The 576,716-nt window shown below is 47.2% G+C and overlaps 3 protein-coding genes, 1 non-coding gene and 1 pseudogene across 5 annotated transcripts; 2 read left to right on the forward strand and 3 right to left on the reverse strand.

The window, feature by feature from the left end:
- The first annotated feature begins 65,682 nt into the window (after nt 1–65,682).
- NEDD4L (NEDD4 like E3 ubiquitin protein ligase) lies at nt 65,683–337,169 on the forward strand. The gene is made up of 31 exons (XM_040985047.1): nt 65,683–65,752; nt 148,512–148,585; nt 214,143–214,224; nt 216,930–216,968; nt 219,370–219,423; nt 275,253–275,303; nt 284,803–284,864; nt 285,007–285,109; nt 286,564–286,730; nt 290,586–290,718; nt 291,766–291,942; nt 294,440–294,514; nt 296,067–296,126; nt 301,941–302,072; nt 302,537–302,656; nt 303,755–303,952; nt 308,658–308,735; nt 310,228–310,282; nt 314,676–314,734; nt 317,313–317,378; nt 318,083–318,312; nt 319,569–319,690; nt 321,170–321,240; nt 323,965–324,060; nt 327,101–327,174; nt 329,224–329,284; nt 330,663–330,722; nt 331,986–332,093; nt 333,061–333,157; nt 333,507–333,579; nt 336,610–337,169. Exons 1-31 carry the CDS (start codon nt 65,705–65,707, stop codon nt 336,710–336,712), a joined length of 2,928 nt encoding a protein of 975 aa, XP_040840981.1. The 5' UTR covers nt 65,683–65,704; the 3' UTR covers nt 336,713–337,169.
- A 43,485-nt stretch (nt 337,170–380,654) lies between these two features.
- Nucleotides 380,655–474,474, reverse strand: ALPK2 (alpha kinase 2). The gene is made up of 14 exons (XM_040984672.1): nt 474,174–474,474; nt 465,963–466,090; nt 461,952–462,069; nt 443,110–444,798; nt 411,166–411,221; nt 407,403–410,591; nt 404,668–404,815; nt 400,915–401,042; nt 400,783–400,818; nt 399,871–400,145; nt 398,488–398,576; nt 391,696–391,913; nt 387,769–387,817; nt 380,655–381,316 (listed from the first exon to the last, which is right to left on the reverse strand). The coding sequence occupies exons 2-14, from the start codon at nt 466,069–466,071 to the stop codon at nt 381,100–381,102; spliced, it is 6,321 nt and encodes a 2,106-aa protein (XP_040840606.1). The 5' UTR covers nt 466,072–466,090; nt 474,174–474,474; the 3' UTR covers nt 380,655–381,099.
- Nucleotides 434,667–434,770, reverse strand: LOC121159781. The gene has a single exon (XR_005884434.1). It is a non-coding gene; the product is annotated as a U6 spliceosomal RNA (small nuclear RNA).
- A 31,921-nt stretch (nt 474,475–506,395) lies between the features above and the next one.
- On the forward strand, nt 506,396–556,268 carry MALT1 (MALT1 paracaspase). Of its 2 annotated transcripts, XM_040985048.1 has the most exons (17): nt 506,396–506,766; nt 515,886–516,052; nt 521,896–522,017; nt 525,306–525,465; nt 526,925–527,103; nt 527,748–527,844; nt 531,930–531,962; nt 533,005–533,031; nt 534,582–534,614; nt 539,466–539,669; nt 546,073–546,250; nt 547,905–547,979; nt 548,872–548,999; nt 550,481–550,630; nt 551,550–551,707; nt 553,757–553,882; nt 555,331–556,268. In XM_040985048.1, the coding sequence occupies exons 1-17, from the start codon at nt 506,540–506,542 to the stop codon at nt 555,769–555,771; spliced, it is 2,505 nt and encodes an 834-aa protein (XP_040840982.1). In that variant the 5' UTR covers nt 506,396–506,539; the 3' UTR covers nt 555,772–556,268. The 2 variants fall into 2 exon arrangements, with proteins under 2 accessions (XP_040840982.1, XP_040840983.1); XM_040985049.1 differs by lacking the exon at nt 531,930–531,962 and having other exon boundaries at nt 506,397–506,766.
- Nucleotides 556,269–571,100: 14,832 nt separating this feature from the next.
- On the reverse strand, nt 571,101–571,581 carry LOC121159569 (annotated as a pseudogene).
- Between the last annotated feature and the right edge of the window lie 5,135 nt (nt 571,582–576,716).

Here is a 576,716-nt window from a genome sequence, read left to right on the forward strand (position 1 = left end):
CACAGTCCTTCACAATTGCTTGGCTTTCCTTTGCTGTTAAGAAAGCCTTTCTGGGGCCTGGCATAGTAGACCAATAGCTAAAGTCCTAGCCTTTCACGTGCCAGGATCCCATGTGGGCACTGGTTCTAATCCTGGCAGCCTTGCTTCCCAACCAGCTCCATGTCTATGGCCTGGGAAAGCAGTCAAGGATGGGCCAAAGCCTTGGGACCCTGCATCCACATGGGAGATCTGGAAGAGGCTCCTGGCTCCTGGCTTCAGATCAGCTCAGCTCCGGCCATTCTGGCCACTTGGGGAGTGAATCATTAAACAGAAAATCTTCCTCTCTGTCTCTCCTTCTCTCTGTATGTTTGACTTTCCAATAAAAACAAAATAAATCTTTAAAAGGAAAAAAAACCTTTCTGGTCCTGCTTCTCAGAACCATCATTTTGGTTTCCAATGAGCCCCTACTCAGGAGATTTAGACCCCAGCCTTTCTACAGCTTCACAAGGGAAGGGGTAACCTGAACACAGGCCAAAGACCTTTTGCTTTTCTTACTCCCAGGTTAGAAAAGCTTTCATGCTGAGATTTTTTTTCTTTGTTCATTTTCTCCCCTTTGAAACCAGCTCTCCAGGCACCAGTTGCACTGCTCTTCTGGACTGAATCATCGAAAAACCACCTTCCACTAAACATCCGTTTGCTTTCATACCAGACAGCCCACACTTATACTACATCCCTGAATAATGAGATAGAAAATGATTACCCTTTGATTTGTAGAGTGGTTAATGCTTTTCCTGGAATGGACCATATTAATATTTAAAATCTGTTCTCATTTCTGTATAAACCAGAATCACAGGCTCTTGCTCAAATAAAGATCACCCAGTGGGTGAACCAAGCTAGGGAACAGAAAAATCCAGGAAAATGACAGAGTCAGAAAGGGAATGACACTTTGCAAGTCACACCTGAGGCTAGGACTCCTACTGCTCGGCTTCAGGTTCATATCCAATGCACCATATGCTGTGTACTCGGCTAAAGGGTACTTGCCAGGGCACCTTGACAACAAATGTGTGTTCCTAGTTGTCTACCTCTTAAAGGTGGTGGCCGGAGTTGCCAGGGGCTTGGGGCATAATGTACAATTTGTCTTCTGGGCTCTTCTGATTCAGGAAAGAAATGTTGGATGCTGCTGGTGTGGGTGTTGAGTTGTTTGTGCATGATCTGGAGATAGGTTCATGCTGAATCACAGGAGCCATGCCAAGAAGTTGGGACATTGTGCCAAAGGCAGGGACAAGTCACTAAAAGTTTTAAGTAGAAAAGGAGTAATGGCAGGATTTGCATTAGGAGAAGCCCTTTGGGAGAATAAATTAGGGATGCGTCAGTTCTGCAGTCAGAAGGTTGGGTTTCAGGCTACAGAAATGGTGCTACTTTAGAACAACTGTAGAGTGCCAGGGCAGAGTGAGTCAAATGTAGTGATATCAAGGAGGTATGAACTGACTGGCTCGCTGTGGTAAGAATGGAGTCAAAGACGATGTGTTTGTTTTTAGATTGGGTCAAGGGTAAATGGTTGTTTCAGTTACAGAGCAGGAAATATAAGGAAGGAGCTGCTTAGTTATAGAGAAGAAAGAAGAGCAACTCAACCTTAAATACTACTGATTTGGAGGTGCTTATCAATCAGCTAAGAAAAAGTATCCCATAAACAACAACAGATACTACGATGCCTGGGGCTGGGGGGGAGGGAAGGCTTAGAAACCCAATTGCATCCCTGACAGTGTATGCAGGAGAGCTGAAGCCACACAATGGCTACCCCTTCAACATTGAAATGGGATCTAGGAAGTTCAATATTTAGGACTTAGATGAATCAAGAGGAGATTGTAAAGAAGTCATCAACATGCGTTCAGGGAAAAGCAAATATTGTGTTGTCCCATAGGTGGATCCTGAGGGCACGATACTAAGTAAAGGAGCCAATCACAATTGGAGAAACAGGTGTGATTCCACCGACAATGGCATGAGCTTCCTGGTGGTAAGAACCTCACCTGCGGAGGAATGGTAGTTACCAGGTCCCACTTGGAGGCAGGAGTGAGGACCCAATGTTTGGTGGGAAAATACTTTAGTTTTGCAAGGTGAAAGAGTTCTACAGGTAGATGGTGCCTATGGTTATGACTGTACTTCATGCCACTGAACTGTGCACTTGAACGGTTAAGACAGGGCCAGCATGCACTGTAGTATGGCAGGCAGGTTAAGCCACCAACTACAATGCCAGCATCCCATATGGGTGCTGCTAATGGCCTGGAGAAAACAGCAGAAGATGGTTCACATGGTTGGGCTCCTGCCCCTTACCTAGGAGAATTGGCAAGAACTCCTGTCTCATGACTTCAGCTGCACCTAGCCCTGGCCTTCACAGTCTACTGGGGAATAAACCAGCAGATGGAAGCTCTCTTTCTTTTCTTCTCTCTCAGTAACCGAGACTGTGAAATAACCAAATAAATCTTGAAAAGATGGTTAAGATAGTGCTAAATTTGCCTGAAGCTGCCTCCTAATTTGGACTAAAAGTTTCTGTGAAATGTTATTAAAGTGATATGCAAACAGACTATGAACTACCATCATGATGAGTAGGTGAGTCACAGCCAACTGTTGATCCATGCTCCAAGAGCCGTGCTGCATCACACTTAGGTTTTTGTGCGTCACTTCCTCTTCTCTGACTATAAATATGACCCACTGGCATGGTGCAGGATTAGCGGAGACATTATTTTGGGGCTGGACTAAAGCCCAATTCTAGAATTGCAAATAAAATTAATTAATATATGAAAAATTAGATTTATTGTATTTTTGGCTTTTGACAATGTAAATTTCATGCTATGCATATTTCACTATGTCTTATGTATTTATTTATTTAAGTACTTGCTGTCACGGAAACCAGACTGCAGCATTTAGAGTGGAAATCAATAGGCAAGCAAGTAAAAACACCTGGCATGGTTCACAGTGGAAGGTATTTATGTAGTTTAGAACAAGGTGGCCACTGGCCTTTTAACAAGCAGTGTTGTGAGTGGGGTGGGACAGAAATCAGATTCCTATAGGTTATAATGGAGGATTACCAGTCAAAATTGCGTTGTCAGCTCAAGCACTAAGGCTTCCCTTTCTGCTGCAGTATAACACCAACAAATAAACACGAAAACATATTAATAATAGAAAAGCAACTGAATATATAAAAATAAACTTCTAGGGGCTAGCATGGTGGTATAGCAGGTAAAACTGCCCCCGGTGAGCCAGGATCCCAGCATTTTATTGGGGCGTTGGTTCCAGTTCCCAAATATGTTTCTGCCAATGGCCAGAGAAAGCAGCGGCAGGTGGCCCAAGTGCTTGGGACCCTGTCACCTTGACTCTCCTGGCTTGAGCCTAGCCCAGCCCTGCCCATTGTGGCTACCTGGAGAAATCCAGCAGACAGAAGATTTTCTCTGTCTCTCTAACTCTTTCAAATAAACAAATCTTAAAAAAAAAAACTATTAAAAACAATAGGAACATTTTCATTGAAACAGAAGCAAACTACAAAGGACTTGGTGTCTATCAGTATTCTCAGTGTTATTTTAGGGTAAAATCCATATGTGGCCAATAAACACTTGAACTTGGATTGAGTCAATGAAAAAAGCAATTGTGCAAATAGACAGGGCATGAGGGGAAATAAGAGACAGATAAAAATTCCAAAATATCTGGGAAAAATATGTACAGCATCCAACAAAATCAACAGTCAAAGGACAAATTCATTCCAGATGACTGCAGTAATACTTGTGTTTTAAAATAGGTATTTTTAGGATTGACAGAGTGGTGGCCGAAGAAATTACATAACTAATAGAAGTTTTAGGAGACAAGAGGAAGAATAGCCAAGAAGAAGAGATGAAGAATGTTTAAGAATGCTTAATTATTCTTAATCAAATTGACAAAAAATGCTTCTTAATTCCAAATATGTCCTTAGCGCAAAAAAATATTCTCCCCATAATGGAAAGTTAAATTAAAATAAAAGCATTCCTGGCAATAACATGATGAAGCAAAATATTAACTCCTAAAAATGGGCTGGCACAGCAGCTCAACAGGTGAATTTTCTGCCTACAGAGCCAGCATCCCATATGGGTGCTGGTTCTAGTCACAGTTGCTTCACTTCTGATGCAGCTCTCTGCTTGTAGCCTGGAAGAGCAGCAGAGGATGGTCTGGGTGCTTGGGAACCTGCACCCATGTGGGAGACCCAGAAGCAGCTTCTTGGTTCCCAGTTTCAGATCAACTCAGCTCTGGCCATGGTGACCATTTAGTGAGTAAACCATTACTCCCTAAAAACCTTTGTCTCTCCTTCTCTGTCCATAAAATGCACCTTTCAAATAAAAATAAATAAATATATTTTTTAAAAATTCCGAGAGAAAATCTCAGATGCTACCTGAGAGAAGTAACCAGCTTACTTAAAATGAAGTCAGAGCTAAACTGCCTCAGATTTCTCATGACTATTATTAGAAGCTAGAAAAGCGTGGAGTGACATCTTCCCCAAGGCAAGAGTTGTACAAACTGTTGTACAAATTATTTTTCAAGAAGTTTACCATTCACCTTCTCAGAGAACAATGTGAATCCAGAGAAACTGTACGGGATACACAAGAAATTATGAACAGTAAAAATAACTCAGATAAATAAATCAGATCAGTAAAATAACTCAGATATATCATTGCTTGAAAATGATCTTTCAGTTTCTAAAAAATAATGAAAACCCTAGAAACAATTACTGATAGACATGTGAAGGTTGATAGTAGCTTTATTCACAATGGTCAGAAATTAGAACGAAAGCCTAAGTGTCCCAATGGACAAATAGATAAAATTTATAGATAAACACAGAAATTCATATGATGAGATATTACTTAGCACAAAGAGACACTGCTACCTGCAAGAACAGACACAGATGAATTTTTCAAAAGTGTTATAAGAATGTCAGGCTCCAAAGAGAACGTAACACTATGATTCCAACTAGATGAAGCTCAAGAAAAAGTACAATTAAGTAAAGGTGTCAACATAGCATTCTACTTAGGAGGTAAATAGTTATTGGAACATAAGTCAAGGAATCTGTGGAGCAATGCAAATGCTCCCTATTCCTGAGCTGTATGCTTAAGATTTATGATTGCATTGGATGTGAATTACAGCTCAATTTTTAAGTCTTCCCATCATTACAGGAAAGTTATGGAAGGGATAACAGATTCAATTGATAACAGGCCTCACCTTGATTAGTTGGAACACCTGGTTCCTAAAAATAAGCTAGGCAAAAAGTCCACTGATGAAAGTGATAATGACCTAAGGAGCAGAAGCAAACTAAAAACAGAAACAGAGCGATCTGTAATTTGTATCTTCAAAAGAGAAGAAAGCACAAGGAGATGCTAAAAATAAGGAACATTCTGAGAACACAAAAGAGTTGTTGAAAATTTTAAGCATAATTTTCAAAATCTTAACCAAAGAATTAGAACAATCAAGATCATCTTCCGGAAATCAAAACAAAGGGACAGAGGGATAGAAGACAAGAAATGCAAGCCACATTAGAAGATCCATTTAGGAGATCCAACCTCTGGGCCAGGCGTTTCTGCACTGGGTCCCACAGGATCCCCAGCGGGGAGTGGCGCCCATTGACTTAGGACCTGGAGAGGAGGAAAGTGCATCCTTGTGCTGCCTGAGCCCTCAGCCAGACAGCATTTCATGCCGTTAAGGACATAAGCAACGAAGCACAGGAACATCCACACATGTGCCACTGCAGAAACCGCAGATATTTTAAAGTCAGATGGCAGTTGTTACATGCATCTTAGCTTATACTATTCACAACCTGAAAAGTGCTAGTTGCTAAACTTTCTGCCAGGTCTTGCTTTTCAAACACATGTGACAGTATTTGATGCATTTATTTCGCAGTGTTTTCTCAATTGTATTTCAGGAGCAGTGTTATCTTTTATAATCCCATGCATTACTGTGAACAGGGACTCACAGTGTAAAGGAACATGAAGAATGCTTGATCTGAAATATAGAAGTTCCACGAGGAAAATAGATATTGAAGGAAATCAGTTAAAGAAACGAAAGAACTGAAGGATATGATTTTCTATACTGAACGGGACTTACAGCATGTTTTAAAAAAACACAAAAAAGATCTGTGCAGAATTGTTAGCACTTGTATATGTTTTGTTTCACTTGTTGCAAAGAAACAGGTATAAAAAACAACCCGGAATTCATTGCTGAATATGTGTTTTGATTGATGTAGGAAGGAATATTGTGATACCTTAGTTAGGAGTGATGAGAATATCAGTAGCCATAAAGGTTGACTCCAGGCCTGAAGTGCTGACAATTAAAGGCGTAGGATACACCACACATACAGCCTAAGTGGGTTTTTTTCTCAAGATATATTTATTTATTGGAGAGGTACACAGAGAGAGGGAGAGACAAAGAGGAGTCTTCCATTCACTGGTTACTCCCCAGACATTTGCAATCATGATGGGAGCTTCTTCCAGGTGTCCCACACGAGTGTAGGGGGTCTGAATACTTGGAATATCTGTCATTGCTTTTCCCATGCCATTAGTAGGATGCTGGATCTGAAGTGAAACATCCAGCATCCAAACCAGTGCCCCTCTGGGATGCAGGCATGGAAGGTAGTGGCTTTATCCTCTAGGTCACAACAATTAGCCTCAGCCTGCTTGTCAACATACAGTTGCTAAGACACTTGCTTCCCACACTCAAGTACCTGGGTTTGATTCTTGGCTGCAATTTCTGATTCCAACATCTTGCTAATGCAGAGCCTATGAGGGAGGGTTGATGCCTAAGTACTTAGGTTCCGGTGTGGGAGACCTGGATTGAGTTCCCAGCCCTCCTCTGTAGCCCAGCTAAGTGCATTAGTTAACGATAATAGAGTTAGGACTTGGGGAGGTGATTGAGATCAGATGAAGTCATGAAGGCAGATATTGATAGATCAAGAGCTTCCTAAGAGAAGTTAGAACAACCCACACTAGCAACCTCTGTCATGCCATGTGAGTCCTATGCCATGTCAGGATGCCCAGAAGATTCTGGTGCCCTGTGCTTGGGCTTCTCAGGCCTCAGAACCATGAGTCAGATAACTTGTATCCTGAATTGAGTACCCTGTCTTGAGTATTTTGCTTTGGCCACAGACAGCTGATAAGACAATTACTATGATAAAACTGAAAGTTTAATTTAAAAAGTCAAAAGTATTAATCTATTTCAAAGGCAGTATATTATATAATTATAAAAGTCGATACTATTGACAATTGCAACCCAATCTGGAAGGCACCTAGGAACTGATCTCAGAAAGATGAACAAGCCCAGCATGATAGCCTAGCAGCGAAAGTACTTGCCTTGAATGTGCCAGGATCCCATATGGGCACAGGTTCTAATCCTGCCAGCTCTGCTTCCCATGCAGTTCCCTGTTTGTGACCTGGGAAAGCAGTCGAGGGAGACCTGGAAGAGGCTCTGGGCTCCTGACTTTGGATCGGCTCAGCTCTGGCCATTGCAACCGCATGGGGTGTGTACCATCAGAACAAAGATCTTCCACTCTGTCTCTCCTCCTGTCTATCTGCGTTTCCAATTAATAAATAAATTTTACAAAAAAAGATGAATAAAGCCAAGAGGAAAAACATGTGCTCGTTACTAATGGATACAAGAAACCTCAATCTGGCCCGGCGCGATGGTGCAGTGGTTAAGGTCCTCACCTTGCACGCCCGGGATCCCATATGGGCGCCGGTTCTATCCTGGCAGCCCTGCTTCCCATCCAGCTCCCTGCCTGTGGCCCGGGAAAGCAGTCGAGGACAGCCCAAAGCTTTGGGACACTGCACCCGTGTGGGAGATCCAGAGGAGGCTCCTGGCTTTGGATCGGCATAGCACCGGCCGTTGCGCTCACTTGGGGAGTGAATCATTGGACGGAAGAAGTTCCTCTCTGTCTCTCCTCTCTTTATATCCGCCTTTCCAATAAAAAAATAATAAAAATAAATCTTAAAAAAAAAAAAGAAACTCCAATCCATGGAGATGCCCCATGTTCATACAAGATAACATACATGTTCCTAAAGAAGAAAATTCATGCAAAAATAACTTATAAATTAGATGGATTCCAATAATAATTTCTATGGGATTTTTGCTGGGTTTGACAAGTAATCCGATCTTAAAATTCATAAAAGAAAAGGTTAGAAGAGATGGAAAAGAATAGAGAGATGTACCATGGAAGTTGGACTGTGGCAGCCCTGGATTATAAATGCTTAGAGTATGAGGGGTGGGGGGTTGTTCAATAAACAGTCCAGGGAGAATGTACCAGCCATGTGGCAAAGCAGAATGAAATCCTGACTACCTATAGAAATCAATTCAACTTATCAAAATCTGAATGTAAAAAGCAAAATTATAATTAAAGCTACAGGAAAATATCTAACAGAAACAAACACAAATCATAATGGAAATTATTTGGTAGGTTTAAATATATTCAAATTTGTGTCTGGCACAGTAGCCTAGAGGCTGAAGTTCTTGCCTTACATCTGCTGGGATGCCATATGGGAACCGGTTCATATCCCAGCTGCTCCATTTCCCATCCTTCTCCCTGCTTGTGGCCTGGGAAAGCAGTGGAGGACAGCCCAAAGCCTTGGGACCCTGTACCCACATGGGAGCTCCTGGCTCCTGGCTTTGGATCAGCTCAGCTCTGGCCGTTGTGGTCACTTGGGGAGTGATTCAGTGGACAGAAGATATTTTGCTCTGTCTCTCCTATTCTTGGTAAATCTGACTTTCCAATAAAAATAAATAAATAAATCTTTAAAATATATATTAAAGTCTACAATTTCTTACAACAATTTAAAGTTTCTTGTAACTAGGGCACCATGCACATGTAGGAAACACAGAGGCTATGGAAAAATACATTTGGAATGGTAAACAAGACAAAGGATTTGGGTGCAGTGTATCTAAGAACTTCTATAAACAAATAAGGATAAGCAACTTTAAAAAGGTAAAAACATAAGCAATTAGTACTTACAGTCAACGGTGCTTATCTCAATAGATTGACTAGAAAAAAGAAAATTAAAAATCACAACAACCCACCACCTTAGTCTTCTCTGAGCCTTGATTTTGTTCTGCTATCCATCCATTCCCTCCCCCGCATTTCAGGTGAATTCAGGTTTAAGGCAAGCACAGCTAACAAGTCATGAGGCAATGTCTGCTGGAATCTACTGGGAACGATTTCTTTCTGTAAAAGAGGCCCTATTCAGAGAAATAACAATTTTGTTATTATTGCCTGCGATGCCTGGAGCTGTGGGAGCCGTCTAATGAGTGTGGGTAGAGTGAACTTGCAATGGGCGCACTGAAGATGACCCAGGAGGAATGTGGAAGAAAGCTGGTGCTTCACAACACTACAGGGCTGCTGAATTAACCGACTCTGGGCTGTCCACACAGACGCTGTGTGCTCTGTGTGTACATGTGCATGTGTGGGGAGAGAGAGCACGTCAAATCCCCCTTTTGAACTGGGCTCACCAACACTTGCTCTTTAAATCACTGTTTCTGATGCTAAACTGTAAACCACCCAATATGACAGCTACATTTTGTCCCTCATGGTCCTGCGCACTCCCTCCCATGCTAAACAGATGCTAAAAAGCCTGCTTCCAGGAGAGAACACCTGAGCTGACTCTCCATAGAATCATAACGGTGTGAATTTTCTTTACTTGTCTTGGTCTCCTCTTGTCCTCATCTCACCCTCCACCCACGTTTTCCCACTATGACCTCAAGCCACATATGCCAAAGTTCTTCTCCTGCAAAATAACAAGGGGATAAAATTTTCCCTCTTCTCCCCATTGCTCCAGGAGAACCACAGTTCTTTTATTCCCATCTTCTGGCCTCACTCCCTTCAAAGGCTAATGTATTGACCAAGTGAACCAAACATAATTCTTTCATCTAGATTCCTTATTAGATCACATTTGCATTCTTACAACTGCTTACAAACTCTTTATACCCAAGAGCAAGCTGTTGGTGGGAAGATGGTGCCCGATGCGGCCAAGTGAATGGCAGAGTTGTTGAGGGTGTCTGTCCGTATATTTTTTCAGCATCCCTAGCAGCCATTGTATAGGCAGCCAAGCTTCTATCTTCCCTGCCTTCCTTTAGGGCCTACCTCAGGTGAGATTCATGAAGCAGAAAATGACACAAGCACCTCCACCAAAACCCATGTTGATGAGTCAGGGATCACACGGCTCCAGGGGGTAGGACACAAGTGTGTGTCTTCCCAGCATGAAGAATATGCAATCAATAATTCACCTAGTCAGGTCAGCACTGTATGACTAGCTGCTTGCCCTTGCACATGAATACCCTGATATTTCACATTCAACAAATAAACGAGACAGACCTGGTAGCATAAACATCATCTTTCTTCCCTTGGCTCTCTGGAACTCTCTGGAATATTCCAAACCAGTCTCTTGCACGTCAGTCCTTTGGCGGGGAGGCATGGTAGCAATGGAAGCCGGACAGGAGGAGAGTGGAGAAAGGGAGCAGGAGAGCTACCTCTGAGTCCAGGATTTTGAGCCCTGCTGGGTGCTGGCATTGCCTGGGGAACTAGACAACTTCCTGAGGCCTCTGCCTGGGAGAGCTGGTCTGCTGTGGTGGGCCTGGCCACCTGCCATCCTGAAACAGCCTCAGCTGAGCCTGTGAGCTACCAACCACTGCACCAAGTCTACCTTAGCAGGCATTCCTCACACCCATCCCTACCTACCTCAAGTCTCTTCTAGAGCCAGAAGAATTTTCATTTTAGCTTGAATTCCATTTCCTAGTACCTCATGCTCATTATTTCATCTATGTAACACTCCTTTAGGGCAGGTCGGAGCTGTTTGCCTATTTTTGATAGGAGGAAAGCAAGCACTGAGAGCCTGCATGTGTACGTGTAGGGTTTATAAAATTGCCTCTGCAGCTTTTCCTCTTAAGCAACTACTTTGTTAGCATGCAAATATTCTGTCTATCCCCTGAGGCTGTTGCAAGATGACAAGGACTTCAATCATGACAGGATATGATGAGCACTTGAATAAACTTGGACAATTGGCATTGTTCAGCAGTGAAATACATTGTCTTAGAAAGTGAGACTGAAGGGGCTGAAGGCTACGGTATGTCATATTAAGCCTCCACCTGCAATGCTTATGTCACATATGTCTGATAGTTTGAGTCCTGGCTGCTCCACTTCCAATCCAGTTCCCTGCTAATGTGCTTGGGAAACCAATGAAAGATGATGACCCAAGTGCTAGGATCCCTGTGCCCACGTGGGAACCAGAAAAGCCCCAGACTCCTAGCTGTGAACCAACGCTGCTCTAAGTGTTGCAGTCATTTGGAGAGTGAACCAGCAGATGCAAGATCTCTGTATCTCCTTTCTCTGTAAATCTGCCTTTCCAATAAAAAGAAATAAGCCTTTAAAAAGAAAGAAAAAAAGAGAGAAAAGCAAGGTCTGGCCTTGAGAGTCTTCACCTGGAGCTGGTAGGTAGAGAAATAGGTGGCCATTATCAAGAGAAGGCATGGGAAAAAAAGGTGAGAACCTCATTTTGTAGTGTCTTGAGATAGTTGAGGTTGCTTATAATTAGACAAGAGAATTGGATCAAATAATGTCTCCGAGATTTTTTAAATCTGTGACTTCAAGAATTCCTCACATTGTCTTCTGCATTTCTCTGCAAAACACAGTATGAGGGGACATAAAAAAGTTCATGGGGGGATAGGCATGTTGCACCATTTGGGCTGCCTGCACCTCGTATGGGAATGTCTGGTTCAGGTGCTGGGTACTTGGCACTTCTCATCCTGTTTTCTGCTAATGTGCATGGGAAGCATTAATGATGGCCCAAGTCACCAGATTCCTGCAACCCACATACGGGATCCAGAGTTCCTGACTCCTTGGCATTGGCATGGCCAACCCCAGATCTTCTGGGCATTTGGGGAGTGAAACAGCAGATGGAAGCACTGTCCTGTGTGTGTGTGTGTGTGTGTGTTTGTGCACATCCTCACGCCCCTTTCCATCTCATGCCCTGCTTCTAATAAGTAAATCTGGGGCAGGGGAGAAATGTGTATAATGAAAAACGACTAAAGTATTTTCATAATGTTTTTGCACCAATATGAGTTTATCTTTAAACATGTTTCCAACAACGTTTTGAAATCTTGTATATTTTCCCAAGTATTACAAGTTTCAACACTGGATGTTGGGCCTTTGTTTCCAAGATTAGCAAAATCTTGCACAAATTTCGTAAGACATAAATGTAATAGTGAACTAGTTTAGACATTATAAAATCACTCAATGAGCAAGTTAAATCTGATTTGGTGAACCTGGAATCTTTTTACTTTTGGTTTAGAAATATCAGTTATAAAAATAAAAATACCACAGAGAATATATGGCTGGTATAAACCTTGCTTGGACTCATCTACTGTAAATATTTCACCCCACTGCTTCCATATGTGTGTGTTCCGTGTCCATGCATGTGTGTATGGGAGTGCATGTTTGTGTATATGCATTTCCCTTAGTCTATGTGGGCACATACATATTTTTATTCCCTGAGGGACTGATGAACAAGTTAAATATATCACAGCCCCTTATCCTCAGATACTTTGAGGTATGTTTCCTAAGGATAGAAATTTTCTATTATATAAGCATAACACAGTTACCAACTTGATATATTTATATAGAGTGATACTCCACCATTCTTGCTCTAAGTTTTTTCACTTAACTTTAATATGTCCTTTACGGTTTTTGTCCCATTCACAAAGAATCCTTCTAGCTGTATCTTCCAATAAGCTGTCTGGCTGACTGTAGCATCTCCTTTCTTTTGGATCTAGAGAAATGCTCTTGCCCAGCACCATGCTTGGACCTAGACAAGCTCCAGGGCCAGCACCTCAAGAGGCTGTGTCCTCTACAAGTACCATCCTCAGAACCCCCACGTCCTCTGACTCTCAGAACCTGCTGGGCCAGCAGTTTTACCATGACGGGATCCTCTTTTTCTCTTCTCTCTCTCAGAGTCCTCTCCCAGGCTCATTCTCTGCTCTCCTTATTTCTTCCATGTGGTCATTCAAGACTGGACCACCAGAAGGGTTCTAATGTTCCTATATGGACCTACTCCCATTCATTTGGATGCAGGATGGTTCAGAGCACTGGACTATGTATTGTCCACTGCAGGCCCTTGGACTTCAGCTGTATGCCTACCTGGGCATTGTTTCTCACTCATCCAAGGCTGATCCACAGCACAGGGAGCTCACCAATCTTTGCCAAAAGCTTTTGAGTACCATGCTGTGTTCCTAGAGTTGTAAGGTCTCAGGGGACAATCCTATAAGACAATACTGTCGATACTAACTGCAAATCTAGGGGTTCCCAAATAACCCCCACTATGATGATTCATTAGACTGACTCACCATACTAATTGAAAGCTGTTACACTCCCAAGTTCAATTTCTTACAGGGCAAAGACATAACCAACTAAGGGAAGAGATCTGTATGGAGCAGCGGCTTATAATCTGTGCTCTGGCTTCTTCTCACCATGGAGTCCTAGGTGCCATTACTGCCGCTTGGCTGCATAGATACACATCGTGTATTCCCACCAGGGAAGTTCATTCGGGGCTTTTGCTGTCCTGAGCTTTCACTGGGGCTTGTGCCAACAAGACTGATCCTTGGTCTCCAATCCAGAGGTCAGGCTAATAGCTTCTATTTCCTCCAGAAGTCACATGTGAGATAGTATGGCCTTTAGATTCCATCCCAAACCACACGTTACACTAAGTGGTGGCCAGAGCTCCCCAAGAAACAAGGCTACTCCCATCAGGTGGCACATTTCAAGGGCCTGCAGTTCACTTTCCAGTTATCAAGGTGAAAAGCCAGATCTCAATTTGAGTAAGGCTAATTTTCCACTCTGTAACACTAGTGAGACCTTTCATTTTGTGTTATCTTTTGTCCTCAGAGTGAGTATCACACTGATGAATGTTAGACAGACTTTTTTTGCTTCAATGGAATTTTTTTTCTTACTCTACCCATGCATCCCTTGTTCTTCTCTGCTGTTGGCAATCACTCCTGTGACAGAGATGATCAACATGGAAATGTAGAAAATCCTGAGAATACATAGAATGAGGCCTAATGAGTTAAAGAGAAGACATGGTTGACAGAAATTTTATTCTATGTTTAAGCTGGAAAAGTTAGCTGGTGACTTTAATATGAATAGAAAATATAGTCTACATCTGCCTTCATCCTTGAGCATGGTGATTATCATCAGCATAGCACAGTAGCATCCTGTGATTGACTCAGCTGCCTTGATACACCAACACTCCAGAGTGGCCCAATGGATCATGAGCAAGTGTTTTAGGAAACCATGAAGGCCAGAAAAGCTGTGCTATCCCAACATAAACAGTTTCCAGACAGATGTGCCATGATGAATAATGTGGTGTGAGATGTGAATTTTTCCAGGGTAATGCTTCTGACGACAAAGAACAGAAAAAGGTGGTACCAAACACGAGGAAGGACCTTCAGACATTTTCATGTACATTAAGCAACCAACAAATGTTACAAACTCTTGTCTCCTAGTCTAAATATCTATTGGCATATCACTAAGCTTTTTGTGGTCTAATAAATTTTGCAATATATTTTTGATCAAAAATTTATATAGACAGAAAGCTTAACGAAAATCATCTGCCTACTGTCCCACAAATATAGAGGTAGCTCTGTTTCTGACCCATTTGGTCCCTACTCTTGTCTATCCCTGGAATCAGTCTCCTCTGCAAAGCCTGGTTCATGGTATCAGAGACCCAATGTTAAAAGAGTTTGTTGGACACAAACCTTTGAACTTGGGAGTTACAGTTAATAGGTGTGGCTTTCATCAGATCCCCATCTGCAATAGCAAATTGTCACTTTGGGCAGTTCTCTCTGCCTCCTATCAATGTCCCATCTTCTAAGGTTGCCTTTTGCTGTCATTTATGGATTGAGAGATAGTGACTATATCACTATGGAAACAAGAGGGAATGTGCTCTTTCTTACTGCATTAGAGCCACATGATTTGACAGCAGCCAATCACAGGTTCCTCTCCTAGGAATTTACATCTTGAGCCAGTATTAGAGGAAGGGGAAAGATTGGAGACAATCCTGGGAGCAGCCATGTGCAGTGAAATTTTTGCACCCTGCTCCTCAGCTGCTGTAGCACCTTGGTTTCTAACCATTTCCCATGATGTGCTGCATTATCTTCCCATTACTTTTGAGAACCTACAGTATTCATATGATAAAATTCCTTTCTTTTTCCATAAGACAGTCCCTATTGGTTTTGTTTCTTACAGCAAAGACTCCTTTCTAATTAACATACTGTTTTCTACTTTGGTTTTTGTTGTTGCTTGTTTGTTTGTTGTCTTTTAGAGGATTTGTTGTTATCAGGAAAATTTCCATCTACTCAATTCAGTTTTTGTAGATGAGAATAATTTAACAATTTATCTTGAGATCTCAGAATGTACTTAATTAAAGCCCTCCAGAGGTTTGGGAGTGGAGCTATAGGAAATTCTCCTTGCAAAGTAAAGCATGTCGAGCATCCAGCAATCCTAATCTAGTGGTTGTTCAGTTTCTCAAGTGTTCATGAACAGCTTTCGCAGCCACTTAAAATCTCTGCTGCTCACAGGAAGCACTTTCCAAATACATCTGCAACATGGCAATGTGTTCATTGGGGTAAACAAAAAGAAACACAAACTCCCCATGTTCGTTCCTGATATGTCTTTGCTCAATGTTGCAGAACAACCACATTTATTTCTGTTTGACAAAATCAACTGCACTGCAAAGAAGATAAGCTACAAGCATAACCAAGCAATAAGCATCATTTCCTTTCCATCTCTGGAAGACAGTAATGAAGACTGAGGGCAGCACACAACAGGTAAGCCTTTTCACGCTGTTAACACACTGCAGTCTCCATTATGCATAAACTTCTGTCACATTGGAGAGTTCATGAGTGTGTTTTTGCAGGTCCAGAAAAAGTAAAAGATGTAGAAAGTAGCTTTGGATTTATAGGTTTCTATGCAGAATCATAAAAAAAAAGACTGTTGGAAACCACAACTGTGCTAGTAATACTCTCCCTCTCCTGATTAATTTTTAAAATTGTGCTACTCTGGGCTTGGATCAAGTCCTGCCTCCTTACTGGCAGCCTCCCTACAGCCAGCCTAAAAGGAGCGTCTCTCTTGCATGTACTTAAAGCAAGAACATTTCTCCCTTGGCAGAAAAAGGGGCTAGCGGTACCCTTCTCTGATAGTCTCCCCGGGGCTTGAAATGTCCACATTTCCACCTGCGTGTGCCTGGTTCTCTCCAGTCAAATTGCATGTCAGCTCCTCAAAGGCCTGAGCTTGATTTTGCACAAATATTTATCACTGGATTAGTATTAAATTTCACTTTTACCCTTTAGCCTATTTCCTTGGTGTTGTTTTAAAAATGTGTCACATGTCACCTTTCCAAAAGACATTGGTTTTTTTCCCTGCAAATAAACTCACTTTGTTATCATAAAAAAAAAAAAGAAAAAAAGAAATCCTTGTCAAAAGGAGCTTCCCCCAGGTGAAAACCACAAAGTGAAGATAACCTAAAAATAAACACCTAAAAGAGCCACCACCACACCACAATTTATTACACTCCAGCCAGCCAGGCAGCCTTGCTGGGGGGAGGGGGAGGGGATGAGTAAGTGTCAGAGGGAGTTGTGCTTAGCTCACAGGAGGGGTTGGGATAGAGCACTGCAAAGGGCATGCATTTTCTTGCTCAAGGTGGGATGCCTTGGTTTTCACCCATGCAATTAAAGCCCATCCCAGGGGCCTGGGAGGCATATACTGGCAACATTGAAAAGTCTAACAATCACTTTTACCCATGTTCTTGCTGTGTGGATGTGTGCCGCCAATCTCCCATGTTCTTCTCCAGTCCTCTGTGCACATCTTGTCACCATCTTGGCCTTCCTGTGGAAGAAGAAGATTCTATCAGGATGCTCTTTCCAGTCACTGCCAGCCCTGATTGTCCCAGATCTGTGAGGGCCAGGTCATTGCACCTGCACACCTGTCTACTAGTTCCTAGGAGCTCTGCAGGACTCAGTCATCTTGGCCCTTCCTTCTCAAAGAGCCAGTGTTGAAGCCCAGAGAAGCCAAAGTAATCAGGAAAGGCACGGAGATTTGAGTGTGGCTCTATTTCCAGACTTGAGTTGTAGGGACTCCTGACACTTTATATTTGCTTTCCACAAACAGAAGGGAATTGCACGATGGCTCAATGAATGTCAGTATGTCATCTCCATTTTGTAAGCTGGAACACAACCCAAGTATAAAGTCAACCTGGAATCCCCCAACAATGATATCTTAAATTTTTAAATTTTTTTTTCACTTTATTTAGAAGAGAGGGAGATCTTCATTCATTAGTTTACTCTCCCAGCACACTAAAACCAGGGACCTAAAACTCCACCCCGCTCTTGCACATGGGTTGAAGGGCTCCAAGGACTTCAACCATCATCTGCTGCCTCCCAGGGTGCGTCAATAGGAAGCTGGATCACAAGAAGATAAAGAGGGACTTAAACTGGCATTGTGATGTGGGTTGTGGATTTTATAAACAGCAATGTAAGCTGCTGTGCTACAACCCCTGCTCTGTTAAATCTTGCATAAAGAACCAGCAAGAATTGGCTGTGAGTTTATCACTTATTACTTGTTGAAAGTAAATGAAACAGGAAGTGTTTGGGGCAGGCATGATAGCCTGCCTGGTTAAGTCATTGCTTTGGAGCACATGTCCCATCTTGAAGTTTGACCCTGGCTTTCTATTTAGCTCCCTGTGGATGTGCACACTCTGGGGAGAAGCAGACAATGGCTCCAGTCCGTGGGTCCATTGCACTGATGTGCAAGGTCAGGATGGAGTTACTGACTCCTGGCTTCTCCTCTTCTGGCCCCATTGCTGTCTGTTGTAGGTTATTGGAGAAGGAAAAGGCAGAAATCTCGCTATCTCTTATCTCTTCTCTCTGTGCAGCTCTGTCTTTCAAATAAGAAAAAAAGACAAAAAAAAAACCAATAGGTACACTTAAAAAAGAGTTTTGGAACTTAGCTCTGGTTTGATTTTTAGAAAGATTTATTTATTTTTATATGAAAGGTTAATAGAGAGAGAAATCAGTCTTCCATATGCTGGTTCACTGCCCAAATGACTGCTGCACCTGGAGCTTCTTCCGGGTCTCCCATGTGGGTGCAGGGGCTCAAGGCCTTGGGCCATCCTTTGCTGCTTTCCTAGGGCAGAAGTAGAGAGCTAGAAGGAAAGTGGAGCAGCGGGGGTAGAACCAGCACCCGTATGAGATGCAGGCACTACAGGCAGAGAATTAGCCTGTTGAACCACTCTGCAGGTTCAAGGGTTTTTTAAAATTTTTTTTTCTTATTTTTGTTTTGCTTTGTTTTTAATCCTAAGAGGGCATTTGGGCAAATGGGTAAGGATGGCAAAGTATAAAATCAGCGGGTGTGGCTCAGGGAAGAGGCAGTGAGCACCAGCAAGGCAGGTTGAGGACTGCCTGCTGCTGTTGCAGTTGGCACTTCGTCCTGTCACAACCAGCAGGAAGAAAGGAAATGTCTCTATCGGTGCCTGCCTGGGTTGGGCTGATGAACTTGAGAGATGCCTTTCCCACACCCTGAGAGGGCCAGTCTGAGTTCTGAATCCTCCCCAGCAACATTAAGTTCCCTTCCCTGCTCTTTCCATGCCCATCTGTTTACCAAATCCCATTTCAGGGATGCTCTGGGCTCACATTGTTGATATTAAATAATAATAATAATAATAATAATAAGCATGCTGGTGCTTTCCTCATCTGCATCCACGTTTCTGACGTCCCTATTGGCCAGCAGTCATCTCTATGGGAAGAGAGGAGGAGGTACTTGAACAATGGCACAGCAATTACAACAGGCATGTAGAGAGAAGGGGGAAGAATTCCACAGCTGGCATTTAAAATAGGATTTTGCCTGCAGGTAAGACATCCAAGGGCAGCTTTGTTGAGAGGGAAAATTTGCATTTTCCTTTATGTCCTCCTGGAGACCCTCCTCCCATAGTCCTGGCCATCTGCCACCTTTGCACAGGGACAGAAAGGGGATGGGGGAAGCCTGTCTCCCCTACTCCCACTATATGGGAATGTGGGAGAAGGAGGAGGAAAATGAGTCTAAAAGTGGACAGCAGGTGCTAAGTCCCTCTTGGTCTCTTTTTGACCCCTTGAGCTGGAGTTTGGAGGCAGTTCTCCGGATACTCAGCAAGGGGTTAACAGTCACACAGCAGAGGGGTGTCTATCCTGCCTCCAGGCTGTTCCTCCAGACTATTTCCCTGCAGCAGTTCTGGGACAGCCCCAGGGCTCAGCAGATGAAGGGAGGAGAGTTCTCCCAGTGGTCCTGACATAGCCAGGAGACTCCACTTACATCTGAGTCTTCAGGGCACATGAGGGACAGCTGGCAGGATGGTCAGCTGGCCAGCCACGTGTCCTGTAGGACTAGCACTAAAGGAAGCCGCTCAGTCAAGGCCAGGGTCTGGGAATGCAACATGACATCAGCAGGATCCACAGTGAAGGTGAAAACAGAGGTAAGGAAGAACTGCAACAGGGCCCAGCACCGAGCCTGAGCCAAACCAAAGGAACAGACGATCACTTAGCAGAGGCACGATGACCAGCACGGCCAGGGGCGATCATGTGGACCAGCCTCTTCCTTGGGTAGACTCTAGAAGCCAAACTGTTTCAGTCTGACTCTGTTTTGCCTTCCAATAAATAATAAAATCATTACGGGTAGGGAAAGCAGGGAAAGCATGGTTTGGGGTGTGTCTGGGTGAATGTTTCCAAAAGAGGTTAGCACGGGAGTTTTAGTGGATGAGTCGGAAATACCTGGCCTCAGGGTGGCCACAGACCTGGAGAGGACAAAGTCAGAAGGTGAAGGGCCCTCTTCACGCCAGTCCCTCTAGAACTGAGACAGGCTCTTCACCCGCCTTGGCTATCAGAAGTCCAGGCTCTGCAGCCCTGGTCCCCAGGGTTATACCAACCATGCTCCTGGGGTTTCAGCCTTGGGAGCTCAAGTAGAGAGATGCCTGCAGGCTTCCCTGGGTCTGAGGCCATGGGGTTCAGACAGAGCCCTGCCACACCCATCCCAGGATCTCTAGGCAGCAAGTAGCCTATCCCAGAGTTCTCATCTGCATACACATTCTACTATTTCTGTTTCTCTGGGGGAACCCTGATTTGTTATACCAGAGGGGAGGGAGGAGAGAAAGAGAAGACATATTTCTGAGGTGCCTACTGTTTTCACATAAAGAAGCTGAACTCATTCTTAGCCAAGCTGTGAAGGCATCGTGTGGGATGACTGTACTGCAAGGTTGAGTACTTCAATTCAAGACTGGCTCTGCTCTCCATTCAAGCTTCCTACTAATGCAAACCCTGGGAGGCAGCAGGTAAGGGTCCAAGTACACGGATCCTTGCCATCTAGATGAGAAATCTAAATTCAGCTCTGACTCCTGGGCCTAATCCAGCCCTGGCTACTCCAGGCCTCTCTCTCTCTTTCCCCCTCTCCCCATCTGTTATTCAATCACAGCTTCCTCAGCCCAGCCACGGATGGGGCTTGGCCAGTGGGATGGCTGTTTGGTTTCCCTGTACTTGACCCTTCCGCCAAGTTCATGTCTCTGCTGTATTTTCCAGATGCTTCTCATCCCACAACATCTACAGCTGAGGTCCCTGTGTGGTGTGCACTGTCTTGTAACATTACTTTATCTCATAGTTGTCACTCAGATCTTTGATGTCACCTCCTGGTTGGAAGAACCTTCTGGGCCTCCCCATGGTGGCCACATAGGGTCTCATGTGGTTGGTTTGTAGCTAGAGATTTCATAGGGAAATGTCATCATGTATTCATCAAGCTGGATTGACAGTGCCTCATTAGGCAGGTTAGTGTGATCTTCATGGGTAAGTTCTGGCCCCAAGAGGAAACAACAGAGACCCTGTGCTGTCTCAGTCAAGGCAGAGGCCAGAAAGCAGAAAGAACCGGTAAGGCCAGGTTTTCGTGTGTCGTTTAGGTCCTGCCAATCAAATCATTCATTGGACACTCTGACTCAAGAGTAAGCTATGCTGGGCACGGGCAAGGCAGAGCATCTGTTCTGCTGCCATCGGTCTTGGATTTTAAGCAATCCTGTGTCAGACTCATCAACATGGCATGGAGACTGTATGCATAAGTAATGAAAAACCTAACAAATACAACAAAAATGATCTCTTAAAGGTCATCAATAACTTCCAAGACTCATTTTCCAGCCCCATCCCACCCAGCCTACTAACTGTGACTTTCACATTTGCCTTTTCAAAGACACCTGGCTTTGTGTTACCTTTGATTTAGAACCATCAGAAATTCTGCCAAATTTATCAATGATCCCACTTGCTGGAGAGAGATTAGAAAATATAGAAAGACAATGGAAGCAAAAGAAGGATTATTGGTGGGCAGGAAAAGCAATCAATGGCCACTGAATCCTTGACTCATCCCAAAGAGTAAAGAGTGAAGCTTACGTGCCATGCTCAGCCTTAAGTTTTATTTTTGTTTTATGTTTTGTTATGTTTCTCCCTACCATTGCAATTCTGTGTTGCTATGACATCTATGATACACCACCAAGACATAAAGTGCGCCAGAATCACTCCCATGAGGTTGCCAAGAGCCTCCAAGACTTTATTTCAATCTATATCCCACATGGCCTAAAAATGGCAACCTTCTTCATAACAAAGAGACAAAGGAAAGTGCTGGCCAAATACTCCCAGGGAGGTGGAGGAGGCTCAGTGAGTTTTTGAAAATCCAGTGAGCTGGCCATCAAATTCCAGACATGTCTCCTGGCACTGCGCCAGCACTGATTCCACCATGCCTCTTAAGAGACTTCTCAGTTGGAGTTAAGAATGGCTGTTGCACATGTCCCCAGAGCCAAGATGCCAAGTGCCATGAATCCTGCCAGACCCCAGGAGCAGTCAGCTGCTGAAGGAAAACAGAGCCTCCCAAAGCTGCAGGAATTATACATGGTGGAGAGTTATGCACTGCAAGAGCTCTGGTGCACCATAATGGGAGGTGGTGGATAAATGAAGAGTTGTAGGAATTGTAGTTGAAGAATTATGAAGTGGGAAAAGCGTGGGGAAAAAAGGCTGGGCATAGGGCAGAGCAGTGAAAACCCCATTTGGAACAACAGTATCTCAATGCCAAGGTTGGAGTTCCTGCTCTTGATTCCAACTTCCTGCTACTGCACACCCTGGGGGCCACCAGCAAAGCAGCAAGAGATAGTCTCCTGCCCCTGCTGTGGGAGACCTGCATGGAGTTTTGAGCTCTTAGCTTCTGCCCAGCCCAACCCAGACTGTCAGGAACAGTTGCGGAGTGAACCAGAAGATGGAAAATGTCTTTCAGTCTACTCTGTTCTGCCTTCCAATAAATAATAAAATCATTACGGGCAGAAGTGATTGGCCCCTGACAGCTATATACCCACCACTAAATAATAAATCCTCTGTTCAGAGGTGGTGCCAATAGTTTGTTCCCTAAGGGTGGTGGGGAACTTCCTTGAGCTTGACTCTCTGTCTGATGTTTTTAGTTCCACTCTTGGCAGTGCTAGAGCAGGCAGCGGCTCAGTGGGTGTTTAAAGATAACAATGATCCACGCTTGGGGCTTCCTTTGGTGTTAATGGACCAGAGAGAGCTGTGCAGCTTCTGAAATAAAACAGAGCCTCTTGTGACCTCCTCCCTCTTGGTCAGCTATGGCACCAATTCAGTTATTCATAAAGAGCCAGAAGGAAGGTTTCAGAACTGACTCAAGTATTCATCCCCCACTCCTCAGCCCCCCGCCCACAGGATGGAAAAATCAAAAACATTTAAATAGCTACAATTTTTCAAAGCAGAACAGACAGTTTTATTTTAGACCTTCACAGTGAAATAGGATTAACATTTTCCTTAGAAAACGCTGATTTGAGAGTGGAGGTTGACTGCTGGCTGTGCTGGCTGGGGTGGAACCCAACTTTCCAAGCCTAGCCTTTGCACATTCATGCCTCATGCCTAATTCGATTGTTCTCTGACTCTGTTCCCAGATCACACAGCAAATGTCCTCATGAAAAAAACAGTGTAGGGGAGTTTGAAGGTCTGCATGTCCCTTCTGGGAGCCTTCAGTGTGACCGTGACTGTATATGTGCCATTGTTGCCAGCATTTCCAGTCGTTTGCTCTTAGCTGTCCACTGCCAGAGGCCTTGCTCCAAAGAGTTTGCTGTCCCTAGGTGCCTCTACTTATGAAAAGCAGAATTCTTATCTGGAGGAACAAAAGATGACTGTTTAAAAATGAATTTAATTATGAAAGCGATGAGTTGGAATGAAAACCAAAGGTCAGAAACTTAAGACAACTCAGGTGAAATGAGAATACCCTTCCTCCTTTCTTCAACCCAATCCCTCTCATCCAGGGAGTTCCTTTGGATGGTTTTTGTCTTTGTAAATCACAATGAACTCTCCCTAATATGATGCATGGAATTCTTGACTCATCTCTTTAAACAGTAGCTGTTGACTTTTCCCCATGAAAATGAATTTGGTTCATCTTTTCTCCTTCCCTTTCTTTAGCATAACTTTGGCTATTATATTTTTATCTTTTAGTTCTTCCATGAGTCAACTCTGGAAATATACAAAGACCAGCAAGATAAGAAAAGCAAAGGCTATGTGTCCCCAGAGCTTGCTACAGTGAAGGAGCCAGCCACCCACCAGTGCTTATCTTTGGCAGAATCTACGAGGTAGGCTGGGGGTGAGGGTCGGGGGAATTTCCCAGCAAACAAGGGGAAGGATTCAGTTAATTTCTAATGGGAGGCTATTGGCTGGGGATGTGGAAAGCAGGGTAACCTATGTGATGGGTCATGAGTGCATATTTAGCTTCTTCTGGCAGGTCCCAACTTGGGAGCAGGGAGAAAAATTAGGGAAGCTGTCATTTATTAATCAAATCCTGGTCATTTGGGGCTCACTGTCACAGAGATTATTACTTAACTTCCTATATGGTTACTATCAATAGTGATCTGATTTCCTGTCCATCTAACTTATGCAGGCTGGCTTCCCACAGCACTCATTGGAGGTGCCAGGTTGGTTTCCTGGGCAGGTTGTTTCAAGTTGTAGGTCAAAGTTCTTTCTCTGTATGTGTTCAGGCTGTTGTCTGCATATCCAATCTTTTGCAACTTGATACCTTTAGATAATAGCTTTAAATGCCTATATTTTGATCTCTCATATGTAAATATATTATTTGTTTTTCTTGCTCCCCACTCTATAACCTGGTCTCCCACCCTCAACCATACCACTATATATATATATTCATAATATTACTATCCCCTTTCAGTAAGTGTAAAGAATCCATGATGTGTCTTTAGGTCAGTTTTAAGAATCAAGGGCCAATAAACTATATAACGATGTAATAAATAAAATTTTAAATGTTATTAATAGCCTCAAAAATTCTAGGAGTCCATCCATAGAAAAAGAACAGAGGTTTATATCATCAAACCTGAGTCACTGGAAGCACAATATTTTGAGCAGCAATATATAACTAGTTCCCTTTTAGTATACTTAGCATTTTTTTCCTACATAAGAGTACGTGTAAGTTGGGTGCTGACCACAATGGCCCAAATGGTTAATCCTCCACCTCCAAGTGCCAGTTTCCGTATGGGCACTGGTTCGTGTCCTGGCTGTTCCACTTCCCATCCAGCTTCCTGCTTGTGACCTGGGGAAGAAAGTGGAGAATGGTCCAAAACCTTGGGACCTTGCACCCATGTGGGAGACAAAGAAGAAGCTCCTGGATCCTGGCTTTGGAATGACTCAGCTCTGGCCATTGTGGCCATTTGGAAAGTGAAACAGTCTCTCCTTCTCTCTTTAAGTCTGCCTTTCCAATAAAAATAAATATTTTTTTAATGTTTTTTTTTTAAAAAAAGAGTACACATAGGTTATTGTTCTTAGTCTTCATTGTCTGAAAGTATTAGTTCTTCTAGCTCACACTTACTTGATGGTTTGGCTGGATACTTGCCTAGAATTTTAGACTTGGGCCTTTGAGGACATGGATGGCTCTGTTGAAAACCAGTATACAGTGCTGTGGGTAAAGTCATCTGACACCAATTTGGTCTTCATTCTTTCAGAAATAGTTTCCTATGTTCTTTCTAGAAGATGCTCTTTCTAGAAGCTTTTGATATTGTCTCATTCTCCTTGCTGCTCTGTAGTTTCATGAAGATGCATGTTATGGACCAAGTGTTCATTTCTTCCAAAAAGAGTAGACTCAGTGTTTGCACCTTCCCCTCATTCCCAACCCCAGGTCAATGACGAGATCTCTTTCATGTTGTGAGGTTCTCCCATGTAGTAGCATATGCCAGTATTTCCTTTCTTTTTGCTTTGTAAATAGCATTTCCTTGTTTGATGATGCTACTCTGTGTTCATTCATTCAGCAGTTAATGAATGTTTTAGTTTTGTCTAGTTTGTGGCTATGATGAATAATGCTTGTGCATACTCATGTTTAAATCTTTTCTAGGGACACAGGCTTTCACTTTTCTTGGCTACATTTCCTATGTAAACTTATGGGGTGTATTTTCTGGGTATTTTATGTTTGAGTTTTTATAAAAAATATTGCTTGATTAGTTTGAAAGTCAAAGCAACAGAAAGATATCTAACCATGTGCTGGTTTACTCCCCAAACAGCCACAGCAGCCCGGGGTGTTACAGATTGAAGCCAGGAATGAAACACTTCACCATGGTCTACCATTTAGTGGCAGGGATCTAAGCACTTGGGCATCTTCCACTGTCTTCCCAGGCCCATTAACAAGAAACTAGATCACAAGTGGAGCAGTTGACTTGAACCAACACTCTAATATGGGATATCACATGTTAACAAGCTGGAACTTAACTCATTGCACAACACCCAACACTCATGCTTAACTCTTTAATAAACCATAGTGTTTTCCAAACTAGCTATCTTATTTTTTCTTCTCAGCATCCAAGCATGAGGTTTTTAGTTTCTCTTTAAGCACTGTGCATTGTGTACACTTTGCATTACTATAGCCATCCTCTTGCTATTGAGTGGGATCTGAATGTGATTTTAATTTCCATGTCTCTAATAATTAATGGTATTAAATATCTTTACATATATTTAGTCATTTGTGTATTATCTGTGATGAGGTGTTTATTCAAGAATTTTGGCCATTTTTAAAAAGTATTTTAATTGAAAGGCAGAGTTATTAGAGAGAAAGAGAGAAACAAAAAGGGAGAGCTAGAAGGAGAGTTTCCATACACTGGTTCATTCTTCAAGTAGTTATATTGGCTAGGGTTGGACCAAGCCAGAGGAACCTAGAACTCCACCCAGATCTCCCATAGCAATGGGGTCAGAGGACCAAGTACTAGGTTGTCTTCCACTGTTTTATTAACAGGAAGCTAGAGAAGAAGTGGGGAAGCCAGGACTTAAGCTGGCATTCACAGGGTATGCCAGGATCTTAGGAAGCAGTTTAACCAGCTGTGCCCAACACCAGCCCCTATATCATCCATTTTTAATTGGCTTGCTTATTTGACTTCTTGTTGAGTTACCATGGTTCTTTATAGATTCTGACTCTAAGTTATTTATCAGATATTTGACATGCATTTCCACAAATAACATAGCATCCTGTAAAGTCCAACCAATTGGAAATGCACCAGTCACCATTAAAGAAGCCACAGTGAGCAACACATGGCACAGATCCCTGGATGAGATCCTGGAAACCTTCCCTAGGAGGTGACACTTGAGAGAGGCCTTGGCTTTACCAAGATGAGCCAAGGAAGAACATGGGTATAGGCAGGCAGATGAGAAAGCAAATTATCTTTGACTTTGGAGAAGTGCCAGGAGCAGAACACAAGGATGGGAGAGCAGAGATGTCGCTTAGGTTCAGGAGATCCAGGATTGTTTAGGTATGGTTGAACAACGTGGGTATCCAAGGAAGAGATTGGAGGCGGGACATTTCCCTGCTCTATGTAAAAGATGTAGGCTTTGTCCTTATCCCTGTTCAATCCTCTTTAGGAACTTTCTTTTCTGGTGGGGAGGGGGAAGGAGAGGTAGCCTCCCACACAACTCTACACTCCCATGGGAGCAGTAGGCAGGAGACACATGCCCAAGGTGACCCGGCAGCCTCATCTCCAGACACAAATGACAAAACATTTTCGTTGTTGTTCTTTCCCCCTGCTCATCTGAAACCTGACAGGTCTGAGGATTAACTTGGGCCACAGTCCTGCCTGACCAAAGCCTGAACTTGGCCTTGACACCTGTTATTGCCTCCAGATTGAGCTCTTCACTTCCTCCTTCTCAAATTTTGCTGGGTCTTTTGGAAAACTTGCCTTTGACTCTGGGGCCTTCCTAGTAATCACCACTACAAACCACACTGCCCACAGTAGATGTGATCTTTCTTTTTTGGGTAATTTTTCCTGGCTCAAATCTGTCTAATGGGGAACTGGTTGTGTATGAAGTGTGAACTCTTCAGACCACTTCTGCTTGGAGTAGAGACTGACTCAAACTTAGTAACAACAGCCTCCCTGAGTGGCACCCAAGTCATTCTAGATTCTTCCCAACAAGGTCCTGATAGGCAAACAAGGACTCAAACATTGGCCTTCACTGATAGCCATTCAGGGTCTTGCAGCAATGCTCAGCTTTCATGGTGCTCAGCAATAGCTCCCTCATCTGAGCCCCTCAAGACACATAATGCTGGGGTGGGACCTGACACTTGAGGTCAGGAGAAGAATTGGGACAATGCCAGACACATCCTCCCTCCATTTCCATCTTTGGTGCTTGTGAAGACTTTGAGTAGATGTAAAGTAAAGACAGAGTCATGAAGAGAAGCTGAAAAGCTAGGATCCTCATTGAGCATCCCCTCCCTTAGAGATGAAGATGGTCAAGTGTCCCAGTGCTGGGCCAGCGAGATAGAAGGAGAAGGAAACTGGAGTTGGGGGCAAAAAATTCTTCCTTTACAGACAAAACCAAAGAGAGGCACTTGAGGAAATGTTATTTTATTGTGAATCTTTGTTCTTCCTCCGGTGCTTTCCATTTCAGAATTCTGTCACACTGCCTGATGTAGCAGCAGTCATTCTGTAACCAGGAGGCCTCAAGCACAAAGATGGAAAAGCACCCCTTGGAGGAGGATGGAGAGGGAAAGGCACTGAGAGAGGCAGGTCATGGCACTGCGAGTCCAGCTCTGGTGTGGACTCTTTGAGACATCACAGCGAATGAACAAGCACCTTCATTACTGAAGCCGTGGTTAATACAGAGTTTACATAACTGGCCAAATCCATCTTAGATGATGTTGGCTCTTCTTCTTTCTCTCTCTGTATCTTCTGCATTTTGTCTTTGCTTTACTTACATGGGAATATTTCCTGATCCTTTGCCAAGAAAATCAATTAGACAAAACAAACAAACAAAACAGGGCTCTGATGTCAGCAGAACATCCCATAGTGGTAGATGAGGACAAGGCAGTGACAGTAGTGTGACAGTTGTGAGAAAGGAGGACGCAGGCTCACGGTCCCTCTGGGACAAGTGGCTTTTTTTGGGGTGATTCATGAGGGCTATAGAAGAGCCAGGGTCTCGTGGTTCCACCCACTGAGTGGGCACAAACACATGTCTTGTACAGAGATCTAGAAAGGAGCAGAAAAGCAGAAAAGGGTAGAGGAATGAGGGTGGAAGGCAGGCAGGAAGGAGGCATGGAGAGAGGGTGATGAGGTCAACACGGAAGTGAAGACCTGCAGCAGGTCAGGGAATGGAGGAGTCATGCAGCAGCAAACAGGACCAGGAGTAAGTACCTCAGGAGCTGAGACACAAACACGGCTTGCGGGGTGGCTGACAGACTGGAGGGCAGCAACAAAGGGCAGAGGCAGTCATCTGAAATAGAATCTGTCCTGCAGAAGGATGACAACAAAACTCTCAAAAATGAGCTCATGGGCCCAGCACAGTAGCCTATTGGCTAAAGTCGTCGCCTTGCATGCCCCAGGATCCCAAATGGTTGCAGGTTCATAGTCCAGCTATTCCACTCCCTTCCAGCTCCCTGCTTGTGGCCTGGGAAAGCAGTGGAGGATGGTCAAAGCCTTGGGACGCTGCACCCACATGGGAAACCCCAAACAAACTCCTAGTTCCTGGCTTCAGATCAGCTCAGCTCTGGCTGTCGTGGCCACTTGGGAAGTTAATCAGTGGATAGAAGGTATTTCACTCTGTCTCTCCTCTCTTGAAATCTGACTTTCAAAAAAAAAAAAATGAGCTCACAACAATCTTTGTTTCCTGGAGACTCAAGGGCTTTGCAGGGAAAGCTCTAGCTAGCTTAGAGGAGAGACAGGCAGGATCAGAGAGAGCAGACACCCCTGAGAAACCAGGCCAGCCAAACCCAGAGAGGTGCCGCCCACAGGTTCAGGGCAGAGCGACTTCCAGGGGGTGTCCACACAGGGTGTCTTGGCTGATCCCCCCTGAGAGCATCGGGAACAAACAGGTAGAAAACTCTGCTGCGTCATGGATGGTGAGGCGCAAGCTAAGCTGGAAATGGCACTGGCGCTGACTCAGAGCTAAGAGAGGCAATGGAAGCGCATACAGTGACAGGCACTGCTGTCAGTGGCAGACAAGTGGGGTGACAGAGAGGCTAGAACCTCTGTCACCTCCATCCCAACAGGTTGCTGCTGACTTTCATGTAAACAGCTGCATCCCAGGGGCATGGCTGATTTCTCTGGAGCTCTCTGATTTTTCCAGTTTGTCACAGCTGCCCTAACAAAACACCAGATTGGCTGTCTTCAACAGCACAAGGGTGTTTGCTCCCAGTTCAAGGTCACAAATTCACAAGGTCAAAGGGTCAGCTGCTCTGCTTTCCTCTGAGATCTGTGTCCTTGTTGCAGAAAGTCTTGCCCTTGCTGTATCCTCCCCTGGGTGTGTCCTCGTCTCTTGTTCTCACCAGGACACGGGTCGTATCAGATTTGGACTCAGCTGTGTGACCTCATTCTCCCTTGGCTGCCCTGGAGAGGCCCAAGGAACATCATGCTCTTTGGTGCTGGGGCTTAGGGCTTCACTGCGTGCATCTGGATTGAGTACATTTCAGTCCCTAATACTACTATAACACATGATCACACACACTCCATGTCTTAGAGAAACGTGCTTATCCTTTTGCAAATTCGCAAGTCAGGAGTCCAAAATGGGCTTCCCTGGGCAAAAACCAAGGTGCAGGCAGAATTGCCTTCTCTCCAGAATTCTCCAGAGACTGCCTGCATTCTCAGCCTGAATAGTCTTGCATAATCTCCCTATCTCAAAACCCCAAACTTAATCAACTCATCAACTGCCAAGTCCTTTTTGCCATATGAGATAATGGATTCCCAGTTTTGGAAGATTAGAACACAGACATTTTCAAGGAAGTCTCATTATTCCGCCCAATCCACCACTGTCCTCACACCCCACATCCTATCAGGCTGCTCTGCTGCCCCTGAGGCTTGCAAGTAGTAATTGCAAGTAGTAATTCCAGTGCTACACCCTAGCTGTGACCTGCAGGACTAGCCTTGAAGAAATCCAGAATGTGGCAGCCAGGCATCCATGCCCAGCATTTCTTCTTTTCTTTTGGTTTTTGTTTTAAGAATGCATTTATTTTTCTTGGAAGGGCAGACATACAGAGAGAGCAGGAGAGAGAAAGATCTTATGTCCTTCTGTTGGTTTACTCCACAAGTGACCGCACTGGCCAGATTTGAGCTAATCCGAAGCCAGGAGTCTCTTCCCAGTGCCCCTCGTGGGTGCAGAGTCCCAAGGCTTTGGACTATCCTCGCCTGCTCTCCCAGGCCACAGATGGGGAGATGGATGGGAAATGGAGCATCCAGGACATGAACTGGTACCCATAAGGGATCCCGGCACATGCAAGGTGAGGACGTTAGCAACTAGGCTACCACGCTGGGCCCAATGATTAGGGTTTTTTCAGGGGACAGAGGAACAGCAGAGCTGTAGCTCCTTTTTCCTTGGAAGAGGAACAGTCTCAGTCAAGAACAGTGAGCTGGGGGATGCTTTCCTTTCATCTCCTAACTTCCTAGGAACTGGTATGGCCACTCTCAGACGGGCTTTGGAATCTTACTACTATACTGATTCAGCTCAAAGTTAGAACTCCCCAGACCGCACTACAAAGGCCAAATAGGAATTCTGACAATCTAAAATACCTTTGCGCACAAGACAAAATACTTCCCAGTGGGAGGTCATTTCGCCCTTTCTTTCACTTCAGTCTCCAGCAAGCCAGGCTCCTCAGCTACTTTGTGATGTGCTGATGGGAGCCATCCCACCAAGGATGGCATCACGGGCCTCTCCTGGCAGGAAAAGGCATGGTATGGCTTGGATATATTTACATTGACTGCTGACTCCCAGTGTCGGTAGTATCCTTGACTGTAAATGTGATATGTAATGGAATGTAGCTTACAAGCATGAAAAAAAAAGGTTTATTTTCTATTGAAAAATGATCCAAGGTTTCAATAAACACCATTGGGACTGTGCCAATATACCTGGGCCCCTAAACTCCCTGGTCTACAGCAAGGTCGGCATTGCTGATGCCCTCTCTCAGGTGTAAAAAGTGTCAGATGCACCTGTGTTGCAAGTGTGGGCTCAGGCTACTCAAGAACTTACCTGGCAGGACCAAAAGCTTAAGGGCGTAAGGAACTCCTTTAGGACCCCCGGGGGCCTGCTTAGTCATCCTATAGATCTCTCAAAGACTTCTGTGATTAAAAAATAAAGAGAGTAATTTTGTTTGTCCCTAAAGAATCAGTTGCACAACTCAACAGTCATACTAGAATCTGCTGACTTGGTATCAAAAGACTTTTGCTATTGAGCTGCTCCCCAAAGGTCCACAATGGCTGGGACTGGGCAAGACCAATACCAGGTGCCCAGAATTTAACCTAGGGACCTACATGCTTGAACCTAGGAGATGAGTTGGCAAGAAAATGGAGTCTGCAATAGAGGAACTGTGACACAGACTAGCTTGCCAGTCACCTTGGTGGAACACAGCCTCAGAAAAGTGTTCTCTCCCAGAAAGTCTACAATGAAGAAAACATTCAGGATCTGTAAACTCAAAGTGATGCTCATTAGCCCCATGTGGACGGGAAGCACTTGAAGTGCAGATGGCGCAACCAAGAAAATTATAAATTACATTTAATTGCAATGAATGGAAATTGAAGTACCCAAATGTGGCAGGTAGCTACCATGTTAAAGAACCAGGCCCTGATAGCTTTCAGAGAAGCAGTTCATGGGAAGTAACTTTTGAGCCTTCACATCCCCCCAAATATTGCCCTTCTCTCCTCTCACTGAACTGCTAAGTTGGCTGAGAGCATAATTTTACTTGTGAAGGCAATCCCCATTTTTCCCTAGCTACCGACACTGATTTTGAGGACACTGAATTCCTGTTTCCTCGTTGTGATCTGCTTTTCCCTCTGAAATTTTTAAGGTTTCATCTTTGTTGTGTTTTTGTACTTCTTAATGCAGTGCTTTTCTTGTGGATTTACTTTCATCCACTGGTCTGGGAACACAAAGGGCTCTTTGAGCTGGAAATTCATAGGTTTAAGTTCTGAGACATCTTTCCCAGTATTTCACTGAAGATTTCTTCCTTTTTTTTCTTTTTATTCTATTCTGTTTCCTAGTACTCCTATTGTTCAGATGGTGGGCATCCTGTACCAATCTATTTTTCTCAGATTTTTCTCCCCTTTCTACCTATTTCCCTTGGCTTTGCTTCCTAGGAAATTTGTTTTAAAGTGCTTTTTTTTTTCTAACCGTCTTGTTGAGTTTTAAATTCATGTCCTCATATTTCAAATTCCTAGTTTAAAAACTTGTTCCCCAAGTGCTCTCTTTTTACAGCATCTTATTCTTGTTTCATGGTTCCAATATCTTGTCTTTCCAAGAGTGTTTAAAGGTTTGTAAATGTTTTCTTCTACCCATTTTGTTTCTGTTTCTTCTGACTTGCATTTTTCCTGCTTATTTGTCCTGGTCTTTACCATCTGAAGCTTTCTTTGGCAGCTGATAACCTTGGTAGTTAACTCATATGTAACAGGGAAGATAGGAGTACGTCACACAGTTCACAGAAGAAAGCATTGAATACATACGCTTGTTTTGGTGCAAACCATTTTGAAATTCAGGCAGGACTTTTCATAATTCACATTTTTCCATAAACTTAAAAACCCTGGGTAGAATGTTCTTAGAAAGATCTGGGCTAAGCCTGCATTTCACTGTGGAATGCACAAGCTGAATCCTGGAGTTAGGGAATTAGTAGCATTTGTGTTTTTAGGTTTTTCCTCATAATCTGGTGAGATTCTTCACCATAGACTCTGCCCATGTCCTGCCAGGAGGGTGCTGGCCTGCCAGGAGGGTACTTTCCTGCTATCACAGAAAGGAAAGGGGACAGGATAGCATCCAATGTGCATGCTTCCTCCCTTTTTGCAGCTATTTCTTGTATCAACCTGGAGATCACCTCCAGAGGAAAGAAAACTTAAGTGTTCTGCCAAAGTGAGGGATCTGCAGGGAGGTTAGGAATCTTGCTCATTTTCAGATTTCCTAACAAGTCTCCTTTTATTGCCCTAGGGCTGCCAGCGTGGGAGGCTTTGGGCCCTCGGCTCTGTGTTGGAAATCAGGTTGGTGCCCTGCTTGCCCCAGAGCCAGCTTAGACTGTAGATTCTTTCCCCTTGTGCTCAGCTTCCAAAATGTGGTGGCCACTGTTTCCTCTTGCACATTCCCCATTCTTATATGGATCTGTATTTTTGAAAAAAATCATTTACTGTCATTTCTGTATGGTTTTAAGAGACAGAAAAGTTAGCTTCATTTGTTCCCCCTCCTGTATTAATGACAGTGGGCCAGCCAGATTCCTTTCCTCCCAAGAAACCTCCCTCTCAGACTGGCTGATTCCAAAGCCCAGGGCCTTTCATGGCACAAGCATGCACCAAGAAACTGCTGTGAGCTGGCCCTGCCCTCTAAACTAGCCAAGTCTGCCCAAATAAGCAGACATGGAATACACATGTGTTGGGTTGCAAGGTAGCCACACAAGCATGGTATAGACACACATGGGAGCTGACTGCCTGGGGTCTCTTGAGGTCTCCTGGTTTCCCAGCAGCCCTCACCCTTGCCCATTTCCTGAGAATTGCTGTAAGGATCATACACATTTGACCTAAACTTCATTAACACATTGCTCTCAGCAAGCATTAGAAGGAAAAGAAATAAGCTTTGAATTCTTGCTCACTGAATGTATTTTCCATCAACACCAAATGAAAGAAAAGGGCAGAAGTCAAGTATTTTAAATATAAGTCTATTGAGCTACTCTTGTTAGACACCATGATGCTTTTTCATTCCTAACTCTTCAGATTGAACTGGATTGTACTTAACCAAGGTAATTCATCCAGTACTAAAAATCCATTATACATAATTAACAGGAATTATTGACGAGCCACTTGTTTGAATGGCATATTCAATGTGACACAATTGTCAACAAACCTAAACCCAAGCTGTGATGGCAAATCCTAGGTAAGTCTGAGAAATGAGCAGTTTTTGTCTGAAGTTTATTTTTATATATTTTTCTATATGCCAAGTATTGTTCCAAGCACTTTACAAAAACTGTATTGCATGGTTTTACTCTAAGCATTATGAGAATATGACCAATATCCTCATTTTCCACATAAGGAACCCAGAGAGGCTAAGGAACTGCTGATAATCACGCAATTCAGAGAAAGAATTCTAGATTACGTATTTAGTAAGAGACACCTTAGAGCCTAACTTGAAAGCCTAGAAAGGCATGGACTCTGATGTGCTTTACTCTAAGCCAGTGATTCTCAATGAGGGACAATTCTGTCCTCTGTCTCCCAGGGGATATTTAGCAATGTCTGAATGAATTTTTGGTTGTTACAGCTCAGAAAGAGCTGCCCCTATCCTGCAGGTAGGTGTCAGACATGTTGTTGGACATTTTACAATGCCCAAGCCACACTTCTTGTAGCCAAGACAGCCTGGCACAGACATCGGAGGCCTCAGCTGTGACAGAGTATGCTAGCATGTGCCGGTGTGCTGGGGGTGGACATTCTTCACTCCATTTTGCAGATTTACAATTCTTGAAGCTTGTGTTGCTTTGGACGATGCAATGTCACAGGAAGTGACGTGTCTCTCCTTGGCCAACACTTAGAAAACCAACACAAGACACTGCGTTTCTTTCTTCTTGGGCCAACTTGAAATTCCTTGAAAAACATAGATGTGGGACTTCCTTTAGCTTGGTCCCCATTGAGGATAAAGCAGGACAAATCCCAAGGGGTAATCCATGGAACTTGAGCAGCCGGAGACACAAATGCCGCTGAACTTCCAAAGATTCATGGAAAATGTGGAATCAAAATGCAAGCATATTGTGATGCAGTAATAGTATACATTTGTGTGAACTTGTGAAGACCACTTGTATGCCTGAATTTTTAAAATGTTTTGTACCAAAATCAACTTACCTCTTAATTTGTTTTTCCAGGAACTTTTTGAAGTGTACTTATGCTATGCAGCGTAAGCCACTGAGATTCAAAGCTGTTTCCACAGCATTACTCAGAGCTGTCTGACAGATACAAGTTCCTATCTTTGTCCCAGTTCTGTGTAGCCTGACTCAGGTTACAGGCTCCTTCCTGAGGACAATGACTTCTTGCTTCCCATCCAATGGGGCCTGCGAGGCTTCATTCTGCCTGTGTCGCAAATTGTGCTTTGTCACTGGATTCCATGACATGGACTAGCTTCTCTCTTACCATCATGGGAAGCCTCTGCCATGAGCTGCCTAGTACTTGTTGCCATGACAATGCTGCAACTCAGAGTTCCCAAGTTCACATTCACACGGGCTCTTCTCACTTTACCTGCATCAGGTCTGGTTAGGTCAGAATGATGTGTGTCATCGTGCCCAGGATGACATGAACCTTCAATCCCAAAAGGTGTGGGCAGCCTTTGGTTTTGATATTCGCAGTGTTTTTATTAAGTCTTCTCAGTGCTCGAGATATTCACGGATATGGGCTTGGCTGTTTGTATACCTGATTTAATAAGTTAACCTATCTGATGATAACTTAAAAATTTCCCAGCCTCTCAATCAGAATGGATTGATAAGGAATGAAATTATGAAATTATGATGACCTAACATCATAGATAGGTAAATCATCCACATAATGGCTTATTGTTTTAATCAGTGAAAATCTTGCCACTCAGTGTAAAGCATGTCTAAGTTATAGATTTGGGGAAGGCAGATAGGCAAGCATTTGGGTAATCCAGTAACCCCACAGTAAAAGCTGTAAGGAAACAGACCATTGCTATCCTTTTTCCTGGAAAAGCGTCCACCAGGAACACCTCTGTGAGCTCCTTACAATAGCAGACTTTCCCCACTCACACACCCACGTCATTTTGTCATGCTGTTCTTTGAAATGCCCTCCTGTCTCCACTCCTCTCACTCCAATCCAAAACTCTCTCCTCACAGACAGGTGCAATTTTTTGCTCTTCTCTAATACCTTCCCGACCAACACTGTTCTCTTTCTTTCTGTGGCATTTGTAATTCGAGCTGTATGTTTTAGCGTTGGTCAATAAAGACAGAGGTGTCACCATACAAGTTTTAAATTTTCATGAAGCAGAATAACTGATCTTCATAATCCATCCTTTCATTCATTCAACAGATTCTTTATATCTTGGATTCAGATTTACAGAGACACTAATCTGGAGTAGCTCATGCCCTGATGACACTAACAGGTACGTAAAATACACATGAACATTTGATAAGTGGTAAAATTGAGTGTAGTGTGACTGAATTTTATCTGAGCTCCAAGAATGGTTCTGTTGGATCAGGTGTTGGGCTTACAGGAAAAGCTGATAAACTGGCAACCAGACTACATAACCAATCACCCCAGAATTCAGCAGCTTCAAACGACAGTCATAAATTTGCTCATGAATCTGCCATGTGGATGTGGTTTGGTGGGGACAGCCTGTTTCTGCTCTACTCAGTCTGAAATCATCTGAAGGCTCACATCACGGCTGATGGCTGACCCTGGGAGGACCCAAGCCTCAGGTGTTTGGGTGGCAGAGGCTCCTTGGAAAGTTTCTTTCCCGCTCTGTGCCCTTTCCATGTGACCTCTCCCACATGGCAACTGCAGGGCGGACAGGTACATTGCATTCCAATTGCTCCACAACAAATTACCACAGATCAGTGGCTTATGTGATGCACATTGATGTCACAGTTCCTGTGGGTCAAGCTTTGAGCCATATAATGTATCTGGGTCATTTGCTTAGGCTCTTACAAGGCTGTAATTAAGATATGGCTGGAATGTGCTCTCATACAGAGACTCAACCTGGAGGATGTGTGCTTCGAAGCACATTCAGGTGCTTTGTAGAATACACTTCCTTAAACTCTCAGACCAAAAGATCCAGCTTCAGGCTCCCTGTCAGCTGTAGGTCATCTGAGATCCTCATCAGATAAAAAGGACCAGGACATAGAACCCACTTCTTCGTGGAAGGAACATCCGTCATATTCCAAGCACCCTTATGTGGTACCAGGAATCCACTTCGGAGAAAGAAAAAATAATCTGCCACTGCCCTCTGACCCCAATAATTCAAACACGCCCACATGCAAAAGACTCTCATTTCCTCTCTCCCAGTCTCTGAGCTAATGCACAACAGAGGGATGCTATGTGATAGGAGCCAAGTGGAAAAGACTCACAGATGCACTCTGGGAAAGAACATTTCAAATGAAACAATTTTCCATCTGAGCTAAATTCTAAAATGGGGAGTGGTTGGTAGTATTTAGGGGCTGTTAAATGGGTGGATTACTTGAACGCCATGGTTTATGAGATCTGGTATTGTGTTTCCTCATGTCTGTTTGATCTCCCTGATGGAACTGTAAACTTTGAGGAAATAGAGAACTTGACATTGTGTCTTTGCGCTAATCCCATGGGAGCAGCTCAGTGCAAGGCTACTAAATACAAGCATTCCTGCTCTCCCCACCCCCTGCACTCCCAGCACCAGGGCCCTGATGTTAAATTACTGCCAATGCTTGGAAAAGTCTCACTTCAAAAAGGTGTTTATTTACCAACTCTGCTGCTGTCCTTTAGACCTAGAAGCACAGTGGGACTTTGAGAAGGTGCCAGGATGCCCAGTGAGATTTAACCCTAAAATAAATCAGTTCCTACAAGGAGTGGGAGGAGGAAAGGAAAGACATCCTGAAACATATGACGATGCTCATGCAACACAGGGGAAGGTTTGGGGAATGTCATACTCCCTGGGGAAGTAATGGCTGGTCTGAGTGATGTGACTTAAAAACAAATTCCATTTCAGGCCCTAGTGCAGTAGCCTAGTGACTAAAGTTTTCACCTTTTACCCACCAGGATCTCATATGGGCACCAGTTCATGTCCTGGATGCTCCACTTTCCTCCCAGCTCCCTGCTTGTGGCTTCATATTTAGCTTAGCTCTGGCCATTGTGGCCACTCAGGTAGTGAACTAGTGGATGGAAGATCTTTCTCTCTGTATCTCCTTCTCTCTGTGTATCTACCTTTCCAATAAAAATAAATCTTTTTTAAAAATTCCATCTCCACTTTTATGAAAACACCTTAAAAGGGGTGCCTTGATTCTGAAATATGTAAATTTTTCTTTAGCTCAAAATCAGCCCCAAGAAGGTCCTTAATAACAAAATTTCCCCCAATACATTCCTTCTTCCAATTTGTGTAATTTTCCCCAGTTACCTCTCCTCAGAACTGTTAGGAAATACCCTCCTGTATTTAAACACAGGTTCTCCTTTTTTCTCCTTAATACTTGCTATCCATAGGAAGTAAACAAACAAAAGTTCATTCAGATGCATGTGGCAAACTTGAGAATGCCTACAAATCAACTGAACAACTTAGCGAAAAACACAAATTCCTAACCCTACCCAAGATGCCTGAAGGACAATGAAGGTAAGAAAATATATACATTTTTTACAAAGTTACATTTTCACATGCATATCATAAAAAGGCTGAGAGGTCCTGGCGCAGTAATCTAGTGGCTAAAGTCCATGCCTTGCACGTGCTGGGATCCCATATGGGCACTAGTTCTAATCCCAGCAGTCCCGCTTCCCACCCAGCTCCCTGCTTGTGGCTTGGGAAAGCAGTTGAAGATGGCCCAAAGCCTTGGGACGCTGCACTTGTGGGAGAGACCCAAAAGAGGCTTCGGGTTCCTGGCTTTGGATCAGCTCAGCTCTGGCTGTTGTGGCCACTTGGGCTGTGAACCAACAAACAGAAGATATTCCTCTCTGTCTGTCCTCCTCTCTGTATATCTGACTTTCCAATTAAAATTTTAAAAGAATAAGAAATTTTATTTTTTATAAAAAGGCTGAGAGAGAGAGCTCTCCTACCTGCTGGCTCATACCCCAGTTAGCTACAACAGTCAGGTCAGGAGCCAGGAACCCAATCTAGTTCTCCCACAATTCTTAGATGGTCATAGCCTTCCTGTGTAATTAGAGTTTTCTCTTGGAACCATATGAGTTGTAATCTCATGAGCTCTTTTCCTAGTGGAAGCTCTTCTAATTGAAATGAAATGAAAACTAAAGAGAATCCCCAAAACGAGCATTTTCCCTCCCTCTCAAGGTCCTTAGCACTATGTTAGCTTTACTAATAATCTGTTTCCTGACTCATCATGTATCCAGGGTGACTGGGTCCTTCAAGACTGCAGGGGCTGAAAATGCCCTACCCTGCCCCCGTGGCCAACAGCTTCTGGGTCATCCACTCCATCCTGGAGGATCTCTGTAGCAGCACTGGCTCAATGTGTCTATTTCCTAGGGCTCCTGGAAATTTCATGCATCCATGCATTTCTTCAAGTATTCAAAGGAAAATGAGGAAAGGCTGAAATAAAAAGATGTCTGTGTTCCTCAGAAGCTTACAGGTGCTCCATGCACAGGGACAGAGAATGAGGATGTGAGCCTCCCAAGCAGTGACACCAGCTACTGCGCCAAGCATCTTCTCCTGCCACAGTTTTTCCTAACCTTTGAGTAATCTCACCCACCATATTTGGATTCTCAATTCTGGCATATATCTCATCAGTGGCAGTAGTGATAATAAGGCAAAAGTGATTCACCTAAGAGGAATCTCTTTAGCATTGTTTCAGGACATAAGGACTTTTCGCAGATTTAATATTTAAGATAATGTCACAACTGGTTGAAAACCTAGACACCATGAGACAGAAGAGGACACCACTGCTGATGACAATTTGAGCTGGAAAGAACATAGCAGAGCACATAAGCGTTGGTGGTTGGTCATGAATCAACCAATATGACACCCTAAGAGCTTGCTGATATTTGCAAGATCTTGGCTCTATTCCAGATGTGCTGAATCAAGTCTCCTTTTCCACAGTCTCCCTAAGGAACTTTCATGCAGGTGACATAAAGTTTCTGTAGTGTGTCTCCATTAATGGAAACAGAGTGGGCAACAACAAGGGTTAAAGAGTAGAGCAGATTGGAGCCTTGGCAAGTCAGAGTTTACTTTTCTTGCGTGATTCTTGGCAATTTTACAAACCCTCTGTCAGGATCAGGTTTTTTCAAGTATAAACTGATGCTCTGGGTGAGTAGGCTGTCCTAATGAGCTACTGGCAGAGAGCTTGTTTTCAATCTGAGTTCTGTAGGACACCATGAGTGACATGCATGCCATGCATTTAGTGTGCTCAGTGGCTGCTATTAATAAAAATGTGAATCACACATATTACTTCCCATCTCTGGGAAGAAAATGTATGCATTACCCAGTTCACCCCCATGTGTATCTCTAGTCTGACTTTCCCTTTCACAGAATCCCACAGGTCAGGCCAGTCATGTCTTCATCAGGACTCCTCACTCAGGTTTTGAAAGCAAAAAGGAGTTCTGTAAAGAGGCAACATTGGATGTTTATTTTTTTCCTCATTACATTGGTTCAGTTCCTCCCACCTGAAGCTCCTTTAATCTGCAGGCTTGTGCTCCACCTTTAAGTTTTGACTCGCCTTATTGATCCCAAAGTAAACACTGACGAGGGTGGTGGCAAAGTCAACATACTCTTTGCAAAGCAATTAATCTCAGGGCTGAATGAAATCAGATGCCAGCAACATACACCATGTTGTTACAATTCTATTATCCTACAGGGCTTAGGAGAATTTTTTTTCTCCAGGTAGCAGCTGCCTAATACCAGGTATTCAGAGTGAGGAACAGCATCTACATGTGGCGGGGTCTGAGGAATATTCAACTTCATAAATCAATAACCAGTCTCAAAAACTACTACTGACCTCTGAGCCTCAAATCTGACAGTAAGGAGAGATTATGGTAACTACGCTGCCAGTAAAATGTGACCTGTTGGTTAAACATTTGCCAAAACCCTGCTAATGACCTCTGATAAAAAGTGGACCTAATTTGGTCATGTGTCCTTGCAATGCTCTAAGACATAGGAGAGCAGTGGCTGCCTGACTCAACACATCATTTCTCTGAGCTGTAAGGGGTGGCTGGGATTCCCATCTTCAATGTCTCTCCCCTATCACTGGGCCTTAGAAGGTGAGACATGTGGTAGGAGGTTTTTAATGGATGCTTACTATTGGTAACCCTGCCAAGAGCCTCAGAAAAAATCCTTCCCAACTTACTGCTACCTGTACTCAAAGAATAGGCACGTGGTTTTTCTTGTTCCTCCGTCTGCTTCAATGGCTAAGATAGTGTTTTGCACTTAATAAATACTTTCAACATGATTATTTCACTGTGCTACAACTATACCTTGTACAATCATGTACTAAACATTTCCCCTATTGAATCATATGTTGTATTTATGGTTCTACCAAGGAAAGGGGACTTCAAAAAGTTCATGGAAGAGTGGAATTAGAGGTAAGTTTATTTTAATGCCAAAACAATTACAATCCATGTCTATGTTTTACATAACACACATTTTCTATGATTCTTCGGAAGACCCTTTATATGCAAACTTCAAGATGTTTGACACCAAAAGAAACAGCTTTAAATTCCATTTCCCATGAATTTTGTGAAGCACCCTTGCAGTTTCCTTTCAGTGCCATATCTTCTTAAACAAAAAATATGAGTCCTCTTTACCATTATTTATTCATCTCTTGGCTCAGAATCCAAGGATTGAAGATTATGCTTCCCCATTTTTAGGTTCCAGGAACCCAAATTAAATAAAACTGCCTAAGATAACTCTGTTTACAACTATTTTCAAACTCTTTTTTCTAAAGCATACACCTAATAAGACTTCAATGAAAAGAATGAGTTAGAATTTCTCTATGAAAGTTAGGAACTTGAACCCTTTCAGTTACATGGTAAAGGGAGATTCGGATTCTAAACTTTAAAGTAGGTCTATGAAAGCCTTCAGTACATTTTCTGTGCCCACAGAAGGAAAATGAGCAGCTGAAAGCATAGCAAATAAGAAAATTGCAAAGCTGCCTTAGACATCTTTAATTAGTGTTAATGAATGCTATGTAATTAATCCAAGTTATCATCCCTCCTTTTAGTAGAAGCAGCTCTCTTCCCTGCAGCTTGCTCAGAATGATGTAGATGGGTCCTGATGTGCTGTAAATAAGACAATTCCCCAGCAGAGCTTCTCCGACATCCCAGTGTTGTCTGCCTTCTGACATTAGGAGCTGGTCTGGCCCCCTAGGTCTTGATGCAGATGGTTTTCTCTAGTAAGCCCAGCTCAGCAGGCTGAGACCCATGAGTGGCGATGCAGGTCTAACTTCATCCCTGCTCCCTTCTGGGCCATCTACAGAGAAGTCACTTCACAGCCAGATCTCATCAGCTACTACCTCTGAATAGATATCACAGTGATCTCCAGCTTCCGGTCTCGGTACCGCAAAAGCGTTCTTATTTTCTGCCACTAATTCCTATTCTATAAATCATATAAGTGATCCCAACTCTAACAGTTTCTCTTTCATAATAGTTTAAGTTGAGCTACTAACCAAACTTCATTTCTTATTCTCCAAAACACAGGAAATATAAAGTATCAGCTGATGCAATATTTGATTGCTCTTTGAACCAGGACTTAAGATAACACACAAATTTATGAACAAGATCTTTTGGATATGATTGTTACAGAAAGGAGTGTTTATGATTCAGAATGTAAAGGGATGCACATATTGCATTACAAATTCCACCAAGATGACATTTTCCTTTCTATCCCAAAATGTTTTCAGCAAAGATGATAAGGGAAATGACTGTAGAGGAAGATATTTGCAAAACTCTTCATAAGATGGAGCTGAGATCAAGGACTAAAATTGACTATAATCTACCTCACATGACACAAACTTGGACCTGTGTTCATTGTTTGTCAGTGGTGTGGTCTTTTGGCTGCAAATGGACAAGAAAATTCTGGAAATGTAAGCTATGACAAAAATCATCTGGTTTTACTTTTCTTTGAGAAGAAAAAAATTCTCCACACTATATCCCAAGAGCAAAATTTGTAATCCATTATGTCCAGGCCAGCACTGTGATTAGCCATATAGCGTCTCTGTGACAATTACAGAAATTTCCCCTTCCTCCAAGCAGAATTGGAGCGCAGACTGCCTGTCATCCCCTTTGTCCCCCCAGCCAAATACCTTTGGGCAGTGAACAAACACGTCACCTTTGGTGAGAGCCATTAATCAATGCTCTACTTAAATTCTTGTTACTTATTTCAAGACAAAATCTGGGTTCCAGGTGGCAGGCCCAGACGTGCTCTGATCTTCTAGAATTTAAATTAAATAAATGTGGGGTTGTCTCCCTCTTCTGTGTCTGTCAGGGTTTCCTTTATGTTTTTCTGTGCTTTCTATCCTGCATTCTGAGTAATTTCTCCAGACCTGTCTTCCAGGTCATTAATTCTCTCATTAGTCATGCTTAATATAATGCATAATATGTCCATTGTGATTTTAATTGAATTGTTTATTTCTCTGAGTTCTAATCTTAATGTGCACTCTATCTATTCTTCTACTGTGTTCTATTTCCAAAAGAAATTTTCAAGCATATCTATTTGTTTCTTTGTGATCTAGTAGGCTTAGTAATTTTAAAAGACCATCTCTTTGGGATTATTTCAATCTCCAAAATGGTGTGGATCTTTGCCATGCTCTGTTTTTCTCATTGTTCTCTCTGAACTTGTGGCATATGGTTTCCTTGAGTGTTCACTCATCCATTTGCGATTACAAGGTAAGCATTTTCCTTAGGAAATTCTTTGAGGGACTTGTCTGAGGCCCAGAACAAAGTAAAATTCTCTGATATTTACATTTGCTTCTGCCAGCTTCCTGAAAGTTTTACCAGTTTGGGACAACTTTAAAGTAAGTTTGTAGCTTGAGATTTTTCTGGACTGCCCCAAATTCCTGATGTGAATTTGGCCTGTAAACCCCTGGGAGGATTTGCTCTTCACTGCAGCTTGAGTCCTCCCCATTGGCTCAGGTCCAGGAAGTCTTCCTTTGGAGTAAGGTTATTTCTGGTTCGTTGTTAGACATTCATGAGAGATAATGCTTTGGGCTCCCAGCTGTCTCTGTGGAAGATCTCCTCTCAGACACCCTTCCCAGAGCAAACCTTGGGATTTGTCTTTTGTGCCAATATATCTAAGAAGCCTTGACAATTGGAGCTCAAGATCACAAAGAACTCTCCATAGAAAAGTACCCTACATATTCTTAGCTTTCTGGCTTGCTACCTTGACTTGGATTTTCTTTTTTTTACTGCATCTCAGGTTTACTTGTGTTAACAACACAAGAAGATTCTAGCCACATGCCGACAACGGCCTAGGGTCACTTCAGTCCTTCTTTCCAGGCAAAGGCTGTTGTCAGGAAGACTTCATGGGAGGTTGGTTGTCTTTGGGAAGTGACTGAAACTGGGGCCACAGGCACAGGGTTAGCCTGGGCCTGTGCCTTGAGCTGATGCTCAGTCTTGGCCTTTGCCTTGCCTTGGAGCACACTTGCCAACCTTGGGGTGGGTGAGGTGAGCAAGTCAGGGGAGCTTGTGGTTGACATCCTTCGGCATCATGAGTTTAACTTTCTCAGGCTTGACCAGGGCCTTATGGGCCTCAGCAGGTGCACTTTTAGCCTTGGCATTGTTGGCTTGCTTCTTCTTCAGGGTATACTGGTTGTGCTTTTTAACAAAGTACATGTTCCTTGGGACTTCGGGGTCTGGCCCTTTAAGAGATGCATATCTTTGTGATCCAATTTCTTGATGCCATTTCTGCATCATTTTTTGCAACTGATGATATGTGATGTGGTTCTTACACTTACTCAAGTCTACACCATACCTGAAGGTGCTGAATGCCTAAGACCAGAAAAAGGCCTTCATTTTCATTTTAACCTGACCAATTCTGTAGTACAAAGCCAAGTTTTAATTGTTTTCATGAAACTTAATATTTTTTAAGATTTATTTTTATTTCAAGGACAGAGTTACTGAGACAGAGATATCTTCGTCCACTGGTTCTTTCCCCAAATGGCCACAACTGCCAGGCCTGGGTGTCATCACAACCAGGAACCGGGAGCTTCTTCTGGATGTCCTATGTCATGCAGGGACCCGAGCACTTGGTCCATCCTCCACTGCTTTCCCAGGTCCATTAACAAGGAGCTGAATAGGAAGCAGAGCAATCAGAGCTCAAACTGGCTCCCACATGTTGCAAATGGCAACAATGCTACGGCACAATGCTAACCCCAAGAAGATATTTTTTTAAAAGAAGATATTTAAAAAGAAGATATTTATTTAAAAAACAAGATTATTTTGGTGCAAAAAGTTTTAATCTCCATGCATAGATTTTTCATGATACACATTTTCCATGAATTTTTGAAGTTACCTCATATGCATGGATTTCGAAGTTTTTGTGTTGAAATACGCTTATCTTTTTAAGAATATGCTTATCTTTTAATTTCATCTTTCCATGAAATTTTTGAAGTACCCTCCTGTAAATTTATTCAGGCTATTTTTCATTGTTTTTAGTAGGAGGGCTGGTTTGAACCTCTATCAGTCCTCAATGCTGGCAATGAAAGCTCACTCTGGACCTTGCACAAGTTGCTGGCCTGTCTGCACAGTCTATGGCTATGGAAATGAAGACAGAAGGAAAAGAACTCAAAGAACTGATGTGAAAATGCAAAACTACACATAGAAGGTGCTTAGAGTAGCACCTGGCAAACTGTGGGCACCCTCATGTGTTGCCCCTCACCCTCAGCCACCGCGCTCAGTTGCCCTGCCTGCTCACTTGGCGTCTCTCTGGGCTTTGGTCACACTGAAGCAGCGATGCCTGTAGCATCTGTCCTTCCATTTTCTGTGTGATCTTCAGGGAGCAGGGATCATGTTTGCCACATCCAACGTTAAATCCCCCCTGTTAGTGTATGACACAATGTATCGGGGCCTCACCAAGCGTTCAACTGAATGAATATGTATTTCTGTAATTTTAACAGAACACTTGCAGAATGTGGACTGTCCGGAGGTGGAACAAGTTAGTAGGTAATTCCTAGCAATGCTAGATCTCGAATTGGGACAGGTGCGAAAGGCCATTGGAACCTGTTCCTTTTCCGTAAAATGGGAATGGCAATAGGCCTTGTGTAGGTTGGTGGTAAAGGCTAAGTGAGAAAAGCCCTGTGGGACACTGGGTACCATATCCAGGCTGCCAAAAGGATGAACTAAGTGCCAGCTACTTGCATTTCTTCTCTCCTTTTTTGGTTATTCCTGGAAACAGCCCCTTTTAAAAACACACAGGTGAAAAGAAACAGGGCCCAAGGACTGTCTGGAAAGATACGGCACAGCAGTGTTTTCGTTTTTCTTATTTCTGAGAAAGCATGTGTGACACGGTGTTTAGACAAAAACCAGAAAGGGACTTCTCGCTGAGCCTGGCCTAGCCTGTTATCCTTTCCATTGTGTGGCACGGTGCTCAGGCACTTAACTGAAGAAAATGTACACAGGGTTCTAGAAAGAGTGTAGGACTCCTTGGATCTCATTGGGTCCTGCCAGTTGATTTACACTTAATGCAATGAATTATAAATGTTTGTAAAAACCACCGGAGTAGAGGAATGAAGTGTCCTGAGGAACAGTAGGAAGGGAATCTATCTCTTGGGCTGGGAATCCAGACACACCCTACACCCTGTGGGTAGGACCAAGTGTTCCGGGTGCCGCTTGGAAGCATAGAGCTCATTTGGCACAGCAGCCTTCACACAAGTGCTGTCAAACTAGACCCAGGGCTCAGCAGCTTTGCGCTCATGCTAAGCTTGCTCATCATAGAATCCAACACAGTGCCCTTGCTCTGCAGGCTCCTGTTGCCCACTGTGACATCTTCATCTCAGCCTGGTCGGGGGTGGGGAGTTAGTCCTGGCTGTGAATTGGGTTCCTACCGTATTTCAGGCATGCTTGTCTTATCTCCTGTCTGCGGTCAAAAGGAGAAAGCGTGTCAGCAAGCAGTGAGCATTTCCAGAAACTGAGGCTCATGTCAGGGTTGTAGGGATGCAAAGCAGCTGCAGGAAACTCACCCGTAAGACATAAGGGCATGTTTCACCCCCTGGGCTGGCAGCCCGCCTGAGTGCTGGCAGCCCCAGCTGCAGGGAGAAGCAGCACGCTTTAACGAAGTTATGACTTTCACTCAGGCTTATCCTACTTAAACTGCAGGAACACTCACCTAAGGAGTTCTCAGGGTGCTGACTCCCAGGCCCCGCCCCCAACAGAATGAAATTCAGATTCTAAAAGTCCTCCCTGGTGTTGGCATTATTATTATTATTGTAGTCTCCAAAGGTCATTGCACTAAGAAGTGTTAACCATTGATCCAGCCTCTTGTTATTGTAGAGGAATTCCCAATAGCACTCAGGCTTCGCAATGGATTTCCAGCTGACAGTACGAGAAATGCTATTATCCCCAATGTACAGAGAGGAAATTCAAGGCCTGAGTTATTTACAGGCTTACTGGGGGACCAAAATGAACTACCGTCCAAGTATCAGAAATCAGTAAATGCCTTTGGGGAGAATGCACCTCCTCAACTTCTCCTTGGTCTTTAAACAGAAGAGCTTGGGATCACCCAAGGGTACTTTGGCAGTCCATGGAAAAATGGGATTCAGGGATGAGTTTATTTTTGTATCAAAAAATGTTCAAATCTATAAAGATTTGTCTGTCTTTACTAGGGGAAGATCTGAGCTCCGAAAAAAACTGGGGGGCCCGGTGCATGGCCTAGCAGCTTAAAGTCCTTGCCTTGAACGTGCGGGATCCCATATGGGCGCCAGTTCTAATCACAGCAGCTCCACTTCCCATCCAGCTGCCTGCTTGTAGCCAGGGAAAACTGTCGAGGATGGCCCAAAGCCTTGGGACCCTGCACCCATGTGGGAGACCTGAAGGAAGTTCCTGACTCCTGGCTTCGGATTAGCACAGCACTGGCTGTTGTGGTCACTTGAGGAGTGAATCATTGGACGGGAGATCTTCCTCTCTGCCTCTTCTCCTCTTTGTATATCTGACTTTGCAATATAAATAAATAAATAAATAAATAAATAAATAAATAAATAAATAAATAAATCTTTTAAAAAGAAAACAAAATGGAATGCAGAGAAAAGGGGTTTCTCCTTCCCCGCCAACCACTTGGCCATTTCTGTACTCCGCAGCAGCAAGCATTCAACAAACATTTAATAAATCAAGTGAAATGCCATGGCCAAGGTCATACAACACCCACATCAGGCTTTTGGTCACCAGGTACACAGTGCCACTTCCCCATGTGGAGGCTACAGGTGCCTGTGTGGGAATGAGGACACGCCTCCAACAGTTTATGGGTGAGTCAAGTTTGAAACAGTCTGCTTCCTTCCTTCCAAAGCACATTTATTCCGTATCTTTCAAGCTTGGAGAGTGATTTCTTTTATTCCAAAAATATCATAGCTGTCTGCAGAACAGAAATATCTGTTACTACGTGGGAGTCTAGGATCCCCTCCCCTTGCCTGTCCCTCCCCTCTCATTATAACTCTTTATAAAACTGTAGGAAACACAAGTCCACGAACACCCTTGCCAGTGTGCAGGAATCGTCTGCTCCTTTACCCTGAGACCTGTCAGTATTTCTGGGGCGCCTCAGGAATAAGCCAACTCGATGGAGTTTTAGTCAGTTGTGTCTCTCCCCAGCTTTCCACACTCCATGTGTGTTCTCTCTGTCCTACTCTCTCTTCTTGCATGTGCTTCTGGGCTCTGATGCAACTGTAGGCCTTCTGCAACCTCGGTCATCAACAGAATCCCACCATGTCCACCCAAGGGCTGAGGATGCCGGGCGTGAGATGGGGCGACAGAGCAGGGAGACATGACGGAAGGTCTTGGCTCCCAGCTTCAAACCAGCCCAGCTTTGGCTGTTACGGCCATTTAGGGGAGTGAACCAGAGGATGGAAGACCTTATCTCTCTATCTTGCCTTCTTGTGCTGTAAAATCTCCTACTCAAATAAAACTAAAATAAAACTAAAAAAAAATAAAAAGATTCATGGGACACCCACATCCCATGTCATTGTGCCTGGTGTCAAGGCCTGGCTCACTCCTGATTCTAGCTTCCTGCTAACAGGAGCCCTGAGAGGCAACAGGTACTCACTCAAGTGCTTGTGTCCTGGCCAACCACTGAGAGAGCAGGGCTGAGTTTTAGGCTTCTTCCTCCAGCCCGGGGCAGTCCTAGTTGATGAATGCATTTGGGGCATGAATCCGCAGATGGGAGATTTCTTTGCCTGTCAATCTGTCTGCCTTTCAAGTAATAATAATAACAATAAATGATTTCTATATGACATGACTATTTTCTATGTTCTCCTGAGGAAATGGAGGACAGTATGATTGAATTAAGTGTTTCAGTAGGCTCCAGGAGACTTAGCTATTAGTCCTCACTTCTAATTATTCGGATTTTAAAAAAATACTGTCAAACAACCTTTTTGAGAGCAGTCTGGTCACAAAAATAATTTTAGCATTTTCTTCCCTTAATTAAAAAAAAATGTTGTCATGGAAATATTTCAGTTCTCTGAGTCCTCCAATTGCCTGCATTTGAGCAGGTCACAAACAGGCAGATTAGCTGAGGCCCAGTGACGTCTTTGTCGGTGGGAGTAGTTTGAGTAGGTTCGCAGAGGTTATATAACAGATCTTGCCAAAGTGCATCTCCCTGAATAAGGCCTAGGGAATGGAAGTACTCTGCCTGGCTCAGCAGTTCTCCCTCATAATGTCTCCTTATCCCAACAGCCTTTACCTCCTAACCCACAGACACAAAGTCCATTGCTGGTTCTGGTGCAGAAGACTTACTTTGTTTTCATCAACCAGTAAAAGTGAAGGGCGGGCATGTGTTGCAGTGTAAGACAGCACTTGGCGCACCCATACCTCCCGTCACAGTGCTTGGGTCTAGTCCCTGCTACTCTATTTCTGACCCAGTGTCCTGCTGGTGCGTACCTTGGGAGGCAGCAGGTGATGGCCCACGTGCTTGGGCGGCTGCCACCACTGAGTGAGACCCAGGTGGAGTTCTTGGCTGCTTCCTGGCTCAGCCATGGCTGTTATTTGCACTTGGAGAGTGAACCAATAAATGACTTACCTCCTTTCTTTCTCTCTCTCTCTCTCTCTTATGCTCTTTCAAGTAGGTGAACAGAAACAAACACCTAAGAGATGCTCACAGAAAAATGTTTTAAAAAATAAGTGTGTTTTTGGTTTTGAGACTTTTACAACAGCCCTAATGTGGGATGAAATCCATGAAGGGTGGATACAGCAGGATTGGCTTTCGAGATGAATCTAGGAAGTGCGTCTGGCTGCTCCCCCTCGTGTATTCTTCCTTACTTGAATGGGAAGGGAAGATGCGCAGAGCTGCTAGGCACACACAGGTGTGCAGAGAGCGGCCTTAAAGAAATCTGGGAGCGATGCATGAATGAGATCATATTTATTCTGAAGGACAGTTTTCTAAACTTGGCACATGTATCACTAAATGATAATTCATTCATGTAATTCTTTTTATAATTCCGGAGTTTAAGGACAAGAACAAACTGCTTATCACACTAGGTCAAACTGCCGGGGAGTCAAACGGGTGCTCTGGCAGCAGTCTGAGCAGGGGACATCATGGGGCATCCTAATTGTCCTTATGTTATAAACTATAGAAGGTAAAAAAAAAAAAAAAAAAGAAGTTCCTTCAGTGAAATACTTAACACGTTACAGCTCTCAGGACATGTTTGCTATGATAATAAACGATAAAAGCTTTCTCCAAATCTGCTGCTAACGGATTCAATTAAACAGTTTCTGAAGTTTATTTTTATTTTGAGATTCTCACCACCTCTGGTGCTAAATTTCCCAGGTTTCTGTCTATAGTAAAACATGACAGATTTTTTTCAACTTCAAACAGAATTCTCAAACTGGGGTGTTCCTGGAAGTAAGGTGCCTGTCTCTCAGGTAAGTCTATGAACCTGCCAGTTTTTCCCCCTCTGCCTCACCCTGCTTAATTCTCAGCTAGAGACTTTTCAGGTTCACCAGTTGGTTTCATACGAAAACCCCTCTACACTATAGAGTTAACTCATTTGGGGGAATGTGGTTGGATGTGTGTTATTACACACCTCCTAAAGGCTATAGAGTACTCAGAATTTAGAAATACAACCCAGCCTTCACAACAGCAGCTAATTGAGTCACACATGTCTTTGGAAGGCAGGAAAAGACAGATATATGAACATCTTCCTTTTTCCTTTGACAATGGGGAATTCTTCCCAGAGGAAGGAGCTGCACGACACATTTTTCACTTCTAGATGAGCATCTCTGTGTTTCAGAAGAGTGTTTGGGTGTAGGGGGAACTGTGACAGGGATTAGGAGTGAGGTGTGGGGATTTCACCAGCTCCAGACCTGTTTGGCTCCCTATTTGGCTTCCCACTGCTCTCTTCACCCAGGCAGCACAGCTTACAAGGTCAGAGATCCAGCATGGCATCTGCCAATCAGCTGTTGACTTAACATGTGGTCATTGAATAATTTGTCAATGAATGCCTATGACGTGAGGTAAGAACCGGGGCTCCAAGGGGGCCTACCCTGCCCTCCTGCATCCCATACTCCAAGGATAAGTCTTGGGTCTCTGTGCAGTTTTAGTCTCTGAGCATCAGACCATCTTCTTTACTAACTGGTTCCTCGCACTCTGATCTAAAGTTGTCTATTTCTCACTGACGCCACTGGGCAGATTCTACGAGAGGAGAATTGGGTAAGAGGAGATGTTGGGCTTAGGAGTCCCCCAAGCAAGATGAAGAGTATCTCATTAACTCTGTGTGAGTCCATAGCACCAGTCCAGAGGGGACTGTGATGCAGAATGCCCTGAGTACACAGTCAGTGTGGGATGGAAGGTAAGTTATACTTGTAGGGTGTTTTATAGAGCAACTGTGAGGATTGTATTGAGATATTAAGATCTAAGGGAGTGCCCATGCATCAAGGACAGAGACAAATGTATCAAAATCAAGATGAAATTATAGGAAATAAGAATCTCAAAGGGTTCCTTGCTTTCTATACAACTCTTATTTTAAAAGATTTATTTATTTGAGACTCAGAGTTATAGAGGCATAAAAACAAACAGAACCATCTGCTGCTTTACTTCCCAGATGGCTGCAGTGGTGGGGGCTGGGTCAGGTAGAAGCAGGAACTAAGAGTTTCTTCCAGGTCTCCTGTGTGGGTGGCAGCGGCCCAAGCACTTGAGTCATTTTCCACTGTGTTTCCCAGGTCATGAACACAGAACTGAATTGGAACTGGACTGGAAGATGATGTAGGCAGTGGCTTTATCAGCTATACCACAATGCCAGCTTCCTTTGCATCTAAGGGAGCTATTAAGTAATTGAACAGACTCATAAGGAAACAGGTTTTGGGTAGGAAAAATAATCTATTTTGGCTGTGTTTTCATTCCATTCATGGGGAACTGGAATAACTGTTGGTATATGAGCCTGGAGCTGCTGAGAATTTGGGCTGGAGATGACTAACTAGAGACTTCAAGCTTCTTAGATCTCCTGGCTTCACAGCTATCAGTACTCATGGTTTCTCCTTCTACCAGACACCTGAACCATAGAAGACAGAAGAAAAGTAAATCTGGAGTAATTCCAAAAGAAGGATTGAAATGTGGATGTGTGGAATAAACCAGGCGTGGAGGGTGGTACAGTTAAGAGGTCTCCGAGCGAGGGGCAAAGTGGAGGGAACAGTGTTCTTGACAACAATAAAGTGAGGCTCTAGCTGGGTATGTATGTACAGAGATGTGTTAATCACTATGCTTCGAGGTGGAGCAGTCTGGAGAGTCGACAGGGTCTTTGATGTAGAGGAGAAGGACTTGGGACACTGGCAGACTAGACAAGACAACTTACACATGTTCATCACATCTCAGAAGAACTCCATCCCCAGAGTACAGATGGGAAAAACAGCAAACCAGCCTCAGGTTGAATCTTCCTCATCTAAACTAATGCCTGGAGTGTTTTGAATTTTGACTTGCTGCCCCAGATTTCAGAATATTTGCATAAATATAATGAGATATCTTGGGGATGGAGCCTAAGTCTAAACATGAAATCCACATGTATTTCATATGCAACCTCTATATGTGGCTGTAGGTAATTCTTCATAAAATGCATTGTTCATATTTTTGTGTATTTTGAATACACAGAGACTTTCTCCATCCACTGGGTCATTCTCCAAATGTCTGCACAACCATGGCTGTGCCAGGCCAAAGCCAGGAGCCAGATGCTGTATCTGGATGGCCCATTGCAGGGTAGCAGGGATTTCAGTTCTTGAACCATGTCTACTGCCTCCCAGGGTGCACACTGGCAGGAAGTGGAAGTGTGACTTGATCCCAGGCAATCTGATAAGAGAATACAGGCATTCCAAATGACCCATAACCTGTAGTGCCACAACACCTATCCCTTAGCAGGAAGGAATTACATCCAGCATTTTTGGAACACCTGTACTTTGACTGTGCCCCCTCACACATGAGGCTGGGTATGAAATTTTCCTCTGCGGCATCACATTAGCACTCAGAGTTTCAGATTTTCCAATACAAAATATTCCATGTGCACCAGTCTGTACTCAGGGTGGGTTGTGAAGGGACAAGGACATCTGTGATGACAGCAATGAGACAGGCCTCCAGAATTGTTAAAAAGGCAATTAAACATAAAATGGAAGAATGGAAATGGGTTTTTAACATGCTCTAGTTGTAACATGGGATGATGATCAGTGTTATAACATTTTTGCTTTTTTTTAAAAGATAGTATTAACATGGTTATGAGGAATATCCACTATCACAAAGGCATTAGAGGGGTGGTTGGATTCAAGGTGAGTTGAGGTTTCACTGAGCAGGTCCTGGGAGTAAGTGTTAACCAGCTAGCTGGACCTCTTAGCTGTCAAGGTTTTATAAGAAAGAGGGAAGAGGAGAAATGGTCCTTGTGAAATAACAATACTGGGTCTTAGCTGTTTTCACATGGAAACAGGTAGGAGACTCCTGAGAAGCCATTTCCAGGCCAGCCCAGCTCCAGGATGCCCACACATGCCATTTTCCTTTGGGCACTTAGGTCTGTCTTGGGAAATGCTAGCACTGAATAAGCAGCCTGCCTGGACAAAGCTCACTGGCAGTGTCTCCACTTGTCCCCAAGTACTTCGGAGGTCATTAGCTCCCCACACATCTCTATTTGAGCCACCCCAGGGAATTCCAGAGGCGTCCACGCCCGGATGCCAGGCCAGCGCTTTCTGGGTGTGAAACCTAACACCAGAAGCTGTTTTGTCCCAGCACAGACACAAGCTTTGACGTTTTTATTCCACCTTTCAGTTTGGAATCCACTTTCTAGATTCTTATTTCTGGGGCTAGCTCTCAGACTCCTTTAAAAATCTCATAGGAAAGGTGGAAGAGGAAATGAGATATATGATGAAGAACATAAAGTAGCAAATATGTAAGATGAGCAAAAGGAAAGACCTAACGTGTAACGTGAGGATCACAGATGACAGTCAATGTTGTCTTCAGGACTTTTACTCCCCCACCTGCTCTTGCAACAGGGAGAGAGGCGACTGTGTGAGATGATGGATGTGTAATTTGCTTCACTATAGTAACCATCTTGCTGTATGTATGTGTAAGATGTGTATCTTAGGTACACACAGTAAGATCTGCTTTAACAAAAAACTGAAAATCAGAAGTAAATTGTGATGCAATCCCCAGATTAACTCCATTCATTCCTATGTCCTTACATAGGAAGTTTTAAGAAATGTGGACAGTTGACACCCCATGAGGGCAAGATTCAGTGTTGATCACTTCACATTTTTTTGTGTAGCATCTACATAAACAGTATTCCCTCTTCCCATTGTCCTATTCTTAGAGGTCTGAGGCAATGGTGTGCTTCCTTGTGTGTTCAGGGTCCCCATTCCATCTAGGGACTCCCCCTCTCCTGCCACACCATACGGTCCAGGTAGGGCCATCAACTCCTCCATCCTTCTCCCAGGCTGGATCTCACTTGTTGGATACTGTAGCTAAGCCCTCTCAGCTTTATTAATGTAGCATTGACAAAAACCAGCTTTCCTTCTGCAAGGAGGACAGGTGGCCTGGGCTGCAGGCACTCTTCTCATTTACTATATGGAAAGAACCAAACTCTACAAAGAGCCAAGAAGCAACGTGCGGAGCCAAGAGACACTGCACTGATGATGTCATCCTATTTCCAGACTCAGGCATGTTCTCCCGTTTGCATCCAATTGGTCACCCAGAATAAACACTGTTTGCATTTGATTCTTTTTGGTCTATTTTAATAGATCTTTGAAATTACACCACTATGCAGAAAGCATCCTTATTCATTTCTAAAGCTAACAAAGAATAGATGCACTAATAATTGATGTAACCACTTCTGTAGGGATGGATATTTGAGACGCTTTCCAAGCTTCTGATACTTCAAATCTACAAGTCACTTTGGATTTTGCCAGTGTAGATAGGATTGTAAATGGGATTGCTGAATTACGAATCAGATGTCAGGGCCTGGCGTGGTAGCCTAACAGCTTAAAGTCCTTGCCTTGCATGCATCAGGATTCCATATGAGCGCCGGTTCTAACCCCAGCAGCCTTGCTTCCCATCCAGCTCCCTGCTTGCGGCCTGGAAAAGCAGTTGAGAACAGTCCAAAGCCTTGGGACCCTGCCCCCACATGGGAAACCTGGAAGAAGCTCCTGGCTTAGGATCGGTTCAGCTTGGCAGTTGCGGCCACTTGAGGAGCGAATCAACAGATATAAGATCTTCCTATCAGTCTCTCCTTCTCTGTGTATATCTGACTTTCCAGTAAAATAAATATATCTTTAAATAATAATAATAAGAAGAAGCAGATGCCAATGCTGGAAGCCAAGTTCTCTCTAGAGGGGATGCTTTCGCACACCTGTCAGCCACAGGAAGGCTGGGCTCCTGATGATCATGGCCAACTGTGTCATCAACCCTGCGGTGGTTTGTCTCACCTGTGCTTTAGTCACGTTCTCTCAAGTTTTCCCTCCTCAGAAAGGGAGAGCAGCTGCCCATCTTCATGGCATGGACTCAATCAGACTGCACTTTCCACAAGGATTAAGTTCTAGAGGCATCTGGGTTGGGACTCTAGAGCTCATAAAGGGGATTGTCTGTGTTCCCAACCTCACTCTGAGATGATTGCTGAAACTCAAAGAACGGCATGGAAGAGAATAGAAGCAATGGGGATAGGTGGGGGGGGGGGGGGGAGCTAAGGGCATAATGGGATTATGTTAGGGGGACAGCAATCAAAGCAATCCTAGAGCATTTCTAAAATGCTCACCCCCCCCCCCCTTATCAGCTCAAGGAGCTGATTTGGTTTGCCTTAGGCGCTAACTCACAAGTTGTGAATACTCCTCTGGCAATGAAAGAGGATCCCTAGTAAGTAAACTCTCCTTCTGCTTTGCAATATACATCTGTTGGACAGCACCAATACCCCCTCCTCCACTTTCCCAGCACATGGTAGAAAACTATTTCCTAATTACTAGCACTTTCTTAGGAACTAATAATTGAGTCACTGAATGTTTTTACTTCGGTCTTCTGGATTTTAATACAAACAATAAATGTAGAGAAAAATCATTTAGAATGTCACTTTTTAAAAATATCACATTTTAAGATTTATTTATTTAAGATTTATTTACTTATTTTTATCGTAAAGTCAGATAAACACAGAGGAGAGACAGAGAGGAAGATCTTCCGACTCTCCAAGCAGTTGCGATGGCCAGAGTTGAACCGATCCTAAGCCAGGAGCTTCTTCCAGGTCTCCACATGGGTGCAGGGTCCCAAGGCTTTGGGCCATCCCCGACTGCTTTCTCAGGCCAGAAGCAGGAATCCGGATGGGAAGCAAGGCTGCCAGGATTAGAATCGGTTCCCACATGGGATCCTGGCACGTGCAGGGCAAGGACTTTAAGCTGTTAGGCAACCATGCCAGGCCCAGAAGGTCACTTTTCTGGTTTTATTGGTGGAATAGTAAACAGTTCTAAACTGAGATTTTCCAGATTACCAAAGAAATTCATTTTTTATGCAAATGATTAATAAACTAATTAAAACTAGTCATTAAAACAGCTGTTTTAGAATCTCTACCATGGAGTTGAAGAATGTAATCCATTTTGATTCTGGAAGAATTAAATGCAATAAATCATCTCCTTTATTTATCAAAAAACCTGCACTCACGCAAACCAGTGGGAGCTGCAGCCTAGTTGGGGCAACTTCCCATAACCCCCATCAGCCATCAGGCCTGCCCGCTTCTCTGGTTCCTATGCTTGCCAGTATGTACCGCAGACTTGTTCAGTCTGTCCCACATCCCATTTAGCTCTATACTATGCATTTTCATAAACCTTTACAGTCCTTTTCTCTGTAGGAACTTTAGCGGTTTTTTCCCCCCACTACAATGAGCTTATCTTTTCATTTTGTTTTCTGCAAACTTTTTGAAATACCTTTGTCTATGGTGAAGGAGCTTTGGAGCTGTTATTGAGTCAAGGATCTTGATAAGCAGAGGTTACCCCCTAGACAGATCTTATACACAGGCCCCTTAGAGGAAGGCTTTGGAAGACTGGACTGCAGACAGAAGTAAGAGGGCAACAGGATAAACTGGAAGATACCACTGGTCTCAAAGATGGAGCCAGGGGCTACAAACCAAGGAATGCAAGGAATTCCACTCTGGGAGCTGGGAAGTGCATGGACAGATGTTGCCATGACCCCCAGCATGTGGTGGAATACTTTACTGTAGTCCCCGTGCTCCTGACACTGAAATTCCAGCCTGCAAAACTGTAAAAGACTGAGTTTCTGTTGTTTAAAGGCCACCAAGGCTGTGGTCTTTTCTTCCAGTAGGCATATCAAACAGTAAACACCCTTCCCAAGGTCTAGGAAATAAGAATTTGGTATTTGGCTTTAAAGTCCATCAAAATAGTTACTGTGGATGAATAAGAATGTAAAGGTGTCATGTAAAAGGACAAATTTGGCTATATCTCCTCTGTCAAAAATGTATTTGAAAGGCAGATGACAGAGAGCTTGAAATCTTGCACCAGCTGGTTTTGCTCCCACATGGCTGCAACAGCCACGGGTGGGCCAGGCCAAAGCCACAGTCAGGAATTCTACCCAGATCTCCCAGGTGGGTGGTAGGCACTCAAGCATGTCAGCCATTGCCTGCTGCTTCCCAAGCACATTGGAAGAGACCTGTATTAGAGATATAGAAGCGAGGACTCCAACCAGCTCTTCACTGTGGGATGCAGGTGACCCAAGTGGCAGCAAACCCCTATCCCACTTTGCCTCTTTTAGGCAATTACGTTTGGCTGTGTTAAATCTAAGAGTTTCACTGGTGGGGGTCAGTAGAGGTACATCTTCAGCTGGCTTTGTGGTGATCTAACTACTCTGCTATAAGTCATTCTGAGTCTTTAAACATATTGCTGGCTTCCAGAAAGGGAAATACATCCTACAAAATCCTATATATGAGTCAGCTTTGGCCATGATGGTGCTGTGTAGCAAAAATCTCAACATTTCAGTGGTAAAGACAATAATTTTTTTCTTTGTAGCTTGCTTTGTATGTCAGCAGCTGTTAGCTGGATGATCCTGCTCCAGGCTTCATGTCAGGTACAGATGTGTTATGTGCATTTTCTCATTATCTGTATTTTTTCTTATAGAGCACTCCTCATCAGGAATGCAATGTTCTCATAGTGGAGGACAGGAACACAAAGAAAGGAGCAGAAATTTGTACCACTTCTTGAGGTCTCTGCTTTGGCCACACAGTCACTTTTGCTCACATTTCACTGGCCAAAATAAGACACGTGGTAAAGTGTATTATTTACTGGAGGTTGGGGGCATGAATATTTTCAGGACAATGCTACAGTTGATCATGCCACTACACCTTGAAAAAATTAGCTAAAATCAAAGAATAAGAATAGAATTAGAATAAGTGGTAAATATGCTTTATCCACACTGCCTCTGAGGGGAATTGGCCTTTTAACTAGCCAAAGGCTAAGCTTGACTATCAAGTTGACATTCTTGAATAAGACTCAAGAGGAGCCAGAGTGGTGGTATTCCCTGGTTCTCAGCAGAAGTGAACACAGATTCACTTTGGATTCCCATAGTCTAAATGAAGCAAATAAAATTAAAACAAACACATGTAATTAAATCACTAGGAAAGTCAGCAGCAACAATGGAAGACACACCCAAACTTTCAGATGCTAGGATTAACAGATTGGAAACTAATTAGTTACAAATGATTTAATGAAACCAAGTTTGCAAATACATAATAAGAAATTATCAAGAATGAAGAGGATTATTTGAAGAAGAATTAAGTAGAACTTTCAGATATATCCATTGAATAGAAAGTTAAATTGGTGCTTTAAATACAGTAGACTCAAGTAGTTATTCGGAAGGGGAAGACAGATTTGAAGAAATCACTTTGAATGCATCACAGACGAGGAGATGAATATGTGAAGATTAAGAACCTAGAAAATAGACTGAGCATCTAATATATAATTAACAAGAGTTTACAGGGAATGGAGAAAGAACAAAAGTTGAGGCAGCAAAAGCTGAGCAACAAGAAAGGATAAGAGATTTAAGTTTACAGATAGAAAAAGTGCAAAGTATATTAGGCATGACAAAGAAAGCTGCATGTTGACAAATTATAAGCATTTTAGAACACTAAGAACCAAGAGCCACTTAACAGAAAGTAAATGGCGTAAAAGCAACAATAATTGGACTAGGATTTGATCATTCACCACCACCAAGAGAACCAGCGATTAGGGGAAAATGTGGTCAAAGCCCTGGAAGGGGACACTTTGACCTTGGATAAGACCATCAAGCGCTTTTTATTAAACACTATTTTGTCCCCCAGCACCTCCCAAAATAAACTGACTTCGAACATGAGGCTTCACAGTGTTAAGAGCTGGGCAAATGGTTGAATGAGAACAGTCGCATTGAGGACACTGATTGTTGCTCTGCCACATTCCACTGTGACTTCTCAGTCTGTTTTTACTAGATAAGTAGACCTCAGGTAACTGTAGACACTTTGAGCTAAACAAAAACCCAGAATTGATGCTTTACAAAAGGAATATAAATGGACATCCCTCCAGGAAGGCCCAAAGTAATACCTATTTACAAACTACAAAACTGTAACAAAGTCTAATTTCATAGTTTACAGAGATGACATGAAATGAGAACACCATGTATGAAGTTCACTGAAGTTGATGTTTTAAATTTTGTGGACTGTTCAGATGAGGCATTAAACTTAACTTTAAAAGGATTTTTTTTTTTGAAAGACAGAGAGAATCTCTCTCTCTCTCACACACACACACAGAGGATTTTTTATCCACCATCAGATGCTAAAAACAGCCAGGCTAGGTACAGACTGTAGCCAGGAGGCAGGAATTGCATCACGGTCTCCCATGGAGGTAACGGGAGATATCATCCATAGACCACCTGGTGCATTAACAGGAACCTGCGTTGGAAGTGCAAATAGGTGGGACTCAAACTGGCACCTCAGAATAGAATGTTGGTGTCCCAAGTGGTGGTTTAACCCACTGTGCTACAACACCAGCTCCAGGATACCAACGATTTATTTGCTACCTTAAGTATGAATGTAAAATGTCAAATACAGTTAGTATAAGAAGAGACAGAGTGATGAACATCCCAAGCAGAAGAGGAAACAAATAAGAAAACAAAGAACCAGAACATGACTCAATGAAGACTCATTAAGGGGAAAAAGCACACAGCAAAAATGTGGAAATAAACTCAAATATTTTAGAAATGACAATGATGGTTTTAAGAAGTTACTAATACAGCCAGTTAGAAGGCAGGTACTTTGTCAGATTGCAAACACACAGAAAATACGCATCTGTATTTCAGATATTTCCTTATTTTTAAAGAGCTAGAACAAATATGAGAATATTTCTTTCAAAGCATAGCTATTTCTATACAAAAATTTTAGCCGTTACAAGCCACTCTGTGATTCACTCTTATGGATAAAAGTTGAAGCACCGTTTACTTCCTTATGTAATCATATCTATCAGCTTTCTTTATGTTGATAAGTTTCAACACGGTGCCAGATTTTACATGAATGTTAGAGTGCTTACTAGGGTTTTTTTTTTTTTTATTCTATTTTCTTCTACTCGAAATAGTGACAGAGAAACATCTTTCATCTGTTGGGTTCGCTCCCTATACGCATGTGGGGTTAGCCCATACTGACGTCAGTTGTCAGGAACTTTATCCCGGTCTCCCACAGAGAGGCTCAGGGACCTGAGCTGACACCTGCTGCCTTCCAGGATGCATCGGTAGGAGTCTGTGTGTGAAGCCGAGGAAACCATCCTTGACCTTGACGGTGCAGTTTAACTTGCTGCACCACAGTGCCTGACCCATGAGTTTTCTTTTTGAACAACTCAGATCATCACCAAAAAGCAAAGGAAGAATTCTAGTGGTAACTTGCAGAGACTTACATAAAGACGTGGCAGTCTGCACTATTCTGCTTTGGGTTCTGCCCAGATGTGATAAAGATAGACCACATTTTGCTAAGACAACTCAACAATCTGCAAAGATGCTTAGCATTAAAATGTTCCCTATTTGTAATTACCCATTGTACTTCAAAATCGGTCTAACTAATTTTTTATTCCTGATGATCCAAGTGAAGAGCACTTAACCAAACACAGTTCCAAATATAAAATGTTAGCGGCAGTCTCCAAAGACAGCAGAATGGAACAAATGCTACAGGAGAATCCACAAGGTGTCGTTCTGGGTAATTGCAGGGTAGAAGTGACACTGATTGGAGGAGACTGATTACTTTGGGTAAAAGCGCTGAACAGCTCTCCCGAGGGATCGTCTGTCTCAGCCCCAACAACACTGGATTATCAATCTCTGAGACTTCAAACTGACAGGCAGCAGGGAAAGCCGAGAAGGATATTAACATTCATATATCTGTCTACATCCTATCTAACTCTGCAAAGGACTTGAGTGTATTTAGTATATGTAATTTCCTCTAAGTTGGAAAAAAAAATTTAAAAACTCAGGATCACAGAGCAAGAATATAAAACTAGGCTAGCGGTCACTAAACTCTACTCTGATTTAGAATCACCTGGCAAGCTTTAAAAACTGATGTCCCTGTGGTACTCATTGCTAATTAAGTCAGAAAGCCTGAGGCTGGGAGGCAGCTGGCAGTAGACAAAAGTATCTTCAGGTGTTTTTTGTATGCAGTAGTATTTGGGAACCACGGGCCTATGCTAAAATTTGCATCCAGCACTATCTGGGATGATACTGAAATAACTGCACTCTGAACCAAAAAACCTTCTTTACTCCATCTGGGAGCTTGGTCTATTTGAATGTGTGAGAGAGAAGACAAGGGAAAAGAAGTACTCCTACCTGTTGGTTCAGACGTCTGCAACCTGGGCTGGAGCTGGAGCATGGGATTAGACTCCATGTCCCACGTGGGTGGCAGGAATCTAGCTCCTGGAGCGTCACAGCGAGCCACCAGGGCCTGCATTAGCAGGAGGCTGGGATCAGGGGCCAGGGCCAGGCGCTGAATTCAGCTGCTCCCATGTGGCGCATGCGTGTCTTCTCCATAACTGCTGGGCCAGGCCGCTGCTCCAGGCCAGCCCCAGCGCATCCCGTCTAGGCCGCTGCTCCAGGTGGGCCCCTTGTGCATCCTGTCTAGGCCGCTGCTCCAGGCCAGCACCGTGTGCATCCGGCCTAGGCTGCTGCTCCAGGCTGGGCCCCTTGTGCATCCCGGCTAGGCCGCTGCTCCAGGTGGGCCCCTTCTGCATCCTGACTAGGCCGCTGCTCCAGGCCAGCACCGTGTGCATCCCGGCTAGGCCGCTGCTCCAGGTGGGCCCCTTGTGCAACCGGGCTAGGCCGCTGCTCCAGGTGGGCCCCCTGTGCATCCGGGGTAGATCCCACTGCCTGTGGGAAATGGTAGTACATGGTACAAAGAGGATGGTGGCCCCTCTTCCTCCTCCTCTTTTGAGATTTAGTTTATGGCTTTAAGGACATAAATTTGATTCGGAGTTTCCTGGTGGCCAAGTAAATAATCAGCTGAAAGCATTTTTGTCATCCAGGATGCAAAAACTTGCCAACACCTAGAAAGAGGGCAAATAAATTTTTGTGTCTTACTGGTGAAATGCATGTTTTGTTTGATTTTTTTTTTTCTCACCATGTATGTGGGTGACATCAAGGGCCACAATTTTGTCAGTAATCATACTATTCCTAGATGATATATGACAAGTTTCACATCATGGCTTCCTTACCATTCCTCAAAGAAAGTCAAACACAGGAGCCCAGACTGTGGGTGGGTTCAGGCATGGGGGGGGGCAGGTGACAGAAGTGGGGGTATGACACCCTTTGACATACAGGGGTGACACAGTCCTTCAAAGATTAAGTCTGGCACCATGCACCTCCAGGACTTCCAGTGTAATGGGAAATTATAACAAGATTTTAAAGAATCGATAAGCTTTCCCTTCTTATAGCACTGTACAAACTCAACAAAGGCCTGGGCGCAGAGTATGGGAGCAGCGACCCCACAAGTAAGTTAGGGGCATCTTTGAATTGTGTATGTGTTTGTTTATCGGTAGAAAAAGCACTGAAGCTTGAGAACGTGCAAGAATTTGGACATGCAAAGACGGAACAGAGATGCAGCTCGCCCCAGCTGCTCCACTTCCCATCCAGCTGCCTGCTGATGCACCTGGGAAAGCAGCAAGGATGGCCCACGTGCTTGGGGCCCTTTATCCACTGGGGAGACCTGGAACTAGCTCCTGGCTTGGAATGGCCCAATTCCTGCTTTTCTAGCTATTTTAGGGAGTGAACCATCGATGCAAAATTTCTTTCTTTCTCTTCCATCCTCCTTCCCTCTGCTACCATGCCTTTTAAATACTTATCCTGGCTGGGATTTTGGGGCATCTGAGTCTTGCTGACAGAAAGACTTACAGAGAGCATGTCTTCATTCTATGGCACCTGTTTGAAATTTCACAGGGAGGTCAAGGTGGGCTTCACTTGGGTCAGAGGTAAAGTAGCTGGCATCACCCAGATGAATTCTGCAGGCCACGTGAGTTCTTTCCTTGAAAGAAAATCCTGAACGCATCCCGTAATACCCAAGGAGGCATTTCCATTCCACACTTCCTTTTTCCAACAAGTGGTGCGTGCTAGGTGTGTGCTTCGTTCCTGAATTCTCACGTCTCTCTGAGGTCTTTCGTTGCTTTCTTCGATCTGAGAAGGATCCACCTGCGAAGCGGCCTCCTGGAGAATTGGAAACTGGGCTCGCGGGAAGGCTTCTCAGCCGCCGACAGGCGTCTCAAGCCTTGGCAAAAAAAACCCCCAAAAAACAAAAAAAACTCAAACTTCACTTTGAGATTTCCGGCGGCGGCCCAAAGCTGAGCCTCTCCCCTGCGTCCCCCAAGCTTTCCCCACCGAGCCAGGCTGTCGGACTCCCAGGGGGTGGCGGAGCCCTCGGGATGGGAGGTGGGAGGGCGCGGCGCGGGGTCGTTCCCTACCGGGTGGGCACCAGCAGTGGCGACCCGCGGCCACGGCGGGGCAGCCTCTCCCCAGCCGGGGGAGCGCTCCCGAGCGCCTACCATGTAGCCAAGTCCGGCTCGCCGCGGCTGCCAAGAATTTAAAGGGGTCTAGAAACATCCATCTTTGCAGCGTTATAACAATGACGGCGAGCTGGGGGCTGTCGGCCAGAAGACCACAAGGGTGTGTTTGTGTGCGCGCGCGCGCCGGAGGTGACCAGGGTGTCGCTCTTGCGGTTGCCAAAACGCCTTCTTGCTCCCCAAAGGCCCAGTCGGCCCCCTGCCCAAAGCACAGAATCCAAAGCCCGCACAGGAGACCGGGCCAGCTCCGCCGGCCGAGCCGCTCGGGGCACGCCCCTGCGGGCCGCTGAGCCCCGGAGCGCCGCGCAGGAACCCCCGGGCTGGGGTGGGCGTGGGGGCCGACTCCGCCAGCCCCGCCGGCCCGCCCCCCAGCCCGGCCTGTGATTGGCTTGGGGGGCGCGTGTGCCCGCCCCGGCGCAGGGTGGGCGGGAGGAGGCGGAGGAGGGGGCGGAGAGAGCGGGGGCCTGGACCGTGCGCGCGCGGGGGCGGCCGAGCCGGGTCCCCGCAATCGCAGAGCTGCCTCGGAGAGGGGCGGAGAGCGGCGGGCCGGGGAGGTGCGGGCCGCACGCAGGGAAAGCCCGGCGGAGCCGCCGCCCGCTGCTCGGCGCGCTCTCGGGAGCCGCCGGCCGGCACGTCCCGCAGCCTTCCGGGAGGAAGCGGCGCGGTCAGCGGCCGGCACCCTCCTCACCTGCCGGCGCCCGGCCGCTTTTCTCCCTCTTCCCCGACGAGGGGCGCCGCAGGCCAGGGTGCGGAACCCGGCGGCTCCGCGCCACAGCCCGGCCGCCCGGGAGCGTCTGGAGGACGCCGCGCGGGGCGCGGGCGACAGCTCCGGCTCCATGGCGACCGGACTCGGGGAGCCGGTCTACGGACTTTCGGAAGACGAGGTGAGCGGCCCCTTTCCGTCGGGACTCCCCGGGGAGTTTCTGCCCGGGCGCCGGCAGGGGGAGGGGAGTGGGGTTACATCGGGGTGCGCCTGCAGGGGCGCGGGGTTCGAACGCGGGAGCGCTCCGGAGCGGGCGCGGGGCGTCCCAAGGGGGCGGGCCTGGGTTCTCTGGCTTGACTCGCCCCTTTCTGCTCATTGTTTGTAAATACATTGGTGACCCCGGGAACCTAGGCTTCGCTGGCTGTCCTCACCGTGGGGTGGGCGGAGGGCGCGTCCTCCTCCTCGGACAAGCCGCGTCTCCCCGGCTTTTGGGCAACTTTCCTCCTCTTGCCCCTGCAGCGGGAGTCCATCAAGTGTGTCACGTCTGGGTCGCGGCCGCACATTCGCGGCGCCCGGGGAGCCCCGCCGGTCGCCCCTAGGAACTTTCTGCCCCTGCTCCAGTCAGCAGGCGCTGCGAGGCGCGGTGGCCAGGGAGGCGGCGGCAGAAGCAGCAGCTGCGGGTGGCCGTCGTCGCCTGGCTCTCGCCGCCGCTACAGCCTGGATGGTGCCTGTCGGAGTATATATATTTGTTCTGTTTGGGTGGCGGGAGGTGGTCAAGGATGGCGGCAGGTGTTGCCTGAAACTTGGAGGGAGCTTGTAAGCTTGCTTTTGTGTGAGTGTGTGAGTGTGTGAGTGTGTGTGTGTGTGTGTGTGTGTGTGTGTGTGTGTGTGTCCGCGCGCGCCTGCCTGCCTCCTCCGGAGGATTCACAGCCCGGTACCTCCGGAGTGGGCGGAGAGAAGCACGCTTAATTGATCTCTTTTATTAATAAAGCCGCTGGAGGAAGCCACGCCCCCAAGCGGTCGGTTCGCCGGGCGAGGGCTTTGTTTTCCCCCTCCCTCGGCTGCCCGGCTGCCCGGCTCCCACTCCCAGCTCTGCGACGATCCAGCTAAATCACGGCTCGGCCCTCTCGCCGGCCTCGCGTGCGCTCATTGGTGCGTCGCGCTGCCAAAAAGGGGGGTGGGAGGCCTGTGGCGGGCGCGGCGTGACGGACGGGCGGGCGGCTGCATGGAGCAGGTAGGAGTGGTTTGCCATCTGGTGGGGCGCGCGCCCAGGTCTGGCTCCCTTTTGCCGAGGTGAATTTACAACCCGTGCAACATTACTCAGCAGGGAAGTATTTCCGAGCCTGGTTGTGCATTTCATGAAAAGTTGATGTCTGGAAATGCAGGCTTTGTGGATTTCTCTGTCTTCTCCTCCCTCCTTTCTTCTCCAAGGTTCCCTCTTTTCTCTGGTGATGCGGGTGGTTGTTGAGCGAGACTGGCTCCTGTGATGGCTTCGCTGGGCGCCCTGTGGCTGGCTCCTGGGCGCCCTGTGGCTGGCTCCTGGCAGGGTGTGTGTGTGTGTGTGTTCGCGCGTGTGCACGCGTGTGTTCGCGCATGTGGCATCAGTGTGCAATGAAAAACGTACTTTGAGGTGGGTGGGGTGAGTGCTTGGGGGTGTGACTTTTGACAGTGTCAGGCAAAGATATTGCAGTGATGCTTTTTTTTTTTAATCAAAGGATGATCACAAAGAAAACAATGTGTTTCTGATGACTTTGCCATGCCGTGCTCATGTAAGATAATTTCCTTTTTTGTGTGTAGTTACCTGGGGTGGGGTGGAAAGTAGCATTGTTTCGTGTCCTTGGGGACCATTCTCTCGCCTGGGTTTTCTCTCCAAGTCCCGTCCACTTGTGCACGGAATTAGCAGCCACAGAGGGTGGGCGGGGCAGTTCACTGAAAGGTGCTGAAAGCCCTGCGTTCCTAAACAAAGGCGCGGCTTGGGTTGGGGGACCCTGGAGACGCACGTAGCTTAGATTCTTGAAAAAAAATTAATAACACAGTTAGCTTGTAAAAGCTCTATGAAACAAAAATCGTAGGAGAGTTTGGGGAAATGCAACTGGATAGACGAGTCAGATGCTTGTCTCTGTTGTTTGTGCTTTGTTTACCTTGGCAATGGCTGTCAGAATCCACCCAAGCGCATGGTGCCACTTTGCCTAGCAGGGTCCTTGTGGATCCCAGTTGGGTGTGGACTGTGAAAATGAGGGGTCAGTACAGACCCAGCAGAGGGGGGCGGGGAGAAGGGAGTTGGAAGTGGGATTGTAACCGCCTGCACTCCTGTGTGTAGCTGGAGGGGGTTTGAACTGAAAGTGGTGATGGAGACACCTTTGATTAACTTGTTGCCTCCCTAATAGTGCTCTCTGTTGCACACACATTGTATCACAGGAGACAGATCTCATTGTGGTTTCCCTTTGCAGATTTATCCTACGAGGAAAAAAAAAAAAGAGCAGGGCTGTTGTGAGTTGTGATGGCTGCACATTTTCATGGTGTTTGCTTTTTATGGGAGGTTCCATGCTGTCAGGTTGGCCTTCGGAGAACATTAACGACACACTGTTGGATGTGCAGTTTGATTTGTCTTCCTGACTTGGTCTGTGGAAGGAAACAGATGGAGGTACCGGCTCTGGGAGAAAGATGTGTGATACAGCCAGTGCTGAGCTGGTTTTCCAGGGCATGAAATATTGCACTGGGAGAGCTGCCCAGTGCCCTATGGAAGTCACTTTATCAGCCTCTTAGCCAAACAGGCATCTGTACCTAACAGATGAACATTAGGTCTATGCTTTCATTTGAGAGGGGTTGTATGTTTAGAGCGCACTTAGTTGTGGGCCATCTTGGTGAGGATCCCAGGGTGCATTGTTGCTCTGTGGAGCGTGAATGGGATGAAGATGGGGGGTTTTGCATGGGTAGGTTACATGCTGTGTGAGTGGAGACGCACAGTCCTGGCTGAGGTTCTAGTGGTCAGTTCCCCTCCTATTCCCCCTGACTTGAGTCAGGTTGCTGTGAAGAATCCAATTTGAAATCACTCTTGGCTGAAGGAATTTTTGTGTTAGAACAGTTAGCAGTTTCACAAAACTTCTTATTCATGACCCCAGGATGAAATTTGATCTGGAATCAAAACAGTTTGGACTAGTTTCTGTATCTAGTATGGGTCCTTGGCTGTTTTTGTTTAACATTTATTTAATTTTGGCTGTCTGTAGGTGGCTTTTTGGCATAGTTTTCCATGAATATTGCTATTAGCTTCCTGAGATCTTTGATTCCATCTTATAAAGTTATCTTATTGATATCTTTATCTTATTCTAGTTGGTGAAATCTTGAGTGTGAATGATGGCCTTGTGTTAGGTTTGGCCTCTAAGGGCTTTTTTGTTTGTTTTGTGAGTCGAATGATGCTAGTGGCGGCCAGGGGAGGGGCAGTCTGACTCCTGTCAAGCAAGGGCAGGTAGTTGCCTGATGTGTCAAGTATCCCTTTGCGCTGAAGCCTTGTGACATGCTCCTTCACTTAGGTCTCATAACAGCTCTGGGAAATCGGGTGTGACTTACGGACAAGAAGTGCAAGGCCAGGGATGTTCTGTGGCCTGAGTGAGGACCAACAGTAAGGAAGTTACAGAACAAGGCCTGAAATGGTGCTTGCTTTTTGAAGAAAAAAAAAATTTGGAAAAAGATTTATTTATTTGAAAGGCAGAGTTAGAAAAAGAGAGATCTTTCATTTGCTGCTGCACTTCCCCCAAATGGCTGTGGTGGCTGGGACTGGGTCAGGCCAAAGCCATGAGCCAGGCGTTTCGTCCAGGGCTGCCATGTAGGTGCAGGGCCCACGCACTTGGGCTGTTTGCTGCTGCTTTCCCAGGTGCATTAGCAAGGAGCTGAATCAGAAGCAGAGCAGTGGGACTCAGATGTGGGCCCCTGGGAGGTACCACCTTGCAGCAGCAGCCTCGCAGCCCATTGCCTTCCTTTTGGGGATGTGGACAAGTCCTCCCTTGCTTCCAAGTGATTTGGAGATCTTCCTAGCTTTTCCAAGATAAGGTAGAGATAGATGCCCCTGACTGTGGACTGAGGGCCTGCTGGGCTAGATCTGACCTGGGGCCCTACATAGTGTGTTCTCCATGGTGTTGTGGTGTCAGAACGCTTGAATTTCTCCTGAAAAAGGTAGAAAGCTGGCTTCTCTGGGCATGTCTTCTAGTGGCTCTGCCTCCTAGCCCTGGAGATGGGGATATTTGGTGGGCGTGGCTCCCCCAGGCTGCAGTGCTCCCAGTCAGCTCCTTTGTCCATAATAACGCACTGCATAGCAAGCATTGAAGGGTAACCTCTTGGATATGGAAACCATTTTTATTTCATTTGCTTGTGCTTTAAGTTTCAAGGCAAGGCTTTGTTTTAGGGACCACTAAGCAAGAAAGAAAAAGTGCTGTCAGATCGTGAGACACTGTCACTTGAGGAAGCATCCTTGTTTCAGAGATGTTAAAGGAGGAGATGTTTTACTGTTATTTTATAAAATATTTAATTACATGGAAGGCAGAGCTACAGAGAGAAAGACCTTCTTCCATCCACTGATTTATTCCAAATGGTTAGAGCTGTGGGGATGGGCCAGGCTGAAGCCAGGAGCTGGGTCTCCCATGCACTGGCTGGGAGCTGAATTTGCAGTGGAGTGGCCAGGACTCAAACAGCATCCACATGGGATCCTGCTGTCTAGACAGCAACTGAACCTGCTGCACTGCAGTGCCAGCCCCCAGGAGAGAACTTTAGGTTGGATGAATGACAGTAACCAGATCTTAGGGTGACCCCAATGAGTCAGTGAGTGGTCAGGTTTCTTATGTCTGAGAAAAGGGCTGGATGAAGAGAAGTGCCTTCAGTGGGCCTGCGTGGAATAGCCACTGGCTACTCCCTCTGCATGGCTCTGGCTCAGGGCAGAGGCTGGAAAAGTGGCCCCTGTCCATGTGCAGCAGGGCAGAACGCTCCCTAGAATGCTTCCAGAGCTCGCAGCATGGGATTTGCTGGGGTCTGCAGGTGCCCGCTGACCTGCACTTTGCAGGCTTGCCCAGTCAGGCAGGCTCCAGGGGGATTAGGCCTGGTACACTGGGTGCTGTGAACTGCCAGGATTCAGGCAGTTTCCAATCTGTGGCAAGGGTGGGCAGTGTTTGAGAACCAGAGGCCAGCAATGGCCTAGGTTCTATAGTGACCTTTGAAAGAAGTCTTTTGTTTGTTTTTGTTTTTAATTAGGAGGGAGGTGTTGTAATGTAGTGGTTTAGGCTGCTGTTGGGAATGTGCATCCAATGTGTGGTTCAGGTGCTGGCAACTCTGCTTCTGACCTGGCTTCCTGCTGATGCCCCTGGGAGGCAGACCGCAGCAGCACAAGGCCCAAGTTCTGGGGTTCCTGTCACCCATGCCAGAGAACTGAATGGAGTTCCTGGCTCCTGGCTTCTGTCTAGCCCAGTCCTAACTACTGTGGACCTTTGGAGAATAAAGCAGTGACTGGAAGATACTTGTACTTCCCCTACCCCCATCTTGCCTTTCCAATAAATAAAAATTTCTCTGATTAACACTTAATAACTGCACATATTTATGTGGAAACACATTTTTAAAAATAATTTGCAAATATACATAATTTGCAATTATTTTACCAAAGTTTTATTTTCTTCAGGGAGCTGTATTGATAAAATCTGTTGGCATTGCATTTTAGTTTATATTATGCCCTGTTTTGGTAATTCACCGATGTATTTAAATCATTACTGAAAAGCAATTCTCTTAAGAAATAGGAGTGATGGGCCTGGCGCGGTGGCGCAAGTGGTTAAGGTCCTCGCCTTGCTCGCCCGGGATCCCATATGGGCGCCGGTTCTAATCCCGGCAGCCCCGCTTCCCTTCCAGCTCCCTGCCTGTGGCCCGGGAAAGCAGTTGAGGACGGCCCAAAGCTTTGGGACCCTGCACCCGCGTGGGAGACCCGGAAGAGGCTCCTGGCTTCGGATCGGCATAGCATCGGCCCGTTGCGCTCACTTGGGGAGTGAATCATTGGACGGAAGATCTTCCTCTCTGTCTCTCCTCTCTGTATATCCGCCTTTCCAATAAAAAAATAATAAAAATAAATCTTTTGAAAAAAAAAGAAATAGGAGTGATTTTGTTGAAGGGTGAGGACAGTGACAACGTGGGACTCCTCGGATGATCATCGTGTGGTCAATCGCCGTCAGAAAGGGAGGCCATGGCATGGTCTGGCATCCTGCTAACGGGGGTACCCGCAGCACCCTGGGGCTCACTTGGGAAAGTTTGTTTTGGGATTCTCGGAGCTGCAGTCTGCTTGATCTACATTTAGGGAAAAAAGTAACTTCAGGGACGAAATCTTTGTGAGTAGACTAAATACCATCTAATTGGATTCTTTATGTAATGGAATTGACCTGCATGTGAGCTACATCTCAAACTGTGTAAAAATTAAGAATGCTTCTGGCCTGTGACACTGTGGTGACAATCCATTTGAATTCCTGCTAAATTACTTTTGCACTTGCTCATTGAACCATCTTTTTGTCTTGTGTAAGGTTTAAAAATGCATCGTAAAAATGAAGCAACATGTGATGGAGAACATTAGCATTTTTGTATTCTGAGCTAAAAGAGCCGTAGTGAGAATTTATTGCTGCTTGTGAATTTGGAGTCCTAATTAGCTGTAGTAGAACAAAAAGATGAAAGAGATCCCAGCAACTTAAGATTTCTGCAACTTTGGGATGCTGCAGATGTTGGAGTGGGTAGATTTGCCTTCCTGAAGTGGTTTGTTAAGTAGTAATGAAGCAACTACCTAGTGATCTTTTGATAGTCCATGTTAAGGAAGATCAAAATAATATAAACAGTGTCAGGAATGCAGGAAATGTTAGGGCAGCAGGGTTAATAAAGTGTGTGGGAAGTGCAACACAATGTTACTTTCTGTTTTTATCTTGTTTCTCTTCCTCATCACAGTGTGAAGAAATAGGTTTCATTTTCTGACTATAGGTGGCAATGTTCCTTCTGCTTGCTATTTAACACTACTGTTGTTCGGTGTTGCTTTTCATTGGAAATGAGAGGGCAGTTTAGAGATGGGAATGAAGTTTTGTTTTTTTGTTGTTGTTGTTAAAGATTAGTTCTTTAGCAAATACACCTGCAGTGCTATTTCTCATTATGGGCAGAAGCTGGCACTCTCAGTGTTCCAAGCGTTCAGGGTTGCTCTTCCCCGGGGTACATCCGATATTGGAAGAGAGATGGAGGCTTGGATTTGGGGAGAGACATCCTCTGCCTAAAAAGGAGGAAAAAAGAAGAGCTGCTTGTGTCACAGTGCTGGACAGTGGCGGCTGCACTGTGTGACCTTAGCATGCCCTGCTGCCTTAGGCTGTGAGAAGGAGTTGCTTATCACTTCTTGTGGGCTTGATCAGAGCTGGGTTTGATTCCTGGTGCAAGACTGTGGCTCTCATTCTAGCAGAGGGAGCTTGAAGGAGCTCTGTAGGTGTGACAGTGTGGCCACTTTGTGAACACATGGGAAGTTCATGATATTTACAGTGTGTTACAGTGTTCCTTTCTGCTCCCCCAAGAATGGTTGGCTTCCTAAGGCCTCCAGGTGGGCACTGCATTCCCGAAGTGCCTCTGGGGTGACCCTGTTCCATGTGACACTTCAGTTGACTCTTTGTCCCAGATTCCAGAATCCTCTATCGAATCCCAGGTCACCAAGTGATTCTCAGATTCCCTGGCTGTCATCAGATTCAGTGTTTGAGACTTCTTGGCAAGCAGGCAGCCACCGAGATCTTTTGTGTTCTTGTTCAGCCTCTGCTCACTGAGAGAAAAAGGCCATTCAGAGGGAGTAGTAGAGGCTGTGATGTGAAACTCAGTCTGTGAAGGTGGAGCTTGGAGTGGCTCACATGGTTTTCCTGGTCCCACCAAGAGAATGGGGAGGCTGGGCCTGCTGTCCTGTGGCTGGTTTGCATGACATCCTCTCTTTTGTCTCTGATATGGGACCCCCATTGGGCCATGGTTTCTCTGGGGTGAGCAGCATTGACTGTTCCCACCTGCTCTCTACCAGAGACCATGTATCCTGTCTCCACAGAACCCAGTGGTACCATGAGAGTGACCTAAGTAGCAAAGCATTCTAGCTCTGGGTCTTGTAGTGCTACAGGTTCTTTTTGTTTTGTTTTTGAGATTTCCATTTATTTGAAAAGACAAAGTTATACAGAAAGAGGAGGAATCGGGGAGGGAGACCTTCCACCTGCTTTACTCCCCAAGGGCAGGCCAGAGCCTGGAGCGTGGACTCCATCCTGGTCTCCCACTTGGGTGGCAGGAACCCAGGTGGCCTGGCCATCCTCTGAGGCTCTCCCAACTGCTTCGGCAGGGAGCTGAAAGGGAAGTGGAGCTGCCAAGGCCCTAACACTGCTAGGATGGGCATTCGGAATGATAAGAAGCCGGTTAACCTGCTTCTACGCTCTAGTTACAGATTCCATTTCCAGGGCTTGGTCTGTCTGGATTAGGTTTTATTTTGGGTGTTTAAAATGGTTTGGGAGGCTGACATTGCCACCATGGGTTCCACTTGGGGATGATGGCAGCGTTGAGAACCGCAGCAGCCCTGGTTAGGGACCAGTGTTGTTGGAAGCTGAATTGAGCAGATTTTTTTTTTTTTTAATACTGACCTGCACAACATCAGGCTTTGTATTTACTTTCTGGCAAGGGTTAGGTGTCCACTGTGGGAGGAGTGTGGGGAGGACAGGCCTTGGGTCAGAGGTAAAGTAGGAGGTGAGGAAGCATTCTCCTGATTTTCCTTGTCTACTTGCAAGTGTTTGAATGGCTTAGTTTTATTTACACATGCAAGAGGGTTTTTTAAAGGGTAGATATTACTATGGTGTGATTTCTAGGAAAGTAAATGCAAGACTAACTTTTTAATTTAGAGAATCACCTTGCTTGATAAGCATTCACTGTTAACGATTGGACCACGAGGAAGAACCGTGTGACCCACTGGAATTCCAGGCTCTGTGTTCTTGCTCATGATCTGCCAGCTCCCCTTTGAACCTGAAGGGTGCAAGTCCACTGGCCATCTACTGCCTACTTTTCTAGGCTGTGTTGTCTCCTCTCCCAATTAGCTAAGCCAGAGAACTTTGGGTATCCTGTTGATGTTCTGCCTGGGGAGGAAGGAACCTGAGGTTTGGAGAAGCACAGCCAGAATCCATGCGTCATGGTGTGTGCTTCCCTCCTGCGCACCTGTGATATTTACATTGCGCCCTCATTATGGTCAGGGAATTGACCTAGCAGCTTTGCACTGCCTGTATAAGGAGCTTTAAAATACTTGTTGAAAATGGCACTAAAGATGAACTTGGTTTGGCGTAAAAATATTTTGAAAGCTACGCAGTTTTCTTTCTTTAATATCCATTTTGACAAACTTTTTAAAGTCTTTGTATATGTGAATTTCAAAAATTGTATGCAGCCAAATCAAGTCATCTTTTACTTCTGTTTTCTGTGAGCTATGTGTGGTACTCTCAGTTTGGCTCCTGTCTTGTTCATGCTGGCTGGATGAACACAGCTCCGGGGTGGAGCTCCATGTAGTGGGAGCAGAAGTCTCCGTGTGGACTTTGTGCTGGTTCTGGAGAGGCTGGCCGTGTTGTTGGGTGTTGATGTCTCAGTTTGTAGTGGATATCATTAAAGAGAGAGAGAGAACACTTGAAGGTGGGAATAAAAGTTTTTCCTCATTTGCTGTGAAAAGTCAGGTAGAGGAGTGTATAGCCAGGGGAGAGGTGAGGGTGGAGAGACATGGAAGGGAATTTACTAACATGGAAATGCTTGGAATGTCATGCATAGAGAAATGGATGTGGCAGAAGCTTACTGTGGGTTAAAGTGATCACACAGAAAAAATGACCAGGAATCTGAGAATGTAACAGTAGCTACATTTGAACAAAGAATTGAAAGGTGTTTTTTTAAAAAATTTGTTGATTTCTGTTTCTGTGATAAGCATTTTTTCTTACTATGAAGGACCTTCCGACAGTTCATTGAAAATGCATGCCACTAAGAAGCTCTGTGTGGATTTCCAACAATTTTGCATCAACACACACTGAAGTTAATTTCTTATCCACTCTAGAAGCAGAGTATGTGTGAGAGAGAGAGGCAGAGTGCTCCTGTTGCTGGTTCACTGTCCCAACACTTTCAGCGACAGGGACTGGACCACAGATAAAGCTCCGAGCAGGGAGCTCGGCCCTGCTTTCCCGTGTGCACCACTGGGGTCAGCCATTACAGTTGCTTGCCACCATCTTGGTGAGCAGGAAACTAGGGCTGGGATCCACAGGCAGACATGGGACCCAGCTACTTCCGTATGGCTGCAGGTGTCTTAACCTCTGCTTCAAACACCTCCGCCCAAATTTTCAACCTTTTAATTCCATTTTCAAAAAAATTTTTTGAAGCAACTTTCTAGAAGTATAGCTTTGTTTTTAAAAAAGATTTATTTATTTTTATTGCAAGGTCAGATATACAGAGAGGAGGAGAGACAGAGAGGAAGATCTTCTGTCTGTTAATTTACTCCCCAAGTGGCTGCAACAACAGGAGACTAACCAATCTGAAGCCAGGAGCCTGGAGCTTCATCCAGAACTCCACGCGGGTACAGGAACTCAAGACCTTGGGCTGTCCTGGACTACTTTTCCCAGGGCATAAGCAGGTTGCTGGATGGGAAGGGGGGCTGCCGGGATTAGAGCTGGGGCCCATAGAAGTATAACTTTTTAAGTGGTATGGGAGGAAACTCCCTGAGTGCAGGCACGTACATTATGCTTCAGGTAGAAATGAGGGCACGTGTTCAGCACAAACACTGATAGAGTGTTTAATCAGTGGAACCCGTGTTTATCAGGGCCCGCTGCGTGCTTGGCATCTAAAGATGCCAAGGTCGTTGCCTTGCTGTGTTGCAAGCTTGCCCCTGAGTTGGGAGGGAAGGAATAGATAAAGGATTGAGTGTTTTCCACAAAAGTGACCAGTAAATTCGATGTTCTTTTCACTAGCAGCTTACAAACTTAGAACACCAAGACTATTACAGCATTTGAGACTTGTAGCACATGCCCACGTGCTACATGCTGGTGTGTCACATGAATGAAGTCACCTAGTGTCTGCCATGGTGACTGTATCATGGTTAATAGCAGCAGACTGTATTGCAAGCTGCTAAGAGCAGATTAAGAAATTATTTCAAAGAACTGATGTAATTTATATGAACCATTGGCTGGTTCATTCTCCAAATGCCTGCAAAGAGAAGACAGGAATTGGGGACTCCTTATGCCCCGTATTTCTCCCCGCTGGAGAATAGGGACACCCTGAGCTGTCAGCTGCTGCTTCCCAGGTGGCCATTAGGAGGAAGCAGGACTGGAAGTGGGGCTAGGCCCTGAACCCAGGTGTTCTTCGCAGTGTCTTAACTGCCCAAATACCACCACGAGTGCATGGTAAGGGTTCTTCTCATGCCCCAAAGATAAAATGCAAGGCCATGCATGATTGTTTGATGTAGTCACTCTATAGTGTGTATATAAAACAGTATGTTGTATACCAAAATACAGGTGTGTGATTTTTGTCAGTTAAACAGAAAACTGCTCAAATCTTAGCAACAACTCTGTGAGGTAGATCCCATTTTATAGACGGGGAAACCAAGGTACAAGCTGGTTAAATAACTTGCCCAGCGCCACAGGGCTGGTAAGTGGTTAAGACAAGATGTGAGCCAAGCAGTCTGTCCCCAGACACAGCAAGCACAAGGAAAATAGTTGCACTGTGGTGTCCAGGGCTTTCCTGAGGCACAGCTGAGGCCTGGGCACCCAGGCTGTGGTTGTCACAGCAGAGGTGGCTGGAGTTGAGCAGCCTGTGGGGAGAGTGAGGCCTCTCGGCAGCTCTCCTGTGTCCCTGGGGAGAACAGGTTTGGGTTGCAAGGTCTGGAGCCCACTGAGGTGTCCAGGCAGGTGTGTGGGTGCTGGGAGTAGGGACGAGGCAGCGGATCAAGGCAGGAGGGCTGGAGGGGCAGTTGGCACAGGACTTTGTGACTGATTGGAAGAAGCAGGTGTCTGGAATCATTTCCCAGGTTCTTGCTGCAGAAGACCATGTGGATGAAAGAAACCTGCTTTGGAAAGTGCCTTGCCCAACGGCTCTGAACTGGGGTTCTTTGGCCCCCTTCCCTCTGCCCAGCGATGGGAGGTGCTACTAGCATGTAGTGGGTGAAGGCCTTGGGGGGAACTGGACATATTACAGGATCATCCACATGGTTGATCCCAAGTCACCACTGGGAAAGGAAATGAGTGTTAGGAAGACATTGCGTAGGTTGGAGAGATGCTTTGTACCAGAGCTGACTTAACCTCCTTTGTTGTTTTCATGGACTCTGTGACATGTTGTCCTGTTCGAGATCTTGTGTGGTTCTCTCATCCATGACCTGATCATGTGAGGTCATAAAATCCGTTATCTTGTTCGTTGGAGGAGAGGATGGAGGTGTGCAGGGGTGGGTCACTTGGCCTGTGTCGAAGCCAGCCCCAAGTCCACCCATATTCCCTGTGTTATAGTCAAGACAGCCTCCTCCTGATGCATTATTCCTCAAGGCCACGCACGGGGGCAGGGAGGGGGCACTCTCTCCCTAGGGGTGCCTCCAGATCTGGCAGGAAGGAAGGCAGCTGTTCACAGTTAGCTCCACTCTCCACTCCTCAGAGAATGTGTCGTGTATGGGATAGGGGTTTATGTGAGAGAGATTGGAGACAAAAAGGCACACCTGGGTTGAAGGGTAGGCGTTCCCCTGCAGGTAGGAGCATCGTAATAATGACTGCGTCTTCTATTATAACTACTGTAGTCGTTAAGGTGGGGTACAGGTACAGGAGCTCCAGGCTGGCCTCCGATTGCAGCAGCTGTGAGTACTGATTTGAGTTGCTGCTCCTCCACTCCGGCTCCCTGTGTCTGGGAAAGCAGCAGAAAATGGCTCAAATGCTTGGGTCCCTGCACTCACATAGGAGTCAAGGGTGGAATTCTAAGCTTCTGGCTTCAGCCTGGCCCAGCCTTAGCTGGTACAGCCATTTGTGGAGTAAACCCGTGATTGGAAGATCTTTCTCAGTCTCCTTCCCTCCCTCCCTCCTTTCCTCTCTGTAACCCTACCTTCCAAGTAAATAAAATCTTCAAAAAGTAAAGACTCCTAAGCTAAAAGCCTGTTAATTCCCGTGAATGTGAACTTGTGCAGGCTTTTCACACTCACCATTCTGTGGGAAGGGATAAGAGGAAAAGGGGAATTTTGAGGATCACACAGGCCTGCTCTGGGGTAGGAGGGAGTGGAACTCCTAAACATCTTGTGGGTTGCCAGAGTTCACCTGAGGGTGATCTAGAAGTGCCATGGGGGACTAGGGTGTTCAGGCGGGCAGATGGCTTCTGGTTACACCGCCCTGTCTCAGTGGCTGGGGCACCAGGCCCTGGGAGGGTTTTCACTTTCGTTGCAGCCCTTTTTTTCGGGACCTGTGATGTCACCAGTGCTAGGGACAGAGTTCTCAGGGTTGAACTCTCTAAGATCCTGTTACTGGTGTTTGCACATTTAGCCTTTGGGTAGGGCTCTGAAAGAGGCTGCTTTACTGAGATTCAGCAGGTGCTTTTGTGGGTGTGATCGCCGTATTAACAAAAAGTCTTTATGTTGGTCCCATGGCTGATGTTTCTAGCCTGGCCACATAGCATGTAGTTCTTTCCAGACTCCTTGTTGTTAAGAGTCCCAGGTAAAATGTGACAGTAGTGATAGGAAATTGTGGCTAAGATATTGAAGAATCAATTAAATTTGATGATCCCCTCTAGTTAGCAGTTTTGGAGAAAAATGTCTAAAGCTAACCAAGGTGTTAATGTTACTGTTTATCAGTGCCAAACTGACTTGTTTGTGTCTTCGTTTTGTTCTACTCTGAGATTTCCCATCGAGGAATATTTTTGAATGCTGTTCTCCTTGGGAAGAGCAATGGATCAGGTGTTTCCTCCTCTGTAGTGGAAAGACAGCAGGCAGCATGATATGGTAGTTCCCTTTCGTCTTGAGTAAGGAAGCGAACTCTGGAGAGACAAGTCAGTGAGAGCCACGTGTTGCCTTGTTTCAATTGTAATGTTCCTTACTATATGAGGGGTCTTAAAAAGTCATGAGCAGTAAATATTGGGGGAAAAGTTTCACTTGAGTTTAAAAGACTTTTCACACCAAATAAACTCATCAGGTTGGCATTGTGGGGCAGTGGGTTAAGTGGCATTTTGCAATGCCTGTAACCTATATAGGAGCACTGGTTGGAGATCTAGCTGTTTAACTTCATGTTAATGTGCCTAGGAAAGCAGCAGGAGATGGGGCCATGTGGGAGACCTGGGTGAAGTTCCAGGTTCTTGGTTTTGACCTGCCAGCCACAGCTATTGTAACCATTTGAGGTACTAACCAGTGGATTTAATGTGTTTGTCTCTTCTGTGTCATTCTGCTGTGCAAATAAGTAAATGAATATTTTTAAAAAAAATTTAAATTCAAATTTTCATGAACTTTATAAAGTGTTCTTATCCATCCAAATAGAAAAAAAGTGACATGTTTTTCGTTGGTGCATTATCAATCATAGCCATCACAATGATGCTGTAGCCTGCATAAACATTTATGACAGCTCTAATTATCAAATGAATGGCATTGAGTTGAACAGCGTGGCTCTCATGTGACAGGTGGTGCGGTTCTGTTGCAGCTCTGTTGTATGTACCTGGGAAGCACTGGCTGTGAGGACAAGTTTGGCTTTCCTGACCTGTCTCCTGTCCAGAGGTGACTTTATTTTCTCTCACTTCCCAGCTTCAGACTTCTGTTGTGCTGTGGCTGGGGCATGAATACATCTTACAGAAAGACACAGCAGAGCTGTTGTTGCCCTGTGTTTGGGAGTGCAGAACCAACTTGGAGCACTGTAACCCCGGGGGTGGGGTGGGTGGTATCTCATTCTGTAAGGTGGCCATGTTGAGCATCTAGAATATACTCTTACAAATGCTCTCTGGTGTGATTTTCAGCTTTTTATTTGTTCATCCCCCCTCCCTTTTTTTTTTTTTACAGAGGTCGAGAGACAGAGACAGAGACATAGAAATATTACATATACTACTTTCCCGAAGATCTGAAACAGCCAGGGATGAACCAGGCTGAAGCCAGGAACTTGGAACTCAATCCAGGTGTCCCATTTGGGTGGCAGGGCCCCAAGTGCATGAGCTGTAGCCTCTTGCTCCCAAGGTGTACATTAGGAGGAAGCCAGGTCCAAAACGGACTGGTTTGGGCTTGAACAAACTCATTCCAATATGTGTTGTTCTGGTGATTTAACTACATACCCAGCCCACATGTCTGCCTTGCAATGGTTTGATTTTCATGTCTTTTTTTTTTTTAATTAGATAGTGGTATGAAAGTATACCCATGCTTTTTCCACTTTCAGTATGATATTTCATAGGCAAAGCTAGATTTTCAGGGTTTCATTGCAGACTTTGTGCTAGACGACTCTGCCCAGCTGCTGGCTGAGGTTAAATGGTCTCGTGCCAAGTCCAGCTTCCTGCTACTAGGCACTCTGGGGGCCTGGGGGATCAAGGACTTGGGCCCCTGCCATCCACAGACTTGAGTTCTGGACTCCTGGCTCTGACCTGGCCAAACCTTGGCTGTTGCAGATAATTAAAAATAAATCAGCTAATGGAAGATTTCTTTGTGCCCTCTGTTTTTCAAATAAAAAAAATCAAATAGACTAAACTAAATTTTGATGTTTGGTAGATTAGGTATGTTTCATGCAGTTTTGACTTAGGTTGTCTTTCAGCTTACAAGAGGCTTATCAGTGTATGGTCTCTTTGAAGTCAGGCAACGTCTTTGCTAGATACAGTCCTTTCTCTCCCAAGAAGTCCTGTTCAGCAGGAAGGGCATCTTTCTGGGTGGCTAGGAGAGTCTCTTTGGATGAGTCTGCCATGACACAGCTGTGACTCGTCAGAATGTGTATGACTGTCACCTGGTCCCAGAAACGTACCTTTCAGTTGGGATTGTCAGTTAGATTAGAAGCATATTGAACAATACCAGAGCAACTCCTGGTATTTGATCTTGTCTTTACTTTCAAAGAATTTGGTACTGAATATTCCCCTGGTAACACAGGTCATTGAGTCTCTCATCTTTTGTCTCCTTAGCAGCTCCTTCTCCATTGTCACTGTCAGATGACCTTGCTGATTTTCTAAGTGGAAATGCTCTTATTGCATTTTTTTTCAAGGCCAACAAAAATCCATTATTGGCTCAGTGTGCCTGGCTCAGATCTCCGTGCTGCAGCTGTGGAGCTGGTGCCTTGGCCTCTGCATGGATGGCCGTACTCGTTTCCTGTCTGATTTGGATGTTCTTGCTGGAAAAACTCCCTTTGCCTTTAGTTTCTCTTAGCTAGGCATGACAGCAAAATGTGAAATAGCCCATTTATCTTTTTAAGAGATAACACTGAACATTGCCTGAGCAGTGAACTATCAGTGAACATTGATATTTCAAGGTTGTTCCTTAGCAGGCCCTGCTTTTGCTTTTAGAGGGGTTGCCATGGGTCAGTGCATTTCTTGGTAATCCTTGCTCTGTCTAAACTGCCTCTTTAGCTGGGTGACTAGCCACATTGGTCTCATTAATTTATGGCAGCACCTCATTAAAATGATCTTACCAAGAACACGACTCTTAAGTCATTGTGGTTGGCTTTTCAGCTATTTTCTAGACATGAAATTCATCCCTTGAGAAAATGCATTTGCCAACCACTCAGTGTTGAGGGATGGTGGTATGTGGGCATCCATGGCAGCATCTCCCAGTTGAGAAGGTCCAATGAGTGCTAGGTGATGACTTCAAAGTTTGTTGAGTGTCTCAAGGGGACGACAGTGGTATTCCAAGGTTGACAGATTTTAACCTACTTTAACAAGGTAAAGGAGAAGAAATTAGTGGTGAGTTTCTCCTTGTGTATATGTTTGGAAAACTTTTCTTCATAGTCATTTGAGTCTGTTTTCTCTTAGGTCTTATCAAACAGCTTTGGTAAAACCCTTTTGGGGAGCCTCAGAAGTGGTCCTGGCCTTGACTTACGACATTGGTTCCTGGGCACTGGGCAGTCATATAACAGGCAGAGAGAGAGATTTCACCCTGCGTGTGGCAGCCTGCATGGAGGCGGACTTTATTTATGTGGTGTTTCTAAGCTTAAGATTTCTTCACACACGCACACAGTGCGCTGTCATCTTCTCATGTCCTTAAGACTTTAATCGATAAAGTGAACCTAGAGATATTTTGGTTTTTGTCAAGAAAGAGCAGTAGAAACAAATGTGAAGCAGTAACAAACTGATAAACCTAGTCCGTAAATAAAGTCCACAGAAAGGGACTGGAAAGTTAGCTTGCAGCTTCAGTGTTTGATGGGTTAAACAGGATACAGTCCTAGTTTAAGTAGGCCTGGATAAAACAGTGCCTGAATCTGATTTTGTGGTTATGCATATGTTATATCTGATCCCTTGGTGACCTCAGGCTTGGAAAAGTGAAAATCAAAGGGAATGATACAGTCTCATACCACTGCTCAGCTCTCTGTTTTCAGGACAAGAGCCAATTTGACATTTTTAAGTTGTAGCTCTGGCTGGGGTGGAATAAGGTGAGACACTGCAGGCCTTCAAGGACACACCTGTGTTACCTGGTGTGGTTGGCACACTTGGCTGGGACTTTGCAAGCACATACGTGGTATGCTTTTAGCTCTCATAGAATCAGTCCTTCAGCCAAAAAATGGAGCGGTCACTCTCAGTGCTGTTGCAGTGTCCCCAAACACCGGCCTCACAGATGTATGAAGTGTGTCCCATGCAGCTCAGACGTGAGAGCTGGAGAAAGGAATGGTATAGAGTGGTATGCAGGTGGGAGGTGAGGTGATTGGGGAGGCCGACAGGTGCCAGCTGGCCTGGGAATGCAAGGATCTTAGGTGACAGCTGGTGGTGACAGCAGGGAATGCTGCCTGCATCACAGTAGTCATGGTGAAGAGCTTCTTGAACTGCGCCATTTTGTGATGAGGCTGCAGCATTCTTGAAGCACCTGTCCCTGCTTCAGGCACAGTTTGCTGTCTTGGCAGATGGAAACATGATTGCTCCTTGCAAAGAGAAAAGCTAGTTGGAGGAAAGAGTGTGAGTCTAGAGCACTCAGAGATAGAAGTGAGCAAGTTCCCTTGATTGTGGTCTTGACATTAGCTGTTGTCCTTTGACACAAGTCATTCTGCAGGAGTTGGGTAGGAGATGTAAGGGAGGTGGATGGCCGTGGTCCACCCTTGATGGTCTTGAGTTGATGGGAATCTTTGTTTTGTACGTGGCGGCAGAGCAAGGCCTCTGGATCTTTAATTCGGCCTTTGAAAGGCCTTGTTCCTCTAGGGCTGCCTGTCATAGTCTGCTCCTGCACCTGTTTACCAGCAGGTGCAACAGACCCTTCCTCAGCAAGTGCAACAGCATGATGAGTACTGCTGTTAAAGCCTTTATTTCCATGGCGTTTCAAGGAACTGAACAGCAGCAACATTAGAACTGAAATCAAGGTCCTCTCACCAGGAACCAGTTTTCAGATACTGAAGTCAATATAAACTTAGTATTGGAAAAACGCCTTCCTGAACACATATATGTTGATATATTTTCTTGTTGTTGGCTCAGTTCTAGGAATTCCCCTGGAGGAAAAGCTGACTTTATAGAGGGTAATGATAGTGAATTTTCAATGTTTCTTGAGTTATGTGTTGCAGAACAACTACAACCACAAACAAATTAGCAGTCTTGTGGGATGTAACTGGGAAGTGTTAATGCCGTTGTATCAAGTGACCCTAATGCTATTTAAAATAGTGGTTAGTAGGCCACTGAGACTGCATGCCGAAGTACAGAGCAGGAGTCCACTAGCTGAGTGAGGACCTCTGAAATTCTTTGCTGTAAAGGCAGCTTATTGGCAAAACTTAGCAATACCAGTGTTTTCAGAGCTGTGAAGAACAGGTGAAGAATGTGTAGTATTCCTGGGAATTACTGATAAAAAAAAATTGGGCTCTCAGTGGAGTGGTGAGTCCTATGGGGTTTTAGCTTGTTTCCATCCCACTCCCTGTCCCCACTGTCGAGGTGGCTTGGAAAACCAATGGCCTTGCTATGGTAGCTGTGAGTAGCCATTGCACTGAGCAGAACAGAACTGGTGCTCCCGGGAAGGGATCCCTCCACCCCCAAATGTTACTGTTCTGCTGGTCTGCCATTTCACTGGGTAGTGCCTCCTGAGGGCTTGTGTTTATTTGACCTGATTCAGCTCACTTTGTGCAAACTGCTCTCCCCACTGAGCATTTGTTGAAAACAATTGGTGGTTTAATCATAGCTGCCTGAGATTATGCTGCTCTTTAGGGCCCACAAGTGGCTGATCACATAAATACACTGGGGGTGGTCCTAGCATCTGGAACTCTGAAAGGCACCAACTTATTTCTGGAACTCTAGAAGGCTCTGTTCTGTCCAGGAAAGACCTGGTTGGATCTCAGGGCTTTAGACAAGCAGGAAGTGAAGACAGGTGGTTATAAGCATCTGGCACAGCATGGAAGGCACAGCACAGCATGCACACACAGTTTTAAAAACCCTTGGTAAAGGCTGAACATTTATTAGCTTACGGCATTTAAGAAAATTCTGCTCAAGATATTCTAATCATTTGTGAGACATAAAATTAAGCAGACATTGGTGACCTTATGTAACAACAACAAAAAAAGGTATAGACAAAATTAGTTCAGAAAATTCACTAATTAAACAGCCACCCAACTGGAATGAGAGAAGAATCGATTTCTGGAATAAGCACATTTTCTTAAATAAAATGTCCAGTTTTTGATAAAATATTAGAAGACAGTGAAAGAAACAGGAACTTATGAGTGATATCTAAGGGTTTAGTAAAATGAAGTGGAAACAGTGTTTGAAGAAGCTCAAATGTTGGTCATACCACAAAAATCCTAAAATAGTTATGATAGATACACCCAGACAACTGTGAGGCACCATGTCTGAAGAATGAAAGAATGGGATGATGTCACTGAATAATGAACATGCCTGAGCAGGTAGAAATTTTATACAGATGGAAACCAATACATGTTAGAGTTGGTAGGTCCTCCAGCTGTATGAAGGATTCACTCACAAAGAGTGAAGTAGTGGAAGAAAGAGTTGGTGAACAACCTGAAGACTGGTTGGTTGAGGAAAAAAAAGGAAAGAATGGAAAAAATAAACAAAACCTTGGAAACATGTAATTCTTAAGCATACTCCTAATGGGAGCCCCAGAAACAGAGGAAAGAGACAAAGGGCCAAGGAAAAAAATCGTATGAGCAACTGTATGCTGAGAAGCTTGGTAACCTAGTTGTAACTTACTAAGAAGTCTGTATAGGCTAATGCCAAGCAAACAAGTTAAATTAATGATCAAGTAGCTTCCTGTAAATAAAATAATGGGCTCACATGACTTACTGGAAAAATCCTACCAGGTATTATCACAAATTCTCTAAGAAGAAAGAAGGGAGAGCATTGCGATGTAGTAGGTAAAACTGTTGCCTGTGACATTAGCATTCCATATGGGTGCTGATTTGAGTCCCTTTTGATTCAGCTCCCTGCTAACGTGCCTGAGAAAGCAGCATAAAATGGCCTGGGTCTTTGGATCTCTGCTATCTTTGGGGGAGACCTGGAAAAAACTTTGGTTGTGATCTAGTTTATCCCTAATTGTTGTGGCCACTTGAGTAGCGAACCAGTGGATGGAGGAGCTGTCTATTTCTTTATAGCTATCCCTTTCAAATACACTTAAATGAATCTTTGAAAGAGACATTGATTGTGTGAAGCCGGTATTAAGCTGATACCAAAGCCAGACACAAGATGAGTAACAAGATTTATCCACAGACTACATTGCTAAAAGAATGTAAAGAAAATCTAATACATGGGCCCGGCGCGGTGGTGCAAGTGGTTAATGTCCTCACCTTGCTCGCCCGGGATCCCATATGGGCGCCGGTTCTATCCCGGCAGCCCCGCTTCCCTTCCAGCTCCCTGCCTGTGGCCCCGGAAAGCAGTCGAGGACGGCCCAAAGCTTTGGGACCCTGCACCCATGTGGGAGACCTGGAAGAGGCTCCTGGCTTCGGATCGTTGCGCTCACTTGGGGAGTGAATCATCCATCGGACAGAAGATCTTTCTCTCTGTCTCTCCTCTCTGTATATCCACCTTTTCAATAAAAAATAATAATAATAAAAATAAATCTTTAAAAAAAGAGAATCTAATACATGTGAAAACACTTGTATGCTTGTTGAAGAACTTAAACTGTGTTAGAATACAATATTCCCCTAATGATCTACAAATCCAATGTAATACCTGCAAAATTCCAACCAAGTGTTTAACAGAAATTGACAAGCTGATCTTAAACCAACAGGGAACTAAAGGAGACCCGGGGTGGCCAAAACAACCTTGAAAAATAAGAGCAAAGTTGGAGGATTCACACTTGTGTTTGAAATTTTTAGAACTCAAAAAGCCAGCATTTTGACATGGTGGGTTAAGCTGCTGTCTGTGATGAGACCTCCCAAGTGAGTGCCCTGCTCCATTTACAATCCAGCTCCCTGCTGATGCCCTTGGGAAAGCAGCAGAAGATGGCTAACGTGCTGGAGCCCCCACCACCCCTTGGAAGACCCACCACCCCTTGGAAGGAATTTTAGGCTCCTGGCTTTAGCCTGGCTGAGCTCCAGACATCATAGTCATGTGGGAGACCTGGAAGGGTCTAGGGAATAGACCAGGGGATGGAAGATCTCTCTCCCACCTCTCCCTCCCTTCCTCTTTCTCTATGCTTCTTAGTGCAGTAGAATTCAGAATACAGACCCAAGCCTCTGTATTTATGAGTTGTTTTTTTTTTTACAGGGGAGTGTCGTGGTGGGGTTTTCTAACATGTGAATGAATAAACAAGGTGTGGTTTACCCACCCAGTGAAGCATTATTCAGTTATTAATCAATGACAGGTAATGCCATAGTACAGCACAACCTTGAGAAGGTCACAGTAGGGGAAAGAAACCAGACACAAGCCTTCCCATTTATTTGAAGTGTCTGGGACAGCAAATTCATAATGCCAGAAGGTAGATTAGTGCTGGAGCATTTGCTGGAGGCTTGTGGGACAGGAGAATATGTGACAGTGGGGGGGGGTGGTTCTTTCAGGTGGTGGTAAGTTTCTGGAATTAGTGGATACTGAGAAATGCAAAGCTTTGTGAGTAAACTAAAAAATCAGTGCAGCTCACTCTATAAAAGGGCAGACATCCTGGCACATGAATTAAATCTTAAAACTGATTTTAAAATAACACAGCAAGAAGAGCATACGAAGATGCAATTTTGTTCTTAGTAGAATAGGGCACAGAGCCAAGCTCATGTACAGTTCTCAATCTCACATTGGTTTTCCCTGTCCACTGACTGCTGTTGGCAAGGATGGCCCTCCTTCCCTGGCCTGAGCAGACAGCGCTGGGAGCCCCTGTTGCTGAGAGGAGGCCACGGCACGATGAGAGGGCTATAAGAGTTGCTGTTACGAAGCTGGGAGCTGGACTCACCTTGCCCTCTGTGCAATACTCCATATACCAGAGCTTCCTCCTGCACTCTGATCCTTGTACTTTGTCCTTCTGCTCTTCTCCTAGAATCCTAAGGAAAAGAAAATGTTTTTCAAGTCATGCAGTGTGGAAAGATAAGTGGCACTGTGAGCAGCATATGCGGCCAGACCCCAAGCTGTGCTGGTGGTCACCTAGTAGGTAGAGGTCACTTGTTTGGAAGAATCAGGTTGTTGTCTCTACTGGTTAACTCGAGGGTTCAGAAATGGTGCTGCACACTAAGACAAGACAATGACACCCACATAGAAGGGGAGCAGAAGTGAGGATGCTTGTCATCCAGATTCATGCTCTTAGGTGTGGCCGTCTTGGTAAGGAAGGGATGAGCGGCTGAAGATGAGAGCTTGGAGGAGATGTCTAAGAGGGAATGGAGAGGATGCAGCAGAGGAAGCCGTCTCTGGATGAAGTCTTGGAAGGACAGCAGTTTTCAAGACAAAATAGTGAACTCATGTAGGACGGTGCTTTAGAGTTCATGGAAAAGGGAATTTCAGGATGAGTTTATTTTCATGTGAGAGTATTTTGAAATTCTGCCTTTTTTTCCATATGCACATTTTCTGTGGACTTTATCCATCTCAGACACTTGTGCAGTGGATTTGTCTACTCATCATTCTCTGAGGAGGACAAGTGCTTTACCCAGACCCACTGATGATCATGGGTTGGCACCAGTGAGCTTCATAGCAGTGGCTTCCTGCATTAGGGAGCCAATAGATGTGGAAGGTTCGAGATGCCAGGAAGTAGTGCTAAGTGCTGGACATCAAGTTTTTGTTGCTGTGTTTCCTCTGCTTGGCTAGCAGAGAGTAAGCATCAGGTTGTCATGAAACACTATGGACAGTCACTGTTGCCAGTATCAGGAAAAATGACTATGCCATTTGATAAAACAAGTGGAACTGGATTATTGCGGAGTGTTACCCTCAATTGCTTGTGCAAGAACTCAGTGGAAATGCTGGCTGTTATTTTGTTATGGTCAGAATACTTTGATAAGTTGAGAAGTCCCCAAATACCCTAAGTGAAGGCATTATATTTTGGTGTGAAGCTGGACTGTATCTGGATTGTATAAGCTGTGGTGTGGGGGTAGGGTGGGGCAGAGATGGTGACCAATGTCCTATGAAGAGTGAACTCTTACCTTTCTTCGCATGACATCTGAGGACACCTTCACAGATTATTGTAAAGCCCATAAAAGCTGGAGTGGCCCCTGAAGAACTCTTCCTCAGGTTTGGGACTATTTACCTGAAAAAAATCAAACACACAGCATTAGGTAGGGTGGTAAATTTTGTATCAAGGAAATATTGGGGAACAGTACATGGTGGGCCAACATCTTATTAAAAAAAAGTCTTTTTGGAGATTGGGACCCATTTTCTCAAATTTCTGGAGTTGCCATTGGGCAACCACATCATAGTCAAGGAGGAGCAGGGACCACTGGCTGGGTGGCTTTCAGATCCCACCACTCATTAGAAGCGCCCAGCCCCAGGCTCCCCTCCCACTGTGTTTTTTTGGGCAACATTCAAAGCCAACAGAAGAACTGAAAGGATGCACAGTGAGCACCATGCACATGTGACTTAGATTCGGCTGTGAATGGTTCACTGTATTTGCTTTATCACATCCTTATCCCTTCTCTCCGTCTTCCTTTGGATACATGTCCAAGTGTGTGCTAGACGTCAGTGTTCTTTGGTCCTAAACACTGAATATGCCTGTCATTTAACTGCAGCTCAGCATTTGTTCCTGGGGCTCTTCCAAGACTTTCTTTTTGCCATCAGACTTCCAGGTCTCACCATGGAGCTGTACAGTTGGAGGGGCAGGGCCCAACCTGGAAACCTGGGCTTGGGAAAGCTCCCAAGAGCTTCCAAGAATGAGAGCCAGGCCTGGGACTCTCTGTCCCAAGAAGAACTTCTGAGTCTTGGCCAGTCCTCACCTAAAGCAGATGGTGGGACTGTTGTCCTCATCCTGAACTTGGAGCTGTTTTCTGCCTCTGTGTAGTCTTTAGCTTGCAGTGTTGTTTCCCAGGAGGAGACAGTGTTGAAAGATAATTTAATTGTCATACCTGGAGTCCAGAGTGCTCTTGGCATCTTGTGAACAGAGGCTGGCAATACTGCTAATTATGCTGTAGTAGGAGGGGACTTCACATAGTTTGTGGGAAAATGGGATTAAAATATAAGATTATATATTGGTGCCAAAAGATTCTGAAATCCATGCGTATAAGGGGGTCTTTAAATGTTCACAGGAAATTGTGTGGAAAAGCTGTGCATGGATTTCACTATTTTTGGCATCCATTTTTTTTTCTTTTAAAGCAACACTTCTTTCTTAATGTTTATTTGTTGGAAGGACAAAGTGGCAGAGAAGCAGTCTTCCATCTGCCAGTTCACTCCGCAAGTGCCCACGGTAGGCATGGCTGAGCCAGGCTGGAGGCTCAGTTCTGGGGATTCCATCCAGATCAAGCCACCACTTGCTGCTGAATCGGAAGCAGAAGTAGGACTTGAACTTAGGCAGTAGGATACAGGATGCAGGTGTGCCAAGTGGTGGTTTTAACCAACTGTGTCACAGCACTTCTGCTTCCACAGATAAATATCATTAAAAGAAAAGTTTGTTTATTTGAAAGGCCAAGTTACACACACACACACATACACACAGTGATATCTTTATCCACTGGTTCACTCCCCAGATGGCTGCAGTGCTCAAAGCTACGCCAGACCAAAGCCAGGAACTTATAAGTTTCTTGGGGTCTTTCACATGAATGCAGTTGCCCAAAGGCTTGGGCCAACCTGTGCTGCTTTACCAGGTACATCATCGGGGATTTGGATTGGAAGTGGAGCAGCTGGGACTTAAATCAGGGCCCATATGGGATTCTAGCACTATAGGCAGTGGCTTTACCTGGTACACCATAGCACTGGCCCCTAGGTATCTTTTAATCTCGTTTTCCATCAACTGTGAGATATCATCCTGAATTGGACAACCCTCCTACAGCGAGAAGTTACTTAGACAAGATGTTCATGGTGTCAAGGTTGAGAAACTTTTGCCTGGAAAAAATTGCCTAAGAGAAAATTACAACATGAAATGGGTTTTTAGAAACTGATGGGATCTCAGGAGGTCACTTTGTTAATGCCTACCTGCTTTCCACCAAATACAGATTTACGTGGTGGGAGGTGCCTCATGTGAGAGGACCTGGTGGCCAAAAACTTGGGTTAGAAGCTCAGTTACTGTAGGCTCAGAGCAAATGAATCTGGAAGGGTCTTGTTGCATGCACCCTGCAGTGAAGTACATTGGAAATGGCATTCCACAGAGGACACTGCTGAGTGCTGCTTTGGGGTGATCACAGTGGGTGACAGCACAGCTGTTTGTCCCTGTGTTCCAGGTCCCGTCCTGTGGGTGGCAGGGGTGTGATCGGGGTGTAGAAGAACTGTGCAAGGCCATTTCCCTGGTGGTCGAGCATGGACTGTGCCAGCAGCCCTAAGGGGTTGCAGTTCATGCTGCACACAGTCAGGTTGGACTCCGTAGGGAACAACTTCCTGCCTGTTGATGCAGAGGCCATTCCCAGCAGTGCTCTGCTTACTGTACATTTCCCTGGCCTTGAAGAAGACCAAATGAGGGGGCCGGCACTGTGAGGTAGTGAGTAAAAGTCATTGGCATCCTGTCCAGCATCCAGATAAGGTACCTGGGAAGGCAGTGGAGGATGGCCTAAGTGCTTGGGCCTCTGCATCCACATGAGAGACCTGGAAGAAGCTCCTGCCTTTGGCCTGGGTGAGCTGTGCTCTTTGCAACCATTTGGGGAGTGAATGGAAGATTTCTGTCTCTTCTCTGTCTCTCTGTAGCTTTGCCTTTCAAATAAATAACTATTTTTAAAAAGTCACCTCACAATGTGAAATGACAGAAAGAGGCTAAGAAGAAAGCAGGGGAGGTGTTGTCTTGAGTGAGATGGGGGATCTAGGGTGAGCCGGCTTTACAGGGGCCCTGTGAGGGAAGAGCAGAGCAAGTAAAAAGGGGGTGGGCCCGGCTCTCCTGCCCTTTTGGCCTCTGGGTCAGTGTAGTTGAAATGGCGGACTGTGAGCTTGGTTGGCTGGGACTGGGCTTCGTCTCCAGGTGGCTCAGTGCATCTCAGGCTGTTGGTGAGGAGAAATTGTACCTTGTGTGACCATCAGGTGTGAGGAAATACACCTTTGAAAGGGGGCAGTGTGGCCCATTGAGCAGCATGACAAAGCTACAAGGGGCTGGGGCTGCTGTGGTCGAGGGAGGAGGCATCAGGGTTCCTGTACCTTCAGGGTGTGTGTGTGAGGACCAGGGTAGCCAGCCTGGGTGGCTCATGCTGATGGGACCACCTCCAGGGCAGATCTGGCTCCTGGATTTCATTACGAGGCATGCTGGGGCAAGTTACTTAAAGGGCCTGATGGTAATGTTCTTTGCTTCTTCATGTCTAAAGTGACAGGGAAACTTGAACAGACCCCAGGAATCATTTGTCTTTGTCACTCTCTGCTTCTGGTATTTAACTTACTGGGAGAAAGACTCCTGGAACCAGAAGAGTTGCAGTGAGGATTATGAGCAGGGATGGCTATGGGGCTCCTCTTCCTCTTTGTTTTGGGCACAAACACATAACGATTACCTTTTTAGGCCCTGTCTTTGGGGTCGCGTAGTACTCCTTCAGGGGGTGGTCATTGTGGTACAGCAAGTTAATCTGCTGCTTAGAACATGAGCTCAAGTTCAGGCTCCTCTGCTTCCAATCCAACTTCCTTCTCCTAATGCATGTTCTGGAAGGCAGCTGGTAGTGGCCTTGGGTTCCTATCATCTGTGTGGGAGACCTGGACCCTCGCTTCGACCTGGGCCAGTCCCTGCTGTTGTGAGTAATTGGGGACTGAATTAGCAGATAGAGTCTCCATTCTCCCTGTCACTCTGCCTTTCAAATGTATAATGAAAACCTCATTTTAATTTTCCCCAACATGGTAGAAGGTAGGTGTGGCTATGATTATATACTTGTTATCCAGATGGGGAAGCCGGGGCTCCCCAGGGGTCTGTGTTTTGCTCCAAGTCATAGCTAGATGGATAGATGCAGTCTGGCTTGGGCCCTTGACCATTTGATCAGATTGCTGTCTCGGGTCCCTGTAAAGCTGGAGGAGTCCCAGGGCATGTGGATGCTGGAGTTGAGGGCCCTGGTGGGCTTCAGTACTCAAAATCCATGGCTCAGTGCGAGGAACTGGAACAGCCATTATGCTGCAGATGGGTTCCCAGTAGTGCTTGTGTGTTCTTTTTATTTGCTAGTGATGAATGAAGTATTCCTGCTGTGCAGAAAAGAAGCAGATCAGCCAGGACAGGAGGCGATGCTGTGCCAGCACCTGCTGCTTGTGAGGCACACTGCCCCAGGTTGGAAGCCTTGGTAAATAAACTAGTCATTGACAGAAGAGTATGGGAGCATGGGAGCTGTAGCAGGTGCAAGAACTTGACTGAGGGGTTGGCAGCAAGTTGGGCTAGGGGCTAGCTTGCCCTGCTGAGGGAGATGAGATGGGAGAGCAGCTCCCAGGAGAAGGTTCCCAGGGCTGAGGGCAGAGGGATGAGCTGAAGATGCCTTATAAGAGAAGCCTGGGTGTCCTGAGCCCCAACCCCCAGAGTTCGTGGGCTGCTGAGTTAGCTGGGCCTCTTGGGGCTGCTGGGCAGGGTGCTCAGTGCTGTGCAACAGTGTTCTGAAAGTAGAACTAGGCAGTCTTCTGACACATCTGTCACTTAGATGGGCAGCAGCTAGCTGGCTGTGGAAACTCACTTGGGTTTGGGAAAAGGCACTCCTTCTAGGCTCCCTTGGGAGGTGCTGGGAACAACTCGTTGGGTTGGCAGGAGATTCATTGGTCCTTGCACAAAAGGATGCTGGCCTTCACTCAGTCAGCGAGACACTCAGGCTGAAGCATAGCCCTGTTGCTTTTCCACGCTGAGCTCTGAATCTTGGTGGGTCAGGCTGAAACCATGTTCCCAATCTCCGAGTGTTTAAGAAAAAAATGAAGAGTTGGCCATAGCAGATTAAGCTACCACCTGCAATGCAGTCATCCCATATGAATGTCAATTTCATGTACTGCTTTGTGTCCCAGATGTTCCTCTTCTGATTCAGCTCCCTGCTAATGGCCTGGGACGAGTAACAGAAGATGGCCCAAGGGGTTGGGACTCTGTTACCCATGTGGAAGATGCTGAGGAAGCTATTGGCTTCAGCCTGGCTCAGACCTGGCCGTTCTGGCCACCTGGAGAGTGAACCAGCAGATGAAAGATATCTGTCTTTCTGTCACTTCCTCTCTTTTTCACTAATGCTGATTTTCAAATAAATAAAGTATAAAAAGTGACGAGTCAGCTGACTCTGCATAACCTTTTAGTATTTCTAGGCAGTTTCTCCAAAACAAATGTGTTTGGCATAGAATTGAAATTTCCTGTTTCTCAAAAAACACCTTCCTTATGATTGATTGTAACTATTTAATAATCTCTCTTTATATTTGGCAGGGCTGTATATTAAATTTTGAAATGCAATAATACATTTCTTTCATTTTAGAAAGGAATGGCACAGGAAGTGATTTTAACTCAGGATTAAACATACAACTTGAAATCTTTATTCTAGTCAATTTCTAATGAATAATGAATATTCTTTGACAGAAAGGTAATACTGGTTTTTTTATTACTGTATAACTTACAAAGTTAGTATTTTCTTTTTTTAAAATAAGCTCACTGTAAGTAATTACAGAGTATCCCGTTTTGTGTTTGTTCACTTAACCACTTATCAGATGCCTCTGCTTAGACTCTTTTTGGCTGTTTCCAATACTTGTATGTAATAGATAAAGCAATGGGAAATGTTTTCCATCAAAATCTTGCCTTGGAGATATTAGTTTCTTTTCATTAGGGGTAAGCATATGCATTTATATCAGGAGCTTACATTCTCAGCAGAGGGATTAAGGATGGGGAAGATGAGTGTTGACTGAGTGAGTAGCTCTAGTGTCAGAGCTTGCATAATTGCTTATTGACTGACTGAATGAATGGAAAAAGATATTGCCAAGAGCCCAGCTATCGGTGTGAACAGTACTGCGGTACCATATGCTAATGAAGACAATTGCCAATCCGTACTATGTGATGAAATGGTTGTAGGCATTGATGGGGAGGATTTGCATATTGCCTCATGGGATTTTGAGAAAGGAAGGGGATGGTATATGTCAAATACTGTTCTTGCAGATGAAAGTAAGACCAATTTGATGGGCTTAAAAAGTGGAAGCCATTCAAATGTGGGTGAATGGAATGTGGTCTGTCCATATAGAGGGATGAAGGCCTGGCACTTGTTTCAGCTTTGGTAGATCTTGGGAAAATTGTGGCCAGTGAAGAAACCAATTGCAAAAAGCTGAATGTTGCATTAGTTCCAATGTTCTGGGGAAGCAGTATTTTTTCTTTTTTAAATATTTATGTTTATTGGAAAGTCAAATTTGCAGAGAGACAGGAGAGACAGAGAGAAGGATCTTCAGTCTGCTGGCTTGCTCCCCAAGTGGCTGCAACAGCTGGCGTTGAGCTGATCTGAAACCAGGAGCTTCCTCTGGGTCTCTCACTGTGCCCAGGGTCCCAAGGCTTTCGGCCATTTCCAGCTGCTTTCCTAGACCACAGGCAGGGAGCTGGATGGGAATTGGAGCAGCAGGAACACAAAGTGGCACCCATGTGGGATCCCGCTGCATGCAAGGTGATGACTTTAGTCACTAGGTTCCCATGTCAGGCCCATAGGCAGCATTTTTTATCAGCCAATCTTGGATGTCATACTTGGTCATTCTGCAAGTGGTGGCATTCAGATAAGAGGTGGCTGTGTGGGAATTAAGTAGTTATTGGGGAGAGGGGGACATCCCAGAGGCTGGCTTGTCATACAGCAGTGTGTCATAAGACCTGAGAGTGATGTGCTGGTACCCTGTGGCCCCAAATGTAGAGTCGGTTTCCCTGGGTTGGAGGTTAAGATGACGTGTGGCCTCAGTTATTAATAATGAATACTTGCCAAGATGACCAGATGGCATTGACCATTAACTTTCTGTGTAAAGGCAGCTTGGGGCATTGCTTTATTATTTATTGGCAACTTTGTAGGTAAATGTCTCCCATATCCTGGCAGAAGTCACTATAAGCAAAAGCTTGGTTCCTTGTGGCCTGGTATAAAGAAGCTGCACATGGTGGCAGTTACATGGATCCCAGGATGTGGATATTTGTGTTCTTCTTAATCTTCCTCTGTGCTTTGAGATATTCTCATCTATTAGTGAATTCAGATTTACTGAGATACACATGCTTGCTGGATATGATTCCAGAAGCTATAGGTACAGGAAGGAGTGAATAGATCTGGGCCCGGTCCTGTGTGGTTTGCAGCCTGAACAATTAGAAAATGCATCAACCCTTGTGGCAGCATATGTAACCTGGCTGTAAGGAGAGGCCTGATTCATGTATAGTTCCCTCCCACCCATTCGGATATATTTCATAATTCTGCAGTTTGCTCATAGAGAAAGTAGCAGGAGAAAATGGAACCAGTCTGGGTTATTGATTTTGGAGAGAGCTTTTGGGAGTCACTGGTGGATTTTGAATGAGATGGCTTGGTGGGAGGTTTAAAATAGCACCCAGGTCTGTAAAAACGGCCGACTCAGTTGATTTCAAATGTACCTGGGGAAGGCGAAGAGTGAATGGGAGATTCTGTGGCTGTCTGAACCGCCCTCAGGGCCAGCACAGACAGTGTGATTGGAACAGCAGGTATGGATTTCCATTTGGCTCTGGGAACCAGAGCTAGAGGCCAGGGAAAGGGGGCAGTTGTTAAGTGACAGGCAGGTGGGCTTCTGCTCAGACCTCTTCTTGCAGTCGGCTGCCTGCTCCCTGTCCTCACAAGGCCTTCCTCCTGTGTATCTGTCCAGATGGCCTCTTCCTACAGGGATGCCCCTCTTGCACTGAATCAGGGCCCATACCAGTGGCCTTGTGTTAACTCTTTTGGGACCCTGTCTCCATATACAGCTCCATTCAGAGACACTGGGTTTGGACCTGCAGCCACACAAGTTCTGGAGAGGGATGCTGTTGAGCCTGGAACTAGGAGTCATCAGGGAGGTGGATGTACCATGAGACTGTGGTTGTTAGTGATTCAATAATCCTGGCCTGGACCCTTGTCTGGCTGTGCCTTTCATTGTTCTGCTTGTACGGTACTTAAAGTTGGTGGCCATTGTGCTGTGCACACAAAGGGTGCAGACTGGTTGGTGCTATATGTGACTGGCTTAAGGTCCTACCTAGCAGGTTTCACTGTGAGTTACTGTTGTCAGGGAAAAGCTAAAAGTCCTTATCCCTTACCTGGTTAGGAGCTCTGTTGAACACAACCGATTTTGGGGAGGGGGGAACGATGCATAGGGGATGGGTAGAGGGTGCGTGAAGTCTTCTGAGCACCTCCTGTTGGTCCAATCCATTTTCTTGATTGGATTATCCAGGCCACACTCCTTCCTGCCTTGCAGATTCCCTGCTTGGTCATATGTTCTTTCTGTCGATGCTCTTTGCAAATGCAAAAGTGTGCCATTGCAGAAGTGCATTGCACAGCACAAGATGCCTGGCTTGCATGCTACCTGCAGGCCTCTAGGCGAGCTCTAGCCTGTTGCTGATGCTAGCCCTAGACGTGATGCTGTGGTCTCCTGCTCACCAGGGGCTTACTCCCCGCTAGAGTGTCTTTTGTTCTGCCCTTGGAACAGTGGCATATCTGAAGAAGTTCTTCCTTACTAGGAGGTAAAGTCTGTCTTCATATAAGTTTGACACACTGACTTTCATCTTGCCCTAGGCTGACCTTCATTCCAACAGAGGAAGGACCAGCTGAGCCTGTGTCCCAGTGACGACAGCCCTTCAGGTCTTTGTATACCCGTGCATGACTCCCAGAGATCTTCACTGACCCACGAGTCTGTTTCTTCCTTAAGGTGCAGTGGCCAGGATTTGGCACAGAATTCTGTAAGGTCCTGGAGCCTTCTAGTGCAGCGCAGTGGAGAGCTTGGGCATTGGAGCCTCAGATGTTGAATTGATTTGCAGTTCTTGGTCCTTAGGTGAATGAACCTTCTTGGACATCATCTTGTCACTTGTTTAGCAAAGGTGAAGAGTGGTGGGGTCTGAGAGTCAACTGCCTGAAGGGCTGGTGGGGCTGGTGGGGCTGGTGCCACCCAGTGTCTGGTGGCTGCTGGCAGAATGTACTACTTGTCTGCACTGCCTGCTTGGGGTTTTCCAGTGTCAAGACCCCAGGCTCTATTCATTTGATCTCCATTGTGGCCTGGAGCATTTGTTTTGGCTTTATCTCTGGTTTACAGATGAACTGTGGTGTCTTCCAGGGATTACATAACTTGCTTGTGTTGCATGGAGCCGAATGGGGAAAGGATCAAAATTATCCTGCATAGGAGCTCCTTACCTGCCTGCTGCTTGCTAGCTGACAGCTCATATAACAGAGTAGTGTTGCCCAGGCTGTCAGAGACTATTGTTTGAAAGGCAGAGTTAGAGAAACCAGAGGCTGAATTAGAGAAGTGGAGCTTTCCCTCTGCTGGTTAACTCTCCAGTTGGCTACAGCATGCCAGGTTGGATGAACTCAAGCCAGATCTCCAATGTGGGTATCTGTTACCAAGGCGCTTAGCCCATCTTTTTCTGCCTCCCGAGTGCATTAGTAGGGAGCTGAAATGGAAGTGGATGTTGGCATTACAGACTTCAACTTAATCTGCTGCAGTATACTGCTTCTCTCTCCCCTACTGCTGGCTTTCAGAAGATGAGAGACCCCTTGTGCCCTGCGAGCTGTGTTATTCCCCAGTGCCCCTTCAGTGTGGTATTTTTGCCCCTGGTAAAGGACATGACATTCATCTATGAAATATGATCTCTGGAACTCATGATTATCGTGTCCCCATACTAGATGTTCTTCATGGCCTTGTGTTGATTCCAGGCATGATAAATAAACCCTGTAGGAACCAAGGCAGCGATGGAATGGCAATGTGGGGCAGAAGTCAGGACAGCCCAGCAACTCTTCACCCACCACCTCCTTTCTGGTTAGATTTTATTATTATTACTATTGTTTTGTGTTACAATTTAGTTGGTGCTGGGGCCTCCCTTTCCCTTCCCACAAGTTCCCTCCCCTTTCCTCTGTTCACCCCACCAGTCTCACAATAGGTGTCTTTGTGAATTTTCACAAGTCCATCATGCTGCTGCTGGAGAGTGTCTCAGCAATGTAGGAGATTATCAGCCATTTCATTGTGAGTTCATTCTTGTATCCCAAGGCCCTAATGAAGGTACAATGAGGACTAGATCTTTGTTATTTATGGGAAGTAGCATTAACAGTTATAAAAGGGATATTATCTGGCTGGGAGATCTTAACCCTGTATTGCTAGGGGCTGGCCACAGAGCAGCTCAGATTGTGACACCAGCTGAGCATCTAGCTTCCTCCCCCATCTGGCATCTGAGAAAGGACCACAGGATGTTAGATACAAGTCTGTGTGTATGGGAGTTGTGTGCATTGGGGGGATGTATAGAGAATGGATGAAAGATTCTGAGCAGCTCTAATCTGGATCAGGGTGGAGCTGGGTCTGGCAGGCGCCAAGCCCAGGCATGCCAGGATGTAGCCAGGCTTGCAGGTGCTGCACAGGCAGGTAAGGTGCAAGGGGCAGGGGTTTCTGGTGAGGTTACAGTAATGGAGGAGTAGAGGCTTCGTGAGGAATGCTGCTAAACCGCTTAGTGTAAGTGGAGGTGAATAGGACCACTGTTCTGGTACCAACGCAGTGGCTGCTGGGCATGACGCTGCCCTGCCTGCCACAGGAGAGGAGGGGAGAAAGTGCCTCAGCTGCAAGTTCATTTCAGAGAATGGAGGGGCTTCCAAAAGTTCCTGGGAAATGCAAGTCAGGAAAGTGCTCTCTGTGAATTTCAAAACGTTTGCACCAGAAAATACTTCCCTTTTAATTTGGCTTTTTAATTTTTCCCCATGAACTTTTTGAAGTATCCTGCTGAAAGCAGAAGTGCTTAAGATATCCAGGTAGCCAAACCTGCAGCTTTCAGACTAAAAAAAGTAAAGTGAAATTTACCCTTGATACCAAAAGGAAGATTGTCAAGTAGTGTGGGGATAAAATTTTCAAGATGTTTTTTTCCTTTTAAATTTATTTTCTTCTGCTTGAAGTACTGGGGATGGGGTAGGAGGAACAGAGAGATAAAGAGATCCATCTTCCATCTGCTGGTTTATTTCTAAGATACCCACAGCGGCCAGTGCTAGGCCAGGCTGAAGGCAGGAGCTAGGAACTCCACCCAGATCTCCTACTCCATCTTTGGTAGGGGCCCAGGTGCTTGGGCCATCATTGGCTGCCTTTCTAGGTGTATAAGCAGGCAGCTGGGTTGGAATTGGAGCAGCCAGGACTTGAACTGATTCTCATATGGGATGCCAGCATTGCAAGTGGCAGTTTCACCAGCTGCACCACACCAAGGAGCAGATTCTTTGTGGAAAGGTAAGTGGCCAGGGGTTTGTAAGACAGTTATCGCTTATGCAAAAGGACACTTGAGCATTTCTGTGAAGTAGTGATGGCTGTTGGTGAATATCTTATAGGTTGTGAGATCTTGAGAATGTGGATTTTATTGGATGTGGCGATGGCTCTTGCGGATGGCCGCATGGAGTCTAGCTGGAGAGAGCTCCCTTGATGGTGTTGGGTAGAGTGAGCTGCTAGGTCAGAAATGCTCCAGGCAGCTGAACAGCCTCCTGCTCAACATTCCAATCTGTCCTACTTATTTAGTGATAACACAGAAAAGTTGGCCTTGCCCCTTAGGCTAGCTGGGATTACAGAGGAGCAGGCTTTTCTTGAAAAGCAGGAATAGCCTGCTGATGTTGTATGGCAGTGGATGGGGTTAAAACTGCCCCCCCCGCCCCCCCCCCCACACACACCAGAACAGTGTAGCTGGGTTCCCTCAAGTCTGCTTGCAGGAGGGCCTGCCTTTGCTTTTTCAGGATGAAGTTTGCTGGAAGGAGCACTTATGTAAACATGTACAAGGCAGTTAGTTGTTGGGTTTCTCTTGCTGCCCTGCTGTGTGCCATCTGACAACAGAACATGGAGGGGAGCACTCAGGGCACAGAACCCCTGGCATGCTTGGGGGTGTAGAGACCCTCCCACCACCAGCAAGTGAGCTGCCAGGTTGACAATGGGCACCGACAGTCTGAGGTCTGAAGTACCCAACCTTATCATCACTTGGGAGTCATAAGCCAGGAACCATGGACACAGGCGAAAGTATTTCCCCTGTCACAGGCACACGTGGGCAGGTGGCTGTCTCGGGAGAGGTGTCTGTCTCGTCAGCATAGCGCCGTCATGTGTTGGGAGACTGAGCTGTTCCAGTGGCCATCGTCTGCGGGCGGTGCCTGCCGCAGTGTGCATAGTACTGCTCTTTGCAGCCCTTTTTGCTGGGACTGCTGCTCCATGAGCTGCCACCTGTGTTCCCTTGGCACTACCCCCTTCTTGTGTCCTCCCTCTGTGCTTCAGCTGTTTCCTTCTCCTGGCATCCCCTGCCATCTTAGACGCCCATTCACAGCCCCTCAAGTTGCCCTTGATCGCCTGTAGGGGCTGAGCAAGGAAGGAGGTGCACCAGCGACCTCAGCCTTCCGTGCACTGGAGTCATAGGCGCTGGATTGTGGGAATGCCTTGGGCAGCACCTGCTTCCCCTGGCTGAACTCTTTGGTTCTTCCTCTCTCTCTCTTTTTTTTTCTAAGATTTTATTTATTTTTTTATTGCAAAGTCAGGTATGTAGAGAGAAGGAGAGGCAGAGAGGAAGATCTCCATCTACTGGTTCACTCCCCAAATGGATGCAATGGCCAGAGCTGCGCCAATCCAAAGCCAGGAGCCAGGCGCCTCTTCTCCCACATGGGTACAGGGTCCCAAGGCTTTGGGCCATCCTCAACTGCTTTCCCAGGACACAAGTAGGGAGCTGGATGGGATGTGGGGCTGAACCAGCACCAGATCCAGGCTAGTGCAAGGTGAAGATTTTAGCCCCTAGGCTATCGTGCCGATCCGGTCCTTCTTATGCTGCCCGCCTCTCCGTAGGGGCACCAGAGAGCCAGTAGCTGGGCCTGTGAGAACGAGAGACAGTTGCTATCAGTAATCACTTTACCTTTTCGGGTGGGTTTGATGATTCTGTGGTCATGCTTATCAAAAAGGAGTCCCCCTGCTCTGAGCACGAGGTTCTGTTCTCCACCGTGAACGGTTTTATACAGGGGGCAACTGTACGTTCAGCTCCCTGTTTTGTTTGTTGTGATGAGTCAGAAAAATACAGAAGGTCCATTGTGTGGGCCTATATGTCCTGGAATTTACAGTGGGAAGGCTGGGATGTGAATTCATGCTTGCAAAATCTCTGTCTTTGTGGAAGAGCCACAGGTGGCAGTTACAATTTGTGGATTTTTTTTTTTCTGTTCTCTATAGATTTTACTTAAGCCATTTAAGGTTCTGCACCTCATAGCATTTAAATTGGTGCTTCATAAAATTTCAGATCCAATCAGGGCACCCCAAGTGGTAAATCATTTGTAATTCTGTAAATCACACACAAAAAGGTGAATGCAGGAGGACTGCTTTGTTCCCATGGCCTTAACGGCACAGCCCCCAGGCTCCACAGCTTTTCATCCTGATGGCGAAGAAATGAGGCTGTTGCAATTACTGCTCGGAATCACATTTTCCTGCCAGCTCCTTGTCAAGTGCCGTGGAGAACACGGCGAAAGCAATCTAGCGTCTGCTTTTGAATCCTCGCCCAGGCCACAGTGTGCAGTCTACAGGCAGTTGTGGGGGTCACAGCACGCGGGAGAACCTTCTTGTTTCATGGGAAGTAAAAAGGCCAAGCTTGAAAGATGCACCTTGTAGTTGAACTTGTCTACTACCAGGCGAAGTGTCCCACTCTTAAGGGGTGAAGAACCCCACAAGTGAAAGACCCAGCCCTACGCCGTATCCTCAGCTGCTCCTGGAGATGACTGGAATCTCTTGGGAGGGAGACAGAAGTGTGCAATACTTTATCTAGCTGAAAGCTAACAGGGCCCCACGGGCCTTACGTCCTGCAACCTGAAGCGCCAGTGGGAGAGGAAGCAGTAAGTGGTTTCAGATGCTGGCCTGGTACAGTTCCACACTGGGGAGGATCAGTGACAGACTAGTTCTGCAGGGAGTGATTTTCCTCCCTTGATTTTTGTCTGGAAGGTTGTCAGAATAATGGGGAGGAATCTGGCCCATGGCAGGGTAGGCAGAGCCTGGGAGGGGAAGAGCTGGTGTTTAAGGTCAGGCTTGAGCACACTGGGTCTGGGGACAGCAGCCAGAAGGGGATAGCCATGGGGGGTCTCATAACATGGCACACTTGGCAGGTGGGAATGTGGGTGTATGATAGCAGGGGTGCTGCACCGTGGTTGTGTGTGTGCGTTGCTTCAGGGCCAGCAGCCCTGCTACAAGGCACTCTGGTCTCTCCCTTTAGACCCTATGCTGTCCAGTGAGGCCTATAAGGGCTGAGAAGGTCCTTCTGTTGCTTGCTCATGCCCACAACCTTGGTCGGACAGCTACGGGCTGCTCCATGTAGTGGGTCATGGAGTGCCAGGAAGACCAGGCCCTGCCCTAAGTACCGGGCCTCCGGTGCTAGCGCGTTGGATGGAGTTCTGGCTTTGCAGTTTTTGGTCTGTGTGACCTCTGTGTCTCTTTCCTCATCTGCAATTCTTTTGTAAAATTTTATTTATTTTTGTTTGAAAGGCAGAGTTAGAGGAAGAGACAGAGCTTTCATCACTGGTTTATTCTGTAAATGTCCAAGGCTGGCCAGGGCAAAGCCAGGAGCCAGGAGCTTCTTCCACATCTCCCAAATGGGTGACAGGGGCCCAAGTCCTCTACAACTTCCCCAGTCACATTTTTCAGGAAGCTGAATAGGAAGTGGAACAGCCAGAACTTGAGCTAGTTCCCATGTAGGATGCTGGTACTGCAGGGGAAGGCTTAACCAGCTATGCCACAGGACCAGCCCCTCATCTGTGCCATTAAACTGATGGGTGAGTCCCCACACTAAGGGAATTTTATGCCTTAATCAGGGCCACAACACTGGTGGGTACTATGCACATCATAAACCGAGGCTTACCTGCTCAGTTATTTGATGTATTGAACAGGTTGAAGGATCCAGCCGGCCTTGATGTTTCGAGTGGCCCTTGGCTGCTGAGACACCCACAGGCAGTGGGGAAAACTCTGGAAGGAATGCCAGCCCTGAGCATATAGGTGATGCTCTGAAGAAGAGATTTGAGATTCTGTCTGCATCACAAAATGACTCCATAATGTAGGATAAAGTGCAAGCTCAGTGAAGTGCAAATGATTAATATGGAACTGGGCAGGAAGGTTCAAAAACATATCTTGGGGGCCTCCTGAGTCGCAGGGTGGCTGGGTTTCATGGTGGTCAGGTTGGGGAGAGAGGCTTGGGAGAGCCATGCAATCTTAGGCTCCTTGATGGAGCTAGGGGGTCACTGGCCAAAGAGTCTGGGTCATGGTCTGTGGACTCCTGGGTGTCTTTCCCACCCAGAGCCAGGGAGGGGCCCATTCTTGCACCATGAGTTACAGGGACCTGAAAGGAATCCCTCCCACCCTGAGGGTTGGGGGAGTGAGGGCTGTTGTGTGAGTTGATACAGTTCTGAAGCCAGTTCACCTGGAGGCCCAGGCTTAGTCAGCAGCTTGTGAGAACTAATTGATGATGTTGGGACTTCCCCTGGGGCATGAGGTATGACTTTCTTGGTAGCAATCCTGGAGGATAGCCCCTGTTTAGAGTGCCCAGCTGACCCGTTTATCAGTGGGTGTGACTGCACCCTTTGGGGAACCTTCCCTCCTGGGAAATGCAGCCTGTCTCTCCATTCTGTGGATCTTCCTGCCCTGCCTGGGCCTCCTGGGGGTAGGCGGCAGCTTTGCTGGTAAACACTACCCATCTGGCCATTTTACAGGAGTTAATTGTAGTGGATACTGAACTACGATGCTCTTTTGGGAGCACAAAAAGGAACACTGGATTTTTAGATTTCGAGTTTAACTTCAGAAATGGCTACAGGGAATGCACATCTATGCTTGTAGGAGTCATTTTGATTTTAAGCATGGTAGACCCAGCCAGAAGAGTGGGAGAGACTTGGGCAAGTGGCAGTGGATGATGTTCTGGGCTGAGAAGGGAGCATCACTTCTTGCTGGGACAGCCCAGCCTGGCTGTGTGGCTGGGAGGGTGGCATCCACTGCAGGGCCTGTGAATGGCTGAACTGGGAGCAAAGCTCTTTTGCAGTCTGTGTCTTCTGAATACGAGTTTTGTTCTGTTGGGGTGATTTGCATTCGGGGTCTGGAGTGCCCAGTGCTGGGAAAAGCCCCTTCTTTGTTCTGGGAAAGGAGGGCTGCGGTTTGCAGTCAGTGTTTCTGGGTTCAGGCGGTGTCAAGTGCCATGTGGTGACTATACGGCCAGCACTGTGGGCATGCTGTGTGTTTGCATGTCCCCAGCTTTAGATAACAGGGTGACATGTCCTCTGGTGGAAGTTCCATGCCTCTCCCGTACGTCTCGTTCTTTTACCCACTTCAGGTGGCTGATTCTGTTCTGGGAGAGCACTGTGAGCAGGTGTCCCCGTGAGCCAAGACAAAGGCAAGAGCCTTCACTGAGAGCTACCTTTTTGTCGCCTTCTTCCCCCCACATGCTGCTTGTTAAAGTGGACGAATCGTGATGAAACACATGGTGGAGTTTTCTATGATCCAGAGGAAGCAAAGAGTGAATCATCCTTTTATTCAGCATCTAAGATTGACCCAACCACCTGTTTTGGAAGCTTCGGGACCAGCAAGCTTATATGCGGTGTTCCTGGCTTGGTTGGTTTGAGTCTGTATTTTTCACTCATAACCTAGTTTTGTCCTTTTCCCTGTTATTTTTTTTTTTTAATTTTACGCACCCCCCCCATCTCTGATACTTTATTCTGCAGTAAGATTTGGTGTGACCTTTCCTTTCTTCTCCTCTTCCTCACCTTTGTCATAGCCAGCAGCTGCCTTCTTGCCCCCCATTCCTGTGGGGTGAGAGGCAATGAAGACAGGACAACATCCCAAATGATCTTGTGTCTACTTAGTTATCTGTGTGTGTGTGGAGTCTGTTTGACAGGTTCCTTCATATGTTGGTTCACACTCCAAATGGGTGCAGCAGGCAGGGCTTAGCCTGAGCTGAAATCAGGAGCCGGGAGCTCATTCGAGGTCTCCATTGTGGGTGGCAGTGGCCCCGGTCCTGGAGATCTCATTGGTTTCCTTCCAGGCACATTAGGAGGAAGCTTGGGTTGGAAGCCAAAGCAGAGTTGGAACTTGATCCCGGGCTTCCCAGTGTGATAGCGTGCATATCATATGATGGCTTAGCACCCTGCACCACACCACCTGCCCCATTAGCTACCTCTGACAATACCTTCTTCCAAACACTGACATTGTGAGTTACCAGTGCTTAGGACCTCAGCACAGAGGCCTACGATGGTACAATTCAACCTATAGCAAGAAAGATTTCCTTCTCAAAGTGGATAGCTGCCAAGAAAGGGTGGGAGTGGAGGCCAGCTACGGAAGGCAGTAGGACTGATGGAGGCCAGGAAAGGGTGGGAGTGGAGGCCAGCTACGGAAGCAGTAGGACTGATGGGGCCAGGAAAGGGTGTGAGTGGAGGCCAGCTCTGGAAGCAGTAGGACTGATGGAGGCCAGGTGCTTAAACAGGTACCTTAGATGTAGATTTCAGAGTCGTCGGGCGTGGGGGGCGCGGCGGGTGCAGCAAGGCCTGTTTCTCCTGAGAGAGGTGTTGTGGGACATTGAGCACTGCAGTTGGCAGACCTCTGAGCAATCAGCAGGAGTACTGGCTTGGCTCAGGCTAGGTGAATGAGCTTGCTGTGTGTTAAACATTAGCCTGGGAAATCAGTATTTTATTTTGATAGGCATTTGAGTCACTCGTTGAGCACATAAACACAATGCTCCTCATGGCCAGGTTCTCCCTGGGTCAGGGCATGCCTCTCTCCAGCAGGGAGGTAGTTTGGTTCTCCTGCCAGAACCCTGCAAGGAGCTTCTGGCTCCAGAACCTTCTTAATCTAGGTTTGAAGAGATCTAGGTGATGGAAGTCTTTGAAAATTATGAAATTTAAGTCTGCCTTCATTTTACACTGTTACTATAACGAGCAAAGATTGGATTCGGCTTTAAGGCTGCCTGAGTTAACATTGTGGCTTTGTCAGGAAGGGGTTGCACATTTCCCAGTGCAGAAGGCACACTGATTTTTCAGGCCATATGGGTGTGAAGCTGCTCACAGGTCCTGGCCCTGTGTTCCTTTTTCTTTTTTTTCCTTAAGATTTGTTATCGGGCCAGCATTGTGGCATCTAGATTAAGCTGCAGCTTGCAGTGCCAGCAGTATCCCATATAGGTGGTTTGCATCCCAGCTGTTCCACTTCTGATCCATCTCCCTGTTAATGTACCTGGGCAAACAGTGGAAGGTGACAAGGCACAGGTGCTTGGCCTCTGTATCCAGGTAGAAAGCCCACCTGAAGCTCCTGGCTGCTGCCTGGCACAGCTCTGGCTGTTGCAACCATTTGGGGGAGTGACTCATTCTCTCTCTGCCACTCTGACTTTCAAATCAGTAAATAATCCAGCTTAGCTCACTGTGCTGCAGCAGTGGCCCTCTCCCAGCACTGTTTTTATATTCAATTTTCTTTTCTTTTTTACAAAGACATTTTTTATTTATTTGGAAGACAGAGTTGGAGAGAGACAGGCCGTCCCTTCACTGGTTTACTGCCCAAATCATTGCAATGGCTTGGACTGGCTGGGGCGAGTGCTGGACCAGGCTAGAGCCAGGAGCCAGGAGAACCGGTGCCCATCTGGTTTGCTGGCGTTGAGGTGATGGCTTTACCCACTGCACCACAATGCCAGCCCCGCTGGTGGGCACTCTTTTTTTTTTAAAGATTTATTTTTTATTGGAAAGGCGGATATACAGAGAGGAGAGACAGAAAGGAAGATCTTCCGTCCGATGATTCACTCCCCAAGTGACCGCAACAGCCGATGCTATGCTGATCTGAAGCCAGGAGCCTCTTCCGGGTCTCCCACGCGGGTGCAGGGTCCCAAAGCCTTGGGCCATCCTCAGATCCGAAGCCAGGAGCCTCTTCCGGGTCTCCCACACGGGTGCAGGGTCCCAAAGCTTTGGGCCGTCCTCGGCCACAAAACAGGGAGCTGGAAGGGAAGCGGGGCTGCCAGGATTAGAACTGGCGCCCATATGGGATCCTGGGCGTGCGAGGCGAGGACCTTAGCCACTGCACCACCGCGCCGGGCCCATGGTGGGCACTCTTGCTGCTGTAGAAGAAGCTATGAAGGTAAAGGTCACTTAGGCAAGGTAGGAGACTTTTCAAAATACGGGCTTTTTAAAATAGAGGAAGTAAGATAGGAAGGACTTTTAGGTCAGTTCGTTTTGAATAACATTAGGGTAAGGTCTGGAAACTCCCAGGTCTGGTCAGGTCGGGAAGGCCCCAGGTACTGGGAACAGAGGCAGTCAGGTGCGCTGATGTGACCCTCTGGGCACTGGTAGTGGGATGCTTTAGGAGAGCGGCTTTCTGTACGATGTTTCCTGTGGAGCCAGCGCTTGCATTACTGTGAATTCACCGCCCAGAGGGGAAGGTTCCTCTGATTGTGGTGAAGACTTGTGCCTAAGCTCTGGGAACCCAGACAGGGTGCGAGTGTGGGTGGAGGAGGAAGCTTAGAAATCGGTGTGAGGCACAGTGATGAGCGGAGGGGGATGGGCGTAGGTTTGCAAAGGGCGCAGAGCTTGTGGCAAGTGGGGAGCCCCTGGTGAGCAGTGCTTGGGCCTTGGCAGGTAGGTCCCACTGCAGCTGCACAGAGGCTGCCGTGGAGAAGTGAGGGAGATCTGAGAAAGGTGTGGGGCTTAAGGGGAGGACAGGGGGAGAGGGCTGGGATGTCTGGAGGGGTGTGCTGGATGAGAAGGACCCTGGACTTCTGGTATTGGGGGCTGGGAGGTGGTAGGGGAGCTGAGCAGAGAGCCTGATGGGGAGGGTTGAGATGAGGATGGCTGAAGGTGGGGCCATGTCCTTTGCTGAGGGTAACACTGCTGAGCCCTCTCTGGAACATTGGCGCTCCTGTCCCCACCATGGCACCTGGTGCTCTGTGAGGGTCAGGGAGTGCTGTGCCTGCTCACCCAGGAGAGAGCTGACTGGGCAGGAGCCTGTGCTGCTGGAGGATTTTAAAGACAACCACACTGGCCTAGCTGCGCCACTCCTCACTTGGTGCCTGAGAGGCTGGGCCCTGCGCGTTCTCTCTTCAAACCAGCACTGCCATCCGTTCTGAATTCCTTTGCATCAGTGTAGGCCTGGATAGGTGTCTGTGTGTGTGTGCAGTTGAAAAATACAGCTGGGACCACAGGAATTTCTTTCGCCACTGCTAAGTATCAAAATGCACATACTTTTAAAAACACCCTAGAGTTGACTTGTTGCAAGTTTCAGTTCCATTTATTGGCTTTTACTGTTCTGTTTAGTCATGCATTCACTATTACAATCTTAACATTTTAATATTGGATTCTTAAAATTACAATCCTAAGGGGGTTCAAAGGAACCCCATGCCCCGAAGCCATGGCTCCCACCCCAGTGCTCCTGCCCATCTGTATCCCCATCTCTCAGCAGGCTCTAATCTGACTTTATATGTCTCTAGGTCTGCCTGTTTGGGACACTTCACGTGGATAGAACCTTGCAGTGCATGGGCCTTTGATAGCAGCGTCCTGGAGTTAGTACAATATGAGCAGGAGTCATCCATGCTGTAGAACGCATCATCTTTTGTCCTTGTTGCTGGTCAGGTCCAGCTCCACTGTGTGGAAGACAGTTACTGGGTACTTCAAAGAGGATGTGGGAAGATTGGGGCGCAGGAGATAGGTTTATTCTGGTGTAAAAAGTTTGGAAATTCAGGCATGGTGTTTCCACAATAGGCATTTTGCATGACCCTTGGAAAGCTCCTCTATATTGAAGGTTGGGTGATTTCTAATGACAGAAGCTGTACAGACCCCTGCAGGGTTTTTGTCCTGTGGTTTCCACATTTGTCTTTGTGGTTCTTTTTTTTCCTTGTAAGAATAATGCTATGACTTGTCCCTGTGTTTTTGCAAACACATTTTCATCTTCCTTGGTGCATCACTTGGAGTGTACTTGCTGAGCTCTTTGCTCACTCTGTGTGTAACCATTGGAGGACCTGTCTGCCTGTCTTCCACAGTGGCTGTGCTCTCGCCCGCCCCCAGCAGTGTGTGAGGGTTCCAGCATCTGCCTCCTGTTGACATGTGGTGTAGTCTCAGGTTATCGCCATCCTAATGGGCAGCATAGGCCTTTGGAAACCTTGGAACGTGAAACCTGGATCCCATTTCTGCTTTACGTACGTCGCTACTTTGCTGCTACTCATGTTGTGTTGAGCTTGGGTGCAGTTGCTGCTGTTAATTCCAGATCCTGATTCTCAGTTTAAAATTTGACAATTCCTCGAGTGTTTGATTCCTTATCTCATCAGCTGACAAGCCCAGGGGCCTTTTGTTTGAGAAGCTTTCTAGCTTAAATTGAAAGGGTGAATCATAGTTTAGCATGAAAATCACACCCTACATTTGTCTTCATTGGAGAGCTGAGGTGGCAATTCCTGTGTAACTTTTCAGCCTTTTTTTTTAAAAAGTAATTTCTGCAAATATATATTTCAATATTCCTATTGTGAAACATATATATATTTAATATTTGTATTTATTTGGAAGAGTGGAAAGTGGAGAGAGATCTTCCACCTGCAGGTTCACTGCTCAAATGGCCACGACAGTGGGGAGTGGGCCAGACGGCAGCCAGGAGCCAGGCTGTTCACCTGGGTGGCGGAGACTCAGCTGCTGGGCCCTCTTCATTGCCTTCCCAGGTGCATTAGCAGAGTGCTGGACTCAAGTGGAGTACCTGGAATTGCACCCAAAAAGCATGCTGGCATGGCTGGCTGCAGCTTAGCGTGTTGTGCCTCAGTGCTGCTCCCAAACTGTATCTTTGCTGCTGCACACGGAATACTCCAGAAACTCGCGTGGGATTCCTGACACCCAAAATGATGGCATCAGGTGCTGGAGCTATTCAGAGGGATTAGATCAGTAAAGCAGGGCCCTCCAGAGTAGAATTCATGTTCCACGGAGCCCTGTCCTTCCACTGTGTATGGGCACAGCAGAGGTGGCCCTGCCTGAACCAAAGAGCAAATACCAATAAGCCTACCAATACCTTGGCATTGAACTTCAGCTCCCAGACATATGAGAAGTGAAAATTTGCTGTATGCCAGGTGTCCTGACCGTGGGGATTTACTAGAGCATGCTGAAGGGCAAAGGTGGTTGCTAAGGATGGGTGGTATTGGTGACCTCCGGAGGTTACCTGTTCTGTAAACGTACATTACCGAGTGAGCAGTGCTCACCCAGTGTTCAGGGGCAGCAGTGCTTGTTGCCAGTCAGCACCCCAACCCAGCTGGAGGCCTTGCTATGGAGCCCCCAAACTGGGCGCCCATCACTGACATCAGTGTGGTGGGAGAAAGTAGGCAGTGACTACAAAGTACAAAGCAAGGAGCTGGGCAGCCGTTGCTTAATTCCTGGGCTCCCCGAGGAGTCGGGGGTGAAGTTTTTATACACTGAAATTGGGGTTGGGAGGTGCACGATCAACTTGTGTTCAAATTCTTGGCATGTCAGTGATTGGCCAGTGACCCTGTGCCCTTTAGGGAATTGGGGAGCCAGCTGCAGTTGGTCTTGGGGTCCTGTGAAGGTGACAGTGACATACTGCCCAGATCCGGAATTTCCCTACCCAGATTGCTCCTGACGACACTGGCCTTGGAGGTTCTCACCTCTCGGAGAAGCCAATGACTTCTTGAGTTCAGGTCATTAGAATCTTGTAAAGCCAGCTGGATCACCCTCTCAAGCCAGTGAATTCCTTCTGGTAAAGGATAGGCAAGGACAGCTTCGGCTTTGGGAGACAGGCAAGAGGTTAGGTCCTACCTGTGATAGTGGTTCCTGGTTGGGGCACACACTCCCAGACGGTTTTGCTTTGTCTTTGCTGGGGCTGTGTCAGGAGGGTCTTTGTGGGGCAGGCGGGACCTACAGCTAGGGCAGAAGGAGGAGGGGAGGGTGTCATGGCAGCTGGGGCGGTCTCTGAGGTAGAAGCCAAAGGGACTGAATGAGAGAGCCAGTGTGGCTGGCAGGAGACCAAGGTGGGAGTAGGGGGAGAGGAGCAGAGGAGGCTCCAGAAGGGCTAGAGCTGGCAGCTTTTCAGGGACAAGCTGGCAGTGTGAGCATCAGCCAAGGTGTAGTGAGCTAACTATGCTGAGAGGCCTTCAAGAGAGAGGTGCTGTCTCACCAGCTAGGCTCACGCCGTGCTGTGTGCAGATGGCTTGGGCTTGGGGAGGCTGTGGCACAAGGAGGAGAGAGCTGAGGGCCATGCCCACCCCGCACCCAGCCAGCAGGGCTGCATCCATCTCTGTGAGACCGTCGTGCTCGCTCTGGCCCGTGGGAAGGCACTGTGCTGGCTTGCAGTGCCCAGGGATGTCTCCTTGAGTTTACAAGTGGAAAGCACAAAGGCGCCCAGAGGCAAAGGCCAGGCAGAGCCCAACTTTGAGCTAGCAGGGCTATGCTTGTTTCAGGAGAGTGACCTTGCCGTGGTTTGACTTCATCCACTCAGAGCCTGTGTTCCTCGTACATGGACAGATTTGCTGTTGTTTGATGTAGGAAGCAGTAGTGTCGCTCTGAGTGGCAAGGCTGCTCTCACTGGCAGTTTGGCAGGGTAAGGATGTGTTTTCTCTGTTGGAGTCCGTTGGAAAGTTTTCAAAGCCTTTCCCTCTTTCTGTCTTGCTTGTGACAATGCAGCATGGGTTTCTGTGCAATGCTTCGTGTAGACTGGCAGAAGTGGTGAGTGAAGCTGCAGACATCCGGCAGTGTTCACGGTGGGCTGCAGGTGGCCATCGCAAATGGCCGCAGCTGTAGAGACTGCAGGTAACACAGAGGAGTCAGCTTGTGGATCTGTGGCATCCAGCTTCGGTCTCAATGTGTGCCTTGTCTGGTTCTCAGAGGCCCCTTCCTTGCCTTTCCCAGTTGAAAGAAGGCACCTGCTTTCCTTGGTGCTCTGCTCCTTCCTCAGCTTCGGTGCCAGCATCATAGAATCTCTGGTCAGCTTTGCGTTGCCATCACCTCTCCTCTGATTCTTATATGCCTCCTTTTCCCACTTTAAGCGCCCTTGTGAGGTTGGCACTGTGGCATAGTGGTCATGCAGGAGCCAGTGCAGGCCTGCAATTAGCACTGAGTTCATGGCTGCAGCCCAGCTTCTCAGTTTCAAGCTTGACACTGGACAAGTCAACTTCTGCCGAGAAGTCAGAAGTTCATGGGGTGTCATCAGTGTGCTGTCTGTGTGGCAACCAAGGGGAGACCTGCGTTTGTTAGGCTGTTGGAGGAGAGATGTGTGTTTGGACTGAAGATTTCTAGGAAACACTATTATACCCACAACTGCCAGATGTACCCCCCAAACATGTGTGCCTTTTCTTAGTGATTCCTGGGCCAGACCAAAGACCAAGCCTGCCGCCCAATGTGCCTCCGTGGGCTGGGAGTACTGTAGAGGTCGCATCTTGCTGTGACTAATTGGAGGCTTGCTTGCGACACTTCTTCCAGGACAGACATGCAGGGCTGCATTTCTCACTTCACACTTCAGTCTTCTGGTCCTGTGAGCATTTTTTGTTTTGTTTTGTTTTGTTTTGTCTTTTGTTTTCCAGGGCAGCCAATTGATCACTTAGCTTTTATGACAATGGGAAAACCAGGCTTTAATTTTTTTAAAAAAAAGATATTATTTATTTGAAAGGCGGTTAGGGAGGGAGAGATTGTCCATCTGCTGGATCATTCCCTACATGGCAGCAATACAGAAGTTGGTGGGGCGGATTTAATTTTTATTTGTATTTATTTGAAAGGTAGAGAGGGAGCCCTCTGCTGGTGTACTTCCTAAAGTCCATGACAGCTTAGGGCTGGGCTAGGTGGTAGTCAGGCACCAGGGACCACTTATCCATGGTCTCCTATGTGGGTGCCAGGGACCCAAAGACTCGCTCCCTCACCTGCTACCTCCATTGTTGCCCATTAGTTAGTAGGAAGCTGTGTCACAGGCATAGTGCCTGGAGCTCTCTGATGGGGCAATGCAGGTATCTCAACCATTGTGCCATTTGCTGGTGGTACCATGGATCTGACATCCTGCTTGAAGTCTGTCCATGTTTCCGTCTGTTGGCCCTGTCCCTTCTGAGGCTTGGTTCAATGATAGATTTGCTATCAGTAGCTCTTTTTTTATTTTCTGTTTTAAAGTCTTGCCAGCAATGCATGACTTGAATGTATCTTTGAAAACTGCCTTAATGGCATGGTGTGGAAGCTGCCTAAGCCTGAATCCTTCCCATATTTCCTCAAGGAGGAACCTCAGTTTGGTGAGAAGCCCCAGACTTTTTCCGTATGCTTTCAATACTGTTTTTTATAGTATCTGTTTATCTCAGCGAGTGACTATTTATTTTGGAAGATTGATTTATTTATCTTTATTGAAAAGTCAGCTGTACAGAGAGGAGGAGATACAGAGAGAAAGATCCGTCCACTGGTTCTCTCCCCAAGTGGCCGCAATTTCAGGAGCTGAGCCAATCCAAAGTCAGGACCCAGGAGCCTCCTCTGGGTCTCCCACGTGGGTGCAGAGTCCCAAGGCTTTGGGCCATCCTCGACTGCTTTCCCAGGCCACAAGCAGGGAGCTGGAAGGAGAATGAAGTAGTCAGGAAAAGAACCGGTGCTTATATGGGATCCCAGCACATGCAAGGTGAGGACTTTAGCCCCTAGGCTACCACGCTGGGCCCAAAGGATGTTTTTTGAACCAGAGAAATTCAACCTGAGATAGTCCACATCTTGCTGCCAGGATTTTTCACTTGCTCAAGTGTCGGGGCTATGTTGCCCTCTAGTGGTGGTGAGTTTTGTCTCACTGCTGCCATGCTTTGTCTCCTCCTCACCCCATCTTAACCCCAATTCCCTTAACTCCCACCCCTGCTGGAGTGCAAGTGCTGGTTGGATATGAGTTGCAGTGTCTAATGCATGGTTTGGTAAGCTCCAGTTGCCCTTGCTCTTATTCCTCCAGCTTGTCTGTCATTAGGTGCTTTAACTGCAAATGAGGGAAACTTAGGAACCACAGAATCAGTAGGCTAGTACCTTGCTCATGACATGTGGCCAGCCCATGGCACTGGCAGAGTTCCACATCCTCTGAATGCCCCTGGAATGTTTCCTGACCACCACACCATCCTGTGGAGCTGGACAGCTGCTATTGCTGGGGGCTGCCTCTCTGTGAGTCACTTTTCCCTGCTGCCCTCTCCAACAGGAACCAGCACCTGTGTTGCAGGTGGCAGCTTCACCCCCTTTGTCACAAGGCCATTCTCTTCTTGACAGGCTTTGAAACGGGAGTCCCTAACCTGAGAGCTATGTGCTCCTGGGAAGCCTCCTCTCTCAGGGCCTGTTTCCGTAGCACTGCCTGGTGCTGTCCCCGGCCCCCACTCCCGCCAAGGCCGATGGTTTTGCAGCAGGTAATAGGTGATGCGTTTTGAGCAGTCCCCCCAGTAGAGAGAACAGTGTCACACCTGCTGGTTCCTGGCTCCTCCCTGCCCCTGCCCTTCTTCCTAGCTGCCAGATATGCTTTTCATCTCATTGTGGGGAAGTGTGCTTAGCCACCAGGTACCTGTCATCCTGTGGCAGCCCCTTGCTGAAGCCGCCGTTCTCCCTAGCTCTCCGCTTCTGCGTTATATCGGCACCAGTTGTCTCTCCCTTGCTGCTGGAGCCTTCCAAGTAGCCTGGAAAAACAGGCCTGAGAATGGTGTCCTGCAGAAATCTCCTGAAGAAGAAACACTGCCTCTCTCTGCAGCCACTGCTGCCTTTTGTGACCCAGGAGGGAACGGGTCTTCTGGCTCCACCATCCACTTCTTTCTCTGCACTGCCACGATGGAACTCTGCCATCTAACTTGCTTCTCTGGTCTCTGCTGCCAGCGTCATGGTGCCCACCTGGGGGATCTTGGCCCAGCCTGCACTGTCTGTGTCAGCTCTAACTTCATGTCCGTGCGCTGTGTCTGAGACATTTTCTTCTTCCTGGCAACTCGCGCTTCTGCAAAGTGTGGCACCCTGCTTGCCTGCCTCACCGCAGGTCTTCCTTTGGCTGTCTGCCTCCAGTACCACCTCTGCTTCTGGGTCTCTGGCAGGGCAGGTGTGATCTGAGAGGTGCACTCTTACTGTTTCTCTCTTCCCCCTTTCCCCGGTCCCTGGGGTTGCAAAGCCTTAGGCTCCAGATGTTTTCTTGAAGCCACTGAGCTGAATAACTGTTGCTGCCAGATCCCCAGCCTCCACCCTGCCTTCAGGGAGTTGCGAGTCCACAAGATGGCCCCCTAGAATCACCCCTCTGTTTGCTTCCACCTGTGACTTCCCACACCCATCCCAGCTCCAGCCCTGCCCAGCACCACAGCATGTGCCACGCCTTGTGAATCTCTCAGCTTCTTCCCTTGCATCCCCAAGCAGTGGTAACCGCACCGCACAGCTCTTGGTGCTTGTGTGCAGGACTGGTCTGAGCATCGCCCTGTGTGAAGGTTACTCTGTCAGTGCACATCTCAAGCATAGAGGAGTTACGGAGTTTGCCCCTAGAGGCGGGGCCCTGGTGTGGGAGCTGAGACTCAAATCCAGGCAGCAGTGTGGTTCTGTGCAGAGTTCTGAACTGTGCTGGTCAGGAAGGGGGTGTGTATATGTATAAGTGTGCAGACTGCTCCCAGAGTGTGAGCATGTGTGTAAGCCCCGCCAAGAGAGCATGCACATGTATTTGTAAAATCTTCCGTGTATGTAAAATTGGGTGTGAGGAATCTGCCCAGAATGTGTGTGTGAGTATGTAAAAATCTCCCCTTTGTGTGTGTGTGCAGTGTGAGAAGTCTTCAGACTGCTCCCCCACCCTCTGCATTCGCCACTCTCCCCCATCCCTGCCCCAAGTGGTGCTGCTGGAGCAGAGTGATGTCTCGGTATTTAGAATGGGGCTCCCCACTCCTAGCCACCCAGCACACTTTGGGCTGCCCAAGCCTTCATGGTCTGCCCACCCATCCTTTCTAGGCTGCTCGGTGTGCTGGCCTGTTGCTGTTGGGCCTCATGTGAACCCCTCCCCCCTCACACTAGCCATGTGGGTAGCATCATGTTCCTGCACTCTTTCCCTCCTCCCCAATCTCTGTTCTGAGTGGACTGCCGGTGAAATGAGCTTGGGTACTCTTTAGATAACGCATCGTGTCAGTGCTTGGTGTGTATGCTGTGTTGGCAGGAATGATGAGCTATTTGCCTGGGGTTTGCCACGCACAGCGGTTGGGCCCAGTGGTGTCTGCAGTGCTGTTGCTGCTGGCAGCTGCCCCATTGGCCAGCGTGGGTCTCATTTGCAAGCCTCACATATGCTGTTTGCCTTGTCTGGGCTTTGTGTCTCCTGGGTCCCCATGGGGCCTTTGCTGTCATCCTGAGGCTTTCCTGAAACTTCCACTGGCGACATCTAGCCCTACCACACTGGCTGCTGCGCTCATGGGATGTGCACAGTTAGGGGCTCTCACTGCACCTATAGATGTGTGTAGCCTTTACCACAGTTGCTTTACACCATTTTATCACCCCAGGAAGAAAACTTACCCTTTAACCCCTGCCCTCACATTCCTCCTGTTGCCCCAGCTCCAGATCTTAGCCTGCACAGTCACCTGTTCTGCATAGTTCATGAAAGTGCATCCTTTCTTGTATGGCTTAGTGCACTTAACATAGCATTGCCTCAGCAGGTGTCAGTACTCCATTCCTTTTTGTGGTTGGACAATACATCATCTTTTACTTGAAAAATCCACTCATCTTGGATCTTGGATGCTTGAGATACATGTGTTTCCGGGTGTCATGAGTGGTGTTGCTGTGAATGGCCCTGTCGGGGGCACCTTAGAAACATTGTGACTGGGTTACCCTGCCACTCTTCCTTGGAGCCTTTGGGGACCTGCCACGCTATTCTCCATGGGCACCGTTTCACATCCCCTGCTTCAGATGGCATTGTTCTTGTCTCCTTGCCCACCCCTCTGCCATACTTAGTCCTCCTCTTAGCACGTAACATAACCTCACATTTGTCTGTTCCTTGCATGTGAACCTACTAATGACGCTGGCCCGGTGGTTCCGGCTGCCTCAGTCATGACAGCAGACGGCAGGTGTTGGTGGCCCTCTGTGCGTTTCTGTTCCTTCCCTTCCTGGAGGTGAGGCCTGGAGGACCATCTGCTGCTCATGTGCCCTTTCCTCTGCTCACCTTCTAAGGCCGTGAGCACTTCTCTGATGACAAACCTTGAATTCCCCTGTCGTCCTCCAATCTGTGTGGACAAGCACTGCCCAGGCGAATCAAAAAGCAACAAGTTCAAGTTCAGATCCTGCTGTGTTTTAGCTGCATTTCAGGTTTTCTGCAGGTGCTTGTGCTGGAAGCTGCTGGATAGAACAGAGCAGCTGTGGTTCTCCTGCATGGAGTTACGGTGAATCCATTTCTTTTTAGCGTGTAGCCATTTGGATGATGCCTTTCTGCTTAGGATTCAGTTCAACATCCACATGGTTGCCTGTAAGCTTTTATTTCAGGAAACCCCACTGGCCAAAGAAGCCTCTCTTTGATGTAGTTTTCGTGGAGCTGCAGGGAGATTTCTCAGTCTAGCCACCCATGTTGTTGCCTCTAAGTAGTACAGGCATCTCAGCAACTTGAAGTTCTGAGTTCAAAAAAAAGACAACCTTTTTTTTTTTTAAAGATTTATTTATTTTTATTGCAAAGTCAGATATATAGAGACAAGGAGAGACAGAGAGGAAGAACTTTCGTCCAGTGATTCACTCCCCAAGTGACTGCAACAGCCAGAGCTGAGCTGATCCAAAGCTAGGAACCAGGAACTTCTTCCAGGTCTCCCACACAGGTGCAGGCTCCCAAGGCTTTGGGCTGTGCGTGATTGCTTTCCCAGGCCACAAGCAGGAGCTTTATGGGAAGTGGGGTCATCAGGATACAAACTAGCATCCATATGGGATCTGGGCACATTCAAGGCGAGGACTTCAGCCTCTAAGCCACTACGCTGGGCCCAAAAAAGACAACCTTTAAGTCCCGTTCTTTGGATTCCCTTGCTTTTGTTCCATTGAGGTAGCACCTGTAACAAAGATGCATGTGGGAGATCCTGGTGGGGCTGCCTCTTGAAGGGTTTGGCAGGTACTGCTGGGACTTGCTGGTTCCTTCACACTGTGTTGTGGTTATAAACCCCATCCCTGCTCCGGGTACAGAGACAGAACGGGTGCCAAAGTGCCCGGGGCAAATGAGGACTCTTGTTGAGGGTGCTGGTGGCTTTGGCTTTCCCTGGCTGCACTTGGCCTTTTGGATTGCCGTGAGCGATCTCACTGTAGCGTTAATCATTTGCTACCTACTGTAGCTGAGGACATCAGTACAGTGCGGTTAGTTCCGAGCTAGGAAGCACCTGTCACGCATGTATAACAGGCTTCTCAGATTAGTAGAGGGGTTTTGGGGCTGAGTGGGGGATGGTTTTCTAGCATTTGTTTTCACAACAGAAAAGCAGATGACGTGCATGAGGCTTAAAATAAAACAGCCTTGAGCCTGATCTTTTTTATTGTACGTGGGTGTGTGTGTGGTTGGCTCAGCCCAGCTCTCTGATGGAGAATGTCCTAAGGAAGTTGCCCTGCCAAGTGTGACAGCAGAGTTCACGGCTGGTTTGCTGGGGCTGCTCAGCCTGCTGAGGCCTTGCCGGTTCTCAGCCCACAATGGCAAGAGGGAAGCAGATGGTGATGGATCGGAGTCCTGTGCGTTTGGCTTCAGTGTCGACTGGCTGAGCTATGAGTACAGCTGTGTTCGTGGTGGCCTGTGGTCAAATCGGAGGATGGAAACAAACAGCGGATGCATCCAGCTCCTCATTTCTGCCATGCTTTCTGGCCCCTACCCCCGTGTCAGCTTCCTTTTTGGCCCATCTGAGTTCAGGGAGGAGTTAGTGTTGGAGGGCTGTTGGGTGCTGGGCAAGACCAACACTGATTGCATGAAGTTGTGTATGTGTGCATTCTTCTGCCTATTGAAGAAAAAAGATGTGTTTATTTCATGTGAAAGGCCGAGTTAGAGAAGAGCCATAGTGAGAGAAAGAAAGATCATCCATTTGTTGGTTCTCTCTCCCAGTGACCATAGTAGTTGGGGCTAGACCAGTCCAAAGCTGGGAACCTGTAGCTTCAAATGCATTGCCCACACGAGTAGCAGGGACCCCAGTACTTGGGCCATCCTCTGCTGCTTTGCCATGTTCATTAGCAGGGAGCTGGATCAGAAGTGGAGCAGCTGGGACTCAAACTGGCACTCATATGGGGCGCTGTCATGGCAAGGTGGCAACTTAGCCACAAGAGTGGCCTCTATAATGTGTGTTTGAATAAAGTGTTGAACGGTGTACATAGCAGCCCAAGACGTGGCTCTTGGAACCCCACAGTCTAGGGTCTCATCTGTTCACCTGTGGCAGTGTTGTCATTCCCTCTGCTATGTGTTAGCTCAGCTGCTGCTGGGAACGCACATGCCTTGGTTTCACCCAGTTTTGCTCTCGGGGCTTTGGGTTCTACTACTTTATGCGTGATGCTTCTGGGAACCTTTTTTTAGTTGTGGAGGACTACTTAGACTTTTGAACCAGTCTTCTCTGCCAAGTTCATGATGTCTTGTCCTTGCATGAGTGTATTCTGAGAAGGTGAAGAAGCATCCAGGAGCTCTGTCCTGCTCCTCTCAATTCTGGTGCACAGGAGCGAAGCCTGCCACTTAGAGTACCCACGTGAACCCCAGCGGGCAGAGACTCAGGGCGCAGGGCTCTGATGAACTCTCAAGGCCTGGTTTCCCTACCCAGATGTGCCGAAGCCTGTCATGTCCTGACCTGCTGACTTCTGCAGGTGCCTGGGCACATCCCAGGTCTGAAAGTCCCCAAATGGAAATGCTCCAGATTCTGAGAGGTTTGAGTGCAGACACGATGGCCCCAGTGGAAAACTGCATTCCATGAGACTTTGTTTCATGCACAGAACTGTAAATATTATTTGAAGTCCCCTTGAGACTATGTGTGTAAGATAGATATGAAATATAAGTGAATTTTGTATTTGGAACAGGATCCCAGCCCTGAGACGCTGTACACATCCCTGAATCTGGAAGCCATCGAGAACAGTGTTGATCCAAAGAAATTCCAAAATGTGGAATTGCCCCTGCCAATTATGGGGTGTCTGGTGGTGCTGCTGCTGGTGTTAGTGGTGCCAGCTGCTGGAGAGGGGGCTGGGGGAGGAAGATCTGTGGGATTTGCTTAGGGCTTCCCCCTGAAAGTAGATCGCAGAGGTGTTGCCTTTAACTAAGTTTATTCTTTACTCTGCAGAGGTATGACCTGATATGTGTGGGCCTGTGATGGAGGTGTTTTAATAATTCAGTCTTTACTTTGAGGCCTGTCTTCGTCAGATGGGGCAAGGAGCCCTTGACCTGATTCCACAGTGCTCTCAGAAGTGAATTCATTTGTCACACACCCTAATCCATCCTTCAGAGCACTTGGAGGACTTCACAGGACAAGGTCTAGGGCTCAGAGTTGCCCACTGTATAATGGGTCAGCAGCTACCTGAGCAAGGTGCCTGGCAAGCAGTGGTCAGCCCCACATCTGCTGCCTTCTGAGCCTGGAAGGCCTCAGACCCAGTGACGACTTTCGCCTGAACCATCTGTGTTTTCCTTGGGTGTTTTGGTTTGTTTTCATTTTTTTTTTTAAGTGGATAGAGGTTGTGATAGATTTGAGCTCATGAAAGCTGAAACCTTTTGTGTATGAAAAATGTCCGCATAACATGCAAAGGCAGTAGATGGGAGATGTGCATCCACACATGCCAGCTAGGGATTCAGGAGGCTTCATGCATTGATAAGCCAGACTAGTCACTTAGGAAGTCTCCAAACGACCTTAGACCCTGGAGATGATGGTCATCGTGTGTGGCTAGGCCAGCTGTGCAGGCCACATGCCATTCCCTCAAGCTGGGGGATGCATCCTCTCCCCGTCTGCCATGTGGCAGTGTGCATCTGGCAGGTACACCTGGGGGCGGGATCTCTTTTCTGGCTAATTTGTGTTTGCCTGCTGATGGAATTCTCACGATTTGCATGCTGAAGTGGGTGTTACTGTGGGAGTCTGTGTGCCCACTGGGTGCACTGCTGCCCTGTCCACACAGGCATTGGGGTTTACAGGTTGCTGTGGCATAAAGCGAGTCTTGTGTCCTGTGGATGTCGCTTAGTGGAATCTGCTAGACCAGACCGAGTAGCTGGGCAGGGCTTGAACTCTCCCCCACCCTGCACTCACATATTGCTTTCAGTCATTCAGGTGTTCCATTAGTGATTTGGGGCGGAAGAGAGATGGAGAAGTGTGTATGTTTAAATAAGGAGTGGAATCCTCCAGTTACAAGTTTTTTTTTTTAACATTTATTTATTTTTATTGCAAAGTCAAATATATGAAGAAGAGGAGAGACAGAGAGGAAGATCTTCCATCCGGCGATTCACTCCCAAGTGGTCACAATGACCGGAGCTGGGATGATCCAAAGCCAGGAGCCGGAAGCAGGAACCAGGAGCCTCCTCTGGTCTCCCATGTGGGTGCAGTATCCCAAGGCTTTGGGCCGTCCTCGACTACTTTCCCAGGCCACAAACAGGGAACTGGATGGAAATTGGGGCTGCCAGGACATGAACTGGCGTCCATGTGGGATCCTGGTGCATGGAAGGCAAGGATTTTAGCCACTAGGCTACTGTACCAGATGCGCAAGTTATTCTTGATACAGCAGCAATGCCCAGGCAACTGGCCTGCCATCTCTTCCCTTTGCACATGCATAGCAGAACAACGTGCACTGGGCTACCAGTCAACATGCCAGAGACTATTCTGTCCTCATTCACGGCTCAGCAAGCAGGAGGGGACATCATCCATGCTGTAGGGGTGAGGCCATGAGCTGCATACAAATCGTATCTGTCTTCTTGATTCAATTGCTACTTTCAGTAGAAGCAATCCCAAGTGGTGAAATTTCTCCTTTTCTTTCTCTCTCCTCTCCTTCGTTGTCTTCAGAGTTACTGCACATGCACTGCACCTTTATATTGTCAAGTTCAGGGTTTTGTGTTTAGAGGGCAGTGTCTGCTGCTGTATTTCTGTGCTCTTGAAGGCTGGGTCTGGCTCCCCTATGCATCTGACATCAGTGCACTGCGACTCTGTCCAGAACCCTGTGTGATGAACCAAGTGAATGTGTCCCTGTGGCCAGAGGTGGTTGTGTCCAGCCACCTAGAGGAGAGAAGGTGAGTGAAGGGATAGCGCCAGCTCTGTGCTTTCTCTCTTGCTGTGGGTGTGTACTTTTCAGCTACAACTTGCTGTATACTTCCTTGTGCCTCTTGGAGCTGGAGAGAGGGTAGGGGTGGACCCTGTTGCCTGTGTTGCCTGCCTGTGTCATTTGGCTTGCCCTCCTCTCTGTAAAGTAATGTTGGGGCTGGCCAAGCCGTCTGACCTTGGGCGCCAGATAACGATCACCTCTGGCCTGTCTAGAAGCCCTCAGTGCAGGCTGCGAAATTCCAAGTGGTGATCTCAGGCATTCTGCACCAACTAACCTTTTACACACTTGGCCTCGGCTGGCCTCTTTCTAGTAAATCCTCTGTCCCCTCTTCTCCCCACCCTCCCTCTTGGCTTTTCTTGCGAAATTAACACATTTGCAAAGTTTTCCTCATTGGCATTCCTGGTGCATGGCCTGGAGTATTCCAAACCCCTTGATTTGTGGGATTGCTTTGTTTGCCTTTGGCTCCCACTTTCAAAAGGAGAGGCAAGCCAAAGCTAGACTGAGCATGGAGAGGGCGGAGGCGAGGTCGGCCACTGTCTGGTCCATTTTGCCCAGGGATGCTGGAGGCTTTCGCTTTTGCTCACTGGTAATGTGGTTGGCCTGGAAGTTAGGCGCTTACACCTTTCCTCTCCACCCCCTGTGGCAAAATCTGGAGTTCTTTTAAACTCTGTGGCCAATTAGTGTTTCTGCTGAGGAAGCAAAGGAGATATGAAGGGAAGACACAGTGTGAAGCCTCTAGTAGCTTAGAGGTCTGGGAAGGAAATAATGAAGTAACAGCTCACCTGCTGCGGGTGTTCCCGGCATTGTTGTCCTGGATGTTAATAACAACCCTGGCTCTCCGTGGGAAGCAGTTTTCTACATTTAATTGGTTGGCAAAGAAAGTCCTTCAGGAAAGCTTGTTCTACCAGAGCAAGGAAGGAGAACCCAAGGAAGGCAGGCTCCTGTCCCAACTTGTGGGTTCACTTCTTGACTCAGCCACTAGAAGCAGCTTTTACCACCCCATCTGTTCTGGTTTCCCCTGGTATGTGCGTGAGTATGTTATGTGCCTAGTATACTGTTGTGTGTGTGTGTGTGTGTGTGTGTGTGTGTGCGTGTGTGTGTGTGTGTGTGTGCGCGTGCGCACGCGTGCACACATATCATTTAGTTCAAGAGTGGCTAATATGAATGTTTGACAAAATTTCCCTTGTTTATCTCCAGTTTCTAAATTTCAGATAAAACATGCCAAGTCATCTTAGAGCCCTTGCCTGTGGTTGTAAACCTGGCTTGGCTTTTGAATTCTGAGCAGCTATCTGATGAGACTCACACGGGTGGTGAAAACAGTGCTGTCCTGTCTTGTGAAAGCCAAGAAGGAAGCTGTGGTTGTGTTCCTCAGAAGCAGTGGTGCAGGACCCCTCGTGGGATGACTGATTGCATCAAGACTCCCACTTATTCTGCTTCTGAGTTAACTGAGTCTGTGTGGTTTCTGCAGCTCTTGGGGGGTGTATCTGTGTCAGCCTGCTGGAGTGTGGTGGTGGGTGGGGGTTCTCAGGCCTTCTCTGCCTTCCCACAGCCTGGCAGTAGGGCAAGCTGCTTCCAAACCCAGAGTGTGTGGGGAGACTCTGGGATCTTGCCTCGGGCTCCATTATGTGGAAACAATTGCATTAGATATATTTCTCATTACTGGCCTAGTGACATTTGTGTGTGCATGAAAGGGGTTTAGCACTTTTCAGCCAAATGCCAAGAACATACGCAGGCCCAGATCATCAAAGCTGCAAATAAGAATCTCAGTTCCCACATCGTGTCCCAGCAAAAGGAGCTTAAAACCCCCAGTTCTGTCCTCTGCCTTCCATTTTAAAAAATTATTTTATTTATTTGAAAGGTAGAGGCAAAAAGAGAGGGAAATAGAGACAGAAAGATGTTGCCTTCACTTGTTCACTCTCCAAATAGCCACAATGGCTGGGACTGGGCCAGGCCAAAGCCAGGAACTCCATCCGGCTCTCCCATGGGGCTGGCAGGGCTCCAGGCTCTCGGGCCATGTTCCATTGCCTTCCCGGGAGCACTGGCTGGGAGGAAGAGCAGCCGGGATGTGAGTCAGTACCCTGCTATGGAGAGCAGTCATTGCAAGCAGTGGCCTAACTTGAGTAAGCTACAGTGCTGGTCCTGTCAGGTTGGTTGTGATTTTTAAAAGCTTCCTTAAGGAGCCATTCCATCAGTTATGTTTTGATTTTAGCTAGTCCCCTGGTTCTGGTTCTGGCTCTGGCTCTGGAATGGTCTGTAGAAAGGGGGCTAGGGGAAGAGATGAAACCCCATTACCAAATCAGCATGGAACCATCTTGTGGATGGAGAAAAGATAGCATGGAGAAGTGGACAGAACGCTGGTTGGAGGTCAGGAGCCCTGCCTGGTATAGGTCCTGGCTATGAAGGAAAGGTCATGTGTTGGTGTCCTGTGTGTGCCAAGCACTGTGGTAAGTGCTGTTAGGACTTGACCATAACACATTGGGGCCAACACAGTGGCATAGTAGGCTAAGCCTCCTCCTGTGGACCAGAATGCACAAGAGCACCGGGGTCCCAGCTGTTTCACTTCTGATTTGGCTCCCTGCTAATTATCTGGGGAAGCAGTGGGAGATGACCACTGCTTGGGTACCTATACCCACATGGGAGACCTGGGAGAAAGTCCTGTTACCAGCTTTAGATCAGCTCAGCTCTGGCTGTTTCTGCCCTTTGTGGGGTGAACTAGCAGGTGGAAGATTTATCTTTGTTTCTCTGCTTCTCTGTAACTCTTGATTTTGAAGTGCAATAATAGGTCTTTTATTATTTTTTTTAAAGAGTCATTCATCTCCCATGAACCTTTGTACATGTATAAGGGTACTTCAAGTAGTTTTTAGAAACTAGAATTAAAAGATACACTTATTTAGCTATAAAAGTAATTGAAATCCATACATGGAAGAGTCTTAAAACATTTGTAGAAAACGCTTATTCTGAAAAATCAATGCATGAACTTCAAAAGTATCTTGTACCCAAGTGTACTTGTTTAAGTATACTTGTCCGTATGCACTTTGAATTGTGGGCATATGTTGTGTCTCTGCTACCTTGATGTACCCAGGGTGACCGCTGATGTGCAACTTGTACTCTTTACCTCATGTCATAATGGCTGGCTCACCCTGCTTACATGGAGGATATATTGACTATCTTATCTCCCTAGAATATTCTAGAAGGTTTTATAGTTTTCCAAAGTGTTCATGAACAGAGGGCTGTTGTGTTTGCCTCTTGTTTGTTCCTTCCCTGCAATGATGACAGTGGCGGTGGGACAGGATTTACAGAGGTCTGTTAATGATGTTTGACAAATGTCATGCCAGCCATGCCAGGAAATGTGTGACTTGCACCTGCCATCCCTGTTCTGCATTCACGTCCTCAGAGAGGCTGGTGTGATGGGGGAACGGAGGCAGCAGGAAGCTTTGCTAGACTAATGTGCAGTGGGTTCCTGAATCTTTCTTAGGAGAAAGGCAAACCCATATTTAAAACAAAACAAAAACAAAAATGTATTTACTTGAAAGATAGTTACAGGGAGACCAAGAGCAAGTGTGTGTGTGTGTGTGTGTGTGTGTGTGTGTGTGTGTGTATGTGTGTGTGTGTGAGAGAGAGAGAGAGAGAGATTGAGAGAGAGAGAGATCTTCTGTCTTCTACTTCACTCCCCAGATGGATGCAATGGCTAGTGCTGGACCAGACCAAAACCAAGAGCCCCAGACATTATGTGGGTTTCCCATGGAGGTGCAGGAGTCCAAGGACATGGGCCATCTTCTACTGCTTCCCCGATGCGCATTAACAGGGAGCCACATCAGAAGTGGAGCAATGAGGATGTGAACTAGTGCTCACGTGGGATGCTGGTGTCACATGTGGGGGGCTTAACTGCCTCCTGGTTTTCTTTTGATATATTTTTTTGAAGATTTATTTTTATTATTTTTTATTGGAAAGGTGGATATACAGAGAGGAGAGACAAAGAGGAAGATCTTCCATCCGATGATTCACTCCCCAAGTGAGCGCAACGACCAGTGCTATGCCGATCCGAAGCCAGGAGCCTCTTCCGGGTCTCCCACGCGGGTGCAGGGTCCCAAAGCTTTGGGCTTGACTGCCTTCCCGGGCCACAGGCAGGGTGCTGGAAGGGAAGTGGGGCTGCCAGGATAGAACCGGTGCCCATATGGGATCCCGGGCGTGCAAGGCGAGGACCTTAACCACTGTGCCACCGCGCCGGGCCCTCTTTTGATTATTTTATGGGTTAAATGATTTGATTGCTCCAAGAAGTTGGTGAAGATTTGAGTGTCGCTTGGCTACATGATAAAGCACTAGTAATGGCTTCACATATGAAGAGCCTAAAGCACTTTTCTTGCTGGGAAAGAAGGCAGGTGAACTACCTTGTTCCCCAGAGGCCAGAGGCCAGCGCTGTGATTGCACAAGGGGCTGCTGGCCGAGGGGAGCGTGTGCACAGGGAAGGAATGGGCTGACCTGAGGGCTGCATAGAGACAGGGTGTACCTCCAAACGTTTACCCAAGGTGGAGGCATGGCCATGGCTGATGTTATCTCATACAGTTTTCTGGGTTTCTACAAACAGCTGCTTTTTCCAAAAAGGTCACTCCACAAGCCTCTGAGTGTTTGGAACTTGTGTGTCTGGTGGAAAGTTCCATAGGTGCCTGTAGTTCCAAGTGAGTCCCCATCAGAGTGCGGCTTTTACAGAGAGAGACAGTCATGCTGTCCACTTGGCTGGGGGTCTGGCTGGTTGGTTGACTTTGTGCCCTGTGAGCATGTTGGCTGTAGCCAGAGCCTCCACTTGCCCTTTAGGACCTGCCTGAGCTCCTGCGCTCCTGAGCCGTGTTTGCACTGTTGTTGTGTGTATTCTCCTGAGCGAGAAGGCCTGCTGCTGGTAAGACTGCTCTCTGGGAGGTGGGCTTTGTCTTCCAGTATGTTCCCCTCTAGATTCTGGAGCTGTGAGGTGTTTTTGACTGACTTGGCCTAATTTGTGTCTTTCTGGAAGGGGCTTGGACTGGTGAAGTCTGTTAATTAGGAGTCCAGGTTGTGTTTCTTAAAAGGAGATGTTGCTTTGGGAAATGAGAAAGTGAATGGGTTCAAAATACCTGAGTCCCATGAAAGCTGTGGATTTTGCTTCCTGGATGGGAGTGCAAATGACTACCTGTGGCTGTTTGTCCAGTTGTGTGTGAGGGAGGAAGGCTTTCCGTGAGAAGTGTGTGTGTGTTCTGTACTCGAGTTAGGTTTTTGCAAATCTGGGTTGTTGAGAATGGTTGGGCTGTTTTAGGAGAGATGTTGATTTTCTCTTAATTTTAATAACATTTCCATCTTTGTTAAAAGGACTGGATGGTGATTCCTGTGTCATTAGGCACCTAACACTGCCCTGTATCCCGGGAAGTGGTGGGGCTCCTTAGTTCTAGAATCAGTACGTCTGTGTACCTGCTGTTGGCTTACCTGCCCTTCTGGTTCGGTTTCCATGACTCATCTGAAATTTTAGTTCCTAGTGTGTAAGAGAAGACATTTTTTTTTCTTTAAAAAAAAAAACATATTTATTCATTTGAAAGGCCGAATTACAGAAAGAAGGAGAGACAGAGAGAGACCTGCTGGTCCATTCCCCAGATGGCTCCAACAGCTGGCTCAGGGCCAGGCTGAAACCTGGAGCCAGGAGTTCCATCTGGATCTGTCACATGGCCCTAACACTCAGGTTGTCTTCCTCTGCTTTCCCACACGCATTAGCGGAGAGCTGGATTGGAACTGCAGTAGCTGGGGCAGGGACCTGTGCCCATATCTGATGCCCATATTGTAGGCTGCTGCTTTACTTGTTATACCACAGGGCTGGCCCTGAAAAGGAGAAAATTATAAGCACCAAGGATTTGAAAACTAAAAGCACTCTGGCATTTGAAATCTCAGCTAGAGTGCTTTGAAGGCTTGCTGGTGTGGGATGGGGTCTAGGAAGGCTCCCCCCAGCCTTTTACCTGAGCAAGAAACACCCCTGCAGGGAAGCATCCCTTCTGTGAACTATCTGTGTTTGTCTCAGCCAGACTGCCCTGGCTGGCTGCCTTTGCCACTATGGCGTAGCTGGCACATGCACTGTTGTCCATGTTATGGGAAGGGGTAGGGGCTGCCATGGTCCCGTGGGATACTGTGCTGCCCAGTGACCCTGTATTTAGCATGATTTCCCTCTCTGGCCCCAGGTAAGTTAGTGGAAATTCTTTATTCTTCCAGTTGGAGAAGCACTTTGAACTTGAGTGCCTGGCACACCTCAGCCAGGCAGTGAAGTCAGAATCCATCCTGTTTTTAGGTTATCTTCTGGTGATGGACAACCTTGGCATTTTGGAGCCCTTCCTTTTCCAAGCCTGAGCTGCTTGGGAGGTCTCTGTTTCTTGAACATCGTCCCTGCCATGAGTCTCACCAGCATGGTGCCTCTTTTCCTTCAGCTGCCTGTGGCCCTTGGCAGATCCTGAGCCCGGCTGGGCTCTCAGTGTTGCTGTCCAGCCCTGCCTTCTCTGCTGTTTTTCTGTGCTTGGCAACTCTTCTCTTTCCTTTGTTAGGTACTTTGTGTTTCCTGTGCTGTCTGGGTGTCCCCTATTTGACAATGAGCTACAGGCTCTTCTGGATGAGTGGTTGTCATTATGGAATTCAAGTTCCCGGTGCACAGTGGGTGCTCAGTAATGTGAAGTATGTGGGGAGGAGCTAAGCCACCATGAAAATGCATTATGATCATGACCTGGTAGTTTTGTTTTGTTTTTCTTTTTTTTGGGTAGCCTCTGTCAAAGATGGAGTTGTGTGTTAAGTAGGTTTGTGATTGGGCTCTGTCATGAGCCCACTATAAAGTGAATGGGAATGCATGTGGTGCCTACATAAGAAAGCTTCCTGATATTTTTTTATTTGAAGAGTAGAGTTACAGAGGTGGCAGGAAGAGGGCAAGAGAATTTTTTTTTTCTGTTTGCTAGTTCGCTCCCAAATGGCCACAATGTCTGGGGCTGGGCCAGGCAGAAGCCGGAAACCTAGGTCTCCCATGTGGGTGGCATGGGTCCAAAGACTGGAGCCATTTTCCATATTTCCTGTGCATTATCAGGGAGAAGTAGAGCAGCTGGGACTGAAACAGACATTCGTTTGGGATGCTGGCATTGCTGGCTGCAGCTCAACCTGATGCAACACAGCATTGAACCCATACTGGACATATGGGATTAAATGTTAATAGTAATTTAATTGACTGGGTTAGCAGTACTTTGGGGCAGGGGACAGTGCTCAAGGGAATGCTCTAGATTAATGGTGAACAGGACTGATCAAGTGGCCTTGTGGGCCAGGGTAGGAAGGTCATGTGATTATTGCAGCAGGCAGGGCAATGGCATGAGTTCATTACATTTGTTTAGGAGCAGCAAGTAATACCAGAGAATAGAAAGACAGGAAGAGTCATTGACATTTGGTAAACACAGGGAAATATAGTGTTCATTCCTCTCCATGCAAGTAGTTTAATTTTGCATTATGAAAGTGTGGCATCCGTGCTTTTTGATTTAATAAAACAACTCCAGTGTCATAGGAAATTATCCTTACAGTGAAAACAGCTCCTTTTCAGGGTGGCACTTGGTGCAGATTGGAGGTGCCACTTGGGTTGCTGGCATGCCACATCAGAGTGTTTGGGCTTGAGACCTGGCTCCGCTTCCTGTCCAGCCTCCTGCTGGGTGGATTCTTTAAGGCATCAGGTGATGGCTAAAGTAGTTGGGAGACCTGATTGAGTTTTCTGCTCTCACCTTTGCTTTGGCCCAGTCTGTGCTATTGCAGGCATTGGGGGAGTAAATCAGCAGAACAATTGCTGTGTCTTTCTATCTTTCAAATAAATCAAATAAATTGGAAAAGAGGATTGAGTGGAAAAGGCAATTCCGTCTCCGCTTTGCTGTAAGGTAGGCTTCGTTCCTGTGCTGTTGCGGTGTCCATGCATGGGAATTCCTGGTCAGAATAATTGAGGAGCATCAGATTTGACTAGGTGGAGTGAGAGGGCCCGTTTGAGGAGCTGTAGAGGTGTTGTTTTTTGTTTGCTGTTTCGATGGCTTCAAAGGTTCTGCCTTGTGTGCTTGACTCTCCACATGAATATTCAGGCTGAGATACTGGGCAGGAGATGGGGTTAGGGTTGGAGCTGTTTGGAAACTCTGCTCTCCTTTTTCTCACATTTTCATCCACGTTTTCCCTTGGAAGTGAGCTATGTCCCAGTGCAGTGGAGATCTTAAGATCAGTGTGCAAATGACAGCTCTGGCTCCCCAGACCCACCTGGTGGGTGTCAGTGATCTGCTGTTTGTGTGGAGCTTCAGAATCACCTAGATACGTGGAAGCCTAGATTGAGGCTGGGGAGCTCTGGCCTCAGAGATTCTGACTGTGAATATTAGGGATGGGTCTGAGAAACTGCATGGCAACCAAGTTGGCAGGTGCTGCTGATCCAGGGAGTTGGAATCCCAGTTTAAGAACCACCATTATATCCATGAAGGCTTCCAAAATTTTTGGTGCTCCAAGGACCTGCTCTGAGAAGAAGCTGTGGCCTCTTAGGGCATCTTCCTACTTAGCTGCCTGCATGGAGCCAGGCTGAGGAGCCATGGGGCAGGTGTCTGCATTCCATGGTCATTGACATCCACTTTCAGGGTGGTTGATGCTTTTCCTGGGGCTTTGGGGTTGCTGGAGCAGAAATTTAAAAAGAGACAAGTCTAGGTCTCAGCTCCTAGCTATACCCTGGACTGGACCGTGGTCCCAGACTGAGTCACCCAGGCTCATCCATGGAGTTGTTACAATGTGAGTTTTGTGATCCAGTGTGAGTCATTAGTTCTTATCTTTTCAACAGCCCCTGATTTGTGATTTTAAAAAAATTCACCTTTGTGCATGTGATAGGCAAACAATGGCTGGAGCTTGATGAAAAGCTACAGTTGTCCCAGGCACTGTGGGTAGAAATTTAAGCAGTAAGAGAGAGGGTGATGTGGTGTGTTCCCAGGTGCCTGTTTAAAGGTGGAAAGGAATAGCATATTGGTAGATTTGGTGAAATGTGGACTGTGGAAACCAAGTACCAAGTGCTTGGCATTGAAATCAAATATTAATGTCAGTTGCAGAGAGAAATAGCATTGAGTAAAGATTGAGCAGGAATAGAAAAGTGGACAAAATATATGATAGAAACTTTGCTGCTGCCTTAAGAAAAATAGTATTCTCATCTGTTTTTTTATTCCTCTCAAAACGTGCTGTTGGCGGTAACCCAGCATGTGTCTGTCTAGTTTTAGCATTACTTATACTTCTCTTTGAAGCCAGGCACACCCACATAGGAATAGAGATGATCCTGTGGTTTGAAAAAGAGCTGGACAACTTGACTCTGAGGGTTTCAATGAAAACATACTCCAAGATAAAGAGGGGAAAATCCTTTAGTCTCATATGTTTGATGAGCAAACCAGAAAAAAGAATTTGATTTTTCACTTTGCTTTAACAAAAAAAAGGTACAGTAGATTTAAAACCAAAGGCAAAATGCTGATGAATGGCAAGAAACTCAGGATTTGTCAGAGCCATTATCTTTGCTAATGAGGTATTGATGTGAATTATGTCTCTGTAATAAAATGACATTGTTGGATGGTGAGGCAAGCTGATAGGTTAATGGACGTTCATGCTTTTTAGGGAAGTAAAGCTGCACAACAGTGATTCTGCCCAGCATGAGATTGGTACAGGCAGAGTGCTTATGTCCACCTAACTGACTCTTAATGAGACTGGTGACCATGTCTAGTGTCCCTGATGTGCTGATGGCTGATGGACAAAAGAGTGATGACTGTCTCTGATGGTGCGTGGTCAGCTCCTGGCTCTCAGACAGTAAGGGAGGGAAATGAAGCTTGGGGGTGGCTCAGAGTCTGGGTTGCTTTGAGAGTCCCCAGCCAGGGAGAACTGTATATGTACTTTGTCTTTGGTGCCTCTTCCAGCCCTGGTTGGCTGCCCCGTAGTTGAAACCTGCATTGACCCTAGCTGTATGACACTGGGCTTTGTGGCTTGTGGGTGTTTCTGATGAGATGGTTCTGCTGTCTTTGCATCAAGGTCCTGGGCCAAAGTCAAGACAAACTTTTGTTTGCCAGCCTGTGGCAGCACACATACAGGTGGTGGGGCTTCCTCAGAGTTTTCCTGGACACCTCACGTAGAGTGGGTTAGCCCAGGTAAATAATCTGTGTACTACATAGCACTAAAGTAACAACCACCTTCTCACAAATGCTGTTGACAAATGCTCTCAGTTCCTTACTGTTGACTGCTACATTCCTGCTAATTTGAAACTGGTTGCAAGTAGGAAGCAGTCTGATTCGTGAAGTCTTGCTTCTCACTGAGAACTAAGTGAGGATGTAATTATTAACTGCTGTGCTTAGAAACATGACATGTGCATAGTGAAAGTGTTGTGTGATCTCACAGCATTCTTCTTAGACTGAGGTTTTGGCTCACCATGGCAGCCCTTAAAACTGCAGCATGTCCAAGTTGGAAAAGCCTGGCAGGTATCATCTGGTTCACTTTCCCTGCGTCTGGGATGCTGCCAGCCTCGGCTCTCCCAAACACCACTAGCCATCCAGCTGCACAGCTCTGCAGGCCACCTGCTCTGTGTTTGACCTGGACTAACCACCAGCCATTCCACTGCCCCCCACCCCCACCTGCTAAGCACATCTGCTCTTCTGAGGCTCTCATTCCTGGGGTTCATCAAGGTTGGCCCTCTGAACCAGCCTTTTAAGAGAGGTGAACCCTCCTACTCCCTCACCCTCTTCCCACAAAGTAGCTTTTCTTTTTCCTCAGGTTAAACATTCTTAAGTTAGATTTCATATGGTCTTTATTTGTTTGTGTATTAACTATCATTGCTTTTTAAAAAATAACAAATTATAGGTTGTTTAATGGATTTGGATGGCTTTTGATTCTGAATATAAAGAAAGAAGTGAATAGCCTGGTCTGTCATTTTCTATTATCTCTGGCTCCCACTGAGCAGGCCCTATCTCCAGAGTCAGCTACTGGTTTTGGTTTCTTGTTCCTTGTTGGTGTTTACGCATGTGCAGGCAACTGCTTGTGTGAACACACACACACACACACACACACACACACACACACACACACACTCTGCTTCCCTTTGTAGTCTAAAGGCTGACATGCTGGGAGTGGTATTCTCCCACTAGCTTTTCCATGTGGCTTGGATTTTCAAACCAACACACGTAGACCACTTTTTTTTTTTTTGGCAGGGGCTGCGCTGTGATTGCTCAGAATTTTCTTGTGTGGATTTCATCTTATTTATTTAAAAGAGATGGAAATCCATCTCCTGCCTGAATCATTGCCTCGGGATTTGAACATGATGTTGACCCAAAGCAGAGTATCGTATTTCTTGCTCTGGATATTTAATACTGCAAATAGTTTGCTAGTCACAGTGTTGACTCACAGGGAGCTGAAGGTAAAAGACCCTCTCTCACCCTAGCCCTTCCCTGCTTTCTCATTAGCCCTTTCGCACTGACTTGGGTGGCTAAGTGCACACAAATGACACAACTCTGCCCTGTGCAGTTTGGCTCATCACCCAGTCTGAAGAGATCTGCCTGAATGCCGATCTGTCATCTGACATCTTACCGAGGCGAGTGGATCAGCTGCAGGTTGGAATTAGCCTGCCCTATCTGCATCTAGCTTTTTCTGGCACGTTGGGGCAGAGGGAGGGTGCTGACAGTGGAGTCCCAGGACATAACCCCTTGGAACCTACCTGAAATTCCCTGATGACTGTTTTGGATAGGAGCTTGCAATGGGGGCCCTTGGCTCCACCCCCGTCCACTCCCCACCAAGAAAAACCCTTTGGTATCAGTCTGCCTCCTCAGAATCTTCTTGGCTACACAAAGATGGGTGTACTGTTTGTCTCACTGACTGGAGTCTCTACTGCCATGTGCGGGATCTCCTGGAGCTCCTCACCTTATCAGAAAGGAAACTGTTTACAGGAACGTAGACTGCTCCCAGCTCCCAGCTAAAACCTAGTTTGTAGTTTGCTGACCAGCTTTAGATTGGTGTTGTTTTTTTCACTTAGGGTCCCTGGCTCTTTGTGCAGTTAGAAGGACGTGGTTGAGCAAAGCAAGGTTTGCTTTGATTTTCTAGGCGTTACTGGTTGTCTGTGTCCCATTATCCTTGCCACCCACTGCAGCCTGCTGTCCAGCCCCTGCCTTCCCCTGGGCTTTGTCTGTTCAGACATGACATTGCACTTTAAGCTAGCACCTGTAGCACTGGCAGCAAACCATATGGGTGCTGAATAGAATCAATGCTCCTTCACTTTTTTTTTAAAGATTTATTTTTTATTATTTTTTATTGGAAAGGTGGATATACAGAGAGGAGAGACAGAGAAGAAGATCTTCCATCCGATGATTCACTCCCCAAGTGAGCGCAACGGCCGATACTATGCCGATTCGAAGCCAGGAGCCTCTTCCAGGTCTCCCATGCGGGTGCAGGGTCCCAAAGCTTTGGGCTCGACTGCCTTCCTGGGCCACAGGCAGGGAGCTGGATGGGAAGTGGGGCCACCGGGATTAGAACTGGCGCCCGTATGGGATCCTGGGCATGCAAGGCGAGGACCTTAACCACTGCACCATCGCGCTGGGCCTGGCTCCTTCACTTTTAATCCCGCTCCCTGGAAAGCAATGGAGAATGGGCCAAGTATTCCCATGGGCTTCTGCATCCACATGGGAAATCTGAGGAAACTCTTGGCTGCTGGCTTCAGCATGGCCCAGCCCTGGCTATTGCCACCATTTGGGGAGTGAACCAGAAGATGGAGGACTTCTTTGTCCCACTCACTCTCTACAACTTTGCCTTTCAAATAAATAAAAATTAATCTCTCTCTTTAAGTGGTGATGGAGAAGGACAAGAGGAGAGCTACAGAACAATGAAGACTTACTGAAGTAACTTACTAACCTTTACTCGCAACTGAAAGACTTTTGAGGAAATGTGATGTGTGAGGGCTAAGCAGACAACCTGAGCAAAAGTTGACAAGTGGGTTCCAGCAGGGGAATAATTGTCCTGTAAGCCCTGTCAGTGTCATTTCTATAGCTCTGGTTTGTCATCTGTCAGAGCTGGCGTGTGTACCCATCTTCTTTTGAGAGGACTACCAGGTGCCTTAATTGTGGGCTGACATGTGGTGGCTCCCCAGATCTCCGGGTCTGCGTTCTCCTGATCATCCTTTCCCAGCTCTCACTCTTGGGTGGTCAATGTTGGCGCAGGAGTAGACAGAATGTTTTACTTGCTCAAGAGTTAGAGATGGCTGCCTTCGGAGGGTTTTAGCTAGTACCAGACGAGGTACAGATGGGAAATGAGCGAGCTATTACCTGTTAAAACATTGCAGGAGAGGTTGGAAACACTACCGTTCCAGCATTGGTGGCATGTGTGGCATCTACAGGAAGGCACCTTGTCACATCTGCTGTATCCTCAGGACTGGGTTGGGGACACAAAGGAAGTGACTGGGCATTGGAGGTAGAGTCTCTGGGCGCTGGGATGTTGTGGCACCAGCCTTTTGTGGAGGTGGTCACAGTGTGGTTCCTGTGTTCTGTGCACGCTCACTGTGCAGCCTGCTGCCTGCTGATGATGGCCAAGGAGTGGCCCTGAGCCTTCCCTGCCACGCAGTGGTCCTTCTCACTGTTGCGCTTGTCACTTATCACTCGTCTGAGTTCTATTGAGAGCTGTTGTTCATGGGGCATCTGGGAGCCTTGAGTTAGCCACGAATCACACTGCTGGCCCTTCTCGGTGAACCCCAGATCTGAGGCCACAGCACTCCCCTTAGGCAGCCCTCATCACAGAAACCTGGACCTCTTCCAGAGCCATCTGTGCAAGTGTCGCATTGATCTTGAGAGCTGTGCTTACACTGCAGTACACTGTGAGAGTTCAGGGGTGTAGTACCCCGAAAAATCTACAAGTTCAGATCCTCAGCTATGATGGTTTGGCCTCCCACAAAGTGCCATTGTTTATTATGGTCATTTTTAGAACTCTGAGCACAGGATAATTCCTGCGTTAGTGATCTGAAAGGAATTTGCAACTATTTCCTGTCTTATGATTTGAAGTTTGGAACAAAAGACCCATTGATAATGGATTCTTTGAAGACCTTTTACAGGGAGTTTTACCAACTATTCTGGTAAAAAGAATTTTTAATTAGTGGAAGAGAGTGACTACGTCCTTGGAGCCGGAACTCTGGCCAGCTCATTCATTTCATGACCCTGTGCAGACAGTCCCCTGTCCTCTTCTCCTTGTCAGTTGCAAGTGAACATTTAGTGTTTTACTTGAGAGCCACTCTTAACAGTCATTCACCTGCAAGCACGGCGTTGGGGCTGAGCCATGTGTTTGAATCCCACTGGATGGGAGGCCTGTCAGGGTGAGGGTCTTGCTTAGGGTGAGTCTTAACCCGGCCACTCCCACTATCTGCTCCTCAGCTTCCCACACATCCCCCAGCCCATCCATGCACCCTTCCCTTTTCAGACTTGTCTTTCTTGGTTATAGTGGGTGGACATGGATACCAGACACACTGTTTAATCCATTGAATGCCATGGCTCTGCTCTATTTGGAAGCCACAGACAGGTTTCCAGTGTTGACACCTGCACTCATGTGGAGTTTCCTAACAGGAGGTTGAAGGCCCAGATGAGAGCCATATGGGGTTACCTTTATGAACCAGTGCAAGGCCTGTGGAATTGGCAGAAATCCTGGGGCACCCCAGTGTGGAATTGCTAGATTCTCTCCTGCAACCTGTTGAGCTTTTCTAGAGCAGGTGGGCCCAGTATGGCTGGCAGGTCAGGTGTGGTGGGTGAGGAGGCTGCCTCGCTCACATCTTTCTGCTACTCAGCTGTGGCTCCTGGAGTGTCTCCACTCTGCCAGGCTCCCCTGCATACCCTCACGTCTTTGTGCTGTTTCTAGACACTCTTCGTCTGTCTAGCAACCATCCCTCTGACTGGCTTCCCATATATCTGTAGTTCTCTTAAAGAAACTCAGCACCCTTGTGGGGATTGATTTTACCTCTTTTCTGGCTTTCTAAGCATTCTTTCTGTGAGCACATGCAGGGTGTCATGACCTTGACATTAGCCCTATGCTAGCCTCATCAGAAACTCCTAGATCTTTGTCACATTCTGTGTAAAGCTGCCTTTGCTGCTCACCTTTGCAACACTGCACAGGAAATGTTTACCCGAGAACATGTGACTATAGTACAGTCCCTTTGCCAGGTGGTTGAATTCCACAGTGCCACCTGGCTGAGCTGTCCACAGTTGCCCTAAAGTGTGGAGGTCTCTGCCTCCTCCTTTGTTTCCGATCCTGCCTTCCTATTGTCCCGCTCCCTGTGCTCTGCCCTGAGTTAGTACTGTAGCACAGCATGACCCAGGAGAATTTTCTAGGTGATGGGACTGCGCTCTCTCTCTGCACTGTCTGGTGGACCACTGGGCATGAGTGGCTGCTGAGTCCTTGAGATGTTTTCTAATATGACCAGGAAGTAGGATTTTTTTTTTTCTTGGAAACAGCCTTATGTAGCAGGTAGTGGTTGTCCAGGAGTCTAACTTTACAAAAGAAGACCTACAGACAGGGAGAAGAACATCATTGATTTGTTACTTAAGTGGCAGCGTCAGTGGGCAGGAGGGCCCAGAGCCAGGCTACCTGTGCTGCTGTCTGCTTCGGATCTGTCCTCCCAGCTCACCACCTGCTTGTGTGTCTGCCTTCTTCTGGGACGATGACCTCCAATTCAGCAAGCTTGCCATTCCTCTTACCTGGAATCCCCCTCTTCTGTTTTCTTCTGCCTGGTAGCACTGGGCCCCACTGACACGGACTCTGACTGGCCAGGAGCTCTGTCTCTGAGCCATGCTGTGCTCCCCAGAGGAGCTTTGGGCCAGTGCCCGTCTTCCCTCCCAGAGCCACCTTACTGTTCTCCAGGGGGTGTCACAGTTGGTGTTTTTGGCCTCTCTCTCCCTGGGACATTCCCCTCCACCTTCCTTCTGCTTCTGCCACTCACTCAATGTAGCTGCCCATCTCGGGGACAGTGACACAGGCACAGGCTTCTCCTGATGCCAGCCCATTCCTGCATGTCGTCCCTCCCTTTTCCTCATTCCTGTAGGCCCTGCTGCGACAGTGCCTACTCACCCGGGGCTCTCCCCTTCCTGACACCTCTCACATGAGCCTGAATGCCTTCCCCAGCGGGTTCCCATAGAGGATTGTCATCTGTTGTCGTTACAAGGCCTCCTCTGTCACACTGTGGTTATTTATGTATATGCTTTGATGCTTAGAGCATGATCACCTGTGGCCTTGAACTTTGTTCTGTAATCTCATTTTCCTTGGCCTGTTTCTGACACAGAGACGGCCTGTGGGGTTGAGTTACCCCTCTGGACTTGAGCAGACCCTCGGGATAACGAATAGAGGCAGTTGGTGCTGGGTGTGGGGAACGGGTCCTGGTAAGGAACGCATGGGGAGCTGTAAATCAGGAAGAAAGCTAAGTTGAGTTACTGCCTCAGCAGAATGGCACTGTAACATGGTTCACGGGGAAGTCTGTCTAGAGCCGTGGAAGGAATGTGCAGCAGGGTGGGCCCATGTGGCAGCAGGTGGATGAGGATACAAAGCAGTTGCCTCACATTGGCAGCAGCTGTGAGCCTGGTGTGTGGTAGTTCAGAAAGGATGACAGGCTGTGCTCGCCAGGTGGTGCCTTGCTGCCATCCATGGATGGAGTTGAAACCATGGTGTGCAGAGGAAGGGTGAGCTTACAGTTGCTTGAACGGCTGCAGCAGGGCCTGCAAGATTGAGGCTCTCGGCTAGTCCCCTTGGTGCTACCACATTTCCTGGAGTTGTTTCGGTCGTTGTTTGCTAATGTTTGATCATGCATCTTCAGCTTTCTGGAGTTGCTTTTGTTTCAAGTGTTCAGTGTAGTTACAGAGCATGTGGCTCCATATCTCTTACCAATGACGTGGCCACTGCCATAACAGCAAGCAGGTTGTCAAGTTTTGGGGATGATGCCTTCTGTACTGTGCTTTTATGTGAGACATCACAGGCGGTCGTCTGAACTTCTCACTGGGGTCTTTTTCCTGTTATTGAAACATTGTCCTAATACACCGATAGATCTTGACTTTGCACACAGAGAGTGTTATTAAACACATGGTTACTGTGTGGGATTTCCCCACATGTGTGCTAGTTATTATACTGCATGGCAGTGTTTGTCCCTGGACTCAGCAGTGTTTGAAGCAAGAAGTGCTTGCCGTCTTAGTGTCTCTGTGTGCCAGGAAGTTGGCAGTGCCCAAGTCGGCTGGTCATGCTCTGTGCTGCCTGTGTGAGGCAGGCTGTCAGGGACTCTCAGGAAGCTTGGCTGGAGATATCATTGAGGGCTGCATTGGAGCAATGCAAAGAACAGTTCCTTGCCGCCCTCGCCTTTCTGGGCTGCTTGAGCACCCTCACTACACGGCAGCACTTGGCTCCGTCCAGGGAGGGAGTCCAAAGAGAGGGAGTGGGGAGCGAGCCTCCTGGCTTTTTTTTCCTTAAGGGGGATTTTTAAAATTGAAATGGTAGAGGCATGAACACACGCACACACCATCACACAATTCTCCTGTCTGCTGGTTCACTCCGCAGATGTCTACAGTGGAAACCAGGGGTCTGGAACTCCCCTCTGTGTCTCTACCTGGGTGGCAAGGACCACTTTGGCCATCGTCTGTTATTTTCTCAGATGCTTTAGCAGAGAGCTAGATTGGAAGCAGAACAGCCAGGATTGGAACCCTTGGGATGCCAGCATCGCAGATGGCAGTTTAACTCGCTCTGCCATAATGCTAGCCCTGCCACACACCTTTTACCAACTTACTTCGACAGTGGCATGTTGTCTCTTCCCTATGTTTCATTTTGTAGAAAGGAGTCCCTGAGTCCAGCCCTGCACAAGGGTGTAATGGAGGTGGGGGAATAGAAATAGCATGGTGCAGCCATGTCCCAAAAAGTTTGTGCTAAAGGGGTAAGAAGATGATGTGCATTTTCTAGAAACTTCTTAAAGGCTCCTTGTGGTTAGAAGCCACACAGCCTAATTTCTTGGTGTTCAGGTCATTGGAGCCTTTACATTTGCAGCTGTTACTTTTCCTCATGCATTAACCTTTCCCCTGCACTGGATGTGATGACCACTGCTGTCTAGCAGAGCATGGGCAGTTGGGTTGCTTGGTTGCCTATGTGCCTCAGCGTGTCAGGCATGGATGCCATTATTTGGGACAGCGAATGGCTGAACTTCATCCTGGGCGCTGCAAGGAGCTGGTGAGCACAGAGCCACGGCACACACAGCTGGATAGCCCTGCGTGCTGGAGGCCTCCCTGCTGGCCACATTCAGAGCCAGCTTCTGTTTAGGCTGGAGCAGGTGTGTGGCCCTGGGCTGGGGCTAGTCACAGTTTCCTCTTGCATAAAAGGTTGTAGTCACCACACCCCTGGGGCACGCTCAGTTTGGGCCAAGGGGAGAAACAATAGAGATTTGAGGTAGGGTGTTGGCAGTGTAAGGTCAGGAATTGGAGTGGGATAGAGAGGAAATGGGGAGGAGAGGAAATTGCAAGAGATGGTGGTGATAGGAACGTGTGCTGGGTGGGGAGGAAGAGGCTGGAATGATGTAGACAATTGTTTTTAAGTCTGCTGTTGTGGCACAGTGGGTGGGCTGCTGCCAGGGATGCCTACATCTCAGAGTGTGGGTTCAAGTCCCATCTTGACACAGGTGCTGGCGTTCCCCTGCTGTCTGAGTGGGAGACCTGGAATGAGTTCTTGTCTCCTGCTTTTAGTCTGCCTAGCTGCCATAGTTAGGAGCATTTGGGGAATAAGCCAGTGGATGGAAAATCTCTGTCTACCCTTCAGAAAAAAAAAAAAAAAAAAAACATTGAAAGCTGTGTTGGCTGGGTGGGGTACATGAGCAGGCAGTGTGCAAGGGGTCTTTCAAGCGTGAGAATTTTGTCATGCTGTAATGACGGGCAGACAGCATGTTACATTTTTGCAGATCTGTGGAATGGGCAACACCCAGGGCACAGTGAGTCAGCATAGCTGGCCTGCGGTACCCAGGGCACTGCTGCTGCCAGGGGACACTGGACTGTGGGAATGTGAGGCTGTAGAGGGGACCTGAGGACCTTCCTCTCAGACTTGCTGTGACCCAGGACCTGGGATTTGGAGTTGACCACAGAATCAGTATTTAGTCGAGGTTGCACTTCTAGACTTTGTGGGTGGTGCAGGTCACACTAGTAACCACTCACACGCAGTTTGCATGAGCAGGGCTGCCAACAAGACAGACTGCCACCTGTCTTCTAGTGCAGCGCCTGGTTTAGCAGCCTGTCCCACCGCAGTGGCTGGGACTCCTTATCTTGCTCCAGGTCTTGATGAAGAACTAGAAGATGGAGTGGGCAAGGAAAGCACATGTGCAGTGCATGGAACCAGGCCTGTTGCTCAGCCCCAGTGAGGAAACACTAGATCCCTGACAGGAGGAGATGCAGGAAGCTGTCCTCTCCCTTCTCTGCTCCTTCCTCCTCTGCATCGCATAGTCTGTGAATACTGTTTCCATTGTCAGAGCCAAGCTATCTTAGTTAAATATTGAATTCTACTGGAGCTGTAAACAGGTATCAAAATATCATGCCTAGATTTTATGAAAGTCATAAAATGTTTCAGAAAATACAGTTGCCTTGCCAGGGGCCCAGGCGTCTGGTGAGTTAGTCACACACCTTGTCAGGTGTCACACCTTGTCAGGTGTTTACTTATCTGGGGTTAGGCTTGTCATTTTGAGGACATAAAGATAAGGCATTTTTGCTGTCTATCTAGAGCTCATGTGCGAAACTTTTTACAGAGTCAGGTTCTTCCTTGAACGTCCAAGCGGGGTAACATTCCCAGTAGGAGCTGCTTATGGTGAGCAGAGGCTTACTGGAGATGCTGAGGCCCCCTCTGCTCCCAGCTGCTGCAGGTGCCTTCCCCGGGTCCCCTTTCATGTCTTGCAGACAGGCAGCTCTTCTTGCCTTTGGCAGGTGGCTAGAGTGACTCCATCGTGCAGATGGCGGAAGTAGGTTGATTGATTGGACAATGACAGCAAGGCTGGGTGATGCCACTGCCAGGATTTTGAAAGATTTCCGTTTAGTTTTTCTCGTGGTATGGAAAATAAAACTCAAGAAGATATTAATTTGGGTGAAGAAAATATTTCAAATCTACCTGTCATCTTTTCATAACATCCATTTTACATAAACATTTGGATGATTGCGTATGTATGTAATTTCAACAGAGTTCTTGCACCAAGGTAAACTTCTGTTTTCATTTTATGTTTCACTGCCGTATTAAAGTCAGATAAATCTGTCTGACATTTTATAAAAATGAGACGATGTTCTGTGTGAAGTGTGGCTCGCTGCTACTGCAGTGATTGGTTTTCAGTGAAACACACCTGCGTCGTGCTTGCCATCTCCCAGCTCCTTTCATATGATTCGAGCAGAGCAGCAGGGACCAGAATGGAGGACATTGAGCTGGATGGCTTTATGGATCTATAGTACAGGGCTCGTTATTTCTGGCTGGTGTTCATTGGCCAGAACTGAGTCTGTAATTGCACGTGATTATGAGGAATGCTGGGAAATGTAGTCCCGCTGCATGTCCAGGCAGTGAAAAGGAAAATAGCTTGTTGAACAGCTGGCTCCGCTATTACTCAGTCGAATATGTTCAACTGCTAGAGACTTTGTGAAGCCTGACACCTTATTTTGGTCGTATTTCTTTGTGGTGTATATGTTCTGTGAGAAGCCCTCATTCACTCACCCACCTACTTTCTCTCTCTCTCTGTCTCTCTCTCTCTGTCTCTCTCTCTCTCTCTCTCTCTCACACACACACACACACACACACACACACACACACACACACACACACACACACGGTTTCTCTGTGTCACGGTTCTCACTCCCTTGTAATCTGTCCCTTATACATCAGTCACCGACCATGGTTCTTAGAAAAACCGAAGGGCAGCGTTGGCACTGCCCTTCCTCAGCCATTCTGGTGCTTCCCCGGGCTGGCAGATTTGAAGGGTTTCCCTCGTGGGGGGCTGACCTTCTGTGTCCAGGACCCCACAGGGCTCTCCTTTGCATTACCAGACTCCTTGCCCTGTGCCCTCTAGTTTCAACCTGATGTCTCCTCTCAGAGCCATTAGTCTTGCACCCTGTACAACTACTCGGTTGCTTTCATTTAACTGCCAGTGTTACCATGAGAGACTCACCAGCATCAAAAATGATCTTGCATAGTGGGCAGAGCCAGCACTGGCATCCCATTTGACTGCCAGTTCATGTTCTGACTGCTCCACTTCCTATCTAATTCCCCACTAGTGCAATGGGAAAGCAATGGAAGATGGCCCTAGTTTGTGGGCCTTTGCCACCCACGTGGGAGCCCTAGGCTAAGTGCCTGGCTTCATAACAGCCCAGTTCTGGCCATTGTAGCCATCTGGGGAGTGAACCTGTTTGTTTCTTTTTCTCTATCTGTAGCTATGACTTTCAAATAAAAGAAATAAAAAATTTTTTTAAAAACACCTTGCTTTTTATGCATTGGGTATTCGTGTTATTTCTACCTGCTTGTTGGGGATTCTTTGAGGCAGAATCCCGCTCTGTTCATATCCCTGCAGTGTACCCAGTGCATGATGAGGCCACTCATTATGTACTTCTGCAAGGAAGAAATGCCATTATAGGTTTGACAGTATTGTAGCACATCATGTGGAATTCACTGTCGATGTTTGAGTAGCTTTTAGAAGATAGAAGATTTTCTAAAATCCATTAGTGATTGGGCCCAGCACGGCAGCCTCGTGGCTAAAGTCCTCCCCTTTCATGTGCCAGGATCTTGTTTGGGCACTGGCTCATGTCCCGGCTTTTGTTTAGTGCAAGTGAATGTGTTCACACGCTGGCAGTGTTGGATAGGCACCTGCCTTTGTTTGGCTGTGTGCTTCCCCACGTGCTAAGGGCCCAGGGTTGCTGCACAAGTTGCAGCACCAGAGGGTGGGCCTGCCTGTCAAGGTGCAGGGCTCCTCTGCTCTGGCCTTGTAGCCTTAGGTCATAGCTCAGGTGCTCATATTTGCTACATGAATAAATTCATTTCCAGGAGAAGATTGTCTGGTCATCCTTTCATTTATCCCAGTATTTTTTTTTTTTTTTTGCCTGCTCCTGGAACGTAGGCCTTTGATGTCAGAGCAGAGTGGCTGTAAGCTGCAGCAAGTGCAGCCACCAGCTGGGCTTCTGGGCTCAGCTGATTGATTCCTCCACCTCCAGCGAAGGTTTGATTCCGCCCCTGGTTAAAAGCTTGTCAGCCCCGGGCTCTCTTCAGGATTCCCCGCTGCAGGGAGAACTTCCTACCAGAATTCTCCCACTATGTGACTTGCATATGACTCTGTGCGTACGTTGGTTTGCATCCCACACATGGCCTTTCCTCGTCTCCCTAGGTTAGTGACCTCACAGGACAGTGGTGACTGAACTGCTGCTGCTGTGGTTGGAACTGGTTGAGAGCAGGTTCCTCAGGCCACCTCCGGGTCATCATTTGCCACACCGCACACTGGCTCCATGAGCCCCCTGAGGCTGGCCTGGTGTGCCGCTCTTTGCCCTCAGAGGATCCCTGTTCTGTGGCTCCATGGGTCTTTTGCCCCTGTGCCCCAACACAGCAGCAACTGGGAGAATACTGCGGTATTCATGGTGGGGCAAGTGCGAAAGGGAAGGGGACAACAGAACGAAGCTCGCTCTTCCCTGACCATAGCCTCCTCTTGTCTGTCTGCTTCTGGGCGGTTCCTCATTGCCTCTGAGGCAGCTGAGGACTCTTGGCCATCTTGTGTGGTGTGGGCCCCAGGGTGTTGCAGAGGACTCTCTACAGGGGCACTGTGGAGTTTTGATCTACTTGTAAAAAGAAATGCCAGAGCTGAGCAGGGCCTGGGATTTGCTGCAGGGTATTGTTTGCTGTGAGAAACCTTCAGCCTCCCTAAAGAAAGAATTCTGGACTTGCTGCTGGCCTTTGAGTGTGCAGGAGCTAGGTCAGGCCGGACCCCGACAGTGAGGGGAGCTGGGGACAACGCTGTGAGCAGGCATTTCTACGAACACTCAAATGCACCGCTAATCCAACTGATGTTGTTTTGTGCGTTTGAATCCTGCCTTGAACATGGCCCAGTGCATTCAACTCTGTCCAGCTTGAGTGCTTGCAGGCTGTGCTGGTGAGGGGATGGTTGGCAGCACGAAGAAGTCCTCTTCAGTGTGTCTGCGTTACCCAGTGAGGCTGCACATGGACAGCCTTGGGCCAGGGGTAATCCTGGAGTATGAGTTATCTCAAGCATGCATTCTGATTACATGCATGTGTGTGTGGGATCTGTGTGGCTGATGGGCATGGATCTATCATCTGGGTCCTCAGTGTTGCATTTTGCAGTGACCAAATCATTAAGTTTTCATTTCCTCCTGTAGACCTTCACTTACTATGTAAGAGTTTCACATAACCCCACTCTTTTTTTTTTTTTTTAAAGATGTATGTATGTGTTTGGAAAAGTTATAGAGTGGAAGACACATACACAGAAAAATCTTCCACCTGCTTGTTCACACTCCAAATGGCCAGGGCTGGACCAGGTCAAAGCCAGATGCTAGAAGCTTCATTGCAGTCTCCCCTAAGTGCAGGGGCCCAAGCATTTGGACCATCCTCTGCTGCTTTCCCAGGTCTATTATCAGGAAGCTAGATCAGAAAAGGAGCAGCCAAGCCTCTGTCCCGCACCCACATGAACTGCCGGTGCTGCATGTGGGAGCTTTACACACTACACCACAACGCGGGACTCATCACTCCAGCCCCGCTGCCCAGTGCTTGGAATCTTTAGGGTTCCATTCTGGCTGTTCTCTCACTCTTAGGTAACTTTCTTTGAACCCTGGACTGTAACCACCAGCTGCATACTGATAATTCCCAAATCTACAGCTCAGCCCAGATGTTTCTTCCAGTTATTCATTTAGTCATCTCGTTTTCCCATCCAGTTGTTTGAAAGTCATTCTGGTTTCCATTCTCTGTTTCAGTTTATGCCAAACAGTAACTTAAGCTGGAAACTTGAGGCTCATCCTGGACTTTTGCCCTCCCTCCACCTGAGTCATCTGGCCAATCCTGGTCTTAGCTTTTTAAGTAACATTCTGACTAACCCATGTCTGCTGGCATAGTGCTGTCTCAGGGTCCTGCCCTGGTGCTCTGTCATCTTCAGCAGTCCCTGGAGCACATTCCTGTATTTCGTGGCACCTAGTTCAATGCATTAGAGCTGCTTAGGTGTGGAACTAAATGATGAAATGGACAAATGAATGAGTGAACCTTGGTCAGATTTCTGAGGCAGTTTGGAGTGATTTCCATTTGGGATGATGTTTTTTATAACCTACTGGAACTAAATAACTCTTTTTTTGTTTGCTGATGCAATTGTTTTGAAAAACACAGTAATTTGGAAGTAATAGTTTGCTATACAAAATTCTTTCCTATATCTGGTAGAAAAAAAAAAAAAGATAAACCTCAAACTATTTGTCATATGTGGTGTTTCACTGCACTTGGACATTTATCTAGGTTGTTACAGGTGAGTAGTGATGTTCTTGGCCAACCTGGGAAATACTTCAAATGTCAGGGATGGGGGCAGGCAGCAGCAGAGGCTGAGAGCTGCCCCGGTGGGAGGATTTGGTTTTGAGTTTTACCTGCTAATAATGCATGCACTGAGAGACAGCAGGTGATTTCAAGTATCTGGACTCCTGCCACCTGTGTGTGAAACCTGGAATGAGTTTCTGGCTCCTGGCCCCATCGCGGGCCTGCCCAGCTACGGCAGGCATGTGGAGAATGAACGAGTGGAGGCAAGACATCTCACTTTCTCTCTGGTTTTGAAACAAAAGATGGAAACAAATATAATTTGAAAAGTTATTTTGCTCTCAGGAATCTAGTTTGAATAAAGTCTGTGTTTTCTTAATGTGGGTATTGGAAGTTTCCAGAATCACAGAATTTGAGAACTAGAATGTAGGTGTAAGGAAGAGTTCCCAGCACTTGATTCAGGTTGGACTGAATAGCAATCGCTGACACTGGGTGGGAGAGACTGGTCCACTGAGAGTAGGTTTTTACCCTTGTCTACTTCTCTTTCAACAGGGAGAGTCCCGTATTCTCCGAGTAAAGGTTGTTTCTGGAATTGATCTCGCCAAAAAGGACATCTTTGGAGCCAGGTATGTGTCTTTGTTTGCCTATGACCTTGTGGAGTGTGTGGCAAGCACTTTCCATACTCAGGTGTGCAGAGTTAGGGTCACCTGCAGGGAGCGGGGGGGATAGGGAGGAAGGTCATCTATAAGCCCTGGGTGCCACCTGTGGAGCCCCCGTCCTTGCCCACAGGTTGACAGCTGGTACAGCCTGAGTCTCGGGCTCCAGTCTGCCTAGGGGAGTGAATGGACCTGTCCTTCACCTGGGCCGATTTCACAAGGCTCACCTAGGTGAAGTGCGGGGAGCCAACCCAGGGGAAGCCACACCTGCTGAGAACGGGTACACCTGTGTCCCTCGGGCCCTGGTCCTCACAGACCCCCACCCCTGCCATACTCCTCCCCTCTCCAGCCTTACCCAAACATGGACAAGTGCTTAGGGGGCCATCCTTGAAGGCCATGCCCTGCTCTCTGGGTCCTGGTATCCTCCATCACCTGCTGCCCACCCCCTGCAGGTCTCCTGTGGTCACTGCGGGTCCACAGTGTTGGCGGGGAGGCAAGTGTGGGAGGATGGGCCTTAGGCATGGTTCCAGCAGAGTGCTTGACTTGGTGCTTTGGAGGTCTTCCTCTCCCGTGCTGGTGACTAGAATTACATTTCATTCATTATTTCCCAGGGCCTAGCACAGCACATAGCAAGCGCCTGGCAATCAATATGTGAGAAGTGTTTGCAGGAGGGCCTGCCCGCTTGGGCGCCCAGCTCCCTGGCTGTCTGCTGCTCTCCTGGCATCCCCTACTTCCCCATCCACTGACAGCTCTGTGTGCTGCAGGTTGCTGCTGCTTGCCTTTGCTTATGCTTGTTCCTCTGTCTGGAAGGCCTCTCTTCCTGTCCCCAGCCCTTTCCCAAGAGGACAAAACAATTGCCATTCCCTGTGTTGTAGTGGTTTCCCAGGCATTCTGCTTACTCCAGTCTTATCTTGGCAGACTTGGTGAGACTGTGGGCTCAGAAACCTGGGTCTGGGGCAGCTGCCCAATCAGTGAACTTGACTGTGGTGTGTTGTAACAGGCTGCCAACCTGGGAGAAGGGGACACTGTTTTTTGCCCTTTTATAAGGTGTCCTGGGCTTGTCAAGCATCTCTCCAGGCCTCTGGGAAGGTGCTTTCTCTGATTGTCACAAAGACTGTGCAGACCAGTAGAATAGGGCCATTCCAGACTGAATGAAAGTTGAGTGTGGAGGGCAAGGCTGGTATCAGAGTTAGGACAGGCAGGGAAAGTCTCCGTTGGATGCCAATGTGATGCAGAATGACTACCTGGCACCTCATAGGAAAAGTCCACTCTGAGATGCAAGGTTGCAGAAACTTGCGCTTGGAGGTGTCCAAGGCCGAGCTGTGCTGGAAATGCAGGGCCAGGGCTGTGCACCAAACCTTAGCATTAGGGTCAGGATAGAGCCAAGGGTGCAAGGAAGGGGTTAGGGAACTTCTGGGTGCTGTGACCCAGGCAGTCGGGAATGAGAGGGCAAAGCAGCATTAGCTTTCACCCGCAGCTCCAGTTGGGACCGGCAGACCGCTGTGGACTTGACCGGATACCTTTTTACAGGTGGAGTGTAAGGAGGGTGACTAGGAAACTCAGCCTCTAAGTTGGTGTGCCACATGTAATTGGCACAGCTGCCACCGTCCTCCCAGGAGCTCCATGCAGCAGCTATGCTTGTGGCTCTGCAGACGAGGAAGCCTCAAAAGTACAAGGTTAATAGTGCTGCACTAGGGAGTTAGACAGCTTGTAGCTGAGCCAGGTTCTGGGCTCTTGGTAGAAGTGGTTCCCAGGCTGGTACTGGCGTGCTTGCTGGTTGGTTGGCACTGTGCAGGAACCCAATGTCATGTCCTCGGACTCAGCCTGGACTTGGTGAAGAGGCAGCCATGGCCCACTTTGAGTAGGTGAGGAAACTAAGGGCTTGTCCTTCACCCAGGAGCAAAATAGGGCCGCAGCATTGGGGGGCACTGAAGTCCTCATTTACATGACTTCGGAAGTTTCCAATGCTGGATGCTCTTGAAGGACAAGAATTTGGGTTTCAGATGGGTCATTTGCTAGCTGACCACTCAGATCTCCCTGAAAGCTGAGACTGGATATTTGCTAGTTTTGAGTGAGTAGATGTAAAAACCTGGCCAGTGGGTTTGATGGTTCCTGGGTAGGCTCTTTGAACAATGAGTGAGCATCATCAACTGTTAAAGAGTTACAATACTTGTACTTTGCTAAGTAATATCTTATATTATTAAAATTATTAGTGAATTGCTTATATTGTATTCTTTTAAATTTAGGTTGTCTTTATAGGTTTCAAGCTGTGTTCTTTCTCACGTGAGCTCACACACTCAAGGCATTAACTTGTCTCGCCCTTCCTTCTCTACATGTGATCATGTCTTCATGTGAAGTCACTTACAGTGCATTTGAGGTCTCAAGCCATTCCTTAAGATGCACAGTGCTGGCCATGAGCTGTGTGTTTCCTGCTTTTGTCCTGGAGGTTGTGAGAGGTTTGCTCATAACTGCTTCTTCACTGTGAGCCTTTAGCGTCGCATTTGCACTGCCTAGGTTGCTGTCATTTTTCCTTTTGGTAGCTGATGTTTTGAAATTTAAAACACACATGGGGACCCAAACATGATAGCCTAGTAGCTAAAGTTTTCCTTGCATGCGCCGGGATCCAATATGGGCACCGGTTTGTATCCCAGCTGCCCTACTTTTCTTCCGGCTCCCTGCTTGTGGCCTGGGGAAGCAGTGGAGGAAAGCACACACACATACTCACACATGCTCAGGGACATTAGTGGACAGAAATATCCCTCTGTTCACTGGTAGTTAGAAGCATGTAGACGTGATAGCACACAGGGCCAGCACCGTGCACCTGTGGGCTTGGCACTATCCCTGGGCAAAGTTGTTAACGTTCTGCTGTGTTTGCTTCATGTGCTTTTTTCCTTGCAATATACAAAGGTGAATTAGAGATGGTCTGACATTTAGCCCCCAAGCTCTTTCACAACTCAAAAAGAACACATTTCTGTATAACCACAAAAAACTATCTTCACAAAATTGGAAGTCATTGCATAATGGGCTCTATTAGCTGACCCATTGCCTGCCTTTCCCCAGCTGTCCCTAAAGAGTCTTTCACAGATTGCTGGGCTCTTGACACCAGATTTAACCGAGGAGCCTGTGTTGTCTGTAACTGTCTAGACTCATACTGCCTCTGCCCCAGTGATCATGGTAGGTGGGATGTCCCAGAGTAGCTGATGTCTTCCCAGTGGTCTCACCAGTTGAGAACCCAACTTGTGTCCTCTGTCCTGCATTGTCTGCATGTTAGCCCCTGTATCTGAACACGTCATCACATTTTTTTAAAGATTTATTTTTATTGGAAAGGCAGATTTAGAGAGAGAGAAGGAGAGACAAAGATCTTCTATCTGCTGATTCACTTCTTAAATGACTGCAATAGCCAGAGCTGAGCCAATCCAAAACCAGGAGCCTAGGAGCTTCTTTTGGGCCTCTGACATGGGTGCAGGGTCCAAAGGCTTTGGGTCAATCTTCACTGCTTTTCTAGGCCACAAGCAAGGAGCTGAATGGGAAGTGGAGCAGCTGGGACACAAACTGGTGCCCATATGGGGTGCCAGTGCTTGCAGGTGGAGGATCAGCTAATTGAAGCATCACATTGCCCCCCCCCCATCACATTCATTTACAACAACAGGAGCTGGGTGTGTATCTGGAGGGGCACCATGTCTGGCCATGCCCTTATCAGTGGTGTTCTAACTTTTTCCTACTTATTGGGACCTGGGGACAGTCAGAGCTCCCAATTTTTCTCCCCAAGGGTTGGAAATTCTGTCTTCCCTCACTGCCCCATCCCCCATTTTCTAGAAAATGTCTTTAAATCTTTTTCTTGGGCTCATGGAGGATCCTCAGAAATATTTTGAATATTCTAAATATTCTGAATGCGGCAAGGTCTGAGTACGCAGGCTCTTGGCCCCTGTAGGCAAAGTTGCATATGCAGTTGGGATCCCTAAGATGACAACAGAAAAGGAGAGTACATGGTAAAAATCCAGGTTTGTGAGAAATTTTGGCAATGTAGATACATGGTCTGTGTCTTGCACATATGCTGGCCGCACCTGTTGGAGGGACTGTGCCCCTTAGCCATGGGTGCACTTAAACTTCCTGCTGTTAGCACTCACAGTTGCCTTCCTGGCTGTTGTGGCCGGTAGCCCCCTGGGGACTAGTGTGCTTTGATTTTGCACCCAGCACTAAGTCCTTTAACACTTAAAACTGATAGCCCTTCCTCTGCCCCCTCAATGTGCAGGGCTCGCATTTGTGATGGACTGGCTCTTTCCCAGGCTTCCTTGCACCCTGGAGACGGCTCGAGCCGCTGTGGCTGTCCAGGGCATTGTGCACAATCACAACATCAAGCAGCACTAATGGCCTCTGAGGCGGAAAGCTCCCCACACCGAGAAGCCAGTGTAATGATTCATGTGAGAGTCCCCAAGAGCTCAGCTCTCTGGCTGCTTATCCTAATCTGCTTCTTGTTAAAGGGTGGTGTGAACCCTCCCCCCTGACAGTTAAAACCTCCTGCCAGAGCAACCATACTGCTGTTTACATTTTGTGTTTACCTCTGGGTCTTTAACTGAATGTGCAGTATCCTTTTAAAATGCATTAGTCATAGCCCGCCAGGCCTCCCAGAGGGAGACGACAGGTGTACGCAGTGGGCAGCCCTTCTCCAATCTCTGGTGGACCCCACAGCCCAGCTCGCTGTGCTCTGGCTTACATTGTGATAATGGCTCTTTCTAATCATCTGGAGGGCCTAGAGTGAGCCATGCCAGTGGAGATTGCTGGAGCCATGAGGTTTACTATATGAAATGCTACTCTGGTATGGGAGAGAAGGAGTGTCTCTCCAAATCTGGTCAATAAATGGGTGAGCTGGGCAGGCCGTGTGGCTGCACTCCTCCCCAACCCCATGTCAGGGTTTGGGGAGGACCCCTCCCTTCTTCAGGGTGGTCTCCATATATCCCCTTCCCTTTCTGGCTTTCTGATGGTATGGGAGGGAAGTCCCCAGACTTGGGACCTTTAGGGTGTGTAATTGAGCATTTAGCTCATATTAAATGCTCCATACGCTTTGTTAACGCAAGGTGTCCTGAAGGGTCAGTCCTGCAGACGTTTCAATGTTGTAATAGTCTTTCCACATTTATGACAAGTGGTATTTTAATTGCTTGACCTAAATTTTTTTTTAAGATTTATTTTACTTTTATTTGAGAGAGTTACAGAGAAAAGGTTATAATAGAGAGAGAGAGATCTTCCATTTGCTGGTTCACTCCCCAAATGGCCACAACCCCAGAGCTGAACTGAAGCCAGAAGCCAAGAGCTTCTTTCAGGTCTCCTACATGGGTACAGAGATCTAAGGACCTGAGCCATCCTCTGTTGCTTTCCTAGGCCACAAGCTGGATTGAAAGTGGAGTAGCTGGACTTGAACTAGCACACAAATGGGATGCCAGCACATAGTAGGTGGTGGCTTAGACTTCTGTGCCACTGCACTGGCCAAACCTAAGGTCTTACAGTGTGTGGGACAAAAAGAAATGATGGGTTCATCTACTCAGAGTCGAGTCTCATAACATTGCAAAACTGAAGAGCCCAGGGAGAGGGCTTTGGTAGGAATGCAGGCCGATTCCCGGCTGGGTTGCATTGAGATCCTGGACTTGACCTTGGAGATGTGTCCTGAGCGTGTCTAGTGACCTCTGCCATGCCCCAGCTCCATCTTCTCCTGACTCCTCAGCTGCTGGACTTCTGGGCACCCCTGCACCCTGACCTGTTGCTGCGTGCCCTTGTTGGCCTCCGTTGATCCCCTTTCTGGGAGGTGGTGAGGAGTACAGGGAGCTCAGGTAGGAGGCAGCGAACACGCCAGCCTGAGGTGAGGCACCAGGGAAGGCGTTTCTGGATGTGCATGGCCATGAGGAAGGTAGTGATTTCACAGACCTTGAGGCCGTAATCAAGCCTTGGGAACGTGTCCAGAGGGCTTGGCGTGTGCAGCGAGGGATGACTTTACTGCTGCCACGGGAGGGGCTCCACAACAGTGCCTGTACCAGCTGGCCAGGGCTGTCTCGCCACCTCGTTGGTGGCACTGCCGCTGGGCGGAAGGGCTGTGGCACCCTGTGCTGTTCCCTAGACCCGAAGCCATGACCTTGAAGCTGCACAGCTGAGTTTCAATGTATTTGCTTTGTAAGCTGTCCTATTTAAGTATAGTCTGTCAGTATGAATGTATCTTGTATTATTTACTTTTTTTTTTGAGATTTGTCTATTTGAAGGAGTTACAAAAAGAGAGGGGGGGGGGGTCTTCCATCTGCTGGTTTGCTCCTCAGATGGCTGCAGAGGCCGAGGCTAGGCAAGGCTAGAGCCAGAAATTTCCTCTCAGTCTCCCATCTGGGTGTTGGGGGCCCAGACAGCTGAGCCATCTTTGGTGCACTTAGCACTAAGTGGAGATCTGGGGACTCAAACCATCACTCACATTGGATGTCAGCATCACAGATAGCGACTTGCTCTACTGAGGCGCAGTGCCGGGCTCTGTATCATTTAATCTTCTGAGACACATTTTATTGGATGTGATAAAACGATGTCATGTTCTTTGGAGAAAAGGCCTGAAAAGGTTTTTGAGACTCTTCACAGGGCTAGCAAAGTGGCATGGCAAGTTAAGCTGTCGCCTGCAAGGCCAGCAGCCCAGAATGCCTCCAGCTCCCTGCTGATGCAACTCGGAAAGCAGCAGAAGATGGCTGAAGTCTTCCATGGAAGACCTGGAAGGAATTTTGGGCTCCTGGCTTTGGCTGGCCCAGCCTGATAGTTGCCTGTTTAGGGAGTTAACTGGCAGATGGAAGGTCTCCATCTCTGTGTCTCTGTATTTTTGCTTTCAAATATCTTTAAAAAAAAAAAAAAAGAAAGGAAAGAAGGAAAAGAGAGGCTGTCAGTTCAGTGAGGTAGCAGGTGTTGCAGAGCATGGAGCTTGTTCCCAGCGGGCCGGCAGGCTTCTTTCCCGCCGGAAGGACCAGGCTAACCCGCAAGGCCTGCAGGACCCATGCTTGCTGCAGCCTGGGTCAGTGCACGAGCTGTGGGACTGTCCCCGTTTCTCCTCATGTCAATTGAGATGAACTGATGACGGTCAGATAAGCAGGAAAAAGGCTGGCGCGTTCTTGATCCTAATTGGGCTTGACACTGGAGCCTTCAGATGGAAGATGTGAAGGCCCAGGGTGACCTTAGCATTTTCCTGCTGAGGTTCAGTGTGCAGATGTGGCTGGACCAGACACGGGGCATGAGCTGATGGAAATGGGCCCAACAGGGAACCTAGCAGGACCTGGCATCCCGATTGCTCTTGGCCCCTCAGCCGGGATGGCTCTTCCTCCTGCAGGTGGTGCAGCACCCCCAGGAATGAGCACCCAGGTCTTCGTGGCCGAGTGGCTGAGAGAGGCAGGGGCCACCACAGTCTCAGTTGAAGGCTGTGTGCGTTGTGGGCGGGCCAGGAGAAGCTGCTGCTGAGCCGTGCTGGGGCTGCGGGCTGCCTGGGGCAGTGGGAGGGTGGAGAGCGAGGACAGTCCTTTCCTAAGCCCCAACCAAACAAGGGCAAAGCTGACCCTCAGTGTCTGCAACTTCTGTATGCAGAACTAGAAATGACTACGACTCACTTGAGCCCGGCTTCCAGGTTGGTCAGTAACAACTAATATTTTTTCCCTAGGCTTGGCTTTTGGGGCCAAGGGAATGAAGTTCTTTGGATTTGAGTGCCCCGCGCGCCCCACCCCCATTGCTTGACTTCAGATGCAGCTTAGACAGTGCTGAGTTACACACAGGGGGTTTTCACGTCCACACATGGATGCAGCCCTGGAGCATTGTAGTCCTAGAGAAAGTTCATGGTGCTCTGTTCATGCATACATAAGCAGTCAATGAAGTTGAATCCTTGTGCGCACAAGCAGATGCAGATACATATTTTAAATTAGCACGTGGCAGTTTAAAATGATGTCTGTTTGCCTTGATGGAATACTTCTTAGACTTAACAGCCTCAATGCGAGTAATGTTTAATATGGACCTACAATGTGTAACTCCTCAGTAAATTATTAAAAGCACTGGAATTTCTACTGTATAATATCAACACAGGTGGTATCAGATCTGGCTCTCTGGGGCTGCCTGCTGATGTTCCTGCTGGCCCCGGAGGGGGTGATGCCCCACCTGCTGGGCAGTTTCCATTCCTATATCCCACTTCCGCAGGCCCGGTATGGTGCTTCCCGCCCTAGAAGAACTCACCAGTTATCATTCCTGCCACTTTTATTAGTGTCTTGTAAGGATTGCTTGATTTGGGTGGCAGAGTTGCAATGAGAGAATGAGGCAACGCTCTTCCATCCGCTGGCTCCCTCTCCACACGGGGTCAGGCTGAAGCTGGGAGTCAGGAACTCCATCCGGGTCTTGCACATGGGTGGCAGGTACCCGAGCACTGAAGCTGTCCTCCTCTACTTTCCCAAACACATTATCAGGGAACTAGGTATGAAGACAGAACAGCCAGGACCCTGCCCGGCAGTCACATGCAGTGCTGGCATAGGTGGAGGCTTAACCCTCTGTGCCACACGACCAGCTTCTCTTCAAGAGGTGCTGTAGACTTTGTGGAAGAGGTGTTTAATGAACAAGTTACTTTTGGATCCCCAAAGTGCTTTGCAGTAGAACAGACTTCTTTCAGTCTAGATTTCCTACAGACCTCTTGAGGTTCCCTGTGTGTTGCCTCCCGACTCCAGCTTGTGCTCTGTGGGGAGCCCATGGAGAGCTGTGACTAGCCCTCGGCCAGGGGCTGGATGGCGCAAGAGAGATCTGAAGACGTCTCCTGGCGAAAGAGCCGCCCCCACGGCAGGGTTTCCTATCTGCTGTTAGTAAATGCAGTACTCCGAAATGCTGCCTGTACTGTCCTAGTGCCTTACCCAAGGGCACCTTGGGCGGGTCCTCAAACACGGCCTTGGCCTGTGGCTCTCTGAGACCAGCTTTTCTGAGTGGCCTGGCTCATTGATGGCTTCCCCATATTGCCAGTCAGGCTGGGATCCTCTGGTGCATGGTTGGGTCCAGATCTGCCCTCTCCGCTCCGTCCTTGCCCCAAGCTAAGAGCTGTGTGGCCTGCTGCAAGCCCTTTAGTCCTGACCCACTGATGTTATGTTGGCACAAACACCTTCCCCTTAACCTTCTCTGAGTAGGCACACCTGGTCCTGTGTGCTGCCTCAGTGGGCCCAGCATCCCTGCCTTTCCCCTTGCTTTGCACAGCTGGCTTGTTCTCATCCCTCTTCCCCAATAGATGCTTTGCCAACTTTTGTGGCCTACCTGCTGTGTCCTGGGCAGATCTCACAGCGCTTGCTGTGCTGGGCTGGAGCTCCCCGCTCCCAGCCATCAGCTCCAGAGGGTGGGAAGTTGTAACTTCCTCACCCTACTGAAGCTTGCCCGAGGTCCAGGAGCACCAAGTCAGGGTGCCCACTGCCCAGTCTGTCTTATGTACCTGCAGCTCACCAGGCTCCATCTTCCTCCTGCCTTTGCTCTCCAAGGGGTGTTTTACTTCATTTCTTGGACATTTGATCATTATTCAGCAGCTATACTTAAGGCCTTCATGTTCTTTAAAAGAGGCTTGATTATATAGCAACCCTCTACAGGTACGCATCTCATGATCCTTGATGCAGCTACACTTGAACGTTAGCACAGATGCCGCCTCTGTTTGCATCTCCTTCACTTCCCCTATCCCTGCTGCCCACTGACTCAGCTCTTGGAGCCAGGGATGTGGGTGGAGGTCTCGCAAGCACAGTCGCTGTCCTGCACTGGGGAGTTGTAGTGACCCCTGCTGGCTGGAACCTTGGCTGTGTTTCTCAAAATGTTATTCTGCACTAATAATCCTTGCGGCTGTTATTTGCAGGTTGTGCTGTTTCAGATCTTCTTTGTTTATGCAGATGCTTATGTCATCCTCGAGTAGTGGACAGTGTTGCAGAGAAAGTGGTTTTACTTTAAACCATATACATAGTTGATTTTTTTAAAAATTAAATTATTATTGGAAATGCAGATGTACAAAGAGAAGGATATAACAGAAAGAAAAGATCTTTTGTCCACTGGTTCACTCTCTAAGTGACCGCACGGCCAGTTTCAAGCTGATCTGAAGCCAGGAGCCAGGAGCTTCTTCTGGGTCTCCCATGTGAGTGCAGGGTCCCAAAGCTTTGGACCATCCTCCACTGCTTTCCTGGGCCCCAAGCAGGGAGATGGATGGGCAATGGAGCAGCCGGCACATGAACTGGTTCACAGCAGATGCAAGGCAAGGACTTTAGCCACTAGGCTACCGCACTAGGCCCCATAATTGACTTTAAAGTTGACGATAGTATTAAACTTTATTCTGCCCACCTCCCCGCCCCCACCCTCTTTCCCTATCCATCAAAATTTTTAAAACCATCAAAATTCAGTGCCACTAACTGAAAATGAGTTACTTGACTCTAGAACCATTGTTCCCCTGAGGAATTCTGTGTTGTATTGTCCCATAGGCAAAAGCAGATTCTGATGCAGTTTTAGTTAGAAATGTTTCTGGAATGCACCTTCTGCTCTCTCTTTAAGAAAAGAACTGGTGCAATAGTTCACTTGCCTAATCCTCCACCTGCAAGTGCCAGCCTTCCATAGGCACTGGTTTGTGTCCTAGCTGCTCCACTTCCTTTCCAGCTCCCTGCTTGTGGCCTGGGAAAGCAGTACAGAATGGCCCAAAGCCTTGGGACCTGCACCCATGTAGGTGACCCAGAAGAAATTCCTGGCCTCTCAGCTTTGGATCAGCTCAGCTCCAGCTTGCGATTGTTGCCACTGGGGAATGAACCAGTGGGTAGAAGAGCTTTCTCTCTGTCTCTTCTTCTTTCTGCATGTCTGCCTTTCCAGTAAAAAGAAATTAAGATTTCATTTTAAAAAAATGAAGAAAAGGAGGAACTGCCAGGGTGGCATTCTTGAGATACAGAAACAAGTTGCTATGTTGTTGCTGATGGCGGGGACAGGCGTTGCCAGGCTCTCAGCTCCCCTCCCCTGTGGCTGACCTGGAGGCCGGAGGCAGTTGAAGAACTGCAGAGAAGGTAGTCAGTAGTCTGAAAAAGGCTCACAAGAGGCTGCAGGGTCTTCAGTTTCTCTGTTACAGTGCCTCTGAATCAGTAGACACGGACAGAGACAGTGCTGTTCCCCTGTGGCTGGTCTGGTAACTTCAGGTGTAGAGAGCATCACTTCCTGTGACTAACTGCAGCCCTGGGTGTAGACAGCTGCTCCCCTGTGGCTAGTTCAGTAGGCAGGGGTGTTGGTGGTAACTTTGTAGCCCTGATTATAGTCAGCATCGCCCTCCGGTGGCTAACTTGGCAGCTGCGGGTGTAGACAGCCTTGCTCCCAGTAACTAACAGGTGTAGATAGCATCTCTCCCCTGTGGGTGCAGAGTGCCAAGGATTTGGGCCATCCTCTGCTGTTTTCCCAGGCCACAAGCAGGGAGATGGATGGAAAGTGGAGCAGCCAGGACACAAACTGGCACCCACATGGGATCCCGGCACTTGCAAGGTGAGGATTTAGCTATTAGCCATAGTAATGAGCCCCTGATATATTTTTAGTGCTGCTTTTCCCATGGAAAACCACTTGATCCTTCATAGACAGTCTTTTCATGTGATAGCCTTTGACAGTGCTTAAAACCAGCATCCTGTTGAGAGATCTTCTAACCACTGGTTTGCTCCCCCAAAAAGGCAGTGACCCAGGCTGGGCCAGGCTGAAGCCAGGAGCCTGACACTGCCGTGTGGGCACAGGGGCCAAAGCACTTGGGCCATGTTACACTGCCTTCCGAGGCATAGAAGCAGGGAGCTGGATTGGAAGTGGAGTAGCCAGGGCTCGAGCTGGCATTCTCCAGTAATGCCAGTGTCACAGGTGGCGACAGGACTTACTGCACACAGTGCTGGCCCTAGCTTCCCTGCTTTTCATCTCAGCTCCTTGCTAATGTGCATGCTAGGAGGCAGCAGTGCCTGGCTCCTTGTCACCCAAGGCATTGGGCTGTGCTTGACTGCTTTCCCAGGCCACAAGCAGGGAACTTAATTTCTTTTTGGTTGGAAAGTGGGGCTGCCGGGACACGAACCGGCACCCATTGGTGTGTGCAAGGTGAGGACTTTAGCTCCACCTCTCTGAACAGTGGCCTGAGTGACTAACTTCTTTGCCAACTTCTGTAATGGAGCTTGGAATTGGCAGGCATGTTTTCAAAGAAGAGATAGCTTTCCCACTAAAAAATGTTCATCATGCGCCTGCGCTGAAGTCTAAAGTAGTTGTAGCTCAACACCAACAAACGCTGAACCAGAGAAGCCAGGAACAGGCAGACTGATGCACAACTCTGGCACACAGACACAAAACCAGCAAAAGAGAAAATGCAGAAAGAACCAACACCGTGAAGTTGCAAGAAAATGGTCTAGGGTAAGGTCTGTCTATTTCTGTCAGTGAGTGAGAAGGAGCCATGTTTCTTACTATGTAATAAGGTCCCAGTCTATAACGTGAAGTGTAACCTGCTTGGAAACGGGTGATGGGTGATGCAGCTAGACAGTCCAGAGCAAAGGGAGTGACAGGCACAGTGAAGTGTGCGAGAGGACCTCTGTGGCAGCAGTTGAAACTGCAGGAACCACGCAGGGCATTGCTGCTCTCTGCAGCCACCGCACTGCCAGCTTCCGGATATCCCTGTGCTGATGAGCGCCAGGGCTAACCCTGCCTCCACCCTCCCTACCCTGCCATTCGCCCACCTTTTGTCACCCTCCTCCTGTGCCCTGCTGTTCTCTCCACTTGTTCTCTGCCAAGTCACAGTATGGAATAGATTAGGAGTGGCTCCCGCGGCAGCCAGGGCTCGTGTTGCACGGAGCCCTGCCCTGTGGACAGCAGGGTAGGCTGAGCTTGTCAACTGGGCCGTGACGGAGTAGATCCCAGACTCATCACTGCCCAGCCTGTGTACTTCATTTCTCCTTCCCATTCGCCGTAGTTCAGTCTCTCTCTGTGTCTCCTCCACTGCCTTCCACCAAGCTGCAGAACTGAGATCTGTAGTTTGAGACACTAATGACATAAGTAATCCGTAGCTGTGATTAGATCATGATCACTCTAGGAGGAGAAATCTTAGGATCAGAGAAGTTGCATAACTTGCTTGAAATCCCTGCGTGTGAGTGACAGAGCTGGAATGGACTCCACTGGGTCCAGGATTGTTTGCAGAGCTTGTGTCGTCATCCTGGTCTAGGGTTTTATTTATCGGGGTCTGTGGCTGCCTCCAGACTTTTGGTTTAGTTGCTGTACAGCTGTCAGGCCTGGGCATCAGCATTCTAGGAGGTTCAGCTGGTCTGTAGCAACATTTGAGCCTCAGAGAGCCACTTGCCATCCCTCAGCAAGTGTTCAAGTCTTCCCTGAACATCCTTGCGGATCCCCGGCGTGCTCTCCCATGGTAAGAGCTTTCATTCACACTGCTAGGCCAGTCCTAGACCAGCAAGTTAAGCTTGGAATGGTAGCCAGCACCTCTTCATGGGAAGGACAGGGGATATATAGAGCCTGGATCACAGAAGGTCCCAAGAAGGATGCGGGTTCCTGGTCTCCATGGCTGAAGGGTGATCATCAGTCAGCCATCGCCTGCCTTGCTGGTGGCACTGCGTGGGCCAGGGTACCCACAGGAACTGTGAGGCTCTGGCCCTGTATACCTGCTCTGCAGGTGTTGAGGGCAGGGAACACACAGGGGAAGGGCAGTTCTGGAAATCAGATCCGATTCTGGGGCCTGAGAAAGGGTTCCAAAGGGAAAAGTCTTTTCCTTACGATTCCTGATATAAACCAGAACAGCAGTAAAGAGGAAAGCAGGGTGGGTTGGATTTGAGTAAAGCTTACCACCTCCTCGCCACGTCACCCTGAGTTTTCCTGTAGCCTGTGAAGGTGGAGATGCTGGGGTGCCTGGACTGCCCTTTTCCCTTACCTTCTCTGCGCACCTGTTAGAGTGAGTTTGGTGCTGTCTGAAGTACCTTGGAACATTATGAAAATTAAATCACTGGATACTTTGAATACAAAGGTATGTTAGTTATACTCAAAAGATGATTAGGGCTTCATTACTTTTTCTCATGAAAAAGGCAGCAGACAGAATTTTAAGATGCTGAAGGCAAACATGGAAATCACATTAAAACTAGAAGATTCCATCACCATTCCCCTGCCCCCGCCATGTGAGTTTTGCTGATCTTTGGTTCAGACTCAAGGTCAAGACAACATGTATGTCCTGCTGGCTCAGCTTGGGGCAGCTGAGTGCTCGTACCTTCTTGGCACAAACTTGGATTGGGCACCATGTTGGGAGTGGGGGTGGGAGAGTGAGTTGCTGTCTGCTGTGTGCCTTTTGTTGTTTTGTTCCCATTTAATGCAAAGAGTGCTTGGTGTGTATGTGTGTGAGGGGGAGGGTCTTGAGATACAGTTTTGGGGAGAGTTTCCCGGCATGAAGAACCAGCAAGAACATGTAAGAGGCTTCCCTGGGGCGGTGTGGCCCAGAGCTCTGTGGTCAGTGGTAGCGCAGCAGCCAGCCAAGGCCAGGCCCTGAGTGTGCTGTCCCAGCTGTGTCCAAGGACCGTTCTCCAGCCATTACAGTCTGTTGCCACTCGGGTCTTCCCCAAGTGTTGGAAGTCAGCAGTTGTAAGTGCAGGTTTGCTCATGGAAAAGCTGCTGCGAGGAGGATTTCCCCAGCAGGCTTCTCTTTTTTTTTTTTTTAAAGATTTATTTTTATTGCAAAGCCAGATATACAGAGAGAAGGAGAGACAGAGAGGAAGATCTTCCGTCAGATGGTTCACTCCCCAAGTGACCGCAACGACCGGTACTGCGCCTATCAGAAGTCGGGAACCAGGAAGTCTTCTGGGTCTCCCACGCGGGTGCAGGGTCCCAAGGCTTTGGGCTGTCCTGGACTGCCTTCCCAGGCCACAAGCAGGGAGCCCAGCAGGCTCCTTTTGCAGCCCAGGAGGAAGCTTTGCAGGTGGACTCCCTGGAGCCCCCGGCTGACTGGATCCTGACCCGCTGGCCAGGGTCTGAGCTGCTGAATGAGCCCAGCAGATGGCGCAACCCTGTGAGAGTTACTACTGCAGGCAACCTGGGCTCCTATAGCTTGCTCTGCTCCATCATGGGACCTCTCTGTGCCTTGGTCTCTGTCTCTAGATCTCCTGATGTCACCTTGGTGAGCGTGGCTTGGCCCCACCTGCCTCCTCTGCCCACGTCATTGTGAATAGTGGCAGTTAGTGCATTATTTATGTGTGTGTTACTGAGAAGACCAGCTCTTGTTACAAGCACTCTCTGTTTTTCAGTCCCATGAGTGGGGAATTCCTCTTCTTTCTGATAAAAAAGGGTGCTCAACAGGATATTCATCCAGTCTGTCTCGGAGTCTATCTACAGGAGTTATTCCTGGCTGCTCTGCAGCCCTGTTCTGTTGAATCACAAACCAAGCGTGGAGGGGTGGCCTGGGGGTGCGTGGGGTAAAGGCTCCTCCACCCAGGGCACCTGCGTCCTCTGGGTGCCTGGTTCAGGCTGGGGCTGCTCTGCTTCCCGTGGTGCTCCCGGGAGGTGCCTGCCTGCCTGCTGGAGTCTCTCACCCATATGGGAGACCCAGTTGGAGCTCCTGGCCCAGCCCTGACTCTTGTGGGGGTTTGGGGAGTGAACATCACAGCTGCGAGATCTTAATCACTGCCTGTCCCTCTCTCTCTGTCACTCCTGTTTCCAGATAAGTAAATTTTCAAAAAAAGGGAGAAGCCAGACTTGACCTTCTCCCCTCTGCCCCTCTCCTGCAGGAGGACAGTGAACAAAAGCCAATTCTTCACCTGTCCAGGGTGCCAGGCAGAGTGAAAGGCAGCCTCCTGGCAGGCCTGCTGCTTGGAAAGCCTTTCCCACCTTGCTATTCAGTGAGCAGCTGACACCTCCTGGGAATCTTTAAAATTCTTCTCCAAAGAAGCCAGTCTGCCTCCAGCTTCTATTTTTAGACCTTGTAAAGCCCTCGGCAGATTTTTTTTTCCTATTTTTTTTCTTTGTCTCCACTGAGCCTACTGTTTGCAGGGCAGCAGAGTCCTTTGTCTTGAGAAGTTCAGCTTCCTGGGGTGGGTCCTCCTCCTGACCCTGGGATGCTGCAGCAGCTGTTTGTTCCTGGAACCAGTGCTGGGGGACTGACCTTTCCACTGCAGGTGTTGAAGTCAGGCACCTGGAAAGAGAAAGTGGCTTCCCAGCTGGGGGCTGGAGATGAAATGAAGCTGCAGGGTCTGTGGAGAGGGCTTTAAGTCTTGATTTGTCCTGACAGGGCGTGTTTGACCTGTTCAGTGAGAGCTGGGTGAACTGCAGATTCCCCAGCTGATGTCCAGTGTCAGAGCAGACACGTCCGCCAGTTACCGGCCGAGGGAGTTAGTGGGCATCAAGTTCAGTAGTGAACTGAATCAAACAGAACCTAGGTGTGGAGGGGGGCTTTGATTCTGGTCAGCCAGGCGACACTTCCTCCCGGGCCAGGCGTTTGGCCTGAGACTCTGCAGGAAGTGATCACTGATCTTGAAGCCCCAGGACACCAGTTTGCGTCACTCACTGACTTCTGTCCTTGCACTTGGCCTCTATGTGGGTCTTCCCTCCTTTCCCACATCCTGGGTCAGACTTAGAGATCACGTACTTCTTCATTTGTATTTCTGTCGTATGAAATTTTGTGATTGCTATTAAATGTGAGTTAATAGGATATTTGTGGTAGAATTCTTGTAAAAACACTGAAAATCTGATTTAAAAAACAAACTCATGGTTACTTTAAGGAAACAAACAAACAAACAAACAAACAAAAAAAATGGGTGCTTTGGGAGGGAAATGCTAAAGGTTAAGTATCCTCAATTTGAAAATCCAAAATGCTGCCAGTCTGAAACTTACTGAGTGCTGACACGAGGCCACACATGGAGGCCTCATGTGATGGGGTCAAGGTTAAAAAGCATGAAACAAAATTGTCTTTACCCTCTGTATATAAAATGTTTGTGAAACGTGTGAATTTTATGTTCAGGCTTGGGTTTCACTCCCAAGACACCTCGTTATGTGTCTGCAAGCGTTTCAGAATCTGAATGAAAAGAAGCAATTCTGGTCCCAAGTATTTTGGGTAAAGGGTGTTCAAGCTGTACACCTAGTTAGAAAAAATGGAAAAGAAGCCCAACAAAATAGTAACGTTAAGGTAACGGAGTGTTGGTTTTTTGCTTGGATAGGCCGAGTTACATCCTAGGCCAGGGATGTGGTGGTGGGGTAATCCTCACGCTGTGGCTTTCCTGGAGCGGTCCTGTTGTCCGGCAACTGTAGCTCAGAGCAGACTCGGGGACCTTCCCGGGTGGGTGTGGGCTCCTGGGTCTGCGGTCAGCGTGACCCCTCTGTCTGATTACGGGTGCACATGTGTGTCCATGGGTACGTGGGTGCATATTCCTGTGACGGGTCTGTGTTGCTTTCCTAATCCTTGGAAAACTTTCCTTTGGTTTAAGAAAACAGTCATCTCTTTATTTGGCTGAGGACCATGGTTTTATAGTATACAGTCGACCCTTTTTACTCTCATTATTTAAATCCGTCTTCTGTCTTGGAATCGGTGGATTTAACGGTGAGGAAAAGTGCTTTGTAATGTTAAGCTGATGGCTTGAATGGACTCTGGATAATTGAAATGGCTGAGAGTTTTAATTGTGCTTAGTATGAATGAGTAGTTCTTCCCGTGTTGGTGTGTTAGGGGAGCTAGTGGGAGAAGCGTGATGCTGACTGGCACGGTTTACGGCAGCAGTGTTCAGAAGCCTAATCCGTGTAGCAGAAGCCCGTACAGGGTTGTGCTGCTGGAGACCGCCAGGGCTCTTACCTGAGGGTCTGTCTGGGGTGGCTGCCGGCTCAGAATGGGGAGGCCATTTAGGTTTTGCACTTGAGTTCTCTGGGCCTGGCTCACAGATCTGCAGGAAAACCCTGCCTGGCTCTGTACAGCCTCCCATTGTATTGGCGAGATAAGCTTATTATGAAGCAATTACATTAAGCTAGAATGTGGGATAGAACAAGCTACCAGTTGGGTGTTTAGCCGAAATGACAAACTATGGGCACAGAGGGGAGATGTGGGGGACTTAGAGAATCGGGCGCACAAGGCCTTCCAGCTGGGAAACCCGTCACCAGCAGTTTGGTGCTCTGTAGAACTTGCTGGATTCCCGCGGAATGAAGATGCCCCTGATTTGGCTTTTCGAGCCTGAGCTGTCCCTTGGCTGGATGAGCATCCTGCAGCCAGGAGATGGGATGTGTCCTTCCCATGTGACGCTGGGGTTCTCCCGTTGGTAAAGAGGGGAAAACAGGAAGCGGCGACCCTCCAGACTTTTGCCTGCTGGCTGCTAATTTCACTGAGCACGAGGGCTTCAATTGTCTCAAGCCAAGCAGAGAAGGCAGCCGAGAGCCAGCGCCAGGACTGCGTCCCCAGCCTCCCGAGGCCTGGCCTCTGCAGTTGGGCAGTTTGTCCAATGTTCCTTGGCTGCCTTGAAATCATCTCGGTGTCTGCCTGGTACAATCGCTTCTTGCCTGGCGGAATGCAAGCAGCTGTGCATTCTGTTGGCCAACATGGTGGCAACACAGCCCACAGGTGACTGCTCCAAGGGGTTCTTCTCTCCTTGAAAGTCTTTGAAAGGCACTGTACTGGGGGTGGCACTGAGTTCCTCCGGAACCCTGAATGTGGCCAGAGACCCCCCAGATGAGCAAGATGGGAGAAAAACCTCTGATGTGCTGAGTTCTCTTCCTGCCTGTGGCCTTGACGTCTGATTGCGTTGAGCAGTTTGCTTGTCACCTTTCAAGGCAGCCCCGCCCGTGCGTCCTGAGTGTATACCACTGCAAACTTAACACCAAGTCGTTGCCTATGTGTAATGGGGGAGGGGAGAACTGAAGTCACATGTGGACTATCTGTCTTTTTTTTTTAACTTTTACAGATTATTATTATCACTATCATTTTATAATATAGTTCAGTATTATAAATCCTAGTAGGTCCTGGGATTTCCCTTAGCCCTTTCCCAATCCTCTCCCCCCTCACTGAGTTCCCCTATATTATTAATATAATATAGTTCTTCATAGGCTGTGATATGTTCATCATTGTGGGCATGGACAGTGGCAGAGTCCAGCATCCTATTTCCAAGGTATAGCAAACAGTTTCACTGGGAGTCCATTTTTATCTGGAAGTAGAGATGCATACTGCATTGTATCCTCACATCTGGATATGACAGTCTCCATTACACAGTTATTATACATCCCCTTAAATGAAAAGCCACAAAACAAATCAAAAACAGGAAGAAAAAAGAAATTAACAATGCTGTGGCATTAAATAACATGCTACTGAATGACTAATGTGTCACTAAAGAAATGAAAAAGAAGATCAAGAACCTTCTTGAAGAAAATGATGCTACTGTATGATCTATGAGTCAGTGAAGAATTTAATGAGAGTTTTGAAGGGATGAAACAAAAAAAATCAAAATCCATGAGATATAGTTGCCGCTGATCTTTATTGGTAAAATGTGTCTCCTGTAGGCAACAAATAGACGGGTTTTGTTTTTCAATCCAGTCTACTAATCTATGATGTTTGATTGATGAGCTTAATCTATTTACATTAGAGTTAATATGAATGGGTGGTAATTTGGTCCTGTCATTTTAGCAAAGAGTTGTTCATTAATTTAGTCTTCTGTTAGTTTACTGGGATGTTCTTCACATTTGCCTTTGGTTTTGTTGGGCGCTATTCCTCTTTTCTATCAAGAGAATATTTTTAAGTATCATTTGTAGGGCAGGTTTGGAAGAGGCATATTCTTTGAACTTTTCTTTACTGTGGAAGAATTTTATTTCATTTTCAAAGACAAAGGAAAACTTTGCTGGGTGTATTATCCTGGGCTGACAAATTTTTGCTTTTAGAATCTGGAATGTGTCGCTCCATTCTCTTCTTGCCTGTAGAGTTTCCTGTGAGAGGTCTCCTGTGAGTTTAATTGACATTCCTGTATATGTCAGTTGATTTTTTTTTCATGTGCACATTTAGGATCTTTGGCTTATGTTCGATTGAAGAGAGCTTGATAATCATGTGTCGTGGTGAAGATTGCTTTTGGTCAACCCTGTTGGGAGTTCTGTGCCCCTCCTGGATGTTGTTTTCCAATTCTTTGTCTAGGTTAGGGGAATTTTCCCTTATTATTTCATTAAATATACCTTTAATCCTAGTTTCTCTTTCTGTACCTTCTGGGACTCCTGTAACTCTTACATTTGGTCTTTTAATAGTGTCTTTCAGTTGTTGAATACTTTTTTTAGCTTGACCCATCTCTGCTTCCAACTTTTTGTTTGCTTCCCCCTGCTGACAGGAAAAATCTTCTAATTTTGATATTCTTTCTTTTGCCTCCTTCATTCTATTTTGAAGACTCCACTGTACTTTTAATTTATTCCACTGTATTCTTCATTTCTGACATACCAGCTTTCATTTGATTCATTGCTATTTCCTGTGTGACATATTCCTTCAATTCCACTAACTGCTTTATATGCTTCTTGTTAATAAGAGGCTTTATAACAGGTGTTTTGAATTCTGTAACCCCCAATTTCTCATTATCTTCCTCAGTTAACTCTGAGGTTGGCAAAGGCTTTTTTGCTGCTTTGCAGGGGAGTCTTCGGTAATATTCACTGTGCCTTTGTCTCTTCTTTTGCTCTTGGTCATTGTACCTCTGGTTAGCAGAGTTTTCTCCTTGGGGCAGGTTTCTAAGCTCTATCACCCACAGGTATATAGTTCAATTTTATTCATTGCAGTTGGCATATGGCTCTTTGTTTGCGTCATTTGTGCCACTCCCTCCAGCAAGTTCCAGCTCTGGGTTCTACACTTGAGCTTAGCCTAAAGGCCAAGAAGCAGTAGGTCTGGGTTCTTAAGTTAGATTTCCACCATGGTCTCCGTAGCCCCAGCTGTTGGCTTACCAGTCTCCGCCTCCTGTGATACTGTGCTGAGGCTGCACTGTTGTCTGTACAACCTTTTTCCCACTTCTGGTTGGAGCATGTCCCAGGATTAGGGAGACACCAGGTGTCCTACATAGCTGGATTGTTGTTGGTGGTGCTGATCTTGCTGGCACCTGTTGGCCGTTAGGTCTGAGGGCCACACAGACCTATTTTGACCTGCACGATGCCAAAGTCGGTATTTTTTTCCCTGTGGCACTTGTGCACTGCACTGAGCTCAGTGAGTTCTCGCCCGGCTCAGCACATATGCAGCTTACTGTTTCCCTGCAGTTTTAAATTCTTTTCCACAGCCCGGCTCAGCACATATGCAGCTTACTGTTTCCCTGCAGTTTTAAATTCTTTTCCACACTGTACAAAATGGTGCCTGACGTGCCACTTCTAGTGTTCTTGATCTGCTGGCTGTCAGGTCTGGGGGCTACCCGGACCTATTCTGGGTGGAACCTGTAGGATGCCACGGTACTGCATTTCACTGAGCCAGAAATGAGTCACTCCCAGCTCAGTGCACGCACAGTACTCCTGTAGCCTTTGCCTCCTTGAAAAAGTGGTGCCCGATTCGGCTCTAGGGGGCTGACTGGGCTGTGAAATCTGTCTTGTTCCCACACTGTCCGTCTGGGATCTGCTGCTCTGTCTCTGTTCCTGGTCCAATCAAACGGACCAGCAGGACGGGTCTTTGGCTGGGTTCACCTCTGCAGCGCCCAGTGAACGTCCCTTCCCACCTTGTTGCTCATGAAGTTCCGGCTGACGCTGCAATTCAGATCACCCTCCGTTGAATGCCGCTGGAGTATCAGTCACCCCAACATCGCACAGTTGTGTCCACTGCTTTCCCGTGTCTGTCAGTCTCCAGACTGCTGTTGGTCTGCCCTCTCCTATTTCCTGGAATGTGCCCTCTCTGCTTCACACTGGCTATTGTTTTTCTGTCTGTTTAAATGTGTCCTTAACCCATTCTGCCATCTTCTCTAAAATCTTTCTTTTTAAAAATTTACTTATTTTTATTGAAAAGACAGATATACAGAGAAAAAAAAATCTTCTGTGTGCTGATTCACTCTCCAAATGGTTGCAATGGCTGGAGCTGAGCTGATCTGAAGCCAGGAGCCAGGATCTTCTTCTGGGTCTCCCACACAGATGCAGTATCCCAAGGCTTTGGGCCATCCTCTGCTGCTTTCCCAGGCCACAAGCAAGGAGCTGGGTGGGAAGTGGAGCAGCCGGGATACAAACTGGCGTCTCATTGAGATCCTGGCACATGCAAAGCAGGGACGTTAGCCACTAGGCTATTGCACCAGGCCTGGGTATATTTTTAATACAAGCATTTTTATGTGGAATATTTCTATATGGGAAATATAAAATATTTCCTTTTATATGAATGTTTGCATCTGGTTAGAAGTTACTGAAGCGTATCTGTTACATAAAATGAAATATAAATCAGTGTTTAGATAATGATGTTAATAATATCTTAGAATAACATGGCTAAAAGGTAGCACCTTCTGTTTATTTATCTAAGATTTATCTATTTTTAAAGTTGGAGAAATTGAAAAAGATCTTCCATCTGCTTGTTCATCCCCTAATTGGACACAATGACCAGAGCTCTGCCAGACCTGTGCCAGGAGCTGGGCACTCTGCGCACGAGTGCAGGGGCCAGAGCTCGGGCCATCTTCTGCTGCTTTCCCAGGAGTATCAGCAGGGAGCTGGCACAAGTGGAGCAGCTGGATGTGAGCCTAAAGGAGAAGCAGCAGTCCCATGTGGATTGCTCAGAGGGGCTTAGCATGATGTGTCACGGTGCTGGTCCCTGCAGGGTCAAGTGCTGGTCCTTCTTTGGTCTTTCCTTGGACCACAGCCTTCTCTAAATAGGTGCAGCTGCAAGAACTGAGACTGGCCACGCGTGGTGCAGCTGCAGGTAGGGAGACTGGCCACGCGTGGTGCAGCTGCAAGAACTGAGACTGGCCACGCGTGGTGCTGCTGCAAGTATGGAGACTGGCCACGCGTGGTGCAGCTGCAGGTAGGGAGACTGGCCACGCATGGTGCAGCTGCAGGAAGGGAGACTGGCCACGCATGGTGCAGCTAGCTGCTCACCCAGGCACCCTGGCTGCCCATGAAACCCACGTGGACCTTCTCCCTTGCACTTTCTTAAAATCCCTGAAAGTGGCTGAAGGGAGGATCCCCAGGAGGCTGCCCGGGTGCCCTCAGGGTCACTGGCTTCCATGTCCTTTACTCTCTGTGGCAACCCCTCCCTGACATTGGTGCCTGCTCCTGAGGGTGCACACTGCTGTGTTCACCGTGGCCGTGGTCAGTGTCATGTCCTCCAGGGCCCTGATGGGCAGCTCGTGCTCTCTCAGCTGGTATCTGGCCGCAGTCTGAGTGCCCCAGCCCAGTTCACAACAGGGAATCCCCAGGGAGGCAGTGCCCTTAGTGTTGGCTATTGCTTCTTTGCTTCTCCTTCCTTCTTGTGTGGTGGGAAGCCCATTCTTTGTAACATGGTGGGAAGGGACCCCAGGACCATAAGGAAGTACTTCTGACCTCCCTGAGTGTTTGGTGCCCAGATTAAAATCTGTAGGAGGAACCTGTGCCATGGTGCAGCAGGCTAAGCCCGTTACTCCCGCATCGCATATGGGCACTCATTTGAGTCTCGGCTGTTCCACTTCCCATCCAGTTCCCTGCTAATGGCCTGGGGAAGCAGTGGAGGATGGCCCAAAGCCTTGGAACCCTGCACTCATGTGGGAGACCTTGAAAAAGCTCCTGGCTCCAGGCCAGCCCAGGTCTGGCCGTTGTTGGCTATTTGGGAAGTTGACCAGCAGCTGGAACATCTCTCCTTCTCACTCTGTAATTCTACCTTTCAAAAAAAAAAGCAAATTTCAAAAAAAAAAACCCTAAGTTTGGGGGAGAACAAAGACATGGAAGAGGACATAGTGGGACAACATAGTTGTCCTTGATCAGCCAAAAGAGCTCTTAGAAAAATAGGAATAATGCTGGAGCACCTGGGCTAGCTGATATTGTGTAGGGTTTGTAACTGCAGTGGGCAAGAACCACCACCAGAGGGCGATGGCGACTTCTTGGCCAGGTGGGATTCTGGACCTGGTCCCTTCCTAAGCATAATGTTGAACCTGCATTGTCACTCAGCTGTAGCATGCCCATGATACGAAATCACTGCATTTTGAGAGGAAGTGATAAAAAAAAGAACCTCCTGAGTCTGTTGTTTTGAACTACACCCAGGCCTCTTGAAAGTGAGTGTTTTGTGGCTTTGGAAATTTGCTTGGAACTTGGGAGTAGGAGTGTTCTCTGGCGTGGGCTGGGGCTTGGAGCCCCTGGCTGGGTTGGGGCGGAGGGAGCTACCCTTTGATTGTTGTGTCCGGAGATGTCACCACTAGGAAGTGGAGTAGGAGGAAGGTGTGTGTGAGGAATGAGCAGAGAATGAGCGGGGCGGGGGAGCTTGAGTGAGCTTGAGTGGCACGTGCTGAGAGCCATCCCAACTGGAGGGGACTGGGTGACGAATGGGCAGAGGCCCCAGGGATAGTGGGACCTGATGGCTTCCTCACGGCAGCCCCTGCTGAGCTGTCAGGGCTCCATTCTTCGGGAGAGGTCAGGAAGCCTGCTCGGTGTCAGCAGGAGGAATTGGTAGATGTGGAAGAAAAGCCTCCTTAGGTGTGGGCTCACTCCATGTCTGTGAGGACGGTCAGCTATGCAGCCGCTTCGTGAGGGGTTTCCATGTTACCTTGAAAGCTCCACTTTTACTGTCAGGGAGAATGCAGTCCCCATGCCAGGGACCCTTCTGTGCACCTGCAGGGTTCCTGGGTCACCCGGCGAGGCCAGGTGTGTACACCTCTGACTGTGGCCCAGCTGTTACCTGACGTGACTTCTGCTGCTGCAGAGACAAGGACCGTGACTTGAATTGGCTCCAGGAGGTTCCTCCCACAGTCGTAGGCTCAACGGCGTCTGTGAACCGCTTCTCTCTTCCCCACATTTGAATCTGTTCCTGGTGGAGAGAGGCGGGTGCTAGCCGCAGTTTCCAGCCTAGACAGGATTGGGTATAGCGCAAGGGTGCCAAGGGTGGGTGGCTGTGGGCAGGGCCCTCCCTACCTGGGCCGTAGCTGCAGCGAGCCCTCTGCTTCAAGCCACTCCCTCTGAGCCCGCCCCTCCGCCCCAGGCCTGTGATTACCTGTCAGGCTCTGGGAGGCCAGGATTCTCCTCGCTGCTACTGCTGCTGTTGTTAGGGGAGACAGACCAGCCTGCCTCTCTTTGCTAAGCCGTGATCTGCCTGCCTGCCTGCCTGCCTGCCTGCCTGCAGGAATCTGGTAAGTACCACCAGGGATTCCGCTCTCTGCTTAGATCGGGCTTACCCCATCAAGCGCATGTTCTCGGACTGTGGATCTGTTGCGTCTGACCTGCATGTGCCAGGATCTGTGGTTATTTGAACTTATTTCTTTCTTAAATGCCCATTGAACATTGTGTGTGTGTGTGTGTGTGTGTGTGTGTGTGTGTGAGCGCGCGCGCTTCAAAACCCACAGAGATGCAGTGACAAAGGCCCCTTCCTGGGCGTTTAACTCTGTCATCCTTTGGGAACCTTGTTCTTTTCAGGCTAGAGCTTTCCACCCTAATCTGCTATGAAAAGCTGACTGCATTTGTTGCCCCATGTTCCTGAAATGTCAGAAATAGACCTGGGGGAAGTGGCTGCCCTGGGGAGTTTGGAAACTGGTGCAGCACCCTGAGTACAATGAGGGGTTTCCTATTGTTGTTGTTTTGTTTTTCTTTGTAACCTGGGTGGTGTGTTCAGCATGCAGCGCAGCCAGTGCAGACCCCCAGGTTGCCACTGACAGGTGCGCCATGGGTCTCCTTGGGTTCACCCCACCCCACCTTGAGCTTTGCACAGCTCCCTCCACCACACGGAAAATACGTGGGAGCGAGCCCAATGACTCCTAACTTTCTTTTCACTTGCAGCTGCACGGGGTCTCATCGTTACACTTTTACCTGGAGCTTCTAAAAATAAGAAAAGAAGTGAATGCTGGCAGATCATCATTTCCTGTTCCTGTGGGCTGGGGGTCCCTCGAACAGAGAAATGGTTATTCCATTGAAGAGAAAAACTGGCATTTAGCATTTTCTTTACTCCGTGAGAGGGCATCAGGTTAAGTGCCCTTTACAAACATACAGAAATGAATGCCCCCAGAATAAAGTACCTTCCTGTTGGATGTCACGCACGCCAGCAGGGGTGGTATGGCTTCTCTGCTGTGCTGTCTGGCAGATTGGTCTTTGGAGGAAAACTGAGTTATGCAACCCTGGGTTGGAGACCCAGGGCCATGCTCAGGGCCATGCTTACCGAGTTGGGGTGGGTCCGTAGGCTAGCCGATGCTGGTCGGCTGCTTGCCACAAAGGCTGAACCAGGAGCTGGGGCTTCAGGCATCGGGGAGTTGGAGGCCCCAGCCCACGCGTGGTGGACATAATCTGAGTGAATGTTTGTCAGAGATCTCTGGTGGTGGGGAGTGTGTGAAATCGCTCCCAGGAATTCCCTGGCATGCTGGGGACTTCTTGACCTTGCAGAGCAGGAAACTTGGTCACCTCTTGTAGGGAAACGGGGAACTGGCTGGAGAAAGCCCACACAGCCTGTATGCTTGTAATTCCTCCTGGAAAACAGCAAACAGAGCTAGGGAACCCACGCAGCCGTGGGATACAGTAGGAGATGGCTATGTGTGTCCCCGCTGCCAATGTGTCCTTGTCCTGGAACAACCCAGGCTGTGTGTGTGTGCCAATGGCCAGTGCCCTCTCGCCTCTCGCCCAGGGCCCAAACTCCTGGTTAATGATCCTGAGTGGCAGTGGCCAGAGGCCCTGGTTAGCATTTCACTTTGTTGGTTCCCTGGCTCCCTCCCCGCCCTTGGGACCGGGCGCTCGCTGCCTCTGGTGGAATCTGGGCCAGCGATGCTGGTGACTCAGGACTCGTGGGGGCTGCTGGGCTCTCCTCCCACACCCCACCAGCCTGCTGCTGGGCAGCCTTCTCGCACCCGTCGCTCTCTGATCCGTGTCCCCCAGTGGAGGTGGTGACCGCGCCTGGATCTCTCTCTCTCAGCTGCCTCAACAGCCACCTTTCTGCCCAGGCCCTTGCCCACTGGCCTCCCTCTGGACAAAATGCAGCCATTTGGGGCCTTACAGCTAGTGGGGAAGTTTCCTGCCCTAGGTGTGTATGGGGCATGTGTAGGGGGGTTCTGCAGGTAATGCTTGAGAAGGTCTGGGCTGTAGCGTGCTTACCCAGGGGACAGAGAAAGACCCCTGTTGTGGTTCGTGTCCTGCCCCCATCTCTGCTGTGAGTCCTAGGAGGTGGGTAGGTGCTGAGGGCTCTGCCCCTAGGAATGAGTGAATTGATGAATTAACAGGGTGTTGGGTTAAAGGCCAGTTTGGCTCTGTGCACTGTCCTGTGATGGTAGCCACCTCCCTGACCCCACATCCCCTTGCCAGGTTCCTGCAGCCCCCACTTGCGCAGCGGAAAGCCTTGGCCTGAGCCTTCCCCCTCCAGAACTCTGGGCCAAGCTTGGGTTCTGTGTGCGTCACACAGGCTGTCAAACCCACTTGCAGCCACAGCAAGTGAGCAAAGGGGCAGATTTTATAACCAACAACCAATTTCCTTATCCCCCCCCACACACAGGTGCTTTTTAGGTTTATGCATTTATTTGAAAAGAATAAGAAACAGAGAGCTGTACAGTGACAGAGATCAAAGCCGAGGGTTTTATCCAAGTCTCCCTTGTGGGTGCTGGGTCCCATACACTTGAATTATTCTCTGCTGCCTTCCCAGGTTGTTAATAGGGAACTGGATTGGAAGCGGAGCAGCCAGCACATAAACTGGTACCCCTATGGAATGCCAGTGTCACAAGTGATGGTTTAACCTGTTATGCCGCAATGCTGGTCCTTAGAACTAGTTTTTAGAATTCAGATGGCACCAGCCTGCCAGCATTCTGGTTTCCCTAGAGAGTAAACTCACCTCCTGAGCCAATGGCTCCCCAGGGCCCCTTGCTGCGCTGAGCCCCAGGGAAGCCGGGCTGGGTGGGCATCTGCCTAAAGCAGGGGTGCCACACCTGGCCCAGCTGCCGTTTTCCTCTTTGCCTGGCTGGGGTTTTCTTAGGGAATGAGGCCTGTTTGAATTATGGCTGGCAGAGGGGTCAAAGGGCAGTGTCTGTGGTGAAAGTGGAGAGGGTGTGTCACGGGTTCATTCTGCCCAGCCCCCTTGCAGCTGGGGTCTGTCCAGAGTTAGGACTGGGGTCTAATCCCAGTCCCTTGTGTGCTGGGAACTACTCGCCACATGCGTTATAGTCATTGTTGCGTGAAGCAGTTCCTTGTAGCCATGGTGGCAATGACATGTGATGTCGCTTTGTTGGTCTTCTGTAGCGTGAAGACTGGTGTCTGTGTGCTAATGAAAGATAACGTAAGTCTCATCACGTGTCTCCTTGCATTGAAATCTCACACTGCTCTTCAGTGAAGCCACACCAGGCTTATGTACAAATCCCAGGGATTGCTTGAATACCTGAGTTCCCAGCAAGTCTTGCTTCTCCCCCAAGGGGGCCGTTTTGTGTGGCCCCTTCCCCAGTCTTCCCACCACTCACAGCACACTCTGCCGCACAGGCTCAGAAACTTCACCTGAAAGACCATGCTGAGCCGGAGATGCCAGAAGGATGCTAGCTGTGGGAGTTTGTACAGAAGTGCCTGATGGAGCCTGGCTCAATCCAGAGCCTTGTGGAGTGTGTGTATGAGATGGCATGGCTTTAAGGTCCTCAAGCATATTTTTAGGCCACTGAAAATGGACAGGACCTTGCTGAGCACAGCTAAGAGGAACAATGACACAGCTAGTGGGAACATGGCAACATGGCTGGCACTGGCCACCTGCAGGTTCCCATCTCTGTGATGGGGCAGGAGAGAGAGCATGCATACTGCCTGTTGGGCTGTGCTGTGGGTGGCTGGAACCGGAAGAATTGAGTATTAGAAGCAGAAGAGTGTCTCGAAGCTCACGGCATCTCTCTGGAGTTCAGTAAAGCAGCCCAAACGGTTCACTCGTTCACTGTGTCCCAACATGATGTCTCCCTGTTTCAGTTCTCATGGAAACTTCTGCCTGTCCAGTTAACCAGGCGCTCCTTCCCGAAGCTTTTCAGCGTCACCAGCTTTGCTGTTTGACATCTGCCCAGTTTACTTTTTTTGGTTTCTTCCTGGCTCCTTAAGCAGATTGAGCTGGGCCCACGTGGGCTCACGGCCAGGTGGGAGTCACTGGAAAGCTTCAGGCCCAAGGCAAGAGTCTCATTGACCCGATTGCAGTGACATGACAGAGCCAGTTTGAGAATGGAAACACATCCACAGCGGCGCTGTTCCTGCCCTGCTCACCGCCCCCATAGCCAGTGGGTTGTAGCCGCTTCTTTGGCTGTGGGTCTTGTTGAAGAGCTGACCCCATTTGCATTTCTCTAGGGCTTAAGTCGCCAGGAGAAGCATAATTTGGTTCTGCAAGGCTTGCATTTGTTACATAAACTTAAATAACCTTTCTGCCTTTGAGTGTAAATGCAAACAGAACCCCAGTTGCAACTTGCCATGGGGGTGGCGGGAATGTGGAGGGACATTAGGGAAAGATTGAGGTAAGCCAAATAAAGAACTGCCTGTGTTAATAAGAAATCCACCTTGATCTGTGAACTGTAACCAGCGTGCTGCTAACATAGCTGTTTGTCACAGGGAGAGCAGGGGTCCCTGGCTGTTGTCTCTGCAGAGCCTGGGTGAGCACCAACAAGCCAGGTTGCTGCCATGCAGTTCACAGACACAGCAGTGCTGCCTACGCTCAGAGAGAGGCTGCTGCCAGGGTGTCCCTTGCCTGCCCATCATAGCCCTCTGCTCTCTAAAGAATGACTCGAATAATTCGAGGTGGCATCAAACTGAATCGTGTGGTTGTGATCTGTGAGGCTCTCTCAAACAAGCTAGAAAGTTCCACCCACAGAAAGCATGTTTGTAGGTGCTGATTTGCCATTAGCTGGGAATGCTACAGCAACGTGTTAATGGGGAGGAGAGTTGTGTGCCCCCCCCCACTCACCTCCCCACTCTGTGCAGCTGCACAGGCATCCGGTGACCCCCGTCTCCCCTGGGGATGCATGCTGTCATTCCTGCAGCCAGGAAAATGAAACTGTACCTGCTGAGTCCTTAAAGCTGCTTGATTTCTCTGTGAGTCTTAGCTTGGATAACTCACTAGTGATGCAGTTTCTGCATCCACACACGCATGGATATGTTTTGGTGTAGAATAGAAAACATGTGAGGCTTGTAAATGCTCTCTGGGCTTGCTTGTTCTGAAAAGCTCTGCACTTGCCATCCCCTTTGAGTTGTCCTCTGCACAGCAGTCACCGTGCAGCTTTGTTGGCGGCACAGAACAAGCTCAGGTAGATGTGCCCAGGCTCGGAGTGTCCTCCTTCGCTGAAAGAGGCAGATGCAGCCCAGGCACTTCCCCCACATCCTGTGTGGCCGAGGGGGCTTTCAGGCAAGCCTGAGCTCTGGCATGTTCTTGCACACACACGTGTGTGATAACATTAGATAAAGAAGACCACTCGGAAAGCTACTCTTTATATAGAAAGGGAGATGGAGCAGTGTGATGGGAAAGCCCCATGGCACAGCTGTCAGTCACTGCTGACATCCACTGTCTTTCTTGCTGCTGAATGTTTTTTAGGGTGCTTTGTGGTCCCTCTCTGACCATCCGTACCATCAGGATGACAGTAAGCAATGCTCGTGAGCCAGGTGAAACCATGTTTCTGTATGAGCATCCCTCACCAACTTGATAGATTCCTTGTGTTTCTTCTCTTTTTCCCCTAAACTTATTTTTCTTTTTTTAAAATTAAGGCACTGACCATTGTCATATCTGTAGTGTTAGTTATATTAAGGCTTCCCTGCAGCCCTGTCTTCCCGCTTCTCTCCCCCACCCCCCGGTGGTAAGTAGGTAATTTCTATTATCTTATTTGGAAATATGTCTTGTTTATAGATAAATCTTGTTTTCCCTCTCATAAAGTTAGCAGAAGACACACAATGTTCTGAACCCTGCTTTTATTATTGTTATTTTTTAACCTAGCTCCCTACCATGGAACCCACTCAATAGCAATCTAGAGGGCACGCCTTGGTTGTCTTGTCCTAGCACCCTTGCACTGCATGAAAGTTCATTTGGTCTGTCCGCTGTTGATGGACGCTGGGTTGGTTATTCCTGGGCTTAGCTCTTGTTCCAGCATGGCTGTGGCCTCTGCTGTCCTGTGTTTGTGTCTCGCATTCCAGCAGGGATAAGTACGTTCTTCTCCTTTTGTCTGGTCACCATGCAGCTCCTCTGTAACCTTTTCTTCTCTCCAGCTCTGTCTTTTCACTTTAATCCCCGGTTTAAGAGGCGCAGGCTTTGAGCCATGCACATTTCTTCATACCCTGAAATTTTAAAGCTAGAAAAGAACCTGATGGGAGGGCTTACCCTCCTCATTTTGTGGACAGAGGACGTGAGGCCAGGGAAGTTATGAGAGGGACTCTGTACGCAGGGTCTCCCTTGCTTTCTGGCCCCTTGCAAGCAGGTACACTATTACACTCTGCTTCCCTCTGACTCCCCTTGACCAGGCCATCCTCCAGGGGTCCACAATAAGTACCATCGCATGGGAGCTTGTTGGAAACATGGCTTTGGGACATTGGCATCCATCAGGGTGCTGGTTCAGTCTGCTTGCTTCTCCCCTTTCCCCTTTTTAAAAGATACGTTTGGAAGACAGAAAGGTAGGCAGAGATCTTGAACTGACACTCTATGGGATGCTGGGGTCACAGGTGATCCCCTGCACCCCTCAGTCTACTCTAGATCCGCCTCCCTGATCATTCACCTGGAAAAACAGCAGGATTATTGGGCATTCCTGATACCCATGTCAGGGCCATGCATAGAAGTGTTGGCTTCAGCCTAGCCCAGCCCTGGCCATCACAGTCATTTGATGGGTAAACCAGTAGATAAGTGTGTTCTCTCCCTCTCTCTGTCACTCTGAATTTCCAATAAATAAACAAAGGGATTCAGGATGTCAGGCCCTCCCCTGAATGTACTTAGTGAAGTGCGCTGCATAACTGGGTTTGTCCATGTGCGCCATGGTGCTGCAGGGGTGCTGGCGTGGGTGCAGTGCATATACAGGGATGCCGCATCCTCCAGATGCTGCCCTGACTCCACCCACCTGCCCCTGTGATGCTGCAGTCCGTGCTGCGTAAGCACTGCCTCCCATTCCTGCTTCATGCATTCATTCAGATACATTTTTTTTTACAAAGATTTATTTATTTTTATACAGAAAGATTTACAGAGAAAAGGAGATTCAGAGAGAAAGATCTTCCATCCGCTGATTCATTCCCCAAGTGGCCGCAATGGCTGGAGCTGAGCTGATCCAAAGGCAGGAGCCAGGAGCTTCTTCTGAGTCTCCCATGTGGGTACAGGATCCCAAGGCTTTTGGGCCATCCTCTACTGTTTTCCCAGGCCACAGGCAGGGAGCTGGAAGGGAAGCAGACCGACCATCCAGGATACAAACCAGCGCCCAAATGGAATGCTGGTGTATGGAAGGTTAGGACTTTAGCCATTGGACTATTGCACCAGACCCCAGATGTATCTTGTTTGACAGGTGCCCCTCCTCTGTTTATTTCATGACTCCATGCTGGCTAGTGCATCCCTCGTGGGTTCAGTTGAACATTTACCTACCATAAAATGCTTGCTAGGAAGTCTGCCCCCACATAGGCCTGATCTATTCCGTTCCTTCACTTCAGCTGTGGGGCCCGTGTGTGTGTGAGCATGCAGGGACATGTGCTTGTCTGTGATATTAGGCCTTGATGCATAAGTAAAAGCTTAATTGCACATTACTTCTTGGATTATTTACAGACTGACGTGGCAGCTGAAATGGTATAATGTTCTGTAGCAGAGATTTTAGGGCGATAATATATTTAATTGGTAAATGTGTAAGATAAGAGGGCTGTCTAGAAAGACAGCTTTAAGCACATTTTAAAAAAAGATTTATCTATTATGTGGCAGGTGGAGTTAGAAAGGAGAATGATTTTCCATCTGCTGGTTCATTCTCTAAATGGCCACAGTGGCCAGTGCTGGCCTCTGTTGCTTTACCAGCTGTACCAAATTAATTTCTGTTTTATGAAAGAAATACCTTACATCTACTGTTTTATTCCTCCAATGCCTGCCATGGTCAGGATGTGGCCAGACTTACGCCTAACGCAGGGGACACAGGTCCATCGCTGGCTGCCTCCCAGAGTGTTCAATAGCAGGAAGCTGGATCAAAAGTGGAGGAACCAGGACTTGAAGTAGCTCCTGCAGGGCGAGATGCAGTATATATGATGTTTTTAAATATTTATTTTTTTATTGGAAAGTCAGATATACAGAGAGCAGGAGAGACAGAGAGAAAGATCTTCTGTCCACTGGTTCACTCCCCAAGTGGCTATAATGGCTAGAGCTGAGCTGAAATGAAGCCAGGAGTTTCTTCCAGGTCTCCCATGCAGGTACAGGGTCCCAAAGCATTGGACCATCCTGTACTGCTTTCCCAGGCCACAAGCAGGGAGCTGGATGGGAAGACAGGCCACCGTGTTTAAAACCTGTACCTGTATGGGATCCCAGCTCAAGCATGGTGAGGACTTTAGCCGCTAGGCTACTGCGCTGGCCCAGGATGCAACATCTTTAACTGCTGTGCCAAGCACCATACTCCCAAGGCAGGGCTTTTATACTGAGACACGGCTGATTCTTTTCTTTTCTAAACGATGGTAGCTGCACCCAAATTAGTAAATGTTAAAATAACTGGCTGGCAAGTAGATTTTTAAAAATTCTTTTTCGGTTTTAGTGTAATCAAATAAAATCGTTCTTCTGACTATTGATCTCTCAGATAAATGACATCTTGTCAGATTGTCTCAGAAGGGCAGTGACTCAGAACCAATAAAATTGTAACATTTGAAAAATACAACTGCATACTAGAATTCATAAGGTATAATTAACTAGAGAAACATTTTCAATATTTTAAGATGTGTTCTAGTTCATTGTAACCAACCTGGGCAAAGGCAGTCCAGTTCCAACTGGCTGCTGCAAAAAAAGCCATTGCTTCCAACCATAGAAAATAATTAGTTTCACAGAATGACTTACAATAAAGATCAACCTTTGTGGAATCAAAGGCCATGCTGACTTTATTCCCAGGTTTGTCGCGGTATCCAGTAGTACTTCACTTTGTTGGCATCTATGAGTTTACAAAACAGTTAGCTGTGACTCGTGTGTTCACAATCAACACAATCAACATTAATTTTGCTTTTGCTTCCCCTGTGAAAGATGGTTATGTGGAATATGAGAAAGACTGACATACGTTCCTTGACTCCAGGGTACTCCTGGTCTAATAAAAGCCTTGGATTTGTCACTGTGCAGGATTGCTGTGGGATGGCTCCTATTGGGATGATGGAGCAGATTCCAGGCAGATGATAATTGCTCCATCACAGTATAGGTGTTTGATCGGTGAGTGGCCACAATGTTACAGGAATCACTTGGCATTTCTGGACTTTAGCTGTCCTAGTTGGAGCTAGAATTTCTTTAAATCTTTTTTTGATTTATTTTTACTGGAAAGTCAGATTTACAGAAGGAGGAGAGACAAAAAAGATCATTTATCTGCTGTCTCACTCCCCAAAGTGGCCACACAGCCAGAGCCAAGCTGATCTGAAGCCAGGAGCCAGGAGCTTCTTCTGGGTCTTTCACATGGTTGCAGGGTCCCAAGGCCTTGGGCCATCCTTGACTGCTTTTTCAGGCTGCAAGCAGGGAGCTAGATGGGGAATGAAACAGCTGGAACATGAGTCGATTCCTGTATGGGATCCTAGCACATGCAAGGTGAGGATTTAGCCACTAGGCCATCGTGCTGGACCCAGAATTTCTGTAATTTCCATTGCAATGGATTATTTTTTCTTTTTTAAGATTTATTTTTATTGTAAAGTCAGATATACAATGAGGAGGGAAGACATAGAGGAAGATACTCAGTCTGATGGTTCACTCCCCAAGCAACTGCAATAGCCAGAGCTGAGCCAATCCGAAGCCATGGAAGCCTCTTCCAGGTCTCCCATGTGGGTGCGGGGTCTCAAGGCTTTGGGCTGTTCTTGACTGTTTTGCCAAGCCACAAGCAGGGAGCTGAATGGGAAGTGGGAATGCCAGGATTAGAACTGGCGCCCATATGGGATCCCAGTGCATGCAAGGCAAGGACTTTAGCCACTGGGCTACCACACTAGGTCCAGTTGCTGTATCTTAAAACACTAGGGGAGAGAGCAAATGATTTGTGAAACTAAATGAAGCCCTCCGGTTCTGATATCCAGCAGAGTGAAAGAAAAAGGAAAATTAGATTTAAAAAATCAAAGAGAGTTCTGAGAAAGAAGAACTCAATAGCATACCGGTAATCAAGCAGAATATCAGGTACAAACAGATCTCCTCTGTCCTCAGAGGTCTGTGAGCAAGTGTCTTTTAGACACCTGGATGGAGACTAGAACTCAACATATAAATGTGAGTGAGCACAAAGGGTCGGTGATCCCTTAAAGATGGTGAATAGTATAGAATCTGTTATAGGTGTTTTCATTATTCCCTGTTGAGAGCATTATTTCTTCTAAAGTGTTAATGGCCATTTGGTTACAGATTTTCATCTTATTTGAAAGACAGACAAAGTTCTTTCTTCCATCTGCTGGTTCATTTGTCTAATGCCTGCAACACAGGGGTGAGCCAGGCTAAGGCTAGGAGCCCGGAACTCAGTCTAGGAGGCAGGGCCCTGGGTGTTGGAGCTGCTGGATTTGGGTGCACAGCAGACAGGCCCTCTGTCAAGGATGTTGGCATCCCTCGCAACAGCTTAACTGCTGCACCTGCTGCCTGCCCCACCTTAGGCTCTTTCAATGACTTTTTCTTTTAAAGCAATGTGGTTTTATGGTTCTCCAGCTGGTAAATGAGTCAAGTAGAGCGTGAGTGGCGAGGCCCAGAACTGGTATCCCTGTGTTGGTCCCAGTCCAAAAGCCCGAGGAACGCAGGGATTGGAAAACTGTGGATCTTGTCAGTTGACAGAAATATTTGTCCTTTCTCAGAATGAAGGAAGCTATATTTAGGAGAAATGTTTTTGATGAAAACATCTGAAAGTTTGTTGTGTCACCATGAGTAGCATGGGACTAGTTTTAGTACAGGACTGTGTGTGTGTGTGCACATGCGTGCTTGTGTGTCCGCAAGTTGTGGGCAGGGCAGAAGTGGAATGGGAGAGAGAGCAAGGGTATGAGAAGCTGCTGATGGGGATGTGGGGGGTGTCGTCTGGGAGAGGGAACTGAGATGATTAAACTAATTGGCATAGTGTAAGAATAGAAAACCTGTAGGAAGTGGAACTTGAAATTTCAAGGTGCTCCATTAGTCATTAGTTGAATACTGAGAGAGAAATGGTGGAAACTTCCAGTGATTAGGAAAGGAAATTATGCAGAAATGTTCCGTATCCCTTCGCTGGTGTTCAGGTACAATGCAATTTTAGTCTAGTTCCCTTCTCACTTCCTTCCCCCTCCCCTTGGATCTGGCCAAGCTCAACTGCCCTTCCTGCCTCTCGTTCCTCTTACTGAAATGAGGCTGCTTACTCTCAGAGGAGTGATATAAGCTCCTTGTACACTGAGTTCAGGATTCCTTGCAGCTTGCAGGTCAAGTGTGGCTTGGTTCCATTTAGCATTGTCACGTAACAAAGACTCTAAGAGCTGTTGTCTGACTTAGCTTGGCACATTTGTGGAGCTGTGTTTGCACTAAGTCACCACATGCTATTCTCAGACATAAACCCCCAGAGGACTGTGCACCCCCACAAAGCTGACATTAAGGTCCCATAAGCATAGAGCTGTGTTATCGTAGTTTGAGGTGGTGGAAGAAACCATATACGAAAGCAGGAAGAACACATATGAGAGGTAAGGCAAGGGGCAGGTACAGCCCAGCAGAGGCAGGGGGCAGGTATAGTCCAGCAAGGCAAGGGGCAGGTATAGCCCAGCAGAGGCAGGGGGCAGGCGTAGCCCAGCAGAGGCAGGGGGCAGGCATAGCCCAGCAAGGCAGGGGGCAGGTATAGCCCAGCAGAGGCAGGGGGCAGGCATAGCCCAGCAGAGGCAGGGGGCAGGCATAGCCCAGCAGAGGCAGGGGGCAGAGCTGCAGGCACATGTGGGAGAGAGACTGTGGGTGTTTGGCATGTGGGGGAGGAGAGGATGAGGCGATCTGCTCCTTGACCCCATGCAGATAGTGCAGGGCCAACACACGGATGGGAACCCAGCAGCAGCATGCACACAGGAACCCAGCTCCCAGTACCAACACACAGACAGCAACCAAGCACCCAGTACCAACATGCAGATGGGAACCCAGCACCAACACAGCAGACAGGAACCTGCCACCCAGTGTCAGCACACACACAGGAACCCACCACTTTCCCATGGGCATCTCTGAGTAGCTCTGTGTTCTTCCCACTGCATCCGAGCCCAGGGTGGGGTTCTGCAGCACTCCCCCCCACACACAGGAAGGAGCCTCCTTCCAGGTTGCCCTGCCTTCTTGCTCTGAGCTTTGGGAACATGTACTTTAGTTCTGTTGTCCACTCCCTGCTCTAGCTTGCAGTGTGTTTCCTGCTAAGCGTGGAAGCGGTTAGAAATATTTTCACCAGGAAGTATTTCCAGGGATCACACGAGAATATCTGGAAACTCCAACTCACACACTTGCTTTGTTCCTTAGCCATGACTAGTGACACATAGCCTTCTATCTTTGAGTTTTGAAAAATGGGTTATTCCATTCAGGATTATGTGGAGGGCAAGAACAACAGTTAGCCAAATCACCCATTGTAAAGAGTTCTTTCTAGAACACCTGGGACAGGGCATTTTATGATCATTATGGGTCCTTGCAGCTGCCTCACTCTCTGGGACCATTTTCTCCCCTGGAGAATGAGTTATGGCAGCTAGTTTATGTGAGGGCTCGTCAGAATGTTTGTGTAAAAACAGAAAATGTGTGGTGCAAAACATTTGATATCAGTACACATGAGGAGTGTTCAAGGAATATACGGGAAATACTTGTTGAGAAAACTGTTCAAGGAGTTCAGAAATCTCAAAAATGGTTGGGAGCTATAATCAACTTTCCCACACTTTTTGAAGTATCCTGGCTAGACAGGAGAGCGTGTGCAGGTGAGGTGGGGGGGGGGCTATAATAGGAATATAGGAAAGCATGTTAGAAATCTTGGGTTACTGGTTCTATGAAAATGAACTGTAGCGTGGAGTAACCTTGAGCCCCTGAGCCATAGGCTGCCTTAGTGGCATGACTTGGTAGGTAAAGCATGGTGTTTCCACGGTGCTTGGTATCTGATGGTGGCCAGACTGGGGGATCTGGAAGGAGAAACTGTGCTGCTCTCCTATATGGCACACAATGTGCAGAGACCCATGGAGACAGAAGAGCTCCCGCTGGGGTAGCAGAGGGGTAATACTTAGAGACACGGTGTGTACTAGACGTTTCTGCCAGGTTCTAGTTCTTGCAAAGGCCTTCGGGTAGCAACCCAAACAGAAGCATCGGAGTTAACCAACGGCTAAATTTTTAGCACGGTTGGGTTAGTTGTTGATGTATGAGTCAGAGCTTCTGAAATGTATTGCCCTGAGTAGGTTGAGCTTCCTCCTCAACCTGTTGTCCTAGCATCTAAAAGTGGAAACCTGGGGCCAGGCTCTTTCCAGATCATAAAAATGATTCTGAATTAGTGGAGCATAAATGAACATGACTTTATTCCAGGTGTCATTTTCAAGTTTCTCTGGACAGGTTGGGGCCTTTGAAATCTTGGAAAACCCCCCAGGGGTGAGGAAAGCAGCCTTTCTGGGTGGCCCAAGACAGTTTTTTTAATTAGGCCTGAGCCTCTCACCACTTTGGTCCTGGAAGCGTCAGTTTGACGATCTTTGAGAGGTGCAGTGAGAAGCTGTCACCCAGATGAGGCGGCTTCTGCTGAGCCTGGGGAAGGAGTGCTTGGCGGCAGTGCTGATGTGATCTGCCTGCACTGCACGTGTGTCTGCCCTGGGCTCTCGGCCCCCTTCGAGCACCTTCTGAGCTGAGCTCCGGTGCTTCTCCATCGGCTCTAGATCCTGGGCACCTTAGCTCTGGAGCGCTGTCCTGATGACAGTTGGAAGCTTTGAAACCTGGCTGAGTGTGTGCTGATTACACAGTTTGAGAGTGTTTTTTGTCCAACTGCACATTTGCTTTTGAAACTTGAGTGATCCCAGTCACTCTTTTCTCCCACTCCCAACTCCCCAAGAGTGAGATGAAACCCTACAGTAACTGACTTTTGTGTAGGTCTGCCCACAGCTCTCCCTTGGCCTCCTTGCCCTGCTCCCATTGTCAGTTTAATGCTTAGAATGCCAGCTCCTGTGCTAGCTTTTTGCTTCCTTGCATTGTAGCTCTTTTTTTTTAAATCATTATAGATATTCTTCTTTCTCACATAGGTTAAAAAAATTCTAATATGCAAAACATATGAGCAGGATTTTTAAAAATTTATGGAAAGTGCATTTTTTAAAAAAGAACTATGCATGCATTTAAATTTTTGATATGAAAGTAATCTTTTAATTTCATTTTTCCTTGAGCTTTTTGGAGTACCTTACGTGTTCTACTTCCCTGGAAATGAGATTATTAAATACTTACTAAGTACTTTGGGTGCTTATTTCCAAGTTGCTTTCCCTAAGACAGGGTCCCAGTTCATGTTCCCATCAGCAGGAAGACCCACTGTGGATACAGGGTTGGGGGAGCCTGAACATCTTGAAGATAAGGCAGGGGGGGCGCGGGGTGGACACCTGGAAGTGAATTTGAGAGCAAGGCCAGTGCACGTGTGGGGAGCAAAAAGCGGTGGTAATGAGTAAAGGGGCAGGCAAGAGCTGGGGCTTATGTACCCCCACTGAGGATTGAGCAGTTTAAGCCTAAGTTTAGGGGGAGCTGGCTTAGAGAGTTCTAAGAGGAAAATGGTTTGGTGAGATTCCTTGCTTGCAGGTAAGAGGAGCCCTGATGCCAGGTGGGAGGCCACTGCAGTGCCCAGCAAGAGGCCCACCACGAACCTGCTGGCGTTCAGGATGGGGAGGCGGGGATTAATTTTGGATTTTGGTCAAGAAAGGAGCAGAAGTGAAGACATGTCAGCTTGCACTGACGGCTGGCTCGTGGCCACCAGGACGCTCACAAGGCCTAGTTGGGAACAGTGCCGAGGCAGAATCTATGATCGTGGTAGCTCTAAAGTGTCTCCCAGTGTTCCAGCTGGAGTTGAGCAAGCAATGGTGGTTAATGAGAATGATTTCCAAGAATAGTGCAGGGTTCAAGGAGGCCCCAGGGAGCATGAATGTGGGCAAGCAGTTTCCTCCAAATGAAAATATGTGCGGGATCCTAAGTACCCTAAAAAAAACTGAGCAAAACCCTAAAAAAAAAAAAGAAAGAAACAAAACCATTTCATAATTCGAAGTACATGGCACATTACAAATCTATCAATTCCAACTCAGATTCTCAGCTGTCCTGACCATCCCAACTCCTGCTTAGTCACTTATATTACAAAACAAACAAACAAAAAAACCTATTTCTTTATTTGAAAGGTAGAGTTTAAGACAGATCCTCCATCTGCTGGTTCATTTCCCAAATGTCTACAAGGGCTGACGAAGATGGGAGCCTAGAGCTTCTTCCAGATCTCTCATGTGGGTATAGGGGCCCAAGTACTTGAGCCATCAAGTACTTTTCCCAGGAAAGTTAGCATGGAGCTGGTGATCATATGGAATGCTTGCGTTGCAGAGCTGGTGATCATATGGGATGCTTGCAATGCAATTGGTGATCATATGGGATGCTTGCGTTGCAGAGCTGGTGATCATATGGGATGCCTGCGTTGCAGAGCTGGTGATCATATGGGATGCTTGCAATGCAGGCAGCGGCTTCACTTGCTGAGCCTCAAGGCCAGCCCTGGAACAGGTGTTCTCCATCTAGTCCCTGCCTTCTTTGTTATCCTCCCACAGCCACAGAAACCAGCTCCAGCCGCATTGCACCTGTGCTCAGTGCAGTCTGGTCTAGTACTGTGAGCAGGGAGAGGTACAAGACACTCTGTCTCTTGAGAGCTGTTCCTCTGGATAGAACAGTTTTCTTTATGGATGCTCTGGTGACATCCCTGGCGACTTGATGGGTTCGCCTCCAGAGTATGGCAGCTACATGCTGTCCTAATCAGGAAGGCATTGGAAGAGACATTAATCCCAAGTTTGAGGATTTTGCCTTAAGACCTCGTGAGAAAACCAAGACTCTGTCATGGCCTGCAGGCCTTGCCTGCGTTATGTAAGGATCGTTGCCTGTGTCATGTCATCCCTGGTTTGTTCAGTGTATTCCTCCCCCTTCCACTGTCCTAGTTTCTCTTTGGCTGTAGCTAGTTTTGAGCGAAACAGAGAAACTTGATGTCCCTGACTACCAGCTGTTGGATTCTTCTCATTGGGTTACTCTTTCTTTAATATGTGATGACACATCGGTAACAAATTTTAGGTGTTTTTTCTGGTGATAACAGGTTGAAATATTTGGACAAGACAAAATATAAAGCATCGATCAACCTGTAAATCCAAACAGCCAGATATTGAGTCAGTTACCATTTTTTAATTTCCTTCCAGTCCTTTGGATATATATATGTATATGACAACAGTTCCTGAATTTGAACTAATACTGCAATTATTGTTTCACATGTTTTTAACCAGTTTTTCACATTGAGTGTTTAATCATGGTGCATATTGTAAAACTTAAATTTATAAGAAGTAATTTCATTTGTTGGGAAAGAAGAAGACGTGCAAATGGAGAGAGAACCTCCGTTTACTGGTACACTCCCCAGATGCTGCCAGCAGCCAAGTCTGAGCCAGGCTGGTGGCAGGAGTAGGAGATGCAGTTCTGGTCACCCGTGTGGTTGGCAGGGACCCAAGTACTTGCTGCCCCAGGGAGCTAGATTCAAATGAGGAACCCACATTTAAACTCAGACACTCTGATTTAAAATGTGATTTTTGTTTTTGAAAGGCCCCGTGACAGAGATCTTCCATCTGCTTGTTCATTGTCTAATGTCCATAGCAACTGGGGCTGAACCACACCAAAGCAAGGAGCCAGGAACACCGTCTGGTCTTGCATGTGGGTGGCAGGAAGCCAAGTACCTGCACCATCAACTGTTGCCTTCCAGGGTATGTGCATCAGGGAGTTGGATGAGCTACAAAGGTGGAACTCTCTCTTAGGCACGCTCATGTGGGAAAATGGTGCCTGTCACCATGATGCTTAACGCACTGTGCCACACCTGCCTCTGAGTGCTGAAGGCTTTTGAAGGGAAAAAACCTCAACATCTTGCTAATTTACAAATCCTTTTAAGATTGAAAATACAAGGAAAATCCAAAGCTGAGCCTTCTTTGGAATATTCCTGCTGTTGGTGTGATCTTTTGCATGGAGTTGGTTTTCACAACTTGCTTTCTTTTTTTTTTTTACCATTTTTTTTTTATTTATTTATTTTTATAATCTTACATAGGTGATTAGGATACAAAGAGCCAAGGGCTACAGGAAAGTGGGTAAGGCCATTGTTTCTACACTAATATCATTTTTTTTTTCTCCTGTATCGGTGGTTAGGGGAGAAACAAAGGGAGAAGCCCAACCTAGCCTCACACCCATCCCAGGTCCCTGATATGGGGCATGCCCCGAGGGTCCTGCTCAAGCAGTTTTGATGGTTCAACAGGTCTGAATTGCTGCCAGTCTCACCATTCCAATCACGATGAAATCGATTCAGAATCCACTGGCTGACAGAGTCTGTTCATGGTTGGGGTTCTGAGATCAGCATTTCAGTTGGAGGGATCTCCAAAGAAACTTTGTCTGAGGTGATCCCAGACCTGATTCTTGTGTGTGCTTGCCAGTACAGGGTCCGGCACTATCCGTCGCCCAATCAGCTCATGCATATGCTGGTGGTTGCAGTTGCTGGGTCAGTTCTGTTTCCGTTTCCAGCCCTGTCTTCCATGCGAACTGATGGGTGTTGCAGTCCTGCCCGATCCTACCCACTTCAAACTTAGCCCTCATGCAAACCAGTGGGAGCTGCAGCCTAGTTGGGGTGACTCCCCTAACCCCCATCAGGCCTGCGCCCTACCCTGGTTCCCATGCTTGCCACTATGTACCACAGACTTATTCAGTCTGTCCCACATCCCATTTAGCTCTCGTACTTGTCAATGGGCATTGAAGTCCAGATCAACCCAACCAACCCTACTATCCAGCCCACACACATACTGGCGGGTGCCTAGCCACCCCTGCCTCTGTCCTGGTTTTCATGCTCTCCAGTGGGAGTGGTAGCCCAAGAGGGAGGTACCCACTGTTTCTCTACTAGGCCACTCCCACTCCTGGATTATGCACTCTCCAGGTGTTTCTGGCATTTAACTTGGCACATTTAGCCCCCAGTGCCAGCCTCTGCCAGTTAATGCTGCGGCAAAGCCCAACCAACCCTCAGCCACTCTAATTTTTGCTTGCACCAGTCAGAACAGTCAGCCCAACCTGGCTTTTCCCTGATCTAGCTCACATGAGGCCCACATGAGATCCGTTTCCTTGGCTTGGACTCAGGGAGGCAGAGGGCACAGTGTCTTGCACCTATACTTCGTACTGTGAACTCTTGATCTCCTTCCCAACAATGCTGCCTTGTTCAGGTTTTTTATTTTTGTTTGTTTTTTATCTTTTGCCTGTTGTTCTTGGGGAATTCAGCAGCAGTATTTGTCCTTTCTCGTCCTGTCAGCTCCCAAAGGCAGCCTTCCTCCTCTAAGACCTCCAGCTCCTTTTTTCCTGCAAAGCATCCTGTCTCACAAAATCTGTGGTTCTCAACTCCGCACAATTGTGCCTTTCACACTTAGCTGTATATGGAGACACTTTGGTCTGTCACAGCTGGAGAGAGCTGCACTCTAGTGGACAGAGGCCAGGGATGCCAACAAGCATCCTGCAGTGCCCACTGTGGACCGCTGAAGGTCAGCCAAGGATTACGTGGTTCCAGGTGTTAGTGATGCCATGGTAAGACTTAGTTGTCTGTCCTTGGGCATGCCGCACAGATTGTCCACTATCCGTATCCCTGTCTGCTGACACTGTGCTCAGTAGCTGTGGTTCTTAATCTGGGGATGTGCGGGAGATCCCAATGGTAAAGGGCTCTCCCGGTCGGGGGTGGTGAGGACAGGGTAATAACCCTAGATTGACACCAGGTGTTGGGTGGAGTGGATACTGGTGTCTACTGTAGGTCAGTTGCCACTTTGAGGGGGTCTCGTGTCCACCTTTATGGCAGGAGAAGGGTACCAAGACTTGTGACATTCCCTCCACCTGGTGATGTCTCACAGGTCAGTGCTGAGCTTGTCCTTGATAAGATGCAGTCCAGTCTCTTGGATTTGGCAAGAGCTAAGTTCTTCCATTTAGGTGGGATGATTTGGATGTCAGGATGCGATATGAGCCGATTAAACTACTTGTTATATAAGTTTGCCTAACATGTTGGAAAGGTCTGGTTATAGCCTTTTTCTTTATTCTTGCAGAATGAAGTTTTATGTGAGCATTTTTCGAGATAGGGTCCCACTGGATGTGATTATGGGAGACCAGTTATTAATCAGGACTCTCATTTGTCTGCCCCTTGAATGAGATAGTCATTTAATTAGTGGCTCTGTCTGCAGGGCACACTGTAATCGGGTGCCACAGGCTGGGGTACTTTAGTGCTGTATATTTGGCTTCTCACAGTTTTGGGAATCTGGAGATCAGATGAAGGAGTCAGTGGGGTAGATCCAATGGAATCCTTTCTTCCCACTTCCAGGTGTGCACATCTGTATTCAAGTCTTCCTTCTGCAGGGGCTCAGTTAATGTGCAATGAGGAGGACACATCCTAATGATCTCTTTTAAACTTAATCACATCTTTAAAGAACCTGTCACCATTTGAGGAGCTGGCGGGAAGTGGGTAGATTTGCACATGGGTTTTTGGAAGAACACACCCCAGCCCATCCCAGTTATCTGACACCTGATGGGGGCAGGCTTGTTGCTAATGAACTTACTCTTGTAGTGTATTGTGTTTATTATTCTTTAAGATTTATCTGTTAGTAAAAGGCAGAGTTAACAGAGAAAGGGAGAGACAGAGAGAGACTGACTGATGTTCTTCCATCTGCTGGTTCATTCCCTGAATAGACACAGCAACCAAGGCTGGCCAAGGTCAGAATCCTGGAACTCCAGCTGGGTGTCCCACATGGGTGACAAGGACTCAAGTACTTGGGCCATTTTCTGCTGCTTTCCCAGGTGCATTCGCAGTAGCAGGTAGCTGGATTTTAAGTGGAGCAGCCAGGACTTAAAACAGCACTCAGATGGGATGCTGGTGTCAAAGATCTGTGATTTAACTAGCTGCATTGCAGTGCTGGCCCCTGTTGTTCAATACATGTTTTTTAGTCTTCCATCCAACATGCAAACTGAGATGTTGCAACTTAATCTTGCAATTTTGGATAGAGCCAAAGGAAATGGAATTCCTTCTAAATTTAAGCTGGGGCACCCTTGCAGGTATTCACCTGCTGAAGGAAAATAACCACTCTGGCGGTCTCTCTGTGGTTTGGTGATGGGAGCCTCTCGGTGACGGTGCAGGTGCTGTGGTTCTAACCCAGTTCCCACCTACTCCTCAGAGCCTCCCAGGCCTAGGGCTTCTCTGGCCATCTTTGTCTCTCTCTGTGCAGCCTCTGGACATTCCAGCGTCCGATGCCAGTGTGGACTCCAAAGTTTGCTGTTTGGAGTTTCGCAACAGGTACACTGGGGATGTCCCACCAATGAGCATGCCACCAAATTTGAATGAAGGCAGAAAGCTTTTTGCTGCAACTGGGGAAACTTCCTGCTTCAGCCACACGCAACTGCTGAGTTGAGGGTGCAGGACTGTGTGGGTTACATAACAAGTGTGACTTCTTATAGCCAGGGGAGAAGGGAGTAGTGTAATACCAGGCACAAGCTGGAAAATGGGCACTCTGACTTGCTTGGGAAGAGCAGCAAAAGTAGTTCAGGCACCTTTCCAGTCACAGTGCAGCCTTCCAGTCACAATGCGGTCCGGCGCTTAGCTCCATGGCCTGTTCCCGTGCCCTTCATCTGCACCCCAAGGTCGCATGGCTGGGCGCCTGAAACCTGGGGCTGCATATTAGCCAATGTGGGTTTATAGGGTGAGGCTGCCTCTCCCAGGACAGAAAATCCTCCCCTGATAGTCTGTTTGGTGTTGGAATTTTTATTGTATTGTCCTGATTCTAACTGTCACCCCCACCAACCCCTAGACTTGCGTGGACACTGGATAGAAACTGATCCAGTTGTGAAGGATGGAAGGCTGACCTCTGCTGCCTGTCTGCCCCTGCAAATGGAGCCAATTTGCTTTTCTAGCCATATATATATATGACAGTTTCCAGCCTCTGTTTCATTTGCAAATGGCTGCAGTGACTGAGGTAGGATCAGGGTCAGACCAGATCCAGAAGTTTTATCTAGGACTCTTACATGGGTGCAAGGACCAGGCACTTGTGCTGCCATCCACTGCATCCCCAAAGGGACATTAGCAGGGAGTTGGGTTGGAAGTGGAGCTGTAATTCTCAAACCTCAGTTCATATGAGATGTTAACGTCACGGATGGTGGCTAAACTTGCTGTGGCTCGTTGCCAGCTCTGGATACAGCTTAAACGAGCCAAAGCAGCCTAACCAGATTTAACAGCCATTCTGCAAATCATGTGAGCTGTGGTCGGTGCCCATCTGCTGTGGTAAGTGCTGGGTGTTTCTTCCCACCCTTGGAGAGTTGCTTTTGCAGAAGAGGTGCTGTGAGAGTGTATGCAGGTAACAACGTTATGGCACTGTGATGATTTAAGCTGATTGCTGAGCGGGGCGGAGTTACTTAAGCCTTATGGTAGGGGTGGAGCTTGACCCAACTCCCTCTCTCCGCCAACAAGCAATTCCTTCTAGTTGTCATTGAAGTGAATCACCAGTATAAGTAGCAAGCTCACTGAATTCCTTGCTCAGTTGTGTCCAAACTTGCTGGTGCTCCCGTGTTAGTGGAGGTGCGGAGAGACGCCACTGGAAATTGAGGAGAGAGAAACCCAAGGCTGCTGAATCCTGACAGAGCCAGCCCAGCTCGTCTCCTTCCTGCCAGACAGAACCTTGGGGGAAATGCTAGGTAAGAGAGAAGAGACCACTGTGTGTTCACAGTGCCACCACAGACAGTGCTATCAGTGCAGGATCGGACTGTAGTGGCGTCTGGCGAGCAGACGAGGCGCGCTCCCTGAGCCTTTGTGTCACCAGTGTTGCTTGGTCTTAGTCTGAGTCACATGCAGAGAGTACGGGAGACGGAGGTGGAAACCTGGGAGGGTTGTGTGGTTTCTCTGGGTTCTCTGGTCCGCGCCTTGGGTATTTGGAATGTTGTACATGCCACATGCATCCCCTCAAGGAAAGCTCAGTGGTCTTTTGTGTTCATTTTTGAAGTGGATGGAAAATGTAGCCCACTAAGTTGTGCAGCTGTGGTTTGCTGCTTCATACAGATGTTGATGTTAAGAGGAGAGGATTGTGCTTTTCTTCCTCTTCTGTTTTGGGTCTCGATTCTGAGTATTTCTGAGTTAGAAATACCTCCCTGGAGAAGAGGGAGCCCCCCAGCTGTGCTGGCTCCATCTTAGGGCAAGAGGGGTGTGCCTGGAGAATGTCTTCTGCTCTTGGTGTGAGTTTTTGGTTAATAGTGAAAGAATCTTCCCGTTTTTATTTGGTTTACTTGATTAATGTTTATCAGGGCATTTTTGTTTGATGAGAGCCAACAAAGAACCCAGAGTGTGTTCTGGATTTTTCCTTTAAGCTTCACTGTCCTTTTTTTCCAGCCCTTACCGCTCGTGCAGATTCTCTTGATCAGCACGTGATTTCTGTTTCTTTGCCATCTCATTTGATGATGTCACGAACTGCTTGTGGACTTGTTAGTGTGTACCTATATGTTGCCTAAGTCTGGAAAAAATTTGACTGAGAGCCACAGCTTTGTACTAATCAGCCAGGTTACTTTCCACAGAGAATTTCTGATTATTATTAAATATTAATGAAAGTGGCTGGATTTTAAAAAAAAAAGTGTGTCAACAGTGTGAAACAGCCAAGCCTGCAGTCAAGTCTAGATTATTCTGTAATAAAATGCTTATTTTGCATGGAGAAATGTATTGTCTTAGTTAGAGTCTGCTATTCAAACCACTCCATGGTATTAAGAGGGAGTTTCAGATATTTTTAAGAAACTCTGTGAGGAGGACAAGGTGAACTTAAATTCCACAGAAATCTGAATAGGATGATGGTAAAATTAGGAAGCAAGGACAAAGAAATCCTTCTTACGTAATTAAATGGGAGAGGAACAGGAGGGCTTACCAGTGGTAGATGTCAAGTTCTCAAAAGTTTCATTGCTGTTTTTGGTTTTGATTTTAAACAGTTTGAGGGCTGTGTAGTGCATCTAAATTTTATTTTATATTTTGGAAGATATATTTTATTTATTTGAAAGGTAGAATCAGAGAGGCCAGCAGGAGAGACAGAGAGATCTCCATGCACTGATGCCAGCAACAGCCTTAGCCTGAGGCTGAGCCAAGTCAAAATCAGGAGGCAGGATCTCCATTCAGGTCTCCACATAGGTGCGGGGGCCCAGGTACTTGGGCCATCTTTGGCTGTTTTTCCCAGGTGCCTCAGTAGGGAACTGGATTAGAAGTGGAGCAGCCAGGACTCCAGTGCTAGTGCCCATATGGGCTGCTGCGTCCTAGGCATCAGCTTAACTTGCTATGCCACAATACCAGCCCCAAAATGTTGATTTTTTTTTTCCAAGCAACAGATTCAGGGCAGTCTGTTCATATTTCAGAACATGACATAAAGGCAAAGCATAAAGTCAGGAGTGGTATTATATGGGTTTCTCTGCTTGGGTAAGAAAATTGTATTTCTAATTATGGATACAGTGAGAATGGATCCTGGGGCCCGGCACCATGGCCTAGCGGCTAAAGTCCTCGCCTTGAACGTGCCAGGATCCCATATGGGCGCTGGTTCTAATCCTGGCAGCTCCACTTCCCATCCAGCTCCCTGCTTGTGGCCTGGGAAAGCAGTGGAGGACGGCTCAGGTCTTTGGGACCCTGCACCCACGTGGGAGATCTGGAAGAGTTCCTGGCTCCTGGCTTCTGGATCAGAACAGTACCGGCCGTTGTGCTCACTTGGGGAGTGAATCATCGGACGGAAGATCTTCCTCTCTGTCTCTCCTCCTCTCTGTATATCTGACTTTCCAATAAATAAATAAATCTTTAAAAAAAGAAAGAAAATGGCTGGATGGCGGGGAGCCCTGAATGTGTGTACTGATGGAAAGGATGGGTACCATAAGCAATATTGCTGTCTTGTGGGATGCGGTACTGTAGCAGTCTGTTGCTTTTGAAGGTGCCTTAATGGCAACACCTGGGCTGGCTAGCACAGGAAATCTTCGTCTTGTGCAGGTGGGCTTGGAGCGGGCCCGCGATCCCTGGGTTCTCGGGTCATTCCCCTTTAGGGTATTGGCAGAAGCAGGCCTCTTGATGGTTTTCAACCTTGTGGACAGTGTCCCCAGTGGTTTGGCATTCCACAGGGCACTTGGCACTCCCTTGCCAACAGTAAACATTTGTGCTTCCTCTTCACCTTTCTGGAGAGCACACAGGTGGGCAGTGGGGTGTGGAGGTGGCTCCAGGTGGCATTCCACCACCAGGCAGGCAGGGCGTGTGGATCCCAACCAGGGACGACACTGGACTAATGGACTACTTTTCTCCCCTTTCTTAGAGGCCAAGGTTTTAGATCTCACAGATGGTACTCCCTGCCCTGTTCTTGTCCCCATGGGCGAGTCAGCCAGAACAGTCAGGGCATCTCGTCAGGCACCCATGAGCTGTGCTTTCCACTGAGGCATAAGCCATTTGTTGATTCATCCTGAAGGAGTTCCTGGGAGAAAGGTTGGAGGTCAAGACCTTGATTGACAAGGTCTGCTAGGGAGTGAAGGAATCTGTGGACGTTTCTGGATAGATGATCCCCTGCCCCTCCCAGAGGCAGTTAGCCAGGGGCCTTCAGACCCAGAAGACACACAGATAGGACAGGTTCAGGTGCCCTCAGAGGAACACTGAGGAAGCACATCAGAAGGCCCTGCTCCAAGTGATGTCAGCGCCTTGCTCACTGCACCATTACTCACTTGGCCAGTTGCAGGCAGAAGGGTCACATGCTGTCAGCAACAGCCTGGACTGACTCAGGTCTGTGATGGGTGATGGTGATGATGGTGACGCCATGCCTGTCCCGCAGGGCAGGGCGTGAGGTCAGGGATTCTCCAGCAGAGGGTCATGGGCCCGGGGGTGTGGCCTGGGGACACCCCACGGCACAGGGATGTGGACTTTTCAGGTTCCTTAACAGCACAGCAGTGTTTCTGTGGGCCAGGATGTGTCAGGCTTGGTTAACAAAACTTGAAACCCGAGGGAGGCAACCCTCATTTAATTCAAGGGAATGGTTTGGGCTGCATTTTAGCGTGGTCTGCTTTTTTGTTTTGCCCATCTGTTGAGGTTGTCAGGGGCATAACTGGGTCTGAGGTTGATCTGTGAGTGTTTTCTCTGCCATGCTGCTGTTGTATGTGTGCAACTGTGGTCGCTCATTGAAAAGATTGTGTAACTCACCTGCCTTGTTCACCACTGGAAAATGGTTTGTGTTCTCACTGTTCTTTGATTGACAGTAAATATTTGGTGAGTGTGTCCTATGCTGGATGCTGAAGAGTACTTCTCTTTAAGTTGAGTTAAAGTGTGTGATTTTTGGCTTTTTAAAAGACTTATTTATTTACTTGAAGGGCAGAGTGATGGAGGAGATAGGTTTAGGGACAGGCTGAAGCCAGGTGCTTCCTCTTGGTCTCCTGTGTGAATGCGGGGACCCAAGTGCTTGGGTCATCTTCTTTCCCCGGCATGTTAGTGGGGAGCAGCCAGGACTTGAGCAGGGGCTTGTATGGGATGACAGCATTGTAGGTGGCAGTTTCAGTATGCCGCAGTACCAGCCTTAAATTTTTGTTTTTTAAGATTTATTTCTTTTAATTGGAAAAGCAGGCTTATATAGAGAAAGATCTTCCATCCGCTGGTTCATTGCCTAAAAGGCCTCAACAGCTTATTCTCTTACTCTAATCTGAAGCCAGGAGCATCTTCCACATCTCCCATGTGGGTTCAGGGTCCCAAGATTTTGGGCAATCTGCTGTTGCTTTGCTAAATGTTACAAGCAATGAGTTGGATGGGAAAGTGGAGCAGCTAAGACATGAACCAGCACCAATATAGGATATAAATGTTTGCAGGCAGAGGAGTAACCAGTTTGAGCCATCATGCCGGGCCTTAAAAATATTTTTAAGTTTGATTTTTTTCCCCTTCTCATTCTTATTTTCATTTGGGTTACTTGTCTAAAAATATGTTAACAGTGGTGAAGCACTGGAGCCTGATCCAAGACAAAGCTTTCTTGTTTGTGAGATTAAGATTGGGAACATAACTCCTCTCACTTTGTTAGCCTGATTAAAGCAACTTTCCTTTTACTCGTTAGCTGAGACCAAGCTTTCCACAAGGGTAGACTGAATCCAGTTACTTGAGCCTTCACCCCTGCCTGCTGGAGTTTGTGCTGACAGGAAGCTGGAACGAGGAGCTGGTACTCAAACCCAGGCGCTGCAAGGTGGAACACTGCTGTTTTAAGCCTGGGGCTACATGCCCACTGTCCATAAAAACCTTTCCCTAATTCTGTGGTAGCAACCTCTGCACTCTGGGTGGAGTGGTTTTCCCTATGGCACTGCTAAGGGAAATTCTCTGCTTTTGGAGAAAGCGAAGTACTTGCAGCAGCCAGAAAAGAGGACAAGAGCTGAAAGGGTCTGAGAGTGAGAGAGAGGGAGGGTGGGAATGGGCAAGGGGTGAGAAGACACACATCAGGGCACTGTCACTGTGGGGAGCGGCCAGTCCTGGGAGGTGAGCATGACAGAGAACAGAAGGCTCCAAGGGCAAAGCCGGCCTCCTGTAGCAGGAACTGGCAGAGGGGAATGCTCCGGGAGCTGCCCAGAGCAGGGTAGGCCGTGCAGCTCTCAAGGGAGCAGCCGTGGATCCCTGAGCTGTGCAGCAGGAGGCTGCTCGCCCTCACCGCCTGCGGTTGCCTAATCTTGGGTCTTTCTCACGTCACTGTGAAGTCACCATTTTGCTGTGCTTATGCACGTATCTATATTTGGCTTGGTTTCCTTTTCCGAGGAGGAGCAAAGCGTGGGCAGAGAACAAAGCAAAAAGCATCTTGCAAGTTCCCACAAGGTAGATCATGAAGTAGAGCAAAAGGAAAAGACAGGCCCGCCCTTCCTAGATGCTTGGGTACCATCTCCTTGCTTCTGGGTTGCAAACTGGGGTCGTCCCCATCAGTGGGACAGTCTGAGACAGAGCATGCCATGCTGAGAAGCTGGACACTTCACAGGGAGAAGTCTAGCACTGGCCTTGCATCCTTCCCACTGACAGCCCAAGGACCCTTGTTCCCCAGTTCTGTCATTTGCAAAATGGAATTGTGTTTGTGGGGGTGACCTCCAGTCTCAGAGTGCTCAGCCTCCCTACTCTAGGTTGGTCGTGGTGCTCTCTGGGACCAAACCCAGGACACAGGTGACTTGACAGCCAAGGGAGAGGGGAACATGGTAGGTGGGGCTTCCTGTGGAGAGCGGCCCTGCTAGGATGGCACTCTGTGACTTGCTGAGCCTCTCCTCCAGCACCCCGAAAAATAAAGTCATCATCTCTGTCTATCCTGTGACCTAGGGCGAGTTCCTATGCTCTGCCCGGGCACAGGGGAAGCTCTGAGGACATAGCCTTGCTTGGACGAAGCAGGCCTGACTGTGGCAGCCAGTGCTTGGTACTGGCCACTGTGCTGAACGGAAGGGCAAGGGGTGCACCTGCCACGCACCTCGTGAATACCTCAGCACTGCTTGCTGAGGATAGCTGATAGAGTCCTCTGATTTCTTTTGTGCATGGCAAAGTTAGAAGACAAACTTGGGAATGTCTTGCTTCAGAGTTCATGCACCCAGTTAGGTTGTCACGATGCCCTCTGTTCAGGGACCTGCAAAGGCACTAGAAAATTCTGGTGACACATGGCTGGCTGGCTGTCCTTCCACTCAAGTAATGATGCCTTATCCCCATAGTCACTGCTCAGAATCACAGGTGTCCCAGAACAGCTACTATCTTCCTTCAAACGCCAATGTCCATCCTCCTTGATCACTTGCTCCTCTGCTTAGCACAGTCTCCTTGGGCCTCCTGGGCACTGACCTGACATGTTCTGTGCTGTTGAGTGCCCTCCCTGGAATGGAAACTCCTGAAAGGCAGGGCATTTTGTCTCTAGGCTTCCCTTGTATGTCACAGGTGCTTAGATCAGTGCCTGCCACTGGCAGTGTACATGAACTGAAGGGAAGGGAGGGCTCCTTCTCAGGGCTCATGTAGGTCCTGACTCTGGCCATGGATTGCCTTGGTTGCTGCTGCTCCTTAGTGCTGGTGCTAGGAGACCAGTTGTCTGTACACAAGTTTGCCAGCCTGCACACACTGGTATGACAAGCGGCTTTGGGGTCAGAGTCTAATCACCAGACTTTGTATTATTTGCTTTTGCTGAGGGTTGCATCTTGGCCTGCTGGCTTCTTTTGGAGAAAAGAGAGCTGGCCACAAGGAAGTAGTCCTGTGGCACTCCCTGCAGCTGTTCACCTGTGCAGGGAGTGTCTCACTCACGGGGGTTTCTCCTGCCTAATTGCTGTGCTGGTGTTCAGTATCCTGCATGTTGCCTTGCCGAGCTCCGCTGTGGTTTTCCTTAGCCTTAATCCTTGATTAATTGCCTCTTGTTCAAACTCCCTAAGAGTGGCTTAGCCTCTGCCTTCAGCTTCAGCTTCACTGCTCTGGGGTTTCTTTGTTTCAACAGTGACATCAGAAAAACCACCCCCAAATGGCGAAGGAGGCTGTTGTGCTTCTGGCCAATCATGGCTGGTTGACAAGTGCTCCACTTACCGCCCACTGGGAATCCCGTAGCTGGGGCAGAAGTAGCAGTAGGATCTTGTATTCTGCTTATGCAATGTCACGGAGGTCTGACCTCCACACTGGCCCAGGAGAGGTGCGCTTTGGTGTATGTGGATGAGGCTGTCAGTCTGACCTGGGCACCTCAATGTTGTGATACTGTAACATGTTTCCTCAGATTGCAGGGAAAGGGAGAAATGCAAGAGAGAAAGGACCTCTAGAATTTTGGAAAATGGAATAAAAAAATAAGTTTCTTTTGGTGCAAAGACTTTTTGAAATCTATGCGTAATTTTTTAAAAAAGATTTATTTTGCAAGCTAGCATTAAAGAGTGGGGAAGAGACAGAAAGCCAGAGACAAATGTTCCATCTACTCAGATGGCCACAACAGCCAGTACTGGGCCAGGTTGAAGCCAGGAGCTTCCATTGGTCTCCCAATTGAGTACAGGGGCACAGATACTTGGACCATCTTCTGCTGCTTTTCCAGTTCATTAGCAGGGAGCTAGATTGGAAGTAGAACAGCTGAATTAAATGTGGAAAACAAACTGGTGTTCAAATGGGATGCTGGAGTTGTAGGTGGTTGCCTTATTCGCTGCACCACAACACTTGCGGCCTTGCACAATTTTTAAGGAACATACATTTTTCATTAACTTTTTGAAGATCCCCTTCCAATGCATAGATTTTAAAAATTATTTGTGTTAATGCACACATTGATTTCAGATACCTTGTATGAAAGCAACAAATGGAAAACATTCATTGTTAAGTTTAATCTTAATGGTGGATGAAAATAATTTGGACAGTTGGGTTAAATAAAATGTAATATTAAAACACCAAAAAATTCTACCAAATAGAAACCTGTCTTTTAATTCCATTTCTATGAACTGTTTCTTGAAACCTCATCAGATATCCATAGAACCTACTCTAGTAAGCATAATATTCTATCTAGTAAGTCTAGTGGCATAAAGTTTTCATACTCAACTTAGCACCCTGACGAGATAGGGGTGGCCTGTGTCAGACCTGCAGCCTCTTAGTGATCCTGGAGCCCGTCCAGGTACTCTTTAGCTGGCCCTTCACTACTGAGTCACACCTGACACAGGAATTTAAGGGAGCATTTTTAAAACTCTGAGTGCCTTAGATTTATACCAGCTTTAACCAGGCTAAAACCACTGCTATCAAAATGGAAATCCAGTTTGGATGAGTCAGACAGGGGAAGAAGTTTCACTGTGCATAGCAAGTCCTAGAGATACAGCTCAGGGACTGTATAGCTCATGGAGGTGGGCAAGTCGGCCAAGATTTGTTTTTAAAGATTGATTTATTTGAGAGGAAGAGTGACCTACAGAAAGAGACAGGAAGATTTGTCCCTCAAATGGCTGCAGCAACTGGGACTGGGTCAGGCTGAAGCCAGTAGCCAGGAACTGCCTCAGGCTTTGGGGCTCAGAAACTCTGGCATTCCGGCCATCTTCCCCTGCCTTTCCTGGTGCATTGGTGAGGAGCTGGATTGGAAGCAGAGTAGCACTGTGCTATGGGATGCTGGTATTGCAGGTGGCTGCTTAATGAGCTACACCATTGTTTGTTGGCCCTTGAATCTTATGAGAACTTCCTCTCCCCCTCCCTCAATAAATGTCGTTTCTTCTTGGGAATATGTGAACCCAGATTTCTGATTGTGAATCCCTACTATGTATTTATGTACAACTGGAAGTGTATGCAGCCTGTGGCACTCTTCTCTCCAGCTTCGGAGTGGGAGATGTTCTCACCGAACAGCCCCTGTTCTGTTGATGGCTTTCTCTTCCTGTGATAATACAAGGACACTTCCAAGTGTTCATGCAGAGGCCTACTCTGTGGCACAGTGGGTGAGCTGCTACCTGGATTGCCAGTGTCTCATGTGATGCTGATTTAAATCCTGGCTATTCCTCTTCTGATCCAGCTGTCTGCTCATGGCCTGGGGAAAAGTAACAGAAGGTGGTCCAAGTGCCTGTGCGCCAGCAGCCATGTAGGAGACTTGGATAAAGCTTCTGGCTTTGGCTAGGCTTAATGTTAGCCTTACCAGTCATTTGGGAAATGAGCCAATAGAATTATCTCTCTCTCTCTCTCTCTCTCTCTCTCTCTCTCTCTCTCTCTAGCTCTGCAGGTCAAATTAAAATCAATAAATATATTTTTTGAAAATCGTGGAAAAGTAGAATCAAGGGTCAGGCATTTGTTGCAGAGACCACCAGAGGCTGCTTGGGGCTTAGGATGCCGTATCCCACATCAGTACGCAGTGGTTTTGAGTCACGTCTGCACTTTTGCGTTTCCACTTCCTGCCGTTGTGCACCCTGGGAGGCAGTGGTGAGCACTCATGTACTTGGGTCACTGCCACCCATATGACAGACCCTCTGGAGTTCTGGGATCCTGGCTCTGGCCTGGCCCCAGTCCCAGTTACTGCAGACATTTGGAGGATGAGCCAGCAATAGGAGATTGCTCTATCAGTCACTTTCTCTGTCTTTCAAATAAAAATAAAGGTTTTTTTCAAAGAAAAACAAAATGAAGATTGGGAGCTGTTTGTCTGTTCATTGCTTGCATGTTCTGTGGTCTTTCTGCAGACCCTGCTGCTAAGAAGTCTCATTGTCCTCCCCTGCCCTTGTAGCCCAAGGAAAGACATTTGGGGGATGCCCTGTGCTGCACTCAGTGTTAGGGAGTGGTCAGGTGTCTGGGGGCTTGTTTGCAAGTTTAATGGACTCAAAGACGTCAAAGACGACACTTGTAGAAATTACTGTGCAAGTTGTGTTTGTTTGTTTGTTTGTTTGTTTGTTTGTTTTTGGAGAATTGAGGGACTATGTTAGTGCTAGGTGAGCCCAGGCCTACCTGTGGTTTGGGGACAGGCTGAATGGCCATGGTAGGCTGCCTGGCATGAGAGCTAAACATACTGTTTTAATGTTCTTTTGCAACTCAGGGCAGGTCTGTAATCCTTCATCTGCAGTTCCAAAGTGCAGAAGGCCCTGGAAGCTGAAATCATCAGCGTGGGTTTGTGGCCCAACCTGCCATGAAGGGACTGCTGGGTATTCCTGGCCCTGTGTGCAGCACCTGGTTTGCTCCTTCCTGGGCATCACGACATGACTAGCATTGGAGGACTGTGGATGTAAGGGGTGTTATGTAATAATTGGAACAGTGACTGAGTCATGTTTCTACAATGAGGAAGAAAAACGTGACACCTTTGGCCCTGCGGGTATCTGATAAAGGCTGATTATAGGGGGGTGTTAGTTTTCCAGAGCACAGACAGGTGGCTCCAGACAGAAGTCAATTGTCTGGCAGGCTAGGGGCCCAGAAGCCTGACCTCAGTGTCAGCAAGGCCATGCTCACCCCAGACCTCTAGGGAGGACAGTTCTTCCCTGATCTTCCAGCTAATCCTGTTCCCTGGCTGGCATATGGAATTCTCCTGGAGTATATGGGAAATGTGCATTATGAAAAATCCTGCATGAATTTCACATCTCTTTGCACCCAGGTCATGGATGCATCACTCTAGTTCCAAATAAGCCACATTCTAAAATCCTATAGTTAGGACTTCACCATATAAGCTTGAGCTCAGCCCCTAACACAGGGGGGATTGAAGACACTGGCTATTCCTTTCATTTTTTTGTCGGATCAGTGCCCAGTGCAAGACCTTTGTCCCTTGGCTTTGGTGGAGCCCCTTGGAATTTGTGTTTACTGCCTGGGTGTCACTCCAGATGTCAGAAGCTGCCACGCCTCCTGTTAGCTCCCTGGGAGGCCGGCCTCCCTTGCCTCAGAGATCTTGCCTGTGAGAAGAAAGGTCTGGTCTTGCAGTGAGAACTCAGCCGTGCTTTGGGGTAAGCCGCTCCAGTGCCTGTGGCTCTGTGGTTGCTGCAGTCCCGGTAAGCTCTAGAATTGTTCCTAGGCAAGCTGAAGGATTATACAAGGTACTCAGAGCAGTGCTTGGCTTTGTAGAAGTTGTGAGGCAAGGAGCAATTGCTCGGTACATGCATAGGGTTGTTTATTACTGTGCAGTGCCCCCCCCCCGGGGGGTTTTGTTTTTGTTGTTCTTTTATCTTAAAGGGGTGTCTGCCTCTGCTCAGCCCTTGTTCCTGAACACTTGGCACCGGTGGCTGCTTAGCAGAGCCCATCATGATGACACTGAAGAGTGCTTTGTGTCTGTGTGCCCAGCTTTGGACCTCAAACGCCCACAGCACAGCATGATCATGGAAATCCAGTGCACACCGTGCTCTGGGGACTGGTGACTCTTCCAGAAGTAATTATAAGTATCCCTTTTTCCCAGCTTAGTTAACCAAGGCTGAATTCCCCAGATAGCACTTTACTTTAGAGTTGCCCTCTTTTCCAGTTAGCTCAGGTTTAGCACTGCCCTGGCTCCAAGTTCAAAGTTCGGTTCTGCACAACATGATTTTCCTTTGTTCTTAAGAAGCATGGGTGAGATTGGCCAACCAGTAGGCTTTCTGGGCTACAGGAGAATAACTTAGTTGGAAATCTGCTTCTGTTCTTTATTCCAGTGTAATTCAGTGTCTACGTACAGTTTTTTATGGGCTGTAAATAGAGGAAGAAAGTGAACCAACTCACAAAAATATAATAAAGCAGTTAGGACTCTGTCTTTGCATTGGCATTTCATGATATTCTCATTGGACTGACTTTTCGTTTTCTAACCAGGAGGGAAGTGGATCAGCAGGTCTGGTAGCTCTGTCTCCCACCAGACTCATGCAAGAGTAAACAGACTGACTGATGTGATCCTATCTTGGAATTTTTCTCTTTACCTATTTCCTTTAGAACTGAATTCCTGCCAGGTTCTTATTGCTACAGGGTGCTTATAACCATGCTTGCATATTAGACAAATAATATGTAGTTGTTTTTTTTTTTAACTAAGCAAGACTTGACCTGCCTTTACTCTGCTCTCTCCTACCATCTCCTCCCCCACTGAAGTAAACAGAATGGTGTTGACTGGGAAATTGTAATTACAGGTAGCTTTGTATGTTGCCCTTCCTGTGACCCTAGGAAATATGTGTTAAGTGCCAGGGTTAGCCCACCAAGAGAGGCAATGCAGGGGACTAAAATCCTGCTTGTTTTGGTTGCTGTAGGGATTTGAAATGGTGGATGTATGAGGGCACCTCAGAAAACCTGTAGAAAATGGAGTTGAAATCCATTCATAATCATGGTATGCATTCCCGTGATCTTTTTGAAAACTCCTACGATGTATATGTATTTCTCCCAAATTTTCTCACAGAACAAGCTTGGGATTTTTCTGCACACCTTTTGAAGTATCTTCCTGTATAGTTCCACACCTAATACTGGAAGTGCTCCAACGATGATTTTGAAGTTACCACCACTGTTCATAAAGTGATTCCTCTGTTTCAGCCGACTTCATAAAGGCCAGGCATCTCCAGTAATCTTACTGTCCTCTCTGACTCAGGTTTCTCTGGAGGAGAGCTAGAGAACGTGTGTGTGTGTGTGTGTGTGTGTGTGTGTGTGTGGTCCTCTCTTCCCCTACGCTGGTGCCTTCACATTGTACTTGGTAAACCCCCCCACCCTGTCATAGCCTTTGGTGCTCAGTCAGTGGACACCCAGTGACTCAGGAATTAAATCACTTGTGAAAAGATTTTCCAGAAGTTTTCTGTCCCACTTTTTTTCTAACCTTTGAGTTGCATTCTCTCTTTGTTAAAGTATGAAGAGTGTGAAAGAAGCAGCTGTTTTCTTAACCTCTAGCTGTTGCACTCACTAATATATGGGGAAATATGTAATTGAACACACCGGGGATTGAGCAAGTCACATACCATCATTTTCTTTGGCAGTTGTGTGGGTAGCTCAGTAATTCATTTGGGAAACTTTCTGCTTTAATGGCTTCTGCTGGACCGTATTTGTACTACCCGAAGATAAGAGAACAGTGGTCTCAATTGAGCAGATTTTGTTTGGAAGACAGCTCCTCAACTGAAAAACCTTTATGGGCCCCTTCGTATTCAAATGGTTGTCATCAGAGCTGTATTCCTACTGATGGGTGGTGGGGCAGAGCAGTAAAAGATGCACATGTAGTGGACCCCTGCTACCAGGAGGCTCTGTGACCTCAGATTGGGGCAAGAAGATCCAGGGAGGGAGGGCTTAGTGACTGGAAAGTTTTGGGCTACAGGTAAATCACTAGTTGATCCAAAACCATCATACCTGCAGTAGCTAAAAATACAGTTTTTCCATCATTTCTCAAAATATGCCTAAGCCGTAAAGTCTTAATGCTTTTTTTGCAACTTGTTCAAGACCAACATGAGGATGCTTCTGATAACATAAGAATGAGAACAATCTGACCTGTTGCACTCTTGTATTTCTTGTAAAATCTGACATATTTAAGCATAAGTGGCTTCTTGCCATTATTGGTAACATGATATGTTCAAAGCCTACTTCATGCCTTTAGTAAATCTTAAAGGCTATAATATATGTGTCCTTTTAGAAAAATCTTCAGTTATCGTCTCTTTGAGATAATTTTCTGAGCAGAAAAAATATCTAAAATCCTAATGGGTTTGCTATTGACGTGTAAGCTGGCCATGAAGTTATAGGCTCCAGCGCCTCATTAAAGGTGCAGTGAATTGTGTAGTATGTGTATGTGTAAGTATTAGTGCTATTTTCATAAATGTTTTACTCATGAAAGTACTACATGCAGTATAAATTTTAGAAATAATCTAGAAAGAACATAAACTTAATTCACAGCCTTATCATCTTGAGATGTGATTTTTAAAAATGATATGTAAGTTAAAGTTAGAGCAAGAAAAAGAAACCTATTCACTGATTCACTACCCAGATGGCCTCAGCAGCCAGCACTGGGCTAAGCCAAAGTCTGAGTCCCCTGCATGGGTGGCAGAGGCCCAGATACTTGGACCATCTTCCATTGCTTTTTCCAAACCATTAACAAGGAGCTGGAATAGCCAGGGCACAAACCCAAGACAAAATGGGATGCTATGCCAGGATGCTCACCCAAATATTACCTTTTAAATTGTATCTCAGTCATTTCCATACACGCATATATGAGTATTTTGAAAAATATATTAGAAAAAAAATGTTGCTTGTTCCTTACTGTTATGCTATGATTATTTTCTCTCATTTGAAAATATTTCTTGGAAACATGATTTTAATGATTAGCAATGTTTTAGTACATGATTGCCCCATAATGTATTTAATCACTTCCTTATTGAACTGGAAGGTTCTATATAATATTTTTTTACCTCGTATGTTGCTGTGATGTTATCTTTTGTAGATAAACACTTACCTCCATCTCTGATTATTTCAGGAAATTAGTCTCTAGAAATGCATTTGCTAGGTAAAATGGCATCAACTCCTTGAATATTCTTGACACTTAAACCGAACAGCTTTCCAGAAAACTTGAAGTAATTTGTGTTTCCAGTACTGGAGTATTAGAACGTCTGCCTTTCTTTAGAAAGTGTTAATGTTTTTCAGGCTTTGACAATTTGTTAAAGAAAAACTTGAGCTTCTGTAGTATTACATGTGTTGTGTTTCCCTTTGCTTACAATTCCTGGCTGCTTTTCTTGGTGTGTGGAAATCTTTTGTGTCATTTCTCCTCTGAGAGTACAAGTGGTTTTGTAACACTGATGATACTGGGAAAAGTGGAAGAGAATGAGGAAAACTCTGACTTGAAACAGGTTGTCATTTGCTAGGCAGGTTCTGCCACAAAGCTTTCTCTGGGTCAGCTGGGTCTTAGTAGGTGAGTCATCAGAGTAAATGTAACGTCCAGTGCACTTGGCTCTCGGGGAGCACAGAATCCCTCCAGCCACAGCACACAAGGACCAGCTCCAGCACCGTCCTCTTCCAGGAACACAGGTACATTCTGTTGGGTTGCAGTTGTGATGCTTACCCTTACCTAGGAAGCAGCCCTTATTTACTTTATTGTTCCCTTGAATTGTACTATCCATAGCTCACTGAGGCAGCCATACTCAGAATGCCATCAGCTTTGCCACTGGAGTCAGTTTCTGTTCTCCTTTCCCCTCCAGCCCTCACTGCCCTACCCTGACTTAAAATATGTGGCCCTTAGCAAGCCCTTTATCCTGGAAAAAAAAAAAAGAAAAAGGTAAATATTCGGTGTGAAAGAACAAAGAACATTCCAAGGTGCCCAATGGAGATGACCAAGGATGACGTGTAAGGACTAACTCCCCTTGGCAGTGTCTTGGGAGGTTGAGCAATGGGGCAAACCCAGGAAGTCTACTTTTCAGTTTTCCTGGGAAATGACCTCAGCCTCATGTCTTGTGCTTAACAATGAGGTGGAATGAGACGCCTGAGTCAGAGTTCTGTCTCCAACTCCTCTAACCTGGTAGAAGGACCTGTAAACCTGAACAGTCCCTGCATTGGGGATGGTCAGAGCAGAGGCCCTCAGAGAGCAATTTTCAATTGAGCATTAAGGAGATAACAGTCCAAAAGCTCTTCCCTTGTAAATTTTGCAAAATCTAGACTTGACCATAAATTCTTGGTGACTTCCCATGAGAGTGCAGGTTCCTAGGCATTTCCTGCTGAGTATCTTGACATTTGTTGGCCTCTTTGTGATTCTGCTCCAGATAAGATATGATGCCTTCTAGCCAGTGATTTCACCCTCATTCAGTGTATCTCTTATCTCTGAGATCAGATGATATCACTGTTGCATCCACTGGACCACTAGAACAGAATGATACATTTGCTAGTGACAGTCACAACAAAGTTTTATTATGAGTGAGAGGCAAGACAACTGACCGACCAACCGGCTGGCCAGCCAGGACCAACACTCCGTATCCTGAACAACACATTCACAGGGTTTTTAGAGGGGCAGTCCACATCAGCTTGAAAAGGGGCAATCCACAATAGCCTGCAAGGTGAGGGGGGAAATACCACACATTCCCTCCCTATTTGGGCTGGACAGCACATACCTGGCTCTTCTCTGGTCCAGCAGTTAAGGTAAGCAGTCTCCTAATTACCTCAAGCCACCTGTGAGATAATCAGACTTGGGCCTTGACTCTTGAAAATGGGGGCCCATTGTGCTAAAGGTCACTCACTATAGGCTGTTTGGCTTGCAAACTCACACTGTCAGTAGCAGTGAGCCACGTTTACTCCATTTTGTTTTCAGTTCTACAGTCACCCTTCTAGCTTTGTTTGTTTGTTTGTTTCCCTCTAGTGTGCTCTTCTGAGTATGGATAAGTGTCGGACTGGTTTGTCAGTGAATGGGTAGAATCTCTCAAGTAGTTTTACCTCAGGATGTTGTATGGTCAGTGACAAACTCCAAGGATGTGAGATCCTTCCCGGTGCATCTGATGGTCTGCCCAAGCAGAGCATGTAGATTTGGAGTCATGAGGGCCTCTTGGGTCATGATGCCACTTGTCAAGATGCCTATGGCCCCGAGGTTGGCATGGCCTCCTTTGTCCACTCTGCCTGCCTCCCCCATTGATTGCTTTGCGATTCCTGCTTTGTGATCCTCCCGCTTCTGTTGAGGTTGTTCTCATTCTTTGGTGCGGAAGCCTCCCCATGGGGTTTCACTGCCTGCAGTCATCTTCTTGTGTTGAGTCTGAGCTCTAGCCTTCTGTGTTTCATCAACCTTGCTAGCAGTTACTGAGCACTTACTGTATGTCAAGCACCATTGTAATTTCAATCAAACCAGTAGAGCCTCCTTAAATGAAGGAAGCCCTGCTGTTATCCTCCGACATAGATGGTAAAGAAGAGGGTATGTGGGTAGACGAAGCCAGGATTTGAGCCCTGGCAGGATTGATTGGCCAGGCTGCATTATCCCCCTTGAGTCCTCTAGACTGCTACCCTGTCAACTTTTCTGTGCTCAGGACCCAGGGTTCTGCCCATCACTAGACCTCTATCCATCATCTTTCTGCTTGAAAAGCCTTCACCCTGCTCCTGGCCCCGGGCCCCTCTTTGGCAGTACCACCAAGCTGGATCTGTGAATGGAAACCCCCTGACGCTGGGTTAGTGCAGGGGGCCAGATCTCTGCCTTGGAGATCTGCCTTAGTAGGTCGGGGGCTGCTGCTGCTGTCGTGTTTCTGAGTGCTGGGCACCCCCTGTCATCATCATCATTTGGCATCTCTCTGCTTCTGGTGGGGTGCGGTCCATGTCATTGTGACCAGGGGCTTGTCTCCTTGCTGGCCTAACAGCAGTCAGGGTAATCAGAGAATAGAATCTTAGGACTAGTTTGCACTCTCCTTGGAAAGGTGCTGTCACAGCTTCCCTGAGCACAGGGCCAGAAGTGAGTCCTGGCTCCCTTTGGGGTGAACAGAGCAACCCAGGTAGAGCACCCACATCAGACCCCAGGGGCTCCTACATGGCAGGAATAAGGTGGAACCATGAAATCCTTGGCCTGCCAGCACCCAGTTTGTGCTTGAGTCAAACCAGGTACCTGGAGCAACAGCAGAGAGCTAAAAGGATCAAGAGAGGGCATCCATGCATAGCCTAGTAAGGGGGAGGCAGGAAGAGAATGACAATTACAGGAATTATCACCGTGGGCAGCTGTACTGTGTGTTTGCCTCAGTGCTGACTACTCTGTACCTTGCAATAAGCCAAGTGCAGAACAGTCACTTGTCACTTCATTCAGAATCAGTGTTAACGTTAAGGGTGGGCAAGTCCCAGAACAAAGAAGTGAGGAAGCTGGAAGCATCCAGATGAAACTTTTCTTCTCCCTTTGAGCCTGCACCCCAGCCTCAGGCCCAGCTCCTGGGCCCTTGCTTACTCTCTGCAAGGTGACCTCTCTACTACTAAAAATACTTCCACTGCTCTCTGCTCTTTGCTTCTTGGATGGTGACTATATCCCTGTTACTACCAGTCTTTATAAAGGGTTTTGGGGCATACTTATCCTGAGATCAGATCATACAGTCTTAGTATTTTATCTATGGAAACAGTTTGGAAGTTGCAAAATAAGGGTTAGTGGCCATGGTATGGCCGTTAAATGGATAATTTTCAAGTTGACATGAATTGCACACAGCGGCTTGGTAGCAGTAAATCATGATAATCAGATGAGTAAAAATTGGGGAATTGAAGGCATGAAGAATCTCTTTATAATTTTACTTTTCTTGAAGAAATTCTTCCAAGCTCTTAATAAAGTGAACTTGACCCTGTTTGACTGTCTCCTGGATGAGTGTCTCTGGATGAGTGGACAGCCCACAGCAGGAATCCTTCCAGTCCATGTCTTACTGAAAGGTTTCGGTTTCCTAGAAGGATTAAAGATGGAAGATATTGTGTGTGTGCATAGGATTCTGGGACTTGTAGTCTGGAGAGCTGGATTTTGATCTAGACTTCTCAAGTCTAATTTTAAATTGTCTCTCTCGTCTTTCTGGGCTCTAGTTTTTAGTTTTAGGGTTTTTGCTATTTTTTTTCTTTTAATGTTGTTAGTGGATGAATGTTGGTTTAGTTGAAACATGGCTGTTTTATCTCCACTGAAAGTAAAATAATCTTTACCTAAAAATGGGACTATGAATATAAATGTGAATATAAATATGGATTTAGTCTGCATGATAAAATGCTACTGTTCTGGTTTGTGGGATTAAAATGAGCTGAAATGTTAGCTGATCCTTATATTTCCACTTTAGCTTGGCTATTTTCTTTTTGTAATATTTTTGAAATGAGAAGTATCATCCTGCTAAATCTGAAATATTTCCTTACAGTGATCCATATGTGAAACTTTCATTGTACGTAGCAGATGAGAATAGAGAACTCGCTTTGGTACAGACAAAAACAATTAAAAAGGTAAGTGGCCATCCTTAACTAGACTTCATTTAAGTCATGATGTATTCTTCCAGTACTCAGTCTTTAAATTCTTTATAGATTGAAGTTTTTTCCTGTTAATCCAAGATTTTGCTTTTTGCTTACGTGATTATAAAGAATGGTATACTCAAGATAATTCCTCATACAAGTGATAATTTTTTTATTCTCACAAAACATGCAGCAAACTAGCACTTGTTCGTGTTAGCTGTTTTTCACTTAAAACAGTTTAGAACGCACTGCATGAAATGGAATGGTCTATGGAGTTGTTTTAGGCATAAAAGAAATGGTTTAGCTCTCAGCAAACAGCACAGTATTTCCTAGCTTTGTGAATAAAGCAACATATATATATATATATATATTTAGTTTCAAAAGTGTGATGTACATGATTTCATTAAAGATTTGTTTCTATAGTTGAAAATAACATGTTAATTTCACCCAGGTCCATGTTTGTATCTGAGAAATGCATGAAAATACCGCCTTGCCTTTTGGGGACTTTATTGAAGATACATGTGTTCTGTCTCCTCTGTGTTTTGCTGAGCATTTGGGGGGTTTTGCCTCACCCCTTCCTGCAGGAGGGGTCAGATGGTGTGAGGCTGTGATGAAGGTATCCCCTGGCAGCCTGGTGGCTTTGAGAACAGGGACTTTGTGCCACTGCCTGGCAGACAAGCAGGGCTGCAGCCAGTTTATTTGTGTGAAGAGAAGCCATGGCCATGGGTCCTTCGCTCAGCTTCGTTGCTGGCATTAAAAATCTGGTTTGCAAACAGGAGCCACTGTTTCGATTCACAAGGCATGCCTGTGGAGGACGGAGGCCATTGTTCCGGGCGCTCGTTCCGAGGAAGTGGGAGGGCACCTTAAGGGAAGGCAGCTGGAGTCCTGGGTGCCTGCTGCATGTGGAGCCAAGGACCAAAGTGGGTCGCTAAAGGCAGCAGCCGGTCAGGGATGTTACAGTGTGGTGGTTCCTTCTGAGGGCAGCTCTTCTGCCTCCCGCACTGTCCTTGGCAGAGAGGGTTGCTGTCTTCTCTCAGCAGCCAGCCTCCGGTTAGTATGCCCATGCTGCTCCCATCACCCCACTCCCTGTGACTGTGCTGTCCTGCGTTGTTTGCTTCCCCTGCGGATCATTTATCTAGGATCCCAGAACCCCACCCCCACCAAGGATTTCCAGGAAGCAGCACCCCACCCCCACTCCTCTGCTGGCCCTGCAGGCTTGACGGCTGCCCCATTCTGACCTGGCTCCTCTCTCCCACCCTCCCTGCCTGTCATCACCATCCCGACTCCATTCATATCTCAGAGTGTGGCAGCCCCCTCCCCCTTTTTAAGGATTGGATTCACTGGGAAGGTGTGGGTGGAGAAAAGTGCTGATTTTTTAAAACATAAGCCTGAGTTCTGTGTTCTGTTCACATGATGCATGGTGCTAATTTTTTCCCTCTTCTCACCTCTGCCTGCTCATATATGTTAGAAATACATGGATAAAAGCAAGTAAGATTTTGGCTTTAAAGAAAACGTTGGCGGGGTGCGGATTCCTCAGTGTCAGATTTTTACACCTGTGTTATATAGGCAGGTTTCTGGAGAGCACTCTGCGCACACACACAGGCGTGAATGTTCCGGTTTCGAATCTGCATGCTCTTGGTTTTGAAGCGGTCAGACAGTCCCTCTTTTGTCCATGATGAGGACAAAAGGATCCTTGCCATATTCTAAACAAGTGCCTCTCTTAGATTAGTAGAAAAATGAGTAGCTGAGTAAATGGAGAGGAAAATTGAACAGCAAGTTGATAGGTAACTTTTTTAACCTGGTTATTTTAGAAAAGCATATTTTAGAAGAAACTTTTTGACTATAGCCAGCTTATTTTTTCCTGGTTGGAAATTCTGATCATCAATACTGTCTTTATATGAATTTTTGAATGAAGACCTTATCAATAATAAACACTTTCAGCCTTCTCCTTCCTGTTTCACTTCGTTCCTGAATGTTTGTAGCAAAAGGGAAGTCAAGTTTATTTTCTTCTTGTTGGAATAATGACACCAGTGATAAAGTCTTGAAGGAAGTGGTCATTTCTTTTTTTGTTTTAAGAAGTTGTGTTATTGATTTGAAAGAGTTAGAGAGAGGAGAAGAGAGACAGATCTTCCATCTGCTGGTTCTCTCCCCAAATGGCTACAACACCCAGGGCTGGGCCAGGCCAAAGCTGGGTGCTTCTTTTGAGTCTCCCATCTGGATAGAGGGGGTTCAAGCATTTGGGTGTTCCTCTGCTGTTTGCGCAGGCCCCTTAGCAGGCATCTGGATTGGAGTGGAGCAGCCTGGACATGTCTAGCCTCCATAGGGTATGCCGGTGCTGTGGGTGGCCTCTTAACTCGCTGTGCCACCATGCTGGCTCCCTAGAGGAAGGAAGGAGTTTTCCTATTGTTATAAGGGTGGCTCTTTGTTGGCCTGTGGTCTGACTGCTGTGGTGACAACAGGAGATTGACGGCTACCTGTCTCTGAATCCTCTGTTTAATCAATATATTTCTTCCTCCTCTCCTTTGCTTTGCAAAATATTCCCAAGCTGTTAATGGTTGCTGCTCTGATTGGCATTTTAGCAATCTCAGCTGTTATTGATCAAGAAGAAAGTTTAATCAAATATGTAGCTTTGCACTGTACTAGTAACTGTTAATGTTTCTGAGACTGTTAAAGATATTACAAGATAATTTCTTTTCCAGACGCTGAACCCAAAGTGGAATGAAGAATTTTATTTTAGAGTAAGTTTTCCTTTTTCTTTTTCTTTTTCTTTTTGGTTGGAAGTTGGTATCTGGGTGGGGCTTCTCCCTGTATCTCCCCATTTACTCCAGATACAGAAAAAAAAAGAGAATGTGGAAATAATAATCTTACCCAGTTTCCTGTAGCTGTTGAACTTTTGTGCCCTAATTAGCCATGTACAGATTGTTTAAAAAAAATCTGCATCTTCAGCTTTTAGGGAACAAAAAAAGAAGTTGATATCTGGGTTGATATGTTACCATGGTGAATTTATATTGAGGGAAAACTTCTAGATCTTTTTTTATAAGAAATTACTTTTAAGATGAGAAGGTAAATAAGTTCCTAATGGCTCTGGAATCTGAGTGACATTGAGGGGCAATACTGGACTTGAGGGTCAATTTTGGGGATATGTGGAGCCAGGAAAAAGCTATGCAAATAACATGTTTACTCTTTTCAAACACGACTTTTCTGTGAAAAATATATAATGTAAAATATGCACATGTTTATTTCCATGAGGCATAAGTTAGAAATTATTTTAGAAATAGGGTAGACAATAATAGCAACAACATTGGAACCAACCTTGTTTTTACTTAGGGCAATTTTTATAATTCAAATACTTAATATACAGGTAGAAACTTAGTATAACATTAATTCTAGAACATAATGCTGCTGAATTAGGTAAATTTTTCATTTACTTTTCATAGTTAATATCTAGAGCTGTATTCAGAAGTCAGCGACTTCTGTGAATTACCTGGAATTTGTACTTAGGGAACTTTCAGAGGGGTGGTTTTGGTTGTTGCCAAAATTCTGGAAATAATAAGCTCCTGGGTTATTTAACTGAAAGTTTTGCCCGGGAGGCCGTGCTGTTCAGAGCCCTGTAAGTGCTCCTTACGAGGTCCTTGAGCAGTTTCATTCCGGAGGAGGCATTGCTGGCAGCCCCTTCTGATGGATCCGCATCCGCCCTCAGTTGCTGTAATATCATGCTGCATACTTGAGTGAGCATGTGCTGTGTCTGTGTGCTGCTGCGTTCAGAGCTGAAGCGTGGCCCTGGTATTTCAGTGCTTGCAGAGAGCCTATGGACACCCTGCCCAGCTGTGCTTTAAATTACTCCTGTAGGGACTGGAAAGCTCCCATGGGCTGACAGGTGTCTTACACTGGACCTTCATGAACTCTCACACACAGGTTCTCACTCGTGAAACTCCGTATTACTTTGATTCTTTTCAGATGAACAGTTTGGCCCCATTTATGGAAACTGCAATACATACAAAACTGACTTCAGCCAAACTTGGCTGTAGATACACTTTTTTTTGTTTTTGTTTTTTTTTCTAAAACTGCATGTCTTTATTCATGTCACAAATCTTTGTTGAGTCCCTGCTACGTGCAAGTTTGTGCTACAGCCCATGGGTGCACTGCTCAGCAGCTCAGCCCTCCACAGACAGGAAACCCATTGTCCACTTGCTTCCGTGATCACTAGGTCACAGAGAAATGGGGCCCAAAACACAAGCCACACCTTCAGTACGTCTTGTGTGGTGGGATGTGGTGCCATTCCATTTTCTTTCAGAAGACCTGGTTTACAGCTCTAGCTTCACCATTTATTGCCTCTGTGACGTTGCAAAAGTCACCAAAGAATTTCTAAGTAGATCCAGAGTAGAGGATTACTTCCTGGTTTTACGTGTGATGATGAAATCAGAACATGTGGCCCATATCTCTTGGGTGATTGGTGTTCACTCTGCAGCAGCACACAGACCATGTGCGTGAGGTTCTGGGAAAGAAGGAAGAAGTGAAAAGACATGGACAGTGCAGTAACTGACGCTGGCCGCATGTTGCTGAGGACAGACACGGGGCTGCTCAGACATGGTGGGGGGCCTGGTTGCACACTGACCAGGAGCTCTTGGGCAGCCTGCTTGTTTGACCCTCTTGTTTTTAGCCCCTCATTTATGCCATGGGGATGCTATGCATCACGGGGTTGCCCTGAAGATTGTTGGTGTATAGCAGAGTGCCTAAAAAGTCAGTTCTGAGTCAGTGATGCTACATCTTCATTGCTTTGATCATTACTGTTGGTTTTATTAGACCAGAATAATTTCCTTGGGTTAGGGGCTTTTGTGAAGATGTGACCTTGGTCCAAGGCATGAGGATGCCTTTTGTAAACGTTGGGAACTTTGGGAACTTTTGAAAGGCGTTTAGAATTAGCCTTTCTTATTTCAGAGAAATAGCCAAGAGTCTCTGTGCTTTTGGTATGCCTGAATATCAGGGGTAGAATAATAGTAATGTCCCTATGGTAAGAAAGAATTCCCAGGGAAGCACGTTAGTGGCTACTGTCGTGCAGCCGAGTCGGATGTGTTGTAAGGCCTTGTTCCTCCACACCGTTCTTGCTCCTTGTTGAAGTGCTGTGTGCTTCCCTTCCAGGTAAACCCATCTAATCACAGACTCCTGTTTGAAGTTTTTGATGAAAACAGACTGGTAAGTGAGGTCTGCGTTTTTAATTTTGCTCCCTTCTAGGGAAATTGAATTTTTAGAGCAACACCTAAAACACATTGTACTTGTGCCATACTTAGAACACTACACAATCAAGGAGAAGCTGTTCCCATTTCGCTACTTGTTGACATTCTGATTTTGTGTGGCTAGCATAGCCGATTTATTAAAAGTGTGGATTTTTGTCACAGTTGATGCTAACGGCATTCACTGGTGATGGCCTCAGTCTGTGGCCACACTCTGGCATTGGGCATATGTACAGGTTGGAGGCAAATCTGTGAACAGGCCAACAGGCATGTAAACAAGCCATGTGGAATTTTAAAAATACAAGCCAGACCATAACATTGTGCTGCATTTAATAGCAAATCTGTGGGGATTCTAGGAAAACAAAAATTAATTAAAAGTTTGTAACAGAAATGCAAACCTATATTTAGCAGGTACAACAAAGCTGTATTTTTAAAGTGGTACTTTCCCAAGAGATTATCTTAAAAAGCATTTTTAAAGAACCTAAGCTGTGTGTGCCTTTGGCGTATAAATGATACATAAATTAACATTTTATAAATAGTGCATGTGTATATTGTGCTCATATGTCAGAAATCTAAGATTTCATTGCAGAAGTGAGATTTACTTTGAGAAGTAAAGTCTGGCAGATGTATTTTGCTTTCTTAACATCAAGTTGTGTCTGTGAATCACGTGTTTCTTCTGACAATGAACGGTATTATCTAAGTCCTTCAGGTACTCTGTTGTAACTTGGTGCACTTGTACTGTTACCTTTCCTGAAACTCACACATGTTGACTGATCAAAAGCAATGTCCTTATGAACCCTCCTTTCTCCAAAATTCACCATATACTCTAAATTACTGAATGCCTTAGGGCAAATGCCCAGGTCCTGCACACTGGTCTCCTGGGTCGCAACCCAGTGGTAGCAAGAACAAGGGAATTGATTCTTGTTAAAGAATTCGGGAGAACATTTATTCTCCTGTGTTTGGTCTTGTTCTCTAAAAATAAAAACAACAATGCTGGCATGGCATTATTGCTTTTATTTTTAACACCTGGGTAGGGTCAGTGATAATTAACAGTCCTCAATAACCAGTCCGCTTTGGAGGGGCTGTGAGGGTGCTATCTTGTTAGTTGGAATAAGCTCTACAAGGACGGTGGTGCTCACCTCTTTGTCCTGTTCCATGGAGGGCCTGGGTTAAGTTAGGATTCGCTGTTAGCAGACAGAGCTAGCTGGGGGATCTACACCGAAGGCTCACCCTGGATTAAATGTGGTGATTCCTATTTATTGACAAAAGGAGCAGATTTGAGGAAAGAATTGCCTCTTCTCTGGGGGTGTTCTAGGGCATTTTTTTTTCAACATTTTCCATTTCCGTGGACTGTAATAATGTGTGTGGCTGAGAAGATCTTCTCAGGGATGGGAACCTACTCAGACTGGGCTTTGGGTGTGAAGATTTGCACTGGCCTGAGTGACCACAGAATGCACCTGAGCTCAACAGGTTGTATTGATTCACAGCTCGGCCCCCAGGCCATTTGCAGTGTTGCTTTTACTGGTGTTTTGTTTGTTCATTGGCTATTAAAGCTGCAAAGATAATCCTCATCTGCAGTAATACTTGGAAATTTTAGCCTTAAATAAAATAGCTTCCTTTCCTCTAGGAAGTCGTTTTTCCGCATTGAAGACCACACTGTTTGGGTGTTTGTAAACACAAGGGTAACTAGGCTCCAGAGCTGTTGACAAAGTCACGCTTTGCAGTTTTAAAATTCACTCTTGACAACATGGTATTTTTTTTCCCCTCCTGTATTTTTTTTCTTCCAAACCCTCCTAAATAAACGTTTGTGAAATAACTGATGTTACTGGGTCATAGGAAACAGTAAGTTTACAACACTGAGTATTTCAGAGTTAACTGCAGATCTGAAGACAGCTTCTTCCATGGGGGCTTTTATTTCTTAGACCCCCTGTGGCTCTTTGCATATATAGCAGGATTCCATGTTTGTCCCAAGGGTGACCATGTTGCTGACTGCTTACTGGCAAACAGCTCCTGGCAGCATTTCTTCTGTCTGGTACTTAAATTACTGCAGAAACTGCATGCACACCCCTCTGGTGAATGTCCCTTCTTGCCCCCCACCCCGCCTGACATGTGTAAGGGAATATTTTCAGTAGCTGGGTTCCTGGCCTCTGGTACTTCCCTGTCTGATCATCATAATATAAATGGGATGTACACACACAGAGACTTTTAAATGAAACTAGTGCAACCATGTGGGGAAGTGAGTTGTACGCCTCTGTCCCTCCAGTTGGCTATTTTGTTCCTTGGAGATCATGGTCTAATTATTTCCCAGTACAGGGACCCTAATTCGGTGGCGGGGCGGGGGGGGGGGGATTGTGATCGTATTTATAGTACGTTTTATTAGTTTGCATTCCGGCATGGTGGTGTGGTGATATCATAAATAACAGAAACACAATAGGCACAGCTTACGAAAGAGTCCCCCCCCCCCCCCAAGACCCCTGCAGTAGCCAGGAATTGGAGTGGGAGGTGGGTGGAGAACCCCCTGCGGGTGCCTGGCCAACAGTGCTGCTCTGCGCAACACCCCCCCCCCCCCACCACCACCCTTGGAGAATCCCAGAGCGCTGCTGGGTAACTGGGAGAGAAACGCCCTGCCAGTGCAGTCGGCTCGATTTACAGCCCAGGGTCCCAGCTCTGGCTGCCCCAGTCAGCTGCCAGAACTCCCTGCTGGGCCACTCCTTTCTGATGGAAAAGCAGCAGCTGGGAAGGTGCTGCTTCAGGCTCTTGCTGTTTAAAAAAAAAAAAAAAAAATGAGGAGGAGAGGGGGGAAACGGCGCTAAGTCCACAAGCTGGCATTGGAGGGGGAGTGCGTGGTCATGTGTTCCTGGCCACCCTACCCTCAGCCCCAGTGTGGATGAGAGCTCCTTGCTCTTATCCAATCATGCCTGGAATGCTGCTTGCCACTTGGGTTATTTCTGCTATCTGTCGCTCCTGGTGCCGCAGTGCTAACGGTTTGGCAGATGGGACACTTTTTCTTGGAGTTTCTGCTTCCCGTTTCTAACTTGTGGCCGCGCTACCGGCCTCCTGGTTGCTGCTCGCCCCGTGTGTCCCGGCCCCCTGGATCACCATGGCCCATCGGCTTCGGTTTCATTTTGGCTCTGGTCGCAGCAACACAGCCCCTGAATCTGAGATCCTAGACCAGGAGAGAGAAGAGGACTTTTTCATGGCATTCCACACGCTGCCCAGGAGGAGCAGCCCGCACCCCTGCTCCCCGCACGGCACAGGGCCTGGTGGAGGTGGAGGAGGCGGCGGAGGCCCACAGGACGGCGTGGGCGCGCTGAAGCGCAGCTCGTCTATGTTCATCCCGCAGCTGCTCACCGGCCTAGACTCCCGGCCCACTCGCAGCTCTTCCGTGCAGATTTCCCTGCAGCGCAAGGCCACCACACACGGCGCCACCGACGGGTGCGGGCCACCCGAAGGCCCGGAGGACAAAGATGACGATGGGGACCAGGCCGCAGGTGCCTGGGCCTCCACCCAGAGCAGCGCACAGGAGCCAGTGCAGAGGGACGCCCTGGGGGGCTCTTCCCCGCCCACGGCCACCGGAGACTCCTGCTCCCAGATCAACGGCCACATAGGCCGCAGCCTGCGAGTTCCTTGCTGTGGTGATAGCGTGGAGGAGGCTGGCCCCGGCCTGCGCATCCAGCACCGAGCGTCCAGCGCTGATGTGCGCCAGGTGCGGCTATTGCCCCTTGGACCAGACGGCGCGTCCGAACCCCGGCGCTGGTCCCTGCAGCATGTCCCGGATGCTTCTGGAAGTTCGGGGAAGCGGTGTTTCATTTTCCAGCTGCAGCAGCCCCAGGTGGGCAGCCTGGGGCCTGGTGGTGACTTCAACTTTGGCTTCACGGGCACAAAGGGCAACAGGTTGGTGCGGTACCCCCGCATCCGGCTCGAAAGGAGCACTTCGTACCCGACCCAGCCGCGGGCCGGAAGAGGGAGCCCCACTGAAGAACGAGCCACCCCAGAGGTGGCACCTACACCACCACCACCGCCGCCACCACCACGGGCCAGCAGGGTGGCCCCAGAGATCCACAGAACAAACTCAGCAGAGAGGATCCCGCAGGGACAGGGGTGCATGTTCAAGATCAGGCAGGAGCCGAACATTGGGCAGCAGCATTTCAGGATTCTGGTCACCCGAGGACCTGAAGAAGCATCCGCAGGGGCTGCGGAGGATGGTTCCATAGGGGCTGCGGTAAGTGCGCCCCGGCTGAGCCCCAGCTCCGTGCAGCGTCCAGAGAGGGAGCCCCCACAGCCAGAGGCCACGTCGCCCTCTCACCCGGGTGCCAGAAAATATCTTGTCTTTAGGTGCGCAAGCCAGGGAGCTCATTCTGTTTTGGAAATCCAAAGCAAAACACACTTTTAGTCTCCTTTCTTCCCCCCACACCCCCAATACACCTCCCTGATTCTGAATGGAATTTTTAAACATTTATTACTTGAAATTAATACCCCCTCCCCCCAATAAAGTCAGTGACCTAACTACCTGAGGTTAGGAACACCTGAACAAGCTGCTGGCTAGTGTGGCCTGGGATAACGCTGTGCCTTAAACAGTTGTCCGTGCTGGTACAAGTGAGAGCTTATCCTTGGTCATCAAATACACTGCGCCAGCCTCGGGCCAGGCAGGGGTTAGCCCTGAGGTCCCCCGGGCCTGTAAGGTAGTCCTGAATGTCGTCCCCTGTTCCTCCTGAACCCCAAAGATCGACATGCTTGGCAAAGTGGCCTCTGTACCCCCACCGAGGCTGGGACTCTAGGGGTTGAGGGTCGCTGATGAGGCCTTGGCTGTGCTAGCTGGGCCTCACCACTGTTGGGAGAGGCCTGAGTGGCCTCTCATGTCCAGCTGTGATGATCGTAGCTGTGGAATAGGTATTACTGACAGCTTGCTGCCCCATCTTGACCTGGAGAGAAGAGGCAGCTGCTGGTTGGTCCAATGATGTGGCAACTTTCTTGCAAGTGTAAGGATGGCTAAGGTTCTTTTTTTTTTTCTTCCCCGGAGGTTTCTTCTAGGACTAGTCAGTCCTCTAGGACTACCCACTCCCTGCTTCTCCAGCACTTCCTTTAAGAACCAGCACCTTGTTCTAATTGCATGGCTCCCCTCGCCTCCTGTGTGATTCCTCCGGTGTGGATGCGATTATGGAATGCCTCGGGAATTTTTTTGGTTGTTTGGATTTCACTTGTGAGTTATCCTTTCCAAGTGGGCGGCTGAGTGTTGCGGGAGGATTGTGTCACCTTTTGTTCAGAAATGGTTCTGTCATTTAAGTGATGCCTACTCTCTCCCTCACTGGTTTTCATTGTTTTGAAGGTGCAGGCTGATGCTAAATGCAAATGTATTTTTCTTCTTGATTCTTTTCCTTAACATTGGGCTTTCCTTATGCAAAACTTAACTGATTAGGAAATAGCCAGGTACTTTGTCCTGATCGAGACACATGCATTTTATATGCAGTGGTACAGATTTCAGTCTAGGTTAGATATTAAAGTAGCTGCCAGGCCTCTCCCTGCCCTTGCCCAGGAAGAGGCTATCAGGGAAGTTGCAAGCTGTGTTGGGCAGTAGAATTCCATACAGAACTGGCCTCCCTGGCCGTGTGAACAGAAACAAAGTGTTCAGTTACATTTCAGAATCTCAGATCACTCACTGTGTACCTCACTTGTCAAGGGTGGTTTACAATGTAAGATCTCATGTGATTTAAACTTTCCCATTAGAAAATAACATCTTAAATGCTACGTTGTCTCTTGCAAGGTCAATTCTCATTGGCAATGACTGTGTTGGGAATCAAGATTCCTGCAGTTTGGAAATGAAGAGCTTTTCTAGTTCACAAGCGTTCTCAGCTCCCCATGCATGCATTTTCACGTAGATACTTTGGTTTGCCTTTGAGCCAATTCTCTTTCATTGAGAGAGAGAGAGAGAGAGAGGAAGGAAGGAAGGAAGGAAGGAAGGAAGGAAGGAAGGAAGGAAGGAAGGAAGGAAGGAAGGAAAAAAAGAAAACAAAAGTAGTGGTCTGGCTGAGCCGTGTGCTGTATTCAGCGCCTCTGCCAAGCGTTGCCTGTGGACAGGGGTGTTAAGTGTAGGTGGCAGCTGCCGTGGCCGTATTTATCTTGAAGGCAAACATTCACTTGGGCGTGTACACTTTGGCTGCCACCAGGCCTGCTGGCGTTTCAAATATCTGCTGCTGTGGGCGGGAGGGTATTTCATTACAAAGTTTACGTGAGAAATGAACTAAAGTCGATTACGGTCTGGTTTCTGAATCATGTGGAAAATCCTTCTTCATTGGAGAATACCTTGCCGGAGTCTTGCAGATGTGTTCAGGTTTCAAAGCTGTTCCAAAGCTCTGACGGCAAGGTGAATCTGTTGAGTTTTTCCTGTTGGTCAGTGCCTCACCAACTTCTTGCAGGGTAACACGGTTCCAAAAAATGTCAACCAGTTAGATTCTTAGGGAGATATAAACAAAAAAACAACAAAGGGAACTCTTTATCTTGATAGATTTTTCATCCTGTCACCAAAGTTAAGTGAAATTGGTTCTAATAGCCATCCAATATCATTGGTTCAAATGCTTCAGAGTACTTTGCTCAGACTGTAGCGTGGTTAGCAGTTGTCCTGTGAATGGCTTAATTGTTTGACTCACTGTTGGATTGGTTTGACATGGTTGTGAACCTCTTGACTACCTTAGACTCCACTTGGAGCAAAGTGGGTCAGCGGTGACCCACATGTGTGGTCCCCATGTACACCACTTGGTGCGTGCTAACTGCTGGGCTCTGCATCGTGCAAGCTAGGAGAGCTGGTTTGCCCTGGCTCTGGATTTCATTCAGTGTTTCAGATCTGTGCACACCATAGCACATAAGTGACTGGGAAAGTTTCAGGTCCCGTTCTCGATTTCTTGAAGACCCCAGAAGTTTATAACATAAACAAAAGCAGAAAGGCCAGCAAGGAGCAAAGACAGGAATTCTCACACCACCCACAGCATGGGTTTAAAGGGGGGGTGTGTTCTCTCCTTCAAACCTCAGGCTCTCTGAACTCTTCTAGATGCCCCTCCGTACACCAAAGTCATGTGTGCTGTAGCTAAAAATTTCTTTTACTGAACAACAAAGAAATAACCAAGACATTTCTTTGGAGGGGTTTGGTTTTGTAGTTTGTCTCTTTTAAAAACCAATGTTTTTATTGTAAAAACCAAGATGCTTTATTGTTCAGAAAATTCTTACTGTTACTACTAATTGGTTTCTCATTTTTTTCTCTTTAAAAAAAAAAAAACCTCATGAATAGCAAAAGTGTCATCTATCATTTTGTTTAAAAAACAGCAACAGCCTCATCATAACAGAGGCGAAAATGAGGCATTTCTTCCCTTGGCTTGTGTTCAGCTGCTGTTTCCCTTGGAGGTAGTGACTCTGCCGGCACGCGGCCGTGCCTGAGGATGACCCAACACCATGACTTGAAATTTCAAGTGTTTGCAAGGATGTTTTGAAAAGTGATGCAGGCAGTGCACGGGGTTGGCCCTGGTATGTGTTTGTAAACATAGACACATCGCCCTTGCCGGACAGCTCATGCTTCTGCAGTGCCGGATCCTCTGAGCAATGTTTTTGTTTGTTTTGCACCATCTGTAGGACCATCCCTATGTGGAAGCTGCATCTTCATCTGCTTGGGCCTTGCTCGCTGTCCTGTGAAACAGCGTGGCTTCACTCTGTCAATGAAGGTGGTCCATAGTGTCATTTATAGTGATAATATCGTGTATATGTCCTGGTGGAAACTGTGATGTCAGCAGGTACATTTAATGCAAAGTATACGTGGGGTGGGGGGCACAGTTGAAAAGCATGTGTTCAGCTAAAAGGCAGTGTCATGCTTCCTGTGATGTGGCATTTTTGGCTGAAGGGCTGAGAAATAGTGACTGTTCTGGGGCCTTGTAGCACTGGCCTGTGCGGGAGAAGAGGAGTGGTGGGCAGGAGTCAGTCCCTGGGGTTAGCTCTTCGCGCTAGGGTGTGATTAGATCCCTTCTCTGAGTCTGTTCACACCTTTATCAGTGGAAAGGAGCATGAAAAGGCATCAGCCCCTAGGTGTCCTGGCAGGCTTGGAGGACATCAGCCTGTGGAAGCCACGTCTCTGGATTGTGAGCCCTCCTGCCCTGAGGAGGTTACCTACTTCTAGATCAACACACACCACACACAGGGCCACCTGCATTCCTGGTGTCCTGGATGGCTTTGCCTGCGCAGCTCGTTTTGATGTCCTTTCTGCAATCCTCTCGTCTTCCCTACACTGCCTGTGATGAGGCAGTCCTCATAGGATCATTGCTTTCTTTGTGAGTTCCACACTGGAGTGAAGGAGGGCCTTTGATGTGTTTTTGCTCTACTACTGGGTTTTGAAAACTTAAAGTGTTCTGGCTGCAGTTCCCATCAGTGGTGAAGTTTAACTTTCTGTAGGCTGAGGCTTTTGAGACATGATGTGACATAATCTATACAGGATTTCTGTGTAGTATGACTTGAAAATGAGGGACTAGGGCTGGTGTCGGTGCACAGTGGGTTAAGCTGCCACCAGTGACACAGGCATTCCATTTAGGTGCCAGTTCAGATCCTGGCTGCTCCACCTCAGATCCAGCTTCCTTCTGTTGCGCCTAGGAAAGCAGCAGGTAATGGCCTGGGACTCATGCCGCTACCACACATGGCAATAACACTTTCGGAGTTCCTTTGTAGCCATTTTGGGGAGTAATAAATCTCTTTTCTCTATAATTCTGCCTTTTACATACATTAAGGAAAAAATACCATTAATTTAGAAATGAAGAAAGTATTTAGGAATATGTCCTGTCAATATCACCTTTTAGAGTGTTTAATAGATGAACTGCTGTGCTTCGTGGCTTAGCCAGAAGGCAGAGTTCCTAGTCATTGAACTCAATTTGTAAATTTGTTGTACATGTTCATACAAAATTCATCATCTGTACATAAAAGTTCACAATACCAGAAGCAACTTGGTCCTGTAAAAACTATCTGAAAATGTAGTGTGTGTTAGATAATTCTCTATATTGGGGCTAATTCAAATGATAAAGCTATTTGGGCAACTTTAAATGGCCACACAGATTTTTTAAATAAAGACACTTGCCAGCATGGTATTACTGCCAGTGTAGGTTGTTAGCATGTTCAGTATATTATTTACCTTTGAACTATTGTTCTTCCAAGACATTGGGGTCACGGGGGAATGGATGATGTTAAAACTACTGATTCAGTGCTTGGGTATCCGAACGCTCTAAGTCTCAAATAGAAGTACTGAAAGACACTTCAGAATCGCCGTCCAGCATTGAGAGGCTTTTTAACTTCCTGTCTGCCATCTTGTAGCTCCTTTCATTCACACCCTGCAGCGTAGCGTTCTGTGTCCCATGCCAGGGACAGCATCAGAGCAAAGGACAGCTGCTCTGGATGCCTACTCTGGATGACATTTAAAAAGCCTGAAAGAGGGGAATGCGAAAAATATTAGCTGAAGTGTATCAGATGAGCTGTTTATGAATTTCTGGGCAAGTGGCAGTTATCGGATGGCTTTTAGAAATTCACATATGCAAAATGTTGTCTGTGGGGTCCCCATCTGAAATCTCTTGATTATTCTGCCGTGGCTTAGTTGAGTCAGTCTGGACACAGGGGGGAGGTATGCTAAGCCGGTGATACAGGAGCCCTCCTGGGAGTGAGTGAGTACCTCGTGGGCTTAGGGTGTTCAGGGCGTGCACACTTCCACTGCCCTTAGGCTTCGACACGCTTTAACAGGAAGTTGCATTTTTAGCATGCAAGGTAAAGCAGGTTGGATTCCAAGAAGCAGGCTTCTTATTGATGACCTTAGTGGTGGGGACAGCAGCTCCCACACTGCTGAACAAAGCGTTATGAAGAACCAATCAAGAAAAGACATCAAAGTGTCAGAGGTAGCTCTGGAAGGGACCTGATGACCGTGGTGGGAGGGTTCTGGCCACCCTGTGTTTAGTACTCATGTGCTTTGTACCAGTTCCCTTATGGGATTGCCCAGTTAAATGCTTTAACTTGTGTAAGAGCATGCCACACACTGCAGAAGCCCAGCACTGGGAATTGCCCTGGTAGCAGGAGCCTGAAATGACCGAGGTACCCAGGCCTTCCGCCTTCGTGCGTGGTGTGCACAACTTTCCTTTGTGCTTTAAATGTATAGATCACAATGAAAGCTCTCTGCCTTCAGTCCTTGTCATCGTCTTCATTGTCCCTTTTTCTGTGGTGGCTGGACTGGGCATGTTGCTAAAAGTGTGTGCAGCCCTGGGTGCTAATGGACGGAGCTTCTCCATCTCACAGCCCAGAAGTGAGAGGAAAGCTGAACTTTTAAAGAGAATCTGTGGTCCACATTTGCCATGGCTCTTCTGCTGCTGTGAGAGACTTTTAAAGCTTCTTAACAGTCATTGCTTCTTGAGAGCTTTTCTTACTTTTTAAAAAATTATTTATTTGAAGGAGTTACAAAAAGAGAGGGATAGACAGAGAGAGAGGATTTTTGATCTACCAGTTCACTCTCCCAGATGGTCTCTGGCCAGGGCTGGACAAAGCTGAAGCCAATAGCCAGGAGTTGCATCCGGGTCTCCCACATGCAAGGCAGGGCCCCAAGCCCTTTTGCCAGCTGCTCTACTTCTGATCCTGTCTTTATAAATACACAACTAGGTGTTTACTCTCAGAGGAAAACACTGCCTCAGTCCAGCTTTTTCATTTGGAGATGCATGGAAAGGTGGATGTGGAGCAGGGGTGCTGAAACATGTCTGTTCAGCTCCAGCCAGAGTAATCTTGCGCTTCTTCAGATGCATGTGTTGCCTGGGCCAGGACGTCCAGGGCCCCGGGAACAGGTCTCTACCCTTCGTCCGGGTTCTGCCCCTGTACAATGCTGCCAGGCATGACCCTGCTCCAGGCTGCTTTGGACTACCTACCCCAGGAAGCCAGGCAAACATGAGCAGATAATCTGTTCCATGGGACTATATTGCTGTGCTTTTCCTCTTGAACGAATACTACATTACAACTCACTGCAGGTGGTTTATTTCACCTGTTCCTGTAGAAGTTGTGTCTTTTACAAGTCCAGATGCTATGCCGTGAGACCCAGTGCACATCATGAGGGCACACAGCGGCCTCAGCAATGGGGCCCGAGGCTGGCCTGCAGCCTGGTTTGGAGTTAGAATAGCAAGGGGTGCACCTTGATTTCTCACAGGTCAGCTGCCATTGTTCTGTTGCTGATGCAAGTCCATCGTTGTTTCCTTTTAGATTGCTAACCTTAGAAAGCTGCTGTGAGTTACTTTAGAGATGATAACATAAGCTTGTTCCTTAAAAGATGAAGAAACTAAGATCTCCGCTTTTCAAAGAGGATTCTGCTTCTTTTCTGTAAACTTTTATGTGTGAATGAGAGGCAGAGAGTGCTCCCATTCCTGGTTGCCTGGCCGAGTGCTCCCCAGTTGCTATGCTGTAAGGGGCTTTCCATGCTATTGGCAGGAGCCAGAGCCAGGACTCGAATGCAAGCACTCAACACAGGCAGTGTCATCTTAAGTGACAGCTTAACTGCTAGACCAAACACCTGCCTCTCAGAACTTTTCTATTGGAAGAGAGTGGCTTTTTAGTTGTTGGTGGTTTTATTCTGAGTGATGGAGAAATCTGGCTCCACTCTGCAGGCACACCCAATGGCCAGGCTGGAACTGAGAGCTGGAACGCAATTCAGGTGTCCCATATGGGTGGCAGAGGCCTAATTCCTTAAGCCATTAGCACTACATCCCAGGCTGGCATCCGTGGGAAGCTGGAATGGGGAGTCCAGCCTGGACTGTGACATGGAGTGTGGGTGTCTTAGCTGGTGCCTTGCCTTCTGGGCCCGAGCTGTGCCCTGAGAAGTCCACTTTGGTGGCAGTAGCATAATAGGATTTTTCTCAAGTGTAAAGTAATTGTTTCTGAAGAACTGCTGTGTGTGTTGCATTGCTACCACCACGCTGGACATGCCTGGCTTGTAAATCCCTCAGTCGTGTGCTCAGCTACAGCAGCTGACACTAGGCCAGCTCTGCCTCAGCCTTTGTCCTGACTGTGAGCAGGAGACAGACAGGCTGCTGGCGCCCAGGCTAGAGCTGCAGGCATGATGTCGTGGCTGGTGAAGGATTAGAACTGGATGCTGATGGATGGCCATCTTTTGTCACGGGTCCCTTGCAGAGACCCTGTAGGAGGAGAGAAGTGAAAGTAACTTCCTGCCAAGGATGTACTGGCTGTTTTTACCCATGATTGCCTTACTCTCATGACCAGCAGATTCCAGCAAATTGTTTTTTAAAGTTAAATGAGTTGCTGAAGGATTTGGGGATGGGGTTATTAGCACAGACAGTCCCTCTGTCCTCCATCACATGTGTGTAGGTTTGGGTTACTTTTCTGCTGGCCTGCCTACCATAAAGCTCTTTTCTGAGTACCTGGCTGGGCAAGGCCAACCAGGAAGACTGCAGGACGTGGTTCCTGCCACTGTGGTAGGGGTGGGAATAGTGGAACAGGAGAGATCCAGGAGTGAGACAGACACCTGTCACCTTCATTGTCATATAATGTAAGATTGCAATTCTAGCAGAAATACCTAAGGTTTTCTTATAGAGTTGGACTCTGTTAACTGTTTTTATGTGGAATAGAAAGTTTATCTTGGGGAAGAACAATTATTACAGACATTCCAGTTTAACCCCGCTCCCCCCAAAAAGGAAAAATGATTCATACCTGCCATACAAACAAATTACATTCAGTCACAGGCAGATGACATCATCAAGGAAAAAAATCATAATATTGGCTGTATCCACAGCTTTCCTAAACAAAGTTTAGTTTAGGGGTTTCATACTGCAGGGTAAGAAACAGTTAAATCTGAGTATCACCCCTGTGGAGGAAAATCCATTGCCAGTCTCGGGATCCTAAGAGGGAATCATTTTTAAAGTATTAAGTTTCTGAAGCATAGAAGAGATAAATAGGAAAACAGCAGCTGTTTTCCTGGTGATTCGCAGAAGCCTCTCCTGCAGTCTGTGCACATGGTGCTGTCCGTGCATGAGGCCACACAAGCATGCACAGTAGGAGTCCTGCTCAGGCCGCAGCCCTGCCCTGCTTGCTGCCGGCAGAGACAGCGGAGTATGTAGCCCACGGTAGCGGGGTCCTGCCTCCAGGCTGCATGGTTTGGTCGCTTTCATGTTGCACTGGAGAGTGACTAATTCCTAACTTGGGAGAATTTATGGTTGAAAGGAGTGTATTAGCTGCTCTTTGTGGAATTCCCGGGTAAGACTTGAGAAGGATTTCAAACCCAAGTTTTTAAGAATGATAAAGGCTGTATTTTGTCAATTATAAAAATGAGCTCCAAATTAAGAGACCATCTGAGTTCAAGAGATTAATCATTAATAGTTGGAACTGAAGCATGTGAAAGTGCATCATTGTTATTTCAGTGAGCGTGTTGGTGTGACACTGGAGATTTTGTAAGTTGAAATAATACCATAAAGAAGTGCCAGTTGTCCTGTTCTGTGTGTGCATATGTACACATGATGACATGAAAATTAGAAATTCCAAAGTTTTGGGAGAAAAATACACCGCAGCAAAGATAGAAGAATTGTGTGTTTTCTCAAAGGTCTAGCAGCTTAGACCTGCAAGATCACCAAATGATTGTAGTGGTAGCCAGTAGCCTTGAAAATATTTCCATCATCTTCTGTTCTTTGTGACTTTATGGAAGGTAGACTTTCTTTAAAAGCAGAGAACAGGAATCTTGTGACTCTGCTTGGATTTGTAAGTTCAGCTGGATAAACTTCTCCATCTTGGTACAAGTACTTGCCTGAGGTGCCACACAGATGGGAGCCGAACATGGAGAAGTAAAAGGCGGCCCGGTCCCTTTAACAGCTCACTGCTGCAGCCCTTAAGCACAGAGGCCCCTTGGAATACCACAGTGTTGGCCTTGTCAGCAGAACCTGGTAAGGGGAGTCCCAGGGCCAGCACCGAGGCACAGCATATTAAACCTTCGCCTATAGCATCAAAATCTCATCTAGCCCTCTGGCCACTCCACTCCTGATCCAGCTCCCTGCTAATGCATCTGGAAAAGCAGTCAAAAATGGCTCAAGTCCTTGATCCCCTGCACCCATGTGAGAGAGCCAGAAGAAGCTCCCTGCTTTGAATCAGCTTAGCTCTGGCCATAGCAGCCACTTGACTTCTACCCACCCCCTCCCCACCCCCTGTCTTGTAGTTCTGACTTTCAAGGGCAGCCAGAAATCCATCTGCAGGGGCCAAGCGTATGTTCACCCAGGGACCCTGACAGGGAAGGTCTTCCTGTGACTCTGGAAGCCAAAGGTAGGCGTGACTAGTACACAAGATGGTTGATAAAAGGGAACTCAGAAAGAACCAAGTTCATCTAGCAGAGGAAAGTACCTGTTATTTATAGAAACACCTTAATCTAGGGCAGGAAAAGCTCAGAGCTCAATGTTTTCTGGCCAGTTATGAGCTAGAGACTTTTTAAAAATGATATGGTGTGTGTGTGTGTGTGTGTGTGTGTGTGTGTGTGTGTGTGTGTGTGTGGTGTTTTTAGCAAATGATAGAAATATCTGTTGTCATGCCCTTTCCATACTTGCTGTTGCTTTTAGATTGAAAAACAGCCCTCAATTGAAGATTTTAGACAGTGTAGTGAAGGTATAACTTGGCACCTGATGTCTGTACCGTAGTAAGAGAAGCAAGGGGAACATGAGTGGTTCTGAGGGCTGGTCTCCACAGCAGTACCTTCCTATGGTGGCATGTCCTGGAAGTCACACATGCCAGTATGTGGGACACCAGCGTGGGCTCCTGACTCATGTCATACACCTTTTTTGAAGCATCCTTGTTTTTCACACATGAAACTCCTGTGTGCTGCTGGGGTGATTAGATGGGATCCCCCACAGGGTACTCTGGAGCCTGACATGGCAGCTTGGTGATGTTGCTAGGAGACACACAGTTGATAAATGGATTTGGGGGATGTCTCCTGCCTGCCAGTCATCCTGCTGAATGCTGGGCCCCAGCACTACACTGGGACACATGGCATCATGGTAGGGAAACAGGTGGAGGAAGTAAAGGTGTAAAAACCAATGGACCCAGTTGACATAAGGATCACTGTGGAGTGTGACCAGGTGAGGGTTTATGTGGAGCAGACAGTGAAGGCTTCCTGGAGAGGATGACAAGCTGGGGAGGAACAGGTGCAAAGGACATGCACACCAAATGAGCCCAGAGAGGAGGAGGTGCACTTGGCCAAATTTGTGCACCAGGCAGAGCTATGGAGGTCAGGTTGGAACAGTTGGAGGTGGGCAGGAATATTTGAACACAGGAGAGGTAGGGTCCCGTTCCTGTCTTTCTGGAGCACGCTGACCATTGTGGGGTAAGGGCAAGGGAACCTGCTAGAAGACCATAGCAATATTAGCCAGGGAGACAGAGCTCCTGGCTAATGCTGTTGCCTCCATCTCCCTTGCCCCACCCAATACACACACACTCTCTGCAGATACCAGGAATCCCTAGGGTTTCTCAGGAGGTCACCCCTGCTCGATATTAGAGCATTCATCTGTTATTTTCCTGCTGCCATGCCTAGGAGGTGGGAAGCTTTCATGCCCTCAAAAGGGAGTGTTCCTTCAAGACGCTTTCTGCTGCCTGTGTCATGCCGTGGGGACGTGGGTGGCTGTATTTTTGCAGCTTTGCACCAGAGAGCCAGCTTTGGATTTGCAGGTTGTGTTTCTTATAAGGCAGATTGTCCATTGATGAATAATCCGTGGGCTACAGGAGCAGAGCCATGGCTTTTAAAAATAGCTCATGTTTTTGTTCTTATGCTGCTTCGCCTTCACAGTCAGACAGGGGCTTTGCACCTGCTCCCTTCCCTCCCTGGGGTCCTTGAGTTTTGCCCCTCAGTTCATTACATGTTCCCTTGATGGGTGGGGGCCAAAATCTGGGTGCATTTGAAGAAGGCTTGCATAGAGACAGCAAGAGTTTTAGGCCCCTGCCTTTGTTCCAGCTACAGAAACTGTTGTTTAAGACACAATTTTAAACAGAGCGAACCAGGCCGCATGCTTTGTGCTGACATTCTGTGGGTATCATGGTCCTCAAAGGGGGCCCCCCGGAAGGACCTCAGCCTTGTGTTGGAGAGAACTGGCTCCCAGGAGCCGCCCACTGAGCTCTCTGCCCTGCAGGATCATGGCTGGGCTGCAGCCTCAAGGGATTCAAGGGCTCTTACCTTCCAGAAACCTTGCTGGGGATTGTTTGTCCTTTGAACAGGCTGCTTGTTCTGCCTAGCATGTCGCAATCCTCCCCATGGCCAGGTGACATCTGTTGGAATGCTGGTGTGGGGTGCCAAGCAAAACAGATGCAGGAAGATCCGCCTGTTGTCGGGGAGGAGAGGAAAATGGGGACAGAGTGGGAGGTTGAGTCTGACTGGGGGCTGGGGAATGTGGTATTTGGGATTCATCTATAGAGAATGGAGATCTGAGGCTTCTCAGTCAGTCATGCTTCAAAACTTGGAAAAGCATCCTAGCCTTTGTGGCTTCTTGCAGGTGCCTGTGGCCTTGCCAGGCTCCTCTCCCTTTGCCACCCTGCCTTCACAGCGGCATTGACATGGATCAGAGCCACAGAAGGGATTGGTATTACCTTTTTACCCTGTGCAAGTGGCTAGTCATAACAATCTGTATAACTGTATTACTGTTAATCAGTTATATTGATTAACAGGTTCAACTCTTAATGGAATAGAATCTGCCAAGGATGATACAAACCAGAGTAAAATGGGGTTTCATTGATTACCCAGCACATGGAATGGTTTCCTGAGCAGAAGTGCCACCTCTTGCTGGAGGAGGCGCATGTTCTTCTGTGACTCTGCTCTACGGCAGAGTGGAACAGCACCTCTGCGTTAGGAGCTGCAGAGTGTTTGCCAAGTTCCAGGAGAGAGTTTAGCTCCCCCGATGGCCTAGAAATGGGAAGATTTCCTGATACCCTCTGAGATGTGACAGAAAAGCAGGACTGCATCTTCATCCCGGAGGGGCAGGGCATCCGGCTACATCTTGCATGTGAACACTGCTCTATCTTGCTATAAATAGCAGCTGGGTACGTTTCTGTGGCTTTCGGAACCACCACTTCTTAAAGGCATTGGTCAGTTGGCATGTCTTCACATGTGTCTGCACAGTGGTGGTGGTGGTTTCCCCCTGGCAGTGTTGAAAGAAGGGTGGTAAGGACCAGAAGGACCAGCTTCTCCGTTTCAAGCGTAGTGGCGCGTCCATGGGCTCACCAGATGGTCACAGAGCCTGGGACTCAGGTGGTTGATGCCCAAACCCTTGCTCTTGCCTGCAGCCAAGCCTCCCTGGAGCCATCTCTGTGCCTAGTACGGTCTCAATGGGTACATCTGCCCAGGTAGCACATGGCTTCCCTGCTGGCCTGTTGGGCCACTGTCTTTCATGCCTGCTGAACCAGAGCTGCCAAGCCCTAGCCTGCTTGCTTTGCTCCTGCTTTCGTAACTACCATATGAGCTTGTCATTTCTCTGCACAGATAAACATGTACCTCTGAGCAGTGTTGTTGGGGGCTGCTCGGGTGTATGAGGGTGCTGAATTCAGAAAACTCATGGAAAAATGGAATTAAAAGATAACAATGTTTGGGTATAAAAAAATTTTTATGAAGTCCATAGCTTTTTCATGCTACAAATGTTGTAGAACGTCAACTCTGAAGGTTCTCCACCTCTACCACAGCATAGTACATTTTTTAAAATATGTATTTATTTTTTTTTTGCAAAGTCAGATATATAGAGAGGAAGAGAGACAGAAAGATCTTCCACCTGATGATTCACTCCCCAAGTGACTGCAACAGCTCGAGCTGTGCCAATCCAAAGCCAGGAGCCAGGAGCCAGGAACTTCCTCCAGGTCTCCCACACAAGTGCAGGGTCTCAAGGTTGTGGGCCGTCCTCGACTGCTTTCCCAGGCCACAAGCAGGGAGCTGGATGGGAAGTGGAGCTGCTGGGATCAGAATAGGCGCCCATATGGGATCCCAGAATGTTCAAGGCAAGGACCTTAGCTGCTAGGTCACCATGCCAGGCCCAGCATAGTACATTTTACTTAAAGTTTTTAGAGCACCATGTTCTTTGAGATGCATGCTGCTTGCTTTTTTTTTTGCTGCTTGGTGGTCCCCTTCTCCTGGCTGTCCATTTAGCAGTACACTTCCCTTTTCTGATTGGCTTCTGCTAACATGCTCAGGACTTGGGAAATGTTGGGCAGACCTCTTCCCAGCCCGAGTAGGGAGACATAAGTCAGCCGCCTTTTGGAATAAAGTTTACGGTGCTCTCTTAGTCTTTCACCTCATATCTCTGTGTTTAAATCACACTCCTTTGTTCCCAGAGAGCAGCTCTGAAAGTAGACTGTCAGAATCCCAAGGACAGCGCAGGCCAGCTGCTGCGCACAGGGCCTAGCAGAGCCGTGTTGCACGCCGAGCCGCTTTTATCATCATTCCCACCGTAAGAGCAGACGTAAAATCCTCACAGATGTTGAGGGACAGGCTGTGCAGTAAACCTACTGCTGAATTGGCAGCAACAAACACCTTTGTAGCTCACCTGAAGTTTTTATTGCTGTCTGGATTTTGTCTATTTTGGAGCTAATAATAAATTTTCTGCTGTGCTGTTGTGGAAGAACCATAAAAAAAAAGTTCATGAAAACATTCTTGGGAAAAAAAAGATTGTGTGACTCAATTGATCACTAGGCATCAGCGACTTTTATTTCTAAGACCCAAGTTACAAGGCCCCAGAGGCTTTGGTGATTTATGCTCGCTTCCTTTCTGAAAGCAGGACTGGGTTGATTTTGGTAATGACCACCTGTCCTCTGAAGGTATTTGTCAAGAAGAGGTTTTCTTCTGGTTTTCATTAAACTCAAATAGTTGTTATAAATGGAAACTTGCCCTTTAGAGAGTAATATTAGCTAGGGAGAGAAAAAGTAAGTGTTATTTTAAATAACTCAGGGCTTGTATACTTTTCCAAGAAGCTTTGAGTATCATAAATTAAGAAAGTCAAATTATAAACCAAGGTGTATGGTTGAGCGTGAATCAGTAATTTTGTTCGCAGTCTGGTTGTTGCACAGACCAGCTGGGTATTTCATTGATGAGTAACATGAGGGTATAGAGATGAGTAGCTTCTTTTATACTTATTGTGTTCACATAGATATCTTAGTTCTTTTTTGGTCTGTTTTCCAAAGTTAATATTTAATGTGCTTCTCTCTAATCTAATCTCTGAATTTCCAGAATCTATTAATAACATATGTGCAACAAATTAGTTGCTAATTTTGGATGTGTTCGAATGAAATTGTCAGCAAATTACAACTTCAGACCTAGGCCTGTATTTGTTACAGAGTCATCATCCCTGGCATGGAAACTAATTACAAAATTTATGAAAAGTAGAAAATTCTAAATTGTTTCCTATCATATATTTGACTACCTGCTTTTGAGTCAAAGTGTTACATAAAATAGTGGAAAGTTTTTCAAGCTTTATTTCCTGTTAAGATCTTACTATATATTACTATATAATGAAAGCATTAGATAATATTGACTGGAAAACACATCTTTAGGGATAATGGATTTTTCTCACAAAACAGTAAATACAGATATTTATTCCTAAACCCATAAGACTGGGTAGTAATTGTCTCATGGTATCACAATTAGGAAATTAGTGTTGTGAATATGATTTAATATTTAATTCCACATCTCCCCCTTGAATACAAAAGCACAAACTGGGTCCAGTGCAGTGGGTGGTTTCCTGGTGTTGCCATCTTAGTCACCATATGAGGGAGGCCCCTGCCCTAGCCGAGTTCCCTTAGATGCTCCAGGTATGGGCAGAGTTGGAGGTCCATTTGTGAAGCAAGGTGCAGGTGGCCTCTGCTCCGTGGGGCCAACAGACTTCTGTTGCAGAGGTCCAGATAGACAGCCCTGTGCGTGTTTTCCTCAGTGTGACCCAGGGAGTGTAAACAGGAAACGGAGACAGGAAATAACAGGGTGGCTCACATGGTGGAAGGCAGAAGCCATGGATACATCCCTCTGGGGAACTGCCATGAGCTGCACCTGATGGGTGACTACTAGCACGTGCTGGCTCAGGCTGGGAAGAAGTGTGGCTAATATGTTGCAGAACTGCAAGGGATCTGGGGGCAAGTGGAGTAGGGGACAACAGCCCTGAAGGAAGCTGGGGTCCCATGGGGAACATGGGCCATTCACGCTGCAGAGTATGCCCAGTCTCACCACTAAGTAATCAGAGGCACCTTGGCAGGCAAGTGCTTTTCAACAGCAGTAAGCGTCCTGGGTGCCAGGGGTGAAACCAGGTCCACAACTGGGCTGTGTTCTTTGAGATGTTAGAGGGCTGCTTTCTCCCAGGGTTCCTCCCGCGAACGGCAGGCAGCTTGTTTAGTTTTCTCTTCCAAAAGCTGCACATGTATGTTACCTCTACTGAGAAAGCAGAGACAGAGTGACAGGAAGGTGTGTGAGGCTATGAAGATTGCTGTACCCATCTTTCAATGACTCACCTCCACTGCTGAAATAGTTGGCATGGGAGTTGCAGCTCTTTGTTTAATATTGTTCTCTCTATTTTTCTTTAGTAGCAGTAGTTGTACTCATCATGCAACCCCTGTGTTTCTGGACAGTTTGGCCTGGGTGATGGGGCATGGTGACCACCCAGCAGACTGGGCAGAGGGACTTGCCCCTTCCATGATCTCTGACCTGCAGGGCACTCCTGGGTGGCATGTTATGTTCCACCCTTAGACCATACAGAGACTCCACTAGCATTTCCTTGGGATTGTAAAGAAGAGGGTAGGGTGTCAGGGCAAATGTGCCTACACGGTGTTTGGATCTGCTCTCCTGGAGCCCACCTTGGCCTTGGGCTGGTGTGCTCTGCCCTGGGCTGCCAAGGACCAGCCACACGCGTCACTTGCCTTTTGTAAATATCTATCCTGGTGATCCAGGGACTGACTGAAGAAGCACAAGCTCACTCAGTTCCAGCCTCCTAGCCTTTCTTCAGCAAAGGGGCCGATAGGTGACATTCCACTCTGGCCCATCATCTGAGCAGTTACCAAGAGATCCCTAACCTGCCCCTCAGTCTGCTCGTGAGAGACGACAAGTGGCCCATGGTGGTCTCAGTTCCTAAGTTGGGGGAAGGGAAGGGTCACCATGACCGCTGACCTGCCTGCTCTGGGGTGAGCACCATGGGGAGCTGGGACAGCTGTTTTCCCGGAAGCCGGAGGAGTGGAGCCTCACACAGGATGGCAGAGCTCAGAGCTCAAGGGTACATTTGATCAGGACAGCTGACAAACAGCTGCCGTGGCCTGAATGAACGGACAGGGTGGGTGTTTTGTGATCAGGAATAGAATTCCTCAGCTGAGAGGGGTTAGAAACGCTGTTTTCATCAGCTATGCAGACTTACGGTTCTTGGGTCACACAGAGATTCCGCTCTGTTGGTATGATATGTCTGTAGGTGATAGGGGGTACTTCCAGTGAGGAAGAGGGGATCCCCAGGGGACCCAAGGCTTTGTCCCCTTCCCTCTTGGGTGCTGGTCAGTTTCAGGTCAGATACTGTGATCTGCAAGCCCAACAGCCACAGCACTTGAGAATGGGTTTTATACAGCAGATACTCAGTGAGAGGACTGGATTTAGTTTCTATAATTCAGCCATGTTGGAGTGTGATTTGATTAAGTTTGCATAAATCAGGATTATGTATTTTGTGCATGTACAAAACAAAAGGCTGGATCTTGGTTATAAGTCACACCTGCGTATTTTAATGGCTTTTTCCCCACGCTATGTGAATAACCACCTGCACACATCTAGACCAGAAATAATGATAGTGATGACAATGATGATGATGATGATGGGCAAGCAAAGAATTCCATGTCTCTGAGTCAACTGAAAAGACACCATGGTCAGGTGGTGTGTCCCGAGGATGAAGGATGCAGCCACTCCAGGCAACTTAACTGTGCATCTGCACTCCAGGGAACCAAGCCTGGTGGCTGTGGCAGCCTCATACCTGTCTGTGGCCTCACTTCCTTCCACATCTGTACTCCCTGAGCCTAGGAGGTCACAGGTCTCTCAGGAGGTGGCTGGAATAGATGGGATAGAGAAGCATGAGAAGGCTGTGCCTATGGAAGCCGGCTGCATGCTAGACCTGGCAGCGGGCCCCGAGATGCTCAGTGGGCCGAGGCGTTCCTTACAGCACTGTAGGAGTTGCAGCTGGAATGCACTCCTTTCCCCAGGCCTGTGTGCGCATGTGTGAACCATTACCAGTGGGAACAGCTGCTAGGTTTAAGTCTTTGGCCTCTTGACACTTTAGTACTAGCATTTTATTAGAGATTCGGAATTTTTAAAAATTTTATTTGAAAGGCAGAATTATAGAGAGGGAAAGACAGAGATCTTCTGTCCACTGGTTCATTCCTCAAATGGCTGCCACAGCCAGGGCTGTGCCAGGAATTGGGAGGTTCTTCTAGGTCTCCCATGTGGGTGCAGGAGCCTAAGCACTTGAGCTATCTTCCATTGCTTTTCCAGGAACATTAGTGGGGAGCTGTATCAGCTGGGACTCAGATTGGTGCCCATATAGGATGCTGGTGCTGCAGTTGGTGGCTTTACTTGCTATACCACAGCCCTGGCCTCCTAGAGATTCAGTTTTAACAGAAAATAAATTTTTGTGATTTTAGAAAGTCCTGCAGGACGGTGGTGACCAGTGACAACACTCCATTTAAGGCTGTTTTGTGCCACTAACAGTTTCTGTGCCACAGCAGTCAGTGTCTTGCATCTCTTCCTTAGATGATGGTACTTACAACAGGAATAAAGGCAAGGAATTATTCTGTAAGGTACAAATGGGTAATGGAAAGGATAATAAGTTGAATCTATGTACTGATGTCCCTATTACCGATAATTACTGCTAGGTGATTAATGGTCTTTTTCCAAGGCTTCCCTCTGTAGCAAAGAAGTTTTCACGTTGAGCTGTGCCTGCTGCTAGACCCTAGGGGTGTCTTCATTGAACTCTTTTGGGTGTCCAAGGACAGAAGCTTTTGGATCTGGTGCTTTGGCTCAGTGGCTAAATCCTTACCTAGCAAATGCCAGGGTCCCATAGGGGCGCCGGTTTGTGTCCTGGCTGCTTCACTTTCTATTCAGCTCCTTGCTTGTGGCCTGGGAAAGCAGTAGAAGATGGTCCAGAGCCTTGGGACCCTGCACCCGTGTGGGAGGCCTAGAAGAAGCTCATGGTTCCTGGCTTCAGATCGGCTCAGCTCCAGCCATTGTGGTCACTTAGGGAGTAAACCAGCAGATAGAAGATCTTTCTGTCTGTGTCTCCTCTCTGTAAATCTGACTTTCCAATAAAAATTTAAAATAAATCCTAAACAACATAAAAAGAAGCTTCCATGCATTTCTGTGGAGAGTACCATGATGTGCTGCTGACTGGATGGTGTTGTGTGGAGGCTTGATTTTTCCCTAGTGGAGAGGAGTGAGCTGAGCTGCCCTTTGCTTTCCGGGGCAGACACGAAGCTGGGTGAGAAAGGAACCGCTTGGCAAAGCTCAGTCAGAGCACCTGGTACAGTGCAACTGGGGGTACTTGGCCGGCCAAGGGCGCTCTGACTTGTTAGCCATGCCCCTCTGAGAGCTTTGATTCGAACTTTGTATATTGTGGTTCCAGTTTGAACTTTCTATTACATAGATTCTTTTTTTAAAAAAAAAAAGATTTATTTGTTTTTATTGGAAAGTCACATATACAGAGAGGAGGAGAGAAAGACAGAAAGATCTTCCGTCTGATGATTCACTCCCCAAGTGGCTGCAATGACCAGAACTAAGCCTGTCCAAAGCCAGGAGCCAGGAACTTCTTCCAGGTGTCCCACACAGATGCAGAATCCCAAGGCTAAGGGCCGTCCTTTATTGCTTTCCCAGGCCACAAGCAAGGAGCTGAATGGGAAGTGGGGTTGCTGGGGTTAAAACTGGCGCCCACATGGGATCCCAGTGTGAGCAAGGTGAGGACTTGAGCTGCTAGGCTATGGCACTGGGCCCTGTTATATAGATTCTTAAGGAAGGAAAAAAATAAAACTGATGAAAACATATACAACAAATACAACAGAAGAGGATAATGGTAGGATAATACCTGAGGCAGAGGAAAAAGTCAGGAGCTTATCTAGCAGTGCCAGGAGCTGGGATCCTTAGGCAGTATAATAGGGCCAAATGGGTAGGTGCATTTTCCGGTTCAACAGGTCCATAGTTAGGGGAAGCAGACTCTGTCTCTGTGAATAGAAGGGTTGTTGACCAAGCATCTGATTGGTGTAGGAAATCTCATCATTGCAATAATGTGTCTGTTACACTTGGGGTTTTACGTGCTAATTGCTGGCTGCTGTCTTGCCGTACCATGCCCTGGCTGGCTTTTATAGCGGGCATCAAGATCTGAGTAGTTAAAACCTAGAACTTTGAACCTTGTACCCAAGGTTGCACCTTAATCTGAAGTTCATTGTTATTGGGTAGCTAGGATTAATTTAGATGTAAGAAAGTATGATAAGGTAGACTTTGAGTGTATTTTATCATCTGGGCCTCTGTATGTACTATTTGAAAAGCATGCCATATTCAGTCTTGTTTTAACCTGCTTCTGAATTGTTGCAGTATTTTGGCTGATTGGACTGATTGGGTGAAAAGCCTGAAGATTTGTTTATGTATGTGAAAGGCAATTAGAGAGAGGGAAAGACAGAGATCTGCCATCTCTTGGCCCCAGATAGCTACAACGGCCTGGGATGGGTCAGATGAAATCCAGGAGCCTGAAATCCAGAACAGCTTCCTCCAGGTCTGCCAAGTGGGTGGCAGGGGCCCAAGCACTTGAGCCATCTTCCATTGCTTTTTGCAGGCCATCAGAAGGGAACTGGATCAGAAGAAGAGCAGCTGGGATATGAACCTGTACTCACAATGTGGTGGCAGCTTGGCCCACTATGCCATGATGCCAGATACTGTCATGTAAGCACGTCAGATGATTCTGGTCCAGGTGGTTCTTGGTCCACTTTGAAAAACATTAGGCCTAAAGGTTCTACCTAATGCTGCCTAAAAACCTGCAGCCCCAGAAACCTGTTCTCTGTGTCCTATCGAAGGCTGTTTTCTGATGATGATTTTAATTGAGAATTGCATTGTGTCCCTTATCCTGTCTGCTTCTCAGAACCTACATGAAGAGATCCCCACGAGACAGTGGCCCAGAGTCTCCTGTGAGAGCTCTGGCCTGGGCTTCTGCCCCCAGCGGGAGATCTGTGCATTGCATACAGGTGCTGCCAACACATTTTGCTCAGATGGCCAAAGCTCTGCTATCTTCCACATCCAGCTAGTGGCTCACCTGTCTCTTGCCCACTGCCATGCTGTGGCCCACCTCTGATCAGGTCCTGGGGTTGCCTAATCCACTCAGCGCTTGCCACCTGCCAACTGAGGACCCTTGAGCTGCAGACTTGACTGTCTCATTCTCTCTACTCGACCCCAGCCCCACAGCTGTCCTCTTCTCCCCGTAGTGTAAGGCTGGTCCTGTTTCCTACTGCACCTTGTCTCGACTGTACCACCACGCACCTGCTTTCCATGGTGCTGGGAACTGGCTCTGCCCCCATTCTCAGGACCTCAGGTTAGGCTGCCCCTCCTGAAGTGTTCCCTCACTTCCCCCCATTCTGATTCTGCCTTGTTAGAGAAGATCTTCAAATAGTTCATGAACAAATGGAAGTAATAGTGAACGTGCATTTTCTGCAGATTTCCCAAAGCTTCTTGTACCTTTGTAGGTTTGTGTCTTTTCTCAACTAGGTTGTAGATGTTTTGAACATGGAGATTTTCTTTCTTCTTTAGATTAATTTACTTTACTTAATTTACTTTTATTAATATAAAGAGGTCAGAACTTATATATTTTATTGATGTAGTTCTTTAAATCCTGTATGATCTGTGCGTCCCTGAAACTCATACTCCAAGAAGCCTTAAATGAATGCAGTAACTGGAATGGGAGGAAAAAGTGTTTGTCAAAAATCATAGCTTGAAATGGAAATTAAGGGCCAATAAGTACATTTTGGGTAAGTCCAGTTGGTCTAAATTTTACAGAAACAAGATGAGTTGCTGTGGCTGGGACTGGAGCTGGTAGCTCTCCTCTCGCTCCTCACTTGGGTTTGGATGTTCTCAGTGGGTTGGCTGAAAGAGCTTGGGTTGATTGCTCATTCTTTTGTTTAATGCTATTTAACATTTTTTATTTTAAAAATAACTATTTATTCTCCCCCACCACAACTTTTTAAAGAGTTTGTTAATATAATATATTCTCAGGGTCACAGCAAAAGACATGATAATTACTATTGGACAGTTCTGATCCATTCTCATGTTAATGTGATATCTACAAGGAGAACATGATTCAGTGTAGGTCATAGGTAAAATCCCAAAAGTGAGAGGGCACGTTCTCCTCCCTCCCTTTCACCCTTCCTTTCATCATCTTTGAGATAACATTTCTAATTTACATTATAGACACAGGCTTAATGCGCTGGTATGTAGAGTTTAAGGAATATAAAGTTAAAAAAAATACTTTCTACTCATGTTACTTTATAAGCTCTCATGAAATGGGCGTTCGTTTCCTAATAATATATTTTAAACAGGAGAACCCTTTCAGACATGGGAGAGAGAAAGGCTTTCTGGTGGGAAATTGCTGTTGCTGTCACCCTGGGTAGGCTAGGCTGTGCTGCAGACCCGAAGAAACAAACTTCCAGTGTATTATACCTGAGAAGCTTCTGTTCTTTCCTGTGATTCCTATAGAACATGCATTAGTGAGAACCAGGATTCACTGTGATCACAGAGCACTCTGGGGTCTAACTGTAGCACATCCCAATGTCCCTGCTGCAGGGGAAAGGAATATGGTGCCTTGCACACAGTCCTTCAAAACTTCTGTCCCAAAGTGGCACATCTTGCTGCTGCTCTCATTTGGTTGGACTGTGCAGGTCACCTGACATTCAAGTACTCACGCTTCATTGGGAAATCCAAGTCATCTGCCCATTCCTTTCAAAGGGATGGAGTCCATTTCTACAACCTGCCCAAGGGAAGTATTAGGGAAAATTTGAGAAGAGCCCTGATAACCTGAGCATCACCTTTTATACCTTAATGACCATGAGGCTTTGGTGCCATTAAATGTCCTCCTGTGGAAGATCTTGGACAAGTGCTGGTCCCCTCAGGCGTCTGCTGCCACTGGAGAAAAGCAGCCTGCTTTGCCCCCTCACCATGACCCAACGATGCAGGCAGAGTCAGACCTTATTTGGAAATGGAGACTTTACAGATCCCACTGCATATGGAGTTGAGTTAGATCAGTAAGGCCAGCAGGTGAACTCTAATCCACTATAAGTGGGATCCTTATAGAAGGGGAAATGGGGCACACAGACAAGGAGACACCGCTTGAAGACCAAGGGAGAGAGCTGTATGATGGCATCTACAAGCCACAGAATGCCAAAGACAGCAGCAGACCTCCACCGGCCAGGGGCCAGAGCCTCCCTCACAGTCCTGAGAGGGAACCAGCCTTGCTGTGTCACATCCTTCCAGCTTCCAGACCACGAGATGGGAAAATACTTGTTCTTTGGTCACGCAGTCTTTGGTCTTTAGGGGTGGAAACTAGTAAGATGATCAGCTAGTCAGATCTATAGAGCAAGCAGAAGCGAGGGCCAATCTGGAAAAGTTGGTGACTGAATGACTGCTGGCCCAGAGGGTGTCTAATTCTGCAGACCATAAAATTCTTTCTGGGTGATTTTTTTTTTCATTTTATATCCTGAGAAGTCACTTTTAGTAAATGTATCTCGTGTGACAACCCCCAAAGTGAAGAGTAAGCTGTGTTGGTGGAAATTTTTGCAAGGAAGGAGAGAAAGGACTGTGCTGGCATGGCATTGTGAATCACTTGTATTCTGCTGGTTCTGGTGGTTGTCAGGAAATGTTTTCATGGAATTACTAGGTTTTGTGGCCAGATCGGCAGAGAAGTCACACTAGAAGCAGTGTTGGTGCCTCCATCATTAGTTTGGCATGTCCCTGTGGGCATCCTAATTTTATGTCCCCGTGGGCTTTTTTTTTTCCTCTTTGAAAGAGATACCTTCCATTCTCTGGTTCACTTCCCCAAATGCCAGGAGCAAGGAGCTCTGTTCTCATAGCTTGTATAGGTGCCAAGGACACAAGTCCTTGAGCCGTCATGTGCTGCCTCCCAGGGGGCACACTGGCAGGAAGCTGGGTTGGAAGCAGAGGCTAGGCTGGATTCCAGGATGCCCCAGGGGATGTGGGCATCCCACACGAACCTTAACATCCTATACCATGGTGCTCACTCCATATGCAGTTCTTTACTATTATTAGAAGTGGCTCACCAAATACTTAGTTTTGTTTTTTTGAAAAACATTTATGCAATTGAAGTTTGCGAGCAGTTTTGTTCAGTTATAAACCCATTTTTACACTACTGCCATAGAAGGTGACGTGGATGGGATGTCAGGGATAAAGTCATTGATCCTATAAGGCTACATGGGAAGAGGGTGATTGTGACTCTGTACAGGTGGGTCCAGCATGGTGGGACACGGGCCAGCTCCTATACTTTCCCGCATGTGGGTTCTTTTGTGCTTGCTTTTCCTCTCAGAACACATATCACACACATACTCTCTGTACACATGCTAATATGTTTCAAGGTCAGGAGTAGCACAGTTTTTCAAAACCTAAGTAGATGCTTTAAGTACAGGGTTTCTTAATTGATCAATGCTGGAGAATGAGGTGCTGATGTTTGCCAAACTTTATACTTCCTCCTCAAATGAAAAACTCTGCATTGCCAACCCCTGATTTTGGGTGCCCCCGTCAGTTGGCGTCTGGTCACATTGTTTGTGTCCGTGGTAAATAGACCTGTTGTAGGAGTCTGTAAGCTCCCTGACCACTGGTGCATGTGAACCCTGTGTGAACTGAGTATATTCTCTGACGTGTGTCACCCCTGGTGTGGTCTGTAAGGTGATATTCAGTGTTGCCAAGCTGCAAAATTTCCAGTCAACTCCACATGTTTTCTCATGGTGCCTTGGCTTTTTGGCTTAGGATCTGTGTTGTTTTTTCTTTTTTGAAATGTGATTACTGACTTTCTGTTCATTAATGTGTTTGCAGAAAGAGTGAAAGTCTGTCCCCTGCTTCACTTTGCAGATACCTTCTGTGGCCCGGGCCCAAGGCGGAAGCCAAGAGCGGGCACTGAGCCTGTGTCTTTCACCTGGCAGGGCAGGAGCTTAAGCCACCGTGGCCACCTCTTTGGGTCTACACTGAGAAAAATAGTCAGCAGCCAGAGCTGGGAATCAAACCCAGGCACTTTAAGTGGGCAGCACAGGTCTTACCCGCTGGGTCAAGTGCTTACCCTGCTCAGTCTTCTAAAAAGGAAAGTAACATGTGACTGTTTGTAGAACCATCACAAGAAGTGTTGTTCTGAAGTGAGTAAATTCTGATCTGTCAGGTGAGGACTCTCAAATCCCGCACTGCCCAGACTGCTACTGGGAATTGTGGGAATTGATCAAGACTTAGAAATAAATGTAGCGGGCTATATGCAGGCTTTCTGTCTATGCAGTCAGCCACAGACTGAAAATGTGTTTTCATGTCACACCTGTACAAGCATATACAGATCTTTTACTAGTCCCCTAAACAGTGCAACAACGCAACTGTTTTAAGATTTACAGTTTATTAAGCAGTGCAGGTTAATCTCAAGATGGTTTAAAGTGTACAGGAAGATGGTATAGCTAGGGCAGATGCTCGGCCTTTCTTACAAAGGACTTGTCTGTGCATTTGTGTGTCTAAACCAAGCCTCCGTGGGGACCAAGGGATGACCACATATAGCAAGAATATTTTCTGGAAATATTTTCTGAATCAGCAGCGAAACAAATGCTACACATTGGTCCCTCTTTTGCCCATGAGTTAAGATAACAGAAATTGAACTCTGGAAGAGAGGCTTGTAGGCAAACACAATTATCTTGCCTTTGAAAATTGCAGAGCGTCTCTGGGTTATGATGCTGCAGTACTGACTTACAGCCTCAGTTTGAGATTTGAATTGGCAAAATGAGAACTGAAAGAATCCCTGAGCCTTTTTCTTTCCCGTGTAATTAAAGATCATCTGTTATAGTTTCTCTTCGTAGCTAAAAGGAAGATTGATTGCATATTGCCCTGTGGCCAGGTGGTTTGCAACACACAAGCTCAGTGCAGGAGCCCCTGGACCTTTATACTCCATCAGGCAAGTGTTGCACGGTCAATTAGGGTCAGAGGGAAAAACAAATTAGAAATCTGGGATGCCAAGTTCGGTCTGCTCTGAGCACTGAAGAATGTGCCATTTTTACCCCTTGGCACCATTTCTTGGAAGTTCATGTATTTTAACAGTGTCGCGAGATGGCCACCAGACAGGCATGTACGCATGTGCGTTGCTGTGCTCTGCAGAATCGTCCTTCAACTGTGGAGAGGGGAGACTCCTGTTGTTGACCCTGGCACCGCCTGTGTTTGCACGGAGGCTGTACTCTGCCCCTTGGTTCTTAGAAGAGTCCCAGGGAGCTATGTGCTCTTCTTTCATTTGAGGACTCCTTAGCTGGGGTGCGTACCTCAGTTTCCGCTGCTGTTTTGTTAGTTTCCATCCTGTAAGTGGGCCAGGCCATCTCCCTGTTTGGAAATTGCCAAGTAGCATTGAAGCTGATGACTTCAGCTAGACTTGGTTGTCTGTGCAGAAGGACGTGTGAGTCAGCTCTCGCTGCCCTGTTGTTTTCAAAGAAACACTGTAAATAGAGTTAACAGCGCAGCCAGGAAAGTTCAGTAGAAAGCCCAGGCTGTTGGAGAGCTTGTTAGGGACCGTAGATTCCAGCTTTGAACAACGCATCTGCATTTCATTTAGAAAATGTCATATGCCATATCTCACCCATAGAACCATATGCCTGGTTCTGCCAGTGTCTGTGATGGGGCACTTAGACAGGAAAAAAAATCATCCTGCTCTTGAGGAATATATTTGGGTTTTTGAAAAGACAAACATATCTTTATTTTAGGAATTCCGTCAAGATTAAGACGGTATGTACTCACTCTCCTGTTGTAAAATAGTGTGTGAAGACTCCTTGCCTTATTAGTGAAAGCGACTATTGCTCTCAAATATCTGTCAACCTCTTCCTTCCTTAAACATGACAAAAATAAACCTAGAAATCCAATAAATAGTATTACAGAATATCAGTGGTCTGTATGCAGTTATCTTGACAGCTGTAAGTTTGGGTTTCTGAGTTTCTACTGATTTCTCATCATTTCCCCTTTGGATCTGTGAAAGTTCTCTTAGGGTCTAATGATAGTGAAGCTAGCACACAGGCTCTGGTGCCCTTGGGTGATTGTCCTTTTGATACGTGGAGTCCCCAGAGTGGCTTTCCTCTGCTGAACATGTAAAGCAATCCTGAAAATGTCCTAGGAGGCCAGTTCATTCGGGGCTCCTTGGGATAATTCTAGGTGCCTGAATTTTGTACTAACTTCACTTCTTACTCCTTCGCTTTCTGGGATAACCAAGTTTCCTGGTGCTCCTGGTGTTTTTGTGCTTAGTGGCTCTCAGTGAAGTGTGTCTTGGTTTAGTCCTTCCTATTCAGTGCCTCTTGAAGTTCCCTTACTCCTGGGAGTGCTCACATAACTATTTTAAGGCACGGCAGAGCTGTTTGGCTAAAAGCATGTACTAATTTCCACACTCGACCCAGGTTAGAAAAGGTCTAAAATGGGCAGGGTGTTTCTGAAGATGAGAATCCTAGCAATTTTGTTAGTTACATGTTTGTTCTTCTTTTTTTTTTTTTCCTTGTATTTGCCTCATTTTCATTCATTTGTTTGGAATTAGGTCAGTTGCCACCTAGTATCCCTAGTTGGCTAAATGAAAGCTTTAAAAACATGCCCTAAAGTATTTGCAAGGAAAATCCAGCCCTTTGTCAGTTCCAGCAGTGCTGCTGTAACACAGGCATTCATACAGGTTGCTCCTGTCATTTTGTTTCGTCTTTAAGAAGGCCAGACTGATGTAGCTCCTTGTCTAAATGGGGTTCACCAGTCAGTTTTCCATTAGGATCGCTTGAAAACACACTAGGACTGAAAATTCCCAGTTTACTTTCTGTGGGACTACTTTGCATCCCACCCATCAGTCATTTGAGGCCAAGCTTTAGTACACTCATTCATGCGGAAAGAAGGGCAGAGATGCCGGTAAAGTCTGGAAAGTGTGCAGCCAGCTCCCATGCATACATGCTGGAAGTTCCTTGTATCTGGAGAAATTCCAGATGCATCTAGTCAGAAAAACTGACCTTTTCCCCCCAGAAACCGGATTCTGAATTTGTTCCCAAGACCCAAAAACTTTTTAATCAAATCATTTTATGAAAGTGGAATTTTAGAGTTAAGAGGCAAATACTAGATAAACTGTATTTCTAGCCTGTTTTCTGCATTTTTCAACCTGTAACCTGTAACTTGAACAGTGTGTTCAGTGGCTGTTATCTTTCTTACATAATGAGTAGAACATTATGTTTGAAGGTGTGGTCTGCTCAGCTCTGAAAAGAATGTCAGCTCTGTTCTGAGTAGCTGTGCACAATTCCTGTTCCTTGAATTCTGTTCTGTGTACATACTTTGTTAGAATTTGATCATCTTGCATGGAGATACATATTTCTACCCTGATAGTGCCAGTGTGTATAAAGTCACTCAATATGGATTTGTGTCAGTCTAGAATAGGAAGGAATGTTAAGTGTTACTCTTTAAAACCTGAAAATAACCAACTCTGAGTTATCTGGGCCAGTTGTGTAAGATGAGCACCACAAACATATGCTGAGTAATTTCCTATCCAAGTCCACTGCTGTGTCCCATAGAATATACACAGGTGCTTCCCCAGCCCTCAAAAAAATTTTTTGTTTGTTTTTAAGATTTGTTTATTTTTTATTGGAAAGTCAGATATACAGAGAGGAGGAGGGACAGAGAGAAAGATCTTCTGTCCGATGATTCACACCCTAAGTGGCCACAACGGCTAGAGCTGAGCCAATCCGAAGCCAGGAGCCAGGAACTTCTTCCAGGTCTCCGACGCAGGTACAGGGTCCCAAGTCTTTGGGCCGTCCTGGACTTCATTCCCAGGCCACAAGCAGGAAACTGGATGGGAAGCAGGGCTGCTGGGATTAGAACTGGCACCCATTTGGGATCCTGGGCATGCAAGGCGAGGACTTTAACCACTATGCTATCACGCCAGGCCCACTCAAAATTTCTTTAAGCTTTATTTATTTGAAAGAGTTACAGATAGAGAGGAAGAGACAGAGATCTTCCACACTCTGGTTTACTCCCCAGATGGCTGCAAAGGCCGAGGCTGGGGCAGGTCAGAGCCTTGAGCTTCCACAGGGATATTAAGCACGAGGGTCATCCTCTGCTACTTTTCCCAGGCCATTTGCAGGGAGCTGCTTTGGAAGTAAAGCAGCCTGAACATGAACTGATGCCATGCTGAGTGTTACTCAGCGGCGACTTGACCCATTACACTGAAACACAGCCTGAGCACTGTTACTGTTCCAGCAGAGTCATGCACATGCTAGTGAAGGTGCTGATTGAAGAAGCTAACTTCTGAGCTGTAAACATTTGCTGGCCTTTTCTGAAACATGGGTCTTACATATAGTGTTTTAAAATACTTTATAGGAAAATGGCAATATCCTGGCAACTTGCTTGCTTAACTAGGAAGGGATCCTATGAAAAATAGCCTAGTCTCCACCCTGATAAAATGACCCTTCCCAGAAGACTGTCCCAGGGTGTGTAGGAGTTAAGTCCTGGAAGGACTAAGGGGCTCAGAGAGCCAATGTGGGCAGCTTGGAAGTTTGCTTTGGTAGCTGATTCCCCCAGCGCATGGCAGTGCCCAGTGGGAAGGGTCGGTTTGGAAGAGTGGTCCTGGGTGAAACAGCAGAAGTTGTGCTGTGCTGGTAGTTGGAGCTGTAATGATGAGCACGGTATCTCTCCCCGGAGGGACCCCGTGTGTGCATGCCCTGCCTGTGAGAATTCTCACGGTGTGAGGGTCACATATGGTAGCCAGGAGAGCAGAGATTCATAGGAACATCAGATTTTTCCAGTCAGAATTATATAACTTTTTTATTTGCCCAAAAGGAACAACTGCAGCCAGCACTTACATGAAAGGAATTCAGTGTGTTTCATGTGCCGGTAATATTTGAGGAACCCCAAGAGCTATTTTAAAGCATAGTTCTCTACCTTTTTTTACATTATTCCAGTTTAACTTTGTCCTCTTATTTTTTACTTTGTCCTGGACAAGTGCTAAGGCCCTGAATAAAGGTTTTTATGATCAAAAAGGCAACTCTTAGCCCAGCATGAAATTCCAGTCTCACTGCCAAAGAATTCGGACAACTGCATGCTTGACTTACAGACAAGTAGAGGGCAAAATGTTGTTCAGGCACTGTGTTTGAAATACAGACAAGTATGTTAATGCGAACTAAATCCTTGGAAGAAAGGTAGAGAAATGCACCATTTTGCTGTTATTGTACATGTGCTTTCTGACCAGGGAAGCCATGTGACGTGAGACCGTGGTCAGTGTTCTAGGTGACATTGGTGACAGTGACCCTCACAATCATGTGTTTCTCTGCTGTAAGACATTTTTGAACACCTTGGGATTAAGCAAATTAAAGTGACAAGGCCCTGACTTGAAGTAGCAGAAGCTAAATCCCTGTTCAGGTCACCTGAACACATGCAGTGTTTTGCATTGCATGTTTCTATTGGCTTCCTCATGCATCATCTGCTTTGTCAAGAAGAAAACAGAAACTGATGAGCAGTGGGGTCGGGCTGTACTTCCCATCGCTGTTCCTGTGACTGTGGTTTGCTCAGACGAGTAATGAGTGAACCAGGAGCAGGACTCACCTGCTCTGACTCCAAGATTGTGGTGGATTCTTGTAAAAGCATTTAACAACACTGAGGAGAATTAGTGTGGTTACCCTGGGCATAGCTCATATTCCAGACTCACAGCTGGGCGTAGTCTCGCATATCCCAAGTAAACAGCTTTAAAATCAAGTTACAGTAGAACTTGTGCTAATTTGTGCCTGACTGATTTGCCCACCTAGTCGTTCTCACTGAAATGTTGCTGTTCTACTAACTTGGGGAAACATGTAATGGTAGGCTGCGGAGAAAGCACAGGTTACTGTTTATTTCAGAGTTCACTTAGGGAAGTGTGTTAGAAGGTTTGAGAGCATCGTGAGTGTACACAGGTTTATCTTCCAAAGGGAGGAGAAAAATGTTATTAATAGGCTGGTTTTCATTTTTTCTTTGTTTTTATGAGATTTTTTAAATGAAAATGAAGTGTTTAGTGAGTGGCCTTATTTACAGTCATGTGACAGCTGCTGACCAAGTATTTGTTAGGAGTGCCATGGAGCCCCTTTCCTTTCTGTTTATTTGCGATCCTAGTAAAAATGTGCTTTAAGCCTTGAACTTTCACCATCTGTCTGTCTTGTTACACACAGAGCTTACAAGCTTGTTTCCTGAAAATAGACTGGTTTCGATAGCAGGCAATTAGAAAACAGAAGTAGCAGAGGCAGTGTTAGCTACATCATGTTCTCAGTGCGGATTTCAGCTCAGCCCCTTCCAGTGCACCACAGACAAATGGGAGTACACAAAGAGGAAGGCCGCAGTGGAAATACAGCCGAGTAAATTATGGTCGCAGATAATTCATTGCATGTTTGATATTTTATCCTGAGAACTGAAACATTTCTGCTGCAGAATCAATCTGAATACTCACCAGATCATTTGTAAAAAACGAATGCATGACTTATTATTGGTGCAGTGAGTGTTAGATTCAACTGCTAGTGTTTGCAAATGTGGTTTATGCTGTTGATTCAGGGTCTTTACGCAAGCTATTGAATTCTGTTACATTGCTGAGTGAAAGTGGCTGATGGGCAGGTGAGGAGAAGAGCTTTTGAACTCAAGAAATTGCCTGGAGCTGGCTGCCACTGTATGGAGTCCCGGGACAGGTGTCCTGTACTAGTGTCATTGTCTTGAAAAAGTAAAAGTTGAAAAGCAATGAGCTGTGCGTTCTGTCTACTGACTTTGTAATCTTCTTACCACTAGAATTTGCTTCTAAAATAAGGTCCCACACAGTAGTATGTTTTGCACACAGCTGTGAGCACGTGCCTCCCGAGGTGAAAGATGAGTCCGCTCATGCTCAGAGGCCCATTCCTGTAGGCACAGTAGCTGCTCCCAGGGAGGGCAACTGAAGCAGGAGAAGCCTTTGGTAATTAGGGGAAGGAAGCCTCCACTTGGCACCTTGTTGCCACCAAGTATTTATTGAATGTCTTTAAAGCCCAAGGCAGGAGTCACTCCTCTGTGTATTCTGAACATTTGACAATTACCAGACTTACAAAATCACTTTGAACTTGTGTGTATGCCAAATAGTATCTACAGCTTTTTACAAATTTTCAGGTGCTGTCTTAATTTCACTAACAAATTAGAGTCTTAATCCAATCATGAATACTCATCATTTCCTTAGTAAAACTAATTGGATTGACTTATTACTTAATATTCCAAGGTAATAATTAAAAGTAACATATTTAGCATCCATCTGATTTTACTCTTCAGAAAACATAGCTACTATCTTGTCATCCAGTGTATTTTGAGTTGATAGCATTGTTTCAAATCCGCATATTAATGTTACCCTTCCATGTTCAGAGCTTGTTGCATGCTTACAATAAAGCAGGGACAAAACTATTTGTTGGGTAAGTGAGTGAACAAATGAAAGAAGCAAATTAATGACTAATGTACCAACTATTTAGTGTGATGTCGTAATCAGGAAGTTCAGTAAAGAAGTACAATAACCAGATTTCTTTGTTAATCCTTTTAAAGCAAAATATTTATTGTAAACATAGCATTCATCATTTGACAGGGCAGTCTAAGCTGGATCCACACCCATTGTTAGGCTGGACTTCATAGATATGAGATAAAATCCTCTCTACTCCTTTCCACTGTACATGGTGTGTCTGTTGCTGTGGAAGTCTCTTTCCTGTCACATGGTAAGCAGGTGGCATCATGAACACCTGCAGGACACCCTGAATGTATAGAAATAAACAACAGTGGCCAAGCCCAGAACTGATAGAACACCCAAAAAAGAGTACAGTGACCCCTTATCTTGTGGTATGTGAAAAGAGTGCAAGTGGTAATATGCTTAGGAAAGAATCCATACAGTGTCTTCTACCATTTGAGAAAATATATGATCCATGTGGTCACGCAGGGGCCAGACAGGGCAGAGGTTAGGTGGGGACTTTCCCCAGCATCACCTTGGAAGTGGTCCACATGGCTCATCACAGGATGCAGGGGCTACAGTTGGCAGTACAGCCCCACACACTGCAAGATTAGGAAGTGTGGCCTCTCTAGCCCATAAAAAGGTTGAAAAGAAGGATTACTGGGAAATAATATTTTTCTATCAAAATGTATGATGCAGTAGATCCCTCGTCATGGAAAGGTTCAATTTTGAATGATCTCATAAAGATGACTGCTGGCCATTTTGTGAACCTTAGAAGTGGGCCAAGCTAACTCCTATAGCGCACCAGCTTTCTGGCATTCAATAAATGGATTTGGCCTGTAGTACAGCCTTTTACTACAGAAGGACTGCCCTTGACTTTATATTTCATGGTTTCTGGTTAACTTATGTGATGCATGTTTTAACATTCATTGATTGCCTTTTCGTTTCATTTTTTCCATGATCCATGTTTTTAAAAGTTATATTTATTTGAAATGCAGAGTGACAGAGAAGGAAAGTCAAGGAGAAAGAGCTCTTCCACCTGCTGGTTGACTCCTTAATTGGCCACAGTGGTCAGGAGGGGACAGCATTCCATCCTGGACTCTCATGGGGATGTCGGGACCCAAGGACTTAGGCTGTCTTCTCTGGTTTCCCAGGTTCGTTGACAGGGAGCTGGACTAAAAGTAGAGCAGCTGGGACTCAAACCGGTGCTCCTGTGGGATGCTGGCACACAGTGTGCTACAGCACTGGCCCAATATATTTTTTTAAATCAAAGCACAGTTGCGTGAAAGTAAGGACAGAAATCTCATTGCTGATAGTTGTCAGTAGTGAAATTGGTGTTTCAGGGGCTTTTGCTTTTCTTGTGGCTGCAGTGAGCATTCGGCAGCAGCTGGCCATGACCCAGATGAAGCCTGTTGGGTTCCCCCTTTTCCTCTTCAGCTGCCTACTCAAAAAGAAATAAATGTCTGTTGCACCTATTTGAGAAACCAGATCATGTCAGCAATGTAACCACTGACACCTGTGACCCAGGGACAGGAAAGGTGACAGGAGCAAACCCTGCCCTGGGTCCACAGGGGGTCCTCCATCACTGCCCCTAAGGACAGGACAGCATGACAGCATGCACACACAGGTGCTGAGCACCTTATCTTGGCTTTCAAAAAGGGCCTGTGGGTAACCGTGAACTTTGCCTGTTAAGTCTTGGAGGTGGTAGCGCGCATGCTCTCAGCCACAGGCAGTTCTGGGGCTCCCAGCCCTAGTCCTAGTCATGTTCCTCAACCTTTCATGTCCAATCTGTGGTTTCCCGTGAGATGCCCTGGCTGGGTGCTCCTGTTCATGGATGACTCTTTCCCTCAGTGCTCTTGGGATCTCATGCTGGGCAGAGCTTTCTGTTGCCCGGGCCTGGAAAGGTCCTCCCATCCCTGTTCTCTCTCAGGATTCCCCTCGCTGCCCCCACCCACCCAGCCGCGCAGCCTCCTCTTTGCTCTCCCACGTGCTTTATTTTTACCTTGCTCGGGGCTCGTGTTACACTCTTTGGTATTTATAGATATTTCTATATATGTCTCCTTTTACATCCTTTCCTCTAAGCTCCTACAGGCCAGGGATTAGTTTATGCATTTTTCTGATCTCCGTGTGATCTGGTATAGCGTTTTTATATATGATTGATTTATCCTTAAATGTTGAATGAATGCTTATTATACATCTTTTTTTTTCATAGAAATAAGAATATGGAATGTAAACTCCTAACACTGATATTCACTGAGCGTTTAGATTGCATAAAAAGTTCCTAGTAAATGATGGCATTGAGCAGAACTCAGCCTGAAAGGTGACACCTTTCGATCAAAAAATATTTGTCTTCAGAACACATAAATGGACAACCATGCACTTTTCTATTCTCTTTTGTGAATTTAGCTTACTGAGAATCCAAAATATGTTACCCTGTTTTGGGGGTAGTAAGTACCTAAAGTAGCATTTTCCTTTCAAATTCTTTTACTGTCTTCTCAGACCCAGCTACATAATATCCAAGAATTTTGAAATCATTGATTCTGAGAAACTAGTCAAATAGTTCAAGAAAAATTCTTCAGACCAGAATAGGTCAGTGAGCCCTCGCACGTGTTCCATGCATGGGTTGGGTTTGTTTGTTTGTTTTTTCAGTTGGGAGAGTAGCTGCAGTCCGGGACTCCTCATTAGCCATCAGATGATGTTTCTTAGTAAAGTTAGGTTTTGAAACTGAAATGAGGAGTGGCTTGTACTCGTGACAAAATGAATGCGAGTGTAGCTAATGCACCAGTCCAGCTGAGCTTTAATTTAAAAAACAGCTTGTCTCTTAAAGTAGTAATGAATTACCCCTTAGCAATAGCAAAAAGATATCAACTGTTACACGTGGGATACTATCATGCACTTCCATGTTGTTAAAAGACACAATGATTTCACTAATTTAGGCCATTTACAGTCAGTCTTGCTTCAGGATGTATCAGCAAGGTGCTGTGATCGGGTAATAATAATCTGCTTTTTTCTGGTGATGTTATTTAAATTTGTGTTTTAGTCAACACTACCAAGCCTTTGCAAAACATCTCCTTACCATTGACACATGTCATATCTAGTCTATAATAATGGGTTGTCATGGTCTGTTTATTTTAAAGATCTGTTTACTCTGAGGAAAAAAGTTTGAGATTGGGTTGTTTTCCATGAAGTTGTATTTGGTGCCATGACACCTATTTTTTTCCCCACTTTTGCACTAACCCTTGATGTCAACACATGAGAAATCTAATAGGAAATCAGTACTGTGAAAATGCACTTTTAAGTTACTTCTTTATCCCAAAACAAACTCAAGAATTTCCTTTCCCACCCCTATTTGATGGCAATTTCTCAGTTAATTAGATCATTGACATGGATGAGAAGGTTTTCATAAATTGGTTTCTGGTGAAAGTTTGGGCTCTATGTTTTTCTCGAATGAGTTGCATCTGGTTCATGGGGTATGCTTTTCACCAAATGTCCCCAGGTTCAGTGTCTTGTTTTCTTAACCAGCAGTTGTTCACACAGATTTCTTCTTTGGAAGTTCCAAAAAGAGCAGAAATTATTACCCTTTCAAGAACTAGTAGCTGCACAGATGGGATTCCTGTGCCACCAGTGCTAACTTGGATGGGATTTTCTCACTGCTAAACATTCAGTTCAGCCCTTGGCCAGGGGGATTTCCTTTCACTTTCAGAGATTTTGAGTCAAAGCAATGGCAATGAGTTTCACGTGGCGTATTTGTGCTCTATTGTTAACTAGTCTCCATTATCAAAGTCACATCAAAGGACCTCAGTATTTGGATGGCCAGTGAAGCTATTTTCTTGTCTTTTTTTTTTTTAAGGATTTGTTATATTTGTGGCACAGTTTTAGGTTCACAGCACACTGGCAGCAGGTGGACTGAGTTCCCACATGCATCTACTGCCCAGACACAGCATCCCCAGCAGGATGTGATGTGTCTTAGAGTTGATGAACCTGTGCAGGTGCATCCTCCTCACTGCCGGTCTGTGCTGTCGTGCGTCCCCTAATTTTGCACAGACATGTAATGACATCGCCCACAGAGGTGGTGTCATACAAAGTAATTACCTCCTTGCCATCAAAGTCTCCATGCTCTGTCTGATCATTCCTCACATCTAATCCCAGAGAAGCACTGACTGCTTACCTGGCTTGAAATATTGGCCATGAAGTCTCTGACAGTTCTAAATCAGGAACCTGGTTTGGCTGTCAGTCCAAGATGAACATTGCTGCCCTCCATTCAGACCTAGGGAGGATGTGGGGGCCGTTTCAGGGCTGTGGCTGCAGTCTTGCCCGCCTTCAGCCTATGAGGGTCGGGGGGTGGGGGGACTGACTCAGTCGGGTCAGGATGATAAGCCCCACAGCTCCAATTGAATCACCTCTGAAAGACATTTCTTGATAAGATCATGTTCACAGGTTCCAGACACCAGGGCTTGGCATTTGAATTGTATTTAATTTCTTTATTTAGTGGAGAGACAGAGTTCCCTATCAGCCCTCTGTGCCCCATTTTTGTCACCCATGGAGTGGCATCCCAAGGAGCAGGGCAGGGTGTGTTGGTTCTGCTGCAGTGATTGATGGCATGCTGTACCAAGGGCTGTGGGGGATAAAGAAACGAGTGCTCCTGGTGCTGCTGAAAATGTGCACTTGTCAAACAAGTTGTGAAGAAGAGGTTATGTCAGGTCCCAAGAGCTGGAAGGGTTGTAAGCCATCTCGGAGACCCCAGCCTGTTTGCAAGAAAATTGCCATCCATCATGTCTTCTCGGATCCCTTGCCCTTCCCAGAACCAAGTCCCTGGGCCTTCCTCCAAACTACCCCCCCACTTCAGACACACCCCTGTGTCTGGTGCCCTGTCCTTGTGTGCTGACCTGAAGCCACTGACCATTCACTTAGTCCACTGTCAGAGCAGCTCAGAATCTTGCAGAGAGTTCAGAAAAAACCCCTCTCTGTTAACAAGGCTGCTGAGAGTCACCTAAAGCAATGATCAGCATGAGACAAAAACCCTGCAGATGTACCAAGTACCTAAGTACCAAGTTCTGTCACTCAGGATAAAGTGAATTCAGCTCAGTCTGTCTATATGAATGTCACATATTATAGTACAAACTATGAAACTATTCCTTTAAAAGAAAAAAAAATCTTTTTCCTCTATATATTTGCAGAGAATTTAAAATCCTCTAATTTACAGTGCTTTCTGTTGACAGTGATTCAAGAACGGAGTCTGTTATTTCACTTCTCTCTGGAGCCTTGATGATCTTCAAAGAATCTGCAGGGCAAGCCTGGGGTTGAATTCTAGATATTTCCACTACACAGTTGACCCTACTCACTGCCAGACTTGGGCCAGTTGCTAGTCTTTTCTGACCACACTTAGGATCCTCAGCATGAGGTTGACAATGGCAGTGACCTCCCTGGACAAATCAAATGAAAACCTGCATGTCAGGTGCTGAGGACCTTGTCCTCAAGTGTTTTTCCCTTGGCTCCCCTTTTTCCTTTGCTTAGCAAGCGCTGATGCACTAGGTATGTTTGTGGGCTCCGCTTCCGATTCCAGCACAGCCCACTGATCTGTTGAGGCCTGTCTGGAGCACACACAGTGACACATGAAACATCTCTTGGGATACATTTCACCTTGGATGGAGAACAGCGCCTAAGTTACATTTTATATGATAATGTCTCCCTGTATTTTTATCTCCTGGCTGGACTTCTTGAGTTACAATGTACCATATTTCTTCCAGTGAAAAGCAAAATGAAACATTGCAGGCCTGTGGCTGATGACAATTTGTAATGTGACAGAGGATTACTGAGCCGTTAAGCTGGCTTGATGACAGTTACTTCCTGAATGTTGTGTTTAATCAGATCTCTCGGATGTTTGTGTGAGCCTTGGCTTCACCCACATTGCATAGAGGACGTCTGCACCCACGCATACACAGCTCTGTATGTTACGGGGTTGAGGTGGCATGAGCTTGAACACAGCTTGCTCCCATTTGAACCGTGACAGTTCTGGAGTTGATGATACCATGTTCCAAAATTCTCTCTCGAATGTCAAAGGAGTAAAAAAAGGAAAAATCCCTGCTCCACAGGCTGCTAGCTGTTGATATCCCATGTGTAACCTGCGTGCTAAGTGATTCAAGGAGGTACCATGTTGGTGCCTTTGTCCGAGTCTCATGTCCCCTTCACAGGGGTTGAGGCACAAAGCCTGAACTTGACTGATGTGAATAAGCTTTCTGATAACGTTTCTTGACTTCACAATACTAATTGGTAGCTCAAAAGGGGAATACAGTATGTACATTTGAACCTAAAATATACTCAGTACCTTTGTGTGTTATGTTGAAATGCATTTCAGTGTCTGTTTGAAAAAACTGGACTCCACAGTTCTGAAGTGCCCTAAATGCTCACTGAAAGATGGGTAGAGTCCTTTCAGCCGCATGTTCATGGCTTTTGCAGCAGAGGCCTCTCACAGACACAGAGTTACATTTCATGAGCAGGGAGGCACATGGTCTCATTCCTCACCCCAATGTCTGCCAGGTAAACTTGCAATGGTGGAGACTTTCAAAAAGGCTTTTCTGGTGTTCAGAAGAATCTCATGGTTAACTGTGGTTTTTCTCAAGACACTACCCAGAATAAATCTCAGCTTTATCCTTACGTGCCTGTATGGTCCGTTTCCTATGCTTCTCCAGATGTCCCAATGACAATTCCCCAGGGATAATCAGGGCTGTGCTGGTGTCTGGGTGAGATTCCTGCCCTGCAGTCCACCCCAGTTGGGGTCTTTGTGGCCCCGGACGCAGGGCCTGCTGTCCTTATGGGTCACAGTGGAGCCTGGCCCTCCAGCCTTTCCATCTCCAAGACTGAAAGCTTCAGCTTGCCTTTTCTCCTGGATGTGTTCCGCACCCCTCGAGGTGGCCATGGCTCTCCGTGAGGGCTGCGAGCGGTCCTGGGCACAAAGGGAGAGCATCCTGTAGGCCGGCTCATCTTGATTTGTAGCTGACAGTTAACTGTGTCTGGCAAGTGCCAGAAGGGCTGCTGCTCCCAGCTCCAGGCAGATGTGGCCTGTGCTTTTCACTCCTGTGGAATGAATGTAGGTTCCCATCCAGTGCCCTGGTGCTCTCAGAGTGCTTCCACAAGCTGTCACTCAGCCTCCTAGCTGCATCTCCGTGTTGCTATTCCATGGAACAGCAAACAGAAGCTCAGGAACGTGAAGTAACTACTTCAAGTCACTCCACAACAAGGCACAGAACTAGGCACAGTACCAATGCCTGACTACAGAGCTGCACTTTCAGTGCTGCTTCCAGGGTCCAGCGGCATCCAGAAAGGAGCCTGGAGATTCTGTCCATGGAAGTCAAGCTTGAAGGATTCAGAATGTGGCAAACAGATGACCACAACAGCTGGAGCTGAACTAAGCCAAAACCAGGAGCCAGAAGCTTCTTCCAGGTCTTTTACATGGATGCAAGGGTTCAAAGACTCTAGTCATACTCTACTGCTTTCCCAGGCCATTAGAAAGGAGCTGCAATGGATATAGAGCCACCAGCATTCCAATTGGTACCCATATGGGATACTGGTGCCACAGGCAGAGGCTTAGCCGCTACACCGCAATGCCAGCCCCAAACTATGGAGTTTTAATTTCATGATGGAAATACTGCAGCACAGAGTATATTCTTGCATTCCAAGGGTGGCTGGGGACCTCAATTCTCCAGCCTCCTGTGGTTCTCTTTCCTTTGAACAGTGGAAAGAGGGCTCAGAGGATGAAAAGACAGAACAACAATTTAATCCTCCTTTATGGGTTCCTGTTCAGCTGCTGCTGGATTCTCAGACCCCTGCTGTTTGGTTACTTCCCCTCCTGCTCAGTAAACAGGTTTCAGCCTGTGAGTTTAGCTGCTAGAGGCTTGGTTTTGATGAAGTTGGATGCTTTGATCAGAGGGAAGGGTGTGATGATGTGGGAATCTGTGTCATTATGGCTATGAAAGCGTGAAGCACACACAAGCACAGGGAGCCACGCATGTCGCTGAGTTCTCACTAACAAGGAAGTTCCCTGCAGAATAACAATTCCGTTGCACTCTCAAGCGTTGTCTGCCGTATTCGAGCCTGGCGCTGGTTTTGTACATGCTGTTCCCACAGTTCACGGGCTGATGCATTGGGCTGTATACTCTCAACCTCTCTGGCCTGCTGCCCCTTGGGTTAGGAAGCTGTCTCAGGGCCACAGAGAGCACCCAAACAGCCCCATCCCTCCGTGGTGGGGCAACTCTGTGCTGGCTTAACATTAGCCATCCAAATGGATTCCTAGGGTGTTGTCACAGGAAGCCAAAGCTGGGTCCACAGCACCTGCCCCCACCAAAGCGGGAGGAAGGAGAAGGAGGAGATGGATGGTGGTTCTCAGCCAAGAGCTGTCCCCACCCACTTCCTCTGCTAGGGACACATGTTTGATCGTCACAGCTGAGGGGCAAGGGCTGCTTCTGAACCCAGTGGGCAGAGGCCAGAGATGTTTCCAAGCATCTGAAACAGCAAACAAGTAGCCTTGAGGCTGCCCATGCCAACTTGAAGAGAGCCTACTTAGAAGCACCTGTCGAGTCTCCCAGTCCCACATAACAGAAGATGCAAAAGGTGAACATGTCATCTTCACATCACTCACCCCGGAGGTTGACCTATGTGACAGAGAAACTCAGGTTTAGATATTGAACCCTTTGTGGGTAGACACGGAATTTTAGCATAGCTGTAAGCATATCCCACATCCCACATCAGCCCCTTTCCCTGTGCTCTGGTGTGTAATGAGCTCACCATCACTGCCACATAAGAACTAAGCAGGATGAGAAACCGCTTGTTAGTGGTGATGGACGGATGTTTGTGGTGCTTCTGCAGCTCATGGGGCCTCTCCCACCCCACCTCCAGGAAGCCCATGGCCTGGTTCTATTTTAAAATGGAGTTTGTCTTTTCAGCCCCAGGATCAAACCAGCAGGAACATACCCCATGGCCTTGACTGGCGAAATCCCAGCGCTTTGTCTGTGCACCTGTGACTCCTACTCCTATTAATATCCTGGGCCTATCAGGCCAGAGGGCTAGGGTTCCACACTGGGGTGGCCAGAAATGCACCCCTCCCCCGTCTCCTCCACATTCCAGGTTATTTTTACCCGTGCGTGTGAATGGGCCATCTTTCTCCACAAGAGTGGCAAAGACACCAGCGAGGGCAGCTGGCGAGCTGTGCTGTTAGAGGCGGCACTTGAGTGACAGTGTAAGTGCCGGACTCACTGTCCAGCTACAGCATCCTCTGCTGTCGGCAGGATCAGTGAGGGTTAGCACTGGCCATGCTTTCCGAGCCCACCCATCAGAGCCATTTGCCATGTTAGCATCTTGCTCCCAGTCCCAAGGACCCCTGGTTCACACTGCCCTTCCACTCAGATGCCCGCTATTGCCCTGCTCTGCCAAGGCAGGAAGGAGAAGAGAAGGAGGACCTCATTTCTTTGGGGGTTGGGGGAGTGGACAGTGGGTCACACTCTACCAGCCACTATTGGGGCTGGAAATCAGATTAACTGAGCCCTGCCTGCTCCTCTTGATGCCCCGGCCAGGTGTAATTGTCTACTTGACTTATCTCCAAGCCTGCTCTCTCGCTCAGATTTGAGAAAAAGAGGAATTTTTCTGTCTCACTACTGCTTGTCTGAAAATTCAGGATCTAACTAGAAGGGAACATTCAGTGCTTCTAGAGTTTTGAGGGAAATTTTTCCTGAATTTTATTTTTTAAAAGTGAATTGTTTTGTTTTGAAACCCAGAGTTACATAGAAAGAGGGAAAAGAGAGAGATCTTCCATCTGCTGGTTAACTCTCCAAATGGCTGCCACAGCCAACACTGGGCCAGGCCAAAGCCGGGATCCATGTGTCTGCCATGTCTCCCTCTTGGGTGGCTCCTTCTATGTCTCTCTCTTGCAGCATTTTTCACTGCTTTCTCAGGCCATCAGCAGGGAGCTGTGTCCAAAGTGGAGCAGACAGGACACAGTCACGTGTATGGAATGCTGAGGTCGCATTTCCTTGTGACATCACAGCAACAGCTCTGAGGGAAGCTTTTTGGAAGCAGCCCAGTTAATGGCACGACTGTCTAATCCATTTTATGCTTTAAAATTTTCTTGCTTAGTAGACCTCTTAAAAATTTTTAAAAACCGTGTCTTACACTTTGTAAATTGCTGCCTCTAATTTATCTGTATCTTAGAAGTTCCTGTCCCAATAGTTCTAAGAAATGTATTTTTAAATATATTCAGTAGTGCGTATATGCTTTAAATGTAATTCATAAAGTATTCAGTGGCTTGGAATTTTTTTTTTTGAAAATTCATTTATTTGAAAGTTACAGGAAGAAACAAGATATCTTCCATGTACCGGTTTGCTCCGGAAATGCTCACAACAGCTGGGGCCAGGCAAGCTGAAGCCAGGAGCCCATAGCTCAATCCGGTTGTCCGCATGATCCAGATGCACCAGGAACCTCCCAAAGTGCACATTAGCAGGAAGCTGGAATCTCAAGCTAAGAACTGAAGCCAGACACTCCTCTGTGGAATGCAAGGCTTCTGCAGTGGCATCTTGAATATGGTCACAAACAACAATCCCTGTCCATTGTTGGTGGCATAGCTCCTATCACAGGCAGCAGATTACCTGCCAGGCGAACTGATGAGCTAAGCGGCAGCAAGCAGGACTGCTTTCCTATCAGAGAAGAATCTGGTTTTGATGTCAGATGAGAAAATGAAGCGGGTAGATGCATGGCGGACATTCAAGATGTCGGTTTTCCACAGACTGCACCCAAGGAGGCAGGTTGTCTCCTTTGTATCTTCTCGGGTCTTTCATCTCTCTCTTTTCTTTCTAAGATTTATTAATTTGAATGGCAAGTGTTGCAGAGAGAAAGGGAAGGCTTCCATGTGCTGATTCACTTTCCAAATGGCTGTAAGAACTGGGATTGATCCTAGAATTCCATGCAGATCTCCCACATGTATGTCAGGGGGAAAAAACACTTGGGCCTTCCTCAGCTGCCTTCCAAGCTGTATTAGCAGGGAGCTTGATTAGAAACAGTGCACTTGGGACTCCGACTGGCACTCTGACATAGGGTGTCAGTGGGTACTGAAGATGCCTCAGGGCCAGCCTTGGGGCGTGATGTTTTCAAACCATCCCTATAGTTTGTCCTGCAGAGGCTTTTATATCCAGCAAAATTGGTAACATCAGTAACACTCAGAAAGGGTACGGAGTGCTTTGGACAACTGGAGAAGGGGGCTTGTGACTCAAAGTGGAGGGAGCGGAAGCAGACACTGTGCTCAGACACAGTGGAGAGGACATATAGAAGAATCCAGAACATCATTTCTTCACAAATCTATGCCCAGGTGCCCTAGGGAGTCTGTTCATGACTCAGCGGTGCATGACTTCCATTTAGAAAGGAAGGATGTGTAGTAAGAGAATGAAAACTCTTCAGTTGCATTTTTGTTTCTTTTCTCTTTCAAGTTTTACTCATATCATTTTTATATTAAAAGATAAACGAGCCCAGCATTGTGGCATAACAAGTAAAGCTGCTGGCTGCAACACCAGCATCCCATGTGGGTGCCAGTTCTAGTCCCAGCTGCTGTACTTCAAATCCATCTCCTTGTCAATGACTCATGAAAAGCGAAATATGCACACCATGTGGGAGATGCAGATGAAGCTCAAGGCTTCAGCCTAGGCTTTGACCATGTGGGGAGGGAGCCAACAGGTGGGAGATCTTTCTCTTTGCATCTCCCTGTTCCTCCCTAACTCTGAGTGTCAAAGTAAATAAACAAATCTTTCAACTAATGGAGAAATGAGCAAAGATATGCATAATGCGAAAATATTCACTTGACAAATGATGTTAACATGGTGTTCCTGGGCCCAGTGTGATAGCCTAATGGCTAAAACGCTCGCTTTAAATATACCAGAATCCATATGGGCCAGTTTGTGTCCCGGCTGCTCCATTTCCCTTCCGGCTCCCTACTTGTGGCCTGAGAAAACAGTAGATGATGGCTCAAAACCTTGGGACCCTTCACCTATGTGGGACACCTAGAAGAAACTCTTGGCTTAGGATCAGCTCAGCTCTAGCTGTTGTGGTCACTTGGGGAGTGAAGCAGCAGATGAAAGGTCTTTCTCTGTATCTCCTTTCAGTAAATCTGCCTTCCCAATAGAAAAATAAATCTTCAAAAAAAAAAAAAACCACAAAAAGATGGTAATGATGGTCCTTGGTTTTGTCAGTGTGGCAGGTATGACCAAGAGGGGATGTGAAACTGGGGCCACAGCGTAGCAGACACCCAGATGTCCAGTGTGGGCAGGGCACCTGTGAGTGCTTTCCCTTCCTCCTGTACCCTGAAGTTCCAGGCTCCCCACAATGCTGGGAAAGTGTGGGCTCCATGGTCCTAAGCTTCTCCCCATAGGACTAGTGGAGCTGATGTGAGGTCAGCAAAGTACACACAGTGCTCACAGGAGACCACGGAGGCACTCGCTGGCTCATGCCTGGAGGCCACGGCACTGGTGCCTGCCGCCTGTGTAAACGAGTGTGACCTGCGTTCAGAGTCCTTAGGGACTGTTCAGTAAAGTACAGTGTCTCTTGGAGATCCAGGAGCAGAACCATGCCATTTGTACGTTACCCCAGAGTCCATGGCTGCTGGCCTGTGGGGCTCTGAACATGCCAGTTTACAAGGCCCGGAACTGCATCGCAGAGAGCAGGTACCCCACAGCTGAGTGGGAGTGGAGCCGGGTACGAGTGTGGCGCTGAAGCTGCGATGTCCTGAGACTGCCTTTCTCATCATGCACACCGCTCCTTGCCGTTCATTTAGTTGCTCAGCTTGTCTCTAGTGAATTTTTTCACACTGTTAAGATTAATTATTTGATACCTAAATGCAGAGAGAGAGTACAGGAGCTCAAATTCTCTCCCCCCACTTTTATACACTTAACCCATTATTCAAATTGCTTGCAGGAAATTTGATTGTAAAACTTGCAGAGAAGAGATGAGACACTTACCTTGATAAAATTATCCTGAAATCCTAAGAAATGGGAACAAATGGTGCCATCAAACCAGAAGTGCAAAATTAAACAATGTTAGGTCCTAACATGAACTCAATGGCACATTTTCCTTTTAAATTAACTTTAAAGTTCAGTCTTCGGGCAGTTTGCTTTCCAGGACAGATGTGAATGTGTAAGTAGGTGATGTTAAGTTTTTCACATTTATTCAGCAGATATAGCATCCCTTTTGCAAGGAGACACCAGGACAGTCACAATCCTGCCTAAGGGTTATTGTGTGTTGGCTGAGAGCTGAACCTCCTCCCTGCGCACAGCCCCCTGCCCCCTGCACAGGGCCCTCCCCATGTGACATCCTCACACAGCTTCTCTTGCCCGACCTGAAAACAGGGCACATAGGGCCTGGAGACCTAGCCCTACTGCCACCCAGCCTTCTGGGTAATGCTGGCCTTGTGCCCACTGCCTGCGGCAGTTTGCAGCTGACCATCTGGTTGCTCCCTGCCCAACCATCCACCCGACAGACCTGCTCACTTCACAACTGGCTTAAAGTTGTAAAGCTGTCCCTGACTTTGGTCTGTAGTAGATTTAGCCACTTCCCGCCAGCTGTCCTGCCCCAGAGCTGCGCCCCTCCCTGACTGCTGTGGAGCAGATAGGGGTCCTCAGGCCAGATGTGCCATGAGAAAAAGGATCTGTCCACGGCTGAAGGTGCTCAGCCCAGTGGTTCTGCTCATGGTGTGTGTGTCCCATGCTGAGTTCTTGCCTAGCTTCCACACCCCTCAAGTTTACTGGATTCTAAATTCTTGATATCATTTGTTTCTCCAGAGAATGTCATTCCCATGAGTCTGTGGATTCCATGTCTGCATTAGGCTTTTTTGTGTAGTGAGAGAGAGGACTGGAAAGCACCTGAGCCGCCTGCCTCCATCCACCCAGAGGCAACCCCGCTCCTGGAGTCCCAGCTGGAACCCCCTTTGAGAGCTCATCCTGGAGGGGTTCTGTTCCCAGCACAGTATGCACAGGTCTGGGCTGCTCAGTTCTCCCTAGCATAGCGATGCGTTGCTCTCTATGCCTCTCTATGCCTTCTGCTTTTGAAAAAGCAACCCTTAAAAACAAACAGAAAAACCTTTCTAACCACAGAGACAGCCAGCACTTTTGAGTTCTACCTTCCTTCCTTGTATGATTGTGCTGAGACCTGGAAAAGTCCTGCACCTGCTGTGGTGGTGGGGGAATGGAACCCTTGCTTATTGCTGTAAATAAGCACCCAATGTCAGACACACCTTGCACTGATTTGGTGAATGCTAGAGTCCATTCCAAACCTCTAAAACCCGAACATCAGGGATCTGGTAGTATGAGACACCATACATGTAATATACACATATTTTTAAAATAAAAGAGTGCCTGAATGCTTTTTCTTTGGGGGGAGGGGTGGTGTTCGGATGCATGTGAGTTGAATTTTGGTTAAGAGAACGTGGATTTGTAGAGCGTTCATCGTTGCACCTGTTTCTTTATCTTTAATGGAATGCCATGTGACTGTTACTTGATTAAGTTGATTTCAGTGACATATTTTGAAGCCATTTGCCTTGAAAGTCATCAGAGACACCCCAGGAAGTGAACCACTGTGTTATGCAACACATGGTGTGGGCGAAGGCCAAGCCCCTCTCCGTTTCTTCAATGTGGAGGCTGAGGTGCCTGACACGTGGAAGGAGAAGCAGGAATAGTCTTCCTTTCTTTTGTCTGTGATGACAAAACTGGCATCTTGCTTTCCAGAGGAACAGAACAGAGTCAGGGCTGAATTCATCCTGCCTTGCAGGTGAATGCCTTGACAGTAAACTGTTAGTGGAGTTGCTGTATTTTTAGCATTTGATTTAAACGCTACATTTGAAGTTGAGCATGTCATCTGTTATTGAAGTACTTCAGAATGCATGCTTCCAAAATCAGCCTAAAAATATAAGTGACCCTCACCCTACCCCACATGTGTACTGTGTCCTGGTGCAAGAAGAGAAAGAGCATGTGCAGAAGTCGTGCTGTGTAGTTTGCTGGGATAAGTGAGCTGGTTCTTCTGGCCCTGGGTTAGGGAGAGTGGTGATGTTGACCTTGACTTGTGATACACAACATCTAATCACACTCTCTCCTTTGCGTAACTTCTTACTCCAGCTTCCACTGTATGCTTCCCTTACATTAAAAATCCTAAAAGGTAATTGTCTTGGAAGTTCCCAATTCATAACGTGCTCACTCAAGGCTCCTGGAGTAGGCCTGATCCAGCTGCAGCTGTTGTGCATATTTGGGGACTGAGCCAGTGGATGGAAAAGGTCTCTTTGCCTTTCAGATTTAAAAGAATAATGATAATGATTGGGGTAATCTGGTTTTTTTCAACAGGCATGTATGGTTTGAGGCATGAATATGTTCTGGAAGGAGTAGCTGAGCCTCATATCCTGACCCTGGGCACATAGGGAGCTGGAAGAGAGCCCAGGAGCAAAAAGGGGTACACTGGTGCTGCTGCAGTGGTCTCTGAGCTTCAGGTCCCGGTGGCATCGGCATGTGGTAGCAGCTTACTGCTGCATGAACATGGTGCTCATGAACACAGTGCGCACTTGTCCCCATTTTTTTATTGTTATTTTTAAAGAGAGACAAGAGTGGTAGTTGAATAGCGTCTGGCAAGTGAGCTTTAAGGGAGTCTGGGTTTGATCTGTGTGTTCATTTCGCTTTTCCAATAATAGAATAAGGATTTTTGTTTCATCCAATACACAATGTGTTAGGGGCTGGTGAGTGTTTTGTCATTTTGTTAGAAAAGTATCTGATGGCTCATCAGAAGGGAACATTTATGTTGTTACTAACCCTGCACATTCTCAGCCTGCAAAACAATGTGGCAGGTGATGGAGGTCAAACTGTCAGCATTTAATCACTTAAAATAGCCATAAGAAATGCCAGGATTCACAGTGTAAATGTAAATTATTTTGATTCTTACAGGCTTTTTAAGTTAACACAGTGCTTACTAGGAATTATTTTGCAATAGAGATTATTATTCAACATTGGTTTAACCAATGTATTCTTATAACCCTGATGTCACACCAGGGTGGTGTCGACCTATGGATGTTATGGTGGCATCATCTCCCTAGGGCTCTTGGCAGGTACTATCCTGACTGTCACCGGATGACATCCCTCAACCAGGAGACAAGGGGTTCAGGGAACAGGGCAAGCCAGGAGAGCTGGGATGTTTGCAACCTAGATCACTTAGCCAGCTTCACCTTCCGTAGGTGAGTGAGACATAGGGTAAGCTAGGTTGTTTGGACCACTTGCTGTGTAGTTGATTGCTATTATTAAGAAATCAGGTTTTTTTCTGTTTTCATCTTGATATGAACCAGTAAAATCCTCTGTTCTCTCAGTTGGTGAAATTGCTTTTTGTCTTTGGCTGTTGTAATTAATATGTGTGTGTGTGTGTGTGTGTGTGTGTGTGTGTGTGTGTGTGTGTGTGTGTGTGTGTATGATGAGAAACCCTGTTATAGTACAAATGAAGTGTATGCAGGGCACTGTTTTATTTGAGAGAGCTGCAATTGAGGCGGAAGGTAAGATTGAAGGTGACAGATTTGCCCTCTAAGTCTGCCGGCCTGACTGCACTGCCAGCAACCCCACCAGTGAGAGCCCAAGGGAAGCCTGGAGTCGGCCCCAGCCACCCTCCCTGCCCCTGCCGAAGATAAAGCACATCAAGAGCAGGCCTTGCACCACACTGGCCAGCTAGCAACCTCACATAGGTCACACGAGGCCTGAGTTGTCCGTCTGTGAAAGTAGCAGCATAACTGTGCCTGTTCAGCTAAAGTTGCTACAACCCTAGCACTGCCTGGCCCAGACAAGCACTGTGGAAAGGAGACCTCCCCCTGTGGTGTTGGGCATCTATATATTGGGGTCTGAGCCAGTGTGGCCCCTTTAGACTTTGAATGCTAGCATCTCCCTAGTGACTCAGCACAGGCACATGGGTGTTTTGTAGGTTGTTGGTAACATGAGCGTAGGTTAGTGATTCATGAGCAACCTTGCAAAGAGCTCAGGTTATGAAACAGCTTTGAGTAAGATTGTCTCATCTTCATGGTGGGCTCCTGTGCCCCTTTTTCTCACAGAAGAAGAGGAGGAGAAGTGTGGGGCTGTGCATGATTGAGGGTCAGTATTCAACAAAATTCCAGTTTGGAGGGATGACACAGCTGCTTGACACCCACAGAATCCCCTAGCGGGAGAAGATGCAAGCTCCCAATTGTCTCTTTACGTGACTGTCACAGATGTGCGTCCTGGGGAGTGGTGTGGCTCTGAGTCAGGCGAGGGAGCTGCTCAAAGGGACACACGCACCTGCCTGTGATAGCCTCATCATGCTAGGAAAGGGATCTCCAGGTTGGGTGGCAGCAGAAATAGGTGAGTAGGTAAAAGAACTGACATGCTGATTGGATGGGTAGGCCTGGTTTCATGGCTGACACAGTCCCTACCAGTGGTGACTAGCTTGTCATTAATCTTTTCATGTGCTGTGTAGAGGGAACAGGTGACCCTCTAGGTAACCCAGTGGTTACCTAAATGGGACTTGCTCAACCTGAAACAAACCATGTTGGTCAATCTTGTTTTGATTTAGCAGCTGGTTTTCTGTACATAGCTATGTTTATAGTTGTTTTTCTAAATTAGGAAACTATTGCTTTGAGCATAGGCCTGGATTCTGAGTGAATAAAGAGGTCTGCATTTGGTTTCTTGGCTTTCCCATGAGCTAACCATGAGACACATCTGGTCACACCCAGAGAGCTTTCCAGCTCCTAGGCATTTGATAATGGAAACAGCTATGTGTCTTACATGAGAGTGGCTGAAGCCATTTTTTGCACTCCTTATTTTATTTTTTAAATTTTATTATATTTTATTATTATATTTTATTTTAGTTACCACAAATCAGGGGGAACATATGATGTTTGTCTTTTGGGGACTGACTTATTTCACTATGTATAATGGCTTCCAGCTGCATCCATTTTGTTGCAAAAGACAGATTTCGTTCTTCCTTACAGCTGAGTAGTAGTTCATCATGTATACACATGATTTCTCTATCCAGTTGCCAACTGATGGACATCTTGGTTGATGCCATATCTAAATGACTGTGACTGAAGTTTAGTTGTCCCAAGGCTTGAATCAGAATGACTTGAAATTTGATTTTATAGCCTGTCTATACATTTGAAGAGCAATGATTTTTCTACTAACTACTTACTGAATTCTTTATTTACTGAAAAGTTAAACTTATGATTATAAAGCAAATTGAAAATATACCATTGGGGAAAATAAGTATATCATTGTAAAAAATTAAAAGAAAGTAAGAGGGAGGGGAGCTGGAGTAGAAAATACCATCGTGTGCTTAAAACTATGTATTTGAAATAGATGAAATCTGTTCCTTTTATATGAATACTTTTTCTTTAATTGTACCACAAGTATTGTGTAGACAGGACATTTGTAAGAGTGGCCTATGGGACATCCTGTGGTCCAGGTCATTGTTCTGAGCTATGGCTTCCAAGGCAACTCGCTGAATATTAAGACGCGACTTATGTGTATGTCTCCCAGTAACTTTCATGTGAATCCTTTTAAAGCCAAGAAGATGTGGCTGTGTGATGGAGGCAAGGAGAGACACAGAGTATCCCAGAATGAGGGTTCTGTAGCAATGTGTCCATTGGAGTGAAAAGGCTTTGTTTAACATGTGCTGCTTATAAGATATATCAATAAACCTCCTTAGATTCACAGCCCTCAGGGACCTCTGGAGCTACAGCACTTGATCAACAAGTACTTGTAAAATGCTTCCAACATGTCTGTCCTCTCTATTCTTTAAAGTGGGCCTAGCTCAGCTAGCACCCCTCAGTGGCTCTGTGTGTATCCCTGCTGGCTGGACACAAACTCCCAACTCTAGCAGATGATTCCCTGTCCTTCTATTTGGGAGTGGACACCAGCCAGGGTCTTAAACACTGAGGACCAATGTATGAACCCTGCCCTTCACCTTGGCCCCCTGCTGTATCCAGTATCAGATCATGGACCATAGTCTTTCTCTGGAATGCAGTATTCTTGAGAGATGCTGGCCCTTAAAGAGTAGTGGCAACATTAACTCTTTGTTCTCTTCTTAACAGACCCGAGACGACTTCCTGGGCCAGGTGGACGTGCCTCTGAGTCACCTTCCGGTAAGGACAAGGGTGTGCTGGGTGGCCTGCTGTGGGTGTGGTACCTGAGTAAACAGTAGGTGTACCTGCCAAGTGGTTCTTCATCAGCACAGTAGAGAGGCTGAAATGAAGAGTTCTGTTCTCTGGGAAGTTCTCTCACGGGTTGGTGGATGACTTCCATCTGACCGTCTGAATCATCTGAGCATTTTGTCACGGTCACCGACCCTGCTCTTCTCTGCCATGCCTTACCTTGGAAAGCGTCCATCTGTTGTCACGCCTCACTTCCTGTCACTTGTGATCTGTGCATCCAGACCCAACCTGTCGTCTAAGCAGATGTTCTCTGCCCTCAAGTGCGCATGCTTAGATAGCTCATCGTGAACTGTCACTCCCCAGATTTTTGTTTCTAGCTTTCTCAGTCCTAATGGAGACAGAAAAGGCATGGCTGTTCCAAGGAAACTTGTCCGCTAGATGCACCAGCCTGGTTTCAGGCAACAAATGTGTGGGAATACTGCCATTTCTCCTGCTCCTGGGAGCTAAGCAAAACCACTGGCTGCTGACTGGTCACTGGGGCTAGGAGTGTCACCACGACATAAGGCAGTGTGGGTAGAAGGTGAGGGCAAGATGGAAAGCCCTGAGCATGGAACATCACAGCCAAGTACAGCTTTAATCTTCTAAATGGTTCCACCATCTCCTGGCCTTCTTTTCCTGGGCGGGATGAAGGTGACAATTGCAAGAATGAAGTCAGATGTGTCTGCCATGTGAGAGCTTTTGGTTTTTATAAAATGTTTTATAAATGTTTTATAAAATGCAAGAAGCATAAATAGTCCATAAAGTGATTTGAGCCACCTGGTATGAGTGCCCATGGCTCTGAGACTGTGGCTGCTATCCTGTGCTACCTGCTAAGAAAGAATACATCTCAGCAAGGAAGTCTTGAAGATGTGTTTTTTGGGGTTTTTTTTTCTTTGTTTGGTTTTGGGAGGGTAAGACAATTAGTTCTGTATTATTTCCTTAATATATCTGATGTAAAAGGAGATTTTAAGGGAGAAGCCCCACCCAGTCTCCCACCCACCCCAGGTCCCAGGTGTGGGGTCTGCTCCGAGGGTCTTGCTCAAGTGGTTCTGATAATTCAACAGTTTTGAATTACTGCCACTCTCTCCACTCCAAGCACGATGCAGATGTTGGAGATTCCACTGATCAACATAGTCCATCATAGCATCTCCGTTCGCCCAGTATTTTCATTGCCAACATATAGCTGAGGTGGTTGATTGACTTGTTCTGTCCTCTGTCGTTTGATGTTTAGCATTCTGAGTCTGAAAGCTCGATTGGGGGGAACCCCAAGAAACTTTGTCTGAGGTGTTCCCAGACCAGATTCTTGTATGTGCTAGCAAGCACAGGGCCCAGTACAGTCCATCGCCCCAGTCAGCTGCTGGTTGCAGTTGCTGGGTTGGATCTCTTTCCATCCCTGTTTGAAGATACGTCATTAAGGAAAGTGACATCAGACACTTTGTTCTCGCTTACCCGGGGGGGTTGTTAAGGATGTTCTCAAATACTTCACCTTCCAAGGGGTGGGAGGTTAAGACATTCTTGTTTGTTTGTGGATGAAACCTTAAAGCCCCATATTACCTCCGGAGGGTACCTGTGTGGGGCTTCTCTGTGATTAACAGTCTAGCCATCAGAAGTGTCGTTCTCAGATCAGCTGGAGACGAACCAGATGCCTCTGCTGGGGCCAGGGAAGATGCCATGGATCCTTCGTCTTCAGTGTGCATTCTGATCACACAATCAGGCTATAGCTGTCATCTTCTCTTTCATTCAGACATGGTCACTTGGCTGGCCTGTCCTGCAAGCATGGCCCCAAACCTGCCTTTCCCTAATATAAACACCACTTCTTGGCCAAGGGGAGTCTCTGATATAGAGAAGTGAGGGGCAAGAGGTGAAATTTTGCAACAGTTTGCTCCAAGAAGCCCTTACTGGTTTGAATGATGGAGGGGACACTGATGGGAAAGGTTGGACAGGACTTTCAGAGAATGGAAGAATTCTCCCTTCTTCAGAGATCAAGTCAGTACTAGCAGTAGTTCAGCTTTGGAGCTGGCACCAGTGAACTTACAGTGAAGATTGGGGTGCTGCGGCTTGTGTCTGAGCTAGAGAGCAGCAGGTTCAAGAGGGTGACACTGAATGCTAGAGGGCTGAGCCCTTCACCGTGAGCTGACTCAGCTGAGTAGCAGCTCCTTCTTGTCCTGCAGATGCCCAGTGATTAGCTTACATTGGAGTGCCCTAGTCCCATGCTTAAAACCTACTTTTTTCCCTTAGATTGATTTGTGTGTATTGAAGAGTCACAGTGAGAGAGGGGACAAAGAAAAACATCTTCTGTTCCCTGGTTTACTCCCCAGATGGCCACATACAGGGCCACGTTGAAGCCAGAAGCCAGAAGCTTCATCTGGGTGCCCCATGTGGATGCCAGGAGCCCAAACACACGGATCATCCATGGCTGCTTTCCTTAGGCCGTTAGTGGGAAGTTGGATGGGAAGTGTGGCAGCTGGAACACAAACTGATGACCAAGCAGGGTGCTGGTGTCACAGGCAACAGCTTTATCCATTATTTCACAATGAAAGCCCCCTATAATTAACTTTTCCCCTAGAAACCACGGAGGAAGCAAAAGAGAAGACTAAAACTACATCCTTTATTCTCCATGTGGTGATAGGACCTACAGAGCAGCTTCTGCACGATGTGACAAGTAGTAGTTGAGCTGCCGTTGTGTGTGACCATCTGCTCCCGTGTGCAGGATTCTTGTGGGAAATCGCTGGGCCAATCTGACTTGAATGAGCACACGCAAGTGTATATCACAGGAGTGTTAGCCTTCATCTGTGTTTTGTGGAATCTCTTTTCTTGACAGACATAGGACCATTCTCCAGGTGGATTGTGCATGGCCTGTGGAATCATTTTATGTCAGAACCCTCAGCTTTGATCAGATGGTACCCCAGCAGTCAGAGCCTTGAGGGAGGACAATGGTGAAGCTCCCCTTACAAGCCGTGCCTGGCCCTGGCAAAGCTGAAGGAATCTGATTAGATCTGTGGCAGTTCCCAGCACACCAGGCGCCTTAGCTGATATGAGACCATGCCTTCAACAAACCTTTATCAAGGAGCGGGATTCTAATCTTTGTGGTTGAGCCAGGGAAGCAGCTTCCTGCCTTGTACAGCACATGCCCCTTAGTGCAGTAGCCACATGTCACAGTGACACATTTGAAACATGACTTGTGTGTCTGAGAAGCTGGACTTGCCATTTTATTCTGTTTCCATGAATTGTGATTTAAATTTAGGATGCCGCATGTGATCTAAGAACCGAGCCAGTGTCCCTTTCTTAGGTCAGAGATGTTTGAGTCTCAGTTCCCTTTTCCTTGCATAATAAATTTTGGGCAATACAGGGAATCATGGTTGAGAGGGCTCCCACTCCATCATGGTCACCTGCTGATTTATCATTTACCTGGGGTTGCTTCTTTATAATTCCATATATTCATTATACAAAGAATGTGGAATTGGTGCTGCCACCTGCAATGCTAGCATCCCATATCAGAGTGCTATTTTGAGTCATGGCTGCTCTGCTTCTGGCCCATCTTCCTGGTGGTACACCTGAGTGGACAGCAGGAGAGGTCCCAAGTACTTTGGTCTCTGTCAGCCATGTGGGAGATACGGGTGCCCCAGGCATGGCCCAAACCAGGCTCAGCCATTGTAGCATTTGCAGAGCGAACCAATGGGTGGAAGACATTCTCTATCCTGTCTCTTATCTGTCTCTCTTTCAAATAAATAAATAAATCTTTAAAAGGTATAAATATTAAACTACAAAAATCATGTTGCTATAATAGAAAATTTATCTGAAATTTGAAATCACAGAAATACAGATATAATCTTTGTCACTATACTTTAGTTTTGTATCTTGTATTACCAAAATATTGCCTTTTTAAAGATTTTTTTTAATTTGTATTGGAGAGTCAGATTTACAGAGAGAGAGAAATAGAAAGATCTTCCCTCTGCTAGTTTACTCCCCAAGTGGCCATAACAGCTGGAGCTGAGCTCTGATCCAAAGCCGGCAGCCAGGAGTTTCTTCTGGGTCTCCCCAAGTGGCTGCAGGGTCCCAAGGCTTTGGACCATCCTCCACTGCTTTCCCGGGTCACAAGCAGGGAGCTAGAAGGGAAGTAGAGCATTGAGGATATGAGCCGGTGCCCTGATGAGATCCTGGCTGATACAAAGTGAGAACTTTAGCCACTAGTCTATCACATCGGGTCCCAAAATAATTGTTTTTTTTTCTCACTGGTGACATAAACAAGGAGCCAGGCATTATCTTGTTATGCAAGATGTTATGAAGCTTTAATTTTTTAAGGATGTATTTATTTTTATTTGCACTATTTTAACTGAGAGAGGAGAGGCAGAGAGATTTTCTAACACTGAATCACTCCCCAAGATGGCTGTAACAGCTGGAGCAGCATCCAGGAGCTTAGTCTGGTTCTTCCATGCTGGAGAGGGGCTCTAGGCCTCAAACCATCTTCCACTGATTTCCCAGGCCGTGGGCCGGGATCTGGGTAAGAAGTAGAGCAACCAGGACATGAACCATTGCCTGTATAGGGTGCTAGTGTTACAGGAAGAGGAAAAAAATCTCTACTTCTGTTCTGGTTTTCAGGAATTGCCCACACTGAATGAAGCTCATATCTAAATCAGGAACTTGATGGACAAGAGCTGGGACCTTGGAACTAGTGTCAGCTCTCATGGGTGCTAGGAAACTAGTTTTAATAATATTCTGTTGTGTGCTCTGCATGTGTGTATTTAAAAAAGAAATCTTAGGGCCTTTGTAATTAATGTTTGTTCAATAACCTTTCTCTGTTAAAGTCCCAGAGAGGCCTGTTGTTGCCCTGACAGTGGACAGACACTCATTTCTGCATGTAAAACTCAGCTCTCAGCTACTCAGACTTAGCTCTCCTCGATTATCCCATTGGTAGCCATAAGCTCTCTGACCAGAAAAGCTGTGGAGGCCACCTTAAATGGCAGGTTCTGCAAGCTGCTGACCTCTACATAGGCATGCAGTATTACAAGTGCTGTGGCCTTGCCGGTCTGGGCCACCTGCTCTCCACAGCCTACTGCCAAGTGCTGGACACCTGGATTCATCAAGTGCTCTTCTGGGTCATTGTGTTAAGTTCACATTGGTCCTCTGCCAGGGCAGCAAGCTGAAGGAAGAGGCCCTGGGCACAGAGAGACTGGGCAGAGCAGGTTCTAAGAAGCTGGTGTTCTGCTTAATACAGAGTTCACTCCTCAGTAACAGGCCACAGTGGTCAGCTGAGCTGGTGCTCTGTATCCAACACAGGCAATAGGGAAGGCGATAAGGAGGAAGACATGGACTCCTCCCCCTTGCTGCGATCGGGGACTCCTCAGCATGCAGTACTAGGCTGATGCTTCCAAATACAAAGCATCACCCTAGGACTCTCGTCTGCTTTTATCTGGGGAGACAAAAAGGATGAGAAATCAGACCCGAGGAGTCCTAGGATGCTCGGGGCCTCTGTTCCTTCACACCTCTTCCCAAGTTGCTGCTAACCTCCCCGGTTTAATTTCTGTTTTACTTTTCAAATGAGGAGTGAATTGAGGGAGGAAAGATCCAGGAAGAAGCACAGCGGGTCCTGGACAGGACAGAAAATGAAGAAAATATAGTTCTCGCCCTAAGAAATCTCCGTGGGGCAAGTTTCCAGCTTAGCCATTGAGATGCCTGAGTCACAGTGCCCGGGCTCCTGCTTCCTGCGCATGCAGACCCTGGAAGGGAGCAGTGATGGGTCAAGTAGAGTTGGCTCTGGACCATCCATGTGGGAGACCCAAGTGGGCTTCTGGGTTCCTACCTTCAGCCACCCAGGCGTAACAGGCACTGGAGAGAGAAACATGGTTGAGAACTCTCTCTGTATCTCCAATACAATTTTTAAGAAATTAATTTTTCTAAAAAAGATGCTCAGAAATTTTAAAGATTAAAATGTTTTCCATTAAAGAAAAAGAAAAGAAAGAAGTGATAGTCTTCAAAGATTAAGCTTTAAAAGAAAGGAGTCCCTTTCTTGGGAATTGTTGACATCTGTATGGAAGAGTTGCTGGGTAACCTTGATCAAGTTAGTCTTCCTTTCCGTTGTTCTCCTTGTAAAAGGAGGTGTCTGCCTCTGTGCAGATGATAACCAGGTTTCCATCCAGCTCTGCCACAGAGTGGCTAAGTGAGTCCGCAGCGGTGTAGGGGCAGAACCTGTGCCAGCCCGCAAGGCAGCAAGCTGACTGTCCACTTTGGTTTGTCCCTCTGCTTCTCTTTCTGTTGGGTCACAAAGAATAGCCACAGCTGCAACTATACTGAGTTTCGCTTTATTTTTCCTTTTTGAAATTATGTACATGTTTGTTAGTGCATAATTACCTATAAGTCCATGCTATATTTGGTGATGTGTGTCTACTAATCGTTTAAGGATAAAGTAGCTTAAGTCTTGTCTAAACCAAATGCAGTTCCTGGCAGGTGTTTGCCTATAAAACCTCTCACCTTATTCTCACCTCTCCCTTGATTGATTGGGTCTCCCCTGCCCCAGTGCTCCTCCCTGCCCAGCTACAAGCTCTCTGCATGCAAAGCCAGAACCCTGCAGCAGAGAGAGTGATGTTAACAATGCTGGTGTCTTCCACAGTTCTAGTCGAAGACAGTTATGACTAAATTTTAAATTTTAGTTTCCTGGAGGTGAGGCATTTTCAGTATGATGGTGCTGGATGCCCTGAGTATACTTGAAGTTAATTGCAAGTGGTCAGCATCCCTGTGTTGATAGATGGAGGCAGAGTCATAGTTCCTCATGTGCAGAATTCAGTTTCCTGGAGCATGGAAGGACATTGGAAACATTTCTCCACTCCAGGTGTTTTTCAGGCATGGAGATTGGAGCCCATAGAGGAGGTGACTAGACCAGCAGGTCAGAGGAGGTGACTGGGTGAGCAGGTCAGAAGTGGTGATGGACTAACCCATGCACCCCCAGCATCCATGGGTGGCCAGTGCAATCCGGAATAAGGGGGACAGTGCACCCATGGCTCTGGTGCTTTTGGTAGCTTCATCTGGGTTTTGAGTCTGCAGCTCTGAGAGGCCCTCTCTTTCTGTGTGCTTGCAATGTCATTGCTTTCAGTCTGTGTCCTAGTGACTGCACTCCCACCAAAAGTAGCTGTTCTCTGAGATGAGAGTGCTGGGTATCTGAAGATTTTTTTTTGGAATGATCATCCCTGGGACATTTTGGCCAGCAGTTTGCTTGGGATGACATCCCACCAGGAACAGGTACTCTCCATGCTTTCTAGGGAGCCTCCACCTAGGGAACATGAACATGTTGAAAGCTGCGCTAAAAGCCAGAAAGAATCTTCTTGTTTGGTCTCCAAGGTCTTTGCCTTGCTCGGGCTAGGTTGCTGTGCAGGACCAGCTTGGAATGCCCTGCTTTTAATTGCCTGCCCCTGGACTGGTAGGAGTCACAAGAGCATGCCAGTGTGGGTTTCGCTGATGATGGGCATGAGCGGTATGTCTTGCACCACCCCATGGTCTCTGCTACTCCTGAGGACCCTGAAGATTCTGTTTATGCTTTTTCTGTGCTTGAACTGTCATCCTTGCCTGCATTTCTCCACCTGTCGGGACCTTGCATTCACCTTGTGCTGGGCCACACATTCAGGTCAGAAGCCGTGTCTTCCTTTGACCGCATGCTATGCCTGTGACCTCTACACGTCAGGTTCCAGCAGCCCCTTGCTGTGATGGCCTCTCCCACATATCTGTGACACTCAGGGCAGGTTCTGTGTGATGTTGCTTTTACTAAAATCATTTGTTGATTGAATACAAGCAATAAGGAAGGCATGATAGAAGTGGTATGCTTCATGAACGAAGTTTCCATTGTGATTCGTTTTTTAATAGAAAATAATTCCCAAATGTCTGTCTGCTTTGTTGGCATAACAAGAATAGTCTGGCAAGTATAAATGACTTCAGTAATGGAGAATCTGCAGGGTCTTGAGTTTTACAGTAAATCACGTTCATTAATCCGCCACCTATGAGGACTGGTTCTTGGCGCCATCAACGCAGATTACAATCTGTGATCCTGTGGGCTTACATTCCAGAAGGCAAAGGATGATAGCCTCATCAGTAAGTAATTGAACAGGATGAGGAGAAGGTAAAGCAGGATGCAGGTGATTGGCAGGGCTGGAAGGGTTGGTGGTAGCTCTTGAGCTGGACAGCCCAGAGTATGTGACCTGGGATCATAGAACTCAAGGGAAAAATGGAGTGAAAGCCATCCAGCAGAAACAGCTGCCAGGTGTAGGCCTGAACTGTGTGGTAGAGTGACACATGATTGCCACCTATGGAAAACGAAGCCAGAATGGCTGGAGAATGGACAGAGAGTAGTTCATATAATGATGTCAAACGATAACTAAAAGCCAGGTCATGTTTAACTTTGTGTGACAATAGGAAAGAATTTTCATTTTATTCTAAAAGCTGGAAGCCATGAACAGGTAACATCAATGAATGCATTTATACCCACCTGAAACAGTAAACTGTATACTATGGTTTGTCTGTCTTGCTATGGAAGAGAATATTTAAAATTGTGTTTACTTGAAGAGGCTAGTTATTTGCGGTCTTATTATGTCACGTATTTAAAAATTATTAGGAACACTTATTTTTCCAATTTCTGCTTTGTTAGGCCAGCCAGCTTTGCACATGCAACATGAATACTGATTACTTTTTATGAGTGAATGTTCGTTAACGTCCCTAGATTTGTGAACCAGCCGTATCAGAAAGCTGATGGATGGTGCTTTCCAGGGCTGTCTCCGAGTGGAGAGCAGGTTCTTGTGATGACGTGATGCTCTGGTGGGAAAAATGAAGTCTGCTGCACAGATGAGCTGCTGCTAACTGCATGCTGGGGTTCCTTCAGTTTTGAGACAACAGGACACCAGCAATCACTGATTCCAAAGCTAATCTGCTCTCTGAGACCTAGGCCATACATATAGTTAAGAATGACCCTCCCCACTGGCTGCCATAATCCTCGTTAGTCCTCCATTGGGGTTAACTTCTAACCCTGATGTGGACAGTGACCTCTAGTGGATCTTGCATGGATAAGGACCCACTGGAGGCAGCGGCTCCACATTCTAAGAAGCCAGGATGGGGGTCTGCATTACAGCATCATAGGGAAAGCCATTACCTGCAGTGCTGGTATGCATAAGAGCACTGCTACAAGTTCTGACTGCTCCACTTCCAGTCCAGCTCCCTGCAAATGCCCCTGGAAAAGCAACAGCAGATGACCCGAGTACTTAAACCCCGACCCACCCGACAGGGGAGGCCTGCATGGGCTTCATGCTCAGCCATTTGCAGACAGAGCTCTCCCTCTCTGTCTCTGGAACTCTGCCTTTCAGCAAATGCCTAAGTCTTTAAAATAAGATCTGAACATGTATGCCCTGCCATCCAGCTGGGGAGTGTAAAAAACAAAATGATCTTAAGTATTAAACTCACTGATTTTTTCCCACAGACGGAAGACCCAACCATGGAGCGACCATATACATTTAAGGACTTCCTACTCAGGCCGAGGAGGTAAGGTGTGGGGGTATGGGAGGCCCTCCCTGCATTCAGGTTGCTGGTTCCCACAGGGAGACCCCAGAACTCTGAGCGCACCCAAGGCAGGGAGCCCCATCGCTTCCTTCTCCCTGCTGACCAGCTTTTTCTCACTCTGCAGTCACAAATCCCGTGTGAAGGGGTTCCTGCGGCTGAAAATGGCCTACATGCCCAAAAACGGGGGCCAGGATGAGGAGAACAGCGAGCCCAGGGACGACATGGAGGTACATGGGCGCTGGTGGTCTCCATCCATCCATCCATCCATCTATCCTTTCCCCGACCAGGGTCCTGTTGGTGTTTTTGATTTGAGGCTTTCTCCCTGAAAAAAATTAAGTAGTGATGAAGTTCGAATGCAACCACACAGGACCTTTCATACAAGACTATTTTGATAGGAAAGGCACAGTTCATGTTTGCCAGCAGAACCCAAGTCTCTGGCGAGTGAGGAAGGCATGTTCTATTGCAGTCCTCACTGCCCTGTGGACATGCCTTCCACAGTTCACACTGCTGTCACATTCTCAGCTCTGTCCACTCGCTGTAGTGCTGGTGATTGCTACAGTGTGGGTACAGAAATGTAGAGAATCTTCCAGGTCTGTTATTCAGGCACATCCCCTACCCTGGGATGGCAGGCACTGGAAAAGCCATTTTGGAGCAAGCTCTCCAGAGGCAATGTCATTTTGGTGCTTCTGGCTCATGCACTTGTACCCCCATGGTACTGTGCATCCCACGGCAACTTCTTGGCCCACAGCCTGAGGATGCTGTCCAGACAGCCAGATCCTGGCATTGTTCTGTAATGTGCTTCCAACTAGGCCTCTCCAGGCCTTGTTTGCATACCTGGTTGTAGCTGTGGCTTAAATGTGATGTGTGGGTCTTGAGGAGGTGTGCACAGATTCCCTGTCCCCTTCCCCTACCCGGAGCCACAAGGTCCTGGGTTTGTGAGCCCTGATCTCAGTGTGAAGAGAGTGGTAGATGGCCTTGACTATTGACAGTTCCTGAGGCACCTCTGCAGACTTGTATATCAAACCCCAGAAGTGATCTTACACTCTGCTTGTTTCACAACTGCAGTAAAGAATGAGTGACTTCACTTGTCAGTGACTTTACTAAGGGATTTGAGAAAAGAACCTGAAGTACATCACAGAAATGTTAACCTTCACTCAGGTCCCCTGCAGCCTGTGTGGAGGCCCCATTCACCTGCTCATTCCCATGGTCATGCTCCATGCCGTGGCGACTCCACCTCCGTGGGCACACACGGAGCCCTGGGCCTCCTGTGAGGGCTGGAAATACCTGTACAGTCTGGCTCATCTCTCCTTATGCCTCACTTTGTAGAGGTGGTAGAAGACGACAAGTACAGCCTCACGGCCATGGCTTAGCACAGCCCAGGTGGCCTTTAACACAGAGGAAAAGGTGTGGTGCCTCCTCAGAACATTTATCTCAAGCTGATGGGCTCCTTACCAGAGTTACATCGGCAGGCACCAGTTAAGTGTCTGAGAATCAGAAGATGGTAGAAGTTTAGAACTAGATGATGGGGCACTTACCTGACCTTTATTCACATGAAGCATGTGTAGAGCCCTTGCTTGTGTGCGGTGGAGTCAGGCAGGTGGATGCCCAGCACATACTGTCTGTCTGCTGTGCACAGCTCGGGAAGTGACCTCCTCATCCCCGTATGACTTTTCTCCCACAGCATGGGTGGGAAGTGGTCGACTCCAATGATTCGGCCTCACAGCATCAGGAGGAACTGCCTCCCCCGCCGCTGCCCCCTGGCTGGGAAGAGAAAGTGGACAACTTGGGCCGGACATACTACGTCAACCACAACAACCGCACCACTCAGTGGCACCGGCCGAGCTTGATGTGAGTACCACAGGGCGTCAGGGCTGTGCCACCATTCTCCCTAGGGTGAGGTTCATCCAAGGTCACTCTTGGGACAGGCTTGGGAGAGGAATAGGCCCTCAGTGAAAGATGGTGGAGGCCTCACTTGCCATACCACATGGCTTGGTGGAAGAGCATATGAGCTGTCTGTGCCCAAGGATGGTCAGTTCCACCTGCACAGTGGGTGGCTGTTGTGGTCAGCGGGGCTCCTGCCTTTGAGTGGCCTGCTCCTGCCCTTTGCCCCGCGTGTGTCTTCAGCTTGTTGGACCCCTGGTATGTGAAGCAGAGCCACGTCTCAGCGTGACGGACCCATCGTTGGGTGATTTCATTGCTTCCCTCCTCTTTCTCTCCTGACCCAGAATGAAAAATGGGCTTAGCCCCTCTCGGTGTTGTTTTGAGTTTTTTTTGGTTTTTTTGCAGTTCCTTTTAATTATTTACATTGGGAACCCTCTGGAAAACTGATTTCCTTGGGAGGATGTTTATATATCACCTCCATGCTTTAGGTAGACACACACAGGAGGATTGCACAGTCAGAATCTGTAATTACTGTTGATTTTGGTTCCTCAGCAACCTCAGAGATGCAGAAAACCAATTACTATTTTTCCCTCTGCAATTTTGGGTTTGATGACAGTGAATAAACACTAGTTAAACCTCAACCATTACAGAGCAGCTTGTTGTGAAACAATACTATGCAGGAAGACCTAAATCTGTTGATCTGCAGTGAAAGATAAAAACAAAGTATCATGGTCAACAGAACATTATCCTAGAAGTTCTGAGTTTCCTAGCAGCCAAGACAAGGAGGGCAATGATGAGTGGATTCTGTAATTTACAATACATCTTGAAAGCCCATGTGTTAAGCAAGGTAATTTTCTCTTAACCTGAGACTCAAAGAAATCAGCAATCAGCTAATGTTTTATTTTAAAAACACAGCAAGAGAGATAAATAGAGCACTTGCACGCACTGTTCATTCCCTGTACATGCGTACTAGCCGTGGCTGGGCTAGGACTGGTGGTGGGGGCCAGAAGCACAAATCGGGTCTCCCAATTGTGTGGTTGGTACATAGCTCCATGAGCCATTACCTGCTGCCTGCCAAGGTGCACTTTAAGCAGAAGCTGGATTAAAACTAGAAGAGCTTATGACTGGCATGGTGGTGTAGCATGCTAATCCTCTCTGCCCATGGCAGCGGCATCCCATATTGGGTATCAGTTCTAGTCCTAGCAACTCCACTTCCCATCCAGCTCTCTGCTAATGGCCTAGGAGAGCAACAGAGGATAGCACTAGTGCTTGGGCTCCTATACCCACAAGGGAAACCCAGAAGAAGCTCCTGGCTGCTGGCTTCAGACAAGCCCAGCTCTGGGCCAGTTGTGGCTGTTTGATGAGTTACCCAATGGGTGGAAGAACTCCCTTCCCCTCACCAACTTTCTCTTTCTGACTTTCAAGTAAAATAAAAAATAAATCTTAAAAAAAAAAAGAAAACACGAAGGAAAATTGGAACTTGCCCCAGGCATATTTAAGTAGGTACAGGTGCCCCAAGCAGTAGCAATTTAACCACTGACCCATAATGTTGCTTTTTCAAAAGTGGCATTAGGAGGTGGACATGTGGCCTAGTAGTTGAGTGTGGATAATGTCAAACTCTTATTGGTAATCTCTTTTTCCCTCCAAAGAAGAAGTGTGAGAAGTGGTTTAGCTGACTCGGTATATTTAGTTACTTACACTGTTGGGTTTCAGTTAGTGAGCACAGCCACTAAAACTAGTGCAGCCATTTGAAGAAGTGACTTTGTAGCTGCTTCCATGAATGATTGAAGGAGACTGGATAGTAAGACCCTACACAGAGCACCATGGCTGAGCAGCATGGGAGAGGAGACCCTGAAAAGGTAGCGCTGTGTGGTGACCCCAGACCATTGTGACCTCTGTGCAGAAGTGACCAGAAACAGCTCACAGATAAGCAAGCCATACTCACACCTGGAAAGATATACACCCTCATTAATACATGCCTTGCAGATTGCGCTCTACATGTTTGGCATAAAAGAAGATAATTGCTACTCTATCATTCCGAGTTGAGGGAGCTTTTAAGATGTTGTAAATGCTTCACGCATGTTTTTAAACATAGCATCATTGTAGCGATGGGGTGAGTAGGTGCTTATCCCCAGGCACATCAAGATGCAAGTGTGCCAGGAGCACAGGGGCAGGCCTCAAGAACATAGGCTTCAAAAACTGCCATCCTCGGTGGCAGAGTCTCCGGGAACCAAACCACTGTGGGCGATGCCAGTGAGCCTGAGCTGGCCCATCAGCACGCTGGAAGCCACAGGGCAAAGGCAGGGCTTCATCCAAGGCCAGGCTCACACGTAGATCAAGGAGAGAAGCCAGTGGCGTGACTCCCCATGAGTGAGGTGATACTGTCAGGGGAGAGGCTGAGCCAGGAAGATGTCAGTGAGCTCTGGGGTGAATGTAGGGGGCGTCACCTGTCCGCTGGACCAGCCTCCTGGAAAGCAGGGGGCAGCCAGGTAGGGACAAGAGCCTGGTTTCACAGTGCCCTCCACAGCCCCACTGAACTAGGCAGGGTTCTTTTCCCCTAGCTTGACTTGCCCTGTGCAGAGGCCCTTAGACCCTCTATAGTTATTTTTTTAGGAATCATTTTGGTTCAAGCAGCATTTTTCTTCCTTGATTCAGTTTTTTGGAAGTGCTGCATTATCTTTCAGAAGAAACCTGATATTGTTAGGAAGCATCATTTTATATTTATTTTTGTTTAAAAATCGAAGAGTTTCAGAGAGACAGAGATTCTCCTTCTACTGACTCACTCTGCACATGACCAGAATAGCCAGAGCCAAGGCACTGTGACAAGCAGCAGTATAACCCGGTTGCCACAACACCAGCCCCCTAGAATGTGTATTCTTGTTAAGAGTGCAGAAAACTTGTGTGCTCATCATGAAAATACAGTGAAGCTTGATTATTCCAGGTTCAAGCAATCATAAATTGGAATGTAAATGTAGATTCAGGAAAAGCTAACCTTTACACTAAGCCCTTTGCAATAACCTTAGTAAGTAAAGTTGTGAAAAAGAGTCATTAAAGTATTGAAGACCCCTGGGATCAAAGAACCCCTGTGACTGGCAAACAGCGCTGCCAGTTGTGGGCTATTCACTGTCCCAGGGGCCCAGCAGGCCATGGCTTAAAGTATAGCTTAGATTGAATCTGTTTTATTAAATGTTACAATCTGTGTTTTAGAAAGAATGCCTGCTCTAGATCATGGATCTTCTAGATTTCAATCCAGTATCGCACTAAGGTGCTCTGTGAGAAAACCCCAGGATACAATGGTGCAGGTCTTCAGATCCCCGCTGATGGCAGACCTTAAATCCTGAAGTTAAGGAAAGTGATCCTGAAGTGATCCCAAGTGAGATGCAGAACCACCTGAAGGCCAGACACGTTGAGTTGAGACCACTTCCCTGCAGATGGTGGTGTTGAACTTGCACCTCCATAGATAGCCCTTGCTGTGTTGCTGACAGCCAGTGGTTGTGTGCTTATGGATCAACACCTCAGCCTCCTGCCCTGCCTGGCCTCTGTGGTGAGCAGGGGAAACTTCAGTTTCCTCTCTTTCTGGGTCACATCGGGCAGCACATACCTGCAACAGGCTCCAGAGGGCGTGACCGTTGCTAGGAAAGCACATTTGTTGGACTGAAATGCACTCACACTGCCTCTGGCCCAGACGTGGTGGAAGGTTTGTGCCTGGCACGCAGCTGAGGGTCTGTCCATGCTTGACCCTGGATCTCAGCTTGGGGACACCTGTTTTCAATCTCACAATCTCTCAAGCTTGCGTTTTGCACCCCTCTCCTGCACCCTCAGGGATGTGTCCTCCGAGTCGGACAACAACATCAGGCAGATCAACCAGGAGGCAGCACACCGCCGCTTCCGCTCCCGCAGGCACATCAGCGAGGACCTGGAGCCCGAACCCTCCGAGGGCGGAGAGGGTCCTGAGGTAGGCTGTCGCTGGGCCCGGGCTTGCCGTGGGATCTGGGCTGATGCTATGTCTGAGTTTCCTCTCTCCGGTAGACTTTTCTAGCACATGAAGATTGGGGCCCCACAGCCAATCGATGGTCATCTGAATATTAATTTAGAAACTGCTTATAAAAGCCATGTTTGACAAGCACACGTGGCCATATATCATTGCAAAAGGGAATGACATTTCTAGCATGATAATCTGAAGATAGATTTACTAAGTTTATCCTTCTCCAAAGTCTAACCAAATCTCCTTAAATGGCAATTTGGTATCACCAAGTTTTATTGAGTTCCTTTCATATCTTGAAAGAGATTTCCTCCCAAGAAAATGCATATCGATGCTACCACAAATGTTCTTACTTTCACCTTTTTGAAGTTTGTAGACCATGACTGGGAAAAATTTGAATTAAACAAGTTTAGCAATAATCTTAACTTCCATACTGTCTTATCAATGCTTCTCACTGGAAATTTATTCTTTGCAGACATTGCATTAGGAGAGTCATTCATAAAGTAATCTTTGGATGATTAAAACTGAAAAATCAAAACCAGTGATTCTCTAATAAATTCACCAAAAGCAATTGCAGAGCTGTGTGCAGTCATGGCTGCCTGATAGCATCTTTGCTATCTTCATTGTGTGAGTAGGAGAAAAATCCCAGGGAAATCGTTCATAAATCCACACCCGTGAGCACCACCCCCTACCCCGGAAGTCTTGCTAGCACCTGTGTGTAGTAACAGGTGCTGGAAGTGATTCCTTGCCCAGAGAAGAGGTGTGGTGGTGCTGTGAGACTACAGCCTCTGGGCACAGGTGTCCTGGGTGTGCATGTGCATCATGGGCCTGCCACTCACCTGCTCTCCTGCCCCAGGCAAGTTGCTCTGGGAACCCCAATTTCCTCATGTGTTAATGAGGTGGTTCCTCCAGAGTGTTGGCATGTGTGTCATGGTCAGGGCCAAGCAAAGGTTAATTATGATGGTTGTTTTGGTCGGGGTTGGTAGCCAGCACTCACCCCAGCCTCTTGTTCCTTGAAAGCCCTGGGAGACCATTTCTGAAGAAGGGAATCTGGCTGGTGACTCACTGGGGCTGGCTGTGCCCCCACCGCCTGCCTCCCCCGTGTCCCGGACCAGCCCCCAGGAGCTGTCTGAGGAGCTCAGCAGAAGGCTTCAGGTCACTCCCGACACCAACGGCGAACAGTTCAGTTCCCTCATTGTAAGTAGGGCTCTTGTTTGAAATCTGAACAATAGTTTGTGGTTGTTGCAGGAGACTGTTGTGTGCAGCTAAGGACCAGGGGTCCTCCAACTCCCAGGGAACTCTGGTGTTTTCTTAAACCCTCCTTCCCCAGGAGGAACAGAACTGCACAGAATTAGCCCAAACAGTTGCGCATCTTTCTCACTGTGGTCAGTCCTTGTGCTCACCACCTCCAAAGCTCTTCTTTGGCTTCTGGAATAATTCAAAGGAATAAGATTGTACAACATGTGTAATTAGGAGCTTTAAGCTTGTAGAGTTTGTTTCTCAGCCAATAGACTCAAAGTAGGGATACCTTTATCATAAAGGTGGTGTTTTATTCGTGGTGAGAATTAGGAGCCCACAACCTTCCCATTAGTCCCCTTAGGGCATCCTGTTCCTGATTTATTCCTATTCCACAAGCCTGACCATTAAGAGGCCTCTCCAGGAGCAGGTTTGAATAGAAAAAGACATCCCATGAGTCCCAGGATAGGAATCCTTGAGAAAGATTAAAATATTGTGACACTGACAGTAGGGTAGCATTTGAACTTGTTTTCTCAATTGGAGAAAGACTTCAAAGAGCACTGAGTCAGAATGGGAAGCAACAGAGTTGGTAATAAGAACTGATATTTATGTTACAGAGTACAAAACTGGGCAGAAAGGGCTGACAGAACAACCCTACCTGTGCATAGAGGTAAAAGTCAGTGCTACTTTGGTGTGTATCTGAAGCAGAACTCAGAAGATGTGCTGAGATAATCAGAAGTAGACACACCACTGTGAACAGCATCCCAGGACAGTCACCATGCCAGCCACATCGAACATCCGTGATGGGAAGGCTGCATAAAGCTGGAAGCCAAGCAGGCACTTACAAATCGAGGCTGCTGTGATGAGAGTGGCTTTATTATTTTGAAAGATGACCATGAGCCCCTGGATCGCAGCAATTACTCAACTAAAGTGGTTTCTTCACATTAAAACTCTGTGAATGTTTTCCAAAAAGGAGAGATACCACTGGGCTGAGCATTTAGTACTAAATGGACAGGATAGAAGAGATTTTATATATGCGATGATGGAGTTGGTAAAACTGTTGTTTTGGAAGCAATGTAAGCAATAAGAGAAGACATTTAAAACCTATGAGGAAGGAAGTACCACTCAAACTGTAATGATTACACCCAGTTATTCACCCAAGTGAAGAGAAAATTATCATTTTATTCAGCATTGATATTTAGCATCCCAAATTATTTCTGTAGGGTACTCCTGCCTTTGGTTTTTCTAGATGCATAAAATAGCCGTAAGACTAAAACACAGGATGAGTCATCTTCAGATTTTGTTCTTTGAGTCTGTGAGTGAGAGTTTTGCTTCTCAGGGCCCCTCTGTGTGCACAGACCAAAGTATGACCTTTCCCTGAAGAATGTGGGAGAATGCGCATGGCCCACGTCACCACCTTGGACTTCACCCACTCCCTCTGCCATCGCCAAGTGTTAAAAATCAGGAAATGCTGCACCTGTGCTGCGGGTCCTACGGATGAGGAGACCCCTTGCAGTGATCCTCTTTCTGGTCTACCAGTAGACCAGATGTGTAAACACATATACTCCAACAGGCAAGATACAGCAGCAATGTAGGGGACATACTAGATGGTTTTCTGATGCACGCCCTGCTCCCCCTCGTCCCACTCACATGCTGCTTGAGCTCCACTTGTAGCTAAAATGACAGATGTTCTTTTGCAAGGAGGATAACCCAGTGTCTAAGTGCACACCCAGAATCTTGCTTATTCCCAGTGAGCTGTGGTGAAATGTTGAAAAGCTGTGCACAGCTTGAGGGTCCCTTAACCAGAATGCTCGGGACCACAGAGGTTTCCAGTTTCAGATGTTTTCAAACTTGGGGTATTTGCATACACACAGTAAGACACCTTGGGACCAAGTCTTCACACACTCATTGTTCTGTTTTGTATGTGTATTATTCCTGACTGCCTCATACATGTTCGTGCGTTACACACCCAGCCTAAAGGAACTTTCTATGGTGTTTTTAGTGCACCTGCATTTTGACTGCAATTCATTACACAAGGTCAGGTGTGAAATTTTCTACTTGCCAACATTATGTGGGCACTCGGAAAGTTCTGGATCTTGGAGCATTTGGGGTTTCAGATTTTTTAGTCAGGAAGGCTCCTCTTGTTGGTGTCATATGAGAATATTCCCTGAGGCTGCATCACAGAGCAGAATGGGAAGCTGCTGACTTCTTGCTTCCGCTTACAGTAAAGCAGTTCTGGGTTATCACAGGACCTTGTCAAGTTTCCCTTTCCAGAGCTTGGGTCTCTTACATTGGCCATTAATTCTGGGGGCCAGAGTCCTGTTCCACCTTCCCACTGCTGAAAAGGAGTGTTGTGTGTAAAGGGAGATGATGCATTTTTCTAAGCCAGCAAGTCTTGTTTTTAAGAGCATTCCTCCTGATATTCCCCCGTCTTTGCTTCTTTGCTTCTCTCCTCCAGCAACGAGAGCCCTCCTCCAGGCTGCGGTCCTGCAGCGTCACGGATGGCGTCGCGGAGCAGGCCCATCTACCACCGGTAACCCACTCCCCTTCCCAGTCATTGCCTGCCTTTTTTTTTTTTTTTGCTTTGATTTGAAATCATCTGGGTTGCTAAGAAAACTGATTTCCTGTGCAAATCTAGCCATCCTCTAAATGGGCTATTTTTTAATGTCCTAGCAAATTGTCCACGGGAGCAGAGATTTCTCACAGAAAGAATTGTCACTGCCACCAAAGCGGCACTGCTGAAAACTTGATGGCTTTGGCTTTCGCCCACGTTTCTACCAATTCCGATGTGCTTACTTGACTTAAGAATATTTGATACACTTGGAAAACACAGAGACTCCCTCTAAGCAGGAGGTACTAGCCTGTGTAGGGCACGGGCTTCAGTGCATTTCTGACGGCCTCAGTTCTTAACCCCAGAGCCTGGCCCCCTCGTCTTAAATACAGTTCTGCTAGCAAAAGAGTAATCTTCATACAGTTCTGATTCTCCCACCAATTAGTTACCACCAATTACAGAAGTGCAAGGGGGGAGATAAATAACATCTAACTGTGTACGCATAAATAACTCAGTATAGAATGCACATCCTCTGTCTTGGGAGGTGTTTGGTTTACACATGAAAACTAAGAAATTTAATGAAAATTGTCTTATTTTGGAAGTGGGAAAAAATGTGGTTTTAACATAATGAGGTACAATCTGATGTTTAAACTTGGCCAGTTTTGTTTTGTTTTTTGTTTGTTTTGTTTTTAATAGCTACAATCCTGGGTCTTTCATGTGACTAATGCTTCATTATGTGTGATTGATGATCGGGGAGGGGGCGGGGTGGTGGTAAAATGCCTTTAAGGTTTTTGACATTGCACTGCCTTTCCTGGTCATGTGCATTTCTCTGTGACGTCAAAGAATAGTTTTTGCCTAGGGTTTTGGGTTTTCATGTTGACAAAGAGATTCATGGTGTACTAGTCAAGTAAGCAGTCAAAATAATCAATTGCACCGTGCCTTACCCAGAGGCTGTCTGCTTAAGATAAACTGGATGAGAGCGTCTGCTGGGATGGTTCCGTACAAGCTCCCCCAAACCAATGATGATCCGGTGGGGTCCTGCTCAGCCTGATGATCTGCTGTGGGAGATGAATGGGGCTTCTCACAATCAAGGGCACTCATTCTGGGCAAGGAGCTCACTTGCCTGCAGACTCATGATTCCCTCCTTCTTCTCTTGTACCCAGTGAGGCTGACACTTGCTGATGACCAGCTGCCTGTGGCTCCAGCTCTGATCTGGCGGATTCCAGAATCTGCTCATTTTTTTACCGTGGGGATGAAAGTAGACCAGCTTTCAGGGTTTTTTTTCTCAGAGAACCTCTCACTCTTTCAAAGTTGTCATTGGTACCTGGGTGCAGGGGAGGGGAGCCCAGGATCCTGCTCCTTGGTGCTGCTGGTCATCAGTGATGTCAGCCTTGTGTGGATAGGGGGCAGGGTGGACTGCAGGACCTCTGATCTGTCCGCTGCCACAGCAGTGATTGCCACTTCTCTAAGCAATGAGTCCATCCTCCCTACCCCAACAAAATGCAATTCACTGATGTAAATTATCCTTTAACAGCCCAGTACCCCAACTAGGAGAGCACGTTCGTCAACTGTCTCGGGTGGTGAGGAGCCAACGGTAATGACACTTTTATCAGATGTTATGGCCCGATCAGCAGGGCACTTTACTCAATTGTGTAGCTGAGGCTACAGCAGACTCCCTGTCAGTCAGAGTGGCTTCTTCGTGCTGCGGGTATGCGTGTAATTCTCACTTTCAACCTGGGTTTGGGTTGTTCAGAGATGTTGATAAATGGGATGATGTTTTGGCCCATGTAACTTTTAGCAGAAGCACCTGCGAGTTGCGGTTGGGAGTGCCTGGCACTGTTCTGTGTGTGTTTGCCCTTTGGTGTTTGCACTCATGATGAGCAAGGTGTGACTTGGTTGGAAGACAGCGGAGTTGAGTGGCACAGCCCATGGGATTGCTGGCCATGCTTGGCACTGCCCTCTCTGTCACCTCTCACGCTGCCTTTGCAACATGGGCTTATGTTGTTCTGTGTCCCAAGAGGTCCCTTAACCTTTTGTTCACCACCAAGAACTCTACTTAGAAAAGGGCATGCTACTCCAAGGAGAGCAACTGAGATTTTTCTTAAATGGTCTAGAAAAATTGTTTTTTTAATGTAGGTTTATGTAGGTTTAATGTAGGTTTCTGCTTTTAATTGTCTTGCATGCTTGAGCATGTTGATTTGTACTGCGCTGAGGTTTGGCTGAATTTTCTGTTTGGTCCCTGAGGTCAGGCTGTTTTCTTCACTGAGCTGCTGTCTGAGTATTTGAATTTTCTTTGTTGTTTCACTTGTACTGGTCTTGCTGACTCTTCCTTGTTGTGACTAGCTTTGCATTTGCAGTCGCTAATTTTCTAATGGATGTTGGTGGCTTATATAAAGGAACAGTTGAGTTACATGGGCAGACTTCAGTGCTTTGCCAAATTGAGTTGGCCTTCTGTTATGGTTAGTACAGGAGAGGGTATGGTGCCTGCAGTGGTCTGTGTACCGGCCAGGTGTGGGGTGAGTCTGGAGCAATCTCTGATGGAATTCTGGGTCTTATAAATGAGCCAGTTGATTGCTCGCTGAGCAAGGGTGAGAGCAGGAAGTAGAGCAGCTCCCCAGCGGCCAAGGTCAGGTAATGGTGAGATTCCTGTGTGACGCCTTTCCCAGGGGCCATACATTTCTGCGTTTGTTGGTGTGGCAGCCTGCTTGTAGCTTGGGAGTGTTGTGGTGTTGCGATAGTGATTGCCAGGATTCACTTAGTCATTGTAGTACCGGACTGTGTTGCCTGGCTAGGGGTCTCCTGGACACACAAGGGCATCTTCTGGGTGACAGCTGTTTGCCTCTTGCCATGGTCCTTGCCTGCTTGCTTCTGTTCTTGCCTCCGCAGTCAGTGGATTCAAATACCAGAAAGGTTGGAATTTGTGATTTTCTTCTCTTTCCTTTTTTTAAGATCTAACTATTTACCTGCATTTTTCTTTCTCTCTTTCTTTCTTTTAAATTATTGTTGGCAAGATGGACTTATAGAGAGAAGGAGAGACATAGATAAAGATCTTCCATCTGCTAGTTCACACCCCAAGTGGCCACAATGGTTGGAACTGAGCTAATCCTCAGCCAGGAGCCAGAAATCTCTTCTGGATATCCCATATGGGCACAGGATCTCAAAGACTTGTGCCATCCTCTACTGTTTTCCAAGGCCACAAACAGGGAACTGGATGGAAAGTTGAGCAGCTGGGACATGAACTAGCACACATATGGGATCCAGGTGCTTATAAGGGAAGGATTAGCCAATCGAGTCCTCATACCAGCTCCATGGAATTTAGGATTTTCAAGTCTTGGCAGCCACAGTTCCTAAATATTGGGCTTCCTCTCCTGCTGTGCTTTATCTGTGCTCGGGTGGCTTAGAAATGATCGTATCTGTCTCTTCTATCTTGTACCATCCCATGGTCTGAACATCCTTGACTTGTTCCTTCCTGGCTCATCCTCCTAGCTCAGCTTGTCTTCTCACACTGTCTCCCATTCTTCCCCACATCGCACAGGGCTGGGGCTGCCCTGTAGTATGTCAGTTCCTTCCTGCCTCTGCTCTCCCATACTCCCCGTGTACACACACACACACACACACACACACACACACACACACACACACACACACACACACACAGAGCGTGCTGCTCAAGCAAGCTTTTGTGCAACAGTCATTTGGGGCGTGAGCATCATCATAGAAGGTGCCATGATGTAAACATACCAGTTTATGTCCCCTGCCTCACTCTGCCCTGATGCCCTGTCATCCTGTCGCCCTGTGCTGAAGTAGGCATCCCATGCATCTGTCCTTCTGTGCTTTGATTCTGGGGGTATAATGAACAGGCCCTGTCTCTCACCTGCGGATCCACATAGAGACACACACTGGTTTCCCCTCATCAGCAGATTGTGAGAGAGCCCTGTCAGTGAGATACAGGAGGAGACAGCAATGGCCGGGGGCCTCTATGAAGCCCTCATTAAATGGCTGCCAGGCAGCATGAAACACAGCAGTGTGTGGAGTCTGCAGATGGCTGGTGGGGAAATGTTGGTTGAACCAGTCTGCAGTCCCTAGTTCGTTTCTCAGTTGCCAGACTTGTTTCTCAAGGCAGGTCGGATTCATGCTCGCGAGGCTGGGCCACTTCCATGCCTCCCTCTGCAGAGCCCAGTCCTGCCACTCCCTCCCCACTCGCCACATGTTGCACTGTGGGAGGCGATGTTGTGAGTCACAGCCAGGAAGACCAGCACAGGTTGTTCTCTGTGGTCATTAAAGAAACATGTTAATAACACTGTCTTGCATAAGCTCAGATAAATAACCAGTGCCAGTTCAGTCCCCGGTGGAAGGCAGAAAGAACATTTTAATCCAGTTCAGCATTCTCTCTGCCTTGAGCAAGATTTTCCTGTTCATTACGGATCTGTGCGGGTAACTGATGCTGGAAACTGTGCAGCTTTCGTGTACAGTCCTAAGGCGCCCAGGTTGCTTCTGTCACCTCCCGCCTGCCCTTCTTGGGCATGCAGCAACTGTAAGCACATCCTTTGGATTTCAGGACTGAGCATTTGGAGGGCAGGTCTGATTGTGTGTGTTAAGGAAACAATAGGGTGGGGAGTGGTGGCAGGGAATCACAAATTCTAAGTGCAGTCAGAATTCCATCTACCAAAGCATTTATGGTCATGTAAACAACAGTAGGTCCGCACTTCATAAGTACATGTTTTACCAAAAGTATACAAATAGATTTCAAAGTTTGCCCCAGAGTCGGCTGTCTGTGCTAGCTATCAAGGTGCTGATTTAGGTTCCTGTGTTCGAGTTGGAGTGCCTGGGTGGATTCCTGCCTCCCACTCCTGAGTCTGGCTTCAGTCTACCCAGGCCCTGAATGGCAGTAGTGAAGGCTCCAGTGGTCAGATTCCAACACTGAGTTTCTAGCTGTCAGCGTTGACCTGCCTCAGTACTAGTCACTTAAGGAATTCTCTCTCTTTCTCCTCCCTACCACTTCTCTCTCCTATCATGCCTGCCCCCTTTTTTCTTTGTCTCTCTTAAACGATTATTCTTTAAGTTTATGGGGCAGGTATTGTTGCTTAGTGTGCAAAACTGTTGCCTGTGATACTGGCATCCCATTTGAGAGCTGGTTCAAGTCCCAGCTGGTCTGTTTCCAAACCAGCTCCCTTGGAGTATACCTGGGAGAGCAGTGAGGGATGACCCAAATACTTGTGCTCTTGTACCTGCATGAGAGAGCTCAGTAAAACTCCTGGCTCCTGGCTGTGGCCTGGCCCAGCCTTGGCTTTTGTGGCCATCCAAGGAGTGAACCAGCAGATAAATCTCTCTTATCCCCCTCCCCCGTGACTTTGACTTTCGAAAAAACTAAATCATCTAAAAAGAAATTTGTGATGAAAGGAAACATGCCTTGCAATTCCACTTTCCATGAGCATTTTCAAGGGCCTTCATGCTAACTCTACACTGACTTAGGTTACAGCAGGAGTTACTAACTCAGTCCATCAGAGCACATGTTTAATATACCCAAGAGAAAGCAGCCTGGGGACTGCTCCTCTATGTTGGACACCCAAGGAGGGTGACGAGCTGTGCCTGGCTGCCCTGCCCTTGTGGAAGAGTGAGGTCTACACCTCAGTGCTGCTTCTCTCTCTCATCCCCTCGCACCCACCCCCCACCAAGCTTGGGGACAGCTGGGTGCACAGGCTTAGAATTCTCTTTATGGAGCCTTTAGGACTTTTATCTGGGAAAATGTCAAAGAAATTGCATTTTCAGAACAAAAGGGCCTTTTTTTCTTAAATCAATAATCTTATGTTGCCTGATTAAATGTGTCTTGGAAATAACATTCAGCTACTTCATGATTAATTCCTTTTCTAAAAAAAGGATTTATTTTTTTGAAAGAGAGAGAAAGAGAGATAGAGACATCTTCCATTCCCTGACTCACTCCCCAAATGGCCACAGCAGCCAGGGTTAGGTCAGGCCAAACCAAAGCCAAAACTGGGAGCTTCATCCGGGTCCCCTTGTGGGTGGCAGGGACCATCTTCTGCTTCTTTTCCTAAGTATACTATCAGGGGGGTTGGATTGGAACTGGAGCAGCCAGGACCTGAACCAGCACCTTTATGAGATGCTAGTGTTACAAGACAGTGGCTTTGTCTACTGTGGCATAAATGCCAGGCCCTCTTTGTGATTAAATCTGAGCTAGTTCTCTCCGTGTGTGTCAGGCATAACCAATGGAATGTGCATCAGCCTCTTGAAACATAGTCCGTATGTCGCCTGGCAGCCCCTTTCTGTCATTCACCATCCACAACAAGGCTCCACGGCCTCAGCCTCCTTCACCCAGGCATGCTGTCAGCAATGAAGAGGTGGCAGGGAAAGTGAAGGCAGAAATTAGGCACAAAGGAGATTTGTATCCCCAGCCTTGTACCAAGGGAACAACCCCTACTGGGAGGTCATAAGAAACTGGAAGTATCTTGTCTGTGAAGGGAGTGCCCAGAAGAGGAACAGCTTCCTCTCATGGCCTCACGGACGAGATTCTTCCCGACAGTTTGGTGCTTGCTTATGTTCTTGAAGGATGGCTTCTTGTTTCTGAGTCCCTCCACCTTAGGGCACCTTCAGTGCAGGCATCCAGGATTCCCAAGACAGCACTGGGCTCTCCCATAAGTCATTGGCACATCCTTGCTCTTCCAGTATTTCTCCACTGAGACTACATGTTGTTGCGGCTTTTCTCAGGATTTGTTTGGTGATCAGATTTGGATTATGCAAGCTTGATCTTTCCACTCTGGCCACCACTCTAAACCTAGTGAGAGTCCTGGCTTCCTGTAAGGAGACTGCATATCAGTAGACTGGCATAAACAGCTGTGGGTTGCCCGGAAACACCCTGAGCCAGGGCACACAAGTATCCTGGGTGCTGGCTCGGCAGTGTCCCAGAGGAGCATCTCTGGATTGGGTTCCCGTGTGCCCTGCAGGCTGTCATGTGGGGACCCTGGTTGGCAGTGCCCCTGCTCCGTGACAGCTGTCATGAGGCAAACACTTCAGAGCATCCCATTGCTTGCATCTCATTGGTTGCAGCATCAGCCTTGGCAGAAAAGCCCAGCAGCAGGAACAGATCATTATATTTTCTATTCTTCAGTCACTTTAGTAGCCATCTTTCTGTTGAAGACTATATTGTATGAGAGCTGAGCTCTGTGAGAGTTTGGGCCCCACAATGCTTGGGGTTCATCGCACTGGAGGCTTGAAGTGACCAGGAAGCTGTTGCTGCTCCACAGATAGTCTTGGCTGGCAGTGTTTTATGAACAAACAAAATGAACTCACCTTGTGTAGAAAAAGTGATGATCTGAATTGTGCATTGCTTTATGAAACTGATCAGAAACACCAATGCTGGTTATTAAATAGTGATGATTTCTTGCACAAACAGCCATCAGTAGCCTACGTACACACCACGCCGGGCCTTCCTTCAGGCTGGGAAGAAAGAAAAGATGCTAAGGGACGCACATACTATGTCAATCATAACAATCGAACCACAACTTGGACGCGACCTATCATGCAGGTATGAAGAGCGCCAGGCAGCTGAAAGTCACGGGCTATGGATGCCTCCCTCCTGTCCCCGATGCTAACTTGCTCTTCTCAAGAGCCCCTGTGTAAAAAAGCTTCCTAATACAACCACCGGACTTAGTGTTGGCCCAAGGAAGAATCTGGTCCTCATGTTAGTCTGTACCTGGGTGTGTTTTCGGTTGTGCTGTAAAGGGTGTTTCAGAGTCTGAGCCCGTTGCTCCTCGGGCCCCTGGTTGACTTTGGGGCTGTTGTTTACGCTGGGCCAGCACTTCATCTTTATTTCCTTTGACCGTGTGCCCTGTCCTCCCCTACCCCTTACTTATGTTTAATGGTTTCCTCCATACTGGACACAGGCCAGGCCTCTTATTACTGTTGTGTGTTGTTGTGTGGGCTCACACTCCTCTCACACATGCGTGGAGTGCCTCAGGTGAAGTTAACTTGTTTTTGCCTCCAAACCAGCTTGCAGAAGACGGCGCCTCGGGATCGGCTGCCAACAGTAGCAACCACCTAATCGAGCCTCAGATCCGCCGGCCTCGTAGCCTCAGTTCGCCAACAGTAACTTTATCTGCCCCGCTGGAGGTGAGAAGGCTCTCTCATCCGCCTGGGCTCGCTCTGTCCTGTGACCATTCACTCTCTCCTCTCTTGCAACTCTGACCTGAGTGTCACGGCCGCTGTGCTCTCAGCAGTGTGCCGGTGGTGGTGGAGGTAGTGGTGATGGTGGTGCAAGGTATGCGCACACAGCCTGTGTTCGTGCAGCCTCACAACATGCTTGTCTGTCTTGCCTGGACATTGTCCTAGACTCTCCCACCTGACTCTTATTCTCACTGAGCTGAGACCCTAGGGACCAGTACTGGAAGTGGGCATCCTCTGTTCAGAACTTGTACCATTCCTGTCATGTTGTGCTCCTGGCTTCATCAGATTCACCTAACTGCCCTCCTTGGTGCCAGTGCTCACATTGAGCTTCTGAACATAGCTACTACTTCGATCATTTCTCACCTTTCAACTTCAGGATCTCTCGTTGTATGGGTCTATGTATTCCTGATGCTTGTTTGCATCTCCCAATCATTGCTGGACACCTGCTTGCCTTTCTGCTCCTGTTTCGTGCTGTGGTAGTACCATCTCCCATAACATCCCAGGTGTCAGAGACAACACAAGTAATAGATGTTTGAAGCTGTAAACTTGACTGTGTCTAAAGGCAGCCAAGGGTCAGGATATCAGTTGGTGGGAATGGATGATTTGTCTCCTGAACTCTTTGTAGAAGATGTTACGGGCAAACAGCTCCACAACTGTAGGTGATCGCCGCCACTGATGTAGTCATTTGCTTTTTCATGCCTTCCAAATCGCCAATCTGTTCTTCACTAGACTGTGAGCTCATTAAGAGCAAGGGCATGTTTTTCTCTACTCTGTGTACCCTCCATTCGTAATGCTTGATACAGAGCAACCTTTGTGGTATGTATCTCATGGCTGTCAGGAGATGCTGGTGAGAAATTCTCAGTGTTGTGTGTTGAGCCAGCAGAAAATCCAAGGTTAGATATGACTGAAAGAAAATGACAGAGGCAGGAGTGTTGGGAAACTCCTTGTCTGAGTCAAAAGAGGAGCCTCCTGCGATGCCAGGTATTGCTGACACATGGAAACAGCATGTGGCCAAGAGTTCTAATGCTCCTTGTTATTCCTTAGGGTGCCAAGGACTCACCCATACGTCGGGCTGTGAAAGACACCCTTTCCAACCCACAGTCCCCACAGCCATCACCCTACAACTCCCCCAAACCACAACACAAAGTCACCCAGAGCTTCCTGCCACCTGGCTGGGAAATGAGGATAGCACCCAACGGCCGGCCCTTCTTCATTGACCATAACACAAAGACCACGACGTGGGTAAGGCTGCTGCTTTTCTTTGGCTTCGTTTTCCGGGTGAGATTTGGCAGTGCCCTAGGTGTCTCTTCCTTATTCAGTGGTCGTGGTTCTCACACAGGAATCACATTAACTCAGAAGGGTGTCCCCCAGGGTTGCCCCCACCCACATCAAGGCCCAGCTCCCATGGGCTGTTGGGCACTTAGGTGCCCAAGGTGCCATCAAGGTGCTCCTGGAAAGCCGTGGTGCTGATGACTCACACTTTCTGTGGAAATAGAGCAGCACTCCGTATTTCTAGGCTTCTCTTGCTGTTGTAATCTCACCAGGAAGGATCTCCTTTGAAATGTGTTTCCTTCCCCAGTTTTCATGTAGTGTATGTGTTGTTATTCCTCTCCTCCATTTGGTTTCTCACCCAAGTTTTCACCATCTGCCATCTGTATTCCCATCCCTGTAGTCGTGGGTCATGACACGTCCTGAATGACTCTGGCTATCCATCAGAGAGATCTTTTCTTTGAGTGTTTTGAACTCTTTCCTGTGTTCCTGCATTGTGTGTAAGAAGTAGTCCAGATGTTGTCTTCACATGGGCAAACCGAGATGAGTCACAGGTGCACAAGAGTGTTTGTGTGCCTCTGTCAGCTCTGCGTCTGGAGCTGAAGCAGTGGTGCTGTTTCCATAGTGTTAAGTTCTTGTGGGTGCCAGTGCTTCTGCCTTTGTGCCATACCCAGTATGGATCTATGACTGAACTGAAGTTGGTTCTCTTTGTTTCTTATTTTGCTGCTATAGCACATTTGCTTGCCTCTCTGTCCCTGGTTGTCTGGCTAGAGTGAACTCAGAATGTAGCTGAGTCCTCCTGTCACTTGTGCTGCTTACTTAGAGCTAGTGCTAGACAGAGCTGACAGCCAGCTGAGTCTGGAGATGGCCTTTGAGCCTCCTCTCAGGTCTTGGATGGATGATGAGCATGTGCTTTAAATTCCCTGTGAGGACACCAAGTGGGTCTCATTGGTGGAACAGTAGAGTTATGTTAAGAGGAAGTCCTTGACCCAGGTGACCTGGACATGTCAATCACATGTTGTCCATGGGATGATGTTAATTCAGTCCTTTGAGAATTGACTAGAGGGCATTGTCTCTGCAGTGCTCTAGACCATAGTAAGGAATATCTGCAGGATGCCATTTTTGACTCCTGGGGCAAGGAGGTGGAGATATCCCACCTTCTATTGCAGTACGCGAGATATCCTTAGCTCTGCCACTAGGCTGCTATCAGCCCCGACCCCAACTCAGCAATGACCACAAGTCCTCCCACATACTAACAAGCATGCCCTTTCTGCAGAATTCATCTACCTGCCAACGTAGTTTAATTTTGCCTTTGGTTCCATTGTTTTGGCAAACCACTAAGTACTTCTAAGCGTATAATGATGAATGAGTTTGTGTGGACCTTCTTAAAGGCTGAAGATACTGCTGGAGGTTTGTGGGCAACTCCAGAGTCTGAGGCAGGCAGCTCTTTGGAAATACAGTAACAGACCTTGGTGTGCAGACCCTTTTTTATTTTTTCTCCTTGACATTGAACCCATCCATGGGTGACCTGCTGGCATTCATGTCTCCCGTAGTCCTGCTATAATCTCAGATCCTCAGCCAGAAAGCAGGGCTCCGGAAACAGGCGAAGGGGGAGGTAAATAGTGTAAAAGGAGATGGATTAGTGTATGGAGCCACTGTGGCTTGCCAACATAAGCTATGATTTTAGTCATTTGAACCAGCCTCGTCATCAAATCCCTAACCTTTCGGCAGCCTTTCACGCCACAACTGCAGTGTAATCGCAGCTGGGCTGAGCTTGTTTTAAATAGCTCTAGCTTTGTTTCTTGCCCGCCTTGTTGCTGGGCGAAACCCAGTTTTAATTTCCAGTTGTCCCTTTTTACCTCCATGCTTGTTATTGACTAATTTGAAATTTTAATTAGCTAAAACCGCGGTCACACTGCTGCGGCTGCCCCACTGCTGTTGTTAAAAATCCTCAAGGAAGCAGCTGGGGATTCCGCAAGTGACCGCCTGTCTGCACTCAGACACAAGCGCGGCCGAGTCTCCTCCTGGCAAGGGCCTGTGCCAAGGCAGGTCCTCCCTGTGGAACAGGGTCCATCACCTGTTCATTTTGAAGAGGACAGATGGGGACAGGGAACGGTGAAAATCCTTTTTGTCCAAAAATCTATTTGGAATTGGTGCTAGGGTTGCTTTCGGTTTTTATTATTGTTGTTATTGTTGTGAGAATACAAGTTGGAAGCTCTTCTTGGATTTGATCATTATAGCAGACCAAGGGAAACAAACTGGCAGGAGAGGTTGAAAATAAGACTCTAGACCCCAGCGGGCAGGGCACTGCCATGCCTGCAGTCTCCAGACACACAGAAAGATGGAGGCCAGCATGTCGCCCTGCATGCTGTAATAGGAGGCCATATGACGTGTTTCTCAAGCCCAGCCTGTAGAGGTGCAGGCTGTGTGCCGGGAGGGCTGTGTGGAATGAAGTCTTATCACATCAGCCACAGAAGTGTGGCTTAGTCCCCGTGTGGGTCAGGCTGCAGTGAATACGTGCTGAGGTCCGACCAAGCAGCCTAAGAGGCCTCCCCGGGAAACTGCCCAGGAAACCCCTCTGAGCCTGTGGGCACCAGGAGCGCTGGGCCTTCTGCATGTCTTATTTTTGTAGCAAGGCTGTTCTTTAATAAAGTTTTAGGCTGGTTTTGAAACTAATAAAGCTCCCCATAGCCTGGTCGTGTTGGACAGTCTTTTCCAGAGTGCAAAGCCAGTATTCCCATATCTCACGTATTTTAAAATGAGGAAACATCTCTCCTTTTTAAGGGAATTGATCTTTGCATTTTAATTAAAATCACTTTCAGCTGAATTGCAGGAAGCAGTACCTGACCTGTGAAGGAGTGCCCTTAATATGCTGAGGGGGAAGGGAGAAACAGCCAGACATACGTGTCTGGGACATGTGATCCACTCTGTCCACACTGCTGGAGACGACATTAGTATTGCAGCCAGTTATCAACCCTGGGGCTGCCCAGCAGAGGCCTTTTGCCAACTTGTTTGGTTGCTATGGAGAAGCCTCCCCACTGAGGTGGCTCCTCTAGCAGCCACTCCCTCTTAACTTCACTCACCATGGCAGCTGCTGCAGTGACGCTCATTGTTGTGAGTGGCATAAAATACTGTGACCCCCCCACACACACACACACACAGCTTATAGTCAGTGTAGAATGAGTTGATTGTGATGAGTTCCATGCTTTGAGTTGTTCTGTGTCCTCCAGTTAGCCAAGCCTAGATGCTGAGCAAGTGGCCTGCTTCCTTCCTGGTCCTTTGGAATCCTCCATCTGTTTGGTGTAGTTGTTGACATTGTATATGGTCCCATGTGCTACAGAGTACTGCACTTAACTTGTGCCTCTGCTTAGCATTTGATTCATCACAAGCAGGCTTCTCCAGAATTTATTTCTTTTATGAAACAGTGTGCGCGTGCACACGGGCGCGCACACACACACAAAGGATATTTTCGGGGAAAAAAAGATTGATTGATTGACTTGAAAGATGGAGCAACATCCAGGGCTGGGTCAAACCAAAGCTAGGAACTTCATCCCAGGCTTCCTTCCACATGGACAGTAGGGACCAAAGGACTTAGACCATCTTCCACTGATTTCCCAGGAGCCTTAACAGGAATTTGGATTAGAAGTAGGGCAACAGGGACATGGACTGGCATGCACATGAGATGCCAGCATCATAGGCAGCACCTTAACCCACTAGGCCACAGTGCCAGCTCCTGACATTGATTTTTATGATCTTTTGAGCCTTGCCACTTACCTGCATCTATCACTTTGTGACCCAGCAATACACAGCCTATTCTATTGACTTGGGAAAATGTTGAAGCAGAAATTAATCTGACAGCAGCAGCAAAGACTTTAAGGTGAGTGAATGAAGCTGATGTCAGATGGCTTAGAGGCTGACAAGGTTTTGGAATCTTGTGAGCTCCTTCTGTGGATTCAGTGTACTGCATTTTAATTGGGTCCAACTTAGTGAGGGGGCGCTATAGTCTTGGAGCCAGTTCCCTCCTCTCCCAATCTCCTTGTCCTCCACCAAAGGGGAAATTGTGAGCCCAGCCTGCTGCCAAGCAGTACTGCAGGACCTTCCTTGTGACTGTCTTAAAGCATGACTTAAAAAGATTCCTCATTGACTCTTGCACGTGGCATCATTTGTGAGACCCTCATCCATCAAGTGTGCTGAAGCGTCTCTGAGAAAGTCTGGGGCTAAGGCTGTAGCTGCAATGGAGCAGCCTTGTGACGCCCGGCCCCTGCACCCCCCCACCCCCCCAGCAGGCCTGGGTCAAGGTCTCAGCTTGGCTCGGGAGGGTGTAGAGAAGAAGCAGATGAGGCTGGAGTAGCCCCTCCCCCCATGGCACATGTGCTTGGATGGGATCCACAGGGACCCTGTTGAGCCCTCATGCCCCCTCCCTGTCTGTGAAGCATGGTCATCCACACTGTCCTCTCTGGAGTCCATGGTCAGATCCCTACAGGAACCTCCAAGGCTTGGGAAACTTCCCCTTAGGTTCAGGTGCTCACACTCTCTTCTTTTTCCATCTGTCAGCCAGGCTTCCTATACCACTAGAGAGGTGGAGCCCTTCCCAAGCTCCATGAGTAGCAGGCCTCACAAGACGGTGCCTGCACACACATGGCCTCTCTTAACTTCTACTTTTCCATTTTTCTTGCAGGAAGATCCACGCCTGAAATTTCCCGTTCACATGCGGTCAAAGGCATCTCTCAATCCCAATGACCTTGGCCCACTTCCTGTGAGTACTTTGGATATACTTGGGGTAGTCTAAAGATATGTATCCACTTAACCCGCTCTGTGTTGATGGAGCAAGAGCCCACTGGCCTGATCTTTCACAGACTCCCCAGTCCCATTGGGTTGGGTTTCTCAATAGAGCTGGGTGTTGAGCAGAATGTTTGTGATGCTGTAAAGTCTGCTTGATCCACAGGATCCCTGAAAGAGTTTCTACTTTGCTAGAGTAGAAGGTAGCCCTTGTCACTAGGATGTGCAGGAGACATCTCTGCAGGAGACAGTGGAGGCTGCGTGTATCTGTTGCGTAACCTGGCAACCACTGAGTTCATCCATATTGCTGACTGAGTCATCAGGATAAAAATAATGAAAATGATGTGGGAGGGAAAGATGCAAGTCATCACAGAAAGTTTCTTTAGGTTGTATAGCCTGCAAATATTTTAGGGTTTTTTCTGCTTTGTTGATGACTGTTTATAAATCTTTAAGCCAGTTATAAATGTATTTACCGGCTTATTCACTTTGGGAGTTGAGCTATTAAGTCCAAGGTTACACTGAATAAAACCTTTACAGTGTTCCCTACGTGACACCTATCCACTGTTCAGGGAGAAAAAGCCTTGGAGGAGAGGCACAGGGGCTGAACTCCGAAGAGGATTTGTAGCTGAGAATTTTCATTGTGTGTTTTCTAAGAATAAGAGACTGTCTTTTGCCTTCTCTGTAGTGAATTGTGGCAAAAGTTGAGGTTCCAGGGGCTAGGGTCCCATCTTCTTTCATTAGATTGTAGAAATAGCCCTCCCTTTACCAAGCTGGTTGCTGGGTTCATGTGGAAAGAGCCCAGAGAGTAAGTATAGGAGGTGAAGCAAAACATGCCGAGCAAATCAGTTAGATCCCTAAGGTAGCAGTTGTTCAGACAATAAGGAGTCTCACCTTGGAAAAATCCAGATCCTTTCCTTTCTCACCAGCATTCAGAGCAGAGAACGTTGAAACTTCTTTCAATATAAAATGTTCTTTTCAATATGAAGGAAAAAAAATTTTAGTGTGAAAAAATGTTGAAATCCCTTCATAAGTTTTCTGTAATAGATTTCCCAGGACCTTTGCTAACCCCACTGGATTGCTGAGCCTGCTGATGACATGAGTGAAGGGAACCATGCCCCAGATCAGCCTCCCTCCCACCTGCCTTTGGATCCGAGTCCTCACTAAGATCGATGAGAGCTTCAGTCTCAGCCATAGCTGTTCATGCCAGGCCCACGTGGCCCTGTGAAGCTGTTGGGACGACAGCCTCCATTTGCTGTTCTTCAAGTAGTTCATTAACTGAGACTATTGGGCACACCATATAAAACCTTAACTTGACAAGAGATGACTTGAAATGTTCCTGTTTAACTTATTCTCTATGTAAAAATGTCGCCTCTGAGAGGAGAGGGAGATAGCTTTTGGTTGCTGCCTTTTGACTCTGAAAGTGCTAACTCATGGTTCTGTTTTCTGTCTCTCCCTTGCCTGAATGTTAGCCTGGCTGGGAAGAGAGGATTCATTTGGACGGCCGGACGTTCTATATCGATCACAGTAAGTAGCCACTGCTTGATGCCAACAAGGCAGGGAAAGGGAGGAGAAGGGGCATTCAGACGTGATGGTGAAAGCTGTGTCATCTCACTCTTCATTCAGGCAGCCAGGTGTTGTGTGGAGAAAGTGTTCCCGGGGAGCCAGTGCCCACCTACGGTACTGTGCATTTACCCCAAGTTTGCTGTCAAGTAACTGTGAAGCCTTCACCCCATTTGATCTTGTGACCCATTAACATTTCATTTTTTTGAAACAATTTTTTTGATTGATGGTCCCTTGACTTTTTTTTTGCGCTTTTAATAAATACACTTGCAATAGAAAATAAGATTAGCAGTGACGATCTGGTATTATCTTTGTGTGAGCAGCGCTGGAAGCTGCAGGTGACTTCAAGCCCTGCCTTCAGAGGTCTGCTAGCAGTGTGCCTGTCGTGAGCTTATTTTCTATTTGTAGCATGTTTCCTTGTACCCAGTACACTAACACAAGTAGCTCTTTTTCTGAAACTGTAGTATATGTGTTCCAGTACCTTGGAATCAATGTGTGGTTTCTCACTTCAACTAAAAATTCAAGTAATTATGCTTTTAGTAAGGGAGCTTTTAGGTGTTTTGTTTTGTTTTGTTTTGTTTTGTTTTGTTTTGTTCTGATTGATTTGTTTTTGGTCATTCTTATGAGAGGTGATACATTCATCATATTGTATAAATGTAACCAACTGTAATGCTTCAGTCTCCTAAAAAAGTGTATTCAGAGACCTCAAGCAGTTGTCAAGTTCAAAGCCTCTGTGCTATGTGGTAGCATGGGGGTCTTTGTTCTCATTGGGTTCATAAGCAGAATGTCTGTGCCAGGATTTCGCACATTTCCATGCCTGCACAGGACACTGGGGAGTCTGACCATGGGGAATCCTCATGCAGACAATGTGGGATTTGTCACTAATGCCTCGTCCAGCTGTCACCAGCGGGTGAGTGCGTTGTGAGCAGCAGGAAGAAGTGAGACCCAGCAGCTGAAAACTAAACCACAAGTGGGTGTCCTGGCTATATTGGACCAGAGATGGTGCCTGCTACCTGTAGGTTAAATCAGATATCTCAGTGTGCTTCAGCAATGGTGCTCACGTCGGCAGCACATGTGCTAATGCGCATAGGCATGGCCTTTATCTTCATCACTAAAAATAGTAATCTTTCCCTACTTGGCACAGTTTTACCGTGAGCAAAAAAAAAAAAAAAAAAGTGTCATAAGTGCCACAAAGTAGGCATGCAAACCCCATCTTTCTCCTTGCTTAACATGCTGCCTATGTGTTAAAGTGGGAGATGTTACGCTCCTTTTTTCCACGTAAAAGTTTCAATTTTTAAACACTAGTGTGACTCATGTTGATCTGTTTTTTTTTTAATGGAGTTTTCACATGGCCTTATCTGTTGTCATGACTGGTGATGATGGTCTGATGCTTAGGTGAACATGAAAAGAACTTTGAGAAAGCTCTGAATGTTTTTCAAGGAGCCAACAAAAGCACTACTGTAAAGGTGGTGTACATTGGAAATAGCAACAGCAGCGACAGACAAGGGGCATGCATAGGCCTAGGGTGGTAGTGAGTAGATGCTCAGTAGCTGGTCATGTGACATGGTTTCATTGAGACTTGGTGGAGAAGATCACAAAAAGTTGTCATCCTTGATCAGAAAGTAGGGATGTTTCCTGGAGCAGCAGCAACTCTCCAGCCCCCTAGCTGATCCCACTCTTGCTCCCCAGGGAGTGGAGGTGGAAGAGGGCAGCTGGTCTTCACTGTGGATTGGTTCACTCGTGTTGGGTGTTCTGGCTCCTGTGACCAAGAGCTGCAGGCGCCCAGGACTTGAGTGATGTGGTCCAGGCTGTGTACAGGGTCAGCTTGGTCTGCACTCAAATGATAGGGTCATTCACTGAGAGAGGATACTGAAAGGCTCCCAAATATGTAACAAATTGGATGGCTAGAAAATATTTTTTAATACAGAAATCTGTTGATGAGAAGTCTATTAACTGTCCATGATGTTTCTTCTCATTTTCCATCATCTGCCAAGATTTATTCAGCAGAAAGCAGCAAAGGAGTACACAGCAACACAGCAATTTCATTCACTTACTTTTCCCCAAAGTGCCGTCCATGCAAAGTGCAGAGTGTCTGTATTTTGATGAGACTCTATCTGCCCAACAGGTGCTCTCCAAAGGGTTTCTTTACTTGAACAACTTTTCTAGCAAAATTCAGCATCTAATTTTGCTGTCATAATGCCTGAGGGACAGGAACCTAGATTTGCCTACGTGTGCCTCTTAGCCACCAGAGTGGTCAGCCACCTAGTAGGTTGTTCAAGCATGAGTTCCTTTTCCTGCCCAGCTGGGAGATGGTACTACTTGCCTAATTACAGATAAGCATGCACTTGTGTTTTTAATGTTTTTAATAATTAGATTAGTTAGTGATTTTTTTTTCAGCTCATGAATTCTCCTTGATAAGCTGGCATTTTTAGGATTAACAGTATTCAGTCATAAAGATTCTGTTTCAGGAACTGCCTCCTCTTGGAGCCCTTGGATCATGTGCTTTTGGTGTTCCTTGAGTGGCCCTTGACTCAGACCTGGCGGGGAAGCCCGGGTGCTAATTCCAGCTCTGCTAGCAGTGATGTCATTCTCCCTAAAGAACTCATGTACCCAGCAGCTGAGTGGTTAAATCCCAGGTATCCTACAGGCAAAGTTAGAACAGAAAATGTAACCCCAGTGATCCTGTGAAACCTTGCTTTGGCCCTTGCCAGCAGGCCTTCCCCAGACTTGCGAGTGGTCTTTTAGCAAAACTTTAGAGAAGGTCTTGGGCAGGGATGCATGAGATCAAAGCCAGGGAAGATTAAAGAGTAGACAAGAGAGAGGAGTGTTCTGGCAGGGGGCTGGTCAGGGAGAGAAACAGAGGCAGTTCACTAACCCCTACTATGGAGGTGTGTGGCCCCACTCCAGGTCGGATCATTGACAGGCTTTCCAAACTGCTGGGGTGTTGAAATCATGTGGACGCGCCCCACCCCCCCCCCATGATGTGGGCACCAGCAGACTCACTGTTGGTACAGTGCAGCTGGACTTCTTTTGGAGACTCAGGTGTCAAGGGCGGAGCTGGAAGCTCACATTCAGTCAGGACTAGGGGCTCCCGGTGAGCCACAAGCAGCTCCTTTGTGCTCTGCTGGCATTACCTGGCCAAGCTGGTTGTAGCCCAGATTGGGATGTTAAGGCAGTTTTCACTTTGTGTTCTGTCTTCTGCATTTGGTTTTCTTTCATTTTTCATCACAAGTTAAAGTTTCCATCTAGCAACTTTAACTTTCCAAAGCCTTCTGTTATCAGTGTGAAGGATAACCCAAAATACCTTTTACTTCCACCAAGACTCTCCAGATAGTTGAGACTGCGTGTATACTTCCTGCCAACATAAAAGCAAAATCAGGATCCTGAAACCATCCGATGCTTTGATGGTCACTTTTTTTAACTGTTTTCATTAAAATAATAATGGGCCTTTTAAAATTCTTGATATGGCCCTGGAAATGGAATCCATTGGTTATGCTTGCCACCTCACCTCTGATACATAGGAAATAATCAGAATGTTTTCTTTTTCTTTTTTAACCTCATCCCACTCAGAGTTCCTAAAACTCTGTTCTCCCACCATCTGCCATCTTGATGTCATTCATGTAACTGTACCCCTCCCCCACACCGCTGTGTACATGGGTCCATGGTCTTTGTTAGTTGATAGCAGTTGCACATCTTGGGTGGTATGGGACGGCAGTTCTGGGCCTGTGCAAGTAGCCGCATGGGTAGCTCTTAGCAGCCTCGTTCATGTTGACTCATTCAGAGGGGAGGCGACCTGGCACACAGGGAGGCTTTTCTCCTAAATAGTCACCTGTTGTATCCACTTCTTATTTGTTCAGTCTGTCTTAACTGCTTTGGGGTGTGTGTGTGTGTCTGAGCGATATGTGTATGAATGATTTACTTGTTCACTGTAGGATTCTTAATTGAGAAATTTTTTTCAACACCATAAGCAAAAAGGAGTATTTGAAATGAGAAAAAAAAATGTGTTTTTTTAAGCCCCCACCCCCTTTTCTTAATTGAGTATCAAGATCAAGTTATAAATCCTTGAAAGAACAGGGATTTATAATCAAGGTTGCAGCAGATTGCTTGCCAGAAACAGTGTGAATAGATGTTTTTCCTTTAGATTTGCATTTGTGACTGAATAGTATGTGGGGTGGGGGTTACTGTATAGAGCACAGGTCACCTTCTAACCCGGAAATGCTTCATTTCTGTCTTTGGGGGCTGAGTGGGGAACTGGACAGCATTTAAAGGATTCAGAAAATACTTGTTTCTAACACATTCTTCACATAGAAAGGATTTGAACTAATGTGCCGCTTTTTATTTTCTTTACCATTTTCAGATAGCAAAATCACTCAGTGGGAAGACCCGAGACTGCAGAATCCAGCCATTACTGGTCCGGTCAGTATTCCTAAGTTCTCACTCCGGTCTGTGATTTTGGTTGGGTCTGAACATGCATTTCTGCTGGTTCTGTGGTGTGACTGGAGCTGAGTACGAAGTCCTGTATTTGAAGAGTTTTGTCATTTCCCCAAACCAAAGGTAGTACATGCATGCTGATAAATTTCAATGTCTTCCAGCCTTAGAAGCTCGTAGAAGTTGCTGTAATATTTTCCCTTATCCTGGGAGCTGAGTTAGGAACCTTTGTAACTCTACTAACCTGCTTTTTCATCATACCCCTCATCTATGCTGAGCAGGAAAGGAGTCAGTTTGGACCTCTAAGTCCTCCAGCACACGGCATCTGGAAAGAGGAGGGAGACTTCACTGTCACCCCAGCAGAGTGAGAGAAAGAGTGGTCATGGAAGGCAAGGGGCTAGCACAGAAATCTACCGCTGTGAGCAGACTGCACAGAAGCCCAGAGGAATAAAGAGTGAAAGAGTGTCATAGCGAGTGTGCTAGCAAGGCAATTGATGCATGTAAAAATACTCTTGTCATGGCTTGAATCTGAGGCCATTCAAATTATGTTTGTTACTTATTAGCTTTTTCACGAGACAGAGAGAAAGAGTTGCCATCTAGTCATTTACTCCCCAGATGTGTAGAATGGCCCATAGTGGGCACGGAAGCCAAACCTTTCCCGTGAGTGACAGCCAGGCATCCAACAACTTGAGCCACTGCCACCACTGCTTTCCAGGGTGTCCATTGATAGGAAGCTAGAGTCAGGAGCTGGAAATAAGCCACAAATATGCAGGTGCTCTGAACTGGGCTGTCGTGTCTTAACCCCTCGACCAAGCACCTGCCCTGAAAACAGTTTTTGAATTTTAAAGCTTAGGAGGTGCTACAAAGCAATTGTGCTTCGATAATGACATCCTTTTAGCTATGTGCAGGGTTTGCTGTATGAGTTCAGCTGCTTAGATGCAGTTGCCTATGCAAAGTGATGAATAACATCTGAATTAAAATGGGGACCTATGTTTTACTCTTTACAGTTTCAGAACCACACGGCAGCTTCCTCGTACTTAGTCACAGTTTGTTATTAGAATAATATTGTCCCCTCCACGTCATTAGACAAAGGCAGACCTGAGAAGCAGTGCTGTGTTTAAGCAGACATGCATTAACACAATCATTTTGAGAGCTTTCAGACATTTCTGTCGCCAGTCATCTGCCTTGACTGAAGTGTAGCCCACTGCCCCTCCTCCTCAGGACCTATGGTTCAGTGTTCTGCCACAGGGTGTTCCCTGCTCACAGCCACCTTCTCAGCCCCAACCTCCCTCCACAAAAACCCTCAGGTACTCTGTGTCATTCTGTCCTTTCCACACCAACCACTGTGTATCAGCTCCAGGGAAACCCTCTTGCTTAATGCAGCCTTATTTCACTGGCACTGAAAACGCCTTCTGCAAAGTGAGGGCTCTTGGAGCATCCAGGTGAATCTGCAGGTGCAGCCCACCACAGGGGATACTGATTAACTCGTGGGAAGATTTTACTCTGTTTGGGGGTGTGACAAGTTGGTAGAGTCCAAACCATGATGCCTTCACTAGCCTCTGTCACAACCTTGTAACCCATTCACGATTGTGGTAATGGTCCAAGTGCTGACAGAATCGCTGGCTTTCATGTGTTTCAGCTAAACATTGCCTGAAACAAACAGAACATGCAGTTGCACCTGGGGCTTGGTGGAGAATCAAGGGGAGAGCAGATTTCCAAAGACTATAGGCAGCATATGTTGTCTGTTCTCAAGACTGCAGAGCAGAGCACACACGCGATCATTTCCTGTTAGATGAGTGGTTTGTGTTGGAAGTTGGTGATTATCGGAGTATAAAGGAGGAATGCCGGGAGAGAACTTCTAGATCATTAGAAACACCCCAGTTGCTGAGCCTGCCCTGTGGCTCTCTGTTTCTTGGCTAGGCCATGGAGGGCTAAAGACATATTCTCCCAAGAGTGCCAAACAGTGCAGGCAGATCTTCTGACTCTTCAGTTGAGAACTGCTACGGAATGTCACCTGTCCATCTGGTTGTGGACTCCTGACCCGGGCCCTGTTGACTAGCTGCCTTGCTTCTTCTTGTTGTCCCTTCAGGTCCCTGCAGCATAGCTGGGTGCCCGCAGTGCCCAGCATAGGTCCCCTGAACTGCAGGGAAAATACATGTAAGGGGTGCTTCAGACAGGCTGTGAACAATCCAGTTAGAGGATGAATACACTTGGGTGGAGCAAATGTTGAAGTCATTATTCATTTCTATTAACTTTTGAAAACGTCCCTTCTGTGTGGGTTTTGTGTCTGATAGAAGTCATGTGGGAAAAATGTTCAGCTTGGGTCGCGTGGCCCTCGGTGACCACTTCATTCTGTCAGTGGCCACAGAGTTGGCCGGGGAGCAGTAGCCACTGCCAGTTCTGCATAGGCTCATGTGCTTTGCAGACATGTAAAGTTTCCACAGATAATATGGAAAGAGGGTTGTTAAGGTTCAGGATTTAGTATGTTCTCTAAATGGTGGCTCATCTGCAGGAGATTCCCAGTGTATTGTTTGCATTACCTGTATTTATTAACTTGTCTTTCTAGGCTGTTCCTTACTCCAGAGAGTTTAAACAGAAATACGACTATTTTAGGAAGAAATTAAAGAAGCCGGTAAGTGATCAAGTTTCCTAGAAACTGTTGTCTTAGTTAATTGTGAGTTCCCAAAGCTACTCCAACAGAAAAACCCATCTTTATAATTCTGTGTAAACTAACCATGCTGCTATCCTTCCTTTGCTGCCCTTTGATCCACCCTGTCTCAAACCTGACTTTTCTTCTTAAGAGAAGTGAAATTATATGGCAAATTACTCATGATTTCTTAGGCAACACATTTAAGAGAGGGGTGATTTTTATGGGATAGAAAGAAAACTTAGGACCCCGATCAGGAAATCTGGAAAAGCCCATGAGTGACAAGAAAATAACTTCATTTTTTTTCATAAAGCAAAAGGTATAATTTAAATAATATTGGTGATGCAAAGCTGCTGGCATTTCCCAGTAACACCTTGCATTGTGAAGGCCAGGTAGTGCTGAGTAATGACACTGTAGAGTTCACAGGCACTGTCAGACAGTATTCCTGCCTCAGGTACCAGTGGGTAGAGTAGGTGACTGAAAGGTTGCTTGGATGGTTTTCTGCAGCACCTGTTGCTGGCTGCTCCATGGTCCATTTCAAACGCAGCATACATGAGCATGCAGGGAAAGCCCCAGAAAGGAGAGGGTCTCAGTTGGGCCTTGCAGAGGCTGCCACACTCTCATCATTTTGAGAAAGTGTGTTGAGTCTCTTTGCACAGTGGTAATGGCTTGTCTTCTCCTGTGTGTAGGCTGATATTCCCAACAGGTTTGAAATGAAGCTTCACAGAAATAACATATTCGAAGAATCCTACAGGAGAATCATGTCGGTGAAGAGGCCAGATGTCCTGAAAGCAAGACTGTGGATAGAATTCGAATCCGAGAAAGGGCTGGACTATGGAGGTGTGGCCCGAGAGTGGTTCTTCCTGCTGTCCAAAGAGATGTTCAACCCCTACTATGGTCTCTTTGAGTACTCAGCCACGTAAGTACGTAGGGTGCTATCAGAATGAATTCAAGTTCCAAGGAGGACTGAGCGCTCATCTGTCCCTCCTGACCTCCACTCCTAGAACAGGTTCTGACTGGTGTATCTGTTGAGTTTATGAAATTAAAATTGTGTATGTGCTGGGCAATTGGTAGTAAGGAACAGGAGGTAATTTCTCTTTGTAACATCACAAGCATTCGAGAGGAGAATTTGTGCAAGACCTTTTAGGAACAACAGTGGTCTCTGCAGTCCAGCTCCTGGAAGGCAGTTGGGAGGGCCCTGTCTGAGCACACACAGAGTCCTCCCTCGTTGCTGGAAGGGATGAACCAGCCTCACCATCACCGGTGTGGAAACTGAAACAGGTGCACTCACCTTTTCCACTTGCCAATCATTGAAGATGACCAAATGTTTCTTCCCCATGCTGTGGATCCTGCAAGGCTTAAGGCTGTACCTGAAGTCCAGTAGAATACTTGTTGGCATTGCTGAAAAACCATTTAGCATTGCTGCACTCAGAAGGGATTTGGGCTGTTCTGTCTCCCACTTAGCACCAGTCTGGGAGCTGAGATGAAAGGCAGCTTCCAAACATGGTTTTGGTTGCTCTAGCTAAGAATGGTCCAGTACAGTGGTGGTTGTTATTGAGTTCTCACTATGAGAAAGCCACTTTGTTAAAGTAGGGGAGATGCAAGCTCCGGCTACCCACGCTCACCTTCCCAAAGTTGCCCCTGCAGAAACCTGTCCACAGAGCCAAGTCTGAAATCCCTAGAGCCTCATGATCAGCAGACCAAAGGAAGACCACTGAGGTGCCCTGACAGTGCGAGGTTTGCATTATGGGCAACTGCATCCTGCTCCCAGCATCCCTGAGGCCTTTCCAAGGCAAGAGTGGTGATCAGAGACCAAGACAGGGACAGTCTCATCCCTCAGCTGCCAAAGGAATCAACTTCCTTTCATTCTAGAGACAACTGTTATTACATGTGTCTTGTCTTCCCAAGATCCTTGGCTAAACCACTTGAAACTGACCCCAATGGACATCCTAAGAAGTTAAACAGTGATTTTCTAAGGTTCAGCTTATTCTGTAGGGCATATGGATGAGGCTTGGGAAGCCTCGATGGCTGGTCATGGAGTAGAGCTGGCAATATGAGGTCGCCTTCTCTAGCTTATACTTTGTCCCGTTAGTTACAGAAAGTTTGCAGGTGGCACACTTGAGTTTGTTTTCTGAAAGTGCTATTGGGCTTATCTTCTTTCTCCCTCTCCTAAAGGGACAACTACACGCTTCAGATCAACCCGAACTCTGGGCTCTGTAATGAAGATCACTTGTCCTACTTCACTTTCATTGGAAGAGTTGCTGGTCTGGCTGTGTTTCACGGGAAACTCTTGGATGGTGAGTCACTAAGTCCTCATGTAACTTAGATAATAACGTGATTCTGCAGTAGATATTTCATCTGTCATATCACAGGTTTTAAGAAAAAAAAGCCCTCTGGTTCGCTTTAGTGCAGTACAGTATTGTTCTGTTTTGCTCCGGTCAGAGGTACTTTTCCCTCTGTGTGTGTGTGTGTGTGTGTGTGTGTGTGTGTGTGTGTGTGTGTGTGTGTGTGTCTGTGTGTGTAGTATGAATCCGGGTGTTGTGTGAATCTTCATGTGTGTGTAAGGTATGGATGTATTTTAGTTTGCAACTGTGGGCTCACACCCTGTTAGCTACACCTGTTCAAATCTGCCTTCTCCCCCTTAAAATCTGCTTCTTTCCCTTAGAAGACCAATCAGTGTACTCACTTTCTGCCCAGTGGGGAGACGCTGTTAGCTGCTGCAGGTTACTAGGGGAGTGTGAGACAAACCCCTGCCCAGCAAACTTAACTTTGTGGGAGGGAGGCGAGGAGAGCAGAAGCACAGGAGTCTCCATGACAGTGTCCAGACAGCCACACACAGCACAGTCTGGGGACTGCTGTGGCTGCTGGCCAGAGTAGGAGGTGTGGTGACAGCTCAGGTTCCAGGGGCTGGTTTTGGTCCAGGAGAATGGAAACTGGCCCAGCACCAAGGCTCCGAGGAAGGCGAGTGAGGGGCAGCTAGTGCCAGTGTAAGGTATGAGAGGCTGCTACTGGGTGCCCTGCAAAAAGAGGTAACAGCATGTCAGAAGCTGCCAGGTGAGATGCATGGGTCTGCAGTTCCTGCCATGTGTGCCCATCGCCTTAGTCACATGGGCGTCCTCCTCTTCTTCCTCCTCCAAACACTGAAGTGTGTTGGGATCTGCAGCCAGCTCACTCAGCAGGGCAAGTCGGCCTTCCCTGCAGTGGCCTGGGGCCCGAGAGGAGGGAGCCAAAGCTTCAGACTGACACCCCAGGGACGGTGTGTGATGCAACCCTGGCTCCGTGAAGTGGGGAAGGGGATCCTGCAGGGCCACCTGTGTGCTGCTAGCGTCATGTTCACTGCCTGGCCCCACCCCACCCGGGACAATGCATCTGGCTTTTCAGCAGCTTGCGCTGCCCTCAGGGAGCAGCCTCCACCTGCCCTGCTCAACCCACAGCACTTCCTGTCTGGCCAGCCAGCCCTGAAACACCTGGTCCATCTCCTCAGGCCAGCCGCCCTCTTTCTCTCCCTGGTCCCTGTTCCCTTTTGGCAGTGCAGATTTCTCTTTAACCTTGAAGCTCCCGTATTATCCCTAGAGACCATGGCAGCCCTCTCTGCTGCTCCCTCCCTGTTATCCCAAGGCTGCCTTCCTTGCCAGGCATTTGTGTCTGGGCACAGATCCTTCTAGATGGTCCCTCCTCCATCTGCACTGGATTTTGTACTCAGACTGAAAACGGGTACTCTGACATGTATCCTTATCAAAGTCCTGAAACTTAATCTAGCTTTTGCCATGTTGTAGGTTTCTTCATTCGCCCATTTTACAAGATGATGCTGGGGAAGCAGATAACCCTGAATGACATGGAATCTGTGGTAAGTACCTGCTGTCCTCACCCTGGCCACAGTGCCTCCTGTGCCCTGGCAAGGAAAATCTCTAGAGACCATGAGCTTGTCACAGCCACTCTTGGGAGCTGTCACACAGGGAGGACAGTGGGGGAGCCTTTAATTGGGAAGATCATTTATCTCCCAGAATTTTCTCAAAAAGTAAATCATGGTTCACATTTCCTTCCATAGTGCTTCGCACGCATGTGCACCCAAATTCAGTTACCTCCCCTGACCCGGGCCAGATGAACAGTGAAGCACATGGGGCATCTGGCCTCATGCAGAGCTGTATTTTCCACCTAAAACTGCTAGCATTGAGTGGTGAGAGGTTCCGCCACTGTTCTCCATTTCCCAGCCATGTAAGAAAGGCAGAAATAAAGGCTTCTCAGACCTAAAACACCAGGGCACACGGCAGCATAGGAGTGTCAGAGTGAGCTTCTTGGCTGCTCACTGCAGGTGCTGCAGCATTCACGCCACATGAAGTTTGTGAATCTGGCCTCAGCCAATCATTTCACAGTTTGCAGTTTGCCCACCCACCCCCCGCAAAACACATTTCTGCTTGTGTTTTTCTCATAATTTGCCCATAGCCCATCAGCTGCTCCCCTGGCAATACTAGTGCATGCTCTGGGCCTCAAAAAGTCCCTCTGTCCTCTGGGGTATTTGTAGGTTCTCCTTTCTTGCCTGTATGCCAGAGGCCATGCTGGGGTACCTGCTGTGTCCTGTGGAGGTGGGTTTTTGAGCCATGTCCCAGGCATGAGCCAGTATTCACCAGATGGCTCTGCCTGGATCTTGGAAGGAAGGAGCCAAGACTAGCAGTGCCCTGAGCCCCTCTGCTGGCTGCCCCGGCCTGGCCATGTGGATATACTAGGGTACTTGGGAAGGTCTGTGGATAAACGGAAGTAAAGCCTAACTGTATCTAAAATCCAAACAGGATTTTTTAATGGTACACATTTTCAATAAACTTTTCAAAGACTCCTTGTATGCCTACGCTTCATAGTTGTGCCACAAATGGAGTTATCTTTGAATCCATTTCTCTCAGAAAGCCCCCTCATCCACTTTGTAGCCCCACTCTCCATCTTCCATTCAGCTTCCCCTTAGGTGCTTTCACAGCTGTGTGGTTAAGAAGATAAGAGGTGAGGATTTTCCATGAAGTCTAATTTTACTGCAAAGAAAGCTAAATTTTTTTCTTAAGATTTATTTATTTTTATTGGAAAGGCGGGTATGCAGAGGAAAGACAGAGAGGAAGATCTTCTGTCTGATGGTTCACTCCTCAAACTGCTGCAATGGCTGGAGCTGAGCCAATCCGAAGCCAGGAGCTTCTTCCAGGAATCCCACATGGGTGCAGGGTCCTAAGTCTTTGGGCCGTCCTCGACTGCTTTCCCAGGCCACAGGCAGGGAGCTGGATGGGAAGCAAGGCTGCCAGGATTAGAACCAGTGCTTGTATGGGATCCTGGCACGTTCAAGACAAGGACTTTAACCACTACGCTATCACGCTGGGACCAGAAAGCTAAATTTTAAATAATATTATTTGATGGACAGAGAAAGGAGACAGAGATCTTCCATCCACTGGTCTCTCCCTAAATGGCCATAACAGCCAGTGCCGAGCCAGGTCAAAGCCAGGAGGACCAACTAGTGGGACATTTCCCACTGGTCTCCCAAGCCATTAGCAGGAAGCTGGATCAGAAGCAAAGCAGTTGGAATTCAAACTGTTGCCCATATGGGTTACCAATGTCACGGGCACTGGCTTAACCCACTGTGCCATACACTAGTTTGTGAATTGCTGTTCTAAGAGTGTGTTATCATTGGCCTTGTTAGAGCCTGTCATCTCCCCAACAGTGGAAACCTGAGGCCTGGCCAGCAAGAGAGGCATTGCAGACCTTGGGTCTGCTACTCTGGGTTACAGAATCCCAGCAGCCTCCCTTTGTGGCTTAAATTAAAATGACAGGAGATTGGTGTTGGGCACAGTAAGTAAGAATCTTGGAATGCCTAAATTCTATATTAAAGTGCCTGGGTTTGAGTCCCCCCTGTAGCAATTCCAACTTCCTGCTGGTACACACCCTACGAAGTAGCAAGCGATGGAGCAAGTACTTGGATCCCTGCCACCCCTGGGACAGACCTGGGTTGAAGTTCCTCACATCAGCCTGCTCTAGTCCCATCTGTTGTCGGTGTTTGGGGAATGAATCAGAGATGGAACATCTCTCATGATCTCTAGCTCTCTCCCACTGTCTCAGAATCTGTCTCTACCTTTCAGATAAAATGAGTAAATAAAAACTTGGAGAGAGTAATGCAAGCACAGGAAAGGGGGTAGAGAGTTAAAACTGTTGGGTATTTAGCCAGCACATTCACCATCCTTCCCATTGTCCCATGATATTTTCACTCCCCAGAGAAGGAAGTGTGTCAGTCTGTGTGTGAGAGTTCCTGCAGCAGGAGGTTGGTGGCAGAGTCCCCGGCTTCCTTGTGCATTACAGAGCACATGTCCACCCTAAGCCCCTGTCACTGCCCAGACTGTGTGCGTGTTCATTTCCTCAGCTGAAGATGACAGGTTGACTGGGTGGAACAGGAGGCATGAAGGCCCATGCTATCCGTGAGTAGTGTGGTCCAAAGGCCTTAAATGTTCCAAGAAGTCAAACAAGCTGGGATGGCAGGGGTGGGGGGAAGATATGTATGTGTGTGTGAGAGAGAGAAACTTAGTTTTCTTGGATTTTTTTCCTGTAGGACAGTGAATACTACAACTCTTTGAAGTGGATCTTAGAAAATGACCCCACCGAACTGGACCTCATGTTCTGCATAGATGAAGAGAACTTCGGGCAGGTGCGTGTGCATAGGCCCAGGAGCCCAGCCTCACAGGCTGAGACCCAGCTTTACCGGACAGTGAAACCCACACAGCAGGAACTTGAGGACTTGCTAGCACCTTAGTGTGGTATGGAAAGCCACGTCCAGTCTCAGCCAACTAACTCTCTCTCACTCTATCTCTGCCAGCCTGTAGATGTTCTAAGAGGCCTCTAGAGCATCAGGTGGCACTCCCTTCTGGTCCACAGCAAATCCCCCTGTGACTGTTTCATTGCCACCTTATCCTTAGAATTTAGAGACCTCAGGAACCAGTGACTGTCCCTCAGCAATGTGAGCGCATGCTATGACATGGAGGGGCTGCAGTCTTTTCTCCAGTTCTGTGTTGTGGACATGAGCCTTCAGGGCTCAGAACTTGTCACCACAATGCCATCCAGGCTGGGCTCACAGTGAGAGTACAAAGTGCTTTGGAAGGATCAACTTGCTTGCGTGGGGTTTGCATAATCCCCTGCCCCAGGATGTGCTTGTCTTATGTCTGAAGCCACGATTCAGTTGTGTTCTGTAGTGATGCTTCTGCTTTGGGCGGTATCCTCAGGGTGACCTCTGACCCTGGGACATTCCAGCTGTCACGCCGCACCTCCGTGGCCTTGAAGCAGGTAGCAAAAACCAAGGTAGACTTAGAATCATCAGCCTTGTGTATGTATCCTATGCTTGCAGAGAGTCCCTGTGTCTCCCCTTGCAGGAACCCACAGTGGCAGCTACACAGTCCCCTGGCTGCTGGCAGTGCCAAAGGCAAAGAGGCAGTTTGTGGGGGAGCCCTTCTTCAGTTTCAGCGAAATGTGACTCTTGCCACTTAGTAAATGAAACCCAGCTCAAAACATGTGAGTTTCGCAGCAGGCTGTTGCTAAGAACCATAGTGGTCAGGACAGTATATGAAAGTTACTCAGTGAGTGTAGCCCACAGACCTCGCCAGATGCCTGGGACACGGCTGCCTCTGGGTAGATCTGCTGACACATGGTGAGCCCTGCACAACCATGAGAAGGTAAGGTTCTTCTGCAAGAGCTCTCCTAGTTGGCAGGGAAATCAGAGAACATTCAGCTCTTGGGGATGGGTCTCCACTCTCAAACCCAGTCTCCAAATCCTTGCTCTTCTTGGACCCCCGAGTCTGAACTGCCGTCAACTTCTCTTCTGGCCCCTTAAGTGGTCTCTTGATGTCCATGTTAACCTATGGTTACAGGGTGGCCTTCCAGATGTTAAAATGATGATGTTATTTCTGTGCTAAACACCTTCAGGGGCTTCCCACACCCTTAAGGTAAAGACTCAAATGTTTCTTTTTTTTTTTTAAGATTTATTTATTTTTATTACAAAGTCAGATATACAGAGAGGAGAAGAGACAGAGAGGAAGATCCTCTGTCTGATGGTTCACTCCCCAAGTGACTGCAACGGCCAGTGCTGCGCCAATCCGAAGCCAGGAACCAGGAACTTCTTCCAGGTCTCCCATGCAGGTGCAAGGTCCCAAGTCCTTGGGCCGTCCTCAACTGCTTTCCCAGGCCACAAGCAGGGAGCTGGCTGGGAAGTGGGGCTGCTGGGATTAGAATCGGCGCCCATATGGAATCCCAGTGCGTTCAAGGCGAGGACTTTAGCTGCTAGGTCACACCGCCGGGCCCAAGACTCAAATGTTTCATTTCTCCCAAGAGGCTGTGCATAGCCTGGCCCTGCTGGCTCCTCCTCCACACCCAGCCTCCCTGCCTTCTCAGCAGGCTCCCCTGGCTGCCTTGAGCACACCACTCTCCTTCCTGCCACAGGGCCTTTGCTCATGGTTTGCTCATCAGGAACTCACTGCTGGCTCCCAGCTGAACTCAGAAGTCGACGCTTCGGGGTGTTTACCAGTCCCCCTCAATGTGCATCCCACATGGCTGTCAGTGAAGGCAGCAGTGTGCCTGCCTTTTGCCCATCCTGTACACTTGATGTCAATGCAGTGCCTGGACTGTGCTTGACACTCAGGATAGACTTGTAGAGCCAGGAAGAAGAGCTTTGGCAGGATGCCCGCCCATGTTCCTGACCTCCGCCAAGCTGTGAGTGAGCACTGGGTTGGGTTCTCCAGAAGAGAAAGACCCTCCCTGAGTGGGTGGAGCCAGTGCACGTGCCCCTCACCCTCCCCACTGCCCAGAACGTGGGAAGCTGTGCTCCTTCCTCCCTGCCCCCCACTTTTTTGTGTATTTGCTTGGAAAGCAGAGTTACAGAGAAAGAGAGGGAGCGGCAGAAAGATCTTACAACCTTTTGTTCACTCCCCAAATATCTGCCGAGGTGGGGGCTGGACCAGGCCAGAGCCAGGAGCTTTTTCTGGATCTCCCACGTTGAGTGCAGGGGCTCAAGGACTTGACCATCCTTCATTGCTTTCCCAGGCACGTTAGCAGGATGAGAAGTGGAGCACCTGGGATTGGAACTGGCACCCATGTGGGATATCAGTATCACAGGCAACAGCTTAACCTGTTAACACCATGCCAGCCCACCTTCCTCCTTTCAAACACACTTTTCTTTCAGCACAGATAGGAATCACCAGTTTTATAGAAGCCACTTATTATCACATTCTAAAGAAAACCCATGAATCAAGATTTGATTTTTGTTTTCCAGATTTATTCTCCTAAGCACAAACATGAGAGATCTGCCTTAACAGAAACAGAATTGGGTTTGCCCCAGTGCTGTCACAGATGACCCTCCCGTGAGAGGAAGTTCAGTCTGTGTCTCAAGAGTACTCATGGATGTGTCCTGTTCCTTTCTCTGCTAAATGTAACCTCTTGATGAATGAATTGGAGATAAGGGACAGCTGTTCTTCCCCCTTGTTGCTACTGTATGAAGAGTGATTAAACTATAACATAATCAGCCTTTGATGACAGTATTGTTGAATGAGTGCATGTTACCAGTCTGAAACCTCATCAGATACTCTCTTCTAGGCAGAACCCATTTTCTGAACAATACCTGCTTATCTTCCATAGCAAGATGTTACCCCTTGGTGTGAGGAGTAACTTCAAGGTGCTGACTGTTCTCATCTTTGTCATTGCAGACCTATCAAGTGGATTTGAAGCCCAATGGGTCAGAAATAATGGTGACCAATGAAAACAAAAGGGAATACATTGAGTACGTATGCACACATTTGCACTTTATCTTGTGTGAAGTAGGGTGGTAGAGTCAGATGACCTCCAAGGCCAGAATGACTCCTGCATGCTTGTTCAGCTCGCCACTGTCTGAATTCTTGCTCAGGGTACACTTCTGGGCACATCATCAGAAGACAGTAGATCTGCCCTGTACCGTGGCACCTAAGGGAATAGGGTGGAGAAAAGGTACAGTTTGCTGAGTGACAAGGCAAAGACCCTGAGACTGCATTGGCATCTCCCCTGAAATTCAGAACTACAGCCACTATAGCACTTGAACGCAGTGTCAGTACCCAGCAGGGTAAGAATGAGAAGCCACTATCCTGGCTTCTCTTCCATAATAAAAAGAAAGGAAAACAGAATAGACAGGAAGAATTCACATGAAAGTACAGGGCAGCGCTTCTGATAGCACCTCATTCTGATAGCATCTCAGCCTCAGATTGAAGAACAAATAGTCGAGGCCTTTTGGAGGTCTCCCTGTGAATATTCCGAGGGCATTTATACCGGCAGATCTTTCTCTGATGACCACTGTACATTTTCTTCCTTGGGAAACACATTAGAAAAAAAGTTCATGGAAAATGCACATTATGAGAAAAACTGCATGGATTTCAAAAATGTTTGCACCAAAATAAATTGAAGGCTTTATTCCATTTTCCATAATTTTTATACAAGTGCCCTCACTTGTTCTTCAGGGTTGTTCTGAGGCTCACCCGGCCGCCCTCGCTGACCTGCGGGCTCTACAAAGTCCTGGGACCTCATTGCCCATGCCTCATGGGTGACAGCAGTGCCCTGAGCGCCCTGTTTACATCCTGAGCTCCACTCCCAGCAGCCAGGTTCCCCTCAGTGGTCCTTCCCTGTTGAAACTGGCCAGAGGGCTTGAGTTCAGAGAACTGGCTGAGAGCTGTCTTGGCATCACTTAATGTGATGTGCAAAGCAAAGCCAATCCTGCCTAATTGGGAAGAAACAGAGTGTGAAAGGCTCCACTTGGAGACCCTGACAAAGAGCAGGACTGTGACACAGCCGCTTCTTGCATTCCCCAGCTACACGCTTGTTCAGCTGACAACCAGAATTGAGATTTCGCTGTTCTTGCCTGTCCAGCAGCATTGCCACACCTGTCTGAATCTGAACAGTCTAGACAGATGACACCCTACAAGACACCATTGTGTCCAGAATGGGCAGGCCATGATCAGATGTTTTAAAAACCTGCTCCAGCACCAGGCGACCAGGGGTGAAGTCTGAGGAATCCAATGTGTATCATGCACACTCCTTACAGTTCATTGCTTGCCAGCTGTAACGGGCTGGGTATAAGATCCAGGCAGGAGTTTGGCTCACTTCCCTGAGAGCAACGTGATTGGGATCTGCCCTCCCACAGGTGCCAGGTGAAGGGGAGTGTGCAGGCAGAGCATGAAGTAGCCACACTGAGGTCGTGCTGCAGGCTTTTGGCCTGGTGTCACCAAGGAGGGGACAGTGCCGCTCCCTAAATGGAATCCATGGCAATCTCCATTCAACAAATGTTGTTGTGCAGAAAACACTGTCTCAGGGAAAGCCTAGCTGAATTCTAGCTATTTAAGGAGAGCTTATGATTCATTCTTCAGATACTGATACTTAAGTAGCACTGTGTAGCCATTTCACGGATAAGGGTTGCAAATTCGTTGGCTGCTAGGGTGAAATCCCATGTGGCAGAACACCTTTGCCTTCTCACACTTCTGTGTGTGTTTCGGTGTCTGTGGCTATGTGACATTGACACCCATATCCCTGTATATTCATAGCCTCTGTTCTCCATGTGTCCCATCCAGGAAGCAGCTTTGACCAGCTGAACCCTGGTGGGCTGGGATGGGGGTAGAGAGCAAGGATTCTTGTTACCTCTCTGGGAGATTTGAGCTCTCTCACGGTTGTGCCTGTGGGGTCACAGTGGTAGCCTCCCAGCCCCTTGGCTGTGTGTCCCTATCTGTCACAGGCAGCAGAGGAAGCCAAGAGGGGAGGCTGGTGATGGTGGTGGTATCCACAGCTACACCTGCCCTGTTCTCTCCTACAGCTTGGTCATCCAGTGGAGGTTCGTGAATCGGGTCCAGAAGCAGATGAACGCCTTCTTGGAGGTGAGCTTCGTGCCCTGGGGGTGCATGGGGCAGTGAGGCAAGGTGGTAATGGGGACAGCAGAGGGAGCTGTCAGAGCTCACAGCATACAGGCCGCAGGGCTGGGCCACTAGAGCACCACCTTTTTTGATTGTTTTTAAAGGCTCTTTCACTTGGCTTCTCATCTAATTTTTTTGCTGTTGCCAAGGAGGGCTTTTTACAGACTTTAGCTAGAGCTGGTGACCCCAAGATGGGTCTGGCTTGGTGACAGGTGCCAAGAAATCAAAGGACCAAGCAGAACAGACGTGGCATGGCCGTCCCTTCCTAGGACGGTGCTGACCCCTATCCTTTGTCTGTTTCCGCATCATCACCTTGCAGTCTGAATTCTTTTGAGACAACTGCCTGCAAAACACATCTTCACAATTCGAGGTTTCCCCTTGTCCCCAGACACGCTGTGTGCCCCTCTTCACCCCATGTTTGAGAAGGAGCTTGGTACTTCCCACATGAAAGCATTGAAAGTGGTCATACCTGCCTCCTGGCCCAGCTCTCTCCAGAGGGCCAGAGCTCCAGCTGAGGGATCCATCAGCTGTTCACTCTTACTGAAAGTGAAACGGCTTTAAAGGAGTATTGGTTGCTGGGGGTGGGGAGGACCCAGGGCAACCCCTCGTGCCCATGATCCCCATTGCCAGAACCCACCATCCCCATTGCCGGAACCCACAACTGTTAAGACATGCCTTGTCCAAGGATTTCTTGAAAAGCTTTGGGGCCTCAGGAACATAAACCATGAAACAGACATCCCAGCCCCTCAAGTCCTACTCCCTGTAGGTTAGAAGCCCCAGGCAGCCAGTGCCTAGGCCCCCACCCATGCCACTATCCCACGCTGTGCAGGAACCAGGCTTTAGCCACACATAAGGCCCAACACGGGCAACAGTCTTCTCCTGGGTCGCTTCACTGGTTGGTGATTGCCTGGGAACCATAGCCTGGTCCCTGTCCTCCCAGCTTCTCCCACGCCAGGTCACACAGCCTCTTTAGCATTCCCCCACCAAGGCTGCAGCACAGGACATTAAATGTGTTTGCAGGGCACCAGCGTGGGGGGTGGGGGGGTGTCTGTGTGTGTGAGTGTGTCAAGACTTGCTGGGTCAGCTGCCTTTTGGGATCCACCTGCCTGCAATATCCTACATCTTCACAGCATTTCAGAAATTTAGATATGTAGATTTTCTGGATCCTAAGAATTGTCGAAACCTCCTTGTGACTGTGCTGTTATTCACTGAACTATAGTTACACTGATACTGTTATGCATCGGTTCTGCTGTGAGTTCTTAGTGAAAGCTTTATCCTCAGTGAGCTTGTAAGTTCTTTTTCCAGGAAAAAGGATGTTTAGGGTATTTTTCTTTTCTTTCAGGGATTCACAGAGCTCCTTCCCATTGATCTGATTAAAATTTTTGATGAAAATGAGCTGGAGGTTTGTATTATCAGCCTTTTACGGAGACATTTAACGTATCTGTCATCGCTTTGCAGATGACTTTCGAACACTCTGATCTGCAGCGTCGCAGGGAGTGGGTTCAGGTGAACTCTGACATGGGACTGTCTCAGGCGTATTTGCACATTCAGATGTAAGGAATTACACAAGCAGTTGACCCTGAGTTTCTGTCCCCAGCAGGGCAGCTGCAGAGCAGACTGAGCACACAAAGGCCCTCTGAGTGACTAGGGTCCCTTACCCGTGCTCCCGAGGGGGAAGGAGAACCATTGCGTCCTGGAGGCCAGCACAGTGCACACACAGCCCAAGGTGGCTGTTAGCCTCTGCCAGCTCCTGGCCTGTGAGTGGTTTGTGTAGAATGAGGTCAGACAGCAGAGGGAGCTGGGTAAAAGCAAGAAGTGGAAGCTTCGTGAACCCCGCTTGGTGGTAAGGTGAGACATCACCCTGGGCTCTTATCCTGGGGCTGTGTGCAGAGAAAAGGGGGCAGGAAGGCCCTGGAGAAGTACTGGCTCTTGGTCCAAGCCACAAGTGTCAGTCTTCCTCAGACGCTGGCAACCCCAGGATGGAAATTGAATGCTACAAGCCTTTGGTTTTACAGAGCAGGAAATAGAGGCATGGGGCAGGCAATGACCTCGTGAGTTTGTCCAGCTGAATTTGGGGCTTCTTTCTAATCCCTCTGCGGGAATCTCAGGTTCCTTTGCCCCCAGAACACCTAACCCTACTGGACAGCTGTACAGTAAGAAATGCAAACCTCATGCTAGATGCTAGGTCAGAGAACCAGTTACAGCTGCTTCCTATCTGCATGCCACAGGCTTCTGGATAGAAGAGTGGGTTGGCCACCGCCTGCATAGGCCAGTCTTGTGGAGATGAAGTCGTTCCGAGCATTCATTGCTGTAGGTGAAGCTGTATTCAGTATCCTCTCAGGAAGGGAAACAGCCAGGGTGTGGTTTGCAGGGAGAACCAGAGAGGAGTGCATAGTGACAGTTGAACCAGTATGCTACACCCTGCCTGGCACAGGTGGTAGACAGTATTAGCTCCCCGCCCCTGCCCCACACCCCATGTCATCTCTGTGACAACCCAACTGCGCTGTGGCAAGGGGCATTGGAACACCTGCCTCCCTTGTTGGGTTGTGTGCATTTCTAGCCTGCCTGCCTCCTTGGGGACAAAACGCCAGGCCAGAGTCCAGGTCCTTGCTCAGGGAGAGACCGCTGAGACCCAAGTCATTCATGTCCGTTCCTGTCCCCGCAGTTGCTCATGTGTGGCCTTGGCGATGTTGACGTGAACGACTGGAGACAGCATTCCATCTACAAGAATGGCTACTGTCCAAACCACCCCGTCATCCAGTGGTTCTGGAAGGTAAGCCCCAGGCCAAGGGGCCGCCTCCTGGGCCTGCTCCCTGGGCAGGATGCCTTCCCTAAGGGCTGGTTCTAGAATCAGGGTCCATTGGTGCAGGGAGCCCAGGGAGCAAGGGCAAGGCTGGCCTCACCAGGGGCTCCTTGGCCACCTAGTTAAGGTGACAGGTACATGAGGTGCCCATTAAATGAGACAGTCCTGCCATGGGCTGAATTGGCTGCAGAGAGCCTGGGCCCGCAATGTGAGCTGGTGCTCAGGCTCCTCAGAACATGAGCACGCTTTGCAGCCCAGGCCTTGCCCAGGTGCCATTCTCGGTTAAGTGATTGTTTCCATTTTTTTTTTAAATTGAAGCCAACAAACATTTTGATCTTCATGGCTGTCAACCAAAGATGTAAAAGAAAGCTGATTGCCCATCAGAGGGCCAACATTCTCATCCTTTTCAGCCTAGGTGGGAAGTGAGTTAGGAATCGAACTGACCAACAGAGAGGTGGTGGGCTAGCCAGAAAAATAGTTACACTCCCCTCCTTCCTCCCAGAATGATTTAATTACAGGGAGAAAAACAGCACTTGCAACCTGGGAGTGCACCGATTGTCCCTTCCTGTCTCCAAAATGTTGTCCTTGGGGCGTGCATCTGCAGGTGCAGTTCCTGTCTCACCTATGTACCATGCACTCAGGCACACTGCGTATGGTCTGTGGACTCCCAGAGACGTGACAGTCCTCAAACACAGAAATACGACCTTGGTGCCATGAGACATCACTGTTTATGCCATTGATGTTGGCCTGTTGGCAGAAGAGGACACAGTACTCACCCCCTTCCCAGGATTGAGGGAGGTTGGGGTTGTGGTGGCCCCAAAAGATGCAGCCAAGTCAGTTTGCAGAGTGGACCGTGCAGGTCTCTCAGTGACCCAGGTGCGAGCAGCCCTCGTGGTGTGGCCATAGGGACCCAACAGCCACCTGCTCCTCTTCACAGGCCGTGCTACTGATGGATGCCGAGAAGCGGATCCGGTTACTGCAGTTTGTCACTGGCACATCCCGGGTACCCATGAACGGATTTGCTGAACTCTATGGTGAGTCAGCCCTCCACCCTCTGGGCCCCAGCCAGGCATCAGCTGTGGCCAAGCTCCCCCAGCAGGAGCAAGCTCCCAGCAGTGCCTCTGCATGAAGAGGTCCCTCTGTCCCGAAGGAGGGAGCAGTCCACAGGCAGGAGATGTGGGGGTCGTCTCACCCTTCTTTCCAGCTGGGGTTCTTCGTACCTCTCAAACCTGGGTCTTACAGGCTCACACTTCCAGGCCCCTCCCCTGTCTCCCTCCTCTCCTCCCCCCTTCTCTCCTCTCCTCCCCACCTCTTCCCCTCCTGTCTTTCAGCCCCACTGCCACTTTGCTCACAGTTCACCTTACTTGTTCTCCTCTTGTCCAGGTTCCAATGGGCCTCAGCTGTTTACAATAGAGCAATGGGGAAGTCCTGAGAAGCTGCCCAGAGCTCACACCTGGTGAGTGAGATGCCCACGTGGGGATGGGTCAGGCAGCAGCAGCTGAGGCTCTGAGCAGCGTGGAGGAGAGAATGGGCACCACAGATACCCCACCACCCACGGACACCCTGTCCCTGACACAGCCATTTCTCTCTGTGTAGACATGACCCAGGAACCACTGTCATGCCCAATCTGTGTCTGTCTGCGACCCCACTGGCCAGCATCATGCTGTTGAACTTGTCTTTAATTTCCCAGCTGCTGTGCTTCAGCCACAGGGTGCTGTTTGTGGTGGGCCTGACCTCAGCTGCTCTCCTTCTAGGATCCACGTTGGGAGCTCCCAGGGAGCTGATTGCAAACACTGGCACCCAGGACCTACACCCACACTGGCACCCAGGACCTATACCCACACTGGCACCCAGGACCTATACCCACACTGGCACCCAGGACCTACACCCACACTGGCACCCAGGACCTACACCCACTCGAATCGCTTGGTTTCCATGTGACCTGAATAATGGGTTTAGGGGGCTTGTCTTTTTTTTTCTGTATTTTTTAAGATTTATTTATTTGAAAGGTAGAGTCACAAAGAACAGAGTTTCCATCTGCTGCTTCACTCCCTAAATGGCTGCAATGGATGAGCCAGGAGCTTCTTCCTGGTTTCTGTCATGAGTAGCAGGGCCATCTATGCAGCTTTCCTAGAAGCAGAGAGCTGTATCAGAAGGGGGGCAGCCGGGACACAAACCAGCACCTAAATGGAGGCCAACAACTCAGACAGTGGCTTAACCTACAATACTGTGCCAGCCTTTTCACCAATTTTCCAGGGCCAGAAGGCTCCTGGCGGGAGGGTTACAGCCCAGCCAGCTCCTCATGGGGCTGTTTTATCTCTCTAACACAGGAGAGCAGCCAGGCAGCTGTTCTGCTGACGCTGTCTCCAGGGCTGTTGTGGGGAGAACTGGCCATGCAGGCTGCAGGGCCAGTGTCGGTGCAGCTGCTGTGGCTTCTCTGCTTTAATGGCTTTGCTCTCAGCCTTACCTGGGTTGGTCTGTAATGTTGAAAACCAATGGACTCACAGCTACTACTGCTTGGTATAACACAGCTGCGAACCAAAGCGGAAAGCCTGCCTCACTCTGACACACGCAGGTGTGGCCGTGGGCTGCTCATGGGCCTCCTCTCGCACCCTGCTGGGAGACCTGAGGTTCCCCTTCCCGAGGCTCGCAGGCCCTTCTGCCCTTTGACAATCAGGAAGGCTCCCTCTTGGCTCCTATGTCCTGAGGCTAAAGCCCACCAAGGCAGTGCTGTCCTTGGGGTCTCCCAGCCCACCAATGCCAGAGCAAAGCCAGACACCCGGTGTGGGGGATGTGTGGGGAGGTGATTTGGAATGGTCACAGCAGCTCCGAGATGCCGCCTGGCAGCCTGCTTATAAATGAACACAGAATGCTTAGAGTGTAGCTCGGAGCCACACTTCCGACACTCACCATGGGCACCTCTCTCCATTTTTCCAGGGCCCCTTGGGTGGCTATCTGGTCAACCCAGGACATCAGTCCAGATTCCCATATCCTGCATGAAAGTACCTGGGTTTGAGGCCCAGCTCTGCCTTCTGACCCCAACTTTCTGCTGAGGCAAATTGGGGACAGCAGTAACATCCCAAGTGGGCACTTGAATCCTGCCCAGGCTCTGTCTTCAGAGCCCCAGGGATCAGGCGCTGGACCACGAAGGTGCCACAAGATGGTCCCGGACCACAGTCTGTGTTGGGTTTTCCCAAGAGCCAGGGCTGTGCAGGGCAGAATAGGTAGCATTTTCAGATGCTGCCAGAAGGGAGATAGGAGGACAGTTGGACCCACTCTCAGGGTTTCTGCATGGGCCTTCCTGGGACTTGCCCAGCAGGTCAGAGGTTGTCAGAGCCCCCCGTGGAGGCAGGCTGCTAATGGCTCTAACAGCACGAGCTCACACTGGGAGTCACGGATCAGTGCTGGCTGAGCAGAATTGTGGTGCTAACAGTTTATAAGCTGCGAAGGAGAAAGAGCGCCCGTCCACTGGGTCACTCCTAAAACACCCACAGTGGTCAGTGTTGGGGTGGGGGCTGGATCTGGAGCCAGGAACACAGTCAAGGTCTTGGCTAAACCCACTTTTCTAGGGTGCACCACACAAGAGGCAGGGCAGATAGGAGCCTGCTAGAGGCTGAACTTGGCTCTTCTGCTTACTATGTGATCTTGAGCAAGTTACCTAACTTCTCTGGACCTTTATAAGGGGAGAAAGTACTGCAAGCTGCTTTCCAGAATGACTGTGAGGTTGTGTGGACACAGCATTAGAACAGGGCTCCTCGGGATGTGTGGCCACAAGGTGGGCATTAGCTCCTAAATTCCCACTCATGGTGACAAGTGTGTGTGCCCATCTTCAGAGCAAGACCCATCTACAGCTCCCCCTGCATGCCCCATGTAGACATGGACCAGAGCTGAAGGGAGGATTACTTATGGCCATGTGACAAACACTTGCCAGGCCCACTTCACGTGTATTCCCATGGGATGCTCCCAGCACCCCATCAGCATTTTCCATATTGCACAGTTGAGCAGACAGGTTCAGAGAGGTGAGGCAGCTTGCCAGAAGTTACACAGCCAGCAGGTGAGGCACAGCACCAGAGGCCTCCAGATGTGTGGGGGCTTGTCACACATGTGAGGGCTTTCCTGCCACATGTAGGTGACATGCCTGCCTGTAGGTAGAGGAGATCTCTTACTGTTGACAGTGCAGAGCACCAGACAGCCCGGCCTGTTCTCCCAGTGTGTGTGGGAGCTGACTTGGCCTCTCATGCCCTTACCCACATCTACACACGGCTACCAGCGAGGTTGCATAAACGATTGCCATCTCTCTCTAGGTGATGGGACCTCGTGGGACCTGACTGGGACAGTGCTTAGCTAGAGTTTCTACTTTGGGATCCCCAGACCCAGAGAAATCATTTCCTCCTTATTCCTGGGCAGCCTTGGGTGCCTGGTTCTCCTGGGTGACTTCAGGGTGATAATGGTGGCGTCTCGCCTGCACTTTCTATTTCTTTTTCAGCTTTAATCGCCTCGACTTACCTCCATATGAGACCTTTGAAGACTTACGAGAGAAGCTTCTCATGGCTGTGGAAAATGCCCAGGGTTTCGAGGGGGTGGATTAAGCAGCCCTTGGCGGCAGCGGAGGTGGCCTTCCACCCGTCCATCCGTCCGTCGGGCAAATTCCACTTGCGCTTTTGCGTTTGCCCAACTGACTTTGCAGAGCCCGTGGCCGAGGAGCAGCTGCGTGGCCAGGCTCCCGACGCTGAGCCTTGGCTCGGACCCATGCCCAAGCCTGGCCGTGGGCCCCCGGCCCCAGCTCACGTTCCTGCCTCGTCCACCACACGTGATCAGCTGGTTGATGTGTACGCTAATTACATTTCAGGAGAACTGACTATTTATGTTGTGCCTGTGCAGGCAAAACCCTTAATAAATATTTTGCATACTTTCTAATGACAATGAATGGAATTAATCACTCTACAGGTATAGTATTACAACTCATGTTTACTTTTTAAAAATGATTCAGACCGATTTTCACATTTTATTTCACTATTATTAAAGATGTCTCATGTACTTGGAAAAGTGAGCATATTTTTTTTGTATTTGAATTTCATACCAGGCAGAATGTCAGTGACAGTTTAATTTTTTAAATGCGTTGACACTCCCCCATCCTCTGCTTGGTTAGAATTGGAAGACTCATTCTTGTCCAAAAACCTTCTGCACACAAGGACTTTGGGAGATTTTCAATTGCATCATTAGGCCTCGTGGTCATTGTACTGAGGATAAACGCAAACTGGATATCACATTTGTTTTATGCAAGCGTAGGTCTTAGCTACAGGTTGAGCGGATTGTCCCGTAGCACGACAGGGCTCACATGAACGCAGAAGGCCTCACTCCATCATTCCTTACGAGTCGCAACACGTGCTGTGACATCCTGGAGACGGGCTTGGACTGATGCTTCCCACAAGACAAGCTGCCTCACCCTGTGTGACCAGGGCTTTGCCTCCACCATGTTTGTCTCTCAGCTTGTTTGCACTCGAGACCTTTCGGATGAAACTTGGCCCTGCTGGATTGGAAACCACGCATGCTGACCTGGCTGGCCTGGGCACGCAGTTACTAACGGTAGCCTGACAGCCAGCTGCCGTTCTAACTGCTCCAATGCCGAGGCACTTTACGTATCACGAGGTTGTGTCTGGGGGCGAAGGTGGGCGTAGTGTTGGTGTGTATCCCAAGCGTTCAGTGTGATGATCCTCCTCCCTGCACACATCTCTGTGGTGCCGGGGCCACCCAGTTGTACCTGGCTGCTGATGTATAAAACCCCCGTGTAAAGACAACCTTCCCTGCACACACACCCTGCGACGTGTCTGCAATTCCTTGGTGAATTCTGCTCATCTTCGAAGACTGACTCAGCAGACGTATACCCCTAATTGAGCTTTGTGACCTGTGACTTGTTGCATGCTTCAGTACCACGTCCTGCCCTAGTCATGTGTGTCATGTGCTGGATTCAAGGTGAGAAGACTGTTGGACCCACGTGGGTTACGGAGGCTATTCGGTCTACTGTTGTAGAGGACTGAGTGTCCCTGCGCAGTTAGGGCATGCTGGACATTGGCTGCCTCCAGTCACAGAGAGGACAGGAGGTGGCACTCTCAGTGGCTCTCAGTGGTGTAGAGGAGCCACCAGGAGGAAGGGGTGGAGAGGCCTGAGACTCCGCACGGGGGTGGAGTTTTCCAGGGCAAGGGATTGGCTCCCTTTTCCTGTTTGTTTAGCTAGTGGTGGTCAGAAAGCAGAGAGGCTCCAGGGACACTGGGATGCCATGTCACCCCCAGCTACTATCAGTTCCCAGGAGGGTTCCATGTGGTGAGTGTGCCTCATGGCATAACGCCCCCCTGGGGATCCCTCCCCCATCAGCATCCATCTGTCCTGTACGAGTTGTGCCAAAGCCTGAGGGGTGAACATAATCATGTACTTGTTGGAGGAGAACTTGTATTCCAGTCTGATTACTGCGACTCTTCTCAGTTTGTCCTCTGTGTACTGAGAACATCAGAATATTTGCTCAGTGCCAATGAAGCCACCTATGGAAAATGTGAGAGAAACCCCATTCTGGTCATTTCTCAGCCAGGGCCAGATCAGGATTACTGCAGTCGTTGGAAAGGGTGCTTCAGTCCATCGCCCCTTCCTTCCCACCCTGTCCCCTACGTGAAACAGCTGGATGTTGCTGCATCTGGAGTTTGGTTTTGGTAAGAAACCCAAGTAAGGCTCAGTGACCCAACATCTACTGAAGCTTCACCCCTGCTCAGATGCCCTTGTCTCTGACTGCCAATGCCAGCTCTCAGTTGGCCTCATGACATCCTTGCATTGGGAGCAGGTGGCTGGTTGGGCCTCCTCTGAGAGGGGATGGGACCAGGCAGCTCTGCACCTGCAGCTTCGGCTACCACTGAGGTCTGCTGCGCCCCTTTCCTTCAGTTCTCTGCAGAGGCTGTGGATCCTGTGGGCTGCTCCCCGCTGGGGTCAGAGCCCCCTGCCATTTGTGCAACGTAGAGCAGCCCACAGCATGGGTTATCACAGTATCTGTCCATCCCTCTGGCCACTTAGCATTGGATTTGCATGCCTGCACCAGGTCCACCCTGCAGGACTGAGGTGTCGCCACTGCCACTGCTCTGAAGGCCCTGCCAGTGTGCTTGGCTTCTGCACTCAAGCTTGGCTTTTGCCTGAAGCCTTCACCACACTTGCTTCTCTGTAGTCAGGCCTGTGGCAGTTCATGATAACCTAACATATGTCATTTATAGTAAGTTTCCAAGGCCCATCAGTCCATAGGTGATGTTGATATGCCCCATATTCAGATGGCATGTAATACAGAGCCACTTGCTGTCAGTTACTCCTTCTTGGGGGCAGGGGAAGCAAGTGGCAGATTCTGAGCAATGGCTTACAAGCTCCTACCCCCATTGCATCGACCACGTAATCTGTTGCTGTTGCATCTCTCCAGGTGTAAATGGGTCTCTTGAAAGCCAAGTGTATGTACAACAGTCTTCCTGACATTGCAACAGTTTAAGAATAGACTCTTGTTGTTTCCCAATACTCATGTGTGTCACCTCTGAAATTCTACAGTCCATCAAGAGGGCCTGGTTTAATGAATTCTCCAGCCCTTCCCCCACTGCGCTAGCACCCCTCTCTTCCTCTGTTCCTCACCCTGACAGCATCCCTGGGTCCAGGAAGGATGCTGTGTTGTATTATTTTTGCCTTGCCAGTAGGGGGTGCTGTGCAGGGTCATTGCCTGCCCTGTTCCCTCTGGCCCCCTGGGAAGACCATACACTACCTCTGTCTCATTCAGGCATTGGAGTACATCCTGATCAGTCATGTTGAAAAAAAAAAAAAACAACTGCCAATTTCAGGACCGAGATGTGTTTAAAAAGGAAAAAAAAAAATCAGCCTCCACTTTGTACTTTAGATTTTAAAACTGGGAAGAAAACATGATATCCTTTGGACCACTTTTTTACTTTCTATAAGCCTTAATGCACAGCGTGTTCTCATCCCCCTGTGCCCTGGAGCTTTTGTGGGACAGCTGAGAAGGCTCCAGAACCCTGGGATGTGTGCTGGTTGCTGCTTTCCCAGAAGGAGAGAGCTTCCTTTTGGTATGGCATTGTCCAGGAAAACTTCCTCATGGACACCTGTCCGTACATTAGCAGCTGCGTGTCTTGTTGTTAGTGGGGAGTCGTGGTGGGAGATTGCACAATGTTGCCGCTGGTCTCAACCTTGTATCTGTGCATTAGTAGCCTCTCGTGACATGACCCTAACCCACTGCACAGACCTTCCTGTCAGGGGTTCCTTCCTGTTAGCTTTGCGTGACTTTGTTCTCCTGTTACTGCTGTGTGTGCAACATGGACTCATGTCCATGTGTTTGTGTGCTGTGCAGACGTCCATGTATAGATCTGTATGGTGTTTTTACACCTCTGTGGGTAACCTGGTTTCAGAAGAGCGAGTGCTAGCTCGGTCGTTTCTCAAGTTTGCTCCAAGCTGTGTTCTGCAATTTCTGACTCGAAGCCAGAGAGAACCCTGAATGATGATGGCAATTTGCTATCATTTCTTAATTCAGGATCAATTATCAATTGAAATGGGAGGGGGAAATAAGCGGTGACTTCTAAGATTTAGAAGAAAAAAAAATTTCAAGCATTCCAAATGAATTCTCAGTGTTTCGTAACTTTTTATCCTAACCCTTGCTAATGGGAACCAAGTACTATTTGATACCATGGTACAAACCAAACTACCTGGGCATTGTTTTAAAGATAATTTACAGATAGCTCTGCTCATTTTCACAATCTGAACAGCTTTAAACACATGGCTGAATTTGATACACACAGGAAAAGTTTTGTTTCAGAACAAAATCCTTTCTGCTTTGCTTTTTTTCTCTTGAGAGATCTAATGGAGATTGTAGATTGTGTTTCCTGATGGCCAGAGTAATGTGACAAAGCCAAGTTGTTGTAAAGAAGTGATGCGACTTGTCAAATATTTAATAAAGAATTACAGAAGCCGGAGCATTTTCTACATCCAGTCTAATGAGTTGTCTGATTTCAAGCGGCTTCGGGAAGTGCCTCATTGCCGTTGGCAGGTGTAGAGCGTGTTCAGTTCACCCATCTCGCCAGAGGTCCACTCACACCCCAGAAAGCATCGGTGTCTATCATGAGCTTGGTGAGACAGCTTGGTGGTCCTCCGCCTGCTGCTTGGGCTTTTGTGTAGCCCCTGGTGGGTAGAAAGGCATGTCTCACCGGCTTCTGTCAAACCAGGCCTCCCTTTGGCAAGTGGTGGTGAGCCTTGGTAATGAAGCCAGGGGGTCCTGTTTGAATCTGGCTGTGACGATTCCCTGTTAAAACTCAGGGGTGGTAGTTTGTGTTTTTCTTGGGCCGTTCCACCCCACTTCCAAAGCCTTCCTAGGGGTGCTGTGCCGTTCAGTTCTGAGATCCTCCTCCAGCCCCTCAGATAGTGTCAGCCCTAGGTCACCACTAGCCAACTGCCCACCACACCCAGACTTCACGTGCCCGGCCTATCTTGCCCAGGACACAAGGCCACGTGAAGCTAAGATGCCAGCTGGTGGTGGAGTGGCCCATTTGCCACTCATGCAGAAGCTGACTGCTGAGCTCTCTGTGTGCTGGGCAGCCACGGCATGCCCCAGGCAGTGGGCAGTGGGAATGCCTGTGGGGGGCATGCAGGTTCTGAGGAGCAACTGTGGCAGCTCTCAGTTAAGAAGCAGAAGCCAACCACTTCTCCCTATTGAGAGGGGAAGTGTCACCCCAGCGAGCCCTTTGGGATGCAGTCATGCTGTCCAGTAGGTTCTCACAGGACTTGTATCAGGCAGGGGACACTCAGGGTGTGCATTGATATAATACTCCTAGCAGACTCCTACACAGCTGGGCACTGGGCCCAGCTGCGACTACAAGGGACGCAGATCACTTTGAAGGGCTTGCTGACTTTGGGCCAGACTGGGCTCTGCTCTACCTCTCCCTTATTTGCCCTGCTGCTCTGTAGTGCCCTGCCCCAAGATGCCATCCCTCCCCCAACCAGTGCCCCAGTTGCTCCTGTCCCTCCTTCCCCTCCTTCTACAGTCCCAAGTTAGCCTTGGCTCCTTCCCAATGGGACCATGAAACTGCCATCCCCACAGTCTCTGGACAGTCGTCTCCCAGAGCCTTCTGGGGCCAACAGAAGCTTAACAGCTGTGCAGCCACCTTGTGCCCAGGTAGGTTGAGCAAAGCTGACAAGGAGACTGAGGGTGATGGGTTCCACATAGTCTCCCAGGTACTCTATCACTTGCCACATCTTAGTGCCTCTGTCTGCTGTGGGCAGGGCTGGTTTGTTGACCACGTGGAAGGTGTGTGTGGTACTGTTGGCAGAGCTTAGCTGGATGGAGCAGGCTGCAGCTATGCAGGGTCAGGAGATTCAAGCCACTTGGAAGCAGTGCCTAGGATGAGCACTTCCCAATCAAGAATCTGTCAGTCCTGAGAGCTGCAGCAAGCCCCACACAGGGAGCATGCCAGGTGCTGCCTGCAGGGGGTGCACCACACTTGGGGCCCACACAGGCAAGGTGATCAGAAGGGCCTCAGCCTTGGCTTCTCCAGTACCCTCCTCTTCCCTCGGTACTTGCCCATGGTCATGTCAAACATGACCAGTCTTGTGCCTCAAGTTGGGACAGGCTTCCATCTGGAGCCAAGGGACCAGAATGTGTGCTAGATTGTGGCCCCTGGGGAATGTTGGGACAGCCCTTCCCTGTGCTGACCCAGGAAGGCCACAGGGGAAAGACGAACTACCATTCCCTGGGGACCCTGGTGTCCTTCCTCTGTGGTCCACAGTCACTTACTGATAACATTACCTGTGACCCACAGGTAGAAGAGGCAGGCGAGAGCTTAGGAAGGCCACACCGGGAGGCCACATTTCCCCTGTGGCCTGGAAGTCAGCAGCGTAGATCCTACCTGGCAGGATCCAGTGGCACTTGGAGGAGAGGCAGTTGGGGACAAGCAAAAGTCTGCCTTGACAAGTTTTGTGGGGTTTTTGTTTGTTTGTTTGGTTTTTGGTTTTTATTTTCTGCCCTCACATCCCTCTGCAGAGTGGGTTGCTACTGGCTGGTATCCAGTTGTCTCTCTCCAGATGCTATTCCTGCTGCTGATGGTGAATCCCCCTAGGAGACCGAGAGTGCAGTGTCCCCATGAGGTGAGCACTAGCAGTCCCAGCTTGCATACTAGCAAGCAGACAGTGAACTTAAGAGACTTGCGGAGTGGTGCTCCCCATCCAGATTGTTGGGCACTAGGGCATTAACCAAGCTCTCATTATGCTGCCCATCCACCACCACCTCCAGCCGGGCTCCTGGCGAGGAAGAGCCCATGTGCTCGATTGGATGAAGATGTCAGTGACTGATAGGCTAAGTACCTGACCCCTTCTCAAAGTATTTTCATTTTAATGCGAGGCGATGCTTAGCTCAAGTCGACAAGAGGAAAGGCCAAAATTATGGCATTTGGTCATGGAGAAATTGAGTAAGGAAAGCTTTCAAGGGGAAGGGAGCTGCTCTAGGTCATGAAATAAGTTGTGAACGTGCAACAAAGGCTCGCCAAGGAAAGTCAGCCTGTTCCCACAGACAGTCCTCACAGGAATCTGCAGCATCCCTGCCGTTGTGAGAGGGAGCCCTCCTCCACCCCCGCATCACACACACACACACACACACACACACACACACACACACACACACACACACACACAGAGGCTTACCTCCGCCTTGGAGCCAGCGCTAGACCTGCAGGGCCCAAGCAGACTGGTCCTCCAATCCCCAGAACTCCAGGAACGAACCCCACAACTGTCATTTTTTAAAGGTTTCTGTTGGATAAAGAATTCAGATGCTAATCTATATGCATGGCAGGGAGTTTGAGATGAGCATTTATTTTCTGAATTCTATTCATTTTGCTGTCTCATCAGTTTGAGACCCCGGTCACCCTCTGGCTGTGACCTTGACCTCCCAATTTGACCTCCCAATGCCTACCCCAAGTCCCTGTTGACTTAGAGGATCCTTGCTGGCTCATCAGTGCAGGCCATCACAAGGACATGCCCTTCTCAATGCAATGCATGTGCAAACAGCAGGGAGGCCTTTGACCCTGGGGTTCCAGTTAAAGAGTAACTGGTACAAATGGAAAAGCAAACAGGATCTGTGGAGGCCAACAGGTAGCATTGGGAAATCAAGCAGTGGTCAGGTGCAGCGTGACTCCAGGAATGCCCCCACAATCCCCTGCTGCAGCTGTGACTTGGAGCTGTTGTTAAACATCCAGGATGTGTGCCCTTGAGTCAGCTTCTAGAAGCTGCAGTGTCCTCCTAGCCAGCAGCCATGGTAGCTGCCTGTAGCTCAGGAGCCCGGCTCTTGGCCTGCTGAGGCACTTTCTCTACTTGCCCTTGCGGGGAGTCGGTTACCAGATCTGCAGGTGAAGGAATCCAGCAGCCATTTCCCAGGTCCTCCCATCCCACCCACTCACCACTCCCCCTTTACCCCAGGCTGTGCAGTGTTCTGGTCGGAGTCTGACTCTTGGAGCTCTGGTTGAGGTCTCACTATGAGCAACACCCCTGGGCTTTCTCACTCCCTTTCCCTCTGCAAAGATCTTTCCAATGATTTGTTCTCTGTGAGCTCGCCATCCCTGCCACCCCCCCCAAACTTCCTCCCCTTCCTCTTCCTCCTCTGATTGCTCTGCCCTGATCCCTGTCTCCATGCAGACACTTAACCAACCCAACCTCTAGCACCAGCCTCACTCCAGATCCTTAGCTCATAGGCACAGTGGGTGTCATCACAGTTCATTCCCCAAGTCACTCCAACTCATGGGGCCCCATCCAAACTCCCCAGCCTCTCATTTCTGTGAGTTGACCCTTCTTTCTTTCCAGTGTCCACACTGGAACCCCACCTTTGACCTTAGATAAGCCTTTGCTTCCCCCCCCACCTCCTTTCAAGTGGGAATAGTGGCAAAGGCAGTTTTGCATTCATTCCACAAGCAGACATTGGGAGCTCCCCAGATTCCATGCTCTTGGAGCGATGCCCATTCTGGCAATGCAACCAAAGCCCCATAATCCTGAACAGCAGAACCTCCCTGGTCTCCTGGAGAGACAAGTAACAAGCACAACAATGATTAGGATGGATACAGGCTAAATGTTGATGAAGCCCAGGTCAACACCAAAGCCAAGAAGGGCATTGGGTAGTGGATGGCAGGGTGCAGTTTCAGACAGAGTAAGGAAGATCACAAGGAGTGAGCAGGGAAAAGAAATTGGGGAAAGGAAAAACAAATGCAAAGGCATTGGACAGGAGTGGAAAGCCCATCGGGCTCCTGTCAGCAGATGACATCACAAGGCCTCTCTCCCATGTGCCAGGGGAGACTTGAGCAGAGTGGACTACAGAGGGCCTGGCTGGCAGGACTGAAGTGCCATGCAGGGGTAGATAGTTTAAGAAGGAGGGACCCAAGAACCCTGGTTGGGATGGAACCAGGAAGAGAGACATGGTCTGAGAAGTGGGAGGCAGGGTAGGGGTCGAAGTCCAGAGGCTATAAGGGGCCAGGGCAGCAGAGGGAGCTGTTTATGAGGGAGGAGCCAAGTGGCCATCGCTGCCACTTGAATCAGCAAGATGGGGCCTGCAGGATGGGAGGCACAGGTGAGCTCCGTAGAACAGGTCCCAGTGGGATTGTTAGAGAAAAAGACCTGATGAAGCTCCAGGGAGATGGGGTGGAGGAGCCACTCGGGGGGCCTATATAGTGGTGTCTGTGCCCACCACCCCTCCACCTGCCTTTACTGCTGCAACTCTTTCTCCCAACTCCACTCCAGTGCACATGGGGCTGCAGGGGCTTTAGGTGTGCCCAACCCCATGTCCATCTCCCCAGGGGCCTGCCAGAGTGGATCTTGGGAAATCTGGATGCCTGAGCATGACACCCAAGGTCATCCAGGGTCCAGCCCCACCACCTCCACCCTTTCCCACCATGTGCCTGCAGTGTCCCAGCCCCACATGGTCCTCGTGTTGCTCTCTTGCTGCCTGCTTTGCTCAAGCTGCTGCCTCAGCCAGGAGTGACCTGCATACACATGCAGATGTAGCCTCAGGATCACCCAGCCTGTCGCCTCCCGCAAGAAGGCCTTCCTGATGACCCCCATTGGGTGAAACTCCATCCTTGGAGCCAATGACATCATGTCATTCCTGCCATGGCTTGGGTAGTGATCTGCTTCCTGTGTATTGCCTAAGCAACCTAGGGGCAGGGTAAAGGCAGAATTCCCCAAGCTGTGGACATGTAGGAAAGCTGGATTCCAGTGACCTTGGCTGGGAGTCTCTTTGGATGCTGGTGCTGAGGTTCTGCACGCATTCTTGCCATGTCCACCCCTAAGTGAGTCATCGAACCCTAACCATGCTGACCAGAGCCTTGGAAAGGAAGCAGCTGGGGTCTCTGGTAAGAGAACAGGTACAGAACTTAGGAGGCCATCAGCAGAGGACTCTGACCCTGTGGAAGCAGCTCTGCTGAGAGTGAGGGTCTCAGGGCTGGTTGCACTGTTTGATCCCTAAAAAATAGCAAAGGTACCCCATGGTCTTTCCTCCTCGCTGACCGTCCCCAAGCCCTGTGTTCAGCCATGCTTTCCTGCAAAGGAGCAGCAGCTTCTCTAGAGGCCCTTGGGCATTGGAGCTACACACATGTTTGGGAAAGCACTGGGAAAGGTGACTTTTTGGAGGAATGACTTCACTTGTCTGCCTGGCTCATGTAAACACCCTCCGCACCTTGTCACACATGGTGTGAACCAACGTGAGAGTTGGAATTCACTTATCTAAATAATGTGACTAGAAGGTGGCTATTGGCTGGCTCTCACAGTACATCTTAAGGTACTGAGGTCAATGGCTCATGTGCATCAGAAGCTCAACCTATCAGAACCCTGTTCCTGAGGCTTTCCTATCCCCAAGTCCTTGTCCTTGTCACCTGGGAGCTGGTGAATCTGGCAGACATTCCGCCCGTTTGACCATGTCCTTGCAGACCTTGACCATGGGTGAGGGGAAGGAACAGAGAGGATCTCAGAGATGAACTCTTCAGCTTATTCCCCCAGCCAAATCCCAGCAATGGAAGCCATCACGGAGACTTCACAGACCCAAGTTGACTTTCCCCCCAGCTCGGCTGTGCCAGGCTCTGCATTGCCCAATTCTCTCCAAACAGTGTCGGGCCACTGTTTACGGGGAGATGAAGAGGAGCTCCCTGTTGACTTTTATTTCCAAACTCTGCCTTTTGGAATTGACACAAGAAAGGGGCTCGCTGCTCCTTGGCCTGACCATCCGGTCAGCAGACCCCAGCCCCCAACCTGGCTTGCTCAAACAGACACTATTCAAACATGGACTGAGAACACAGATAAAGCAAGAGTGCCCAGGACTGTGAGCTGAGGCTAGCAGGTGTGCTGCCAGCTGGACGTCTTTCCTCTCTTGTCTGTATCTCCAGAGCTTAACAGCCAAAGCTCTACTCTTTATCCTGAGAGTCATCCGCCTGGTGAGAGCTTGTCGGCCTGATGGAAGGTGCATGAGCTGTACCTTCAGGACACCCAACGAGGACCAAAGAGGTAGCAAGGTCCCTGCTTAACCATGGCTGCGGGTGGAGGGAAGCCCTCCTAAACAGCATAAATAACACTACTCCAGAAGCTAGCCCACCCGGTCTGGCCCATCCAAGCTTTGTGACCTGGAATGCATTTTCTAATTACCCCCCACCACATTCCCCTATGTGTGCCTTGATTTTCCCATCTGAAAATGGGAATAGTGTACCCATTTCATCAGGCTGTTGGGAGGATGAAGTGTGTTATTCCTCAAACAACTTAGCACATAGCCAGACGGTGTGGGTATGTCCAAAAGCCCAATGGCTCTCAAATCTCAGCACAACTCAGAAACTGCTGCAGGCTCTGTTTCCATGCACAGCTCAGGGCTCTGGTTGGCAGGATGCACCAGGCAAGGGCCCTGACACAGCAGTGCAGGTGCGGGTGGTGAGGGCCACCTTGTCACTGTGGCACCTGGGTGGCTCCCACCCTGGGGAGCAGGCATCTGCTTCTCTCAGAACAAGTACCAGTTGCCCTCCAGCTTGCTGAAGTTCTTGCAGATTTGGGGCAGCTGATTGCAGACTCAGCAGCCTGGAGAACTCTCCAGCTTCATGTCCAGTGGGAAGGTCAGCTCTCCGCTCAAGCCACATCTCCTCCAGGAAGCCTTCTCCCAGGACCCAGGTGTCCTGGGCAGGTCCACAAGCCCTTACCTGCAATTCCACAAGCCACCTTTGACCCATGAGCAGCAGTGTGATTTCGAGCCACAGTCTAGCTGCTGGCAAAATCCTCTTCGTAGTTTGTGTTGCACTTGGCTTAAGGGTGCGTGTGTTTACTCTAGAAATACTAATGCCTTTATTGACAAGATGCAGTCCTAGGCTGCCTGGGTGTTACAGAATGTGAATACCATAAAGAGCTTCCATAATATTCAAAGCAAAGCCAAGACAAAACCCTATGCACTCCATAACACATCTGGATCTCAAGACTTCTGGACGAGAAAAACGCTGAGAGCAAACAGGAACTCAGCACAATGCTTGGCCCACAGGGAGGCTGACTATTCTTTCTTTCTTGAATCAATGCACGCTTTGTCCTAGAGGACACTGCACTTATATTTCTTACTGTCTGTCACAGTCCCCTCCACCCCTGATATTTACAGTAGATTTGTACAATTCCTTGCACATGGCCCTTTCTTGCCTCTCTCTTGGATCTGGGCCTGCATTTTGAGCAGGCTGTCTCCAAGCTGGAGTAGCAGGGATGGGGGATAAGGACACATCTTCTGTTCCCCTCTGCTCTGTGCAAGTGAGGCTTTGACGAAGAATCATTTCTGGGGCATGAAAATGTCTCTAACAAAGAATTTCCCAAGGCTGGGGGAATAAGCCGAAGAGTTCATCTCTGAGATCCTCTCTGTTCCTTCCCCACACCCACGGATGAGGTCTGCCAGGACACGGTCAAATGGGGAGAATGTCTGCCAGCTCCCAGGTGACAAGGACAAGGATTTGGGGATAGGAAACTTGGAAAGACACCGAGGCAGTTCCTAATCCCACTGAGTTAATAGAGAAAGGGTTCTAACAGGTTGAGCTCTTGATGCACATTGGCCATAAGCACTGGCGCTTCGAAAGTATTGTGAGGACATTTTAAGTACAGAGAAAAGGCACAATTCTTCAGACAACTGAACTCCAACACTTATGTCAATCCACACCATGTATAAACAACAAGGTGCAGAGGGTGCTGACCTAAACACTCACATGGGCCAGGCAGATGAAGGAAATGGTCCAGAGGTGGCAATAGCAAATGGTAAGAGGGCAGCAAAGTGGATGATGTATGTCGCAAACAAAGAGGACTCTCTGGTTAGCTCCAGATGACGAATGCCACAGCTTCTCATTTTGAGAAAGATGTGGGAAAACTTGGATTCTCAAGTCCAGTCATTTAAAAATTGCAGGAAGGGCAAGTTCATGGGCAGATGCATTGTGATCACCACCAGTCACTCTGCAGCTTTCATCCAACAGCCTGGATGTTCTGCTCTCACACAGACTTACACAATTAGTGCCTACTTTGGAGAACTGCTAATAAAAAAGGGATCTAAGAGTGCATGTCAAAGACCTAGAGAAACAAGAAGAAATCAAACCCGAAATTGGTGGGGGAAATGAAGAATTAAGGTTAGAGAAGAAAGAACCAAAATTGAAACATAAATAAATAAATAAATAAATAAATAAATAAATAAAACAAAAGATCAGGGAAATGAAGAGGGGTTTTTTGAAAAAATAACTAACATTGATCCACTATTAGCCCAACTAACAAGAAGGTATATGCTCAATAAAATCAGAAATGAGAAAGATGTTATAATGGATATCACAGAAATAAAAAGAATTATTAGGAATTACTACAAATGACTATATGCCAACAATTGAAAAAATCTAGAAGAAATGGATAGATTTCTGGACACATGCAATCTGCCAAAATTGAATTGTGAAGGCATAGAAAACCTACATAGACCAATAACCAAGACAAACCTTAAACCAGCATTAAGACCCTCCCATGAAGGAAAGCCAAAGGACCAGATGGCTTTGCTGCTGAATTCTGCTGAACTTTAATGAACTAAACTCAAGCCTCCTCAAACCGGTCAAAACAATTGAAAGGGAGGAAATCCTCCCAAACCCCTCCTGGGAGCCCATCACCACCTTAATTCCAAAGTCAGAAGAATACAACCAAAGAAGAGAGTTAGAGACCAATACCTCTAAAGAACATGGATGCCGAAATCCTAACAAAACACTAGCTAGTCAAATCCAACAATATATCAGAAACATCATTCAGCAAGTGGGATTTGTTCCTAGCATGCAGGGATGTTTCAACATAAGCAAATCAACAAATACAATGCATCACATTCACAAATTGAAGACTAAAAACCATGTGATTATCTCAATCAATACAGAGAAAGCATTTGATAAAATGCAACATCCTTTCATCAAACCATTGCCTACAAAGCCAGCCTTTGATAAATAAGCTAAAATCGTCTGTAGCCATACCACCCTGAATGCACCCAATGTTATCTGATCTTGAAAGCTAAGCAGGGTCGGGCCTGGTTAGTACTTGGATGGGAGGCAAACAAACTAAAATCATATCCTGAAAAAGGAACAGTCTTTTCAACAAATGATGGAAAAATTAGATCTGCAGATATAGCGATGTAAAACAAGACCCCTACTTTGCCTTTATAGAAAAAATTATGTCACATTAAATTGAGAATCTAAATCTGTGCCCTGATGCCATCAAAATGCTAGAGGAAAATATCAAGGAAACTGCAAGATATTGGCATGATCAATGACTTCTTGGAAAAGACCACAGGATCATTGACAATTAAATAAAAAAATAAACAAATGAGATTTCATCAAACTAAGAAGTTTCTGCAGAGTAAAGGACATACTCCACCAAGAGGCAACCAGCAAAATGAGAGAAAATATTTACAAATTATGCAACTGATAAAGAATTAACATCCAGAATCTACAAACAGCTCATGAAAGTCAACCATCAACCAAGCAGTTAACAAATGGGCGAAGGGATGTGAGCAAGCATTTTTCAGAGGATGGGACACAAACAGTGAAAAGACACATGAATTGATATCTGGGATCACTAGCCATGATGGAAATGCAAATAAAAACCAGAGTTTTCATCTCACCCAGTTTAGAATGACTATTATCCAAAAATCAAACAACACAGGAAAGCAAAGCTGAGGAGGAAAGGGCACCCCGAGACACTGCTGCTGAGACTGTAGACTAATGCAACCATTATGGAAGACAGCATGACGATTCCCCAGAAATCTAAAAACAGATCTACCATATGACCTGGTCATCCCACTTTTGGGAATTTCCCCAAACAAAAAAAAATCAGCATATGAAAGAGTTACCTATAACTCCTTATTTCAGCTTATTTATAATAGATAAAACATGGAATGAGTCCAAGTGTCCATTATCTGATGACGAGGTAAAAATGTAGTATGCCCTATAGAATACATTTGAATCACAAAAAAGAACGAAACTTTGTATTTTGCAACAAAGCAGATACAATTGGAAAACATTATACTTAGTGAAATAAGCCAGTCCTAACAAAGCAAGTAACCTATTTGCTCTGATATGTGTAAGTTAACAAAATACAAAAACAAAAGTGTAGGAATGAAATGGACATCTGTGATTTTGTTGTTGGTGTTTTAAAGATTTATTTATTTTTATTGGAGATGCAGTTTACAGGGAAGGAGAGAGAGAGAGAAAGATCTTCCATCCACTGGTTCACTCCCCAAGTGGCCACAATGGTCAGAGCTGAGCTGATCCGAAGCAAGGAGCCAGGAACCTCCTCTGGGTCTCCCATGTGGACACAGTGTCCCAAGACTTTGGTCCATGCTCTACTGCTTTCCCAGACCACAAGCAGGGAGCCGGATGGAAGAGGGCAGCCTGGACATGAACCAGTGCCCACGTGGGATCCAGGCGTGTGCAAAGTGAGGACTGTAGGCACTAGGCTACAGTACTGGCCCCATAAATGGATCTTTTTAAAGGAAGTTAGCAGCCATTTTAGACTTGGTTTATTTAGTTATTTAAAGATTTATTGTATTTATTTGAAAAACAAATTACAGAGATACAAAGTTTTGCATCTGCTTACGTCACTCCCCATATGACTACAGTGACCAAGCTGGGCCAGGCTAAAGCCAGGAGCCAGGAGTTTCTTCTGGGTACAGGTCCCAAGGAATTGGGCCGCCCTCCATTGCTTTCTCAGGCCATCAGCAGGGAGCTGGGTTGAAAACAGAGCACCCAGGACTTGAACTGGTGCCCAGAAGGGATGCTGGTGCTGCAGGTGGTGACTGCTAAGCCACAATGCCAGTCCCCATAATAAATCTTTAAAAATGAGAATATAACAAATCTTATATATTCATTGGCAAATTGTGTTTCCTCACAATAGGATTGCCGATTTTTTAAATAAACTCTCAGAACTTCTAATTGCCTTTTTCACATACAACTTTTTTAAAATTAATATAAAGAAAGCTAATCTACTGTGTTCCATAGGTATAATTCTAAGATAACCACATTACTCCCCCAACACTCCCCCTCTTTCAATTCCCTCCTTCTTTACTTTTAAAATTTTTTCATAAAACATAATTTCAATCAATTATATGATTTCTTTCTGTTTCTTCTCTCTGTACATCTGCCTCTCTGATAAAAATAAATCTTTAAAGAAAGGAAAAAAGAGTGTTGAGGCAAAGGTTGTGGCACAGTGAGTAAAGCTCTTTCTGCAATGCTAGCACATGACACAGTGCCAGAGTGAGTCCCAGCTGACCCACTTCTGATCCAAATTTTGCTAATGTGCCTGCAAAAGTAACAGAAAGTGACCCGAGTGTTTGGGCCCCTGGACTAATGTAGGAAACTTGGATGAAGCTCCTAGCTCCTGGCTTCGGCTGGGCCTAGCCCTGGCCACTGCTGGCCATTTGGGGAGTGAAACAGCACATGGAAAATCTCTCTCTTTATTTCCCTCTCTGTAATCCTGCCTTTCAAATGAATGAATAAATATTTAGTTTTTAAAATATTTTCCTTGACATAGAAATATATTGAGGATATAATAGTGAATAAAAACCACGGAGTGCTAAAATGATTGTATCTTTGTAAAATGGTTGTGTTTTATTAAAGTTTACACATGCATCCAGCTTGTTTTAACATCTCTGAAATCCATGAGGATGTCCCCAGAATGTGATGAAGTCTTCAGCTGCTGTGAGCACACAGCCATGCTGGGCATGCTCAGTTTAGACCCCTGCGTTTTAACACAACAAGCTGGAGCTTGTTGTTGAAAATATCTTCAGGAGTTACACTGTGGGCTTTGGGCAACCATCGTGTTTGATGCCCACATACCATATCAGGGTGCCTGGCTCGTCTGCTTCCCATCCAGTTCCCTGCTAATGTGCAGCCCGGGAGGCAGCAGGTGATGGCTCAAGTGCTTGGGTCTCTGTCACAACCATGCATGGCCTGATGGAGATACTGGCTCCTGGCTTTGTCCTGGCTTTGTCCAACCCTAGCTGTTGCAGGCATTTGGAGGACTGAACTAGCAGATAAAAATCTCTTTCTCTACTGCCTCTGCTTCTGTCTGCACTTTAAATAAATTGTAGAAGCTTTCATTATGTTATGATTCACAATTAGAATGACAAGTTACTTTGCATGCAGAAAGGCATTAAAATAAAGCAGAAGGGCCAAATTTGACTTCAGTATCTTTTTTTTAAATGATTACAGTTTTGTATTTCTCTTGCAAAATAATAGCCAAGTGCTTAGTAGGTTCCAAGAAGGGAGATATCATGGATAATGGGATGCTGTATTTTGGTGTTGAGAAATGTGTCCCATTGCAGGCCAATAGGACAGCTGAGGCCAGCCAATTTGTTCCTTGGCCTAAGTAGGACTGCAAAGGTGAGGGCCAGGGATAGAAAGGAGAGGCCAGGCCTAAATCTGGGAGTCACACCTGTCTTGATCCAGTCCAGTCCTATGAAAGCAAACAGTGGGGAACAATCCAGAAGGCTCCACCTGCTGCCTGGAACCCCCACAGCAGTCCCTCCCAGTCATCAAAGCAGCCCTGAGTCAGTGAAGGAGAAATGGTGGGAGGGAGGGCAGGTGTGTGGCACCAGCTCGTTAGCATTTTATCTGTCATCTGGAACTTGCCCCTGGTCATTTGGGCAGAGGCGAGTATCTAGAGTTACCTTTTGGACTGAGCTCAAATCTCTGACCCCACAGTCATTCCTTCCCAGCAAAGTGACCGATTCCCAGCAGTGGAGCCCACAGCCCTGAGCACAGGGCAGGGCAGGAAAAGCAAGGACTTGGCCTGCGGGCTCCTGTGGGCAACACTCTCATGCCTGTCCGAACCAACCACAGATGTCTACACTGTTTTTCTGTACTGCTTGTCTAGCCAGAATTACACCAGTCATATGTATTGGCTTCTTTCTCTGTCATGTTTGCATAATTATCACCCAAGTAGTAGTAGGTATTGGATTCTCACCATCTGCCAGGGATCATTCTAAATGCGTGTGTGTATGTGTGTGTGTTTAATACTTCCCACAGCCCTGGGAGGTAAACATTATTATCTGAACTTTACATGTCAAGAAATGTAGTCTCAAATTCACCTAGCATGGCAGGGGCAGAAATGAGATTCAAACTCCAGAGCTTCTATCTGCAGCTGAGTACCATGCTCACACAAGAAAGGACTTCAACTGCTGTCCACCATGGTCATCCTTTCAATCCTACCACCTGGTTTGAATCCAGCTGCTCTGCATGGGCTTGTCCTTTCTGTGCCAGCCCCACCCACACACAACGTGCCCAGCATCCAAGATCAGCCACACATTTCTTCCTTGACTCCCACAATGCTCTGTGATTCCCATATTCCTCTGTGCCTGCCGTGAACCCCCTGTGCCCACCACAACATGCTCTAGGCTGAGTCTTCCATAATCCTATATGCCTCCCACCTTCCCTGAGCCCCGACTTAGCAGATAGCATCCCTTGGGTGCCAGGTTGGGTCCACTGGTTCTCAGAGGTTACCATGAAGAAGCACTTGATCCAGTGCTTGTGGGCCACCAGCCTCAGAGGCAGGGGCTAGGATGGCCTTTGATAGAGGACTGGCCAGATGTTTCTTTGTAGAGCCCAACTCTGAGTTCAGAGCCCCACCGTTGCCATTCCCCGAGATGTATCTGCACCTGTGACCTCAAACACAGTGTTTACAAATGATTCTCAAGTCCTGAATCCTCCGTGTGGTCCTGAACTCCCCGAGACCTTGCCTGTCTGATGTAAGCAGCCAGCAGTGCTGCTGTGGTATGCTTTGTGTCAACACTCCGGACTGGAAATACTTCTTAGCTGCATGAATCCCCCAGCTGATGTTTGGACCCAGGGAGAAGATAGAAAAGTCAGGCTGGGGCAGGAGTTGGGAGGGATGAAGGGGACCTCGTGACACCTCCTCAGGTGTCAGGAAATCATAAGGACTGCTGCACAAAGAGCTAGTCTGACATCTGACTTCTGGAAGCATCTGTGACTTTGGAAAAGAGAGGGCAAGACTACATGCTGACTCCAAAGCACAGGTGTAACAGAAAGCAGCTATGCCAAGAAGGACAGAAAATACAGCGACTTGATGTTTTAAAATGTTCTCAGGGCACGGGTGTTGTGCAGTAGGCCAAGTCACCATGTTGGAATGCCAATTTAATTCCAAGCTCCTTTGTTTAAAATCCAACTTCCTGCTAATGCTCCTGGAAGGCAGCAAATGGCAGCTCAAGTGCTTGGATTCGTGATGTCTACATGGGAGACATGGATGGAGTTCTGGGCTCCTGACTCCCAAATGATGCAGCTGGCACTTGGGAAATGGACAAGAAAATGAAAGATCTCTGTTTCTCTCTCAGTCGCTCCCATTATACATTGTTTTACCTCCATGCAGATTCTGTCATCAGCTAAGTGTGCTGGGCCATGAAGATGGATGCTGATGAGGACAAATGAGTAAAGAAAGCTGAGTTGGAATTCTTATAATATTTTTAAACATTGGGGGGGAAAAGAGTGAGAACAAACTATGGTCAAGGCCAACCAGCTGCTAACTGGAGTCTAGGGGCTGGCCCAGGCCCACTAGCTCCAAGGTCAGTCCTGTTTACAATCCCTGCATGTAAAGACACAGGAGAGGGAAGGGAGATGGGGGAGACATTCACATCACTGTATTTCACTAATTTTGGAACCCAACTTCTCACTCGCATTTTAATATCTCTGCAATCTGTATCTGACCTGAAAGAGTCTTAGATTCAAGTCATTATGACATGAACTCGAGGCAGAGTGGCTCCTGAGTAACTATTTGAATACCAATCCTAATTTATCTCCTCTTTACTAAAACTCAGAGTCATGAAAACAAAGTACTGATTTCCCATCTACTATGGACTAATGGTCAGCCAAGCCCACTCAGGACTCCAGGTGCCAAAAAGCTGCATACTTTCCGGTGGCCTGGAAGGCCACATACTGTCACCTGGACACCCTCTGCCCATTCTTGCTGGCCTCACCAGCCTTCCTGATGACACTGAAATGAAGCCACGGGTACAGATCTGGCTGCCTGAGAATTCCATCTATGTGGGACCCTCCTGGCTTACTTGTCAACTTCCTCTGCTCACACACAGAGTTTGAACTTGGAGCTTTTCCCTTCTCTGCTCTTCTTTGTATTCTGCGTGTCTCATTCTGGACATGAGCTCCACACAAAAAGGCAGCTCAGTCTGCTTTTGTTGGCTCCTTTCACTGCTGTGTACCAGGTATCTACAACAGTGCTGGGAAGTGGTGGCATGAAGGGGGTCCCACAGGAGATTCTTGCCTGGTATAGAAGACAGGGCCCCTCCGAGAGAGCTTGCTCATTCCCAGGAAAGGGTAGGCAGATTAAAATTACAAGGTCTGCATTCTGGGGCTTCCTTTGTGTGAAGTCTAGGCAGACCTACTAACTTGTGGGGCAGAAACACAGCACTTGACTGAATGCCAGAGTAGTATTGAAAATGGGAAAAACAGGGCAGGTGTTCAGTGCAATGGCTTAAATTGTCACCCAGGACTCCTGCATCCCCCATCAGAGTGCCCAGTTCAAGTCCCATCTTTTTCACTTCTGAGTGACCTTCCTGCTAATGAACATCTTAGGAGGAAGCAGGTGATGATGGCTCAAGCACTTGGGTCCCTGCCACACATGAGGGAGACCAAATTGAGTTCCTACCTCCTTGCTGAACCTGGCCCAACCATGGCTGTTGTCAGCATCTGGGTGAATGAATCAATCCAGGAGTGATTCCCCCCAGTACCGCATCTCTTTGGGGATGAATACTGAAGTGTTTAGCCACATCCGAAATCCCCAAGAGTGGGTGCCATTCATTCCCATGAGGCCCTCCCTCCCCAGGCCCCCTTTATTCACATCCAGTGTTTGCGGCCTGTTTCCATCAATCACAGAATGTCTTCTGCTGGAGAAGGTGATGCCTATCTGATCACTGTGATGAAACCAGGAGCTGCTGTGAACACTCTGTACTTTCCCTTTGTGCCCTAGATGGTGACATGGGTTGGAAAGTGGTCTGGGGTGGTGGCCTCCAACCAGTCCTTGCTCCATCCAGTCTCTTGCTTTCCTGGTGGAATAAATAACCAATTAGTCAGGACAGCCCATGACCTTTGTCATTGCTCTAGATCCATCTTTGCTGTTCTTTATTCTGTATTAATGATTAATTCATCTCTTGCCTCACTTGTGTCATAGCTAATGACAAGCAAGTGTTCACAGCTGGGCTGCACAGAAGAAACCCACGTCCCCAGAAGTATCTGGTCCACAGGCAAAACTCCAAATGGCCAAGAATCTTGAGTAAGATCCACAGTTCTCGGTACCCAACTTTTAGAATCCTTCCCCAGGGAAAAGTTTGACATTGCTCATAGAAAAAGATCTCTGTTGCATGCTCTTATTTTTACTTTCCATCTCAGAAAGCCTGCACCTTGCAGCACCCAGATGAGAAAAACCGGGGAGTTAGTTGTGCATGGGGATTGGAGCTGCTTCAGGCTACAGCCAGCGGAAGTGACATGATGTTTTTCCTGGTGACGCTGTCCAACTCTGCAGCTTAGACATGCCAAGCCAGCCTTCACCCTGGCAGGAGTGAAGGCCCTTGTCCCTTATCAGAACCCACTTCCCCCTTCATCTCCTAAAAAGGAAAATTTGGGTCTACCTGCAGCTGAGGTAGAGTAGGGTGATTGACTTAAAGGAATTTGGAGAAGATTCGTCTTTAAAACGCTGGATCCTTGCAAGTCCTACAACTGGAAATGTAAAGGAAATTACCTGAAGGCTGAATGGCTATCTTCATCTTGTTTGTTTTTTTCTCAGTAAAGGGGAAACTGAGCAAGAACACACAAACTTCTGAGATGGAGAGAGAAGCTGAGGCAAGTGCCCCAGAGTGCACTGCCTGGAGAGGTGGCCAACGGGGTCCATCCTGTTCTTTGAACAAATGTCCATCTGGAGAACTTGAGTTTGCGTCACTTGAAAGGAGAGAAGCCAAACAGCCTTTTGGAAAAGAAATATGCTTGTCGTAGGTGGGAGAAGCAATTGCAGCGGTGCCAAGCCGGGGGGCATGGGCAGCAGCACCTGCACCGTACCACCAGTAACATGACCTTAAAAACACCACGCTGACACCGCACCCCACCAAACAGGGCTGGACAGTGCAAGCTCAGGGATCTCCACAGTGCCCTAAGGTGACGTTTTAACAGGACCTTGCCAAACATCTCCCCTCTTATCCCCAGAAGTAAAGAGGCAGGACTACCTCTGGGCTCTGAGGAACCTAGGGGGAGAGCTTCCGCCTCCTGTAGGAACTTGGTGGGCAGCCCCAGGAATAAGAAGCCAGCTGACTCTTCAGGCTCAGCCCTTGGGAGCAATTCTTAGACAGGATCAAGAAAAAAGTGATGCTTATCCTGCTGGTCCTTTCTACCTGAAAAAATATATATATATATATGACAACTGAAAAAAAAAGTGAGGCAGGAGGGCAGTGCCAGGGATTTAAGGTTGCCCATTTCCTTGGGACATTGCCAACAATGACAGCAGCCAGCAGATCTCACTCCTGGTAGTCTGAATTCCCGGACAGAGGCATAAGCCATTTCTTTGCAAAGGAAGCCAAATGACAAAATGGCGCGTAGAAGGAGAGCAATGGATAGAGACTTAGGAAGGAATGGCCACCACCGCATGCTGTTGGGGCCCTGGCCACACCCAGGGTGGCTGATGTGCCGTGGGTGCTTGTGTGTTGTAACAGTGACTTGGAACGTGACAGTGTGTGCTCCACATCATGTCCCCAGCATGACAAGTGACTGGTGCGCACAAGTGAACAGACGGTAAGGTGTCAGAAACCACCGGCTACAGAGAAGGAGATTGGTCTGATGTTGCCCAAGAGAGCTAAGTAGGATGAGCCAAGGGTTTATTTAATGGGTTCACAGGACCAGGTGGCTTTCTGGTTCTAGAATCCCGAGCAGGTGGCAATGTCACAGACATGCTGCCATCTGTGTGAGGAAAGAGTTAAGGATGTGGCAAGCTGGGTCCCCAGGAGGGGACTGTCACGGCAGCTGCAGCCCTGGTCTCTGTGTCAGCCTGCTGTGCAGTGCACCCCTGCCCCAGTCCTGCTCAGTGTGTGAGATCAAAGGTGACACTGCTTTGGCGGACGGAGGTCATGCCCTCCCTCCCGCGGGAATCGATCATTTAATGTGACTTATCAGAAAGAGAAGGAATTGTTTACTTTTAATCCCTGGATCCCATAAAGGGAGAAGCGGACAGGCCTGTCAGGCATAGACACACAGGGCTCTGGCCCAGGGTGGGTCCCATGCAGGCCACAGAGCTGGGGAGAGCGGGGCAGGCAGGCCGGGCTCCAGATCAGGGGCCCTGGGCCGGCAGGAGCAGACGGCCAGCTGGAGGTAAGTGTATCTCACCCGTTTGGGAGACTTCCAGTGCCCCTGGGTGTGGTGGGTGGAGCAGGCTGTCCTCAGGGTGACGCTGAGAGAGGACCCTGAGCTGCTCCCACTCCCCACAGCGCCTCCCTCATGTCCTCAAGACACTGCATTTGAACTTGCCTGCTCTGGTTGATTCTGCTTCTTCAGAAACCCTGAGGAAAGCTGAAAATTTTTTGGAAGATTCTTCCAACCTTGGGGAGGGAAGGGTGAGATAGTGGGAGGGCGACTGGAGGGTCCAGTGGCAGTGTGAGCTGATGGGAAGTGGGGCCAACAGGATTAGAACCGGTGCCCATATGGGATCCGGACACATTCAAAGAAAGCATCTTAACCGTCACACTATTGTGCCGGGCCCCATGCATCTATTTTAAATGACAGTCAATATGAATTTGGAATTTAAAAACATCTCCATTATCTTTTGCTCATTAAGAAATCATTTTTGGTACTGATGGGTTGGACTTACAGGAAAGGGCTACTTTCTGGTCATCAATGCATTGTTCGCTCAACCCTTTGGTGCTGGCTCTAGGATGCTCTTAGTCCCTGGGAGCAAAACATTAAAGCCAAGACCAGCTGCTCTTGCACAGATCTGCCCTGAGAAAGACGTTGGGGTGCTGGGATGTGCCTGGCTTTTGTTGAGCTTAGGCATCTTGGTTGAAAGCTGTGGTGTACCAGGAGTACCTATAGAGTGAGCAATTTCCTGGCAGGTCATATTTTTGTGTCATCTTCCTCAACATTCTTTCTTCCCAAACAAGCCATGTCTAGCTGCTCTCTGACACCCACAGGTGCATGCAAATGCTGCTTTGGAAATTGACACACCCACTAGAGGTGCCAGTCATAGCATTGCATAGAAGGTGGGGACATTGCACAGAAATTTAGTTAAACTTAGCTCTTAGTCTGAGGCTTGGGAGAGACAGGTGTCAGGACCCAAGGTATAAGGAAAGATGAAGAGACCTAAAGGTGGCAGTAGAGAGGGGAGGGAAGCGGAGCAGGATCCTCCAAGTCGTGTCTGAGCTGTAGAGAGCAGTGTGCTGGCGTTTGGATAAATCACCTGATTAATAGCCCCTATTTTTGCCTTCCTCTTTTTGTTACCATAGGAAATAGCAGGTGTTATGATTTCCCATCCAGCTGACAAATTTCCTATTTAGTATTAACTGGTACTGCTTTAGGTTGATTGTTAAATGTGAAAGTCCTGGAACATGATGCTTTTTAAACCCACGGCCTGAGTAATGACTAAGCTAATTTTTTAAAATATCTGAAAGTAGACGCTAGCATCAGCCACCCCTGGTATTTTTTGTTACTGTTGTATTAATGGATGACATTTGAATAAAATAGAAATAATCTGCTTCTTTCTTGAAATTTCCTTGGAATGTTGTCAGACTTAGGCAATTCTACAGAAATGATTGGAGATGCAATCGAAGATAACAGACATTTTAGCTATGTTTAAAGATTGAGAAAAAGCAGAGAAAAATCAACATTCTATAAATGTGTATTTATTGATTGATGCAATAGCACCATACGTTTCTGGTACTGGCATGATAAACTAGTTCACTAATAATTTGCCAAGAAATTGGCCTGAGGCCCTTGTCTCAGCACAGCACCAACTTTTCACGCTGTGTCAAGGGGTGATCGAATGAAGTAGATCCCAAGCTCCCAATTTCAGAAGTGTCTTACAGGAAGGAATTTTTATGAGGGACTAAGGAAAAAAAAGAGCTTAACACTCCAATTACTTTTCTTACTATAAAAGTACTACCTGAATTGCAGGAATCTGTAAAGGCAGAGACTTAAAGGAGGGAAAAAAAGGAAACCGTAACTCTTCTATCACCTGAAGATATCTATGGTTAATGTTTGTTGTGTTTTTGCCCAGCTACATATTAATTTTTCACAGAAAGGGACTCTCACGCCATGTGTTGGTTTGCACATTACTTCTTTGTTCAACATCATATCTTGAATTTCTAAGTGAACACTGCATTTTGAGGCATCAAGTTAAATGACTGTGAAGTGTCACAAATCAATTTCCCTTCTGCAGCTGGGCCTTTAGGTCAGTCCCATTTCTTGCTCCTATAACCATGCCTCAACCAGCAGTTTTGTAGACAAATCTTTCTACAGACTTATGGCTTGTTCTTTGAGGCAAATTTCTGGACGATAGAACTATCAGAATACTTTAAAAGCTCATGGAAAATGAGATTACAATGTTTATTTTGATCCAAAAGTTCTTGAAAGTCTGTGCTTAGTGTTCTTGTAATATGCATTTTTGTGAACTTTCTGAAGACCCGTTATGTGCATGGATTTCATGTTATTTGCACCCAAATAAATTTATCTTTTTAAATCATTTACTATATACATTTAAATTTTTTATTTTAAAAAATGGAGGCCGAGAGACACAGATCTTCCATTTGATGCCCCAGATAAAACCAGGATCCATCTGTATCTACCATGTGGGTTGGCACTTGGGTCTCCCTGGGGGCCCACTAGCAGGAAGCTTGCTTGCAAACTAAAGTAGGCGGGACTGCAACCAGGCACTCCGAGCTGGGGTGCAGCATCCCGGATGGCAATCCGACTGCTGCACCCAACACCCACCACTAAACGTATCATTTAATTTCATTTTCCATAAACTTCAAAAGGCTAATTGGGAGAGAGATGTTTAGTAAGATCTACTGGAGATACATTCAATTCCTCTTTTCTTCTTCAAGATTTTCTCCCCTTTTCTGTCTTTACAGATGATTCAAAACTCAAAGCAAACAGAGCTGTGGCCCAATATGGGGCTCCCCGAGCCAGCCTGTTCTCCTGAAACCCCTTTCACCAGAGCACAGTTCTCTTCAGCTGTTCCCAGAGGGACTAGGAGAATTCGGAGTCCCCCACGATGGTCAGCGACAGCCCCGTAACGACCATCTTTCAAAGGCAAAACTAAGGGCGCTTGGCAGGAGGTGCAGTGGAAAAGGAAACCAAGAGAAGATCATTTGTCCCGTGGGAGTGTCCACCATGGCCGCATGGACAGTCCCAGGCAACTGTGGCTATGACAGGCCAGCTGAAGCTCAGAGTCTGCATTCATTCTCGAAGTCCCAGCAGAAGTGCCCGGGTAAGGAGCTCCACGTGAAGACAGGGTGTCCAACGCTAGGCCAAGTGGCTATTTCCTGCTGCCTTCACAAATGATGACATGACCCTGGAGAAGGGGACAAGCCAGGGCCAGGGGCAGGAACCCAAAGCAGCCTGTCTGTTTGGGGAGGATAAGTAAGAAACAAAACAGTAAGAAATGAACTGTGTTTTTTTTTTAAAAAAAAAAAAAAGATTTATTTATTTTTATTGGAGGAGAGACAGAGAGAAAGATCTTCCATCCTATGATGCACTCCCCAAGTGACCCCAACGGCCGGTGCTTGCCGATCCAGAGCCAGGAACCAGGAGCTCCTCCAGGTTTCCCACGTGGGTGCAGGGTCCCAAGGCTTTGGGCCACCCTCTACTGCTTTCCCAGGCCACAAGCCAGGAGCTGGATGGGAAGCGGGGCCACAGGGATTAGAACCAGTGCCCATATGGGATCCCAGCATGTTCAAGGCGAGGACTTTAACCACTATGCCTTCGTGCTGGACCCTGAACTGGGTATTTAAGAGAGCAAAGAGGCAGGGTTGAAGGCTCCAAGCTCCCAGGCAGCTGGGTGACTTGCCTGGCATGCTAAAGGCTGCGGAATCCAGCTTGAAGAGCTTGATTTCATGGTCTACATGGGAACAAGGAGGCATGTGTCCTGGAGGCAGCACAGAAGGGTTCATCTTCAGCTGTTAAAGACAGGCACTTTTCTGGCTAGAATAATACTCGTCAAATATTAACAACTCTTTTCCTAAGGGGGAAAAAGTGAACTTTTCCTATTTGGAAAAAAACAAAATTCTTTATTTCTTTTGTGGGAAGAAGTTTGGATAGCTGTCAGAAGCCACTCTTAACAGGAAAACCAAAGAAATCCAGAAGAGATTTATTTCTAGAGTTCGCATGTTTGCTAGAAAACAGCCATCAGTCACTACAATGGATTGATTTCCTCTCTCTCCCACCTCATTACAATCATGGGAAATGATGAGGTAGGTCAGATTGAAGACCTGAGTAAAGCCTGCGCGTCCAGCAGCAGCCCCCCATCACAGCCCGTGTGCGTGCTGTGGCCCTGGGGCACACAACGAGCTTTCCTAGACTTAGACGGCAGAAGGTTCTGCATTTACCAATGATGGATTGGGAAATGGGTTGAGATGAGAGTGAAGATCCAAGCAGCCTATAGGATTATTCCTGTTTCTAAATCATTGTCTAAAATCCGTTCTCTCCAGGGATTCCTTCTCTCTCACCCCTTTGGGAAGCTCAATGTCAACCTGCATCCTTAGGAAGTGTTTTTCACGTCTCTGCAGGTGGTAGCCCAACTTTGGGCTGCAGGTTTCGGGAGCATCCATCTGGCTGTCTGTACCTCATGCTGCTGCCCACCCACCCTGACCCTTTTCTCTGCTCAGGACACTCCTTGGAGCTGGCAAAGTTCCCTGATGATGGCTGATGACCTCGGTGGGTTGTGGAGCCATCACCTTCAGGCTACAAATTTTACTTAGCAGAGCTGTGGAGTGTGACAATGGTGTTTGTGTCCAAACTATCAAACGCCATTATCACACTAAATAGCTACTGCTAGGCCAGTCTTCTGCTCAGTATTCATCTTGACATCCACTGGCTGGATCTGTTGGGCAAAAAGGTCCCTCTTATTCACTGTTCCCCATCTTGGGTAATTGCTGCATAAAGTCCAGTCATCTTGTGCCCATCAGCAGTATATCTCATCTCCTTGAACTTGCTCCTCCTCACATCTGCTGCTAAATATTTAGCAGATAAAAATGTCTTGTTTTCTGGTCAATAAGAAGATTGTAGTATCCGGGCCTGGAGGCATGGCCTAGGGCTAAAGTCCTCACCTTAAACGCGCCAGGATCCCATATGGGCGCCAGTTCTAATCCTGGCAGCTCCACTTCCCAGCCAGCTCTCTGCTTGTGGCCTGGGAAGGCAGTCGATGATGGCCCAAAGCCTTGGGATCCTGCACCTGTGTGGCAGACCTGGAGGAGGTTCCTGGCTCCTGGCTCTGGATCGGCAAGCACTGGCCGTTGGGGTCACCTGGGGAGAGAATCATTAGACGGAAGATCTTTCTCTCTGTCTCTCCTCTTCTCTGTATATCTGACTTTGTAATGAAAATAAATAAATCTTTTATAAAAAAAAGAAGAAGAAGAAGAAGATTGTAGAATCCCCAGAGCACCCAGCAGTAGGCTACAGGAATTTGGTAATTCAGCTTATGCTCATTGAGTTGAAATGGAGCCAGAGAAGTGCTTCAGAAAATCAGAGCTGTGTCATATCTAGCCTATGCAAACCACAGGTTTACAGGTGCAAAATTAAAGTATGTGGGTCCTCACCTTTGCATTATTAAAAAAAATCTAGCTTTCCGATAAAAGTAAACATGGCTTACCTGATTGTTCTGAATTCTAGAACACGTTTCATTTCTTTTGTCTTCTGCTGGAAAATGTCACCTTATCCCCAGACTGATAGCTAAATTTGTATGATAGTTCTTTCTTCCTTACACTTCAATGGTTTGCCATCAGACAATGCTATGTGAACAGTATGTGAGCTACCACAGCCAATTTCACATGTGAAACCCATACAGTTTCGGGGACAGCTGTCCCAGTTGGGTGGTCTGCCTGGGAACACAAGCTCCCTCTGAGAGGTATGGAAGGTCAGCAGTACGTTCTGTGTGTGATGTGTAATGCTTCTCTCCCATGACTTGGCTAAGTGAACCGGCATAGAGTTAATAAAATTTGCAGGATTGGCTCAACCATGAGAACCAAGTTCAAGCAATCATTCAGCCCTTCACTTATTAAACAAATGTGAAACAGTGATTGCTGTATGCCTGACTCTGTTTTAGGTCATGAAAATACTGTTCAAAAAATTAAATGTGTCTGACAGCATTACCAGGAATGGACATTGTCTGATTCATATTCTGTTGGGGGACAATTACAATTATTCTAGTTATGTTTGTTAGGGAATCCAGTGAGCGAAACTTCATAATAATCCCCCAAGCCCTTTGCTGGAAAGCCCCACTTGCCTGCAGCCCAGGCCCTTATGATACCCTGCTAAAAATCCCAGGTTCTGTCCACAGAGGCAGTGCCACCCTGCATCTCCTCTCACCTTCATTTGTTCCCTCCCAAGGCCTGCTGTCAAGAGGCCTGCGTGCGTTGTTCTGGCGGGTACTTGGGCACTGCAAGAGGACTCTACTAGTACATGAATCACTTCCATGTGCACTGTTGCATCCATGTTACACAGGATAAAGATAACAGGTTGTGGACCCCATGGAGGATAAACTGAAACTGCAGCCACAACACAGTCAATGTCTCTTAAACCTTCAAGTGCTGTTCTTTACAGATAGCTTTCCTTGGCCTGCGTCCCCAACGTCTATGTGGACCCAGGATTGTTATCCCACTTTTTGATCAATATCTTTCCCCATCTGCTTTATCAGCAGATTAGGAGGCATGGGGCCCTGTAGATAACAGGGAGTTGAATCATGTAACAATCTCTGCATGTGCTCATAAGGCAGGGGATGCTGAATATCACAAAATGCTGTCATTGAGTTAGAGTGGAAGAAGGAACATTTAAGTGATGAATATTTGGGAATCGGGGAGGTGGATGGCCAAGCATGGAGCAGCCATCTCAGTGAGCAGCCGACAGGTGGGACACCGAGTGACCTGCAGCCCTCCCCGCTGTCCCCACACTCAGGACAGTGTCCGAGCCTCAGGACTTTTTGCATCTGTTTCTCACTCCCCCATGCCCCGAGATGCTGCATGGGAGGAGTTCAACAGCAGCACAGCAGGCATTGGTTCTCAGTCCTCACTACTGAGCTGGTATTGCTGCTGGGGTTCCTTCTGCATTCAAGCCAGAGACTTCCTCCTGTAGATCTTCAAAGCATGCATTTGGAAGTCCCCTCACATTCGCGTCTGTGGCTCCAAGTCTCTGATGACAGCCTCTCTCTCCAGAACAGCTTTCATCTCAACTTGCCCCTCCCGGGGGTGGTTCCCACCAGTCAGGGACACTGACCACCTCTTACCTCCCACCTGGGCTGCAAAGATGAAAGGATATGCTGGGATGCATCACTGGGGAGGTGGCCCCCTGCCTCGATTTCCCTCCAGGAGCCTGGCCAGTGGAGTCCAACTCTGCCTTGTGGGTCATTCTCTGAATCTTTTCATCTCAGCACAAGGCATCTTAGGAGCAAGACACTTGCCTGTCAGGGACTGTCCAGTGTTCCAACCAGCTCCTGGGGGGATTGTGTGAACTAGCCATGAGCCAAGGGCTCATCCACAGTTTTCTGACCTCTCCCTAAATGCATATTCTACTGCTGTACATTTCCTTAATCAGAACATGATGGAATGGTTGAATTGGTGACTGGTTCTCTCTCAGTTCTGATGAGGAAATTGAGTCCACATGTTCAAGAATTGGCTACACGGGACCATGTTCTCACCCTCCTCTCTCTCACATTGTCAGCTATGCATTGTATGGTTATCCTGTGTCATGCCTTGCACTGGCTTCTGGGAAGGCAAAACAGACTGGGGCTGGGTGTGTCCCTGACCTGCTCTCAGTCCAGCAGCAGGAGCAATGCCCAGAGCAAAACAGTTATGCCTCAGTGTGCAACGGCTGGCACAGAGGTGTGCAAGGCAGCTGCGAGGCCTTCGTTGTGCCCTTCATTTCTTTCCTAATCTTCAGTGTTGTGACCTTGTTTGCTACAATGTGAAAAATATCTCTCCTCGTATATATCGGAGAGTCCATTGCCAATGGGGCATGGATATGAGGCATTTCTTAGTTTGGGGGAGTAGCGCTTCCTGCAAATGTGCTCCCTGGGAAGTAATGGATAATGTTCAAGTACTTGGGTGCTTGCCGCTCGCCTGGACCAACTTGGACCTGGACCAAGTTTGGGGCTCCTGGCTGTTGCAAGCCTTTGAGGGGAAGATCAGAGAATGGAAGGTCTTTGTCTTCCTGATTTTCAAATAAAATGAAAAAAAAAAGTTTAAAGTTATACCTGTACAGGTGCACGTGTATGAATAACAGAAGACTAGCGGGGCACAGCCTCGCTTCCGGTGCTGCTGGGAGCCATGCAGGGAGAGAGAATTTCTTGGCCACAGCAAGTGATATAGAGATGTTTCACCTTGACAGAGGTGTGTGACCTAGAAATTCCAGAGCACTTGTGAGCAATTCCCCGTGGAAAGCAACTGAACTATGAGCCTGGAATTTACCTGGTGGGGATTTGCCCCTCGCAGAAGCGCAGCTAAAGACTCACCGAGAAAGAGCAATGCTTCAACTAAAGGAGTGCACTGTGGCATTGGGCAGATACTTGTCGGCAGGTGCGCACTCTGTGTGTGTGTGTGTGTGTGTGTGTGTGTGTGTGGTGGATGGAGGAAGAACCATCATTTCACAAAATAATGAGATACAGTGCCTTTAAGGTCTCATTCCATTGGGACTTTGTTTTTAAAAAGCAGCTTCTCTTTTAACTCCTTTCCTTCCCCCCCCCCTCCAACCCCAATAAACTTTAAAAATTCATTTCTACTTAAAAGGCAGAGAGATAGTGGTTTTCCATCTGCCGATTAGTGCTTGTGTAGCTGGGGCGGGGCCAGGCTGAAGCCCAGAGCGAGGAACTCCATGGGGATCCTCTGAGTGAGTGGCAGGAATCTAAGGGCTTGAGCCTCGCAGGGTACGCCTGAGCAATCCACTGGAATTAGAAGCAGAGCTGGGATTCAGGCCAAGGCTCTCTGATATGGGATGCAAGCAGATCTTTAAGAGGGAACAGTGCTGAGAGCTGTGATGGCCCACTTGGGCAGCACTCTTACTTGGTGCACTGCCCCTGGCTGTGGGGTAAACCAGTGCCTCCAGAACGCGGGAGGGGAAGCATCACAGGTTGGCGACCCAAGCACTCACTACTGATTGCCTTGAAGGCTTCCGCCAGGATGCAGAATGAAGTCCGTTTTGAGAGGCTTGAGGTGGGGAGGGGGAATGGAGTGAATGAGGCTGTTCTGTGGAGTGCCTGCTGACCCATTAAACAACCAAGCAAGAGCTCATCTTGTTCTACCTAGAAAGCAAGCCCTTTCTTTTTCGTTGTTTCTGGCACATTTAACACCATCAAGAGCTCGCCGAAGCCCTTCTTGTTTCTCATTTTCCCAGTTGCTCATTCTGGCCTGTTTTTCTGCTTGGCATCAAACTGCAGCTGGATACAAAGAAGCCAAATCTTCTCCTACCCGATTGGATAGGCCTATTCCTGCTGTTTGGTCCCCTGGATTAGACACTGAGATGTTTCTGGTCTCTGTGTCTCTGAGCCCAGGATGTGTCAGACACAGTGCAGTGAGAAGGAGCCATTCCCGGAGTTGTTGGGTCTAGCGTGGTGCCCTAAAGGAAGCAGTTTACTGAGTAACCCCAGCTGGATGCTCTCAGGAAATTGTTTGCCAGCGACAACTCTTCCCACCCCAATTATCTGCTGTCACTGGTTGCTATAGCAGCACTTTTTAAGCACCTACTAAGTGGAAGACATTGATCGGATAGGATTATCAAGTTGTTCAATGTCCTCTGTGGGTCAGAATCACCACTTATTGCTCCAAGGAGCTGTCTTGACCAGGAACTTCAGGAAAGGGGTGAGGGGGGCACCGGAGGTATGGAGTGCAGGCAAGGCAGGCCTTGTTGTTGCACCAGGCCACGTGTGTCGGGGGCGGGGGTCAGGGAATCAGGGCCTGTGTTTTAGCTGGCTATAATTTAGCCAGCCCTACAGATGATTCTATTGAAAGTTGACAGGGAGTCAACGCCTACATGGGGAGGAGACCCGCTGAGTGCTCGGTTCTCCACCTGGGCTCCAGCCGGCAGTGCCAGGGCCTGCCCCTGGGGCAACCTTGCCAGAGTCTCCGGCTCCTTGCGCCAAGCCATGCTGCCGTGATAATGGCGGGAAGGCAGAGAGCAGCGCACCTGCGAGAAGACAATCCCAAGATGTCCTGTTTGTAGGCTTGTCAGCTGCGGCAAGTCCCCTCTGCGTGGCGCAAGGAATGCTGGGAGGCTGCTTGCTCTTGCTGTTGGGGGCTTGGGTCTTGTCATCCTCAAACTCCAAGCCAGCCCTGTGCGGCAGGGGCCGTGGGAGGCCGGCAAGCAGCCTAGCAGTTTCTTGTAATTGTCACAGTTGATGGGCCCTTGAGCAACCCTTGATGGGCATAGTTCTTGAGCAACCCTGTGGGGCCACATTGGCCTCCGGTGTGATCTTCCCTCTCCTCCCCTCCTCCCCTTCTTCCTCTTCTCTTCCTTCCTCCTCCCCCTCCTCCCTTAGGTGATGGGCTCTCAGGGACCGAGGTTGTGTGTGCATTCCTCATGGTGAGGTCCTTGACTGCACACACAGACGCATGGCTGGCTTTGTGAACCCCCGGCTTCCACAATCTCAGAGTCAAGTCACTGTGAATGAAAAGTATCAGAAATGAACAGCTCTGCACAGTATATACCGCTGTTTGGATGGCATCTCGACATAATATAAACTGCACAGAGCGACATGCAAAGATTACAGCATTTTATATCAGGGACTTGAGCACTGGGGGGTTCAAGTGTGAATGAGAAGTCCAGGGACAACCCCCTGTGCACAGTGAGGGCCGTGGGTGCATGCATTTATAGACGTTTACAGGGATCGTTCATACAGATATTTTGAAAGTGTTGACTTACGTGATGGTGGGAGCGGAGAAGCCTCCAGGCCCAGACTGCCAGCCTGGGGCAGGAGCATAGTTCCAGGTTGCCGAGGGCTGAGCTGATGGTGTCTGTCTGGTGCCAAGGGCTGGGGAGGAGGCAGTGCTCCAGCACAGGCGGTGGGGCAGAGAACTGCTCACCTGGCATTTTAATCTAGTAAGACCCTCGGGGCATTGGGGTGGCCCATTCGCTGTACTCAGTCCGCCCATTCGCACTCATGTCTCCCAGAAACCCCTTCACAGACACACTGGAAGTGATGTCTAGCCAGGTCTGCTCCTGGATGAGCGAGGGCAATTTGTGCTGTAAAGCCTGGCCAGGCTTGACCCTGTGAGGAACGTTCCCAAAGCATGCCTATGTCTTCCCTCTTTGGCTGGGTGGTCGGGCAGGTGAAGGGGGGTGGGGACGGCAGGGGAATGCAGGAGAGTTATGACAGAAGTCGCTAGAATGTCCAGGCAGGAATTTGAAGTCCTGGGCACTCCTTTCATGGTTCTGGGGTGAAGCAATGAATCAACAGTGGAACCAAGACAGAAAGCAGAGATGTGGGTGTTTCTGCAGAATGGAGGATGGTGAATTCTCTGTACTCCAGTTTCAAAGAGCTCTAACAACGAGGCATGTTCCCTCGCTGATTGAATAGTGTCAGAAGCAGGTGGATTCAGGCATGGCTGGATCCAGGTGACAGGGACACCAGACTGCGGCCCAGCTTTCACTTCACAGGAGACCCTTGACTCAGAAGAAGCCAGGGTGGCCTGCTGTGCCTTCCTGATCAGCAGCTGAGCAGTTTCCACAGGGGATAGGTTCATGTGTTCATCAAGCACAGCGCTTTATTGGGAAGGGACACGCGTAAAGCAAGTGTGGTGGGACCTCTGGTGCAAGCAGCTGCCCCTTCTCAAGTCACATGGTCTCTGCTCTGCAAGTGTGATCTGTTGGCCATGATGGAAATCTGTGTATTCAAAGAAACAAAATTGGTTTTGTTCTGTCTGTGTCTACTGGTGACATCATCAGTGTGCAGTGGAGAAGTGCAGTGGAGAGGAGTACAGCACCGGGACTGGCAGCCTAGGGCATCTGGCAGCCCGGCTGCTGGTCCTGGGCAGCCTAGTGCATCTGGCAGCCCGGCTGCTGGTCCTAGGCAGCTGTTATCCTTTGTTGACTCTCTGGTCCTCCCATTTTATAGTTGTTCTTGGAGTCAGTTATTCCGGGGACAAACAGAAATGCAGATGAATTAATAAGCAGCAACCTTGGCCCTGAAAGGCAGTGCCTGGCATGTGCCTGTCCCCTATCTGCAGAGCATGTGTCACCTGACTTCCACCTGCCAGGGTGGTTTCTCTTGGCTGCGGCTGCTGTCCTTACACAGTAGGCAAAGGCACCAGGTCTTCCAGTGACAGATGGGAGTCGTGAACACAAGCCTCACTTCGTTGCCATCCAGAGGCCCCCAGGGACTTGAGCTCATGCAGCCGAGTGGGGTGACTTGTCTGACAGCAGCCCCTCTGGGAGCAATGCCACCCTGTGTCACCTCCCCATTCCCCCACCCCCAGAGACTCTAGTCGACAAGGGCAAGCAATTCCTTGTCCCCAGGTCTGCTGCTAATGGATCCCAGTCCAACTCTCTCTGGATGGCAGATGGGGGTCCCCTTTGCACCAGGTGGAGGGGAGTCTGCCATCTGGTGTGTGGGTACAGGAGCTCTGGGGGTGGAAGACACGGGTAGCCTGCATGTGGGCTGGCCAGAAGGGCTGAATCGCTGTGCGGCAGAAGGGAGCCGGATGGCATGATGCTAGTGCTTCTGCTTCCTTTCGACCTCGTAGTGATGGTCCAGGAGTGCAGAGGCAGAATCATGGCATGGCCTCGAACAGAGATGGGCTACAGAAGTAGGAGCGAGAGTGCAAAGCCAAGTACGAAATCTCCCCCGCCAGACAAGGCTTTCATCATCAAAGGTGAAGCCCAGCACAGCTTTCACACACAAAATGGAGAGACGAGGGTTGGCCTGGGCCCAGTACTGAAGCTCCAGGGAAGGGCAGGACATTAAGGCAGGTTACAAGTGGTGTTGGGCTGTGGAGGGTGTCCCCCAGAGGTAGGAGCCATGTCCTGATTGGAGGAGTTGTATCAGGTGATTCACTTTGCGGAGGGTTGGGGGGTGCTGGGGGACAGGGGTGGCCTCTGTGACAACTGCCTGCTCAGACCCATGCAACATCCAGGAGACAGATCCAACTGTCCCTTCCTGTCTGAGACCTTTGAATCCCTTCCTGAAGGCCACATGTGGACGTATCACTCCCCTTTTGCTTGCCTCTCCTGAAGATGGGCCAGAGGTTGGGAGATATAGCATAATAGAGATCCAGCCCAGGCTGTGGACAGTGGCAGATACCTGTCAACGTCCCCAAACCCTCCACAGGCCAAGGCAGCCAGCTCCATGCCTTATGAGAGAAGTGCCCTTTGACTCATTTGCTCATGCCAAGCCCCAAGGCAGGTTCACTGCGTACCTGAGGGTGGTCTGAATATATACGGATGTGTTGTACAGAAGCCTCCAATGTGCTCCTCATCTGAGGATGAGCTTTCCCAGTGCAGCTGAAAGATGAAAGGACACAAATAGAATCCATTAAACTCATGTGATAAACACATCCAACGAGCATCCTGGAAAGGTGACTGTTGGGTAGTGGGTGAGTTAACACATGCGGCCTCTGTCTCACCCCCAGTGCCAAGAGAAGAAATGCAGCAGGCACTGCGGCCCAGCCAGGTGGTGCCTACCGTGGGCAGTGCAGACAGTGGCTAGCTGAGACACTCGTCTGTGTGTCCCCTACTCTTTCTGGAGGTCACTAAAGCTTATTTCTGAACAGATCCCCAAAAGCACCCTTCCTAGAAGATCCTAGAAGATGGGGAGGTAGCTCATGCACCCCAGAGCCAGAAGGCATGATTCCAGGTACCAGCTGGACCAGAGACTCACACATGATGCCTGGCAAACTCATTGAACATCTGTCTCCTTCACATGCAGCTCTCTTGGGTGAGAATGGGCCTGAGCTGTCCGGACCCCTCTGCTTCTGAATTGCCCTGGAACTTCTGGTGACATGGTCCAGGGAAGGGTCAGCTGCCTGAGTAGAGACTTCACCTTTACTGTGCTAAGGGTCATCCTGCCGGGCACCCTGCGACACACAGTGGCAGGAAGGGTACCTTTTTGGCTTTGTGACAAAAAGTGAGGGAAATATTTGTAATGAAAAAATGTTTTCATCCCTGGGCCTCAAATCCCAGAGGCAGCAGGAGGAGACCCGCGAGGGAGGAGCACCCTTGCTTGGCGGGTGAAGCCGTCTCCAGCATTTGTACTTCTGTAGATGTGCCAATTTCAGGAACATAAGTGTGAGTGGAGCTGCCTTCTCTGGAAAATGCTGGATCTAAATGTTCTTCTTTTCCAGAGTTCAGGGATGAGCATGACTGAAGGATGACTTGGCCAAGGATGGACGCCTAACAGAGATGTGCCCATGCGTGTTGGGCTTCTGATGCCATATCCCAAGGCAAGGTTGCTGGAGTAGGGTGGTGAGGGGACAGTGCTCCTGCAGGCTTTGTCCATAGCTGTGCCCTGCTGTGTGTAAGCAAGTGTTCCTCCTGAGCAGTCCTCAGTGTTGGGCAGCATCACAGTCCAGCCGCAATCCCAGAGCCGTAGCTCCCAAGCCCAACTTGATCAGACGCTTGGGGTGGTGGGGGGACTCAGCATTCCCCCCTCCCTCACCTCCTCTCTTCCTCCCTCCCTCCTTTCCTTCCTCCCTCTCTCCCTTCCTTTCTTGCTTCCTTCTTCCCTCTGTCCCTCCCTCCTTTCCTTTCTTTCTTGCTTCCTCCCTCCCTCCCTCCTTTCCTTCCTTCCTATTTATCTGCAAGGCGGAGTGACAGAGAAAGAGAACTAGTTCACTCTCCAAAATGGCTGTGATGCTTGGGGCTGGGCCAGGCTGAAGCCAGGAGCCCAGAACTTCATCTGAGTCTCCACACGGCAGGGGCCAAGCTCTTAGGCCAGCTGCTGCTGCCTCTCAGGCACATTAGCTGGGAGTTGGGTTGGAAGCAGCAGCCAGGCCTTGAACTGGTGCTCCAGTATGGGGAAGCAGTGTCTCCTGAAGGGTGGCTCCACCCATTGTGGCATGACAGCAGCCCTTAATCTCTGTTTTCTCAAACTCCCTGATAACTCCAGCACCCAGCCAGAATTGAGAAAGCCTGGTTTAGTGGGCGGAGGGGATAGAGTTTCTTGAGAAAATGACATTTGAGTAGAGATCCTTAAAAAGAAAGCCAGGAGAAATTTCCAGAAATAAAACAGGATCCTGGGATGGTTGGGAAGCGGGTGTGGCTTCTCCCTTTATCGTCCCCCTTCCCCAAGATACAGGAATAAAATAAGAGAATGTGAAAACAATGTTCTTACCCACTTTCTTCCAGCCCTTGATCTTTTGTGCCCTAATCAACTATGTAAAAATCATCAAAAATAAAATTTTTAAAAAATGAAAAGTAAAACCCTAATGGGTTTATTCCAGCAAGACTTTGAAAAGTGACTTCTCCCTGGCAAGTCCCGGCCAGAGACTTGAAGGCCGTACCCACGATCCCAGACACCAGGCTCAGGGGCAGCCCAGGGTTTGACCCAAGGAATGGCCTTTGATGAGTTCCTGCCTATCTAAAACAGGGCCTCAGGGAGGCATAGCTTGGCAGGGTTTCCAGGACTCCATGTGCCATGTCAAGCTTGTGTTCAGGAAATGTGAAGTGGCAGGTATTGCACTGGAGAAACTCAACTTGAGACTTTGATTGCTCATTCAGATGCAGGTGCTGAGCTGGCCACCAGACAGAAGAGTTTGGAGTCTAGAAGGATGCCATCTGGGGAGTCACTGCTGTATGCAGATGGGGCTGCCCATTCTGAAGTTCCCAGCTAGCACACTGCACAGCTGGGGTCACCATGCCCATTTCTACTATGTGAACAGCAGTCCTGGTGGGTATGCAAAGAGGAGACCCTACTGATGCAGAAAGGATTAGGCCACAAGAAGAACAGAGCACTCTTCTGTGGATGAGGCTCCTCCTGCCCCCATGATGCCAGGAGGCACATGACACCAAGTGGCATGTGTATACTGTCCCAATGGCATGTACGTACTGTCTTGTTCCCTTTAGCCCTGACCGGCTGTCTGCAGGTGCAGGCTGGGGACACTGGTGTGAGCTGCATCGTTTCCTCCTTCAGCTTCTGCACTGAAGTCCTGACCCCTGTTACTGTGGAAGACAGTTAGGTTGCTAGAGGGAGCTCTAATCAGATGGCTGGTGACCTTCTAAAAAGACGCAGGCAGACACCCACACCAGAAAAGCACCAGACATGACACGGATGGTGCCAGCATGAACCAAGGGTCTCTGAGATGCTGGGGAGAGAGGTTGGGTTGGTGCATCTTGTGTGTCTTCCATAAGAGCACAGCCCTACAAGGTCTTTACCTGGGGCTTCCAATCTCAAGAACCATGAAGCAATGCATGTCTGTTGGTCAATGCCCCGGCAATTGGGGTCTTTTGTACAACAGCCTTGGGAAAGCAATACAGACGCCTGAGACTGTCCTGTGGGCAAGTTCATCACCAGCCAGTCACAGTGACTGCCTTGCTGCCCCACCTGGAGTTAGAGAAGTAACAGATGATGGGGTGGAGGGGGAGCTCTCCATGTAATCGCTGCCGACGGAAGCTGGCAGGCTCACTGTGCTTGACCATATGTGATCCAAAACACGGAACTTTACAGGAAAGCTTTGGAGATGATTTCTACAAGCGACCATCTGGGTTTCTCATAGAATAAAAAACATCCGCAATCTCTCAGTGCAGTGAATGCTGTTGTGGGAATAACCCACATAAGACTGAAGCCTGGCACACCGATCATATGAACAAGAGTGGCTCCCATCTTGCCTCTCAGCTGTCACAAACTGGTCTTAGAACAAGTAGAGCCTCAAAGGATTTCAGAGATGTTACAGCAAAGGCTGGGAAATGCACTCGCAGCCTGTGTTAGCATGCAGAAGAGGTTTTTGTGTCTGATTTTTAAAAAATCTAATTAAATCCAAGTGGCATCTATACATGTAAATGAGCAGTGCCCTCTGCCCACCTTGGTTCAGGTGGTCCAGGAGAGTGGAGTGTGTGCTGAGGTCAGAGCTGGGGTGGCAGTGGACTCCCCACTCTGCATCCAAGTGAGCACACATGGAGGTGCACACAACACAGGATGTGTGTTTGGAAAAGAGAGCGCTTTATAATTAGCAAATAACTGTGGTGTCTTCTGGCATCCTTTGTGATAAGCTCATTGAAACCCTTTGCTCTCAAGAGGTTTGCCAGAGCATGTCTGTGAGATGCTGGGATGAGAAATACCAGGAGACCTGTGTGCAGGCCAGCCATCCTCCACTCCCACCACCCCCACCATGCCCAAGCTAGACCTTTCCAGAACATAATGCCTGCTGGCAAGAAGGCACTGCTTTCCTGCCATCCTCATTAGGAAAAAAAAAACTCACAGGCCTGTTTGTATGCTATTTTGGTTGGTTTTGGGGATATACCTACTGTGGAGCCCTTTGGAAAAGCAAGACACACACTAGGGCACTTCCAAAAGGGGACAGTACAAATTATGGGGAAAAAGCTGCATGGATTTGAATTTTTTGCACCAAAAGATATTTTCCACAAGTATTTTGATGATCATCAGCTAAATCCACTGGGCCATCTCATCTCAATGACTGGTGGAGTGTTCTTCTAGTCTTCTTACCTTCACACTCTGATGAGGAAAGTTGACAGAAAGTGGGTACCTTGGCAGTGAGGGAGGGCATTTCTGAGACTCCAGGGCCAAAGTGTATGCTGCATGAAGTCTGTGCACACTTACCCCGTTCTGAGTGTGCAAGAAAAGCAGCACTTAGTGCAGACACTCACACATCTTGTAGAGGCTGTCTCCAGGAATGCTGGCAGGGGGTCATCTCCTGGTGCAGGTGCCCCTTCTGTCCCTGGATCTCTAAATGTTTGCAAACAGCTGCAGTCAGACCACAGTCATCAACTCAGGCCCTTTGGAAAATCCAAGTATCCATGATGAGAGGGGGGCAATGCCTTCCAAGACAGGCAGTCACGGACTGACTGCACATCACAAACACCAGGGTTGGAGAATCCTCTCCTGCCAGCCATCTCCTGCCAAGTGGGGAGTCAGAGCCAGCTAGGGCCATGGGGGATACCTACCCTTTCACAGCTGTCCATAATGTTTCAAACACTGGTGTTGGTATGATTTCTTATAATTATTGATTATCACTAGAGTATCCTGAGCTGACAGGAAAGTCCCATTTGTACCTGCGTTGACATAGTTGGGTGGACCCAAAGCAAATGTCTCCTTGTCTTCTCGCCATTGTGGAACTTTCTAGAACTGCACTGCTGAACTCTTCCATAGGATCTCAACGGGCAAAGCAGGCTGCAGCCTGCCTTGTGGAAAAGTGAGATTCTCTAGTTTGTGCCCCAAGGTAACCCCTGCAGAAGAAAGGTTGGCAATGGCAGGTTTTCGAGAAAGATGACACTAACTGATTCAAGTGTTCTTCGAACCCCTTTTCAAAACAAACATCCCATGTAATTTCCATTCTTTTCAAAAAGAAAAAATTTGCCTGAAGGTAAAATTGTCCTAAGAGTTATTTACTTGAAAGGCAGAGTGGGAAGATAGGGAGAGACAAAGAGATCTTACACCTGCTCCTCTGTTCCTCCAATGTTAGCAACAGCTGCGGCTTGGGCAGTCCAAAGCAGGGGCCAAGAACTCCACGGTCTCCTGAATGGGCAGCAGGGACCCAATTACCTGAACTATCCCTGTCGGCCTCTCCAGGGCACATGGTGTTGGCAAGAAGCTGGATGCAGAGCAGATGTGGGACTTGATCCCAGACACTCCAGCCTGGAATGCCGGCATCCCAAGAGACAGTTCTCTGAACAGAAGCAGCTGGGAGTCTCCCAGTGGCGGGTGGAGAGAGCTCAGCCCCAGCTGTGGCTGCAAGCAGAAGCTGGCCAGTCCCCTGTGCCAGGTGCTGCTTGCCACACACTCAGAAGGCACACGGCTTCTTCCTCTTGGTGGAACTTCAGGACATTCTGTCACTCCTTTAGCACTGCAAACCTGCCTTGCTGCCTTCAGCACCCTCTCTTGAGTGTGGTCTCCAGCCACATGGGGAATCTTGACCTCACACAGAATCAGAGCCTGTGCTTCCCCCCTTGACCCTGCAGACTCCTGTATTTGTTCTAGTTTGAGATACCCGGATCATGTTGAGAAGAGGCCATTAACACTTGTCTCAGACACAGCCAGGGAATAGTTGAAATCCCTCTTTAAAAATAACAAAACATCTGAAAGACCTGTTATCCACATGGTCTCCAGAAAAGGTTCCCTATAGCCACATTAACAAGGTCCGTGGCTGCCCAGGTTGGTGGTTAGGGGTTGGAGGGATGAACAGGTGCAGTCCTGGGATTATTTACGCCTGTGGGTCACTGTATGATGCTGTTGGATGGTATGTGGCTGTGCTATCATACACAGACGCAAGCCCACAGACGAGCACTGTTGTCTGGCACAGTGGGTTAAGCCAATGAGTACAGTGTCAGCATCCCATGTGGAAGTGCTGGTTTGAGTCTCAGCTGCTTTGCTTGCCATCTGCTTCCTGACAATTGGACCTAGGAAAGCAGTGGCTGATGGCCCAGTGCTTGGGTCCTTGTCATCCATGTGGGAGGTCAGGATGGACATCTGGCTCCTGACTTCAACTTGGCTCAGATCTGGCTATTGTAGAAGTGAGCCAGGGGCTTGAAGATTGCGTGTCCCCTTTCAGGTATTCTATCTTTTTAAAAAAAATCCATAGACTGTAAGACCCAAGAGTAAACCCCCAAATAAATTCTAGACTTAATAAGTATGTTTTTATATTGGCTTATCGGCTCTGACAAAGGCACCACCCAGAAGGAAGATATGAACAGGCAGAAGTATGGAGTGCAGGTGCAAGCACAGATGGTAACTCTCCAGCCTTCCCACTCAATTTTCTACCAGCTTAAACCAAACTAAGAAAGACTGTCCATTAATGAAATGACCCCAAATCAGCTAGGGTGACAGGGCAGCAAATGTACAGTCACCCTGGCATGTGCAAAGCTGTGTCTAGGTTTCCTCATGACCACTGAACTCCTGAAGCTTTTTTGCCCTATTTCTGACCATGGTTTAGACTAGCAACGGAGGAGACTCTGAGGCTGGAGACTCACGTGGGATGGAGAACAATATCCCTGTGAGCTGGAATTCCCTAGTGAGGAATAGCCCTGGCTATGGGGAGCCCATGTGTTAGGAGAAAAATAGAAACTGGTAGAACCTAAGTTGTGAAATAAGAATGAGGCAGAAGGGCTCGCTTTTGATGTTTCAGCAAACATGTAGGCTGTGTCCTCCATCAGACTGCTTGCTTCATGTTCTGGCTCCTCTCTTCCACTCCAGCCTTCCTGTTAATGCCCACCATAGGTGGCAGGTGATGGCTCAAATACTTGGGAAGGTGCCCCTGTCATGGGAGACCAGATGAAGCTCTTGGCCCCAAGCAGGATGGTGCAGCCTCAGTTTTTGAAGATATTTTGTGCAAATAAATTAGTGGATGGAAGACTCTCTCACTGTCCCTTTCAAATAAAGTGAAAATAAAACTTTTTTAACGTTTGGAAAAATGGAATTAAAAGGTTTTTTTGAGAAGGTAGAAACAAATACAAACATTTTGTACTACAGTGAACTTACTCAGAAATTGCTAAACTAAGGAACCCTGGGAGCAGGTGTTATACACTGCAGATATTAAAGAACAAATGGTCGTGCTTCTTATACTTTTTGTTTAAATAGGAATTTAATGCAACAGAACACTAACCAGCTGTGAGATGACAAAGGGAAGAACCTCATGTGACAAAAGCCAACCCAGCCATGGTGGCATACGCAACACAGGCATGAGAGCTTGACCTGGTAAGGCAATTGTGATTTCCGTTCCCATTGCAACCGGGTACACCTGAAGATCCCGAGGTCAGGAGTGCAAATGGGAGGGACACGGGCTGTGGATAGACCCTGTACCAAGTCCTCGACAACACAGCTACGTGCAATACACAGACACACACGTGACGTGAGGTGGGCGCAAACGCTAGCCGGCTACACAGAGAGTAGACTGACAAATGACACAGGCTCTCCCAGAGTCTGGTCTGAAACACTGCGCCAAAACCATTCCACAAGGAAGGACAGTGGGTGCTGCGTGCGGAAGTTACTTGAAGTTCTGCCAGCTGGGGTCAGGGGAGCTGCTGTGGTATTCGCCCATGGAAGACCAAGTGCACTGGCCACATCACGTTGTCTTTGCTGCTGGGCTCCCAGGTCCTGGCTTCCTCGCTGCTGTGGAGCTCCCCTGCGCTTTGCTCTTGCCTAGGCTCAGCCTCCTCTGTTTCTGGCTGTTGTTTTGGAGAGATTTCAGCCCCAGCATCTTGCAGTACTTGTTGCACTGGTGCAGGGCCTTGAACTGGTCAATGAAGGTCATGGAGCAGTTGCCTTTAAACCCTTTGTACCTGGGGGTTGGTGAGGGAAAAAAGAAAACAAAACATGATTTTGTAAGAACAGAAAATGTTGCCAACTTGAAAAGAGAGAGAGAAAGAAATTTTGGAGAAAATAAAAGAAGGGGGACAGGGGAGCTTCCCACTTTGGAAGTACACAGGACTTTCTGAAACGTCGTCCATGTCTTTCATTTCTTCATGTTTAATTCCTCACCCATTGGGTGCCAGCTGTGTGCAAGACACATAATACAATGGAAGAGGTTGATGAGACCACGTGGCTTGCCCCCAGGGCTGGCTGCCTTGCAGGGCGTGGAGACACAGAAGGAAATGTTTACACCAGGCTGAGAGAAAGTATAATGGAAACCCAAAGATGATGCCATCCCCACTGCCCCTAGGATTCTAGAAGGTTCACTGAACATTGCTGACTCGGGATTTGTCTGGCACTGGGAGCAGCCTGGGCGAGAGCAGCTGTCTGAGCAGAGACGAGGTCAGAGCACGTGGGTGGAGCAGTCCCTGAGGCCAGCATTTCCCAAAACGTGTCAGGAGGAGCCACAGCCCCACATCATGCTTCCAGAAAACAGGTGTATGCCCTGGACGCTCAAAACACTCACAGGCTCTTTGATGATGCTACGAACTTCTCACAGTAGTGTTACCTCCCCAGCCATGCAGCCCAGCTTTGCCCTAAGTGTTTGGACAGTGGCACTCGTATTTTCACACGATATGGAGGTTTCTGTATGGTGCATGCAGGGTGGCCACAGAACCACGTCTGTGCTGTCTAGAGGAGTATTCTGAGGTTGTCTGTGTGGCACCTTCTTTGGTTCAGTAACTCGGTCTCAACAGTCGCCCCAGCCCCAAGTTCTGGCCACCTCCCAACCACGGGCCTGTCCACCAAGCCTGTGAGCAGCCTGTCCCCTCTTTCTGCTTCTCCCAGTCTGTTTTCACACGGTCACCTCAGATGTCGAGTCCACTGATGTTCAAGAAGCTGCTGGAATGTTCTGTCCCCATCTAGCTCTTTCTTCAGCTACAGGCTCCCTCTCCAACCCCTGCCCACTCTCTCTGCTCTTATCACCCTGCTCAGGGCTCTCTGCCGAAGCCACTGTCTCCATGGAAACCAAGCCCTGACACTTTCTTCACTGGCAACCACCCTGGCTAGAAAAAAGAAAAAAGAACATCAAGTTTCCTTCTTTTGAGAAAAACAAGAGAGATGGAAGCCGTTTCTCTCTGCCCCAGGTTGGGCCTCTGGTGGGGCTGGTCAGGGTGTTCAGTCAGGCACCCCTACCTCAAGCAGTCTTTGCAAGGAGAGCCCCCAAAAGGGTGAGAGCAGAGGGGGGCTGGGGCTTGTCTTGAAGTCACATGTGCCCTTTCCCAGCACAGGCGAGATGTACAGCTCTGTCCTGATGACTTAAGCTGCAGCCCAAGTGGAGGAGGGGATGCAGCGGGGGAGCCCCCACATGAGAGTCACTCGCCATCTCAGCCCAGGCTGTCAGTTCCTGCAGATCACACCCCACCTGCAGCTGGAAGCGCTGGGTCACACCGGCCAGGTTGTAAGACTGTACCACCCAGCCAGCACCTGGGCCAGGCCCCGTGGACAGTGGTTCTGGGTTGCACCCCCCTTGTTGATAAGCTTGGGTATCCCCAGGGGGGTGTCTGAGGCCCTCTGCAGCCCTTCCCTGCAGGCAGCCCCTCGCTCTGCTTTTATGGGCTCTGTGCTTTGTCTCTATACCTGCAGAGACACACTCAGGGACATGCAAGCACACAGCCACACACACATGTGCACACCCCCTCCCTTTTCTAGCTGCCTTCCAAACGTTCCCGGCTCCTATTGACAGACGTGTAGGGTCCCCAGCGTCTTCACAGCTCCTCTCCACCACCACACCGCACTTCAACCATCCTGAAAAGTATCTCCTTCCTGTTTTCTCGGGCTGTCCCGCAGGGGGCAATCTCGAGTTCTTTCTGTGTCGACTCTCGGCAGTTGCTAAATGGCAAATGACAGTTCCTGGGAACAGGCTGGTGGGAGGAAACCCAGGAGGACCATACCTCGAAGCTCCCCGTTTTGAGGCTTTTGGGCCAAGGCTGTTCCCATCCTGTGGGGAGTGTGAGTCCTTGTGAGCTCTGTGGAGCCCAGGACACCCCTGACCACACACTAGGTTCTGACTGGTCACATCAGCCTCTCCAGTCATGACCATGATCACTGTCTTCTCAGACTTTCTGGGTGGCAAAGACGACTTGGCCAGTGGGCAGCACACTCCAGCACACACTTGGCCGGCTTAAACCGAGGAGCAGGCTGCCTTCCAGGGTAGGGTGGGATGGTGGCAGACCAGGCACAGGAGAGTGGACACAAAGGCCTGCTGCCAGGTGCACTTAGAGAATGCTGGGAAACGGTTCCAAAGTCCCTCAGCTGCTGCCCCTGCAGAAGATTCAACCGTTGCTCGTGACAGTCAGCTGAGCCCTTCGTCCTCTGCCAGCTTCCCAACACACAGCCACCAAGGAGTGTTTCTGAAAATGCAACTGCAGGGTTCCTCCAAGAGTTGGTCTCTCTCTCTCGGCCCTCCCTCTACAGGCACGGTGCAGGACTTGTTGCTGGTTCAGCCACCAAGTGGGTGTCATCCGCTATATCCACCCACAGGCACTCAAGGACTACCCAGCAGGCAGATATTGGCCTTAAAGGCAGAAACTTCTCTGTGGAACTCAGTGTGGCTCTCTATGGCATACATTCTAACCCTCCCTCCTTTCCCTGGCTGGGATGCCCAGAGCTGGGCCTTCTCTCTGCCCCTGTGTCTGCCTGGCTGTGGAGGCCCTCATCATCCCACACTCACCCCTGTTTAGGGCACATGATTCTACCCAGAGTCTGCCAAACTTGGTTTCCATGCCAGGGATACCTGGCACGTGCCATGCATCTTTTAGCCTTGTCTTTTTTTCTGTAGGGATTGCAAAGCCAGGGCAGGCTGGCGGCTGCCCTAAGGGAAGGCTGTGTGACCATGTATATCTGTCATCTTTAAGCCCAGTGCTTCAGGAGACATCTGCTCAGGGTACTTCCCTTTGTTTGCCTTTAAAGACTTGAAATTGCCTTTTGAGGGGAAAAGATTACAGAGAGCAAAAGTGTCTGCTCTGGTGCCCCCTGGTGGCTGGATGCAATCCTGCCATCCGTTCTGGGATTTCTCCTGCAGCCTTGAAGTGGGCCCCTGTTTGCTCCATGAACTTCAGTATTCTCTACACGCTTTTCTTTAAATTGGTTTGGGTTTGGTTTATGATTATAAGCATTATAAGCCTAGGGGCCTTTTGGCTGTTTCTCAGACCACTGTAGACGGCTGATCAATTCAAATCAGAAATGTGTTTGATGTTCCAATTATGATATCAGAGAGGCAAACAAGATTTGTTACTTGAAATTTGTGCACTCAACACTGCCAAAGGATGAAGGGTGTTGAGGTACGGGGGGCGAGTTTCTCGATTCGAATGTACCTGTTCTAAGACTCTTAACACTAAGTACTAAGTCACAACAGCCCTCCAACTGCCTTTATGTGATCCCAAGCACCTTCACCTCCCAAATCACATCACAACCTTGGAGCTCATTAAACCAGAAAATTGAACAAGGTGCTCTCAACGGCACCCAAAGCACAGAACACTTCTGCCTACGGTGTTGCTTGCAGCCAACTGCTGCCCGGCTCCAGCCTGCCCTTCTAGCCCGCATGAGCGGAGCAGGCAAGGAAGGATGGGACACATGTGGGCAGCTGTGCTTCCTCTGATCCTCTGCAGAGGGCTCTGGGAGGTGCCCTCTGTGCCCTCTCACACCTACTCCTCGACCTGTGCCCTGGGTTTTTCCCTTCCTGTCTGCTGAGTGCCCTTGAGTTGGAGTGGTTTCCAAGTCTGTTGCTGTTGCCTTCATTCTGTTCGGCAGGCTGGCTCACACTGGGGATCTGGTCCCTGGCCTCCAGCCGTCCGCTCCTCTAATGCATGCTGGGCAGCTGTCCCAGGCCAGCGAAGTCACACTAAAGTGACGAACAAAACCAAGGGATTGCATTTCTTTTGAAATTAGGAGGAAAGAAATGGACCACTTAAAGCTCTCAGCTGGACTGTCTGGGCTCCTGGAAGCACTTGACTCATTTACAGGAGATGTCTTCAATCATCCTACTCTTGAGTTCTCCACGGATTCGGGGAGTCCTTGGTCCCAAAATGGCAGTATGCGATTTGCTCGTTCTGGCATCAGGCTGAGGCATGGCTCACCGAGAGCTTCCGGAACTAGAAGTAGATTCCCTGGGTTTGTGCTGGGAAGTGGGGGTGGCACTCCTCGCGGCAGAAGCATGTCTCCTGCTTCTGTACATGGATGACTGGAGCACTTCTCATGCCCGGTCGCACAACTGGCGCCATGGGAAGCCAGGATATAAACCAGGGCCGGCTCATGCTGAATTGACAGTTTTCTGCACAGAACCCTCCGGGGACAGGCTACGTATCATGTATCTTCTCATTTGTCCAGGACAGATGCTAAACCAGCTAGGAAGCAAGGACATCAGCAGGTGTAATAACATGGTCACCCTCATCAGTCAGGCCAGACAATTTCCTGTAAAAGCTGGGCCACCATCAGGAGACGCCAGGAGAGTGGCAGGACCAAGATCGGAGCCGAGTCGTTGGAAGCGTGTCCTTCCCACCCCAGTACATCACAGCCCCTCCCAGTGTGCTGGCATCACAAGGCCATGAGCCCGTTCCCTGAAGTGTGCGGCAGGGTTCAGCACGGCAAGTGAAGATGGGGCCAATACAGCACTGTGTTGCTGCTGAGTAGCTTTTCAAAGAAAAGCCACATGGGGAAAATATCCAAAGTACTGCGGAGCCAAGCAGCGAGGACCTCCCAGCCCCCGCGTATTGTCTGGAGTGAAAAGAAATAGTTCCCTTTTTGCTAATCCCTCTGCTTCTTTCCCATCCTTCATTAAAGTAAATTAGCATATTCGTGAGAGCATTGCAGGTGCTCGTGGTCTGAAATAACCAAATGAGGCACCCCAACCCCTGTTTGTATTTTCTGTATTTCTGCTCTGACACCTGCAGCCTCACTCAGCCTGCGCAGATGCCCTTCAGGGCCCGCCAGGTCCCAGACAGAGCCAAAGGCTTGCTTCCAGAATGTCTTTCATGTGCAGAATATCCAACTACCTCCTCCTTTGGGTTCTCCACTCTGCCACTCTGCCTCAGACCATCACTCCAGGACAGGTCCCAGACAACCAGAGACACTCGCTAAGCCCCAGAGCCAGCTGAAAATCTGGTCACTAGCCTGTCCAATCCTGTGTGCCCTGCTTTTCTCATTCCTTCCCAAGGACACCACACTGCAGGTTCCTGCCAATATTGTACCCTCCACTTCCTCTGCCCTCTGAGTACCCTGGTGCTTCCCTGGACAGCCCCATCCACCATTAATCTCTCAAGTACCAACAGAAAAGTTGAGGGACCAAGACCTCTAATACATCAGTCTTTGAGGAACATCCAAACTGTGACCCAAACCACACAGCCATCTTCTGACCTGCTGACTGACACCCGAGCAGCGTGAGCACCCACTCTATCAAACGTGCCCTTTTCCTCCCACTTGGTATGTGACGTGAGCCATGGAAGGCAAACGTAATAGAATCCCATTGTCACCAAAAGCTACAGTGCGTTCTCCTTAGGGGTGACAAGGCAAAGGCAATGAGAAGGGAAAGGTGTTCTAAGATGCTCACTGGGCTTAGTTCATGGGTTTAAGTCCTGGTCCTGCTCTTGCTTTTGCCTTCCTGCTCATGCAGATCCTGGGAAGCAGCTGGGGTCCCTGGACTGGGCTCCTGGCTTCAGTCTGCCCCAACTCTCCTCATGGCAGGTGTCTGAGAAGTGACGCAGTGAGTCTGTCTCTTCTCCCCTTTGCTCTCTCACACTAATGTTTTGAAAAGAAACCAGGCAAAAAGTCATCATAATGTCCCTAGGGCATGGCTCATGCCAAGCAAGACAAAGCACGCCCCACATTAAGTAAGAAGACATCCATGGGCAGCAGCCGAGCCTATCCGCTGCCTCCGTGGGAGCCTGTGCACAGCCTGAAGTGCTTTGGGGAATAAAGTACTTTTAAAATATCCAAACTGAATTGACTGTACTCGATTGCTATATATTTGTGTGTGTATATATTCTTAAGAAGCTTCTAGTAGCAAAGGTAGTGGCAAAGTGGAATCGTCCTAGTTGCAGACATTCCGGTAATGCCACCATTTTCCCCTGTGGTGCTCCTGCAAGTAATTAATCTTTAAATGTGCTCGTTAGAGTTCTTATCTGTGCCAAAGGAGGGAAGCAAATGTGTCCCTCTGCGGGAACAAAGCCCATCATGTCTGATGGAAAGGAAAGACGTGAATTGGACTTGGCCCAAGAGCATCTGTCATCTGCAGTGTGGACAGAGACAGTCGCTCTGCCCACATGGCCTCCGTGTTGGGTGCCAGAAGCCCAGTGTCCGGTGATACGCCTTGAGATTCGCCACTCACCCTTTGGCCAACGTAGCTATGCCGACGTCAGTTAACTTCATCCCCACGCCTGTAGGAAGAGCAAGAAAAGATTGATATCCTTGGGACTCCTTAGCAGGTGCTCACCTACTGTCCACAGGGTGCCCCGCTTCAGAAACACCCACTCTCCTCCTCCTCTCTACCACCAGGGACCTCTTTGTATTGAGGTCTCCAGCTTTCCGCCATGTACCCAGCTTTAGGAGGTGACAAGGGACCAGGCAGACCCTGTCTGACGTCCCTGGCCCCAGCAGTGCCCCTGCAGCCCTGGAGTTGGCATCCCCAGGATAGAGGAGGGAGCCAGCTACTCTGTGATGAACATGAGGCCTGTCACTTTCCATGAGCTCTGCACTCCCTGCCCCCACCCTGACCTTCCGTGGGGATCTAGTGCTGGACCCTGTTTCTTGTTGGAAGTGGAAGCTCATTGGTAAGCAGGGGCAGCAGGTATGGGCATGGGTTGAGATGGTCAACATGAACAGTGAGAAGGCTCAAGGTAATGTCAGCTGAGTTTGAAAACCAAGTCCAGATATGCCATTTCCTGCCTCTGGCAAGACTCTTGTCCCACCCCAGAGAGATTCAGTCCCCAGGAAACTGCCGTGAGGCTGGGTAGATGTTCCCCAGCGCCAGTGTCATGCCGCTCATAGCCCATGGTGTGACCTTTGCCTCCTGCCCCAGATACTGGTTAGGAGACTTCCAAACCCAGGAAAACCAAACTGTTTCCTTCATGGGGAGTCTCAGCTTGCCCAACATGCAGGGGCCCCGCAGTGGTGGCTGGGAACTGAGGCAGGGAGTTAAGAGAGTAGATGAGTCTGCCTTTTCCACAGTTTACTTCAGCACAGAGCACAGCCACCTGCCTGCACTCTGCCCCGCTACGCTTCCTTGGCTCACTCCCTCGACCTTGCCTGGGTCTGACAGGAAGGAGCAGCCCCTCACCCCCCACCTTGTGGCATCTGTAGAATGGAGATCATTGGGCATTGCTAAAAGTCCTTGCCCAAACCAAGTAGCAATTCTGTCCCTGTGTCCCAGGGATGGTGGCTCTGGGTACTTGTCTTAATGCCATGGACCCCTCCTAAGACCTCACCCATGCTGTCCAGTGAATAATCTCTAAACACAGGGCACAGCACCCATGATGCCCTCTCACGTGCCAGACAGGGGGACGGGGGCATTGTTGCCTCCTGTCTTGCCCCTGAATCTGGTCTCCCCGAGGCTAGTTTCTTGACTACTCCCAGGAGACCTGCCCACGGAGGAGCTACACAGTCTGAGGACCAGTCTGGGCTTGGGAAAGTGGGGGAGTCAGCATCTCCCAAAACCCACTCTGGGGGGCTTCAGATCAGGGGGCGACCAAGTTCCATTCTTCATGGTGTTTTCTGAGGCCCCGAGGGAGAAGGCTGAACACTTGGATTCAGCAATGTTTGCCTGGAACTGAGTGAAAATCCAGGACATGTTACTCTTCAGACTTCGTGCCAGGCAGAAGCAGGGAGCCTGTGAGCTGAGCCCCACCTGCCACTCTTGGGGAGCTGGGGAGAATGGGAAAAGGCCGGTCGCAGTTGGTGGCAAATTTGTCTCATTTTTCCAAAGCTGCTAACGACTCATGCAAATGCAGAAACAGCACTTATTAGAGGGAGTGTGCTTTTTAGAAACAAACAAAAGGGGACTTCAAATTGTAAAATCCCCTTTTGGACATCTTATCTCATGGAAAATTGAGCTTGTACATTAGAGCTCTGTGCTGCATAGACGGCCAGTTTTAAAAAGTCATTGGACAAAAGGTCCTGGAACCAGGGGGACTGCCCTCCTGTGTTTCTTACAATCACCACTTGTCATTTCCAGTCTAGGGGGAAAAAGGATATAATTTTTAAAAAGAAACACCTCTCTCTCAGAATAATAATTTGTCAGCAATTCAATCACCATCATTAAGAGTCACTAGATGAGAGTAATTTGGATTCCAGTGTGCGACTGTCACACTGAGCTGGGGATGGCAGTCATCTACAGGTTGTTTCTGACGGAGGGTAAGGAGCTGGCAGCGTAAGATACTGTCTCTAGGATTTGAGCCATTGAGCGTTTTGAGTGACAGGTCTCGCCGGTGTACAGACCTCGGGTACAAAGCCCAGGGGCACCTTCCTCCCCACCCCCATAGCTGAGGGACCATAAGGGGGTCTAGATGTGAGATGGTGAAGTTTAGATTGGTTGGTTTTGATCCTAATTCCAGTGTCTCAGTAGAAATTTTGAAAAGCAGAGCTTGGAGGTTGGGTTGCTATTTCATGCCACGGAAACAGTGGCAATATGAAGATTCTCCCTGACCGCGGAGAGCAACTAAACAGCATCATTAAACACCACACTGCCCATGAAGCCACACACGCATTGTGAATTACACACAGATCACACTGCATCTGCTGGTGTGCCTGGAAGCCAAATGCATTGTGCATGAAGCCCCAGGGTGGCGTTTTTCTGGTAGAAGAGCAATATTTAACGCCAAGTTAACTCTGAAGGAGAAAAGACAGGGGGCGGGGAGGGGATACCAGCCATTGTCCAAGTGGAATAAATGATCAAAGCTCATATCTGTTGTGTGTGAGTGTGTGGCAGCCAAGCCCACAGAAAAGCAAGCAGCTTTGTCAGCCCCAGCAGCAGCAGGAAGCTAAGGCCTGCCCGAGGACTTGGGCAGAGGGAATGAGACCCTCAAAGGAGACTGCCATAAAGGTCAACGAGTCAAGGTCTTGCTAACTCATTAACTCAGGGTGTGTAGGGCGGTGGGGAGAGCTTGGGATTCAGCAAGTGTGGGTTGGAGTCGCAGACCCCTCTGCTGAGTGGCAGCAGGCAGTTCCTCACTGTCTCTGAGCCTCAATAGTCTCCTCCGTGAAGTGGGTGTCATATACCTTTTTTTGTGGGGTAATTCTGAAGATAAAGAACAGGAAAAGATGGGTGAGTACAAAAATTGCTGGAATACACGTAAGTCTGGGTGCTAGTTAATTGGGTTAGGTTACTGTCATTTTCCTGGCTTAGGCCATGTACTGTGGTTATGTTGGATGTCGCCACGAGTCATAGCTGGGTGAAGCGGACGCAGACGCTCTCCGTAGGTTTTTAAATGAGGAGTTAAACAGAAACAGGTCATTTACTCCATGGCAATATGTTGGTAACCAATTTACTGTCCCACTCACTGCCTTCACTCTAACCCCTGTGCACCTGGACTCTGCCTCCACCACAGCTTGGCCAAGAGCTGTGATGGCGGAAGCCCCCTGTCCCCACGTGCACATAGCAGGAGCAGCTTTGTGTTGCAGCTTGTGGGTGCTGGTGGCTCAGTCTCCCCTGGGTGGAGGGGAAACACCTTGTCCCAAGCTCCTTATGGAAGTGGGAGCCCTAGCTGCCCACACCAGTAACAGGGGTGACCTTCCTTTTCCTGGTCATACTTCTTCCTGCTGGTGGCTTCTCCGCTCTTGGGGAGCCATTTGGACTTGAATACTTATCCTCAGGTATTTCTCTGGGGGAACCCTTACCCTGACATCCTGGTTCCATACAAGGAGTGATATCCCTAAACAGTTGAGAACATTCTGAGAATTCATAAAGGGAGCTTAGAATTGAATGCATCCTAAAGACAATTTCCATCACTTGAGAATGAATTGGTGTATCTGGATTTTCACCTGTATTTCTGAGCTTGCAACATAGAGGATTTAACACCAGAATTCATCTCTGGCTGCCAGTTATAATGGGACAGCATAATTGGCATGAATTATTAAGGTGAAGATTATCGCTCCATTTGGTCATTCAGGCTCCTCTGTTTAAGCCAGTCTCTGATGAGCCACGCCTTCTCAGGGCAGAGGTACTTCAAGTCCCCCAAGGGCCTCTCCTGTCCTCCCTTCCCTCCCCAGGAACACCCTGGCCCACAGCGTCCCTGGGCACTGGGCCCACTGTGCTCCTCACCCTGCATGTCTGTGACCAGGAGGCAGCCGCTGGTTTTCTGGTAGACCCAGTGCTGGAAAGTACAGCATTTCTGCCCAGCCTCCGATTCTCTTCTCAGGAAGTTGATTTCCTTCCCATCTCTGATGGAATACTTCACAAATTCTCCAATCAGCTCTTCCTCTACTGTGGCATAAGGGATGTTGTTCTCGGGCCGATGGATGAGGAAAATAGGAATGATCCTGGCAGGAAAAAGAACACAGACCCAGCTTGGGTGCTCAGATCCCAAGAGAGGCTTCCGGTGCTTTCCATCCTTCCCCAAGTGGTACAGAGCAGCAGACATGACCCTAAGTTCCATCCAAGTTAGACCTGAAGTCCTGCAAGTGACCACTCAGTGGGTAGAAAGAGGTGTAGCTAGTTTCTTTTCATTCTTAGGGTTGTTTAGAGGTTTCTGCTTGGAGTGAAGCTGAACTTCTTCCATATAATTATATCTTAATGACTTGTATCCTTCCACCCACCTACCCAGGCTTCCAACCTTCTTCCCACCCACCCAGTACTTTGTCCTTTCCTTTCATCCACTCAACAGGTATTCATCCAGTGGCTTCTATGCATCAGATACTCTTCCACGCAGTAGCAGGAAGGTCAACAAAGACTCTGCTTATGTGGAATTTAAATGAGAGGCCCATCCAACAAACAACTCACTGTGCTGTACTAAGAGTTGATTGGAAAAATACAGCAGTGGAGAAGAGATTGGTTGCACAGGGGTGGGGAAAGGCTGTCAGGTCTTGGATGTACGACTGTTTCACTAATAATTCATTCACTGCCAACTGAATTATTTTGCACCTGTTCCTTTCGCCTCACACCACACACCCCTCCTCCACCAATCTCACACTCAGCTTCCAGTTTTATTGTGAAAACTAAAGCAGTCAGAAGGCTCCCTCATCAGTTGTTCCCTCTACAGAATCATCCTTAAGAACACAGTGACCTGCAGTGATAAATGCACAGCACAAGCACCGTGGCCATGCCAACTCCTGACTCATAGTGCATCTCCAAGCTCGAGTTGGTTGTAGACTTAGTTTCTGATGGCTCCCTTACCCACCTCTTTTGAACCTCTCAAAGAGGCTTTCCTGCAGAAGATGCCTCTGTCCAGCGCGTGGCTGGCACATCGCCAAAGCTGATGGTGTCTTCCCAGCCCTCAGCAGCCTGGGGCACGGCAGACGCCCAGCTCTGTCTGAAGACACCTTCCTGTGGCCCCCAGACACTCACTGCCCCCTGCCTTTTTCTGTCTCATTGCTGCTTCTGTCACGTTTGCTGCTTTGCATCTGCTCCATCAGCTCTTCTCCCTCTTCACACGCTCCCTGGCGATCTCTTTGCTTGAAATACAGTTCATTTGCCCATAGCTTCCACATCGCGGTCTCTAGCTCTGATCTCTCCCTGGAGCTGTCGGTTTGCATTTCCAGCAATCCTCACCGCCTGCACTTGCTGTCCAATAGTATTTCCAGCTCCACATAAGACTGAAGGACTCACTTGCCTCACCCTCCACACCTGTAGCACTGCAGTGACTGGACACTCTCACTACCCCTCCCCCAACTCTTGTCACTCAGCCAACATCTGAATGGCTTGGGTCAGAATCACGAAGACTTGCAGGGGAGCAAAGGTAAATGAGGGACACTCCTTGCCTTCCAGGGGCAACCTTTGGGGAAGGAACATGGAGGAGCATTACCTGCACTTTCTGGATGAGGCGAGGCCTGAATGGAGTCATGGAAGCTAAGCAAGAAATGACTTTGCAGAGAGCAGAACTCAGGGAGAGGCGCTCCAACATCCTCATCTCCTGCTCTTATTGTGCTCCATAGCTTGGTCTTCTCCCACCTGCACACAAGCTCTTGTCAGCCTTACCTCCTGGCCTGGCATCCCCAGTCTGCCAAGACTGAACCATCCTTGGTTCTACCCCAGTGATGTGGCCATCCACTCTCCAAGCACAGTTACGCCAGCTCAAAGCAGTCTGGGATGCCATGACTGGCTATTCCCAAGGCAAGGAGTAGACGCCAGCACAGCCAGCAAACGGCTCTGCCTATGTCCTCCCTCCACTACTCGCTGCTGGAAAAGTTGAACAAAGTGTGTGTTGGCAACACTTGCCTGTGTCCAGCTCAGTGCTGGGCTCCTGGCAGCCCACAAGCTCAGAATGACGTTTACAAAGCAATGCTATGGTTGACCTGATTGTGGTCAGCACCGGGCCAAATCTGCATACAGCCAAATCTGATTTGAAAGATTTGATGATTCTCACCAGTGAAGGTATATGACCAAAAGGTGTTACCCTCTTTTGAAATTCATCCATTAAGATATGTAGATATTCATTTCCTCTTGTTATGTAAGTTTCTACCTAATCATCTTGGCCTACATAGTTGGCCCTTTGCAAAACCACTTTGATGCCCCCTGATCTCTTTCCCCTCTGAGATAAAGTCCCTCTCTGCGTCCCCTTTTCTTTGTCCCTTAGCTTACAAACAGGCTCATATCTCGCCCCTGTTAAAAACAGCCAGCATCACCTTCCTTGGGCGATTTGCACTCAGGTGTCATTCCAGCTCCCCTGATTACCCTCGCTTGGTAGAAAGCTCCTGGGTTCACAATCTCTCACCCTACTGCCCTCCTTGACCCATTTCCCCAAGTCAACAAAGCTGTGTCTTCCTCCCTTGGCCCCTCTTGCTGGCCCCAGACTCCCCTGCTATCCTTCTGCAGTGTCTGGCTATGCACATTAGCACCCAGGCCGCCTGCTGTGGCCCTGCAGTTGTTTCTTGGCATTTGCTGACACCTGCTTCCCTGAGCATCTCAAAGCTGCATCACAGGCCCCTTCTTCTCATTTCACAGTCTCTGCCCTGTGTCTCCACAGTGTCCACAGCTGCAGCTACCCTCTCTGTCCATGGCTCCAGGGCTGCAGTGTTGACAGTCACATGTCCCCTGTAGCATGAAGAGCCTTGGAAACCATGCACTGAGACTCAGGCCCTCACTGAGCCACACGTGCTCTGCATCTCAGCACAGCATCACCTCCCTAGTCGGTATCCCTCCTTCACCCTTTTCTCCCTTATTTTTTCCCTGCTTCAGGTCTGGTTAAGTACCTCATCCTGCTCAATGTCATGTAAAGCTTTTCTCCCTCTCCTACTCCCAGCTCTGGACTTGGGTCCTCACCCCATCCCTTTCTTTGGCTTCGGTGACCACTTTTGGATTAATGCCATCATGCCCAGTCCTTTTGCCAGCATCCACTGCTGCTAGGCAGATGGCTCTAATCTCTCCCCGCCGACACCTGCCTGCTGCCCAAAGTCTGTGCCACATACAGCTCCTGGTTTACCCCTGCACCTTTCTCCCTGCAGTTGAAAGAGCCAGGCCAGACTCATTCGCTGAGCACTGCGAGGTCTCTGCATCCTGGCACCTGTTTTCTCTCTGGCTTCTTTTTCTGCTTCTTTTGTGTCCTGCCGCCATTCTGAACACACCAAACCTTTTCCAGTTCCTTCAAAACCACCCTTCATGGCTCTATGCCTTTGAACATGCTGCTTCTTTTGCTGGCACTTCTCTGCCCTTGTTCCCCTTCTCGCAAGCTCCTACTCATTCTTTAGCACCCTCCTCTTAGAAGCCTTTCCTGGTTCTCTACTTCCTTTGTGCCCTGTAATTCCTGGTACTTAATACTGTCGCGTTATTTTTCAACATTTTGTTTGACTTCTGATCTACTCCTGCTGGATGTGAAGAAGAGCATCCTACATTTCCCTTTTCTTTGGATTCTTTCACTGCCATTCCAGAACAGAAGCAAAGCCTGGCACATAATAAATGCTCAAGAAGACTTTGGTAAAAATAGTGAATGAACACGTTTACACCCATTTCTTGATCGCAGAGCTAATGACATGCAATGCTTGGCAAATGAGTAGACTAACACAGATTGGAATTCCCTACCAACTTGTCCTATGTTCAAAGGATCAGAAAGGAGACTTTGGGGAGTGGTAGAAGGGCAAAGTCAAGGGACACAGTCCCAGGTACACACCAGCCAAAGCCACTATGTTGAGAGGAGGTGCTCAGTGGCGGTCTTCCATGTAAAGCCCTGCAAAGAGTTGGTAAGTGGGAGTCACAGGCTTGCCAGAGTCACAGGCTTGGGACTACAACCCTGAAGGGTAGAACCATCGCCTTCACTGTAATGGTCAGATCCAAACTTCAGAAAAGTCACGAGGGCACTGGGGCTGGAGGTGGGTCCTGTTGCCATCAGTGTGGGTACAGTTTGCCATGCTCATGTGTGAGGACTATCTCTCCGGCCACTGTGGGCTATGCTTCTCTCAGGAAGTGAGGGAGTACACACAGGTGTTAGCCCAAGTGCCAGCTGGCTGGGAAAATGCTGCTTTTATTAGAACAAATACAGCCATAAAGGGACAAAGGCTATGAAACTCAACTGAATTTACAAGATGCAAAATGCAGCACTTCCGAGAAATTGCATGGTCCTTCCTCCCACCCCCTCTTTTAGACTCAGCATCTCCCACCCCCTCCCCCAGACTCTTGCCATGGCCTGTTTATCCTCTGCTGCCTCTGGCAAGAGTTACTTTGAAACAGTGTGGGAAGCCTCTGGCTCCATGGACAGGGTGGCAGGAGTTTGCTCACAGCAGGCTATGACAACACCCCTCCTGGAAGTGGGCCCATGCACAGACACAAAGCAGCCAGCTCCGCCAATACCAGTGAGCTCATTACCAGTTGGCTAAAGTGTTCTCTCTGCATTGAGGATGAAAGCGCTTTGTGTGCTGCTAAAGCAATTCCAAGCGTTGTCCAGATGGCGCTGGGCCTGTCCTTGTGCCCCTGACATTGGCCTAGCAGCCCAGCCGTCACCTGTCAAGCTTTGTCATTTGGCAGGTTTCAGGGTATCACTCACCTCCCACTCACAGGAACCTCTGAGGACCCCTTCTAGCCACTGGCCCTTTCCATAAACATAAATGGTCAGGCTCTGTTTGGGACCTTACTCACTCTGCAGCCCTCGGTGGGGGAAAACAAGAACAAGAGATAGGCATTATTCTGCTTCTCAGCTAGACTCTGCCAAGACCATTTGCATAGATAGCGTAGTCCCATTCATATTCATGAATTCAGAGACAGAAGCTGCTCCAGCAGTGTTTTCAGGACCCCCACCTGCACGGAGCAGACTCACAGGCCAGCTTCAGAGTCTGTGGGGACAGCCTGGGTCTGGGGCCTCTGTGGTCCATCTCTAGGTGCAGGTATTCAACCATGGGGCCTTCAGAAAGGCCAGGTGTGTGCGGGCCAGCACTTGGCAGCTCTAGCTCTTGCTCTCACTCTCTGTCTCCCTGTCTCTTATTCCTTCCCTTCCTCAGTGTGTGTGTACTAGGGATGTGTGAGATCAGCTGAGAGTGTGTATACTTGTGGATGTGTACACACACGTGCTTTATGCGCATGTGTGTGTTTGGGGGCTGAGGATTCTGATTTTGGTGCCATGAACGTGACAGTAGGCCCAGATGTGCCTCTGAGGAACAGTCCCCTCCATATACTTTCACCATTCCTTTGCTCACCATGTCGCTGTGGTCAAGAGGGAAAAGGTGTTTCAGCCAGAAACTGTCCCAGTCTGTCTTTTGTGATGCTCTTACCCTTCTGTGTTGCTGAGGTCCCTCACCCATCAGTCCCTGTGACCCTCACCTGTCCAGGGACAGTCTAAGTCCTGTGATCACCCCTTATGTTCATAACGATATTATTTCGATCAGAAAATGCTCAAAATAACAAAGAGTCAAGTTACCCAAAGCTTGGGCTGTGCCTGTCAGTGGGTGCTGGGTGACGAGGTAGTGGGAAAGTCTTCTCTTTCCTAGGGAAGGGCTTGAGCAGGGGACCAAGGGCAGAGATTTGATAGGAAAAAGCCTCACGCATTCTTACAGCTCAGAACCTTGACTCAGGAAAATGTCTGTCTCCACGGAGTTAACGAGAAAACCATTGTGTTTTCTCATTGGACAATGTGACTCTTCCTTGGACTTGCTGAGAAACACTTGCGTACTCACGAAGTGTGCTAAGCATTTTGAGGTGCAGAGCAGAACGGATTAGGTTTTCTACATGATGTGCCCAACATGCCATTCAAGGGACCGTATTTTTTTCCATTTTGAGAGTTCACAGGATTCAAAGAGACAAGAATCCCTACCTCTTTCCTTTTCTCATTTTTACCTACACCTACTGTTGTGTCTGAAATTTCCTAACCGTACTGGCACAGCCCTTTCTCTTTTCACATAAACAGCTGTGACCTCAACCAGATGAACAGGCCAATAAACTCAGGAGCCTCCCAGTTCACTGAGGCCAATATACATTTAGGCAGTGAATGGATAGAAGTCACAGCTTTGATTTACCTTTGTGGGATTCCAGGAGATGGGTAGTGTGTTCCTGTGTGCCACGTCATCCCATTTGCTCTTCCTGGGGACATATTGCTGTAACCTATTGTCGTCACACATGCAATCTCTTGTTCTCTGTACTTTCTTACTGTACAGATGATATAATAACTATGGGAGTAGGTGTACTTTATTTTCTATCCAACATGGTGGGTACATTCAGTGAGTGACTTTATTCATCCTTCAATTTATCCATTCTACATATACAGAGCCCATACTCCACAACTGTATCTCTTTATTTAAAGAATAGTTAGCCAGTTCCTCTAAGTATGCTTCTGGAAACCCAGCAAGAACAGAGCAACCACACAGGCCCTTGTGGAGGGCCTTTATAGACACAAACAACTCCTGTCCTCCTGGCCCTACCACCCTTTCATCCCTGGCAAGTAAGGCTACGGATAGAGAGCAGGGTCAACACACTTACTCAGGCACTTCTCCAAAGCCCTCCAATGGCTGTGCTTCCGCAGCATAGATCTTGGCGTAGTGTCTGGCCGTGTTTTGAACATAGCACTCCTACAGTGTCCAAACACAGAGAAATCCAAATGAGGAGAAGGAGTTCAGGCACAGCGCTGCACAGGAGGCTAACCAAAATGTTTCCCAGGAGAGGTGAAGCCAGTAGATTCCTAAACCCATTTCTTGGGTTTCTGGAAGGAACAGTGATGACAACCTAGAGTAGGCCACTTGCAGAGGAGCTCTGAGACATGAAGGAACTGACCAGGCAAATGCCAAGAGGTCTCTAGGGACAGCTATCCCTGAACAATGAAGTTCTAGAACCAGCACGGCTGATGCTGATGCTGGAGCTAAGGAGACAGGCCCTGAGTATGACATCACGTGACTCTCAGGGTCGGCTAGGTTCCCTGTGCGACTTCCCTCTGTGATGGCTTTTCTCAGGTGTAATCTGGGTAGCAAACAGGAACACCTTGGCTTGCCCCTCTGGAGTGTCTCGATGCTGGTATGTTATTCCATGACTGGGTCTTACTGGAGACGGAGGAACCCTCAAGGTTAGAGAGGCAAGAGTCAGATCCAGAGAAGAAAGGACTGCTGGTTGGTAAAATCTACCTGTGGGGAAGAAGGACTAACCTCACAAACACTAGCGGTACTGGGACTGACCAGAGCTTCATAGCACCCGGAAGAGCTATGTGAGTTTGACCTGTTACTTCATGGTAGCCATGGTAGGAGAGCCCCTTGTTTGTGGAAGACCTAGACCTAGCTTGCCTGAACACTTACCTGGTGCTGCAGCAAAGAGTGTCACACAAGGATCAAGATGCAGGTGGAGGAGGGAGGGAGGGAGAGAAGCTGAAGCTGTCCCCATCCCCTCACCTTAGGAGTTCTGTGAGTCAGTAACAGAGAAGTGAACTTGGCTTTTCAAAAGTGGGGCTGCCTCTCCTGCGAGTGTATAAGACAACCTTGTAGCAAGTGTAGGGCATTAAGAAATAAGACTGGTATCAACCTTCCTCTCTCCACTTCTCTTTCATAAACCAAACCAAAGCAAACCCTCTGGAAGCTAGGGCTGTTTTTATTTGTCATGGGGAATCCTGGCACCCAGAGTAGCTTCAGATCTCCTCAGAGAGCTCGGGGGCCTCCCTAGGCATGGAAGCCATCACATCCAAGGGCAGAATAGTAGGGCATCTCCTGGCGTTCCTGCCCACCATGAGGCCAAGAAATTCTGCCTGACACGGAGATGCAATTCTCAGTGTTCACCCTCCATTCTGGATACAGTCCCCAAAGAAGACTGCCTTGGAGACATGGCCTCCATCCATCCTGAGTCCAACTTTCCTCTGAGATTCCTCCGAGCAAGTGGACCCACCTGGGCTGCGAGCCGGTAGTTCTTCTGGATGAGCTCTGCATTGTTTCTGGTCCCATAGGCAATGGCATTGTGTACCTTGAGCACACAAGCATGGCCTGGCTGGAAGACGGGCGTGAGGCCCCGCATGACAGTGCTGCGGAAAGCTTTGCGGTGCACGCCTTCCCCGAAGTGCAGCTCCTCCGTGGCGATCTGGCCACGTAGGCGGCCCCCAAAGTAGCTGTCACTGAGGAAGTCTTCCTTGAAGAGGAGCTGGCTGAATTCAATCTCTTCACAGCCTGCAAGAAGACACAGCTCTGGTTGAATGGAATGTGGCCCCTCCCACACATTGGCTTGCGCAGGTCCGGACAACCAGGACAAGGCTGACTAGCAGCATTGTGCAGTGAGGATTTGCACCATGGAAAATGGAAAACTCCACAAACCAGAACCCCCCCCCTTTTCTCCACTCAAGCTCTTAAATATTTTCCAGTGCACTCCCAGGTAGAGGCGGGCATTGATTTCATGAATCCCACCAAACTGGCTGGCTCCTGGAGCAGCAAGCACCCACAGGTGCCAAAAGAAAGTGCAACACACCCCCTGCCCCTGCTTTCATTTTCATAAAGATACAAACAAGCAGAATTATTTTCTTGACACCTGCTCTCTTTAGGAATTGGCTTAGCTAGTCCCCCTGGAAGAAAATGAAAGCCACACCTGCTGAGTGAGTGCCAGCAGTTGCATGAAGTGGTCCTAGGCACATGATCCTGCTCATCACCCTAGAGGAACTCATGGAGTGCCAGTCACTCCTACAGTCCTTCCAGCAGCTCCTCTGGGTGGGAAGAGGCTGGGGGGCTGGAGTGTATACCCTGTACACCAGGGGTTCTTGCATGCATTCAGGGGAACCCCTCACCGTGATCGGGCCAACCCAGATCGGCTTACCTTTAGTGTTCTGGTGACTTGAAAGCTGCTTGAGAACTAGGAGACAAAGCAGAGAGCGGCTTCATCACACAAGCCCATTCAGAGCTGAGGCAGCCCGTGGGCTTTCTGTGAGACGGGGAAGCTAACGTTTACCTGCGGCCGTGAGGTTGAACTGAGCTGCTGCTTTTCCATGGCTGTTCTCGATGCTGCAGTCATAGAGGCCCTGGTCCTTCTGGCTGGCTTGAACGATGGCCAGGGAGACCGTGGAGTTGTCCCCGGCACTGTAACGAGGGACATCGACGTGTCATGGCTTAGAAGTTGCATTTTGCAATCACGTTTCAGGAAAAAGAAACAAATGCCCTGCCCTCAGGAATTCAGCCACCCAGCAGGCCCGAGGTGAGCTGCTGAGTAGTGTGCTTGTTTGCAGGGAATTTATTTATTCTGGTTCCACACCTCCAAATTGTGAGATGAGTCCACACAGGCATGCAGGAGGTTTGACTGCCAGCAGTCAAGCAAAGAGTTGGAGTTGTGAACCCTGGGAACTGGCATTCATGCATCTGCTTGGAATTCACCTCAGTTCTGCCACTAATCCTCGTATCCTGTGCTTGAAGATCTCCAGAGCCAAGCTTGAACTCAGAGGAGGAGTGGAGGAGGAGGCTCTTTGCTCTCCACAACAGCCAATGACTGCTGCCCTTGTGGTGGTGGCTTACCTAAGGGATACCATCATCTAGCCATCTACCCACCCAGTATTAGTAAGTTCCAGACAGACACTGTTCTGGAAATACTACTAGTGGTGGTGGTGGTGATGAGGACAACTTATGTGTTTTGAGCACCTAAGATGTAGCCATTGTGCTATTCCATGTCATCCTGAGTAACCTAATGAGAGAGGTTCAGCTACTATGTCTATTTTGCAGCTGAGGAAACAGTGACATGGGGAGATTTAAGCAAATGATCTTGACCTTATTTAAGTTGTGTCCCCAAGTAAACTGGCTCCTGACCTCAAGTCTAGGATAATCTAAATGGTGTTAGATTTACAGTATTAATTCCCAAGTCTCAAAACAAAACAAAAAACAAAACAAAACCCACCATATTTTACAGCAAAAAATGAAGCATAAATGAATCTTCATTGTTCTATGCTATGAGCTTTGTTTAGACATTCATCAAGATTGTGTGTGCCTGTGTGAGGGTATGTTTCATTTTGGGTTCCTTCCATAGCCTAACAAAACCCTACCCATCTCAAGTTTGTTTTGGTTGCATGTTAACAAAAGCATTTGCTATTGATTTTTTAAAATAGATTTGGATTCTGTGGTTTAACATACCTTTTATAGACCATGCTAGTGCTAAAAAAAAAAAAAAAAAAAGGCCCTACACCATAAGACTTCCTCCATTGATGGGGAAGGTTTCCTGGCAGGGTAGTCAAATGCTGAAAGAGTCACAGGGGCTGTAGGGTGTGTGTCTCCAGGGCCCTGCAGGGCAGCACAGTAGCCCTGTTGGTGAGATGGCCAGTCCAGCTCCACCTGCCCAGCTGAGAGCCAAGCTGGAAGGACTGTGCTGTGAATAGCACTGAGTCACATCCACGGAGACATCTTTTCTGCTCGTGTCACCACTCTCACCAGAACTTCCTTCTTAAGGAGTCTGCAGGGCTCAGATTCCCCTCCTGACCCCTCATCTGCAAACTCACAGAGAACTGGATCCCCCTGAGCTGCCTGTGAGGTGTGACTCAGACCCGGAGTGCCAGAATTAGCCAGAGCTGCAGGTGGGTGAGTGGTTTCAGGTGGCAGTATGGGAAGCAGTTATGCTGGTGGACTCTGTCCATGAAGAAAACTCTCTCTTTGCAAGTCCCAGGAAGCCCTCCCATACCTGTAAGTGACTGCTCTGTGTTCACTCCCAGGGGGCAACAAAAAGGGACGTGCAGAAGATGCTAACGTAACTGTACAAATTGCAAAGGAGTCGTCCGGCACCTTTCTAACCAGGAGAAGCAAGCTCAGTTCCAGGATCTGTCATCCTACAAGGGAATGATCCTTTGGCCTCAGTGAGCAAAATGGCTGAATGTGAGTGGAGGAGCGATCGCTGAAGGGATAGATGCGACAACCAACTGAACAGAGTAACTCTACCCAGGATGAATGGGCCATGGAGAGAAAAGTGTCAACCCTGGGGACTTCTCAGTACCCATTCCCAGGCCTAAGGATCTAGGGTGAGGAGAATGGGTAACCCCACTGTGAACCCCCCCAGGCTGGATTGAGAGGGTCCCTGCACTGTCCTTCCTGGGGCCATCCAGTGGGAACCTGCCCCATGGGAATGATGTGACCTGTATGCCAAGACATCCATACGTGCAGCTGTATCAGCAAAAGCCCAGGGCACTCAGGAGCAGGTGCATGGGTACCAAGAAAGCATCAAAGTCCAAGTGTGCACTGGAGAGTGGCTTCCCTCCTGGCTTCCCTAGAATCTTTTAATCTTGCCTGAACCACAAGCAAATGTTCTGAAACCTCATCTCCAAACCTTCACCTGTAAAGGAAAGTAGCAAAATCTGGGGGTAAAGGCAGGATGCGAATTGTTAAGTCTTCTAAATGCCACTGTTGAACAGGCTCACCAAAGGATTGTGTCCTTACAGGAGCACAGACTTGAACCTTTTGGCAAGGCAATGAGATATTTCATGGAGGCACAAATGAAATTTTAAAAAAAAACACTCAACTGGAATTAGGAGTGAGCAAAATTGACAACACTTAAGAACTCATCTGACACAATCTGAGTCGTTTTGCAATACACAAGAGTTCTGAGCCCCAAGTATTGTTGAGTGCTTGGAGGAAGAAGGGAACAGGCTCAATTAAGACAGGTACTGTCACCAGCAAGAAATAGGGCAGAGTGTGTCCTCAATGAACAGAAGGCTTACTCATGATACACGGTCTGGTATTTGTAAGCCCACCTCATCTGGAAAAGGAACTCAGACGAGTCAAAAGTCAATTCTGAGAAATATGTACAACAGGACTAATGGTTCCATTGGAAAAGTACAAACAACACCGGCTCATTCTCTGTGGCTGTCAGCTTCAGATGTGTAATTAGCACTTTTTAAATAAAGCTCTAGGGAACCTCCTGATTTAAAAATCAAACCATTTCTTTGTCCATTGTAACTACTTTTAAACCGGATCTAAGACAGGCAGGCCAATGGTGACACTTTAGGCAAAGTGACTATTATATCAATCACAAGCCAATTCGATTTCCTGGAGTGACGTTAGTAGAAATGAGACTCTGGAGCAAGTGCTCCAGTCACATTTTTCGTTAATTAAACAGAAGCTCTCAGATTTTCTCACTCTACTTGTGGCAAGAGAAAGCAGGTGGAAGCACCCTCTGACCCATGCTCCATGAGATGAACTGCCGCCACCGCTCCAGCATCCCGGGTTCTTGGCGTTGTGCTGCGGATTGGGGTAGCTTGCTTCCAGAATGTTCAGAATGACCCCAGAACTCATCAACTTGCCTGAAACTTCTGCCACCGTGAGGCCCTTTGGCAGTACCTGGCCACGTTTATTCTCCCACGGGTGTTCCTGACTCTCACCTCTCTCCTCCCACTCCTCTCTTCCAATACCTAGAAATGGGCTCTCTCTCTTCTTCTTCTTTTTTTTTTTTTTTTGCCACCATGGAGATGACTGCTTGTCTCAATGGCTGTTATTTTTCTGAACCTCATAGATTGCTGATTTTTTAAAAAGAAAAATGTAGACCCAGAACCAAGTGGTGGCAGAGCTGGAGTAAAAATCCACCCACTGCCTCCCCTAACTCTGGCGTACACTGGGCATGGAACCCCTGCTTCAACTTTCCGCCCTTACTTCCTGTCATTGGGCCTTCTGTTTAGCAAGCATGCTGGGTAATAAGCAAGCAACAACCGTGGGAAGCAACCAGAGGCCAAGATCAAACCTTCTTTGGATTTGGGTGATTGGCTTTGAATCTTTGGTCCACCAGATGGTAGAATCTTCATGGATTTCTGCAAACTGGCAGCTTAGTTTGACATTTCCAGAGTGGCTAGGGAACATCTCAGCTTGAATCTTTCTCAGTAACACCGGAGCTAGAAGCAAGAAATTGGCAGGTCAGGGTGGGCAGGTGACTTCCTGGGACAGTTCCCTTCATTCACACAGCAGCAGTGTGGAGAGGTCAGTGGTCATGGTAACCCCCAACGCACAAAGAGTTCAGGGCCCGAGCACAGACACAGCTGCTTTCAGGGTCAACAGGAGGAAAACACATCGCCTGAACCAGAAACACACTCTCGCTTACGCAGAACTCGCGAGGTGAGATCTCTCAAAGTGAACGAGAACTTGAGGGGAGTCTTTTAAAAAGCAGGTTGTGGGGGCCCAGCACAATAGCATAGTGGTTAAAGTCCTCGCCTTGCACACACCAGGATCCCATATGGGCACCAGTTCTAATCCCGGCAGCCGCACTTCCCATCCAGCTCCCTGCTTGTGGCCTGGGAAAGCGGTCAAGGACGGCCCAAAGCCTTGGGACCCTGCACCCGTGTAGGAGACCCGGAGGAGCTCCTGTCTCCTGCCTTCAGATCAGCTCAGCTCCAGCCGTTGCGGCTGCTTAGGGAGTGAACCATCGTACGGAAGGTCCTTCTCTCTTTATATCTGCCTTTCCAATAAAAAATAGAAAAGCAGGTGATGGGATGGCATGGGGATTAACGACATCTATTCTACAGGACCTTGGCCAAATAAAGATGCTTGGAAGCCATGGCCAGACGGTCCAGGTCAAAACCGGAGCTGGGGATTAGCCAGGTAACCGGTTAAGCCCTCCAAAGGTCCAAGGCAACTCATCTCTTGGCAAAATAATCCAAGCATGGCCTGGCCTCCCTGCCCCTCCCCACGCCATTTGTCTTTGTTGAAGTCAGCCCAGGGCATCGGATGTCTGCCTCCACTCTCACCGGCGGGAGAGAAGAGGCTATTAGAATGAAATGGGAGAAGTGAGGAATGAGGAATGGATATGAGAGAAATAAGTAAGCTCCCAGCAGATTTTGAATTGTTTCTTCTTAACCTGCTCAGCAATAGCTAACATGCGATTAGCATGGGCAGCCACTGGGGGGCAGCACACACACTGGAATAAGATTGAAGATGGACAACTCCAAGAGAGCAAGTTTGCCGGGTGTGAATTACTGGCAAGTGTCGGGTTGGTGTTTATCAAACCCAAGCACAGCCACGCCAACAGCCAACACTTCTCTCAGATCCCACTCCAGTGAAACAGTCAGGTGTGAAGCTCTCCCTGTCGCCAGCATGCAATGTAAAAGTGAATTCCCCACCCAGGTAGTGACTGGGCTGGTTGGGGAACAAATCCTTTGGCCCCATGGAAACCGAGACTAACAATACCATGGGAGCCAGGAGCATGATCGAGACAGAAACCATCCCAAGTGCTCACTGGTGCAAAACCACATCGGTGTTTGACCCCCTAGCTCCTGTCCAGTCAGACGGCAGCTGCAGTCACTTGGTGTTTGCTTAATTTCTTCTAGAATCATGCGGGGAAGCTGTTGTCCCAGCAGGTGTCTGGGGAAGGGCATGACTTGGTGCTCCGTGGTGCTCCTCTGGGGAGGGCAGCACCCATAGGCTAGGAGGTCACCCAGTCCTGGGCAGAGATCAAGTAGCCAGGGTCCTAGTCTGGGCTCTAAACCACCAACTTGGAGCTTCCTCCATGTGGGCCCCACCCCTGGCAAACATCTTTGCCCGTGAGCTCCACCTCCCGTCCCCGTGGGCTGGGCTGGCCCAGGGGTGTCTGTGACTGGCTGCCATCTGGGCACTTGCCTCACCAGGGTCTCCCCATCCTGGAGTGCTGGATCCCTCTCGGGGCATCTGTTAGCACTGAGGGACACTGGACTATAGCTGAAGTGACACGTCTGGCTGCAGAGTCCCTTGTCTCCTGTCTGTTCCTTTCTTCCACTGACACCAATTACGTGGGGCTGCAGCCCATTTCCCACGCTGGGCCCCTGTGCTGTTCTCCTCACTTCTACAAGATGGCATGGGGCTAGAGAAGGGCTCTAAAGTCACGGGGGCTAAAACCTAGGCCGTGGGGTAGAATTTGGGTCTGAAACAGTTCTCCAGGCAGGGCACATGAAGTGGGGAGGATTGGGGCTTTTGAGGGTCTGAAACCTGGAGGATGTTCTGCTCAGATAAGTGAGGGTGAGCTGACACAGACATTTGTACTCAAGCTGCAAAGAGAGACCAAGTTTTCATTAAGCCACTTTACAGGAGATTCCCAAACTGTACTGAAATCTGTCTTCCTGTAGATCCTACTTTGATGTGGTCTACTTGACTGTACTAATTAACTGTATTGATTGGGCTTCTATTTCTCTCTTAAGTAGGTTTTTAGATTTTTTTAGAAAATGATAATTTAACAGAAAAGCACCATCACCACACTTCCTTGATTAAAGGGATTCCCACCCAGACAACTTTCAGGGTGGGTCTTCTTCCACCCCCATGGGGTGGGCAGGCTGCCTGTGTATAAGCAGACCCTCCTTCCCCTGGTCAGCCTGCTGCTTGACAAGGCAGCCCAGAGGCAACCCACTTGGCCAAATCCACAGCACAAGTGCCCCCTAGTGGACACCCCCTTAATTGCAAAGGAGCTCATGGAGACACCTGCTCTTATCAAACTTGAACCAAGTAGCAGAATCTCACCTCTCCCTTCCCTGCTGTCAGGTGGCATTCTGGGGTGTTTTTTCTCCTCTGTGTGTGACAACAGCGTTTCAGGTTTAGGGGTCGTTTTAAGAAAACTTGAGGTTTTCCTAACGTTTTCTTTCTCTTCCAATCTCAGCCGCAGGGCTGCCACGCGGGACAGGATTTTCTTCTTAACTCCTTCGGTTAAATGTCCACTTCTGGGGGGCTCCTGCAGCTTCTTGCCCTCCTCTGACCTGGGCCCTGCTGGCGGGGCTGCTGGGACCTTGCCAGGTTGTGCTGCCTCACGGGCGGACTTGCTCTCCCTGCCCACGCTGTAGTCCTTCACCCTTGGGGCCTGCGGACATTGAAGGGCTTTCTCCGACTCACACCGAAACTCCCTAGGAACCAATGCCAAGGTCATTGCCGGGGAGCTGGCTGAGTTTGGTGGGTTGCTGTCTCCACTCTGAAGCTGCCCTGCTTTCAGTTCTTCAGTGTTACAGCTTAAGGAAAGGCATGTGATGTTTTTTTCCGGAGACAAAGTGCAGAATGACTGCGTAAAGTCACTAGGCGAGGGCACATCTTTCTCACATTGCTTCTCAATGATTCCTCTTTCCTTCCGGTCAGAAAATGCACACTGATGGCTTTGGGGCTCAACAATGTCTTTTCCAGGGCTGTCGTGCTTTTGCCCTGGGAGGGTATGTGTCTCTGGCATCATTACTGCAGGACAGCTGGACAGAGGCAAGGCTGGGCAAGCACAGTCTAAGCCATCCACTTTGCTGTGTTCTGCACCCCCAAGGCTTCCATCAGTGCCTTCTTCTGTTGGGCCTACACTGCTTCCCCAGGGAATTCTTGCTCTGCCTTCATCAGGACGTGGGGCCTGCCCAGCAGCAGGTGGGACTTGCGCATCTGCCTCATTGTGCTCAGCCCATCTCTCACCATCTCCTTGGTCTCGGCTGAGGCTGGTTTCACACGGAATGATTTCCTTGCCTTCCTGGGGATGTGGAACTTTCAGAAGAGCAGGTTGGACCTCTACCCTCTGGCCCAAGTTTCCATTGTTCCATTCACTCTCCTGTCCCACAGCTCCCTGTGTGGCTTCAGAAGGCTTGGGTCCTTCTGTCCTGGCATGCTCCAGTACTGTGGAGACATCCATGGGGTCTACAGAAGATTCCAGAATGCCTGGGCAGCTCAGCAGCCGTTGGAATGAGACAGCAGAGCGTGCAAGCCTGAGTTGGGTTTCTTCTAGATCCCGACTCACGTGGCTAACATGCTCCTTTGCCCCAGTTTCGGGCACCTCTGATAGCAAAGCTCGGACACATACTTCCCTGTTGTCTACAGGGTCCACAGAGGACTCCAGCAGTTGGGGTTGGCTTGAATACTGGGAAGGGAGCCTTCCCCACTGTGTGCTGCCAGCCAGTCCTTCACCTCTTTGCAGATCTCTGTTGTTGGCAAGGACTGAGGAAGACACATCCCGGGGCTGGTGAGCCACTGCTGCAGTTGCAGAGGGGTCAAGTTCAGACATAACAACACTGGCTCCTACAGCATGAGGTGCAGCCTGGCTCTGGTTGGGAATCTGGGGACTGACATCCAACTCTGGGTATTCAGAATCGGACACTTGTCTTGGTGGCCAGCTCTCTGGCAGAGAAGCCTCTAGGGTTATGATCTTGAGCTTTCTGCCTGCCTCCCAGCCTCCCAGGCCAGCCCCCCCAGGGAGCTCCAGGAGAATGTCAGCGAGAGAGGGGATGGTACTCAAGGCCTGACTGCTGGGTGCCTTCACAGTGGCTTCTGTGGCTCCAGAGCCGCTGGTCCCCAGGCCTGGGCTCTGCCATCCTTCTCTGCTGGAGTTTGCAGGAGAGTGGTCCAAGCGCATCATGGGTGTTTCCTCCTGGGCAACAGACATGATGGACGGTGCTCCTTGGAAGTCATCTACAGAGAGGGAACCTGGGTGGAGCAAACTTTCCTGTTCATGTCTCCATTTTGTTTCACTTCCTCTTTCTTGGAAATTGTCTTCGAGCCGCCCATTGTCTACTGTGGCTGTAGTTTGGTGCTTTTCCCCAGACTGGCCATCAACGTGAAGAGGGGCATGGCTACAGACACCTGCTCCCTCTGGAAGCTGAGGCACATGCCCTTGAACTCCAGGGACACTGGCCACCATGCAAGACTGTTCTAGTGTCAGTGCATTTGTGAGACACTGTGCAGCAAGTGTTGCCTGTCCATGGGAAGGTGGATAGGCAGTGCGTTCATCTGTATCCTCAAGTGGGGTCTTCTGGGCCCCATGTGTATGGTCGTTCTCAGCGATGGACATAGCACAGTATTTGACCACATGGTGTTTGGTGGCAGCCACTGCCGTTGGGGGATGGCCCTTGGCATTAGCTGGTGATGTTGATGGCATCTCCTGAGGATGCTCCATGCATGAACTATGACAGGCTGGTGTGGTCTGGTCATTGCCGCTAGGGTTCTTGTGACCCTCTTCTTCAAACTTCATCCAAGAGTTATCCTCAGAAGGAAGGGGCTGTGCTTTGTCAAAGCCTTGCCAGGTGCTGGGGCTCAGCTCATCCTGGGCAGCCTGCACTGTGGGGGCCAAGGCAGAAATGGACTTCTCCACTGTGCCTAGGTTGTCCTCTGCGTCAACCTCACTGTTCTCGCGGGAGAGGGTCCAGGTGAAGGTGCTGACAAGTACAGGGGACGCTGTGCATGGAGCCTGTAGAGCCTCAGAAACTTGGCCTTGAAAAAGAACACCTAGTGTCCTGTTGTCAGGAGGACATAAATCAGAGCCTGTGCCTTGACCTTCTGCCAGCTCTGAGTCCATGGAGCAAATTTCTTGAGGCAAATATTTACCGTCCAGGGCTCCAACAGAAGCCATGGTGCCACCAGCTGCAGAACACTCTGTCCCGCACGTTGCTCCTTCCACTGACCCAGGGCGCTCCGTTTCCAAGGTGAGGGCAGTGTCTGTGGCTTCTGGGGAAGCAGCAGAGAGAAATCTGTGGCCTCTGGGGTCAGCACCAGAGGCTGAGAGGAAGGGATGTGAGAGTGTGCTTGGGGGCACACCTCCTTCACTGACTTCCGAAACACTCAGTACATGTTCTAGGCCTTTCCAGGAGCCTCTGGATGCATAGCCTTCTCTGTTGTATCTGGCTTCCTGCTGTGGGCTCTGAACGCAGCTTTCTCCCTCCAGGACTTGGGCCAATGGAGTGCTTCCCTTGTGGACTCCATCTGTGTTGCAGGGGGGATTCGCTGAGGTTCCAGCGCGTGGCACCTCTTCCCCACCAGGCACAGAGGAAGCTGGCATCCGGCTGAGAGGGGCTCTCTCCCTGAGCAGGTCCCGCATTTGCACCTGGGAAAATGAAAAGTGGTATGAATACACCTGTTCAGGGAGAGCCCAGGGCGGACACAGCTGCGGGCCCTGGTGTATAAATCCTTGGTCACAAGGAGAATGTGTGCAAGAGGGGCTGAAGTGTCTGAGATTTGGGCATGAAACCCTGGGTGCTCCCTCAGTACCAGGGGCTTCCTGAAAGACCCGCCAATTTCAGTACTCAGCTCAGAAGACTCTTGGTCAAAGGTCAAATTTACTGTCAGAAGCAGAACGCTTCCCAGTCATCATCATTTATAGCATTTATTTAATTTTCTCCCTCTGTCTCTCTCTCTCACACACACATACACACTCAGGAACAAAGTGTAAAATAAATCAAATACTAACTCATTTATTTAATCAAGTAAGACACAGTAAGAACTGTGTGTATCTTTGCAGAAAGATGAGTGACATGGTTGTAGATGAAATGATACTTACACAGTGTCAGTGAGCACAGCTCGTCATCCTGCCAGGACAGCTGGCTAATGATGCTCCTAATGAACAAAGAGAGGCCGCTTTCCCGGGAATCGGCATTGAGTGAGGCAAGGGCATTAGAATTGGCCATCAGCATGGCCAACCGTTTCTCCTTCAGAGGTTTGTAGAAATCCTAGAACCCTCCCTAAACTTTTAAAAGAGAGGTCCTGACACAGACAACCACCTCCATCAGAAGTGGCGGACTGAGCATTGCTTAGGTTTTCGGAGGAGGAGTGGGGGGATTGGAAAGAAGGGAAGAGCGAGAGAGGGGAGGTGGGGAGTAATCGCGCACTAGAGGGCTGAACCCATTCTGGCTCTGTCTGAATGGCAGATGACACTGCATGCCGTTCACGGAAGCACAAGCATTTTCAACGATTGTCTCTTGAAACTGTTAGCTCATTCACTGTTTCGGAAGAAAGCCATGTCCAGCCGAAGAGCAGGGATGGCTGCTAACCACTAACTAGCAACTCAGTCTTGTGTGGAGACACGGCCCAGTCAGGCCTTTCCACCCCGGCAGAATTTCCACAATCCGTGTGAGTTATTTTATATTTATTTGTTTATTAGGTCAGTTTTTTATTTTAAGGTCTTGTTATCATCAGTGTCAAAAGGCATTTCTGGAGACTCTTCCTCACATGGAATTCTCTGCCAGGCACTGGACAGCGTTCTCCAAGGGCCTCACTGATACAGCCAGCGTGATGCTAAGGACGTGCCAAGGGGTGCTGCACCCCATCACAACAACCATTACACCTGCAAAGCGGACTGACGGCCAGAAGAGGTGGTCCAGGAGGACTGTGTTTGGGGTGGGATGAGTTTGGCCACTGGAACCTGTCATCATGGTGTCACTGTCGAGGCATTTTCCCTTGTTCCCACTGTTTCTTATAAAATGAAATGTCACTTCAAAATAGCCTACTGAAGCCTTCCCCTCAGACACATAAGCCCTTAGATTGGCTCCCTGACCATGTGAATTCATTCAACAAACATTTTTGAGGATAGATTTATTTGCTTACTACTTACTTGACAGAGCGTGCTCTGAAATTGTGCAGTGGGCTAACGTACCACCTGTGACACCAGCATCCCCAAGTGGGGACCAGTTTAAGTTCTGGTCACGTTACGTCTTATCCAACAAATACATAAATTAACTAAAAACAGAGGAAGATCACTTCTATCTACCTGTTTAGTCTTCAAATGGGTGCAATAGCCAGAGCTGGTGCAGCTTGAAGCCAGGGCCGGGAGCCCCATCAGGTCTCCCATGTGGGCAGCAGGAGTCCCAGTCCCTGGGCCAGCGTGCATGAGTAGAGAGCTGGGTTAGAAAAGAGACACCAGGACTCAAAGCAGCGCTCTGCTATAGAATGCCAATGTTACAGAAAGTGGCTTACTGTGCTGTGTCATGAGTCCAGCCCCTCATTCAACAAACAGTTCAAGAGCATCTATTATATACCACAGTGTTTTAAGCACCTAGGAAATATTAGTGGACTTAATGAAGACTCCTGGAATTTGAAATTTTCTCTAAGCAGTAAGCCATGTGGTTGGCCCACTGTCGTACAATTCTGTAAATTTGACTTGAACCAATGAGACTATTTTCTCCAAATAGAGCATTTAAGAGCCCAGGACATGTCTGCAGGGGGCCTGCAGCACCCACCAGTTCCAAGAGCAGCTCCTGAGTCCTCATTCTGCTCACACAGAAAGGGAAACCACAGACTTGCACCTCTCAGATGAGTCAGACCTTTCTTTCAGGAGTAGACCTCTTGATTAAGTCATTACAAAAGCACTCCAGCCCATGGCTCTCCCACTGCTCGGCTATGCCCATCACAGACTCTGCGGTGAGATTCAGGGGCTTTCGCTATGTGGGGAAGCTGCTGTCATTCAGGTGCAAAGAAGGCTGGTTTGGGGCCCTGGAAGGAGCCCACTGTAGCGTCTAGAGTGTGTACCTGGAGGACCAGTCGCCTTCGTCTGTAGCCCGGCTTCACCTGATGCAGCATGAGTGAACCCAGATGACCCCTTTGGCCTCTCTCACCCTGTCTCCTCCTCTCAGGCTAACCGCATAGACATCAGCGCTGTCCTGTCAAGTTCCTGGCCAAGCGCCTGGTGCCCAGAAGGCATGCCTGGATGTTGGTTTCCCTTATTCATTGTGAAGAAAAAAATTACACAGTCTAGACAAATAGAAAATAGAGCAGTGCTGGTTAGCAGGGCCATGAGCTGTGTGCTTTTGCAAGACTTTCTCATTCGGTCCATAAATTAGATCCTAAATAAAGATGCTGTTATTTCTCGTTTGCCAGGGAGGAGTGTCGGCTGGCACAGAGAGCACACAGCTGGTTATGTGAGGGGCGTCTGATGAGGGCAGGGGTATTAATGGTGGCGGAAGAGTTCCAGAAGGCGTAAGAGTCTCTCACTCAAGCCACTAGATGAGGGAAGGTGTTTAGGAGGGGGCTCAGAGTTAGCTGGGGAAGCAGTGGTTAGATCATCACACAGCAAGCAAGTTGGGATTATCCAGGCCAGAGCTGATGTTGGAGCAGTGCGTGAGAGTACAGGCATCCCAAGGACAGCACAAGTGTGCAGTGACATCCAGGCTCTCACATCTGTGTGTGTTGGGGTAGGGGCTGCAGACAAGGCATCAGGTGTACAAGGGCACTGCAGAAATCCTGTGGGAAAACGGAATCAAAATACAAGCTTGGAGCAGGCCTGGTTAAGGTTAAGGCCCTGCCTGTGACATTGACATCCGTGTGTGTCCTTTCCAGTCTTGGCTATTCTGCTTCGAATCCAGCTCTCTGCTGGTATGCCTTGAATATTAGTGAAAAGGCCCAAGCATGTGGTCCCCTGTTACCCAGGTGGGCAACCTGAAGGGAGTTCCTGGGTTTTGGTTTTGACCTGGCCCACTATGGCTATTGCAGCTATTTGAGCAGTGAGCTAGCAAATGAAAGCTCCTTCAGTTGCCACTGCCTGATCCCCACCCTCCCCTTCCCACCTTGGCCAGTACCATAGCCTAGTAGGTTAAACCTCTATTGGTAGTGCCAGTAACCCATGTGGACACCAGTTAGAGTCCCGGTTGTTCTACTTCTGATCTATCTCCCTACTAATGGCCTGGGAAAGCACAAAAGGACAGCCAAGTCCTTGGGCCGCTGCTGCCATGTGGGAGACCCGGAGGAAGCTTTTGGCTCTTGGCTTCAGATCAGCCCAGCACCAACCCTTGTAGTGATTTGGGAAGTGAACCAGTGAATGAAAGATATCTCTCTGTAACTACTTCTCACACTACAACTCTGCCTTTCAAACTAAAAAAAAAAAAAAAAAAAACTTCCAAAAAGAATATTTCTCTCTGTTGCTCCGAAAGGAAGAGTTATAGAGAGGAGTTATGGAAAAGAGTCTCCCATGTGGGTGTACAGTCCCAATAGCTTGGACCATCCTCTGCTGCTTTCCCAGTTGCATTAGCAGTGAAAGACTATGAAAAACTATGCAAAAAATAACTGCACATTTTTGAAATACTATTTTTCACCAAAATAAATTTGCACTTTAAATTCCATTTCACCACAAATTTTAAAAAGTTCTTTCACATAGGCTGCACAGGAACCTGGAGAAGGCAGGGGTTCCTTTAGCGTATGGAAGCCATGGTTCCAAGCAGAGAGGGCGGCAGGAAGGACCAGACTATGGCCTTGTGTCTAGGCAGGCTCTGTGGTGCTGAAATAGCAGGAATCCATGTCCTCCTACCAGGCTCTCCAGTGCCTTCTACTGAGAAAGTGTGACATGCCCCCATTGGCTCCATTAGCCCAGGTTAGGTCCTGAGGGGTGAATTTGCAGCAGAGAGCTAAGTACTGGGTCAGTGGAATCTAGGGGTGGAGCCCCATCCCCAGGGCCCGCAACAAATGGCAGAACCAGAATTCAAGCCAATTCTGGCTGGCAGCAAAGCCCTTGCCAATCCACGAAGAGCTGGGAACTGCCCTTAATCCAAACCCAAAACTTCTGGGCCTGGAGACGCTGTGCGTGGGGACTGCAAGGTGCCTCTGACACGCAATGTGATCGCCTGTTGCTGGCAGGGACTGTGTGCTGCTCATGTGGAAGAGCCCAGCACAGGAAAGGGACCCACATAATTTAAAAAAAAATAGATATAGGAAAGAAGACCAGCAAGGGAAATGGTATGGCAAATTGAGTAACAGCTACAAACTCCTTTTTGAGAGCAGTATAAGCTTGAAATCTCACACTCGCTTAACATAGCAGTTTCCAACCAAATCCCTTCTCTGGGCCTCTAGTTGCACACAGTGTTGTTTGCACGGGTTGGCTTTTCCAAAAGCCACACCTCCTAAGTGTGCATGCCATGGAGTGAGGGGAGAGGCACTCTGTCTCTTTGTCCAGGCTCCACTGTCATCATGAGGGACAGTGTCTTGGATGCCACCAAATCACATGACAATAATTCCGATGCCTCACAATGGAAGGTAGTGTGAAATAAGATCTGCCCCCAGGAGTTTATCAGTCCAGCTGAAGAGACAAAATGTGCATGGGAAAGATAAATAAGAATTCGTGACAAACTGAGCCGATGGCCAGATGGATAAACTTGACCAAGAGCACTTGAGGGGGACAGAAAGTGAAAAGGTCAGTTCTGAGTCATCTTCCTCTACCAACACCATTCTCCTAATGATAAGATTGTGTGCCAGTTATTAGATACTTGGTGAATACTTACCTTGCATCTCTGGGACCAGTGATGGGAGGCAGATGGCACACACTGTTGGCCTACTAACAGCAGCATTCCAAGGAGGCTGCACAGTCACACACTCTGCCAGCCTCCTGCAGAGTTGGGTGAGGACAAAGAGGTTGGTCAGATGTGCCAGCAACTCACTGAGGGCTTTGGAGAAACTTTGCTGCATTGTTGCTGTAATGAAATGCCCAGGCAGCTACTGGAACATGGCAGTAGCAGCATCTGTTTGGTTTTCATTCTTGTTGCATTAAACATGTAGGTCATGGGAAGGCACAGCAAACATGCTACCTCATGTAGCATTTCTTCCTGACATAAAGCCACATATGTCATCATGAGAACCCCACCCTCAGCACCTCATCTAAACCCAGTTATCCCCTAGTGTTCCCCCCCCCCCCCGCACACACACACAATGGTTATTTGATTTGGAGAATTAAGGTTCTAGCACATGTGCTTCTGAGCCATACTTTTAAACCAAAGCAGGTGCAGCCTGGTGGGAGGGAACCTTGTCTGCTCCCTTCTTCCTTTTATCACAATGAGATGCTGGTGGTGCAGCTATTAACTTCCAGTCCTGGTATAAGGACTACATGAGCTGCAGTCCCTGTGGAATGAGAAGGGGCAGTACCCTTGAAAGTATACCAGATGCTTGCTTCTGCCCAAGAGTTGCCTTTAGAAAGACAAAATGCCAATTTTACTATAGAGTTTGTAGTTTTATCATGAGAATAGAAAAAAGTTACCTATCCTTTTTTTGTTGTTTTATCATGGGTGGTTAGGCAGGATTAAAAATCCAGCCCTCTTGTGGGTTTTGTCCCCACCCTTTGATTGACTGTTCCCCAAATTATGCTTGAGAGACCCCACTTCGACCAGGTGCTTGGGTCTTCCTCTCTAGGAACCCTGCTCCTGGTTGCTGTAGCAGGAGGGCTCTGCTCACTGCTTTGCTCACTGCCTTGTCCACTGGAAACTCTTGATCTACATGAGATAAGAGCGGAAGCTGTCTTCTTGGTCACCATTTCCCTATAGCATGGGGGCAGCCAGCACAAAAAGGAAAGGTGGGGCAGGAGGAGAGAAGGAAGCTGGAAGCTGGCCGGCAGCACAGCCAGTGAAACCTTCTGCCTCCACACTTTTCCTGAACCACAGAGCTCTTCCACTTTCACTGCTATTCCCAGGCTGTTTTGTTAACAGGAGCTAATAGCATCCTACAGGCTACAAGAGAAAAAATACATTGCAAAGGATTGGAGGAGCAGGCCTGAGTGGTCACCCTCCAGAGGGCACTGGGCAGTTTCTGGTAAGGATTAGTCTGAAGGACAGAACCACAAAGGGCAAGGGGTGTGGCTCTGGGAAAGGGCTCAAGGGGCTGGTGGAGATGCCAAGGGATCAAAAGGGCCTGAGGCAAGGTGAACTTGAAGTAGGGGTGGGGAAATTCGAGAACTTGGGACACCAAAGGAGAGGAGCCTTGGTTCTAAGGCCAAAGGTGAGAACTGGAGACAGGGAGACACAGGCAACTTGGTCCATCATTTCAGCTGGGCAACATTCCTATGCCAAGGCATCCTACCACGGGGTAGTTCTCTTTCTCCAACTCTTTTTTTTTTTTTAAGTTCTTTTAACGTTTTTTCCTTCCTTCTCTGAATTGGCCATGAGTAGTGTCGTGTCCTTCCAGGGCTGTCTACACATCATCCACAGTGTTGTTCTGGCATCTTCTCCCTCCTCTCTCTCCCTCTCCCTCCTCTGAATTGCCCATCTTTCCCTTCTGATCCCAGCTCACTGGTGTCACACAGGCATGAGGGCTGTGGTTCCAGGAATGTTTAGAGGAGGTCTTCCCCACTCCCCATCCATCTTGGGTGGCTGTAGTCGTGGCCACAGATAACCTTTCCCAAATATCTGCTGAGCGCATCACAGCAGGCATCACTAGGTCATTCATCATCCAATAGATCCAATCCATACCACCTGGGGCTGTGGAACTGAAAATAGACAACCAGGACCCAGCCAGCAAAAGCTTAAAGGCAAACCTGAGTATTTCAGGAACTCGAGTTTATTTTTAGGAGTTGTCTGGTTGCCCAGAAAAAGTTTCACTTAAAGGCTGTGAAAGTGAACAGAACACATAGTAACACAGAGGACTATACCTCTCTTACTATTCGGATGAAATCCCCCATCTTGATACCCAGTCCTAACACACGTCCCACCTTGCAGCCAGAAATCATTAGCCACCCCAACCTTGTTTTGATTTCTTGGGAAAGATCTAACGCTGCTAAAACACCAGCTTGATCTTAGGTTGCAAACTGACTGGCTTCCCATGACTTCTATCCCACTAAGCTCAGGGGCTTGATGTATTCAGTGAGGGCTATGCCTGGTTGTGTGGTGGGAGTGTAGGACTCCAGAGTGTAAGCATGCTTGGTGCATCTCAAGGGTGTGAAGTAAGTAGTAGTACCAATATCAGTACTCTTCACCAGACCCAATATAGCCCTTAGCACATGTCAGGCATGGTTCCGATGGATCAACACACTAACCCTTCATTGTGTCCCTACATCTGACACTTGGCCACAAAATGAGAGAGACACACTCATTAATATAAAGCACACTGGAAGACTGCCAGACCCACAGATTCTCCTGCCTTATGTTCAGCAGTTCTGAATGGTCTTTGAAGTGTTGCTGTGGTCATTGTGGCTTGGTGAGCGCAGGACATGGCTGAGGAGGTGGGAGGAACATGGAGAAGAGCAGTGAAGAGGGAATGGCCCGTGGGCCTGGGCCTACCCTACCTGCACAGTGGCTTCCAGGAAGCAAGGAGCCTGAATCTGTTTTTGCCGTGGGCAAGTCAGAAAATTGGAGGATAGCTCTTATCTCTGGTTCCCCACTGATGCATAGGTAATCAGTGGCAGACCTGCCACCAGGGCAACAACAGGAACATGCACTTGGGGCTTAACCCTCACAATTCACGTGGTGTTCCTCTAGTGCCTTGAAGACCTGATGGTCCCTCTTGACGATGGGAGTTGTCAGGGGGAAAGTACACAGCATGTCATCATACACAGACTGATGAGGAAGGATCCCTGGGGACCACAGAGAACGGCAGGGAGGAGACAGGGCTTGGAGGACTCCACAGTGTTGTTCTGGCATCTTCTCCCCTCCTCTCCCTCTCCCTCCTCTGAATTGCCCATCTTTCCCTTCTGATCCCAGCTCACTAGTGTCACACAGGCATGAGGACTGTGGAGTCCTAGAGGCTTACAGACTGAGTCCATGTCAATGGGCAGTGTCAAGGCCACACAACAGACCAGTGGTCACAGGCCCCAGGGTCATTGCTAACCCTTCACAAGGGACAGATCTGTAAGTAGAGTGAAGCAATTAGGGCTTCTATCCCAGAAAAATTTCACTTTGTTTACACAGTGTTGCTGCTATTTTGGGGGGAGTTCCAGGCCCTCTTGGGCCCCTGGGTTCCCTCCTCAGCGCCCACAGAACCTCAGAACGAATCCCTGTGGGAGGCCGTGAAATGGAGCGAGTGAGTGGTGTGTGTTGTTTTCGTCCCACAGCCTGAAACTTCACTGCAGATTTCAGACTGGATAATAAGAGGAAAAATTAAATCGTAGGTTCTAGGAGAGGACTTTCAAGTCAATATCACTCTTTACAGTTTCTAGAATTTGTGAGCAAAATCAAAACCAAGGTAGTAGCAATTACCGTACTGCACCTACAACAGTACGCTGCACAGAACAAGTTCTTGTAAGGTTTAGAAACAGGAAATACTTGTCACGGTTACATACTAGTACTTTGCCTACTCAGCGTGGGCTTCAAAGCACATCGCGAGGGTGGTGTGTGGCACTCGGAAAATCTGAATATAAACATAAATAGTAGTCGGAGCGCCTACTTGCCACGTGCCTTCACCTGAGAATGAGGAGATCGTGCAAGTCTGGGCTTGGTACCCCCTCATGTCCCATGGGTGTCCTCTCCCAAGTTAGATGCGAGTTGTGTCCTCAGACTTGCTTCTTCATCATGCTCCCTTGGACAGCGAAAACAATGGAGGGATGGGGTGCCGAGTACCATAACTAGGGCATAACAGCTGCCTGATTTGGTTTAGAGACAGTGCCTTTTGGCAGGAGAAACAAAATTCCTCAGAAAGCTGAGATCACAGGAGGAAGACAGGGTTAGTCTTGTCGTCATTGATTTGCGCAAGACACAAGGTGGGTGCTCAAACAAGTGAGTGTCCATCTAGCAGGGAATGAGCCTGGCTTCTCTTCTCTCCTCGGACCTGTGATTTCCCACTCGTGTCATGGCCGAAGCTCCAGGCTGTGGCTCCTGGGCAGCTCCTCTCGTCATCACCACTGATTTGGTGGCTGATTGGCCCTGGCCTTCCTGAGACCTAAGCTAAAGCCTGTGTTCCTTTTTGAGTGGAGAGAAGCATCTTTTGTTTTGAACCATGAGCAACTGACGTTTCAAATAGGGACTGCTCTGAAGACAAAACGACTATCCCAACCGTGGCTGGGTAGTATGCATGGGTGTGGTGCCCGCTGGGCACAGAGTCATCAAATGTGATATGTGGACTGAAGGGTGAAGTCTGAAGTACCTCATGGTAAAGATGAGGGGCCTCAAAGGTATAACGGGAGGGTGAAGTGCGGAGGACCCTGGTGCAAGAGACCACAGTGACTGCACCCATGCAGATATACGGTTCACAGAGGTGCTCTGGGTAGCTGAGGCTGGTGGGGAAAGTCTCAAGAACTAAGGGAGAAAGATGACTGTGTGTTCATGCTTGGATGAGAGCTAAAGAGGCCAAACATGCACTGCATTTGTATTGGGTGGTTTGAAAATGTACACACAGGGACACCTCAGCTGTGTGTGCCCCTGTGATTTCTCTGTATTGTCTCTGCCATTGGTCTCCTTTTCCCAATATGGCTCCGTCTCCCGCATCACAGACAGGGAATGGGGATGGATAGAGCCTGAGGAAACGTTCTCTCTGATTAATCCTGCTTCCACTTTAGGGAATGTTCACACCTCAGCACTGCTACCCCTGCACCTGATGTTCCTGAAGGTGCTGTCCACACTGGTAGAGGAGGCACCATCCCCGTCTCCCCAACCTCAAAAGGGAAGAAGCCAAAGGTCTCCTGTCTTAGGGATTTGCAGTGTCTCCCAGCAGGGAAGGTGGCCACTGGCCCAGCTCTCACACTTTTGTTATCTGACTCTGCAGGTGTAGAATTGATGCAATAACAAAGGTGATTCAAAGCGCCTCCTTCCTCTCCCAAAGCTCAACTTGAGGGATCAGTGTCTTGCTGAGCCAAAACCAAAACCCAGTCCCTGGGCTACGGGGGACGAAGGTCCTGGTGGCAGAAATGGGAAGACATTGTTTCTATGGCTGCCCTTGGCACATCCTTGATTGGCACCCATGCATTGGGTGACTTAGCACACAAAGCACTTGTCTTCTCAGTTATGGAGCTCAAGGAGTCTAAAATCCAGGTGGTCCCAGTGCCACACTCCCTTGAAAAGGGCTTTGGAAAGGTATCTCACTAGCCTCTTCCAGCTGTGGGAGCTCCCTTCCACCTCGACTAGACCTTGACTTGAAGCTGCTTCACTCGAAAGTCTGCATCTGTCCTCTGCGGCTGCCTTCTCTCTGTATGTGTCTTCTTAGAAAGACACCAGTGACTGTATTTGAGATCCATGCCGGTCCACTAAGACCTCCTCGCAACATCTCAGCCAAGAGCGCTTTTTAAAAATAAAGACAGATTCTGAGGTTCCAGGCGGACTTAGACGTTGGGAAGAAAGAAGCCCTGTTGAACCCACACAGCAACTCCCTCTTTTCCTAGCAAACATCACTGTCCTTACTCCTCATGGTCTCGGCACTGAATGGGCGTTGTAGACTTAGGATAGAAAGATCTAGAAGCATCTTCCAGCAGTAGAGTAACTCCAGGGAAGCTGATTCTAAGCTAGCAGTTGTAGCGAACAAAGCTTATCCAGAGTGTGGAATTTAAGGCAGCCAAGAGTCCATCTCTTGGAGCCTGCCGTCACCTCTGGGGGAAGATCCTAACTATGAGGGCTCCCCGTCTACCGATGGAGAGTGCAGGCATGGTGCCTGTGGAGGCCCTGCACTTGCTGTCAGCTGCAGGCCCTGAACCAGAGATCGAGGAGGTGAAAGCCGAGTGGTTTCAGGCTGCTTGTCTTCCTGCCCAACCACCTCATCAACTCGATGGTAAGCATGAAGGCACTTGTTTTTAAGCCATTACTTAAAAAAAAAAAAAAAGCCCCAAATCTCTACGTAGTATCAAAATACCTGTGCTGACTCAGAAAGATAATTTGTCATACCTCAGCAGAAAGGGGAACTTACAGAATGTGCAACCTTGCCTCCTCCCCCCCACCCCCACCCCCGCCCTGGGCTCTGCCGCCTTGGTGCTGGCAGTCCATCACAGGAGGCGGGGCAGTGGGAGTTTTCAGGTTGCTCTGTCTTCACGCAGTCTGGCTCAACTCAGCGCATGTTGACAGGCAGCGTGTTTGTCCTTCACATTCAGAGGATGAATCAGACCCAGCTCACAGAATAACATCCCAGCTGGGAAGAGAAATGACTACATCATACAGTAAACATCATAGCATATTGTGTGATGGAAGAAACCCATTCTACTTCAAGGAAGAAGAGGAGGGACCCGTGCCATCAGGGAAAGTTACAAAATTAATTCATTTGCTGCATATGCATTTACACCCACTCATTCCTTCATTTCCTTTACTCAACAAATACTTGCATTCCAGGCCTGGTCCTGGATTCTGGGCAAGAACTTCACCAAAGTGTTCATCTACTGGGAACCAGCATTCACCTCAGTGGTCCAGACTTAGGGCCAGCAGATGTGCAGCAAGGAGAGGTTATTAGTGGGCCAGAAGAAAATCTCTTGCTATGTCCAGATAAAAGCATGGATCCTAAACAACCAAGGGTGTGAAAGGACAAAAGATATATCCACGAAATATACATCCAAGTCCTCTGGTACTCCTGAATGAGACACTATTTGGATATAGGGCCTTGTAGACACAATCCCACTAGAATGGGGCCATTCTGGGCCCATTGGGGTAGGCCCTAATCCTGTAACTGGTATCTTTGCCAGAAGATCCAGAAGAGAGACAGTCAATGGGAGGCCATGTAATAATGGAGGTGGAACATGGAGTGATGTGGCTACAAGCCAAGCTGAGGATTGCCAGCCACGGGCAAAAGGCTAGAGGGAGATGTGGAAGGGGTTCTTCCTAGGAAACACTGACCCCAGCTACACCTTGACTTCAGGTTTCCATTCCCCATGACTGTTAGAGAGCACATATCTGTTGTTTGGAGGCACTCATTTGAAGGTCATTGTTAGAGCATCCCTGGGAAATGAATGCTGAAGGCTAGATACCCATCCAGGGTCCCAAGGAACTAGCATTGACAGGAACTGGCCAGACATGGGGCTGCAAGCTCAGAATGCATCATAATCAGCTGTCATCTCCTGGTCCAGGGAGTCTCACCTGGGGACAGAAGCTGTTTGGGCTGCAAGTGACCTGAGTGCTTAGTCCACCTGTGTGCTGTCAGGGCAAAGTGCATACCTCAGTCATTAGCACTCTCGCCCTCCAGTCATCTCAGCACCACACACTCCAATCCTTGCTCGGCCTCTTGTGGAACTGATCCAGGCAAAGGGAAGGCACATTGCTCTCTCCCTTCCATTACTTACGTTTGGCTGAACTGAAGCAACTCATGGAGGAGTTGAGTGCATTTGGGACAAGGAAACTTATCACAAGCCAGGAACGCCTGACAAGCCTTGGAACACCAAGCAGCAGAACAAATCCTGATGCTCTCTCTCCTTCCTGCCTCCCTCCCGCCATAAACAAAGCATCCCTGGACTCAATGCTATCTCTGCTGAGGTCATGCAGAAACTCCCTTCCAGGAATGTTTGAAATGCCAAGTCTGCACAAAAGATCAGCTCCCACCATCACGACACTGCAGCTGAGGAGCTGCCATCTCCCCTATTCCCCATATCTAAGATATATAAAAGCCCGGAGCTGCACACCCTGGGTGGCCATTTCCCTCACATGTGAAAAGTGGTCCTGGGCTGTCTCCCAGGACAGTGGAGAACAGTCCATCAGACTCTTTCAGACTCTCTCCGCTTTCTCTCTTCCCCACAGCCACCTTTCTTGCAGGAATAAAGATCTCTTGTGTGACTGGCTGCATCTGGCGTTTGGGGTTTGTGGTGGAAATTCCTAACAACCTGTCCTTGATGGATGTCACTCTAGAGCAGCTTACTCTGTCCCTAAGCAGATGGAGAGGGATCTTCCTCACTGCCTCCATGAGAGATGGGAAGAGAGAAGAAAGAAACAGCCTGCATTCCAGATTAGGTGTCCAAATCCTTCGGCTCCCAGGAGACTTGGCAGGGTCTTCAGGAGACTTACTTAGAGGTCATTTACTGCATCTCTAAGGTCACATGCCTCCTTACTCCTAACCTGTTTTTTTTTTTTTCTGTCTCTGTGTCACCTGATGCAAGTGCAGGTGTCTTTACAAATTGTGTGACTCCCTCCAAGGTTAGTTTCCTGAAGCCTGGGGCCTGGCCTTGCTCATGGCTGCATCCCTGGCACCTACAAAGGGACCTAGCACTTAGTAGGGTGCAGTAAGTATTTGCTGGAAAGAAGTATTTGGGGGGCCAAGGCACAATAGGCTAAGCTTCTGTTGGTGGCACCAGCAAGCCAGATGGGTGCTGGGTCGAGCCCCAGGTGCTTTACTTCTGATCCAGCTTCTTGCTTATGGCCTAGAAAACCACTGGAGAATGACCCAAGTCCTTGGACCTCTGCACTCATATGGGAGACCTTGAAGAAGCTTGTGGCTCCTGGCTTTGGATTGGCTCAGACTCAGCCCTTGTGGCCATTTGGGGAGTGAACCAGTGGGTGGAAAATCTCCTTTTCTGTCTCTGTAATTTTACCTTTTGAACAAATTAAATCTTTTTTAAAAAAATGGGAAGGAGTGTTTTGACTGTAGACTGGAAGGTGCTCAACCTCCCTGGCTGAGAAAAAAATCACTTACCCTGGGATGGAAGCAAGGAGACAGGGAGCTGGGGGCGGGGGTGGGAGGAACTCTGCTCACCACTTTCAGGATAGGAAGGACAGGAGATAGAGCGGGCCTTGCTGTGTGGCACCCTGCAGCATAGGAGGCCCCTAGGGCAGCAGAGAAAGGGCAGGGAGTTGGGACAGTTGTCACCTCCAGCAGCGACCTCAGAGGGCTGACAGAATAAGGAGATGCAGGGGCTCTTGCCACACCATGCAGGATGGGGGATACTGACATCCAAAAGACTCGGGTGACATGTCCTATGATCTGCAAATGTGTGGCTCTAAGTGGCACCAGGGAGAGGGAAGTGACATTTCGTAATCACACCTGTACATTGGCTTCGCTCCAGTGGCGATACTGCTGTTTGCTACTGCCTTGCACATGTGACTGCTTCTCCAGCAATGACATGCAAGTGCATGTGAGGCAAAGGAAAAATGCTGGTCCAGTGATTTTTCTGGGGACTAGGTGGAGGTGTCCCAAGGTACACTGGAAAGATCAGAAAGATGTTATTTGGCATTTGACTTGAGTTTTCCTTACTCCCTAGGCCAGTGAGGAGCCCTGCCAAGCCCTGCTTCTCACCTTCCTATTATTACCACCTGAACATGCCATATTCCAGCTATTCTGCACCTTGTCTTCCTGTAACATGACAGCACTTCAGAAATATCATGGGGGAAAAAAAGAATAAGCATTTTGTTGCAAAACAAATCTTGAAATCCATTTATGTAAGAAGCTTTTAAAAAGTTTGTGGGTGGGCAGGTATTTGGTATAGTAGTTGAGATGCCTTCACTTTGTACCTGGGTAACCTGGATTCAAGTCCCAGCTCTGCTTCCAAGGAAGCTTCCTGCTAAGGTGCACTCTGATAGGCAGCAGGTACTTGAGTCCTTGCCACCCACCTTGGTGACTCAGATTCAGTTTTGGGCCCCCCTGATTTTGGCCTAACCTGGTCGTGGCTGTTGAAGACATATGGAGAATTAACCAGTGGATGGGCAATCACTGCCTGTTTCTGTCACTGACTTTCAAAACAAAGTTCATGAAAAAACCTATGCATGGAGTTCAGAACATTTTGCAGCAACATAAATATCATTTAATTTCATTTTTCCTCAAAAATTTTGAAATGCCCTTATATGCCCCACTGAGTTGATTAAGATTCTAATATGGGCACTCTTAACTATGTTTGATCCTACTGCATGCTTAATTGACCAGTGAAAACTGGTCAGACCCAAGCTGCTTCCTATAATTCTTTCTTAGTGATTATGTTGACTTGAAAGGTGCCTAAGGAAGTAATTAACCTGATTTCTGTTACAATTTACATTAAATTGACAATTTCATGAGCACAGCCATTAGGCTAGTTTCACAAAACAGCATAAAGCTCCAGGTCATATCCGGATTCCCATAGTGCCTAAGCCCAGTGACTTTTTTTTTTAAAGATTTATTTTTATTATTTTTTTATTGGAAAGGTGGATATACAGAGAGGAGAGACAGAGAGGAAGATCTTCCGTCTGATGATTCACTCCCCAAGTGAGCGCAACGGCCAATGCTATGCTGATCCGAAGCCAGGAGACTCCTCCGGGTCTCCCACGCGGGTGCAGGGTCCCAAAGCCTTGGGCCGTCCTCAACTGCTTTCCTAGGCCACAGGTAGGGAGCTGGAAGGGAAGCGGGGCTGCGGGGATAGAACCAGCGCCCATATGGGATCCCGGGGCATGCAAGGCGCGGACCTTAACCACTTGCGCCACCGCGCCAGGCCTGCCCAGTGACTTTTAAAGTCATTTCTTTGTCCGTGCAGAATATCATGGGGGATCAAAGGTAGGCACCATGCAATGCCACTCAAACCACATTTCTGGCAGTACTCACATCTGGCTTTGAGCAGCACCATTCTAACCAGCATTTTCTACTACTGAATGATTTCTCTAGGGTCTACCTGCCTGGGAAAAGTCTTCATAAACCAGCAGTAAATGGAGCTCTTAGCCCTGGCAGCAAGGTAAGGGCTAGATTGCTCTGGATACCGGGCCCTCAAACATCCCCACTATCTCACGGTGATGTTGACTGCTCAGTCTGGAAGGGAGCTGTCATTCCTTGCCCAGAGCCCTTGCCCTAAGAGCAGCCTAACTATTGGGATAGGGTTCTAATGATGAAGACTGTGGGCTCATTTATAAAAATGACTCATTAGTTCATTTAACTAGGTAGCCCATTCATGCACGATACAAAATTCCTGAGCTATATAGTAAAAGTGACAGTCGCCAGGCCTGCCACTCAGTGACTCAGTCCCCCATCCTCAGAGGCAACCACAGTGATCCGTGAGTTTATTTTGGTCCCAAAGAGAGCTCAAGGAACCCAGACCTAAAATGGAAGCAGAGAAGCAAGTCCACATCATGGCTACAGATGAGGGCCTGGCGTCAGGCAGGCTCTGTCCAAAGCAAGGCTTCTCCACTTCCCAGGATAAGAATAGGATTAATCTCCCAGGGTGGTTAAGATAAAGCAATGAGCACAGGGGCTTAGCACAGCCCCTGGCAAGTACTTCTACTGAAGCTATGTCAGACAAGATTGCCTCTTGGGTGACTGAGGTGGAGGTTGTGGGGCAGGGGAGAAGCCCTAATCCCTTGTTACTCAAAGGGCGGTCACCAGAAATCCCTGAGAACTGATGGGAAGCGTAGACTTGCTCCTGTCCAGACCCACAGAATTAGAGAAGCCGAAACTACCCTTTGATAAGCTCACCAGGAAGAGAAGCACAGACCTGCCTGATCCTGTTCTGCAAGGCCTGGGTCCCAGCATCCCTGCCCGCTGGTCACCTGCCCACAGCAGCCCTCTGACTCTGCTTGCTGAAAGCTCCGGACATAATCGTATCCTACTCTTCCACATCTGATCTTTAGACCTATGACCTGTGACCTCAGAGATGCCTGGAATGCGTCCTCTTTTGTCCTGTAGGCTGACAGTAACCTGATAGATGGCCTTTGGGCAAGGAGGCATGTTGTTTTTAAAGTGACACAAGAGATGCCATGTGGCCTGTCCAACAAGTGGCAGAGCTGCCAGAATGCCAACTGGGACACCTAAGCCCCAGTGCTGGGGGCTGGCAGTGGCAGCCATTCAGGAGAAATTAGTTTGCAAGGGTTGGGGCCGAAGAGGCTGGGGGACTCCTGGCTTTAGGAGCTGCTGTTTGCTGGGTTTTGTTTGTTTGTTGTATTTGATAGCGCCTAGCATGGCCTGGCACGTCAAATTCCATACATGCTGATGGACGTGTGGCATCACGCACAGCCCTGACCCCAGCAGGACCTCACCAGGAGATGGTGATGAGCCAGCCAAGGCCCACTCACTCACACAAGGATGGGGAGACCATGTCTGTGGAGGCAGGACAGTGGGAGCGAGCTCTACTCAGCGTCACTGTGAAGCTAAGGGTGCTCTAAAAAAAAAGTCTCCTTACAAGAAAGAGAAAGAGGACTCCAGTTTGTCGCTGGATCTGCTGAGAGGAAAAAAACCAACGCTGTGGCCTGCAGCGGTTTGGTTTTTAAAACCACAATTACAACAGAAATAACTTCGAGCTAGGCGGTCCAATCCAGAGCCTCTGGCCAGATGTGGTTAGCAAGCATCTGACACATGCCATGTGTGGCAAAGGAAGTGAAGTATAATTTTATTTCATTTTCACTAATAGGTGTATAAAATTAAAAAAAAACTGTTCTGTGTGATTTGGTTAGGAAAATTTTTTAATAGTTTTGGAAATATTGGGGTAGGTGAATCTATTGTTTAACCATTTACTTCATCAACTATAAATACAGAACAAAGTGTCCCCCATGAAGAGTTAGCATTGGAATTGACATATGCTATGAATGTAAAATATGACCCAGACATTCAAGACTTGATACCAAAATAGATTGTAAAATATCTTACTCATAATTTTTAGATGGAAACCATATTTTGGTGGTGTTGAATTAACCAAATATATTACTAAAGTCTGTTTCCCTATGCCTGTACTTTTGAAAAATGTAGCTTCCAAACACAGCGAAAGCTCTCCTGTGTGGCCCAGCCTCTGGTAGAAGAATGGGTAATACAGTTGCTTTCAAGCCAGCATGGCAGTTCCTCAACTGATTATACCGAGACATTGGGCTGCCCCATGCCCAGCCATTTTCCCAAGAGAATTAAAAACCTGTGTTCACACCAAAGCCCAGATATGCATGTTCATGACAGCGTTGCAGTAGTCACAAAGCGAAAGAACCCAGTGTCTACTAGTAATGCATGGCTGTAGACAGACACAGTGTGTGCTTGCAATGGAATGTCTGGCCACGGAAAGAGATGCAAGATCGACAGACGCTCCCACACAGGTCACCCTGAAATATTATGAGAAAGAAGTCAGACCCATAAAAGCCACATTCTCGACAGTCCCAGGTGTCTGAGATGTCCAGAATGGGCAAATCCACAGAGACAGAAGGCTGGTCAGGGGACTGCTGGGAAGAACTTACAGCTTCCTCTGCAGGATGCTCAAAGCCTTATGGAACAGCACCATGGCGATGGCCGCACAACCTGTGGATTCTTTCCAGAAAATTCCACATGCGTGTGGCCAACATGAAGTTTCTGTTGGACAGAGCTGCTTCCAATGAAGCAACGGGATATTTCCCCTGACCCATCCTTGGAGGAGGATGTGGAATTCAGCCAGAGATAATCAGCTTGGAGCTGATTTTCATCCTCTTGAACCCCAGAGGATACCTGACAAGATCCAGAGACATTTTCATAGTTACGGCTGGCATGGGCATGAGGGGAGAATATCATGACAGGCTTGCAACACAGCTGAGCATTCTACTACACATAGGAAAGCTGCACATGCCCAGGAGCTCTCTAGCCCCCACGTCAGCAGTGTTGGTGGTGAGAAGCCCTAGCCAGCCCATGGCATCCTGGGTGCCAACCCTACTTCTTGACCTCCCTGAAGACAAGCCACTCATGGCCTTTCCTGAAGGATTTTCTCCCGGAGCCCAGTACACCCCAGTGATTCTGGGGACAGGCACAATCTCGAAGGACTCAGGACTGGTAGAATCCTTGACCCTAGCTTTCATCTGTGAAGCTTCCTGAGTGCCTTAGGCCAGTCGCCACTCCCTTTGCGGTTCTCTCATCCATTGATTTTCTAGGCTGACAACAACCAGAATTTGCAAAGTCTGCATCATGCATGGGTCCCTTCTCTGACTCCTGGAGTGAAAACCTGAAAGAGGCCTCAACTCACTTTGAAGTCCCTTTTCAATGACCCATTCTGTCCGTGTGTGGCTGCTGCGACAGATGACCACCAACACAGTGATCGGGACAGTATAGGCTTAGTATCGCACTTGCCTGGAGGTCAAAAATCCAGCCTGAATTTTGTTGAGCTGAAGGTGTCAATGGAAATGCTCCTCCCAGGGAAAGAACTCCTCCCAGGAGAGAATTCTTCTTTTTCTGACTCCAAGAATTGTTCTGTGCTCTTTGGCACACAGTCCATTCCTCTAGTTTCAAAGCCATCGGGCTGGCTCCCTCAGGTCTCCCCCGGACTCTGACAATCCTGCCTTCTCTTTTATAAGTACCCTTGTGATCACATGGGTCTATCCACAGAACCCCGGATCATCTACCCATCGCAAGGGCAATGACCTTCAATCTTATTCCTTTTGCTGCAGATGATAAGATCATCACAGATTGTGGGGAGCAGGACGTGGATGTCTTTGTGGGCGTGGGGGGGTTGCATTATTCTCTCTGCCACATTATTACTCAGTGGGCAGTCACTGGGGTGGAGTGGGGAATCCCGGGGTGGGGAGTCCTTCAGTCACACTCTGTTGTCTTCATTCCATACAGAAAAGAAATTGGGTGTTCTTACTTTATCGGAGTTGGATAATTAGCCCAAGTTTTGACAGAAGTATATACTGACTTTCTACACTCTAATTCTCAATGGGCCTATGCCTTGATACAATCACTGAAAAGTTTGTAAACGGCCATCCATTCCCCTTTGTATAGTTCAAAATGATTTTACTGCAGGTCAAGATATTTTCCCATTGTGTTGCACTGCAGTGTTCCCACGTGGTTGTCGCACTTGCTGAGCTTAAATCCCTTTGACTGTGCGGAGTCAGTAGAGGGAGCACATGATTTTCAGCTCAACGTTTATTGAGTTCTTCTCACTCTCAGGTACTGGGTGTGCTCAATAAAGCTCAGTGCTGACCCACATGGAATTTACAGTCTAGCAGGGGAGACTAATCAGAATTCTGTCCACCTAATCCAGGGGTGTTTGCACAAAGTCAATCAAGTCAGGAAAATTGAAAGCTATAGCAGACTGGAAGGTTATGGGGGGAGATGGTATCTTGCAAATGTTTTGAAAGAAACAACATTTGAACCCTAGACTATCAGAAATGAACCAGCATCCTCCAAGGTCAAGTGCACATGATCTCTTGGGGGATAGGAAAGTCAACTCCCATGGGAAGCTTCAGGAAGCTGGCTCAGTTTGAGATTCTCCCCAAAGCTGACCCTGAGTCAAGAATTTGGATGCAGTGGTTGGATTGGGAAGTGATTCCATGAAGCCTGGGGAGAAAGGAGGCATGTGAATGAGGGGAGGAAAAACAGGTGGTGGACATGCCTGAATATGGGGCGGCTGTGTGCCTGCCAGGGACCCAGTCTCAAAGGGATTGCTAAGGAACTGTCCCATTCAAATAGTCCTGCAGGAAGGAAGGGAAGTTGAAACAACCACCTACCAGCTCCCATCCCTCTTTGGTGGGGAATTTTCCTGACTTCCCAGATATGCTACCCAGAGTACGGGCCAGGCAATGAAGAAAGTTCTCAGGCAGTAGGGACTTTATTAGGTGCTGGAAATTCCCAGATGGGCCGAGTAGCAAGGGGACTCATACCGGGAGGATCCGCCTCAGGAACAGTAACATCACGTCATAGGGCAGGTAACTTGGTGGGACCAGTTGAAGGGGTTCTCTGATTGAGTGACTGTGACTATTCTCAGTCAAAATTCAGAGGTTGTCATAATCCTTACCTGCTTCGTTTCATGCTGTGTTGATCTGACTGCCAGTTTTGTCACTTACGTAGATGTGGGCCGGCTCATAGTTTTGTGAAAACACCAAATGCCTCTAATATGTGCCAGGAATACAAGAACACTCAGTAAGTTGTTACTACTACTGTTACTACCACCACTACTATTATTATTGCAGATAACAACAGCACTTCTGTCTCTCCCACCAGTTATGCCAGCTTTTGGCCAGGTATTTAGAATGATCTGAAAGTGAATCTTGGGACTGCTTTCATTTGGGGCTCTCTAACAGTATGACAGGTCATTTTTGTGACATGCTACTTAGTTTTCAGTGAATAGCTCCTTTTCAGAAAAACATTCTACTCAGTGAGCATCCATGTGAACCCAATCGTAGCATCATCATCATCATCATCATCATCCCCCTTAGAACTTAAAGCCACCCAGTGAACAGACAAACGGCAGGTATTCCCCAAGAAGCTATTTTAGAACGATTGGGATGTCTTTAGTAGTTGATTCCATCATAGTGTATCCAATGGCTCTCAAACTACCAAGGCATGTAAATGTAGTTTCTGAGGGTGATCTTATGTCTAGCTCAGGCCACCGCCATCAAATGCCAGGAGGAGGTGGTGTCAACAGGAGACATCTATTGCTCACAGTTTTAGAGGCTGGGAAGGTAATGATCAAGGTACTCTCTGAGTTAGTGGCTGGGGAAAAACCCTTGTCCTGGCTTGCACTTATCCACTGCTCACTGTGTCCTCAGATGGCAAAGAAAGCCAGAGGAAGCATTCCAGGGTCTCTCCTCATACGGACAATAATCCTGTCACGGCTTCCCACTCTCACAAACTCACCTAACCAGCATCACCTGCCGGGGTCTCCTTGGTCCTTAGTACATTGCAAGGCAGGACATCAACACATGAAACACTACAGAGTGGCTTTCTCCGTGGGAATCTGGCATTTTATGTTTATACAGTCTTTCTGTACGTGCTTCTAGGAAATCATTAAGAAAGGAAACCACATCCATATTTATTGTTTTCCTTTTTTGTTTGGTTGTTTCACAACAGTAGCTCATTTTTAAAGTCTCACAGGGCTTTCTGCGTCTGTGTTCATGCTGGTGGTGTCTTTCCCTCAAGGGTCAGAAGGAAAGTCTCTCACTGACTTTTGGAGAGTTCTGGGATGATTTGGAAAAGCTGTCATACTGAAATATACACACAACCTTTTCAGAAAGATGAACCGGAGTGTATTTGGAATGTGAAGTAGCTAGAAGGGGAGAATGGTGATTGTTTCCATTTAAAATACCAGTGTCTTGACAGTGGCCTTCAGTAAGGACAGAATCACAGTGAGTTGTAACAGCATTAAACCACTGTCCGAGGCATTTCGCTTCCGGGCTAGCAGTGCCCAAAGGGTGTGACGGCAGGCCTGGAGCTTCATCTTTTTCTCATGAAACTGTACAACTCTCAAGGGAGAAGACAGCTTATAACTGTATGTAGAACCTTGTCATCTGCTTACAAGCATTTTCTCAGATCATTAAATATTTTGAAAGCACTGTTTAAGCACTGCGTAGTGTTCCCAAGAGTTTCATATCTCACTTTATCTCATCATGTCCCTACTGTTAAATAGAGAAATTGTTCTCAATGTTTCCTCACTATAAATCATGCTGTAGAAATGAGAATTCTTGTCCAGATGGCTCTGCTTATGCTGCTGATAATTTCATTAGCTTCATCACTGGGTCAAAATTTACATTCTAGCAAATATTGACGATGTGTCATTTAGCAATATTGAACCAACCTGTACTCCTCCCTTTTGCCAGCCTTTTCAGCATGATAGCTCATCAGTTTAAGAATGATCTCTGAAAATTGATAAAGGGAGGGGAGGATGAAGGAATGAGGGGAGGACGGGAAAGAGGCAGGGAGCTGCTGTAATGGTGAGGGGTGCATGCCTTGCCGTGGCCCACTTCTTTCATTCCTTCACCCACTTGTCATTAACCTAATTTTCTTTTCTCACATCATTTTCCTTGCCTCTACATCACAAGTGCTTTCCTAAATTTTTGTTTGTTCTGAAATTCTAATTATAGGTGCAAAATTCTTACATTTTCAGATTCATTGATTTGTTTTTCCTTTTATGGTTAGGAAAACTTTTCTCAACCTGAGAACGACAATTTCTTTCACTTTGATTTTTTTTTTTTTTTTTTTTTTTTTTTGGCAGTTGATGCAGTTAGACGTTCACAGCACTTCAGTTCCTAGGAAACTTCTAGACCTTTGTGTTTAACCCTGTCCGGAGGCCCAAGGAGGAGAACAGAAACCACTCAGGGATGGTAACACTGCTTAATGGCAGAACCAGAGTCAAGCCTTTCTCTCTGACAGCGAGATTTCTGCTGCTCTCCAAGGAGTTGCCCGCCAGGATCACTGTGGTGTGTGTGCCTACCCTTCCAGACTTCATCACTGATGATGTTGTGTACTCATCTCTGTATGGACAACACCACACACGGCTTTAGGTTGGTTTGGGGGGCATACGTGGTATGTGCGGTTTGTTCTGTTTCACAATGAATCTCTCTCCCTCCGTGCTGTGTCTGAGAGGTCATGTTCTATCTAGCCATTGCTCCCCATGCATGTTGCCCTACACAAACCATTTTGCCAGCATATCTTTTTGGGCCTTGGGCAAGTATTTCTCAAGATGAGATTTTGAGAAGTGAAACTGCTACATCATGAGTAAAGTCTTTTTTTATTTTAAAAAGATATTGCCAAAGTGTCCTTTTGCTGGTAAGGACCATTTCCCCGAATCTCAAATTGACATCTTCCTCTGTGTGGTGGGTGAAAGATGTTATATTCCTTTAATTTTATGTTTTCCTTGTGCAGGGGCCATGCCAATCTTCTCTGTATCGTTCCAATTTTAGTATATGTGCTGCCGAAGCAAGCACAAATGTTATGTTTTCCTAACTACTCATGAGGTTGAACATTTTCTTCTATGTTGACAATCTCCTATGGGCTTCACACTTGAAACAATCTCTGTTTGGGGGCATTACTTCATACTAATATACTTTGAAAATTCATCTTTATATATTACTCATATTTCTACATTTTCCTCCAATCTGTGCCTTTCCTTTTATTTGCAGGGTCTAGTTGTTATTGTGACATAGAAAATTTTAATTTGGTGTCACCAAAATTATCAATTTATTTATTTTGGAGTATTTTGTGTTCCAAGGAGACTTTACCCCTTTTGGCTATAAAAATAGCTTCTAATAATTTTCCATGCATTTTTAGTCCAGCATTTTAATATTTAGTTCTGTGATGGGTGTTGACTTGGATTCCTTAGAACGCACAGGTGTTTTTTCCTTATGAATGGCCAACTGTCTCAAGATGGACAATATTTCTTCCCTGAGGGTTGGGAGGTTATTCTTGCTATCATAAACCCAACTCCCATATTGAGTCTGATTCTTTATGCTCCACCCCATTTGTTCTTTGTCTTGATCTATTGTGGCTACTACCACAGTGTTCTGATTGCCATGGCTTCGGCATTTGTGTTGGCAAATGGTTGGTTAGTTTTATGCTTTTTCCATCACATTTCAGAGACACAAGCTCATCTGAAGTCACAAACAAACAAAGAAACAAACACACACACACACAAAAAAACCATGACTGACACCCAGCTCCAACCCAAGGTAGTGATGAGAGATTTGTTGCAGTGTTAAATGATTTGTGACAGGACAAACTCCTGTCCTAGCTGCCAAGGGACCCTCCTCTCACCAGGCTGCCCTACTGCCACCCAAATTCCTGCTCCTCAAAATAAAACTCAGCTGCAAACGGCACACCTGTTTTGGATTAGTTGGAATAAATCAGGATCTGTGCTTATTTCAGTTGTTTGGACAGGTGACATACAAGCTGCAAGGACAGCAAGCCAACACAAAAGCAGAGAGAAATACAACTGGGGGAGCTTTGCTTTTCCCTCTTAGGGCAAAAGGGGCTACACAGCAACAAACATTTAATCAAGTTACTTGGTTATACAGAAATAAAATGGTGATATAGTGAAAGTTTTCTCAATAAACATCTAGGTAAGAAAGCCTTTGCACAAAATTAAAATTTCTGTTTTGACCAAATGAGCAAATCTGTTTATAATTTGTACCTTAGAAAATGAAAACTATCTTTGTATGGCTGTCTTAGTATTATGAGGTGATGCTGACTGTAGTGGAAGTTCATTTGTAGAGCTAAATTCTAAATATGTGGGCCCAGTGTAATAACTCAACTGGCTAATCCTCTCCTTGCAAGTGCTAGGATCTCATATGGGAGCTGGTTAATGTCCCGGCTTCTCCACTTCCCTTCCAGGTCTCTGTTTATAGTCTGGAAAAGCAAAAGAAGGTGGCCCAATGCTTTGAGGCCCCGCACCTGTGTGGGAGACCTGACAGAAGCTCCTGGTTCTTGGCTTGAGATTGGTTCAGCTCTGGCTGTTGGTGCCTTTTGGGGAGTGAACCAGTGGACAGAAGATCTCTGTCTCCTTCTCTCTTTAAATCTGCCACTGTGATAAAAATAAGTAAATCTTCAGAAAAAAGAGTGTATGTGTGGGGACCTACACTTGAGGAGCCCTAGAAGTCTTGTGGTTCCCAAGCTCCCAAGAGTCTTTAAGGAAATGCCTCAAACTGCATTCATCCCAGATCTGACCAATTAATTAATTAGTGCAGAGTCTCACAGCTCTAACTGCCCTCAAAAATCACTCAACTTCTCACAAATTCAGCTAGTCTGGGACTTAGGACTCTTCAACCTGTTCCTCAGCAGGTGACACCAATGCACTTAATCTAGGCCCTCACCTGAAGACCCTGTCCTGAAACCCCTGAACCGACTAGAACCTCAGCAGGAGGAGGCATCCAGGACCTCCGGGCAGCTCTGCATGGTGGAATGTCTGTGGAATGAGCTGAGTTCTGCAATGGCTCTAAGGTCTGTAACAGAGATGCAGTATGGGTTCATCTGTTTCCTGGGTAGAGGAAGCCTGAATGGTTGGAATCAGTGATAGAATCTTGATCAGGAAAGAGAATCCCTAGAAAGGTATATTTTAACACAATTTGATATGGAGCTTGCCCCTGAAGGTCTGGTTATCTACTGCGTGTGCATGGTCTCCCAGGCCTGGCTTAGCAACAGCCATAGTGGCTTAGAGACACATGTCTGTCCCTTAGTCCTCTGGTTTGCACTCCTGAAAGGATTTCTAGAATGTCTACTGGTGCAATTACAGTGTCCACCGTGGCAAACTGCAGCCAGCCTAAGCTACCTCCCTGGGCTGTCCACGTAAGTCTGTGAGTTTATGTTTTGACTTTGTCAGTCTTTGATTTTCAAATGTTCTGTTTGCTAAGTGACCAGTGGGAAATGCTGCTTTCTGCAGAAGCTCACACCACCCCCACTGTGTGATTTTGCAGAAAGTGAGGTGTCTTGGGAATGCAGCTATCCCAACAGGGCAGGAAATGACCTGCAGAAATGACCCTTGACCTCTACTGGAAAAATGATCGCAAATGAACTGGGTTTTGCTGCTTTGCTAAGACCATAGGAACTCTGCTAGAAGTTTTCTAGAATCCCTGAGAAAGTGGCAGAAGTACTTCAGCTTGCTTGTACCCTGCCTGGCACGGTAAAGCTTGAGCCCTAGGCAGTGTCTGTCTTCCACAGTCTAACTGCTGTGCCTCACAGTTATTCGGGGTCAATATCTAAGCACCCTCGACCCTCACCTACTGAAACAAGGACCTCTGGGGAGAGTGTCAGGTATCTGTCAAAGGTTGCTTCAAAAATGTTGAGGAAATAGGATTAATAAGAAAAGTTTATTTAATTGAAAAATAATTTTGAGATTCCTGTTTTTCCAAGAATTTTTATGAAGACACTTAGAGGGCAGCATATGTGTTTCTAAAACCCAGTCAGGGTTCTCAGCCTGGAGGCACTGAGAGCTACCTGGGAGCTTTGAAAAGCCCCAGAAGCCAAGCCCCACTGCAGGCTTCATGCATCTTCGTGTTTGGGAGCTCCCAGGTGAGCCCAGGTAGAGGGGCAGCAGGGCTGAGATCCCTGCCTGGGAGGGTCCTGTTTAATCTGAGAAAGAGATTGTTCTCCCCATAATCTGATAAAAATGCAGGGTCTGATTCCGTGGGGCTGGACCAGGGCCCGAGAATCTGCATTCTTAACCAGCCAGTCGGCAGAGCACACCGCACACAGCAAGCACAGCTGTAGGTACTAATAGCTATTCCTTGATTAGCTCACCCAGACTGAGTACAATTACTGCAGCGAACCTGGGCATTAAGGGATCGTGTGGATCTGGGACAGTTAGTGGGCATTTGGCAGAAGTGGCCCAGCAGGCTTTGTGATGAAAAACAAAACAAATGTTTGTGTTACTCTCTGGGTCAGCCATAGAGTGGTGCTGACAAGAAGTGTGACTGCCACAATCTGAGAGATGAGCAATGGGAAACTTCTTTACCCGTCGCATTTTCGGGAGAGATCCAGCCCTTCAGCTCTCTGGAGTCACTTATTTGAACAATCTCCAGGTTGGGTAGACACACTTTATTATTTAGACAAATTCAAGATCTCAGGTTGTTCTGGCACACATAAGAAAACGGTATTACAAGAAAGTTTATGTATATTTTCCCACGTGTGTCATTCCTGTTACTACATGGCCGTGTGGATTTCCACACAGCTGTTTTGCATTGCCTGCCCAACAGTTAGGCTGAATTTAGCTTTAGAAGGAGTTTCTACCACACCAGCTCAAATAATGTTAGCCCAGAAGAGGTCAATTGGTTCAAATATAAGCAGGAACTAGTGGCCTAGAATGGCAGGTGGCCAGCTTAGGAGGTGTGTTCACCCTCAAGCTGAACTTGGACTTCCAGGTTTCTTGCTCACTGTCTCTCTTAGCCTTTGGCTTTTTGTTTAAATCAGTCAATCCTCAGGATTCAGGCAAAGGTGAGAAAGGTGGTACAACTACACGGTCCCCATCTTTATAAATAACACATAGTCCTATTAGCTGCTCCTTAGAAACCAAAATGCTCTTGGCTTCTCTGACCTCTAGTTCAAATGGACTCTGAATCTAGTCAGTGTGGCAAGTTCATCTAGACCACTCTTCCCAACTAAACCCAGTGTTTTGCCATGAAGTTGATGTTATTCTAGTAAAATCCCTAGCAGGATAAGCTTTGGTCTCACCTCACAAAAGGAATGAGATGTTACTATCTTATGGATTTTTACTGGTCCTTGGCAATATGCTAAGTATTCTTTTTAAAACAGGCTTAAAAAAACTAACAATAAATGTTATTGGAAAAATTAAACATCCGTAGGCAAAAACAAAACAAAAACTCCTCAGGTTAAATCTCACTCTGTAAAAACTTAAAACCAGCTTAAATGTACAACACAAGGCTACAAAACTTGCAGGGAAACAAACAAACAGAATATCTTCCTAAAGGAACAAATCGATAAAAAGAACTTCATCAAATTTGAAAACTTTTGTTCCATGAAAGTCCCATTGGAATAAAAAGGCAACAATAGGGAGGAAATTTTTGCAGATACACAAAGGATTAGAATATTACTATCAATAAAAATCAAAACTTAACCATACTAAGAACTCTAATTAGAAAATGGATTAAACAGATACTTTGTCAAAGAAGATATGTAATTGGTTAATAAGCACGTGAAGGAATGCTCAACATCACTGCTGGTTAGGAAAATGCAAATGAAAACTGTGATGGATATCACTAAATGAATACCAAAATGGCTAGAGTAAAATTGTAACATCACATGCTGGTGAGCATATGAAGAAATTGGGGCTGGAAAACGGGTCCCCTCCCTGGCTGTCTCATTGAGTATATGCAAATATTACAAAATCCCCAAATGTCCCAAGCATTTCAAATCAAGGATATTCAGTCTGCACTCACACACTGCAGCTACATATTTAGCCCTATAATTGAGTGCCTATTGTGTGGCTGGCCCTATTTCAGGGGCTTGGCATATGTCAAGGAACAGATGCCCTCCAATCACAGGGCTCACAGTGGTGTTGCCTGATCAGGAAGATTATTAACTACTAGGACCTAAGAATACATTTCCACAGTGTACACTGATGATCCCATGCCCCCAAAACAGAATGCAAACCTTAGGGGTGAAGCTGTGCAGCTGGGCATGCGGGAGACACAGCTCTTTGGATTTCTGACTGAAGATGATCTTACCCACAGTGTGGTTGGGAAAAGAAACCCAAGATGGGCAGGTTGTCAGGACTAGCCACTGAGTTGGATCAGGAACCAAGATGAAACATTGGCAGTATGACCCGTGAAGATGACTCAAGTTAGCCTGGGGTACCCTCTCTATTTTCCACTCCCTAACTGGGATTAGCTTCATAATCTTCCATAAATGTAGGGAAACTGGGGGCTTTCCAGTCCTAGCCTGGGTGAGTACTATTTCAAGACAAATCCTAACAAGATGGTCTTGAATGTAAGAGAGAGAAAGGAAGACAGAGTAATTCACCTGGAGATAGTCTATCATCTAACCCTGTTTGCAAGACAGGAAAGTAGAGAGATGGAATTTTCTCAGAATGCTAAAACTAATATACAGATGAAGATAAAATATTTAAAGATAAGCTCCTGGTCAATGTCTCTCCAAACGTCCTGAAGGTAAGTGGATGAGACAAATTTAAGAGTGCATGAATTTATTGTTAGTCCCAATGCAGGATTCTTGACCATGGCAAGCCTTGAGGGTCAGAAACAAATATTGAAATGCCTTTGGACTCAGTCATGAAAAGATTGATCAGTCTTTTATAAACAGTATTGCAAAGCTGAATTTAGCTCCCAAGGACCCACCAGTGCTTCTGTATCACACTGGCAATGATGTTTAGTCATTTACTTTACATTTGGCTGCACTTTATAGCTAGGAAATATAGAGATCTCTTACAATTAAATGGAAACTTTTTGCTTGGGTAAGAAAATTGATGTCCTCCAATATGTGAGTCTTTGTGAGAAAGTCTTCCTATTTTAGTCAAAGCAAAATAAATGCCACGGGCTCAGAATTGCTTTTAACTACCCACCTCCTGTTTGAGTTAGAGGTTGTCTTTTGAGTGAGAGATCAACTCTAGTGACCATAGCCAGGTGTCCACAGTCTCTTCTCCCTGCAGGAAATGCCAGCTCTTGGGTTTGCTTGTGAAACAACAAGGAGCCTGGTTCTGAGATCAGAGCTTTAATCACACCCCACAGCATCGGTCACACCTGGAGCTGTTAGCTGGTGTGGTGGCGAGGTAAGGGTTTTCTGCAGGGAATTCAGGGACGAGCAGAATCCAAAGTCTATTTTGCCCAACATGTTTTTGAAACCCTCAACATGCATTTTCTAGAGACTTTCTGAAGACCCCATGTGTAAATGGATTTCCAAATTTGGGGCACCAAAATTAACTTGTATTTTTCATTTTCATAAACTTATTGGATCATACCTATACATAATCATGCAGGTGCACCTGGGTAAGCAAAAAAAAAAAAAAAAAAAAAAAAAACCTGCTCAAGAATTAAACAGGGTGCATACAACTGGGTGACGTTGACCCCAACACAGCCCAGTTATTTAGCATCAATGCTGGTGATCAAGTAAGGCTGATGGACACTAAAGCACTCCATCTCAAAATTCAGTTTAGGGGACAAGCTGAGCATGGAAACGGGGCTCCTTTGTTTGGCCAGATCTAATGGTGGGTCTAAAACACATTGTCAGTAGCCCTGCCCCTTTTCTACTCTCACTTGGACCAGTAAATCCCGCCCCACCTCTTAAGCCTTTTATAGGAAAATTGATTTGCCCAGTAAAACATTCTAAATAAATAAACAATTGTCAGACGGTGCCTAGGTGAACTAGAAAAACATTTTACGAATAGAAAAGAAAATGGTCTGTTTCCTGGCATTACAAAAAAATTAACATTGTCACTGTATTGTGTGAGTATGTGGAGAAGCCGGCTCTGTAAAGTGATCTTGAATATGAACCTGCAAGCTCTCTGTGCGGGAGCTGCTCGGTGGTATACGGGTTGAAGAACTGAGACCAAGCCCTTCAGTTTGACCTTCCTGTAAAAAACAAAGTAGAAATGCAACTTTTCCCCGGCTAATGGAGAAGCTGGTCAGAGAGTGTGCTCAACACTGGCTCAGATTTGGAGATCCTCCAATTGCTTATTTTGGAAATCACTATATATTGATTTTTCACTGTTTCACAGAGAAGTCAGTGCCCTTGATTTTGGGACTCTAATTTTCTTTGGCATCTAGGAGACTTTATATCAAGATAATACCAAGTTTTTAGCCCAAAATTGAGAACAGAGGCAAACAAATCACATTAAAAATAAATGATGACTTTTTTCTTTTTTTAAATTTTGAATTTTGTGGTACAATTCCATAGTGTCTGGAATTTCCCTACCCCCTCCCCAACTGCTTTTCCCCATATTATGATAGTATAGTCCTTCATAAGCAGTCATAAGTAACTAATGGCATTTAAAAGGCACTTGCTTAGAAAGGTCAACATTAACCATAGTATAGTATCAGTCCAAAGCCCATTTAAAACTTTAAAAAAAAAGTGTTTTTTTTTAACTCAGTGATAACTGCCTTTGTGTGTTAACTATTGCCATGAATGTAATTTGACCTCTCTAAAATATACCCAAGTCAATATTAGAGTAAAATAATTTTCCTTCCTGGTGGGTGTCCTGTAAAGCATCTTTCATACCTTATCGTCTAAGAAACACAAAATAAAAACATGTTCAATCATGTACAGTCCACCAGCATAGCAAATGCTACTTTGTCTGCCTTTCACAATATTCTCAAGAGAATTCTGCAAGTCTTTGGGACACATTGAAATCTTTCATTTGCACATTGAGTTCTGACAAAAGCCAACACTTTCCATCTTCCAAGTAAACCCCCAAAATGATTCTAAAGGATGTTTTTTCCTCCTTCAGAGGCTATACCCAAAACGTCTGCTGGAGAAACCTGCATAGTGCCATTGCCTAGAGAAATGCATGCAGTAGACAAAAGATCAGATTTCTTTTTCCAGCTGTCCAGAAGCCCATTAGTGCCTCTCACTTCTGTCAGCCTCTTGCTATAATTAGGATGGCTTAGGGTTTATCTGGGTCTTTTTACGAAACCAGATTTCCTTCCTAGCAGCAGTAGCTGTCATTCACAAGTCCTCTGCTGCTCTTGGGAGTCTCACTCTGATTTACACGATGGCACGGCCACCGTGGCTGTGCCGCAAGGGAACACACACACACACACACACACACACACACACGTTTTGCATTGTGACTTGCACAGCTGGTTGCCTTACCTGAAGAGGGTCGTCGTGGACTGGAACCTGGCTTGTTGCAAATGGGTTATCCCCCCACAGTTCTTCTCCTACCAGGCTTGCATCCGCTCCTTGCGGGAGTGAGACTGCTGGTGTAGGAAGGCGTTTTGCATCGTGCTCTGCCTGGGCCCGGCTGGCATGTTCTCCTGCACGAATGTGGGCCGTCCCATCAGCAGTGCCTGCCCTGGTGTGGGGGGTTCCTCTGACGGTACTCCAGATGGGTGGGTGCTCCACAGCCTGCTGTGGAAGAAGCAGCTTTGGTGAGGCTACTGGCAGGTTGGCACTCAGCTTCCTGTTCCTGCCCTTTGCCCCCAGCTGCCTCATCCTGGGAGGTTTCTGAGAGCCCCTCTTGCCCTCCGAGTCCTTTTCCCCAACACTTGGCTCAGCCATGGGCCCTGAGCACTGCATCACCCCCGGCCCCCTAGTCCAGGACCCGGGCTCCATCTCCGCCGCTGCAGGCTCCGTGGTTAGCAGTCTGTCGCTGGCCAGCTCCTCTTCTGCTTCAGGACTGTCTCTGGTTTCCCCTTGAATTCTTGTATACTCATTTTCAGGAGCTGCAGGGGGTGCTGGAGTGCTCCCCTGTTCCAGCAGCAGGGACAGCGCCGCTGGGTGAGGTCCCAGCGCTGGGGGACTGGGCCTGGAGGCGCCGCTGCTTCTTGTCCCCACTCCTTGGGCTTGTGAGTGATGAGCACAGAAGCCAGGGGTGGCATCCATAGGCCCGATGTCACCTGACACCCGAGGCCCACAACCCAATACATTAGGGAAAGGCTCACGCCCACCCAGGCCATGCTCACTGAATTCCACCTCTTCGTCATCGCTTTCTAATAAAAAAACACACTCCGTCCCCTGCACCTTCCTTTGCCAAACTGCATTAGAGTAATCTGTCATAACATCGGAACATTCCAGATACTCCAGGTCATCATCTGAAAACTCCTCCGTGCAGGTTAGGGTTATCTCTGGGCAGAGTTCATAGTCACTGTCAGAATCCTCGCTGGAAGCTTGCGGGTTGAGTTGCACGGGGCCGGAGGCACTAGCACTTGGGTCAAGACCTGCAATGACCTCCGACAGCGGCAGGCTGCAGCTGATGTATTTGAGTGCCCTGGGCTGCTGCAGACCTGAGGACGAGTCTTCCTCAGCAGGGCCATCGGTATGGAGCTTGCTACACAGCGCCTCTGTTCCTCTGGAATGCCTTGCCTGGCAGCAACACACTTCTTGTTTTTCAGGAGTATTTGTTGAAGCAGGAAAAAAGACCCCATCTACCAAGCTCTCCGGGTCACTGGCATTGTTAGCCTCCTTGCATTGCCTTGTGTCTTTAAGATCGGGGAAAGTTCCAGAACTGGATGCTTGAGTGTCCTCAGCGGCCCATAGCTGGAGTGAGTGGGGACAGCTGAGTTCATCGGGGGAGGAATCAGTGGGTGAGGGCGTACCCCGGGAGCTGCTTCCTCCTTCCTCCCAAAAATACTCTTCCCCGTCAGTCTGATCTGCCCCTGGCTCTTTGCAGGTCCCCGAGTCTTGTCCCCAACCTGCGTCCCTGGCATTTTCCAGATTAGAAGAAACTTGGGCCTTCTCTGCCACACACTGGACCTCGACAGAAGCGGAGCAGCAGATCATGCCGAAGCAGTTCTTAGCCGAGACCTGGTAGACAGCAGCATCGTCCGCCGTACAGCTGAGGGAGAAGGGCACACAGGTGAGTTGGCCATGCATGCAGGCAATGATGATGAGCACTTTCGCTGCACAAGAAAAGGGCTGTGCCAACTGAGACCACAGTGGAAAGTGCCTTGGGAAGCCCGCCTTCCTCCTTGTAGCTTTCCACAACCTTCTTGCAAACTGGCAGTGCTCAGCTGTATTTGGATGAGTAGGGGAAATGTGTTTGTATTTTGGTTTCTTCTGTCATTTTAAGTCATCTTTATGTTATGCCAATTTGAGAAGGCATGATGTTTTGGAGTGAGGCATTATATTTTCTGCTAAGATACCCTACTTTGGAACAAAGGAACAACTTGAGCCACAGTCCTTGTGCAGACCATACTAAAAAGGTGTGGCTCTTGCCAGGGGAATGTAAAGAGAATAGCACACTAGGATTATGTGTCCAGAGGACAGTGTCATTTCCTCTTTAATTTAACTTGCCTGGAAGGTCTAAAGCCCAGGCGTGATCCCTCCTGGCTGGAAATTCCTGTCCCCTGGCCGTCCTGACCGACACCGACCAGGGCAGGTGTTTGGCTTTGGTCCAGCATGGAAGGGACAGGATCCTGGATCAGATAAAGCCTGCTCTGCCTGTTCAGGACAACCTATGGCTCCTCCTCCACTGACTGAAGTCACAGAGAACCCAAAGCAGAACCCCAGATTCCACAGTCCTAACAAAAACATGCTACACTTGCTGGGTAGGTTTCCCTCTTTCCCGCTTTTCTCACTCTGGGAATCATTGAACTCAGAGGTCAACAGTCATTTTCAGGAGGCAGGAGCTGTGCGTCTGGCTTGGACTGAGATGTAATGCCTAGATCTTCATCAGCTAACCATGGGTAATGCACAGATATCTACTCAGGAATATAAGAACAGCCTTCCCTACCCTTCCCTTCCTCACTGGGGAAACAGAGGTGGGGAGTAAGAGCCCTTTGATCCCAGAGCCTGTAGATGTTCATAAGCCCAGAGTCACTGGGTGCTTCAGAAGTCACAGCTAAATCCTTGATGTCCAGTTGAGCTGGGCACCCGGCTCCCCCGTGGAAGCCACTTGGGGTGGCTGAGGTTGGCCCAACCTGATCTGTAGCTGATGTCTGTTTTGACCTCAGCTCACAGCACAGGAAGAATGGAATGGAAGGCAGTTTTCTGGGGGAACATCACCTGCTCTTGTCTGTTTCATAAAGTCATCCTGAGGTTCCTCTGACAAATCAAGGTGCAGGGGCTTTGCAGAGCAGATACCCTCTGCTACTTTTGTTTGTGTAGGAAGACAGAAATGCTAGATCCAGCTGCCGCAGCATCCCAGGAAGCCTGCAGAGAACGGCCAGAGAGCTCTGTCGAAACTTCTCTAATCAGAATCCCTGGGTAAAGGACGTGATAATCTGCTTTCAAAAAACTCCCTGAGCTCTTCTGATGAAAACTGACTTTCCACTAGCAGGAAGTGAAGGCTGGGGCAGAGCTGTTGGCTAACTGAATGATGAATTCTGAATGCACTGACATGCGCCCATAGTCCCTCAACAAACTGGGAAATTTTGATTCCAGGCATCTAAGAAAATAACCACTATCTGACCACAAAGCCAATTCAGTGGAAGCTTCAGTGGCCATAGGTAAGAAGGAGTGTAAGTTTTAAAGAATTAGCTTAGGAACTGATGCAGTGATGTAGCAAGCTAATCCTCTGAAGCGCCAGAATCCCATGGGGATTCCAGTTCAAGTCCAGGTTGCTCCACTTCCAGTTCAGCTCCTACTAATGACATGGTAAAGCATTGGAGAATGACCCAAGACCTTGGGCCCCTGCACCCACGTGCAAGGCCAGGGAGCAACTCCTGGTTCCTGGCTTTAGACTGGCCCAGCTCCAGCTGTTGAGGCCATTTGATAACAGATCAGTAAAAGGAAAATTCTCCCCCTGCCCACCCCACTCTCGTTTTTCTGTGAAATAAATTAATATATGTTGTTAAAAGCCCTTTAAAAAATGACTCAGAAGTCACTCAATAAGCAAACAGCATTAAGTCTGAGAAAAAGGAGAGAATCTCATTTCTAGAGATTTATATTTATTTGTATTAAACAAAATTTTAAATGTTCGGTTTCCAACCAAGAAAGTAGTAACACTGGTAAAGAGGAAAAGTGTGACCATAGAGCAGGACAAAAACTGTAGACAGGGCCCAGTGCAGTAGTCTAGTGGCTGAAGTTCTCACCTTGCATGTGCCAGGGTCTCCTATGGGCGCCAGTTTGTGTCCCAGCTGTCCTGCTTCCCTTCCAGCTCCATGCTTGTGGCCTGGGAAAGCAGTGGAGGACAGCCCAAAGCCTTGGGACCCTGCACCTGTGTGGGAGATCTAGAAGACGCTCCTGGCTTCAGATTGGTTCAGCTCTGGCCATTGTGGCCGCATGGGGAGTGAATCAGTGGACAGAAGATCTTTCTGTCTCTCCTTCTATCTGTAAATTTGACTTTCCAATGAAAAATAAATAAATCTTTAAAAAAAAACTGTCAATAGAAATTTCACCTAGACTTGCCAAAGATTTTAAATCTCTTCTTACAATATGTTCCAAGAACTGGAGTAAACCATATCTGAAAGGCTGAAGTATAGGAATAGAGTTTTAATAAACACATTGAAATAATTTTTAAAAAATACAAATTCTGAAGTTGACCATTACGGTGACCAAAAATGAGGATGTCATAAAAAGCCCAACAGCAAGCTTAAGTAGAATGAAGAATTCATGAACTTGGAGATGGACAACTGAGATTATTCAGTATCAGAAAATGAAATAGAAAATAATATAGAAGAATGAACTGAGTTTTGAAGAAATACAGGAAGCCATCAAGCATGCAACATACATACAATGGACATTTCAAAAGGAGAGAAAAGGCCAGAAAGAACATTTAAAGGAACTGGGAGTCCTTGCACAAAGGACAGGAGCGACACCACACCGATGGCGAGAGCAATGCCAGCAGACAGCAGATGCTCTTCATCTCATCGATAAGGCAAGAAGAGTTTGAATTTTGCAGGAAATGTGTACCAAATATCCAGAAATCACCATCATCTGTCCATTGTTCTTTCAAGTAAATTATGCTCAAAGAAGTGGCGAGCGGGTTACAAAAGTTAGATTGCATAAATGCTCCCCCCAGGATAACTGACCTCAAGGAAGTCCCAGCAGAGGTGCCTTGTGGGTATTTTTTGTTTCATTAAATGAGGTTTAAAAAGAGCCTTTACAAGTCATCACAATTTACTAAAATTCACCATTTTTGACTAATACATCAGGACATTATTAAGTAAAACTTAATAATTTAATTTTATGGCAGCAAAGGACTCTGAAAACTAATGTGGCTTCAGAATGACTGGTTCCTGCTAAGGCACTGGGAGATCTACTTCCATCGCTTTTTACCATCAGCTCAGGGAAAAAGGCAAAGAGTTTAAGTATTCTTATGATAGTAGTATGGCTTTCCAAGAGGGTTGGGGAACCTGTTAGAGATGTAAGGAGGATGCCTTCACCTAAGTTACTTACCTCAGCACCCTCTCCCAAAATTACACTTGGAAACAGGGCCTCTATTAGGCAGTGCCTGAATGTCTTTGGTTTTCCTGGTTTACAAAGGGGAAAGAGGACCTATGTCCAGGCTCCACTTTCCAGAAATCCTGGTTCAGGGCTTGATGCAGGGGTCTGTAGGACTAACTGACTAGGTAGATAGCTGCTGGTTTCATCAATTCTAACAGGGCTAACCCAGAAATTCCTTAGGATCCAGGCAACCTAATATGATTTGTGCTTTAAGAATGCAAGTTTAAAAATGGGAGTAAGAACTAAAAGGGACAGAAGCCACAGGACTAGAAATTCTACCAACTAGGAATCAAGGTAACAAGTACAAAAGGGAAGACCTAGAAGAGAGATTGTATGTTTTCTACATGCCAACGCAATATGTCCATCAAAACTGCTAGACGTGAATCCAGGCGTTTCTGTGCTTATGATGCCCTAGAGTGTTGTATTCTTCCATGCATCACTTCATACATCTGCTTGTTAAGCTGGATGAGTCCACTAGCATAAGTAAAAATAAAAATTAGTATACCCAATAGAACTGAAAAACAGGTTCCTAGCTCCTGCTGGGATAAATGGCCCTTGAGGCCACTTGCCTGCTTCCAAACAGCTCACCTGTGCTGAACAAGACCAAACTCGCTGAAAAACAAACTGTGCAACTTGACAGGGCTCCCTAAAGACAGGATTTGTAGACGAAGCTAAAGCTACTGGCCAGCGGGAGGACTGGGAATCCCCTGTGGAGCTTAGATTTATGCCTCATCTGTCCATTCTATACAATAACATTGCTATGTTTTCCTTTTCATGTTTTCTTGCGCAATCGGTATTTCTTATCTGCCCAACTGCTGGTATCAGTATCTTAATAATTGAATTATGAGAATAACTCAAAGAATAAAAAAGGCTTTGTCTTTTTCCCAAAACCCAAAGCCATGTTTTATGAAAGAATTACAATATTGGAAACAGAGGTTTGGGGCCATGTTTCCTATAAGCAACTACTCCATTTCAAAATGCATGGGGCTCTTCCTCACACAATGGCCGATTCAGTTATTTATCTAACAGGTTGGTTGAACTGCATGCTTGAAGAGCTGAGTGAGTCTGCACAAAAGTGCCAGGGTCTCTTCTCTCATTCACTGTATCCTGCTTATGTTTGGCTCTGTGGCACCTTCAAGGCTATAGCTGCTGCTGGTTTCCTGCCATGTTTGACTGGAGAACCCAGGAGTTAGAAAGAAGCCCATCGAAGGAGGAGTTTCTAGGTAGTAGTAGACGCTCCCGCTGGGCATCCGGCTTTCGCTCTGCCCTGCGACCTGAGCCTTGGGACCCAGAACTGCTATCCACGCCCCTCTCTCAGTCTCTGTAACTCAGGGGGCAGTCGTTTCTTCATTACTCTCTGGTGACTTCACTACGCCCGGCCTGGCTCACTCATCTGTGTAACCCTGCACTAATGCTTGGAAATGGTTTTTGACTGCTGGTTGGACATTTGTGGGTACAGAGATGAGACAGGGGTATTGGAGTGGAGGCCCAGAGGAGAGGTGGTTTGTCTTAGGACGCCTATGGTTCGCATTGCATTTGAGCATGTCTCCCCTCTTGCCCCCTCAAAGATTCACAAACTACAAGTTTGGTCCTAGTGTTTCAATACGGAGAGATGGTGGAACCTTTAAGTGGTGGGCCTAGGACAAGGTCATCAGGCCATGGAGGCATTGCCCTTGGATGCGATTAAGTCTCTAGGGGCAGGTTATTTTTTTAAACTTACTTTTTAAGGTTCATTTATAATTTTTATTGGAAAGGTAGAGCAGGAGAGACAGAAAGTTCTATCTGCTGCTTCACTCCCCAAGTAGCCGCAATGCCTGGAGTTGAGCTGGTCCAAAGCCAGGAGCCAGGAGCCTCTTCTGGGTCTCCCGTGGGTCCAGGGTCCCAAGATTTTTGGGCAGTCCTCTACTGCTTTCCCAGGCCACAAGCAGGAAGCTGGATAGGAAATGTGGCTGCCAGGATTCTAACTGGCGCCCATATGGGATCCCGGTGCATGCAAGGCAAGGACTTCAGCTACTAGGCTACCTTGCTGGGCCCAGGAGTGGGTTATTATACCATGAGGCCTCACACTCAGGCCCTAGGCATGGAGCCAGCTCTGCCTCCATTCTCTGCTGTCTTAGGACCTAGCCACCTCACCAGAAGCCAACCAGAGAAAACTGCCCACCTCTGACTTAGTCTCCAAACTAAGCTCCAAACTGTGAGCTAAGTAAATTTATTTTCTGTATGAAGTAACCTGTCTTGGCTGTTGCTATAGCAACAGAAAATGCACTGAGATAGTTGAAAAGGAAAAAAAAAGTGGCAGACCTCTACTCTACCAGATGTATAAGCTGCTGTGGGGAAGCCAAAGATGTTTCTAGGCCTTTTACCCAGCAGCAGTTGCCCATCCAGTCAGGGGAATGAGGTGTCCCCACAAATCACTGTAGTGCAAGCTGGCAGATGCGGAAAATCATTAGAAATCACTCAAACTCCACATGGCAGAGTGCAAGGAACTGAGGGAAGGTTGTCTGGGGAGCTTAGCAGCCAGAGCTGACCTCTGAGATTCATGGCAGGTAATGGATTCCCCTAGCAGATGCGTGGGACTTGGGAGGGACTGATGGTTTCTGGCAGATTAATGGCCCAAAGGGGAAAGAGGACAGGAGCCCTCCCAGCTGTTATGGAAGCCAGCAATTCTTACCTGGAAACAGGGTGGAATGGTAGAGGAAACGGTAGGGCTTCTGTGTTATTTACTGTTTGAACAAAATACTTGCAGGGTGATTCTGACACCAAGAAAACAGGCAGAGGCTGGGGCTGTGCCAGGGAGGCTGGCGCTGAGCCACGCACCTCAGGATATTCATTCAGGCACTGAGCGGGGGTTGGTCCAGGCTGGTAAGGCTTCCCACCCCACGCTGAGCATGGCCTCAGGCTCCAGTATACCCATGGGAAGCAGGAACAAGAGCCACTTCAGGAGGAATGGGAAATGATTCCGTAAGATGTTCACCATGTGGAGGGCAGGGGCAAGGAACAGACACTCTTGCTCTCCACACCTGGTGTGACCCGGGGCCCCTGACTGGGCAGCAGGGCCTCACTCTCCCACCCATGCTGTGGGCCCATGGTGCCATAGGATGGCACGCTGCCTGAGCCCAGGTTCTATCCCTGGGAGATCTGTCAGTTTGCCAAGAGGTAAGACTTCCAGGTACTAAATAGGGAGTGATTTTAAGTGGTTTGCAAAATTGAGGGTCATCATCCCAAAGGCACTGATGAGGCGACTCCTGGTAAAGAGGACAGAAGTAAGGGGGCCTGCATCGTCTGGGAGAGGAGCCAACACATAGAACTTGTGCCCTGAACTGAAGGATTAAACTTCATCTGGGTGGGGAAGTGGGAAGGGCTCTCTGGACAGCTGTGCCAGAGCTAGGAGGAGCCTGACCTGGGAGAGGCCCTGAGGATGGGTGCTGTGGTTGCAAGGAGCTCGGCTCAGGAACAGCTCGGCCTGGGAGCAAAGGCAGGAGAGCTCTGCTTCTGTTGCTCACCTCAGTCGACAACAGGCAGACTGCAAAACCCACAGGGCACCGTGGTTAAGGGACAGACTGAGCAGAAAGACTGCTGGGGCCACTCACAGGCCCGCCTACCAAGGGACCTCTGACAAGCTGCTTAGCAGCCTTGGACACCTGTGTGGAGAACGTAAGGATAAAAGAGAATCAAGTGCCATACAGAGCTTAATGCAAAGCCCAGCATGCAGCAAATGGCAGGCCAGGTCTCTTCAGCCCTGCCAGAGTGTCAGCAACACTGGGAGTGGCTTTTTGAAGATACCAGTGCCGGGGGAGGGGTTTGAGGGCAGTGAAACTACTTAGTAAGATCCCAAAGGGCAGCATGCGTGGGACAAGCCCACAGCCTGGACAACACCAAGGGCGAGCCCAGACTCAGGCTGACAATGCAGTGTCCGTGCAGGTTCCTGGTCCACGAGGGAAACACCACCCGCTGCTTGCTGTAGACCGAGAGGGGAGCTCTACTGTGTGGGACAGGAAGTTCATATGTCTATGCCTTCGGCTCAGTTTTGCTGTGAGCCTAAAACTGCACTAAAGAAAAAGAAAGGAAAGAAAGAAAAGAAAAAAGAAGAGTGTTGACTGCCTAAAGGGACAATGTGCTACCAGTGCCAGGGCCCCACCAAGAAAACAAAACAACAAACCAGCGTCATCCAGACGAGCTTCCCCAAGGGTTCCTGAAACTTCCTGCTGACTGATGGGCAGCCAGCCCAGCAGCCCTGTGCTGAGTGACTGTTGGCTCTTGTGTCATAACAGGTGAGCTTGGGGAAGAAACAATTGGAGGAGAGCTCTTTTCCTGTAAACACCTGGGGAGTGGCACTGGGCACGGAGTGTTGCACTTCTGACAGTCTTCTGAGCCCCCGGGAACACATGGACACCACAGTTTCTCTGAATAAGGAAATGAGCACAGTGATTGCAGAAACAAACCCTGGTGTGTTCCTGCCACCAGGCTTAGGTTAGAGGTGACCCGCCTCTCTTACCAAAGCAGCTTGAGGGAAGCTGATGACGTTCTCTGCCTTCAACAACCAAGGGACCGTGGAGCTGGCACAGAGGCCAGAAAGGTAGTTGAGACAATATTTACTGAGATTTCTAACTTGTCATTTTGTCCCAAGAAAAGGCCCAGCATGAAGAGAACAAAACTAAACAGAAGGCAGCACTGGACAAGCCAACTGTGGGCAGTGACAGCATGCAGCAGCACAGGTGCCACGGGCCAAACGACCCAGCACTAAAAGCACTGCCTATTCCCAACATGCCCTGCCTTCTTCCAGCATGGTTTGCCTCTTCCCAGCATGCCTTGCCTCCTCCCAGCATACCTTGCCTCCTTCCAGCATGCCTTGCCTCCTCCCAGAGTACCTTGCCTCCTTCCAGCGTGCCTTGCCTCCTTCCAGCATGCTCTGCCTCCTTCCAGCATACCCTGCCTCCTTCCAGCATGCCTTGCCTCCTCCCAGCATGCCTTGCCTCCTCCCAGCATGCTCTGCCTCCTCCCAGCACGCTTTGCCTCCTTCCAGCATGCTCTGCCTCCTACCGTACACTGACTCCTCTCAGAGTGCCCTGCCTCTTCCCAGGGTACTCTGCTTCCCTTATCTTGCTTGATTTTTCACATTGCTCATGAATGCTGAAAGTATGTATATACTGAACAGGTTTGTTTGGTATAACTGATATATAGTGAAGGGCCCCTATTTAAAATGATGAACTCTGACACACATAACTATCAGCACCATCAGGACCATTGACACAAAGGACTGCTCCTGTCCCTTTATAATTTGTCCACCAATCCTTAGACAACAACTGGTCTGCTTCCTGCCACTGTAGACTCACCTCTCTCCTCTGGAGGAGTCAGTGTACGGTAGGAGGCAGAGCATGCTGGAAGGAGGCAAGGCATGCTGGAAGGAGGTAGAGCATGCTGGAAGGAAGCAAGGCATGCTAGAAGGAGGCAAGGCATGCTGGAAAGAGGCAAGGCATGCTGGAAGGAGGCAGAGCATGCTGGAAGGAGGCAAGGCACGCTGGAAGGAGGCAAGGTACTCTGGGAGGAGGCAAGGCATGCTGGAAGGAGGCAAGGTATGCTGGGAGGAGGCAAGGCATGCTGGGAAGAGGCAAACCATGCTGGAAGAAGGCAGGGCATGTTGGGAATAGGCAGTGCTTTTAGATGGCTGACGAGAGGGCTCCTAGTAATTGTGAGCAGCTGACCTGATGGAAGCTCACTGGCAGGGGTGGGGGCTTTCTGGGGACAGAGCCTTCCAGGTAGCAGGGACAAGGTAGGACCAATCCCTGGGCTGGTACACGTCTTTCAACTTGATAATGACTAGGAACTGGTTTGATGCTTTGAGGCTTGGACTGAATGATTGTCCCAAGCTCCATGTGACTTCTTTGCGCTAACATTCTCATTCTACAAAATCCGTTTTTGTCTGTTTTCTCTGAAATGCTTTGACCAAGCAGCCTGATGGCACTTTTCAATGCTTGTGATTAAGACTGACTTGAGGCCTTTGCTGAGTCCCAGCACTGTTAAAGAATGCTGCCCTAACAGGATGTCATAAGCTGGGGGATTAAACCACCACTCAGGAAGCTGGGGCCAAGATCTAGGTGCTTGGAGGTTTGGAGTCTGGCATGGCCCACTTATGGTTGTTATTCTATCTCCATCTGGTTCCGCAGGGTGGAGACTAATGTTATGCTGTACAGATGTAGAAACTGAGATCCATAGAGCAGCCTCCCAGCATACCCTGCCTCCTCCCAGCGTACCCTACCCTACCCACACGAGAGCAAAGGCCAAGACTTGAACCTGGGCCTGTAGTGCTGGCCCTCATGAGTGTCCATCTAGGGCCTCACAAAGTGCCATAAATCTATATCTGCCCCCACTGACCTTGTCCTAGCCCAACCCTGTACCTGGCCAAGACATCTTCCATGTTTGGGGCAGTACTAAGGACCAAACTGGGTTCCCACACTGAGTTCTATGCTGAAGCTTGAATCCCCATGTGTGACGTTGATGGAGATGGGACTTTTGGGAGGGGATTATGTTCTGGTGAGGTCATGGGGACAGGGCCTCTGTGAGGGGATGTATGCCATGACAAGAAGAAACACTAGAAAACTTGTTTTTTCTCTACCATGTGAGTTGGTGGCCTACTGCACAAGAGGAAGTAGGCCTTGCCAGACTCCAAACCTCCAAGCACCTAGATCTTGGCCCCAGCCTCCAGAGTGGTGGTTTAATCACCCAGCTTATGACATTCTGTTAGGGCAGCATGAGCAACTAACATGAGCAAAGAGTCTGTGCCAGGTTCTTATCTCCTCACAGATTATACCACTCAGGGTTCACCTGGGGTCTGGGTTTGGGATATGATCTGGCAGGGTTCTCAGGGGAATCCAGCACCTTGAGCAGGCCTCCCTGGGGCCTGGCCCGATGACTTGATGGGTTGGAGGTACTAAGTATGCCCCCTACATTGTGGCATTCAAAAACAAAACAAAGCAAAAGGGTAATTGAATTGGAATAGTCATCTTGGAGAAGGCAAGACAGGAAGTCATAGAGCAGGGAGGCAAGCCAGGGAGAGGCAAGGGCCCAAGACAACCTGCTGAAAGCTCTAAGGCAGAGTCTGGGGTGGAACAGGCTTTCAGATGTGGCTGGGAAAAGGTGTGAAGCCAGGGGACTTTCCTGATATGCCCTCAGCTCCATGCAGGAACAAGAGAGAATGGGGTCAGGACCAAGACCCATGTTGCCAAGTGAGCCTTGCTCTCAGCCTTGCCCCATGGAGCCCAGGTCAGGCCCTTCTGGGTGCTTACAAGACTTGACTTGGTTCCAGGTCTGTCCCAACCCCCATCCAGCCTTGCTGCTGAGTGCTGGAAGCTTGTGGTTCCTGCATCAGCAAGACTCCCTGCATAGTCGCCAGAAGTGGCTGGCCATGACTCTGACTATAGAGAACGACTGAACCGGAGACCCAAGAATATCTGAAATTTCCTGCTGTGATCTCAGTCCTCAGAAAGTACTGATGGAGGGACACTATCAGAGATGCTCATTGTATATCCAATCTCCAGTGACTTGTTTGTGTCTTCTTGGTTGTCCCAAGGTCTTGAGTTGGGGGTTGGGTAGGGGGTAGCTTTTGGTTCAATCTCTCACTTGCCCCCAGGTGAGTGTGATTTGCCCTAGGGGATTGGTACAATCAGGGTGACAACTGCCCAAGTCCCCATCTCTAGAAAAAAAGGGAGTGAGCGCCCTGCTGCCTGGCCTAGGGTGATTCACCCCAGTGAGACACTCTCCTGCGTAAGTCACAACAGGAATGTGCTGCTGAGCAGCGGATTCTCAGAAGGGACCGATCACCCCCATGGACTAAATGGAAGTTTCCTGTCAGACCCTCTGAGCTCGTTCAAGTAGGGCTGGAGGTGTGATGCACAGAAAGGCTGTGATGCATGCTTGCTGAGTTCATGCTAGAAGAATGTTACGGGCGCCTGCTGTGACTCTTTGCTGGGAACACTGAAGCCTCACAGGTGCCAGGAAGCTCTCCCAGTCAGCTTTAAGACTTCTTACACCTACTTAAGCCCATGGGAACACAAAGTCTTCCAGTCCTGGATGAAAAGCATTTGCTGGCTTAGCCAAGACACTGCAAGATTCAGTCATCTTTATTTCTGCCCAGTGATGCCTCGATCAAGTGTGTTAATGATGGCTTATTCTCCAAGAGGGAAATAGCAGGGAGGGAAAATGCTGCCAAGTTATGCTAACTTTCTGACTTCCAAACTTCACAAGATTATAGCTCAGAGTTAAAGAGAAACATATTTAAAGCACATAACATAGCTAATATTTTAAAAAATTGAGTGTCCAGAATTCTTCACAAGCACCTAATAAAGCAGGTGCTAGTTTCACCCCCATTTTGCAGTTCAGGAATCTGAGGAAGACTGATTAAGTTGTTTGTCCAGATGACACAACTCATAGATCCGGACAACCTGACTTTGGATTCTTGGTCAGTGTTGCAAATGACATCCAATAATAAATGAAATGGATTGTGACAAGGTCTGTTTTGAGACATTTCTTCCAGAAATGAGGACACCTTTAACTATCTTCAGTTGCCCGACTTCATTCACAGCTGGTAACTCCTGGATTTCAGATGACTCGCAGAGGGAGTAAGCTTCCTCTCGGCTATCATACATAAAAAGAAGCCAATGGCTTCCTCAGGCAATTCAAAGTTTCGGCTCAGAGGAGCATTAAAAGGAATGTAACGTAGACTCCCACGGCCCCTGGTCTCTGTGGGTCCACTCAGATGGGAGGAATAATAACTGAATAGGCCAAGGTGTGCCTGAAGTCACAGACTCCAACTTTTAGAACTCATTCAAGTGGGGTTGTAAGTGTAAACACATACCCTTCTGTTTCAGTGCTTGTGTTGGCTGCGGCTCCTGATAACTGTCCATGTCTTTTCATGAGTCTGTTCCTCTTACTGCACTGTGAGGTCATCAGAGACTTATGCCCCTTTAACTAGCGCTATGGCTAGAATGCACTCAATGTTCTTAGCATCTGTGGAATAACTGCATGGATTAAGAGTTAAAAAATATTCTATAGCCAATGGGCAATCATTGAGATTAGTGTTTTGCTTTTGGATTTTTGGGAACAAGCCTGAGACACTTGGAAATGGACAGTGGATGTGGTTTATAAATTCTGGCCCTTGATTTCTCCCATCTGGTTATGTATATATTGTGACTTTTTCCCACTCTTCTGTTCAAGAAGTAGAGTCTATTTTCATGCCTCCTCAACATGTTAGATCTGAGAGTTGTTTAGTGGTGGCAGAGGGTAAGGGACTGCTCTGTGCACTGCCCAATGTCCCATGTTTAGTAGAATCCTTAACCTGCACACACCAGATATCTGTAACCCACCTTTCCTTTCCAGACATGACAATGAAAAATGTCCACAGATATTTCCAAGTATCTCCTAGGAGCAAAAACTAAGTGACCTAGCAAAACTTACTGATTTCTTCTTCAGAGCCTTGAGTAATCAATCCCCATGCAGGGCACAGTGAGTAATTTTCTTTGCCCCTTGGACTCATAGATGCCTCCCTGGGGGCACCTGCATCAAGCCAGCTGGTGTGTTTGGAAGGAGCACAATGTTATCAGACCAACTTGGTCACCCTAGGTCTAAGTAGAAAGATGGTGACACTCACTTTTGCCAGACTGCCAAGGTCTCCTATGTATTCACCTCTAGAGCTGTCATAGCACGAATTGACAGACGTACTTTTCCACAGCTCTGGAGGCTGGAGGTCCACAGTGAGGGGGTGTCTAAGGCTCCTGGTGGCTGCTCACAATCCTTGGCATTGCTGAGCTGGCAATTCAATCCCCCTGACCTCTTCCCAAGCATCACCTGGCATCTTCTCTCTGTGTGTCTGCTTTTCCTTTCTAGGAGGACACCAGTCCCTCGGTCAGGGCCTACCCTGATCCAGCATGAAGTTGTCAAACTACTCACACTTGCAAAAAGCCAATCACCACATAAGGCCACTCAGTGATGTTCCAGGGAGACAGGGATTCAGCGGATACTGCTCAGCCATCAGCAGATTGCCAGGCAGTGACTCTGTTCTCCAGTCATTGTCCCCACCCAGCACTCTGCAGGGCCCACCTCCAACCTAGCCAATGCCAGGGTTGAGCTGACCAACAAAAGTACCTGAGGGACTGCCTATCCCTCCTTGGCTGGGCTTTGCTGCTACTGCCCTGCCCCTCCCAGCTTCCCCTTTCCTGCTTCTGACTCACCTGTAGCCTGTGCTCTCTGATGTTTAATTGTGACCATCAAAAAAGACTCCTTGCTGCAGGGAGGAGTCTGTCACTCTAAGTGTGGGTTCCTGGACAGATTTTTATCTGTTGCTTTTCTGCCTTTCTCTGAGTTGTGTGTAAGAGACCACAACTCTGTATACCCATGGTGGTAATTTGCTTTCACTATGAGGTAGAAAACAGCTATTTGCATTTTCCATCTCTCCTCCTAACTCCCACATCTTTTGAAAAAGAAAAACAAAACTATTTCAAGCTACAGTACACACCACAATGGGATTATGGTTATCTCTGACCCTCGGAGTTCATCCTGGGTTCTCCGTTTCTCTTTCCCACCAGTGTCCTTGAAGAGTGGCAGTGACAGAATTAACAATAGCCCTGATGAACCTCTTCCAAGCAATTCCAGGCACCTGACATGTGGCGTGGTGTGGAGAAGAAAAGGTTAGGTGGACCCAATGGCCACAAGCCCCCTGGGGTTGAAAAAGGGGAAAACTCACTAAACACAGCACCAGAGCTCTTGGCCTTGAATCAGCCCAGTAGATCCACAGTGGTAAACCCGAGAAAGCCCTTGGGAAACACAAGCCAGGAATTTAAAGTAGCTAAGAACTAAGATTTAATGACTCAAGGTCCAAACTTGTGTAGATAAGAAAAGTACTTTTCAGGGGCAACTAATCCAGTGATGTATGTATGTCGATCATGGTAGAAAGATGTGAGACCAGTAAAACTAACCACTAACTCATGACCTTTGAACCCTAAACCACTATTTATTTTCCTAACCACCATTGGACATCCTGGGACAAGTCAAATTACTTTGCAGATTCATGTTTAGAATGTAACACACATTTCATCCTTTGCAACACAGTGGAATCACCTGAAATTCAGATTTAATCTATCAAGAGTGTGTAGTGGATTTTTCAGATCCCCAGCAGGTGCTAATCAGTAGACCCAGTTCAGAAAACTTGCAGTTAAAAGTCAGAACTCTGGATGATCATTAGTATCCCGTTATTTGTTACCTAGCAGCAAAGCATGGTTGTGACTGTGTTCACAGGACTCTACCATCCTGGCAGTGTGTCTGAGCATCTTTCCCAGGAGGTATACTGCTTTTCAGTATGGCAGGCCAGGAGCTTGGAAAGAGTAGATTCTACTCCATTGACTCTATGATTTTCATGAGACACCACTGCCTGAGGAACTCAGGAGCAGAGAGCAGTGACTTGCCCTGCCACAGTGCAGAGTCTCTCTCTAAGTGTCTCCTCCTTAATGCTCATTTGCCCCTGCTGCCCAGCATGGCGGGCTTCACGGTGGCCTTCAGTTCTCCCATGCCTTAATACCTTGGTTCTACCAAAACAGAAAAATATTAGTAGCAACTCAGTTCTTAAAAAAAAATACACATGAAACTTCTCTTCTGGCTGAATATTGAGTATACTATTCTGGTGACGTATGACAAGAAAATAATTGAGAAATACATATTATGTACTGAGAGGGAGAAAAGCAAGGGTAAGAAGCATACATGCGAGTTTAATGTATAGAGTCTCCTGGGAAATAAATAACCACCTTAAAGAAGGACTAGAGAGATACTAAAAGGAGATGAGAAGGTTTGAGGTTGACCAGATCCAAGGGGAGTTCAAATCGTCTCTAAAACCTAGAGGTCCCTATGGGCTGAAGAAGATGAAAACATGGTGGGAAAGTAGGATGAAGAATCTAGAAAGGCCAAGGCATGGCTGAGGAGCCCCCACAGCAGGTGGGCTGCTCCCCAGGACCCTGGGATGGTAAAAGGAAGAATGATGTATTTTCCACTTCTTGAGTCTTCCACACTGGAGTCAAACTTTCATGAGGGCATGAGCACGCATGCTGCTCACCTTCAGTCCACCATTAAGCAGAATGCTTGGCCTAGGATAGAGCCCTGATGAACATCATTTAGTCAACTGCACAGTGAATGACTGAATGAGTGCTGTGAATGTCAGGTTAGACAAGTTCACAGTCAAATGAATCAGGCAATTCAATCACAGTGAAATGCTCCCCAGCCTTTAAACAAAACAGTAAATGTGAAGATAAGAAAGCCCAGTATTCACTGATTAACTGCTACATAATACAACATGTACCAACATTAAGCCCATTAATCCTGCCAGTCACCCTTTTATTTTATAGAGGAAGACATTTTTACAGAGGAAGAAATTTCACAAATGTTAAATAACAGTCAAGGTCACATAGTGAGAAAACGGCAGAGGTGGTGTTCAAATCCAAGTCTTGCTTTTCTAGTATCACATCCAAGGCTGTTGGCACATGTCCACCTCTACTAGTCATTGTCTGAACTTGTAGTGTCTCCCAAAAAGCACTGTGGCCAGTTCAACAGCACTGGGTTCTGAGAGCAGACCTCCCTACTCAGCTTCCACCGGAGTGTCTCATCTCCTCTGCTCTATAACAAGCTTCCTGATTTCCATGTACACAAATAGTTGTTGTGGAAACAACAGCGGGAAAAAAAAAATCATGAGATCATTGCACGGACTACACTGCTTCCTAAAGTCAAGGCAAAAGTGTGGTTTCTGGCCTCCACGCCATCCCCAACTTGCTGTGGGATCATGGTCAGACACTTCTGCATCCATACACTTGGGAGGTTGAATGACAGTGTAGAGATTGCCATTCTTTCTTAACTTTTCAAGGAAGACAAGTTTAAATGCTCAGTGAAAATATGGAGATGGCTGGGTCACCTAGATAAACTCTAGATAAAGCTGAACTCCAGCAATGGCAGCAAACTGGAAGGTCTGGATGATGTTTGCCAAATAGTTTTCCCTCAGTATCCACCAGGGACTGGTTCCCAGGATGCCCCTATTTGCATACCAAAGTATAAGGATGTTCAAGTCCCTTACGTGAGCTGGCACAGAGAGTATGTTCATAAAACCTAGGCATGTCTTCCATATACTTCAAATCATCAGATTGCTTAGAGTATCCAGTGTAGAAGTGATGTAACTAGTGTTATACTGCACTGGTTAGAGAATTAAGACAAGAATACAGTCTCCATGTGTTCAGTATTCAGGCACTGTTACATTTATTTTTAATTCATCCTTGGCAGAACCTAGGAATACAGGACCCACAGTGGTTGTTGCTGAATGCTGAAAATGATGCCTGCTAACACCAGGACCAGGGCTCCATTGGCTTTTAAATCAGCCTACTGTGCCTAGAAACTCAGAACTTCTGTCTCCTGTCTAGCTATAACTTAGAAGAATCAGACAACCTTTTCTCCTCTCTCCCTTTCCCCTCCTTGTAAAGCAAACATGAGCCAGTTTTTTGGCCTTACCTCACAGTAGACAGAAGATGACACAGTATAAAGGTGTGAGGAGATAGAGTCCACCAGGCTATCGTGACTTACCAAGGGAGATGTAACAGATGAATGTATTGGTTCTCAAAGAACTCATAACTCGAAACCATGGCACTGTCATCAATGGCTTGACCATTCTTATACCATGTTACCTCTGGCTTGGGCTGACCTGATGATGAAGAAATAAGAATATTCTTGAGTGTCTTTAGAAAAAAAATCATAAAATTACGAATAAGAGAAGTCCATTAACAGTAAGGAGAAGCATGATAGATCATGTCAGTTGGGGACCTAAAGCCTTCCTCCCACAGATACCAATGTGTTACACAGTAAGCACTATTTGAATATGTTTTGTTACCTAAAGTGTTGCTGAGCTGGGAATGGACATTCCAGTTGAAAATGTTCTTAATCCCTAGGAGCTATTTTTTTTAATTATTCACTAGTTGAAAATAATGCAAAGATAAAGATTGTATCATTTCAAAATATATGGAAATAAAGACCCAGCCAACAATAACCTTGAGGAATGTACTTGCTTTACTCAGTGGCTCTTACTGATTGAAATTCTCATATTTCATAAAATAGTGTATCAATTTGAATGATTTTTAAGCCAAATGATTTCCATCCATATATAACAAAAGACATCATAACAATTTGGCTTTGATCTCTGGGATGATAACCAGTGTTAATCTAGCCCAGCATTTGTATCCTAATGTTCCTTTATTAAATTGCCAATAAATACCTAGCTTCTTGGGCCTTAATGTTTTCTAATTCTTTATTTAATTAATGAGTTGTTGATCAAAATCTTTGAAGTATTCATTTTATACTTGCATAGGAATCTTTTTACCTTTTTGGAAACCTTCCTTTACCAGTGCCCAAAACAGCATGTGGTGATCCCAGAGAGAGCAGACCAAAGGAGGACAGGTACACCGTTCCCTTAGGGAGGGTGAAAGAGGGTGGGATGCTGGCCTCCCGCTGGTGCTGTGTGGGCCGGGCTGATGACATTCTCACAGACATTGGGAGTCTCCCCTGCTGTTTCATTAACCAGAGGTGATGCCAAGGGCTTCATTTGCCAAAACCCTCAGGACTGCCATCCACCCCGAGGCAGTACAGGGGAACAAGGGTGTCAGTCTGTCCCAAACAGCTTTCTCATCAGCCTCCCTATCTGTATCCCTGTGTCATACATTCTATATTATCATTCTGAATCCAGCCCAGGAATGCTCTCATTCTGTCTTGCTTATCATATGAGTTTCTGTCTTACTTATCATGTGAGTTTTGGCCAACAACCCTAAGGATTGTAAAGAGAAGAACTCCCCGCCACAGGAAGGGGAAAATGAAGGAGGATGGGTTGGTGGGACCTGGATCACAGGCAGGCCCCAAGGTTCCTCCACCCCTCCCTTCCTCCACATCCTCAGGATGAGTGTCATGAATGTGCTGTTTGGCAGCCTTGGGTTCCTCTCCTCATCTCCTCTAGGTGGATGCCTGAGTCCTTGGCCTGAGCCACACATGCAGAGGACAGAGCCATATGCTGCAGCTGCTTGCTGGAGCCTCTCGCAGGTGAATGACCAGACCACTGGGCTGTTCTGAAAACCATCCAGGAGGCTGCTGGCATGAGTCCTGTCTGTCTGCTCTTCTCAGCCTGGGAGCACCTCCTCAGGAGGTCTACCTGGGGTCCTCAGTAGGAGGCACTTTGCTGTTCCTTCTTGGGAAGGGGACTTTCTTGAAGGAAGTGCATAAAGCATGCTTGTACTGAGCATGGAATCCCTCAATCATCCATGATATGGATGAAGTGAGCTCTCTCTTTCTCTCTTTCTGCACTTGTATCTTTCCCTTCCTATCCCACTCTATCCCCAAACATGGCCCATATGTGTCTTTTACTTCCTAACCTTTTACATACACCTTATCACTTTGTAAAATGTATTGGTGCCTGTACTTAAAATGCTTTTCAAGTAAGAGGAAAGAACTTAGGAAACATTATTTTGGTCCCAAACTGAGGCCACAACATTCAGACTGACAGAGGCTGATGCTTTCTCTGTGTGTCCTTGTGGCAGGCTGTTTTTTCCCGTGGTTTAGTGCAGTTCTGAACCATTAGCCAGAAACGAGACTTGTGTGGGGAAGTGGTACCTGGTACCTCGTGGGTGGTTCTCTTCCCCTCCCCCTTGCTGGGAAGCATCCTGAAAACCTTCCCCTGGTTTTCTGAACCTTCCTGTGAGTCATTTGTTGAAAGCTAACATGTGGGAGGTCTGGCAGGCAAGCGTTTAAGGTCTATACAAGTGCAAGGCTAGCTTGGCCTCTTGATTCATCTGCTGGACCACTGACGAGCAGAAAGGAAGGATACTGCGGGCCCAGAGAGGCTGTGCACCTGCTCCTGCAGCCCTGCTTCTGCATGATGGATGAGGTTTTATGAGGATGTCAGTGAGCCAAATGCAGGCATTTCTTTCTCAGGCTCTTTAGGTAGGACTTTAGGAATCATGTGGTATGGGGGATGGGGACCTGCTAAGGAAAACACAGAAAAGGAAGGAATGTAGCAGCCTGAGAATCCCACCTATGAAGCAGTCCAGAACTGTATGCTCCAAAATCCTGGCCGTACCTCAGTAACTAGAGGTGGTCCGAGCTTTTGCCCCAAGGCAGGCCCTCCAGGAGAATCCTCTCTGCCTGTACCAAGCCTTGTGCCCTGTGTTCTCAGGGCGCAGTCTGAGAACACTGAGTACTAAAACCCTGGGAGGGATGTTACCTGTTTCACATGCAGCAGACCCTCTGTCCAGGAGAAGTGGGGGCAGGAAGGAGAAAGGACGGGAAGAACTGGAGCCCAGGCCCTTACGTGCCCCCATCTGCATACAGACTGCCCTTCAGTCTTTCCTGAGATGCTTGCCTGGCCTGTCAGGTGTACGCTCTCCATTAAACTATGCAGCCTTGTTTAGTCCAGCATGAACGAACGCTGGGCACTCACAGGTTCCCCCTGGAGAAGTGTCCATCTGTCCCAGTGGATGCTTTACCCCATTAAACCTTGTGACCTTGCCTACTACTCCTCTCTAATCCACCTGCATTCTTCTTTGTGAAGACCAGAACTTCTGTCTCCACCCATCTCTGCTAACATCTGCCCTTAGGAAGCATCACTGGTACCTTGATGGTCTTGCAATTTAAGAAAGAACAGAGGGCCCAGCACAGTGGTCTAACGGCTAAAGTCCTCGCCTTGAACACACTGGGATCCCATATAGGCATCAGTTCTAACCTCGGCAGCCCTGCTTCCCATCCAGCTCCCTGCTTGTGGCCCTGGAAAGTAGTCAAGGACTGCCTAGTCTTGGGATCCTGCACCCACATGGGAGACCCAGAAGAGGCTCCTGGCTCCTGGCTTTAGACTGGCTCAGCTCCAGCTGTTGCAGCTGCTTGGCAGTGAAGAATCATCAGACGAAAGATCTTCCTCTCTGTCTCTCCTCCTCTATATATATCTGACTTTTCAATAAAAATAAATTTTTTAAAAAAGGAGAACTTCTACCCAAGACAAGCTACCCCTTCCCTGTGAGAGTAGTTCATTATATTTTCTTTTAGCGATCAGTCCTATTTACTCCCAGGGTGCCAACAGATTTTCTGATTGGCTCAGAGAGATTGATTCTCCAGTGTAGAGAGCATGCCAGTCCTCTCCTCTGTTCCAATGCCCCCTCTTTGCCTTGGTCATAACGCTCTCACTGCCTCCTCGTCTGCCTGGGCAAGGCCAACCACAGGAGACATATTTAGCCAGTGTTAGTCCATCAGTTAAAGAATAACAGAGGATGAGTCAGTTAAGTTCTCCGAAGCAAGGTAATCACATCATTCCTGTAGGCCACAGAAAAGAGAGAGGAGATGATCTGAGCAAAGAACTGCATGGTGAGAGAGGCAAATCACGAAACAGGAAGTTACTCAAAGACATCTTATAGATAAAGTCTTTGGAGGGTTTAGTCAGTTTATTGGTCACTCAGGATAAGCTTCCAAAGTAATCTGCCCTGGATGCTGCTTTGATAACGCCTCTGTGAGCCCAGAAACCCACCAGCAGGGGATGTTAGGGTTAGTTCATGGCCCAGTGATGGTTACCAGATACTATGCAGCGAAGCACAGTGTCAGACTGTTCCAGAACCTTCTGGGAGAGCAAAGTAGACAAAAAGCACAGTGTGTGCCGTGGGGACCCGCCAGGATCTGTCATCCTCTTCTGCCACACGAATCTGAAAAAAAAAAAAAAAATCCCTGACATCACCACACATCCTGGGATTTTTCTGACTCTCCTGTGAAGTTGAGAGGCCACATACAGCTGCTCTCTGCTCTTGGGCCAGTGGCCAGGTGACAAGTCCTTGTAGCTTGCTGGTGAGGTTGTCCTGGGCAGCAGGTTGGCAGTTATCAGATGGCACAAACACACCCCACCTCTGTCTGTGTGACAATCAGAGATGTCTGCCAACACTGCCCAGTGTCCCCTGGGGTATGAGCCAAGGGTGGCTCTGATTGGAAGCCACTGGCTCTATAGCCCTGGGCTGATCTAGTGCAACCAGATTCCAGTGTGAGAGGGAACATGGGCATGTGGGCATGGCACACATGGGCATCCTCTTTTTCTCCATGTAGGACTTTTAAATGGATGTGCACGTCTTTGCCTCCCTAGAAAGGATCCCTAGCTTCAAGAGATATTGAAATAGGGAAACGGGTGCTCTTCTTCTGATCTCCAAGCATTTGGGGAGATCAAGCACTGGGCTAGCATCTCTGAACATGGTTGCACTTGCTGAAATAAATGGGCATCAAACCTTTGTGACCCATTTCATTGCATCTATTGTAAACTACTTAATGGATGGTTCTTAACACCTCCTACATTTCACAGAGGAGGGCCATGAAATTCAGAGAGGCCTACCAACTTGCTCAGGATCACATAACTCTAGTGACTGTCTCCCTGGGGCTGCCCAGTGCAGGTTTACACCTTTAGGATCTAAGGTCCCTTTGGAGCTGCTGCACAGGGCACAATGTACGAGGATGAGGCAGTCCTAACAACAGAGGACCTTCGATTCTCGGCCTTTGGGCTAAGATCAAGTGTAGACCAGAGGACTGGCGTCCTTTCCACTTGACCCAGCAGGTGCATGCTAGCCAACACCACTCAGCCACATCCCTCCTTCCTGGGGCCCTGGGTTTGCAGGTAGTACTTCATTACATCCAGGCACTAGGGTCTCACTCCTCCTTACCTTGCTGAGCAGCTCTCGCATGCTATGGAGCTCAGAAAAAGGAAGGAACTATGCTGCAGTGTGGTTAATGTGGGCAGGGAAGGGGCGGTTAGGAGTGGCTAACAGCGCATCCAGGGATGTAACAGAAACTGGAGCTAAGTTCTTGGTAGAAGCCAGAACGTCACAGTCTTGGTTATACTGCAGAAGGGGAAGCCCCCTTTCCAAATAGACATCTTAACCACTCAGCTCTGAGCCACCAAGATTCAGCTCCTGCCTCTCGCTTCCCCCATTTCCGCGTTGTCTCACTCTGAGGGATGTTTGGAGACAGATTGTTCAGCATGAGTCCAAGGGTTTACCAGCTCTCCCCAAAATCATCTGTAGGATTTTGTAGCAACGAATGAATGGAGGCATTTGTCTCAGTAGCAGAACATAATTAATTGGCAGGACCTAGCTCTAAGTAGAAAATGAGAAGCGCCTTGTTCAAGCAGAAATAGGGTTTCCAAGATGGCGACTGCCAAGCACTAGCCATCTGGGGTTGTGCCCTGCAAGAAGACACAAATCCCAGGCCCCTGGGCCAGTTCTGTTTTCTGGACAGCAGCCTTGGCATTTCTCACAAATGCCTGCCAGGACTACCCCTGTAGGCTCCTCCTGCTCTCTGAAGCTCCCACGGCACTTAATTCCTTTCAAGATGTTCTGTTTTGAAATGTGGTGACTTAAAAAAAGTACGTTCTGAAATCATTTCCATGGAAAACACTCTGCACAAAATATCTGCACAGATGTTCTGATATTCAAAACAAAATATGAATTTGGGATGATACGGTGCTTGGCTGGCCTTGGCAAGAATGTGTGCAGAAAGGAATTTCAATCTCAGATTTAAGATTAAACTAATTCACGTGATAGGTGGAGGGGCTGACTGTAAGGTTAAAGAAGTTACACTCGCATCAGAAAAAAAGAAAAAGTTGATGTTTCTCAGCATTGCTGAATAATCTAGGGGTTAAATGTGTCTTAGAACTCTAAGACCAACTTTAGGCTTTTGAAATTGTGGTTCACAAATGGCAGTTGAGTCCTCAGCTCAGCACAAGGTATTGAACAAATGCTGGCCAAAGTGTAGAGGAATGACTTCAAGTGGGAACCACCAGCTCATGGGACTTGTTGACCTAGAGCGGTAATATGTCCCTCCCCATCTCTGCATCAAAATAAACCCATCTTTTAATTGTTTTTCCATGAACTTTTTGAAGGAGCCTCACAAAATTGCTCCTCTGACAATGTTTTACAAGTTCACTCACGTTGCAGCACATTATCAGAGGTCTTTCATTTGCTGATTCACTCTCCAAATGTGTAAAATGACCAGGGCTGGGCCAGACCAAAGCCAAGAACCCCAGTGGTGCATCTGGGTCTCCTACGTTCGAGGCAAGGACCTCGGCACTTGAACCATCACCTGCCGCCTCTGGGGTTAGGAGCAGGCCCACTGATACAGGATGTGGGCATCCCAACAAGCATCTTCATTGCTTCGTACCCCTTTGTTCCCTTTTATGGCTGATCTGCAACACTTCTTTGCAGCAACTGTTGGGTAGAAGGATGAATTCCCTGATTCTCCAAACAAGTAGGGAAGCAGGCTCTTGAGGCTACTGACAGAATGACTGTGGATCAAATTGAGGATTTGTCACCTACAGGCAAATCTACATCCCACTCTGCTACTAGGAAAGATACTATGCCTATTGCCTCATCTGTAACAAGAGCTAATACTAATGTTCTAAGGTTTGGAATAATGTCAGAAATTGCCTTCCAAGAATCCATAATGTACAGGTCAGGCATTTAGTGCAACTGTTAACACACCACTCGAGGAAACCTGCATCCCACATCGGAGGACACCTGCATCCCACATCGGAGTCCTAGAGTTTGAGGCCCCCAGCTCTGCTTCTGATCCAGCCTCCTGCTGATGCACACCCTGGGAGGTAGCAGGTAATACCTCAGGTAGCCATTTATGTGGGAGACCCAGATGAAATATCCTACCCCAACCATGGCCTTGCACAGCTCTGTTTGCAGCAGGCATTTGAGGAGTGAGCCAGCACATAGGAACTCTCTCCCCATCTCCCTTTCTGTCTCTCTGCCTTTCACATAAATCAATAAACAGAATCTGTTACATAACTGGTTCTCACTAGGGTAATGAGCAGACTTTAAGGAAAGACTTCCCCTCTTCTTCAGTTTCCTCTCCTGCTGTGGGTTACCACAGTGATTTTTAAAGTGATAGCCAGTTATTGAGTAAACAGCCTTCTAGTGTCAGAGAGCTCTTTCCAAGACCTGCTTCCTCCCATAGCATTCCTGGACAGGGCAAGGTGTCAGGAGCTGGGTGAGCTCGAGGAGCTTATGTGCCATCTATGGCTCTCGCCTGGGAGGCTACTTCCTCTCTATCTTGGTGCCAATGTAAAATACAGATGATATCACACTATCTGTCTCCCACATGTTGGCCCTGGGGTACTACCAACTCTTCAGAAGAAAAGGATACTGTAGAAAGCACATGGTTTGTGTTTTGTGACTTCTCAAAGTTGAGAATTCTTTTAGACAGATTGGTCATTCGCAGCTAGCAGTGACTAATCAATATGAAGCCACTGGCACTTGTGAAGGGACCATGGAGAACTTCAGACAACCTGGGAAAGACAACATGCCAAATGGAAGAACTTTGGATTCACCTGTTTTATTGTTGTTGTTTTCACTGTGTGGTCCAGGGCGAATTTCCTCCTTTTTCAAAAACTTGCATTTGCCTTTTATAATTCATATTTTAAATGGATCTGTTTGTGCTGTTAAAAATGCATTTTAGCATCCTGTTTTGCAACGCCATCCCTACAGCTCGGAGCTTTCCTAGGTAGAAGGATTTGCAATCCTTTCAGTCATTTTCCTATGATTATGGGTATAGTTATTTAGCTGTATATACAATCTTGCTGGAGTTACAGCAATGGATTATATAGTCTTTCCTGATAGGTGACAAAGTTTATGTTAAACTTTGGCAATCTTGTCATACCAGCCCAATCCATCAAAGGCTATGTCATTTTCTAAACACTGCTAGGCGGAGTAGCATGAATATTCCATAGTTTGGCAGTTTCAGACTTTATCTCTCTGTTCTTGGGTTGATGATGACATAGAGCTTGGCTGGAATTTCTTAGACTTACAAATGTGCCTCCAGAAATATCCTGGGATGTGTGTCCTGCGGCACCATCATAGTTCTCTAGATACCAAGACACAGATCACCAGATAGCAACCAGTGTTGTGGCACAGTGAGTTCAACTGTCACCTGTGATGCCAGCATCCCACATGGGTGCCAGCTCAGTCCTGGCTGCTCCACTTCAAATCCAGCAACCTGCTAATGGCCCAGGTGCTTGGGTCCCTCCCGCCCATGTGAGACCCGAAGGCTTGGGCCTTACAAAGTGCTGGCTTTTGGTACGACTTGGGGAGTGAACCATTGATTGGAAGACTTCTCTCTCTCCTTTTTTCTTCCTTCATTCCTTTCTTCCTTCTTTCTTTCTTCTCTCTCTCTAATTCTGGATTTCAAAATAAATAAATCTTTTAAAAAAAAAAAAGCAAGAATCATCAGATAAAAGAGATTCACAGTTTGCCTTTAAACAGATGCTCCAAACAGGCGTATTTAGCAGATAGCAGAATGATGTTGTGCAAAAGGCCACAGCTTCCTGTGCCACCATACCTACTCAAATCTCAGTTCTGCCACTTACTACCTTAGTAGGCAAGTGCCTTGGTTTTTGCTTCATCGTAAAATGAAAGCACTGGTATCTACTGCACTGGGCATTGAGGGAGCGTCAGTGGGTCTATTTGCATACAGCTCCCCCAAAACAGCAAACACTACACATTTAAAGGCCAACTGCTGTCAGTGTCTTTGAATTCCACATTACCAGAACTACAAACCTCATGTCTTTCTCTCATAAGTGTGGAAAGCAAACAAGACCATAGGCAAGATGGTTCCTGGAACAATCAAAACACTCAGTAAATGCCAAGTCCTAATGTGCTCATTAGCCCCACAGGGCCAGCCAGAGGTGTGCGTGGCTGCTGTCAGCAGGAGGCTGCTGCTGGCTGATGGCATCAAAGAAGAGCTCCCAGCCTGCAGTCAGAGCCTAGATAGCATCCCCTTTGAAGCTGATAGTCGACTATCCCCCACTGGGAATAGGAGGGATTAGTTCTCATTATCCAACCTAATCCAACAGCGATTGTGTTCCTGGATTTGCCAGCTGAGTTACAGTAGATCTGGACTGGATGCTCACTGACATGCAATACCTAATCCCATGTGAGTCAGAGAAAGTACCTGCTTGCACCTGAGGCTGAGCACTTCACACACAGGATTGCCTTTAATCCACATGGTGAAACTACCAGTGGCATACTCCTTCCTGTTTCACAGATAGAGACTTGCAAGCTTGAGTAACTTGAAAGCATTGATGTCACAAGCCTAATTCCCAATGGCCTACAAACTGTAGGACTGAGACACCAGTGGGAATTTCTTAGTCTGAGCTAACCCTTTTGCCTGAGACTTGGAATGCTGCAAAAGGAAGAAACTATGTTTTTTAATAACTATGGAGGCTGGAAAGTCCAAGGTCAAGAGGTCTGCATGAGACATGGGCCTTTTTGCTTCATCATCCCATGGTATAACATGGGAAAGCAGGAAACACACATGAGTATAAAGAGAGATGGAGGACTAACTCATCTTACTATCAAAAACTCACTCCAGCCACAACTAACTCATTGCCATGATAACAGAATCAACACAACTATGAGAGTGGAGTCCTCAGAAGCTAATTTCTTCTTAAAATCTTCCCTCTCAACACCACTGTGCTGGGGATTAAATTTCTAACACATGAACTTTGGGAGACACATTCAAACCATAGCCCAGCTCAAACATTGTGCTGTTTCTTAGATTTACTGTTAGGGTTGTATGTGAGAAACAGAAGCAAGAAATAAGCACATGAGAAGATACTTGACATCATTAATCATTAAGGGAGTACAAATTAAAGCCACAGAGAGAGAACACTGCATCTGCAGTGGAAGGGCTGCAGTAAACAGAACTCTGACTGTTGGTAAGGATATGGAAGCAAATAAAACCCTCCAACATTGCTACTGGAAAAGCAAAAATTGAACAAATTCTTTACAAAAGGCTTTGGCAGTTCCTAAGAGGTTAAATGCACATTTACCAACTGAATCCACTATCTCACTCTTACATGTCTTCCCAAGAGAAATGAAAGCCTATATCAATGTAAAGACACACAAGGTTCTTTGCAAAAGTTGTAGAAGCCAAAAATTTGAAACAACTCATATGCCCATTGGAAAGAACTCAATGTCCAATTAGTGACCGGACAAAATGTGCATAGCCATGCAATGGAGGGGAGTGGAAACCCCAATGCCTATTAAACTGTGTCATACAATTATTTAATTATACATACATATATATATTAGTGTATATAATCATACAATTAGTCTATATTATGTTAGGGTTCTGAAGTTTTAGCAAAAATATGGAGAGGCTTCTTAAATGATCCAAGATGAAGAACCAACATTTACTGAGAAACTTTGCCACAACAGATAGTTTGGGTGTACGTATCCATTTGATTCTCCATCAGTCCTGTTACAGTGGATATTGTCACCTGCATTTACAGATGGGGAAACCGGGATTCAGACAGATTGAAAATCGTGACAGACACGTTAGGAATTAATGACACACACACATCGGACTCTAGAGCCTGGGCGTCTTCCTAAGGTGTACCCTGCCTGCCCACCTCCCTCTGGCTGAGCTGCTCACTCCATGGCAACCTCCCTACTCCGGCTGACATCAACCTGTAAGTGTACGTGGGCTGTTGAACAATCACTTTTGCAACTGGGGGTGGAGGAAACTGTGTAGGTGATGAAAATCACAATTCCACCTCCCTAAGTAACTCCCTTAAGCTGTGACCAAATTGTTTGTAAAAACTTCGACAGGGCATCGTAATTTTGAAACAAAAATGTATTCTTTTAAATCCTTGCTTACCAGTCTTTGAGTGTAGGATTTGTCAAGTTGTTGATACAGAAAATTATTTGCCATGTCTTTGCTTTCAATTCAACATTCTCAGAGAAAAAAAAAAGTTTCAATTTCTTCTTAGCTGGTGTGTTTTTAGCGAATGTGTTACACAGAAGGGATTGGTGCTCATGACAATGGGTCTTATGGCAAAACTCTGCACGGGTTTCAAAAATTTTGCCAAAACAAACTTATCTTTTAATTCTAATATCCAAGAGCTTTTTGAAGACCTCGTGTAAGTCTGGAACAGTCGGACTGGCTTAGCATGCCTGGTTATTTAATCTTCAGAAATGAAGGCTACCTTTACTACAGGAAAAGGTCGTGGAAAGGAAATAGAAAGACACAGCTCCAAATGCTGTTCCCGCTTTTATCTATTTTTAAATGATTGGCAGACTTTCCATCAGTGTTTTTAAAGTTTAGATGTGTTCATTAAAATGTAACACGGCATGAGTGCCATCTCATCAGCTCATTTGGGGGGCTTTTTGCCTTAAAATTAAAAAGAAGAAAAAACCTATCAATGACTCAATGAATGTTTCCATCTACCATTTTGACATGCCTGATAGCTTTTTCAGTAACTTACGCTATCGGTTGTCATAAAACACTACTGTGTCCACCTAGATCAGGAGTTGGCAGTCATTCAGATAATCCATGTAAATAGAATGATTTTTGGCTTCGCTATTTCCAGCAAAAGCATATGGAGCCTGAGTTACTTCAATTTTTCATGTTACCTTGCACAGATTTTACAAATTACTACTTTAAATCATCCTCTACATTTTTCTTCCTTCCGGTTATTTGACACGCTAGAAGAGAAACTATCTCAATTATTGTCAGACCAAAATAAACATTAAAAAAAAGAGTAATTTTCAAAGAAGGATCAAAATGGCCTTCAACCACCAGGCCAGCAGAATTCGGCCTCCTTGAAACCTAGACAGCCTAGTGTTCCATGCAATGCTACTTCGTTTTGTTTTGTTCTGTTTCATAAGGACCCATACTTCTCCAGCAGAAAATGTCAGCATCATTCAAACACTGCCATTCTCTAAAAACCGAGTTCTACATACTCACTTTTTAATATACTTTGTCCAAGGGCTGGGCTTGGAGGGCTGCTTTGGCGGTGGGCTCCCCGGGCTGTGTGGGAGGCATTGGGTGGGTGTTCCTGCTCCTGGGACGAAGATTCAAAGGAGTCACAGGGGTCAGGATCTTTTCCACAAACGCATCAAAGCCCACCTGGTTGTGTTTTCAGAAAAAGCTCCAGTCTTGCTAAAGGGGAAAGCTCTGTGCCCAGGTCAGGGCTGGAAGCGGAGCATTTTTCCCTGCCCTTGAGTGAACTAGGTCATTGCTGAAGCTGGAGGATAGTTTTCAGCATCACTATGACGAAACTTGAGGGCTGTCCCTGCTGTAGGTGCGACACTTGTTGACGCTGCAGCCCGAGAGGCCCTGGCAAGGGGGCCTGATAGAATGTGGCCCCAGAGAGATGAGGGACGAAAGGCAGACGGGCTGTCACCGACCGCTCCTCTGCTCCTGGCGCCGAGCAAAAAGGAGCAGGGGCGCAACTGCTCGCCTCTTAGGAAAAGTGAAAACTGGCTGCCTGATTAGTGATTTCTGGCCCCGGTAACACAGCGCTTTTCATACCGAGGGTATCAGGCATTTGAAGTGCACAGAGGAAACCCGAGGAGGGGCTGGAGGAAGGTGCAAATGAGAGTCAGATGGCGTTCCTTCAGATCCGCGGGTCTCTAAAGCTCTGAGCAAAACACAAGCCGCAGAAGTTGGGCAGTACCCAGCCTCCTCTCTCTCTCTCTCTCTCTCTCTCTCTCTCTCTCTCTCTCTCTCTCTCTCTCTCTCTCTCTCTCTGTCACACACACACACACACACACACACACACACACACACACACACACTCCCTATTTTCACTACTCCAGTAAGAATAGATAAAACTCCCCCCCTCCAAAAAAAAAATCAACAAAGTGGATTTGTACCATGCACACTTCTTTATTGAATTGGATCTAAATTTTCAAAGCAGCATAGAAAAGCCAAAAGTGCAGCTCTGTAACTCCTTTGCCTCTCCTCAAATGTTATTTTCATGTGTGACACCTGGAAACTGACAGCCTACAAAGAAACCTCTTGTGAGACTCCCAGAGGAGCTAAAATTAGCACCTCCCAGCCTGCGACTCTGAAAGGGGCACGACTGAATGTGCACTTTGCGCTGCACACCGAGCTTCTCAGAAGGAAGTTGTTTTGACAGGCACCACTCTACCTCAGGAGAATGGAATTTATCACAAGACCAGGAAAAAAAAAAAGTCATTTTAAATGATTAACTTATTGAGACCCAGACTTAACCAGTTCTGTGTTTGAAGTCACTCTTCAGGTAAAAAGCAAAAGATTCAAGACTCTGCAATTACAACTGTCTCTTTAGGAATCCTTCCATGAAATGCAACAGAATGTAGAGATGGCACATCTTTAGAGGTTCATGGTCTAACTTAAAGCTGGAGTCTTCCCCCGGGGCAAGGTCTTTCCCAAACAAGGAGAGATGAGGAGAGCAGGAAGGCGCAACACCAAAGAGTAAACAAATACTGTCACCAAAATTCAACAAATGCCCCAACTGCAATCGATAGTTATGGTATGATTTTAGGAGTACAAAAATGGAAGAGTTGAAACTTACTGCAAAGCTCTATTTTGTTCCCCACAAACAAATCCAAAGACCAGTTCCTTCAACCAGTAGTCTCTGTCTCCCTCCTAGGAAAATATAAGCAAGGAGCAGAGGCATGGATTTGACTGCACCTGCATTGCCATTCGTCAGTGAGCCTGCTGCTCTAGAGTTTCAGTTTTAACTTTAGATAGGGGGGTAGCAGCAATGAAGGAAAATCAGAAACAGAATTCAGGCTCAAATTCACTTTTGCCAAGACACTTGTTCTGAATTTTTTGAGATTCTTCAAAGGAGAGAAGGAAGGAGTAAGATGGTAAAGAGAAAAAGCAAGGGTGGATTGGAGTCCCTTCAATGGCGTCAGAAGCGCACTGTGCTTGCTACTAAACGTAAAGGCATCATTCCGAGTGGGGTGGAATACCAGAAAATATGTAAATGCTCTCTGTATTTCTGAAATCAGAAGAGACAAACTTCATTCATGGGAAGCTCTTCCTCGACTGGAACCAAGCTGGAAACAAATCTCTGTACCAGGTGTTTCTCTATTCCTTCTCCAAAAGTTCTTTTGCTTTTCCCAAATCCCATTTGTTGTTTTCTTGGAGTCCATGAATGGGTGTGGTCCTCAGCCTTTGGGGACAGAATCTGGGGAGTTTCTAGTTAATTCATCAGGCTCTCACCCTGTTCTTCACTCCCATAATTTGGGTTTAGATTGGTACGTGATGGATTTATCTGCTCATTTTATTCCTCCTGGCACAGAAGGCCAGAATGTTGGTGTAGAATGGCACAAATGATGTCATGCCCTTCTCAGCTGGGCACATTCTTGGCTGAGGCTGGGTACCAATCACATGTCAGATCAGAGGTTCTGCCACCATCCTCGGGCCAGGCTGAAACTGAGCAGGCTGTTCTTGCTGCGGAGAGCTGCCGTGTCTGGGGAGGGTCCCCTGGCACCAAGAGTGACAGCTTGATTCCCTCTCAACTGTTCACTCCCAGCCAGGATTCAGGGCTTCTGCTCAGTGATCGGGACCTGAACCATGTGCTTGCAACTTGCCTTTATTCACCTGTTTGGAACGGCTGCCTTTCACTCAGGTAGGTCTGCAGAACAGAAGCTTTTCTTTCAAGTATTGTGGCAGTCTTGTCTGTCTATTGATAAGGACAGGACTCTGCTCTCTCCCGGAGTTTTTATCGCAGGTGATGGATTTCTGTAAAACTTCATGAGAAAGTGAAAATGACAAGCAAAAAAAAAAAAACTGTAATTTTCAGAATAAACAAAACAAAAAGGAAATGATCTATCTTCTGACAGGGGCTTCTCCAAAGATATACATGTTGTTTGGATCTCAGGATTCACTTCCCCCTGGGCAAACCCCATTCATACGTTGTAGTTAAGGCTCATAGGATGCATTGCATCCATCATGTTCCCAAGGTGCTATACGTTCCAGCTACCTAACTAAGCACCTGGGAAAAAATTCCCAACTTCCCAAGACAAAATTCTATCACAGTTCATTCCAGAGCCCCAGCTCCCAAATTCAGGAGCATACAACTCAGACCAGCTTGCCCACGTGCCTGGCAAGGTGCCAATCCACCTTGAGCCATGACCTCCTGCTTTCCAAGATGTGCGTTAGCAGAAAGGTAAACCTGGAAGTGGAGTTGAGGCTTGAGCTCAGGCACTCATGAAGGAGTCTGGGTGTCCCAGACAGAGGCCAAAGCACAGCACAGCTTCATTTTTAAAATAGTCAAAGAGAGAAGGGGAAAAAGCATTGAAGCATTGCAACTCTCAGAACAAGAACAAAATTCTAAATTTCTTAAGTGTGTACATTGAGCCCTAGGCTCAACAAGTACAAATCAGCGAAGTATTCATGAAGGCTAATTGAAGTAATTGGACACTGTGTGTGGAAATTTAAATTTTAAAAACATTTGTGTTTTTGTGTGTGTGTGTATAAAAACATTGTATAACTGTTTGCTTTTCATACCTTTTCTTCTAATTGTAAGAGCAATCAAGGCTCTTTGCCACCAACTTTTACTGTTTTCATGGTAAACAGCTCTACCCTGTCCTCATCCTGTCTCTTATCCTTAGCCATGTGAAAAGGGGTGTTCACCAGGAGCTCAGGAGGTAAGCCTAGGTGTGAAAAGGGGTGTAAGCCTGGACATAGAACTGCTCATCCTGCCGATTTGTTTGATTGGAACATGAGCAGAAGCAGAGTGGCAGAGCTCAAGCAGGCGGGTGCTTGAACAGGGTGGATTTCATGGCCGAGACCCCCCACCAGTGCCACATCGAGCACCGTTTTTGTGTACTGAGGAAAGGGCTGTGTGGCTGAAAGAATAATAGTGAGCTACACAGGCACTGGGTTGGGAGAGAACTCACTTTTAGCTCAACACATTGCACTGATCTCCCAGGAAAAATAGTACTGACTTGGCATCCTACAGGTTTCACCCAGAATAGGTCTGGGTGGCCTTTAGACCTAACAGCCAGCAGGTTCTGGCAAGACCAGCACTGCAGACAACCAAATAAGTTAGGACAACTGGTGTTTCCCTAATCCAAGGAACTGCTCGGACAAGGAGTGGGCAAAAGGCTATGCAGGCAATGGTGAGGTCACAGCACAGGACCACAGCGGGTGCAAAGTGGTGATCCAGGAGCTGGGGCTACAGAGACTGTGGTGCAAGCCTAGCACAAGTGCCCAGGACTGAAACTCCTGGAGGGTGTGGCACAAGTGACTGCAAATGAAGACTTGGGAACAGAACACAATAGTAAAATTGACCTGAAGAGCAGTGAGCAACAGAGCTTAGAAACCAACCCGAAGAGGAGGGATCTGCTAATCACAAGCACGATGACCAAGAGCAAAGGAAGGGACAGAGGCACAGTGAGTATTACTGATGCCTCCCATGCAAAGCAGCAAGAGCCTTTGTCAACCTCAGAGTTAAGTGAGAAGGGCAACGAGGAAATGGGGGATAAGGAATTTAGACGGTTGTATGGCGGGCCCGGCGCAATAGCATAGCAGTTAAGATCCTCGCCTTGAACGTGCTGGGATCCCATATGGGTGCCGGTTCTAATCCCAGAGGCTCTGCTTCCCATCCAACTCCCTGCTTGTGGTCTGGGAAAGCAGTCGAGGACGGCCCTAAGCTTTGGGACTCTGAACCTGCGTAGGAGACCTGGAGGAGGTTCCCCTGGAGGAGGTTCCTAGCTCCTGGCTTTGGATTGGCTCGGCTCTAGCCATTGTGACAGCTTGGGGAGTGAATCATCGGACTGATCTTCCTCTCTGTCTCTGCTCCTCTCTGTATATTTGCCTTTCTAATAAAAATAAATAAAATCTTTAAAAAAAAAAAGGTTGTTAACAACAATGAGACGTGCATACCGGAGTTCGAGGAATTTAAGGAACATTTCACACAGGAAACAGCAACACTGAAACAAAATTAAGCCAAATTACTGGAAATGAAGAACACAATGGAGCAAATTCAAAATTCCATGGAAAGCTTCAGTGGCAGAATGAGTAAGGCAGGAGAAAGAATCTCACAGTTGGAACATATTTCTTGCCACAATGGGGAAACAATCAAAAAGCTGGAAGTGGAACTGAGTCAAGCTAAAAAAAATTCAGGAATTAAGGGACATCATTAAAAGGCCAAACATAAGACTTATTGGAGTTCCAGAAGGCACAGAAAGAGAAGCTGGGTTTTAATACAATAGTAAAGGAAAACTTCCCTAATTTGAAGAAAGAATTGGGAAATGAAGTACAACAGAGGGGCGCAGAACTCCCAACAGGGTTGAAAAAAAAAGGTGATCTTTGCCACAACACATGATAATCAGGCTCTCTTAAGTATAACACAGGGAAAAGATTCTTAAATATGCACATGAAACAAAAATAATGAACATTTAGAGGAACCGCAGTCAGACTCACTGCTGACCTCTCAGAGGAAGTTCTGTAGGCCAGAAGAGAGGTGACATGTTCCATGCAGGAGGGTGGCAGCCCCATAGCTGCCTGGGGATGCAGGTATGCAGATGGCCTGGGGATGAAGCCTGCAGGGACCCATGACAACCTGGGTGCTCATGTCCTGGTGAGCAGAGCAAGCCTAGGGATTTCCCTACGTCCTTGATCCTGAGCAGCGTTGGAGAGACCAGGATAGCATGCTGGCCTGGTGTGCTGGTGGACCAGGTGGGGCTTGGAGAACTTTGATCAGGCCTAGGTTTTAGGTGTGTAGAGGGGTAGGGTCCTAGGTCAGCACACGTGTCAGGAGCACAGAACTCTGGTGGGTAGGCAGAGGTCTGGTCCAGCACACCACAACACCGGAAGATTGAGCTTAGTAAGGCTGAGCTGGGGAACCCAAGCGCTCCCAGGCACAGGGACAGTGGGTGGATTAGGAGAAGGGGCGAGAGAATGTGTGGGAGGGAGGATCGCTGAGGGAGAGTGTTGCAGATAAGGAGTGAATTCTGGGGGACTTCCACGGCAAAGCCATCGTACTTGCAGGTAAGCGAGGAGCCTGAGACCAAGCAGTTTGGAGAAGGGCAGAACAATGCCCCATCCCACATGGGAGACTTAGCTGGGCTTGTTAGTGTGCTCTGTGAATTATATGAATCTCAGAGAGATAAACATGCCATGTTCTCTCTTACAAGTGTGAAATTGATATATAGTATAAATATTGAGTGGCTGTCATGTCCTTTGGTATGGAGTTATGAATATTGCTTCACTGAATCACAGTATGTAAATGACAACACACCCTTCACGCCTCATGTTACGACCATTGTCATGAATCCCTCACTTCGTGATATAAATATCTGTTTTACAGAAAAATAAAGCAGAGATAGAAGAATGGGATGCTGCATGGCTCCCTGGTCCGATTGCCCAAGAAGGCATTCTCTGACCTTCCTTTTTGAGTCACACAGAGAAGTGATGAAGCTATTTGGGAAACTTGTAACTCTCAATGGTTAGCTCAGACTTTAGTTCCAGGGGCCTGGGAAGCAGATCCTGAGTGAGTAAATCCTCCTGAACATGATATTCTTCATGACAGATGCCCAGAGAGCCGCAAGTCTGAGGCAGGAATTATCACTAGCCTTGGGTCACCCTCGCTTGTTGGACAACACTGTCATGTTGTCCCCTTATGCAACAAGACAGGGTGTGAGTCTGACCTCCTGCTACAGAAAGGTGGCAAGCAGAACAGAGTGTCCAGGAACCCTGCAGCCGTTGTCACCTGCCGGTCAGGTAGCCCTGAAGACTGGTGCTCAACAGGCCTAGGAAAGCTTCCCTGTTTTATGTATATGTATATGTATATGTATATGTATATGTATATGTATATGTATATGTATATGTATATGTATATGTGATGTATTATTTTTATTGGAAAGGCAGATTTACAGAGAGAAGAAGAGACAGATAGAAAGATCTTACTTCCTCTGGTTCACTCCCACAATGGCCGGAGCTGAGCTGATCCTGATCCAAGAGCTTCTTTCATGTCTCCCACAGAGATGCAGGACCCCAAGAACTTGAGCCATCCTCCACTGCTTTCCCAGGGCATAAGTAAGGAGCTGGATGGGAATTGCAGCAGCTAGGCACATGAACCAGAACCAATACGGGATATTTGTAGATAGAGGGTTAGCCAATTGAGCCATCACACCAACCCCACCCCACCCCACCCCGCCCCCGCACCTGGTTTTAAACTGTGTTTTTTGACACAATTTTATGTTTCTTGTTTACTTATATACATGGTCAAATCAAAGGTCAAGAAATCCTTCCTGATGGATGTGTCAGCTGGAGAAGTGACCCTGATCTTCAGAGCAGAGTTAGACTTTATTCACATGGCTGATGAGCAAAGCCAATGGGAGAGCGACTCCAATCTGTCTCCCTAATCTGGGGAATTTAATGAAAGTTTTATGGGCCAGGTAGGATAAGCTGACAAGCAGAAGTGTTGGGTTTGGAACTGGGCCATTTATGGTAAGGTTAGGAAGATGGGTTCCTGCTCCAGATTTCCCTGGTCACTGGATCCCTTATTTTGAAATGGCTCCAGACCCAGTGTGATGCTTCAATCAGGTGATCCTCTTCTTGCTAGTGCCAGGATGCCATATAGAAGCTAGATCATGTTTTGGCTGTTCCACTTCCCATCCAGTTCCCTGCTTATGACCTGGGAAGGCAGAAAAGGATTCCAAAGCCTCAGAACCCTGTACCTGTGAGGGAGACTTGGAGGAAGCTCCTGGCTCCTGGCTTCGGGTCAGCTCACCTCTGGCCATTGCAGCCACTTTGGGAGTGAACTAATGGATAAAGATTGTTGTCTCTCTCCTTCTCTCTGTAAATCTGTCTTTTAGTAAAAATAAATAAATCATAAAAAGAGAAAGAAAGAAAGAGGGAGGCGGCGGAGGAAGAAAGGAAAAAAGAAAGGAAGGGCAGGCAGGAAGGAAGGAGGGACGGGTTCCAAGATTTAGGTTCATACATTCAAGTTTCTCATTCTTTAGATAAACTTATTTTCTTTAAAAACAACAGCAAAAAAAGATCCATCTATTTATCTTCTTTGCTTCAAAGGCAGAGACAGAGCTCTCACATCTGCAGGTTCATTCCTCAAATACCCACAATATTTGATGCTAAATCAGGCTGAATCCAAGAACCCCAAATCAACCCAGGTTTCCAGGCAGGTGGCAGGGACCCAAATATTTAAAACATCACCTTCTGTGTCCTAGGGCAGGAAGCTAAAATCAGAAGTGAAGCTGGGTGGGGTGGGGGATGTTGGCACTGTGGCAACCCTGCTGCACCAGTGTCTCCTATGGGTGCCGGTTCAAGTCCTAGCTGCTCCACTTCCAATCCAGCTCCCTGATAATGTACCTGGAAAGGTAGCACAGGATGGCCCATGTACTTAGGCCTCTACACCTACATGGGAAACCTAGATGAAGTTCTTGGCTCCTGGCTTCACCTAGACTATTGGAGTCATTTGGGGAAGTGAGCCAAAAGATGAAGGATCTCTCTTTCTCTCTGTCTTCACCCTTCTTTGTGCAACTCTTTCAAATAAATAAATAAATCTTAAAAACGAACAAACAAAAAAAAACAATGAAGCTGTGCCTGGAACTCAGGCACTCTGAGATGGGATGTGGAATCTTGACCACCGCACTAAGTATCCACTTCACCTTTTTTTTTTATTTGGTTTTTTTCTTCTTCTGTCATGTCCCTGTTTCTTCCACATCTGTGTGACTAGGTCTTAAATAGCTCCCCTAAAGAACAACAAAAACCAGGATCTTGAAAAATAGGATCAGACCCATTGTTAAAGCATAAGTCAGGGAAATTTTAGAGAAGGAATGGAGAAATACTTCAAGAGATTTTGACATCTGATGCACTAAGAAGAAACCAGTAAAGGGGGCAGTCCGGTACAGGGCTAAGTCTTTGTCTTCAATCATTGATCTTGCCAGTCTCTTCATCTCTTTCTGTCCAGATGCCACTCACACCCCCAACCTCAGCCGATTAGTAATATGCCTAAATCCGAAATTAATCTGTGAGTGCTAAATATGAGTGGTCTTCCAAAACAGGTTATGGAAATGCATATTATGAGAAAACTGTACTTGGATTTCACTTTTTTGGCACCAAAATAAAATTAACTTGCAATTCCAATTTTCCATTAACTTTCAAAGTCCTATTGTAGTATCAGCAATTCAGGTACTTGTCAAGGAGAATGTATGTTACAGTGACATTAAGCTAGCCCTAAGCTAGGTTACCAAAGGCCCATTGCAGGACCAGGGTGTCTTGACCTCTATGTAGCATTGCTTTTACGGGACTCTGCTCCTATCCCAGAAGCTCTCGCAATTCCAGTCCCCAGCTCTTTGGTTTTCCCCAAACACACTGCACCACATCTTCTACCTCCTTTATAGTCCTGTCCAAGGGGCTCCTTCCTCCTGGTGGTTGTTGTTATGGGATTGTTCCGTCTCAGGTCTATAGCATCAGTCCCCAGCAATTTGCTGTGACGTTCTGAATGCCCTGAATCTGGAATATTTCCAGACAGTATTGGGAAGGAAGCCTGTAAGGCAGATCCCGTGGGTATCTGCACTGGCCAAGGGGTGGAAGTTAAAGCAGCCTCCGCCCCACCATGCCCTGGTGACTTCCTGTGACTATTTAATGATGTTGCCTTGTTACGTAAACTTTTCATAACTATATTTGTAAAATCCTGGAGAGCTTGAGTCTGCTTTTTTTTTTTCTAATTTCTTTAGGATTCCTGTCCAGGTTAGAAGAATCTCATGCTGGTTAAAGATACTGATTAAAGATTCACCTTATGCAGACACATCTGTCTAGTTTTACCAAGGTACATCTTGGATTTCCTCATTCCATTAAGAGAGTAAAGGACGTCTCTTTTTAGCAAGAATAAGCACAACTTCAAGGGCCTTCATTATAATCTAATGCAATCACTGCATTTCACCTATGTTACAGATTCAGACATGCAAATACCCATTTGAAAACCTGGTGACAGTGGAGAGTATAGAATAATTATAGTACATTCTGAAAATGACATCATAAATGTAATTAATTCCTGAAGGTGAGATAACCATAATATTGCTTTAAAAAGAACATTAATTTTGCCATAATAGTTTGTTTTTCTTCATTACCAAGAAAAAAAGATCAAACCCTATAAATGCTATAGATTTCTGATTTAACTTTTCCTGCACAACAAAGCTACAGTAACAAAATAACTTCCCAGTTTTATCATTAACACAGCAACTTATTTTTTAATTCTACTGGTGTTGAAAACTATGATCAATATCAATTTCTTAATTTTCTTGTTATAGCTCTCTCCAACCAGTCTGTAAATTGATGAGACATTTTTGCTCACCCTTTCAGCTCTGTAATTTCTATGGTGTCTGGCCGGCACTGGCTCCACTCATGACTCTCCTGTGAATGGATGGATGGACCTTTAACACCTAGCTTTCCCATAGTGATGTATTAATCGTTTTCTCTTAAAAGACTAACTTACTAAATGGTACTGAATAAAGGACCAGGGAAGCTTGGCCCAAGACCCAACCCCAGGAAAGATGGAATTTTTGAAATCTCATTTCCTAAGCCTTTTCTTTCTGTCCCATTTTCTCTCTTTCAGTATTCCCTCTGCCCTAACCATGCAATTTTTGTGGAAATCCACCCCCCCTATAATTTTTATATCAATATAAAAATGATGAGAACCAAATATAGACTGAAGAATATTTTCATCTCTTTTAATGTGTCAATTACTTGACTTTCAAAGCAAGTCATCTTGAATGTTACTATGTGCCAGGATCACTTGTGGGGCTTATTCAATTTAGCTTTTAAGGGTCCAGACACTAATTCAATGGGTCCAAGTTCAGGGCTACAATTTGCATATTTAACGAGTTCCTCAAATGCAAGTGGCCAGGTGACTCATTACTTTAAGACACTCACAGTCAACCAACTTTCCCCAGATTGTGTAACCATTTTCTACCCCCAGTATTTTTCCAGTCTTCTTCAGGCCAGAGTAAAAGTATGTGAGAGGTTAGGGCTAAGAATTTAATGCCTTAATTTTAGAGGCTTTTTGCATTTTCAGAAAGATATCCAAGGGTAGCAAATATTTGCCTCACAGCAAACTCACTGATGAAAACTGGAGTACTGGGAAAGAGGGACAGTAAGATTACACCAATTACACCTTCTTTAATAAGCAAATATATCCTTGTACTATTTAAATATAGGAGGCCATTGATTACCTCGTTAGAGGAATCTGTTTCCTTAGGCTTGTTTATTTAATGCTACCTCAAGTGTAGGCTTGATCTATTACCTTTGCTTAGTCACGGATGAGAATTAATCATATTACTAATTTTCTCCTGCTTATCTGCATTTCTTTCCTTAGGTACATGATTCTGAATGCATTTTACCTCCCAGAATCTTATTTGGTAGTAAGCATAATTACAATTTTTTCCTTGAATTGATCGAGAATTGAGTTGCTTAGATAATATTTCTAACCCTGTACTTGTGCTGGGATAAGAGTCAGGTAATTATTAATAAGTGATACCATGTTTGACCAGGTCTGGGCACACAGACTTGCTCACATGGAAGCATGCACTGGCAGGCAAGGGAATAGAAGGAGACACTCCAGGAGGAAGGAGATGGAAGCCAAGGTTGCTTCCCAGAGGGACTCTGGGGGCCAGTTTTGAAGGATGGAGTGGGACTTTGGAGAGAAGGTCTGTGTAGAAGATTGTCTGGCAGCAGCAACAATTTATGCAAAGAAGTAAATGAAAATTTGGTTTGCTGGGCCCTGCGCAGTGGCCTAGCGGCTAAGGTCCTCACCTTGAACATGCCAGGATCCCATATGGATGCCAGTTCTAATTCCGGCAGTTCCCATCCAGCTTCCTGCTTGTGGCCTGGGAAAGGACAGCCCGTACTTTGAGATCCTGCACCCACATGGAGACCTGGAGAAGGTTCCTGGCTCCTGGCTTTGGATCGGCGCAGCACCGGCTGTTGCGGTCACTTGGGGAGTGAATCATCGGACGGAAGATCTTCCTCACTGTCTCTCCTCTTCTCTGTATATCTGACTTTGCAATACAAATAAATAAATCTTGAAAAAAAAAAAAAGAAAATTTGGTTTGCTAAAGAGAACTGCAAAAGTCATTTGGCACTGATTTGGCACCGATGAGGGTATAGGTTGCATTCATTTCTACTCTAGGTCTGGCCTCGCACCTAGACAAGCATTCTAAGTGCAGACATGTATGAACGTGCACAAAGTGATAAAATTCATTCAAAAGATGAGAAGACACACACACACGCATGTACACACACACACTCAGCAGTAACATGGATTGTCCCACACAGAGAAATACCTGTTCAGAGTAGGCAGTGGGCTGGAAGACGACCTGCAAGGAGGAGTGGGGGAAGGGAGGAAGAGAAGGCAAGGGAGCTGCATCTCCAGCTATGGTCTGCAGCTGAAGAGGGGAGAGGACCCTTCCCGGTCTCGGTCTCGGTCTCGGTCTCCTATATGAAGTAGGCAGCAGGGGCTCCAGGCACACAGTCATCTAGGAAGCACGAGGCAGTGCCAAGTGTCCCACATGGAGCACAGCACCCATATATATTCCTGGCTTATCCACATATATTCCTCACCCTCCAGCAAGGTCCCAGGTGAAATAGATGTATCCTTGGCAATAGGTCATTTGGATTGACAAGTGGGAGGAAAGCATTACATGTGGGGGCTTGCGAATTCCAGCCCAGGGAACCTAAAGCAACTAGCTGCCTGTCACACATCAGTATGGCTCGGAGCAGGCAAGCATGGCCTCATGGCCCACAATCTGTGTGTGAAGCCACACATGTGCCTTATTTATGAGACCGCCTCGCTTGATTTAATGTTCTACTCTCATTGTCTTCAAATTCTTAGTTTTTGAGTGAGCGGTCCTGCACTTCTGTTTTGCACTAGGTGCTGCAAGTGAAGGAGCTGGCTGGCACCGGGAGCTGATCTGACGCAGGCTTCATTGGAAAGCCAATAAGGACAGGGTTGCAGGTGAGTTACAACCCAAAGTTCATGTGAGTCTTCGTTCTCCAGGCTTAGAAGTCAGCAAGCCACAGTTTCTGCTGTCATGATGTCACCAGACAGGGCTGTTCAGAGGTTCTTCTCTTCACACAATGAAAGGATGCAGTCGTGTGACTCAGGGAGGAGGCAACAAAGGCAGCAACGGTTAATGAAGAGAAGTAACACCTGACAGACCAGGTGGGCTCTCAGTAACGGACTGGAAGCCAGACTGTATTCATGGCTCTTCCCCCGCCCTCTTTCCTGGTAATAGGTTATAGAAAACTCCTGCTGTAGAGTTTTCGGGACAGGGAATTCCTGAACTTTGTCCCGGGACCTCATGAACACACGGTCATTGAACCTAACAGTCCCCTTGGTGCAGGACCAGGGAGATTCTGCTAAATTCCCCCAGGAGAGGTTACTGGACACGGGATGTGTAAGTGCTGCTCAGTTTTGAGGCTTGTCTCTCATTCCATCACAGCTCCTCCTACACACACAGGCCAATGTCTGCCTAGTTACCTAGCACTTGGATCTTGTCCATGTGGACATGCATGAACCATATCACACACTCTCTGATGCTGGGGGCGGGGTATTACTTTTCCTGTGATGATTCCTCTTTGAAAGCCTTTAGTGTCTTGTTGAAATTAATAACTTTTTCTAGAACATTCTCTTCATACATAAGTTTTTCATAATTTTTTTAAAAAGCCTACAAATTGAACTGTTAGGTCAAACAGAAAATACATTTTTTATTTCGACAGAAGTTGTTAAACTGTCCTTCAAAGGGTAATGCCAGTTTACATTCTTCCTGACAATATGTAATGCTGTATTTGAAACACTATGCCAAAGCAACTTATCAGAATTTTGTCGATTTGGTAGATGGGATTGATATTATTATATTAATAATATTTCTATTATTTAAAAGGAGTTCAAGGGCCATAGTGGTACAGCTAGCTAATCATTCACCTGTGGTACCTGTATCCCAAATGGCTGCCGGGTTTAGTCCCGGTTACTCTACTTGCAATTCAGCTCACTCATAATGGTCTGGGAAAGAACAAGAAGATGGCAGAAGGCCTTGGCCTTCTGCCTCCTTGTGGGAGACCCAGAAGAAGCTCTCAGCTCCCAGATTCAGGCCACCCAGCTCTGCCTATTACAACCATTTGAGGAGTGAGTCGGCAGATGGAGCATCTCTCCCTTTTCCATTTTCCTCTGTGGCCTGTTCATATTCTTTTCCTTCTTCCTGTTGCTGGTGGATCTTTTTAATGAACTTGTGAGAGGACTTTATATAGTAAGGATAGAACACCTTATCCTTGATATATTTAACAGTTTATTGTATGAATTTTTAGCTTCCTCTTTTTTTTTTTAACTATGCATTTATTTTGTTTTTATTTAACAACAGAGTGAGAGAGAGAGAGAAATCTTCCACCCACTGCTGGGCCACTCCGAAGTCAGGATCCCAGAACTCCAGCTGAATTTCCTACTCAAATGGTAAGGAAAGCACTTGATGCATAAACTGCAGCCTCGCAGGACGCGTTAGCATCAAACTCAATTGAAGCAAATTTGCCACTACTCAAACCAACACTGTGACATGGGACAGGATACTTAACATGCTGTTCTACTACACCCATCTCCTACGATATTTTTCCATGAAGAATATCTTAATTTGTGTGTAGACAAATGTATCAATCACTATGGCAGACTTCTGAGATTTTTCATTTTCAGAAATTCTCTGTTGCTCTGATTATAACAAATACCTTGAATTTAAATTGATTTAACTTTTAAACAATATTTAAATATGTTTTCCACTAGAAATTGATGTGATGCATGAGCTAAATAAATGGCATTTTCCCCAATTGTCTTAACACCTAATTGAGCACAATCAAATTTTCCCCACTGATTCAAAATGCCACCTTTAGTATAATTTAAATTCTCATCTATTTTGGGTTTCACTTACGGTGCTATATTCTGTTCCATTGAACAACCTATCTAGGTGCTGATGTGAAACCACTTTAGTACTTAGAGCTTTTATCATCTATTTTGATATCTCACATAACTGGTTCTTTTCATTACTATAGTTTTTTTTTTTATGTCCTGATTGTTACTTGTTTATTTTTCATATGAACTTTGCAATCACCCTATTCGGCTCCCCACCACCCTGGTCCCCCTGGATTTCCAAAAAAGATCATCTTGGCTACAATAAGAATAGCAAGAGTGCATATGGGAAGACCAGCAAGACACTCTGTTGTGGGGGTTCACATGTCAGATGGGGGCAAGTTGGACCAGAAGGCAGGCAGTGAAGATGGAAGCAAGCCCATACAAGGATAACCACTAACAGGAGTTGACAATGAAGGTGTTTTGGCACTTGAGGAAGAGAGTGCTTTTCCAGCCTTGCCTGCAGCAACTTGGCAGTCTGTCTAGTTCTGTCAAGGCTCCAATCTGCCTCAGTCCAAGGTGCACGGGGAGTTTTACAATTGCCATTAGCACCCAGGTCTTCTTGGGAGAAGACCCTGAGTTCACCTTACAGAGATGCCATCAGTTCAGATAAGGTACCCCCGTTTGTATCAGGAAAACAAAGGAGCATTCAGAGCATCAGACAGACTGGGGGAAAGTACTGACGATGACCTCAAACCTGCGGTTCTTGGTGGCAGTGGTATATTTTGAGACTTTCTGTCACATTCCATCTGGGGGCCTGGAAAGACAAACCTGTGGTTAGTGAAGACAAAATATGATAATTCAAAAGGTTTTCTTTCTTCAGTTCCTCAAATATTAAACTGAATTACCATGTGATTCAACACTTCTGCTGAAGTCTAGAACCGCCAAAGACTTGGACAGATCAGTGTTCAGTTATGTTCACAACAGCTGAGAGTGACAAACCAGCCAAGTGAGCTACACACATAACTACATGTGCCAATACAGGCTACAGCATGGACAAACCTAGAAAACACTGCTCGGTGAAAAGACCAGACACCAGAGGACAAAAATCACATGACTCACATGTGAGGTACCTGGAGTAGTAACAGTCACGGGGTCAGAAGGTGGAATGATAGGCACCAGAAGAGTCAGGACATTCCCTGTAATGGGTAAGCATTCCTGTTTGGGATGATGAGCAAGTTCTAAGAGGAGATGGTGGTGATCACTCCATAAGTTTACAAAATGAATGCCATGAACTTCAATAAACTTAAGAGTGGTTACATGATAAATTTTGTGTTTTATGTGCTTTTCTTTTTAAGCTGTATTTGAAAGGCAAAGCTATAAGAAAAGGGGGGTGGAGGAGAGAATCTTTCATCCATGGTTCACTCCCTAGATGGCCACAGTGGCCAAGGCTGGGCCAAGCCAAAGCCAGCGGCCAGGCTTCCACATGGTTGGCAGGAACAGAAACACTTGAACCATTCCCCACTCTTCCGCAGTCACACTAGCAGGGAGCTGGATTTTAAGTGGAGCAGGTAAGGCATGAACTGGTGCTAGTACTAAATGTTTTTAAATTTAATTTTCCACAAATATTTTGAAGTCATCTAGTGTCCATTTTACCATAATAAAAAAATTTTTTATGAAGTACCTTCTGTCACCACTGGAACAAACTGACCATGTGGCTCTGTTTACAAATCTTAGTAGTTCTCTGAGACCTAGCTATCACAGAGCAAGCAATATAAGCTCAAACAATGCAAAATATTTTGGGAAACAAACTGTAGCATTTGCCTCTCCGGAAATCCCCTCCCAAGTGGGTAGCCACAAAGGGAGGAAGCCTAAGAGGGTGAAACCAAAAGTTTATTGTCAAAGCCGAGGGTTTCTTTATTTCATTCTGGATAGATAAACTCTACCACCCTGCATTTAGAAATGACAAGGCTGGAGCACTTCAGTTTCCTTTGCCATAGTCTTCGCTCATCAATCTGCACATGGTGCGATTCCAAAATGCTGGAAGCATTCCGTTAAACCCCTTACAGCCCAATGTCAAGTCAGCAGAATTCGGCAGTACATTCTGAAGAGCTCAGACGATGATGAGTGGTGAAACTAGATTACTGCCAGTCAAACTGATGTGACCAATGACCACTGAGCTGTCAGGCTAACAGCTACCCATAGTACTTCCATGAAAAAAAAAAAGTTATTCCAGAAATGTATCATAAAATACAGGAACATCACACATGATCAAGCTATCCACATGATGAATGGTAATGTAGTGTCCAGGAAAAGGAGAGCATAACACATTAACACGATGCAAAGATGGAGAGCCGAATTATTTCTAGTGAAAAACATCTTTGATAGATCCACACAGAAAAGTAAATACATCTGAACACAAAATCGTCACAGGATTAAAGAATGAGGATTAAAGAATGAGCAAAGGTTCAGTGTTGGCTTGATGACAGAAAATGAAAAGGCTGGCTCCTGGCTTCTGATAGTGCAAGGCCCTTGTGGTCACTTGGGGAGTGAATCATCGGCTGGAAGATTTTCCCCTCTGTCTCTCCTCCTCTCTGTATATCTGACTTACCAATTAAAAAAAAAAACAAAAAGCATGTTTTTTGGTAAACTTCTTTGGGACATCATCCCCATATATTTGTCTGTGTGTATGTGTGTGTGTGTGAGATGCGTCAACAATTCACCATTCTTCCACCCAAGAGTGTCTTTGTAAATATGTTTATTCTTACTTCAGTTTTAGTAGAATTTCCATTGCTTTGTGAGAAACATTTTTCAGACTGAGGCCATGTCTTTGTCAGTCCCGCAAACTGAATTCCATTTACATATATTATAATTTAATTTTTGTTTGCTTGGTTGGTTTTTATTTGTTTCAGGCTAATTTTTTTTTGTTTTTAATATTTTTAATTATATTTATTTGCATAACAAAATCATTTTTAAAATATTCAATGCTATAATATGCTAGCATAAATTTATTTTGGTGCAAAAAAATTGAAATCCATACAATTTTTTCATAATATCCATTTTCTGAGCCCAGTGCAATGTTCTAGTGGGCAATCCTCACTTTGCATCTACCAGGATCCCATATGGAAGATGGTTCATGTCCTGACTGCTCCACTTTCCCATCCAGCTCCGTCCTTGTGGCCTGGTAAAGCAGTAGAGCATGGCCCAAAGAGTTGGAACCCTGTATCCACATGGGAGACCCAGAAGAAGATCCTGATTGGTTCAGCTCTGGTCATTGTGGCCACTGGGAAGTGAATCAACGGAGGGAAGATCTTTCTTTGTGTCTTTCCTTTTCTAAATAAATGTTTAAAAAAAATATTGCCCACTGAAGGGAAACCAAATAGAAGCATCAATAGCTGGTTGATTCAATGGTATTAAGAGAAATTTATTTTTTTAAAAAATCCATTTTCCATGATCTTTTCAAAAGCCCCCTCCTAGAATGTGCCTTAGGTGTATAGCAGACTATTCCACCTTTTTAATATAAGTTCCACTGTATGTTGTCCACACAATTGCAAAATTAACTAATAATTCCTAGCTGAGACTTTATCCTGCTGTTAAGCATTAAATCACTTAAAGTGAACATGCTATTAAAATGGAATTTTCAGTTGAGATGCCTGAAACAGACACCGCATTCTAAATCACAGATGGTGCTGGAGGTTTATGTTTTCTTGGTCAATACTCAAGTCCCAAAGGGCTCTACGCCTCCCTATTTTATTTTGTTTTGTTTTTTTTCCTCCTCAAACATTTTCTGGAATGATGTAAATATGTAAGATGCTCACCATTTCTCCATTGTTATTCCCGGGTCTCCCTCCCACCCTGTATTCCATTGACTCGTGTTGTTAGGCTTCTTAAAACATGGATCCCTTTGGGGTGAACTCGGCCAAGCGCCCCGGTTTTACCATGTTATCTTTCCTGGTTGAAGGAAGGAAGCGAAGTTCAGCCCTTGGTTTCCCAGGCCCTGCCCCTCCCCTCCACAGGCGCTGTCTGCACTTCCTGCCTGGGTTTGGGTCCTCTTCTGCTGAGACGCACCGTGGGCTCCTACCCAAACTGCCGTGTGAGTGTTACATCTACACTTAAGACAGCGAGCTTTGCCCTTCAAAGCTTCAGGGAGATAAATTTAGACATAAAACAGGAAGTAATCCTCTGTGTAACAGAGAACACTCTAAAAGAACTTATGCCCCCAAACATACTGGTACTGAACTGTGGGGGAGGAGTTCTCAAATACTGCCACAGATCTGATCACCTGGAGGTCTCCCGAAGTCACACAGCATCAAGCCCACCCCCAGTGTCTCTGAATCAGTCAGTGCAGGGGCAGGGCATGACGTCAACAGCTTGTGCTCAAGGCCACACTTTGAAAACCACTGTGTTTGATGTTAAATGGAGGAAAATTAAGCCCTGCAGGTCAAAGTCTCTGTCTGAAATGGAAGGTGTTAGACTAAGTCACCTAAGGTGTTCTCCAGAGCTGACACTCCATGACAACGGTGTTCAACTAGTGACTAAATAAGTACGTGTATCAAGCTACTCTCATTGTCATCAAATAAATACTGTCAGATTATTTTAGGATGCTACTAAAAAAAATCCAGAAGCTTCAGAATGCTGATCTATGTACAGCAAAACATTATTAACAAGTCATTACTTAGTGAAATGCTTACAGTATAGACTATTTTAGAGAACTATCTTTGCTTTTAATTTTAACTAAGCTTCTAATAAGTGTTTCAAAGCAAAGCTTTCAGTGTTCTTGTTTAAATTTAAGCAATAAATGGCATATAAGATTTCCTTAATAATTAATGTGTAAATGCCATAGTATGCCTTAAACAGGTGGTTCAACTAGGCATGTACCTCCTTTTCTCCTTTCCTGAAATAAATCAATCTTACTCACAGTTTAATTTAGTACTATGTCCGACCTCCTGAAATAGCTAAGCTTGTGTTCAACATCTAATTTTAGACATATAACTAATATGTTATTACTTGAACTGCTGAGTATATAAACATTATTCTTCTCCCTTACCTAAATAAATCAGTGTATATGTTGCTTTGCTTCATAAAGTTTCCGTTGTCCTCCATCTACCATTGTCATTGTCCACAGTGATTAAGTATCTATGGTCATTGTCCATGGTCAGTCTTTGATCATGTATTCTTGTCCCTTAAAGTCTATTGCCCTTCCAACCCTGTCACACTCTGAGAGTGCAGCTTGGGCCCCCACTTAGGTCTGTGTCTTCTTCAACCACCATGACTTCTTTTGGCTTCTCCCTTCTCCAAATTTCCTTACTACCCAAGGACTTCAGACTGAGGAAAAAAACCCCAAAGCCTCTAGGCAACACCCCTAATCTGCCCTACTCAAACCACCTACCTCGTACCATCCCATAAACCCCCACACTCTTAATGGACAGCCTGGGTGATTAGGAGTTTTGAATGCATTCCTAGCACAAAATATTTTGCAAGGTACCTCTCTCCTTTGTAAGCTACCCAGTCTCTGGTATTGTTACAGAAAAGAGACCAAAATAATGGAGTTTCACCTTGATGGAACAGGACAGACTGATGAGGACCAGTGCGCTACCCCACAGGCTGGCCCCATCCACTCTCTAGACTTCCTCTCTGCTGGGTGCCACCCCCCCAACCCAATCTCACATTGCCTTCCAGCTGCTTGTCTAAATCCCTGCCCTCCCCTTGGCTAGCTGGAGTAGAACTCTCTCAAACAAGATGGCAGGAGTGTGACTCAACTAACAGACTGAGCTGACATCCATACAGAGGAATAGAAATGATGAAAGCAACAAAAGATGGGCTCAATTAAATAGGGGTCAATCAGGAAATGGGGTGTGGCTACCCCTTTGGTGTTCCTTTAAAGGTAAACTGCTTGATATTTTGTGCACTAGCTCTATGGTCTGGCTTAATGCACACTAGGGGTTTTATAAACAAAACAAGTTTATTTGGTTTACGATTCTTGCTGTAATTTGATATTGGTTTGGTGTCTCCAAAAGGCCCATGTGTTAAAAATTTGGTTCCCAGTGTGGCACTATAGGAAAACAGTGGAAGCTTTAGAAGGTGTGGTCTACGGGGAGGCCCTCAGAAAGCATTCTCTTAGAACTCTCCCAGAGGGCTGCTGTAACAGCGTGAGGTTGAGTCCATGTACTTGCTGGCTGTCTAATGTGAGCTTTTCTCCACATGCATTCTTCCAGTAATCCTGGGACCTTCAGCATCAAGCCGTCTATTTGGACTTCCAGCCTCCAAAACCATGAGCTAAATAAACCTCTCTCTCTTTCATGGGTGGCTTGTGTTCAGGAGTGTCGCTGTAACATTGGAAAGCTGATGTACAGCCCTCAATGTGTATGAGGCAAATGTACAGCCTTCAAGGGGGAGTGGGCAAGATGGAGGAGCTGCATGTGTGAGTGCCTCTGTGCTGTTAGCAGACTGTTGCAGGCCTTTGTATCTTAATGTTTATGTCAAGTTATTGCTCCCAAAGAGATAAGGATTCAGACCAGATACATATGTAAGGTGCACAAGGGAGAGCAGGATTTATTTAAAAGCAAGACAGTAAGTGCACACTCACAGCTGGGTGTGGGCCACCCCATGGGCAATACCTGCCATGTGTGGGCCAGATGGCTGCCTGTAAGGGGGCAGAAAGAGGAAGGAGGTCAGGGAAGGACCTAGGTATGGTCCAGAAGCAAAATAAAAAATAGGCTTCTCCTGTATCAGTCTCTTTTATGAGATTAGGTGTAGTACCCTAATTGAATATGCAAATATACCAGAGTTAAGTGTGTGTTGAGGCATTCTGGGTGTTTAATATTGCCTCCTTGTGGTGTCTAACTTCCACATGAACATCAAACCTTCTCCTCCTTCCTGTTCCAAGATGAAACACAGGTGCAGTATGAGAAATTGGGTGTGCTTGACTGACAGGTGTGTAGTGTGGGAGGGGTGATTACAGTGAAGGGCTGGCAGAAATTGTAAGAAAATATTGCAGGTCAGCTATTCCAAACTAACTTCTGGCTTAACTCTCTTATATCAGAACACAGTGGAAGGCACCATCCATTGGCACAGCATGTGAGAGAGAGAGAGAACAAAGGCTGAAACCATCCTTTTATCAGGAACCCTATCACCTCTCCAAGTATCTTCCTCCCTACACTATTGCACTGGGCATTAAGTTTCTAATGCAAGAACTTTAAGGGACACATTCAAAGCATACCAGTCCTATGACTGGGACACTCTCAACAATCCTGGTACTTTGGTACACTGGCTGGACAGGCTAGCTCTGAGCCTTAATGGCCAGAGAAAGGAATTCCTATAGGAACTGAAGATGGAGTAGGGAAACAAGAGAAGCCAGTAGGAGCTGGGTTAATGAAAGAATAAGGCTCTTTCTCCCCTGATAGTAAACCTAATATATTGAACTTCACTTGGTTTCTCCTAGGCCCTATACTTATCTCATTTGCTTCTATCATCTCTTAACATTCAGTCTCCCTGAAGGAAAAGAGGAAGGTGAAATGAACTTAGATCTCCTAGCCCTTGGACTATCATCACAGGTTCACTCCACTGTGTTCTTGATTTTAGCATTAACTATATGAGTACGTATCCTCCAAAGATGAAGTGGAAAAGATCATGGGCACACTTGAGAGATTGTTTCAACCAGAGGTTCCCTACCTTGGCTATAGATTAGAACCAGCTGGGATAGGCAGAAAACAAATTCTAATGATAATACAGCAGTCCCAAGGCAATGAAATAGGCAGATGGAGTATATAGCCAAGTACTGGCTGTATATTAAACTCCTGATATAATATGCAGTCAAAGCTGAGCCCCCATGCCCTGAAGATCCTGTATCCCTTCATAGCATGACTGCCCATCACTTATTGGACCAACTTTTAAAAAACTACAATGCCTGTACCCTACGTCAAGCCAATTAAAATCAGTCTCTGGGGAGTACAACACAGGTGTCAGGTTTTTTGGTGGTTTTTTGTTTTTAGTCCATCAGATGATTCTTTGTGCGTGTGTTATACTATATATAACAAAATGTACCATTTTGACTTTTATTTTTAAGAGTGCAAAGTCATTTGCACTAAATATATTCATAAGATTCTGTCATCAGTACCCACTCCTGGGACTTCTTCATCATCCCAAATGAAAATTGCACTTGTTAAATAGTAATTTCTTTTCTTCCTCTTGCTCCTGGTAATGACCATTCTGTTTTCTGTGTCTGTGAATGTGGCTACTCCAGGTGCCTTATGTAAATGAAACCCTCCAATTCCTGTCCATCTGTATCTGGCATATTGTGCTCAGCACAGTGTTTTCTAGTCTGCTCCATGTAGTGTGTATCAGAATGTACATCTTTTTAAGACTGGACATCATTCCATTGAATGGATCACATTTTGTTAATGCATTTGTTGATGGATATTTGAGCTTCTTCCATCATTCTGCTGTGATGAATAGTACTGCTATAGAAAAGGGTGTGCATCAAACTACTTCAATTCTTTTAGGTATATATCTAGCAGTAGGATTGTTGCATTGTGTGGCAATTCTACCTATTTCTGAGAAACTGTACTATCCTGGCATTAATTATATGTGCAGCCAGGGAGGACAAACACAGGCACAGCTAGTTTGTCCCTAAAAACCCAAGACAATACTAATCCATGATGGGTAAAATATAATTGAATTAAATTCTTCATAAAATTACCTTGTAGCTCAATACATTTATTATTGTCACACATTTTAAAGTGTTCTGGCGATTAGTGCAGTTATTACCTTGATGAAAATCTCAACATAGCAGCTCATATCCTTTACAATTAGCACATTAATTGTTGCTCTTTCCTGAAGTTGAAATGTCCTCCTTGTGAGCACTTAGACATCAAACTTTCCCATGTAGGTGCTGGTTTTAATCCCGGCTGTCCCACTTCCTATCCTGCTTGTGGCCTGGGAAAACAGTTGAGAATGACTCAAAGCCTTGGGGCCCTACACACACATGGGAGACCCGGAAGAGGCTCTGGGCTCCTGGATCCAGCTGTTGTGGCCACTTGGGGGGTGAATCAACTTCTGTTTAGCATAGGACCTGATTCCTGTGCAGAGACAGAGATAGTGAGCAATAGAAATATGTATACACCATCTCCTTCCAGAAGATCTTCCTCTGTCTCTCCTTCTCTCTGTATATCTGACTTTCCAATAAAAATAAATAAATCTTTAAAAAAAATGTCTATTGTTATTCCTGCCATAATACTAGGGCCCAAACAAGTTTCTTTACATAGAAAGGAGACAGTAGCAATGTGCACATGCGCATATCTTCCAACTCATAAAGCTCTGCTAAAACCATCCTTTTCTATCAGGACTGAAAACTTGTGCTTGGAAATGAATTGCAGAGATTCAGTACTACACAATAACATAACTCTTCCTCCTGGGAAGTTTCTGCTCTGAGACATCTGCTGCCTTAGGAAAGCTCTAGCATCCTTTCTGTAGGCTAAACCTTTTCTTCTGAATCTACAATTTCCTTTATATAAAGGCTTTTCATTTTACTTGAAAGTCAGAAGTAGAGAGAGAGAGATCTTCTATCCATTGGTTTTCACCCGAAATGGCCACTGTGACCAGAATTGGGCCATTCTGAAACCAGGAGCTTCCAGGTCTCCCACATGGGTACAGGGATCCAAGGATTTGAGTCTTCCTCCCCTGCTTCCCCAGGCCATTAGCAGGAGTTGGATTGAAAGTGGAACAGTTGGGATATGAATCAATTTCCTTATGGTATGCCAGTTCCACAGGTGGAAGATTAGCCTGATATGCCACCATGCTGGCTCCTACAACTTCTGTTTAACAAAGACCTGATTGGGATGCTCTGTGCAGAAAGAGAGATGGATAGTGCACAGTAGAAATATGTATACACCATCTCTTTACAGAAGTTCTTCAGTCTCATATCTGAGGGTGTACAAGTCACTAAACATATACAAATGTTGCAAAATACAGCACCTTCCTTCATCTGTCCTGTGTTGCTGACAAAATACCTGAGGGTGGGTACTTGGTAGAGAAAAGTAGCATTATGAAGCTCCCAGTTCTGGAAGCCAGGAGCATTAGTCTGAGGGTCTTGTGCTGCCAGACAGCATGGCCAATGCATCTTGAAGCAGAAGCAATGTGAAAGCAGTGAGCAGTGCATGTGGAATGGGGATTCAAGGAAACACCAGGCTTGCTTACAACAACATTCTCTGGTGAATGCCATGATGCAGCATGAATCCTGTCTGATGGTGATGTCTCCTTCTAGAAGGTCACACTTGTAGCAGAACTATCGCCTCTCAATACCACTACACTGGAGATGAAGCTTCCAGCACATGACTTTTTGGAAGACAAGCCATAGTCATCATGGTCTGGATGTGACTCAGTTCCCAAGCTCCTTCTGGACTTCAGATTCCAAAGTTGTAAATTTACGGTACTGAGAAGATGGTCACTTAATCCAGTTAGAGTGTTCAAGAGGTGAACATAGCCAAGAGCCCTTGGGCCACTGTGAGCACACCCTTGAAAGGAGTTCTCCCAAGAAGATGGGTTGGTTACATTTGGGGCCAACTGTGCTGTCTACTCTTTGACTCCCTGTGTCACCTTTCCTCAATGGATGCGCTGCCATCACCATTAGCCACCCTCATTTAGAACCTGGAACAAGAAGGCCGCTTGATCTTGGACTTGAACCTCTAAAACTCTGAGTGAAATGAAGCTCTCCCTATAAAATTAATTGCTTCGGGTATTTTCATAATATTAAAGAGAAGCTGACTGACCATACACCGCATGAAATCCCAGCAAAAACTTTGAAGGAGGAAAAGAAAAATGCTAAGCAATAGTGAAAACCTCAAGCCTCAACCTTCTAGTGTTGTCTCAGATAAGTTATTAACCTCTTCCTTTTGTCTTGTGGCTTTACCATTTTTATGTGCCACTTAAAAAAAAATTATATTTACTTGAAAGTCAGAGTACTAGGAGAGAGAGAGCCACTAGTTCTGTCCCCAAATGGCTGCAATGACCAGAGCTGGGCTGATCCTAAGCCAGGAGCCAGGAGTTTCCTCTGGGTCTCCCATGTGGGTACAGGGGCTCAAGCACTTGGGCCTTCCTCTGCTGCTTTCCCATGCACATTAGCAAGAAGCTGGGTTGGAAGTGGAGCAGCCAGGACTCAACTTGGCACCCATTTAAGATGCCAGTGCCACAGGCAGAGGATTAGACTGTTACACCATTGAACCAATTCCCACTTGTTTTTTGTTTTGTTTTGTTTTGTTTTGTTTAATTTGAGAGACAGAGGCTCAAAGCTCACTCCCACTTGCTGGTTGACTCCCCAAAGACCCCCAGTGGCCAGGACCAAGCCAAATTGAAGCCAAAATCTTAGAACTCACCCCAGGTCTCTCTACTTGAGCCATGAGCGGCTGCGTCCCTTGGTCTGCAACAGAATTCTGCAACAGAGGCTTGGATTTACCCTGGCACCCCAACCTGAGGCTCCACTGCTAAGCTGTACACCCACCCAGCTTTCTCATTTTTAAAGTATGCCATACCCAGATGCTGATGAGAATAATGATGGTTTGGGGCATCTGTTAGGGTTATTAGAGTAGGACACATGAAACAGCAAGAATTTGAACTGAGAGGAGATGTGGCAGTGACAGCTAGTTTTGACATAAACTGGGTAAAGTCTAAGATAGCACTTTATAACAGAGTGCTGGTTCTGGGACTCACTTAGCAAACCAGGTCCAATTATCAAATTGGTAGAAAGAAATTCACTACAGTCGGTCCTCCTCATCCACAGCTCCCTGTCCATGGATTCAACTACTACCCACAAATATTTGAAGAGGAAAAACCCACATCTATACTGAAAGATGTACTGTTTTCCTTGCCATTATTCTCTATAAAAGGAACAGTTAGAGATGCCTCCTGTTCCACACTGGAGTACATGAGTTTCATTTCTGGCTCCAGCTCCCCTTTCCAGCTCCTTGCCAGTACACAGCCTGGAAGCAGCAGGTGATGGTTCAAGCAACTGGGTTCCTGCTGTCTGTGTGTGAGACCTGTACTGTGTTCCTAGCTCCTGACTCAGCCCCAGGCCAATCCAAGCCTCTGTGGGCAATGAGGAGTGAATCAGCCGATGGAAGAAGTGAGCTTCATCTCTCCCTTTTCTCTCACATGCTCCTTGTCTCATTTTTCTTTCTCCCTCCTTCCCTCTCTTTCTTCCCATCTGAAACAAATAACAACCTTCAGAAGTAACAAAGAGCATAACACCTACATATATAGCATTTACATTGTATGAAGTCTTATTTAAAGTACACAAGGAGATGTGAGTGGGTTACATGCAAATAACATACCACTTTATGTAAGGGATTGAAACACCTGCTGGTTTGGTCATCTACAGGGTTCTGAAAGCAATCCCTTGCAGATTCCAAAGTCACCACATATTTCAGGCTCAGAGACCTGATATAAACAAGCCTGAGTAACTTTTAAACAAGATTTATCAAATTTTATTTTGCCATGGAACCTTTTGTATCACCCATTCATCTAGGAATCAGTGTTCCTCGGAATGTAACTGGGGGAATTTTGTCGCAGAACTAGAGAGCTGGATGCTTTTGGAACCAATGCGCTTGTGTGCATGGCACTTCAAGTCCTGCTTATTCCTCTACATGGCCCAAGCTCTCTGTCAGCCACAGCTTGACATGTGCCCACTTCCCTTTGCCCACCACTTCTCCTTCCAAGACAATGGGCACTCTGCTGCCTGAATGTCCTCTGCTAAAATCCACCTCCCATATATGGGTCTTCCTCAGTTCTCCCCCTTGGTACACTCATCCCTTCCTTCAGCTCTGAACTCTGCCTCTAGCAGGCCTTGTCTCTGAAGCCACTTCCTCTGAAAGATGGGCTATTTAAGTCCTACTGTATCATAGCACATCTGTTGAGGCTACGGCTTGACAATTCTCTTGGGAACAGTGTGTCATCTTCACCTATCAAGTTTGCTCATTTAAGTCTGAAAATACCTTTGCCCTCTCCCCTGAACCTTTACAATATTCCACATGGCAACAACACTTGTTCACTTCTTCCTGAGTACAACAAGCTCTGAATAACACACCTGAAAGTTTCAACAACATCCTCCAAAGAACAATGATTCATTCATGCATGCCAGCACTACAAACTGGTTTAAAAAATCAATCATTAAATAAACAAATGTCCCCAAGTATTTCCTCTGTCCTTCCTCTCCATGCCCAGTGTCTTAGCTCTTTGGTGGAGGCCACTATTTCTTATCTATCCTTTTTAATACTTCCTGCATCTCCAATCTTCTATATGTTTGCCCAAGTGAATTTTAAGAGACCTCAAAGTGAAAACACTGTCTTGCTTATAATAATTCAACTATTCCTCATCAGTTAGGTAAAACAAGATTTCTCACACTTCAAACATTTATCACCTTTGGGGGTTTGGGCATAACCTCATGGTGCCTACTTTCTGAGAAACATGACACACTTCTTTTAACAAAAGTCACACTTTTCAATGAGTTGACCTGTTGCTAATGAATACTATGACTAGGAAATGAAAACACTGCCACATCAGATTTTGTTCTTTTCTGTTTTAAATTAATACATAACAATGAAGATCAAGACATTCGTCATGTACTCCTCAAAAGCAGCAGTTTGATATGAATGACACTGCAAAACACGGCCCTCCAGGATGGAACCCAAGCCCTCTGCAGCTAGCATTTGCTCTTCACCAGCTTTTCCATCTGGGCCACAGTACCATTTTCATTTGCAGCTTCAGCTATCCTGAACCAACTGCAGTTTTCCAGTCTGGCTTTGTTATTTTAGGGTCTGAGCTGTTTACATATATATTCTTACTACTGCATTTCTCAGAGCACCTCTTCTCAGTCTGAACATCTGTTCAGCAGTCAAAATGCTGCTTGGAATGCCTGCATCCCATATCATAGGATTGAAGTTTGAGTCCAAGTTCTGTTCCTAGTTCAAGATTCTTACTAATGTGCATCCTAGGAGGCAGCAGGTGGTGGCTCAAACATTAAATCCCTGATGTCCACATGGATTGAGTGCCAGGCTCTTGTCTTCAGCCTGGCCCAGTCCTGGCTATTGCTGATGGAAGATTCATGCTCGCTTTCTCTCTTTCTTTCACTCCCCGCACCCCCCCCCGCAAAATAAAAATTAAAACATATATCATCCTGTCTTTCCACAGGGAAAGAAGGACTTTTATTGTTGCACTGCCTTCTTGACATCACCAGAACTTTCACTCCTCTATTTTCTCCTTTGCCTTAAGCAGACATTAGATTTAGTAGGTGCTATGCTGTGGATCCTTGGAGGAAAACCAGAGGAGACTGAAATGCAGTGGATATCCTGAGTAACCCTGAGATATTTATGCTTTCTATTGTTTTTATGAATAGAATGCTTTACAACTCTTGAGAGATAAAATCGAACTTGTAGAAAAATAATAGTAATGCAAGTAATTCCTACTTATAAAAAAGTAAATTCCACTACTGTGAAACTTAATTGATTTCCCTCCCGTGACAACATGGGGGAAGCCAATTTCGCACGTGATGCATTTGTTTGGGCATTCCTGCGGTTCTGATGTGTTTATCTGGTTTAGATTTTTCTCTGAAATGATTGTAACACCTTCCTGACTCCTTTGTAAGTTAATGAGTTAAATAAAATCCTTGACACATTATTCGCCTGAGGGCACTTGAAAAAGCTTGTGCATATAAAACTAAAAGATGTCTGAAATCCACATAGACAGAGGTCTTCAAAAAGGTGCATGGAAATGCATATTGGGGGAAAAAATTGCATCCATTTCCGTTTACACCAAAATAACCATATTTTAACTCCACTTTTGAAAGAACTTTTTTAAAGTATCTTGGTGTATTTGCTGGGAGTTCAGATGTATTTTCTTTTTAAAGTACACTCTAATAGCATTTGGTACAGAGCCTGGCACAAGGAAGGCTTATTCATAATGGTGTGGATGAATACACTCAGATCAGTAAATGAAGTTTTGGTCATTAGTCAGAGCTTATGTATAGAAGAAAGAAAGGAATGGAGAACCAGTGTGACAAGTAGCCAGCTACCATTCCAAAACTGAAGCTGAAATGAGAAACTTGTGCTACTCCCCTGGGAGATGTTGGCAAGAGTGGGCTCCAGGAATTGTGTGTCCAGACTGGCCACAACAGAGACTGAGTCAGAGAGGTCACTGAGGGCGCTGGCCATGGCATAAAGGAAGGAAGACAATGAGCAGCGTTGAGGCCACCGGGCTCCCGTTTCCTCCCCTTCCTTGCACACCCATCCCAGGACTTGCAGGTTCTGTCCTGCACTGGGTCTTTCAAAACTTGCCCAGTTATGAAATCAGATACTGCTCTGGCATTTTCACTTGTAGTACCATCTACAGTGAAATTGTGTAAAGGGAAAAAACCCCCTATGAGTCAGTTTCCACATCTATGAGTGTTTTGAAGATTACATCAGTGGAGTTCCATAGAATGAAACCGCGAACTTCCTGCAGAATTGTCTGGATTCACAACAATCTCTATCTGCTTCAACTAACAGGGAGGCCTTCCGAGGGCACTGTCCGGGCTGTGTATGAGCTCTCAAGAGCCGGGTCTCTACCCTCAAGTTGTTGCCTAGCTTTACATAAGCATAGTGATTGATATAGAAAAGGAAGCTTAGTTACTATTTATTATGTAGTTTCCAAAATTAACATGGAAATTTTCAAAGTACTAATTTTTGCTACCCCTACTTCTCCCAGATAGTGTATGGTATTATCAGGTTCTAATATCTTCTTTAAAAAAAAAATATTTGGGGCCCAGTGCAGTGGCCTAGTGGCTAAAGTCCTCGCCTTGAACACGCCAGAATCCCATATGCGCACCGGTTCTAATCCCGGCAGCTCCACTTCCCATCCAGCTCCCTGCTTGTGGTCTGGGAAAGCAGTCGAGGACAGCCCAAAGCCTTGGGTTCCTGCCCCATATGGGAGACCTGGAGGAGATTCCAGGCTCCTGGCTTCGGATCAGCGCAGCACCAGCCATTGCGGTCACTTGGGGAGTGAATCTTCAGAAATGTCATGTGTAAGTGCCCTCAGGCATCTGAGCAGGGGACCCACATTCAGGTGTGCCACCTGGGTGGCAGGAGCACGACAAGCACAGCCATCACGTGCTGCCTTGCAGGATGTGCAGTATCCGCTGGATCTGGCAGTGCAACCCAGAACTGAATGCAGATACTGCAGTGTGGGACGTGGCCGGGCTAAATGCCCACTTGCGTTAGTCCCCAAGGCAACAGAATTTCCTATGACAATAATTTGGGCACTCCACTACATTTTAGCAAGGTAGTGACGTTACCATGTTCCAGCACAGGCAGTCACTAAGCTGTTCAGAGTTCAGAAAGCAATCTAACTGCGAAGAGCAGGGCCTTTGGATCCAGCAACACCTGTTGGATTCTAGTTCCACGACTTCACATAATTACTGAATTTCTTTGCCACATCCTTAGAATGGGGCTGGGAATATGGTTTCTGCAGTCAAGGGGAGGACTTTAGCTGCTATGCCACCGCGTAGGGCCCTCTCTTACCCTTTCACCTCACCTCCATCCCTAAGGATAGAGCTGCTTTAAGGCTCCAGAAAGTGGCCCAGGAAGTGTCTAGTCATACCTGCTAAATTACTTGCTTTTTGTCCCATTTCAATGGGATAATGCCTTGGAGGCCGCTAAGGTAGGGAGAAGAGTACCTAAGGTCTTTTATTCTGGATCTTTCCAAGGAAAGGCAACCTTTAAAAGTGTTGGCTTTGATTATGAAAACTGCGGGTGGGAAAAAAATCTCTTCAGTCAGAAATATACCACAGCTCGGGTTTTAAAAATCAATGTGTAAGCCTCCGCAGCGATTTCGACCAATTTCAAGTCAAGATCCTCAGCCTGCTTACTTCCCCTTTTCAATGCCATACACATCGAAGCCGTGGCACTTAAAACGAGGAAGCGCCCCTGAGGTTGCCCAACGCTGGGCTGGGGGCGCCGCCGGGCACACGCGAGCCCCCGAGTCCGCGGAGCTCGGCGACGGCGGCGGCCGGGCGAGCGCTCCCCTCGCTGCGTGAGGCAAGCCTCCTCCCACGGCCGCGGGAAGCCCCGACGCCGCAGGCTTCCGAGCCAGGGCCAGGGGCAGAGCCGCCGGGGCGCAGTTCCTGCACCGCTTCCTCCTCGAGCCGCGGCCCCGGGTCCCTTCCTGCTCCGCGGCGTTCGAAGCTCGCGCGGCCGCGGCTCCGGAGGCGGCGGGGGTGGCGCGCGCGGCCGCACGCACGCGCGGTGGGCGCGCCGCCCCCGCAGGCCCCGCCCCTCGGCGCGGCTCCCCAGGCTCCCCGGGCCGACTCGCCTCAGCGGGCCGGGGGACAGAGCTTCCTCCTCCGGGCGCGGGTGCAGCGCCGCCCCGCAGGTCCTTCCGCTCCCTGCCTCCGCGGTCCGGAGGCCAGCGGAAGGTTCGCGGAGAGCCAGGTCCCGCGACGCGGTCGCCGGCGAGGGCCATGTCGCTGTGGGGGGAGCCGCTACAGGCCCCGCCGCCCCCGGCCTCGCAGCCGCCTCTCGGCGCGCCCTCGGGGCCGCCGTTCGCCCCTCTGGCCGGCGCGACCCTGAACCGCCTGCGGGAGCCTCTGCTGAGGAGGCTCAGCGAGAGCTTGGACAGGGCGCCCGAGGGCCGGGGCTGGAGGAGGCTGGCCGAGGTGGCGGGCAGTCGGGGGCGCCTCCGGCTCAGGTGAGCCCCGGGGCGGGCACGGGGTGGAGGGGTGCGCGCCGTGGGGTGAGCCGCGGCTCGGGGGCCGCGGGCGGGGACTGAGAGGGCAGAGGCGTCGGTCCGCTTCAGGGGAAGCCGGGATCGGGACCTACCTGCCACCCCCTCGGCACGGGCTTGGGGAGGGATAAAGAAAAGGCCCCGGGGCGAGGCTCTCTGAAGGAGCGAAGTGGAGGTTGGCCGCGGAGGGTGTGGACGAGGGGGACTGGTGGCCGCAGGCCCCAGGGTTGGGGCGACGAGTCCCGCACTTATGCAGGGAAAGTCGAGATGCACGCAGCGCTCAAGACTGCGGGAAAGGGGCCATGCAGGGACAGGGAAGAATCAGGGTGCAGCCTCCACGCAGGGCTTTATGCAAAGAGAAGGAAGCGGGGCAAGACTGAGACCTGCTTTCTTCCTGCACCAAACCAAGTCACAGAGTTCTCCGCTTGACTGCAGCGGGAGCTTGGAACTCGCAGACTATGCCTTAGCAGGCCTGGAAGTGCCCGTTAGCCACCCTGGAAGGTTGGGGTTCCTTCGGCTTTAAGAATGAACTGAGAAGCCGGGAGAGCGCTTATGTGTGGGTATACATATATCACATGCATGTGTTATATACTGATCTTTGCTGTATTGGAATTTGGAAACCGAGATGTCTTCAAAGTAGAAAATAGCCAATTACCATGAAGCAGAAACTATGTTTTTGGGTTTAAAAAAAGAAACCGAACTTGTCCAAAACAGTTCATTAGAAAATTTGCATTTGTTTGCATTTTTAAAATCCCTTTAATGTCTTAGCCCCAAGACCTGGCTGCTTTTAAGTGCTGCTGCGTCCAGTTGCAGTCACACGTGTGGGGAATCCTGGGCTCTCTAGCACGCAGCGCTGAGACAATGAGTGCAGAGGGTAAATGAGGTCTCAGAAATGACTATAAAAATCATTTTGACCTCGTGAATCTACTGGAAGTGTACTGAGGAATCCCAGACCACCTCTGCGTACCAGTGTTAGGGTTCCCTTCTTCCTTTTAAACCCCTTAGTCCTGTGTCTGTACCCCTGAGGTGATGAGACTGTTGCATCGTAGTTTATTGGACACGTGTCTGAACTCCTTAAGAGTGAGGGCCCATCCCTTGATATCCTGTTGGATGGATTAAACCTCACAGACGGTAAACGCTTGCTGAATGGAGCCTGGAGTTGGTTCATTCAGGCTTGTGTGTGCTGTATTCGTTAACTGTAAGTTCCAGAAGATAAAACAAAATTAACACATCTTAGTTCCCATTCATCATGTCTTAAGAATGGACTGCTATTTAGGGACAATTACAAATAGCATACTAAGCATTGTACTAGAAGTAACTCAAAATAATGTGTTTTTACGCTTTATACAGCACACAGTGTATACCAGACAGTGAACTGATTGTTTGCTTGGGTCATCCAGCTGAGCCCTCCAGCAGCCCTGAGTTTTAGTCGTTGAGGCTGAGGAAGACAATAATGATGTAGGCCACTGTGGCCCATACAGAGTGATGTGAAGAGGGGATCAAGAAGTGAGAAGTTAGCAACATCAGGGGGACAGGTGGCCTCATTTTCCTCTGGTCTAAGAAAAACACATTCGACCATAGCTATGGAAAGAAAATCCAAAATACTATTACTCTAGGTCTGTAGATTTCTGAATTTCTGTCATTCATCACTGTAATGTGAAAACTTGCCTTCTCTGGAGACGGATCTCCAAGGTATCATGTTGTCGACTGGTGTGAGGGCAGGCTTGGGGTTTCTGAAGAGAGCCTGGCCTTGTGTATCTGGCAACGGGGCAGAGAAAAGGAAGTCAGGAGTCCTGCCAGGGAAGGAGTATGGCTGATGGAACCCACAAGTTGTGGGTAATGTGGCGTCGTATGTTCTGTTCTCCCCAGGCCTTCAGTCAGATTTTGTCTGGCCTTGTTTAGGAGAACATGAAGACATGAGTGAGGCTGCTGTGCTGGAGAGAAGGGCAGGTGCCAGGCAAGAGGTTGACCAGCCCGTGGGCATGCGTTTGTGGAGTCTGACACTGTCAGAGACAGATGCATGTTACCTGCATTCCAGGGCCGTGGAGGCTGCTACCAAGTTAGTTGGTTGGGGTGGAGAGGATAGCAGAGTTTGAGTACAGTAAGCTTGGACCTGTTGAGAGCAGAAGACTTTAAGAAGGTAATGCTGGGGGCTTGGGAACTAGACAGAGCAACAGAGGAGTCGGGTGTCAGCTAGTGACTTGTATTTGAGGCAAATGTTGCGTTAATGTGATAGTGTAACAACTGGGAGAAGGAGATCTGTGATGGTAGGAAGGTAGGAAATCAAAGAGCTGTTTTTCTCTTGAGTGTGGAACAGAAATTTTTGTGTGGGAGTCTAGTCCAAGTGACTAGCAAATCCCCGTGGAGGTGAAATACTCCACAGAGCTGCTGGATTCAGAAGCATAAATTCTCAAATGTTGTGTCTTCGGGTTTTTTTTTTTTCTTTTCTTTTAGCTTTTTTATTTTCTGACTTCTTACAACTTTCTGCAAACTAGATGAGTATTGAATAAGTAAATAAACCATAAGAAAAGAGTTTATTTAGAATTATCCACCAGAGATGGGGATTCAGAATAGATCTTTTTACGGTTTATTTCCCCACACCATGTGCAGGTGTAAGAACACCCTCCCATGTCCTCCCAGCCCTTGTTCCCTTCCATACTGAGGTTATTCCAGGCACCTTTTGCTGTCAAAGAATACAGGCACAGACTCAAAATGCCTTGCCCAACTTGTGTAAGGGCTGGAACATCTGCCCCCTGGGATGGCAGAGCTTCTGGAAACCCAAAAAATGCCTGAATTCCACCAGGCAGAGAATTCCGCAAGGGGGCTGTGGCTGGTGGGCTCAGGCAAAGCCCTCAGCCTGCACTGTTGAAGGAGCTGTTTTAGTGTGGAACCCAGCCTTGCAGGGTGTATAAAGTCTAACCAGGCCACCTCCTCCTCAGCTCTGTCTCCTCACCTTAGAGTTTTGGAATGCCCCAGCGCTGAGGCGTGATGACTGTTTTTCCAGGCTTCTTTACCTAGACCACTTCTTGGAGTTATCTTTCAGTCTCATGGCTTTACTGGTCAAATTCGCGCAATGTCTGCAGTCTGAACTCTGAGATTTGTAACCGTGGATTCTTGGCCATCTGCTCCTGACTGACTAGCAGGCATCTTCGTGGAGATCTCCCTTAACCTCCACTGTCAGGGTTTGGGTAACTATCGCCTAGGATTGCTGAGACTTTGTTCTTTCAAGTACTTTCTGCTGCAGTGGCCAGCAACTTTTTTCTTTATGACCCCGCTTTTATACGCCATGTCATTTTTGCCAGCATCTCCCACCTGCTGACATGACTTGACTGTATAGCTAGAATCTACCATGCACTGCTCATACTGGGCCAGATCACTTCGATATTCCAGTAACCACGTCTTCATGCTTTGTATTGTCCCCCACCCCCAGCCTGCTGTCAAAATTGCAGTGAGAATGGTTAATTAAACTGTCTCTCCTCTGCTCATAACCCCCGTTGCTTCTCCATCTCAGAGTGGAAAACATCATTCAGTTTCCAGTTAGCTCTTGGGCCTGGTATTCCGTCATCATCATCTCCATCCCCTTGTATTCCAGGCATACTTCCTCTCTCGAACACAGTGGGATCTTAGACTTGCAGATTACTGAGGGTTGAGTGGGCTCCAGAGGTGACTGCTCTGTTTGCTCCATTACCTTTTCAAGTATTTGCTCTGAAGTTTTATTTCTGTTTTTCTATCCTTGTTTCTGTCCATGCCTGTGCATACCTGCATTACTGTTCATGAAAAAATGGAGGAAACCCAGGACTTTGTGCCCACACCTGGATGAAAGGATGCCAAGTCTGAGATCAAGAGAAATAAGGATAATGTGAAGTTTAAAGTTTAGTGCCCATACATTGGTCATCACAGAGAGAAGGCAGAGAAACTAAAGCAGTCCCTGCCACAAGTCCTGGCAGTGAAGGAGTTGAAATAAACTAAAATAATAATAATTATTATATATTTTTAAAAGTCATCTTTATGAGGACTTTTCTAATCATAACATTTAAAATTACCAGGTCAGCTATGTGGCACCGCATATTAAGCTGCCGGTTGGGAAGACCAGATAGCTGAGTGCCCATGTTGGAGTTGTACTTCTGCTGCTGATCTAGCTTCCTGCGTATGTACCTGACAGGCAGCAGATGGTAGCCTAAGTACTGGGGAAACTTCAGCCTGGCCTAGCCCTGGTTGGTTCTAACCATTCTGACAGATGAACGCTCATTCGGTGTCTCTCCATGTTTCTGCCTTTCAAAAACAAAATCTTAAAAAAAAGCAGTACTCCTGTATCTGCCTGCCGTTGTCCCTGCCCTGCTTACTTCAGCTCTCACCAGGGTACTTAGGACATTGAGGAGATGGAGCCTACACAGCTAATTTGTGTGTCTCTAGGTTGAAACGGCCAAAAGAATGGGCATGTAGTGGTTGCAGGGTATATGGTAGCTTCTGTTTGATTATGTATTTCTGAAAGTAAAGATGAAAGTAGGTATTTTTTTTTTAGAAGCAAAGTGTGTTTGTTTCAGTAATTAAAGAAATATTTTTAATTAAATCACAAATTCCGACGTAGGACTCATAGAAACCACCTCAAAGCGTGCTCTTACAGGAGTGGAACTTAAAAAGGAAAGAAAGAAAAATTGGGTATGTGTAAGCATCATCTTACAAAAGCCAGTGCCCATGTGGAAAATCAGTAAAATGAAAGAGAATTTGTTTTTCTTTGTGCCTCTGTATTGGAAAAGAAGTCGTCTACTTCAGTTTAATCTTTGTTGAAGAAAAAAGGCGAGATTGTTTTTGATTTTTCTCTGTATCAAGATAAGCATTAAAACATCGCATGATTTCATGTGGTGAGGTGGCTTCTTAATTCCGTGTGTCAGATGCTGGTAAACTTCTGAATCATAAAAGATTATATTTAGCACTCAGCATCCTTATTTTTATAAACCTCATAATTATTTGAAAAGTTAGTAATCTTTTTTCTTGGCCACACCTTCAAGTAGGTGGCACAAGAATTGCCTAGCCGTTTCCTGGTTGAGAGACCACTGGTGGGGAATGTCTTTGCTGCAGTCTCCCGCCCAGGCAAGGAGGGGTCAGGGAATGCTTAAAATCCCAAGACCCTTTAGAAAGCCTTTGGTGTCTCTCCCGCTCTCCTTTCAAGAGGCTCTCCACGTTCACCAGGTCACTTTGAAAATAAAACTTCTCTGTTTCCCGGCCTTTTATTTCTATATTAAGCTGAGGAAAGAACCTACTGAGCTTTTTTGCTAGTATTTATATTGTTTCTGATAGCTTCCTTGACTTGAACAGTTCAGGGATTGAAGAATTTTGCCAATTGGGAGCACCACGGGCATGTACAGCCTTTTGTTTTTATTGCCATCGTAGTCACCGTGATTTCACGAAAGGATGCTTTAACATTTAGAACTAGGAAGCGCAATTGCAGAGTAAAAGGCAGTCTTACTCTCCTTTTAATCATCTTGCCATGCACCAGAGATAGTCTTCCCACTGGTCTAGCCCAGAATTTGGGATTGGCTAATACCGAAGATGGTGATTTGTATCAGATGAGAATAGCAGATTGAATATTAGGTAAATTTGAATACTTGGAATACCTAGCAGGTATAAGTCATCACAGAAGGACTTGGAGGACCTTTTCCAGTTCCTCACAAAAAAATATTTAAGGAAAAGTAAAAATATTTTCAGAAATAAGTATGGTTAATGCTCTTTTAGTAGCCCCCTGTTTGCTTGAATAGTTAGAGCTAATCTAGTGTTTTTCCCTTGCCAGGTACTTCTTACATGGATTATCTGATTGACTAATTATAACCCCATGAGGCTAATAACATTACTGTTGAGATTATTTCAGCTGGATACATTTTTCTCTAAGTGATAATCCATGTTATCCCCGAATTGTGATTCTTGGGTGACAATATAAATGTCATGCAAGCATTTTAACAAAATGGATCAAAAAGAAGTAAGGAAGATTAAGAATATTTCAAATGAGCAGGCCTTGTGGCACAGTGGTTAAGAAACTGGTTGCCTGCATCCCAAATCCAAAGGCCCGAGTTCAGCTTCTGACTTTGCTTTTGATTCCTGCACGTTTGGGGAGGCAGTGGATGGTGCATCAAGCACTTGGTGAACCTGCCAACCATGGAGGCGTGCAGGTTGAGTTCCTGTCTCCAAACATGGGCCTGACCAACCCTGACTGCTGAGAGGAATTTGGACAGTGAGTCACAGATGGAACATTTTTCTTTCTCCCCTTTCTCAAATCAGATGAAAATAAACCAGTAAAAAAAAAAAAATGTGTTAAAATCACCTCGTTTAACAAAAAGTGGAAGACTGTTTTTTAAGTAATAGCAAATCTTACTACTGACCTTGATACTGCCGCGGTTGTTCACACTGCTTTGTTTGACCGCTTCTCCCGACAAGATTTGCAGCCTTCCCAGTTATGATTGAAATTCATTTAGCAATCTTTCAGTTGTGAGTGATTAATATGGGCATGCTAGAGTTTCTGTTTTCAGGGAGTTTACTGTAACCTGTTTGAATAAAAGCATGCTCATGCGGAAAAGCTCACAGTTACAAGGCAGAATTATGTCAGACAAAGAACAGGGACCTGCAGAAAATTGCTCATGGGCTAGGCACAGACTGGTGCCTGTTCTGTACAATCTATAAACTGACTGATTTCTGTATTTTAAAAATAGCAAAAGACAGTATGTTACAGAGACAGACTAGTCCTCATACCTAAAATAGGTTCTTGCCAGCCCTTTACAGGAACAGTCCCTGGTCTGCCAAATAAGCCCGCTAAGGAGGCTGAGTGCGTGTGCGTACTGGGCTGGTGAGGTTTGTGAGGACCTCAGAAAGAAGGCAGTTGATTTGGGGTTGTGATTCAGATTGGCAAAGGAGGGGGCAATGTTTGCGAGGTGAATGCATTGTCCTATATAGAATGTCACATAGATGACCTTAAACCCATTGGTCATTGTTTTTGGTTGTTTCATTGTGAAGGGTGTTTGTGTGTTTTAATTGGTGATTCCTGCTTTGTTCCTTTTTTCCTCTCCTTGAATATTTCATATTTGTACTTCTTCCCCCTTCTATAAAATAACTGAAGTGTGTATCGTATCCCATTATTTGTAACCTCCCACAATTTGGCCTTAATTCTGCTTTTGATTGTGTATACTTTTATTGAACATCATATCATAGAAAAGGAAATTGTATGTGTATGTTAAATACTGATTTTTTTATGAATAGTTTTAGGGGGTGCCCAGCATAGTAGCTAAAGTCCTCCACAAGCTGGGATCCCTTGTGGTCACAGGTTCATGTCCCAGCTGCTCCATTTCCCATTCTGCTCTCTGCTTGTGGCCTGGAAAAGCAAAAGATGACCCAAAGCCTTGGACTCCTGTACCCCCTTGAGACCTGGAAGGAGCTCCTGGCTCCTGGTTTCAGATTGGCTCGGCTCTGGCTGTTGTGGCCACTTGAGGAGTGAACCAGAAGATGGAAGATCTCTCTGTCTCTCCTCTCTGTAAATCTGACTTTCCAATAATTTTTAAAAATGAAGAAATTAAACTCTTTCAAATAAAAATAAATAACTACTTAAAAAGTAATAGTTTTAGAGACCAGCATTGTGGCACAGTGGGTTGAGCATCCACCGCCAGTGCCAGCATCCCATATCAGCACAGTTCTGGTCCAACTCACTCACTGTTGGTACACCTGGGAAAGCAGTGGAGCCTGCTACCCATGTGGGAGACCTAGATGGAATTCCTGGCTCTTGGCTTCCACATGACCCAGCGAACCAGTGGATTAAAGATCTCTTTCTTCTCTCTCCCTCTCTCTCTGTAACTTTGCCTTTCACATAAATAAATAAAACCTTAAAAAGGAACAATTTTCATAAAAAATAGTAACACAATGTAAGGATTCTTTAGTGAAGGAATTATCTAATGATCTTGTGAAGGACCAAATGGTAAATGTTTTGTCTTTGCAGGCCAACTGTTCAGCTCTTGTTTTAGAGCAGAAAAGCAGCTATAGGCAAAGGTAAATGTGTAAATAAATGAGCATAGCTGTGTTCCAATCAACTGTTGCAAAAAGCAGTGGTTGGACACATTTAGCCGCAGTTCATAGCTGGCCTATCTCTACAGTAGGGTTTTCTAGGCACTGGAGATGTCAGTAGTGTTGATTCTCTTTTTAAACATACTTTCAAACAATATTGAAAAGGAATACACATGGTAAAAGGAAAATTTAATAGTACAAAGGAGTTAATAGAGAAAGGGAAATCTAGCCATGAACTCTATTCCTAGTCTTGGTTCCCCTCTCTGGAGGAACACCTGCTACAAGTTACCTTTTCTAAGTTACTCTGTATCTATAAACATGCACTCAGTAGTTGATAATTAAGATAGTGGCATCTAAGACATACATATAGTTCCATATTTTTTATAAATACAATTACCTGATTAATAAAAATGATATACATTTTTCAGTATGTTTCAAAAGATCTATACTTTTGGCTCCTTTTTCTTTTGTTTAGAAAAGAATGAGTAGCATATTTCATTTCATGTACATACTATAAATTGATCAACTAGGAAGCCAGGAACCAGGGGCCTCTTCTGGGTCGCCTTCTTCCACGTAGGTACAGGATCTTAAGGACTTGGGCCATTTCACTCTGCCTTCTCAGGCTGTAAGCAGGGGAGTAGAGCAGCCAGGACACAAACGAGCACCCTATGGCTTGCCTGCACTAATAGGTGGAGGATTAGCCGGTTTAGCACAGCACTGGCCCTGCTTCATCTTTTTTTTTTTTTTTTTTTCTGATCTTCCAGTTCCCATTCCTTAACACTTTGGAAGCTATCAAGACTGAATTTCTGTCACAAGCTGTTTGCGGGCCTCTGTCTCGTTCTCCTGATTTACTAATACGTGGAGTAGAGTGAGGGGAGGGCATGTAGAAGAATCCCTTGGGTGATGGAGAAGGAGGCGGCGGGCACACCAACATTCATTGTCAGTGCTTTCCGCTCACCAACTTGTGGTCATTTCCTGGGGTACCCACACCGTTCCAGATGGACAGCAGGTATATCATATTAAGGCAAGTTCTCTGTTTTCAGTTGTCTGGACCTGGAGCAGTGTTCGCTTAAGGTGTTGGAGCCTGAAGGAAGCCCGAGCCTGTGTTTACTGAAGTTAATGGGTGAGAAAGGTTGTACAGTCACAGACCTGAGTGACTTCCTGCAGGCCATGGAGCACACTGAAGTCCTCCAGCTCCTCAGCCCTCCAGGTGGGTCTTGCCTTCAGGGATTTTCTCCAGGAGTCTTGCCGTCATGCTGTGTAACACATGAACTTTGGATTGTGGTTCAAAAGCTCAGCTATGGGAGATATTTGTAAAATAATAGGAAAAATTTTTACATAGCCTACATATTTGATAATAGAGAATTATGTGGCAATGATATTGTAGTTCTGTACATAAATGCTGTTTGATAAAAAAAAAGGTTTCTTTATTTATTTTATTAGATAGGTAGATTTACAGAGAGGAGAGACAGAGAGAAAAAGATCTTCTATCCTCTGGTTCACTCCCCAAATGGCTGCAACTGCCAGAGCTGAGCCGATCCAAAGTCAGCAGCCAGGAGCTAGGAGCCAGGAGCTTCTTCCAGGTCTCTCAGGCGGGTGCAGAATCCCAAGACTTTGGGCCATTCTGTGCTACTTTCCCAGGCCATAAACAAAGAGCTGGATGAGAAGTGGAGTAGCCAGGACATGAACCCATGCCTATAAAAGATGCTGGCACTTTCAGATGGAAAATTAGCCTTTTGAGCCATTGTAACAGTCCCCATGAATGTTCTTTCTTCCAAGAGATCCATGCAATTTAAAGGTAACATTTTTTTTCTAACATACATTGAAATAGTGCATCCAAAAAGTAGACATTTATTTTTCTGTGTAGTGTGTATATGGGTGAAGTAAAGCAAGGCTAACAGGTGTTTGCTGTCTAAGTTTTATGGCAACGTGATGTGCTTCTGAAATGTAGATTATCTCAACCATGCACGTTTTCCTGAATAGACCAATACTGAGTAAGGCTCCTCGCTCATAACATATGTGTAGTCGTGTGCTGTCCGTTGCATGTATCAGCAACTCCAACACAAATTGTTGTAATGACAGGAATACATTTTTGAGAAGCCTAGACGTGGATTAGGGTTCATGAGAGGCTGGGAACTAGCCTGTTACTGAGGATTTGGTTTGCTTTTTGTCTCTGCCCTTCCTGCTCTGACTTCCTGCTGAGACAGAGTCTCCACTTAGGCCAGCTTGCTTGTAGGCTCTTGCTGAGTTCATTTATCTTTATCCCAGCATTCCTAGCAAAAATTAGAAGGTTTGGGCCTGGCATGGTAGCCTAGTGGCTTAAGTCTTTGCCTTGCACACACCAGGATCCCATATGGGCCACAGTTCATGTCCCAGCTGCTCCACTTCCCATCCAGCTCCCTGCTTCTGGCCTGGGAAAGCAGAAGAGCACAGCCCAGTGCTTTGGGACCCTGCACCCTCATGGGAGACATGATAGAAGCTCCTGGCTCCTGATTTCAGATTGGATTGGCTCCGGCCATTGCGGCCACTTGGAGAGTGAACCAGCAGATAGAAGATCTTTATCTCTGTCTCTCCTTCTCTCTGTAAACCTGGCTTTGTAATAATAATAATAATAATAATAATAATAAATCTTTTTAAAAACATTCTCTTTTTTGATAAAAACAATAATGAAGCACTTCAACTGCTGGTTGCCAGGTCTATAAAGTTAGCATAGTAATCCTCTATTGGCAGTGTTAGGAACCTCTGAGGTTTTGTGGTGTGAACACTGAGCTGAGACCTAGAGCTCCCAGCTTTTACGGCTTCCTGCATATGAAACTGGGCTAGAGTGAAATTGAGTTAGGTCATTGCTTATAATATCTTGCCTGCAATTCTGAGGCAGAATTTTACTTTTTTTACTTTTTTTTTTCAAAATTGTTTGCATAATTGAGAGGAATACATGCCCATGTGGGCCTCTGATTAGGGTGGGGAAGGGGTATGGAGGAAGGTGGATGAGACACATACCCAAGTCTTTGGTTTGTTTGTTCTGCGTCTTCAAGGGAGAAGGGGGAGAGAAGCCACTCCTTGCTGTCAAACCACCTTATCACCCAGAGATGGGAGACAGTTCTTGGCTGACACCCTGGAAACCCTGATGTGGGGAAGAGTATTCCAAGGGTGTTACTTGAATGTTTTTGATAGTTCTGAGACAATGTTGGTTTCTTTGTTCCAGAGTTAAGAAAATCTTTCCAAGGTCTACTGTTTGACAAAGTCCACCTTCGTGTATCCACAGACCCAGGACCATGCTGCAATCTTGGCCAGGAAAATTGTCTGACCCATTTTGCTTTCCAACCCCTGACAAGGCAGTTGACATCCCCTGCTGGCCTAGATGAGCTGACCATTGTGTCTCCCGTGTGTAACTGGACATGCTGTCTACTCCACAGTCATCAGCAACTCAGCAGGCCCAGTCTTGATACATGCACTCCAAGGCTAGTCTAGGCATCCTGTGGTTTTCCCTGTGGCCAGGGTCTGAGTCCAGCGATCCAGACATGGAGTCCCCCAAGAAACCTCACCTGGGATGACTTCATGCTTGGCTTATGTGTGCCAGCCAGTTCAGGATCAGGTGTGGTTTGTCACCTGCACCAGCCAACACATATACTAGTTGGTGCAGCTGCATGGTCAGTTCTGTCTCAGCCTCATAGAAGATAGCATTTTGTGTATCTTGGTCTTTGACAAGGCAGCAACTAATAAAGTACAGTCAGTTACCTTTTGTTGAACTACGCTCTTGTGCTGCTCTGTTTCTCTCCTATTGTCAGATTAACACCTTCCTATCAGTACATAGAAGGTTCTGACAGTTGCTCTGTTGCTTTTTTCAAGATGATTCCAAGGAACTCTTTGCTTTGAGGGCAGAACAGAGGACAGGTTATTCCTGTCGTGCCATGTCCATACTGTTGCATTAGGGTTGTCATATTGGCTGTCCTCACATAGTGTCCATTGTTTCTTTAGTGTTAATTGTTGAAGTAAGAGTAAGGATTTTGAGATCCAGTGAAGTTCAATAATGTAAGAATTAATCTGGATAAAAACTATAATAGTTATATTATGAATGTAAGCCCTGATAAAATAACTCAATCTGGGATTTTGCTTATTTATAATGTATAATGGTTTAGGGGTGTGTGTGTGTGTGTGTGTGTGTGTGTACACTCTGAAAGTGCAGTCCTCATTTCTATCATACCCAATCAGATTCTCCCAGGCTTATAGGAAATCAAGGGAGATCAGGAATGAGTTCATTTTGAGATCACTCTAATGCTTCCTAATTTTAAGCCAGTTTTGCCAAACTCCTATGTCTTTTAGACCTTTGCTTGTTCCATCTTGTTACTGTTGTCATTATTTTTCTCTTCTTGCACCTAAACTTGGAAAGTCAGATTCTCTATATTAAATTTATGTTCTAAGGCTGGCTTGGCAGAAGAGTGGAACAGTTGGGTCATTAATACATAGTACTGAGGGTTTGTTGGCTTGAGCTGTGCTTCTCATCCCGTTTCTATCACAGAACTCATAAAAATTTTGAACTTCATCCTTGCTGAGCTCACTTGGCCTCAGCACAAAGGATTAATGGATGAATTTAAAACCTTTCCCTTGACAAGTTTAAAATTCTTCTTTTTTTTTTTCTTTGAAACTATGTTTGCTAAAAGTTTTCTAGGATTTCTCTAGACCCCAACTATACTAAACGCATGCTAAATGTTTACTGATTTTGATGCTATTTTTATCTGATATCTTTCTTATTTGAATTTCACATATGTATTTCACATTATATACTTTTTTCTTAAGAAACCTTAATACCTGTAATACATAAAGATTATTGAATTATTTAACCATTTTCTCAATTTATTTTGTTTTTTTTCCCCCCTTTGGGTAAGTGAATTGTAGAGGAAAAAGGCACTATTATGAAATCATATTCAAGATAGATGGGAAAGAAAATAAAAGCAGGTAAAGAAGGGTTTTTTTTTTTCTCTCTCTCTCTCTGAAGGTTTGTGTCTTTATTTGAAAGGCAATTACAAAGAGAAAGATCTTCTATTCATTGGCTAACTCCCCAAATGACTGTATGTGCTGTACCTCAGTGCTGGTCCTGGTTTGTTTTAAAGATTTATTTATTGTTATTGGAGAGGCAGATTTACAGAGAGAGGGAGAAACAGAAAGATCTTCCATCCACTGCTTCACTCCCCAAATGGGCACAACTGCAGTGGCCAGAGCTAAGCCAGTCAGAAATCAGGACCCAGGAGCTGCTTCCGGGTCTCCCATGTGTGTGCAGGGTCCCAAGGCTTTGGGCCATCCTCCACTACTTTTCCAGGTCACAGGCGTGGAGCTGGATGGGAAGCAGGGCAGTTGAACACCAGCCGGTGCTTGGAGGTGAGAATTAAGTTGAGCCATCATAACGAGCCCAGTGCAGAAGCTTTAACAACCTTTTCTTCTTCTTCCCTGAAAGCCAGCTAGCCCGAGTATTATGGACTTCAGCAAATGTGAAATGTACTTTTTCTCTTTTCTCTTTTTCTCTTTGTGGTCATCTGTCATTCTGTAATAGATTACCCCAATGCCAAAAACTGGAAGCAACCTTTTTTTTTTTTTGAGGGATCTGAGGAAAGGGATCCAGTGATAGCTTAGTTGGGTAGTTCCAATTAAGTGTCTCATGAAATGGCAGTTAAGCTGCAGGTTGGGGCATAGTCATCTGAATGCTGTTTGGGATCGGGAACTCTGCGTCCCAGACATCTCGCACTGTGGCTGCTGTCAGGAGGTCATGCTTTTGCACCCACCACTGGCCTGCTTTTCTTTCCTTTCCACATGGGTGCCTCCACTTGGCTGCCTGGCTGTCATGACTTGGCAGTGTGCTTCCCCAGGGTGCGTGATAGGAGAGTGGAAGTCCCACTATTGTAGAATTTTCTTCCAAACTTTCCATCAAAAATTTTTCCCAATTTTGACACTGGTAGTCATTCCTTAAATGAGAAATGCCTGTATCATAAGTATGAAATTCATATCCTGCTGCTCTATTTTCACCTTTCTGCTTTCAAAATGGTCTTCATTTCAATGCTGTCATTGTGTAATCTTTTGAAGACATTTTCAATGGCATTGTCATGGTCTGTGTCATACTGCTGTAACAAAACACCACAAACTGGGTGATTTATAAAGGAAAAAAATTGAAAATCCAAAATTAGAATATGCTCACATGGTGCCAGGCAGAAGGGCAAGCAGGGCGAATGATATGTCTTTACTTGGCAAAACAGAGAGCAGTGTTAACCCACAAACCTACACATCTCCATTAGACCCTCTCCCCCAACACCATGCAACTGAGGATTGAGCTCCCAGTGTGTGAGTCTGGGCAGTCACATCCAGACCACACTGTCTGTGTGAGTGTGTATGACTAAGTACTAGCATGAGCTAGCATTGACAACTAGGTTACATCCACGACGTGGTGGGGATAATTTTATAAGGTATATGCTGCTCCTCAAATCCAAATTAGAACATTGGACAAAAGTTTCTGAGAATTGAAGAAATAGGGGGACCTGTGCAGCGCCAGCATCACATTTGAGCACCAGTTTGTGTCCCAGTTTCCTGCTTGTGGCTAGAGAAAGCAGTGGTGGGTGGCTCAAGTCCTCAGGCCTCTGCACCCATGTGGTATACCCAGAAGAAGCTGCTGGCTCCTGTCTACAGATAGCTCAGCTCTGGCCTTGTCGACTATGTAGGGAGTGACTCAGCAGATAGAAGACCTTTCTCTCAGTCTTTACTCGCTGTGTAATTCTTTCAAATAAAAATAAAATAAATCTTTTTTAAAAATTGAATAAGTATGGGAAATGATTTTCTCCCTAGCAATAGGAAGTACATGATATCTGCCGCGGGTAACTTTCTTACCTCCTGCTTTCACACGGCCTGCGACTCACAACCAATCATCGGGGAGGGAGATGTGACTAGGGGATTGATGACGGATAAATATGTAAGTTGTAGGTTATTTCTAAAATATCTACTTTCTTACCCTTAGTTATATAAACAAAGATAGTACCTCGTTTTTAACTGTTTTCCTTCCCTCCCCCCCAGGAATAAAGATTACTGTGAACCCAGAATCCAAGGCAGTCTTGGCAGGACAGTTGGTGAAGCTGTGTTGCAGAGCAACTGGACATCCTTTTGTACAATATCAGTGGTTCAAAATGAATAAAGAGGTAATTTTTTTAAAGATTTCCTTTATTTTTGTTGGAAAGGCAAATTTACAGAGAGAAGGAGAGACAGAGAAAAAGATCTTCTGTCTGCTGGTTCACTGCCCCCAAGTAGCTGCAACAGCCAGAGCTGAGTCAATCTGAAGCCAGGAGCTGAGAGCTGCTTCTGAGTCTCCCACGCGGGTGCAGGGTCCCAAGGCTTTGGGCCATCCTCTGCTGCTTTCCCAGGCCAGAACCGGGGAGCTGGACGGGAAGCAGGACTGCCCGGAATAGAACTGGCGCCCATGTGAGATCCCAGTGCTTGCGAGGTGAGGATGTTAGCCGCTAGGCTACCACACTCGGCCCATAAGGTGGTAATTGTTTTATTAATGATTTTTGGTGTTTCTGCTTAATAAGAATGACTCCAGATGAATAATATCAGGTCAGGATAGGAATATATACCTTCAGTGTTATCTTTTTATGAATGTGTGATTTCTAAAACCAACTTTTTATATACTGTGATCAAAAAGTCATAGAAAATTAGTCAGCATTATTGTCATAAACGTGGTCTTAGGAAATTAATCAAAGTCAGATAATATTTTATGTTATTGAAATTTTCAATATCATTTAGATGACAAAATAATTCTGAGATTGTCTTACTATAAAATGTAAGCAATAATGAGACCAATTCTTGCATCTAAAAATTGTGCAAAATGGGATTTACTTAAGCAGCAATGTTAGCAAGTAGGAAGCTTCACTGGAACCTTCTCACTTATTTATGCAAAGATCTGTATAACAGGTTATATCTTACCTAAAAGTTTAAGAAGTTCTCAAGACTACATGGAAAGCTAAGGTAATGTAATTTTAACAGTTATACCTAACCATATTAGATCAAAAGATTTAGGCCATTTTGAATTGAAATCTAGATTTGCAGCATGGGACATTTACTCATTTTGTGGAAGGATCATGTCTCTTCTACATTACCTACCAGGTGTTTTCAAAATGTTTGTTAGCACTCTGCTTTTGGGACAAGTACTGTGGCATTGCAGACCTCAGCTTAATCTGCAGTGCCAGCATTCCATATGAATTCATGTCATGACAGGTGTAAGAATTAAATAGATACAACTGAACTTGAACTGTGGTTATGCAACAAGGTGGAGGAATCCACCATGGGGGGAGGGGTACGGGAGGGGCGGGGGGAATCCCCAGTGCCTATAAAACTGTATCACATAATACAATGTTAACAACAATAAAAAAAAAAAGAATTAAATAGATAGGCTATTTATATGCCTTGGAACATAGGAGATGATTATCAAAGATATTTTACTGTTTTATCATTTCCAAGGTTTATTTATTTCTTTTAATAAATGTCTTTGAGGATGAAATAATGAGAAAAGCCTTCTATAGATGATAACTATATAATTTGTAAAATGCATCCAGTTTGGCAGTAACCATTAAAGTAGAAAATGAGGAGGCATCTTTTATTTATTTATTTATTTTCAACCACTGGTTCACTTCCCTAAAAGCCTTAATGGCCGGAGCTGAGCCAATCTGAAGCCAAGAGCGTCTTCCAATTTTCCCAAGTAGTGGAACTCAAGGTTTTGAACCATCCTCTAATGCTTTTGCAATCCATAAACAGGGAGCTACATGGGAAGTGGAGCAGCCGGCACATGAACTGGTACCCATTAGGGACGCCAGTGCTGGCAGGCTGAGGATTAGCCTTTTGAGCCACTGCATTGACCCCATAAGCAAACATCTTTGATCTGAAGAATTGTGATGGATTTTAAAACTCTAACCAGTTGAGTTTTGTTAATATTTTACCAACCCGCTCTGATGTCCCTGGTTCTATCTTAGGATAGACCAGTGTTTGCTGAGCACCTGTTGGATGCCTGTGTCCTCAGGCACTGTGAAGCTGTAAGACACAGGGTCCTAGTCCTCGAGGGCAAGCAGGGAGAAAGTAGAAATGAGCAGGCTGGCATCACTGTGGAGCTTGCCTGAGGGAAGCCAGGAGAGCGCTGATAGAAGGTGAGAAGCTGCAAATGGTTTGAAGCAAGAGCAGTAGCATGGTGGGATTTGTTGTAAACCACAGACTTGCTGGAAGAGAGACTGGGAGCAGGAAGAGGACCACTGTAATGTAGTGTGTGTATTGAAGTGTCGAGGACTGAAAAGGAATAGATTGAAGAGGGAAAATTAAGAGTGAGGCTTTAGACATCTTAAATCTGAAATGCACATCTTCACTCTGCATGAAGCTGTCCACAGCACAGGCATCGTATATAGCTAGCATCCCACATCAGAGTGCCAGTTCAAGTTCTGATTTCCACACTTCCACCCAGCTCTCTGCCAGTGTGGCTGAGAAGGCAGTGAATGAGGAGTCCCTGCCCTGCCCCAGGGAGATGGGAGACCCTGATAGAGTTCTTGGCTCCTGGCGTTGTGGCTACTGGAGAGTGAAGCAGACGATGGAAGATTTTCTCTGTGTGTGTGTGTGTCATTGTATACCTTTGAAATAAACAAAATATGTCTTTCAAATAACAGATAGAAGAAAGAGAAGTAAAATGCCCATCATACATCCAGGTAAATGGTCTAGGCAGTTTGGATCCTGGGAAGACAACATTGAGAGTTATGTAGTGATGGGCCTGCCACAACAGCTTAGTGGCTTAATCCTTACCCTGCATGCACTGGGATCCCATATGAATGATGATTTGTGTCCCATCTGCTCCACTTCCCATTCAGCTCCCTGCTTGTGGCCTGGGAAAGCAATAGAGGACTGCCCAAAGCCCTGAGACCCTGTACCCATGTGGGAAACCTAGAAGAAGCTCCTGGCTCCTGGCTTCAGATTGACTCTGCTCCTATCATTGTGGTCACTTGGGGAATGAATCAATGGACAGAAGATCTTCCCCTCTGTCTCTCCTTCTGTCTGTAAATCTGCCTTACCAATTTAAATAAATAAGTAAATGAATAAATAAATAAAAGTTATACAGTGAAACAGGCACCAATAAAGACTGAATATACCAGAGTTAGGAAGAAAGTCAAGAGGAGATGGTGTCTGGGTCTTACATGCAGGATATTCCCAGAAGACAAGGATGGCCAGGTTCTTAGGAGAAGCTTGGGAGTCAAAGGATTGGTTGGTTGGTTGGCTTAGAATATATTTGAATGTGCTATAGTGAAAGGGAAAACGATGCTAAAGTAGAGAGAACAGTTTAGGAGCAAGCACTCCAAAAGGGGTTGCAAGTCCCCCACGTGGCAATTCATCAGTGCACCAAATGCCCATATTATGATGGGTCATTCACTGACATTCTGCACATGATTCTTTTACAGATTCCATACGGAAATGCCTCAGAACTTATCTTTAACAAAGTGCAGGTAAAAGATGCAGGCTTTTATGTCTGTCGAGTTAATAATAGCTTCGCGTTTGAATTCAGCCAGTGGTCACAGCTGGATGTTTGTGATATCTCGGAAGTAACAGAAAGCTCCCAAAGTAAGTGATAAAGAAAGCTGAAGGTTGGGATGGGGACCACTTTATTTTAGCTGTTTGCTTATAAATAATGCCAGAGTAACAGAAACAGGACCAAAAGCTCACATAGTAATTCATCCTCTGGATTGTTGCCACTTGTTAAGATTTGATCCTGTGTGCTATATTTGTCTTTCTGTCTGTACTTGTGCACAGGGCACAAATCCTGTAGGATATTTTTTGTTTAAAAAAAAGGAGGTGGGGGGTTTATTTTATCTTTTTTTATTAGAAAGACAGATACACAGAGAAAAAACTCTTCCGGCTCTGCTACGTACGTGAGGGTCCCAAGGCTTTGGGCCATCTTCGACTGCTTTCCCAGGCCACAAGCAAGGAGCTGCATGGGAAACGGAGCGGTCAGGATTAGAACCAGAGCCCATATGGGATCCCGCTGCATGCAAGGCGAGGATTTAGTCACTAGGCTATGACACTAGGCCCTGGATAATACATGTTTTGCTCACTGGATATCTGCACTGATCTCTTCCAGACATTGCCTCCTTCCAGCCTCTTGTGGCTGGTGTTGTGACGTAGCGAGTTCAGCCTCTGGCTATGGCTCTGGCATCTTATATGGATTCCAGTTAAAGTCCCAGCTGTTCCACTTCTGATTCACTCCCTCCTGATTTGCCTGGGAAGCAGCAGATGATGGTCCAAGTGCTTGGACCCGTATATTCCCATGGCAAACCGGGAAGAAGCACCAAGCTCCTGGCTTCCACCTGGTCCAGCTCGGGTCATTGTGGGCATTTCCGGTGTGAATCAGTGGATGCAAGATATCTCTTTCTTCTCTCTCTCTCTTCTCTCTCTTCTCTCCTCTCCTCTCTCTCTCTCTCTCTCTCTCTCTCTCTCTCTCTCTCTGTCTCTGTGTCTCTGTCTCTTGTTCTCTTTAACTCTATCTTTCAAATAAATAAAATAAAGCTTAAAAAAATTGATGTGCTCTACCCTCAAAGAATTTAAACAATAGTGATATGTATGTTTAATGAACAGTTTCTGATATCTTTTTTGGGAAGGTATGCTAGTATGAACACATTTGTGTTTATTCAGCACTAATATCAGAATTCCTTATTTCAGAGGACAAAGGTGCAGCATGTAACACTCGCATGTCACTGAAGGGGTTAGAAGATTCCACAGCCAGACTTGAACAGTGTTCTTTCTTTTAATCATTAAGCATATTGACACTTGGAAAACTGCAGGAAATCCTAAACTGATGGAATGTGCTTAACTTTATTGAACACAATTTTCTAAACTTGTTTGCAACAGCTCACTGTCTTATCCACAGAACCTAAATTGATTATGTCATGAAGTACAATTTGGGAAATGTTGTTAAAGATTATGAAAAATGAAAGGTTAGCTTGACACATCTTTTTTTTTAACTATCAGGGAAAAAATTGGTTTTACGTTTATTCTGAAGATTTGCCTTTTCTTTCAATTTAAGGAAGTGTGGATGGCGTCTCTGAGTGCACATTGCAAATCTGTGTGGAGCCAAGATCCCAAAGGCTGTTGCCAGGCAGCACATTGGTTCTGCAGTGTATTGCTGTGGGAAGCCCCATTCCTCACTATCAGTGGTACAAAAATGAATCACCGTTAACACATGAGACAAAGAAGCTCTACATGGTAGGAAATTGATTTTTAAGGTATCTGCTTTGAAGAGGGCTTTGGAAATGTGTTTGTATAAAACAGATGGCATAGTTGACATTTATAGTGAATATTGAAACTTGAGGGGCCAGTGTTGTGGCACAATAGGTTAAGCCACTACCTGTGACTCTGGCATCCCATATGGATACCCGTTGAAGTGGCTGTTCCACTTCAGATCCACCTCCCTGTCAACATGTCTCAGAAGGCAGCAGAAGATGACCTGAGTAACTGAGCCCCTGCCACCCAAGAGGAGACTTGATGCAGGTCCTGGCTTGCAGCTTTGGCCTGGCCCAGTCCAGCCACTGTGGCAGTCTGGGGAGTAAACCAGGAGATAGAAGAGCTCTCTCTTGGTCTCCCACCCCAACCTGTAACTCAACCTTTCAAATAAATCATTGTTAAAAACAAACAAAAATCCAATAATAACTCATATATGTTGGGATGTTTTAATGCTTCTAGTGTTTTTACTTCAAGTTCACTGCCATTACATGTTAATACTTACATTTGCAAAAACACTAGAATTTACTAAGGACTTCTACGTGAAATGTCAAGTAGGTTTTTGTTTTTTAAGCCAGCTTAAATTAAAGTTGAAGAGGAAATATGTCTGTGTTCTAATACTGATACAGGTGCCTTATGTGGACTTGGAGCATCAGGGAACCTATTGGTGTCGTGTGTATAATGAACGGGACAGTCAAGATAGCAGAAGGGCGGAAGTCATCATTGGTAAGCAGTATTAGTCACTGTTCTGACAAGTGGAATGTAATAGAAGCCCTATAAACAGAATGCCTAAGCAAAGGGAATTCTACTGCTTTTTCCCATTACCATTTAATGATATGTTAAGTATCAAATTATATGTTTATATGAAAATTTGAGAGCGTACATACTAGATTCGTAATCTAGAGTCACATCAAAAGAAAAAAACTGGAGAATCTTATTTATGTCATTTTAGTTGCTTTTTAAATTGGGAGAGGATTTTTTTAAAGATTTATTTATTTATTGGAAAGTCAGATATACAGAGAGGAGGAGAGACAGAGAGGAAGATCTTCCATCATTGATTCATTCCCCAAGTGACCACAACGATAGGAGCAGAGCCAATCTGAAGCCAGGAGCCAGGAGCTTCTTCCAGGTTTCCCATATGGGTATAGGGTCCCAAGGCGTTGGGCAGTCCTCTGTTGCCTTCCCAGGCCACAAGCAGGGAGCTGGATGGGAAGCGGAGCCACCAGGATTAGAACCAGCGCCCATATGGGATCCCAGTACATTCAAGGAGAGGACTTTAACCATTAGGTCACCACACCAGACCTATAACACATTTTTAAAACCAACATCACAAGGCTGGTGCAGTGTCTCAACAAGCTAATCCTTATCTGCAAGCATCAGCATCCCATATGGGCACCAGTTAGTGTTCTGTCTGCTCCACTTCCAGTCTAGCTCCCTGCTTATATGTTGGGGAAAGCAGCAGAGGATTCTCCAGGTCCTTGGGACACTACACTGCTATGGGAGATCTGGAAAAAGCTCCTGCCTCCAGGTTTCAAATTGGCTCAGCTCCAGCCATTGCAATTGTTTGGGGAGTGAACCAACAGATGGAAGATCTTTCACTCTACCCATCTCTGGCTACTGACTTCAAATTCCTGCCCATGCAGACCCTGGGAGACTACAGTGATGGCTCATATAACTGGATTCCCACCTCCCAGGTGAGACACCTGGACTGAGTTCCTGGATCCTGGCTGCTGTTTTGGCCCAGCCCCAGCTGTTGTGGGTATTTGGGAATGAACCAGGAAGTAGGAGCTCTCTCTGTCTCTCTGCCTCTCAAATTAACGAACAGTTTTTTAAAGATTTACTTACTTTTATTTGAAAGGCATGTTTTACAGAGAGGAAAGACAGGGTTCTTGCCCTCCTCTTTTCTAGGTCTCCCATGTGGATATAGGGGCCCAAGGACTTGAACCATCCTTCTATTGCTTCCCAGGCCATAAGCAGGGAGATGGATCAGAAGTGGAACAGCCAGGACATGAACCAACACCCATATGGAATGCCAGTGCTGCAGGCAGAGGATTAATTAGCCTAATACACTGTCATACTTGCCCCAACGTTTTTTTTACTTTTATTTTATTTTTAATGTTCTCATAGTTGAGAAGGAAATGCACCCATGTGGGCCACAGATTAGGGTGGGGAGAGTTGAGGCATTGAGGAAGGAGGGTGGAACAAGTATTTCCAATTTTTTTCCTATATTTGCATTGAGGGAGAAAAAGAGGGGGCCGCTCCTTGCTGCTAAACCACATCAGCACCCAGGAGGGTAATCTGATGTCATCTTAGTCTCCTATGTAGGGAACAGTGCTCTGAGGGTGTTTTGAGTGGTTTGGATAGTTCTAAGGCTCTGTTGGTTTTGCTGCTCCAGGGTTGAGAAGATCTTTCCAGTGCCCATTGTTTGGCCAAGTCCATTCATTCACACAGACACTCGCTGCAAAGCTTGAGCAGGAGAGTTGTCCAGCCTGTTCTGTTTTCGGTCACTGACAAGGCACTTGACATACTCTGCCAGTCTAAATGAGGCACCTGTTGTGTCCCTCATGTACAGCTGGGAATGCTGTCCCCTACACAGGCATCAGCAACTGAGGAGGCCCAGTCCCAATACATACATTCCAAGGTCAGACCACATATCTTGTGATTTTCTCAGTGGCCAGAGTTTGAGTTCATATGTCCAATCAGGGAGTCCCCGAAAAAAACCTCACCTGAGGTGACCTCAGACTTTGTTTGTGCATGCCAACTAGTACAGTTCAGTTCGTCACCTGCATCAGCCCATGCACACACTGGTGAATGCAGTTGCCTGGTCAGTTCTGCCCCAACCCATCTCCCATGCAAACCGACAGATTTTGTTGCAGCCTAATCCAACCCGGCTTGCCACAAACCTGGTGCTTATGCACACCAGCAGGAACAGCAGCCTAATCAGAGCAACCTCTAGTAACCCCCACCAGACCCACCCCCAGCCCCAGTTTCTGCACATGCTGGCATGTGCAGCAATTAGTCTGGCCTGTCCCATATCCCATCTGGTGCTTGGAAATACCCACAGGTGTTGTGGCTTAGCTTAGCCCAACCCCCAGACCGCAGCACACACATATGCTAATGGATCCTGTCTCCTTGTCCAGCCTGGTGTATGCTCATGCTAGCAGTGGGAGCTGCAGCCCAAAGGTGTTGCAACCATGGCCAGCCCAGTCCCCCAGTTCCAGCTCTCAGTGGGAGCAGTGGCCTAGCAGGGGAATTCCTGAAGTTCCCCTGCGAGATTCACCCTCAGCCTTGGATCTTGTGCATGCCAGGGGGTGCTGCAGCTTGACTCATGCTGATGGATACTACAGCCTAGTCCAGCCTGGCCAACACCCAGTTCTGGCCCTCGTGTGAACTGCGGGTATTGCAGCCAACCCAGCCCAGCCTGTACCCTTTCATGGTTCTCATATCTACCATGCTGTGGACTCGTTCAGCCAATCCTCCCCTATGTGCAGCCCACATGTGTGCCTACAGCCACTTTGATCCAGCTTGGCCTGAGCTGCCCACAGACTTGGGTCTTGTGCTCACCCGTAAGAGCTGCTGTCTAACAGAAGAGTTCCCCAAGTTCTCTTACAAGCCCACTCCCAGACCAAGATCTCATGAGTGCTGGCAGGTGGTAGGCCCCTGCCCAGCATAGTCCACCCTCAGTCCCAATCTTTGCATGTGCTGGCAGGTGCTGTGGTGCAGCCCACCCCTTGACCCTGTCCTTGGGTACACTCATGGGTGCTGCAATCTGAGCCACCCTGACCTGCTGCCAACCCCCACAAGTGTTGATCAGTTCTGTGGTCATGCCTAGTTCAACCCATCACCACCCCCGGTGCTCACACAAACTAGTGGGTATTGCAGACCTGCAGGAGTGAGCCCACATGTCTTCTACAGAATCTGTTCCCAGACCTGGTTCTCTGATGTGCTGGTTGGTGTCATGCCCCAGCTTTGCATGGCCTATCTCCTGCCATGACAGTCACTGTCGGGTTCTGTGCCCTAGCCCTGGCAGGCAGGTTCCTCAGCCCTAGCTTTCTTGTGTGGTGGTCAGTGGCAGACAATGCCACTTAACCCATCCCAGGTCTCCCATGTGGGCAGGTGAATTGGTTTGATCCAGACGTGCCCTCTGGTTTCCCCCCTCTAAATCACCTTGTCCCAACTCCTTCATTTGCCTGCGAGTGTAATGGTCCAGTCTGTGGAAGCCTCCTGAAGTCATCCCACACCTGTAAAGCACTTCCTCGGTGACCCCCACTCCAACACATCCCAAACCACCCTCCCCTGGCAATCCACAGTCCCCCTGCCCCTCCGGTACCATGCCAGCATGGGCCCCAGGGTCATCTTCTAGTGCGCCTGGCTGGCCCCCTGCCACATATCTTTAAAAAAAAAATAGACAACTATGCTGGCACACTGGTTTAGTTAACAGAGATTTGGCATTAACCAAGCCCAGAATGCCCACCAGCTGCTGGCTGCTTTCTCCCAGCAGTGGAACACTTGCCTAGGAAGGTACAAGGTAACCTAGGCAGGTGTCTATAGCTGGGGTAACAATTTTTTTTTTTATTCACAAGCATACAAAGTAAAGGATGCTCATTAATCAACAGTCTATATGACTAACTGTGTAATTTGGGAATTTATTCCATTTAAGATAATTATATTTACAGTATGTTATTAATAATAGGAGATGTTGTATACATGTTGGTTTTTCAATGTATTCCTATGGCATTTATCTGCTTGATACCTGCCCTTCCTAAGATCATGAATTACAATGTATTCAAATTTGTTTTCTCTGAAACAAGGAACAACAAATGAGGCAGTGGAGTGCACTGAAGGTAGTGTAATTCTTTGGTTTGAAACCAGATCTTCTGCATGCTGGTTCCTCTTGGGATTGGTGGAGGGTTCTAGTTTACTGAGTGCAGTGATGAAAAAATACTCCAAGAAATTCTTTTTCTTAATGGATAGTATTTCTCGGTCTTTGAAGCTATATAAATTGCCCTGAGCAGTACTGAACTGACAGTCTGTCACAGTAACTAACCGAGTTGGTATTGATTCAGTTGATTTTCTGTTGCATGTTCAAACCTCCTGCATGATTTTTGAAGAGCAAACTTTTGCAGTTCACTTATATTAACTTTTATCTTTATAAGATTTATTTTAAAATGTAGGTAACTATACTGTCAGAGTTATTTGGATTATTTTATTTATCCTTTAGCCATGATAAGTGCTTCTCAAATGCTGATACAATTTCTGTAAAAGCTTGGGGACAGGAGATTTATTGTTTAACTGTGTTTATCAGTATTTCTATTTATATTTAATAATATATTGTTTTAACCTAAAGTTGATGCAGATTCCATAAACTATTAAGCTACAGATGAATCTGCCAAGTCAACTTTACATTAAAAAAATTAAAAATCTATTTTAACATACATTTCTAGTTTAACTAATCCTGACATTATGCTTAAATTGCTATGAATAAATATTAAAACATGCTCTGCACAGACCTCTTAAAAGTTCTATAAATCTGAAGGATGTCTTGAAATTGAATTAGCTTTTTATGAATCACCATTTGGTGGTGTTGAGGCAACAGACAGATACATCTCCTGGCTGTACTTCTCCCAATTGCCAGAATAGGTGAAATTAAAAAACAAGCAAAAACCAACTATTTAACTTTCTCTTATTGAACTCTGATTGATAACTGATTGATGACCACAATATTATTCTTTCCTATTCAGTCTTTGCATGGCATGGCTTCTTCATTTAATTTGAAAAGTTCTACACTGATGAAATATAACAATAACTCAAAAATGGCTTCTTTAATTTATTTTGTTCTTTGTGCTAAACTGACTGTTAATCTATATTCTTTTTATTTCATTTTAGATGAATTAAATAATCTTGGGCATCCTGGTGAGTAATCGAAACATAAAATCAAGTTTTAACTTGTTGAATTAAAGGTATTATTTTGCTGTAGTTAATGTTATTAACCTTTTTGTATATTAAAACAACACAAGTTTTCTGTTACTACTCATATGAAATAAGTTTCACACAATTGAAACATTAGATTATAAGGATAAAAATAAGAATTTGAGGCAGAGTAAAATATTAGTGTATTTTTTTATCATTGTGCATTGCACCATATCTCATAAAAAGAAAAGTCACTGGGGGAAGTATGTGATCTGTAGTGTGAATGGAAGCTGTGTTAGAATGGGAAGGGGGTGACATCTCTGAATTGGGATCATTGTCCCCATTCTTCAGTTATGCCACGTGCCTGAACTAGCTGGCCGGAACATGCGGAATACTCTAGGCCTCTTTTAAGCAGAACAAATTTCTGACAGGATGAAGGGAAAGGGAAAGCTCTGACTTAAACTGCCTGTCAGTGGTGAGGCCCACATAGAGAAGACATTGGCATAGGCTGCAGGTGTTCTAGACACAGTAACGGAGCCCGTACGAGTGTCTGGAAATAGCTCTCATAAAAGTGGCTCAAGAAGGCAGTTACGGTGTTTAGTATGTGAAGAAAGCCCTGTTACTTTTCCACGTGTCATTTCTCATTATTTCAACCCTGTGACTCATCAGCTTAATTTCACTCTTGGTAATAGACACCTATCAATGCCAGGCTGTGTAGACTGTGCTAATTGTATATAAGCAGTTTACAAAAAGCAGAAACCCACTAACACCAGTCTTGCTATTCTCAAATGTAAGACCTCATCCTTGTAATTATTTCTGTTGGTCTGATTGGAGTCCCCCTTTTCTCAGTTTGTTATATTTTGCCCTTCTTCAAAAACACTTGCCAACAAAAGTTCTTTGCTTCTAAAATTTTCCTGTCCCCTTCTTTCCCTTACTCCCTAAGATTCAGAAAAGCCAAAAACATAAGTGTAGGGATGACATGCATGAAAAACTCTTTATAGGCCTCATAGTCCTCTGTTTTACTGAAAGTACAAACCAAGCGACCTTCTGTATAGGAGATGCACAACTGATTAAACTACGTCTTTCCCCGCATCTCCTGGGTGATGCCGAGGGCTGGAAGGAACTTCATTTTACGTACAGTTGATGGGAACCACGCAGAACCTAGAGCAAGACTTCCTCTGCGTCTGTGTAATAGCATTGGCCTATTGCGTGCAACACATAGCACAGGGCCGAGGCAAAGCTGCAGGAAATGCGAGCAAACACTGCTGCTGCTCGCTGTGGCCAGCAGCGCTACTGTCTCAGGTCATCGTTGGCACCTGCCATGATGAGGATCATCTCTCTGTGGTGATTGGTTACCTAGAGTATTCTCTTTGCTGGATTCCAGTTCAGGCCAACCGTGCAATCGTATGTGTTTTTCAAAACTCTGCATATCTTCCAATTGTAAAATGTTAGTGGTGCTGCTAATGTCCTTGCCCCTTGCTTTCCACATATCTTTTACTCTAAAAATGCCCGTATCATGGATAAAAACATGTGTTTTGCCTCTTTATCTTTAGATAATAAAGATCAGACCACTGACCAAACTTTGGGTGAGTACAGCTTTAAAGTATTCTGTTTTATAAGGGTGATTAGGGGATTTAAGATATTTTAATTTGATTATTTTTATAGAGACTTGAATAACATTAGAACTAAATGCTTTATAATTGGTATTTATACAAGAAATCAGTTAGAGGAGGAAGCTTATAAGCAATTACAGGGGCAGAAACGCTGGTACAGCAAGTTAAGCCACTGCTACATGACATCCCTGTCTCTTGCTGGTGTACTGCTTCGAATTGTGGCAGCTTCGCTTCCTGGGTAGCTGTCTACTAATGGACTGGGGAGCCAGCAGAAGAAGTCTCGAAGGTTGTGACCACACAAGGCTCTGACCCCTGGGTGGCAGAACTCCATGGTGGCCCAGGCTCTTGCCTTTCCCCTCACTGGGCCCTGGGGTGCTATGGGCACTTGGAGAGTGAACCAGTGAATGGAAGATCTCTGTCTCTCTGTTTTACCTTTCAAATAGAAGAAAATAAAAAAGGAAAATTTTTAAGCTTAAAAATGGTTACAGATTCTGTTTCTGGGATCAGGTCGTCTTTTGTAGAGTGATTTCTAAGTTTCTGGCAATATGTAAATATGTGAACAAGAAGAACCTCTTTACTCCAAGCAGCTAGAAGGAAAAAAATCAGTGTCACCTAGTGGAGATGCAGGTTAGGAAGATGTCATAGAGGAATCAAGACACTTCACAACTGGCTGCTTTGTCTTCTCTAGTGGGAAGAGAAAAGGCTTTAAGATAAAATATACTGCATAGCTGGCTCTAAAGAATGCCTTGGAGAAAAAATAAATATCTAAGGTGTGGGGTTAGCTTCATGGGAACCAGGGCTCATTGGGGACCAGTGGGAAAGGCAGACATAGACTATAATGTGAATGTCCTTATATGCTCAGCTGAGAATTTGGAGGATTTAAATTCAGTACTGAAAGATTTAATTCAGGGGTCGTCATTGCAGCCTAGTGGCTTAGGCTGGCTGCTTCACTTCCAGTCCAGCCCCCGCTAATACACCTGGGAAAGCAGCAGAGCACTGCTCTGCACCCACCTGAGAGACTCAGCGGAAACTCCTGTCTAATAATTTTTGAAAGATTTTTATTTCATAAATACCTCTAGGTCCTTTTATGGGTGCTTATGAGTATTAACTCATTTTGGATAAGTAACACCATAATTGGAATTTTTAGAAAGGAAGCAGCTATTGTTTAGCCTAGCAGTTAAAACACCCGCACATCACATTTGAGCGCCTGGGTTCTGTTCTCAACTTGAACTCCAGCTTCCTAACAGTGGTGGTGATGACTCACATCACTGGCTCTGCCACCCACAGGAAGACATGGATTGTGTTTCTAGACCCCAGCTCCCACCCCACGTAGCCTTGGCCATGGAAGGCATCAGGCCAGTGAATCAGGGTGGGAGTGCACATTCTTTCCCTACCTGTGCTCCATCTCTCCCTAATAAATAAGAAACAATTAGACATCGAATTAATGATATTACACTGCATTTGTTTTTGAAGAATACAGTGCATTTAAGCTTTGGAAGATAGCTAAGATCACTTGTGAGGTGGTTTCATCATTCTTTTGCTTAGCCAACTGGCATTTTTGCTTCCTTTTCCAATAAATGGCTCATGTTCAAGAAGTTGTATGAGGTCTTACGGTAAAAGTCTGTGGAAAAATCTATTTTATCAGTTGAAAAGCTACTATAAATTGCTTTTAAAGTGGCTATTTTGACATTTTTCTGTATTCTTTACTTTTGTCTCCCCAAAGTCAGACTTTACTGCTCCTGTCCCTGCTCTGTCTCAGGTCTGACTCTGTCTTTCCCTTCCTGCAAACTGGTTTCCTGGACAAGCCTTTGTCACCTCTTGCTTTGACCACTGCATCTGTGGCCCTGTCCTAAGTCCAGTCCAGTCTACCTGTTGTCCAGGGACTCTTTAATGAGTAGATGGGGCAAGGTAAGATTTAATTACGTCTGTTTTTATTAACCATTAAACTCAAGAAAATGTGATAACACTTCTTAGGAACTAGCTATTAAAAATTATCATTAGAGGGCCTGGTATGGTAACCTATCAGCTGAAGTTCTTGCCTTGCATGTGCCAGGATCCCATATGGGCGCTGGTTCTAATCCTCGCAGCCCCACTTCCCATCTAGCTCCCTGCTTGTGGTCTGGGAAAGCAGTAAAGGCCTGCCCAAAACCTTGAGACCCTGCACTTGTGTGGAGGACCAGGAAGAGGTTCTTGGCTCCTGGCTTCAAATTGGCTCAGCTCCTGCTGTTGCAGCCACTTGGGGAGTGAATCATCGGACAGAGGATCTTCCCCTCTGTCTCTCCTTATCTCTCTCTCTATATATATCTGACTTTGCAATAATAAAAATAAATCCTCTAAAAGTTATCATTAGAGAACTTTTTAGGAGAATATTGCAGTTATTAGTATGTACATTTTAAGACACAAGGTTGGGCCCAGTGCAGTGGCCTAGCGGCTAAAGTCATCGCCTTGAAAGCGCTGGGATCCCACAAGGGTGCTGGTTCTAATCTTGAACTGCCCCACTTCCCATCCAGCTCCCTGCTTGTGGCCTGGGAAAGCAGTCAAGGACGGCCCAAAGCTTTGGGACCCTGCACCTGTGTGAGACCTGGAAGAGGCTCCTGGCTTTGGATTGGCTCAGCTCCAGCCATTGCGGCCACTTGAGGAGTGAATCATCGGACAAAAGATCTTCCTCTCTGTCTCTCATCTCTGTATATCCGCCTTTCCAATAAAAAAAAATAATAATAATGAAAATAATTCTTTAAAAAAAAAAGATTATCATTTGAGTAGGACTTGAAGTGATCTTTACTGAGTTTAAACTGTGGCTTATATCTGTTCATTTTTACCTGAAACATGTATTCCTAAAAATACCTGATTTGGGGAGCCCGAATTTTGTTATAGCGGGTTAAGCTGCTGCTTGCAATGTCAGCACCCCGCGTGGGATACCGGAGTTTTGAGCTAACTCCCTAGTAATGTGTCTGGAAAAGAAATGTGTCCTGATGAAATTCCCTGGCTCTTGGTCTTAAAGAGCCAGGCTTAGCCCTGATCTTTGTGGCCATTTAGGGAGTAAACTAGTAGATGGAAAATCTCTCTCTCATCCCTGTCTCTCTCCCTGTGTGTATAAATAAAATTTATTTAAAATAAATCTTTTTTTTAAAGGAAGCAGTTTTCTTGAACTCTCTGAAAGTGTAAACAGAATAGAGACAGCACAACATAAAATTATTGAGGCATTCCACAAAATGGATCTTTCTGCTTCTTAGACTCATTCTTTAATTTGATGTTAGTATTTTTTTTAAGATTTATTTTATTTTTATTGGAAAGTCAGATATACAGAGAGGAGGAGAGACAGAGGAAGATCCTCTGTTTGTTGATTCTCTCCCAAAAGTGACATCAGCTGCCAGAACTGCACCCATGCAAAGCCAGCAGCCTCTCCCAGGTCTCCCACACAGTGCAGAGTCCCAAGGCCTTGGGCTGCTCCACTGCTTTCCCGGGCCACAATAGGGAGCTGGATGGGAAGTGAGACTGGCAGGATTAGAACCAGTGCCCATATGGGATCTTGGTGCATGCAAAGCAAGGACCGTGCAGGGCCCTCTAATTTTTAAATAATATACTGAAGTGTTCTGTGAAAAGAGAAGAAATCTTGGTGACTTTTACACATCTTAATGATTTGAAATATCTGAAATTTTATTACATATTGTAGGCATCACATCAGCATCGCAATTCTTTAAGCATCTTTCAGTATCACTAGGCAGTGTCCACAGAAAGTTAAAAATAAACCATTTAACAGGCTGGTAACTGTGCCCAAGCCTGTGTATGGCAGGAAGTGACCTGCAGTCCCAGCTCTTGTCACACCTTCTGTGCTTTCTAGCTTTTCTGTCACTGATTTCCGCTATGACTTAATACTGCACCACATCACCCCCTGCGACTGTCCCCAAGAGAAGAGTTACCACAGGTTTCTGTTGTCATGGATGGCTTTCAGCCTTTGAGTTGACTCCAATTTTAGTATATTTTGCAAGCACTGAATCCACTCCAGAATGTCCGAGAAAGATGACAGGTGAAGACCTCTTGCTCTAAGCCAAGTTCAGCCTTCCACCTTTGTTGTTAACAGGCTATATACCCTTGGTTGATCTGGCTGATGTTTTTTTAAGCCACAGGTATAGATCTTTTTTGCTGTAAGCAAACAAAAAAGCGCCCATTTCTGTCAACACACATTATCTTTGAGTAGAATCTGAGTGCGATAAGCTCAGAAAATGAGCTCCCCAAAGCAAACTCATCTCAGTAGAGAAGGAAAATATGTTTGAAAGAAGCTGAGGGCAGACAGGACGGGTCAGACCTGGCAGGACCACCTTGTCTCCCATCAGTGCTTCCCAGCCTGATGCGGTTGCTTCCTTCCTGCCAAAGAGAAGCTAATTTCCAGCCTACCTTCTTTAAATGTGATCTACAAGACATTACTTGTTTCAGTAACATTGTACAGGTAAGGATTGATGAATGGTTTCTCTTTGCCAGGTTAAGCACTACACTCCAGTTGGATAGTGTATTCTAGAGGTGTAGTTTGGTTTTTGTAACCTTTATGCTTTGTGCATAATTCATAAATGTCCTTATTGAGATTCTAAGCATAACTAAGGATAATTTCAGTTGTTTGACTTTTTTAGCTCTTTATACTTCTCACAATGATCTGCTGTATAAAGTAACAGATTTCAGATGAAAATAAATAATGAAATCTCATTTGAAATGAAGTACTACAGTATAGAAGCGAGCTTTTATATTATAAAATACTGTTTCCATGGTCTTATTTGAGTCTTTATTTCCTCCTTTAAAACATCTTCCTTCCTCATCCCCCTTTTTTCACAGCCAAAGACAAGGTTGCTCTGTTGATAGGAAATATGAATTACAGGGAGCACCCCAAGCTGAAAGCTCCTTTGGTGGATGTGTACGAGTTGACCAACTTACTGAGACAGCTGGACTTCAAAGTCGTCTCCCTGTTGGATCTCACTGAATACGAGATGCGTAATGCAGTGGATGAGTTTTTGCTACTCTTAGACAAAGGCGTGTATGGTAAGCTAGTTGTCATCTTTGATCTGTAATCGTCTACCACTCTTTTTATTGTACAGATTGAAGTTCAGGATTGAGAATCAGGTAAAGGTAGTGTAGACACATTTTTTAAATACTTAAAAAACAACTCAGTCTTCATTGCATAGTAATTATCTTAACAGCTTTATGTTTCAGTTTTACTCTGATTAAAACTCTTACATATGTTTTGTGATTGTGGTTTCTTTTAACTGCAAGAGCTACTGTATAATAAAGTTTAATCACAAATCACAAAGGTTACGTTCATGTGTCAACTACCATTGTGTGGTTTTCTGTTTGTTTTTGACTAGGAACGGTTATAACAGAATGTACCTTGTGTTTATTTTCTTGTTCTGCTCTCACATGATAGTTTCTATTCTTTTGGTGGAAACTGAAGCTTATTAAAAAAAAAAATGTTAGTGAAGGTAGCATATGAAACACAGTTTTATTAAAATATGGCTAAATTTCAGAATTTTCAAATTTCAGAAATTGTAGCAGTAAATTTTTACTGGTTCTTCCCTTTCCTCCACTTGAAAACACCAGAAAGAGTACATGCTCAGTGATAAAGAGTAGAGACAAAGTGTGTTGCTGGGGCGTGTGGCCTGTGCCGCGGCCAGGCCAGCTGCTGAGCTTCTTTCCACCACACTTCTCAGGATTGTGCCTGTCAGGCCCTCGTGCGGGACTGTGACTGCCAGGAAGGTGACATTCCCAGGCCTGCTGTCAGGCATGCAAATGACGAACACACAATATTGGTTTGACTTTTGTATCTAATTTTTTTTTTGCTTTAATAGTACTGGTATATTTCTAATTAGGTTGACATGACGGAGCAAGCTTGGTAGAATTGCTGATGGACCTCAAAGTAGAAATTTTAACGAAACAAAACCATATGTGTTTTGAAAGATTTATTTATTTTTATTAGAAAGTCACATTTACAGAGAGAGAAGAGACAGTGGAAGATCTTCATCCACTGGTTCATTCCCCAAGCAGCCGCAACAGCCAGAGATGAGCTGATATGCATCCAGGAGTCAGGAGCTTCCTCTAGGTCTCCCACACAGGTGCAGGGTCCCAAGGCTTTGGGCCGTCATTGATTGCTTTCCCAGGCGAGAACCAGGGAGCGGGAAAGGAAGTGGAGTAGCCAGGACACAAACCAGTGCCCATATGGGATCAGTGGTTGCAAGGCAAGGACTTTAGCTGCTACGCTGTCCTGCCAGGCCCATAAAAACTGTGGGGTATTTTTTGTTTTTTGGTTTTTTTTTAATATGTAACCTTGTAATATAAAAGCTGGAAGAAAATCTGAAACTCTCATTTAAATGAAATTTCTTCTTTATGTAATGGGGATTGTGCTCACTTCAGCAGCACATATACAAATATTAAGTACTGGGGATTAGATTAACATGTTAAAAACCTTAAATTTAAATTTTTGGCTCATAATATTGATGCTGTGATAAAGTAATGTGACTTACAAGCATTATAGAGCAATAACTAAGATTAAACATGTCAATGTACAAAGCAAGCACAAAACCAGAAATAATCTCTGAATTTTCCCTGAAGGTAAACATTTCAGGTAATTGAACATGGGTAGCCAGGATGGGCAAAAACTGTTTGGTCTGCTGTATACCCTTCCAGTACCCATTTGTGTTCATCTGCTCCTGGACCTTAGGGGTGGTTTTTTTTTTGTTTTTTTAATGTGGGTTGTTGTTGTTGGTTTGTTTTTGTTTTTGTTTTTGTTTGGAAAGGCAGATTTATGAGAGGAGAGAGAAAAAGATCTTCTGTCTGCTGGTTCATTCCCAAGATGGCTGCAACAGCCAAAGCTGAACTAATCTGAAACCAGGAGCTTCTCCAGGTCTCCCACATGGGTGCAGGATCCGAAGGCTTTGGGTTATTCTCTGCTGCTTTCCCAGGCTACCAACAGGAAGCTGGATGGGAAGTGGATCAGCTGGGACATGGACCAGCACCCATGTGGGATCCCAGCACAAACAAGGCAAGGATTTAGCCACTAGGCCATCACACCGGGCCCCTCAGTCATGTTTTTGTGGAGGTTTATCAAGGGGGTATGATCAGGGCTGAGTTAGCTGGGCCTCTGCTAGGAGCACCCATGTTCCCTGTTGGCAGTGCCAGGGTTGTCCATGCGGCCTCCACTTCCTGTCCAGCTTTCTACTGGTGAAGCCTTGTATACTGGGTCTCTGCTACCCACAAAGGAGCCTTGGATGAAGTTCCTGCCTCGAGGCTTCGGCCTGGTCCAGCTCAACTTTGACAGACATTTGGGGAATAAACCAGCAAATGGAAGATCTTTCTCTCCATCTCTCACCGCTCTCCTTCCCTCCACCTCTTTTGCTATGCCTTTCAAATAAATAAATAAAGCTTTTTTTAAAAATGGGAAAGAAAAGAAAAAATAAGTAAATAAAAGAAATCTGGCTAAAATATGGCAACAGCTTCTCTCAGCTTGCAGTCATTCAGTTGACAGGCTCAGCGGCTGGCCTTGGAGGAGAGCATGCTAGCTGCATGCTACGTTCATTTCATTTTTGTAAGGCAAAGGGAGATCAATAGGAATAAACAGGGTGTTGCAGAATAAATAAATAAAATCACGTTTATTCCCCACACTAGGAGTGTCTAAAGTGTTGTAGCTACAATAGTTTTCTGCCAGGAAAGGGCAAGCTTTCCTTCATCTCCAGACCGGAGTTAGATTAGGTAGGATTTCCTGCAGGTCTTAAACTACAGAGACCCAGGTTAACTTTTTAATGTGTTATATATCTGCTTGAGGTTTTATTTTGGGAGGGGGGGATTTCAAGTTTATATATTCATTTCTTTGAATGATAAAGTTTCAGAGAGAGTGCCCGACATGATAGCCTAGTTTCTAAAGTCCTCATCTTGCATCCTCAGGGATCCCATATGGGCGCAAGTTCTAATCCTGGCTGCTCTGCTTCCCATCCAACTCCCTGCTTGTGGCCTGGGAAAGCAGTAGAGGACAGCCCAAAGCTTTGGGACCCTGGACCTACATGGGAGACCTGAAAGAAGCTCCTGACTTCAGATTGGCTCAGTTTCGACCATTGTGGCTCACTTGGGGAGTGAATCTGCAGATGGAAGATCTTTCCTCTCTGCCTCTCTTCTCTGTAAATCTGACTTTACAATAAAAATAAATAAATCTTTTTTAAAAATTCTCAGAAGGAGAAACAAAGAGACAGTTTGCATGCACTGGTTCACTTCCCAAATGGCTTTGCAACAACCAGGGCTGGCCCAAGGCAAAGCTGAGAGCAGGGAGTTTCTCCCAGGTGTCCCACATGGGTGGTAGAGCCAAGGACTTTGGCCATCTTTCACTGCTTTTTCCAGGGAGCTGAATCAGAAGTGGAGCAGGCAGGACTCGAACCAGTACCCACTACACGACTACAGCTTAATCTACTGTGCCACAACACTAGTCCCAAGGAGAGCTTTTTAAAGTTATAATTAACAAACCAAAACAAACAAAACAGACACTGCACTACCATTTTATGTTTTCTGAGCTTAACGTTATTTAGAAATCCCAGCTGAGGGTATAGAGAGCCTGTAACATCTCTCTATCAGGGTTGGTTAAATTAGCCTGCCTCTAACTTCTGAGTCATTGGAATTTGGGTGAGCTTTCAGTCCCAGTGTCTCCATTTTCACATCTGTCAAAGGGGGATACGACTGTTACCTGGCTTGTTGTGGCTCATGTGTTGTAAGTATTGTGCAAGGTAGGCTAAGTGGCCCACTGTCCTGAGTGAGACCTAGTGCCCAGTGAGTGCCGCCAAGCCTTCACTGTTGGTGATCCATGCTCTGTCCAAGCAGGGTATGTGCAGGTGGAGTGCAGTCCCTTGAGTGGGAAAATGTTCTGCTGACCTCTCTATGCACTCTTATTTTCATTTACAACAGTGATTTAGTTCCTTGCTGGGCTCATGTCTGTTCTATCAGCTGTCATTCCAGACTCAGGCCCTCCTTTCTCCCGTTTTCCTGCCTCCCAACATTCCGCTTTTCTCCAGACCCTGCCCTGTCATTGCACCGCCCACTGGTGTGACTCCCTGAGTGTGGCTCATTTTGTACATGCTTGCCCTAAAGGCACCATTTATGGCACTGAACTGAGTTGTGGCTTTCCCTGTTGCCCACATGTGGAAGCCTGAGGCTGTGGAGGCTGTGGGCTGGGAGGTCCTGGAGCTCGGCAGTCTGGGCTCCTCTTCCACATTCCTCCTTACACTCAGTGCCGGCCTGAACGCTCTCAGTGCACACGCGAGCCACGGGACAGACCCCAGGAATAAATGGGCATCTCCATTTTCTCTTTTTAGCTGAAATGTTATGTGATAAAAGCTCATTTTCCCCGTTTTAATAGAAACCCAAGAAAGGCAGAAAACCTGCATTCTGCCTGCTAGGACCCAGTGAGACAAGTTTTCTTTAATCGTGAAAGTGGCATTTCTGCTGGAGGCTGTGATTACAGTGGAGTGGCTGTTTCTGGATCCTTATCTATGAGCATTTTATTGTGAGGGAGATTGGCATGTTGGAAATTAACGAATGCATACAACAGAATAACAGTAGGGTTTCCATTTTTATGTTTGAGTATACTTTTATATTATATTACTTTATCTTATGACATATTAACATATTGGAAAGTTAGGCTTGTAATGGTGGAAGGAGCAATCATGCTATTGTAATAACTTGGGGAACAATAATAAGAGGGGGTTATGGGTGGGGGAAGCAGGATCCTCTGTGCTTCTAAATATGTATCTTGAAAAATAAGAAATGTACTTACTTTATATAAACTGAATATATATATATATAAAACTATATAAAAAATTCTTGTATCCAGAAGACAGAGGACAAAATTAATAGACTTGTAAACATTACAAGCTGAAAGAAATGCAGGGGAACTTCAAAATTTTGGAATGAAATTAAAGGTAAATTTCTTTTGGTACAAAAATAATTGAAATGTAGATGTAATCTTTTTTCATGGAAAAAAACTGCATTTTCCATGAACCTTTGAAGATCCCTCATATAAAAAATAGTTCTTTTTTTCAGAGATTATTTACTTGGGGCCAGTATTGTGGCAAAGCAGGTAAAGCCACTGGCTGTCATGTTCACATCCCATATGAGCACAGGTGGAGACAGAGCTGCTCCACTTCCCATCCAGCTCTCTGCCAGTATGCCTGGGATGGCAGAGGATGGTGAGCCAAGTTCTTGGGCCCCTGCGTGGGAGACACAAAGGCAGCAGCTCCTGGCATCTGGCTTCAGCCTAGGCCAGCCCTGCTGTTACAGACATCTGGGGAGTGAACCGGCAGATTGAAGACCTATGTGTGTATATGTGTGTGTAAATAAGTGAAATAAATATTTGAATACAGAGAGTTACATATCTATTTAAAAAGCAGAGCAATAAAGAAGGGAAGAGCCAGAGAGATCTTCCACCTGCTGCTTTACTCCCCAGATAGCCACAACATCCAGGCTGTTCCAGGTCAAAGCCAGGAGCCCAGAGTGCCAACCGGGTCTCCCACAAGGGTGGCAGGGACCCAAGCACCTTGGCCATCTTCCTCTGCCATCCCAGGCACACTAGCAAGCAGCTGGAGCATTAGTGTAGTGGAACAGCTGGGACTCAAACCAGTGAAATGCTGACATCACAGGTGGCAGCTTAACCCACTACACCACAATGCTGACTTTCAAAAATGTTTCTATCAAGTATTTTTAAAAGGCAGTTGAATATGGCTTTTGTGTTTTACAACCAAGCTAACTTCTTTTCAAGAAAGTAGAGTTCCTTGATATAGTTTTCATAATGTCATTTCTCAGCAGGAAATATATTGAGTTTTAAAACTAATCCAGATTTTATTTTAGATTAGCTAATTCAAGAGACTAGCTGGAAAATTAATGATATTTAAATCTCATCACAAAAAGGAAATAGCCTATGAAATTAATTTCCCTTCCCTGATTATGAGTGCACATTTATAATTTTACCCCTCTCCCCACCCCCACCCCCCAATGTTTGTGGTAATGCCTGCAGAGTTTCTGTGTGTCACAGGTGCAGTCTCATGGGCATGGGTTTGTTTGTTGAACTGTGAAATCCCACTCTGCCAGGGCTGCATACATCATTATGAGACCTCCCTGCCCAGAGGGAGCCCCTGGCCTGGGGGAGGCTCCCAGGACCAGGAAAGAAGTCCTGGCTAGCTAGCTACCTTATTTCATTCCTGGTGAGGTAAGCTGTCCTCCCACACTGTAACGTTGGTTACAGATCTGTTACTGTCATGACGAGAATATAGAATTCAAGTTAAACAGAATGAACAAGAAAGTTTTGAATGGCCGTTAACACTGACTGTATTTGTGGATGAGTATTTCTCAACTATGCCTGCATCAACTTGAATAAAAGCTCAGGTACATTTAGACTAACATCTCCCTCCTTTTTCAGGGTTGTTATATTATGCAGGGCATGGATATGAAAACTTTGGGAACAGCTTTATGGTCCCTGTCGATGCGCCAAATCCATACAGGTCTGAAAACTGCCTGTGTGTACAGAACATATTGAAGTTAATGCAAGAAAAGGAAACTGGACTCAATGTGTTTTTGTTGGATATGTGTAGGAAAAGGTAAAATTTATTGGGTTTTTTAAATTTATTTTTATTGGAAAGGCATATTTACAGAGAAGGAGAGACAGAGAGAAAGATCTTCCATCCACTGGTTCACTCCCCAAGTGGCCACAGTGGCTGGAGCTGAGCCAATCTGAAGCCAGAAGCCAAGATCTTCTTTGGATCTCCCACGCAGATGCAGGGTACAACGCATTAGGCCATCCTCAACTGCTTTCCTAGGCCACAAGCAAGGAGCTGGATGGGAAGCAGAGCAGCTAGGACATGAACGGGTGCCCATATGGGATCCTGGTGCTTGCAAGGCAAAGATTTAGCTTCTAGGCCATTGCACTGGGCCCCCAAATTTCTCATTTTTATGAGATAATTGTTACAATCAAATGTGAATCTTTTTAATAATTTAATTGTTTATTTGAAAGAGTTGCATGGAGGGAAAGGGAGAGAGAAAGAGATCTTGCATCCACTAATTCGCTCCCCAAATGGCTTCAGTGGCCAGGGCTGGGCCAGGCCAAAGCCACTAGCCAGGTACTCCATGCGTGTCTCCTGCACGCATGGGAGGGACCCAAATACTTAGACTATCTTTCCCTGCTTTCCCCAGGAAAAGCATGAGCAGGGAGGTGAATCAGAAAGTGGAGCATCCGGGACTTGAGCCACAACTCATACGGAATGCTGGCACGCCAGGTGGCAGTTTAACCCTTGGCATCACAATGCTGGCCCCATAATTTAAGATCTTGACAAGTTAAGCCCTAGACAAAACCTGTGAAATGACAAAAGCCATTTGAGTTTGTGGATTTTAGATTATACATTGAAACTGAGAAATGATAGGAGGAAAAATGTTGAATATTTTACCCATTTTTTTGCATAATGTTAAGTGAAAAACTAAAGGGCCCCAGGGAATCGGTGCTCCAGAATGCTTTTCGATGGCTTTCCTAACCATTGCAGCAGTTCCTTCAGGAAGCTGTGGGGCGATGCCTGTAGACTTAGGATAGGAAGTCACTGCCTGGGCCTGCTTTCACAGAGACGGAAACTGTAGCTATAGCAGTTGAAGGTCAGGGTCCCTTTTGTCTGCCTCGTGTTCCTGAGGAATAGAAGCAGTAGTTATCCTTCCAAGATTTACTATTTTTTACTAGCTCAACATTTACCAATCAAATCCAGTGCCATTGTCCAAATGCAACTCTTGTTTGTGTGTGTGTGCGTTTGTGTATGTGCGTGCGCATACACACATAAAGATTCATTTTATTTATTTGAAATGCAGAGTTAGAGGGAGAGGGAGGGAAGAGGAGAGAGAGATCTTCCAGCCTCTCCTCAAACAGCTGTGATGGCCAGGGCTGGTCCAGGGCAAAGCCAGAAGCCAAGAACTCCATCTGGGTCTCCCACATGGGTGCAGCGGCCCAAGGACTTAGGAGATACAGCTCCAGTCTTAAAGCTGGAAAGACAAATAAGATGGCTGTGTGCCATGCTGTGCACAGTACAGGGGCTGGGATGAATTTTTGTAAGTATGTACTTACAAGATGAACAAATTTTGAATCTGTAATTTTAAGCTAGTGTTTTAATTTTAAGTTAGTATTTTCATTGTCATTTTATTTATAATCCTTTAAGAATGAGGTTTGATTTTGCATTTTTATATCCATCCCTTTTTTTGTCCCCTCATTTTAAATAGAAATGACTACGATGACACTATTCCAATCTTGGATGCGCTGAAAGTCACTGCCAATATCGTATTTGGATATGCCACGTAAGAAAATTTTGTGTTTATTATGTTTAAGAATATTTTTATTACAGGTTAGAGACCTAGAAATGACCATATACGTCTAGGTATAAAATTGCCTTCTTGATACTTTTTTTTTCTTCTTAGTACTCTTGGTAGAAACTTTTAAATAATTGTCCCAGTTCGTTGCTTGTTATATTGTCAGTACGAGCCAGAGTGTTCTGCTTCACGGGGATGCGGCTGATGCAGCAGACAGATGAAGGCTGACGGTGTGGAAGCTGCACGTGGCGAGTGCTTGCCACTTACCGCATTGGCTTTTGCTGTTGGGTGTAGGTTTTCTCATAGAGCCACAAGTGCCTCAGACTTCTGAGTTTCCAGGATTTGCAGTAATGAAATACGTGTTACCGTTTGAGCATCCCTAGGCCAGAAATCAGAAATGTGGTGTTCTAAAACAAAAGATATTCCAGAATCTGAAATCTCTTCGAAGTGTCATGTTGGCACTCGAAAAGTTTTGGATTTGGATATTCCAGAATCTGAAATCTCTTTGAAGTGTCATGTTGGCACTCGAAAAGTTTTGGATTTCAGATTTTTGGTCAGGAGTTGCTCAAGCTGCATTAACAAATTATGATTATGTATATTTATGACATGCAAGGTGTGCACAGTGTGTGGTGTGGGTTGATTTAATCAAACCAACTGGTAAACCCATTGCCTTGAATACTTACCATTTAACTGCGAACTACAAAATGTAGTTTTGACCAATATCTCTGCATTCCTCCTACTCCCGTCCTTGCATCCTCGCAGCCCCAGTGACAGTCCCATTCCTCTGTGTGCTGGGGTTTTTAGGATCCCCATGTGAGAACCTATGGTGTCTGCCTTTCTATGCCCAGCTTATTCACTTCTTCATTTTGCTGTTCTTAAGGTGTCAAGGAGCAGAAGCTTTTGAAATCCAGCATTCTGGATTGGCAAATGGAATCTTCATGAAATTTTTAAAAGATAGATTATTAGAAGACAAGAAAATCACTGTGCTACTAGATGAAGTTGCAGAAGGTAAAATTAAAAATAAGATTAAGACTTTTAGAATAAAGACAAGAAGGAAGCCAAGTCCACTCAGACTTCCTTGCTTCGTGGTGATTGTGTTGCTGCGCGAAAAGGGGGTGGGGGTGAACAGATTCCCAAGGATTAGAGAATCCTGTACAGAAACGTTAAGACGCTGCTGATGAAAAGTCAAGTTCATTGTTTTCTTAATAAACTGGGTTCTTTTAAAATCGTATTTTGGAGACAGGATCCTAAAACATTGAATGCCATGTCTCTGTTTCCTTCTGTGTCTTCCCCTGCCAGCCAGTATAACGCTGTTCTTGCCAGGAGCTAATTAAGCACATTGTATCAGTGGATTGCAGTGCAGTTTTGTAAGCCTTAGCAAGAAGGTGGCTCTGCCAGCTAGCCAGCTGAGTTTTGTGGGTATTCTTAAGATGGCAACCTGGGTATGAGGTATTTTCCTAACAGCCATCAGGTAAAATTATTTATATTTTTGTCACCATGGATGTTTTAGCTAGAGCATGCAGCTGTTAATCACTTTCCCATTTAACACAGGCAGCAAGGATTATGGTCTTAACACCCATTTTCCTGCTTTACTCAGGGAAGTTCTGCATTTGTCAGTGTTACATATATTGGACTTCTTTTTTGTTCTTCAATTTTATTTGAAAGGCAGAGACAGACAGATCTCACATCTACTAGTTCATTGCCACACAAATGCCCACAGTACCAGAACTGGGCCAGGCTGAAACCAAGAACCAGGAACCTATTCTTGGCCTCCCATATAGGTGACCAGGACCTAGTTCCTTGAGCCATCACCAAAAATCCAAAATTCAACATACTACAAGTGGAAAATCCCATACTGTGCTCATATGACAGGCCACAGTCAAAGCACAGGTACACTAAAAATAATGTATGAAATTGCCTTCAGGTTATATGTCTGCATTTATACAGATGGGGGTGTTAATATGGTTATAAAAGATAAAAACTAGAAAGGGGTCTTCAGAAGTAAACAGCACTTACAAGTATGCTTCCTGCTGTATCCCTGACGCCTTGAACCATGCCTGGCACATAGTAGGCCCAGTGAATATTTGTAGAATGAAAGAGTATTCTTAGCCAAAATATTACAGAGGAATTGGTGGTCTGGGAAGATAATGTAGCAGAGCAGGTTAAGCTGCTGCTTGGGATGCCAACCTGCTAGGAGTGCCTGGCACTGGGTCCCACCTTTGCTTCTGATCTAGCTTCCTGCCAGTGTGTACCCAGGAGGCACATTGAAGTGATGGCACAAGTCCCTGGGTCCCTGCCACCCATGTAGGAGACCTCGGAGGGGCTTGCAGCTCTTGTCCTCTGTGCGGTCCAGCCCTGGCTGTTGCACACATCTGGGCTGTGAACCAGCAGATGGATGATCTCTTGTTCTTGTACCACTTTCAAAGAAATAAAATGTTTAAAAAGATAATTGCTGCTGTAGAAATAATGTGGACTTTTGTATCTCCTAGACATGGGCAAATGTCGTCTTACCAAGGGCAAGCAGGCGCTGGAGATCCGGAGCAGCTTGTCTGAGAAGAGGGCGCTGACCGACCCGATCCAGGGGGCGGCCTGCTCTGCCGAGGCTCTGGTGCGGAACCTGCAGTGGGCCAAGGCGCACGGTATGGCGGTCCGTCTCCATGGGAGAGAGCTTTCGAAAATACACTGAGCTCAAGACATCAAAGCATTTTTTCCCTGAGTAAACGATTTTCATCTCAATTTGTAAAAATCTTTTGGCCTGATAACAAATCTAAAAGTAAATAAATATCTCAGTTATGGATAACACACAGATTACTGTTGGAAATATCAAATTATTTAATACATTATTTTTACTGTTAACAAAATATAAGTGGTCATTTAAAAATTCTTCTGTTTTTAAAATAGGTTGATCTTCAGTTTACTAATAGGCAGCCCTTTAGAGTCTCCTATTGTGTAACCTGTTAAATAAGCAGTTGCTGATAATCAGATGGGTCAGGGTTGGTATCACGGCATAGCAGATTAAGACTTCACTTGTGATGCTGGCTGGCATCCCATATAGCCACCAGTTCAAGTCCCAGCTGCTCTACTTCAAACCAAGCTCCCTGCTAATGTGCCTAGAAAGAACCAGCACCCATACGGGATGCTTCCACCATGCTGGAGGCTTAGTCTGCTGTACACCACAATCCTGGCTCCTGAGTACTATTGAAGTCCTCCTTAAATAGGTTTTATAATCTAGTATCGTTTTATGTGAAGGCAGAAAGAGATGGAGAGCAGTCTTCCATTTGATGATTTACTCCCCAAATGCCTTCACAGTTAGCACTAAATCAGGCCAAAGTGAGGGGACGATAACTGCATCCGGGTCTCCCAGGTGGGTGCCCAGAACCCAGATGCTTGAGCCGCCATCTGCCGCCTCCCAGAATGCACAGTGACGGGAGACTGGATGGGAATACAGAGTCAAGACTCAGCCAGGCATTCCGCTGTGCAACTCGGGCTACTTTTGTGACAGCTCAAACGCCTGATTCTGTGCATTTTCTTCTAAGTTGTTCTTCTGTTCCTTTTCAGAACTTCCAGAAAGCATGTGTCTTAAATTCCACTGTGGTGTTCAGATCCAGTTAGGATTTGCAGCGGAGTTTTCCAATGTCATGATAATCTATACGAGTGTGGTCCACAAGCCGCCTGAGGTCATCATGTGTGATGCCTACGTCACCGATTTCCCACTTGTAAGGCTCTCCTCCTTCCTCTTACCTAAAATGTAATCACACAGTCTCATTTACTAAAGCCTAAACTTTTAAAACTTAAACTCAATGGTATGTATAACATGTAAGGATATATTTAGCTTATTTGTAGTTTAGTAACTGGCCATATTGTTTAATAATTTTTTAAAAAGCCTTGTGTTTGTCAAATTCAGAAATGTCTAAAATTCACTCAAGAAGGCTGCCTTTATTTTCTCAGTACCTTAAAAAATATCAAATGTGAAGAAATAGATGTGCTATATACATGCCAAGAATAACTTCTTTTAAAACTATCATTTCCAATGCTAGTTACAATAATTGTATAAGTCTTTAAGATTTATTTGTTTTTATTGGAAAATCAGATACATAGTGGAAAGAAAAGACAGAGACAAAGATCTTTTGTCTGCTAGTTCACTCCCTAAGTGACCACAATGGTGGGGGCTGAGCTGATCCAAAACCAAGAACTTCTTCCGGGTCTCCCATGCAGGTGCAGGTCCCAAGGCTTTGGGCCATCCTCAACTGCTTTCCCAGGCCATTAGCAGGGAGCTGGATGAGAAGTGGGGCAGCTGGGACACAAACCAGCACCCATCTGGGATCCCGGCACGTGCAAGGCGAGGATTTCAGTCACTAGGCTACCATGCCAGGCCCAATTATACAAGTCTTATCTGTCAAGATATGCTAGGAAGATAAACTGTACTCTGTTCTTGCCAAACAATTACATCTGATAATAGTTTGATATTTGATATTAGAATAGTATCCTCCTAACCTTTCCTGTGTAAATATGATGAGTTGAGAGATAAACAAGGAATAGGACAAACAGATCCAACAATCTGTCATTTTATTATTGATAGACTTTACAGAGGACATTGCTTCGGGTGTGAGCAAGTGGCTGCCACCGGTCCCGGAAGGAGATCCACCTCCTGGGGGGTTAGATCCACCTCCTAGAGGGGCCCCTGGAGGAGCAGAGCCTCTTGCCCCGGCCAGCAGGTCAGCTCTAGGGGCAGACGAGGGGAGGCCTCGCGTAGACATGCCAGTTTGTTCTCCATGTGAGTCTCCTGTACTGCCCAACCTGACTGTAATGAGGGAGAGAATCCAGGGGTCACTAAGGCCCTGTGCACTTAGAGTAAAAACTCCTTTCAGAACTAACCTTCCTTTTTAAATTAATCACTGCACAATTCAGAATTCCTGTTATAATCATTGGATGTTATTTTCATTGTTGCTTCACTCCTGGACCAAAGATTGTTACTCAGGTATCACAAGACAGTGATATCTTTTAGAATATTTATGTCGGGCCTGGTGCTGTGGCCTAGTGGCTAAAGTCCTCGCCTTGAACATACCAGGATCCCATATGGGCACCAGTTCTAATCCTGGCAGCTCCACTTCCCATCCAGCTCCCTGCTTGTGGCCTAGGAAAGCAGTTGAGAATGGCCCAAAGCCTTGGGACCCTGCACCTGCATGGGAGACCCGGAAGAGCGGCTCCTGGCTTTGGTTTGGCACAACACAGGCTGTTGTGGTCACTTGGGGAGTGAATCAACAGACAGAAGATCTTCCTCTCTGTCACTCCTCCTCTATATGTATCTGACTTTCCAATAAAAATAAATAAATCTTTAAAAATATATATTTTATGTCAAGGCTAGCATTGTGGCCTATCAGGTAAAGCTGCCACCCATGACTCCGGCATCCCATGTGGTCACCAGTTCACTTCCCGGCTGCTCCACTTTTGATCCATCTCCCTGCTGGCAGCCTGGGAAATGCAGCAGAGGATGCCTCAGGTGCTTGGGCCCCTCCGTACTCACCTGGGAGACTGGTATGAAATGCCTGGCTGCTGGCCCGGTCCAGTCCTGCCCATTGCAGCCAGGTAAGCAGTGGGTGAACCCATGAAGAGAACATTTCTCTGTCTCTTTGTCTCATCCTCTCTGTAACTCTGACTTTCAAAATACATATTTTTTTCTAAGAAAATATGTTTTATGTCATCGATCACGTTATGACCTTCACTGATTTCATTAATAACATTCACTGTTATTTTTTCTTTCACAGGATCTAGATATTGACCCAAAAGATGCAAATAAAGCAACTCCTGAAGAAACGGGCAGCTACCTGGTGTCTAAGGACCTTCCCCAACACTGCCTCTACACCAGGCTCGGCTCCCTGCAGAAGCTGAAGGTCGGTGCTTCCGCTGCTCGTGCCTGCTGAGCGTTCATTGTGGCAGTCCAGTGACGTGCCCTCCCTCCCATGTTATACTGAAGTAGAGATGACCAGTCTGCAGTGTATTTGATCAGTAACCCTTGGTGTGCTCACCCCTGACAGTGAGAGCGTGTGTGCTGGCCTTCGTCTTGTGGAAAAGTCAGGATCCTGAGTACATTCGGCCTGTAAACAGCTTCACATCTTTAACTCAGTTGTGCCATGGGAGGGCATTTCACATGTCAGCCAGCAGTGACCGTGTCGCCCGGTGGCATTGTAGATGTGCTCTGTGATGCTGGCCCAGTGACGGGATCACCTGGCAGTGTGTTTCTCAGAGCTCGTCCTTAAGTGATGTGACTGACCATTTCCCAGTTCTTTGACTTTCTACAAACAGCAAATTAGAATCATTTCTTTTCAGTGCTTTTCAGTTCAAGCTGATGAACAAATGAGAAGCAGGCTGTACATGGTTAAACTTTCTAATATAAGTATATCTTTGCAAACTGTTTTAAAGTTATTTGTTATGCCATGATCCTAGAACATACCAGCCCAAACCCAGGAAACAGAATGCGCAGTGTTGTACTAAACATAACAGGTGTGAAGAGTCTTGGTGTGCCTGTTTGTGCCCAGTCTGCTCTTCTCTGAAAGAGTGAATCCACTTCCTGCTCCCATCCCATTTGCTACCCATGGCATAGATTATCATCATCACATCATAAAATTTTAGGAGCCCGCTTCAGCCTTTGAGCCAGGTATTTTAAGACCAGACTGCTGTCTTATCACGTGATAACTCCTCATCTAATAGTAGGAGAGGAAAAGGTCACTCATTCCCTCTGCTCAGAAAATGCCTTATTGGGGCTGGTGTTGTGGGTTTTTCAGGTTAAGCCTCTGCCTGCGGCTCTGGCATCCCATATGGGCACCAGTTGGAGCCTTGTTGTTTCACTTCTTATCCGGCTCTCTGCTGATGTGCCTGAAAAAGCAGCAGAGAAGGGTCGAAATGCTTGACTTCTGGGCTCCTGGCTTCAGCCTGGCACAGCCCCAGCCACTGGAGCTGTTTGAAAAGTGAATAAGCAGCAGGAAGTTTGTTTCTCCTCCTCCTCTTTCTACTCTCTCTCTAACTCTGCCTTTCAAATAAAATAATTACAGTGTTAATTTTTGAAACCCAACAGCACTATAAAAAGACGGTGCCTTGTCAGTGTTCATCAGAACTGTCAAGTGACATCCCTGATGTTGACTACTAACCGAGCTAGAACTCTCCCACACTGTCAAGTATTGCACGAAAGGAAGGAAACTCAATTGCAGCTGGTCTTAGCCTCCAGAGAGTTAAATAATGTTTGATTTGGAGCCTGGAAAAGAGGCGGGAGTGGGTTTTGTTTGTGATGATGTTTGAAGCCTGCTACATCTTGACTGTGAACCTACAAACCTTTGTGTCTCAGGAGCAGCTCGTCTTCACGGTGTGTTTGTCGTACCAGTACTCGGGGCTGGAAGACACGGTGGAGGAGAAGCAGGAGGTGAATGTCGGGAAGCCCCTCATTGCCAAGCTGGACATGCACCGAGCGCTGGGCAGGAAGGCGTGCTTTCAGACCTGTCTGGCACCCAGCAGCCCCTATGTGAGCTCGGCAGCCAGCTCGGGGGCAGCGGGCCGTTACCACTCCTCTCAGGACTCGTTCCCTGGTGTCTACCACTCACACCTGGCTGACTCGGACCCCATGCTGCCGGCCGACGGGTGCCACTGCCGCCATACACAGGATGCCTTCATTGCCAGTTACCATACCCACCACTATTCCTGCCAGTTCAATAGAAGCAACGTGCCCGTGGAGACGACCGATGAGATACCATTCAGTTTCTCTGACAGGCTCAGGATTTCTGAAAAGTGACCCGTGTTGGAGAGCTAACCCAGTACTAGATACACCCGTGAAATCATGTGTATGTAACGAAGGCACTGTGAAGAGACTGATGTGTGTAGCTAAGAAACATTAGTAACAATTGTTTCACACTGGACCTGGGACTTTGAGATGTTGGAATGACACAGTTACCCAGAGTCCTTCTTGTTCTCTTGTTTGTGATCAGTGAATTATGAATCTGAGTGAAAGGGTCAGTGCTGTTCAGTGTTTGAAGAAGAGTTTGTGCTGATGGTGCTAGAAGGAGTTAGTTACCTGCTGCCAGGTCCTCATCTCTCCACCTGCCTGATTACAGATGTGTCACCAAACCTAAATGCAAGAACTGACATTCCGCCAAGAGAAAAGAAATGAGCAGTGTCTCCAGTAATCCCAAAAGCACAAGTAAGCAAAGGTAAAAACAAGATAAGGACTTCATCAAAATGAACCGTTTTGCCTTAAGAGACAGAGTTAAGGATCTGGGGCAGCGATGTAATGGCTAAGCCTCTTTGGCACCAGAATCCTCTATGGGTACTGGTTCCAGGAATGGCTGCTTCACTTCCAGTCCAGCTCCCTGCTTATGGCCTGGGAAGGCAGTGGATGCTGGGCCAAAGCCTTGGGCCTCTGCACCCACATGGGAGACCTAGAAGAAGCTCCTGGCTCTGGACCAGCCCAACTCCAAGCATTTTGGAAGTTCACCAGCAGATGGAAGGTCTCTCTGTCTCTCCTTTTTTCTCTGTGACTCTACTTTTCAAATTTAAAAAAAAAGAAGAAGAAGAAATGAAAAGACCAGCTTTACGAACAGGGCTTTAAAAAAATTTCATATCTGGTGAGAGCCTTACATCAAGAACATATCAAAAGCACATGAAAATAAAAAGACATATTAAGCACTGGCTGGTTTGTGGCCAGTGAGCCTCCTGTGGTGATGAGACAGTTGTGTCTGGACCTGCAGCCTGTCAGCTCCTGTGCGATTGTGGAGCAGTGCAATCCAGTCGGTGTGAGGAACAGGACTGGTTTTCATCTTTATTTACACAGATACATGGAGCAGGTGTCTCCCTGTTGTCTCGTGCTGCTGTTGGAAACTCAAGTTAGAGTCAAGGAGCTTTCTGACCTTCCAGTTTATACCCTCCTGTATATTTGAATTTTTAAAACTAAGCATGTATTTAATTTATTTTTAAACTGATTTTTAAAACAAAAGAGTTATATTGTTTTCACCTTTTTTTTTCTATACTCAGCCATGCTTTTATATTGGAATTTTGCGTGCCAGTTGCTTATACTGTTGGGATAAGGTTTACCCACAAGTAGAACGGGGAAAAGTCACCTGGGAGGTACGGGTGGGGGCGCAGGCATGTTGCATAGCTGGTTGAACCGCTCCTTGGAAGAGTCAACACCGTGGCCCCTATCAGAGTGTTGGTTCAATTCCAGTCTCCTCCTCTTCCGATACAGCCTCCTGCTGGTGCCTCATGGGAGACAATGAATAAGAATTCAAGTATTTGGGTTCCTGCTCCCCTGAAGGGAGACCTGAGCGGAGTCCCTGGCTCCCAACTAGCCTGGCTCGGCTCTGCCTTCGCAGACATTTGCAGCGTGAACAAATGGACTTCTCCCTCCCTCTTTTTCCCCTCTGTGGCTGCACTTCAGTAATTAATATTTACATTAATAGATGAAACACTGACTTATTGTCCATGTGGTAATAAAGAGGTCAAGTTGAAAGAGAAGCTAAAATTTTTTAAGACTAGGGCCCGGCGCAGTGGCGCAAGTGGTTAAAGGTCCTCGCCTTGCACGCCCGGGATCCCATATGGGCGCCGGTTCTAATCCCGGCAGCCCCGCTTCCCTTCCAGCTCCCTGCCTGTGGCCTGGGAAAGCAGTTGAGGACCGCCCAAAGCCTTGGGAACCTGCACCCGCGTGGGAGACCCGGAAGAGGCTCCTGGCTTCGGACCGGCATAGTATCGGCCCGTTGCGCTCACTTGGGGAGTGAATCATCGGACGGAAGATCTTCCTCTCTGTCTCTCCTCCTCTCTGTATATCCGCCTTTCCAATGAAAAAATAATAAAAATAAATCTTTAAAAAAAAAATTTTTTTTAAGACTAATACTTGACACTGTGCCACTTGGGAGCCCCGTCTGCCCCGGGAGCATCAGCCCCGGCTCCTCCACTTCCTGCTCAGCTCCCTGCTGCAGACACTCCTGGCTCAGGTACTTGAATCCCCACCACCCATGTGCGACACCAAAACAGAATTCCCGGCTTTGGCCTGAGCCAGCCCTGGCTGATGCTGCACTTTCTGGAGTGAGCTAGAAGATGGAAGAGCTATCAGACTGCCTTTCAGAATGAATAAATCTTTCAAACTGCCACACTGAGGATTGCCTTCTTCCTCTTTGTCTAATGTTAGTCATCACTATTATTGTTATTTTGGATATAATAAGGAGTCTTTATTAACCAAGAAGCTTGGTAAAAGTAGGACCTACTAGAAATTAGCCAATGACAAATTTATGTGGCAGGCCAGTCTGAATCAAAACCCTGGGGGGGACCCAGTGCGACAGCCTAGTGGCTAAATCCGTGCCTTGATTGCACCAGGATCCCATAAGGCTGCCAGTTTGTGTCCCAGCTGCTCCACTTCCCATCCAGCTCTCTGCTTGTGGCCTGGGAAAGCAGTTGAGCACGGCCCAATGCCTTGGGACCCTGTACCCACGCAGGAGACCGGAGGAAGCTCCTGGCTCCGGGCTTTGGATCAGCTTAGCTGTGGCCACTTGGGGAGTGAACTAGAGCATAGAGGATGTTTCTGTGAATTTGCCTTTTCAATAACAATAAATCTTAAAAACAGAAAGAAAACCTGGGAACAAATGGTGATTACCATGTAGTCATCCTACTTCTTAAATTCTTCACTTGCTCATGAAGCAAGAATCAAGTGGCTTCTTGAAAAATCCGTTTTTCTACTTTTTCCAGAAATTCAGTTATGGGGTCAGCATTGTGGCATTGCGAGTGAAGCTGCTAGGTGATGCCAGCATCCCGCGAGGGCACCTGTGGTAACCTGGGCTGCTCCACCTTGAATCCAGCCCCCTGCCAGTGCTCCGGGGAAAGCAGCAGAAGACGGCGCACATGCATGGGCCCCTGCTCGCACGTGGGAGACCAGAAGCTCCGGCTGCTGGCTTCTGCCTGGTCCGGCCTTGGCTGTTGCAACCATTTGGGGAGTGAGTGGTGGAGGAGAGCGGTAGCTCTCCTGCTCTCGCCCAACCCACCCTGCCCACTCTCTGTATCTCTGCCTTTCAGATGGATGATTGTTTAAAAATGAAAATTTTGGGCCCGGCGCAGTGGCCAAGTGGCTAAAGTCCTCACCTTGAACACGCCCATGGGTGCCGGTTCCAATCCCGGCAGCTCCACTTTTTCAGATCGTTTGCCCAAGTTGCTCAGTGCTACAAAGGATGACTCAAACCCTGTGCGGTCAGACAGGACAAAGAGGTGAGCACTCCCTAGACCCCCCAAGCGGGGCCTGCCCCATTCCCCTCTTGCCACAGCATCCAGACCTTGTATTTTCTCCCCGAAGTCTAGTTGTTCCCTTGGGTGCTGGCCACAAAGGAAAAGAATGTGGGCGAAGAGGGAGCGAGGAAGACCCAGCCCTACCCTCTGAGCCCTCAAAGCGGTGGACGAGAACAAGCCGAGTTTGACTCTAGAGAGGAATGGCCGCAGCCCTGCTCCCTGCGAAGGGGAAGGCTGGAGTTGTGCTGCTGCCCTCGGTTTCTCTGCGTGGCCAGAGAAGACAAACCCACTGAGGCAGAAACACGAGTGGGTGCAGAGGCTGTGGAGGCAGCGGGGTGACTGCTAATGGGCATGGAGATTTTTTACGGTGAAGGTGGCCGCTGTCGCCTGAGCTATAAATGTAATAAATATGCTGTATATTTTATGTGAAAGGCAGACGCGCTCCTCTCTGCCGGTTTGCTCCCCCACGTGGCCACAGCAGCCTGAACTGGACCGTGTGCCAAAGCAGTGGGTGACGGGGCCCCAAGGTCTTGAGCCAGCACCTCAGGTGGCTAGAATGGGGAGTGGAGGCAGGGATTGAACCCGAGCCCTCAGAAATGGGCCACGCAGGACCTTGGCATGCTTAATGAAACACGTAGGTAAACTTGGGGCGTGTGCATTATGTTTTCATCCAGAAAAAAAGGCACAGCTCAGCATTGCCGAGCCAGTTCAGTTTCTGGTTGCCTTTGTTTGGAAAAAGCAAACCTTTCTGTTTCCAGGATCAGTGGTGTGAGGGTGCACGTCGTTGGAGAGGCAGGGGAGGTGGTCCCGAGGCGACGCTGTGCCCCGCAGCCAGGGAGCAAGAGTGAAAGCCAAAGCCCAGGGCCCCGCTGGGCCAGGCTGGGCTGCAGCACCTGGAGAAGGCCCAGGTGTGTAGGACTGACCAGGGAGGGGAAAAATCCTGCTCAAATGAGCTTAACCTGAAATGCACTTTTTAGTATTTTTTTTTTATTTTATTTTTATTATTTTTTTTCATTGGAAAGGCGGATATACAGAGAGGAGAGACAGAGAGGAAGATCTTCCGTCCGATGATTCACTCCCCAAGTGAGCGCAACGGGCCGATACTATGCCGATCCGAAGCCAGGAGCCTCTTCCGGGTCTCCCACGCGGGTGCAGGTTCCCAAAGCTTTGGGCAGTCCTCGACTGCTTTCCCGGGCCACAAGCAGGGAGCTGGAAGGGAAGCGGGGCTGCCAGGATTAGAACCGGCGCCCATATGGGATCCCGGGGGTGCAAGGCGAGGACCTTTAACCACTTGCGCCACCGCGCCGGGCCCTGAAATGCACTTTTTAAAAAAGATTTGTTTATCCCCCTTTACCTCAGATACATGAAGGAAACAATATGAAAATAATAGTCTTACCCACTTTCCTGTAAAAAAAATTGTTAATTTTTTTTTAATTTGGAAAGGCAGATACACAGAAGTTACAGAGAGAAAGATCCTCTATCTGCTGGTTCACTCCCCAGGTAGCCGCAACAGCCAGAGCTAAGCTGGTCTGAAGCCAGGAGCCAGGAGCTTCTGAGTCTCACACGCGGGTGCAGGGGCCCAAGGCTGTCCTCTACTGCCTTCCCAGGCCACAAGCAGGAAGCTAGATGGGAAGTGGTGCTGTAGGTTGGGACATGAACCAACGACCATATGGGACCCGGTGCATGCAAGACCAGGACTTTAACCACTAGGCTATAGCACTGGGCCCTAAAGGGCACTTTTATTAGGATTCAAGAGTATGTCTCAGGTTCAGGACCAAGAGGACAGCCAAATTCTGGGAATACCAGGCCACTCAAAGCAGGGTTGGGTGGGTTTCTAGAACATAGCCCATCTCAGGCCTCTTGGATTCCTCTTTGTTCTAGAACAACATCAAGTGGGTACCTGAGCCTCAATTGCACACTTCCGGTGGGCTCTGCCCAGCCCAAGGTGGTCCTGAAGCTACAGTGCCTCCAGGTAAGCTGGTGGCTGGTGAGAACCCACGCATTCCTCCAGGAGGCGGCAGTTGGCACCTCGCTAGGGGTCATCTGAGCACCGAGTGAAGTTCAACTGAGAGCTTAGCACAGACCGGCTTGGCTTAAACGTCAGAGGCAGCAGCTTAACCGTGAAGTGACGCTGCAAACTCTGGGGAAGGAGAGGAAGATACTGTGAGTTGAATAGGAACTCCCCAAACCTCAGAAACAGCCTGTGTGTGGAAACAGGGTGTGTGGAGGTATACCAGCCCGTCCTAGATGTGTGTGGACACTAGTCCAGGTAAAGACAGAAGAGCAGAAAACAGGGACAGGGAGAAGGACCGGTGGAGGTGGAGACCAGGCCTGCAGGGGTGCAGGGAGCCTGCCCCGGGGGGGGCCAGGCAGCCCCTTGACCCCCGCCCAGCTACCAGGATCCTGGCTCCCTGGGCTCCTGAGCAAAGTGAGGGTCTGTTCTCTCAGTTTCAAGCAGGCGGCCTGGTGAAGCCAGAAGCAGGAGTCCTGTCGCAGTCCTGCGCCCCCTCCTGGCTCAGGGGAAGAACTGCTTCCTTTTATTCCAGATAAAATACCAGGGAGCAAATCTCAAGGCTTCGAAATACATTATGTCTATAAGAAGGGGAACTTGATATATATATATTTATTTATATATAAATGTCACATATACATAAGTTCATTATTTCCTCCTGTCTTGAAAACAGAGTGATGTCTTGGACGCTTGTCCTAGTCTCAAGCCCCAGCCCCTTCTTCCTAATAAACAACCCCCATTGTTGCCGGGTAGAAGAGGACCCTGGCTTGGTCACCTATCCTCTGTCATCCAGCTCCCTTCCGGATCCCTCCAGTAATATCTCACAAGCCAGACCAACTCCGCCTCCCTGCAGGCCCCCCCCCCCCCCCCCCCGTCTCAGTCGAGCCTTTCTTGCTGGCACCTGTCTTCTCCGCTCATCCCACCCCTCCCAGTGAACCTCTCGTTCCTCCTCCGCCGCCATCTCCTGGCCATCTGTTCCCTGGCCTTGCGGTCACACCGGGATACTAGAGCCAGCGCGGGCATGCTGCTGGCCTTGACCAGGTCACCGTGCCTCCCCCCCGCCCTGTTTCTGCTGCAGCCAGGGGCAAGCCCACTCCCCTCCACCCTGCTTCCCCCACCCCAGGCACAGCTTGTAGGCTGATCCAAAGTGGAGCAGGGCTGTCACCGTAGCATAGTAAGCTAAGCCTTTACCTGTGGCGCCAGCATCCCATATGGGCACTGGTTCACATCCAGGTTGCTCCACTCCCAAACCAGCTCCCTGCTAATGGCCTGGGCAAGCAATGGAAGATGAGAAACCCAGAGCTCCCGCACCCTGTGAGCAAGCGCTGAGTGAAGTCCATGCATATGCCTGTTGGGAAGCTGGGAAATGGCCGGCCCAAGAACTGGATCTGCCAGCACCTTGGTCTTGGACTTTCCAGCCTCCAGAACTGTGGGAAATAAATACCTGTTGTTGAAACACCCCTTCCCTCCCCCCAAAATGAATGACCACTGAGCCTTAACCCAGGCCCTGTGTGACCACAGAAAGCTCACAGGAGTCATCTGTTAGCAAGAGAAAGATGGGGGGTGACCAAGGACATGAAACCTGGGAACGCCCCTGGGCACATGCTCACCAGGAACGGGAGCTCTCTTCCTCCTGGTGAATGCACTCGCCCCCACAGTGAAGACCCCACCTGAACCCGGACACCTCCCACCGCCTGAATCCCAATAGCATCACTTTGGAAGACAGGACTTCAGCACAGGGGCTTGGGAAGGTGTCAACGTTTAGCGTGTGACACTGCTGGCTGGGGGGAGGCTCCACATCTTCATAGGACCTATCTACAAATGTGACAGAGAGGAAGATCTTCCATCCGATGATTCACTCCCCAAGTGACCGGCAGGTGCTGAGCCAATTAGAAGCCAGGAGCCGGGAACTTCTTCCAGGTCTCCCACACAGGTGCAGGGTCCCAAAGCTTTGGGCGGTCCTCGGTTGCTTTCCCAGGCCACAAGCAGGGAGCTGGATGGGAAGTGGAGCTGCCAGGATTAGAACCGGTGCCCATATAGGATCCTGGTGTGTTCAAGGCAAGGACTTTAGCCGTTAGGCCACAGCGCTGGGCCCCAATTTTCTTTTTCTTCTTGTTTCTAGAAGAAAGGGAAAAGCCTCACCCAGTATCCTAACCACATCAGTACCGGGGGATGGGGAATGGCCACCTGATATCAACCCAGAGTCCCTGATGTGGAGCGTGCTCTGAGAGTGCTACTCAAGTGGTTTTAACAGTTCTGAAATGCTGTTGATCTTATTGCTCCCAAGGATGAGGAAACCCTTCCCAGGTCCGTTGGCTGACACAGGCCACCCTAGAGTCTCCATTCATCCACAGATTTGCTGTCATCACTTGGCTGGGGAAGTTGTCCAACTTGTTCTGCCCTCCTTCCTCTGCTATGGTACCAGATGTCCTCTGCAGGTTCCAGTGGACTGTCACATCCCCCTTGTGCATCTGGGCGTGCCATCCACTGCAACACCTGCACCAGTTCTGCCTCACACACTCCATGGTCAGACCACAGATCCTGCGAATCTCCCGAATTCTGAACCCAGCGGTTGAGTTGGAGCATGGGTGACCCCAGGCCTGACTCCCGTGGGTGCTAGACAGTATGGGGTCTGGCTTAGTCCATCACCCACATCACCCTACACACACTGCTGGTTGCAGTTGCTAAGTTAGTTCTGTCTCCAGTCCACCCCAACCATGCCCACCACACCCTTGGCCTCAGGTATACCAGAGGATACTACAGCCCAATCAGGATGAACCCAATAACCCCTGCCAGGCCCGCCCCCAGACATAGTTCCTACCCATGCTGGTACGTGCAACAGACTGATCCAGTCTGTCCCACATCCCATTTTGCTTTTGTACACACCAATGGGTGCTGCAGCCTAACTCAGCCCAACTGACCCCACTATCCAGCCCACACTCATGCCAGCAGGTGCCACCACCCGTCCAGCCAGGTCTGCCCCCAGTCCTGGTTCTCCTGCTCGCCCATGGAAGCTGCCACCCATCAGAGAGATGCCCGCTGTTTCCCTGCTAGAAGCACTCCCAGCCCTGGATCTTGGACTCTCCAGGTGGTTCTGCAGTCTAGCTTGATAGGATTTGCTCCATTCCTAGTACTTGCCAGTTGATGCTACAGCAAAGGCTGAGCAGCCTATACTTACTCTGGCTCATGCATGCACCAGTGGATATAGTCTGTTAGCCTAGCATGGCTCTCCCCTCAGCCAGCTTGCATGCAGGCTAATGGATATTGTAGCCCTGCCCAGCCTGGTGTGTCCCCTGTCCCAGTTCTCATGCTCACCAGCAGGAGCTGCAGCCCTGCAGAGATGTCCTTGCTGCCCCCATACCAGGCTTGCCCCTCTACCCCAGGTCTCGTGTGTGCTGGTGGGTGCTGGGGCCCAGTCTGGCATAGTCCATCTACCCCACCTCAGCATTAATTGGCAGGTGCTGTAGCCTGGCTCGGCCTGGCCTGCTCCCAGTTCCAGCTTATGCTAGTGGGTACTACAGCCTAGCCTGGACTGCCCCCAGTCCCAGCCCTAACGTAAACTGGCTGGTGTTACAGTCCAGCTTGGCTGGCCCCGGTTCTCATGTCTGCCTGGGGGTGTTATGAACTGGCCCACCCCCAGACCTGATCCACACGTATTCTGGTGGGCACTGTAACCTGCCCGTGCTGGGCTGCTCCAGCATTGATGCTGGCACTCACCTGCAGAGACTGCATCCTGACAGAGCAGTTAGTGACTTCTGAGTCAGGGGCCACAGCACCTCCCGGCTTCAGCTGCTTCCCCTATCTACACTGCCAAGGAGGAGCCTGGCAGCCCTCCCACTTCTCTTACTTCTCTAGGATGGACTGTGTTAGCCAATGGACCTACAAAGGGTTTCCTCATCTTTGGAAGCAATGAGATCGACAGCATTTCAGAACTATCCAAACCCCCCAGGGAATGGCTCCTGTGCTGGCTGCCATGCAGCATAGGCAAGCGGACTGCTGATGGTCCTCGCTGCAGCTCCGCTGTGTGGCCGGCAGGGAGCAGTGCAGGCTCATCCAAGTCTGGGCCCCAAGCCGCAAACACCATTGTCCCAAATTCCCCGTGAAGGTCCCGCCCTGTTCAGGTCCTCCGCCTCTGGTTCCCCGCTCCACGTGGTGCCTCCGGAGGACCACAGATGCCCATAAACGGCAAAAGCCAAAGGCAGACAGGCAGGCAACCCGGGCAAGCAGCCATCCGCTGCCCGCTCTCTATCTCTCCCACCATAGATCCTCACACCCCAGGGACCGCAATCCCGGGCCTGGGGGGAAGCTCCTGTTCCCGGGTTAGCCCTAGGTGGAGCTGCAGCTGGGCTCAGACGGTGAAAGTGCTAAGCCAGGCTGCGAACTGCTGACCTGAGGCCTGGCTTGGAACTGCAGTCTTGGAATCAAGACTAAGGTCGGTCTGGTGTGGTAGCTTAGCAGCTAAAGTCCTTGCCTTGCTGGAACTTGCTGGCCATTATGTCTGAGAACTACACAGGCCTATTTTGAGTTGTAAGCTGCCCAAGTTGGTATTATTTTTGATGTGGGACCAGGGCAATGCACTGAGCTCAGTGAGTTCACTCCCAGCTCAGTGCATGTGCAGCTCCCTGTGTCCCTGCACTCTGACAGCCTTTGCCACACTGTACAAAATGGCACCTGATGTGCCACTCATGGAGTTCTTGATCTACTGGCAGTTAGGTCTGAGGGCTACCCGGACCTATTTTGGGTGGAACCTGTAGGATGCCACGTCGTTGCAATGCACTGAGCCAGAAATGAGCTTGCTGTCAGCTTAGTGCATGTGCAATGCTGGCCCACTTTGCCTCCCTACACAAGATGGCGCCTGATTCGGCTCTACAGGGGGTCTAGGCTCTGAAATCCACCCTGCTCCCATACTGCCTGTTTGGGATAGGCTGCTGTGCTTCTCCTCCAGGCCAACTCAAACAGGCCAGTAGGACAGGCAGTTCTTTGTCTGGTGAACTCCCCTTCCCGCCTGGCTGCTGCTGGAGTTCAGATCACTGCTTGCTGGATGCCACTGGGGCATCCGGTCACTGCAACACCACACTGCTGTCTCCACTGCTTTCCCGTATCCGTCAGTATCCAGGTGCCCCTCGTCATTGGTCTGTCTTTTGCTATTTCCTGGAATGTGCCCTCTCTGCTTCACCCTGGGCAATGTTTCTCCATCTGTTTAAATGTGTCCTTACCCTATTCTGCCATCTTGATTTCTCCCCAATGGTGTTTAGCCATGGATAGTAGACAAAATCCAGACCAACAAAACAGTTCAAAATATTCTGTGTTGTTAAGCGATATTCTCACACAATTTGTTATCACTGAGGCTAATTAAGCGGACCTTAGCTAAGGGCTGCGTTTGGACTCTCACGTTTGGGGACTTGCTGACTTCCCAAGAAGTTACCCTGCAGTGACAAACGGTAGCAAAGGCACTGTGTGCAGACCCATCACTTTGCTGAACCCTCAGCTTCCTGATGGAAACGAAGGCTGAAAAAATTATTGTGCTTGGGCCTGGTGCAGTGGCTCAGTCACTACATCCTCACCTTGCAACAGCCAGGGTCCCACATGGGTGCTGGTTCCTCTCCCAGATGCTCCACTTCCCATCCAGCTCCCTGCTTGTGGCCTGGGAAAGCATTAGAGGACAGCCCAGAGCCTTGGGACCCTGCACCCATGTGGGAGACCCAGAAGAAGCTCCTGGCCCCTGGCTTTGAATCAGTGGGCTGAAGAAGAGGAAGAAGGTGTTAATGGCCCACCTGAGGCCCACGCAAAGTGGTTGGGTCGCAGGGCAGGATCAGAGCTGTGGAAGCTGGTGAGTGCCAGCCAGTCTCTTTGTGGGCCACGCCTCCAGCCACTCACTGCACCGTCTCACCTCTCACTGGTGCGTTACTGCACTTCCATAACCAATACTTCCAAACTGGCCACATGCCACTTGGGCTCTGGCTCTGCTCTGAAACACTTGGGCAGGATGAGTTCCCAGAAGAGGGCCTCAGCAGACCGTGTTCGAGATACCCTCACCAGTGAGGAGAGTGTCATGCCCACGTAGGAAAGCTCCGAGCCTAGTGAGGGCAGCAGCCTTGCCCACCTGGGCTCTAGCAGCAGAACCTGCAGGACCAGGCCTTCCACTGTGGAAACAATGGTTGCTGACCTCAGCTAAGGATCGAGCGGGCATAGTGTGCTGACAGCCATTAGGTGGCACTGTTGTTTTCCAGAAGCACTACAGGGATCGGACAGGGAAGTGTTTCGTGTGTGTGGCACGTTTGCATGTGTTCACATGTGCGATCGAGGCATTTGACATGTGAGTAGCATGCAATGTACTTGCAAGTGGCATGTGCATGTGGCATGAGCATTGGGGCGGAAGCAGCTTTGCTCTCCTGCACCCAGCCATGCTGAGCAGGCAGCAAGACTCCATGGCCCTCATCCTCCACCCCTCACGCACATGCCCCCCTCATACCATCATTGCCCTTTTCCATTTCTGGCCAAAAATTAGCACAGGGAAGCAAGAAAGCAGGAGATGGCTCAAGCACTTGCATCCCTGCCAAAGACGCGGGAGGCCTGGGTAGAGTTGGCTCAGCCACTGAGGCTGCATGGGGGAAATGAACCAGCAGATAGGAGACTGTTTGGTTTCTCTTTCTCTGCTCTTTAAAAAGATAACAGTAGTTAGCTGTTGTTTTTTGTGCTTTAGGCAACAAAAAAAGAAAGCACATCCAATCAGAGAAGCAGCCTGTCTGCCTGGAGAACCACAACAGGGGACAGGGCCTCCCAGCCTGAGCCTCCCACCCAGCTTCTCCTGGCCCAGCTAGCAAGATGACCTCACTGTGTAGATTCCTTCCTGCAGGTCTGGAAAAAGCACTGGGGGGTGGAAGGGAGGGAGCCTGCCCCAGCCCTCCTCCACATGGGAAAGCTCTGAGCCCAGTGAAGGCAGCGGCCTTGCCCATCTGGGCCCTATCAGCAGAACCTGCGGGACCAGGCCTTTCACTGTGGAAAGGCCTGCATGGAGGGAGGTGCCAGTGTCCCAAGGGTGCTGGCTGGCAGGCCAGGCTTGCCTCCCTACAACCACCCTCCAGGGACTCAGCAAAGGTGAGTACTCCCCACGCTGCCACGGTATGAATGGGCAGGGCCTGCTCTGCATGGCTAATTCTGACGCATGCCGTGAGTTCAAATCCAGACTCCACCAATTGTCTGTCTGGAAGGCCTCATGCAAGTCATTGAACCACCAAAGCTTCCGTCTGTCTGACTGAAGATGAAGGACAATATTCTTATGAGCTAGCCATGTGGCTAGCCTTTCCAATAAAATGAAATTCCAATAAAATTTTGCTTTCCAATAAAAATGAAAAAAAAAATCTGAAAGGCAGATCTACAGAGAGAAAGAGAGACAAAGATCTTCCATCCACTGGTTCACTCCCCACAATGATTGGAGCTGAGCCAATCTGAAGCCAGGAGCTTCTTCTGGGTCTCTCACATGGGTGCAGGGTCCCAAGGCTCTGGGCTGTCCTCTAATGCTTTCTCAGGCCACAAACAGGGAGCTGGATGGAAGTGGAGCAGCTTGGACACAAGGTAGAGCCCATATGGGTCGCTGGCTCTTGGAGGTGGAAGATTAGCCAGTGAGTCTTTGTGCCAGCGTGTGGTGTTACTCTTGGTGGTACAGCATGGGCATTGTCAGAAGGCAAGAAAGTCAAAGACAGTGTGAACTCTGTACCAGGCCCTGTAGCACACACTGTGTACCCACACTGCATGGGCCTAATCAGTCTTCAGTTTCTATCAACTAGAAAGTGAGCTGGCCTGCCTTAGGACCACGCAGTCCTGTGGAGCACTGTGCGCACCGTGGCCAGAAAGATGCTGGTCTGCACACCCACTTCCTTCCTGTAAGAGGCAAGCCAGGGTGCTCCTATCCGAGGGCAGGGGGCTGGCGTGGGGTCTGTGTGCTCCGTTCTTCCAGGCTAAGACGTCTCCCGCATGGAAACAGTGGTCGCTAAGTGCGTGGAAGAGTTGTGGCCATGACTTAGAGTAGCCATGTGTGTCTCCAGAAGACACAGGTCTTTTTTCCCAAACGCTTGACAGAGTCCCGTCTGCAAAGCGCGCTGGCGTCCTCCACATCCGGTACCGCAGCCAGGTATGGGACCCTGCGAGCGCCGCGTTGACATGCAGGCGACCAAAGCTGAAGCCCTGTCTCAGGGGGCCGTCTCCAGCTTGCAAAGCCTGCTGGCATCTCTCAGACTGCACGAGGGGCTTGAGTGTCCCCCTCAAAAGCCTTTGAAGCTTTTATTATCCCCAGAGAGAAAACTGGGCCAAGGAGGAAGATGGGCGATTTTCTGTGTCTTTCTGGACTGCAGCAGGAAGAAATGTGGGACAGGCAGAAAAGAGAGATACAGGGCCACAGGTCAGTGGGAAGACAGGGCGAAGTTTGGAAATCCTGGCTGCCTTGGGCACAGCAGAGGCAGAGCCTTCCAGAAACAGAAGGGAAGGGCAGGCAGGGCCCCAGGGCAGGTCAGGAAGCGCCAAGCCTGAGCAGGCAGGGCAGGGCAGGACAGGGCGCCGGAGGGGAGGGGGCTCCTGCGGCGACATCAAAGGGCCTTTCAACACCTCCTCCAGGCCACAGCTCGCCTCCTCTCTCGCCAGCGAACATGCAGCAGGCCCCTCTCCCCCTCGGGTCAGGGCGGGGTTCCGGTCCTTCCAGGGTTCCCCTGCCCTCCAAACCCACCTGGACTTTTGGGGGGTCCTGAGCCACCAGGACCTCTGAGGAGGAGGGGCCCAAGCAGAGCCACGGTCGCCCCTTTCCCTCCCATCCCCCTGCTGCCTTCTCCCTGCAGGGGCCTCCCCTTGGCAGAGCCAGGCCCGGTTGCTGGGGGAACCAGCAGCCTGCTGGCTGGCCCAGCCCCCTCTCCACACAGAAATAGCCGGGAGGGAGAGCGAAGGATTATGTTGCACTAATCTAGGAGCTTCAAGGGAGGCACCGGTGGCCGGTCCCGTCGACCCTGTACGAGGCTGGCCGGGTGCTGCAAGCCTAGACCTGCCTCACCTGCCAGAGCCCAGCCCTCAACCACGAGCTTTCCCCTACCACCCTCCCAACAAAAGAGACCACCAGCTTTGCTTCCTGAACACAGCAAGGAAGAGGCCAAGCCAGGCGGGCCTGCTCACCCTGTTCCCAGTATGTAGACTCAAGGGGCACCCACACTCCTCGTGAGGAATGTGAGGGTCGTGCATACGAGGAGGGTATAGCGGGATCACTTCCTACCTGCAGCAGACACGGGGCTCAATCGCCACGCCCTCTGCTTGCTTCTCTCCCTGGGGACCCAGCTTCCAGGTCTTGCCTGCATTAAAGGGACCCGAAGTCAGCTTGGACCTTGGAAAGATATCGGCATCCTTGCATCTGCCAAAACCGCTCCCACCATAAACTAACAATGACCTGGCAGCATACAAATTCTACAGGCTGGAGAAGCTGTTTATTTTCAATAACTTTACAGGTAACAGATTGATTTTAAAATGCATGCATGAATTGACTTCACATGATTAACAACATAAAACATTGGTAGCAAAGTCTATCAGTCAATTCAAGGGCAGGTACCATACAGCTACATTAAACAAACAACCCGAGATTTAAAAAATCCTCCAGGAAACTGGTACCTGTGGATGCTGGAAGACTGAAGGTCAGGGACCTACTCATGACAAAAGGATGTATAGCATCCACTACATGAGTTTCAAAACCAGCGTGTTTTAAAAAATATGGCATCTGTTCACCAATAAATACTGCAGTATGAATCACCATAACGACACCACCAGAAGGGTCCCAAAGTGAGTTGCTCCCTGAGCTGTAACTGGGGGTGTCCAGTTCAATCTTGGGAATTCAGGAACATTTTGTTTTATTTTGATGGATTTATGTGTCCATTCCCATCTTCTTCATAACTAGCACGGTCTCTCTTCTTAGCAAACTTTTTTCCAATCATCCCCACCAAGGTCTTGTATCTTCTAGCCATTTCTTCATCTGATACATCAAGCTCCACTGTTTCATCTCCAACTTCTCCTGCTGTGTTCTTAGCATTCATTTGAAGCATTAATGTTTCAACCTCAGGATTAAATCCTCTGAATGACACTCTTCCATAGAGAAGATCTTCACATAACAGGAACCTCTGCTCCTCTATTATATAACTCTCTTTCTTTCGGTTCTGGCAAATCCAAGTACCAGTGTTCTTCACTAATGATTTGCTTTTCTTCCTGTTCAAGCTGTTTCTTGGTTTTCAAGTCCAGTCCCCTTTGCATGAACTTCACGTGCAGCAAGTTCTTGGACAACTTTGTCTTGCATTCGGCGACCATGTTGGTTCCCGCTCAGCGCTGTGTGTATTTCCTTCTCTCTGTGTAAATGTGCCTTTCCAATAAAAATAAATAAATCTTAAATTTTTTTTTATTCTCAAGGGGTTCCTGCCAGCAGACCCTGAGACCACCTGCAGAACCACTGGGGACTGTCTGATGGACAAAACTTATATAAACGGGAGGAAAAAAGGGAGGCAGAGGGTGGTCCTGGAGGTCCATCCACCCAACAACTACATCGTAATTGGCTAGAAGGCATGCCTGTCCCTTTAGCCCTCTAGTCCTGTCAACAGGTCACATTCTGCCTCAGGTCATGGACAGGGAAGCTGTGGGTCACACCCATCAGGGAGCAGGCAGAGTGTTAGATTTACTGGTCATTCAAGAAGACAAAGTATCAGCGAGTGTAGCCGAGTGCAAGCAAGCCTTCTGTATTAGACAAAGGGAAGTCCACTCCCGGGCCTTTCCTCTGTGCAACTGAGAGGCAGAGAGAAAAGCGGGGAGCCGGGGAGGGGGGCGAGGAAAAGACGCGCAAAGAAGCGTGCAGGGGGCTTTTATGTTCTTCCTGACACGGAAGCGGGAGCAGGTAGCATCCTGGTCCTTATAAGAAGAAATGCCACCCGAGAGCATCATTGGTCCTCCAGCGCTTCGTTACCATGGTGACATGTCGGCTCTACACAGCCTTTCATGGGTCCAGTGGGAGGTCCGAGTGACACATCAGGTTCCACGCAAACTCTGCCCACCTTCATAGCAGTGGTACCTATCACAGAGACCCCGGAGCAATCTCCCACAAGACTTTAGTTATTTCTATTTGAAAGGAAGACTTACAGAGACAGGGTCAAAGATCTTCCATCCACTGGTTCACTCGCTAGGTGGCCACAACAGCTGAGCTGAGCCAATCTGAAGCCAGGAGCCAGGAGCTTCTTCCAGATCACCCATGTGGGTACAGGGTCCCAAGGCTTTGAGCCATCCTTCACTGTTTTCCCAGGCCATAAGCAGGGAACTGGATGAGAAGTAAAGCAGCCAGGACACAAACAGGTACCCATATGGGATGGTAACTCTACAAGGTGGAGAATTAGTCAGTTGAACTATCACAATGGCCTCAATAATCTTTTTAAAAAGAGAAATCTTTATTTGTTTATTTGAAAAGCAGAGTGACAGAGAAGGGAGAGAGAGAGATCTTTTACCTGCTGGTCCACTGCACTCATGTCCAGGATGACCAGTGCTGGGCCAGGCTGCAGCTAGGAGCCTAGAACTTCATCTGGGTCTCCCACGTGGGTGGCAGGGGCGCGAGCACTTGGCCCACCTGTCACTGCTTTCCCAGGTGGTTCAGCAAGGAGCTGGATCAGAAGTAAAGGTGTGGGCTCATTGTGATAGCCTAGTGGCTAAAGTCTGCCTTGCACCTGCCAGGATTCCATATGGGTGCTGGCTCATGTCCTGGTGGCCCCCCCCCGCTTTCCATCTACCTCCCTGCTTGTGGCCTGGGAAAGCAGATGATGACAGCGCAAAGCCTTGAGACCCTGCACCTGCTTGGAAGAAGCTTCCGACTTCAGGTGGGCTCAGCTCCAGACGTTTCGACCGCTTGGGGAATGAATCAGCAGATGAAAAATCTTCCTCTCAGTCTCTCCTCTCATTGTATCTGACTTTCCAATAAATAAATAAATAAATCTTAAAATAAAAAAAGAAGTAAAGGTGCCAGGATTCGAACTAGTGCTACAAAACAGCATGCTGACGTCACAAATGCGGCTTAACCCGCTGTGCCCTATCACAGGCACCCACCCATCAATCCTTGTGCTCAGTTTTACTCATCTTTGCTCCCAAGAGGGTCGGCAGAGGCACATGGAGGCACTGTGGCGCCCAAGCCTCAGTGATGCTGCACTTGGATTTGCAGCGGCTTTGTGTATTTCCTCCCCACAAGGGTCAACGACAGCAGAAGCAGAGACCGCCAGTCTTTTGAACGGCCAAACCCGCACTTCACAGTGGGACTGCCCCCCCCCCATTGGTCAAAGCCCGCCTCACTAAGCTAGGTAGCAGGGAGCTGCCATCCGCTGGCACCGAGGGGGTCTTGCACACCTTCTCCTCGGCTGCTGGGGGCGCTGCTGAGCACAGCGGTCACACAAGGCCCTGTAGGAAGGAGGCCGGCCTGCAGCCAGGCACGGCCCCGCCGCTACATCAGACCTAACAACAGCGCTTGCAGTGCCAGGTCCCCATCTGCAGCGAGCACGGTTGGCTTCCCCAGGGAGACGGGCACGTCGCACGGGGCAGGCGCGGACGAGTGGCTATCGTTGGCTGCAGCTTCACGCGCCCGGCCCCACCGCTGGACTCCAGGGACCACGCAGAGAAACAACCCTTTGTTCTCCAGCCCTGCCCAACGCTGAATCTGGAGCCTTCCAGAAAGGGAGAAGTTAAGCACAGTGGCTGCAGACAGCGGAGGGCGTGTTGAGGAAATTCCATTCCAAACCCTCATTTCCGAAAATGGCCCAGGACAGAGGCGGAGAGATAGACTGGCCCTTCAGGTCATTAAAAAAACCCTTTAGGGCAACACAAATGCAGTCTCTCCCCAGCGCCTTACAGCACTGGCTTTGTTGTTTATTTCAGGCTGAAATCAATTATCCCAATTGCCCTTTAAAAAAAAAGTTTACTGTAGAGTATATCTTAAGTTCACTTTGTCTCCAAAACAGGCAGCTGCCACACATTTTTCCTTTTAGTTCCAAAGACTTACACACAAGGGCCTGGCTGGGGTCACGTGTCACAGGACCAGGGAGGTCAAGGCCTGCCTAATGATTCCCAAATGCTTTTTGCAAGCAGCCTGGATGTGAACTTTGCATGGCAGTGGCGGGAGGCCCCAGGCCCAGTGGAGCAGGGCTGGGCAGGGAGAGCTGGGGCAGCCACCTCTGCGTTCAGCTCCCCTTTCATTGGGCTTAAGGTCCCAGGACCTTCAGTTAGTCCTAAACCACCCTAGCTGGCCCGCGTGCGGCAGATTGGCATGTGGCCAGACTTGCAAGGCGAAGTTGAGCCAGGAGACCCCTTGGGATTTAGGGTCAGAGACCGGAATAGAAAACACCCAGATGGTTTTTGGGGGCCCACGGGCATTTTCCTCAGAAAGGGGTGTCGCTAGCCATGGAGCCAGCCCCAAGCTCCTCCTGTCTGCACAGGGCCTTGGGATCTAGAAATTAACCTTCCCAGCCCCCCAAGTTCTGGCCCTACCCCAAGTGAAAAAAGGTGTTTGCCAGGACTGGGGGCAGGAAAGGGGAACAGAGTCCCAGCAGGCTCCCTGACCGTGGCTCACACACCACCAAAAGCCTCGCAGTGTGACGTAGGTAATATGTGGGACATGGAAGGGTGCATGAAGGAAGGGATGCTGCAGAGCCAGGACCTGGTGGTGGACCTGGTCCGTATGAGAGAACCATGGTCAGAAGCTCAAGAGCAGTAGCCCTGCTCGTGACCTGGGAAAGCAGCAGAGGATGGCTCAAAGTCTTGGGACCCTGCACCTGAGTGGGAGACCCAAAGCTGCTGGATTGGATCAGTGGTCCACCTGCTTGCTGGGGCTACTTGGGGAAGGAACCAGTGGACAGATCTTTCTATCACTCTTTCCCTCTGTAAATCTACCTTTCAAATAAAAATAATCTAAATTTTGAAGAAAAAAAAAAGCCAGTGTTTTGGAGTGTTATGGGGTGCAGCCCGTGATAGCCAGCATCCATTGACAGTGGGCAAATGAAATGTCGCTGTGTCCCCTACCCTCTGTCCTGAAGGTGAGGACTAACAGCAATGGAATGTTAATCCCATCCTCAGCCACTCCCCCTGCCCACCTGTGACTCACCTATCATCTGAGAGGGGACAGTATTGCATTGTTGTGCAACCAATCCCCTCACAAGCCCCTCTAAAAGGGGCCTTGAAGCAGGGACTCACTCTCTCTTTTTGGTCAGGTGCTCCTGTTACTCTGGCACTCTTGGCTGACTCAGGACAGGTAGTCCCCTAAGCATGGTCCCTGTGTACTGCTTAGATGGGACAATGTTGTTTCTGGTTTGTGTGCTGTCAGGAGTTCCAGGAGAGGTGAGGCCTCTGGCAGTAGTGGAATGTGGGCAGAGAAGCCAGGGAAAGGTGAATGTCTGCAGCTTTGCAAGTGTGTCCAGGGTATTCATTGCATGTCTCTTAGGATAACATGTATTGCTGGGGAAGCTGGGACATAGGTCTTCAGCTTAACGGATGGACTTAAGGGTAACACCATTTGTTCCTCTTGGGGTTATGTTTGGTTGGATTGCCATATGCACTTGTGATTTGCTGTATTTGTTAGTTATTTAAAAGAGTTCTAGTTCGTGCGTTAGTACGATATTGTTATATTATTATACGCAGCTAAATCCCGCAGCCTGGTTCTTTACCTACCGAGAGCTCAAAACACCAGACGCAACGAGGTGTCTTAGAAGGTTTATTTCAGCAGGGCAGGAATGGGACGGGGCGGTGGGGAGGAGAGGGAGGAGAGGCAGAAGGGGGAGGAGGGGGTGGGGGCAGTCCAGAAGGAGGAGAGACAGCCACACCTGGGGCCTTTGTCACTCAGGTAGGCCTGCAAGGTTGGAGGTGGGGATTGGGAGGCATTGAAGGCAGGCCCCAGGAGATGTCACAGGTGATTGTCCAAGAATGATTGGTAAGTGGGCGGAGCTGGGGAAGGGGCTGGGAGATTGGGGTGGGATTCTCAGGTGAAATCAGGCTTACATCTGATTGGTGGATGGTTAGACTGGCGCGAATTTCGTGAGCTGTGAGGAAGATGAAAGGGGCCGGGTCCAGGGCGGGATATTCGAATAACTCCTTACACTATGATCACCAAGCTTGGTTAATACAGACTCCTTAATAAAGCTTAGACACGTCTGGCGTGATCTCACTAGGACCCAGTAACACCAGCATCCATGCAAAACAGCTGACAAGGTAACAACGCCTCGAAAGCCTCCACGGAGAAGTTAGCGTCATGTTGTGGAGTCTTCTCCCCAGCGATTCTAAGTTAGCCCAGCTCAGGCAGGGCCTGGATAGATAACCAGCACCACCCAGGTGATTTGATGAGACCTTGCTGATGGGCCCCAAGTTCACTTTGAGAAGTCACTAGAGCCAAAACAGGAAGTGGCGCAGGGACTGAGTTCCGCCTCCCTGGTAGT

This window comes from Ochotona curzoniae, unplaced genomic scaffold (genome assembly GCF_017591425.1).
Source record: "Ochotona curzoniae isolate NIBS_2020 unplaced genomic scaffold, NIBS_Ocur_1.0 contig_43, whole genome shotgun sequence".
Classification (NCBI taxonomy): Eukaryota; Metazoa; Chordata; class Mammalia; order Lagomorpha; family Ochotonidae; genus Ochotona; species Ochotona curzoniae.

What these genes read in the sequence shown, in the direction of transcription:
- ALPK2 (XM_040984672.1), bottom strand. Translation starts at nt 466,071, where the DNA reads ATGACAGATCCTGGCGGGTCCCCACGGCACACACTGTGCTTTTTGTCT. An exon ending in TGACAGCAGGGAAGGGAGAG is followed by an intron (nt 404,816 to 407,402) that starts GTGAGATTCTGC and finishes TCTTGCTTCTAG; the next exon opens with CTCCGGTGTTACTGAGAAAG. An exon ending in CCTGGTCACAGACATGCAGG is followed by an intron (nt 387,818 to 391,695) that starts GTGAGGAGCACA and finishes CTCTTCCTACAG; the next exon opens with GCGTGGGGATGAAGTTAACT.
- MALT1 (XM_040985048.1), top strand. Translation starts at nt 506,540, where the DNA reads ATGTCGCTGTGGGGGGAGCCGCTACAGGCCCCGCCGCCCCCGGCCTCG. An exon ending in CTTAGACAAAGGCGTGTATG is followed by an intron (nt 539,670 to 546,072) that starts GTAAGCTAGTTG and finishes CTCCTTTTTCAG; the next exon opens with GGTTGTTATATTATGCAGGG. An exon ending in GCTCCCTGCAGAAGCTGAAG is followed by an intron (nt 553,883 to 555,330) that starts GTCGGTGCTTCC and finishes TTTGTGTCTCAG; the next exon opens with GAGCAGCTCGTCTTCACGGT.
- NEDD4L (XM_040985047.1), top strand. Translation starts at nt 65,705, where the DNA reads ATGGCGACCGGACTCGGGGAGCCGGTCTACGGACTTTCGGAAGACGAG. An exon ending in GACGTTCTATATCGATCACA is followed by an intron (nt 310,283 to 314,675) that starts GTAAGTAGCCAC and finishes TACCATTTTCAG; the next exon opens with ATAGCAAAATCACTCAGTGG. An exon ending in AGATGAACGCCTTCTTGGAG is followed by an intron (nt 329,285 to 330,662) that starts GTGAGCTTCGTG and finishes CTTTTCTTTCAG; the next exon opens with GGATTCACAGAGCTCCTTCC.